General features: G+C 45.5%; 7 protein-coding genes, 3 long non-coding RNA genes and 1 pseudogene across 44 annotated transcripts; 9 read left to right on the top strand and 2 right to left on the bottom strand.

The window, feature by feature from the left end:
* The first annotated feature begins 60,748 nt into the window (after window positions 1-60,748).
* LOC149127972 (cyclin-dependent kinases regulatory subunit 2 pseudogene) lies at window positions 60,749-64,642 on the top strand (annotated as a pseudogene).
* Window positions 64,643-101,631: 36,989 nt separating this feature from the next.
* SULT1C3 (sulfotransferase family 1C member 3) lies at window positions 101,632-123,824 on the top strand. Of its 2 annotated transcripts, XM_002709593.5 has the most exons (8): window positions 101,632-101,805; window positions 109,186-109,350; window positions 111,351-111,479; window positions 116,898-116,995; window positions 120,798-120,924; window positions 121,826-121,920; window positions 123,025-123,205; window positions 123,437-123,824. In XM_002709593.5, the coding sequence occupies exons 2-8, from the start codon at window positions 109,191-109,193 to the stop codon at window positions 123,547-123,549; spliced, it is 903 nt and encodes a 300-aa protein (XP_002709639.1). In that variant the 5' UTR covers window positions 101,632-101,805; window positions 109,186-109,190; the 3' UTR covers window positions 123,550-123,824. The 2 variants fall into 2 exon arrangements, with proteins under 2 accessions (XP_002709639.1, XP_089183552.1); XM_089327426.1 differs by lacking the exons at window positions 101,632-101,805; window positions 109,186-109,350; window positions 116,898-116,995 and having other exon boundaries at window positions 111,291-111,479.
* Window positions 123,825-135,884: 12,060 nt separating this feature from the next.
* SULT1C2 (sulfotransferase family 1C member 2) lies at window positions 135,885-163,403 on the top strand (the record flags this gene model as incomplete). The annotated part of the gene is given in 9 exon segments (NM_001082711.1): window positions 135,885-135,908; window positions 154,003-154,175; window positions 154,471-154,596; window positions 159,285-159,382; window positions 159,691-159,817; window positions 160,587-160,681; window positions 160,823-161,003; window positions 162,734-163,267; window positions 163,319-163,403. Coding segments are annotated over 7 exon segments (891 nt in total).
* An 11,303-nt stretch (window positions 163,404-174,706) lies between these two features.
* LOC103346696 (uncharacterized) lies at window positions 174,707-341,065 on the bottom strand. 6 transcript variants are annotated; one of them, XR_011386434.2, is made up of 9 exons: window positions 340,937-341,065; window positions 339,563-339,602; window positions 317,363-317,436; window positions 298,701-298,759; window positions 280,312-280,370; window positions 264,188-264,297; window positions 260,041-260,099; window positions 256,579-256,657; window positions 253,353-253,481 (listed from the first exon to the last, which is right to left on the bottom strand). It is a non-coding gene; the product is annotated as an uncharacterized LOC103346696 (long non-coding RNA). The 6 variants fall into 6 exon arrangements; XR_016230151.1 differs by lacking the exons at window positions 253,353-253,481; window positions 256,579-256,657; window positions 260,041-260,099; window positions 264,188-264,297 and adding an exon at window positions 174,707-174,805; XR_016230153.1 differs by lacking the exons at window positions 253,353-253,481; window positions 256,579-256,657; window positions 260,041-260,099; ... (1 more) ...; window positions 280,312-280,370; window positions 317,363-317,436 and adding exons at window positions 280,557-280,823; window positions 281,238-281,331.
* LOC103346698 (uncharacterized) lies at window positions 233,874-235,149 on the top strand. The gene is made up of 3 exons (XR_515923.5): window positions 233,874-234,114; window positions 234,213-234,375; window positions 234,903-235,149. It is a non-coding gene; the product is annotated as an uncharacterized LOC103346698 (long non-coding RNA).
* Window positions 246,428-257,595, top strand: LOC138842997 (sulfotransferase 1C4). Its single transcript, XM_008252984.5, has 7 exons — window positions 246,428-246,797; window positions 251,086-251,211; window positions 252,015-252,112; window positions 253,645-253,771; window positions 253,983-254,077; window positions 256,089-256,269; window positions 257,143-257,595. The coding sequence occupies exons 1-7, from the start codon at window positions 246,641-246,643 to the stop codon at window positions 257,256-257,258; spliced, it is 900 nt and encodes a 299-aa protein (XP_008251206.2). The 5' UTR covers window positions 246,428-246,640; the 3' UTR covers window positions 257,259-257,595.
* Window positions 265,369-275,520, top strand: LOC100359112 (sulfotransferase 1C4). Its single transcript, XM_070068691.2, has 7 exons — window positions 265,369-265,669; window positions 268,735-268,860; window positions 269,612-269,709; window positions 271,195-271,321; window positions 271,561-271,655; window positions 273,994-274,174; window positions 275,048-275,520. The coding sequence occupies exons 1-7, from the start codon at window positions 265,513-265,515 to the stop codon at window positions 275,158-275,160; spliced, it is 897 nt and encodes a 298-aa protein (XP_069924792.1). The 5' UTR covers window positions 265,369-265,512; the 3' UTR covers window positions 275,161-275,520.
* On the top strand, window positions 280,269-292,168 carry LOC138842996 (sulfotransferase 1C4). 2 transcript variants are annotated; one of them, XM_089327424.1, is made up of 8 exons: window positions 280,269-280,401; window positions 282,565-282,645; window positions 285,330-285,455; window positions 286,257-286,354; window positions 287,884-288,010; window positions 288,227-288,321; window positions 290,658-290,838; window positions 291,708-292,168. In XM_089327424.1, exons 1-8 carry the CDS (start codon window positions 280,284-280,286, stop codon window positions 291,818-291,820), a joined length of 939 nt encoding a protein of 312 aa, XP_089183550.1. In that variant the 5' UTR covers window positions 280,269-280,283; the 3' UTR covers window positions 291,821-292,168. The 2 variants fall into 2 exon arrangements, with proteins under 2 accessions (XP_089183550.1, XP_008251210.3); XM_008252988.5 differs by lacking the exon at window positions 280,269-280,401 and having other exon boundaries at window positions 281,327-282,645.
* Window positions 341,066-341,087: 22 nt separating the features above from the next.
* On the top strand, window positions 341,088-396,992 carry GCC2 (GRIP and coiled-coil domain containing 2). Of its 6 annotated transcripts, none has more exons than XR_011386423.2 (23): window positions 341,088-341,239; window positions 341,489-341,545; window positions 342,472-342,556; window positions 345,997-346,064; window positions 352,733-352,837; window positions 353,716-356,184; window positions 357,188-357,257; window positions 360,231-360,331; window positions 360,416-360,514; window positions 362,405-362,524; window positions 363,142-363,306; window positions 363,572-363,676; window positions 364,831-364,993; window positions 368,565-368,665; window positions 368,758-368,835; window positions 369,936-370,073; window positions 370,589-370,710; window positions 372,775-372,951; window positions 376,141-376,362; window positions 377,809-378,003; window positions 379,729-379,868; window positions 387,276-387,477; window positions 394,136-395,527. XR_011386423.2 is itself a non-coding variant. In XM_051834680.3 (23 exons), the coding sequence occupies exons 1-23, from the start codon at window positions 341,234-341,236 to the stop codon at window positions 396,869-396,871; spliced, it is 5,070 nt and encodes a 1,689-aa protein (XP_051690640.2). In that variant the 5' UTR covers window positions 341,088-341,233; the 3' UTR covers window positions 396,872-396,992. The 6 variants fall into 6 exon arrangements, 5 of the variants coding, with proteins under 5 accessions (XP_051690640.2, XP_051690641.2, XP_069924791.2 ...); XM_051834680.3 differs by lacking the exon at window positions 394,136-395,527 and adding an exon at window positions 396,786-396,992 and having other exon boundaries at window positions 369,936-370,077; window positions 370,593-370,710; window positions 376,141-376,358; XM_051834681.3 differs by lacking the exon at window positions 394,136-395,527 and adding an exon at window positions 396,786-396,991 and having other exon boundaries at window positions 376,141-376,358.
* Window positions 396,993-420,719: 23,727 nt separating this feature from the next.
* LOC138848542 (uncharacterized) lies at window positions 420,720-421,785 on the bottom strand. The gene is made up of 2 exons (XR_011386421.2): window positions 421,220-421,785; window positions 420,720-421,049 (listed from the first exon to the last, which is right to left on the bottom strand). It is a non-coding gene; the product is annotated as an uncharacterized LOC138848542 (long non-coding RNA).
* Window positions 421,786-422,048: 263 nt separating this feature from the next.
* Window positions 422,049-573,511, top strand: LIMS1 (LIM zinc finger domain containing 1). Of its 23 annotated transcripts, none has more exons than XM_070068681.2 (11): window positions 422,049-422,193; window positions 549,482-549,641; window positions 557,629-557,695; window positions 559,571-559,691; window positions 560,101-560,250; window positions 564,896-565,046; window positions 565,470-565,562; window positions 567,160-567,208; window positions 568,530-568,605; window positions 568,799-568,934; window positions 570,897-573,511. In XM_070068681.2, the coding sequence occupies exons 1-11, from the start codon at window positions 422,162-422,164 to the stop codon at window positions 570,900-570,902; spliced, it is 1,041 nt and encodes a 346-aa protein (XP_069924782.1). In that variant the 5' UTR covers window positions 422,049-422,161; the 3' UTR covers window positions 570,903-573,511. The 23 variants fall into 23 exon arrangements, with proteins under 23 accessions (XP_069924782.1, XP_069924781.1, XP_051690606.1 ...); XM_070068680.2 differs by having other exon boundaries at window positions 568,799-568,938; XM_051834646.3 differs by having other exon boundaries at window positions 568,799-568,991.
* Window positions 573,512-576,716: the final 3,205 nt, after the last annotated feature.

Below are 576,716 nucleotides of genomic sequence, written 5' to 3'. Positions count from 1 at the left end.
AGTCAGGTATTGTGATACCTCCAGCGTGTTTTATCTTGCCCAGGATCCCTTTGACTATTCAGGGTCTTTTGTGATTCCATGTGGATTTTAGGATTGTTTTTTGCAACTCTGTAAAGAATGCCATTGGAATTTTGATAGAGATTGCGTCGAATCTGTAGATTGTTTTTAGGAATTAGAGACATTTTAATGATATTGACTCTTCCAATCCATGAGCAAAGAATCTCTTTCCATTTTTTGTGTGTTTTATGATTTTTTTATCAATGTTAGATAATATTCGTTGTAGAGATTTTTCACTTCTTTGGTTAAATTTATTCCTAAATATTTGATTTCTCTTTCTGTGAGTTCATCATTAGCATACAAAAAAGTCTTTCTTTTATATGTTTATTTTGTGACCTGCAACTTTACTGACTTGGTTTATCAGTTCTAACAGCCTTTTTGGTGGCATGTTTACATTTTTCCATGTACAACATCATGTCATATGCAGACATGGATAATTTGACTGGATCTTGGCTACTCTGCTTCTGATGCAGCTTCCTGCCAGTGTGCCTGGGAAGGCAGCAGTTGATGACTCAAGTACCTGGGCCTCTGCCACCCACGTGAGAGACCGAGATGGAATTCCTGTCCCCCGGCTTTGACCTGCCTGCCCCAGCCCAGCTCTTGCAGCCATGTAGGGTGGGAGATGAAACAGTGAACAGATCTCTCTCCCCTCCACTTCCATCTCTCCCTCTCTGTCATTCTGCCTTTCAAATTAGTAAACAAAATAACTCTTTAAAATAAAGATATGAAGAAGTTTAGTTTTCAGCAAAACTTATGAGACACGCAGAAAGGAAGGAAGTAGGGTCTGCACACAGATCAGTCACCGAGAACTGTGGTAGAGGACACAACTATTTCAAATATGGCCAAAAAGAAAATGCTATCTAAAGAATTAAAGAAAAGTGTGAGAATGGTGTCATCAAATAAAAAATAACAACAAAGAAATATAAATTATTTTTAGAAGAATCAAATAAAACTAAAGCAAATATTAGAAAAGCAACCAGAAATATGTCTTAAGATGACCAACTATCACATATGTAAAATTGGCCTAATATTTTAAACCAATCATTGTAATTCACCATATTAAGATATTATTGGGAAAAAATCATATTATCAATTCAGTAGAAAGAGAAAATAGCTTGACAAAAAAATGATGCTTCCCTAATAAAAATTCTCATCAACCTAAAATGAAAAACATTTATAATTTAATAACGGACATTTATAAAATAACTACTTATAATATAGCTAATGGCACATATTAGCACTGAACACTCTCTGTACTTGGGAGTGAGGTAAGGAGGTCCGCCCCAGCACCTCTCTGAAGCCATCTTGGTAAGCAGGCTTCTTAACAAGAGCGCTGTGTGCACTTCAGGCAGGAGGAAGCTTTATTTGCAGGCCTGTCCTGTGTTTATTATCTGCACTCCCGGCTTCCATCCCTTGATATCAACAGCAATCAATCCCTAAGTTGTGATAACAAAAAGGGGGGAGGGGCATTGTCAATATCCTTCAGGGAGAAAAGCTACTTGCCATCCAACTGACAATCACTACAATAATACAAAAAATAAAATGCATTAAAATCTGAAAGTAAGAAGTCAAATTGTCTCCACTTGGCAACTGACGTGTTTGTTTCCAAGGAAAACACTTGAGGATTTATACAAAAATGACTAGTGAATTTAGCAAGGTCTCTCAATATAAGGCTAATGTGAAAAATCAATTGCATATATTAAATATCAAGAGTAAACAATTATACATTGGAATTAGACTAACAACACTTATAATATAACAAAAATATGCAATAATTATTCGGAATAGATCTAGCAAAAGATGTACCAGTTCATTCCATGCATTACTGCTGAGTTCTGCATGGAGATTATGACTGACAGGAATTAAAGACCAAACTACATGGAGGAATATGCCATGTTCACTGATTAGAATGGAGCAAGCTGGTCGTCACTCAATGTGACAAGCTGTATTTGTATAAGGACACTCCCATTACACATTCCTGGAGAAGTATCGTGGGTTTGGATATTCAATTGTAGATGAAATGCTTAGGATGGTGTCTGGGAAACAGTGGACATGCAAAAAGAAAAATCTAGGTGTTGTGTAATTATATTTTTCTCTGTTCTTAAATGCATCTGTTTCTTCCAGTCTTGGCTTTCCCATTTAAAACAACGGGGGGCAGGCACTGTGGTGTAGTGGGTTAAAGCCCTGGCCTGAAGCGTTGGCATCCCATATGGGCACTGGTTCAAGTCCCGGCTGCTCCTCTTTTGATCCAGCTCTCTGCTATGGCCTGGGAAAGCAGTAGAAGTTGGCCCTAGCCCTTGGGCCCCTGTACCCATGCAGGAGACCCGGAAGAGGCTCCTGGCTCCTGGCTTCGGGTCGGCGCAGCTCCAGCCGTTGTGGCCAGGATGGAAGACCTCTCTCTCTGTCTCCACCTCTCTCTATAACTCTTTCAAATAAATAAAATTAATCTTTAAAAAAATAAATAAATAAAACAATGGAACGTCCACCTCACTGGGCTGATTGTATCTAAACAGACGAGCTCTTCCCCCCGCTTCTGCACCAGCTTGTGGTGTCAAGTGCTACAGCAGGTCAGGCAAAGCAGCTGTCATGGTTCGGAAACTGAGTGTCCTCCAAAGGCCCATGTTTTAAAGGTACAGTCCCCAGGGTGGGGCTATTAGCAAGTGGTGGGACTTTCAGGAGGTAGAGCCTAGTGACAGGTCATTCAGCCCATGCCATTAGAAGGTAGTTCTTTTGAGGCTTATAATAAAAACCTGAGTTTGACTCCATCCTCTCTGGTCCTGGATCAACATGTGATCCTTCCTCCCTACTTACTCCACCATAGGGCTTTTGCCAGAGCCTGTGTCATGCTGTTTGTGAGTTCAGCTTCCAAACCTGTGAGCTAGACGCGCCTCTTTCCCTCACAAACAGCTTGTCTCAGGGATTTCCTTGTAGCAATGAAGAGCCGATGAATACAGCAGCTCATTAATTTCCATGATGGAGTAAATGAGTTGTTCTGACTTTCTTCACAGGTGGCAATGAGTAGCATAAAGGAATCTCATACTCCAATCACTTTTCTTGGATACTAACCTCTTTCAAAGAAAAAAGAAATGAATTCAAAATGTGGTTCTCTTGGACCAGAAGGAATATAAAGTTTACAAAACAAAGCAAAAGGCTTAAAACCACTTTTACATTGTAATAGTATAACCGAAAAATACGGTTGTGCACATAACTAAACTAGGCAATAAAGATGATGTATACAAATAAGACAACCATAGGTATGAACCTATGGCCCACAAATCTGTCTTTCTAGCTTTCTCAAGCAAGATCCAAGTTTGACAAGACACTCTTCACCATCTCTTTATAGAGAGTACTGTTGGTGGGATGTGACCTTATAATACCCAATTTCACTTCCTATTGATTGATTTCCTACATGTGCTACAGAAAGAATGATGTGAGCCAAGGTTTAAAATGGAAAAGTTAAGAGAAATGACACTGTTTTAATGAAATAAGTGGAAACTTGGAAAGTCATCAGGAATTTAGTCTTGCTCAGCCCTTGTGAGGACCCTCTCTTGACCTGCTGAAGGAAATCAAGAAGGAGCAAGCTGTGACGGGCCATTTCTCCTGCAAGGAGGCAGTTGAGCCATTATGCAATGATAAATCAAGGGAACAGTCTTTTCCCACAATGTGATTAGTAACTCCAGGGTCAGAGGCAGCAGCCAGAAGAGAATCTGATGACGTAAGCTTATAACCTCCGTGGCCTAATCGAGTCTGCTACTAAGGTAGCTTGCATGCTGTCATTTTTATTCTACCAGCAACCAAGCAGCAGGGGCAAAGGGGGAACAAAACAAACCCAGGACAACCGTGTTTCACCACAAAGTAAGTTGCCTGGTTTGGTAGCAAATGAATAACAGCATTACTGTGAGCTGCTAATGAAATCCACTTCTCTTAGCATCTAATCAAAATGCACAGCGAGAGGCAACATGGAATGAGTATCGTAGCTAAAGCATTAATTATTCTGGTGATAAAACTGTCTCAACCGTGGACCTCAAGCAGATGCATCTTTTTTTGTGGCCAGAAATGCTGAAAGCATCATATTTGCCCTTTGATGTCTGAACATTGCAGATTACGAAGGAAGTGGGGCAAAGAAACAATCCATTCCCCAACAGAGCCTGGTGGGCACCACGAGAATTAGAGAGGGCACAGCATGTGGATTGATGGCACTTGTCCTTCAAATTTGGACAAAAACAGCACTTAGATTCCAAAAGTCATGAGAATAGGAACTAAGTCAAATTAAAGAGATTGATAGCATCAGCCCCCTTTAATTAATAATAAGTAGATTGCAGTTATTCTATTGTCCCCAGATTTATCTGACAGAACACCAATATTTGTTAAAATTAGAGCAACCTTGTAACTACTCATCCATTATCTTGCTTTTTCTAAATATAGATGCGTTACTGGCAAGCGTGAACATGAATTGTCCCAGGCATCATCATCATCATCAGAAAAACAGCTCTATACCCTTAGTACTCACAGCTCTGGGCATCGTGATCTGGAAAGAAATCCAATGTAATTTGCCTGCCATATGTTCTAGTTTCTGCTTGCTTTCATATGGCAACTGTACATGGCCTTCAACTGTCATTTTATGAACAACCTGGCTGTGTAATTTAAGGCTAATAAGTAATAGTAGGAGCTTAAGTCCTGGTGGAGGAAAGCCTAGTTTAATATGAAGGTCAGGTAGAACAGTGATAATCTCTAAGTCTGTGCCACGTGCTAGGCAGTTTATACTAAACACCTGACATGCATTACATCATCGACTCTATATTAATCCCATTAGGAAGAAATACTGGGGTGTTTGTTTTATGGATAAAGAAACTTAATACCTAAAGAAATTCACAACGTGACCCAGGGCACACTGCTAGCAAGTTAAGGAATGGAGTGAATGCACACTGCTCATACTAGCTCAGAGTTCATTTTACCTCTGCTCCCTTGGCAAAGAAATAACAGCCGAGACAAGCCTAACAGTCAGATGCTCCAAATCACTTAATTCTCACATTGCGATGAGAAAAATATTAATCATTTATTATAATTATGATATAAATTATATATAATATATACAATATACATATATTATATATGAATATATACATATAATATACATATATTTGTATATAATGTAAAATTATATATATTATATTGTAAAATTATATATAAATATAATCAATATATCATCACTATTATTACTATTTACATTTGACTGAGCAGAAGAAAGAGAGGCTCTGAGGTCATATAACCATTTAGTGTTGGAATCAGGATTTTAAAAGTTTATTGGCTGGCCGGCGCCGCGGCTCACAAGGCTAATCCTCTGCCTTGCGGCGCCGGCACACCGGGTTCTAGTCCCAGTCGGGGCGCCGGATTCTGTCCCGGTTGCCCCTCTTCCAGGCCAGCTCTCTGCTGTGGCCCGGGAAGCCAGTGGAGGATGGCCCAAGTGCTTGGGCCCTGCACCCCATGGGAGACCAGGAGAAGCACCTGGCTCCTGCCATCGGATCAGCGCGGTGCGCCGGCCACAGCGCGCCGGCCGTGGTGGCCATTGGAGGGTGAACCAACGGCAAAGGAAGACCTTTCTCTCTGTCTCTCTCTCTCACTGTCCACTCTGCCTGTCAAAAAAAAAAAAAAGCTTATTAAAAAAAAAAGAAGTCTATTGGCTCAGAATGGGAATAGGAAAGGGAGGAGGAAAAAGGGTGGAAGTGTGAGTGAGTGGGAGAGGGGGGTGGAAGTATTACTATGTTCCTAAATCTGTGTATAGGAAATACATGAAATTTGCATACTTTAAATAAAATTAAAAATAAATCAATAAATATAGAAAACAAAAGTTTAATGGCTATGGAATCCTTGCTAAACTATTCCATGTAGTCTCCTCAAACCCTACCTCTTTCCCAAGTTTCCTTTGACGTCTTGGGAGCTTGGAAGTTGGAGCTACCTTTTACTAAGGAATGAGTTGAATACTAAGGTCTTCCTTTGCCGTTGGTTCACCCTCCAATGGCCGCCACGGCCAGTGCGCTGCGGCTGGCGCACCGCGCTGATCCGATGGCAGGAGCCAGGGATTTATCCTGGTCTCCCATGGGGTGCAGGGCCCAAGGACTTGGGCCATCCTCCACTGCACTCCCTGGCCACAGCAGAGAGCTGGCCTGGAAGAGGGGCAACCGGGACAGAATCCGGCGCCCCGACCGGGACTAGAACCCAGTGTGCCGGCGCCGCAAGGCAGAGGATTAGCCTAGTGAGCCGCGGCGCCGGCCAAGACCTTACTTCTAATTTAGGTAAAATCACTTAATTAGTTTAGACAACTTTGAATCCATCTTTTCATATCTCTTAGGCTTGTCTTCCCTTGATTATAAAGTAAGAGGTTGTATCTGTTAATTTATAAGGACATACCAGTGAAAACTATGGGCAGTTAACCTACTATGGATATTTTATTAATTTGTCTCTAGCCAAGACATTGTTTCCCAATTTTCCTGTTGAACTGCTTTTACTTATATTTGTAGACTAACCTAATGACGTACTTCTGAGTCCAGCAATCCTCACTTCCAGGGAAAGTTCTACACGATACACATACATCAGCTTTCCTAGAAATTCGTTTTAGCATGTTTGTAGTGAAAAAGGGGTCCACAAACTTTCCCTTCCCTAAGCCTTAGGGAGAGCCATTGGCACATACTAATCTCAGGAAAGTATACTCTCCAATGTGAATTCTCCAAAGCAACTGAGGATATAAACTCTGATATTATACGTCCCCAATCAGGAGCTGTCTACTAACTCCACTTCCAAAAGCTCATTCTTGCCAGGAGGCTCAGAAGATGCCCCCTGAGAACTGGTTGAAAGAACGAGGCATTATTACCATGCTTCTTGAACTTAGTTAGAAAAATGAGTCGCAGAAAATGAAGAGTGGGAATGTGTTTGAGACACTGAGGTTATAAAAGATACGTGTCCCCAGCAGACTCATAGAATGGCAGCACTCCTGCCTCAGAATCAACCCTTGGGACATTCGGATCTGGCTAAAAGGTCCATGAGAGTCTCACAGGCATGGAAAGCCATGACATGGTGGCAAAAAAACAACCTAAATGAAAGATCCTGGTGAACAAGACCCCAGCAGAAGGAACAGGCCATCAAGGAGAGAGGCGCCTTTCTCTGAAGGGAGGAAGGAACCTCCACTGTGATATGGCCTTGACTAAACAAGTTCAGAGTCGGTGAACTCAAGGGGCTTCCATAGCCTAGACAGCTCATAGCAAGAGCCTCGGGTGATTGCTGACATCATAAATAAGAGTGCCAATTGTTAAATCAACAACAGGAGTCACTGGGTTCATGCTCCCCACGCAGGATCTCTGTCCTTAATATGTTTATCTATGAAACTCAAAAACAACACTACTAGTCGAACAATACCCTATACCTGGTTCGGTTGTGTGAGTGCAGCCTGTTGAAATCCTTGCTTAGTATATACTATGTTCATCTTCAGTATATGAAGGTACTTGAAAATGAAACTCGATGAAGGGTGGGATGGGAGAGGGAGTGGGAGAGGGGAGGGCCACGGGAGGGAGGGAGGTTTGGTGGGGGGAAGCCCCAACAATACACAAGTTGCACATTGTAAATTCACATTTATTAAATAAAAAAAAAAACTATAAAAAAAGATACGTGTCCCACTGAGGAGGAAATCTGCTGATAAGGAAGTTGAGAACACTTGAAATGTGGTGTCATTACCATAATTGGACATGTATTCAAAAGTCAGCCCAGTGACAACTTCCTTTAAAAGCACGTTCCTACTCCAAAACTCTCCCAGGAATGAAATAAATGTTTACATTTTCTGCAGAAGCACAAGGAAATAACCAAAATATATAAAACAAGGGGTTGGTTGAAGAAATATACTCCACCCACACAATGGAACTTTGCACAATCATTAAAAATAATGTTCTAGGAACAGTTAACAGAAAGAAGTTAATTACGTGTTTGGGAGTTTTATTGTTCCCAAACAATAACTCTGTTCCAATGCCACCGTGCAGTGTGGGATTGTGACAGCTCATATGTATTTCTTGATTTTTCATTAATTAACATATTAATTCCAGAAAGAAAGCAAATACATTTTTTAAGGTAGCCTAAGTGTGCAAGCAGCGAGAGATGATCTATCTCAAACGCACACTTGCTTAGACTGGGATTTGTTGGTGCACATTAGGCCTTCCCCAGGGATGCTGCTCTGAGCCCCAAGCCTCTAAAGCTAAGCTGTCAATAAATAACCTGGGCTTGTAGGCTTAGTGCGATGCAGCTTTGGACACCTGCACAACAGCTGCGTGGGAGTTCGTCGATTATTTAAGCAGAGAGCTCTGTACTGACTCCAGTATTGTCTACTGCATGAGCACTGGAACAGCTCTGAGAGTGAAGTGAGCAATGGGCTTCCCAAACGACAGCAGTAAAGGTAACAACTTGAACCCATCCATGATGCTTAGCCCTGTCACCGAAACGACCAGGTTTACAGCTGGAGCTAGAGTCTTGTTACTCTCATGGATTCACTCTCTAAAAACAGAAAACACGTAAAAGAGATGAGAAAATACATCTCTAAAGTAACTCATTCTTAGTGGCAGAAATAGTAGAAACCAGAAAAATAAATCAAGACAGACTCCAACACATTAAAATAGGTCCTAACACAGCTTCGAATCGTTTAGAATCAACCCTCTGGAAGAAAAAAATGACTTGAAGAACTCTTTCTATCCATCCTTCTATAAATCATTTTTCCAAAATGTTTTCTTATTTTTAAATGAGAACAAATAAAATTCATTTATTAGTAAAACTATACATGCATTCAAGTGAGGCATAGTGTACAATTCAATAATGGTCAAGTTGGTATTAAAAGTTAATTAAAATGGGGACCAGCACTGTGGTACAGTGGGTTAACGGCCTGACCTGCAGTGCCAGCATCACATATGAGCTCTGGTTCAAGACCCGGCTGCTCCACTTCCAATCCAGCTCTCTGCTATGACCTGGGAAAGCAGAAGAAGATGGCCCAAGTCCTTGGGCCCCTGCACCCACGTGGGAGACCCGGAGGAGGCTCCTGGCTCCTGGCTTCAGCTCAGCACAGCTCCAGCCATTGCAACCAACTGGGGAATGAACCATCGGATGGAAGACCTCTCTCTCTCTCTCTCTCTCTCTCTCTCTCTCTTCTTTCTCTCTCTTTCCTCTCTCTGTGTAGCTCTTTCAAATAAATAAATAAAATTTTTTTAAAAAGTTAATAAAAACAAGGGTGCATTTAATAGTAGGGGAAATTGATGGTAAGCCCTGGAAGTGGATAACATGCAACACTGATACCCTGCAGTCACACAGTATGTTATCAAGCAGTTCCCACTGATCTTTACCAGTGCTTAACGAAGTACATAGAACAAGCATAATTGTTACCAGTTCCATTTTTCAAGTAAGGATACTGATGCTAATGAATTATCCATGACTAGAAGAATTCCAGACTTGAGAATGAGACTTCTAAACCCAAGTGACATCAAACTCAACAACACAGAAACACCAATTCACATTGCTCTACTGGCCACTCTATAGAACTAGAAAATTCTTGAGACTTTTAAAATCAAGTTCTCAAATAGGTCTTCTTTTCCCACGAATCTACATAGCTCTGTCTAGAAAGCAATTCCTTCTATTTTAATTTAGATGAGATTCAGATAGCATAAAATTATCCATTTTAAAGTTAATGATTCAGTGGCATGTAAACATTCTCAATGCTGTGCCACCACCACCTTTAACCAGCTCCAAAATATTTTCATCATCTCAAGGTTAGCCTATACTCATTAGACAATTGCTCCCCTTTCTTGCCTCCCCTCAACCCCCCATCTATATTTTGTCTTTATGGATTTACTTACTTTGGGTGTGTTACACAAACAGAAGGATAAAGTATGTAACCTACTGTGTCTGGACTGTTCCAAGTAATGGTTTTAGGTTCACATATGTTTCAGTATTTCATTCCTGTATATGGTTGAATAGCCAATCATATATACAAATATCTATATAGCTGTGCATGCATGTGTGTGCATAGCACATTTGAGTAGTTTCCATTTTTGTTACTGTGAGTGGTACTAACTGCTATATATATTCATGTACAAAGATATATTTGAGTACCTATATTCAAGGTTTTATTTTTTACTATATTGAAAGAAGTGAAGAATTTTCTGATTTTCTTCCTCTTCCTGATTCAGTTTTTTTTTTTTTTTTTTTTTTTTTTTTTTTTTTTGACAGGCAGAGTGGACAGTGAGAGAGAGAGACAAAGAGAAAGGTCTTCCTTTGCCGTTGGTTCACCCTCCAATGGCTGCCGCGGCCAGCACGCTGCGGCCGGCGCACCGCGCTGATCCAAAGGCAGGAGCCAGGTGCTTCTCCTGGTCTCTCCCATGGGGTGCAGGGCCCAAGCACTTGGGCCATCCTCCACTGCACTCCCTGGCCACAGCAGAGAGCTGGCCTGGAAGAGGGGCAACCGGGACAGAATCCGGTGCCCTGACCAGGACTAGAACCCGGTGTGCTGGCGCTGCTAGGCGGAGGATTAGCCTAGTAAGCCGCGGCGCCGGCCCCCTGATTCAGTTTCAATAGCTTATGTATTTCTAAATATTTATTTATTTCACCTAAATTATATAATTTGCATATAGTTTTTCATAGTATTCCCTTATAATCCTTTCAATATCTGTGAGGTTATTTGTAATGTCCTGAATTATTTTAACTCCTGGATTTGGTAATTAGATATGTCTCTGTCTCTTTATGTATCTGTGAGTTAAGCTAAAAGTCTGTCCATTTTCTAATCTTTTCAGAAAAGTAGATTTGGGTTGCATTGATTATCTCAATTATTTTCCTACATTCTGTTTTACTATTTAATTCTTCCCATGAGTTTTGGTACAACTGGGTCTTTCATATTAAAATATTTTTAACTTCCTTTGTTATTTATTTGATTAATTTCTACAGTTTTTTGAACTTACTGTTCAAAAAACAGTTTCCTTCTGTTGCTGATTTTAAGTTCCTATCACTGCAGTTAAGACAATAGTTGGAATAATTTCAATCCTTTTAAGTGTGCCGAGGCTTGTTTATGGCAAAGCATCTTGTTTTAGGTAGTATCTAGTATAATATTGTTCATGTCTTTTATAACATATCGAGTTTTTGTCTACTTCTCTCAGTAATGGAAGTAGGACTTTGACATTCCCATATATCATTCTAAATTATATTAGTCTACCTTCTGTTCTATTAGATTTTGCTTCATAGATTTTGAAGCTTTATTATTAGATGCAAATATATGTGTTGTATATTCTTTATGGATTAACTCTTCTATCATAACACGCCTGTCTTTTTACCTCTTGTAAAAATATTCTGAGAAATCTATTTTGTCTGATGTGAATATTGTCATTCAAGTTTACTGTTGATTGCATGATACATCTTTAGCATTTTTTAATCACTGGCCTATGTGTACCTTTGAAACTAAAGTGCTCCTTTTGAACACAACATAGAACTGGCCTCTTAATTTTATCTATTTTGCCAATCTATTCTTTTAATGGATTGTTAAATCTATTAATATTTAATGGTATTAGTGATATAGATAGATTTAAAGCAGCATTTATGGGGCCAGCCTTGTGGCATAGCAGTTAAGGCTGCCACCTGAAGTGGCAGCAACCCATATAGGCGCCGGTTTGAGTCCCAGCTGCTCCACTTCCGATCCAGCTCTCTGTTGTTGCCTGGGAAAGCAGTGGAAGATGGCCAGTCCTTGGGCCACTGCACTCACATGGGAGACCCGGAAAAAACTTCTGGCTCCTGGCTTTCGATCAGCACAGCTCCGGCTACTGCAGCCAGCTGGGGAGTGAATCAATGGACCTTTGTCTCTCTGCCTCTGCCTCTCTGTAACTCCACCTTCAAATAAATAAATAAATCTTAAAAAATAAATAAATAAAAATAAAATAAAGTAGCTTTAATGTTTTTATTCACCATATGTCTATATCTTATTTGTTCATCTATTATTCCTTTAAAGCTTTCTTTTAAATTAGGTGAATATTTTTCTTGTGTAATGAAAAATTCCTTTAATGATTTTTCTAAGTTGTTTTCTTATTGTGTTCTCTAGGGCTAATAACACACACCTTAAAAGAATCAACTCAAATTTATACCCCATCTATATATGTCACAAACCCAACAATACATTGTTTTCATTGTCATATGAAAGATCTTCAAAAAGTTCATGAAAAATGTGTATTATGACAAGACTATGCATGGATTTAAAAATGTTTGCACCAAAATTAACTCCTTCTGATTGTTACAAGAAGCTTCAACAGGATCTGTTTTGAGAAACGAAGAAAGGTAAGACATCAGCTTGAAAAGAGCCCTGATAGGAACAAGATAAATCCCACTGAAACTGAAGCAAGGATGAGCAGGTGTGAGGTAAAGCTTGGTCAGGACAATGATGAAATCACTGATGCTTTACCAATATTTGATGGGGACAAGGAACCAAGGAATCTCCAGTTCACAAGTGGATAGCTTGTTTAAAGAGAGGGTGAGACAATGTTGACAAAAGCCGGCACCACGGCTCAATAGGCTATCCTCTGCCTTGCGGCGCCAGCACACCGGGTTCTAGTCGCGGTCAGGGCACCAGATTCTGTCCCGGTTGCCCCTCTTCCAGGCCAGCTCTCTGCTGTGGCCAGGGAGTGCAGTGGAGGATGGCCCAAGTGCTTGGGCCCTGCACCCCATGGGAGACCAGGAGAAGCACCTGGCTCCTGCCTTCGGATCAGCGAGGTGCGCTGGCAGCAGCAGCCATTGGAGGGTGAACCAACGGCAAAGGAAGACCTTTCTCTCTATCTCTCTCTCTCACTGTCCACTCTGCCTGTCAAAAAAAAAAAAGGAAAAAAAAGAGACAATGTTGACAATGAAGTCTACAGTGGCAGGTCATCCACACCCACTTGTGAGGGGGAAAAAATGAATCTTTTTTTCACACCTTAATTGAAGAGGACGGATAAACAGGAAGAAAAATACCCAGCACCAAAACATCTCAATCAGCTCACCTTACACAACTCTGACCCAAAAATTTAAAAGTAGGACAAATTTTCCACTTGATGTGTGCAAAACTGTTATGTCCAAATCAGCTGAAGAAAGAAGTAGAGGTTTCAATAAAAATTTTATTTTTTTTTTCCTTTTTTTGGTTTTTGATTTTTTTTTAGTTCCCACATACAATGGAGAACACGTGGTATTTGTTTTTCTGTGTCCAGCTTATTTTGCTCAACATGATGTTCTTCAGGTCCATCTATTTTGCTACAAATGGCAGAATTTCCTTTTTTATCACTGAATAATATTCCATAGTGTGTATTTGCCACATTTTCTTTATCCGTCCATCCGTTGATGGACACTTGGCTGATTCCATACTTAGGCTATTGTGAAGAGTGCTGCTATGTACATGTGGTGTGACTATCTCTGATATAATGTGTTTCTGTCGTTGGGGTATATACCCAGTAGTGGGATTACAGGATCATGTGGGGAGTCTATTTTTAGCTTTTAAAACAACCTCATACTGTGTTCCACAGTGGCTGCAGTAATCTACAGTCCCACCAACAGTGTACAGGTGTTTCCATTTCTCCACAAACTCGCTTGCCAGCATTGGTTACTCTGTGTTTTGGATTTTAGCCCTTCTGATGGGGTGAGGCGATTTCTCCTTGTGGTTTTGATTTGTATTTCCCTAATGGCTCCTGATGCCAGGCATTTTTCATATATTTGTTGACCATTTGTATGAAAATGTTAAACAAGTGGGCTCAAGACCCTGAAGAATTTCTTTGAAGAATTGTAACAATGGGTGAAATAGGGACCATTTAGTACCATACTAAAGACAAAACACAACCAAAGCAATGGCTCCCAAGAGGTGTAAGTGGTCCACTCAAAACAGAAACAGTAAAGGAAAAAAGGTCATAGTAACAGGTGTCTGGTATGATCAAGGAAGTTTCCTTGTTGGATCTCAGTAAAATCAACTGGGGCCAACACTGTGGTCTAGCAGGTGAAGCTGCCGCCGGCAGTGCCAACATCCCATGTGGGCGCCAGTTCGAGACCCAGGTGCTCCACTTTTGATCCAGCTCTCTGTTGCAGCCTGGGAAGGCAGCATAAGATGACCCAAGTCCTTGGGCCCCTACACCCCTGTGGGAGACCCAGAAGATGCTCCTGGCTCCTGGCTTCGGATTGGTGCAGCTCCAGCTGTTGTGGCCATCGGGGGAGTGAGCCAGTAGATGGAAGAATCTCTCTGCCTCTGCTTCTGACTCTCTGTAACTCTGCCTGTCAAATAAATAAATAATAAAATGTGCTTTAAAAAAAGATCAACAAATGGTCGTATCTGCTTATTGTAAAGAGTTTTTTTGAGAGATAGCTGAAGCTCTACCAGAAAAACCCTCAGCAAAGCTTTCCTGGAGAGTTGCTCTGCACATGGCAACACATCTGCTCATTCCCTTCCCGAGCAAGAGCAGTTCTTCAAGAGCTGAAAAGGAAATTCATCAGGCACCCACCTGCTAGTCCCATACAGCTCCTTCTTATTTCTTTTTGCTGCTCAAACTTAAAAACTATTTTAAAGACACTGATAGTTTTTTAGTTAATAATATAAAAAAGATGGTACTGTCAAGGTTAAATTCTCCATTCTTTTTCTTTAAGATGTATTTTACTTATTTGAAAGACAGAGTTACAGAAAGAGGTAGAGACTTCCATCTGTTGGTTCACTCCCAAATGGCACCAACAGCCGGAGCTGAGCCGATCTAAAGCCTGGAGCCAGGAGCTTTGTCCAGGTCTCCCACGTGGATGTAGGGTCCCAGGGACGTGAGTCATGCTTTGCTGCTTCCTCAGGCACACCAGCAGGGAGCTGGATCAGAAGAAGAGCAGCCTGGACTCGAACCAGTGCCCATAGGGGATGCCAGTGCTGCAGACTGGGGCTTTAACCTGCTGTTGCACAGCACTGGCCCCAATCCTCAGTTCCTCGGGGCGGGTGGAGGCTAACATGGCTGGTAACATCCCTTATGAAGCCTCGAACTTGATGGAGATTACGTGGACAAATAAACTTTTTTTTTTTTTGACAGGCAGAGTGGACAGTGAGAGAGAGAGAGAGAGAGAGAGAGAGAAAGGTCTTCCTTTGCCGTTGGTTCACCCTCCAATGGCCGCTGCGGCCAGCACGCTGCGGCCGGCGTACCGTGCTGATCCGATGGCAGGAGCCAGGTGCTTCTCCTGGTCTCCCATGGGGTGCAGGGCCCAAGTACTTGGGCCATCCTCCACTGCACTCCCTGGCCACATTATCTTCAATTCCATCTCCCACAAACATTTTAAAGTCCCCTCACATAAGTTCATATTTATTAAAGTAGTTGATATACAAAAGGATAGAAAATATGAAATACAGAATATTAAAGTACACAAAATACAAAAGTACACAAACTCTGTTAATAATTTTCTTCGTGAGTGCTGGGTACTTAGTACAGTGGTAAAACTACCTGGGATGCCTGTATTCCATATTGGAGTGCCTGGGTTTGAATCCCCACTCCACTTTAGATTCCAGTGTCCTGATAATGCAGAACTCAGCAAGTACTTGGTGTCTATCACTCATGTGGGAGATCCAAACTGAGTTCTGAGCTCCTGACTTTGGCCTGGCCCAGTCCTGGTTCTCGCAGGCATTTGAGGATTGAAGTAGTGCATGGAATAAGATAGATAGTTAGATAGATAGATAGATAGATAGATAGATAGATAGATAGATGATAGATGATAGATAGATGTTATAGATATGATATAGATATAAAGATATATAGCTATATACAGATATGTATATATATCTTCATCTTTATCTTTTTGCTGTATTAACCTTATCTTACCATTTTGATTCCCTTCCTTTGTTCCTGTGGAATTGAGATTTCATTTAGTTTCATTTCTTACACCATAGCTCTGCTCCCAGTCAATTCTTTGTACAGTTGCTGACAAGTATATAGCATTTCTCTTATAGGAGCAATATTAAATTTATATGCAGTACTTTATACAGTTACTTTTAAATCCAATAACAAAAGAAAGGAGAAGACATATACAAAATAATTTTCTTTTATAAGGTAACTTTTTTTAATGTAACCCTTTTTTTTCCACATGGACTTGAATCTACTTTTATCCTGAAAAAAAGTTTCTTTCAGTTTTCTTTCTTTTTTTTTTAAACTTTTATTTAGTAGATATAATTTTCCAAAGTACAGTTTATGGATTACAATGGCTTTCCCCCCCCCCATAACTTCCCTCCCACCCACAACCCTCCCATCTCTCGCTCCCTCTCCCATTCCATTCATATCAAGATTCATTTTCGATTATCTTTATATACAGAAGATCAGTTTAGTATATATTAAGTAAAGAAGTTTTCTTTCAAATCTATTGAGAACAAATCCTGTCAATCTTCGTTTATGGAATGTCTTTATTTCACTTGTGTTTGTAAAAGGGCATTTTGCTAGGTATAAGAAAGTTGGTTGACATTGTTGTTTCTTTCAACACACTGAACATGTTATCCATGCAGTCCAACTTCCATTATTTCATGTGAGAACTCAGTGGTTAATCTTTTTGTGGCTTCTTTATCGGTGAGGACTTTCCTCTTGCCACTTTTGTGTTCCTTGCAGGGAGGCGGTAGTGTCTTCCTTATTCTTTTTTGTTTAATTTCCATGTTTATTTTTACACATGAGTGGAGTTACTTGTTGGTTTTTTCCTCTGATGACTTCTCTTTGAACTGTGCCTCTGTGGCTTAGTGGAATGACTGCACTTGCAGGTAATACTTTAGGTGTGTGCTGGATGTGGCCAAGGAGCTGTGGTCAGTGCTCCAGTGTGGGGCAAGTATCCAGGGTAACACCCAAGCTGGGCACGGGTGATCTCTGCTTGTTAACAGAAGTGGGGGTGGGGAATGGTCACTTCTGTTGGTGTGATCACCTCCTCACCTCCTCTCCTACAAGCTGAGTAATGCCTGAGTGTTAGCCCCCAGTGGGTTCATCACTTTTCTGCCCCACTGTATGAACCACACAAATGGTGGAGGATGGAAGCCATGGTCTCTCAACAGCAGTTGCCTAGAGTTTAGTCTCTACAGCACCCAGCGAGGGGAGCAACGTGCCCTTCTTAGGGAGCCAGCGTGGCCCTCACCTGGGAATAGGGGAAGAAGTCCCTATGCACTCACCTAGACTGGAGTTTCTGCTGTGCTGAACTCAAAGGGGAAGGGGGAAGTGGGTCCTGGTTCAAGGGCCACAGATTCCATCAGCTCTTACCAAGCTATAGGAGATATTCCTTAAAAAAAGTTTCTTCATTTTCTCTATGCTCAATGATCAAATCCCAGCGAATTCAATGGTTGTGTTTTTAATATAAATTTCATCAATATTATTACTTTCCTGGGAAATAGAACCAGGGAGCTCCTCGCACTGCCATTGTGGGACTGGAACTCCTCTGTTTGATATTTTAATTCAGTAGAAAAATCTGAGGCTGGCGCCGTGGCTCACCTGGTTAATCCTCCGCCTGTGGCACCGGCATCCCATATGGGCACCGGTTCTAGTCCCAGCTGCTCCTCTTCCAGTCCAGCTCGCTGCTATGGCCTGGGAAAGCAGTAGAAGATGGCCCAAGTCCTTGGGCCCCTGCACCCATGTGGGAGACTCGGAAGAAGCACCTGGCTCCTGGCTTCGGATCGGCGCAGCTCCGGCCATTGCGGCCATTTGGAGAGTGAACCAACGGAAGGAAGACCTTTCTCTCTGTTTCTCCTTCTCACTATCTATAACTCTACCTCTCAAATAATAAAAAATAATAAAAGCTTTAAAACAAAAAAATCTAATTTTTTTTAGAAAAATAACTTTACTTTTTTATATTCCACAGTGTTTTTTTAAGTCTTTGATTAACGTGTAATAGTTGTGCATGTTGATATATACTGGTACAATAAGACATTTATACAGCATATACCGATCAAATCACAGTAATCAGCTTTTCCATCTGCTTATCATTTCTTTGTTTGGAATCTTCAAACTCTTCTCTTCCAGTTCTCTGTAAAATATAAGATAGATTATTGTGGCGGAGCACTACAACCCAGTCTTTCTACCTCACTGTGTTTTGGTACCCATTCTCCAACCTCCCTCCACTTCCCCTACCCTCTCCTTTAAAACTGATTCTGAGCTGGACCAGAAATGAAAGAATATTATAAAATGTTTGGAATTGGTAAGTATCTGAATATCAGCTGATACACTCATATTGACTCAAACACCTTACTTAATATTTTACAGAATTTTTTTAAGATGGAAACTTAGAAAAAGCAAAGAGCGCTCTAGTCCAACAGTCATTTAATGCCGCATGCATGATGAGCAGGAGGTCATAGGCAGGCACACGTGTGGTTTCTGCCTTAGAGAGGTGGCTTTCGTCATGCAGCAGATCCGTGTTTTGCCCCTTGACTGTGTACATGATATCTATGCTCAGCTTGCCCAAGCGGCTCCTGCTCAGATCATTTTTAGGGCTCTGGTGTTTTTCCACTGTCTGTAATGCATGAAGCATGACTGACACCAAACCAAGTCTACACTTCACAAGGAAACAGGTCTCAGTCCTGTATAGACATCTCTTTTATGAAGCACTCATTCCATCATATACATCATTCACTTGTGCATTTAAACACGCTTGTTATATGCATTGGCGGGCTACGTATCTGAAAATAACTGGGTGTTTTTCCTTTCCATTTCTTGTAGGTCCAGAAAATATAACACATTTAAGGAATGTTTCAGTACAAGGAAATTATCTCAGAAAGTTGATTTTTCTTTTTTAAAGATTTATTTATTTATTTGAAAAAGTTATAGAGAGAAGAAGGGGTGAGAGAGAGAGAGAGAAAGAGAGAGACAGACAGAGAGAGAGAGAATCTTCCATCCTCTGATTCCTACCCAAATTGCTGTAAAAGCTGAAGCTAGGCCATGCTGAAGCCAGGAGCCAGGAGCTTCATCAGGGTCACCCACACGGGTGCAGGGGCCCAAACACCCAGACCATCTTCCGAGCTTTCCTAGGCTCATTTCTAAGGAGTTGGATCAGAAGAGAAGTAGCCTATACTTGAACTGGTATGGGATGCCGGTGTCACAGCAGCGGTTTTACCTGCTACATCACAATGTCAGCCCCAAACTTTGATTTCTTATAGGACTAATTCAGAATTTAATGTTAGGCCATGAACCCCAGTTTAATATCATAATGCTCTTTTTTGGTTTAGTCCCTAAAATATTTGTTTTCACAATTTCTGATAGATCAAAGAATACATCAGTGTATCAGTTGTCGGAAAGCACAGATAATTTACTCATGCCATGGGGAAGCTTGTGAAAAAGGATCTTAAGAAAAGTAAATTTGGGAAAATATGCATCAAAAGATATTTTATCTAATAAAAATATACATGCACAGATTGAAAGAAAACTTTGCACCAAGATCAACTTAGCCTTTAAGTCTACTTTTTCATGAACTTTCTGAAATTCCCTCCAATAGTACAGGAAACAACTCGGGATAGTGAAGATCTCCGTGCATGTCTGGATACTTCCAGGTGGCAGGAAGACACAGACAAGGGAGAGAATCAAGGGGTTCAGGTTTCTCTAACCTGTGTGTTGAGCCTTGAGATTTCTCCTCCACCAACTTTACAGAAGATGGTAAATTCTTTAGTTGAAGATTTATAACTGGCTTCAACCATTTTATTGTGGGATTCAGTAAAACTATAACATATGCACTCTACATTATGCTCTTGTTATCCAACTTAAAATATTCCCTCTGTGGTTTCACTTGAAAAGGAAGAAGTTTGGGGACTGGTGCTGTGATGTAGCAGATTAAGCCACCATGTACATCCCATATGAGTGTCAGTTTGAGTCCCTGCTGCTCCACTTCTGATCTGGCTCCCTGCTAATGTGCCTGGGAAATCAGCAGAAGATGGCCCAAGTGCTTGGGCTCCTGCACCTGCATGGGAGACCTGGAAGAAGCTCCTGGCTCCTGGCTTTGGATCAGCCCAGCCCAGGCCATTGTGGCCATTTGGGGAGTGAAACAGTGGATGGAAGTTTGCTCTCTCTCTCTCTCTCTCCCTCCTTCTCTCCTTCTCTCTCTCTGTAACTCTGCCTTTCAACTAAGTAAAAATTAATCTTTAGAAAATGAACAAATAAAATTTTAAAAAAGGAAGAATTTTGCCAATATAATGGTAAAGATTACTTTAACAATAAGACCATAAGCTTTATTTCAGATAAAGACTATTTTTTTTTCTTTTCTGCATTCAAAAAAAAAAGAAGGAAAAAGAAAAATACATGCATATACAAGATCTTACAGCTGGAAAGCTCTACTCCCTTACCTGCTAATGCCTGAAGTTAGAAATATTGTTTTATACACCTGAATGCAGAACAAACAAGAGCAGCCAGACAATAACTGGAGAAAGCTCTCTGGATGTTATGGGTCTGTGTTTCCGAGAACTAGCTAGATGTTTTGTCTTTCAGGGCCTGAATTTCTTGTGTCTCTGGAAAGCCACAGGACACAGAGGAGCTGATGAGCATTTAGACCATTTGTCACAGGACTGCTTTGGATCAAGAAGTGATAAGTTAGAAGGGGGCAGGCTCAACAAAGTGTCGAGGAAGAAATGGCTGGAGTTCCCATCAGTGTTTAGTTGCAGAAAGGATCTGAGCACACCCAAAGGTAAAATCTGTATATCGGTTCTGTACTGTGGAGTCCAACCTTACAAAAGTCAGTGAGCCAGTGAGACAACTCGATGAAGGCTAGTGGAATTTTCCGACCTCCATAGGCAGTCCCCATTACCTATGAGCTCCTTGCTATCAAAAGGCTGTGTGTTGGGGTCAGCACCATGGTGCAATAGGTTAATCCTCTGCCTGCGGTGCCGGCAGCCCATATGGGCACCGGTTCGAGTCCTGGCTGCCCCTCTTCCAATCCAGCTCTCTGCTATGGCCTGGGAAAGCAGTAGAAGATGACCTAAGTTCTTGGGCTCCTGCACCTGCGTGGAAGACTGGGAAGATGCTTCTGGTCCTGGCTTCAGATCAGCTCAGTTCTGAGCTCTGCGGCCATCTGGGGAGTGAACCAAGAGAAGGGAGACCTTTCTCTCTGTCTCTCCCTCTCACTGTCTGTAACTCTACCTCTCAAATAAATAAATAAAATATTTTTTTAAAGTGCTGTTTGTTTGTATATGAGATGTCTTCAAAAATGCTCACAGAAATGTGTATTATGCATGAACTATACAAGGACTTCGAAAATCTTTATTTTTTTAATTTATTTGAAAGGCAGAGACACAAAGACAGAAGGAGAGAAAGAGAGAGAAAGAGAGAGATCTTCCATTCATTGATTCATTCTACAAATTCCTTTAACAACAAGCCTGGGCCAGACCAAAGCCAGGAGTCTGGTATTCATTCTGGGTCTCCTATATGAGTGTCAGCGCCCACACAGTTCAGCCATAATCTTCTGCCTTCCAAGGTGTGCACTAACAGGAAGCTAGAATTTGAAGCAGAGCCAAGACTCCAACTGAATCACTTCAATATGGGATGTGGGCATCCCAAATGGCATTATCATCACTGTGCCAAACACTGGCCTCTTCCAAAAACAATTTTTTTTGGACAGGCAGAGTGGACAGTGAGAGAGAGAGACAGAGAGAAAGGTCTTCCTTTGCCGTTGGTTCACCCCACAGTGGCTGCTGCAGCCGGTGCGTTGCGCAGATCCGAAGCCAGGAGCCAGGTGCTTCTCCTGGTCTCCCATGAGGGTGCAGGGCCCAAGGACCCCAAAAACAATTTTTGCACCAAAATAAACTTATCTTTTCATTTCATTTTCAGTGATTTTTTTAAAATACTCCTGCTTCTGTTCATGGCTTTTATAATAATCAAAAAGTTCCATTATTTATTCAAAACCCTCTCTCTCTATGCCATGCAAGATATCGGGTATGGTGTGTCATTTAATTTTTTTTCTGTGTGAAAAAACAAAAACAACAAGCAAACAATCTCTAAGACCATTGGCTCGAAGTAGTAAGCATTTTTTTTTCATGAGTCTATGGATCAGCTGGGCTATACCGGTTAGGGTCAGGCCTAAATGATCAGATTCCTGTATTCACAGGCAGCTGGTAGGTTGGCTGGGAGATGTCAGCTAGCTTCTAGGGTGCATTGCACACATGTCCACCTGCTTGGGAAAATGATCCAGATAGAATCATGTGTCTCTCACCATCCAGCAGTCTAGCACAGGCTTATGGATATGACAGTATCAGGAGTCCAAGATAGAGTAAAACTACTGAGGTCTAGGCATCAAGTTGCAATACTATGCTGTATTGTTTACTAATACAAGTCACAAATTCAGCCCAGAATCAAGAAGGGAAAGAAAATCATTCCACTTCTTGCTAAGACACTATTCAAAATCATAGTAGAGGGAGCAGCACAGAATTATAGGGAGCACACACAATCCCTGGTTCCAAAGATTGGAACCCACTCACCACCCCGGCTTTCATCCACACCTTGCATTTCCCCACCTGTGGCTCTCGAACCGACTGACAAAAGAAGATATACAGGGTGTCATTTCTGAACCCAGACCTCAGGAGGCCCTGTGTGCCATTGCTACAGGGAAAATAAGTCTCATAAGGAGGAGGGAAATGTGGAACCAGATCTGAACATGCAGAACTGCACCATGAGCCAGTGAAGAGTGACCAGTGACCCGTGACCAGAGCCTGAAGAGACACCCTCTCCGAGCACAGATTCATGAGAACAAAGTGCCTGAAGTTGGGAATGATTTGTTGCATGACTCTATTGGCAACGTCGGCAATAACCATGTGATGTGCCAAGGGTACTGAACCGCAAGACAGACAAGGTCTCTCCCCTCATAGAGTTTGTCATCCAAAGGGGAGACACACACATATAAATCAACAAAATGTGAAATACAATTCATGCTCTGAATAAAATGAAATAAACAGGAGGCTTCTTTTACTAGCGTGACTAAGGACTTTCGAGAAACTACTGCTTGCATTTTTAAATACATATGGGTGGAGTCAGCAAGTCCTCAGTCATGGAAGCTTGTGCTATAGAAAGTGGTTGTCACTTGATTGCAATATTTTTAAGATGCCCTAATTCTTCTTGTTAAAGATTTATTTATTTATTTATCTATCTATGTATTCATTTATTTATTTGAATGGCAGAGTTACAGAGAGAGAGAGAGAGAGAGGAGTGAGAGAGAGAGAGAGAGAGAGAAAGAGAGAGAGCTCTCTTCCATTTGTTGGTTCATTCCCCAGATGGCCGCAATGGCCAGCATTGGGCCAGGCCAAAGCCAAAAGCCAGGAACTTCTTCCAGATCTTCCACGTGGGATGTGGGTTCAGGGCCCAAACACATGAGCCATCCTCCATTGCTTTCTCGGGCACATCAGCAGGGAGCTAGAACAGAAGTGGAGCAGCCACGACATGAACCAGTACCTGCATGGGAAGCCTACACCACAGGCAGCAGATTCACCTGCAACACCACAACATCAGCCCCAAAATACCCTAATTTTTAAACTGTAACTGTAGCTCTGACATTTTCAATAAAGGAGTCTAATATTCATGCATGGTAAATAAGTAGCATATGAAAGGCAATCCAACAAATAAAACTTGATTTAAGTTATTAAAATGGATTTAAAGTAAAATAACTCCACGTTTGACTTTCGTTAATGAGTGAGAAGCTTTACTTCCTGGGTCTGACATATTTGTACACATGGAATTTCATGCACCAATGTGCCTGCCATCTTCTAACACCATTAGGTTTTGTGAAACTACTTTTTGGCTACATGCACAATTCTCAGATAAAAGGAAGGCAGTGTAGAGCTGTATTATTTGGTTTATAATAATGTGTGTCAAAGAAAATAATAAAGCTTTTTTTACCTACATGGTTTTCATTTCATGTGTTGAAATCGGAGAGATTTGAGATGTGTTTGTTTAAGTCATTCCAATCAGCATTAGTTGAATGCTAAATAGGAAGAGACGGAGAAAAGGGGAAGATAAAGGAGGAAGAGGAGCAGGAAGAAAGAGGGAGGAGGAAAAAGCAAAGACTCTCAAAGGAAAAGGTCACTGTTCTTGCAGAAGGAGAACAATGGATGTCCTAGTCATTCATTGTCATGCCAGTCCCTTCCCTCAGCTTATCCCATCCCAGGTTCTTTCCAGTGTAAATGCCTATTCATACTATTTTGGCTGAATCCCAATTTCCTTGGGATTATGGATATAATAGAAATATAATATATTGAAACTGAATTTAGTCGTTTTCCCAGGGAGGTGTTCCAGAGTAACTGTACCCCATGACTGCTATTTCTTTACTTTGGATTTGAGGTGCATACCACATTCAGTCGATCCATTCCTAGTTGGTGCTTCAGGATTACTCTCTAGTTTGTGTCCAGTTATTCTACAAAGTTCTTGTATGTCCCCTCTCCCTGAAGATATGTAGGTCTGTGTTGGAAACAAGCCAGTGCTTGACAAATGCACACTGCAATGCACAGGCACTGAGACAAACTTGACACAAAGCAGGCGGAGCAAACGTTACTCCACCACCACTGTGATTCCAGATCGGAATATGGCCCAGTCCACTGCAAGTGCCCCAAAGGTGCAGTCATTGTGAAGCCTGCCTTCTGCCTAGGAAAGACATGCCCATTTGTTCCCATCCAAAAACCATCTTTCAGACCTTGAACTACTTCATTAAGACATTCCCATTAAACTAGTTCCTGATTTCATCAGTTTATTTGCTCTCAGCAACACACCTTCTATTAGAAGCATTGATGTGTTTAAAATTAAGTAATTGCTGAGTAAACATTTGGGAAATTATTATTACAAACCACTCCTGTTACCTCCAACAAGGAGCTCTGTTTCTTCTGGACTGGGAGCATCTGCTGGGAAATAAATTCACAACTCCTCAAGACACCACTCATTGCAATTGCTATTTCACGTGGAACTTGGACTCACAATCTTTCCTTTGGGTATAATTTTATAGTTATTGCACATCCTAAAACCCCACTGTTAATTATTTTTGTAGAAGAGAAAGCAGTAACTAGGCTGTTTCAAATTGCTCAGAAAGGCATCTGTTACCAGGAGGTGAGGCGGCCACCCAATAGCTGCAAAGCTCAGGAGCAACAGGTGGGCAATCAAATTTTATTATTCTCTACCAGGTGGAAAATCACCTTATATTTCAAATATTTTTCAGATTTGAATGGTGGCAATGATTCCCAAAAGGAGAATATGCCCCCACGAGACCAAAGCTGAGTTCGTGCCTACAGTTATGTTATGCTTTTCTGATGATGTGATCCCACCATGTGCACATCAAAGTGGCGTCTCACAGTCTGTCTTCTGCATCTGTATAGCTGTGATATAAAGCACAGACTACAGTGGCACCTGTTGGCACTGACTTAGAAATATTCACAATTATGAGGAGAGCCCTGATAATTAATGTGAAGAGAGGAGATACCATCATGGGCTCTTTAAACCATACTTGAGTGGCCTGGATAGTGGTGGAGACAAGTTAAGGAGGGGTGAACTGATGAGAGAGAAGACAAGAAAGAAAGCAGTCAGAGTGAGAGAAAGGCTCTGTGCCATGCAGCCATTGTCCTAGTTTCAGAACTACGAGCTACTTAGGAATGTCATAACTCCAAAGATTCGTCAAAGACTCTGCTAAGAAGTCCAAAGTTCAGATGCAAGCTGTTTTTCAAGATACCTAAGACTTCTTCCTCTGGCCCTTGAATACTCCCAAGGACCTCCCCTGCTGAATGAAAATAAACCCTCGTGAAGGCAAGGTTTGTCTTACACATACTAATTCCCTTTCTTAAGTAGAGCCAACACCACCAATTATTGCTGGATAAAAATCAAGTGCCTGTTGATTTGGGGTTAGGAATTGATTTTATTATTTATTCAATATCCAATGAAATATTCATCAGTGTCTGGCTCTACTGCTGTATTCTGAGGTTTTTCATTGAAGGGAAAGGTGAAAAGGAATAGAGCATGGTGACAAATGAGAAGAAACAATGAAATGTGTCTATGCATAAGCGTTTTCAGCACCATAGACAGTGCTATCTTGAGCTGTGTTGTGCAGTACAATTGAAAAACTATCTACAACAATTCCTTTAAAATTCTTAAACACCAGTTAATCCTTACTGCATACAGGAATCTCTATCATAGTCATATGTTTAGCAACACATACGAATAATGTGAAGAAGTTGAGTACCTATAATAGTAAATCATGTTAACTTGTTTAATCAATACAGTTTGAGTGAGGCATTTTTCCAATATTATTGAATATGTTTTACCCTAAATACTTCATATCAGTGTACTCCATTTCCATGATTAGTGAAGTAATAATGGAACACTAGGAGCTTTGCATGCCCCGGCCCACTGATCCACATTAATTATTTTAAAAACTGTGGTTCTGAGGTGTCACCTTTGACCAACCTGGATCAGGCTGTCTCCTGGTGGCCACGTATGGTTAGAAGCTCCACAGGGAGAGATATGGCCTAGTGCCAAATAAGAAACATGTGAAACGTGAAAGCAATACTTTACATCGATGCTGACTTTCCAGTCTGGGAGGTTTTCATGTTGATGGGGTAACTTCCGTAAGCCCTCAGAACACTGCTGTGAAACCAGCTAAAATATCATTTTTAGAGCCACTAAAACCACCATGAAAATGTCCTTTCATAGATTAATAGACTAAACCCTAATATTAAGAACCTTAGAGTAGAAAAACACCAGGTCCCTTCAAAGATTTCTGTTTTTATGTGATCTTTGTTCTGCACATTCAGTCTTGTTTTACTCAGCATAGTCATATTTCTTCATCAGAATCTTTGTCCATAAGTTTCTAAATTAAATGCAATTACTTACGAAAAGAATCAATAAAGCAAAGCTAAGGCATCTTAGACTATGGTTAGTTCCAAAAATAATTCTGGATCTTTCTTACCAGAACAATGTTTAGTCATGTTGAAGAATATTTTAAGAGATCCTAAATCAGATTAAGTGCTGGCTTTCAGGTCTTGCTATCTTGGAATCCTGCCAGATAGCAATCTCTGCAATTGAGTCATTTTGCATTAGGAGAGCTTGTTCCGATGATGCCCAAATGACTCATGGCTTCTAATTCTCTTAAAAAGAGCCATGAGACCTGCAATGTTAATTACATTATGGGACCAAGGGAGGAATATTTAATAGAGATGAATCCAAATTATGTATCTCAGGCTCCTGTCTGCAGAGTTGGAACACAAGTTTGTCCTCAGAGGGAATGCATCTTGGTCTCATGATACCAAGGTCGCTGGTGTTGGACTTTGCCAATACTTCTTTAATGAATGAAATACTAACTTACATGACCACAGTAACTAGAATGTGTGTACTTTGGCCTCATTTGGCCCAGGATACCGAAGAAAACAAAGGTACTAGGCAACAGCTGCTGGCTACTCACAGGGTGAACCGAGTGTAGATTTCATTGTGAAAGCAATGCTTTACAGGAAGTGGCTATTTTCCCTGAGTATGAAGAATAGGTCTGCTGAACAATCTGCCCCAGACAACGTCTGTTTGCTGGAAGGAGATTTTGCTATGGCTTAACACAGACACTGCCCACATTAATCAAGGACCGTTTGACTTCTGTGTTCTTAACACAATGGAAGAAAGGTGCTTCATTTAGTGAGCTTTGTCTAGAAATTAGACTCATGTACAAGGAAACGTTTTCCACCTCCTATTTTACACACACCTGTGGTGGGACCTGCACCTTTACTGAAACAGAGGAATCAGATGATTCCACCAATCCAAGATCTACAACAGTAATTTAGGAGGCTCAATGGGAAAAACATGATTAAAAATTAGTTTATTCTGGTGCTAGTAATTTTTAAAGATTTATTTATTCATTTGACAGAGTGTTAGAGGGAACAAGAGAGAGAAAGAGAGACAGAGAGAGACAGAGAGAGAGAAAGGTCTTCCATCTGCTGGCTCCCTCCCTAAATGGCTGCAAAAGCCAGGGCTGGGCCAGGCTGAAGTTGGGAGCCAGGAACTCCATCTGGGTCTCCCATGGTGTGGCGGGGTCCAAGTATTTGGGCTGTCATCTGATGCCTTCCCAAGCAAAATACCAGGAGATTGAATCAAAAGCAGACTATCCAGGTCTGGAACTGGCACTCTGATATGGGATGCAGTGGCCCCCAAGTGGTAGCTTAACCCATTGTGGCACATTGCCATCCCCCAAAGATGTTTATTTTTATATCCATGCATGGTTTTTTAATAGCATGCATTTTCCATGTGCTCATATATCCCTAGTTGCTTGTAGTTTGTACAGATACTAGGTTTTATTTCGCATGTTCCCAGAGCATACCTGGATCCTGAATGGTGAAATGTTTGGGAAGATTTTAATTTTTAAAATTACTTTTAAAATCTGAGGGGCAGAGAGAGAGAGAAAGAAGCAGAAACGTAGAGACTGACTCCCCAGAGTTTGTTGTAGCTGGGGTTGGATCAGACCAAAGCCAGGAGCTGGCATCTGGGGCCTCAATCCATGTCTCCCACATAGATGGCAGAATACTAAGTACTTGAACCATTACTGCTGCCTCTCAGGGTCTGCAATAGCAGGAAATTGGAGTCAGGAGACAGAGAAGGATATGGAACCATGGCAATCCGATGTGGGATGCCTCCTGATTTTAGCTTTTTAATGGCTTCATAGGATGTATTTTTTCATTCTATTAAATAATGAGGACAACGCTACTAATTACTCTGAATTCAAGAAGCATCTTGAGACAGGAAACCATCTGAGTATCCCACTCATCTCCAGTCTTATTAGTCCACAGACAAATTTGTCTGAGTAGGAAGATGTGAAACCAGAGCTTGAGAGTCTGGGATTAGTTGAGCTAATCCATGCACCATGAAACCTCCTGAGCAACAATAAACAAGGAAGTGTACTACAGAGAATGGTTTTCCAGAGGCCAGGGGACCACCTACACTGGGAGAGCAAAGGCATGCCTCTGAAACAGGTGGATAAAGGAGAAAGACATACAAGAGAAGTAGTAGTAGAACAATAGCAACAGTGGGGCAGAAAACCCTGGGAGTCCAGAGTTTTTGGTAGGGTTGTCCTCACAGTTCCCCAGCCCTTGGGAAGATCATATTCACTTGGTTTCACACCATTTAAGCTACACTAATAGCTCATGGAAAGGATTCAACAAGCAAAATGAAAGAGAAAGTGCTCCTTAACCATCTTGCTTGAATTCCAGCCACCACCCCCCTTCACCCACCGCTGAGATCCCCAGAGTGCAGGAAATAATGATTGAGGTCAGTTCCCACCGACGCTTTGGAAAAGCTCAGAGACAGACACGTGTTTTGTTGTTATGAATGCATATATACCCATACACATACGCTTACTCCTTTGATTTTTAAGTTTGAGGTATTCAGATACATGGTAGATGGACCTCCACTTACACTTCTGTCCTTATAAATGGGCTAGACCTGCTTAGCATTGGTCATTTCCTACATCCAATTTTGCTTTCATTTGCATATTCATATTTATGTTTTGCTTATTTTCAAAAACATTAGAAATAATTCACAATAAAAATATACTCATGTGCAGTCAAATCTAAAGTTGTCAGAAACTATGTGGCCAAAAATACCCATTGTGAAATTATACTATAATCTGGGGATACGTTAAAATATCAAAATCATGAGACAGCCACAGGCTTTAAGTCAACAATTTTCTTTGCTCTAGTGCTGCATGCTAGCCTGAGTCTAAGCTAAAGACATCAGTTATACATTCCTTCTTAGTGGAGACTGAGAAACAGATTTCTCAAGAAAACCAAGATTCTCAGAGGAGTTTCTCATGTGAAAGTGCACAGTAGCTTTGGTATACAGCAAATGCAATTGTGAATTAGCTATGACCTTTATTTTGGTTTGGACTCACAATAAGGGTTGAAGTAAATTAAAATGGAAGGCACAAAAATGATCCTGTCTTCCAGCAAGCGACCCTTTAGTGATCCAGTCTGATCACCTTCAGAAAGTCAAGAATTTGCCATTGTCCACAGATCTGATGAATAGGACCCATCCTAACATTTCAACTGTTGGTTTTGAGAGTCCTAGACTGAGCACAGCCAGAGAATTAGAAATCGCTGTGTTGGGGAGGGGGGCGGGCAGTGATTTCCTCACTCACATCCAAAGAGTTGAACAAATTCATTCTCTTCTTGACATAAGTGACATTGGGTGGCAGCTGTCATTATCAATATTAATGTGTGATGGAGAAGGTCAGGCAGATCTCTCGCTGAAAGCGTTTGATCCCAGCCTGGAATTCTGGGAATAGAACAGGCTGGCCTGGAATTCTATGCCCCACCAATTTTTACATCACTGCCTTCTTTCTTTAATTTCCCTAAAGCTTTTGACCTGGGTCCAGAAGCAGAATACTTTTGTGATAAATTGACTTTAATTAACCCAATGGATGGACTACATTGAAATAAAAGAGCATGTATTGCCAGCAAATCCATTTAGAGATTTAAAAATATTTACCTCTTACTAAATATGTCTGCATATTCAAGCAGAATGATAAAGTTTTCTCAAAGATTTACAGTCAGCATCAGTGAGGGTGGTTTCCAGAGTATGGAATAGAACTTGAAGTTGTTATAAAAAGAAAAGAATGTTTTATTCCATTTCCCACCTTCTAAAGAAGAAAGCAAAACAAAATGGTTTTCTACTCTCGGGTTCGTGACACAGGCCTCACATTAATCCTCCCACACACGGACGCCCTGACAGTGTCACCGTCCTCTCAGCAGGGCCAGACGATGCTGCACTCTTTGTGATCTTTGATTGAAGTGCTGCTTTTTCATACATATCATTTTTCATAGCTAACAAATATGAAAATTCATTTTGGGATCAAAATGGAGCATTTTGATGCTAGACTTGATGTTATCAGTGTCTGTAACTGTCAAAACAAAACTGATGGGTTGACAGATATCTTGTTAAAAGAGCCACGCTTCAGCAGTTTGGAGCTCACCAGCAATTGAGTCTCTCTGGCCTTGGACCCCATCTGATATAGAGGCATCACTGGAAACAATCATGCACATTGAATATGATTTTATTAATGAAATGCACGCCACAAGCTCATTAACTGTGGAAAGGCACTGAGTCTCATAGCAGTGAAATTACTTTTAATATTGAATTTCTAGAGATATAAAATTACTTTCTTAAATCCCTTTATTCAATGATTTAAGGTAAAACTCTTTATTCCATGGTTCAAAGATCTTACATAGGGGCCAGCTCCGTGGTGTAGAAGGTTAGGCTTCTGTCTGCAGTGCCAGCATCCAATATGGGTGCTGGTTCATGTCCTGGCTGCTCCTCTGCCAATCCAGCTCTCTGTTTATGCCTTGGGAAAGCAGTAGAAAATGGTCCAAGTGCTTGGGCCCCTGCACTCATGTGGGAGATCCAGAAGAAACTCCTGGCTCCTGGCCAACTCTAGCTATTGTGGCTATTTGGGGAGTGAACCAGCAATTGGAAGACCTCTCTCTCTGTCTCTCCCTCTTTCTGTCTGTAGCTCTACCTTTCAGATAAATAAATAAAATCTTAATAGCAATTACTTTCTTTGTTGGAAATTAATACTTGAAATACAATAAGGTACTCCGTTACTTCATGATTGCAAATCTACAGTCACCTTGAAAATCTCCTACTTCAGATTTTTCATCTTATTTATAGCTGTTATAATAAAGATTTCACAACAGAACATCATATACATTGGCCACCTTCTCTTTTTTCATGTATGAGACAAGTGGAAGGGGATCCACCTTCAAGCCAGTGGCTGCTCAAGGTTCACAGCAGTGAGAATAGGCGTCTGTGTTCCCACTGAGCAGATGTACAGGCATGTTCACTCACTCATCCACCAAAAACTGTTGCGTGCCATCTTCTCCAAGCAAAGCTCATTAGGCTGATCATGGGCAGGATTATGTATTAGGTCACACTCAGCTTCAGAATCCTTCATCTGTCTACTTCATGCCCTTCCTCTCACCAGAAGCACTCCCTCTCTACCAAGTAGGAAATAAATGCATTTATCATGCTCAAGAAACTGCCAGTTAAAGCTTATAATCCTTTCTCATGATATGTTATTTCTTTGTAAAAATTTATTTATTAATTTGTTTATTTGAAAGGCAGAGAGACAAGCAGACAGAGGGACATTTCCCATCCATTAGTTCACTCCCCAAATGCCCACTCTAGCCAGGGATGGGTCTGGCCAAAGCTGGGAGCCTGGAACTCAGATAATCCGAGTCTTCCACATGGGTGGGAGATAGCCAACTGCTTGAACCGTCACCTGCTACCTCCCAGGGTCTGCATTAGAAGGAAGCTGGAATTGAAAGCAAAGCTAGGACACAAATCAGGCATCGTGAGATAGGATATGGGCATCTCAAGTGGTGTCTTAACTCTATAATCAATGTCCAATCCACGATACTTGTGTAACCTAAAAAAGGAGAACTTCAAGGAAATGAAAACTTTGATGATGAAATTCAGGCTTTGAATTGTTTCTCTGTGAATTAAAAAATTCTGAAATATTTTTAGCAGTTCTTAAATAATCTCTAGATTATTTGTTCATTGTTTTCTCAAGATAACCAGTTTTGTAAACTGACTAGAGGATCATAAACCAGTTCCACCATTTACACGTGGTAGTGTTTGGAGACGCTCAATAACACCTCATTTCCCTCTGGGCTGGGACCCAACTGAGAGATGTAGCCAAGGGTTAGACAAAAGAGGTAAAGATAAGTTTATCCGCTGGCGCCGTGGCTCACTTGCCTAATCCTCCGCCTGTGGCACCGGCACCCTGGGTTCTAGTCTGGGTCAGGGCGCTGGATTCTGTCCCAGTTGCTCCTCTTCCAGTCCAGCTCTCTGCTGTGGCCCAGGAAGGCAGTGGAGGATGGCCCAAGTGCTTGGGCCCTGCTCCCACATGGGAGACCAGGAGCAAGCACCTGGCTCCTGGCTTCAGATTGGCACAGCACTGGCTGTAGCGGCCATTTGGGGGGTGAACCAAAGGAAGGAAGACCTTTCTCTCTATCTCTCTCTCTCACTGTCTAACTCTGCCTGTCAAAAAAAAAATAAGTTTATCATTGATCACACTTGAAACATAAGTTGTGGCTTAAATGCACAGCCACAATGGGGTGAATTAAACTTATGTCCCCAAAGTACAAGCAAGTAGGAAGGTAGACCACATGCCCTGTGGGGAAATAGAATCCTAGAGGGGAGAAGTAAAGAAGTGTAGCCAAGGATAGCAGCTCAGTCCCTTGACCAAACTCATCAAGGGGACAAGTCATCCTCCTACCTCCAAGGGGAGCAGGTGAAGAAAGAGTGGGTACAGAGGGGGCAGGCTCCGTGGTGCAGCAGGTTAATCCTCCACCTGCGGAACCAGCATCCCATATGGGAGCCAGTTCTAGTCCTGGCTGCCCCTCTTCCAATACAGCTCTCTGCTATGGCCTGGGAAAGCAGTAGAAGATGGCCCAGGTTCTTGGCCCCTGCACCCACGTGGGGGACTGGGAAGAATTACCTGGCTCCTGGCTACGGATTAGCGCAGCTCCGGCCGTTGCAGCCATCTGGGGAGTGAATCAAGAGAAGGGAGACCTTTCTCTCTGTCTCTCCCTCTCACTCTGTAACTCTACCTCTCAAATAAAAAAAAAAAGAGTGGGTACAGAGGGCAGGAGTCCCAGTAAGATCAGTCAAGATAGAACATTCGATGAGCACTTAGTAAGGACCAGAAATGCAATTCCACCCTTTCTCTTAAGTATCTTGACCCACTTTTGTTCAGTTCACATGAACTAAATATTTTTCTTCTCTGTTAGACTTTATGAAAGAGAAACTCAGATAAATAGTAAGGTGCCCATATGGCAGAGCTAGGATTCAAACTCTGTCAAGAGCCAGAGGCTTCTTACCTCCATGTACAGCTTCCCAGCCCCTCACCAAGGGAAGAGTGAACTGTTCCCTTACTCTGCACATGCTTGACTCCAATTATAAGTGGATAAGATGTGTGCACATCGTTTTCATGTTGCACTACTGACAGCTGTGGATTGTAAATGAACCAAGGCTCCCCATCAGAACAAAGGCAGAGCATGAGTGGAGGTATTCAGTCCCCACACTGGTGTGTTCACACCCCCAATGCCCACCACAAACAGGACACAGCATGTAAATGATGTAAGTACTCTGGCTCCCTCACAGTTGGTAACATCAAACATTTCTCATTTCTCCAAAGTTGGATAAAAGTAATGGAGACAAGCAGAAACATCAGTGTTATGTTTACTTTCTCAATGAAAGAAACCACATTGATTTAAGAAAACACTGTTATAAAAAATAAATGTCAAAAATTAATAGCAGTTGGGCCTCTAACTCACTGAGGCAAACAAAAGATTCAAGGATCAGAATAACAAAACCTGGAAAAAGAAAGAACCTTTGGGTTCAAGGATATAAAATCTTCCATCTACATATTATCACCAATGCATATCACATTTCAAAATTAAAATCAGTTCATTATTAGGATAAGTCAAATTCAGGCTTATGTTTTGATCATTATCAAAAAAAAAGGCTTATGTAGTGATCATTTGCCTTCAGTAACTCCTGGGGAGGTCCCTGGACTGTGACAAGTCACTTGAATCTGTTTCTCATTCCCTCCAGGTAGAATAGGTGATTTGGTCTCCTCAAGAAAGAATGTTCTGTCAGAAGGGGTTCAAGAAAGTCATAAAATCTACTGAAATAGATTTTATACTCAAAGTTAGTGATGAATTGAATAAGGGGCAGATAAGTCAACAATTTAAGCTAAAAACATAGTCAACAGTAATTTTGCTAGGAAGGAATCTCTAAGGTAAAGGAAAATATTGCCTAAGATATGAGTCCAGCTGGGGCCGGCACTGTGGCACAGTGGGTTAACGCCCTGGCCTGAAGTGCTGGCATCCCATATGGGTGCCGGTTTGAGACCCGGCTGCTCCACTTCCAATCCAGCTCTCTGCTGTGGCCTGGGAAAGCAGTAGAAGATGGCCCAACTCCTTGGGCTCCTGCCACCCACGTGGGAGACTAGGAAGAAGCTCCTGGCTCCTGGCTTTGGATGGGTGCAGCTCTGGCCATTGCAGCCAACTGGGGAGTGAACAATCCAATGGAAAAGCTCTTTCTTTCTCTCTCTGCCTCTCCTTTCTCTGTGTAAATCTATCAAATAAATAAATAAATAAATATTAAAAAAAAAAGATATGAGTCCAGCTTGGTAGTCTTTTTCTACCGTGGCCAGAAGTCACAATACCAGCCAGAAGATTATGAGCAATAGAAAGATTGGATTGTGGGATCAGGAAGACCTGGCATCACAGCCTGATTCCACCCTGTTTACTCATTAAGAAATGAAGGTCTGGATTCACTGGACCATAGAGAGCTTCAGGAAGTGATAGATGTGTCCAGCACAATGCTGGCACTAAGAACGCTCCTTTTCCTGCCCTCTTCCCCCTTCAAACTCAAACTAAGAAGACATGTATCAGCAGCAGACCCAATCCCAATGCACACAGAAAACCACAGAGCCAAGAGGGAGACTCTTAATACAGCTCATTCCAGAACTTCTGGGAATATGAATTCCAATTTAAGGAAATACATTTTATTAACTTGAGGAAATAGAAATAAACTTCAGCAGACACTGTCTTAAACCTCTCCCACACATCATTTCATTTCATGCCATCAGTAACGATTCAGGATTCAGGGATTCAGCAGATCCTCTAGTGGTGTACTGATGGGGGCACAGAGGCACAGAGACTTGCTCCAAGTCACAGACAGAGAGGAAGACTTGCAACTGGAGAGCGCAGAATGCTGCCTCCACCCTGATGTGAAGATATCCAAGCTTTTGTTAAAACAAAGAGACAAGTCAACATTTAGTACATCAGACATGGCTAACAATTGAGTTCATTAATAAAGAAATAGTTCTAATCAAAGTAACGTATTTCTTCTCACTCCTGAGCCATTTGCTTTGATTTCAATTTCATTGAGAGAAACTAATGTCCAGTAGCTCCATAAAAAGGCAACTTGATGACTGCCCCAAATGTCCCATTCACTAGTTCTGTGCTACTTTCATGATTTACTTTGTCATGTTCCAGCAACCAGGAGGGTACTAAGGCTAGTTGATTGGCTAGAGGCTGGCACCAGGGCTACGACTGGTGGATTTGGATGGAGAATTCCTGGTCAAGACAGAAGGCACCTGTAGCCAAATGACTGCACAAAACTAAAGCCTGCAGGAGAAGTCAAATACCTTCAAGAGACAAGTGCAACCAAAACCTGAGGGAACTGAGAGTGAAGACATAGTGAATGGCCCTGGGTCAGAGCTGAGACAAGGAAGATCAGATATTCCTCCATTTTTGTTACTTTAATGAAAATTCTTAAGGGGACTTCTTCAGAAAGGAGAGGTTTATTTCAACTCACAGTTTGAGATTATCTGGCCGGCGCCACGGCTCAATAGGCTAATCCTCTGCCTAGCAGCGCCGGCACACCGGGTTCTAGTCCCGGTCGGGGCGCTGGATTCTGTCCAGGTTGCCCCTCTTCCAGGCCAGCTCTCTGCTGTGGCCAGGGAGTGCAGTGGAGGATGGCCCAAGTACTTGGGCCCTGCACCCCATGGGAGACCAGGATCAGCGCGATGCACTGGCTGCAGCGCGCCAGCCGCGGTGGCCATTGGAGGGTGAACCAACAGCAAAAGGAAGACCTTTCTCTCTGTCTCTCTCTCTCACTGTCCACTCTGCCTGTCAAAAAAGAAAAGAAAAAAAGAAATTATATGATCTGCTGTCCCATAGTCCAGCATCTGGTGGAAGCTGGTTAATAGTGGGTGTAGAGGCAGGATCACATTGTGAGGCAGGAAGCAGGGAGAGAGTGCTAGACTGAAATTGAATTGAAATACTCAAACCTCTCAAGAGAACCACCCTCCAACCACATGCCCCCAGTGACCAAAAGACCTCCCACTGGCACCACCTCTCAGAAACCATCATTAGACTAAGTGTCTATACTGAACTGATTAACTGCTAATATTAAGACCTCAGAGTTTAAGCAGCTGTAAGAGCTTTGGGTAGACAAAACCTACTCAATGCAAAACAATTAAGAAGGGGAAAGTGACAGCACAAACAAGAGGAGGGGTTGGTCATGCCCAGAGTGCTTTCCTTGAACACCAGCTGATCTTCAGGCTCCAAATGTGCAAACTCAATACTTTGTGATACAGGGATGAGATACTTTGACTTAGAAGGTCAGAAGAAAGGTAGACAACTGTGTGCTCAGAACTGGTCTCTCTAGTTGGCAAGTTTAACATTGAGCAGCAAATGGCTGGTGGAAGCCATGATGTCTCCAGACACCAAACCCAATGAGAAAGAGTAGCCTCCAACCATCTAATGCCCAAGCCCACACTTGGGAAGTGGCTTTCAGTATCACCCAATCCAACCCTTTCTGTTCTGTTTTCTCATATCCCATTGCCCCCCATCTCAGAGCAAGGGCTTGATTAAAGAAAGTAAAATATTGATTCCTTGTGTTTATATTTACAGAAACATAATTCTGTAGTAAGTTTTTTAAAAATATATGTATTCATTATTTGTAAGGCAGAGTCACTGGAAGAAGGAGAGACAGAGAGAGAAGGGAGGGGGGGAGAGAGAGAAGGAAAGACCTTCCATCCTCTAATTTACTCCCCAAATAGCCACAATAGCCAGGGCTGAGCCCAGTTGAAGCCAGAAGATTCATCTGTGTCTCCCACATGGGTGCCAGGGGTTCAGCCACTTGGACCATCCTCTGTTGCTTCCCAGGCACATTAACAGGGAGCTGGATTGGAAGTGGAGCAGCCTGGACTCAATCTGGGGCCCATAGGGGATGCAGGTGTTGCAGGCGGTCACTTAACCCAAGGCACCACAGCACCAGCCCCAACATATTAAGATTTAAAGATCTAAAGCTAAAAAAAAAAAAAAAAAAAAAAAAAAAAAAAAAAAAGCCGGTGCTGCAGCTCACTAGGCTAATCCTCCACCTTGTGGCGCCGGCACACCAGGTTCTAGTCCCGGTTGCCCCTCTTCCAGGCCAGCTCTCTGCTGTGGCCAGGGAGTGCAGTGGAGGATGGCCCAAGTGCTTGGGCCCTGCACCCCATGGGAGACCAGGAGAAGTACCTGGCTCCTGCCATCGGATCAGCACGGTGCTCCAGCCGCGGCGGCCATTGGAGGGTGAACCAATGGCAAAAGGAAGACCTTTCTGTCTGTCCCTCTCTCTCACTGTCCACTCTGCCTGTCAAAAAAAAAAAAAAAAAAAAGGATCTAAAGCTCCTGCTTCTTTCTCAGCCTGCTGGGTCGCAGAACACACTGATTCAAATAAATGGGAACAGACATAGTGGAAGTCAGAACCTAAAGTCCCTGTGACTATGGGATGTTCCACAGACATCAAGGATGTCCATTCTGAGGACAGCTGGCCTGTGATCAGAGATTGTGTCAATAAGGTAGGTGAGGGTCCACTGTGAAACTAACCTGCTCCTGCAGGAAGCTCGAGTGTGCTGGGAAGTGTCTGACTCTGAGACATAACCCTAGCTACCACTTATTTCTTTTTTTTTTAAGATTTTTATTTATTTATTTATTTGACAGTCAGAGTTACAGACACTGAGAGAGAGAGACAGAGAGAAAGGTCTTCCTTCTGTGGGTTCACTCCCCAAATGGCCGCCACGGCTGGCACTGCGCCAATCCGAAGCCAGGAGCCAGGAGCTTCTTCCTGGTCTCCCATGGGGTGCAGGTGCCCAAGCACTAGGGCCATCCTCCACTGCCCTCCCAGGCCACAGCAGAGAGCTGGACTGGAAGAGGAGCAACTGGGACTAGAACCGGCGTCCATATGGGGTGCTGGCACTGCAGGTACAGGATTAACCTAGTGCACCAAGGCGCCAGCCCCGTTACTACTTATTTTTAAAGGATTTTTTAAAATTTATTTTATGTATTTGAAAGGCAGAGTTATGGGGGAGGGGGAAAACACAGAGAGAGAGGTCTTCCATCTCCTGATTCACTCTCCCAAATGGCTGCAATGAGCAGGACTGGGCCAGACGGAAAGCCAAGAGTCAGGAGCTTCTTCTGATCTCCCACGCAAGTGCAGAGGCCCAAGCACTTGTACCATCTTCTGCTGCTTTCCCAGGCACATTAGAAGGAAGCTGGATCCAAATCGGAGCAGCTGGGACTTGAACCAGTGCCCTGTTGTCCTGATTGATGAAACTGAAGCTCAGGACTGTTGAGTGATATCTCCACAGAAGTAGGTTCATAATTTAAAGCCAGGTCTGCATAATCTCTCAACTGGTAAGTTGCTTGCATCCAGGCAAAGGGCCCACCTTTGGGCCTGACTCTATTGTATTCAATGCCTTCCAACTGATGAGAATCAGCCTGGCCCCACATCCCTGCCAGTCTCACATATGTCCACCTTGGCTTCATGTCTGGTACGGGGTAGAAGTGATGGATTCAAGTCAGGTTAGATAGAAAAGTGGAAAATCTATCTTCTCATATTCATTCTCCAACTTTTCAAAATTCACCAACAACATAGACTCCTTTGAATGTACTACTGGACGCTTACAGGGACCCAGCCCTGAAGCAGTGAAGTTTGACACATCACCACTAAGAGGAATCCTCAAAACATACTTCCAGAGATGTTTGCTCCTTCCCAGTTCTTGTGATCAGTCAGCGGTAGATCATCCCACCAGATGCCCAGCAAACACGTGACCCTGGCTGAACACAAACCCTCCGAAGCACAATGTCTGGGTGCACAGCTGGTGGGATTCCGCTCAGCTTAGCATCGCAGAGGCCATGTCTTGCAGGCTCTTGGTGAAGTGAGCTGTTCCCGGCACCATCCCATTTGCCCTGGAGCGAGATTTCAAGGCTGAAAACTCAAAACAATCCACTTAATGCAAAAGATTTGCTCTTCCCCTCACTGAGCCTACTCTGAGTTTGTGCCAAAATAGCTATTAGAGGTGACTGAGAGCGCGAGATGCCTGAGAGGAAATTCTCTCAGGACAAAACGAGAAGAACCTTTCCACCTTGGGCTCATCAACACTGATGAAAGACCAGCAAAGAGCCCAGGCAGGCATGGGATAAAGAACCAGGAGAGAAAAAGCTCAAGGACAATTCTTCTGATTAATTCATCGGCGGCAGGTGGTATAAAAGAGCGATGCAGAGTATGCATTTTTTTAATTCTGCATTAGTGATAAGGAGCCAGAAACAAAACAAAACAAAATCATAACTCCATTGATCACACACAAAGGGCGTCTCATTTTAAAGCAAAATAAGTTCAGCTGTTGCAGCTTGCACACGATTAGTTCTAGTTTCTCCCAGTTGTAGGTAGCATGCTAGACACAGCTATAAAGTTCAAGTGAGAATAATCCCCCAAATGTGCTTCTTTGGCTCATTCTGAGAGCATCTCAGGTTCCCTGTAGTCAAGGAACTAGAAACAGATACATCTAGTATTCCGACTTAACTGTTTGGGTCCTGACCCGGTCTTCAGATTGAACTCTGAGCGAGTGTTCCCAGAAAAATCAGTCTCATTCCTGGTAAAAGGCTAATATCATGCCTGTAGTAATTTGTCCTTTCACAATAACTCTGAAAAACAGAGTTCAGAAAAACAGGGAACGATGGATTTTCCTTGTTTGCTTGACAGCACCTGAGCACGGGAAGCTGTGAGCTGGCAGGTGAACGTGGGCCTCTGTTATAGAAATGGTGGAAAACCTGGTTTCTCTCTGTGCAGGTGGCAAACGCACTTTGGCTGTCATCTGCAGCAAGTGTGCACGTCACATGTGAGCAAAGGCACAAAGAAACCAGGGTGCTTAGTAGCTCCTGTGCCACTCACTGAGACAAGACGCCATGTGGACCATTGCCTGTTGTACTTATGGCTTCCAGAAGGCTGAGTCAGGCTTGCTGGGGCTTGAGAATTTGGTTGCCAGTTAGATTGAACTGTATTACTCATTGCAATGCTGTTAACCACCTCTCCTTGATCGTGGCTACTTCTGAGGGACCTACGTAAGTTATTGTAATACCAATTTGTCACTTAAAGTTATTCCAACAGTTGACCTAGAAATTCCAGATAAAATTTCATGCTCCTCTTAATTTTGAAATACCTTTATTTTTCCAATAAAGTCAGCCAAAGGGAAAGTCAGCCAAAACGACTCAAGATTTTTGAATTGAGTCAGACTTTCAGTCAAATGTTCTTACTTAGATGATAACACAGGGAAGATCCATATAAGACCTACTTTTCACTAATAGAAAGTTGTAAATTTATCATCCTGACTATTTGCACATTGTCTCTATACATAGTAATGCTGAGACTGACTGCACAATTAGCTCTGGAATCAAAATTGGCGTAATTGATGTTCATAGAAGTTTTGCAGGCTCTAGCTAAATGGTGTGTTTAACCAATGAAATAAAAGCCCAGAAGCACAACAATGACAGCTTTAGTATTATCTGACACTGCACTCCACACTCATATGCCTTAAGCTTCATGAAAGTAGGTGGAAAACTGCATTAACTCTTAAAATATGCTCAGTAAATCAGACAATGTTTACCCAGGAAAAGGAAAACCAACCTAAGTATGGCATCTACCTGCAGTACCAAAGAGCTTGACACACAGAAGCTCATCCAGAACTCACTGCAAATCTCATATCCATCATGAGCTTGTGGCTGTATCTACTGCTGCCACAGGAAAATAATGACTTGCCTTTCTTTCCCAACTTCCAAGTATCAGTCAGGTGCTTCTGATTGGTGAGATGTAGGTCAGGAATGTCAAATAAATATGGAAAATATAGTTTTCAGGTTTCTAGCCAGTGGAATACCAATTAGAGTATAAAGAATTTGAAATGATGTTGAATACAGATTGATACAAAATGCTTCGGACAAGAAATGTTTCTGATTTCAGAGTTTCTCAGATTCTAGAATATTTGCATAGACTTTACCAGTTGAGCATACTTACTCCAAAATCCGAAATGCCCCCAAACCAAAATAATTTGAGTGTTTTATCAGCACAATGAATAATTCAGATTTTGTAGTATTTGATGTTTCAGATTTGCAGATATGGATAATCAAGCCATATCACAAATCAACATATTTAGAAGGGCAAACAAACCATATTGCTAATAAATTTCATGACAATCAGGTCAACAAATGAAAGAAAAATAAAGAAAAGAAGGAAAGAAGTTTGAATGGAGAAAGGTAAAATAAGAGTGAAGGACTGACAACTAATTCTGGAGGAAATACAATATTGTCCTAGGAATGGAATAAAACCTACAGATGCTTAAAGATGAGAAAAATTTGAGAATGAAAATTCAAAACCTAGATGATAAAGCAAAAAAAAAAGAAGAAAAATGTTAGAGTGAATAAAGCAAGTTGAAAACTAAAAGACTATTAAAATTTATTATATTTGAAAAAAGCAAAAATCAAATGGACATGTTTAACTATTGGAATTCCAGAGAGGCTAAAATAATGAGTGAAAGTAAAGAAATATCTAAGAAATTAGTTAACATATAAAAGAGATCTGGGAGACTTCAGATCCAGAAAATAATGTCAGGGCTCATTTTTAAAAAAATTTTTATTTTTATTTACTTGAAAGACACAGTTACAGACAGAGAGAGAGAGGAAGAGACAGAGAGAGAGAGCTTCCATCTGCTGGTTCACTTCCCAAATGGCCACAACTGCCATGGCTGGGCCAGACTGAAGCCAGGAACCAGGAGATTTATCTGGATCTCCCACATGCTACAGGGGCTAAAGGACTTAGACCATCTTCCATTGTTTTCCCAAGCCAAAGCTCAACTTAAAAAAATTAGTTTAGGGGCCAGCATTGGAGCACAATGGGTTAAGTTGCTGCCTGCAACACCAACATCTCATATTAACACCAGTTCAAGTCCCTGCAGCTCTGCTTCTGATCCCTCTCTCTCTGGGAAAGCAGCAGAAAATGGCCCAATTACTTGGGGCCCTGACACCTGGGAGGTCTGGATGAAGCTCCTGGCTCCTGGCTTCAGCCTGACCATTGCAGCCCAGGCCATTGCAGCCACTTGGGGATTAATCCACTTTAATCCTGGATTAAAGATCTCTGTCTCTCTGTCTCTCCCCCCCCCCACCTTTTAAATAAAAAAAAAAAATCATTTAAAAATTATTTTACTTATTACAGAGAGAGAGAGAGAGGGAGAGAGAGAGAAACTGTGCCCATCCACTGGTTCATTCTCCAAATGCCTGTAATGATTCAGGAGCCATCATATGCTGCCTTAGAAGTAGACAGAATTCAGATTCAGGTACTCCAATATGGGGTGCAGGCATGCTGGCTGATACCCTGGGCCACCCCCAGTTAGTGATTATTTTCCTTCATATGCTTCTCCTTCCAAAACCAGAACAATGACAAATAGAATAAAATAAACCACACAGGTGAATGCCTTCAGCTTTCCAGTGAGAAAGTGCAATCTTCAATTGACCTATAGCTAGAGGGTGCAGGATAAGGAACCCCAGAGCTCCTGCTACAGCAATCACCCAGCTATGGAGCACAGGAAAAGGAGGCTTAAATAATACTACGGGGAAACACAGGAGTGTACAATTAAAACAATGCACGTTAACAAGGAACCCAGGCCAGGACCATGTAGTGTATAGCCATGGAGAGGGTAAAGGGACAGAAGTGGGACCAGGGACAGAGTTAGATAGAAATGGAAGGTGCAGTCCACCTTGGCGATGTGGGAGGGAAGGAAAGGAGCAAGGACAAATGTGAAGTAATGCTATAACTAGTACTGAAACAGTATTTTACACTTTGTGTTTCTGTGTGGGTACAAACTGATGAAATCTTTACTTAATATATACTGAATTGATCTTCTGTATATAAAGATAATTGAAAATGAATCTTGATGTGAATGGAATGGGAGAGGGGGTGGGAGATGGGAGGGGTGTGAGTGGGAGGGAAATTATGGGGGGGAGCCATTGTAATCCATTAACTGTACTTTGAAAATTTATATTTACTAAATAAAAAATTTAAAAAAAAAAAAGGAGCAAGGACAAGGAGAAATTAACAATCTTGCAGAAAAGAAAGAGAAGCCTGCGGTTCTCCACTTACCCACAACAATACCACCATCTAGAGAACAGACTAATCCTGCCCAGGAAATGAGTGAGAATACATTAGAGCACACCACCTCCATATCAGACAGTGGTGACATATCAGAAAATGAGGGTTAACCTAAGCAAATCACCATGTAAAGGCTTGACTAAAAAGTGAAATATAAAAGAAAACTGAGAGTCAAACTTTCAAATATAGCTTAAAATTTTCAATTAAAAATCTTGAGATATGGTAAAATGTAATGCATCAGAAATACAAAAGAGAGGAACAGAAATGTATACAAAAAGCAGGAAGAAATTAACTGGGAGTTGATGGGACACAGAAAATAAGTAACGCAGACCTGGTTATTGCCACCATTTAGGGAGTGAACCAGTGTGTGGAAGATCTCTCTTTGTCTTTCCCTCATTTGCTGTCACTCTGCCTTTCAAATTAGTAAATAAAACTTCACAAAATTGTTACTGTACTGAATACATATAGACTATATTCCCTTGTCATTCTTCCCTCAACAACACAGCATGATAACTATTTATGTAGCATTTACACTGTGTAAATCATATGGAGATGGTTTAAGGTATTTCAGAAGCTGTACATAGATTATAGATACTAATTATCCCATTTAATATCAGGGACCTGAAAATCTGCAGATTTGCATATCCGCAAAGAGTCCTGGAATCAGTCCTTCACAGATGCTGGAGAACAATTGTATTACACTAGAAGGGAGGAAGAAGTTAAAGGAAATAATGACAGCTTGCCATAAGGACACAGACGCCTACTTAAGTGGACTACTGCTATTGACAATTGATAATTAAAATAATAAGGCACAGAAATAAATTATAAAGTAATTAGAAAGAGACAGGAATACTTACTCCATTCCATTAATGAATATATGAATGAGTTGAAGGACAGGTGTGTGTATGCACGCATACATGAATGTATGAATGAGAAGGGAAGCTCAGATGTAGAGTGCTGAGGTCCAAACAGTAAACATGGGTACAGTACAGGATTTGGAAAACCATTCATTTGTGATCACATAGCAAAGATTAGGTAAGAATCATCAGTAAAGGCCAAATCTAGTGGGAAATTTTGATGAAGAATGGTACATTCCCACAATGTACCCACAAACTGAGAAAAGAGCAGCTATACAGTTAAAAATGGCGTCATAAAACCTTGACCAGGTGTGGTAGGCCTCCAAAGGTATCCATTCATTAATCCATAGAAGCTTGGGAACATTTTGCTTTACAGGGCAAGAGTATTTTGCTGATATGATTAAAGTAGGGGCTTTGAGATGGGGGGATGTTTCTGGGTTATCTATGTGGACCCAATGTAATCGCCAGGTGTTTTATAAGAAAAAGAAGGAGACAGGAAAGTTAGAATAAGAGAAGATCTGGGTACCGAAACAGAAGTGGATTGACATGGGGTCAAGGAAGATAGGTGCCCTCTAGAAGTTTTAAAAGGCAAGGAAAACAGCCGGCACTGCGGCTCACTAGGCTAATCCTCCGCCTAGCAGCACCGGCACACCGGGTTCTAGTCCCGGTCGGGGCGCCGGATCCTGTCCCTGTTGCCCCTCTTCCAGGCCAGCTCTCTGCTGTGGCCAGGGAGTGCAGTGGAGGATGGCCCAAGTGCTTGGGCCCTGCACCCCATGGGAGACCAGGAGAAGCACCTGGCTCCTACCTTCGGATCAGCGCAGTGCGCCGGCTGCGGCGGCCATTGGAGGGTGAACCAACGGCAAAGGAAGACCTTTCTCTCTGTCTCTCTCTCTGTCCACTCTGCCTATCAAAAAATAAATTAAAAACAAAAAAAAGGCAAGGAAAAGGAATCTCCTTTAAAGCTTACAGAAGAAACACATTCCTACCAACCCTTTTTGGACTTGTGAAACTGTAATATTACAACGTGTGTTCTTTTAAGTGCTTAAATGGGTGGTAGCTTTTAAAAGAGCAGTGGGGAAATAATACAGATTTTGGAAGATGGATATAGAGAGCTATATAACATTTTTTAATTTATCTTTTAATTCCATTTTCCATAAATTGTTGAAGACTTTATTTATTTGAAAGACAGTAACTGAGAGAAAGATGGAGAGACAGAGAGAGAGATATTTCAACTGTTTATTCACTCCCAAAATGGCTACAATGGCTTGGGCTGGTCTAGGCCAAAACTCAGAGCCAAGAAGTCCATCCAGGTCTACCATTTGGGTGCCAGGGCCACAAGCATTTGAGCCATCATCTGTTTCTTTCTCAGGGGCATTAGCAGAAAGCTGGATTGGAAGCAAAGCTTATGGACCTCAAGTTGACACTGATATGGGATGGCGCCATCATAAGCAACAGCTTAACTTATTATACCTTAACACCAGCCCCTGTACCAAATATCGTGAAAAGGTGGACATGGCTTTAAAGTTGAGCCATGATTAGAAGCTGTAAGTATTTTGAAGATCATGATGGGAAGCACTTGGACTGTCTTGAGCAGAGTGTTAGTAGAAACGTGGATGTTAGCAACTCTGCTCATGAGGATTGCAAAGGAAATGAAGAGTATGGTAATGAAAATATGTACAGTCTTAAAGAACACACAAATTGTCCCAAAAGGTCTGTAGGTGAAATATATGGAGGTTAGAAGAGCTGCTGGTAAAATCCCAAATTTTAATCAGAAACATGTTATTGGAAATTAAAGGAAAGCAAACAATACAATGACAGATGGCGTAGTGAAATTGTGCTGTATAATTCTGTGGAAATCTCGACCTCCAAATGATGAACTTGGCTATTAACTGAAGGCATTTCTAAGCAAACTGTTGAGGAGCAGCCTGGTTTCTTCCTGCTTTTCATAGTATATTAGAAGAAAGTTGATAGATTTAGGAATGAACTTTTAAGGTAAAAGGACTCAAGACTTGATGCTTTGGGAAATTTTTAGCCATTCCAGATGGCAAAAGGCATTAAAATGAGGAGATTAACTCTCAGGAAAACATGGCTGAGCAATCTGGTTTTCTGGAATAACGAAAACATGAATATTGAGTAACATAGAGGATTCTTTGAGAAGATTTTTGTACTATTCATGAATACCCTCGACAATTTAAGTAGAGGCTAAAAGTAGTGATGGAATTATTCAGGGAAGATCTGTGAGGCACTCTCTTGTCAAATAAAGTAAACCCTTGAGATACTCACAGGAGATCCAGCATCCATCAGGGTGTGACACCAAGACAAAGATTTCCAGCTTAGACTGAGAAGGACAGAAAGAGCTAACCTGAAAGATGAATGGTGGACTACCAAAATTCTGCAGACAGGAAACAGACCGACAAAATTATCCAGCAGAAAGCACGTGCTACCCTTCATGAAATAAAAAGGATTGACTACCAGGGCAAAGCCATAAGCCCAAGGACTAGAATCATGTTCCCAGGCCTTGGAACATAGCATTGTTTGTTTTGGCTAGATATTGGAATGGCTTGGGACTGGTGATTCCTTTTGCTTTCTGTTTTCTTTCCTCTTGAATATGAACTTCTGTGAGTTTTACACCATAGCCATCCCACCCTTGTATTGTGGAGACAGATAACTTGATTTGTAGTCTCACAGGTCTGCTCCTGAAGAGGAACTCTCCTCCAGACGTATTATACCTAGAGTCTCACCCATAGCACATGTAGATGATGAACAAAGTGCAATTTGGAAGGTTGAGCTAATGACACTTAAAGAAGGGTTTTATTTGGTGCTATAATGGGTTGAAACTTTTGAGGGACCTTGCAATGAGGTTAATATATTCTACACATGGAACAAATCTGGACTATTGGGAGTCAGAAGGCAAACTGTGATGGACAAAATGATGGCCCCGCCCCAAAAATGGCCTCTTCCTAATCTCTAGATCCTGTGAATATGTTCATTTACGTAGCAAAGGTGACTGTGGATGTGATTAAATTAAGGTCATTGACCAGGGGGACTTTCCTGGGTTCTCTAAGAGGACCCAATGGGTTTCTGTAAGGGAAAAAAAGAGTTGGAAGTGTTAACAGTCAGAGAAGAATACTGTCAAGAAAGATGGTTTTGGGATTCTTTAAAAATATCGATATTTTAAAAGACAAAAGAGGCTATGGAAATGTTCCAGATCAAAGAAGGCCCAGGGAACACAACTAAATACAAAGCATTATGTCACACTGGAACCTATTCTAGAGGAGAAATGACACAACTGGAATAGAAGTGACAGAATACCTACGAGATATCTACTCTGCTATTAAAATTGATTACTACAGTATTTCACACGAAGGTCACGCCTTTTTCTTAGGAAATAAAACTACATATTTAGAGGTAAGAGCCACAGATATGTAAATTAACTTCAAGTGGTTCAGAAATAAATATATCTCTATGTGTTTGTGAGTGTGTGAGGAGAGGAATGTTCTCAATAACTGAGATCTTAGATGATAAAAAAAAAACTATGGAATCTACAGGTGTGAAATAAAGATAAGGAATAAAATAGTTCACTCAAAATTAATATATTTCTAAGAATCTTGCTAATTAGCACTTGTAAATTCTTTGTAATTAATACAGTCACCCTGGGTCTTCCAAGAGTAATTATAACACAGAAGTCATAATTAGAATTCTAGAATTCACTAGTTTTAACAACAGGCAAATTGAATTTTTGTAATGCAATTATGATGTGTCAACATTGGAGTTATGAAGTGCATCAAAATTTGTATTAAAATTTAATCTGTATTTTTAAATGCACAAATTTGATGAGTTACAAGAAAGTAAAATTTCTATCAAATACTTAAATATCTAGAAACCATAATCACCCAAGGATGTGATACTTGTTTTTGAGGTATAAATTATTCATCCAATTTGTTTGAGTATTGAAAAATTCATATTTATGGATCCAGTGCTGTAGTGCAGTGAGCTAAGCTTCTGCCTGTGGCACTGGCATCCCATATGGACACCAGTTCTAGTCCCAGATGCACCTCTTCTGATCCAGCTCTCTTCTTATGGCCTTGGGATGGCCCAAGTCCTTGGCCGTTGCACCCACATGGGAGACCCAGAAGAAGCTGCTGGCTCCTGGCTTTGGATTGGCCCAGCTCTGGCCGTTGCATCATTTGGGGAGTGAACCAGCAGATGGAAGACCTTTCTCTCATCTCTCCCTCTCTCTGTCTGTAACTCTGCCTCTCAAATAAATAAGTAAATAAAACATTTAAAAAAGAGAAAATTCATATTTAAACATTGCACTATACGTTCAATGACACCAAAATAATTAGCGTAAAGACACATTCATGGTCTGGAGAACGACTTCCCTTTTGTGTCAAGGTGGAATAACAGCAATTTCAGGAAGAAACACAAGCAGCATGATATAAAATAACAAAGCCTAGAGCAAAAAAAATGCAATATCGTCCACCACTATATTCTCAGTCACCCACCTAGTGGACTTCAAGAATAATGAAAAAAGCCACATTGTCCACACCCAACTTTTCATAATGTTACATGCATATTCTTTATGTCCAAGTAAGTTCTGATGGACTTGGCCTGTACTGCAAATTGGAAATGACTTTGGTCTTCTGTCGCCCCACAAGAGCTAGAAAGAAATTTTCACTTATCACCTGAAGATGTTTCAAGAAATAAGTCAACACTCCTGGCATGCTTTTTATGACATTCTGTAATAGTCTGTAATTATCTTCCAGTGCTTAGCCCTACAGTCTTGATTTTTAATAAAAAAGAACCGGGGTCATTGGCTCAAAAGCAAAATTGCATTTTCCGTATCACTCTAAAATGTCAACTAAAATCTAACTTAATCTGTGCTTTCTACTACCCACTGCATTTTAACCCAGTGCTTATGCTGTAATCCTCAAAAATATGACATCAGTCTGCTGTGGCTGCAATGCAGCTTATAGTTGGTGGTTTGAAACAATTCCAGGGCGCTCGATCTAAGGCTTCCACTGTTGAGGAAGAGGGTCATGGTACCAAGACAGACTTACCAGGTTCTTTTCTGGAACCACTTCCTTTCGTACAACAGACAAGCCCTGCTTATAGTTCAGCACAGGACTCTGGGGAGCACTGAGCAGGCTAAACTAGACACCACGAATTGCTCAAGACAGCAGGGGAGATTCTCCTGTCTGCCTTCTAACTTCAGCGCAGTGCTCGCTCCTTCTCCTGAACTGCCTCTTTCCCTCGGCGGTTGCTTCCTTTCCTCACGGAGGAACAAAGCACGGAACACCCTCTTGTGAGTCAAGGAGCAGCTAAAACTTTGTCCCTGAGGTTTAAGCCATTCAGTGAGCTCAGATGTGGAAGAGTCAGCACACACACCCCAAAATCCATCGATGACCAGGAGTCCTGAAAACCTCCTGGTGAGCACAAATTTCAACATCTCTCATTCTAAAAAAATTGAATTCAACGCAAGACTAATGTTTGTTGTTGCTGAGCCCTGAGAGCCAGCTTCATGAATCCAGTTTAAGGACAGGAGCGTCCCCAGGGCCTGCTTACCACCCACGCACAGATGCTTTTCTCCCTGAGTGGCAACATCTGCTCAACACAGAGAATGAAATCATCCAACTTCTACCCTTTAAATGGGTGAAAACCAAGATTCCGCATCAGGTTTTAATAAATACATAGTGTGTTACCTTCGAATCTGAATTTATTCATGTTATTTTTATGATTTTCTCTCATAAAAACAGGGGCACAAAGCTAATGGTGGAGCCCCCAGGGCCACGTAAAATCTGCAGCTTTGCCATTCCAGAGAGGAAGAGAGAGCCCAGAGCAGAGGATGAGAAGAAGGGAGGAGACCTAAGACACAGCTGCACAGCATTTTCTAAAGAAAAGAAGCACAGTTGGAGAAGACCTGGAGAGGATGAGCCAAGGGCACAAGGAGAGACAGCAGGCCATCAGAGGTAGTTTCGAAAAAATTAAGAGATTGGCCTGGCAGAAATACACTACTGTGGAAAGAAACTAGTGTGAGATGTTACCAGATTAGATCAGGGGTCATCACAGAGTTTAGGGCTTCTTTCACTTGTCTGTACATCAAACAAGTTGTGTAGTGCATGCAGTGTTCAGGACTGCACATGGGTTCAGCAACGTGATAGTGGACAGACATGCAGGTGTTTCCCTGTTATTGTTCCCTGATGTTGCCCCTACCTCTTGTAAGGACCTCAACAAAAGGTGGTGATGTTTTAAAGATTTATGTATTTATTTGAAAGTCAGAGTTACAGAGAGAGAGAGAGAGGTGTGTGTGTGTGTGTGTGTGTGTGTGTGTGTGGAGAGAGAGAGGGAGAGGAGAGACACACACACAAAGAGAGAGAAATAGAGAAAGAGAGAATCTCCCATCTTCTGGTTCACTCCCCAGATGGCCACAACAGTGAAGGCTGGGACAGGCTGAAGCTAGGCTGAAGCCAGGAGTTTCTTCCAGGAAACATGGATGGCAAGAGCCCAGGCACTTGGGTCTTCCTCCACAGCTCTCCCTGGTGCATTAGCAGAGAGCTGGACTCGAACTGACTCCCACATGGGCTGCCAGCACTGCAGACAGTAGCTTAACCCGGTACACCACAGCGCCAGCCCCCAAGGTGACTTTGCAGCATGGGAGGGGAGGGGAAGGCATCCTTCCTGACTGACAGATCTGCAGACATTTGTGCATTATTGTCAACTAATGGGAACAAGGACCAGAAGGCACTTTATTCCACGTTCCCGCAGAGTCTTGCACCCGATTGATACTTTAGGAACCGAGAGTGGGTGTTACTATTGTCATGCAGTCAGTTCTAACTAGGCTGCATTCATTCATAAGTCCAGCAGCTTTCCCACACAAAGAAAGTCTCCTGCGTCCCTACCCTTAGCTTTCTGGTGCTAGAGTCTTCCAATAGGTACACTTGCACTGAAATACAGTCTCTTGGTTTTTTCAGAGCTACACAGAGGCCATTTGAGCAACGTTAAAAAGAAAGGAAAGAATTGCTGGTGGCTACGTGGCATCTATAAATTCAACATAAGACATTTTAATAATTTAAGCTGTATTCTTATAAAACCATCAGGTTGCGCTACATCAAATTTAGAAACCTTAATTTCCTTTCCAGAACTAATGAAAAATGTTGTGCCTGCCATCCACTATGGTGAAAAAAAACAGAACAGAACAAAATGTCCAATTCCCACCTCCATTATCCAGCATCTACTCTAGCTGTTCTAAAACACACAAACACTCAGTTATTTCTATCAGCCACTCTCCGTTCTTTTTTTTTTTTTTTTTTTTTTTTTTTTTGACAGGCAGAGTGGACAGTGAGAGAGAGAGAGAGACAGAGAGAAAGGTCTTCCTTTGCCGTTGGTTCACCCTCCAATGGCCGCCGCAGCCGGCGCACTGCGCTGATCCGAAGGTAGGAGCCAGGTGCTTCTCCTGGTCTCCCATGGGGTGCAGGGCCCAAGCACTTGGGCCATCCTCCACTGCACTCCCTGGCCACCGCAGAGAGCTGGCCTGGAAGAGGGGCAACCGGGACAGAATCCGGCGCCCCAACCAGGACTAGAACCCGGTGTGCCGGCGCCACAAGGTGGAGGATTAGCCTAGTGAGCCGTGGCGCCGGCCATTCTTGAGATGATTATACACGTGATTCTCTCTTCAACCAATTTCCTTTAGATTATGGTGGCTGTTTGTATGGGTACCACAAATTCACAGTGAAAGTGTCCCCAGAAGCATGCCTTCTCATGAACCCCTTTGGCCATCTTTATTGTAATATTGTCTTTCTCAACCCAATAGGGGGAAAAGTCTATGAAATTTCTACCTTAACACAGGGGCTTGGGTTATCATCTAGCTTACACGCTCTCACTTCAGACAAACAGCACTATCTTTCCAGAGCTAACATCCAAAACAGACACTAGGTCACTTCCATCAGCATTGCCTTGAAAATCTCCAGAAGAGATTGATAATATGTAACCGCTGATTTTAAATTATTAATCGTTGTCGAAGGTTAAAAGAAAATGTGAGAGCAGGATGAAAGTCCAGAGTGAAGGCGAGTCTACAAGAAATATTACAAAATTAAGAAAAAAGAAATGCAGCATCAATAATGCAGCAGTCTGGTGAATTAAAAGCGCAACCCACCCATCACAGCCGGCTTCTGGATTCAGTGTTTTAGCAAAGTGATCTGATGGTGCTGTTCTCAATTGCAAAGGGAAGCGCAGATACGTCTATCTTAATCTTTTTCTTCTGCTCTGGAATTAAATAGAACAAGATGGGAGAAGTAAGTGACACTGCTATTTTATCTCTCAAGGGGGCATTGGCCTTGCTAAAAGTCATATAGAAAGACAAGAAATATAGAGAACAATCTAGTTCTCTACTCAGAAAAATAGTCATTTTACCAAAAATAATATGATTACTTTCAGATTTTAGAAAAAGAGTGAACTATGGGAAGAAAATATGACAAGTGGTCGGGAAGCCTCCATTCAGTGTAAACATTAAATATGAATATGAATATGGAAATAAACATTCCTTCCTACCCTCCCCCCAAGGCCAATGAGTACTGATGTCCTTCCCAGTGACTGTTGCACCGGGAGTTGGGAGTGGACATCCTGTGACAGTCAAACCAGTGCTGGGCAGTTTTGGTCTGTTGTTGAGCTGAGTTCCTCCCACTGAGCACATCACTGTGTGGCCCCCAACACCAACTGGGGAAGCCCAGAAGTCACTCTGTGCTTCCTTCTGTGGACAGGCCACAGAGCTAAAAGGTTAGGGCCTCAGTAAAAATAGTTATTTCCACCCAATAGTTAGAGCTGGCTGATCCCCTGTCTATCAGTTTCATGTCAATATGGACGCAGCTGGGTCCTTCTGAACTAATAGGCTGGGTCATCTGAATGAACTTCACTCAACAGCCTATTGGGCCACTGGGATTGTATTTGTGCTAAATAAATACTGAATAGTGAATATATCCCTTTCTGCAGCCTTATTATCTAGAACACTTAGCTGTCACCTGATGGACAAAGACAAGGCAGGTGCCCTCTGAAGTTTGGCTTCCTCATCTGCACCAGGAAGGGGATTGACCTGAGAACTTGACAGTTCCTGAGCCACGCTCCTGGCTACTATGCCTAGAGGTCTTCTAAGTAATGTGTTCCTGCCGTCAAAGGCCAGAGGACCAAGAGCGTGCTTTTCCAATATGTTAAAGAAAATCTGCTTAGACTCCAAGACGGCTGCCTAGGGACAAGATGTGCTGATTCGGAACAGAAGAGACTGGTGGAAGCTAAATGAAGGAGGCGTATTCCCAGGGAAGAGTCAGAGAGACGTCTGCCTGGAAGTTCTACAGAAATAAGAGGAATGCTATGGGGCAGCGTGGAAAGTGTGAACCCGCAGCAGCAAGTGGGAACATAGCACACACGTCCCACAGCTGGAAGCCGAGAGGCCAGATTCTGAGAGCGAGGTGGGAGCTGACTGTGGCAGCCCCACCACTGGTGATAGTGCCAGAGGGAGAACCTCGCAGACCTCACTGACTTTGGGTCTGGCCTGGAGCCTGAGAAGGGGGCAGGGTACCCACCTAATCCAGGGAAAGAAAAGCACATTTTTCCCTTGCCGTCTCCCCACAAGGGGTCTGGCTACCAGCTGGGAGCAGGTACCATTTTGGCACCAGTAGAGGCTGTGGCAGCTCCTGTGTGCATGCTTCCTGTACCCTGAAAATCTCATTTATAAATGAAGGAGAAATAAAGACCTTCTATCACAAAGAAAGGAATTTGTCACCACTTGTCCAGCCTTACAAATAATGTGTAAGAATGTGCTGCATGGGGCCAGCACTGTGGTGTAGCAGGTAAAGCCACTGCCTGCAGTGCTGGCATCCCATATGGGCACTGGTTCGAGTCCCAGCTGCTCCACTTCTGATCCAGCTCTCTGCTGTGGCCTGGGAAGGCAGTAGAAGATGACCCAAGTCCTTGGGCCCCTGCATCCATGTAGGAGACCCAAAATTTGAATGTAAATAGCCTAAATTCTCCAATTAAAAGATACTGACAGGCTGAATGGATTAAAAACCAAGACACAACTATTTGCTGTGTACAAGAAACACAACTCAAAAAACAAAGTTACAAGCAGACTGAAAGTGAAAGGATGGGAAAAGATATCCCAAGCTAATGAGAAGCAAAAGTGAGTAAATGTAGCCATCCTAATATCAGACAAAATAGACTTTAACATAAAAACTGTTAAGAGACAAGGAAGGGGGGCCAGCGCTGTGGTACAGCAGATAAAGCCACCTCCTGCAGCGCCAGCATCCCATATGGGCACTGGTCTGAGTCCCGCCTGCTCCACTTCTGATCCAGCTCTCTGCTGTGGTCTGGGAAAGCAATAGAAGATGGCCTAAGTCCTTGGGCTCCTGCACCCGTGTTGGAGACCCAGAAGAAGCTCCTGGCTCCTGGCTTCAGATCGGCATATCTCCAGCCATTGATGCCATCTGGGGAGTGAACCAGTGCATGGAAGACTTTCTCTCTCTCTCTCTCTCTCTCTCTCTCTCTCTCTCTCTGTGCCTCTACCTCTCTGTAACTTGGCATTTAGCAAGGAGTGAAGGAAATCCTTACTTCGTTTTAGTGACATGGGGAATGGAATGAAATTGCAACAAGAGAAGCTGCCATAGACAGTACCTAGCTACAAAGACCAGTTATAGAAGCCAACTAGAGAGACAAACTCTGGAGACCACACTTTCAACTAAACATGCTCAGACTCCATGCGTCTGATGGATTTCCGGTTTGTCATAATATAAAGGAAATACAAGGAACCAAAGCCATAAAGGAGAGGTCCAAGTGGCAGCCAGAAAAGAAGTGAGTCCCTGTGAGGGAAATGGTAATGGTACGTGAATACCATGGAGACTGTTCACGAGTGGAGACATTCTACCCAGGGAACGTGCTGGCATCTATCACCAGCACAGGGACTGGCCAGGAGTGTGTGAGGGGTCCCCCACAATGCATGTTCACAGGCACTGCTATTATGAGCATTGAGAACACATTGGTGAGGTGGGCATTTGGCCTAGCAGTGAAGATGCCTACGGGTTCAACTCCCAGCTCCGACTCTCGATTCCAGCTTTTTGGTAATGCAGAGCCTGGGAAGAGGGAGTGATGGCACAAGTAACTGAATTCCTGGAGACCTCACAGACACTCGGATTGATCTTCCAGCCCGCAGGTTAGCTGTTGAAGTCATTTGTGTAGTGAACCAGTGGATGGGAGCTCTGTCTCTCTCTTTCTCTGTCTGTCTGTCAATTAAACGGTATTTTTTAAGCATGCTACTTATAGGCCAGCATTGTAGTGTAGCAGGATAAGCCACCACCTGTGATGCAAACATTCCATATGGACAACAGTTCGATTCCTGACTGATCCACTTCTGTCCCAGCTCCCTGCTAATGCTTCTGGGAAAGCAGTGGAAGATGGCCCAGGTTCTTGGACCCCCGTACCCACACAGGAGGCCTGGAAGAAGCTCCTTGCTCCTGACTTCAGCCTGGCCAAGCACCATCTGTTGTAGTCATTTGGGGAGTGAGCCAGTGGATGGAAGACCTCTCTCTCTCCCTCTCTCGCTCTCTCTCTCTAACTCTGCCTTTCAAATAAATAAATCTTATTTTTAACAAAAGGAGTGCTGTTTAGAAGAAACTATAGAATAATGCCAGCTCTTCTACTGGCCACTGCAGTTCATGACAAATGGGAGAAAAGACAATTGTGAAAATGAAGAGAAAATTCTAGTCACTTGTAACTCAGTACAGCCCTTGGAGACCGTTTCTTTGTGAGAGAACTGACACTCATTAACTCTCAGCCCACCTCTGGGCCCTGGAAGCCTGAGTGATGCCTGCTGTGAATGGTGGTGAACATGACCCTTCTTGGAAATCCTAACTAATTGCCTCCAGAGACCCACACTTGCCTCATTTTCCACACATCCCTGGAGCTGTTCCTTCTCGCTTTCCTTCCTGTAATTATCTTCCACTTTCCAAGGCTGCGTGCTGGTCTGTGCAAGAAACATGCTATGCCCTCTCCTCTTACTCCACACTGGCCACCAGCACCTATTCCAGTGGTATCAGCCAGCTGCCAATGACAGTCACAGGCAGCGTGAATCCATGGCTTCCTGAGCTCCAAGCCCGTGTCCAGTGTCACCATGTAAATGCCCTGCAGACATCTCAGGAAGAAGCTTCACATAGACCTCCTCACCCTCCCTGTCCAGCCTCTCCTCCTGCCTTCTGCATCGCTGATGTCCAAACGATCTGAGAGTAAGGCCAGGTGCACATTGAACTCCTCAAGTTCATCAGCCCCATGCATGGGACCCTTCCAGAGTTCTGAGTGAAACCTGGGGCACTTGTGAATTCATGATTTTTGTATTCTTTTTCTGGAAAATGAGACTTCTAAAGTTATAAAAAGCTTCTAGGTCAAAAAATTCTGGATCTACCCATTCTCTGTCATCCACAGGTCTCCCTTGCATTTGGTCCTGTTCCAAAACAGATGTGAGATATGAGGCTAATTCAACACAAACCAGCTGCTGTAGGTCAGACTCTCACCATTCCTCCCACACTCACTGCAAAAGTCCATAAACAGATTTCTCTGCCTTAACCTCCCCTCCGCACACAAATCCATTCTTCAGTCTGAAGCCAGAGTGAGTTTTCTTTTTTTATTTATTTATTTACTTGACAGGCAGAGTTATAGACAATGAGAGAAAGAGACAGAGAGAAAGGTCTTCCCTCCGCTGGTTCACCCCCCAAATGGCTGCTACGGCCTGCACGCTGAGCCGATCCAAAGCCAGGAGCCAGGTGCTTCCTCCTGGTCTCCCATGTGGGTACAGGGCCCAAGCACTTGGACCATCCTCCACTGCCTTCCTGGGCCACAGCAGAGAGCTGGACTGGAAGAGGAGCAACCGGGAATAGAACCCGGGGCCCATATGGGATGCCGGTGCCGCAGGCAGAGGATTAACCAAGTGAGCCATGGTGCCGGCCCCCAGAGTGAGTTTTCTTAAACATAAATCTGACCACAGGAGTGCATTTCAAAAAGTGTGTGCAAAATGCATATTATGAAAACACACGATGCATGGGTTTCAAAATGTTTTTGCACCAAAACAAGCTTATCTTTTCATTTTCCTATGAATGCTCTGAAGTGCGCACGCATCATTTCCCTCATGGTATCTCGTTATTACTGAGACCTTCTTCTGGCCTTGGAAACTGGGTTCAGGGCCGCAGCATGCGGCACATGCACTGTGACTGCCTGAGCACGGTCCGTCTCTGCCCCTGACTTCCTCCATGCTGGGAATGCCCGGCTGGTTGAGGTTCGCCAAACTTGTCACATGCTCTCAACCTCTGGGCCCGTTGCATTCGTGAACTTCCCCAAACCCATCAGAAAGCTCCCGGTTCTCCCTCCCTTCCCCCACAACACCCCCACCGGATGTGGGCACCACTTCTTAACTCTCCTAACACCATAAGCTGTTTTTCTTTTTTTCTTTTTTTTATTTTTTTATTTTTATTTTATTTTTTTTTTTTTGACAGGCAGAGTGGACAGTGAGAGAGAGACAGAGAGAAAGGTCTTCCTTTTGCCGTTGGTTCACCCTCCAATGGCCGCTGCGGCCGGCGCGCTGCGGCCGGCGCACGGCGCTGGTCCGATCGCAGGAGCCAGGAGCCAGGTGCTTTTCCTGGTCTCCCATGGGGTGCAGGGCCCAAGCACCTGGGCCATCCTCCACTGCACTCCCGGGCCACAGCAGAGAGCTGGCCTGGAAGAGGGGCAACCGGGACAGAATCCGGCACCCCAACCGGGACTAGAACCCGGTGTGCTGGCGCCGTTAGGCGGAGGATTAGCTTAGTGAGCCGCGGCGCCGGCTCTGTTTTTCTTTTAAAAAAATTTATTTATTTGAAAGTCAGAGTTACACAGAGAGAGAAGGAGAGGTAGAGAGAGGTCTTCCATCCGCTGGTTCACTCCCCAATTGGCCATAATGCCTGGAGCTGGGCCTATCTGAAGCCAGGAGCCAGGAACTTCTTCCAGGTCTCCCACACTTGGGCCCTCCTCCACTGCTTTCCCAGGCCATAGCAGAGAGCTGGATTGGAAGAAGAGCAGCCAAGACTTGAACCAGCGCCCATATGGGATGCCGGCACTTCAGGCAGCGGCTTTATCCGCTACACCACAGAGCTAGCCCCCGCGAGCTGTTTTTCATAGCTGTTTTTGCCCTCCTATGCAATGGCCCACTCAGTTGTCTACTCCCCATCAGACTCTAATCTCCTGGGCAGCAGTGACCTGACTGTTTGGTGCACCCTCTGCACCTGGCAGGCTTCTGCAGGAAGCAAGAAATTCAATAAATGTTAATTCAATGGGCTAAGTGGAGAGAAATGGATAAAGAATGATGCAGGCCCCACCACATGCCTTCAAATGTTTTACTGAGTGTTCATCTTGCTTAGAAATACAGAACAACTCTTAGAACAGTGCCTGGAACACAGGGACTCAGTGCTTAATGGATGACAGAGAAGAACTCTCTGCTGTCTCTCTGTAGTTATCCTGGATGCTGGCACTGTGATATTGGTAGACATATCTTTCACATGGCCAAGACCCTATTTTGGGAAGGGAAAAAATTCAGCACAATTTACCCTAAAAGATAAAATGAAAGCATGATTCCTGTCCATGCCAATTTTGCTGGAAAATCATTCAATAGTGGAAACATTCTGACTGATAACCTCAAAGGTTATTATATCGAATTCAATCAAAACCTCTTCACTCAAAACAATGCCATCTACTGAAAGAAAATAACAGTAGCTTTGAAAGGAATTTCTCAATTTCACTGAAGAATTTGGTTTCAAATTACTTTGAAAAGAATTTCACTAGGCATAGCGGTTCCTACTCCTATTTACAGTTCAACAAAAATATAGTAAGCCCAAAGCAGGATCATTGTAAAATCTACAGAATTTTATCCTCAGAATTTTATCCTGCACCAAAATGGCCAGTCCCCCTCCCCTTCACCGACCACCTGCAGACAAACAGCACCTGCAGGAGGATGAGGGCGGAGGCTGTGGTATGCTGAACTTCCTGCAGGGGGCACTGTCTATCTGTACTCAAAGACACTTGGCGACATTTCAGAGTCCAGAACCTGCCTCTGTGGCTGAAGATATTTTTTTTAAAACATTTCCAAGTGAAGTCTCCAAATCCAATCCTGCTCTTGAAAGCTTGTTAACTATTCTCAACATAACCCCAGTTGCTCAGGGCCCTTTATGGCCTTTTCTTGTAGCCGTTCTAGCAACACCTGCCACTGGAGAAGGAAGAGGGAGACAGAAGACAGCACAGAAAAAGTCCTGAGTTTGACGACCTACCCCACCACCACCACTTCCATAAAACATGGACAAGGTTGGCAATCAGCCATAAGCCTAGTGGCTAGGATGCACGTGTCTCCTACCAGAGTACCTGGGTTCTAAACTGGCTCCGACCCCTGATTCTGGCTTCCTGCTAAGTGGCTCAAGTAGTTGAAAACTCTTGTCTCAAGTAGTTGACCTCCTGTCACTATGGGGGAGATGCAGATTGGGGTCTGCCTCCTAACTTCGGGCTGGCCCAGTCCTGTAGTTTGTGCACATTTGGAGAAAGAACCAGAGGAGAGGAACTCCCTTTCTCTTTCTGTCTCTGTCTTCTGCCTCTCAAATAAATAAATTTTAGAAAACACTGTAGACGTATTCTTCTCCCCTCCGCCACCACCAACACAATAATTTTTAAAATGAAAAACACAAACATTTGCAGGTTGATCTCGGTCAAGTCATTGCCTGGCCCAGTGGTTGCACCCACCCCTCACACACTGGTCTCTCCTACCTACTACTCACCAGCAGGATGGCCCCCAAGCGGATCCGTTCCTTGGACAAGAACTTCCATGAGCATTGTGAGAACTGGCCTGTCAAGTTACCCAGAGAAGCCTCCAAACAGGTACTCAAACTCCACCTAGTATCTGAGGAGGATGGAGATTTGGTGCTCGAAGACTAGGATGGGTTCCTGACATGATTCATGAGCCTGAGTCTCATGTTATTCTCTTGAGAGGATCTCTCCCAAAAGATCAACAAAAACGAAGTATTTCTGGAGAGTCAGTTAAAGCTTTTTCAAATTTAATGCATGTGTGCCTACAATGTAGTGTCCAGTGAACAGCTGGAAAATGCGCAAATCTTTCAACCACACCTGTGAAGGAGCTATGTTCTTCACAGCAGCAGAGCTCAATTAAGTGCAACCACAGGTAGATTGAAAGGCCACCACAAAACACACCAAACACCAGCGTTAAAGGAAATGCTTACTGTTGGGTTGGGGGAGACCCAACAGGCTGGAGGGAGAGGGCAAGAGAGGGTGAAAAGGGGAGAGAGAGACGAGAGAGGTCGAGAGAGAGACAGGTCAAGAGAATGGCATCCCGTATGGGCACCTGTTCTTGTCCTGGCTGCTCCACTCCCAATCCAGCTCTCTGCTGATGGCCTGGGGAAGCAGTGGAGGATGGCCCAAGTGCTTGGGCCCCTGCACCTGCCTGGGAGACCTGGAAGAAGCTCCTGGCTCCTGGCTTCGGAGCAGCTCAGCTCCGGCCATTGCGACCATTTGGAGAGTGAATGGAAGACCTCTCTGCCTCTCCCTCTTTCTGTCTTTATCTCTGCCTCTCAAATAAATAAAAAATCTTTGAAAATAAAAATTAATCCCTTCAAGCATGATATTGACCTGCTAACTAGTGAACAGCTTTGCCAGGAGGAAACAGAAGGCTCTCAAAATGCAATGCACATATACATGTTGCAGGTTTTGACTATGACCTTGTCTAAACAAGATAAGAGTCGGAGAACTCAGAGGGCTTCCATAGCCTTGGAAACTCATGACTGGAGCATAGGGAGATTACTGATGCCATAGACAGGAGTGTCAATTGGTAAAGTCAACAACAGGAGTCACTGTGCACTTACTCCTCATGTAGGATCTCTGTCCTTAATGTGCTGTACATTGAGATTTAATGCTATAACGAGTACTCAAACAATATATTTCACTTTGTGTTTCTATGGGGGTGCAAACTGTTGAAATCCTTACTTAATGCATACTAAACTGATCCTCTGTAAAAAAAAAAAAAGAAATTATCAATTCCCAACTTGACTCTCACTGGGATTAAACATGACAATAGGTCTGATCTGATTTCATCATCATTTAAAAAAAATCATCTATTATTTTTCACTTTATGTTTCTGTGTGGGAGCAAACTGTTGAAATCCTTACTTAATGTATACTAAGCTGATCTTCTGTATATTAAGATAATCGAAAATGAATCTTTATGTAAATGGAAGGGGAGAGGGAGTGGGAAAGGGGAGGGTTGTAGGTGGGAGGGACGGTATGGGGGGGAAGCCATTGTAATCCATAAGTCGTACTTTGGAAAATTATATGCATTAAATAAAAGTTTAAAAAAAAAAAAGAAAAAAAAATACTAATAAAAAAAAATCATAAGCAAAACATTTAAAGAAAAAAAAAATGCACTAAACGTTAGACTCCTCATCATGCACCCTGACCTTCTTTCTGCTCTGGTCTGGCTACATCAACAGGAAAGGCAGATTGACGTCTGGAGAGCCACCAGTGGCCATTGCACCAACCCAGGGGAGACCTGTAGGCTGAGCAATGGTTTGCAGTGGCTGATGACCTTACAGGTCGTGACCATCTGCAACGTCTGAATGGATGAAGCTAGTAGGGAGAGTAGGCACTGCTATCCAGTGAAGCGGAGACTGCACAGGGAACCAAGCCCTCCATCAAAACAGAAAATGCTCTCCTGAGAGTGAGCCATCAGCTTTCAACCTTCTGACACCATTTCATACCCAGTGCATGTGAAAATATCCAGTATGAATGCAAGCAAAACAACTGCAGGTGTTTATTTTCCATCTAAGTACATGATTTTGAAAAATAACCTGAGAAATCCTTTTAATTCAGTAATTACACTTCTAAGCATTTATTCTAAACATACAGAATTTTAGTCTAAAACTAAGGTGCTTGATAGCATGTTATTTGTGTGTGTTTTTTTTTAAATAGGAAATTATGACTGATTAAAAACAATGGAGGCTGGCGCCGCAGCTCACTAGACTAATCCTCTGCCTTGCAGCGCCGGCACTCCGGGTTCTAGTCCTGGTCGGGGCGCCGGATTCTGTCCCGGTTGCCCCTCTTCCAGGCCAGCTCTCTGCTGTGGCCAGGGAGTGCAGTGGAGGATGGCCCAAGTGCTTGGGCCCTGCACCCCATGGGAGACCAGGAGAAGCACCTGGCTCCTGCCTTCGGATCAGCGCGGTGTGTCTGCCATAGCGCGCTGGCTGCGGCGACCATTGGAGGGTGAGCCAACGGCAAAGGAAGACCTTTCTCTCTGTCTCTCTCTCTCACTGTCCACTCTGCCTGTCAAAAAATAAAAAAATTAAATAAAAGTTTTTAAAAAATGGAAACTTTTAAAAAGTAACCATTATAATCCTTTTAATTCGGGACGGCACCATGGCTCACTTGGCTAATCCTCCGCCTGTGGCACTGGCACCCCAGGTTCTAGTCCCGGTCGGGGCGCCGGATTCTGTCCCGGTTGTCCCTCCTCCAGGCCAGCTCTCTGCTGTGGCCCGGGAGTGCAGTGGAGGATGGCCCAAGTACTTGGGCCCTGCACCCGCATGGGAGACCAGGAGGAAGCACCTGGCTCCTGGCTTCGGATGGGTGCAGCGCCGGCCGTAGCGGCCATTTGGGGGGTGAACCAGTGGAAGGAAGACCTTTCTCTCTCTCTCTCTCTCTCTCTCTCTCTCTCACTATCTAACTCTGCCTGTCAAAAAAAATCCTTTTAATTCAGTAATTACACTTCTATAAATTTAAACATGATTAAGTAATGAAGTTGTTAAAGAGCTATTTATAATTTTTAAATTAAGAAATTTCTTATTGACTTATAACTAAGTAAAACAATGCAGCATTATTAAATTATTAGAATCACATTTTAAATAACTATCTAAAAGACACAAATAATATATGAAATGATTTCGAAATTGAAGTCAATTTTATGTTTGCATAAAGTGTTAGCCAAGGTCCACCTGGGTAACAGAACAGGTAAGGAAGGACACCTTAATTCTTTAGCAGTCTCACACAGCAGTGTTAACAGTGTTCAAACAGATTTACATCATCAGCTACCATCAACTAGCAAATGCCTCCTAATCACATCAGGATTCAACATGAAATTGGATGCTTCCAGGAATATGACTTCTAACAGGTGTGCATTTAAAGAAATAGAAAAAGAAAGAATTAAAGAATGGCGATAAAAGTTACTTCCACACAGGTGGTTTTGCTCCTCCATCCCAGTAAGCACATCAGAAATGAAAATGGACAAAATTTCTAAATTAATGTTTTCTGACCATAGCAGGGGTGGGGAGTGCCCATTGGAAAGTTACAGCTGTTGGAATAACTTCCTGCCTTGTGTTGCAGCCTTGGAGCAGTAGGCGCTTCCTTGTTCAGAGGGCAACCTTACAGTTCTTGGCTATCCCACCACATTGTCATGCTTCATGGGTGTGGAGTGCAACTTAGGAGCCTTTAAAACTTGAGCTCATGATGTTGTGTATGACTGTGGCTTTTTTTTTAATGGGATGCTGGTTACTCTCCATGTGCATAGCCTTGAGCCCATTCTCCAAATTTTTATCCTTCTCGGTGTCCCAGGAGGCTGACCTACACAGAGGACATCACTGGAGCTCCTTGCGGGCTGGTGTCTGTGGATATTAGCCAGTGAACAAGCTCGCTGAAAACCAGGACAGAGGAACGGGATCAGGGTGTCTACACCCTGTCCCTCCAGCATCGTGCCTTTGAGGTAGCCGTATCTTTCCTCAACAACAGCTGCCTCCAAGGCCCTTCTCCCAAGGATGCAACTCCCACAAGTCCCCTTTCTCGCTACTCCAAGACTGTCACACACTTTATATTAGTGCCCATATCTGTGTGCATCACCACTATTCAGGGAGGGAGATCTTGTTCACTTATATCAATAAATATTGTATATAATTACATACTGAGTATAATTTATGTCTCATCTATTTTAAGCATGGTGTGCTGTATGTATTATTAATATGTAATTTCTTATATTTACATGTGAATCTTACAAGAATATATAATATATATTCTTATGCAGCCTTATATTTATATGTGAATCTTACAAGAATATATAGTATATATTCTTATGCAGCCATAACAGTAATTTTATAAATCCTGTATAATATATATACATATATATATATATATATCTGATATAATACATGCAGAAAGAGAGAGAGACTTGGATGTACTTGGGATTTACTAAGCATAGGTAGGAATGGTTCTAAGAGTTTGTGTGTTTGCTTAGTAGGAGTCTAGATCCTTTACACAATGTGTTTAGAAGGAGGCTCAGGTGGATGGAAATGTGGGATGGATCTCTTATTCGCAACATGCTTGGACACCCCCTAACCTTACCCTATGGCAAAGCAAAAAGAAACACACTGAGGCTAGCATTGTGGCACAGTGGGTTAAGTTACTACTTGAGACACTCACTCCCCAACCCCTATCAGTGCAGGTTCCAGTCCCAGCTATTCTGATTCCCGTCACCATGTGGGAGACCCAGATGAAGTTCCTGGCTTCTGACATCACCCTTACTGGCTAAAGAGTCATTATAGATAAATTATACAAATAATAACAAGAACCACTAGGCAGCCTGGTTACATTGGTATAAGAATGAGAAAGATGGAACTCCTGAATTCCAGAAGCATGCTACATTGTTGAGATTTGTAGAGAGACAGGGTCCTGGTAATGCAATTTATAACCTTTAAGGTGAGAGAGCAGTTGTTCTTAGCACTGACCAAGAGAAAACACCTGGCATATAAAGTATAACACAGGCATACCTCACTGACTTTTCACTTTGTTTCACAGATATTACTATCTCTGTGCCATCCCTGGGTTGAGCAAGTCTATTAGTGTCATTTGTCCAGTACGTGCTCACTTTCTGTCTCTGTGTCACATTCTGAAAATCCTTGCAATGTTTAAAACTTTGCCAATCTTATTGGATCTGTTAAGGTGATCTGTGATGTTTAATACTACTATTGTAATTGTTTGAGGATACCATGATCTTCACCCATGTAAGACAAAAAAACTTGAGAAATATGGATTATCAATGTCTCACTGCTCCACTGACCAGCCATCTCCTGATTTCTCTCTTTGTCTCCCATCGTGCCCCTCTCTTTCCTGAGACACAACAGTAATAAAATCAGGTCAAGTACTAAACCTACTGGGGTGGACCTTTGGTGCCAGTGATTGACACTGCTTGGGACACCCACATTCCATATCACAGGGTCCGGGTTCAGTCCCAGCTCAGCTTCCAGTTCTAACTTTCTGTTAATGTGTACCTGTGGAGGCAGAAGGTGATAGCCCAAGTATTTTGGTCCCTGCCACTCAAACAGAGGACCTGGATTGAGTTTCAAGCTCCTGGCTTTGGCTTAAGTCCCGTATATCACAGGCATCTGGAGAGAAAACCAGAAGATGAAAGGTCTCTCTCTCCCTCTCTCCCTCCCTTCCTCCCACCCACCTCCCTTCTCCCTCCTCCCTCCCTCTCTCTCTCCCTCTTTCTGTATAACTCTTTCAAATAAATATATAAGTCTTTCTAAAAATAGCCCTATAGTCATCTCTATTGTTCAAGTGAAAGGAGATATCCTATATCTCTCACTTTAATCAAAATCCAGACCTGATTAATCTTAGTGAGGAAGGCTTATGTCCAAAGCTGAGGTAGGCCCCTTGTGCCCAGCAGCTGTTCATTGATAAGGTACCTAGCCATTCAAGGGCTCTGATGCAGATGTACGAGATTCATATTTCCATGAATGCTAACACAATATCTATTCTGAGGCCCATAGATCAAGGAGTAATTTTTATGTTCACGCCTTATTATTTAAGGAATATATCTTGTAAGGCTATAGCTACCACATACGGTGATTCCTCTGTTGGATGTGGGCAAAATCAGTTGAAAACATGTAGAAAGGAATCACCATAGGAAGGAGTAGAGCATGGCCCAAGTCCTTGGGCCCCTGTACCCACGTGGGAGACCCGGAAGAAGCTCCTGGCTCCAGGTGTTGCTGCCATCTGGGGAACGAATCAGTGGATGGAAGACCCCCCCTCTCTCTCTCAACTCTGCCTTCTAAATAAATAATTATTTATTTAAAAAATTAATACCAAAAGTGTATCTGTTGGCAACCAATATGAATCCAAACAGATACTTATTTCATGACAAGCCTGCTTCACATGGAAATGGACAGCAAGGAGTGGAACTGGAATTGAAACTTCTGTTTTCTGTAGAAAATCATTTACACATTCTACACATTTATTATTCATATATTTTTATTTCAGAAGCAGAGAGAGAGAAAAAGAGAGCACCTATTCACTGGTTCACTCCCCATCTACCTGGAACAGCAAGAACTGAGCCAGGACTGAATCTAGGAGCCAGAAACGCAGTCTAGATCTCCCACATGGGTGGCAAGAATCCAAAAACTTGAGCTGTCACCCGCTGCTTCCTAGGATCCACATAGGCAGGTAATTACAGTTGGAAGCAGAGTTGGGGTTTGAACCCATGTACGCCAAATAAGGTACAAGTGCCTTGACCAGTATTTTAACTACTAAATGCCTGTCAGAAGCTTTGTAGCAGCCTCAGTATTTAGCCATGTTCTCTCTCTGCACTTGCAAAGGCCACAGAAGTCTGTCTGGTTCCGAGATAAAATCGCACACCAGAGCCAAAGCAAGACATAGAAAAGCACTTGACCCTGGAAGGATGCATGGGGCTCTGTGGAAGGCAGTGGAGGGGATACAAATGGCAAAGACAGATCAGCCCAACACACATGGCCCTGTGAACTCAGCACATCCTTCCCTCTCTGAATCTTGTTTCCGTCATGTGTAGGAGGTGAGAATAAAACACACAGGATTTAGCACTACTCTAGGGTTTAAATGGAATGGAAAGGCAACAACACAGAGAGTGTGGAGGTGTGCCTCCCACAGACAACCTTCATGGACCTCTATCAAGACCACCTGTTAGCACTGCGTGGTCCTGGACTGATGACTTTTCCTCTCACCCAGGCTTCTTCATCTGTAAAATGGGCAATGGTACTGCTTACCTGTAAGGCTCCAGGGAGGGTTATATGACACAGGTAAACACTTACAATGCCTGGCACATTTCTCATGTTCGATGAATGTCAGCTGCGATATAATGATGATGGTAACCTTGAAGAAGACTGGGGATAAAGACCATCCCAGGAGAGCATTTCAAGCATAGGAAGCCAAGACACTGTGGCAAAAAATAACCTACATGATGGATCTCTGTGGGTGAGACCCCAGTGGAAAGAAGGGGCTACCAAAGAAGGAGGTACTTTCCTTAGAAGGGAGGCGAGATCCACTTTGCATATAGTCCTGTCTTAATACCGATGGAGATTGTGGACTCAAAAGGCTTCCATAGCCTTGGCGGCTCATGTCAAGAGCCTCGGGTGATTACTGACGTCATAAACAAGAGTGTCAATTGTTAAATCAACAACAGGAATCACTGTGCACTTACTTCCCATGTTGAACTCTGTCCTTAATGTGTTGTACTATGCGAATTAACAGTATAAACTAGTACTCAAACAGTACTTTATACTTTGTGTCTTCAAACAGTACTTTGTGTGTCTGCGTGGATGCAAACAGTGGAAATCTCTACTTAGTATAGAGTTGATCTTCTGTATATAAAGTGAATTAAAATGAATCTTAATTAAAAATGGAATGGGAGAGGGAGTAGGAGGTAGGATGGGAGCCATGGTGGGAGGGTAGGAATGGAGGGAAGAAACACTATATTCCTAAAAGCTGAACACATGAAATTTGTATTCATTAAATAAAAGCCTTAGAAAAAGACCATCCTGTGTGAGGAGGCCAGGACACAACAAAGCTCCCATGGTGTGCAATCCTTCCCACAATCAGCGACCCACGCACTCAACCCCTCAAGCATCAGCCTCCCTATCAAACTGTGCCAATGTGCCTATAGAAACTCGATGATGTTAGGACCTATGGGAAAAACCTGACTCATTTGCATTTTTCCAGGACTCACCTGTGACTTAAACATCTTTTTTCTCAAACTTTTCCAAAAATAATCTGTTTTGTTCTCCTGTGTGAGTTTGTTGGAAACTCACTCAATCCTTTTGCTACAACATTCGACCTAAATAATCAAATCAGTCCAGGAGCTGAACCATCACCAGGCAACTTTTCTATGTCTTCTATATGGTTTGATGATAGGTGAGAAAGATCTGTCCAGACAGACTCATGAAAAAGCGTTATTGTATTATACTCAATTACTCTCATACACCACCCACAGATACTGTGGGGAGAGAGAAGTGGCAGCTCTATGTGATGTGATTTCAGCATTCCAGAGATTGTTTGCTTTGCCATGAACCATGAATTTCTCCAAAATCTCACATCTGTTTTTCATGTTGTCATGTTGTTCTAGAAAAATGTCAAAATAGTTTAACCAAAATAGTATTTGGACCTCCTGCCTTCTGTAGTGTATTTATGTGTACATGCTTGGAAGGGTCAATAGCCCATTACTACATCCAACAAATAATATTGAAACAGAACTTATATCTTATATCTTTGTAAATAAATCACAAGAAAAGAGAGCAGTGCTTCTAGCAACGAGACCAAAAGACCGTAAAAGAAATAGATAGATACTTTTCTTCTGAGTAATATATATATATGTGTGTGTATGCCTTGGATACTATCAAAACATCCCTATATTTCTTTTTTTCTATATGTTTTATTATATTCCTGTATTTCTTATGTCGCCTTGCCTTGCCTTGCCTTGCCTTGCAAAAACGCAAACCAATCAGCTTAGAAAACTGACCAAATGAAACATAACGTAGAGCAGTGGTTCTCAAATCTTTCCCCTCATCAGGACTGTGTGGAGCAATGATGAAAACTTGTCCCCAACATGACCTGGAGTCACAGAACCAGTATTGTGGTACCTACCCTCCTGCATGGTATTTACTTTCTTGGGCTGATTCCTCAAGGAGAAATGTGGACTGCCACAAAACGAGTTGCAAGATCTGTCCAACACCAGTGGCCCATGAATACTGTGCTGTCTCTGCAGCCTAGACCCCCCAGGAAAGCCTCCATACCACCTGGGTACTGTTGCTCCATAAAATCCATGGATTCCCCCTTTTAACTTAGTCTCCATAACTTGTGATCAGATATAACAAAGACAATTAAAGAGAGAATATTTCATTTCTATAGAGAAAAGTTTTTTTACTACTTATTATCTTCTCGAAAGAGAGGATTTTCTCTAATGAGTTGAATTCCAATGATAGTAGAACTGTCCCCCTTCCTGGGAGGGTTGACATAATACTAACAGAAATAACAATTAACATTTATTAAACACTTTCTGTATGCTTGACATTATGAAAAGACATTTATAGCCATCATCATTTAATCATTAATGTAAGCCCATTAGATATGCACTATTATCATGCTCACTTTAGTCAACAGAAAGCATACTCAGAATAGCCTTTTAATCCACTCAAAGTCAAAAGTAAAAGAACTGAGATGCAAAACTAAATTGTTTTGATCCCAGATCTGGGGCCCTTGACCTTGGTGAAATTGTATAATATAACTTTACATAGTTTATAGCATAGAACTGCAATTCTACCCCAGAGTGAGCTGTAGGTGAAGTTCCAACAGAGGGTCAAGTGAAGGGATGAGGGAGGGGGTAAAGTCAGAAGCACACTGGGCACAGCAAAGGATCTGAGTCAGAAGAAGGGGGCCCAGGGGCCGGCGTTGTGGCACAACGCATTAAACTGCTGCCTGCAATGCCAGCACCCTTGTGGGAGCCGGTTCTAGTCCCAGCTGCTCCACTTCCAAACCAGCTCCCTGATAATGTGCCAGGGGAAGCAGCAGAAGACAGCCCACGAACTTAGGTCCCTGTACCCACATGGGAGACCTGGAGGAAGCTCCTGGATGCTGGCTTCAGCCTGATCCAGCCCCAGCTACTATAGCCATTGGGGGAATGAATCAGCAGATGGAAGACTCTCTCTCTCTCTCTGCCTCTCTCTCTCTCTCTTTCATCTCTGTCTATCTCTATCTCTCTCTCTCTTTCTGTAACTCTGCCTTAATAAATAAATAAATAACTCTTTAAGAAAAAAATAGTGAGGCCCAACACCAGCACCAGGCTAAGGATGTGGAAAATACCTGAGACTCACAGCCACATTGAAATCTGGGAAGCTGTTGGAAGCCGGCCAGCATCAAACGAGGGCAGCTCATGTGCAACTGGGAAGATTCAATAACTGGAAATGAGGTGAGAGTCGGTCCCAAGTGGGCCCTGAAACGAGACTCCTGAAGAAGAGGGCCTACCTGTCTGGAGGAGCCATCCTCTGCACCCACACCTGAGTTTGTCCAGGCTTTCTGTCTTTCTATTCCTGCCTGTGCAGTAGCACAGTAAGCACTGGGGAGAGGCCAGTAGTGCACAGGCACTATGCCAGTTCTTCATGGGCCATGCCATCCAAAATGCTGAAAAAAAAATGCATTGATTCCTAAATTATCCAACATCAGAATCATTTGAATTGCACCAACAAACAAAATTCAATAGGACATTGTAACATTTAAAGGACTCTACAAGATGTATTGGGAACACGCCCATTCCCAGAGACCCCTAACACATTGCCTACTGTATTTAGACAAAAATTTTAAAATAAAGCTTTTTGAAAGCTAGTAAGGATCAGATCTGTGGTTAATGGGTAATTTACAGCTTTAAGTTATTCTTGTAGATAACATATGTCTAAAAAATGCTTAATCATATTTATTTCAGTATTTATTTGAGAGGCAGAGAAAGAGAAAGACAGAGAAAAAGACCTACTGATGCCAGCATTGTCTCAGTGGGTTAAGCTGCCACTTGCAGCTGTCAGTATCGGATAGCAGTTCAAGTCCTGAGTACCTGAATGCTCCTCTTCTGATCCAGCTTCCTGCTAATGTACCCGGGAAGGTAGCAGAAGAAGCCCCAAGTTCCTGGGCTCTTGCTGGGAGCCCACAATGGAGTTCCCTCCTGGCCCAGACCTGGCTGCTGCAGCCACTTGGGGAGTGAACCAGTGAACCAAAGATCTCTCCCTTAAAAACTGTGAACCAGAAAAGAGAAATTCCTTTAACTGGTAGAGATTCTTCAATTTTTAAAACAAAAATCTTAATGGTGAAATGTCGAGATTGGCATCAAGGTAGGGATACTAATTTTAATTATTTCTCTTCTCAGAAATGCAGGACAGCATAATAAAGTAAGCAAAAATATCAGCTGTAAGGTATTGAAAAGAAAAATATCATTATTTGTAGACATCATATTGCACATGTAGAAATTTCAGTATAATTTATGACTATATGAAAATAAATATAGAAGCTAATCTGAATCCTCAAATAAGTCAGCAAAATAATTGTATTCCTGTTTACCAAAAATACACTAAAGGAATATGCAATTTAAAATCAAAGTTATTTCAGACTTATTTCGTTTGTAAATTGGAAGACTTGATATAATAAAGATCTGAATTTCTCCCAAATTAATCTAGATATTCTGCTGTCTAAGTAAAGAATTTCAACTCAAACAACAGAAAAATGTCAGTGTACTTGTGTGACTTGACACACCGATTAAAATTTTATACGGACTTGCAAAAATCCAAGAACAGTCAAGGCATTTACAAAGAGGAGCAATGACAAGGGAATTATCCGTCCAGAGAGTAAGAATGACTGCCAAGCTGTTGTGAATCAGGCTGTATGATGAGGTAGGAGGAGAGACAAACAGACCAAAGGGACAGAATAGAAAACATAGGAACAGTCTCACCACCTGGTTCATGGTGGAGGTAAATTATAGTACAACAAGGCGACAGAATTGCTCTTCAAACTGTGGTTGTGTGTCCACTGAATATCCACATAGAAAAAGTCATCATTGACTCCTGCTTCCCAAGTGATTAAAAAACAAGCTCCAGGGGGACCTGAATGTGAGTAGTAAAATACAAAACAGGAGGACAGTTCAAGAATTAGAGTAAGCAAGAAAAAAGAGCCCAGGAAAATGCCAATAAGTTGGACTACAAGGGATCTTTCAAAAGACACCATTAAAAGAGAAGATAGGAAGCCTGTGAAGTGGGAGAAGATATTTGCCAAAGGTGCAACGCGTAACAGATGTACATCGAGAATACATGAAGATCTTTGACAAATCAGCACTTAGAAGACAGAGCAGCTCAGAGAATAAGGAGTCCAAATGGCTGCTCAACATATGAAAAGGCTTTTAACTTTGATCATCATCGTGGAAATAAAAATTGAACTTACAATGTAGGATCATATAGAATCCATAATGACTAAAACAAAAAGTCATTAAACCAAGAGTGGATCAACTGGAACTCCCGTACATACACTGCATGAGGGTTTACAAATAGTTATAGCTGTTTTGGAAAAAGCTTTGGTGATATCTGCTAGCTGCACCTCTGTACATCTTATGACCCAGCCATTCCAGTTCTGGGTTTGCTGCCAATGGAATGATCCAATATGCTCCCCAGAAGACAATTACCAGAAGGTTCATGACACTGCTGTGTAACAAACGCTAGAGACTCCCCAAATGCTCTTCTACAGTTGAATAAAGGGGAAAAAAAAAACAAGGTCTATTGACACTAAAGAATTCTGTTGAGCAATGAACAAGAATGACACACAACTGCATATAACAGCTTGGACAAATCACCAGACTAAATTGAATAAAAGAAGCCAGACATGAAAAAGTGCACATTGAATGATCCTGTCTAGGGTTCACAAACAGTGTGGATCATTCATGTTAGAAGCCACAGTGGTGGTCTTTCTTGGTGACAGGAGCAGAAGGGAACAGGGTCGGGAAGGAAGGATATAGGGCTGTCCTTGGGGATGGAGTTATAAAGTGTGATCACTTTGTGAAATTTGATCAAATTGTAGACTAAAAATTAGTGCTATGCCTTTGTCTGCCACTTTTCAGTAACAGGTATTTTTAAAAATAAGTAACAGAAGGTGCTGAGGCACAGCAGTTTATGCCGCTTCTTGGGACACCGACATCTATCACTGGAGTGTTATTTCAAGTCCTGGCAGCTCTTCTTATTGAGCTTCCTACAAATGCATCCTGGGAAATAGCAGGTGATGGCTCAAGTGCGTGGGCCCCTGCCACCCTCTTGGGATACCCAGATGGAGTTCCTAGCTCTTGGCTTCAAAAACTGCCCAGATCGGGCTGTTGCAGGCATTTGGGGAGTAAACCCATAGATGGAAGATATCTTTCTCTACTTTTCCTTTCAAGTAAGAGGTTGAGAGGAAAATAAATAAATAAAAATATTTCAAAAAGTAACAGAAGGGTGGCTGATTGACCTAACAATTAAGTCATTAATTAAGAAGCCACTTGCCACATCTGAGTGTGTGGGTTTCATTCCTGACTCTGGCTCCTAATTCCAGCTTCCTGCCATGTGCACCCTGGGAAGCAGCAGTGATGGTGCAAGTCAGCTGATTCCGGCCACTCATACAGAAATGTGTGTTAAGTTCCCAGCTCCTGGTGTCTGCTGAAAGCATTTCAGAAATGAGCCAGCAGGTTGGGAGCTTTTTATCTGTCTATGAAATAAACTTCAAAATTTTTTGTGTTAATCAAAATAAAATGAGTAAAAACTTAGCAAGAGTTTTTAAAAATTAAATGTGGGTAAAAAAAAATTTAACAGGCTGGCATTGTGATGCACAGGAAATACCCACACTCCATATCAGAGTGCCAGTTCAACCCATGGCTGCTTGGGTTTCAATCCAACTTCCTCCTAGCGTGCCTAGAAAAGCAGCAGATGATGGCTTAAGTACTTGAGTGCCTACTGCCCACAGAGACACCCAGATGGAGCTCCCAGCTCCTGACTATAGCTTGGCCCAGACCTGACTGTTGCAGGCATTTGGGGAGTGAACCAGCAAATGGTAGATTGTGTGTGTGTGTGTGTGTGTGTGTGTGTGAATGTGCATATGTGTGTCACTCTGTTTTTCAAATAAATGAGTAAATCTTTTTGATAAATTAGCAAAAATTTGTATTCTAGAAGCAAAATATCATGCCAGTCATTTACATTTCCAGAAAAAACCATAGGCTCCAGTTCAGTAAAAGCAGCACTAGCCTCCGAGTGAGACAGAGTGTATTTGCCTCCTACCTGAAGTACACACTAAGGACAAACTCAGCCCTGGTCCCCAGCCCTACAATCACACTGCTGAGAAATGACAGACTGGCTCTGCTTTTTGGGGGTCTTTAACCAGGGAGCAGGATCCTGTTGGTAACAACCAATGGTCCTTCTGGAAACATAAGAGAAGTACAGGCAAAGCTATTCCCAGAGAAAGCCAGGGAAAGAGTAGCAAGCGTGATGGTAGATTAATTGGAGCTACATTACTGTGAACTCTATCTCTTTATTTCTTTAAAAAAATATTTATTTGAAAGGCAAAGCGACAGAAAGAAGGAAAGAGATCTTCCACTACCAGCTCACTCCCCAAATGGCCACAACAGCCAGGTCTGGGCCAGGCTAAACCAGGACTGGGAATTCCAGGCAGGTCTCCCACGTCTTCCCAGGTGCTTTTGGATGGGAAGCGGAGCATCCAGTGCTTCCCCAGGCTCGCATGTGGAATACAGGTGCCACAAGCAGAGGCTTAACCTGCACCGTAGCGCTGTCCCCTAGTGCTTTATTTCTTTTATTTCTTTGAGATTTATTCTATTTATTTGAAACACAGAATGACAGTGAGAAAAGAAAAGACAGAGAGAAAGAGAACTTCTTTTTTTTCATTGTCCATCCTTTTATTTAAGGTCTACAAATTTCATGCATTTCCTATATACAAATTCAGGAATAGAGTGATTCTTCCCACCCCACCCTCCCTCCCACACTCCCACCCTTCTTCCTCTTCTCTCCATTCCCACTCTTAATTTTAGCAATCTATTTTCAGTTTCATTTATACTCATAAGATTAACCCTACAGTAAGTAAAGAGTTCAAAAAATAATATGAGGGGGGAAAAAACTGTTGCTCAATACATGGTTCACTTCCCAAATGGCTACAATGACCAGTCCTGGACTAGACCAAAGCCTAGAGCCTGGAACTAGATCAGGGACCCCCATGTGGGTGGCAGGGCCCAAGTATTGGGCCATGATCTGCTGCTTTCCTAGGAGAATCAGCAGGGAGCTGAATCAAAAGCAGAGCATCTGGGACTCAAGCCAACACTCTGATAGAGGATGCCCACGTCATAGGCGGTTGCTTAACCTGCTGCACCATAACATTGACCCTGCCTTTCTTTATGTCTTGACCTAAGTGATTATGCTAAAATGTGCAATTCATGGGAAGCACAGAGAAATTTCCAGCAGCATATGGAAAAAGTAGGATGTGACTCAGAGTCCCAACACAAAAATGCAAGCACCAGATCGATTTCTATATAACGAAGCCAGTTTCTTGCCTCTGCTTCATTCCCTGTGTTCTCTGGGCTTCTCCAGAAGCTGAAACTAACAAAGAGAGTTTGTGAACTGTGTTTTTGAACAGAAGCATGTGCCATGCAGTCAAAGGGAGAGACAAAGTCAGTGAAACTCATACAGGAACACACTACCCAGACTGCCTTCGCTCAATCCTGGGAACGCACCTGAAAATACCTGACAAGTAGCGTGTCAGGACTACCCTGTGCCAGAGGCAAACAGCTGCACACACGTGGGTGTGGCTGGGAAGCTCGCAGGCCAGGAAGCCCAGGTGTGCAGTGTGGGCAGCTAGTAAGGTCAATGAGGTGGCCCCAGGATAAAGGGTAGCACGACTCACAGCTGGAAGGGGAGACTGCGGGGGCCCAGTGGATCTGGACGGATAAGAGGAACCCTCTATGATGTCTTTGCAGGCTAGAAAGCACACAGTTGTTACCCCCATTATTGAAGGAAACACAAGGAAAATGCAATTATTGGTACCACCTGCAAAGTATCCTAGAAAACCTTTTATCAAATCACTCTGGAGTCATCCCAAGTTTAATATGGGTGTGTGCATTTGAGCATTCTGCCCGTCTGAAAATCCAAAAGAAAAATGGAGTCTCCCTCTAGCGTCCAAAATGCTGTTGCACAATTCTGTTGTAAATTCGTATCACAAGATATTGCTTAATCATCTAGAGAAAGAATTTCTGAGCTGCCTGTGTTTTGTTAAAATTTCTGTCTACATGTGGCAGTTTATTTCTTTGGAGATAGTCATGATGCTCAATTAGTTAATGCAGAGCAAAAGTCAGCCAGCATTTTCTGCAGAGAACAAATGCTGAATATTCTAAGTGTTGCCAAGCACAGAAGTCTCCATTGCACCTAGTTCTGGTTTTTCATCATGTTATTTTAATAATTCATCAAAAATGTAAAAAGCATACTTTTTTAAGATTTATGTCCTTAGTCATTTATTTGAAAGGCAGAGTGACAGAGATAGAGGGAGAGAAAGAGATCTTACATCTTCCCGTTCACTCCCCAAACTTCTGCAACAGCCAAGACTGTGCCAGGCTGAAGCCAGGAGCCAAGAACTCTATAGGGGCCTCCAACATGGGTGGCAGAGACCCAACTCCTCAGGCCATCACCCACTGCTTTCCCAGGTGCATTGGCAAGAAACTGGATCGGAAGCGGGGCTCAAGCTAGCACTCCAATATGGAATGCGGGCGTTGTAAGTGGTGGCTTAACCTGCTGCATCACATCAGCCCCCTAAAAACATGCTGACTATATATAAGTGGGGCAGGTGGTGAGCAGCTGTCCTAACAGTCAAGATGTGCGTTGGGACGCCTGTGTCCCACTTAGGAATGTCTTGTTTCATCATGTGCTCCTGGCTCCTGATTCGAGCTTCACACTCATGCAGACCCTGGGAGGCAGTGGTGATGGCTTCAGTAACTGGGTTCCTGCCAGCCACATGGGAGATCCAGACTGAGCTCCCAGCTGCTGGCTTTGGCCCAGCCCAGTCTCAGCCTTTTTGGGAAGTGAACCAGTGCATGGGAATTCTCTCTTTCTGTCTCTGTGTCACTGGAAAGAAAACCAATAAACAGGCCAGAGTAGGCTATAGTTTGTTGATTCCCAGAAAGACTGCCCCTATTTCTAAAGAATATATAATTATTTCTTTTCTATCTATTTTAGTTAGTATTTAATTTACTTATCATAAATTACATATGTGTAGGTTAATACATATGTTGATAATATTAAGATGTGGCTTTTTTTTTTAGTGCTTTAAAATATTTGTCAAGTTCTTTACAAATATCCTTGGTTTCTATCGTTTATGCTTAGGTTAGTTTAAATTCTAAAGAAGAATCATGGCATTTTGGTGGATTGCTAGAACTTAAAAGAACCTCTCTCCCAGTGCAGAAATTCTTAGTACAAAATCTTTATAAGAGGATCACTCCACCTCCAGTCAACATATTTCCGTGGTCCTTTTTCGGCTTCCTGAGTAATCACTAGAAGATTCTATAATCAAATTGCTGAGCTACAAGTGTTCTGCTGAAATTCCTATCCAGATGTGGAAATTTCCTTTATTGGAGATAGTCAAGCTTGTCCACTACATCTTCCTTGTTCTTGTTCTTCATGTATTTGAGAGGTCAGGGCCAGCTTTGTTAAGCTGGTTAAGCTGCTGCCTGCGACACCAGCATCCCATGTGAGCGCTGTCTTGAGTCCGGCCACTCAGCTTCTGAGCCAACTCCCTGCTAATGTGCCAAGGAGAGCAATGGAAGATGGCCCAAGTGCTAGGGCCCCTGCACCCAGGTGGGAGACCCAGATGGAGTTCCAATCTCCTGGTTTTGGCCTGGCTCAGTCCTGGTTGTTGAGGCCATTTAGTGAGTGAACCAGCAGATGGAAGATTCATATTCTCATTCTCTCTCTCTCTCTCTCTCTCCCCCCCACCAATAACTCTGCCTTTTAAATAAATAAATAAATATTTTTAAAAGATTGAAGATGTTATCATGTCCCACTAAATTTCCTGTTTTTGAGACACCATCACCAACTCAGAAGTGGCACCAATCCTTGAATACGCTCTTGTTTTGTGTGCAGGGCTGCCTTTAATAACTACCAGCCTGTGACTCTGGATAAGACACTAAATGATGCAGTGGACAGAGTCCAGGCACCACAGTCACAAAAAAGGAATTTAAACCTGACTCCAACTCTTATAAACTGCAAATCGTTTAACCCCACTACACCTGTTTCCTTATCTGTAACAGATGTATAATACTAGTACACATAGCACAGGCTCTTCAAAAGGAATCCATTTATTTGAAAGGCAGAGTCTTTTTCACACACACAGAGAGAGAGAGAGAGAGAGAGAGAGAGAGAGAGACGGGAAGAGAGTGAGAGAGAGAGATAGAGGGAGCGAGAGAGAGAGAGAGATTCCTTCCACTGCTCCACTCCCCAAATGGCCACAACAGACAGGGCTGGGCCAGTCTGAAGCCAGGAGCCTCAAAATCCATCTGGTCTCCCACACAGGTGGCGGAACCCAAGCGCTGATCCATCAGCTGCTACTCCCCAAGTGCGTTAGCAGGCAGACAGACGGGAAGTGCAGCAGCTGTGACTTGACTCAAGCACTCTCACATGGAGTATGAGTATCCCAGGCAGCGCCTGGTCTGCTAGCTGAGCACCCTCCAGATAGCTTTCTTGATAGGCTTCCTGGTGACAACTCATTTAAATATTTATTAAGTGACTGGAATAGTAAAAAATCCTCAAATTTTCACTTCACATATTTTATCAGTAATTATTTGTGCATGCAAGAAGACTTCAAAAAATTGATAGAAAATTTAATTAAAATAGATTATTTTGGTTCAAAAACATTTTAAAATCATGCCTAACTTTCTGTAATACCCAGCTTCATAATGAACATTTTACATGAATTTTTGAAGTATCCTAATAAGAATAATAATTAATATAATAATTATAATTATTAATTATAATAAGTATAATAATTTGGGCTTATTAATACTTCACAATAAAGATACGTTATGATTCATTTAACTCAGCTATGAGTTAATTTTTCAATTGTAACACTTTAATTTAATGATGCAATAATTACCTTTGAATACGAACCTTTTATCTTCAGAGGAATTAAGATTTGTTTTCATGAGATTCAATGATTTTTTACAGCGCTTCTCTCTATCATTGAGGAATAGTGTTTTTTTTTTCTTCTTACTATTTGTTGAAATCTTTACTTAGTGTAGGGTTAATCTTATGAGTATAAAATATACTGTAAGTGGATCACTGTAAAATTTAAAAGAAAGGACAAAGGAGAGAGAGTGGAACCATGGGCAGGAGGGAGAGCAGGGTGGGAAGTTTCACTACGCTCTTAAATCTGTACTATGAAATACATAAAAGTCGCTCACCTTAAATAATTTTTAAAGTGAAAAAAATTTTAAAGTTTGTAGAAATGATTAATTAAATATCTTTATTTTGTGCAAAACACTTTGAAATCTATGAATATAAAGGATCTTCAGAAAAGTTAATGTAGTTTTTTGTTTTTGTTTCTGTTTTTTTCTTTTTCTTATACAAGTGTTGATCTTTTTTTTTTTTTTTTTTTGACAGGCAGAGTGGACAGTGAGAGAGAGAGACAGAGAGAAAGGTCTTCCTTTTGCCGTTGGTTCACCCTCAAATGGCCGCTGCAGCCAGTGCACCGCGCTGATCCGATGGCAGGAGCCAGGTGCTTCTCCTGGTCTCCCATTCGGGTGCAGGGCCCAAGCACTTGGGCCATCCTCCACTGCACTCCCGGGCCACAGCAGAGAGCTGGCCTGGAAGAGGGGCAACTGGGACAGAATTGGTGCCCCGACTGGGACTAGAACCCGGTGTGCCGGCACCGCAAGGCGGAGGATTAGCCTAGTGAGCCGCGGCGCCGGCCAAAGTGTTGATCTCTTTACCTAGAATAGAGTTAATCTTCTGCTTCTAGATCTTGGGACTGGCACTGTGGCATAGTGGGTATGGCCGCTGCATGCAGTACCAGCATCCCATATGGGAGCTGGCTGGAGTCCCGGCTGTTCCACTTCCAATCCAGCTTTCTGGTGTGGCCTGGGAAAGCAGTGGAAGATGGCCCAAGTCCTTGGGCTCCCCACTCACCTGGGAGACCTGGAAGAAGCTAATGGTTCCTGGTGCAGCTCTGGCTGTTGCATTCAATTGGGAAGTGAACCAGCAGATGGAAGACCTCTTTCTCTCTCTTTCTCTGCCTCTGCCTCTCTGTAACTCTGCCTTCAAATAAATAAATAAATCTTTAGAAAAAATAGATCTTGGGGTCAGCACTGTGGTGGAGTAGGTAAAGCTGCCACCTACAGTGGCAGCAACCATTATGGGCATTGGTTCAAGTCCCAGTTGCTCCACTTCCAATCCAGCTCCCTGCTAATGTGCCTGGGAAAGCAGTAGAAGATGGCCCAAGTCCTTGGGCCCTGTACCCATGTGGGAGATGGGGAAGAAGCTCCTGGCTCCTGGCTTTGGATCCGCTCAGCTCTGGACATTGCAGCCATTTGGAGAGTGGGTGGAAGACCTCTCTGTCTCTCTCTCCCTCTGTCTGTAACTCTGACTCTCAAATAAAGAAATAAATCTTTAAAAAATAAAAATGAATATTTTTAAATTTCCTTTTTCCACAAATTTTGTACAGTATTCTCATATGTATTTATGTATAGTATGTATACCTATACAAATATGTATATACTTATATAATAAATACACATATCTATGAAACATTTTGTATAGAATATTTTACACTGATTTAAACATTGTGATTCATTGGCACATACATACATTTATATGTACATACATACTGGTACATGATGTGATTTATTGGTTTTTTTGTGTATTCTAAATTAGTAAAATCCTATCAATTTATTGTGTATAAGCACTTACAGCGTATGTGAATGTTTTACTTGGGAAACTATAGATGTTAGAATTGATTAGATAGAATGAAAGAGGTAAAAGCAAATTGTTACACGTAGACTTGGTCAATGCAAACTATACATAGATTTTTTAGATTAAAAAAAGGATTTGTTTTCAGATGTACAGTCACTGGGTCAATTAACATAAACTCATTCAGTCTCATATGGCACACCTATTTTCAAAATATTATATCCAGTTTGGCCTTCCATCACCAAGTTTTGCATGTGACCATCTAAATGTATCTTCATCACTATTGAGTCACTAATTTTTTAGGTATTTTCTACGATTTAAGGTTCACTCTTTTTTTTTATTGGAAATATCTCCGCTCTCCTATAACAGTTAAGATAAAAGAAGGGGAGATTAATCAGGAATAAGTAGATGTATTAGAGTGTTGGGAAATATTCTGTAGGCTTATACATGCAAGTATATGTGGGGCCAGTGCTGTGGCTCACTTGGTTAATCCTCCACCTGTGGCATCGGCATCCCATATGGGCGCCGGTTCTAGTCCTGGTTGCTCCTCTTCCAGTCCAGCTCTCTGCTGTGGCCCCAGGAGGGCAGTAGAGGATAGCCCAAGTGCTTGGGCCCTACACCCGCATGGGAGACCAGGAGAAGCACCTGGCTCCTGGCTTCGGATCAGCGCAACACCGGCAGTGGCAGCCATTTGGGGAAGGAACCAACGGAAGGAAGACCTTTCTCTCTCTCTCACTGTCTATAACTCTACCTGTCAAATAAATAAAAAAAATTTTAAAAACAACTATATGTGACAGTACTTCAAAAGTTTCATGGAAATTGGAATTAAAAGATAAGTTTATTTTGATGCGAGAATCCATGCATACAAGGGGTTTTCAAAAAGTTAATGAAAAAAGCCTAGTAGAAAAAAAAAAGCTATGCATGGATTTCAAAATGGTTTTGCACCAAAATAAGCATTAATTCCATCTTTCCCATAAACTTTCTAAGAATTATTTGATTTTATTTTGTATGCTCCAGAGGCAGAGAAATAGAGAGGCCCACCCATGGTTCACTCCCAAACGCCCACCACAGCCAGGTGTTGGCCAGGCTGAAGCCAGGAGGCATCTATTCAATCAGGTGCCTCATAAGGGAGACAAGAACGCAAGTGTCTGAGTTACGGCTCGATGTCTCTCACGGTGAACAACCTCAGGAAGCGACATCAGAGCCAGGTCTTACACCAGACACTCCAATGTGGAATACAGATGTTCCGAGAGGCGTCTCAGCCACTAGGCAAAGTGCCCACACCTTTAAAACTTAGATGAAGTTCCCTCACCCATGCCAGGATGCTCATTCCCATCAGCACAACTGCTGGCCCCTTCCCCGAGCCTCTGGCAGCTCTCACCTGGATTAATACAATGGCATCCTGATTTCCTTTGTTCCACCCCAGACCACAACCCCGCAGCTCAGTCATCGTATGAGCCACTGTGTGGTCCTCTTAAATGGATCACTTAGTGGTAGACCACACCACCTTGCTGAGAAAAACTCTGAGACAGCTCCCCCAGCTCATTCAGGCTAAAAGCCAAACAACATGGCGGCCCCAAGGTCCTACACCCTCTTTCCCGGGTCCCTGCCTGACTCCCTACTCCTCTGCTCGCTCACTGCTATTCTGACCCAGGAGACTGTCACCACCCTAGAGCCCACCCAGCATTTCCCACAGCAGACTCGACCCTGGCTTTTCCCTCTGCCAAGGATGCTCTTCCTCTGGGCTGCCATGTGGCTTCCTCCTCACCTCCTTCAGCCTAAGCCTAGAGACCACCAATTCAGGGCACCCTGACCATTCTATTTGTGATTCAATGCTTTTCAAACCATAATTCCTGGGGTTTTTCCATCACTTATATTCTCTTGAAACATACTGCACAATTTGTCCTTATGATTATCTGCTCACCCTAAAATATAGGCTCCAGGAAGACCCTTTTCACTCTTTGCACAGTGTCCAGCAACCACATGGCTGGGAGTAGAAATAATAAAGAAAGACAGCATTCAAGTCCTCCCACATATACACAATGTACCTAAGGTCAGAATTCTTCCAGTATAGGCACTTAGCCTAGTGGTTAACAAGCCTGTGTTCCACCTTGGAATACCTGGGTTTGATTCCCATCTGCAGCCCTTGACTCCTACTTCCTGCTAATGTAGACCCTAGAAAGACAGCAGTGAGGGCTCAAGTCACTGGGTTCTTGTCCCCCATGTGGGAGACCCGAAAAGGAATGAGAATGGTCAAAAACCAAGCTTCTTTCTCCTCAATCAACTGAATGTATAGTTCACGAATGAAACGTTCAGGAAATCTGACCTTGAACATTATAACACACATATTCAACCTTAGCAGTCACACTTTATGGCTAGACTTTTTCAAACCATGACGTAAAAGGTGCAATTCTTAGTGAGGTAACCTGAGTTTTTTCCTGGGTGACTGAAAACTAGAAAACATTACCAGTGCAGAGACATAACACAGACATTATTTATAAAAGAAAGTGAACCCACCACAACATTTTCCAGATTTATGGTTGAAAGTGTTGCCAGACATTTTCAGATCTTTATCTCTTGTTGTTGCTGTTGGACCACTCATGATGCTGAGTAACTTGGAACAGTATAAAGATCCATTGTAGTTGTTTAATAAAAGTCTGATGAATTTAATTAAAACTGGAGGACTGGGGTGAATCTTTGGCACAGTTGTTAAGACACAATTTGAGATGCCCACGTCAAATATAAGAGTGCCTGGGTTTGAGTCCCGGCTCCTCTCCAGATTCCAGCTCCATACTAATGTATACCCTTGGAGGCAGCTCAAGTAGTTGGGTCCCTGCCATCACATGGGAGAATGGATTTGATTTCCTGGCTCCTGGCTCTGACTTACCCCAGCCCTAGCAACTGAGGACATTTGGGGAGCGAATCAATGTGTGGGGGACTTCTCTATCTTTTTCAAATAAATAAATGATTTTTCAAAGATTTATTTATTTTTGAAAGTCAGAGTTAGAGAGAGGCAGAAACAGAGAGAGGATCTTCCCTCCACTGTGTCACTCCCCAGATGACTACAATAGCTGGGGCTGGGACCGCCTGAATCCAGGAGCCAGGAGGCGAGAGCTTCCTCCAGGTCTCCCACCCGGGTACAGAGGCCCAAGTCTTTAGGCATCTCCCACTGCTTTCGCAAGCCAAAAACAGGGAGCTGGATTGAAAGTGGAGAAACCAGAACACAAACTGGCACCCCTATAGGATGCCAGCCTCACAGGTAGCAGCTTAACCAATATGACACTACACAACACCAACCCTCATATCAGTGATTTTTTTTAATTTTAGTATAATAAACTTTTTTCCATACTGACAACAATAAGGTAACCAAGAAACAATATGGCCGCTTGTAGACAAAGAAATAAGTCAAATCCCATTCCATTGGGAGCCAGACGAGAAAGCAAAGGGCTGAAAACACTTAAGAAGATGATCATAGTTGACCAGGGAATTCTCACCACACGCCGTCATAAGCATCACTTACTTCATTACAAGGGAACTTCGAAAGGTCCATAGAAAATGAAACAGAAGATACGTTTATATTGAGTCAAAAATTTTTGAAGTCAATGCATAAAATGGATCTTTATGAAATTCATGGAAAATGCATTACAAAAAATTATAATAGATTTCAAGTGTTTTGCATCAAAAAAAAATCTTTGAATTCCTTTTCCCACAAACTTTCTAAAGTGGACATCTTTTGGTCACCATTCTGCCCACCACAACTCAAGATTTTACTCATTTGAAGACAAGCCTTAACTGGGCAGGCCTAGATCAAGGCTGGGTGCAGAGCTACCCTGAGGGGAGGGCAGAAAACCAACATTCCCCTTGGACATGTGTCTGATTGGCTGAAATGGGCAGGTGCTTTGCCAGATCAGTGTGCTGCAGCCTCCGAGCAGGGAAACTAGAAGGAGGGGCTCCGCTCTCAGCTGGACACAAGACCCCGGCTACTCAGCACCTTGTCTGGGAGGAAGTCACTGCACCTTCTGAGTCAGGGCCTCCTTATTTGACACAGATGGTAACTGCTCTTCATAGGCGATGTGGCAAGTGAGGTGTCCTATGTAAAACTCATTAAGGATTTCAGTAAATGTGATCCTCATCATTGCAAATAATGACATGATAAAAAAAATCAAAATAAAAAATAGAATCTTGAGGCCAGAAGAACACAAAAGACCTCCAGTCACACATCACACACACACACACACACACACACACACACACATTAGTCAAAACGCTTTGGTTTGGTTTGGTTTAATTTTTCTGTTTTAAACATATTTTTGGTACATTGTTATGGGGTGCTGTACGGTATTTCAACACATGTAAACCATTAGCATTTCCACTCTCCACTGTTCCCTTGTGTTTGGAACCCCCCTGTGACTCCCCTCCGCTCTTTCTACAGGATAGATCCTTGAATGTGAACTGCAGTCATCAGGGAGTTTTGGACCCTCTGCACAGGCATCTATGCTTTCCCGACATAAGTCGAGAGCCTGCCACGCCCCACACCCTCTACATCCTGTTACTTACATGCTGAGAACCGTAGTCCATGTTCAAGTGGAACATTTCTGTCCTACAGGTAGCACAGGGGGTGTCTCACCCCACCCATTCCTCTCCTAGAAATGTCTTTGTTATTGTCCTTTAATCAATACTGCATTCAATGCCTTGCTCAGTGAACCAATTCATCCCAAGACAGCATGTGAGCCTGCTTGCACCCATCTAAACTCTGGCCAAACCACGGATGGAATCCTCTCCCATTTCCAGTCTTGACCTCTAAAATGCATTCAAGCACAAATACAAGAGTGCTGGGTAGTGTCTTCACGGGCTGAAGCTCGAAACAAACCCAGATCAACTCTTTGTTCTTTAACTGATTCATACCTTACTTTCTCTTAAGGGTGATTGTTTGTAGCCTTTGTCTCTACTGTTGAAGAACAGTGTTTCCTTCTTCATGCTGTTTGTTGAACTCTTTACTTAGGGTTAAGCTTATGAGTACAAAGTATACTGAAAATAGATCTTTGTAAAAATTAAGAGTGGGAATAGGAGAGGAGCAGGAAGAAGGGTTGGAGTGTGGGCAGGAGGGAGGGCAGGGTGGGAAGTATCACTATGTTCCTAAATCTGTGTGTATGAAATATAGGAAATTTGCATACCTTAAATAAAATTTTTTAAAAAACAATACTAAGGAGCAAAATTAGCACAATTTTGATTTGAAGAAGAGCCTTTGATTGTGGGGGAAGAAGTTCAACTCCAGTTCCTGAAGGCTGAGACTCAGGGCTTTGCTGGGGGGGCTCTGCAGTGGAGAGGCAGCAGGGGCACCCATGAAATCAGGACTCCTCTGATGAGATGCTGGGAAGATCTCAAAGAAGAATCCGGGCTGGAGAGCCCTCTGTGAAATGCGTCATTGGAGGGACACTGAACCCACACTTTGTACAAGGGAACTTCCAAACTCATGGGAAACAGAATTAAAAGAAGTCTGTTTAGGTACAAAGCAATTTAATTCATGCATATTTTTTCCAAATTACGCATTTTTCACAAACTTTCGGACAACCCCTCCTATGCACAGATTTCCAGGCAGCCAACAGGGAGTGCTCTAGGGAAGCTTGAGTGTCAATAGGCATCTCTTGGAAAGCTCCAACCATGCCCCAGCCACAGAGCTGTAGGGGCCTTGAAACACCTGGAGTGACGCAAGAGCGGTTTTCCTGAGGACACAGAAGAGGCATAGTAACACAGGCTGGCATCTGTCACCTGCCAGGCATCTAGCACCTGCTTTGCTCAGTGCCCCTAAGTCCCCACACCAGCAACCAAGTCTAATTCAAACAATTAGCAATTTCAAATCAAATAATGTAGGTGAAGATATTTACACTGTTAAGTAGTACAGTAACGAGAAATCATGTTTCATCATTATTAACACCTCACAAACAAAGATGCTGGGTGGCGGCACTATGGCATAGCAGGTAAAGCTGCTGCCTGCAGTGCTGGCATCCCATATAGGTGCTGGTTCTAGTCCTGGCTGCTCCTCTTCCGATCCAGCTCTCTGCTATGGCCTGGGAAAGCAGTAGAAGATGGTCCAAGGCCTTGGGCCCCTGCACCCACATGGGTGACCAGGAAGAAGCTCCGGGCTTCTGGCTTCGAATCTCTATTGATTCCCTCCTCACTCTCCTACATTCTATTTTGAGAGCTCCTGGCTGAACTGGGGGGCTCTGGTCCCTGAGTGCCCAGCAGCCCTACCCTAATGGGAAAAGAAAGGAGTCTGGACATGGGTGTCACAGTGTGGCTTGTATGAGCTACTCCTTTTACATGGAACTTGGCCCAATGCCTAGTTGTCTGGCCCATGGCCAGGGCTCCTCCACAGGGAATGGGAGCCCCTAGGGGCTCATGTCTGACACGTGTCCTTTCTACTCAGCCTGACTATGGCACGGGCACTGGGAACCCAGCCTTGTGTTCTTCCTGGCATCCTGTGGGAAAAGCCAGCCTAGCACAAATTCAGTCCATTACTACACAGGAAACAAGTTCAAGGATTTATTATTCACAGATTCTGGAGAGGAAAGGTGCGGTATGCCGGAAGGGGTAGCCCTCTGTCGCTGGGTCACATGAGGCAGGAATGACTAGTCAGGCAGAAGGAGGGGGAGAGAGAGAGAGGAAGAGAGGGGAAGAGAGGGGGCGGGGCAACTGGCAGGATGTAAAACAGATTAGGGTGTGGGTCCCTTGATGCCAAGGGGCTAATGCTCGAAGGTTCTGTTCAAAGGAAAGGAGGAAGAGTGGAAAGAGCTGCCTCTTTGTTCTCCCTGCCATCTCCTGGAGCGATCTGGGGAAGCTGTGGCTCTAAAAACTGTTTCTGCCACAACAAAGCCAATTTTTTTTTTCTTTTTTTCTTTTCTTTTTTTTTTTTTTTTTTTTTTTTTGGACAGGCAGAATTGACAGTGAGAGAGAGAGAGAGAGAGAGAGAGAGAGAGAGAGAGAGAGAGAAAGGTCTTCCTTCTGTTGGTTCACCCCAGCGCTGCGCCGATCTGAAGCCAGGAGCCAGGTACTTCTCTTGGTCTCCCATGGGGTGCAGGGCCCAAGGACCTGGGCCATCCTCCACTGCACTCCCTGGCCACAGCAGAGAGCTGGACTGGAAGAGGAGCAACCGGGACAGAATCCGGCGCCCCAACCAGGACTAAAACCCAGTGTGCTGGCACCACAGGTGGAGGATTAGCCTAGTGAGCCATGGCACCGGCCCCAAATGGATTTTCAAAATCAACAGAGGCAATACAAAATCACGAGAACTCACCACACCTTCCCACACCCAACCCTCAACTATTTCTAATGTGGTTTGTGTATTGTCCAACACTGAAAACTTCTGCATTCTGTCCTGTGGTTCAAGTTTGAACATGGGTCTCTATGCAAGCAGACTGGAGCTCACTCCAAGGCTTCACTGTTGCCAGCTGCACGGCGGCTCCTCTTTGGGTGGACTGGCATCCATCGTCCTCCTAAGGGTTCAGGGTCATTGTCTTCCCTGCGTTTCCACCTGCTTGATAAGTTCCACTTCCTTTCAATGTGAGGGACCTTTTCAGATTTGAAATTCTTGTGTCACTCTTTGCAATATTTTATGAGTGAATATCTATTTTTTAAGGATTTATTTATTTGAAAGTCAGAGTCACACAGAAAGAGAAGGAGAGGCAGAGAGAGACAAGGCAGGGCGGGGCGGGGGGATCTTCCATCCGCTGATTCACTCCCCAACTGGCAACAATGGCCAGAACTGTGCTGATCCGAAACCAGAAGCCAGGAGCTTCTTCCAGGTCTCCACATGGGTGCAGGGACCCAAGGACTTGGGCCATCTTCTACTGATTTCCCAGGCCATAGCAGAGAGCTGGATCGGAAATAGAGCAGCCGAGACTTGAACCAGTGCCCATATGGGATGCCAGCACTGCAGGTGGTACCTTTACCCGCTATGCCACAGCGCTGGCCCCTAAATATCTTATTCACTTGAGAAAGTAGCAAGCAGTACCCCAAGCTGACAGTTTGAGTGATGATGAAGAAACTAGAGGCAGGAGGGAAGCAGATGGGAGGGATAGAGAAAGTTTGGACTTAAAAAAAAAAAAACCCTAGGGGAAGCTGGATGTGGTTCTTTAATGGTGACAAATCTCTCCTACTGATATAAGTTAACAACAGGGAAGCTGGGGCTGGGGTATATTGGAGCTCTTTGCACTACTACAAAACTGCTTGTAAATTTAAAACCACTCTGAAATTTACAAATTAAAAAGAAAATGAATCTTGATGTGAATGGAAGGGGAGAGGGAGTGGGAAAGGGGAGGGTAGCGGGTGGGAGGGACGTTATGGGGGGGAAGCCATTGTAATCCATAAGCTGTACTTTGGAAATTTATAGTCATTAAATAAAAGTTAAAAAAAAAAAAGAAAATGAATGCAGGTGTGGATATTTGACACAGCAGTTAAGATGCTAATTGAAATGCCTGCACCCCATAAAGGAGCGCCTGGGTTTAACTCCAGCTTCCTGCTCATGCATACCCTGGGAGGCAGCAACCCAGAGCCCCACATCAGGACCCAGATTGTGTCCTCTGCTCCCCTTTGTCCTGACCCAACGCCATCCGCTGTGGGCAATTGGAGAGTGATGAGCAGATGGCGCAGATAAGATCTCTCTCCCTCTCTCACTCTTATTACTGCCTTGCAAATGAAATAAATAAAAGTTTTTAAATATTTAATTATATTTAAAAACAAAACAGGTGTCATTAGTTGTAGATTTTAAACATGCAGAGCATGAAAAGGCACCTCCCATGATGCAAACACAAAATCCAGAATACCATCAAGGCGTTCTTTGCATCCTGAGGCTTCACCCGCACAGTCTTGTTCCAGTCTCTCTCGCGCTCCGGTTCTCGCTTTTCCTGCCTGCTTTACGCCCCATCTGTTTGTGAAAGCTCTCCAGTTCCACACTGTGCATCCTCAGTCCTGCTCCTTCTGCACACGGTGCTTTGAAGAGCACTCGCACTAGGGCTGGCAGGTGTAGTGTGCTTCTTTTTCATATACAGGGTGCCAACATCGCACTCCATTCATCTTCTGCTGAGGGAAATGTCATATTTTTACATTATAAAAATGCTGCTGTGGACCAGCGCCGCGGCTCACTAGGCTAATCCTCCACCTTGCGGCGCCGGCACACTGGGTTCTAGTCCCGGTTGGGGCGCCGGATTCTGTCCCGGTTGCCCCTCTTCCAGGCCAGCTCTCTGCTGTGGCCAGGGAGTGCAGTGGAGGATGACCCAAGTCCTTGGGCCATTCACCCCATGGAAGACCAGGATAAGCACCTGGCTCCTGCCATCGGATCAGCGCCGTGTGCCGGCCGCAGCGGCCATTGGAGGGTGAACCAACGGCAAAAGGAAGACCTTTCTGTCTCTCTCTCTCACTGTCCACTCTGCCTGTCAAAAAATAAAAATAAATAAATAAAATTAAAAATGCTGCTGTGAATATTCTTGCAAGTCTCTTGATGTCTTGAAAGAGCTTTCTGGTTTCTGTACTGAGATTGGAAGCCCTCAGGTCCTAAGAAATGCATGCGGGGACCGGCACTGTGGCTTAGCGGGTAAAGCTGCCGCCTGCAGTGCCGGCATCCCATATGGGCACTGGTTCGAGTCCCGGCTACCCCACTTCTGATCCAGCTCCATGCTATGGCATAAGAAAGCAGTAGAAGATGGCACAAGTCCTTGGGGCCCTGCACCCATGTGGGAGACCTGGAAGAAGTTCCTGGCTCCCAGCTTTGGATAGGCATAGCTCCGGCCGTTGAGACCAATTAGGGAGTGAACCAGCAGATGGAAGACCTCTCTCTCTCTCTCTCTCTCTCTGCCTCTCTCTGCCTCTCTTCTCTCTGTGTAACTCTTTCGAATAAATAAATAAATCTTTAAAAAAATTGTTGATCGTAAATTTTCACTTCTCACCACAAAAAATGACAAGCATATGAAATGATGCTTATGTGAATTATTCAATTTAACCATTCTACAATGTATACATGTTTTAAAACATCATGTTTTTAGACAATAAACATGTACAGTTTTATTCACCAATAAAAATTACATGCTTATAATAAAGATACACAAGGTGTATACCCTCGCCTTAGGTTTCAGACAGAGAATCTCCAAATTTCAAACGATGTGTAAGTGCAGATGTGGAGTCCACAGCCCAGGGAGTTCTCTCTGGCAGTCTGGAAACTGCTGTGTGAGAGAGAGCAGATGGGATCTTAAAGTCACTTGATGGAAAAGAGAATCCAGCCAAGAAAGTCAAAGGTTCAGTACTTCAGCCCCAAAGCACTGGAAACAGCCCTGGAGGAGCCTGACTAATCATGCAGAGGACCAGGGTGGACTGACTCGGAAGAGCAACTCTGGGGGAGAGTAAGGTAAATGGGAAGGGAGTGGACCATTCGGAAAATACACAGCAAAGAATTGTAGAAACAGGAGGAGGAAATTTAGGGTCCTGCAAGGTTTAGGAATATTAAAACCTCACAGATATTAAAAGTTTCCTTCTGGTTGTCAACCTCCTCAAGAACCAAAAAGTGACTTGGAGGTGAGCATTTGGCACAGCCGCTACTTGGGACACCTGTTATAGACCCAGGTTCCAGTGCCAGCTCTGCCTGCCTTTCCAACCTGGTGCTAACACACGTCCTAGGAGGAGGCAGCAAGTGATGGTCCAAGTGGCTGGGTCCCTACCACTGGCATGGGAGACCAGGACTGAGTTTCTGTGTCCTGGATTCAAGCGTGGCCCAGCCATAACTCTGCAAGCATTGAGGGAATGAACCAGCAGCAAATGGAATAGATCTCTCTCTCTTTCTCTCCCTCTCTCTCTCCCTTCCCCCACCCCTCTCCCTCTCCCTTCTCCCACCCCTCTCCCTCTCCCTCTCCCTCTCCCTCTCCCTCTCCCTCTCCCTCTCCCTCTCCCTCTTCTCTCTCTCTCTCTATCTATCTCTATCTCTATCTCTATCTCTATCTCTATCTCTATCTCTATCTCCCCTGTCTACCTTTCAAATAAATTAATTTAAAACTTTCTACGTGATGTACTAAAGCAATCGTAGTTTGTGGACAGAAGAGGGAGCCTTTGAGATAGAAATTGAGCTCTCCCGTCTCCCCCAGCTCCATTACAAAGAAATGGAGAAACGCCCGCAAAATTTGTCCAAGCTAAAGCACACTTTCCCCTGTGACTTCCATTGTGTCCAGTACTTTGGATCAGGTCTGTAAACAGACAATGCTAAACATCAACAAGGGACGACAGGTTCCAACTGAGAAAAACTGTGGTTAATTCTGGTTACCAAGAGCAGGAAGTAATTCTAATCAAATAACAGTAATTTCTTTAAAAAGCGGTGAAAGATTTTAAAGAGCTGTTACTGCAATGTATTTATTGCTCTGTGCTGTAATCCATGTGATGTGTGTTGTGTATGTGTACATATTGTATAAATGTATTTACTGCTCTGTGCTGTAATCCATGTGATGTGTGTTGTGTATGTGTACATATTGTATAAATGTATTTACTGCTCTGTGCTGTAATCCATGTGATGTGTGTTGTGTATGTGTACATATTGTATATCTACGTGGGAAAATTATTAAGAGCTCGGTTTTAATTTTCAGATAAAATATCGCTCATATAAATTTAAACTAATAAATTAACCCAAAATACCTTTTTGGTCCATGTTACCTAAATAAATCTCTCATAGATAGGTTGTTTTAAGTTTGTTGCTAGGGAAAAAAAAAAAACTAAAAATGTGTTTTAAGTCATTGACATGTTTATACTTGGGTTTGCTGGTCAAACAAGTTACACTGGTGTAAGATATTCAAAGTGTTTCCAAATACGTGTGCTCTTGCCTTAAATTTTACAGAAGGCATCAGACTTCTTGTTAAATGTCTTCATGGGGCCGGCGCCGTGGCATAGCAGGCAAAGCCACTGCCTGAGGTTTCAGCATCCCATAAGGGTGCTGGTTCAAGTCCCGGCTGCTCCACTTCTGACCCAGCTCTCTGCTGTGGCCTGGGAAAGCAGTGGAAGATGGCCCAAGTGCTGGCCCCCTGCACCCATTTGGGAGACCCGGAAGAAGCTCCTGGCTCCTGGCTTCGGATGGGCGCAGCTCCGGCTGTTGCAGCCAATTAAGGAGTGAGCGGGCAGATGGAAGACCTCCCTCTCTGCCTCTGCCTCTAACTCTGCCTTTCAAATAAATAAATATTAAAAAATAAAATGTTTTTGTAAGTTACTATTTGTCAGTTAAAATTGCTTGCTAGGTTTTCTCTTGGTATTAAGTTACTGAGACTAAGCAATCTGGGAGGGCTGGCTTGTTCCCTCATTTCTCCTCGATTCTCTTCAAGATGAGAAACCGACTTTTCCGAAAGACTCTCCAGGATAGACAGTTTGATCCTCAGACCTTACAAAAGAGATGGCTAACATTTTTCTGTCATAACTCCCAGCCCCATTATAAAAGACCAAATAGCCTGGCCACATATAGAAGACCTGAATAGCATAGCCAAAATGGGAGCTTAAATCATGATATGATTTCACAGCTAGGTTTAGTTTGGCGCAGGCACAATAAACAGGCAAAACCCCTTTACAAAGCCACAAAGCAGGGAGGAAAGAGCTTTTGCTCTGAGAGCAAGCTCAGCAGGAGGTTTTAAACAGAGCCTGGGAAAACTTGCCTGTAACTAGATTTCTATCTCAGGCCACTAAAGATTAGAGATGGGACGAAACATCCCCTTGGGTAACAGCCTAAGGCTGCTCTCTGGTCTACTTTAACCAAGAGCAGGAGGAAGAGGAGCAATGTAAAAATAGGTAGCAAGCCAACTAGCAACGGCTTTACCTGGTGTTCTGCCATCAAGGAGACCCACTGAGGCCAGATAGCACCTGCTTTTGATGTAAAAAGCCAGGAGATTGGGCAAACAGCACTTGTGACGTCATGACAGAAGCCAGCCTCTTTAGAATCTTGTCACAGCTCTGCTGAGAGTTGGGTAATTGGAACTCCCCAGGGGCCCCACAGGGCTCCAGGTCAAAACACAGACACCCACCATTGCCTGCAAGCTGAAAAGACCCTTTACTTCACCCCCCACCCCCACCCCAGCTTCCAAAGCAGCCACTGCTAGTGTGGGTATGGCCTCTATAGGCGGTATGAGGCTATGAGGGTAACATTGATGGCGGGTCTGTAAGTTTCCTTCCAGAGACAGCGCCATGCTACACCAATCTCCTATTCAGGCCAGCTCTCCTCCCCTGGAACTTTAGGATTATGTTCAAGTTAGAGTTCTTCAGCTCTAGAAATACAAAAAAGGGGGCAGCACTGTGGCATAGTGGGTAAGGCCACCATCTGCAGTGCCGGCATCCCATATGGGCACCGGTTTGAGTCCCGGCTGCTCCACTTCCAATCCCACTCTCTGCTATGGCCTAGGAAAGAGTAGAAGATGGCCTAAGTCCTTGGGCCCCTGCACCCACATGGGAGACCCAGAAGAAGCTCCTGGCTCCTGGTTTGGATTGGCACATCTCTGGCCATTGCCACCAATTGGGAAGTGAACCAGTGGATGGAAGACCTCTCTCTCTGCCTCTCCTTCTCTCTATGTAACTCTGACTTTCAAATAAATAAATAAATAAATACATTAAAAAAAGAAGAAGAATACTAAAGAGGCCGCGTTTATTAACTGCCCAAGATGGGGGTGCATCTCTGAGCTGACAAGAACATGTGAGCTGACTATCTGGAACAAATGAGCAGTACCCCCAAGAAGCCTCCAAGTGATATAGGCAGGCAGATAGGATTAAATTAATTAGATTCATGAGCTGGAAACCACGCCCCCCTCCACCCCACCCCACCCCCACTCCTACGTGATCTCATCTGTACCCACCCACCTGTCAATCAGACTACGTAACCACTCCTCTTTTGGAACTTGAAAAGCACACTGTGCCTGCCCCTGCTCTCCCCCGCCTCTCTGGCCCTGTCCCCTGTGTTTGCCCACCCACCACGCTGTTCTGCGGTCATTCCTGCCTGAGGGGTTTTTCTCTGCACAGCTTCTGCTCATGAACTCTCCTTTGTGGGCCCTGATTGGCTTTCTTCCTGGTATGAAACTCCTGGTACATTTTTCTGATCACCCTCTCCCTTCAGTAAAGCCTTCACGTTCCTGTATGTTTCTCTCACTTCCCCAAATAAGTTCTAAATCTTACCATGCTGCCTGTCTTGTTTCTGTCTAAGCTTAGGATGTTTCTCTGAGCTTGAGACAAGAACCTGAAATATTGATTTTAAAACAAGTTCCCCACGATGCTGTGGCTAAGCCAGTAAAGCCACTGCCTGCCATGCTGGCATCCCATATGGGTGCCGGTTCAAGACCTGGATGCTCTACTTCCCATCCAGCTCTCTGCTGTGGCCTGGGAAATCAGTGAAAGATGGTCCAAGTCCTGGGGCCCCTGCACCCACATGGGAGACCCAGAGGAAAGCTCCTGGCTCCTGGCTGTTGGATCAGCGCAGCTCTAGCCATTGTAGCCTTCTGGGGAGTGAACCAGCGGATAGAACACCTCTCTCTCTCTCTCTGTCTCTGTCTCTGTCTCTGCCTCTGCCTCTTTGTAGCTCTGCCTTTCAAATAAATAAACAAATCCAAAAGAAGAAAATAGGTTCCTCGACATCACAGGCATGACGGTTCCAAAAGAGTTCCTGAGCACTACAGTCCTGCTCTGTCCACGCTGGAGGCTGGTCAGTCTATGCACGGCTGAAGCTACAGCCCTGCTCCAGTCACAAACCCGGGAGCCAATGGGCCAACACACATCAGAAGGCTAGAAAATTCAATGAGGGACACCTGGAAATTAGGGTCGTGATGTCACACTGTTCCATTTATTTTTTTTTTTTAAGAGTTATTTGAAGGTCAGAGTTACACAGAGAGTGAAGGAGAGGCAGAGAGAGAGAGAGAGAGAGAGAGGTCTTCCACCCACTGGTTCACCTCCCAATTGGCCGCAATGGCCAGAGCTGAGCCGATGTGAAGCCAGAAGCCGGGAGCTTCTTCTGGGTCTCCCACATGGGTACAGGAGCCCAAGAACTTGGGCCATCTTCTACTGCGTTCCCAGGCCATAGCAGAGAGCAGGATTGGAAGTGGAGCAGCTGGGACTCGAATCAGCTCCCATATGGGATGCCGGCACTGCAGGTGGCAACTTTACCCACTACACCACAGTGCTGGCCCCTCACTATTCCGTTTAGACTGTTGTACCTGAATAAATAGCTAACAAAGGAGCACCACACATTGATAAAATCTGATGGTCCTTTATTGCCAGCTGTGGAGAGTGGGCTCATGCCCTAAAGAACTCTCAACCCCGAAGCCCAAAGCAACAAGGTTTATAAAGACAAAAACCACAAAATCGGGAGGGGAATACATGGTTGCTAAGATCAAGGGGGAATACATAGTTACTGGGGTCAAGCTGACCAAAACCTATGCGAAATTAATATGAATTATGATATTGACAATACCAGTTACAATCTTAAAACATCAATTATAATCTTGACATTAATCCAAATATTGGTTTGAATCCTATGTAGGACATAGACAAATCACATTTTTATCATTAACCCAGGTGCAGCCTATCCACTTGCAAGCTTGAGCGATCATGCTAGGGGGTGTCTATGCTCCGCCAAGTGTGACGTAGTGCACTGCTACACTTGATCTTAGCCAAAAGGCCGAGAAGCAATACGTAGTGCACTGCTATTGTCTGACTGTTCTAGATCATAGTGTCAGACCAGAGCCTCACGGTGTGTCAGAGCGGGGGAGGGGGGCTGCCTGCCCTGAACGGAGTCTCAGGTGCTCCAAAATGGAGTCCCTGCCGTCAAGGTGCTACTTCATTCCCCTCTTTGCGTTTTGACAATAATGGACTCCTTGATTCAGCCACATCGTACGGATCAGGAAGGATATTTAGGGCAGAGTAATAGGTCTGTATAACAGAAGCTATGCTTTGTCTAATGAAATTTAGTAACTGGTTAGGAACGCAGGGGCCTGCAATCAGGGCAACCCCTGGAAGAGACTGCCTGGCTGTGTGACGGATCAGTAGAAGACTGGCGCTGGCCGAGGTTGGCGTCTGGGGAGGACTTAGCTCACCCAGAACCAAGGCTGCCACGCTGAACCCAGCTAGGACCAGAACTGACCTGGGGCCTTTTGGTGACAACTGGAATGGGAGGTGCTAAGACCCAGCCCCTCTGCTGCTAGTATTGGATACAGGATATCACAATGGGGAGAGCTGGGATAAGGTTTCAGAGTCAATCCTTTGTTCACAGCTTACAGCCTGTATTTACAGGACATTCTGTTAAAGCCTGAGGGGCACACAGACACTTAGCCCAACCAGACAGCCTCAACTCCCCCTCTTTAAATCCACACCCTACTACTCTAGGGACCCAGGGCATCGATCTCATCTTGGCTACTTCCTGCTGACAGGGGGTCGAGTAGCGATTATTCAGTGTGGCTCCTTGTTCTCCACTGGGTGGCCAAGTACTCAGGGACCCTAGGAAAGGAGCACAGGACAGCTGGTCAGGGGACCCCGGACAAGGAAGGCATCAGAGAAAGGGAAGCTTTACCAAATTGTAAAGGAAAAACAGATCTGACTTAGTCTGCTTAGAGAACCACAGTAAAATGCCATGGACCCAGCAGGCAGCTGAAACAAGAGCTGTCCGGAGGCTGGGGGGCTGAGATGAGGGCGTCGTCAGGGTTGACATCTCCTGAGGCCACTCTTTGGCCCGCAGATTTCTCTGCATTCACACCGTCTTCCCTTTACACCCACACATGGGTGCATCCACACTTCCTGTTCTTAAGGGCTCCAGTTCCAGGAGGTTAGGAGTCACCCACAAGACCTCTGTACGACCCCTCTCTCCAGAGGTAGCTGCATTCTGAGACACAAGGGTGAATGTGGGGGGACACAGGCCAGCCCTTAGAAAGTCCTAGGCCAGAACGAATCTGGGGGTGGTCCAGGCGGAAGGAGTTAGGGTCTTGCTTGCTCCAGTTGGCTCTGTTTGGAGCTGACCAGTGTCCGGCTGGGAATGTCAGAGCTGAGGGCAAGACCCCTACAAACCACCCGAGGGCAGTCTCTGGGCAGATTTTCCTGCCTCGGAGGAGGAGAGGGCTCAGGACTTCCCCAGGAGCCCTCCCAGTGCAGTTCCCTGGGAACAACTCCCAAGTCACTATTGCGAGTGTCCAGCCTGCGCCTTGTGGCCTCTGTCTCCAAGTCCCAGAGCAGTGGCCACCCATTCTGGACACTTAGCACATGTGTGTCGAATGTGTAGACACATTTATATGCAACCACAGTGGTTTTATAACCTTCAGACAGCTATCATGCGACATAATTCTATGTTCTATAAAGTTGTTAGCATTGATTGAAAATTGAAAGTTTTTTTTTAAAGATTTATTTATTTATTTGAAAAGGAAAGAGAGAGAGAGAGAGGCCACTTAGGTTCCTAGCCAACCCTGGAATCCCAGATCCAGGCACTTTTTCTCCTCCTGCATCCTCCTACAGGGTCCCCGGTGTGAGAGAACGTGAAGCCGTTCTAACATCCCAAGGCCCTTTCGGTGTCTCCGGAGGTCGCCTCTGCCCTCTCCTCTCCTGCTCTGCCTGCACCTGCCCCCCAACCAAGGTCCAGCAGCAGACACTGGAGACCTCAAGGCAGACCTGGCCTGCGGGCTGGGGACTTTGGGTGGGAAAGCAAATGTTCTGGGAGCGGGACCTCATCTCAGAAAAGCATACTTTTCTCTTCTGGACAGTTTCTCTCTCTCTCTCTCTCTCTCTCTCTCTCTCTCTCTCTCCTCCCTCCCTCTCTCTTTCTCTCTCTCTTTCTCTCTCTCTCTCTCCCTCTCTCAATTTGTTTTTGTACGTGTGTTTCCAAATACAGACTTAGCTAAAACTATAGCCCTGTCCATCTCTGAGAGGTGAATTTCTCTCGCCTGCCATTTCCTGTTCACATAATAAGGAATGAGGGAATTAGTGAGTGACCCACCACACCCACTCTGCACAGCCCAGGTGTCCGCAAGCCACTGGGTAAACAATTCTTTAATCCTCGTGGTCTCACCTGCAATCCTGTAAGTCCCCCAGGTGCCTTTCCCTGAAAACACCTCTATTGTGTGGAGAAACAAATGATCCCTGCAGGTATGCACTGGCCATCAATACACGTCCACAGGTGTTGCCACAGAAAAGGGACCAACAGGTAAGAAAGGTGGGATCTGCCTGGGTGACAGCAGGGGTCAGTAACACGAGCCGGGGGACGTGTTCCCACAGCCACCGCCCAAACGTTGAACCCAGAGCCTGTGAAGCGAGGCTCTTCCTAGCACTGTACCAAGGCTGACCACAGAGAGCTGGTCTGGCCATCAGCATCCCAGTTCCTACAGAGGAGTCTCTAACAGCAACCACTGAGCTCCTGTGCGGTGGAAACCAGAGCCCGAGCCCTGATTTTAAGTCAGTTCCTTGCACAGCAACTGCTGTCAGTGGGTTGAAATCAACATGTTAAATAAAGCAAAAATGGGGCCGGCGCTACGGCATAGCAGGTAACGACGCCACCTGCAGTGGTGGCATCCCATACGAGCACTGGTTCAAGTCCCAGCTGCTCCACTTCCCATCCAGCTCTCTGCTATGGCCTGGGAAAACAGTAGAAGATGGCCCAAGTCCTTGGTACCCTGCATCTGCACGGGAGCCCTGGAAGAAGCTCCTGGCTCCTGGCTTCGGATCGGCGCAGCTCCAGCCGTTGCGGCCATCTGGGGAGTAAACCAGAGGATGGACGACTTCTCTCTCTCTCTCTGCCTCTCCTTCTCTCTGTATAACTCTTTCAAATAAATAAATAAGTCTTAAAAATAAATAAAGCAAAAAAATTTAGTACAGTTTAATCAGCAAATATAATAAAAACATTTAAAATAACATAAGATCAAATTAGCTGTAAGTTTAGGAAATAAAAATAGTGATTTTAATGAATGTACAAGATAACTATGCAGTGTGTCCGAAAGGACAATTTATGAGAATAAAATTATAGGCACTCAGTAAATTCAATCAGTAAGCAAACCCAGATAAAACTATTTAGTTTGTAATTATCCATTGATAGAAATGGAATTCCATTTCATTTTTAATCTTTGGCTTCTATTCTATCAGATCATATGTACACTATAAACCAGACAGAAAATAGGGAATTATTTTGTTTTTGTTTTTTAAAGTTTTTTATGTATTTATTTGAAAGGCAGAGTTACAAAGAGGCAGAGGCAGAGAGAGAGAGAGAGTTAGTTCTTCCATTCACTGGATCACTCCCCAACTGGCTACAACGGCCAGAGCTATGCTGATCCAAAGCCAGGAACCAGGAGCTTCTTCCGGGTCTCCCACGCAGGTGCAGGGGCCCGAGGACTTGGCCATCTTCTACTGCTTTCCCAGACTATAGCAGAGAGCTAGATGGGAAGTGGAACAGCTGGGACTTGAACCAGCGCCCATATGAGAAGCCAGCATTGCAAGCGGTGGCTTTACCTGCTATGCCACAGCACCAGCCCCGGAAAATAAGTTTAATCTTTTAGCCAAGTCTTATCAATTGGAAGTGATTCTTGGAAAACTGTTAAGAAGGATTCTGAGGACCCAACTGGGTTCATTGAGAAAGAGTTCCCTGGTCATTTACTGATGTGCATTACAGGTATAGGGAACAAGTGACAGCGCACACGCCACACAATTATTATTCCTTGTGATTCCAAAATGATTTGTCAGTGCCGGAACACAGGCAGCCATCGGACAGACTGGTGTGGAACAGGGCCAGGCGGAGCCATCAGGAAGAACAATGGAGTTCACCCCTGGGCTTTCATTGGTTCCTTCCTTCACCTCCCTGGATTGCTAAGAGCTTAGGTGTAGCCTGATCCCCGGGCAGGTCCTATATGTAGGGAAGGAAGGGACAGGGTGAGTACAGGAGCCGCCCTCCAGGCCTCCCCTACCTTGGGCTCACACCCAGGCTTCGGAACTCAGGGCTACCCTGGAGGGGAGCACCTAAAGCAGCAGCCGTCCAGCGCCAACAGGCAGCCGGGAAAGAGCAAGGTCTTGAGAACTCGCGCTCCTGGACTTCGTGAGTATGGATGGAGGCCCTCGCCCAGTTCCCCGTTCAGCTTCCTCCCGTGAGAGCAGACAGCAGGGAGAGGAGGGGGGGAAGAGTGGCCACTTCCTCCAGCACAGAGGAGATAGGAAGAAGAGAGAAATATGTCTCTGCTGCTAGTCCCGAGTTTCCCAAAGCCTCTGCCCGTTGGTCCCAAGGCGGAACTCTTACCGTGAAGGGTGAGTCTCTCCTCAAGAGTGAACTTGAGCAAACTACTGCCAGGCCCTTCTCACCCTGCAGGTGGGAGACACCTGGCCCCACCTCCGTGGAAGAAGGCTCCCGATCTCAGTGTGTCTGCCCCAGGGCAGAGCTGGGGTCTGGTCAATGGAGCTGCTGCTAAAAGGATTCCCTCTTCTTAACTCGTCCTCCCCAGAACAGGCTCAGCCTGCACAACCACAGCCATGCAGGTGTGACAGTCTGGACTCACACACAGGTCTCGCAAAGCTCTTTCCCAGGACGGTGGGAGTGCAGTGGGTCCCAGGCACCCCAGAGCCCTGGCCTGGATCCTCAGGACGTGACAGTACTGTAGGAGAGCCAAGGAGGCTCTTCTGGAAATACCTGGACCTCAGGGCTTCCCTAAAACCTTTGCCCTGCATCCCGGCATCACTGTGTCACCCGAAGTCCACTTCAGGTGCTAGCAGCTCTTAGGAATGAACTTGGTCATGGAGACAGTATCTGGATGCCTGGCACAAACCAGTTAGTGGACTGTCCTGTAGCTCCACTGGAATAAACACCACAGAGCCGACCCCACCCATTATGTGGGCACTGGGAATGAGCAGGCCCCCAGGAACCTCCTGGAACCACCCCACAGGCCATTGTGGCAGCCTTGGCTTCTGTGCCTTCACCATCCCTTAGAGCCCAGTGTGTGAGGACCCCGCAAACTGATGAACTGGGAAGCAATGTACATCCCTGAACCAAAGGGCTCTGGGAGGGCTGGCTATGTGCCAATTTAATTTCCCATGGGGACGGCCGCAGACCAGGACTGTGTCTGCAAGCAGCAGCAATGCATGTGTAAGGGTTGTTGGGGATGGGCGGGAAGCAAGCTGGGACTCAGGGAAGAAAAAGTGTCTGTGTTTGACGGGCACATAAGCAAGTTCAAAGCCACTCGACCACGGTAACAGAGATCGGGTGCTGGCATCAGACCAAGCTGCAGGCACGGAGGTGCACCCATGTCTTCCCCGTGATGGAAAAGCTGAAACCAGTCGACGCAGAGGCTCCCAGGGCTTGCTAAGGTGTCACGGCTTTCCTATGTCCCTGGAGTCATTGTCACTTCACTTAGTGCGTTCAGGTTAGCTTTTCACTTAAGAAAGTTGTTTGAGGTAAATGTATTTCTTTTTCAACTAGTTGTAAAAGTTGTTTAAAAGATGTCCAGGGAGGTACTCTCGGCCAACTTAACAGAATAAACAGGTTTTCTACTCAAGCCAACAAATATTAAATTGAGGAATTTATAGTTCTGATAACAGAGCAGATGACTTGAAAACCCTCCCAAGACAACCGCAAGAAAATTCTAGAAGCCTGCAAACCTATGTTTGTGAGAGTAAAGGACATTCAAGGGGCCCCAAAAGAAGCGACTGCCTGGAGACAGCCCCCCAGGGGGGCGTGGGACCCACAGTGGGGGTGGGGGGCTAATGGAAAGGTTGGGAGACGAGCGTCTGGCCCTGGCAATGAGAACACTCAGGCTGAAGGACCCTAACCTGTGAGGGCTCTACAAAGGGCTCTGGAGGGACTGGACCCCCAAGGACAGAGAGCAAAGCAGCTGGGGCTGGGGGCCTCCTGGGCTGTGCACGCCCAGCGCAGCTTCCTTCCCGGGCTGGAACAGCTCCAGGCATGCAGCCCACTTGGCCCAGCAACCCCCGAGACAATAAATTAACTTAAAAATAAATCACAATGGCCGGCGCCGCGGCTCAACAGGCTAATCCTCCGCCTTGTGGCGCAGGCACACCGGGTTCTAGTCCTGGTCGGGGCGCCGGATTCTGTGCCGGTCGCCCCTCTTCCAGGCCAGCTCTCTGCTGTGGCCCGGGAGTGCAGTGGAGGATGGCCCAAGTGCTTGGGCCCTGCACCCCATGGGAGACCAGGAGAAGTACCTGGCTCCTGCCATCAGATCAGTGCCGTGCGCTGGCCGCGGCGGCCATTGGAGGGTGAACCAACGGCAAAGGAAGACCTTTCTCTCTGTCTCTGTCTCTCACTGTCCACTATGCCTGTCAAAAAAAAAAAAAATCACAAGTTATTACTACCCCCGGGCCACGTGGCTGGCCTTGTGTCCAAAGCCCCCGCACCCTGAGAAAATGAAAAACTGGTAAGGAAGAAGGCAGCTGGCTGAGCTGGAGGCCACACACCACAAGCCCCCACCCCAGGTAATTCTAGCCCCTTGTCCGGTAGGACATCCCCTTTCCCGAGATGCTTTGCTTCATCCTGGGTTTGGTGAAACCTCACCATGTAAATAAGTGTATTAAGCTCCATGTGGGATTTTGCAGATGTGTCGTGAAATTCCCAGGTGCCCGCACAACCCCATAAAAGGAGATGCACCTCCCTCTTACATCAGAGAACAACACTAAGACCAGGACAAGTGCTGAGCTTCTCCCTCTCCCTCTTCCTTTGCCATACCCCTTTGCTCCCTCACGCCCATCCCACTTCTCAACTGGGCCACGCCTCTGTGTGTCTGTTTTCTCACCTTTTACATAAGCTATCCCTTTGTGACCATATATGTATGCCTGTGTGTGTGTGTGTGTGTGTGTACTTAGGATACTTCTCTAAGTCAAAGGCAAGGACCTGGAATAAAAATCAGACCCTACCTCTCCCACTTCAAAACCCCACTGAGAAAGAATCCTCAGACAGAACAAGGAACGTACTAAGAACTCCTGGAACTTCGGGTTGTACAGTGTGATTACAGCCATTTGTTCTTGTATTTTAGAGTATAGAGGGCCAGGGCTGTGGTGCAGTGGGTTAAAGGCCCTGCCTGCAGTGCCGGCATCCCGTATGGGCGCCAGTTCGAGTCCTGGCTGCTCCACTTCTGATCCAGCTCCCTGCTAATGCACCTGGGAAAGCAGCAGAGGATGGTCCAAGGCAGTGGGTCCCCGCATCCACATGGGAGACCTGGAGGAAGCTCCTGGCTCCGGGTTTCAGGTCGGCTCATCTCCAAGCATTGTGGCCATTTGCATAGTGAACCAGCAGATAGAAGACCTCTCTTTCTTTCTCTCACTCTGTCTCTACCTCTCTGTAACTCTGTCGTTAATAAATACTAACTTTAAGGAGAATATAGATTGGACCATCAAAAACAGAATGACTGCATGGAAGAGTAAATTTCCTAAGCAACCCCAAAGCTCCAGAACTTTGTAAGAAGATGTAAAATACATTCTTTAAAATATGAAGGCACATCAAAAGTTCATGGGAAAATGGAATCAAAAGACAAACCTGCTTTGTTGCAAAAATCTTTGGAAAATTGTAATATGTATTTCTCATAAATTTTTAAGATCCCATATATGTAGGGGTTTCAGAATTTTTTTTGTCCCAAAATTAGCTTATTTTGATTCAATTGTCCATGAGCTTTTTAAAATGCCCTTGTTTATCTTCTTTAAGGCCTAACTGAGCTGCAAAACTGACAAGGAAATGCAAGCTCCATGGGGAACAGGAGGGCTCTCCTCCAGGCAGCCAGGGGGTGGAGCACAGGAGCCAGGAATTCTGGGAAGAGGTCAAACTCAGAAAACGCCTCCTGGAGATGGGGCCAGGTGAGATGCCCACCCCTGCCCCAGCCCCCTGGCCTGTGTATGGGGAGGCAGGGAAGGAGGCAATTCTCCACACACTGGAAATCACGAAGTGCCTCTACTCCATAAGCAGCCTGCCTTCACATTGTATCAGTAATGTGGCAAGTACATGAGACGTTTGGTTTCTCTGGTCCTTTTCTTTAAAATATTATAAACCTCAGGGCCAGCGCTGTGGTGTAACAGATTAAGCTGTCACCTGCAACACAAGCATCCCTTAGGGACTCAGGTTCCAGTTCCAACTGCTCCACTTCTGATGCAGCTCCCTGCTAATGCATCTGGGAAAGCAGTAGAAGATGGCCCAAGTCCTTGGGCCCCTGCACCCATGTGGGAGACCTGGAGGAAGCTCCTGGCTCCTGGTTCAGCCTGGCCTGGCCCTGGCTATTGTAGCCATTTGGGTAGTGAGCCAGTGCTGAATAGAAGATCTCTCTCTCTGTGTCTAACTCTGCCTTTCAAATAACAAAAAATAAATCTTAAAAAAAAAAAAAAAACTTTTTTAAACCTACAGCAAAGCTAAAAAGCAAGCAGTACAAAGAGAATCTGTCACCATCTCCCAGCTCCACCAAGTGATATTTTGCTGCCGCCACCACCACTCCCCTGCCTCTGTCCTTTGCTCCTCCCTCTGTGTGTGTACATGTGTGGGTATGCACCATGCACTTGGGAAGCTCATGGAAAAGGAAATGAAAAGATACGTATATTTCATGCAAAAAAATTGAAGTCCATGCTTACAACGGGGCTTCAAAATGTTCATGCAAATTGAGTATTATGAAAAAACTGTACATAGATTTCAAAAAAATTACACATCAAAATAAGCTCATCTTTTCATTTCCATTTATGCATGGGTTTCTGAAGTGGTCCCGTAGCTGTCCACCGACACACACATAGATGTACACCATTTCACTGAACCTAAGTGGGAGTCACTCTTGATGGATACAATGAATCCTTCACCTAATATGCTCTTTAGCCAAACTCAGAGGCACCAGCCTTTTGCAAAAGAATGAGGTTTATTATTTGCAAAGCCAGGCAAAGGAATATTTCTGCTCCAAATTATCTCCTCCTCCTCTGGCTCAGGGAAGGAGCTTATATAGCTGTAGAGGCCAAAGCTGGGGAAATTCGGGAGTGAGTCTTATCTTTATGTAACACCTTTAGTCATAGCTGTCCACATGCAAATCCTAATATGATCCAGCCTCACAGCAGTCATGGGATGTTCATGTTAATAGCAAATCCCACCTGCAGATTGGTAGCATTCATTCTTTCCTGAGTGACAAACTGCTTCTTTATTGAATGAGAATTTTTTTTCTTTGAAAATAAAACACCCTATAGATTGATCATAACAGGATTTGACGGGGGAAGAAAAGAGGAAAAAGGAAGTACTTAAGGGAAGAAAATACAGCCCACAGTTACCAGGGCTGAGATTTATCTTATTGTTAGCAAGGCAAGGGGGGCCTCAGTGGAGAAACGGGGCCTCTTCAATTTGGGGAGCTCTGTTCACTGTAACACTGCACTCCTACATGGTGTTGGCTTCGTCTTCTAAGAGTAAGGACATTCTCACTCGTGATCACACCGCCAACAACCATATATTCTGTGTTCAAATTTACCCAGAGGCCAGGCAGGTGTTTGGCTTCATGGTTAAGGCACAGGTGTCTCATATTGGGTACCAGGATTCAAGCCCCAGCACCAGCCCCTAGCTCCAGTGCAGACCCGGGAGAGCTGCTGTTATGGCTCATATAGTTGGCTCCCCACCACCTATGTAGGCATTTGGGGGTGTGAACCAGTGGATAGACTCTCTCTCTCTCTCTCTCTCTCTCTCTCTCTCTCTCTCTCTCTCTCTTTCTTTCTCTCATTCTCATATCAAAAAGGGAAAGACAAGCTTCCTTAACATTTTCTAAAGCTCTCCCCCCATTCAGAATCAAAGTTTCTTGCATTGAGCTTGGTGATGTCTCTAGATTCTTCTAGTCTAGAACAAGTGCTCTCAGCCTGGAGCATTTTATTTCTCTTCCTGGACATTCCCCTGCTGATGGTTCTTTTGAAGAATCCAGGCTCATTGTCACATGGAACTTCTCTACCTCTGGATATCTGATGATTTCTTCAGGATGAAATCCAGGTCTAACACTGTTCCCAGAGCACTCCACGGGCACTGCCATGGGCAGACACTCACTACCCCAAGTCCAGCTCCCATGGGTGCTGCTCAGAACACAGGGTTGAGGACATGGCCCGGATCTCTCCATCACTAAGGGATGCTTTCTCTTCTTTGATCCGTGGGCAGGTACTTGGAACTGCACGAACAGCAGGCCTGAGCCTTCTGTTGACTCAGTGTTTTGAACAATGGCTTCTGGCATCCATAGGAGTTTTTTACTTCTATCTTCCCTTCTACAGTTATGAGCTAGCATTGTCCTGTATGAAAGGTCAGCTAATGCTTAAAAGCAGGCACAAAGCCTTGCAAGAATAATGATAAATCTTTAAAAATTACTTATTTTTAGTTTACAAAAATAATATGTATCACTTATAACCCCATGTCTCAAAAAACACATACACAGCCAAATGCTCAGTCAACCTGATTAACCACTACTTCACATACTTATTTTTTTAAAAAGATTTATTCTATTTATTTGAAATACAGAGTTACAGAGAGAAAAAGAGAGAGACAGAGAGAGAGGTCTTCCATCTGTTGGTTCACTTCCCAGATGGCCGCAACTGCTGGAGCTGTGCATATCTGAAGCCAGGAGCCAGGAGCCTCCTCCAGGTCTCCCACACAGGTGCAGGAGCCCAAGCACTTGGGCCATCTTTACTGCTTTCCCAGGCCATAGCAGAGTGCTGGATCAGAAGTGGAGCAGCCAGGACTTGAACTGGCGCCCGTATGGGATGCTGGCACCACAGGCCAGGGCCTCAACCCGCTGCGCCACAGCGCCGGCCCTCACATACTTTTTTTTTTTTTTTTTTTTTTTTTTGACAGGCAGCATAGTGAGAGACAGAGACAGAGAGAAAGGTCTTCCTTTTGCCGTTGGTTCACCCTCCAATGGCCGCCACGGCCGGCGCGCTGCGGCCGGCGCACTGCGCTGACCCGATGGCAAGAGCCAGGTACTTATCCTGGTCTCCCATGGGGTGCAGGGCCCAAGCACTTGGGCCATCCTCCACTGCACTCCCGGGCCACAGCAGAGAGCTGGCCTGGAAGAGGGGCAACCAGAAAAGAATCCAGCGCCCCGACTGGGACTAGAACCCGGTGTGCCGGCGCCGCTAAGCGGAGGATTAGCCTGTTGAGCCGCGGCGCCGGCCAACACACTTATTTTTTAAGATGAAAACACTTAAAATCTGCCCAGTACCTCCCCGAACTCTGCTTTCCTGCTTGGTACTTGGTCCTTCTAGGAGGTTTGTTTACTTCTTTATCATCTGTGCATCCTGAAACAAAACTAACTAAACTGCTTCCTATTCCCACAGTTTTGATTTATCCTATTTAAATTAACATTATAGTATCAGATTCCCACCTTGTATCTCTCCCAGCTCTCTCAGAGTATATTTTTTAAAAAAGGAAGAAGGGTGCCAAGCATTGGAAATGCCACGAATATTTCCTTCTTCCAAATACCTGTGAAACCCGCAGTCACGATGTCCTTGGAGGCAATGGAAGATCTGCACCTGGAGGAGCCAGAGACCCAGGAAGTGAACGGAATCCTCATGACCAAGATGATCAGCGATAATTGGGACAAAATCTGGAATTTCCAAGCCAGACCTGATGATCTCCTCATTGCAACCTATGCAAAGGCAGGTGGGTCTGGAGGCCTGGCTGTGGGGGCACAGCCAGCTGTTGCCGAGATGAGAAAAGTGAGCCTCCTAATTTAAAGAACTGGGTGTCACCAGGGCTGGCCCCAAAACAGACGAAAGCCAGACTTACATACGAGCTTCCATCCCACCCCACCCCCCAGATCCAAGATTTCTATTTCGGTCCCCGGTAGAGAAACAGTGACCAGAATCCCAAATCCCAAAAGGACTTGGTGAGTTAGGAAGTGATTTAAGAACACAGAGACAGCACAGAGGTTCTTCTAATAGCTCTGGCCAACCCAGCCGCTTCCGGTTCCCATCTGCCAAAACCTTCTGGGATGAACCGTGTGATGCTCATTCTGGGGCAGGAGAGAGATGCGCAGACTGATTGCCTTCACCCAACACAAAAGGCGCTGAGAGTTAGGTCCAAAAGCTAGCGTAGTGCAGTGGGATGGAGCAGAGAAAAGGGAGGTGACTGCTGCCAGAATCTTGTAAGATGCAGAGGAGTGTGTGATGAAGGCAGACAAAAGGCAGGAAGTATCCCAGGCCTGTGCGTGGTAGAACAGGAATTCTGAGCTGGGGAGACTGTGTTTCTGCCCTGCTGGCCCTGAATCCCCTCCTTAGCCTCACTGCCTTCTCACCTAATCAGCGTATGTTGCCAGAGCCCACTGAGCAAACTGGGCAAGGCACTCCCGCAGCAGGCTTTAGGTTCTCAGGAACCACCTTGTCAGGCTGGTTAGCGCTGGATCCTTCTCTCGCTCAGAAAGGCACTAAAATTCAGGGCGGAAATTGTCAGTTCACCTTGGAAACTACATGGTCAATGCCAAGACCTTCCATGCAACGGTTCCAAGCTCTCTCTCCAGCCACCTGGAGCCCTCACCTCTCCCAGCACTTCTCAACTTTCTGTGAGCCCCACTCACACGCTCACATCCTCCTCCGGCTTCCACTCTTCCTTCCAAATCGGCTCCTCCACTGTGCCTTGCTGACCTCCTTGGCAGGGACCAGGCCTGCTCCTCTGACTTCTTCCAGAATTTTCCACACCTCATTGCCCTTCCTGTGTATTCAGTTAGCTGGGTATGTGTCATGTTTCAGCCCCAGTTTGGCTCCAAGCTACAAAGACAGCTGAAGTAGTAAAGGGAAAATAGGTGTTTCATGGATAGCCAGCCCTCTGTGCCGTGGCCCAGCTTCCCCCACACCCGTATGTCCATTTACTGATCAGTCAGGACCCCACTGGCTGTAAGTGTGAGAAAACCCAAATGCACAAAGGTGTTGGCTGTCCAGGACTGACCCTGGCTCCCAGCTTTCTACTCCACCATCTCCTGGTGCGGCTTTTGACTATGGCCCTACGCGACTGCTGGAACCCCAGCCAACACATGCATATTCGAAAGAGCAGCAAGGAGGTTAGAGGGCTTCCCAGAATTAAGTGGAGGGGCCACATTTAGCCTTGAGAAAGAATGAGCAATGTGGTCTTTGACCTAAGCAGTTGCGTATCCAGCTAAACAATGAGGGTCTCCTAATCGGGAAGAGAAGAAAAGCGCATAGAAGCTGGTCAGGAAGTGGTCTCTGCTGTGTTTTGCCCCCTCTGAGAATATTTGCTAGAGTTGCTAGAGTAGATTTGCCAGATTTACCCCCTCTGAGAAGATGTCAAGGTTGCTAGAGTAGGCACAGTGGCGAGCTCCTCTTTATTCTCCCCACATTCAGCTTGATTCATTCATTTGATCAAGCTGTACCTACAACACGAAACTCTGGGATAGAGGCAAGAACAAAGGGACCAGCTCCTTCCTGGATCCGGCTCCCAGTGTCACAAAGAAACAAATGCACAAGCAGATGGTAGCAATGAGCGCAGAGGGCCACCCACGCTCAGAGGAGGGCCCTGCTTGCCTTGGGTGGCCAGCAGAGGTGACCAGCGAGCTGATTCCGCTCAGCGTTCAGCAAACGTGAATTTAACTGAGTGTGTGAGCAATCAAGGAAACCGAATCACCTTGACAAGGATCCCGATGCTGCTAGGCACCACCTGGACCCAGGAGATCGTGGACATGATTCAGAATGACGGCGACGTGCAGCGGTGCCAGCGGGCCAACACCTTCGACCGGCACCCTTTCATCGAGTGGACTCTGCCTCCGCCCCTCAACTCTGGTAGGTGTGCCCCACCTGCTACCTGGGAAGGTTGGAACCACCGCACAGGGTCGGTTTTTACCCGAGGGGAAAATTATTTCTCCATGTAGCCTTCTAGAACACCTTTCCAAAAGCCACTGGGGAGGAGTTTGAAAGGATTCAGATCAAAACAAGGGAGGGGGGGGGACCACTCCCACTCCCTTTCCTAAACTCGTGATTTAGCAACCTCAGCACATTCCCGGCTGTTGCTCTTTGAGAGTCACCACGTATAACCCAGTGAGAGCTGGGCTGAACCAGAGCCCTCCAGAATTACGAGCCACGTTCAGGGCCAGCAGTGTGGTGCAGTGGGTTAAGCGTGGCTTGCGATGTCAGCATCCCCTATCAGAGCTCCAGTTCAAATCCTGGCAGCCCCACTTCTGATTCAGCATCCTGCTAATGCTCTAATGCACTTGGGAAAGCAGCATATGGTGGTTCAAGTCCTCGGGCTCCTGCTCCTGGCTCCTGGCTTCACCCTCTCCAACCCTGATGTTGCAGCCATTTGGGGAGTGAAGCAGAGGATGAAAAATCTCTCTCTCTCCTTCTCTCTGTTTCTCCTTTTTTTGTCACTCTTTCAAATAAGTAAATAAATCTTTAAAAAGCAACAAACATTCATGTGCTACCAGGTCAGGGGGGTTGTCTTTGAATATGGATTTCCTATAACCTATCAGAGAATCAAGCCAAATTATGCCTTGTACCATCATCAACAAATGGCTGTGCTTCACTCCCAACAATCTGAGAAAGTGAGATATGGACCCCTTAGAAGAGCTGTAATCAAGTTGGGAATCAAGGCCATGCTTCTGCAAAGCAAACAATAACATGTAGCAGCTTTTGCAATAGGAGATGACCCTATGCTGAGGACAAAAAAACTTTGAGATCAAACAGTCCTGCTTCAAATGCTGATTTAGATTCTAATCTGGATGACCCTGAGCAGGTTATTAAGGTCAAAACCTAAAGTTTCTTCATTTGTAAGATAACAATAATTAATTGAATGTTTCAAAACAGCTGTACAGAGGATTTGGGCTGTCCCCAACACAAAGAGATAGTAGGTGTTTACAGTGATGTATATACCAATTACCCTGATGTAATATTGCATACATTTGTTGAACTATCACACTGTTACCCCTAAAATTTACATACTAGTACAATTACCATGTGTCAAGTAAAATATTTAAAATAATAATAAAATAACTAATAAGTATTGAAAGCCTACTATTAATTGTGCTAATTGTTCCAATGTCACTTGTTTGAAAGCTTACCTTACTCTCTCTTTCAATTGCCTTGTCCCCTTTGCCCAATCAATTAACCCTGTGCACGGGGCTGTGTTTCTGAATTTTCTATTCTGTTTCTTCCCATTATGTATCTGTCTTCATGCCAATGCCACACCATTTTGATTACTATAGCTGTATAACAGGTTTTGGAATTAAGCAATATAATCCTCCCCCAATTTTTCTTCTTTTTCAATGTCTCTCTAACTATTCTAGGATTTTTGCATTTTTAATCAGAATTAATACATTGCAAAATTGAGTTTTCCTGTCTACAAAGGTGGTTTATATCTCCAGTTCTTTAGGCTTTCTTTAATTTTCCTCAACAATGCTTTGTAGCTTTCATTATGCAAATTTAGCACACCTTTAGTCAAATTTAACCTAGAGTATTCTTTATTTTATACTATTTCTTTTATTATTATAAATGACAATGCTACATTTTGAGTTTTGATTACTGATTGCTAGTACATTGAAATGTGGTTGATTTTTGTATTTGACCTTGTATCTTTCAACCTGGCTTATTAGTTCTAATATTTTTTGTAACTATTCTATTGAATTCTCTACTTGGACAACCATGTCTTTTATGAGTACAGAAAATTTTATTCCTTCCTTTCCGGTATTTATGTCTAAAGTTCCTTCTTATTGTCAGAAATCAAGGATGTTTATTACATCCTTGCCTTGTTCCTGATCTTAATGGAAAAGCATTCAATCATACACCATTAAGTATGTAGTTAGCTACAGGGCTTTGTAGGGTTTTGTTGCTTTTGTTTTCTTTTTTTAATATGTCCTTCATCAGATGGAAGATATTCCCTTCTATTCCTTGCTTTCTCAGAGTTTTTAATCATAGATCAGTGTTAGCTATTTATTTATTTATTTATTTATTTGACAGGTAGAGTTATAAACAGTGAGAGAGAGAGACAGAGAGAAGGGTCTTCCTTCCGTGGGTTCACCCCCCAAAATGGCCGCTATGGCTGGTGAGCTGTGCCAATCCGAAGCCAGGAGCCAGGTGCCTCCTCCAGGTCTCCCATGTGGGTGCAGGGTCCAAGCACTTGGGCCATCCTCCACTGCACTCCCGGGCCATAGCAGAGAGCTGGCCTGGAAGAGGGGCCGCAGGGACTAGAACCATATGGGATGCCGGTACCGCAGGCGGAGGATTAACCAAGTGAGCCACAGCGCTGGCCCCCAGTATTAGCTTTTTGTCAAATGCTTCTTAAATTAGAAATTTAATTCCTATGTTTTCATTCATTCTTTGTTTAGGGTTATAAATTTTTACCTGATCACTATGTTAAATATATTTAGTTTTGACATATAGTGTTTTCATTACATTTCATTTCACTACTTTTTTTTCAGAGTTTTTGTAATTTTACATGACATATTTCATAGATGTTTCTAAGTAGAACTGCTTTTATAAATTTTAGGTTTGGATTTTATTTCTTTTTAAAATTTTTTATTTATTTGAAAGGCAGAGAGACAGATAGACAGAGATAGACAGGACAGAGCTCTTCCACCCACTGGTTCATTTTCCAAATGCTCACCACAGTCAAGGCTAGGCCAGGATGAAGCCAGAACTCAATCTGGGCTCCAGTGTGAGTGACAGGGACCCGAATACTTGAGCTGCCTCCCAGAGTGCACTTCAGCAGGAAGCTGAATGGAAAGCAGAGCCCAGACTTGAACCAGGTATTTCAATATGGGATGCAGGCATCCCAAACAGCATCTAACCTCTGTGTCAAAGACCACCCCTAAAATCTAGTCTTACTGCACTGTGACCTGTTTTGCTCTGACCGTTGAGATATTGTGTTATTAATGTATTTCTATTTCTGCTTGTATCAACTGGGGTTTCTATTCTCTAAATGGTTCCTCAGTTGCTCGGTACATACATATTCATGACGCACCTTACTGATATAACAGGGACTTTAACTTCAGAAACTTTTTTTTTTTTTTTTGACAGGCAGAGTAGACAGTGTGAGAGAGAGACAGAGAGAAAGGTCTTCCTTCCGCTGGTTCACCCCCCAAAATGGCCGCTACAGCCGCTGTGCTGTGCCGATCCGAAGCCAGGAGCCAGGTGCTTCCTCCTGGTCTCCCATGTGGGTGCAGGCCCAAGCACTTGGGCCATCCTCCACTGCACTCCCGGGCCACAGCAGAGAGCTGGACTGGAAGAGGAGCAACCAGGACAGAAACCGGCGCCCCGACTGGGACTAGAACCCGGTGTGCCGGCGCCGCAAGGGGGAGGATTAGCCTAGTAAGCTGTGGCGCCAGCCTAGTTTTGCTCTTTGTTAATCACTGTACTTTAGTATTTGGATGAGTTTTCTTTTATGAGCCAATTTGATAATGGCTGATTTAAGCCCGCTTACATTAATTGAAATGACCGATGTGCTCTGTCACTGTTATACTGTCATGTGTTAAGATTATGCTGTGTACTACATATACTGTTTCCTTCCCTATTTAGAATATCTTTTTTTGTTTTTTTTTTTTTAACTATATTTTGGGTTTTTGGTTGGTTGGTTGGCATTGTGGGTATTTAGGAGAGTTTATACTTTTTCCTGGTGGATTTTTAGCATTATTACCTTTTATAATTCCTCACTTCTCCTTTCTTTTACTGAACATTTTACAGTCTGTTCTGCTAGTTTCAAAGGAATCCTTTGATTTAATCTGTTACTTACACAACAGTCAATGATCTTATTCGACGTTTTAAATCATACTCTTTCCACTTTGTTGAAATCTTTGAGTTTTACACATTATTCCTCTGCTCATGATCTCACCCCCGCCCCGAACTTCGATTCTAGTGTTAGACATGTGAGATATTCACTAACAGCCCTTTTCATCCATTTTCCAAGCAATCTCTTCATTAGATAAAGCTCATTCCAGCAGCTAGAAACCTATCTTCTACATCAGCCGCTTTCTCTCTGACCCTTCTCACTTCATTTGTTCATCCCATCATTCTCTTTCTTGTTTTCTGGCTTTGCTTCAATGACCTCTATGAAATTTTCATTTAAATCTATCCTCCAATCTCTGCTTAATAAGCTAATCTTAGTTTCTTGTTATTTGAGAGGCAGAGAGACAGACAGATGGATAACTGTCTGGTCCCATCTGCTGGTCCACTCCCCAGATGCCGGCAATAGTCCCAGCTGCAGGGCTGATGTTGAGCTGGTTGAAGAGGATGATGGGAGAATTGTCCCATGGAGCAGGGTAGAGAAGTGGAAAGAAAGGAAAAGAGAGACAGAGAGATCTTCTATCCACTGATTCACTCTACAAATGGCTGCAACAGCCAGGGCTGGGCCAAGCCAAAACCAGGAGCCAGGAGCTCCAGCCAAGTCTCCGATCTGAGTGGCAGGGCCATCTTCCACTGCCTTCCCAGGCACATTAACAGAGTGCTGGATAGGAAGTGGAGCAGCCGGGAATCAAACCATCACTCTGATCAAGGATGCTGGGACACAGTGGCAGCTTCACCCACTGCACCACTGCACCCTGTGCCCAGTATTGTAGCATTTAGCATTGGACTTTGCATTTCCAAGAAGGCCTTGCTTGTGGTCTGTTCAAGTCTTCCCTGCCTCTCTCCTGTTTTTCACAAAGCCTCCCTCTCTACGACTGTCCATACTCACTGCTTATTTCTATCTCTGGTTCTCATATTTCCTATAAAGCTCAGTTTCCATCTGGAAGTGCGTCTCAGCAGGGAGCACTGGTGGGCTTTGAAATAAGAGTTGAAGGAAAGGCTGAAGGTCTCCAGACAGAGCTGCTGGGGCTACAGCTGGCCCTGCAGGCCCCCCCCCGGGGAGTGCCACTTCTCCACCTGCCTTCGTTCTACTTCCCATCACAGCAACAAAGCACCCAAGGGCTTGTTGGGGTCCAAGATCTCACCTGCCCCAAACCTCCGAAAGCCCTTTTATCTCCTCAAACAAGCACCCACCGATGCCCAGCAAACAAGGGGAGCGGTGTGGCCTCAGTGGCTGCAATAGCTCACAAGTGTTTCCTCGGCCAGAACGGTCAGGTGTGGTGTCCTCGGGAGGGAAACACGTGTAGGCAAAACCATTATGTTAGCCAAAGAGCCAGTTATTCCGTCACTCTGGCTCCAGATGTTTGAACTGAATCCATGTAGCTGATGAAAAATGTTTGACTGATGCTGTGTGGCCGAATTTCCCAGGTCTGGATCTGGCTAACAAAATGCCTTCTCCCAGAACTCTGAAGACTCATCTGCCTGTTCAGATGCTACCCCCTTCTTTTTGGGAAGAAAATGCAAAGGTAGGAAGCGCCAGCTCTTCAAGCCCAGCTTCGACCACTGTGGCCACAGAATGTCTCTCATTGACTACAAACAAGCAGCACACGGAGAGAGAAGCGCCCAGCGAAGCCGCGGGGCAGAGGGCAGCATTGCCCCACTCCCAGCCTCCACTCTGGGGCTGCTTTTCCTTCAAAGCCCTGAGATGTTTCCAGGAAAATCATTCTGACTACCTGCCAACCAAGCCGCATTCAAACAGGGTGCCGATGACACAGAGCAGGCTCTTCCCGAGGAAGGCCGGTCTCTTAGTGTGGGTCTTCTAAGACGTGAGGGCCAGCGTGTGACCTGAAAGGCAATGTATTTGAGGAAACTCTGTTGGGAAGAAAGTTGGGTGAGACAAAGGAGCATGGAGAGCCGCTGTTCTGACCCCTTGAAGGAGAGCCAAGGGAGACATCTGGTAGACCTGGACTGCAGTGCAGCCCTAAGCAGGGTTCCCCACGCTCATGGGAGCCCTCCAGCCAAAGTCAATCAACAAACAGTCCCACATCTCAGGGCTGGGCCTGCCTTAGCATCAAGGCTGGGCTCACTCATTAGCCAAGAGCAGCCCTTGGGAATTATGGCTCAGAAGCAACCTGGTGGTGTATTCTTAGTAGATGAGGCTGATTGTTCACAGCCAGCCAGAGACAGGAACAGCCTATGTCACCATGGCAACCCTCTAGCCACATGTCTACTTTGGTGTCCAAAATAAGACCGTCTTCCTCTTGGGATGAGAAATCTGACCTTGTCAGTGTGTAGACAATTGGCCTACACGTAGAGGAAATCTCTATAAGTAGGTTCCCAAGTACTGCTATATTTTTATTTCCTCCACTTCCTATTTTTTTATTTTGACATTTCCTGATCCAAATCCTATAGATACAGGCTGGTTGAATGTACTAGTGGCTCTCTTTGATATCTGACTCACCCATGAGTCTTAATACTGATGAAATGTGGAATACAAGCCAGATGTCAACTTAGAAATTTGCAAAGGAAAGTCAGGTCATGTAGCACAATGGAATACCTGCAAGAGACAGACCAGCACATTTCTCCTTGTTAGCAAATTACTGGACACCCGCTTATATGAAGGCTGCTGAGAGAGTGAGTTGATGTTCTTTGTTTTTGCTTTAAAGATCTCTTTTACTTATTTGGAAGGCAGAGTGACAGAGAGGGAGAGAGAGAGAGAGAGAGAGAGAGAGAGAGAGCAAGTGAGAGAGAGAGCTTCCATCCTCTGGTTCACTCCCCAAATGCCTACAATGGTGAGAGCAGAGCGAGGCTAAAGCAAGGAGCTGGAACTCCATCCAGGTCTCCCATGAGGATGGCAGGGGCACAAGGACCTGGGCCATCTTCTGCTGCTTTCCCACATGCATTAGCAGAGAGCTGGATCTGAAGTGGAGCAGCCAGGATTCAAACCAGCACTCCAATATGCAATACTGGTGTCCCAGGTTGTGGCTTAACCAGCTGCCCCACAACGCTGGCTCCATGAGTTGCTGCTCCAAAGTGTCCCTCAGCTAAAATGATTGCAAACTCTTTCACCTTTTGGGCTGAAGTTACCAAGGAAATAACAAGTCAAGACTGTTTAGCCGAGACATACTGTCCTCAGTGCAATACTCAATCACGCAGTGCAATGGACAACTTGTGCCTCTTTTTCTGAATTTGCAGGATTTACCAGCTCTTTATCTTGCCCATTTCCTTACTAAAGATAAACCACAATACAACTGAATGGTTTTGCAACTATCAAGATACTATTTCATTATTGATTTGCATCCTTGATATTATACCTGGGTCACTTTTATTTGGGAAGCTTCCTGGTCTATTCTCACAGATAGATACCATCGCTCACTGTGTGATACTTTTACTGCCCAACCAATGTTATTTTCAAATCTTACAGACTCAGTGTCAGAAGACACACTAACACTTGGTTATTCGTCATACTAACATCTTCACTGTGTGAAATCAGTCCTCCTGAATAAAGTTTTCAATGGCAGCATCTCCCTCCCTTTATCCACATAGACTTGTGAATTATCTGAGAATGACCTTAGAAAGCTTAGTCTAATCTTTTACTTTTATGAAGGTGTTGTCGGCCAAATAATGGTCAGCCAAAGATATCTAAATTTTAGCCAAAACTAGGATTCTTACTATTGCAAAACAGACCTTGGAGACTGGCTGAGATACAGGTCTTGAGATGAGAGGATTGTCCTGGATTATCTAGGACCTAAATATCATCACAGAGATCCCTAGAAGAGGAAAGAAGAGGTATCATAGTAGGAAACAGGAGATCTGGCAACTGAAGCAGGAAGTTGGAGTCGTCTTAGGAAGGAATCAAAAGCTAAAGAATACAAGTGACCTCCATAGGCTACAAACAACAGGAAAATGAAGTCTCCCCTAAAGCCACTAAAAGGGACCAGCCCTGCTGACACTGTGACTCTAGCTGTGAAATCTGCCCTCCAGAACCACAACATTTGTGGCACTTTGTTACAGCGGCCATTGGAAACTAATATAGATGGGTCAAAAACTTGAAATTTTCTTGTGACATTGGACTTCACAGCACAAGTTCATTTGAATATGTTCCCTGCGTAGCCCAGGACTTCCCCCATTCTCCAGCTGCTCAATCCCAGACAGCAATCACCAACACAAGCAGTAGATATTACACTAAATGCATTGGCACAATAATAAGACCTTGCAGTTATATCCTATGTGATGGCTTCCTTGGTGCTCTCATGAATATTGGATAGAAAATCTGTGGAAAGAAAGGGGGCAGAAAAACAAAGTCACACCAGGACGCTGCTCCTCCAAGACAGTAATGGGGGAAACGCAGCTGGGAATGTAAGAGTTGGAGTAATTTGCTAAGAGAGGCCAGCACTGTGGCGCAGCAGGTTAACGCCCTGTCCTGAAGCACCAGCATCCCATTTGGGCGCCAGTTCTAGTCCTGGCTGCTCCTCTTCTGACCCAGCTCTCTGCTATGGCCTGGGAAAGCAGTAGAAGATGGCCCAAGTCCTTGGGCCCCGGAACCCATGTGGGAGACCCAGGAGAAGCTCCTGGCTCCTGGCTTCAGATTGGCACAGCTCCAGTCGTTGTGGCCAATTGGGGAGTGAACCAGCAGACAGAAGACCTCTCTCTCTCTCTCTCTCTCTTTCTCTCTCTCTCTCTCTCTCTCTCCTCTCTCTGTGTAACTCTGACTTTCAAATAAATAAATAAATCTTTTATAAAAATGCACCTGTTGAAACCCTAAGCCCCAAGCTGATGGTATAGGAAGTGGGGACTGTGGGAAGTGATTGGGTCACAAGTGTGGAGCGTTTGGGAATTAGATTAGTATCCTTATAAGGCACGATCATCTATGAGGAAACCCTCGCCAGATGCTGCATCTCCTGGCAATTTAATCTTGCACTCTCAGCCTCTAGAACATGAGAAACATATTTCTGTTGTTTACAAGCTATGAAGCCTGTGCTATTTCATTATAGCAGCCTGAACAGACTGAGACACCGTGAGTAAATGTCTTAACCCCCAAAAATATCAGACTGGGTGACTGGTGTTCATACACAAATCAGGACCCTTTTGAGAGGTGCTTTTATTGTTTATGCTAAGATCACAGCTAATATAAGAACTGTCAATCTGGGCAAATTGGGAGCGATGTCACCTTGATCACAGAAAACACATGCATATTTAATTATTCAAATGGAATAGTCCAAGGTTCTATCAAGAGACGTTTTAAGAATCTGGTTCTTCATACTGAATAAAGATATGTTTCTGCTTTGTTTCTCTCTACCTTTTATTCTCCTCATTGGACAATTTCAGATCATCTATGTGGCTAGAAATGCCAAGGACTGTCTGGTGTCCTACTACCATTTCTCAAGAATGAATAAAATGGTGCCTGACCCTGGCACATGGGAGGAATACGTTGAGACATTCAAAGCTGGAAACGGTAAGTGAAAGAAAACCACAGGCTCCTATTTCCTTATCCATTCATCTGCTAACATCAGAAAGGAAAACTTCCAATGGATGGTTGCATCTACCCAGGTCCTGCAAGGACAAGACGGAGCACTCAGACTCGGTCATCCAGGGAGACTTTAACAGAAAACTACTGACAAAGCTATGGGAAGAGTTTAAGGACCCCAGCAGGGCTAGTAGAGTATTCTGGGGGAGCAGAAGAAGACCCTTGACAGGAGCTGAGGCCTTGGATGGGGGGAGAAGGCGAGCACAGTAAGGCAACAGGGAGGGTATCAGGGGAATCAATACAACCATCCAAAAGCCTTCCAATGCCTAAGCGTTCCAATGCCTCTTGCTGGCCAAGTGCAGGTACAAGCCTGAGATCAAGGAGCTCACTGACACAGTCTGTAGGGTTCAACTCACAGGGCACTGAGCGGGGTGATAAGGATGGAGTATGGAGGGTAGGACCAGCAAAAGATATTCAACACAGCTGTCTTCCTCCCATTTACCCTTATAGGGAGCAAATGTGCCCAAATAATATCTGACAATTAGGAGAGAACTTCAAAGGTTTATGGGAAAATAGGATTCAGAGATAAGTTTATTTTGGTACCAAAAACATCTGGAAATCCAAGCCTATTTTTCATATTATGCATTTTCTATGAACTTTTTAAAGATTCCTCATATACATTTTTTCAGCAAAAGGCTTATTTTTCAAATACTAAATTATAAAGATTAAAAAATAAGAATCGAAGCACCTGGTCTTCTGCACATAAGAATTCTGCCCAGGTTTTTGTCCTTTGCTCATAGGCATTAAACGTCCTCTTTCATGAGACATGCATGGTCATTTTACACATTTCAGGTTGACATTGATGTCTCATCTCTTTCCTTCCCCTCAGTGCTGTGGGGCTCCTGGTATGATCACGTGAAGGGATGGTGGGACGCAAAAGACCAGCACCCCATTCTCTACCTCTTCTACGAGGACATGAAGGAGGTGAGGCAGTGTGGTCTCCATGAGATCCTCCCATATCTTCAGATATGATAAGTCCCTGGCACGCAACCTTCCTCTCGCTCTCTCTAGGATGTCCTTTCTAACTCAATTTTATCCTCAGAAGCTCTGACTGCTCTTTTGAGCTTCTAAATTTTCTTTGTTTCTGTTCAAGATTTCAAGAAGATTCTTTTTCTCTGTAAATAGCGTTTGCTTTATGGGGAAATCAACCTGTTGGGTCTTGACATCTATGAGCCGTGTTTCTCTACCAACAAATTGGTATCACGTCTATCCCATGAGACTGTTGTAGAGATTTATGTGATCATATCTGTGTAGTGCACATAGCTGTGTCAAAGAGTTTAGCTTCCTTCACCCTCTTCCAAAAGTCCCAGACTCCCATCACAGACCAAGGTTTGATCCACAAGAACTTTGGTAGGATAGTCTCACATATTGGGATAGTGAACTGATTTCTGCAGCTTAAGTCATTATGGATGAGTAGCGTCAGAAAGTCACTTTCTTGACTGCATGGATTAGTGTCTGAGAATTACAAAACCACCTCCCCTACCTCGACTGGAAGTCCATGAAAACTAACAAAATGCTATGCCTCCTTCTCTTCCTGCATCTCCTTGATCAGAAAGACCCAAGGAAAAAAGATTCACATTTCTGGATCAACTCGAGGTGCCTTTTATTTATCTTCTTACTGGTCATCTGTTAAATTCATGGACCCCTTTTGACATCTCTTATAGCCCAAATGTTATACTGCGCATCACCATCAACATTGTCCCTCCTTCACAGAGTCTGCTGTGGTCTTCCCAGCAAATCTCATGGTGCCCTCTCTGTATGTGGGAAGCCTGTGTGTTCCCAGCCAGTCATTACTGTTAGTTGGATGATTTTCATTTGATTCTTCTACTGTAGAGCAAGGTCCTTGTGGATAACCCTCAGCATTGGGCTGCTGCAGCCTCCGACCCAGTACAATGCCAGGCACAAGAAATCAAGTATTTGTTGAATATCTTTGACTCCCTAGCTCACCACTCTCTAAACACTGTACAAGTAGAACATCCTAGCTAAAGGATGATGCAAAATCATTTTTATGTGACTCTCTGCACACAGGACCCAAAGAGGGAAATTGAGAAGATATTGAAGTTCCTGGAGAAAGATGTAACAGAGGAAGTTCTGAATAAAATCATCTATCACACCTCCTTTGATGTAATGAAGCAAAACCCGATGGCCAACTACACTACTCTGCCCGCCAGCATCATGGACCACTCCATCTCCCCTTTTATGAGGAAAGGTAGATGTGGTGTCTATTCTAAGATGCCCCACGGGGCTCAAGGGTCTCATGGTCTGCTTGGAATTTCCAGAACTGTTTCATGTCTGTTGCTTCTTCTTGCAAGCAGCACCACGAGACAGCTTCTGAGAGGCGAGCTGCTTCTTTCGCCCCCTTCTGGTGTGCATCCTAAGGGTGCATGCTCACTTCTCTCTGTGCTCATGGAGCCATCACTGAGACTCTACTTTGTTTCAGGGATGCCTGGAGACTGGAAGAACTATTTCACTGTGGCCCAAAATGAAGAGTTTGACAAGGATTACCAGAAGAAGATGGAAGGAAGCACCCTGACCTTCCGCACAGAGATCTGACAGCAAGCGGGGAGTTTGCCCTGGACTTTCTTATTTGATCCTAACCATCTGAGTATTGGGATCAAGGACACTTAAACAAAGACACTTTCATTCCCATCCTGAGCTGTTCTGTATATCTCTAGATCCTGTGCCAGTGGGATAATATTTCCTCAAAATGTAATCAAGTCTGGGTGCAACATGTTAAATTTAATTACCTGATCATTCACATAGATACCTACTATATGATAATGTTCTCACTTGTCCCAAGGAAAATAAACTTACCTCCATCAGTAGTCCTCAACAGTGTGGTCTTCAGAGGCAAAAAAAAAAAAAATCCATGAAGAGAGAAATACAAATAATCCCCAACTTAGACTTTTCAACCTTGTAATGGTGTGAAAGCCTACCTACACAAAATTCTGGCTTCACTTTCAGACTAATATTCAGTTAATTACATAGATACTCAGCACCCTGTTATAAAGCAGCCTTTGAGTTAAGTGATTTACCTAACAATAAGCTAATGTGAGTATTCTGAGCACATCAAAGTAGGCAAGGCTATATATGTTTACACACACACACACACACACACACACGGATGTTGCTGAATGCAGTATAGACATGGAAACCCAAATTGCAAATATTCATGGGTAATTTACCTTAAAGCCATTCACTTAGATAAAAGGCAGCGTGGGAAATCAGAATCACAAAATCTTAGAATGAGAATCAGAAAAATCAGGAAGTTCACACTCCCAGCAATCTCACTTTTCAGATGAAGATGACTAAGAACTGCAAGGGGTGGCCCGGCCGATGTTTTGTGGTAGGTATGGCTGGATGGGGACCCTCTGCCCCTGGCTGGGGTGACATCTCCCACACACTACTCGGACCATGCCAGTCACAAATGCTTCCTCTTCAAAGCACATCTCAAGTTCACCAAGGCCTCCTGATGCTCAGGACTGCACTGCCACAGCCTGGGTTCCATGGAGCCTCTTGGATACATTCACATCCCAGGCCCTTCTGAGGGCTACAGCATAGGCAGCTCTTCCCTCAGGGGTCTCTGTTGCTGAGAGTTCTGTGATCAGGAGAGGCCACCCCCAAACATTCAGCAGAGCCCAGTGCTGCCCCTCGGCCAGAGGCCAGCTCTTTTCAGGGCTTCCAGGCCCTTCTTTGGCTCATCCTGCCCAGCCCTACTACACTTCTCCCTGGCCTTCTTCACCAGGCCCTACCGTCGGCACCAAAGTCCCTGAGTCTTTGACCCTTTCTATGTTGTAATAGCCTAGTGTGGGCTAGCTGCTAATAACATGTCTTCAGAGGCAAATCCTAGTCTTCAGACATTTAATTAGTCCGGATATTCTGAATTCAAGTTAAGGGGGATGTTAATAGCAAATGACAAAAGGAAGGTTGGGTCTTGGCAATGAAAATACTTATGCTGGGGCTGGTGCTGTGGCACAGCGGGTTAATGCCCTGGCCTGAAGTATTGACATCCCATATGGGCGCCGGTTCGAGACCTGGCTGCTCCACTTCTGATCCAGCTCTCTGGTATGGCCTGGGAAAGCAGTAGAAGATGTGCCAACTCCTTGGGCCCCTGCACCTGTGTGGAGACCCAGAGGAAGCTCCTGGCTCCTGGCTCCTGGCTCCTGGCTCCTGGCTTCGGATCAGCACAGCTCTGGCTATTGTGGCCAATTGGAGAGTGAACCATCGGGATGGAAGACTCTCTCTCTCTCTGCCTCTTGCTCTGCCTCTCCACTCTGTGTAACTCTGACTTTCAAATAAATAAATCTTTTTTTTAAAATAAAATACTTGTGTTCCTCCAGGTGTTAAAATAATGAGCTGGAGGCCATTAGGTTGATGTGGTTCAGTTCCCTGGATCTCTGTGGAAGTGAAGGGAAACCCCTGTCAATATTGGTTTTGGCCAATCAGAGAGCTCCAATGAGGAACCTCCCCCTGGAATGATCCCACTGAAGCCCTTTCCCCACTTCCACAGTCAAACGTTTCTTTGCCTTGCTTGCCCACTCATCCTTTATTTTTTTTCTTTTTCCCACAAATTAAAAAAGGTTTTCTTATCCTGATAAAATGCACAAGACATAAAATCTCCTGCTTAACCATGTTAAGTACATAGTTCAGTGACAGAGTATATTCACAATGTTGTACAGCATCAGCAGCCATCTCTGCACATTTTTATCACTCCAAACTGAAACTCTGCACCTGCAAAACAATTAACTCTCCCTCCCCGGCACTGGCACCTTCCCCTGCTCTTGCCCCTGGTAACCAGCATTCTACCTGCTCCACCAATTTGACTGTCCTAAGTACCTAGTATAAATGCAATCATAGAATAGCCCATCTATTTTTAATACCTGTTCTCAAACTATATCCTATTACACTTGTTTTATATACATGAAACACTTTGAAACATCCACAAAAGCTAGATATTTTAAGTCCAAATTTATCAGAATGTTACCTATACAGTACTGTTAAATAAAACACCCATAGCAAACAACAGTCATAACATGAGGTGTCTTCTGAATATGACCATTTTGGCCTTGAACCATTTCCTCCTCCTCACTTCCTTCTCTCCACCACAATTCTCTTGGCAATGGTTGGAGCCTGAGCCTGTCCTTTTCTTTCTCAATTTGTCCAGCATCATTGGAAGCTACCAATCTCATTTATGTATACTCATTAGTTTGAAAGAAATGTCACAAGTGCTACATGTATGCACCCAGATCCTTGCTTCTTACAGGTATTTCTAGAACTATCTGGTATCCCATGTCTCTTATGCTAGAGCTTGCCATGGACTATCAGTTCATCAGTGCTGTCTTACTCCTGGAAATAAAGTCATTAATGCTTCTTCTGTTAAAAAAAATATTTATTTTATTTATTTGAAAGACAAAGTAACACAGAGAGGAAAAGACACAGAGAGAAAAAATCTATCCACTGGTTCATTCCCCCACATGGCTGCAAGCACTGTGGGTAGGCCATGCTGAAGCTAGGAGCCTCGAACTTGATTGAGTCTCCCACATGGGTGCAGGGGCCCAAGTACCTGGGCCACCTTCTGCTGCTTTCCTCGCATTAACAGGGAGGGAGCTGAATCAGAAATGGAGCAGCTGGGACTCGAACTCGTGCTCCAGTATGAGTTGTTGGCAATTCAGGTGGCTGCATAAAAAAACTGGCTACTCCACAATGCCAACCCCTCATGAGTGTAGTTAAATTTAAGCATATTTGGGGCTGGCTTTGTGGCCTAGTCAAGTTGACACATAAACTTAGGCATCAAGGCTTAAATGTCAAAGGTCTGTATTCTTAACCCATTCTCTTAGATTTGCCAAGTTTGTTGGTGTGATGGGTGATACCCACCCCCACAGCACTCTGCCTGCCGATCTTCTCCCACATTCTCACTGCGCATGCACCCTTTACCTCGGCAACTGGGCAATCCCCTTACCAGCTTCCACCCTGCTTTCTCCAACCCACATTCTAGTCAATTTCCATATTATCATTCTCCCACTAAAAGCTTCCAGTAAGTACCTCTAACCATCAGACGATCACATACTCCTTGGCCCGAAGCCAAAAGCGTCTCCATAGTGGTATGCCTATCTCTTACTCCATGTGCTCTGCACAGTGGTTCTCAAACTTTTTGGTCTGAAAATCCCAACACATGCTTAGAAATGAGTGTGGGAGCAGGAATTTATTAACCTAGTGCTTAAGACTCCCACATCCCACATCCAAGTGCCTGGGTTCAATTCCCAGTTTCAGCTCTTGGCTCCAGCTTCCTGCTAATGCACACTCTGGGAGGCAGTGGCAATGGTTCCAGTAATGGTTCCAGCCAAAAAAATTGGGCTCCTGTCACCCACTGAGTGACCTGGATTGCATTCCCAGCTTCTGACTTTAGCCCTGGCCAATCCCCAGTTCTTGCAGGCACTTAGGGGATGACCCAGCAGATGGGAATGCAATCTTTGTTTCTCCCCTTCTCTCTCTGCTTCTCAAAAAATAATAAATATTAATTAAAACTCATTTCATCATTCCATTTGTCATCAAAACAATGACAATCACAAATAAAATAGCCTTGGAAAAACCCACTGTATACTTCTAAGAGGATGAGTATAAAAATGGTTGAGTGTGGCATTGCAGGTTAAGCTGCAGCCTGCAGCACCAGCATCCCATATGGGCACTGGTTCAAACCCCAGCTGCTCCACTACCAATCTAGTTCCCTGCTAATGTGCCTGGGAAAGCAGTGGAAGATGGCCCAAGTGCTTGGGCCCCTGCATCTACATGGGAGACCCAGATAAAGCTCCTGGCTCCTGGCTCCTGGCTTTGGCCTAGCCCGGTCCTGGCTGTTGTGGTCATTTGGGGAGTGAACCAGCAGACAGAAGATCTCTCTCTCTCTCTCTCTCTCACTTTCACCCCCTCTCCCCTCCCCCCTCCTCTGTCTTTCCCTCTCTCTCTATAATTTTGACTTTCGAATAAATTTGAAAAATCTTTCTTTTTAAAAAAAGGGCAAGCATCATCTAATTTTTATGAAATGAGTTTTGACCTTATGCCGGCTCCGCGGCTCACTAGGCTAATCCTCTGCCTTGCGGCGCCAGCACACCGGGTTCTAGTCCCGGTCGGGGCGCCGGATTCTGTCCCGGTTGCCCCTCTTCCAGGCCAGCTCTCTGCTGTGGCCAGGGAAGGCAGTGGAGGATGGCCCAAGTGCTTGGGCCCTGCACCCCATGGGAGACCAAGAGAAGCACCTGGCTCCTGCCTTCGGATCAGCGCAGTGCACCAGCTGCGGCGGCCATTGGAGGGTGACCCAATGGCAAAGGAAGACCTTTCTCTCTCTCTCTCTCTCTCTCTCTCTCACTGTCCACTCTGCCTGTCAAAAAAAAAAAAAAAAGTTTTGACCTTATGTAGAATCCCTGACAAGGTCTCCAGTACCATAAGGATTCCCAGAGCACACTTTGGGAACCACTGCTCAATGTCAAGGTCAAACAAGACTGGTCTCTACCACTGACATCTCACACTCATTTACCCCCTGCCTGTATCCAGGCTATTTCCTCTCTCTGGGTCCTCTCTGCACCACCACCTCTGCTTCACAGTAAAAGTCCTCTCCTCTGTAGGAGAAACTGACATGCCACTTGCTTTGTGCAGGTTTTCCTGAGAGCTGAGAGGCCCTTCTCTCTCTCTCTCTCTCTCTCTCTCTCTCTCTGTGTGTGTGTGTGTGTTTTCTTCCTCAGAATCTTCAGGGCACTTCATTTCTCTCTTATGGAATGAATTCATTCCTCCTTGCACTACTGTGGTTTATGAATTTATTTTATGTCTTTCTTGTACATATAGGTTGTGTTTTCCTTTCCAGCGTCAATCTTCCCTCTGCTATCACAATCTTGATTTTGCTTTCCAGAAATGCCCCTCCCCAAACGTACACAATTTAATGGGCTTATCAGTTAAACACACCACCCTCCCCTGGCCAAAGGGCAAATTCATGACTCAAAGTAGGCCGCTCTGATACTCTGCCCTGGAATTTTAATTACAAGCAAAGAGTAAATTTCTTTGGTGTCCACTGACCTTGAGAGTTGTGATTTGAGAAGAGACCGCCCCCCGTGACAATTTCCTGGACTCCCAGAGCTGCCTGGATTACTGTCCTGCTTCTTCCTCTTGTCTCTCAGCTTTGTGAGATTCCCCAGATCCTTCTTTAAAAAAAAGTGTTATTGAATCTATCTTAACCTTGGCCAGTTCCTGTTGCATACAACCAAGTAGGTCTAATAAAGTAATCACTTGCCTCAATACAGATACACAACATAGTCCCACACAATGTCATAAAGCAAGTCATGAGAGCAACCTTACAAATCTTTGTAAAGCATTCCCTAAAATGTCTTTCCCTCTCTCTCTCTCTCTCTCTCTCTCTCTCTCTCACCACAAAGAATAAGTCAATATTAACTTCAAAACTTAATTCCTTAAAATCACATGTTATTATCACCATCTTTTAATTGAATGGCATTCCCTCTCTGCTTGGGATGGCATCTAAAGACTTCTCAGGGGGCCAGCGCTGTGGCACAGTGGGTAAAGCCGCTGCTTGCAATGCCCACATGCCATATGGGTGCCGGTTCAAGACCCAGCTGCTCCACTTCCGATCCAGCTCTCTGCTATGGCCTGGGAAAGCAGTGGAGGATAGCCCAAGTCCTTGGACCCCTGTGCCTGCATAGGAGACCTGGAAGAAACTCCTGGCTTCAGATCAGCACAGCTCCAGCTATTGCGGCCAATTGGGGAGTGAACCAGCGGGTGGAAGACCTCTCTCTCTCTTTCTCCCTCTCTCTTCCTGTGCATCTCCTTCTCTCTGTGTGTAACTCTGCCTTTCAAATAAATAAATAAATCTTAAAAAAAAAAAAAAAAAGACTTCTCAGAACACGAAACTGCCGGAGAGGTCAGAATCCGATGCTTCTAATCACCAGAATAAGCACAAGTGATGGTGATGAGGACCCAGGACTGACTAAAGGCCCTGCCCTCAAGCAGCCCATGGTTTGGGGCAACACTTACACCGGGGTGTAGTTAGTGATGGAGGTGCTGTGAAAGCCAAGGGGAGAATCAGGAAAACCTCGCAAAGCAGAAGCAAGAAGGCTAAGGCAAGGTCAGGCCTTGAAGACCAGGAGTACCAGTCACGGTGGCAAAAGCACAAATTGAATAGGAAACAGGGAGGCAGGCAGTTGGCCTAGAAGTTAAGACACCGCCTACGATGCCGTATCTCACAATGACATGCCTGGGTTTAGTAGCCACTGCTGCCTCCTGACTCCAGCTTCCTGCTCCTGCAGACCCTGGGAAGCAGCCGTGACGGCTCCAGTAGTCGGGTTCCTGCCACCCACATGAAAAACCTGAATTATGGTCCTGGCTTCTGGCTTCAGGTACTGGTCATCGTAAATATTTGGGGGAAAGAAACAGCATATAGAGTGCTCTCTCACTCATGCGGGGTGTGTGTGTGTGTGTGTGTGTGTGTGTACGCACATGCATGTGCATATGCATGTGTCTGCCTTTCAGATAAATAAGCTAAAAAATTAAAAGTAAGTAAATTGAGCTTTTCCAATAGTAAAAATTTTTGTGCTTCAAAGGACACTGACAAAAAAGGGGAAAAAAGCATAGAATAAGAGCAAACATTTGCAAATCATGTCTTTAGCAAGAGATTTATATCTAGAATATATAAAGAACTCTTACAACTCAATAGTGAAAGTACAAATAGCCCTTTTTTAAAAATAAGACTTACTCCAATTCTTCTTATCTTTGATCTATGGAAAGAAATACTGTCATAAAATAAGGAGGAAAACAGGAAACACACGCATAAAAATGTAGCTCATCCCCACGAACCAGAGACTGCGCCATGAGCAGCTCATGACTGACAGCAGAAGCCGACACCAGGTCACCCAGGCTGCAGACAACGTCCTGAAGTTGTCAACGGCTCAACTTCTCATCCTGAAACAAGACCTCAGATGAACGTGAATCCTGTGGATGGATCCTAGTCCCTTCTTGCTTTGCTATTTAGCCAGAGGAATGAGGCTCTGACTAGAGCTGAAGAAATCTCAGACCTCCCGGGCCACCTCCACCTCAACCTATGCAGGGGGCAGGAGATGCAAAACCCATCCCCGCCTGTGTAAGATCTGCTACAGGTTTGATGGAAGATGGTCCTCAGGCACCAGCTACAGGCAGTGCACCTGTTGGTGAGCTCCGAGCACCACAACTCCTCCACCGCTTCCCTCTGCCCTGTCTACATCTTGGTTGACAGCTTTAATGACTTCAGCTCCTCTCCCACCAAATCCTCCGCACATCCACCTGCAGTAACTGCAATTGCTCTTCACATCACCGTGGATTTCACCACTCAGCTGCAGCTCCTCTCGTACAGTCCTCTCCCACCCATAGCCAGTGCTACTGCAGCAGCTGCAACAGTACCAGTTCATCTATTCTCATACCACCAGGTCCAAGGTTGCCTCCACCCCCAGTCCACTTCCTCTGCAACTGACATGTGCTCCTCATCTGTCACAATTGTAACTTTTGTTCACCCTCCCTCTGGGTTACATCTAACTCCCTCTATTACTCCCTCAAGTCCCATGAATGCTTCCATTTCCTCCAACATGTGTTATACCGATTTCCAAGCCAAAGTGTGTCATCTATCAACTACATCTAAGATCGGTGATGCCAGAAGTATGAATCTGGAAGCAATATAGAAAGGTATTCAGCGACACAAAGGAGAAGAGCTGAACAAGAAGCTAACTCTGAACACATTGCAAACAATGTCGCTACCTATTGCCTGACCGCATTGCAGTGCTATAGAGTGACTCAGGTGACATTTGAGAATTTGATGAAATAAATTAGTTGGGTTAAGAAAAATGCACCAATACAAAATATCCTCTGTGATGTTTTTTCTTTGAAAAGCTTTGGGGTCCAGAGCTGTGGCGTAGCAAGTAAAGCTGCCACAGCAGCATCCCATAATGGCACCAGTTCGAGTCCCAGCTGCTCCACTTCCAATCCAACTCTGGCTAATGCCCCTGGGAAAGCAGTAGAAGATGACCAAAGTACTTGGGCCCCTGTGCCCATGTGGGAGACACAGATGAAGCTCCTGGCTCCTGACTCTGGATAGGCCCAGCTCTAGTCATTGTGATCATTTGGGGAGTGGACCATTGGATGGAAGACCTTTCTCTCTGTCTCTCCCTCCCTCTGTCTATAACTCTATATCTCAAATGAATAAATAAAATCTTTTTTTAAAAAAAGGATAATCTTTGGTCATTCTAGGTGTTTTGTTTTATTTTTTCTCATGATAAATAATTCTTTTCCTCAAGAATTTGTATTTCTAAGAAAAAGACTAGCATATTTTTAAAACTAGATGTTTTACACTGATTTATTTTTCCCCTGAAAAGATGTTAATTTGATCAAATAAACCACTAAGTACTAAGCATGGGCAAGTGTTGTTAGAGGAGCAGATTCAGTTTTATAATTCATCTTTACTGGGTACTTTGCAAAATTTCAGTTTAAAGAAAACCATTGAGATTGAAATCTTATGCATAGCTACATGTGCCTTTGTCCATTTCCTGATGTTTCAGAAGAAAAAATATTGGCTTAATTTTGTAAATCACTCAGAAAATAAATTTAGCTTCTAGTGTTAAATTCTTTTAAAGGAAATTTGGATGTTTTAAAATCATTGCTTTATTGTTGTTAAATACCTTACTTGAATGTTTAGTCATGACTTTTTTCTGTTTACATGCTATGTGATATAATTTTGCTTGCTTATAAGTGTTTAGAATTTTTTCCAGGTGAAGCACTCTTGCTGAAACATGCTCCTAATTATATAATTATCCAATGGGGGGTGGACATTTGGTGCAGTGATTAAAATACCTACATCCCATATTGGAATGTTGGGTTTGAGTCATGGCTCCAGCTCCCAGCTCCAGTCTCCTGCTAACGTGAACCCAGAAGGTAGCAGGGGATGGCTCAAGTAGTTGGGTCTCTGCCACTCATGCGGGAGACTTGGATTGTGTTCCAGGTCCAAGGCATTTGGGGAATGAACCAGAGAAATCTCTCTCTCTCTCTCTCTCTCTCCCCCCTCCCACTTTGCCTGTCAAATAAAATAACTCTTAAATTTTTTTCAAAAGAATGGCAACCTGAATTTTTAGAAATAGGCAAAACATTGAACAGGCACTTCTCCAAAGAAGATATACAAATGGCCAATCAGCATTTGAAACGATGCTCAAGAGCATGCGTGATTACGGAAATGCAAATCAAAATTATTACGAGATGCCACTTCATGCTCACTAGGATGGCTATAAGGAAAAAGATAGTACAAGTGTCGGTAAGAATGTGGAGAAGTCTAAACCCATGCAGACTGCTGGTGGGAATGTAAAACGTGCACCCACTTGGGAAAAATAGTCTGACAGCTCCTCAAAAAGTTAAACAGAGTTACCATTTGACCCAGCATCCCATTCCTAAGCACACACTCAGCAAACATCCAAGATCTCTCCACACACACAGACACATACAAAACTTGAACATGAGTTACTCAAAAGGAGGAAACAACTTGACTGTCCATCAAATAAAGAAATAAAGAAAATGTGATATATTCATACAAATTAGTATTATTTAACCACAGAGAGGAATGAAGAACTAATACATACAACAACACAGATTAACTTTCAAAAGATTATGAAATTTAAATTATAAGATTGATAATGTTTATGAAAAAGTCATTCACAATTGGCATTTATATGAAATGCCCAGAATAGGTCAAGCCACAGACAGGAAATAGACTCATGTTTGCCTGCACCTGTGGGATAGGAAGACTGGGGGATGGCATCTAAAAGACATGGGATCTTTTTTGTGGGATGAAGAAAATGTCCAATAATTGATGTGGCACAACTGTGTGCATATAATGAAACTCCTTGCACTATGCAATTTAAATGACTAAATTTGTGGTATTTGAATTTATATCTTTTATAAAAAGCACAAAAAGAAAAAAAAAGTGACATGATGAGGGACAGTGACAGCAAAGGAGCCCAGGGTACAGTTGGGAGAAGTTCCAGAGTTTCCTCTCAATTCTGGATGCCAGAGAGGGTGGATCACACCCCACTGTCTGGCATTGGCTCTGGCTAGGATTTTACTACTGTTAGCAAAGGATTAGCAAATCCTAAAACAGGCACCATTTGATCCTGTTCAAGGGAAGTTTGCTGGCCCCTGCTGCTCTGATTTCAATGTGCTCCCCAAAGGTTCATATACTTACCCCGCAAATTCATGGTTCTGGTGTTTGGGGGTGGGGACCTTGGGAGGTAATATGGATGAGGCCATGAGTTTGGAGCCCTCAGGATGGCATTAGTGGGGTCATCAGAAGATGAGGAGAGACCTCAGCTGGCAGCTTGCTCTGTCTCACCTGGACATGCAGGTGCAGCAAGATGACCCCACCTGCCTGGCACCATGCCATCAGACTTCCTGACCTCTAGAACAGCAAGCTAACTGAATTTCTTTTCTTTGTAAATTACCTGATCCCAAGTGTTTTGTTACAGCAAAAAAAAAAAAAAAAAAAAAAAAAAAAAAGGACTAACAACCCTGCTTTGAAGACTTGTGGGGCAGTAACCCTGCTTGTGAATGGCGAGAACACGTGAGGGAGGAGAAACAAGGAGAGCACACTTGCCTCTACATCACGGTCTTTGCCCCGCACTTGAACTTCCTACTGGTTTCTCTGCTCATGACTGCACATGGTCCAGCTCCTCGCTTCCACCTGCTCCTGAGACTGGTTACAGGCCCATTGTTTTTTTTGTTTGTTTGTTTTGGACAGGCAGAGTGGACAGTGAGAGAGAGAGAGAGAGAGAGAGAGAGAGAGAGAAAGGTCTTCCTTTGCTGTTGGTTCATCCTCCAATGGCCGCCGATGCCGGCGCGCTGCGGCCGGTGCACCGCGCTGATCCGATGGCAGGAGCCAGGTACTTATCCTGGTCTCCCATGGGGTGCAGGGCCCAAGCACTTGGGCCATCCTCCACTGCACTCCCTGGCCACAGCAGAGAGCTGGCCTGGAAGAGGGGCAACCGGGACAGAATCTGGCGCCCCAACCGGGACTAGAACCCGGTGTGCCGGCGCCGCAAGGCGGAGGATTAGCCTAGTGAGCCGCGGCGCCGGCCCAGGCCCATTGGTTTTAAGACTTGTATAAAAAGAAAAGTCACAAGACACACAGGTGCCAAGACTCCATAAACCATACAGAGATTTTACAAAGCTTCATTTCATCGTTTTCTCTGAGCCTAACACAGATCAGTAACCGTGAAATGAATGAATATGCAGGGGTAGTCTCCAGTATGGTATGGAAATCTTCAGTCTTTCTTTTATTTCTGAGGGTAAAGTCCTTTGGGCCCTCCTCCATCTTTCTAGGTGAGCCTCTCACCACCTCCTGCAGCACTTCCTGCTTTTCAGTAACTGCATCATGTTGCCAGAAGCAAATGCTTAGTAGCCAGCCTCAGTGAGTCCCCTCAACCCTCACAGGCTCTGCAGAGTGCACTGTCCTCTCACTGTGGCCAGATTTTCACGGACGGGAGCTTGAGTCATTTCCTCCCACACTGGGAAATGAATTCGGCCTGTGTGCACTTGTCACCGAAGGCTGAAAATCCAAGGCTGGTTTGTACCCAGGTGTAGGCAGTGCTATCAAAAGTAAACCCATTCATCAGATCCCTGAAAGGGTGATTCCAGGACATAGGTTCTTGGATAAGCAAACTGCAGCAATACATGAGCCCTGCCTTTGCCAAGATGTGGCCACACCCACCGAGGGCAGGGCCAAAGGTGATTGGGGCTGCAAGTTGCCAGTCGACGGTGACGCACAGTACTCAAATAGCCTGACTGCGAGCCTCGCAGATAGCCTGTTTCAGCACAACTGTAACCTGCACCCCAGCTTCCTGCCTCTAACACCAACTGTAAGTAGTCGGAGACAGACAGGTAACCTATCTGTGATGCTCTCCTCTAAATGAAACGGACTAAAGCATTGAACATAAAATATGCTACTATCTTTGAAAATCGGGTGGGATTTTTAGCCCCTTACTAGAGAATAAACTACAGATGACTTTGATAAATGAAATTTTTTTAGATGATGCTGCTCCACCCCTAGAACCACTGAATTACCTTTTACACATAGCATACAAGACCTCAAGGATGGGCAAATAGTTTCCCCAGAGGATAAAGTGAATTATAACTGACAGATATGGTCCAGGGCTCGCTCTCTCTGGGGTCGCAGGAGCAGCTGTGCTGTGAGAAAGTAGCTGAGGCCATTTGCCTCCAGAACTTCTGCCTGGAAGCTTGTCTCCAGGAAAATGGCCCAACTTGGGAAACTTCCCGTGTTTGGGCCAATCCTACTATTCTACTCTGACCAGGAAACAAAGCTATAGAAAGGGGCTTAAAACACAGAGAAGTGTGTGTTCAAAAGCCTGAACTGGGGAAGTGGCCTGCCGGGGTGACTTGGAGCCAGCTGGTTTAGGTGCCCCTCCGGTCCTCCTAACAAAAAACTACAATAGCAGCTGCCTCACCAGCTGCTGAGATCTGAACCTAAGATGAAAAGCGTGAATTTCCTACCATTGTGGAGTACTGGATTTTATTCTAGGTTCTTGTCTTAGCATAAGAGATGACTCCAAAGCAGAGAGACAGAAAGATACAAGAATGGGAGCAGGTTAATATAAAGAAATGGAAGAGGTGGTACACACTCAGAAGTGAATGTGGACCACCTCATGAGGGAGAACCCTGCCCCCTGAGTTCAGCCACTCCCTTTATTGGGGAGGAGGTGGTGCCCTAACTGAATATACAGATGGGGTAAAGGATGGGGCAGGACCCAGGGCACCTGACGATCCCTGGGAAGGTTCCGTGGCATCTCCACGTGGAGCTCAGCACACACGTGTTCACCATGGTGTCTTCTGTATGATGGGGAGGCTCAGGTGCATCATGGGAAGGTGGGGTGTTGAACTGGCATGGACAAGGGTGGAGTTTTTTGGGTTTTGTTTTTTATTATTTTAGCAGGGCAGAGGAACAGAGACTGTTGGAAACCTCTCGGCTCCTTTGTTCGCTAACTCCTTACCTAGCCCATATCACAGTCATTAGCATAAGACCATTATTACACCATCATTAGTATCAGGAAGAGAAATTTTAAGGAATTTTAAGGAAGTCACTAAACAATAAACTAAGGTAGTTCAGTCACTTGAACACTAATAGCTTCAAGGACAAGATGTATACTGCCCAAAGAAATCCTGGTCAGATCGGCTGACACCCACACTGGGCAGATGCTCCTGGAGATAAAACTACAGACAAGGGGCCAGCACTGTGGCGTAGTGGGCAAAGCATCATCTGCGCACCAGCATCCCATGGGGGCTTCAGCTCATGTCCCAGCTGCCCCGTTCCATCCAGCTTCCTGCGATTGCTGTTGGAAAAAGAGCAGAGATGGCCCAAGTGTTTGGGGCCTTGCTACCCAGGTAGGAAGCCCTGATGAAGCTCCTAGCTTTGTCCTGGTCCAGCCCTGGCCATTGTGGCTATCTGGGGAGTAAACCAACAAATGAAAGATCTCTCTCTCTCCCCTCCCCCACCGTGTGTGTGTGTGTGTGTGTGTGTGTCCCTATCCATAACTCTGACTTTCAAATGAATAAATAAACCTTAAAAAAAAAAAAGAAATGCCAGACTGGATTGTCCCACCACGTATTTGGGTGGTCAAGAACTCTTAACAATTTCTAGAGAGAAGTCTATTGGAGTAGGAAGCTCTGGAGGCCAGATGGGTTTAAAGAGAAATGACATTGTTACATTATTGGATTTTCCAGTATGAACATAACACAAGTAAATGGATATTTGTAACTTTTAGTTAACATGTCTAGCTTTTCAAGAAGTAGCATATGTATCCTACGTTAGATTCACTCCCGGCCTGCGCCGTAGCGGCCATTTGGGGGGTGAACCAACAGAAGGAAGACCATTCTCTCTGTCTCTCTCTCTCTCTCTCTCTCTCTCTCACTAACTCTGCCTGTCAAAAAAAAAAAGATTCACTCCTAAGTATTTGATGCTTTGTGATATTGTCATAAATGGTATCTTTTTAATATTTGCCTATTTATTTTGAAAGTCAGAGTTACAGAGAGCGAGAGAGAGACAGGGAGGGAGAGCTTCCATCCTCTTGGTTCATTCCCCAAATGGCCCCAGCAGCCAGTGCCGGGCCAGCCTGAAGCTAGGAACCATGAGTTCTTCTGGATCTCCCACATGGGTGCAGGGGCCCAAGCACTTGAGCCATCTTCCACTTCTTTTCCCTGGCCATTAGCAGAGAGCTGGATGGGAAGTGGAACAGCCAGGACTTGAACTAGTACCCATAGGGATGCCTGAGTCAAAGGCAGTAGTTTAACATGTTACACCACAATGCCAGGCAAATGGTATCATTCTTAAATGTTCTTTTTTCCTCTGCTGTTGCTGGTACATGGTATTGCTATAGAAGAACTCACCCGAAACAGTCCACTTGCTGAGCACAGCAAGGCAATCACTGACACGGCGGTGGTAGAAGAAAGCAGGCAGTTACTTGCAATGTGCAGGGCGGGCAAGGAGCCAGGCAGCAAATGCCCATTCCCAGAATCCTTGAACGAGGAGAACCAGTGAATATTATAACCAAAGTTGGCGAGGAGCAGTGTGTGATCAGCTCATGTGTGGGTCTCTGGTTGGACACTGTGGAGTGTGTGTAGCCTTCCTTTGATTGGTTTGTCAGGGAGGGACCAGCAGAGGTGGGCTCCAGTCTGCCCAGGGTCTACTGGTAGAGTGGGTGTTGCTCTGTTTAATCAGGGTCTGTGAGTTTCTGCAAAGACTGGCATTGACCTGTCAACTACAGGAGGAATCCTGAGCCTTGGTGATTGGCTCTTGTCTCTGACTTGACCACTGTGTCACTCCTTTAGTTGAATGTGTTTCTCCTTACAGAGGGAAGGCAAGCTAAGGAACAGAGACTGGAGCCTGATAAAGTCTATATCCCAGGCATTAAGGGTGGGTGAGTGCATTGGCACAACCACCTTGGAAAGCCAGCAGTACATCCAAAAGCTAGACCTCCGCAAATCTAAGGTAACAAACGGAACCGTGCTCCTCCCAGACCCCTGCTGGCTTCTTACGCTTTTGCGACACAATGGGAAAACAGAGCAAAAATAAATGCAAGGTAAAAAAAAAAAACATTACTATATAACAGTATGAGCGACCTTCGCAGACACAATGTTGAGCAAAAGACGGATGAAGTTCACCTTGTTTCTAATAGGATGAACCTAATGAGATTGCCATACGAAGGACAGAAGTGATTGCAAAATATTGGCAATTCCATCTGGTTCAACAGAATTTAATGCAGAAAACCAGGCAGTACCAATCAGTAGTGTTAGATAAGGCTGGATACAGAGGAAGTCACTTTTGAGGCAGGGAAGGGACTGAGAAGTTGGGTGAAGGATTTCTGGGGCATTGGTAGTGTCCCAGCTGCACACTTGTACTCCTTTGGGTGTGTGTTATTTTCCTGATTTGCAAAGTTATAAACCAGAACTCTTTCTGCCTTGGTTATAGCTTAGGTGCCAATATAATAAACAGCAACTACCAAAATAAGCCTGAGATAGAACTCCCACATCAGGACTTCAAAGAGGATCTTCAAGAAATTGCTCCCTGTGTCTTGGAATTCTCACCTGGTCAAAAGTACTAAAGGCAGGAATGTAGAAAGGGGACCAGACTGGAGAAGAGCTCCCTGGGGAGACAGTGTGCCTGCCGGGCAGCAGGGGCAGCCACATGCCCCCTCCATGCTCTCCAGCCTTCAGGGTATGGAGTCTCTGCACCAGGAGTGTCCTTAGGGACTCCAGGTTTCAAGTCTTCCTGGAGAGATCTGGAGAGCTTGGTGGGGCTACTCCCAGTGCCCAGGAGCTGTGGGGAAGGCCCTTGGCTGGGGCACGTGCACCCAAGGCACAGGAATGGCCGGAGAGGGAGTGCAGGGCTGAGAATCTCCAGAGAGGATGCCCAAGTGTCCACAAGAGAAAGATTCAGCTTCCTATATCTGCCAGGTCAGAGGTCATGAAAAGCCCCAGGTTGGCCATTTCCTGTCCCATCCTGTCCAGCAGGGTCCAAAGCTGCACAAATGAAGAGAGCAGAAGGGGCAGTGGAGCCCAGCCCACCCTGTTCCCTAAACTCAGGCCTCAGGAAGGGAGGGGTAGAGGGGAAAGCCACCACCTCTGACACACACATCCTCTATGGGCACCCATACGGTTCCTGTTCCAGCTGCCCCACTGCCGATCCAGACTCTCGCTAATGGCCTGGGAAAAGCAGCAGAAGATGGCCCAAGTGCTTGGGCCCCTGCTACCCATGTGGGAGACCCGGGTGGAGTCTCACCTCTGAACAATATGAAGCCAACATTAAAATCTAATTACAGAATCGTCACTGCTCTCACTGGAAGGGGCAGTAGTACTGCCAGTTACATAAGAGGTTGTGGCACCTGCCCAGGAGCCATCTGGGGCCACAGGACGGTCATCCCCATTGAATCAGATCCCAGGAGCAGCAGGAGCCAGGCTGTGTTTTAACCACATCTGACAAGGGGTGGTCCCCGCAGACCAGAGCGATACAACCCCGTCCCAGAGATGACTATGGCAAGGCAGGGGTCTCCAACAGGCTTTGTTGAGCTATTTCTCCATAGAGTCGGAGGTCAACAAAGCATTTTTACAAGCATAGGATCAGATTGAACAACCTGTCTCATAACATGCTGTTTCACTCACTATTATAAGTTCATTTGCTCGGCCAGTCAACATCTTTTTTTTTTTTTTTTTACAGGCAGAGTGGACAGTGAGAGAGAGAGAGACAGAGAGAAATGTCTTCCTTTTTGCTGTTGGTTCACCCTCCAATGGCCGCCGATGCCGGCGCACCGCGCTGATCCGATGGCAGGAGCCAGGTACTTATCCTGGTCTCCCATGGGGTGCAGGGCCCAAGCACCTGGGCCATCCTCCACTGCACTCCCAGGCCACAGCAGAGAGCTGGCCCGGAAGAGGGGCAACCAGGACAGAATCCGGCGCCCCGACCAGGACTAGAACCCGGTGTGCCAGTGCCGCAAGGCGGAGGATTAGCCTAGTGAGCCGCGGCGCCGGCCCATTCAACGTCTTAACATACGTAAAAGATAAGACATTACTTAGTAACTTGAGAAATCCTAAAAGCATGTTGGGACTGTGGGAAGACCTGGTGAATTGCTGGTCACATGACGGCTTTTCTCTGCTTCAGGAGAGTGGGGCTACTGTCGCACACAGAGATGACAACAGAGACCCAGAAACCTGCACAGAGTTCACGGAGGAATCTCCCATTAAAAATTAACTGTGCTCAGAGTACACTTTGTCTTTTGAAGCTTGAAAGACATTTTCCCGAGAAACAATGCTTAGATGGGTACTGAGGTCTCAGGATTAAAACAGACACCCACAGCGCACCCCTAAATTCCCCCTACACTCTAAATGAGTCGGAAGGAGAAAACCGGACCTCCACAAAGCGAGTTAGTAAACAGAACAAGAGATAATTGCACTTACCCAAGGCCAGTGCCTTGGGACAGAGAGACAACTGAGAGGAAATAATAAATGAAGTCTGGAAAGTTTTGTGGAAAATTTTAAAGAGACTTCCAGACATTTTGTCCAAGTTTCAAAAAATGATCTTAATGTGTTTTGGATTCAATTGCGTTCCCCTCCCAACAAAGAAATGTTGAAGTCTTAACTCCCAGGGCCTGTGGGTGTGGCCTCATTTGGGCAGCGGTCTTGTGGATGACCAGGGAAGGATGAGATCAGCAGAGCGGGTGCTAATGCAGTATGATGGGCGTCCTTCCGGAAAGAGGACATTTGGTCACGGAGAGGGTGTAAGGGGAGCACCATGTGCAGGCAGAGATTGGGGTAACGCCACTGGAAGCCGGGAGGAAGGCCACATCCCTCGGAAGGAGCCAGCCTCTCTGACAACTTGCTCTCAGAACTCTGCCCTCCAGAACTGTGGAATAATCGTCATTTTCTGTCTTTTAAGGCAAGCCCCTCCTTCCCCGACAGATGCCCGAAACTAACACACATGATTCTTCATTATGTCTGACATCTCAAGGCCTCTCTCTTCCTCAGTGCTAACCATGTCCCTGGGAGCAGCCATCAATCTGCCACAGGAGAGCAGCCAAGAAGAGAAGTTGAAAGACAGGAGAGTGGTAGAAAGTGAGGGAGAGGGGCCGGCACTGTGGCGTAGTGGATAAAGCCACCACCTGCAGTGCCGGCATTCCCATATGGGCGCTGGTTCGAGGCCCGGCTGCTCGGCTCGGCTTCTGATCCAGCTCTCTGCTATGGCCTGAGAAAGCAGTGGAAGATGGCCCAAGTCCTTGTGGGAGACCCGGAGGAAGCTCCTGGCTCCTGGCTTCGGGTCGGCAAAGCTCTGGCTATTGTGGCTATCTAGGGGGTGAACCAATGGATGGAAGACCGACTCTCTCTCTCTCTCCCTCTCCCTCTGCCTCTCTGCAACTCTGCCTTTCAAATAAATAAAGAAAAGAAAGAAAGTGAGGGAGAGAGAAAGAGCTGAGCCCTCTTTCCCTGGGAGATTGGACAAGAATTCAGCAAGAAAACAGAGGCAGAATCAAGCCATGGAGCAGAGCTCAGGGAAGAAGGTGACCTCCTGAGAATGGTGGCTGGTCAGAAACGAGGGCACAGAGCAGGAGAGTGCAGAGCCGGCCCCTGTCTCACAAGCAAGATCCACAGAGTAAGAGAGCCGTGGGGTTGTGCCCAGTGAAGGCATGGGATCTGCAGAAACAGCTCCTCTGTTCACTTGGTCGTGCTCACAGCGACTGAAGCAAGTGTTAGAAAGTGCACTCAGGCAGGTGCACCTGCAGGAGGAGGCAGGCCAAGTCAGGAAGGCTGCGTCCAGGGGAGACCTGGCTCCATGGCTCTTTGGAGCCAGCCCATGGGGACATAGCCACTATCGTCTTGACACCTGTGAATGGGGCAGCTTACTTTTCCAAGTAAGCCATCACCATCAGATCCCGCTTAACACCCGTGGCAGCTTTGGTCTGATTGGTGGGCAGAAGCAGCTATGTAGAATCTTCCCTAACTCCAAAGCAGGCTAACTTTACCTAGTTCTCAGCATAGAAATTTCGGCGGGGGGTGGGGGGGGAGGCAGCACTGTGGCATAGCAGGTAATGTCACCACCTGCAGTGCTAGCATCCCATATGGGTGCCGGTTTGAGTCCCAGCTGCTCCACTTCCAATCCAGCTCTCTTATGTGGCCTGGGAAAGCAGTAGAAGGTGGCCCAAGTCTTTGGGCTTCTGCACCCACGTGAGAGATCTGGAAGAAGCTCCTGGCTCCTGGCTCCTGGCTTCAGATCAGCCCAGCTCTGGTTTTTGTGGTCATTTGGGGAGTGAACCAATGGATGGAAGACCTCTCTCTCTCTCTGCCTTTCCTCTCTCTCTGCGTGACTCTGACTTTCAAATAAATAAATAAATCTTTTTAAAAAATGGCACTGGGGCTGGTGTCGCGGCTCACTTGGCTAATCCTCCGCCTGCAGCGCCGGCACCCCAGGTTCTAGTCCCGGTTGCTCCTCTTCCAGTCCAGCTCTCTGCTGTGGCCCAGGAATGCAGTGGAGGATGGCCCAAGTTCTTGTGCCCTGCACCCGCATGGGAGACCAAGAGAAGCACCTTTCTCCTGGCTTCAGATCAGCGCAGTGCGCCAACCAAAGCGCGCCAGCCGCAGCAGCCACTAGGGGGTGAACCAACAGAAAAAAGGAAGACCTTTCTCTCTGTCTCTCTGACCGTCCACTCTGCCTGTCCAAAAAAAAAAAAAAAACCCTGGATATAGATATAATATATAATATATAATATATGTATTATATAATAATATAATATATATATATATAACTAGATATATATATCTAACTGGAAGAGTTAGAGGTAGTCCCACCTAGGTGTCAGTATTACAGCTAGGACAATTGGGTCTTGGGGAAGGTAATTGATGTATTCATTAAAATGGAAAGGTAAGATCGGTATAAAAGAAAGACAAATTAATCATATCATCTTAGGGCATTTTGTGCTGCTATAAGGAATACCTGAGTTTGACTCGATGGTTATTTGGCTCGTAGTTCTGAAGGCCGGGATGTGCAAGCTGGGGATCTGGTGAGGGCCTTCTTCCTGCGTATGCAACAGGCGAGGGGCAGAGCAAGAGGAGGCCGAACTCTCTATTGTAGGAAAACACAGGACATCAATGCCCCCATAAAGAGCCCTCTCGCAGCACTGTGGTATTGGGGGGTTAAGTTTCCAACACATGAGCATTGGGGGCACATTCAAGACATAACACAGACGATCCCATGGGATATGATCCCATTTACAGAACGTGTCCACGTGGGCAAATCTACAGGGACACAAAGTAGATGTGTGGTTAACCTAAGGCCAGGAAAGAGAGAGGAATAGGGGCTGCGTGTTGACGGGTACAAGGGTTCTTTACAGAGTGATGAAAATGTCCTATACTTTATTGTGTTGCTTGCACAATTAAAACCTGCTGAACTGTACAGTTGAATGGGTGAGCAGTGTGCTATGTGGATTAGAGTCAGTAAGACTGTTATTTTTACAACGTTTATGGTGGGTGGTTCACGGTAGAGCTTCCTGTCAGTTAGAACACAAGGCTTTAAGGGAAAGATGGCTACAAAGCAGAAGCATCTGACACCGTGGAAACAGAGTAGGGGCGTTTTTGGTAGACAGGATAATAGGAGTGACACAGCAGGGCAGGAAACTGCAGGATGTGTGTAGGGGACAGCAAGTTGTTCAGTTCAGCTGTTGGGTGGGTGGAAGGCCTTGAGTGTCAGAAAGCAGCCAGACTATGGCTGATAACAACAAGGGGTTAGCTTGATCTGAATGGAGCCTGATTTATATGCTAAATGCATGAGAGATAGGAAAGGACGAGCCGGGAGTGAGAGTTCTGCTGGCAGGTTGCATGATGTCCCCTTTCATCAGCTATGACTTTGGGGGAAGCCGCTTCAAGCGGTGGCTGCTCACGGCACTGTAGCTCCTAGCACTGTAGAGCCCACGTGAGGACACTAGCGGGCGACCGAGAGGAAGGAGCAGTGTGTGCCTCCATGGTTCCTCCAGACAGCCTGGAGCCTGCAGGCACTGAAGCTGAGACAAGGAGCATGCGTGGGTGAGCACTGTACCGAGGCGGGTTGTCGTGCGTCAGGCCAAGCGCGGGAGAGTGCTCCTGTCCAGTTCCAATTCTCCCAGTGACGGCCCCAACTGTGCAGGGCCAGGCTCAGAGCCTCCCGGGGGGCCTTCCACCTGCTGAAGGCCCCGTTGCCTCTGGCACGGTGGTCATTTGGGCCTCTGCCACTGCCATAGCTTCCTGCTTCCCTGGAATGTGCTTCCCGTGCCCACTGACCCTTGCTCAGGCCGTGGGGTTTCAGCTGCAACTTGAAGGTAAGAACACAGCTTGAAAGCAAGGCTGTGTTTATTTACTTTTTAAATCTCTGTCCACGTAGGTGTTAATGTATAGGTAGAGCACCTCAAGACAGGAAGGAGTCCAAGGTACCTAAGAATGACATAGGAGACATTTGTAACCGACAGCAGAATAGCTGTCACGGAGTCAGACCTAGAAATCCGGGGCCCTGAGACGGCCTAGGGGAGCTCCCTGCAACCTGCGCTGGTCCCTCTCTTTCCCACGCTGCTCCCTCTTCCCCACCCACCCCTACCTTTCCAGTCCCCTTCCCACCCCCAAGGGCCAGCTCAGTTTCTCTGGCTGTGACTATGCCTTGTGTCCCTGAGGGTCTTCCTTTCACCCCAGCCTTTGCTAAGGGCTAAGCCGGCAAAGGGGACCAGACCCAGTGCCCTACCCCAGTGGGACTACACCTGTAAGCAGTAGTTGTATGGTGGCAGAGCAAGAACTGTAGCATTTTTAGACACAGAGACTATGCCATCCCATCATAATAGGCATTTTCCCCATAAAGTCTTTGATAATCTGTTGTATTCATGGATTTCAAAAATGTTCAGCCCCAAATAACCATGTTTTTTTTTTTAATTTTTTTTTTCTTGACAGGCAGAGTGGACAGTGAGAGAGAGAGACAGAGAGAAAGGTCTTCCTTTTTTGCCGTTGGTTCACCCTCCAATGGCCGCCGTGGCCGGTGCGCTGCGGCCGGCGCATTGCGCTGATCCGATGGCAGGAGCCAGGTGCTTCTCCTGGTCTCCCATGGGGTGCAGGGCCCAAGCACTTGGGCCATCCTCCACTGCACTCCCTGGCCACAGCAGAGAGCTGGCCTGGAAGAGGGGCAACCGGGACAGAATCCGGCACCCCGACCGGGACTAGAACCCGGTGTGCCGGCGCTGCAAGGCGGAGGATTAGCCTAGTGAGCCACAGCGCCGGCCAATAACCATGTTTTAATTCCACTTTTCTACCCCCTATTTGCAATCCCCTGATGCTACTCTTCTCTCACACAGTCCCAGGGCCACACCCAGACCATCAAACACTACCTACCTCCCCAGAGCACACTGCCTAACCCCCTTGATCAATATGGCGAGTGAAAGGTTCTCAAGTCACTATCTGCAGGCCAGAGCCCTAAGCTCACATGTCCACCTGCGCACAGCCCACTCTCTGGATGACGCACATATACTCTGCAGGTTGGACCCATGGTCCTCTTCCCCACCCGACAGAGGAGCTGCTCACCTCCAGTGACCCCTCCTTCTCCCCATCGGATTCAAGCTTGAACTTCCCCCGGGCTGCCCATCAGCTCACACCAGATTAATTATTAAGTGCTATTGATTCTACCTCCCAGAGGTTTCCTACATCCACTCACTCCTCTCTGTCGCCCCTGCCACACCCTAAGCAAGGCCGTGGCCACCAGCTCCCATCTGAGTTACTACAACACGCTCTGATTCCCTCTCCCCGGCTGGGCCCCACTCCAGCCCTAGCTTGCCTCCACCAAGAGGGAACTTTCTGAAGTCCCACCAGGCTGGAGCAGGCTTTTTTTTTTTTTTTCAGCCAGAGTGGACAGTGAGAGAGAGAGAGACAGAGAGAAAGGTCTTCCTTTTGCCGTTAGTTCACCCTCCAATGGCCGCCGCAGCCGTTGCGCTGCGGCTGGCGCATTGCGCTGATCCGATGGCAGGAGCCAGGTGCTTCTCCTGGTCTCCCATGCGGGTGCAGGGCCCAAGCACTTGGGCCATCCTCCACTGCACTCCCAGGTCACAGCAGAGAGCTGGCCTGGAAGAGGTGCAACCGGGACAGAATCTGGCGCCCCAACCAGGACTAGAACCCGGTGTGCTGGTGCCGCTAGGTGGAGGATTAGCCTATTGAGCCGCGGCGCCGGCTGGAGCAGGCTTTTCTGCTCTGCAAGGGTCTGGCAGCTTCCTGTTGCCCTAGGAGAAATACGCTTTCTCCTGGCAGGCTCTTCCCAGGGCTTCCTTCCTGTTCTCATGCCCATTTCCAGACACTCTCCCACCTCAGCGCTCAAGGCGCCAGAGTCCGACCCTCGGGGCTCGCCTTGCTCCCCGTGCTCCTGGGCCCCCACCTGCTTCCTCGGTCAGAATGTTCCACCCGTTTCCTGCACTATCCTCCAGGTTTCATATTCTGGAAGCACATTTTCCTTGCTAACCATACCAAGTATACCACAAATATTGAAATTAAACAAAGCAAGTATATCGCTGAGGTATGGTTATAAGGCAAAGTCCTTGTGGCTGGCACCCAGGCCAGGATGTGGGACCTTGCCAACCTCCCCCGGAAGCCCACAGAGGATCTTCTCCTGTAGACATGGCCAGGTGTCCCATTCCTCTCTCTTTAGAAGTAGCCACTGTCAGGGCCAGCGCGTAGCTGGTGAAGCCACCATCTGCAGCATTAGCATTCCTTATGGGCACCAGTTCTAGTCCTGGCTGCTCCACTTCCAATCCAGCTCCCTGTTAATACAGTTGGAAAGCAGCAGATGATGGCCCAAGTGCTTATGTCCCTGCCCCAATGTAGGAAACCCAGGTGAAGATCCTGGCTCCTGGCTTTGACCTGGCCCAGCTCTGGCTATTGTGACCATTTGGGGAATGAGCCAGTGGATGGAAGATCTCTCTCTCTCTCTCTCTCTCTCAGTCTCTCAATTCTGCCTTTCAAATAAATAAATAAATCCTGAGGTTGAAGATGATAACTCCCTATGTATCTTTATAGTCTTTTTAGTTTTGCCACTTAAGGAAACATCCCTAAACATCGTAGTTTAGATTTGTCATTTTATTTATTTATTCTTTCATTCACTCATTTACATGTATGTAAATGGCAGAGAAAAATACAGAGACAGATAGACACAGAGATCTTCCATTCACTGGCTCACTCCCCCAAACAGGTCAAAGCCAGGAACCCAGAATTCACACGGGTGGCAGTGACCCAACAACTTGAGCTCCCACCCAGGGTATGCATTAGCCAGAATCTGTGGTCAGAAGTGGAGCCGGGACTGGGACCTTGGCACTCTGGTACAGGATGCGGCTGTCCCAAGCAGCAACAGAGCCACCTGCCTGTGGCTTCCTTAGGCATGCCCTTTTAGGGTTTCTTATCTCTTGAATTCTTTTTAATATTCAGGTTCCTCTAAATCTTTATTTTCAAAGTCTCTTGAAATTTATACAAAGGAAGTGCATTACTGTCCCATGGGCTTTCGCATGTCTAGAGTTTGCTGACTTCGTGTGATGCACTTTAACATGTCCCTGTGTTCTCTGAATTTCCCATGAATTGGTATTCAGCGATTTACGTTCAGTGTTTTTGACAGGACTGCTTCTTGGGTTGTGTGTTCTTCATCAAGAACTACACAACATTTGATTGAATTTCTTTCTTTTTAAAGATTTATTTATTTATTTGAAAGTCAGAGTTACACAGAAAGAGAAGGAGAGGCACAGGGAGAGAGAGACAGCCAGAGCTGTGCCCATCTGAAGCCAGGAACCAAGAGCTTCCTCTGGGTCTCCCATGTGGGTGCAGGAGCTCAAGGACTTGGGCCATCTTCTACTGCTTTCCCAGGTCGTAGCAGCGAGCTGGATCAGAAGTGGAACATCCGTGACTAGAACCAGCACCTATATGGGATGCCAGCACTGCAGGTGGTAGCTTTACCCACTAAGCCACAGCACTGGCCCCAATCATCTTTCTTTTTGTGATGGTAGAAGTCATGAGTGTGTGCCGGCGCTGCAGTTCAATAGGCTAATCCTCCGCCTGTGGCGCTGGCACCCCAGGTTCTAGTCCCGGTCGGGGCGCCAGATTCTGTCCCGGTTGCCCCTCTTCCAGGCCAGCTCTCTGCTGTGGCCTGGGAAGGCAGTGGAGGATGGCCCAAGTCCTTGGGCCCTGCACCCACATGGGAGACCAAGAGAAGCACCTGGCTCCTGGCTTCAGATCAGCCTGGTGCGCCGGCCATAGCAGCCATTGAGGGGTGAACCAACAGAAAAGGAAGACCTTTCTCTCTGTCTCTCTCTCTCTCACTGTCCACTCTGCCTGTCAAAAAAAAAGTCATGAGTGTCAACTGCCTAGATTCTTTAATTCATTAAGGGCAGCAAGGAACATAACAATCCTTTAATTTATTGTTCATGTCTTTGTTGGAATGATTCTATAAAGAGAAGTGACCTCTACTATCTGTTTATGCAGTGGTACAACTAATATAGGAAGGTCAAGACTAATGATTATTTCATTTATTTCAAAATATTTTTATTTATTCATTTATTCCAAAAGAAAAAGTGGGTTTCTGAGCTTCAACCAAAGGTATGTGTGTCTGTTAGCTCAGGCTGCTGTAACTTAATACCAGGCGAGGGAACCGAGGCAGCAGAACAGTGTTGCTTCTCAGTTCCGGAGGCCGGAATCTGAAGACGAGACACTGGCAGGTGTGGTGCTCCCTAAGGCCTGTGTCTCTGGCTTGTGGATGGTCCTCCTTGTCTGATTTTCCCTCTGTGTGCTTCAGTCCCTGTGTGTCCAGATCTGCTCTTGTCAGACTGAATTAGGGCTTGCCCCATGGCCTCGTGTTAACTTGACCACCTCGTAAAAGCCCTGTCTCTGAGAGACACGTAACGGGCTGGGGAGAGTTCGGAGGACATAATTAAGTCCATATGGTGGGGGCCGGCACTGTGGTGCAGGGGGTTAAAGCCCTGGCCTGATGCGCCAGCATCCCATATGGGCGCAGGTTCTAGTCCCGGCTGCTCCTCTTCCGATCCAGCTCTCTGCTATGGCCTGGGAAAGCAGTGGAAGATGGTCCGAGTGCTTGGGCTCCTGCACCCATGTGGGAGACCTGGAAGAAGCTCCTGGCTCCTGGCTTTGGATCGGCACAGGTCCAGCCATTGTGGACATCTGGGGAGTGAACCAGCAGATGGAAGGCCTCTCTCTCTCTCTGTCTCTACCTCTCTCTGTAACTCTGTCTTTCAAATAAATAAACATAAATCTAAAAAAAAAAAAAAAAGTCCATATGGTGACCAGCTAGCTTTGGGGAGCAATGCAGGTGTATGCATAAATAGTTTTCTATTGCTGCCATAACAATTGATCACCGAGTCTGCAGCTTAAAGAGTTTCTTAGCAGAAACTTCTTTAAGCAGAAGTCTGGACAGGGGTCCCTGGGAAGAATCAAGGTGATGGCTGGGCTGTGTCCCCTCCTGGAGGCTCAGAGAAGAATCCCTTCCCAGCTCACTCCGGGTGTGGGCGGAGACCAGCTCCTCAGCTGCAGGGCGGAGCCCCCACTGCTTCTTAGTCAACCATCCTCAGCTCCCAGAAGCCCTGCCTTGGCTGGGGTTCCCGTTGGCCTCCAAGGAAGCCGTGATGGTGGAGTCGTTCTTACGGCTTGAACCTCCGCCAGGTTCATCCACTGCCACCCGACGTGTGAGTGCCCCGTGCTTGCCAGTCCCCCTGGTTGATCCAGGACCAGGTCTTGGCAGTAACTTCGATTGTAAAACCAAGAGGCAGAAATAAGTTCTGGTATTCTCTTGCACAAGCAGGGTGATCACAGATAACAATGATGTGCTGTGTATTTTGGGTTTTTTGAAGCTAGAAGAAAGAAATTTGAGTGTTTTCACCATTTGATTTGAGCATTGCACAATGTATGCATGTAGTGAAGCATCACACATTACCCCATAAACATGCATGATTTGTATTTTTATGTATTCACTATAACTTCTTTTTTTTTTTTTTTTTTTTTTTTTTTTTTTTTTTTTTTTGACAGGCAGAGTGGACAGTGAGAGAGAGAGAGAGAGAGAAAGGTCTTCCTTTGCCGCTGGTTCACCCTCCAATGGCCGCCGCTGCAGCCGGCGCACCGCGCTGATCCTGGCAGGAGCCAGGAGCCAGGTGCTTTTCCTGGTCTCCCATGGGGTGCAGGGCCCAAGCACCTGGGCCATCCTCCACTGCACTCCCTGGCCATAGCAGAGAGCTGGCCTGGAAGAGGGGCAACCGGGACAGAATCCGGCGCCCCAACCGGGACTAGAACCCGGTGTGCCGGCGCCGCAAGGTGGAGGATTAGCCTATTGAGCCACGGCGCCGGCCCTCACTATAACTTCTTTGAAGCCCCAAAGGCAAGTTTTTGGAAGGAACAAGGGACAAGGGATTTGTAGACAGACATCAGCTACCATCCAGGGCAAGTTACCTATCATGCAACCCTCCATTTCCTTGCATTTACAAAGAAGGTCATTATCCCTTTATCACAAAACTGTGTTGTTGGCTAAAAGGGCCCAGCACAGCAAGTCCTGTTGGCTCCCACCTCCTCCTCCCCAAAGCTGATCACACCATAAACTCAAGTATTGCCCAACTCCACCTGCTTTGACAAATTGCAAATGCAGCAGCTTTTTATGAAATTTTTCAGAAAGAATTTGTCTTTAATTTTCTGGGCCTGACTCATTCTTCAAGCAGAAGCCACTGTGAAAGCTGGCCTCACTATACTGGGCAGTCAATGGACAGCTAGCCAGGTCCTTTCATTCGATTTCCGGTAATCACTCCCTGTTACGTTTTCTGTAAGGACCTCTTCAGCGCTACAGTTCCAGTGCTCCTATTGTGTAAGAGTTCAAATGAGTTAAGGGAGACATGGGTGGTGTGGCACAGCTAGTTAAGCCGCTGCTTGGAATGTCTGCATCCCACACAAGAGTGCCTGGTTGCAGAGCCCATTTCTCCGCTTCCAATCCAGCTTCCTGCTCATGCACCGGAGAGGCAGCAATGGTGGCACAAGTGCTTGAGTCTCTGCCACCCACGTGGGAGACCTGGAGGGCAGAGACTTCAGCCTGGCCCAGCCCTACCCCAGCTGTTTTGGTCATTTGGAGAGTGGTCCAGTGAGTAAAAGATATCTCTCTCTAGGGGCCAGTGCTGTGGCGTAGCAGGTAAAGCCGCCGCCTGCAGTGCTGATATCCCATATAGGTAAGGCACTGGTTCGAGTCCCGGCTACTCCACTTCCAATCCAGCTCTCTGCTATGGCCAGGGAAAGCAGTGGAAGATGGCCCAAGTCCTTGGGCCCTTGCACCTGCATGGGAGACCCAGAGGAAGCTCCTGGCTCCTGGCTTCAGATTTGCACAGCTCTAGCTGTTGTGGCTAACTGGGGAGTGAACCAGCAGTTGGAAGGCCTCTCTCTTTCTCTCTCTCTCTCTCTCTCTCTGTCTCTCCTTCTCTCTGTGTATAACTCTGACTTTCAAATAAATAAATCTTAAAAAAAAGATTTTTCTCTGTGTGTATGTGTGTATGTCACTGTGCCTTTCAAATAAATTCTCTATTTTGATAAGTGAATTAACATATAGAAGGCAATCAATCTAGCTCATGGCAAATTGAAGTGTTCAATAAACGACAGATTTTAACTTTTGTATTTCATTATTAGCAGCAGTCTTCCACAGTCATAGTAGCCAATTAACCTTGTGTTATAGTGGCCCACTTCTGCCTCCCTCTTTTTTGTGTGCATTTCAAAAGTCTTCTTTTAACATAGAATGAGAGAAAAAACAAAAAGCAGAAATGGACAAAGGACAAACCAACATTTCCTCAAAGAAGACACACAAATGGCCGATCAGCACAGGAGAGGTGTCTCAACATCATTAGTTATTAAATAAACACAAATTAAAACCCCAAAGAGATAGCACCTCATGCTCATCAGGGTAGCAAACAATCAAGAACACGGAAAAGGGGCCGGCGCCGTGGCACAGTAGGTTAATTCTACGCCTGCTGCACCAGCATCCCCTATGGGAGCCAGTTCAAGTCCTGGCTGCTCCTCTTCCAATCCAGCTCTCTGCTGTGGCCTGGGAAAGCAGTAGAAGATGGCCCAGGTACTTAGGCCCCTGCACCCACATGGGAAACCAGGAAGAAGCTCCTGTCTCCAAATCAGCGCAGTTCTGGTCATTGTAGCCCTTTGGGGAGTGAACCAATGGAAGGAAGACCTCTCTCTCTGTCTCTTCCTCTTACTGTCTGTGATTCTACCTCTCAAATAAATAAATAAAATCTTTAAAAAAAAAAGAACACAGAAAAATAACAAGTGCTGGTAACACGTTGGAGAAATTGGAACCCTACCCAGCTGATAAGAGATGTAAAATGGTGAAAGCTGCTATGAAAAATGGCCTGGCTGATCCTCCAAAAATTAAAAATAGAACTACAACATGACCCAGAAACTCCATATCTGGACAGACCCCCAAGGGTATTGAAAGCAGAAATTCAGACAGATGTTTGTGTGCCCACATTCATAACAGCGTGGTTCAGAGTAGCTGAAAAGTAGAGGCGACCCCAGTGTCTGTGGATGAATGAATGGACGAACAAAATAAGGCGCCGGCACACATGGAATATTGCCCAGGATTAAGGAAGCCATCCTGCCAGGTGCCACAGTGGTACTGCGAGTCCTCCTCTATCTGCTATCCAGAGTCCACAGACCAAGCAGAACGGTGCTTGCCAGGGGCTGAGGAATCAGTGTTTAACGGACACGAATTTCCGTTTGGGAAGTTGGGGGACTTCTGGAGAAGGATGGGGGTGCTGTATGTGTGAACGGACCAGTGCCACTGACTGTGCACCTAAAACCGGTTAAAACGGCCAATTTGATGTTATGTGTATGTTACCACATTTGTTAACAAATCTCCTCTGTTCTCTTCCCGCAGGACCCGCCCACCCTGAGCCGCGATGGCGCTGGCCACAGGACCGGGGAAGCAGACACAGCTGCGGGAGGTGGAAGGGGTGCCCCTGCAGGCTGCAACTGTGGACAACTGGGGCCAGATCCAGAGCTTTGAGGCCAAGCCGGACGATCTCCTCATCTGCACCTACCCCAAATCAGGTGACTGCGGGGGGCAGCACACCCTGGCCCTGCTGAGCCCGGAGACAGAAACCTGCTCCGTCTTAGGTTCGCGAGGCGGGCTCTCTGCGCATGCTTCCCCTGGGGATGGGCCAGCGGCGTCCAAGGCCTCCCCACCGGCGCACTGCTGCACACTGCTCGTGCGTGTGCGAGCCTCACCTCTGCTGCCCCCCACAGAGCTCCAAGCTCATCCCCTGGATGTCCGTCCCGAGGGCAGGTGGGCGGCTACCCCAGCCCTCACACCAGAGGAAGGTCCCACCCTTCCCTCTGACCGCAGGGACGACGTGGATCCAGGAAATCGTGGACATGATCGAACAGAACGGGGACGTGGAGAAGTGCCAGCGGGCCCTCATTCAGCACCGCCACCCTTTCATCGAGTGGGCTCGGCCACCCCAGCCCTCTGGTGAGACCTCCCGGGGGCCTTCCTTCCCTCTCTCCTCGCTCTCCCGTTTCTCCATTTTTTTTTTTAAGATTTATTTATTTGAAAGTCAGAGTTACACAGAGAGAGAAGGAGAGGCAGAGAGAGGAGAGAGGTCTTCCATCTGCTGGTTCACTCCCCATTTGGCCGCAACAGCCAGAGCTGTGCTGATCCAAAGCCAGGAGCCAGGAGCTTCTTTCGGGTCTCCCATGTGGGTGCAGGAGCCCCAGGACTTGAGCCATCTTCCACTGCTTTCCCAGGCCACAGCAGAGAGCTGGATCAGAAGTGGAGTAGCCACGACTAGAACCTGCGCCCATATGGGATGCTGGCACTGCAGGCCAGGGCGTTAACCCTCTGTGCCACAGCACCAGTCCCTCTCCATCTCTTTTTCTCACTCTCCTCCATCCTGCTCTGGGCGCTTCCCCTCTCCTCCCCACCCCCTCCACTTGGTCTCTTCTCTCTCCCTCCGTCCATTTCTACAACTACTTCCTTCATCTCCTTCTTGTCCTTCCTCTTTCTATACATTTATCTCGCAGGCAAAAGTGAGTCATCAAGAAAGAAGGATGCAGGCTGAGGTTAGTCACCTTCTCCGCATTTTCTTCCTAAACCCTCCCTGGGGTCACGGGCAACTGTGGACACAGGGGGAAGGTGTGGGCTATTTCTGAGCAATTCACACCCCTCTTCTCTTCATATCACATCCCCCAAAGCCCTGTCCCCTCAGAGATGACCTAAGTCACACACACACACACACACACAGTGCATTTAGAGGCAATTATTTCTGTTCCATAGAGAATCCTTGTTTGGGTAATGTTCAGCCTGTAAGTTTTTTTCTTTTTAGACCACAAAAATGAAGCTTGAAAAGACAAGCAGAGGGCTGGCACTGTGGTGCAGTGAGTGAAGCTGCCATCTGTATCCCACATGGGTACCGGTTTGAGTCCTGGCTGCTCCACTTCCGATCCAGATCCCTGATAGTGTGCCTGGAAAAACAGCGGAGGATGGCCCAAGTCCTTGGGCCCCTGCACCCACGTGGGAGACCCAGAGGAAGCTCCTGGCTCCTGGCTCCCAGCTGGCCATTGAGGCCATTTAGAGAGTGAACCACTGGATGGAAGACCTCTCTCTCTCTCTCTCTCTCTCTCTCTCTCTCTCTCTCTCTCTGCCTCTGCCTCTCTGAAACTCTGCCTGACAAATAAATAACTAAATCTTTAAAAAAAAAAAAATGGATCGCCAGGGTTTCAATCCTGACAGTCCTGACTGCATCACTCACCCCAGCACCTGCCTTGAGTTACTTAACCTCAAAATGTCAGGAGAATGAATGCCTTCTACAAAGATTTGCTTTGAGGATTAAGTGGACTTAACTGCATGTTTTTAAAAAGCTTGAAACAGGTGCCTGGCACTTAGCAGAGGGACCTAAGTGTCAGGCGTGACTGCACCACTTCTCCAGGCCCCATCCCTGGATCACCCACACCCAGCTTTTGATCCTACTTCTGCACCCTGCCCCTAACGCTGTTGTCTTACCTCTGACACTAGGAGATTGAAAGGAGAGAGAAAAGCCCAGGCAAGCTCTCTAGTGAGGAGCAGAGTGTCCATCAGAAACAGAACATAGTTTTTCTCGCATCAACTCCTGCAACTGTAGACTTTCAGTAGAGGATGGCCATGGCCTGCCCCACTAGGTGAGCTACAAAGAGGCCAGAAGGGTGCCTTCTCAATCCTGTATCCCAAGAGGCAACACACAGCCCCAGCTTCATGATCTTTGCAGCCACACACCGATGCTGGAGAGAGATTCCACGGTACCCTCTGTGACTCATGCATGTGCTCTCACACCACCCAGAGTCTGAGCAACCACGCAAGTGCCCTGGGGAGGACAGGCAACCCAACGATAAGAGAGAGAAAGGAGAAAATATAAATAAAACTCTAGTGGACTGTTTTATATAAAGCCCCACACCACGGGGTGTCTGCTGTAGGGTTCATGAACAGAAAACTCTGGGGCTGGAGCGGGACCGAGCCCACCATGAGCGTCACAGGTGCTACCTGGTTGTCACTGCTGACACACAGGAGTGGCTGTGATGACCACGCGTAGACTTCCCCATTAGAAGACCAAGCCTCTTTTAGGCACCGGGTAGCTACTGACTCCAGGTGTGATGGGAGAGAGATGAGGACCACCAACACCAGGGAGGAAGTGGACCAGTTCCAGGTCCAACCTCCTGGCAGATAAGCTGGGTCTTGCTCCGTAGGCTGAGACTGACAGTCCTTCCCCACTGTACCTTTCCCTTCCATCCGCCGTCACCTTTCTTCACATGGTTTTCATCCCTGTGTCTCTGCCTTGTGCTTCCTTAGCTTGGCCACTGTTTTTCTTTCAGCTATGTCTGCAAAACCCATTCATCAAGGGTTTTTACTGCTGGAATCTCATAAATCACCCCATCTGTTTGGCATTCTCTTGCTCCTTGCCTATGTTTTCAATTTTCTCTCTTGGGTCTCTGCACATTTTAAACATAGTTTTTTATTTTTTACTTTTATTTATTTGACAGGTAGAGATATAGATAGTGAGAGAGAGAGAGAGAGACAGAGAGAAAGGTCTTCCTTCCGTTGGTTCACCTCCCAAAGGGCCACCACGGTCAGCGCTGCACCGATCTGAAGCCAGGAGCCAGGTGCTTCTTCCTGGTCTGCCATGCGGGTGCAGGGCCCAAGCACCTGGGCCATCCTCCACTACACTCCTGGGCCACAGCAGAGAGCTGGATTGGAAGAGGAGCAACAGGGACTAGAACCCGGCGCCCATATGGGATGCCAGCGCTGCAGGCGGAGGATTAACCAAGTGAGCCACGGCGCCGGCCCCAAAACAGTTATTTATATTCCTTGTTGAGGCACCCAAGAACTGAGGGCTTAACTCCTCTGTTTATTTCTTCCCCGCTCTTGCTCATGTGGCTTGCTGCTCATTTGTTTCGTAATTTTGTATTAAGAGCTCTGTTTTGTCTGGCTCCTTATCTTGCACCTGCACTGGAGCGTTTCCAATCTAGGATAATTAAAGTGAATTTCTGAACCAAACTGGGATTGTGGTTGCAAGCCTGGGCTGGTGGAATGAAGACAGCATATGGTTTGAGTTCTCTGGGAAGTCTTTCTTTTTTTTTTTTCGGCACCCAGAGCCAAGGGAGAGCCAAGGCATGATGAGAGTGGACATTGCACTCAAAGTAACTCTCCTGGCACTGAAGTTCTAAAAAGCAAAATGTGGCCAGGGTGCCCCCAGAAAGAGCAGCAGGGGTATAGAGAGGCAGTTTTTCTGTCCATGTTCTCATCTCTGAAAAACCTAGCACCAAGAGGAGACGGCCCAGCTCCTCAGCCAGCTGGGGTCAGTGATCCAGGGTCCTTGGAGTCGCTGCCTAGGACAGGAGCCCCAGTCATCGGCTAGATCTGACACTACGCAGGGAGGTAGGGCTGTTGCATGAGTAGTCATTTTTTTAAGATTTATTTTATTTATTTGAAACACAGAGTTATAGAGAGAGGTAGAGACAGAGAGGTCTTCCATTCACTGCTTCACTCCCCAGATGGCACTGTGCCGATCTGAAGCCAGGAGCCAGAAGCTTCTTCTGGGTTTCCCACACGGATACAGGGTCCCAAGGACTTGGGCCATCTTCTACTGCTTTCCCAGGACATAGCAGAGAGCTGGATCAGAAGTGGAGAAGCCAGGACATGAACCAGTGGCAATATAGGGTGTCGGCATGCAGGCGAAGGCTTTACCTGCTACGCCACAACACCAGCCCCAATGAATAGTCATTGAGGGCATAACCTGTGGCTGCACATTTAAGACAAAAGGCTATTTTATTATTAGCTTTTATTTCCAATTCTTAGAAACCATACCCCCTCTATTTGGCCAGGCCTCCTGACCCTTCATACATGGGTTTCAACCCATCGGTGGTGTGTCAGGGTCCCTCGCCTAGTGGCCACAGCACCAATTCACTCCAGGTCCTTGAAGTCTTAGCTCCCAGCACTACCTTGACCCAGCCCCGGGCACTCTCTGCAAGAAACCCTGACCCCTACACTAAGGCGGCAGCTCTTTGGAGACAGGGTTCATGTCTTCCGTCCCCTCATCCTTAAAGTGCCAGAACAAATTAATGTGACAGTCCTTCCAGCTCTCACATGTGAGATTCTACAAAGTGAAGGTAGCATGGGGCGGTGCTGTGGTGCAGTGGGCTAACGCCCTGGCCTGAGGCACCGGCATCCCATATGGGCACCGGTTCGAGTCCCGCCTGCTCCACTTCTGATCCAGCTCTCTGCTATTGCCTGGGAAAGAAGTAGAAGATGGCCCAAGTCCTTGGGCCCCTGCATCCGCGTGGGAGACCCGGAAGAAACTCCTGGCTCCTGGCTTCAGATCAGTGCACCTCTGGCCATTGAGGCCAACTGGGAAGTGGGCCAGAGGATGGAAGACCTCTCTCTCTCTCTCTCTCCTCGCTCGCTCTCTCTCTCTCTACCTCTCCTCCTCTCTCTGTGTAACTCTGACTTTCTAATAAAAAAAATAAATCTTAAAAAAAAAAAAGTGAAGGTAGCAGCAACAGCCCCAGTATGAAGTCCAGAGTGGAGTGGAAGGACAGGTGGGTGAAGCAATACCGTGGACAGCACCTGGGACATAACGGCTACCGGCAGTGCTTGTACTGAGCATTGCTCCTTCTTGGGTTATTTCAAAGGTGTGGAGAAAGCTCAAGCGATGCCCTCTCCACGGATCCTGAGGACTCACCTTCCCACTCGGCTGCTGCCGCCGTCTTTCTGGGAAAACAACTGCAAGGTAGGACGGCCTCCTGCCTCTCCCACCCCTCACTGTCCAAAAGTGCTCTGCGTTCACCAGCAGTAAGAGGAGACGCAAGGTTCTGCAGCACATGTCGGCGACTCCCCCTGGGAGGCTGGCTGCAGGCCGCGGGCGGGCTCACAGAACAGACCCAAAAGCCTCTCTGTGGTCTCTGCAGGAAAGAATAGATAAGGCAGTGCAAGCAGGCCGGGGTGCAGGAGTACCTACAGGTCACAACCTTTCACTTTAACAAGTCGGCAAGAATCCACTTGGACCTTTTTTCACCCACCTCTCTCCCTCCCACAAAGTTCCTTTATGTCGCTCGAAACGTGAAAGACTGCATGGTTTCCTACTACCATTTCCAAAGGATGAATCAAGTGCTCCCGGACCCCGGCACCTGGGAAGAGTATTTTGAAACCTTCATCAACGGCAAAGGTAAAGGAAATTCTCACTGCCTCTCGGCCAGCTCTAGAGAACCATAAATAGCACTTGAGTCCTAGAATGCCATGCGCTTCCTTAGGACTCATCATATGCAGCTTCTACCGCAGACAGACTGGGTGGTGCAGGCTGCTCCTTTCACAGTGTCTGCCCACCAGTCTCCGTAAACATCTCCCACTCCATCCAGAAGCCTTTGCTCACCTTGGGTAGCCTGTTGGGACAAATAACCCAAGGCTTTCCCAATCTGCACCACCCTCAGAATCAAACAGAGCAAGAAATTCTTCAGGGTATGTCTGATCCTTACGGTGCTTTTTTTTTTTTTTTTAAGGTTTATTTAGTTGAAAGTCAGAGTTACAGAGAGAGGACAGGCAGAGAGAGAGAGAGAGAGAGAGAGAGGTCTTCCATCTGCTGGTTCACTCCCAATTGGCCTCAACAGCCGGAGCTGGGTCAATCCGAAGCCAGGAGCCAGGAACTTCCTCCTGGTCTCCCACGTGGGTGCAGGGGTCCAAGGACTTGGGCCATCCTCTACTGCTTTCCCAGGCTACAGCAGAGAGCTAGATCGGAAGTGGAGCAGCCGGGACTAGAACCAGCACCCATATGGGATGCCAGCACTGCAGGCCAGGGCGTTAACCTGCTGCGCCACAGCACCGGCACCCTGACTGTGCTTTTCTTACTCTCTAAGCACTAGAGGTCAGCAGAATCCCCGAGGCTTGGAAGGCTTTGGATGATCCTTAAGTAGACTTCTTTCTTTCCTGTGTTGTCACAGTGGCTTGGGGTTCCTGGTTTGAGCACGTGAAAGGTTGGTGGGAAGTGAAAGGCAGATACCAGATTCTCTTCCTCTTCTATGAAGACATCAAGAAGGTGAGTGAAGGCCCCTTCACAACCTCCTCTGGCGGGGGACAGAGGACTCCAAGGCTGATTGAAGGCTGTATTTCCTGGAGGCAGGGGATGTCTCCAAGAATTCACAGTCATCCTTCGGATCCCCTCCATTCCTATCCACAGGACCCAAAGTGTGAAATTCGGAAGGTGGCGCAGTTCATGGGAAAGCACTTGGACGAGACTGTGCTGGATAAAATTGTCCAGGAGACCTCTTTTGAGAAAATGAAAGACAACCCCATGATCAACCGCTCCACAGTTCCCAAGTCCATCATGGACCAGTCCATTTCCCCCTTCATGAGAAAAGGTGTGTGGGGCCGCGTGACCAGACCCTCCGCTTCTCTCCAGCATCCTGCCTGTATTCAGCAGGATGACATTAGTTTTCATTCAGTCCAACACAGCACACGTCCACAATTCACTGCCGCTAATAAAGCTGGCAACCGCACCCTCGTGGAGAAGAGAACTCTCTGGGGGTGTTTTTCAGGTGTTAGTTGCAGGCAATAGAGAGTCCCTAAAGCTAACCCCGATGTAAGGGGCTTCTTGTGAGGATTCACATGGAACAACAAAGGAAGTGCAACCTACAAATGCCTGGGAAGACCCTAAGAGTCCAGACCTGGGGCAGGGATGGAGTGGAAGGGTCAGCACCACAGTCAACATCTTTGCACATAAGTTCCGATTTCCCGATTGTCTTATCATGAATTTTCCAATAGAGGCATCAATAAGAAAAAGGTATTCAGGCCAATGCCACGGCTCGCTAGGCTAATCCTCCACCTTCTGCGCCAGCACTCCAGGTTCTAGTCCCAGTTGGGGCGCCGGTTCTGTCCCGGTTGCTCCTCTTCCAGTCCAGCTCTCTGCTGTGGCCCGGGAGTGCAGTGGAAGATGGCGCAAGTGCTTGGGCCCTGCACTTGCATGGGAGACCAGAAGGAAGTACCTGGCTCTGGCTTCGGATCGGCGCAGCACGCTGGCCATGGTGGCCATTTGGGGGGTGAACCAATGGAAGGAAGACCTTTCTCTCTGTCTCTCTTTCTCTGTCTAACTCTGCCTATCAAAATAAGAAAGGAAGGAAGGAAGGAAGGAAGAAAGGAAGGAAGGAAGGAAGAAAGGAAGGAAGGAAGGAAGGAAGGAAGGAAGGAAGGAAGGAAGGAAGGAAGGAAGGAAGGAAAAGGTATTCAGCTACTTAAAATTTATTTTAAGTTAGTGGCTGGTGAAAAATAGTATCTCATTCATATTTTCGCAAATTCTTTTTTTAAAGATTTATTTTATTTATTTGAAAGGCAGAATTACAGGAAAAGAGAGCGAGAATGTTTTCCATCCACTGATTCACTTCCCAAATGGCTCCAACAGCCAGGACTGGGCCAGGCTGAAGCCATGAGCTTCTTCTGGGTCTCCCATGTAGATGCAGGGGCCCAAGCACTTGGGCCATTCTCTGCTGACTTCTCAGGCACATTAGCAAGCAGCCAGCACACGAACTGGTACCCATATGGCCACTACACCATACTGACAGCCCCCCAAAATCTTTTTTGTAATCTACATTAAAAAACACATAGATTTTAAGTCTACACTTCAAGAATATAGCCCCTCCAATCAAGACACCCACATTTTCATCACCCTAGAAAGTTCTTTCTCATGCCCTTGTCCAGTCAATCTCTACCCACAGTGTTAGCCACTATTCTAATCACTACCCCTGTAGTTTGATTTCGCCTGCTCATGATATCATATATTGGAATATATAGCATGTGCTTTCTTGTTTCTGGATTTTTGGCTCAGGCTGTGTGGCTGCAATTCGTTCGTTTTCACGTCTGTGTCATGTCTATCGTGGGCATACACCAGGGGTGTGGGGCTGGCTCAGGTTAGATCACCTCCCTGCACAGGGCCCTTGAGAGCTGCTTCTCAGAGCAGAGAGCTGCAGGTGGACGGGTACCCACTGAAGAGGAGTGGTGACAGGCCAGGCCCACGGTGGGCACTCAGGTGCTTTACTCAGGGCTGCTGAGCCTGCTGACCTAGAATGACACTCCTGTCTGGGCTTCTCCCTCCTAGGAACCGTGGGGGACTGGAAGAACCACTTCACCGTGGCCCAGAGCCACAGGTTGGATGAGCTGTACAGGAAGAAGATGGAAGGGGTCTCTATAGACTTCTGCCTGGAGCTCTGAGCAGCACGCAGCTAAGAAGGAGGGTGGCCAGAAGTCTCTGAAAGCACATCATGACTGTACACAATCATAGAACTGTCACCGGGATCAACGCTGCCACAGCTTCGCTTTTAAAAAAGAATCCTGGGGCGGGCGCCGGTTCGAGTCCCGGCTGCTCCACTTCTGATCCAGCTCTCTGCTATGGCCTGGGAAAGCAGTACAAGAGGGCCGAAGTCCTTGGGCCCCTGCAACCGCGTGGGAGACCCGGAAGAAGCTCCTGGCTCCTGGCTCCTGGCTCCTGGCTCCTGGCTCCTGGCTTTGGATCGGCACAGCTCTGGCTGTTTCGGCCAATTGGGAAGTGGGCCAGAGGATGGAGGACCTCTCTCTCTCTCTCTCTCCCTCTTTCTCTCTCTCTCTCTCTTTCTCTCTGCCTCTCCTTCTCTCTGTGTGTGGCTCTAACTTTCAAATGAATGGATAAATCTTAAAAAAAAAAATGCTGTCTAATGCCTATTTTAATGATTCTTTCCAAAATTAAAAAAGATGACTTAATAAACCAAGTAAAACATAAGACTTGAACACTACAAGGATTTGTAAAATTGTCAGTATTCTAGGAAATGTATCCTAGCTTCCTAGTCTTAATAAGAATGCCATAAGTATAAGGACACAAATATCAGATTAAACTTTCCTACATTAACAACAAGAAATAACCTGGTATCCATCCTCACCATTCAGGGAGCGCCAGTCAAGGCCTTAACCTGGGGTTGTGCCCGGTCATTCTGGGGAGGAACATGTGAGGATAACCCTGGTGCAGCCAGCCCTGAGGAAACAGACAGCAGTAGACTGACAGAAGCATAGGCGTGGGCTTGGAGACAACTGGGTCTCAGCTTCAATGCCAGCCCCTCTGGGGCGCCCATCCTAACCAAGCGGGGCATCCATGTGTGCATATGAGCCCCAGTTTTAGCCCTGTGACCTGTTTCTACTTGTCTGTTTACTTATCGACATCCCCTACTAGGCTGTGAATCCCTTGGGTCCCCAACTGCGTCTTTATCCATCATTGTACTCCCAGTACCTCATGCAGTGACTGGCACATAGCACGAGCCCACTGAGACCCTGTTGAGTGACTGAGTGACGGCGCAGAATAAAGGCAGGCCAGTGTGTTCAGCTCCCAAGTTCCCAACTCTGACCTTTTTCTTTCAGTCCCGAGTAGTGGCATTCCAAAGCTGAGGGTGGTGGGAGCAGCTAATAAGACAGTGCCTTGAGCCAACTGCAATTCTGACTGCTTTTTATCATCACCAGACACTGGCAATGATGCCAGTGATAAATCATGCCTCAAAAGAGAAATAAAGGAAGAAAGGAAAGAGAGAAAGAAGATCCAAGTCCAAAACAACTGCTTGGTTTTAACCAAATGTCTATAAGCTTCAATTAACACTTTTTGATTGTGTTTTAAGAAAAAGCTGTCTCTATCACCACTAGTATATAAAGTTCTGTTGTTGGCTTCCCTGGGAGAAACGGCCGCAGAGAGAGGGAGACCCAGGGCAAGACTCACGCAGGAGGAGAGATGGTGCCCGTCTGAGGGGCGAGCAAGGGCTGCGAGGGAAGAGCAGGCAGCCCAGGGGAGAATCAGCAACGATGAGGCCCAGCGCGGAGGGCTGGGCAAGCCGTTCTGGATGCAGTCCTGCCAGGGCTCCTAGGAACAGGGAGAAGCCGTGGAAGGCTCTAAGCAAGGAAAACATGTACTGCACTCCGACAGTTCCGCATGTCCACCGTGACAGTGCCATCCATGATGTGGGTCGGAGCAGCAAGGGGGAGGCTGGGCGCCCAGCGGCAAGTTCAGTGATGGGGACCGGGGTTAGCCCCAGTGGGAAACTGACCTTTAACCTCTGGCATCTGTTTATGAAGACACGAAGTTGCATTTAAAATGCAGACTCTTTCCTCTTCTCCCGCGGGGCATTCTGGGGTGGAGCCCGCAGCTACCGCCTCCAGAGGGGAGCGAGAAGAGGCCGTGACCCTGGAGAACACGCTGGAGTCCCCGCCGCCAGCGAGGCCCGCCCACCCGCTGCTGGACCACTGCCCCGTGCACGATCCAGCCAGCTCTGCAAAGTGGTATGATCGAAGGGACTATGTCTCCATTGAATTTTGTGTTGAAGACAGTAAAGATGTCCATGTAAATTCTGAAAAATCCAAACTAGCATTCAGTTGTCTTGGAAGAAGCGGTCATTTTAAGCATCTAAATGAAATTGACCTTTTTCATTGTATTCATCCAAATGATTTTCCAAGCACAAAAGAACAGGAGATCAATTTGACGTGGTTAGGAAAAGGAGAATCTGGCCAGCTACGGCCATGGCCAAGCCAGGGGCTGGGGGGGGGGGGGGGGGGGGCTCGCTTGGCTTAGTGTGGAAAGACTGGAAGATGATTCAGATGGAGACACGTCTAATTTTGATTGTTTCTCTGAGATGACGAACCGCCTGGGTGGTGGTGAGGATGCAGACTTATCAGAAGTGGATGGAGCGGATCATGAGAAAATGCCAGACCTGGAGTAGAGTACAGTCGTCACCTGGACTTTGAGAAAGAAAGAGATTTCTCTGCAAGATTTCATGATTGAGAGAATTCCTGAGTTGATGCTGTATTTGCCTCCTTTGACCCATTTTTCAACTCATTTTGTTTTTTTTATAGGCTTCACTAAGGGTTGATACGTAGCATCATTTGGGGCTTTCAGTCAGCTAAGACAATAACCTTATGCATGAATACTCCCAGACTTCCATGGAGCTATTGAGGTCCTAGATAATTGATATAGCAGTTGTGACACACAAAACCACTTCACTTAAGTCTCCTTTACTTCTTCATAACACAGATACTGATGTGATAGGAAGTGCTCAGCTTAGGGAAACATAAGTAAATTTTAGGATTTAGTACGTGGACTCAAAAGTGGCTGAGCAGCCAGCACCGTAGTGTAGCAGGTAAAACCACCTCCTGCAGTGCCGGCATCCCATATGGGCACCAGTTCGAGTCCCGGCTGCTCCACTTCCAATCCAGCTCTCTGCTGTGGCCTGGGAAAGCAGTAGAAGATGGCCCAAGTCCTTGGGCCCCTGCAGCCATGTGGGAGACCTGGAAAAAGCTCCTGGCTCCTGGCTTTGGATCAGCACAGTTCCAGCCCTTGCAGCCAATTGGAGAGTGAATCAGCGGATGGAAGATCTCTCTCTCTCTCTCTCTTTCTCTCTCTCACTCTCTTGCTCTCTCTCTGCCTCTCCCTCTCTCTCTCTATGTAACTCTTTCAAATAAATAAATAAATCTTAAAAAAAAAAAGTGGCTGAAACAAACTGGCTGACACCTTAAACTGATAAACAGTTCTTCCTCTGGTGTATCCTTCAAGGAGTGTTCCACTAAAGTGTATTTTTCAAAAAGTTCACTTCACACTATTCCATGTAAGTGACCAGCTGTCAGGGTTTCAGGACGTATCTTAGCTAAAACTAGTGAATGCCCTGACTTGGATGGTTTTTGAAGCCCATACATTTGGTATTGTTTGGCCCTTCAGCTTTTGCCCCGCTTAGCATGGAGGATGAAGAAAGCTGTACATTGTTGCTTGAGTTGAAAGTCTGTACATTTAGACCAGATTTGTACTTGCACTGTCAGCACGGCAAATGAGTGAGAAAATGTTAACACACTATTGGGGATTTTTTTCTTTTTTTTTTTTTTTTAATTGATTCAGCTTATACCAGGGCTGAAAGCCTCAATTTATGCTCATAAGAGTGGGGAATTTTTAAGTGTCTACATTCTTTCTAATAAACTCTTGGACAATTTCCTGGCTGTCCTTATAAGTGTCTGCTTTACTGTAATTTCATGTATGTACCATTTACTGGAATGGAATTTTTATTTTTGAGAAAGAATTTGGGACTACTCCTCTGTTGAATAAAGAGGCTTGGTGTTATGTCACGGGAAGCCTTCTTAAAGTGGATCAGTAATACAAAATTGTAGATGCACTTGGTAGCAGTTGAAAAAGAAGTTGTTGTGATCTGATTGAAATAAAACTAAATGTGTTGTCCTCCAAAAATAAATAAATAAATAAACTGCATTGGGGCTGACATTGTAATGTAGCAGGTAAGGCCACTGCCTCCAATGCCAGCGTCCCAGCTGGTGCTGATCTGTGTCCCAGCAGCTCCTCTTCTGATCCAGCTCCCTGCTAGTGTGCCTGGGAAAGTGGTGAAAGTTGGACCAAGTGCTTGGGCCTCTGTTACCCACGTAGGAGACATGGAAGAAGCTCCTGGCTCCTGGCTTCGGCCTGGCCCAGTCCTTTGTTGCAGCCATCTGGGAAGTGAAACAGCGGAGCAAGATTTCTCTCTCTCTCTCTCTCTCTCTCTCTCCCTCCCTCTCTCCCTCTCTCTCTCTCTCCCTCTTTCTCTCTCTCCCTCTCTCCCTCTCTCCCTCTCTTTCTTCCTGTGCCTCTATAACTCTTTCAAATAAATAAATCAAATGAAAGGCATGATTTGGGTACACTTTTTGTGGAATACCTTTCTCATTCTGAGTACACAGATGGTTCCCTGGTATCTGCTTAACGTGTGCCCTTGAAGAGTAACCAGAAGATAAGGCGAGGAGGGAGACCTGGGGATCTGGCTCAGATCAACAAGTAAAACACGGCAGGTGCACAGATCTCTCTGAATAGGAAATGTGGGGTGTTGTACCCAGATCGTTGGATCCCCACACGCCACCTGAGACTTGAACACACTGAAATGCAAGAGCAAGGGTTTGGTTTTTTTGTTATTGTTTTGTTTTGTTTTGTTTTGACAGGCAGAGTGGACATTAGAGAGACAGAGAGAAAGGTCTTCCTTTTTTCTGTTGGTTCAGCCCCCAATGGCCACTGCAGCCGGCGCACTGCACTAATCCAAAGCCAGGAGCCAGGTGCTTCTCCTGGTCTCCCATAGGGTACAGGGCCCAGGCCTTGGGCCATCCTCCACTGCGCTCCCGGGCCACAGCAGAGAGCTGGACTGGAAGAGGAGCAACCGGGACAGAACCAGCACCCTGACCGGGACTAGAACCCGGTGTGCTGGCGCCGGGGCTCAGTAGGCTAATCCTCCGCCTGTGGCGCCAGCCAAGAGCAAGGTTTATTTCGTAAGTACAAGCTGCAGCAGGGACCCCGTCTACTCAACCACACAGCGGAGGGCAGAGGAAGGCCCCGAGCGGTGCTTGGGAGCCTCTTTTAAAGCCGGGTTACGTCATCGAGGGGTGTGGGGTAACAGTGGATTGGCTGGGGTCACCTCTGGTATTCCTGATCAAACGTGGTTGTTCCTGATTGGGTCAGACCAGGGGATTTCCTTACATGGTGAACGCTAGTGAGCTGTTCCGTTATAACTTTCTGTTTCCCCAGAGTGAGGCTGCTTTACGGAAGTCAGGCCTGCCTCTCCGAATGGAGGCACTTTTTCAAAACATGGTTACTCCGGCCCTTCATGGGGTACTTAACAGACCCTGGATAGGGACTATCTTTCATGTGCAGCCCTGTGTCCGCCCTAGGCACATGGGGGGTCAAGGTCTCGGTGCCAGGCAGAGGACTAGCCTCCCCAAGCAAGGCTGCTGGGAGTCAGACTCCGAGCTGAGGACCACGCAGCTCAGACGATGGCTGTTGGCACTGGGTGGCCTGGGTGCTCTTCCCAGTTCTGCCTGCTCAGAGGCATCGCTGGGAGGAGCAGAATTGAGGCTGGCCTGGCGCTCTCCCTTCCCCTCCCTCTCTCCCCCTCGGCAACGCCATCAAAGCACCAGCTGCCAGTCATTTCGAGATGGGGTGCACTAAAACCACAGGGGACCTACAACTCACCTTTAGTGTTCCTGCCCACCCAAGAGAACACAAAAGCAGATTTTTCAATAAAGAACATCATGTGATGACTGTGCTAAATACTTCTGAAGGTTAATTTATTAAACAAACAAAAAAACACACACAGGAAATGAGGAGAGGGGAGAGAGGAGGGGGGAGGAGAGGAACAAAGAAAAACACATTTAAGCTCTTGTGTATGTTGTTCCAGACCCTTTTAATCCAGAAATGGAGGAGGACAGACGCCAAGTCCACCACAGCAAATCAGATCAGTCAAGGATGGGCTCGCTCGGGACATCTCCCAGTGTGCTGGCTCAGGCTGTGATAAAACAAAGTAAAGTGCCTGGAGGCAGCAGGTGGGGACTCAAGTAATTGGGAGACTTGGATTGAGTTTCCAGCTCCTGGCTTCAGGCTGGCCAGCTTCAGATGTTGTGGGCATTTGGGAAATACCTCTCTCTCTCTCTCTCTCTCTCTCTCTGAAATTAAAAAAAAAAAAAAAATTCAGCACTGCAAGGTAAATTACCACCAAGGCCTTCCCTCTGCAGCCCACTCACGAGCTTGCATGTTCTCCTCTGGGTCCATTTCCAAAGTCTCTCCTGAGAGGATCTCTGCCAACTGAAATACAATCACTCCCCACCTGCTGGCCCCGGAGACAAAGGTCAGATCACTGCCCTGGAGTGGACTATGCGGAGGGGGTTGTGTTCACCTTGGGAGGTGAACTCTGGCTCTTCCAGGCTCGGCTCAGTGACCTCTTCATTGCTGCATCGCTTACAGCAGGTGCGTGCGAGTGTTCAGGAAGACACAGAGGCACAGTGTGGGAAGCTAAAGAGCACGCCCCACCACTAAACCTCAGGGGGCCCCCTTACCTGGCGTCAGTGCACAGGTGCACACCACCACCACTCTCTTGCTCATTCCCGATGGCGGAGGGAGAGTGGCTTGAATAGCCCTAAGCAGAATTCACCAAAGCAACACCCTGGACCACGTGCATACACAGAAGGCACACACAGGCAGTCTCAGACACAGGCAGCATCCTCACCCACCCCTGCGCATGAATGAGGTCAGTGTCTGGAAGTGCCTTTCCCGAAACCTGCTTCCCCCGACCCCAGCCCGCCTAGAGAAATCCACCCCTTTTTCCTCCCAGTCCTTATGAGCTACTTCAAAAAGTCCAAGGGAATGGAATGAAAAGACGCTTATTTTAGCACAAACTCTTTTGAAATCCAGGCATATTCTTTTCATGATATGCATTTTCCATGAAATTTTTAAAGACCTCACATATGCATGGATTTAAAAAAAATTCGCATGGGGGCCAGGTTGTGGCACAGCAAACTAAGCTGGTGCCTGTGACACTGGCATCTCAGATCAGAGCACCAGTTCAAGTCCCAGCTGCTCAGCTTTCAGTCCAGCTCCCTGCTAATGAGCCTGGGAAAACAGTGGAAGATGGTCCAAGTCCAGTTTAGCCCAGACCTGGACGTTGCAAAACAGCAGATAGAGGCTCACTTCCTCTCTCTCTCTTTCTCTCTCTCTCTCTCTCTCTCTCCCCTCTGCCTTTCAAATAAATAAAGTTTAAAAAAAGAAAAAGAAATGAAGTATTTTAACACCAAAATAAACTTTTTTTAAAGATTTTTATTTATTTATTTGAAAGTCAGAGTTACACAGAGAGAGGAGAGGCAGAGAGAGAGAGAGAGAGAGAGAGAGGTCTTCCATCCACTGGTTCACTCCCCAGATGGCCACAACTGTGCGGATCCAAAGTCAGGAGACAGGAACTTCTTCTGGGTCTCCCACATGGGTGCAGGGGCCCAAGGACTTGCGCCATCTTCTACTGCTTTCCCAGGCCATAGCAGAGAGCTGGATCAGAAGAGGAGCAGCCGAGATTAGAACCAGCGGCCATATGGGATGCCAGCGCCTCAGGCCAGGGCATTGACCCACTGTGCCACAGTGGGTTCCTTGTTTTGTTTTGTTTTTGTTTTTGTTTTTGACAGGCAGAGTGGACAGTGAGAGAGAGAGACAGAGAGAAAGGTCTTCCTTTTTGCCGTTGGTTCACCCTCCAATGGCCGCCACGGCTAGCGTGCTGCGGCTGGTGCACCACGCTGATCCAGTGGCAGGAGCCAGGTGCTTCTCCTGGTCTCCCATGGGGTGCAGGGCCCAAGCACCTGGGCCATCCTCCACTGCACTCCCGGGCCACAGCAGAGAGCTGGCCTGGAAGAGTGGCAACCGGGACAGAATCCGGCGCCCCGACCGGGACTAGAACCCGGTGTGCCGGCGCCGCAAGGTGGAGGATTAGCCTAGTGAGCCGCGGCACCGGCCATGGGTCCCTTGTTTTTTAATTCCATTTTCCATGACGTTTTTGAAGCACCTTCATATTTTAGACATCCTCCTCATATTTCTTGTCTCCTTCTAGTAGCTCTTGACTATGGAATAAACAGAAAAGAAATCTGTCAGTCTCCCCATCAGCTGGCAACGTATCCACAGAGGTGAGCAAAAGCATGGCCTGTTCCGAGGATGCTCCCACTTCCCTGGCATTTGCTGCCTTATACAAAGGCAGGAAGAACGTTGTGTGGCCGCTGTTCCACAGCAGTTTGCTGCACTCTGCATGCTTCATAGGCACTGAGCTACAGAAAGCAGCTCTGACCCCCAAGGATAATGGCAGCCGCAGGGAGTCAGTGGAAGGAGAAGGTCCTGGGGCTGGCACTGTGGTGTAGCGGGTAAAGCCACTGCCTGCAGTGCTGGCATCCCATACAGACGTCGGTTCAAGTCCCGGCTGCTCCACTGCTGATCCAGCTCTCTGCTGTGGCCTGGGAAAGCAGTGGAAGATGGCCCAAGTCGTTGGGGCCCTGCACCCACATGGGAGACCCAAAAGAGCTCCTGGCTTCAGATCGGTGCAGCTCCAGCCGTTGCTGCCATCTGGGGAGTGAACCAGCGGATGGAAGATCTCTCTCTCTCTCTCCCTCTCCTCTCTGTCTCTCTGTGCATAACTCTGACTTTCAGATACATAAATCTTTTTTTAAAAAAGAAGAAGGTCCTTGGGCTCAGGCTCTACTCTTAGAAGCTGTGTGATTTTTAGAAAAGCGAAGTAGCCTATCGGAGCCGATGTCCTCATCAGGGAGGCGAGAATACCGTCCACCTGGCAGTTTCATGGAGGTTGGAGAGAATCGGCAAAGGAAAAGCAACCATCTGGTGCACGGCTTGGACCAGCACATGCTGGTGTCTGAGGCCCTCACCCTCAGCCCCTCTTCCCCCAGAATCTCTGGGAGAAAGGCACTGTGGGGTTGCTTAGTGAGGTGACCTCTCTCATCTCCAGCTTTCCCTCTAGCTATTTCCTCTCTGGAATCTTCCATTCTTCTGCCACTCCCACCCTCACCCAGCTGCTGCCTACTTACGCTTCAGCTCTGACCTGGGTTTGACCCTCACCCTCTAGGGTCCTGTGGGCCCCCTTGCAAATGCCCACCTAACACTCGCTGGCTCAGCTGTTGCCTGTCAGCCTCTGGGCTGCTTCCAGCCCCACTAACATCCAAAGTCCTTGAAGGTGGAGTTGTGTCTCCAGCACACATAGCGCACAGTGCATGGATACTTGAGCCAAACGAGCAAGAAACGCGGGCAAGTGTGAAAGTCGCTGGCAGAAGGGGCGTCTGGCCTGATCCCACTGTGACACGCAGCCCTGCTGGCGATGGACTGGGAGATCTACAGTTACATTATGAAATGTAAGGGGTTAAATACCAATGTGTGCTGAGAAGCAATGAACCAAATACTGTGGATGCACTCTCCCCACGTGCGGCCAGCCAGGGACAACACAGACACGTTGAACTGACATTGTGTTCCATGATGGAGACACTGACAGACGCAAGCAAGATCGGCACATGAGCGGCATCTTGAATGGGTCACTCTACGTGGCCACTTTGGTCAGCAGCTGTGAGTGACCACTCGACACCCACCCCCAGGACTCCCTGACTATGAGAACTACACAGATAAGAAAATTCAGAGAAAACTACTTAACAGTAAGCTTGGTTGATTTTTTTCCTGCATGGTAAAGAAGTGAAAAAATACAATTGAAGCAAAATTTGATGTGTTTTTAAGAGATGCATTTAGGGGCCAGTGCTGTGGCGTAGCGGGTAAAGCCTCTGCCTGCAGTGCCAGCATCTCATATGGGCACCGGTTCAAGTCCCGGCTGCTCCACTTCAAATCCAGCTCTCTGCTATGGCCTGGGAAAGCAGTAGAAGATGGCCCAAGCCCTTAGGCCCCTGCAGCCACGTGGAAGACCCAGAGGAAGCTCCTAGATGCTGGCTTCAGATTGGCGCAGCTCAGGCTGATGCAACCATTTGGGGAATGAACCAGTGGATGAAAGACCTTTCATTCACTCTCTACCTCTCCTTCTTTCTCTGTGTAACTCTGACTTTCAAACAAATAAATATATCTCTTTTTTTTTAAATTTATTTGACAGGTAGAGTTATAGACAGTGTGAGAGAGAGAGAGAAAGGTCTTCCCTTGTTGGTTCACTCCCCAAATGGCTGCCACGGCCGGCATTGCACCGATCCGAAGCCAGGAGCCAGGTGCTTCCTCCTGGTCTCCCATGCGGGTGCAGGGGCCCAAGCACTTGGGCCATTCTCTACTGCCCTCCCAGGCCACAGCAGAGAGCTGGACTGGAAGAGGAGCAACCAGGACAGAATCCGGCGCCCACATGGGATGCCGGCGCCACAGGCGGAGGATTAACCAAGTGAGCCATGGCACCTGCCCAAATAAATCTTTTTTTTAAAAAAAAGATTTTATTTATTTGAGAGGTAGAGTTACAGACAGTGAGAGGGAGAGAAAGAGAAAAAGGTCCTCCATCCTCTGGTTCACTCCCCAAATGGCCACAATGCCCATAGTTGCAACAATCCGAAGCCAGAAGCCAGGATTCTTTTGGGTCTCCCACTCAGGTGCAGAGGCCCAAGGACTTGGGCCATCTTCTACTGCTTTCCCAGGCCATAACAGAGAGCTGGATCGGAAGTGGAGCAGCCGGGACTCAAACTAGCGCCCATATGGGATGCCAGCGCTGCAGGCAGAGGATTAACCCACTGTGCCACAGCAGCAGCCCCTCCTATGTTTATTGCAATATTCACAAAAGCTGAGATACAGAATCAGACAAGATGTCCTTGACAGGTGAATGTATTAAGAAAATGTGGTGTATATATACACAATGGAATATTAAAAAATGAAATTATGTCTTTTGCAATGGGACTGGGGGAACATTAGGATACATGAAATAAGTCAGACACAGAAGGACAAATACAGTGTGTTCTGTCTTTTAAGTGGTAGCTAAAAAATAAAGCCAATCTGAATGCAGAGTAGGGATTACTAGCAGCTGGGAAAGAGAGCAGGAAGAGGGGCTAGAGGGGGATTTCACAGTGGATACAGCTAGAAGGGATCAGCCAGTGTTCCATGGGAAGGTTCACAGGAACACGTGGGGAACTCCAAGTCTCCAAACATTAAGGCATGATAGGGGGGAATGGAGATATGAATTACCTGCCTGGATCAGTACACACTGTTGTACAAGTGTTGAAATAGTAAATAGCATACAGTACTCCATAAAAGTAGTGTTGAAATAGTAAATAGCATACAGTACTCCATAAAAATGAGCAAATATTACCTGTGTTAATAAAAATGATCAGTCTGGTAGAAGGATCAAAGTTAAAGTTTATGTAGTTGATCAAATTGAGAATTTAAATCCCCTCCCGCAAAAAAAATAAATAAAAAATAAAAAAAATAAAAAATAAAAACCAGGTGCCTGAGTTGGCTGCTCTGCAAGCCTGACTTTGGTTTTACTTTCTGCACAGGGTGAGTACATGCATGGAGATGGATTTAAGCAATGCAGATTGATGTGTCCTTACAGTCATCAATCACATTGACAACTGAGGAATATCTCATTGAATATCAAAGAACACCTAGTAACAGTTAAGAGACGTAATTATGGACCATTACATTCCCACACTCAGGTGCTCTACAAACAATGGCTCCTTCACCACTAGGACGGAAACTCACTTCTTCCTAAGGTACAATGCGTGTCTCCTTGCCATGGCTGAGGCTTTCTGGGCCACCGCAGAGGGTCACAGAAAGGTCCTGATGTCTAGGAACCAGCTGCACAGCACAGACGGCTTCCTGGCCAACTATGGCCTCTGCCATCACCAGTCACATCCCCATAGGTCCATCCAACATCTAAAAACAATAAAAATCAAACCATTCTAAATTTTAAAAACACAAGAAGCAACTTTCTAAAATTTTCTAAAATCCATTATGAGCTCCTTTGAGGAAAGTCTGTCAAAATATTAGCAAGGAGGCCCAAGACTGCCTGACCTTGGAGGAGTTCCCTGGACTGAGAGCATGTCTTTTGAGCTGTTCTGTTGGTGCTACTGACAACAGGAGGCCCAGGAACCACACCTGTGGACATCACACCATGTTCACAGACACGCGCTGGGACCTAAGATGATGACCAGATGACCAGAGGGATGCAGCCCTTGTCTCATTAGGATGCCACTCAGAGGGGCCTCTGGCAGGCTGGAGGCACAGCAGGGACAGGGGACTTGGTCAGGGGGCTCTGGGGTCTTCCCACACTGAGCCTCACTCAGTGCTGTCACAGGGAACTTCTAAAACAACCTTGTCCCCATGTAGTTTGTGGATTACACCCCAATGCCAATCTCTGTGACTGCATCATCCTCTGGAGGTTACGGAGGCCTCAGATGTGTCCTCCTCTGCCTTCAGGTCAGGAGTTTGCCACACTTACCTGGCACAATCTTTTTAAACAGCCCCAACACCAGCCCCCTTAGAGCTTGCATCCCCACTGTGGAGTGTGCCACGTGCCTCAGGGGCCTCAATGGCTCCCTGCTCCTGTGGCCAAAGTATCCCACCAATCCTTGACTTCCTGCAACCCAGGGGCCTCACATAGGTGCTGCATCACAGCCCCACTTCCAAAGTAAACAACAGGCATATTTATGGAAAAATGGCCAAGCCATTTTTACACCTTGAGTGTAAATGGCCTCAACTCTCCAGTTAAAAGACACAGACTGGCTGAATGGATTAAAAAACAAAACCCATCTATTTGCTGCCTACAAGAAACACATCTCACCAACAAAGATAGACAAAGACTGAAAGAGAAAAGATGGAAAAAGATATTCCATGCTAACAGCAACCAAAAAAGAGCTGGTGTAGCCATCCTCATATCAGACAAAGTCCACAGTAGAGGGTGTGTCCCACTTCCCAAGCCACACCATGGGTTCCAGCATCATCCAAAACTGCTGCACCTCAGCTGTTTTAACCACCAGCCATCTTCCCGGCGACCCAGAGTTCCTGCCTTCCAACTGGGCACTACTCCCCAGAAACCTACTTTATCAAGTGTCACTGCCCCGGAACACCCAGGCCTCAATTCACCTTTTCCTTTGTCTCTTGTCTTTGCTCAAGGAAGCCAGCAAATGAGCACTCCTGAAGTCAATGCCAGTTCTGGCATCTGCCCTCAATGGGAAGCCATTTCCTTCCTCAAAATTTACCCTCCCTAAACCCCCAAGGCCTGTCTGGATGTCCTCAACTCTCTAGGGCATGCAAGTCCCCATTGCACCCATGTCAGTCCCAATCAACCACCCCAGCTCTTCTTTGCACCTGCCCCCAATCAGTCCTTATGATATTTAAGCTCACAGTCACCATGCCTCTCTTTTCCCTGGGGGCTTGGGAGGGAGACCAGGGACCATGCTGTTTCATTCAGCATTGTCTCCCCAGCATCTGTCAGTGCTCAATACGAATGTCATCAAGGAATGGTGGATTGTAGGAGGCCAAGGGCAAGAGGATGGATTGCAGTGGGGGTGGACCATAGTGGCCAGCATGGCACAGAGGACAAGAAGAAAGTGAAAAACAGTCCCGTGGCTTTGCCAGGATATGGGCATCACTCATTCTGAGGTCCCCAGGAACGCAGGGGAGCAATGGGGCAGGGAGGACCTCATTCCCACCTGAGTGCAGCTCTTGAGTCTCATGCCTGAGTGAGAAGAGCCACTGTAGCCACCATTCCTCGCAGATACACAGCTCCATGCAAGGGACCCTCAGTCCAGGCCACAGCAAAGGCTGTCAGAACTCACCCGGGTTCTTTCTTGGGATGCTTCCCTTAATTACAGTGGTGCCCTTTGCATATTGCTCCAGAGTGAAAGCCACAAGAGGCCAGCCCCACGGCTCACTAGGCTAATCCTCCACCTGTGGCACCAGCACACCGGGTTCTAGTCCCAGTCGGGGCGCCGGATTCTGTCCTGGTTGCCCCTCTTCCAGGCCAGCTCTCTGCTGTGGCCAGGGAGTGCAGTGGAGGATGGCCCAGGTGCTTGGGCCCTGCACCCCATGGGAGACCAGGAAAAGCACCTGGCTCCTGGCTTTGGATCAGCGTGGTATGCCGGCCGCAGCGGCCATTGGGGGATGAACCAACGGAAAAGGAAGACCTTTCTCTCTGTCTTTCTCTCTCTCACTGTCCACTCTGCCTGTCAAAAAAAAAAGAGAAAAGAAAAAAGAAAGCCACAAGACCCTTAAAGGAAAAGTGTCCAGTTGCCTATCTCAGAGGCAGAGTGAACAGAGGGTGCTAAGGACCCTGTTACCCCCTCCATGTCAAGCATCAGCACAGGAAGCTCTGAGCCCAGCAGGGGTCCAGCCCCAGCCCTGACGATTATTAACATGCAGCTTTGTGCATGTCACCTCACCCCTCCAGTTGCCTCAGTTTCCACATCTGGAAATGGCATCAGTTATCATACCTGTCCCATAAAATTTGAGGAGTAAATGAGCCAGAATGTACCAGGGTACTTCAGAATGTTTGTGGAAAATAGTATTAAAAGATGAAGTTTATTTTGGTGCAGAAATACTTGGAAATCCATGCATGTGAGGGGTCTTCTAAACAGTCATAGAAATGCGTATTACGGAAAAACTGCATGGATTTCAAAAGTATTTTACACCAAAGTAATCTTATCCTTTAATGCCTTTTTTCCATGAGCTTTTTGTTGTTGTTGTTGTTTTTTCTTTTAAGGTTTATTTTTATTTATTTGACAGGCAGAGTTACAGAGAGAGAGGGAGAAGGAGATAGAGAGATCTTCCATCTGCTGGTTCACTTTCCAAGTGGCTGCAACAGCCTGGGCTGTGCAGGCAGAAGCCAGGACCCTCTTCCAAGTCTCCCAGATGGGTGGCGTCAGGCAGCACCTTAACACACTACACCACAATGCCGGCCCCCTCCATAAGCTTTTTGAAGTCCCTTCATTTAAAGCACCAGGAACAGCGTCCAGCTAGTGAGTGCTCGGGAAGCTTTTTCTGTCCTGCTTTGCTGCGGTTAGTACCAGCAGTTAAGTAAGAGTAGTGAAGGGAGTCGTGTTAGTGTTATCAACACAGAAGCTTACTTTGTCAATGTCATGTTTAAAGAAGAAAAGAAGCCGGTTGAGTCTTTGGGTCCCAGGACAAGGAGAAAAGGTGAAATAAAAGAACCCAAGCCAGAGAATCAGCCTTGGGAGTTTGCCAGAAAATGCAGAAGTAGCCTAAAGCAAACAGAGTATTATTCTATTTGCCAAACGAAGAAGAAAACAGTACTGAACGTGCACTGACCAGGATGAGGGGCTTTGCAACATATTTCCTAAACTGTGTGGCTCTGTGGATTCTGCAGGAGACCCCGTGTACTTGCAGCTCCCCAGGGAAATGTTTCTTTCATTCACAGATTAGTGATGACACAAGAGAGGATTTCCTTCCGCTGTCTCCGGGACACGCCCTCCACTGTAGACCTTGTCTGTGCTAAGGAATGCTAAGGACACAATGGTGTCTACTTCTGCCTGTACAGGGTTGTCACCTGTGAAACAGTGAATGGAGAAAGACGACCTTGGTGCTTTGTCTCACATGAAAGAAGAATTTCCACATGGACAAGGCAGAGAGAAAAGCAGGATTTAAGTGAAGTCAGAAACCTCTGGCCACAGTGATCAGGAAGAACCCTCAAGATGCGTGGACCCAAGCAGCTATCTTTTAAGCACACTTTTGGAGGAAAAAAGAAAAAGAAAAATGAAAAAAAGGACCACAGCTAACAACCAGTTAGAGGGCCCAGACAAGACACATCAAAAGGCCAGATTTGTGATTTTGTCTGTCCTCTCTAGCTTGCTAGTGATAAGACAAAAACAAGGGCTGGCACCGTGGCTCACTTGGTTAATCCTCCGCCTGCAGCGCCAGAATCCCATATGGGTCCTGGGTTCTAGTCCCGGTTGCTCCTCTTCCAGGCCAGCTCTCTGCTGTGGCCCGGGAAGGCAGTGGAGGATGGCCCAAGTGCTTGGGCCCTGCACCTGCATGGGAGACCAGGAGGAAGCACCTGGCTCCTGGCTTCAGATCGGCATAGCTCCAGCCGTAGCGGCCATTTGGGGGGTGAACCAACAGAAGAAAGACCTTTCTCTCTGTCTCTCCCTCTCACTGTCTGTAACTCTACCTGTCAAATAAATAAATAAATAAATCTTTTAAAAAGAAAAGACAAAAACAAACATCAGGAGCCAGCACTGTGGCTTAGCGGGTAAAGCAGTGCCGGCATCCCATATAGGTGCCGTTCAAGTCTCAGAAGCTCCACTTCTGATCCAGCTCCCTGCTAATGGCCTGGAAAAGCAGCAGAAGATGGCCTAAGTGCTTGGGCCCCTGCACCCACGTGGGAGACCCAGAAGAAGCTCCTGGCTCCTGACTCTAGCCTGGCTCAGCCCTGGCCATTGCAGTCATTTAGGGAGTCAACAAGCAGATGAAAGATCTCTATGTCCCTCCCTCTCTCTATAACCCTGCCTTAAAAATGAATAGAATAAACCTTTAAAAAAAACACCTCTAGGTACGTTTAGCCTCTACTGGAAAGCACCATTTGTTTTTGACTGGTGAGAAAAGCAGAAGAAACAGAGAAATCAAGAGAATGAATTAGTCCTAAATTTAAAGGGAAAGAACACAGGATCAAGCCCAAGAATATCACAGACATTGAGATGGAGTCATTGGAAGAAGTTCTCCCAGAGGTTCCCTCGCTCTCTTGAGCATAGCACAGGCAGGAAAGTCGAGAGAGAGTGGTCAGAGGGCAGTGGACAACAAAGGAAGGGCCCACTGCACTCCAGGTCTTTTATTCACTTCCAAAAGGGAGTGGTTATGCCATCTGATTGGCAGGTGGGCATACAGGTGAGGTCAGGTAGGGGCATGAGATCACACAGTGGGCACAGTGAAGACGTGGTCTCCAGCTCACAAATCTAATCAATTTAGTCCTATCTGCCTGCCTATATCATTAGCTCACTCTAAGGCTTCACTTTAAGGAGTAAGTACCCAGAATGGCTTTCTAACCTGTCTCCCAGGGATGGGAGTCTTCACGGAATCAGGAATCACTTCTCTGTCCATGAGAATGATCAGGCTCTGTGAGAGAGCTACATGAGGCTTATTCAAGGCAGATTATATGTGACCCAGGCCCAGGAGACACAAGCCCAGTGACTTTTAAGGAGTCCTAGGAAGTGTTCCAAAGTGGTCACATCTTAGACTGTAGGTTTCCTTGACAGTAAGTCTTCATTTATCACAACATAATGAGCAAACATGGATTTTGCCCAAAGGCAGGCTTCAGGTACCTGGGGCCGAATTTCTCACAGGTTGCAAATGACTGTTTTTTTAGAGCATAGTTGATTACAATCATCTTCAGAGACAGAGTATGCTGAAAAGCAGGCTACTGATGAATTTTAAGAAAGATATTTCTGGATACAGATATAAGACAGAATGTAGAGACAAAAAAAAAATTGCACAAGGTTGTTCCAGGCGAAAACCGATCATGTGTTGCACAGGTCCCAAGTTGAACGGACCTGGCTGGACAAGATTAATTGCTCTGCGGGTGACCTCCTCAGAGGGATCTTGCAAGTGTTCCTCTGGATGCTTCGCTAGCTCCTTGGGGACAGTTTGTTCTTAACAACAATGGCACAGAATGAAGTGTTCCACAAAGACCACAGCAGGAAAACCACGGGCCCTCCTCCAACTTCCAAACAGAGCGCTGCAGAGAGGAACATACCGTCCTCTGTTGGCAGAGATAACTTGTTTATTGCCTGTCCCTACTTTTCTCTTAGAAATGACTTTCTGAATTCTCTCAAGCTGTTCACACAAGAACTGGTAATCGCATACATTTCTGCCTTCACCTGGAAAGGAAAACTACATTATTTCAAAAACTGAGTTATCATTAACAGTACTGTGGGACTTTGTCAAAGCCTTCTGGCTTTGTCTCCAACCCATGGCACCAAGGTCCTGAGGTCACCCGGTCACGTTCTTCCAGCCCTGCGCCTGGCCCAGGCCTTCCCTCAGAGCTGTGGCCGAGACTGGCTGCAGAGTCCCCCAGGGGTCTCCCTACAACTTTCTGAGACATGAACCAGTCTAAGATGTTCCCCGCCCAGTCTTCTTTCCTCCAGTCCCTCTCTCCTCCAAAGGGGTTTGTCCTGCACCATGCTAGACAGCCAAGCTTATTTATCCCTGGAGAGCATTGCCCTCACTGTACCCCATGGCTGCTTCTCCCTAAAATAGACAACACCATCCTACCTTTGCAACAGAGATCATTATACTCATGAATGCACTGTTGAATTCAAATATTCACTTGTTAGATGGAATCACTGGATGTTGGAACCCAAGAGAGAGAGAGAGACAAATAGAGACAGAGGAGGAAAGTAAGCTGCCTTGAGTATTGTAGAGACAGCAACTTCAGAGAGACTGGAGTCTCTACAACTTAGGAGCTGGGAGGAAGGGGCCTGGAGAAACTCTGGACCCTGGGAAGGGAGCACAGGGCTGGGTTCTGGGCTGTGAGGACGCTGGCTCCCAAGTATGAGAGAACAGCACACTGGATTTGTCCACTGCTGCAAAAGGACACTCACTGACCACTCTGTGCATGAAGGGGCGGCCCCCAGGGCCAGGAAGGCGACAGGTGGAGCAAGGTCCTGTTCTCCCTCTGACTCTCAGTCTCCCTGTGGGCAGAGACTCAGGGAAGAGATGCCAGCTGGCCCAGCGGAGTGTCCTGTGATAAAGTCTAGCCTTGGGCTGATCCACTGGATAGGAGTGGGAGGAGAGAGTAGGTAAGTGGCTCCCTCCACTAGGAGCTTCCTTCAGAGGTAACCATTGCTCCAGTACACAGGGGCGCTGTGAGCCCTTAGCAGCCAATATTCACAGCAACTAGGGAGAGAGAGGGTCCAGCAGCCTGGCCCAGGGAATCTGGGGAAGCCACCAACAGTCTTCTAATGACGGCATTTGAAGCAGGGAAGTGAGTGGGATCATGGAAGAAGCAAGCAGAGGAAGTAGGCACAGAATCAAGCCCTGAGAAGCTCTGCCTCTTAGATGTTGAGTAAAGGAGAAGCCAGGAGTGAGAGGGATCCTGACCAACAGTGGAGTGGGTCTTCCAGCCAGAACCATACCTAGCTAATCAGACTCAGTGGCCTTTTAAAGTGTCCCGGAGTGGTCCCTGGGCTTTCTTTCCTCAAGAAAGACCTCTGGGTCTCCCACATGGGAGACCCAAGGACTTGAGCCATCTTCCACTGTTTTCCCAGAGCATAGCAGAGAGCTGGATTGGAAATGGAGCGGTTGAGACTCGAAACAGTTTTTACCTGCTGTGCCACAGCGCTGGCCCCAGAACTCCCTTTGTAAAGTGGCAAGCCGAATTATCTAGGATCCCACTGGTCCAGCTTCCCTCTGGGATGGCACTTGTTGATGTGGAGAAAGAAACAAGTGCCAAGAGGCATTCATTTTTAAAACAGAACTTTTACCTCCTTGGGACTCAACTGAAACCCAGAAAGTAGGAAAGAACATTCCTGCTGAGTTCTGTAGTTATGGGTGTCTCATGACAAACACGTGAGACCTGGTGCTGTGGTGTGGTGACCCCACCCTTTATCATTCAAACGGGGGCATTTGAGGTTGGGAGGGAGCTCTGTTGATAAGCACATTGGTACAGTAAGTGGGCCCTCATCTGCCTCTTGAAATCCTGAGTCACAATCTTCACGCCCAACCCAGCCCTCTCTACATCATAGGATGTGTGCCACCTCAAGGGGAAAACTCCAAACTGGAGCTAAGTGCATGGGATGTTTTGCAGGGAGTGCTCCTGGGATCACTTCCGTTAGAAGGGGATGGAGAGAAGCAAGATCGGGCAGCCAGAGAAGGCAAGCTCCAACTCAGTACCAGCAAAAGCCCCGTGTGGAATTGCTAAGGCTGAGAAAGCCTTTCAAGGCTGCTACCAGCACAGTGGAAGCGAGGGGGCAAGGTGTTGACCCGTCCCTAGATGCAAGATGCCCCGGGACGGACGTATGACCTTGAGCCTAGGGAGGGCTGCATGACCGAGGGCCGTGGGCCTGCAGAGCTTCCAGCAGCTGGGGAAAACAAACACTTCAGTTCAGAAGGGAGACGTGGCCACGGGTCTTGCAATCTTTACAAACCCCCATGGGAGCTGTAGAGAGAGCGCACAGCTCCCACCACCGCTCGCCTGAGTCACGCTGTGCTTTAGTGAGATGCCACCCGGGTCCACACCCACACTGAAGACCACAGGTGCCATCCTGGGAAGGCCACATCTCCGACTGCACTGGAGGTCAGACCACAGGGATGCCTGTGGGAGCAAGCACAACCCAGCACCACCAGGCCTAGAGAGGGCAGTTACTGTGAGTATAAGCCATGGTGTGAGGCCACTGCCAACAGGGGGAGTCCAGACAAGCCTGGAATGTGCAGCATGGAAGTCTGGCAGAGCCCTTGCATGGCCTGAACCAACCCAGCAGGACAGGGTCAGGGCCTCCAAGGGAACATGGGATTTCCCGAGATGCTCACAGCCTTTGTGACAGCAAAGGTGGAGTCTACAGGTAGAGGGCAACCACGAGCTTCTCTGGGAAGCTTCGGGGGATGCAGGCCCACAGGTCTCATCCAGAGTCCAGGAAAGGACAGGGCCGGCAGCCCCCTCCGTGGTGAGCCTCCCCTAGCAGCCCAAATCACTCTGTAGCATTGGGACAGCAATTGGCAGGGGAAAAAGCCAGCATCCAAGCAGGAAGATAAAATGCTGATTCCAGAAGGGCAGAAGGAGAACTCGGTGGTAGTGCAGAGTGAAATCTGACCAGGGGCTGGGTCAGGAGCCAGGGGAAAGCACGAGGGGTCCCCGCAGAGGGCTCAGGGCGAGAGAGCCAGGACCACAGAATCCGGCAAGAGGGAGGGAGCTGAGAAGGGGGTGGCGACTTCCTCTCTAGGGCTCCCTGAGCAAGATGGTCTCACACATCCTGACCCTGGCCCTCAGGATGTGCCCCAACACAAGCTGTTGACACATTTCACATTTATTTAGTGCCTTCTGTATTTTCGCTGACTCTCAAAGTCACATGAAAATAACTGATGCTTGGTAGATTTACGTAATTCTTATCTAAAACCATCAAGTTCGTACGTCAGAGAGAGGATGTGAGCCCATCTGATTCCCCACACAGCTCCACCTGCATCCAGACCATGCTGTCTCTCAGAAAAACACGGCCAACTATCCCAAAAGTCAGAGCCTGTTTCCCTAGAGTCTACATGTTGCAGAGGCCCAGGGGGCTAGGGCTAACAGAAACCTCCAAAGTCAGTACGGAATTAGTTGGTGATGTCTTTGAGACGAACAAATATCACCTCCAAACATAGCAATGGCTGTTATTCTGCTTTAAAACATTCAGCTTTTGGAGCTGGCACTGTGGCATAGCAGGTAAAGCTGCCACCTGCAGTGCCGGCATCCCATATGGGCACTGGTTCAAATCCCAGCTGCTCCACTTCCGATCCAGCGCTCTGCTATGGCCTGGGAAAGCAGTAGAAGATGGCCCAAGTCCTTGGACCCCTGCACCTGCGTGGGAGACCCGAGGAATCTCCTGGCTCCTGGCTTCATATCAGCACAGCTCTGGCCGTTGCGGCCAATTGTGGAGTGAACCAGCGGATGGAAGACCTCTCTCTCTCTCTCTCTCTCTCTCTCTCTCTCTGCCTCTCCTTCTCTCTCTGTGTAACTCTGACTTCTGACTTTCAAGCAAAATAAATAAATCTTTAAAAAAAAAAAAGTTCAGCTTTCTTGTAGAAGTCATCGCTTAAAATTACACTGAGTCTGTCTTTGCCTTTGAAAGAATTCCCCGTGGTTTTTTCCATTGATATTCTTACTTTCTTTTCCTCCCTTTTCCTATTCCTGACATTATCAAAAAAAAGGGGGGGGGGCGGAGAGCATGGCTATTTATTAGTGCCAGGTTTAATGGAAAAAGTATTTGGGAATTTCTGGGGTTTTCCTCAAATGGAGATTTTCTTTAATCAATCCATGATGTCACAAATAATAATTATTGATAATACTGTTTACTTTATTTTTTTTTATTTTTTTTTTTATTTTTTTTGACAGGCATAGTGGACAGTGAGAGAGAGAGAGACAGAGAGAAAGGTCTTCCTTTTGCCATTGGTTCACCCTCCAATGGCCACCGCGGCCGGCGCGCTGCGGCCGGCGCACCGCACTGATCCGATGGCAGGAGCCAGGAGCCAGGTGCTTTTCCTGGTCTCCCATGGGGTGCAGGGCCCAAGCACATGGGCCATCCTCCACTGCACTCCCTGGCCACAGCAGAGAGCTGGCCTGGAAGAGGGGCAACCGGGACAGAATCCGGCACCCCGACTGGGACTAGAACCCGGTGTGCCGGCGCCGCTAGGCGGAGGATTAGCCTAGTGAGCCGCGGCGCCGGCCGATAATACTGTTTTCTAGAAATACAAAAGCATATTCAGTTTATTCAAAGTATATTCTAGCAATGCAAAAGTAAAAATATCACATTTCTGTTTAACCTTTCTAGTGATGAAAAGGTAATTTGAAAGGTTAATTTCAACTCAACGCAGTAAACAATTGAGCTACTGATCAACAACTTAATTCTTTTTAGAGCATGTTTCCAAATTGTGGAAATCAGTAAGTTCCTAGGTTCATCTTTCTGCCTTCTTTCAGGAACACTTGGACACAGGAAACTGTGGCTCTGATCTAGAATGGTGATGCTATTGAGAAGAGCAATCAGGCTTCCATCAAGCTTCGACAACCTTTCTTGGAGTGGGTGAGAACAACACACTCTGGTGAGGTCCTGGCTGACTGGTTTGTGACCATCACAGAAGCTGGAAAACCTGGGAGGAGACCATCTAGAAGTCTACTACACACAGGGACAAAAACTGAGCCCCCTACCATCCGCAGTTCTGAATATTGAATGAAACTGATGTTTCCTCATACCCATGTAGGCATCCCTCTACCTAGAGACTGCCTTAGCCTCAATGCTAACAAGAGAGGGGTGCTAGCTCTCCTACAGAAGCTGTTGAACCAATTACACGTGTACTTAGCCTTCACCCAGTGGGACTCTTGCTTCCCCATGGTGGACTCCAGTGTCAATGCCAAGGAAGCCTGGCACCAAAGACCCTGGTAGAACAGTCGGCTTTCAGCACTATTACAAAGCACCTGAGGCAGGCTAACTTTATAAAGAAAATGGGCTTATCTGGGTTCACAGTTCTGGAGATGCAAAGTTGAGGGGCTGCATCTGGTAATGGCCTCTTGCCAGCAGGACACCCATCACCACATGGTAAGAAACTGGGAACACACATGGGCATTTCTCTTCTAGTCTTTATCCCTATTCTTATAAAACTACTAGGATTCAATCATGGTGCGCCACCCTCCTGGCCCAATCACCTCCCAAAGGCCCACCTCTCAGCTCCATGGTATGGTTGGGTTTTCATCATTTTCATATCTTGCAATGAGGATTAAGTTCCAACACATGAAATTTTGGCGGATGCTCAAGCCATAGAACCCAATATTGAAAGTTGAAATCTACAGCACACTTTCCACAGGAAAATAATAAATAATAGAGTTATGCCAAGAGTTTCATAGCCCTGACCATGTGCTGAACATTTTTCTAAACACGTTTCATGAATTAACTCACCTACTCTTCACAACACACTTGCGAGATAGCTGCAATTATCATTCCCATGTTGCACACAAAGAAGCTGAGATGTAGAAGGGATACCATTTTCCTCAGGGTGTACCTCGAATAGGGAACTGATGGCCTTTGATCTTTCAAAAGTCTTCACTAGATTGTAAGCAGATAGGTAACAAGAATATGGCACCAAAGGAATCTTAGACACCATGTGCTCCATCAACCTCTAGCTTTATCTCACTTACACAAAATTCTGTTTTTAATCTAAGGTGTCTACAAGATCTAGCCATTTTGAAACCCGATGATTACCAGATTATTGGTAAGATTTTGTTAGCATCAAAATTATTTTCCACATTGAGCCCTATAAGGGAGCAACACATTTCACTTATGTTTTAAGTTAGTGACTAAGGAATCATTTCCACTCTTTTTTTTAAGGTTTTATTTATTTATTTGAGAGAGAGAGTTACAGTGAGAGGGAGAGAGAGAGAGAGAAAGGCCTTCCTTCCATTGGTTCACTCCCCAAATGGCAGTCATGGCCGGAGCCACGCTGATCCGAAGCCAGGAAGCAGGTGCTTCTTCCCGGTCTCCCAAGAGAGTGCAGGGGCCCAAGGACTTGGGCCACCTTCTACTGCTTTCCCAGGCCATAGCAGAGAGCTGGATGGGAAGAGGAGCAGCTGGGACTAGAATCGGCACCCACATGGGACGCTGGCACCACAGGCGGAGGATTAACCTACTGTGCCACAGCACCAGCCCCTCCACTCTTTTAGAGGCATCGGAAGAGGTGCTCGGCTCCTGAGAGGATCTGTAGATGGTTCTTGGCACTAAGCCAAAGCAATCCCAAGTTTCCCTTTTCCTGGGACTGAAGGGAGTGGCCGTGAGCCGCCATAAAAGTGGCCTTGATGAAATAGAAAAACAGGAACTTAAGACATTGAAGGGAGCGGCCATGAGCCGCCATAAAAGTGGCCTTGATGAAATAGAAAAACAGGAACTTAAGACAAACAGTTTCAGAAACAGCCATGGGAAACCCCCTCCCCCCGTCATACCCTTTCAACCTAGTACTTTTCCACTGACCATACTTCCCTACTGCTTTCAAACTGCCATATTAGGTCAATTGCTGAGAACTATCCAATGAGCTATTTACACCAAGTAGAATGTTAATTTATGGTAATTGTGTGGTTTTTCGCTTTAAATACTGCGTGTAATCAGGGCACGGGGCTCCTCTCTTTCCCGCTGCATGCGGCAGCAGAGGGCCCATTTGCGCAAATGAAATAAAACTGCCTCTTGCTTTTTGCATCGCCTGGTCTGGAGTCTGTGTTTCTGGGGTCGTCACAAAAGGGCAACACTTTTGGGGTCCTTCAGGACAATTTGGTGTTCCATTTGACAGTCTCATCAAGTTCCATAGTGTCCCTGGATCTTTGGAGTGGATCCAATATCTTATTCACACTGCCAGGTTGACCCTGAGAGGTCTTTCTGTATAGAGGAGTTGAGGGTAGGGGAGAATACTGAAGACAAAAGGCACATTGTTAATATAGATGGAGCCAAGCCTAGGGTATGGGTGTAAATAACAACAATCATAAAATCAGAATAATTTTAACAGCAATCCAGCAAGTACCCTCATGGAGAACAGGGTAAGGTGTCCCAAGAGCAGAACAGGAGACCACAAAACTCCTCCACAGCAGAGACATCCCTTGACTTCATTAGATTTTTATTACTCTTATTGAAATACCCAAGAGGAACTTCTTGGAAAGGAAAGGGTTTATTTCAGATTGCAGTTTGTAGGTTCACAGTTCAGTATCAAGCTTCCCAATTAGTCTAGCATTTGGCAGAGCTGTCCTTAGCAGAATAGGGCCAGAAAGCAGAGAGAAACTAGGCTGAACTCAGCTTAAATAACCAACCGCCTCACAAGAACTATTCCCGAAAGCAAGACTCCAGTGACCTAAAGATCTCCCTTCATACCTATCTCTCATCACCATAATTAGACCAAGTCTCCACCCTTCATCCATCAACCCTTAAAATAGGACTTCAGGGGCTGGCGCTGTGGTGCAGTGGGTTAATTCTTCACCTGCGGCGCCAGCATCCCATATTAGTGCCAGTTCAAGTCCCAGCTGCTCCACTTCCGATCCAGCTCTCTGCCATGGCCTGGGAAAGCAGTAGAAGATGGCCCAAGTCCTTGGGCCCCTGCACCCACATGGGAGATCAGGAAGAAGCTCCTGGCTCCTGGCTTCGGATCAGCTCAGCTCCTGCCGTTGTGGCCATTTGAGGAGTGAACCAGCAGATGGAAGACCTTTCTCTCTGTCTCTCCCTCTCACTGTCTGTAAATCTATCTATCAAATAAATAAATAAAATATTTAAAAAAAAATAAGACTTCAGAGTTTAAGCAGCTGCATGAGTTTGGAGAGCCAAGGTTACTCAATCCACAAAAGTCTCCAAGGGTTACCGAGGAATTGGGTCATGAAGAATAAATAAGAGTTTCCTAGGTGACAAAAGAGGAAAGGATATTCCATGCTACTAGAAGAGCAGAAGACAAATAAATGGGGGCAAAGCCAGGAACAATGCTTAAAGGTAGGCAGGAGTCAGAGATGAAATCCTCAGAGCCTGCTAGACTACGTGGACTTTATCCTGGAGGCTAGCTGAATCCAACTGAACAATGTTGACAGGGAAGTGAAGTGATGCATTTACACTTTAGAAAACTCCTTGGGGATTTGATGGGGGATGTGTGCAGAACCGAGCCAAGAATGAGAGCAGGAAATCAGGGAGCAGAGGATGGCAAGGTTTCAGGGGAAGAGGCAGAGGGGAGATGAATTCCAAATGACACAACAGGCGGACTCTACAGGACATGGTGAGGGACTGCCCTTGAGGGAGAAAATGAAACATCTGGAATGATTTTTTCTTGTCTTGATTATATATCATGGTAACAATAATGGAAAAGGTTCATGTAGGAGGGAGAGTAAGTTTGTGTGAAGATTAATCAAATTTTGAACTTGGTGCATGTGAAATATTTGCACAGTATTTGGAAAGGGATATGGATATATGGGTCTGAAGCTCATGTTAGAAACAATGTTGTGACTCATAAATACATGAAATTTCCAGCAACAGAAGAAGATGACAAACAAAACAGGAATGTTGAAAATAAGATAGGCCCTACAAAGAGCTCTAAAGAACAACATTTAAATTAAGGGTCTCAAACTTTCAGTGATCACAAACTCAAAGAAGGCACATCTCCAGTTCTGATAAAGTGCACACTTACACAAAAATGTGCCTATGGCTTTAGGAAAAGGCACAGATCTCTTGAAGTTCATCAGCTTAAAATACCCAGACTAAAGTGAGACTAGGACACACTGAAGAAAGAATAGCCAGAAATATTAGAAAAGAGTTGCCATGGGGCCGGCGCCACGGCTCACTAGGCTAATCCTCCGCCTGCAGCGCCAGAACCCCGGGTTCTAGTCCCAGTCAGGGCGCCAGATTCTGTCCCGGTTGCTCTTCTTCCAGTCCAGCTCTCTGCTGTGGCCCGGGAGGGCAGTGGAGGATGGCCCAAGTGTTTGGGCCCTGTACCCACATGGGAGACCAGGAGGAAGCACCTGGCTCTTGGCTTCAGATCGGCGCAGCGCGCCAGCCGCAACGCGCCGGCCATAGCGGCCACTTGGTGGGGGTGAACCAACAGAAAAAGGAAGACCTTTCTCTCTGTCTCTCTCTCACTGTCTAACTCTGCCTGTCAAAAAAAAAAAAAGGCAAAGAAAAAAAAGAGAGTTGCGAGAAAAGGGCTACTGTGGGATGGAGAATAAGTATGACTGACAGGAAGTAAGCAAGAAGAAAATTAGAGTGCCAGACCCCATAGGACCTCACATACCAGGGGAAGAATTTTGGACTGATCGTAAGAGAAATACACACATTGAAAAGTTTATGGGAAGGGCTGGTGCTATGGCGTAGAAGTGAAAGCCGCCACCTGCAGTGCCGACATCCCATATGGATGCCAGTTCAAGACCCGGCTGCTCCATTTCTTATCCAGCTCTCTGCTATGGCCTGGGAAAGCAGTAGAAGATGGCCCAAGTTCTTGGGTCCCTGCACCCACGTGGGAGACCCAGAAGAAGCTCCTGGCTCCTGGCTCCTGGCTTTGAATCAGCACAGGTCCAGCCGTTGCAGCCAATTGGGGAGTGAACGAGCAGATGGAAGACCTCTCTCCCTCTCTGCCTCTCCTTCTCTCTCTGTGTATCTCTGACTTTCAAGTAAATAAATAAATCTTTAAAAAAAATAGAAAAGTTCAGGGGTGATTTTTGTTGTCTGCTGGATGATGAGCAGAAAACAACATGGCACATCATGACCGTTGGGGTGCGTTCACGGGGAGCACACACACAATGCACACTGAATAACCAATCGCTGTCTCCCCCCTCATTGACATTGCTTATTCTCTTTCTTGTCATCACTTCAGATAGTCTACATAGCAAGGAATGCAAGGACACCATGGTGCCCTACTTCTATTTTCAAAGGACAAAGAATTCCCTGACCCAGGAAGCTGGGAGGAGTATTTTGAGACATTCCTGGCAGGGAAAGGTGAGCCCCAGGGAGGGAGCCAGTCTTCCGTGTCTGCATAAAAGTCTCCTGTAAAATTCTCCCCAGGACAGAGTCCGATCAACTGGGAGGGGAGGAGTAGAGGCAACATCCTGTGAGATGTGGCACAGCCCTGGCTGCCTGTCATCTGCAGTCAGTACATTTATATCCTGTGGCAATGCATCTGCTGAACAAAGTCCAAACAGTGCTGTGGGGAAGCCAGCAACTGTAAGAGAAGCTCCCAAGTCTTAAGTCTAGGCTGAATGTCCAACATGCATAAACTTGTTTCATTTTCAGGACAACCCCATAAGCTTGGGAACGTTACCAATCATTTATAGGTGACGACAATGAGGTTTAGTGAGTTTGCATAACTTGCTTAGGATGAATCTCCCAGTAAGTATAGGGACTGGCATCCATACACAGGCATGTCTGGTATGCTCACGCGCTATATTCATGGGTCTCATGTTAAAGTCTTCCCAGTGGCCTACATGTTCAACTGCAGAGAAACAAACGTTTTGGCGTATGCACAAGTTTTCCAACCGGGTGGTTACCTGGGACATTCGGGGATCACAAACTGTCACATGCGGAAGTGGATAGACAGCCTTGCAGCCATGTACCCGGTGTCCAAACCAAGTCACTGCAAGTTTCTTGATGTTTTCCTAAGTCCCAAATACTGCTAGAGCTTGTAGTACATCAGCCGCTCTCCTACAGAAGACTAAAGGTTATTAAATAGTACATTATTAAAGCTGGGTAGCATGTCCAGGAAGCTCATTATACTATTCCCTCCACTCTTCTGAATATCTGAGCACTTTTGTAATTAAAAGACTTTTCAAAGTTTTTTTTTTTTTATTCAAGATTTATTTGAAATGCAAAGTTACAGAGAGAGAGGGAGAGACAAAGAGATAGAGATGTCTTCCATCTGCTGGTTGACTCCCCAAATGGCCACAATGACCAGGGCTGAGCCATACTGGATCCAGGAACCAGGAACTCCATCCAGGTCTCCCACATGGATGGCAGGGGTCCCAGTACTTGGGCCATCTTCCCCTACCTTCCCGAGTGCGTTAGCAGGGAAATTAATTGCAAGTGGAGCAGCTGGCACTCAGACTGGCACCCATATGGGATATCAGGGTCACAGGCAGCTGCTTAGCCCACTATGCCACAATGCCGGCCCCCCAGAATTTTTTAAAAGGTCATTTAAATAAGCCTTTTCAAGGTTATAACTGGAGACACACAGGATAAATACAGTATCAAATTGGTTTGCAGTGTAAAAACTGAACTGGTAGATGTGCACAATCATACTAAAACATTTGCAGCAAAATACTAACTATTCAAGTTCAAGTGTGTAACTCTTCTGCTTCTTCCTTGCTCTTCCCTAGCTGTGCCATCAGACTTTCAGCTTGCTAAACACACCCACCACTTCCTCTCTCATCCTGATCTACTCTTTCTGCTATGAGAATACTACATATTTCTCATTTGTCTCCCCCACAAGATGTAAGTCCTTGAGTAAGGTTTCCTTCCTGCACTTGCTAACACCCAGAACAGCGCTGAGCACACAGAGGGTCTTGTGGAATAAATTACAACCTACTACCTGTCTCTTCACTCCATATGTAAAGTAACCAGTGTAGTCCCAGGCTGGTCGGCACCCCCAGCTGATGATTCAAGTCTCCAGCCCACTAACAGCCTTGGATAACCATGGCTTCCTTTCCTCTCTCCCCTCAGACAGAACGTGTGGCTCCTTTCCTTCCAGCTGTGCAGGTTGGGTCAAAAAACCAAGTTTATTTCGGTACAAAAATTTTTCCTGAAACCCATGCATATTTTTGCATGATATGCATTTTCTACATTATGGGGAAAAATTGTTTAACATCAAAAAAAAAAAAAAAACTGGGGGGAGCCAGCATTGTGGCATAGTAGGTAACATGGCTGCCTGCGAGGCTGGCATTCCATATGGACATTGGTTGGTGTCCTGGCTGCTCCACCTCTGATCCAGCTCCCTGCAAATAGCCTGAGAAATGCAATAGAAGATGGCCCAAGTGCTTGGGCCCCTGAAACCCACAGGGGTGACCTGGATGAAGCTCCTGGCTCCTGACTCTTTATAAAGGTTTATTTACTTATTTGAAAGTCGGAGTTACAGAGAGAGAGAGAGAGCTGATTTACTCCCCAAGTGCTGCAATGGCCAAGGCTGGATCAGGCCAAAGCCAGGAGACTGAAACTCCATGTGGGTCTCCCAGGTAGGTGGCAGGGACCTGGCTGGTTGGACCATCTTCTGCTGCTTTTCCAAGTGCACTAGCTGGATCAGAAGCTGAGCAGCAAGAACTCGACTGGCACGCATATGGGATGATGGCCTCACCTGCAGTGGCGTAACCATCTATGCCACAATGCCTTCACCCCTAAAAGACCTATACTTTAAAGATTTATTTATTTATTTGAAAGAGTTACATAGAGAGAGGAGAGGTCGAGACAGAGACAGAGAGAGAGAGAGAGAGAGGTCTTCCATCCACTGGTTCATTCCCCAATTGGCTGCAACAGCCAGAGCTGTGCCGATCCTAAGCCAGGAGCCAGGAGCTTTTTCTGGGTCTCTCACGTGGGTGCAGGAGCCCAAGGGCTTGGGCCATCTTCCACTGCTTTCCCAGGCCATAGCAGAGAGCTGGATCGGAAGAGGAGCAGCCAGGACTAGAACCAGTGCCCATATGGGATGCCAGCGCTTCAGGCTAGGGCATTAATGCGCTGCACCACAGCACTGGCCCCAAACCTATACTTTTAATTCCATCTTTATGGAGTGCCTTCAGGCTTCATATCTAGCAGCTATGAATGCGAGGGAAGTGTTAGCCTCCTAGATGAGACCCTGCCCTGCACCACCTACAGCACAGAATCAATCACTGTTCCTGTCACCTCACTTGACAAGGTTGTGTTTACTGACCTGCCATTCAGAGATCCACGCACAGTAATAAACATCACTTTCAAATGGCTGTGAACTGCTAACTTAGTTCAAAATGTCATCGTCATGGTCATGCTCAGCTCCTTGGTTTTTGGGTGTTTGTTTGCTTGCTTTGTTTACCATATGGTAACCACAGTCCTGTTTGCTCAGTTCCTTAAGGTTTGGCTAAGGAGCTCTCTTGTCCTTGCTCTTCCCCACAGGATCCAAAAGATGGAATCAGAAAGATGACAGAATTCCTGGAGAAAACCCTAAAGGAAGAGGATTTAAACAGAATTGTCTATAATACTTCATTTGGTGTAATGAAAACGAACCCCATGACCGACTGCGTAAGTGATGTTGAAACGGATCATAAGCTTTTGCCATTCATAAGGTGATGTGTGAGTGCCCTTTGACTCTTCTATGATATCAGAAAAACTGCCAATTCATCCATGGCTTGCTTTTTTTTTTTTTAATTTATTTATTTATTTGAAAGAGTTACAGAGAGAGAGGAGAGGCAGAGAGAGAGAAAGAGGTCTTCCATCCACTGATTCACTCCACAATTGGCTGCAATGGCCGGAGCTGTGCCAATCCAACGTGGGTGCAGGGGCCCAAGCACTTGAGCCATCTTCTACTGCTTTCCCAGGCCATAGCAGAGAGCTGGATCGGAAGTGGAGCAGCTGGGTCTCGAACCAGCGTCCTTATGGGATGCCGGCGCTTCAGGCCAGGGCGTTAACCCGCTGTGCCCCAGCGCCTGCCCCTATCCATGGCTTTCTAATCTCCAAGCAGCAGCTGGTTCTTTACAGCCTTCTTCCAGAACTTGTGCTCCACAAGCTGCCCTCTGGGAAATGTGTTCCCTTTCCTGAGAAGAAATTTAACAGTGGCTTCAAAACCGTACTTGACCACAAAGCTCATTACCCTTTACCAAGCGAGGGTTCCCCCAAACACATTCTGGAAGACAGCGGTGAAGGTCACTGGCCGTAAGAGCCAGAAGAGTGGGATCTGAGAGGTGGCTCAGTCGCATCATCCCAACAGTGGCCACGGAACACCCTGAATCACTGGAGCCCAGCCAGACCAGAACCTTCCGTCTCCAGCCAGCACACGCCCTATGCAACCACATTGCTAGCTCCTTAAATGGAGGTAAAATTTGTTGAGCTGTAACTATTTTAGGAAATTTAAAAATATATCCTCATACCTTTTTAAATAAAATAGGCAACAACCTAAAACTCAAAGGTGAGCCTCTCTAATGGAATCATTGATTGACCTAATTTTCCTTTAAGCCAAATGATAAATGATATTGTATTATTTCTAGGCAATTAAGCAAATTGACATTTTGCACATGAAAATAACATCATATAGCTCAGAGAGCCTAAATGAATCCAATACTATGGAGCAAACAGAGAGAAATATCTTGCTATGAGCTCCCTGACCATTTTTGACTATTGAAACTAAAAGCTAAAAAATAAAAATACTCAATTACATAATGAAAGAAGGCAAAATATGCCCCCCCCTTAAAGTACTGAGGCTCGTTGAGCTGAAGACATTTAAAAAATTGGTCCTTTTTCTGCCTTTCCCTCTGTTTGCCTGACTTCAGGACAGAGATCCACATAGACAAGAGGTCTCTCCGCCCCTTGGATCCCATTCCCACCTAAAGCCAGAGACGTGCATCTTAGAAATCTTAGAAATGCGCATTATGAAAAACAAGGCACAGATTTCAAAATTTTTGCACCAAAATAAACTTATCTTTAAAAAAAAGATTTATTTATGGGGGGCTAGCACTGTGGCGCAGCGGGTTAAAGCCCCGGCCTGCAGCACCGGCATCCCATATGGGCACAGGTTTGAGTCCCAGCTGCTCCACTTCTGATCCAGCTCCCTGCTATGGCCTGGGAAAGCAGTAGAAGTTGTCCCAAGTACTTGGGCCCCTGCACCCATGTAGGAGACCCGGAAGAAGCTCCTGGCTCCCAGATTCAGATCGGCCCAGCTCTGGCTGTTGCAGCCATTTGGGAAATAAAACAGCAAATGAAGATCTCTCTCTCTCTCTCTCTCTCTTTCTCTCCCACTCTCTGTCTGTAACTCTGCCTCTCAAGTAAATAAGTAAATCTTTAAATTAAAAAAAAAAAAGCAGTATAAAGCAAAGTTAGTCAACCCTACTGTTTCTTCATATTCTATTCCTTTTATTTAATTATGTTAACAGCCATGGGAATTTAGATCAAAAGAAGAATTCTCAGTAGTGTTCAACTAGACCTTTGCCTGAACTAGAAACATGAGTAGCAGCAAGTGAGGCTCTGAGGATGGGCCCTTCAGTGACTTCAGGGAAGTGGGTCAGAAAACTGACTGCAGCTACCTTGAACAGTGCTAGACTGAACAGTGCTGAGATTGGGACATTCCGGCAGCTCAGAGAGGCGTGAGTGCGGTGCACAGAACCGGAGCCCTTCCTGAGTGTTTCAGAACAAGGCCATCTGTTCACAAAGAGCTTACCTAACCACACCCATGCCTGCCAGTCTCGCTTTAATGTCAGGACAATGCGTTAATATCTACGTCAGCGATTTAAGTATTGAGAGGTACGAGATTATCGCAACCCAAAATGGGGTGCTAGGATGTGGCAGATGATGGCTTAAGTACTTAGGTCACTGCCATCCACATGGGAGACTCAGATTGAGTTCTGGGCTCCCAGCTTCAGCCTTGCCCAGCCCCAGCTGTAGTGGAGATTCAGGGAGTGAATGAGTATATGGAAGGCTTTTCTACCTCTATTTCAAATAAAATGAAAATAAACAAATAAAATAAAATCCCAAATGGGTCAAAGTTCATGAAAATGTCAATGTTCTGGCAGGAGTTGTGGGAGATTGGACAAAACCACTTCACTGAAGCTCAGAACGGGAAGTTTAAGGAAGGCTATGAGAAACACATGGCTGAGACCTCGCTGTCGTTCTGCATGGAGCTCTGAAAGGCAGCAAGAGCATGGGGCTGCTCCCTCACCAGCAGGGTAACATGGGCCTGGACATTCTGTGACCTTGCCAGTTTTGTTTTTTTTTTTTGTTTTTTGTTTGTTTGTTTGTTTGTTTTTGTTTTGTTTTGTTTTTTGACAGGCAGTTAGACAGTGAGAGAGAGAGACAAAGGTCTTCCTTCCGTTGGTTCATCCCCCAAATGGCTGCTACAGCTGGCGCACTGCGCCAATCCAAAGCCAGGAGCCAGATGCTTCCTCCTGGTCTCCCATGGGGTGCAGGGCCCGAGCACTTGGGCCATCCTCCACTGCACTCCCAGGCCACAGCAGAGAGCTGGCCTGGAAGAGGGGCAACCGGGACAGAATCCGGCGCCCCGACCGGGACTAGAACCTGGTGTGCCAGCACCGCAAGGCGGAGGATTAGCCTAGTGAGCCGCGGCACCGGCTATATGCATGGATTTCAAAAAGTTTTCCACCACAAAAACTTCTGGGGCGGGCGTCATGGCTCACTTGGTTAATCTTCCGCCTGTGGCGCCAGCACCCTGGTTTCTAGTCCCGATTCCAGTTCAGATCTCTGCTGTGGCCTGGGAGTGCAGTGGAGGATGGCCCAAGTGCTTGGGTCCTGCACCCGCATGGGAGACCAGGAGGAAGCACCTGGCTCCTGGCTTCGGATCAGCGAAGCTCCGGCCATAGCGGCCATTTGAGGGGTGAGCCAATGGAAGGAAGACCTTTCTGTCTCTCTCTCTCTCTAACTCTGCCTGTCAAATAAAAAAAAAATAAAAATAAAAAAATTTTTTAAAAAACTCCTTCTCATACCATTTTCCACAAACTGAAAGATCCTCCAAGCTCTATTACACCTTCTATTTCCTCTATGATGAAAACACCAGGGACTCTTTCCATAACAGGTGCCGGTCACAGCTGAATGAATAAACTCAGAGGTAATCTCTTAAACTGAGGCAGCAAGGACGTAGCCCCGCATTCTCGGGCCGGCTTGGTCCCACGACCTGAATTCTTCTCCACTCCAATCCGTGGTAAAATTTTTCCAACCAGCTGCAGAGAGGAAGGCCCACTGAGGTTGAAAAGCCCATGAAAAGCCAGCTCAGCTTACCTAGCTTATGCTGCATAGACCCAGCCCGTAACTAAATTCTTGCTCTCAGCCATGTGCTCACTCTGTGTGCACGAGGACAGTCGGCCACCTCTGTGAACTTATTTTCCCTTGATTAAATTCGTTTTGCCTGTGAGTTTGTATCCTGTTTCCTCTCTGTTCTGCCTCTTACCTTTGGTGGCCCGTATGGGGAAGGTTGTGGGAGACCAGTTCCTTGCCCACTGTGGCTCCTCGGAAACTGGTTGTTCATTCATTCTCTGAGTTAGAGCCATGACCCCCAGCCCCTGCCAGGACTTTCTTCTTCTTTCTGTAGCAAAACTGCCCTGGTCAGTCAATTGCTCACTCTCTCCCGAAATTCACAGTCAGAGCCTTTTGCCAGATCTCACCACGGCATGCAACACTGAACCTGAATCTCAGCCCATTGGATTAGTTAGAGAGGCCTCTGTTGTACGGGAAAATGGCGGCACAGAAATTATTATTATTACCTTGGTTCCTTGTCTCACATGGAAGAAGAATTTCCAAGCGGACAAGGCAAAGAGAAAAGGGAGATTTAAAGGTTTAAAAGTTGGGACTGGTGCTGTGGCATAGTGGGTAAAGCCACCTCCTGTAGTGCTGGCATCCCATATGGGCACCAGTTTGAGACCCAGCTGCTCCACTTCCAATCCAGCTCTCTGTTGTGGCCTGGGAAAGCAGTGGAAGATGGCCCAGGTCCTTGGGCCCCTGCACCCATGTGGGAGACCCAGAAGAAGCTCCTGGCTCCTGGCTTCAGATTGGCACAGCTCCAGGTGTTGCAGCCAATTGGGGAATGAACCAGTGGATGGAAGACCTCTCTCTCTCTGCCTCTCCTTCTCTCTCTGTGCAACTGTGACTTCTGCCTCTCCTTCTCTCTGTGTGCAACAGTGACTTTCAAGTAAAACAAAATAAATCTTTTATATATATATAAAAAAAAAGGTTTAAAGGCAAGATTTATTAGAGTCAAAGTCCTCCAGCCAGGTGGCATGGAGGGGGTTGCAGGAGACTCCAATCCCAGAGGATTCAATGGCACTGAGGTTTTCAAGCACAATTTCAGGGCTGAAATTGTCCTTCAATAAGATGTGGGCAATCCCAACAACAGACCTTATAACCCTTTATCCTGTCTGCATCACAAGGCTGAGATACTAACCTGTTTTCATAATAAACTGTGAACTCAGGAAGGTGTAATCACCACTCCCTTGCTATTCTCACGGTAAATTTGGAGGTTCTGAAGGAAGGAGGGTGGACATTCTGTTCTTGCTTCTCCTTTTTTGGGAGAAGCAAGCATTTTACACCCCGAATTCCACTGGGACCACCCTGGCTGCCTAGCAACCCATCTGACTCCTCACACTGTCACCTCGAGCACCCTGGCTCCCCTTCCCTCATAGGGCCTGGGATGTTCTGCCGGTTCCCCCCACTCCGACCTTTACATCTGGGAGGTGTGGGGAAAGTTCACCTGCCAGGGCTTAGCACTGGGAAGCTGGTCTCAGCGTGGGGATCCTCTCTCCTCTAAGAGGACTCAGAACTTGGGTTCTCCAATCCAGCGCTGTGGTGTAGTGGGTGAAGGCACTGCCTGCAGCACCAGCGTCCCATATAGGTTTGAGTCTCAGCTGCTCCACTTCTGATCCAGCTTTCTGCTCATGCACCTGGGGAAGAAGCAGAGGATGGCCCAAACGCTTGGGTCCCTGCACCTACATGGGCAATCAAAAGATGCTCCTGGTTTGAGGCTTCAGCCCAGCTCAGCCTGAGATGTTGCAGCCATTTGGGGAGTGAACCAGTGGATAGAAGATCTCTCTCTCTCTCTGTCCTTCAAATAAAGAACAAATCTTAAAAAAAAAAAAAAAAAAAAAAAAAAAAAGAACTTGGGTTTCAGTTGGGGTGACTGCTTCTCAAGGGACATGTGTGAAAGTGCCCCCTTCCCCCAGGCCGTATTTTGCTTAAATCCATAGATTCAAAATTTGCCCACATCTCACCGGACCCCCTCCGGTCTGTCTTTAAAAATTTGCACAAGTTGGACCTAAGGGGGGATATAAAGCCAAAGTGATCAGTTTTCTTCTGCACTAAAAGTTTGGCTTGAATATGAATTGGATTATGACTCTAATACTTTGAATTAGAAGCAAGTAAAAGGGGGCGGTGCTGTGGCGCAGTGGGTAAAGCCGCCGCCTGCAGTGCCGGCATCCGATATGGGCACTGGTTCAAGACCCGACTGTTCCACTTCCAATCCAGCTCTCTGCTATGGCCTGGGAAAGCAGTAGAAGATGGCCCAAGTCCTTGGGTCCCTGCACCTATGTGAGGGACCTGGAAGAAGCTCCTGGCTCATGGCTCCTGGCTTCGGATCAATGCAGCTCCGACCGTTGCAGCCAATTGGGGAGTGAAGCAGTAGATGGAAGACCTCTTTGCCTCTCCTCTCTCTATGTGTAACTCTGATTTTCAAATAAATAAAATAGATCTTTTTTAAAAAAAAAGCAAATAAAAAGAATAGAATTTTCTCTGAAATATCCATTTTCTCCTGCGAGAGACAGTTACATCAGTGTCTCTGGTATGTCCCCTAGAAACAGGGCCTGAGACAGGAATTGACAGACATTGTGGTTAACCAAGGAGGGAGATAAGCAGGATGGGGAAGAGAAAACAAAAGCCCAAATAGGATTTCTGAAAAATTGGGGGTGGGGGCTGCGGAAGCTCTCCTTCCTTGAGACAAAAAAGGTCTGGGCCGGTGCCCAACCAGTGCAGGAAGGAAGGAATTAAGAGTTTAACACCTGGGCATCATGAAGCAAAGTTACACAAGTGTGTGAACCGAGCTCTGGCAGGTGCTCTGTGGTCGCTGGCGGAGGAGGACTATGCCCTGGCCAGGTAGCACACCCTAGGGGACCTCGGGCAGGGCACCAGCTCCTGCTGTGATCAGGCATTCCCAAAGAAAATGAAGTGTAAGGAAGAACTGTAAGCAGAGAAGATTACATTAGCAAACAAGAAAAGAAACTGGACTCCCCACACCACCTCAACCTGTAATTATGAGCACAATAACCCAGCTGCAGGGAATGGATATTGAATGAGGTGAGTGAGAGTGTAAGCTTCAGGCCTCAAGTGCTATCAGTCCTCAACTTCAGGGGCTTGTACCTGTACCTGCAGTCACTGGCAATGCCCAACTGTGAGTTCATCCCCCCACCCCCGGACTGGCCTGAGCAACCACAGAAATTGCAGAAGAAAAAAAAACAGTGCTCTACCGAGACTCATGGAATTCTCTCCTGCCACAGGTCTGTTTCCCAATCTCTCCCACAGCAAATGTCTCCTTCGCTTGCCAGGAGTCATGCCAGCTTCCAGGAAGCCAATTTCTCCACCAGCCCTGGCAACCGTCCTCTCGTGTAAGGCACAATCCTACGTGATATCTAAAGTCCACGTGTGAGCAGTTGTACAATACTATCGTGTGACTCAGGAAAAGTTCAAAAGGCATACTGTGAGGGAGGAGACGTAATTGCAACCAACACAAAAGCTAAGAGCAGTTCATGTGGTTAGCCAAAACCTAATGTGTGCATGTGAACAAGGAGCATAACCCGCTTCAGTGTTGTCTTGGCAACTGTGGTTTCAGGAAGAGGATGGAAGGAGCCAGAGACAGCAAGATCCCACAGGGAAGCAGGTGCCCCCTATGGTAGAGGGGACGCTCCCACCCAGCCCACATTGGAATCACCAACAGTCTGGACCCTGTCCCCCAGCATGTGAGCCTGCTGACCCGCAGAGTTGAGAAGCAGCATAGTCAGGACTCCCAATTTGTAGCAGCCCCGGGCCAGGATTCCAACAGAGCAACAGCCTCTGGAGCTCCCTGGGCTCCTGCTGGAGGTGGAGCCGATGCCCAGCAGGTGCTAACTAGTCCACTTGGCTCACATCCTGCCTTACCCTCCACAGGCAACGGCAGCTGTCACCTACAACAGGACATGCCACTCTCACCTTAGAGTGTGTGATTGGAATGCAGACTACGTACTGAAAGACAAATTCTAGCAGTACCAGGGAAAGAAGGGATGCACAGATGTGGGCATTTGGCACAGAAGTTCAGACTCCACTTGAGATGCCCGCATATCATATAGGGGTACCTGGATTTCAGTCCTTGTTCAGCTTCCAATTCCAGCCTCCCGTTGTGATGCAGCAGTAATGGCTCAAGTGGTTGGGTCCCTGCTATCCACGTGAGAGACCATGGGAGGGGGCTGGCACTGTGCCACAGTGAGCTAAGCTGCTGCCTGCAGTGCTGGCTCCTATATGGGCACTGGTTCAACCCCCGGCTGCTCCACATCGGATCCAACTCCCTGCTAATGCACCTGAGAAAGCAGCAGAGGATGGCTCTAGAACCCGGGCCCCTGCACCCATGTGAGAGACCTAGATGAAGCTCCTAGCTGCTGGCTTCAGCTTGACTTGGCTCTGGCTGTTGTGGCCACTTTGGGTGTGAACCAGCAAATGGAAGATTTCTCTCTCTGCCTCTATCTCCTTGTCTCTGTCACTCTGCCTTTCGAATAAATAAAATAAATCTTTTAAAAGGCGGGGGTGGGGAGAAAGTGAGAGAGAGAGAGAGAGAGAGAGAGAGAGAGAAATATGCATGGGAGACTCCTGGCTATTACAGGGATTTGAGGAGTTAACCAGCAGACGAAACATATATATATATATATATATATATCTTTCTCTCTCTCTCCCTCTCTCCCTCTCTTTCTCTCTTTCTCATAAATAAATGAATAAATAAGAGAATGCTCAGCCTTGGAGCTAATGAGTTGTACCAGACAATAGAGGCCAATTTTTGAAAGATAATCCTCAGATTCATAAAATCAGCCATTACAGAATTATTTTATTTCAGATTTTTGTTTCCATTTAATGAAGTCATGATTGAAATGTTTAAAACTTTTTCATCTAACATTAGGGAAAATCAAGTCAGTATAATAGCAAGAAAAAGTCCCAGAGTCTGAGGGAATGGTAAACAATGATGAGAAAGTACTGAAGGATCTGTCCAGCCAAAAGGGACTCCTCTCGCTCGCTCTCTCTCTCTCTCTGTCTCTCACACACACACACACACACACTGCAAGATCTTCTTGCTGGCCTTGTACAAAGACTTTGCTGTTCTCAAATATGTGTTGAAGTGTGTTTTCCAAATACAATAATGGATTTGAAATTATTAACCTTATATAACATCATGAAAAACTGCATGATTTCAGTTTCTTTTGTGCCTCAATAAACCAATTTAATCCCACATTCCACAAACTTTTTCAAGCACCCTCATTTCGAAAACCCTAAAAATTCTACCAAAAACCTATTATAACTAATAAATTAGTATAGTAAATGCACAAGAGTTTGAAAAGTCATCATACAGAAATCAATACCATTTCTATATACTAACAGTAAACTTTCCAAAAAACTAAATCAAGGAAGCAATCACATTAAAATAACTAAAAAAATTAAGTAAATAAATAAAATATCGAGAGATCCAAGATGGCAGAATAGGAAGGAAGCTTCCTGCTCTAGTCTAGGGGATGACAGTTTTTAAAAAGTGGAGAGACAAACGGCAGAGTTAGAAACATACCAGGGGATTCCAATTCAATCCCATCAAGGTGGCATGTACCAATGCCATCTCACTAGTCCCAGTGATCAATTTCTGTTCACAATTGATCATAATGATAGGACTAAGAACCAAAGGTATCACACAAACAAGACTAGTGTCTGCAAATACTAGCTGATAGAATAAAAAAGGGAGAGAACGATCCAACATGGGAAGCGAGATACACAGCAGACCCATAGAATGGCAGATGTCCTAAACAGCACTCTGGCCTCAGAATCAGCCCTTAAGGCACGCGGATCTGGCTGAAAAGCCCATGAGAGTATTACAGACATGGAAAGCCAAGTACTGTGGCAAAAAAAAAAAAAAAGACCTAAATGAAAGATTTCCGGATGTGAGATCCCAGTGGAAAGAACAGGTCATCAAAGAAGGAGGTACCTTTCTCTGAAGGGAGGAGAGAACTTCCACTTTGACTACGACCTTGTCTAAATATGATCAGAGTCGGTGAACTCAAAAGGCTTCCATAGCCTTGGCAACTCATGACAAGAGCCTAGGGTGATTACTGATGCCATAAACAAGAGTATCAGTTTGTTAAGTCAACAACAGGAGTCACTGTGCACTTACTCCTCATGTAGGATCTCAGTCCTTAATGTGCTGTACATTGTGATTTAATGCTATAACTAGTACTCAAACAGTATTTTTCACTTTGTGTTTCTATGTGGGTGCAAACTGTTGAAATCTTTACTTAATATATAATAATAAACTGATCTTCTGTATATAAAGAGAATTGAAAATGAATCTTGATGTGAATGGAAGGGGAGAGGGAGAGGGAAAGGGGAGGGTTGTGGGTGGGAGGGAAGTTATGGGGGGGAAGCCATTGTAATCCATAAGCTGTACTTTGGAAATTTATATTCATTAAATAAAAGTTAAAAAAAAAGTGGAGAGAGTGCAGTCTCAGGGAAGAGTCAGGCAGAAAATGACAGAGGAAACTGCACTCAAATGAGAGGTACACTGTGGACCTACGTGGAGGGTATAGGTGTGCATAACTCAGGACCCAGCAGCTGAGAGCCTCAGCACCAGCTTTGGAGAGTGAGGTGAAACCAGACCACAGCAGCCCAAGCCACTGCAATAAAGTACAGGAAAAGCCTAGCACACGTTGGACTTAGAGCCCTGTGGGAGACAGTGCACCTGCCAACCCAGAGAAGAAAAAAAGGGGGCATATTTTCTCTTCCAACCACTCTGCACGGGTGTCCTGTAACTAGACAAGAGGGGCGGATGCCATTTTGGACATACATAACATGGCCATGCACCCAGCAACCAGCCTGAGTCTGGCTGGGAGAACTGACAGGGGACTGGGAGCTCATGACTGTGGGAGCCCTGTGTGCCAGGACTGTGAACTCACTGTGGCTGTGTGGGGGGATGCAGGGTGTGGCTGGGACTATGGGCTGGGACTGTGAACTCACTGTGGCTGTGTGGGGAGATGCGGGGTGTGGCTGGGACTATGGGCTGGGACTGTGAACTCACTGTGGCTGTGTGGGGGGATGCGGGGTGTGGCTGGGACTGTGAACTCACTGTGGCTGTGTGGGGGGATGCGGGGTGTGGCTGGGACTATGGGCTGGGACTGTGAACTCACTGTGGCTGTGTGGGGGGATGCGGGGTGTGGCTGGGACTATGGGCAGTCACTGTGGGTGGCTCCACACACTTCAGGGCTCCCTGATTCCCTGGTCAGGGTCATTGCTGCAGGATCTCTGCTCACACTGAGGACTATGCAGATCCTTCAGGTGGTTCTTGCTGCAGTGTGGATGAAGATTGTACCAACTGGGTCTAGCACCCAGGCACTGGTCTCCTTTGAGGAGAGGAGGTAAGCATGAGACTATACCAACAAGCAGAACTAACTTCCTCTCTGATTTTAAAAAAAAGTGGAGATTTACCATACCCAACCTGGGTGTCACCTTGCACACTGCCTTCCCACTGGAGCACTGAACAGAGCTCATCCTCAGCAGAGAGCTGGACAGGAAGTGGAGTAGCCGGGTCTCGAACTGGCGCCCATATGAGATGCCAGCGCTTCAGGCCAGGGCATTAACCCACTGCACCACAGCGCCAGCCCCTACAAATGCCTAACATTAAACACAGCAATTCAAGAAACAAAAATGAGGAAGACAACATGATGCCCCCAAAACAACACAACAATTTAATACTAAAAGGTGGACATAAAGAATTGAAGAGATGCCAGAAATGGAATTCAAAAATTAACTGTAAGATTATTTATAAGTAATAGAAGCAAATTCACAATCTGATAAAATCTGCACATGACATGAAAGAAAATTTCTCCCATGAGATTCAGATGTTAAAGAGAAATCAAAATGAAATATTGGAAATTAAGAATTCAATAGAACAAATAAAAAACAGGTTGGAAAAACCTTAACAACAGACTTGGTGAGGCCAAATAAAGAATATCTAATCTGCAAAACAAATCTCTGGAAATTTTACACTCAGGCCAAAAAAAAAAAAAAGAAATTATAAACTATAAACCTAAAAAACAGTACTGGAGAGCTATGGGATAGTATCAAAGTACCCAACATACAGGTATTACAAGTTTCTGAAGGCATGAAAAGAGAGACTGGATTAGAAAGTCTTTGTAGGGAAATAATTACAGAAAACTTCCCTAATTTGGAGAAATAAATAGACAGCCAATTATGGGAAGCACATAGAATTCCCAATAGACATGACCAGAAAAGATCTTCACCATGACACACTGTAGTCAAACGTTCCACAGTAAAACATAAAGAAAAGATTCTAAACTGTGCATTTCAGGGAATCTCCAATTAGACTCATAGTTGACATCTCATCAGAAACCCTAAAGCTAGGAGAGAATGGAGAGCTATATTCCAAGTCTTAAGAGAAAGAAACTGTCAACCCAGAATACTGTACCCTGCAAAGCTCTCATTTATGAATAAAGGTGAAATAAAGACCTTCCATAACAAACAGGAACCGAAAGACCTTGTCACCACCCGGTCAGCCTTACAAAAGATGCTTGAGGATGTGCTGCACACAGAAACATGGTCAACACTACGAAAGAAGGTGAAGGAAGAAAAATCTTCCAGTAAAAGTACAACGGAAATCCAAAGTAAACAATAGGAACATTTATGGGAAAATGGCAGAGCCAAGTTGTTAGTTATAAATAGTCAACGTGAATGTAAATGGACTCAACTCTCCAGTTAAATGATACAGACTTGATGAATGGATTAAAAACAAAACCCATATTTGCTGTCTACAAGAAACACATCTTACACACAGACAGAAAGTGAAAAGATATAAGAAGATATTCCATCTAACAGAAACCAAAACAGAGCTGATGTGGCCATCTTAATATCAGACAAAATAGACTTTAACACAAAAACTGTTAAAAGAGATAAAAGAAAGACACTATGTAATGATTAAGGGATCAATTCAACAGGAAGATGTAACTATTATAGACATATATGCACCTACTTACAGGGCACCTGCTATTTAAAACAAATGTTAAGGGATCTAAAGGGAGACACAGACTCAAATACAATATAATGTGGGATTTCAATATCCCACTTTCAACAATGGACAAATCAACCAAACACAAAATCAACAAGGAAACAGCAGAATTAATCGACACTGCACACTCAAACGTCAATGCCTTATCTTTAAAGTGGCCCCTCCGTGGCAGCGCATTTGGCCCTGAGGGATCAGCCCGAAGTCGGAGTGGTTTGACCCTGACATCATTCAAGATCTTTATCACTTCTGTGAGCGTTTGGGAAGATGGAAGGGATCCCATATGCTCAAGCTTTTCTATCTTTGATCTACACCTTGTATCTGTAGCTTCTGCTCTCTGGCCCAGGTCCTATTGGCCTCCAAGGTTTCCACTAGAGGTCAAGGGCCTAAGCCAAAACCTCTGCCTTCCACGTTTGCAACCCCAACTTAACTATCTCAGCTCACTGTACCTCCCCCTCCCACCCAGGAATTCTGACTTTATCTTAGAACCAGGCCTGGTCCAAAGTCTACTCACCTGGTGCAAACTCTACTCTCCCTGTCTTATCAATGACCCTCTCAAGTTTGGGAATGGCTGTCTCCATGCTTTCACTCTCCAGCCCTGTACTCCAACTGGTCTTTTGCCCCTTCCTCTCTTGTTCCAGTATTACCATTATAGCAAGGGAGTGGTAATCTTATCCTTCTGAGCTCCCAGCCTATAGAAACAAATTAGGTGTCCTACCTTCTGATGGCTCTTTCATTTTATCATGAGCAAGCCAGACAGGAAAATCAGGTCTTCTGACCTCCACTTATTGTCTCTCTGGCCTCTGGTCCAAGGTCACCTTTGGGAACTGTCTTGAGAAGGCAGTCCCAAGTGGCTGACAATGACGTCATGGGCCTAAGATGTTCTTAGGAAAACGGCAACTGTAACTAGACACTGAGTTTGAAGGAATTTCTCTCTTGAATCTAGGAAGATCACTACCTTTAAAATATTGCTTTGTAACTTGCTGAACTTATTTCACAATTTATTTTAACAGGTTTCTGGGTAATCACTACTCAATGAAACAGCAATGGGTAATTAGTACTTGTTTTAGATGAATGCAATTTTAATTTTAATTGAATTCAGATAGATATATAATATCAGCATCTTAAGTCATTTAGGTGTAACTGTTAATTTAAATTGGGTAAAGGCAAATGAGATAAATGTGTCTAAATGTAAACTTTGGTACTCTCAGCATGTTATATTCTATAGAAAAATTATTTAACGAATATGTAATCATAAACTGTCTATGAAAAATAGTTCAACACTGCTTAAAGTAACTCATGCTAAAATCTGATGTGTTATCTTATTTAAAAATGTCATAATTTGGGGATTTTTAACAGGTTATTTCAAAATGTAAATCAAGGACATTGACAGATGGAAAACATCGTAAGTATAGAAATGTGCGCTTGGTAAGGAAAGTTAAATCTTGGATACAAAAGCTATTAATCTATTTCCCTATAACAGAATTAGAATCTGGTTCTCTGTTAAAGCAATGAGTTCAAGCAATCTATTATGTTTTCTTGATGTCTCTGTTAAATTCTAATTGTTTGAAAACAGCTGAGTTTTATTAAGAGCTATGGGTTATTTAAATATGTGCTTATTTTCAAACATTTGAATAATCGCCTTGTAACAATGATCAAATTTGGTCTATATTATGTCATGATGTTAAGGGATCTTATTTCAACCACATATTTCGAGCCTTCTCGGCATCCTTGACAGGCATTCAAAAAATCAAAAGTCAAAGTTCCAAAGAATTTGGACTCTGAAATTTCCAGTAAATTTGGACTTTGGTTTTTCCAGTTTGGGTCCAACTGGAAAAAAAATTGAAGGACATATATATGTCTCTCATCTTGTAGAGACACCAACTAATCAGGCTATTTGGACTATATTAGAAGTACTGTCAAGATGTGAAGTGGTGCTAAATTTTAAGTTTCTATAATATAAAATGGTATTGATACAAATGTCTGAGAATTAAAAAGTCTAATGATCTTGTGTTACTAGACATGATGGTTATCTTAATGAGAAAGCCGCAGAAGCCTAAAGGGTTAAATGATTTGTAAAATCCTACAGGCATTTTCAAAAATACTGTGTGAAGCAAGCAAGTGCCTCTTGTTAGTTAATGAGTTCATAATTTTAAACATGGCTACTTGAAGTCTTGTCATCCACAGTTTTATATATCAGATCTGCTGCTCATAAAACAAAAGCATTGTTGGTTCTGTGTTTAGCTGTCCTCCTATAGGTTCTGATGGACTTTTTCCAGCCACTTCTATTGTATTCAGTGCTTTGAGATGGCTCTGTAAACAGATGAAGCCAATAATGTATTACAGGTACCAACTGAGAGAGAATATGGTTAAATAAGGTTATTAAAAGCAGAAAGTAATTTGAATCAATTGGTAATTTACAAAAAGGAGTTAGATTTTTAAAAAGCTATTATTGAAACTGCTATATTGTTCTATTATATTATGCTATATGTGTATACATGTTGTATGTCTACATGGGAAAATTTATTAAGACTTTTCTTTTAATTGGCTTATAGATAAAAGATTGCTAATAAATTTAAACTGCTACAGTTAATCAAAGGTACATTTTGATTCATGTGACCTGAATCTCTGTATCAGATGTTTTAAAATCTGTTGGTACAAAGAAACAAAAAATCATTTTATGTTTGTGCTTAAGTTTACTGGTTAAACAAGCTACATCATGTTAGATACTTAAGAGATGTTTCCAAATATGTTTATTCTTAAAGTTTATAGAAGGCTTTGGACCTTCTGGTAAATGTTTTCCTAAATTGTTATCTAATGGTTGAAACTGCTTGCTAAGTTTTCATTTGATAAGGCTATTGTCAGTAAGTGATCTGGGACTTGCTCCCTCATTTCTCTATTCTAAGTCTGACTTTTTCCCTCATTTCTCTATTCTCTTTGATGTAGGAAACTAATTCTAATCTGATGGACTCTCCAAGATGCAAAATTTGATTTTTAGATCTTTTTTTTTTTTTTTTTGACAGGCAGAGTGGACAGTGAGAGAGAGAGAGAGACAGAGAGAAAGGTTTTCCTTTGCCGTTGGTTCACCCTCCAATGGCTGGCGCTGCGCTGATCTGAAGGCAGGAGCCAGGTGCTTATCCTGGTCTCCCATGGGGTGCAGGGCCCAAGCACTTGGGCCATCCTCCACTGCCTTCCCGGGCCACAGCAGAGAGCTGGCCTGGAAGAGGGGCGACCAGGACAGAATCCGGCGCCCTGACCAGGACTAGAACCTGATGTGCCGGCGCCGCTAGGTGGAGGATTAGCCTAGTGAGCCATGGCGCCAGCTGATTTTTAGATCTTATAAAAGGTATGAATAACATTTTTCTGTAACAGCATAGCCAAAATAAGAGTTTAAATTATTATTTAACAGCTAGATCTACTTCACCATGAGCACAGTAAACAGGCAAAACCTCCCTTTCAGACCAAACAAAGGGAGAGAAAGCTTTAGAGTGAGAACATAGTTTTCCTCATGGACATTTGTCTACCTCAGGAAAACCAACACAGAATATGCCTGTGACTACAGACTTCTAGTTTAGGCCACTGAAGATTAGAGAATGGACTTGAGCACCCCCTTGACTTGCATCCTCTGTCTGCTTTAACAAAAACCAGGAGGAAGAGAAAGCCAGGCATCAGAAGCAATGTAAAGATAGGTGGCAGGCCTATTAAAGGCTGCTCTGTGCAATGATCTGCCCTCAAGGAGGCCCAACAGGCCAGGCCACTGCACTGGTTTTCAGCATGGAAATCCAGGGCTTCAGCAGAAGTCAGCTTGTGAAGAGCCCTGGCAGCTCTGCCAGCCAGGAGTTGCATCACTGGAAATGGAACTGCCTAGAGTCCAAGGACTTTAGGTCAGAGCCACAGATCTTGCTGGCTCCAAGCTGAAAAGCTCTTCACTCGGCCCAGCATCCAAGATGACTACTGCTGCTGAGGGGATGGCCAAGTAGGGTCAGTAACATTGCAGGCAGAACTGTAAATTTCCTGTTAGATCTGCCAGCTGCCTTTACCTGGCCAGCTCTCCTCCCAGGCCAGCTAGGTAATGGAAGTCAACAGGGTGCCTTCCCCAAGGAGGTTCACACCTCCCTTAGGATGTACCCCACCCACAAGATTAATATCAAGCCCCTTCTGTCCGTTTCTATTTGCCTCTCAACCATAAAACTTAGTAGAGGTTCAGACAGCAGCTTTCTTAGGTTCTCCAATAATTACTCTGCCCTTTGTATCTAGCCAACTTGGGCCTCATTGCTTTATAATCATAGTCTCTACTCTAACATCAATGACTCTACTCCCAACCTGTGTATATTGATGGTCCTCTCCCCCATTCGATATTGTATGATTTCAGAATTTCTCTACAGACAAACACCTCTACCTACAAAAGTTGAGTGGCCTTTCTCCCGGACTTGGTAGGGATCAGCTTTAAACCACATCCATCAGTCTTCACAAGGGCCCAGAGACCCCCCCCCTTATTTCCTCTTCCTATGAAATCCTCTCATTACCTGATTAATACCACTCTTAGGATCATTGGTTGTTATTCTCACACTGCTTTTATACTACAGTGTCTGTTTAAGTGTTTACAGGAGGTAATAATGGAACAAACCAGGGCCTTCAGCAACCAGGCAGTCAACCAAATGCTGCTACAGGGATGTACTTGGCTTCCCACCCAGAAGACAACGGCTTGAGAAATCACCCCATAACAGCGAAGAGTACCTTGTCGCCCTATGTCAGCAGGAAGTAACTCTAAAAACAGATCATCATCCCTTAGTCCTCCTGGAATTTTGGGGCTAATATAATCCCATACAACACCTGCTTTATAAAAACATAGACACAAAAATTCTCAACAAAATACTAGCTAATCTAATACAGCACATCAGAAAGATCATTCACTTGGAACAAGTGGGATTTATCCCTGGTATACAGGGATGGTTCAGCATTTGCAAATCAATCAATGTGATGCATCACATTAACAAATTGAAGAACAAAAACCATATGATTATCTCAGTAGATGCAGAAAAGACACTTGATAAAATACAACACCCTTCCGTGATAAAAGTCTAACCAAATCAAGTATAGAAGGAACATTCCTCAACACAATCAAGGCAATTTATGATAAACCCACAATCAGTGTTCTATTGAATGGGGGAAAGTTGGAAGCATCCCCACTGAGATTCGAACCAGACAAGGATGCCCACTCTCACCACTGCTATTCAAATAGAGTCCTGGAAGTTTTATCTAGAGCCATTAGGCAAGAAAAAGAAATCAAAGGGGTACAAATTGGGAAGGAGGAAGTCAAACTATCTCTATTTGCAGATGACATGATTCTACATATAGGGGATCCAAAAGATTCAACTAAGAGTTTGGTAAAGTGGCAGGATATAAAACTAACATGCAAAAATCAATAATCTTTGTATACACAGACAATTCCATGGCTGAGAAAGAACTTCTAAGATCAATCCCATTCACAATACCTACCAAAAAATCAAATACCTTGGAATAAATTTGACGAAGAATATCAAAGATCTCTACAAAGAGAATTACAAAACATTAAAAAAAAATAGGAGAAGATACAAAAACATGGAAAATTTTTTTCATGTTCTTGAATAGGAAGAATAAATATCATCAAAATGTCCAAACTTTCAAAAGCAATTTAAATATTCATTGCAATACCAATAAAAATACCAAGGACATTCTTCTCATATAGAAAAAATGATGCTAAAATTCAGATGGAAACACAGGAGACCCAGAATGGCTAAAGTAGTTTTATACAAAAAAAAAAAAAAAAAAGCTGAAGGCATCACAATACCAGATTTCAAGACCTATTACAGTGCAGTTATAATCAAAACAGCCTGGTATTGCATAAAAACAAAGGTAGGCCAATGGAACATAATAGAAATGCCTGGCCGGTGCTGCGGCTCACTAGGCTAATCCTCCGCCTGCGGCCCCAGCACCCCGGGTTCTAGTCCCAGTTGGGGTGCCGAATTCTGTCTCAGTTGCTCCTCTTCCAGTGCAGCTCTCTGATGTGGCCCGGGAGTGCAGTGGAGGATGGCCCAAGTGCTTGGGCCCTGCATCCACAAGGCAGACCAGGAGGAAGCACTGGCTCCCGGCTTCGGAGCAGGCATAGTGCGCCCACCATAGCAGCCATTTGGGGGGTGAACCAACGGAAGGAAGACCTTTCTCTCGGTCTCTCTCTCACTGCCTATAACTCTCTGTCTCTCTGCAAAAAAAAAAAAATAATAATAATAGAAATGCCTGAAATCAATCCAAGCATCTATAACCAACTTGTCTTTGAAAAAAGAGCTAAAATCAATCCCTGGATCAAGGACAGTCTCTTCAACAAATGATGCTGGGAAAACTGGATCTCTACATATAGAAGTAGGAAGCAAGACCCACCTTACACCTTACACAAAAATCCATTAAAAATGCATTAAATACCTAAATCTACAACCTGATACCATCAAATTATTAGAGAATATGGGCCAGTGCTGTGGCGAAGTGGGTAAAGCCTCCAACTGCAGTGCTGGCATCCCATATGGGCACCGGTTCAAGTCCTGGCTGCTCCCTTCTGATCCAGCTCTCTGCTATGACCTGGGAAAGCAGTGGAAGATGGCCCAAGTCCTTGGGCCCCTGAACCCATGTGGGAAACCCGGAAGAAGCTCTGGGCTCCTGGCTTCAGCCTGGCCCCTGGCTTCAGCCTGGCCCACCCCTGGCTGTTGTGGACAATTGGGAAGTGAACCAATGGATGGAAGACCTCTTTCTCTCTCTCTCTCTCTCTTTCTCTCTCTGCCTCTCCTTCTCTCTCTGTGTAACTCTGACTTTCAAATAAATAAATAAAATTTTAAAAAAAGAGAGGACATATGGGAAACTCTGCAAGACATTGATGTAAGAAAAGAATTATTGGAAAAGACCCAGAAGCACAGGCAATCAAAGCAAACATTGACAATTGACAAATCGGATTACATCAAATTGAGAAGCTTCTATACTGCAAAAGAAACAGTCAGCAAAGTGAAGAGACAACTAACAGAATGGGAGAAATTATTTGCAAACTATGCAACTGATAAAGCATTTATACTCTAAATATATAGAGAGATCAAGAAGCTCAACAAGGAAACAAATAATCCAGCTAAGAAATGGACAAAGGACTTAAACAGGCATTTTTCAAAGGAGGAAATCCAAATGGCCAACAGACACATGAAAAAGTGCTCAGGATCACTAGCCATCAAGGAAATGCAAATCAAAACCACAGTGAGGTTTCACCTTACCCCTGTTAAAATGGTTTTCATACAGAAATCAACAAACAACAAATGCTGGCAAGGATGTGGGGGAAAAGGTACCCTAATCAACTGTTGGTGGGAATGTAAACTGGTAAAGCCACTGTGGAAGACAGTATGGAGATACCTCAGAAATCTGAATATAGACCTACCATACAACCCAGGCATCCCACTCCTGGGAATTTACCCAAGAGATATGAAATCAGTATATGAAAGAGTGATCTGTGCCCCCATGTTTATTGTAGCTCAATTCACAATAGCTTAGATATGTAATCAACCCAAATGCCCATCAACTGAAAACCATGGAATACTACACAGTGGTTAAAAACAAACAGGGGCTGGCACTGTGGCGCATTTGGTTGATCCTCCGCCTGCGGCCCAGGCATCCTATCTGGGCACTGGTTCTAGTCCTGGTAGTTCCTCTTCCAGTCCAGCTCTCTGCTGTGTCCCAGGAGGGCAGTGGAGGATGGCCCAAGTGCTTGGGCCCCTGCACCCATGTGGGAGACCAGGAAGAAGCACCTGGCTCCTGGCTTCAGATAGGCACAGCTCCGGTCATTGCAGTCCTTTGTGGGGTGAACCAATGGAAGGAAGACCTTTCTGTCTCTCTCACTGTTTATAACTCTACCTGTCAAATAAATAAATAAAATCTTTAAAAAACAAAAACAAAAAAAATCCAGTCATTTGCAACAAAATGGATGAAACTGGGAAACATCATTCTTGGTGAAATAAGCCAGTCTCAAAGGAACACATATCATATGTTCTCCCTGACTTGTGATAACTAATAGAGTACCTAAAAGACAAACAGTAAAGTGAAATTGACACTTTGAGAGCAATGATTTTGAACAGCTCTTGTCTCAACTATTGTGGAACAGGTTTATTTATTTTTTCATACTATTTGTTGAACTCTTAACAGAGTTAATCATACGTGTATAAAGTTAATTGAAAATAGATCTTAGTAAAAAATTTGAATGGGAATAGGGCAGGGAGGAGGAAGAGGGGTGGGAGCATGGGTGGGGAGGCTGGCATGGTGGGTGGAAGGCCATGTTCCTAAAGTTGTAATTAAGAAATGTATAAACAGGGCCAGCGCTGTAGCACAGTGGGTTAATGCCCTGGCCTGAAGCGCTTGCATCCCATATGGCCACTGGTTCTAGTCCTGGCTGCTCCTCTTCCAATCCAGCTCTCTGCTGTGGCCTGGGAAAGCAGTAGAAGATGGTCCAAGTCCTTGGGCCCCTGCACCCACGTGGGAGACCCGGAAGAAACTCCTGGCTCCTGACTTCAGATAGGTACAGTTCCGGCCATTGCGGCCAGTTGGGGAGTGAACCATCGGATGGAAGACCTCTCTCTCTCTCTTTCTTCCTCTCCTCTCTCTGTGTAACTCTTTCAAATAAATAAATAAATCTTTAAAAATAAAAAAAGAAATGTATAAACTTTGTATTCCTCAAATAAAAGTTTTCTGGGAAAAATAAATAAATAAATAAATAAATAAAACTTAACAATACATTTACCCAGGTGAAAAGCATGTGGAAGATTTGTGCTCTTTGGGGCTGGTGCTGTGGTGTAGCAGGTAAAGCCACCACCTACAGTACCGGCATCCCATATGGGCGCCAGTTCAAGCCCTGGCTGCTCAACTTCCAATCCAGCTCTCTCCTATGACCTGGGAAATCAGTGGAAGATGGTCCAAGTCCTTGGGCTCCTGCACCCTGGCAGAAGACTCGGAGGAAGCTCCTGGCTCATGGCTTCGGATCAGCGTAACTCTGGCCATTGTGGCCAACTGGGGAGTGAACCAGTGGATGGAAGACCTCTCTCTCTCTCTCTCTCTGCCTCTCCTTCTCTCTCTGTGTAACTCTGACTTTCAAGTAAATACATAAATCTAAAAAAAAAAAAAAAGACTGTGCTAAAACTATAAAACATTAATGAAACAAGTAAGTTAAAGGAAAAATATCCCCCATTCATAGACTGGAAGAATTATTAATTGCTAAACTGTACATACTACCCTAAGCAATCTACAGAGTCAATGCAATCCTTATCAAAATATCAATGACATTCTTTATAGAAATTTTAAAAATCCTAAAATTCTTAAACAGCAACAAAAGGCCCTGAATAGGCCAAGCAATCAGCAAGAAAACAACAAGACTGAAGGCATCATACCACATGATTTTGATCTGTACTTCAAGCTACATTTCAAGTAAGACAACATAGGACTGGCATAAACATAGATATAGGCCAATGAAAAAGAAGAGCAAGCCCAGGGCCAGCACTGCGGCTCTCTAGGCTAATCCTCTGACTGCAGCGCCAGTACCCTGGGTTCTAGTCCCGGTCAGGGCGCCGGATTCTGTCCCAGTTGCTCCTCTTCCAGTCCAGCTCTCTGCTGTGGCCCGGGAAGACATTTTTTTGGGCCCTGCACCCGCATGGGAGACCAGCAGGAGGCACCTGGCTCCTGGCTTCAGATCTGTGCAGCGCCGGCCATAGCGGCCATTTGGGGGGTGAACCAACGGAAGGAAGACCTTTCTCTCTGCCACATATGTATGGTCCATTGATTTTCAACAAGAATACCAAGGATACCCAAAGGGAAAAGGACAGTCTCCTAACTGGTGTTAGGAAAGCTGGAAATCCATATGCAGAAGAATGAAAGCAAACCTGTACTTTCCATCATATACAAAATCAACACAAAATGGATTAAAGACTTAAGATCTGAAACTGTAAGACTACTAGAAGAAAACAGGGGGGAACCACATGGCATTGGTCTGCACAATGATTTTTTTAGATTTGACCTCAAAATCACAGGCAACAATGGGCCAGTGTGGTGGTGCAGTAAGTTAAGTGGTGGCCTGCTGTGCCAGCATCCCATATGAGCACCAGTTTGAGTCCTACCTGCTCCTTTTCATTTGGAGTGAAACTCTGCCTTACAGAAAAAAATCTTTGAAACAAAAATCACAGGTAACAAAAGCAACAATAGGCAATAACATTACATGAAACTGAAAGGAGCAACAGAGTAGAGATAACCTCCATACTAGAATATTTACAAACTAGGTTCCTGGGGACAGCATTGTGCACAGAGGATTAAACCTCTGCTTGTGACACTTGTATCCCATACCAGAGTGTCAGTTCAAGTCCTCGCTACTCCACTTCCAATATAGCGTCCTAGGGGCAGTAGATGATGTCCCAAGTTTTGGGTGTCTATAACTCAGAACTCCGGGCTCCTTGCTCTGATGTGGCCCCGACCTGCCTGTTAGAGGCATTTGGGAAGTGAACCAGCAGATGAAAATATTTTCTCTTTCTGTTTCTCTTCTCTCCCTTGCCACAAAAATAAGGAATGTAAAAAGAGAGAGAGAGAGAGAGAGAGAGAAAGTCTATCATTTGAGACAACATTGATACAATGGGGAACAATTCACAAATGGTGTTTGTCCCAACAATTGATGATTTAGTTGTGATAACATGGACAAAACCCGGGGGTGGGGGAGGACGGCTAAGTGAAATAAGCAAATACAGAAGGACAAATACTATGTATTTTCACTCATATGTGGAATCCAAAACAATCAAACTCACAGAGGCAGCGAGTAGACTGGTGGTTACAAGAGGACAGGCTTGGGGGAATACAAGGATGGTATCAGAACTTATAAACTGTCATTTAGGTGGAAGAATATGTCTCCTTTTAAGATCTTTGCACAAGGAGGTGAATATAGTCTATAATAGTATATTTGTTGAACTCTTTGCTTAGTATAATCTTCTGTGTTTAAAGTTAATTGGAAATAGATCTTAGTAAAAAAAAAAAAATAAGTGGAAATAGGAGAGGGAAGAGATAGAAGGGTGGGAGTGGGGGTGGGAAGAATCACTAACACTATGTTCCTAAAGTTGTGTTTATGAAATGCATTAAGTTTGCATTCCTTAAACAAAAGTTTTTTTTTTGTTTTTTTGTTTTTTTGTTTTTTTGTTTTTTTGTTTTTTTTTTTTTTTGACAGGCAGAGTGGACAGTGAGAGAGAGAGAGACAGAGAAAAAGGTCTTCCTTTGCCGTTGGTTCATCCTCCAATGGCCGCCGCGGCCGGCGCGCTGCGGCCGGCGCACCGCGCTGATCCGATGGCAAGAGCCAGGAGCCAGGTGCTTTTCCTGGTCTCCCATGGGGTGCAGGGCCCAAGCACCTGGGCCATCCTCCACTGTACTCCCTGGCCACAGCAGAGAGCTGGCCTGGAAGAGGGGCAACCGGGACAGAATCCGGCGCCCCGACCGGGACTAGAACCCGGTGTGCCGGCGCCGCTAGGCGGAGGATTAGCCTAGTGAGCCGCGGCGACGGCACAAAAGTTTTCTAGGGGAAAAAAAAGAAAAATAAAGGTGTCCAGGAGGAGGGTCTTCAAAGAAAAAAACTGGAACTGACATTACCTGATGTAACTGACCACTAGGAAAACTGCCCTGAAAGGACAGTAGAAAGTGTCAGAAGAATTAGCTGTAGCTAACAGTTAAGCAACTGTAAAATCAAGGCAATTATTAACTTTAAGAAAAGCGAAAGTAGGAAAAGAAATATAATGTTGGTATATCCATGCAATAGTATTAGCATAGGCAAAATAAACCTGAATAGCAATTTAGCCTAAACTTGTAACATTATCCTATTGGGAGAATAGGGGAGAGAAGTAGGAGAGGGGAGGGAGATTAACAGAGCTTAATCCTCCTCTGCCATAAAAAGAAGTCACTACACTACGTCTAAATCAGATTGGTCAAAAGGCAGCAATAAATAGCACATTAGTTTTAGGCAAAGCAGATTTACAAATGCCAAAAGAAACAGCTGAAAGAGTCCAAAATGATTATATTTGGGAAAGGGAACCTGGGTGAATGGACAGGACAAGGGATTATTCTTTTTTATTGTAGGCATTATTGTTCATATTACTTTCTGCCAAAAAGCCTCGTGCATATACTGATTTAAGAAACATTAAAAGTGAAAATGTAAAAAAAAATCTTTGCACAATGTTGTGGTGAATATAGTCAATAATAGTATATTGTATATTTCAAATTTGCCAAAGGAGTAAATTTCAAATGTTCTCACCATAAGAAAAATAAGTGGTTGAGGTGATGGATATGTTGATTAGGTTTATTTAATTATTCTACATATTATTCACAAATTATAACATCACTTTGTGCCCCCAAAATATATACAAATATAATTGTCAATTTACAATACATCAATAAGTAAAAGGAGACTGAGAAAAATAGGAAACCACTTTGGATTGCTTTTTCAGCACTCTCAGTTCTCTGGTGATTGTAACCAAAGTATAGAAAAATAAGAGGCCGGCACTGAGGCTCACTAGGCTAATCCTCAGCCTAGCAGCGCCGGCACACCGGGTTCTAGTCCCAGTCGGAGCGCCAGATTCTGTCCGGGTTGCCCCTCTTCCATGCCAGCTCTCTGCTGTGGGCCGGGAAAGCAGTGGAGGATGGCCCAAGTGCTTGGGCCCTGCACCCCATGGGAGACCAGGATAAATACCTGGCTCCTGGCTTCGGATCAGCGCGGTGCGCCGGCCGCAGCGCACGGGCCGCGACGGCCATTGGAGGGTGAACCAACAGCAAAAGGAAGACCTTTCTCTCTGTCTCTCTCTCTCTCTCACTGTCCACTCTGCCTGTCAAAAAAAAAAAAGAAAGAAATTATAGGTACGAAAAGTAAACCTCCCAAAACAACCAGACATTGTCCACAAAGAGGCTACTTCAGCATCCTAGTGCTGTCATCCTTCATTGTTTTTCCTTTTAATAAGACCGATTATCAAATTCTCATTCCCACAAAAAGTTCAGGTTTTTTCCAATACATAGAGATTCCTGACACACATCACTTCTTTTCCCTTCATTTAACCACACCAATAGCTTTAATGGGAGGACAGAGGAAGAGAAACAAGAATTATCTCTAATCTATTTCACTCTTTGCTAATATAAACATGAAAATTACAGATTTTCTGCAAATCTCCCCATGGCTACCTTTGTTAGCCCTGTCCCTTGCTCCTTTTTATAACCTAACTATTAAGTTCATCTTTTGCTAAAACTGCTTTCGTATATCTGACTTGGTACCCAAGTGAGTTTGTTTAAATATTTTATAGACAATTGCCATATCTTGCTTTTTCCCCTTACCTACTGTTAGGAACCACTTGGACACAAGAGACTACGGAGACGACACTGAAGAATGGAAACGCTAGAAGTCAACAAGTTCCCATTCAACCTCAGCGTTCAGTGCTCAGGTAAGTAGGAAAGCCCACTCTGGTATCTGGTGCGATATACCGGATTCACAAGTGATTCAGCCGCAGGAACCAGCAAGGACAGCATTCACTTCCTGAGTCCATGCCCCATTCAGAATATCACTTATCACACACACACACACACACACACACACACACCACCTGGCGAATGCAAAGGCTTCTAAGCTATAGATGCTGAGTGTAACAAACAAGACACTGGTATTTGTTGCTTTTTAAATAAATGTCCTGGCTCATCCCCTCCATAAAGCAAAAGAAGATATTTATCTCTGGTGTCCCATGTTGGAAGATAAAATTGATTTACCAAAGACTGCCTGAACCATGGCACTTGAAATGTTAGTATTTCTCAGTGTTTGGGAAGCAGTCGTGGTTTAAATGAATAATGGGGGGTGGGGGGAGCTCAGCTTCCAATCCAGCTTCTCACTAATGCACCTGGGGAGCAATGGAAGATGATCCTAGTGCTTGGGTCTCTGCTGCCCATGTGGGAGACCAGGACAGAGTTCCTGGCTCCTGGCTTTGGCCTGGCTCAGCCCTGACTGTTGCAGGCATTTGGGGAACAATGCGGGTGGAAGACACACTCCCTCTCTCTCTCTCTCTCTCTCTTCTCTCTCTCTTTCTCCTCTGTGTGTGTTTGTGTGTGTGTGACCCTCTCTCTGACATTCTGCTTTTCAAATAAATAAAAATAAAATTATGAGAGAAAGTTAAGTTCCTGGGGTTGAAACTGTCAAAATGTGTGCTATATGTGGGTGAGGTTGCGCGGTAGACTTCTACTGCCCCAAGACGAGGCCTCTCCTGAGCAAGGGTTGGTGTGGCGTCAGAGACGGCACGGAAAGAGGGTCAAGCTGGGCACCTTGGTGTGCTATGGGACCACCACTGTCAGACCCACTGAGCCCAAACGCCCAGAGCTACGGGCCAGGGAACAGAGGGCAGGCCCAGTGGCAATGGCAGTCGAAAGCAACCCTTTACCACCCTGGTGGCTGCAATCCCTGGCCATAAGGAAAGCTGGAAAGGTTGCTGGAGACGGTGCACAGCATTATGTCTCTGTGTGCAGAGGCCATGGCTGCAGGTGGCATCTGGCTCACTGAATCAAGGTGACGCCTCAACAAACCAAGTGGCTTAATTTAGCAACGTAGTGGGAAACCAAAGACACGATTACTGTGAAAAACCACTTGTGGCACCAGCAGAGAGCTCCAGAAAAGGTGTCTTCAATGGCTCCTAGCAAGCTGGCTGCTCACCTGTGTGTGGAGCTTTTTGAAAAATGTGATGGGGGCCAGGGCTGCAGCACAACGGGTTATGCCCCTGCCTGAGATGGGCACCGGTTTGAGTCCCAGCTGCTCCACTTGTGATCCATCTCCCTGCTAATGTGCCTGAGAAAAGCAGAGGAAGATGGCCCAGTACTTGGGCCCCTGCACCCATGTGGGAGACCCAGATGGAGTTCCAGGCTCCTGACTTCAGCCTGGTCCAGCCCCATCACTGCAGCCATTTGGGGAGTGAACCAGCTGATGGCTCTTTCTCTCCTTCTCTTTCTTGTAACTCCGCCTTTCAAATAAATAAATCTTTTAAAAATTTTTCACAAAGGTCCAAGAAAATGCCCTGTGCAAAGAATCTGATGGGGAGTTCTGTTTTCCTCCATAATAAAGAACTCTGTGTGGATATCACCTGGCACTTTGGTGAAGAGGCAGCAACAGATGACAGCAGCAACATAGTTTTCTCCAGTTTTGAAATGGATCCATGATCATTTTTAAAATTGTAAAATCACCCAAAATTGCACACACAGATATTCTAAATCTGGTCAGAAATTTCCTTTATGCTTCTTCTATTGCTATGTCATGGAGATCACACTGCACAATGCTTTATAACTCATTTTTTTCTCTTTATATAATAATCATTTCCCAGTTACCTGGCCCATAATGTCTTCAAAATCAAGAGAAACTGGGAGCTCCCAGAGCTCTACTAGTGTGTCTGAAACAAACATTGTCGGTTCTAGCTCTCCTTTAAATTTGTTTTTCCCTAGATTCAGTATTTAGGAAGAAGATATTCAAATCAATTTCAGAACCTCAGTGACATTTTGCCTGAACTAAAGAATCAGACAATGGTCATAGAGCTCTGCACTTCAAGGCCAAGAGCAGAGAAAGGAAGGGCTCCATTTGTTATAAATTATTTTATTTTGCAGCCCAGTATGGACAACAAGTATTTGTACAGCTTGAGCTTGAAATGGCTAAATTACCTAAAGCCTGATTCATTGTGGCCACTCCCCAGCTCCCCTCTTTGGCTATACAGTAGCCTCCGAGAGAATACCTGCAGGCCTAAGGGGCTGGACAAAATGACCACCTGGACACTGCTGTGGATGGTTTACAACACAGCTGTCGTTCTGCCAGCATTCAGCACGCAGTCACTGCAAGCACCCTGCATGGCCGCAGCAGTGAAATCCAAGTAAGAATCCTTATTTCAGGTGACGGCTGGGGTGGGGGTAGCACTCAGCCCTTCCGTATTCAGATCCCAGCCCTGCCACTCCTGGTGTGTGCCACCTAGGACAAGCCATGCCACTGGTCCTCTGTGCCTTCGCCACACCCTCTATAAAGTGGACAGACTCAGATCTGCTTGGAGAGAGGTTGTGGAGACTGAGCTGTTTGTGTAAAGAGTTTGGAACAGGCGCCTGCATGTTGGAAACCCACCAAAAAGAAGTACAATGAACCCACAGCAAGGAATCAGAACACCAAGCTCTGTTTACTTGTCCAGAACAAGGCTACAGAACTTTCCCAGCCTGTGTTTCTTCATACGCTTTCAGGGATCTCGTGGAAATTCTCTTTTTTTCACTAAGCTGTTAGGGATCTAAGAACAATTCTCCTCGTTTTGTGCACGAAGATGCTAGAAGAAAATCAACTTTTAAAATACTCTAAACCTCCAAAGTAGTTTTTCCATTCTATTTAACTATAAACTGTTATTTTACTAACTACAAAGTGTTCTAATTTTTAAATAACTTATAAAATAATACATATTTATTACAGGAAATCCCCAGGGTGTATGAAGTAATGTGGTCACACCACCTCCCGGAGATAACTTTAAAAATGCTGGCATACCTTCCTTCAGGTTCTCCGCAATGCATTTTGTTTTCCGTGGGGCTACACTTTAGGAAGTGTCACATGGTGGAAAAGGCCGTTTCCACCGTGTAGTTCAGAATGAGAATTTAATAAAGACTACCAAAACTTAGTCTGGTGCTTCTCTGTCTTTCTGTCAGTGCGCTCTGCAGGGTACAGCTGGATGTCAAGGCGATGGATGAAGACCACCTCAGCACTCACACGGCCCAGCTAGGCTGCTTTCTTTACAAGTGACAACCCATGTGTCTTTGCTGTAACACTTTTTCCCTACACAATCTAAAGCCAAATTCACCTTTTTTTTTATGATGCCCTTTCTAAACGTCTGTGAGGCCTGATCTGCCCATGACACAGCCCTTCCCTATCCTGGACACGGAGTCCCCTCCACACCTACCACCCCCATCCCAGTCCAGAACCCACTTTTAAGAAGGCAAAAATGACAGCTGGAGTTGTGGCAAGGCAGATTAAGTCACCTTCTATAATGTTGGCATCACATATGGGCGCCAGTTCAAATCCTGGCTGCTCCACTTCCCATCCAGCTCCCTGCTAATGCACCTGGGAAAGCAGTGCCCCTACCCTGGCCATTATGGCCATTTGGGGAGTAAACATGTAAATGGAAGATTTCTCTCTCTTTCTCTCTCTCTCTCTCTCTCTCTCCTCCCTCCCCCTGCATCTCCCTCTTTCAAATAAATAAAAATAAATCTTTTAAAAATCATGTCATCCCTTAAAATGTCATGAGTTACTAAGCAGATGTAAAAGTTAGATATACAACAAGCTTATCATAAGGTTAAATACATTCAATTTTCTTTTTATTCTGAGACAATACTGAAAGTTGGTATTAAAATGTTCTATCTCCATAAAATGAAAGTATGATAGTAATTTTTTTTTTTTTTAAATCCCTACTTCAGGCCAGTATTGTGGCACAGCAGGTTGAGCCGCCATTTGCAACACTGGCATCCCATATGCGAGTGCTTGGTTTGAGTCCTGGCTACTCTGCATCCTATTGATGAGCACCTAGGGAGGCAGCAAGTGACGACTAAAGTACATTGTGTTCCTGCCACCCATGTGGGAGACCAGGATTGAGCCCTCAGTTCCTGGCTTTGTCCTGGACCAACTCCAATTGTTGCAGGCATTTGGAAAGTGAAGTAACAGTTGGAAGGTCTCCCTCTCCTTCCCTCATTTTTCCCTCCCCTCCCCCTCTGCCTTTCAAATACATTTTTAAAAGAATACATGTGGGCCAGCGCCACAGCTCAATAGGCTAATCCTCTGCCTGCGGCACCGGCACACCGGATTCTAGTCCCAGTTGCCCTTGTTCCAGGCCAGCTCTCTGCTGTGGCCCAGGAGTGCAGAGGAGGATGGCCCAAGTCCAGGAGAAGCACCTGACTCCTGGCTTCAGATCAGCACAGTGCGCAGGCCGCAGCGCACCGGCCGCAGCAGCCATTGGAGGGGGAACCAATGGCAAAGGAAGACCTTTCTCTCTGTCTCTCTCACTGTCCACTCTGCCTGTCAAAAAAAAATAATAATAATAATAATAATACATGTGAGGGGCTGGCTCTGTGGCATAGCAGGTAAAGCCTCCACCTGCAGTGTCACCATCCCATCTGGACACGGGTTCGAGTCCAGGCTGCTCCACTTCCCATCCAGCTCTCTGCTATGGCCTGGGAGTAGAAGATGGCCCAAGTCCTTGGGTCTCTGCACCTGCATGGGAGACCCAGAAGAATCTCCTGGCTCCTGGCTTCGGATCAGCACAGCTCCAGCTGTTGCAGCCATCTGGGGAGTAAACCAGTGGATGAAAGACCTCTCTCTCTCCTTCTCTCTGTGTATAACTCTTTCAAATAAATAAATCTTAAAAAAAAAAAAAAAAAAAAAAGACCCTTTTGCTGAGTGAAAGAAGCCTGTTGTGAAAGGTTACGTGCTGAATAATGCCTTTTCCAAGGACAAAGCCATCGTGACAGAGCAGTGGTTTCCTGGTACTAGGGTGAGGGTGGAAGGATTTCAGAGCTAATTAAACCAATCCGCTCTGGGCTCTGATGGTAGTTATACAATGTACACCTCTGCTAAAATCCATGAACTGTACCACAAAGAGTTCACCATAGCATCTACAAAATGCCGGTAGCAGGCACTGCAGAGTCCCCACCCACTGAGGCAGGTGTCTGTAGTTCTAGTCGTTCAGGTTTGTGTCTCGCATCCATGAAGAATGAGAATGCAGATGAGGAAGAGCAAAGCTATTGAAACAAAGGGAGACGCTCCCTCAGCACAGTGAGAGGGCCTCCTCCTGAGCAGATCAGTGGGAGGAGCAGCAGCTGGGATTTCACAGCCTTCAGCATCATGGAAGATTTCACAGTTCTTTCTAGGTGTTCTCCCCTCACTGTTGTGACCTTATCCTGCTTTGTCTCTCATCCCTCCCCCTCATTAGGCTCCAGTCCCAGGTCCTTATCTCCAGTTCTCTTATCTTGTTAATTTATAGTTCCCTTATCTTGTCTTGTCTTTGCAAGACCTGATTTGTTTTGTTTTTGTTTTTGCACATAGGCCCTTTGTCCCTGGCTAACTCAAAAAGTTAAAACTGTCTCCTGAATCTATCACCATGAAACTTATTTTTTAAGATTTTTTTATTTATTTGAAAGTCAAAGTTACACAGAGAGGAGTGGAAGAGAGAGAAAGAGGTCTTCCATCCGCTGGTTCACTCCCCAGTTGGCTGCAAAGGCCGGAGCTGCACTGATCTGGATCCGAAGCCAGGAGCCAGGAGCCTCCTCTGGGTCTCCCATGTGGGTGCGGGGGCCCAGGGACTTGGGCCATCTTGCACTTCTTTCCCAGACCATAGCAGAGAGCTGGATCAAAAGTGGAACAGCCGGGTCTCGAACTGGCGCCCATATGGGATGCCAGCACTCCAGGCCAGGGCGTTAATCCGCTGCGCCACAGCGCCAGCCCCACCATGAGACTTATACAAATAACTTTTGATAATCTACTTAGTTCTTCATGAATAGAAAAAAAAAAAAGATTGCAATCTTGCACTCTACATACATAGTGCATCCTAAAATGCGTCTTGAGAATATTGGGGGAAATGCAGAACACACCAGTTTGCTTATCCAAGGATGAAAGCAAAGATTACTACTGAGCTAACTGAATAGCTTTGCAGAGTGGAATTCCTGACATTGTAAATTGTTCAGCCCTGGAACTAAGCCCCATTCCCAATGGCTTTGATGCAGACTTTATCAGGCCCCGATCTCTCCCTCAGCTGGAGTTCCTCTGTCTTTACTGTGATGACCGCAAGCCAACTCCTTATTAAAGGCTAACTTGCTGAATTAACGGAATGGCACAAGGGTGGGACTCCAGTCCCTATGGGACTCCAGATCACAGGCCTAGGGTTCCATTGTCACTCCCATAATAACATCCTGAGCCAAGCTTTAATGGAAATATTTTTCAGGAGCTTCAAGCCCTGATCAAACAAAAGAATAACCAATCCATATATAGACCCCCAAAGGACTGGGGCCCACCCTGCCATCATGGCATCTTCAGAAGACCACACTGGCCTCCTGGCACAGACCAAAGGGAAGCCATGAGTCCTGTAGACCAGCAAGAGTCACACACAAGCTGATCTGTAAGATTCACTGTCCCCGGACCTGTGCTGTGGCACAGCCAGTAAAGCCACAGCCTGCGACACCTGTATCCCATATGGGTACCAGTTCCAATCCAGCTCCCGGCTAATGCACCTGGGAAAGCAGCAGAGGATAGCCCAAGTACTTGGCTTGCATACTTAGCATCCACATGGGAAACCCAGAAGAAGCTCCTGGCTCCTGGCTTCGGATCAGCCCAGCTCTGGCTGTTGTGGCCATTTGGGGAGCAAACCAGTGGACGGACGACCTCTCTCCCTCTATCTCTGTTAACTCCGCCTTTCCAAGAAATAAATAAATCAAAAAAAATTTCACTTAGTCCCTTGGGGAGTCTGGTAATTGAGCAACAGCCGCCCGACTCCTTGGTCTACACAGTACCAAGAAGCCCCTGCTTTCTCCCACAGCCCTGGTGTTAGTAACTGGCTTGCTGCATACTGGATGAGTAGATCCAGTTTGGAGGTTCTATTGTGATTCCTCCAACTGAAATCGGACATGAACCCCTAAAATTTATACCAAAATGTGGCCCCTTAAGTTCCCCAGAAGTGCTATCTGGGGTGCCACATGTGCTACCAGAATTTGGGGTGCCATATGATATCACATGAGCTTATTACTAAATCCCCAATATTAACAAGCCTGAGAGGGTTCTTGCCTCATATTTAGAGAAGAATTCTAAATACCAGCACAGATAAACAAGGCAGCATGGTACGTTTTAGGCTTTTATTTAGTGCGAGAGGTATCTAGGAAAGTGAGGGTTTAGTGCAGGTTGGAGAGAGGGGAAAGTCTGGAACTGTGGTAGCATCCATACCACTCAGAGAGCAGGCCAAAAGCCATGTGCAGCAAGCACCTCCAACTGCTATCCACCGCTTATCGCCGGCACCAAAGCAGAGACAGAGAGCATTATTTAAGAGAGGGAGGTGAATAGGGGTTCATACCGAGCACCAGGAACCAGCCACATGGAGGAGCAGCATCTAGGCTGGGAAGCGTGGTCTTTGGGCCACACGCCCTGGAGGCGCTGGCCTACAGCAAGGCCCTCCTAGCAAGAGGCCAGGGAAAGAGCGGGGCGGGGCCACACCGTGCCCTGACCTTTAACCCACTTCCAAAGGGGAGTAGTTAATTAACCTGACTGGCACCCAGGTGTGGCCAGGTAGGGAGATGAAGTCGCACAGGGTGAAGGCGTGGTCTTCCAGCTGACAAATCTAATCAAGTTTAGCCTGTATGCCTGCCTACTTCATTCCCCTCCCTCCCACCCCGAGACTCCAGACCTTAGTCTTAAGGGGATGTTGATGGGCATCGAGTCACCATCTTCTGTAGCTGCTTCCTGCTGATGAGGGAAGCAGACCCTGCCTGTTCTCATTCCAGAAGTCTCTGTGTATCTCATCTAATGAGTTCGCTTCACAAGCTGGGCTCTTTCAGTCGCCACCATCCTCCATGTCTCCTGCATGGCCATCATTATTCTCAGAAGCTGCGGAGTTAGGAATAAGCCGGTGTATCTGTTGGATCTGCCTGATGACCGAGGCCTCCAAGAAGTATGGAGGTGGTAAGAAATTCCTAGAGCAGTGGCTACCTGCTGGATTATTTTAGATATAAATGAAGGCCCATTGTCACTCTGGAGTGACCAGTCCAAAGCATGGCACGATGTCTTTCAACAAGGCTTTAGACACCTCTTGTGCTTTTTCCATTCGGCTCGGAAAGGCCTCTATCCATCCTGTAAAAATATCAATAAAGACTCGAAGGTATCCATAATTGCTTGTTGGGGGCATATTGGTAAAGTCAACCTGCCAATCTTCACCTGGGTCTGTTCCCCTCCTCTGCACAGGAGTCAACAGGGGAGGTGGCCTTACGTGGCCAGGGTTATTCTGTAAACATAGAGGCCAAGAGCAAGTCACTTCCTTTATGACCATATTTAGTCCCTTTCCTCCAAAAGCTCGGGAGACCAGTTGTACTAAGCATCTCTTCCCAAGTGGGTAGAGTTGTGTATCTCCTTAATAATTTTCCATTGAGTGGCCATTGGTAGCATAATTCTATGATTTCGCACCCACCATCTATTTGTGTTTTTAGTATAGCCTCGCTGTTGGGCCCATGCATTCTCAGGCTCCGTATAGTGAGGTTCCTTAGCCACTTCCACAGACTGACGTATAAGGGCCATTTCCAAACTCTCCTGTGTAGCGGCTCTATCCGTTAACACATTTCTCTGGTTAACATAATTATCTCCCTTCTGATGTCCCTTGCAGTGGATGACGGCTACTTCTAAAGGCTCCAGTACTGCCTGAAGTGGAGCCAGTATCTCTTTTCCATATTTAACAGGGAAACTCTTTGTAGTCAGTAAGCCCCTCTCTTTCCAGACTGCTACGTGTGTATGTAACACAAGGAAAGCATATCTGGAATCCGTATATATATGAACTCGCTGGCCTTTTCCCAGTTGTAAAGCCCTAGTCAAAGCAATAAGCTCTGTCTTTTGGGCTGAAGCATTGCGTGGTAGTGCTTGGGCCTCTGTCCTCTGAGTAAGATCCACTACGCATAGCCCGCCTTTCTAACTCCTTCCTTCATATAGCTGCTGCCATCAGTAAACCAACTGGCATCTGGATTTTCCAGGGGTCCATCTCGTAGGTCTGGCCTACTAGAGTACACCTGCCTAATTCATTCCCCCCTCAGAGACTCCATCCCCTTAATCCTAAGGGGAGTTGATGGCCATCGAATCCTCTCTTCTGTAACTGCTTCCTGTTCATGAGGGGTGTGGTGCAGGCCCGCCTATCCAGGGTCTGGAAGTCTCTGTCTATCCTGTCTAACAAATTTGCTTTGTGAGTTGGAGCAGTCTCGGTCATTGCTGAGGTCTGTGTCCCCTGCATGGTCAGTTACGCCCAGAAGTCGAGTTCTAAGGTTTCTGATTGGCTTATAGGAACAGTCAGGAATGTCTTTCGCATTCACCTATGAAGACTTAAGAGGTAGAAGTTTAGTCCTAATTTCACGGAGGTAGTCGTGTTCTCTAGCACCTGGTAAGGTCCCTTTTATTTAAGCTGAAGCTGATCTGAAGAGAATCTTCTTATGAATGGCTTGCTCAGGAATTTCTAATGTTGGAGTTTTTGTTAAAAACTCCTTGATTCCATGGAACACCTCTGCAGCTCCCCTGTCCAGCACAGTGTCTGTTTCAGAGGCTTTTAAGCAAACACGAGGCTTAGAATCCAGAGCCTGGAATCCATAACTCTTGTAGCTACCCTTTCCAGTACAGAGTCTGGGCCTCTTTAAAGCTACACACAAAAGTTCAGAATCCAAATCCTGGAATCACTTCCTGAGACCCGAGCAACAATCCCACGTTTCTTACAATATTTATAGGTTCATCAACATCACACGTCAGCTGTGACAGCTTTGGTGGGTTTAAATTGCAGCCTACGCGACTTAGGACCACACTTCCAATGTTCGGCGGGTCTGGTATGTTTGTAAAAGAGATTCCAGGGGCAGATTTATGACTGGAGCTGACAGAAGCAGAACTTAGGACGTCTTCCCTCCCTAGACAAGACCTCAGTGGGCCGCTGTTTCACTAGTTAACTGCGAGCAGTCACTTTTTAAGGTTTGTGCTGGGGAGGGGGCGGTCCACTTTTCTTTCTTTGTCTGATTCCTGTTGTATTTCCTGAACAGCCACATGCTTAAGAACAAGTCAAAGAGAAAGCTCAAATACTTATTTTTAAAGTTTTGCCAGAAAAGAGCTACCTCTACTAGTACAGTTCTAAAAATAATTCTTGAATTGTCTCCAACTTCTGAAATAATAAGCTAAAGTATACAGGAAGGACTAGAAGGGTGACAAACAACCAAGCCATTCCTATAAAGAAGAAACTATGGAAGAGGGCCAGCAGGACCACCACACTGCTTCTCAGGAAGGCAGCTGCTTTGAGGAACTAAGCGCTGGGGATTTCACGTTTTAGTCCTGATACACACTACGGAGTCTTGGTTTGTGTCTCCACTGTTTTTTGGTATTACGCCTGGGATTTTTATACTTCCTTGTTTGTGCCTTCCCCAACGGCTTGTGAGCTTGGCCAGTTTTCTATGCCTGCCCCCAAAGGATGCTTTTTGCCATCAAGTACACTGGAGCACTATTGCTGGGATCCCTTTGAGAGGTACTGCCCTCATCTCGGTGGGAGGTCCCAGGATGAAAAGAAAAATTGAATGGGAAATAAAGTGAAGTCCATCTGAAAGTCCCTTAATAGGGGGAAAAAAAGTAGCTTGAAGGAGGATCTCTTCAGACTGGCTAAGGAGAAAGAGAAAGGGGCAGGGCCTCCTCCAGCACCCGGCCTGAACCCTTAGCTCCTGGCCCTGAGATCCTGCTCCCCTGACTGGCTGCCAGCCCTCTGTCTACGGGAATGGCTTGGCCAGTACCAGGCCCACCCTTTCCTAAAAGCACAACAGGCATTACTCACCCAACACAGAACTAGCAATGAAGGGGAAGAAATGTTGATAACTGCGCATTTGCCACTCACCACCTCTGACTTGCATAATTGCAAGGCACGCATCAAAGGCCTAAGCACTAACTGAAGAACTCCTGTCACTGATAAGAGGTATTATTGCAACTCAACCCCACCTGGGTCCCCTCAAACCTTAATGACTACCGTTCTGACAGTGGAAGAAATGTCAGCTGTGCTGATAAAGGCCCGGGAGGGAGGCTGACGAGCAGCTGCCAATCAACCCAGTGACCAGGTGTGGAGGTGAGCTGAGGAATCAGTCCCAGTGATGGCCCAAAATTGGGACCTCAGAATACCAAAGAGCCTACAGAGATCATAGGGTAATGTTGCTAACAGGCGTGCAAGAGATAAGCAGCAGCACCACCCCTACCTGGAGGCAGCTGAGTGAAATACAGCAAGACACAAGAAAATTCCTCTGCCCTCCCAGAGAGGCTGGGAGCCTCTCAGTCTCATCTCGACACCCTGAAGCTCAGAGAACTCAGGCGCTTCTTTTTTTTTTTTTTTTTTTTTGACAGGCAGAGTGGATAGTGAGAGAGAGAGAGAAAGGTCTTTCTTTTGCCGTTGGTTCACCCTCCAATGGCCGCCACGGCTGGCGTGCTGCGGCCGGCGCACCGCGCTGATCCAATGGCGGGAGCCAGGTGCTTCTCCTGGTCTCCCATGGGGTGCAGGGTCCAAGCACTTGGGCCATCCTCCACTGCACTCCCTGGCCACAGCAGAGAGCTGGCCTGGAAGAGGGGCAACCGGGACAGAATCCGGCACCCCGACCGGGACTAGAACCCAGTGTGCCAGCGCCGCAAGGCAGAGGATTAGCCTAGTGAGCCGCGGCGCCGGCCTCAGGTGGTTCTACCAGCTGTCTCATATCTCAGCATGTTCTGGACATCAGAAATCGGCTATTGGTCCTGAGACAAATCCCTCTCAGCTGGTGGAGACTGCCTTTAAGGTTTTCAACACCTACAACACGGCAGGAGATGAGAAAGAAGACAGAGGATGTAAAGGCAGGTGACTTTGTTGGCCATTGCTTTCCAGGCTGCTCCATGTACCCTGAGGGAAACAAAGGAAGCCACCATGAGAGAGGAACCCCAGCCCCCAAAGTGGGACCAACAGTAGGCCACCAGCTAAGTGAAGGCCTAACAGTGTGCATTCTGCAAGTTGGAAGGACAAGGACATGGGCATGGGCATGGGCACAGGAGGGCCCAAGCTGCCCCAGGGGGAAGGCTCAGGGACAAATAGTTTCCTTTTAGCTCCCCCTGAGGGAAGAAGATCAATGGGGCTAATGTTATATCTTAATGTTAGCCGTCTCAAAGCACACTGGACAGCGGAGTAAGGGAAAGGGTTTATTGGGGAACACCCTACAGACCGGAGTGAAGGGGCGGCGAAGGAAAAAGGGAGAAGGAGACTGTGAGAGAGAGACAGAGGAGGGAGAAGAGAGATGAGAGGAGAGAAGCCTAGAGAGTGCAGGAGAGAAGGACCAAGAGCCAAGAGACCAGAGGAGGAGGCTAGAGAGAGGAACCGAGAGAGAGCAGGACAGAAGGGGCAAGAGAGCCCGTGTTCAGAACAGGCCCTTTTAAAACTTTGCCTGAGGGCGGGCAGGGAAGCAGGAGCAGCGAATCCCATTAGGATGGGGGTGGAGCCTGGCTCAGGTAGCTGGGCCATGCGGCCACCTGGCTACAACTGCGCCAGTTTCCTAACAGCTAAGGAGCCCTCTGACTGGCTCCTTATAGACCCAAATGTCCCCCGGGGAGCTCTCGGTTACCCTAGAGAAAGAAAGGGAGGAAGTCAAGTTATTGCTCAGCAACGATAACTTGCTCAACACATTCTCTCTACTGCTTACAAAAAAGGGGCTTTCTCTGAGAGGCAGTGTAGCATTAAAGGAGTGTCAGGAGAAACAGCTAGAAAGATTTCCAGAGCTCCAGGCCTGTGCAGTTAGTCCTGGAGTTCGGATTTACTCCTTTCTGCATGTCCTCCAGGAATGGGAAGAGACCTGCTAACTGAATTAGGTGCTACCGTGCATGTTGGAATGTAAGAAAATCCAGGTAGACAGTTGCACAAGGTGCATCAAGTTCTGTACTGCTGTGTTTCTGTGACAACCAGGCAGACCCCGGTGGCTGATAACACTTTGTGCACTTCAATGGGCCCAGAAAGGCTGATACATTTCCTGCTGGGTAACTGGCTGACTGGCGGCCGCTACTGTGGAAACCCCCTACAAAAGCCAACTCCCAAAGTGTTGGGCTGCTGCTGTTGTGGTTGGGGCTACCCCTGTGCTGGCTGATAAAGAATGTCCCATCTTCCTACCGCTCCACCAGTTCCTTCCAGCCCTGGGCCCTGCACAGCCAAGCTGAGATCTGACAGCTGGCATAGTGGGTGAGTACTCCCAGTCCCCCACTGGAGGACATGTGGCCTCCAACTAGATGATGATATCCATGGAGGCAGACTTGGTCACCTCCCTCCTTTACCCCCAGAGGAGTGGGAACCGGTGGATGGGGTCTTCAAGCCTTGGAAAAGGCCCTGCATATCCTGGAGGACGTGCTGCCCGAGGAACACTGGGCCAGTGCTGGTCAGATGGGTGGATGTTCCTTAGGGCACTGAAGCAGCAGCGTAAAGGCACTAGCCAGTGATGTCCAGGTATGAGAACTACACAGTGTGGAAGAACGGGTACGGGTGTACACTTTGGTGCCATGAGCAGGATTCTTTTCAGACCAGTATGGAATTTGAGGGTAAACATCCACAAGTATTGGTGCTTGGTGACTATGGGCCTTGTAAGCCTGCCACCCCCACCAAGAGTGGGCTAGACCCTTAAGGCATCCTGGTCTGGCTGAAAAGCCCATGAGAGCATTTCAGGCATGGAAAGCCAAGACACTGTGGCAAAAAATGTTCTACATGAAGGATCTCTGTGAGTGAGATCCCAGTGGAGAGGAGAGAACTTCTACTTTGCTTATGGCCTTGTATGAATACTAAAGTTGTTTGTGGATTCAAAAGGCTTCCATAGCCTAGGCAGCTCATGTCAAGAGCCTTGGGTGATGACTGAAATCATACCTAAGAGTGTTAACTGGGGCCTGCGCTGTGGTGCAGTGGGTTAACACCCTGGCCTGAAGTGCTGGCACCCAATATGGGCGCCGGTTTGAGACCTGGCTGCTCCACTTCCTATCCAGCTCTCTGCTATGGCCTGGGAAAGCAGTAGAGGATTGCCCAGGTCCTTGGGCCTCTGCACCCACATGGGAGACCCAAAAGAAGCTCCTGGCTCCTGGCTCCTGGCTTCAGATCGGCGCAGCTCCGGCCGTTGCAGCCAATTGGGAAGTGAACCACTGGATGGAAGACCTCTCTCTCTCTCTCTCTCTCTCTGCCTCTCCTCTCTGTGTAACTCTGACTTTCAAATAAATAAAAAATCTTTACAAAAAATAAGAGTGTTAACTGGTAAATTAACAATGGGAGCCACTGTGTACTAACACCCCATGCAGGACCTCTGTCTTCAATGAGTTGTATTATGAGATTTAACTGTAAAACTTGTTCTCAAACAGTTTGTGTGTGTATGTGTGTGTGTGTGTGTGCAAACTGTTAAAATCTTTACTTATTATAGAGTTGATCTTCCGTGTACAAAGTTAATTGAAAATGAATCTTAATAGAGAATGGGACTGGGAATGGGAGAGGGAGGCTATGGGGTGGGAGTGTGGGTGGGAGGGTGGGTATGGTAGGAAGAATCACTATATTCCTAAAGTTGTATTTATGAAATTTGTACTCTTAATAAAAGGTTTCTTTGGAGGAAAAGTTAATTAATCTAAAAAGAAAAAGGTAGGCTGGAGCTGATGATTCACCCACTATTGTGAGAATGGCATTGCATGGGCTCAGAGAGATGTCCACGCAGGGAGATGCCCAGATAGCGCTAGGGGCCACAGGGTGGGTCTTCCCAGCTGCCTTCCCATCCATGGCAGATCACCACAGGCTGAGACCCAAGAACAGGACTTGCTGGTTGCCTTTGGGGAGGCAAAGGAGAATAAGAGAGTTGTCCAGACAACAGCTGATGCTGTGGGGTGTCTTTCTTACTGCCTGTGGTGACCTCTGCCCCAGGCCAGGCACTCCACCTCCCCTTCTTCTGGAAAAAGGAGGGGGAGGAATAGAAAGAGGTGACTAAGGCAGCTGTGGAAACAGCAGAGACCTTGACTGAGACGGCCCTGATTAAGTAACAAGGAAAGAAGCTCCAGCACCAGGGAAAAGAGTCAAAGACCAAGATAATGTAAAAATGTGCTACAAGAAAAGCTGCAGAATGCTTGTGGGGGTGGGTGAGGCCCTGAGCCGGGGCACCTGCTGGGGCTGCAGACAGGTAAATGTTGGCTGCACATATGAGCTGCAAATTCCATGGTCAGGAGACACCCATGGCTCGCAGCAGTGACTGATGGCCTGGAGGGCATGAAGAGATTGCACAGACCATTATCCGGTTGGAGAAAGCTGGCATCGTGTGCCCCACGCACAGCCCCACTGTTTTTCATGGGCTGATAGCCAAGGACTTGGTCTCTGGGGAAAGACTTCCCGCTGCTGCTTTGTTCAGTTTTATCCATGATGTGATGCTACCATCTGATTCCCTTGTGGATTTAGGAACGACAGCTGACACTTGAAGGTGTGCCCTGCATTCATGGGGATGGGCACTTGATGGCAGCAAGGGGCAAGGACGTGGCTTGTCTGTCAAGTCCTTGGGAGTTCTTTGGTCACCTGAGCAGTGGGCTTTTCCAAGGCCCACTACAGTGACGCAGTTACAGGCCTTTGTGGGCATCCTAGGGTCATGGCAAGTGTTTCCTATCTAACACCAATACTTTGCCCCATATACCAATTGTGCCAAAAGGGGGCAATATGGGGATGGACTCTTGAGGCTAAGCAGGACTTTGCGACCACCAAGAGCGTGGTGGCCCAGGCACAGGTATTACAAGTGGTGGATCCCACCAAGCCTTTCCAACTGGATGTTACTATTACAGATGCTGGTTTTAAGTGGGGACTGTGGCACCAGGCAGGAAACAGATAAATTCCTGTTGGGTTCAAGTCCCAACTTTGAAAGAGAGCCAAGTTGTGATAACTCCCTTATTGAGAAGCAATTAGCAGCTGTGTATGCTGCTTTACAGGCCTGTGAGCCTATAACTGCCCGTAGGAAAGCTCAAGTGCAAACCACAAATCCCGTACCTGGCTGACTGCAGTCCTGGGTGACAGCATCAAAGATGGGAGTAGCTCAGATGCCCACCCTGGCCAAATGGGAGTCGTATCTAGATCAGAGGGTAGCTATGAATACTAGTCCCTCTCCCAGGAGCTGCAGTCCTGATGAAAGTGCTCTGGGTGTTCCGAGGGTTAACTCTATGGTTGGCCCAATGGAAGCAACAAAACTGGTTTGTAGGCCATTTACCAGTATGGGCACAAGCCATATGGAAGAATCTATGGGACCTGGGTCCCACAACACAGGTCACCATATGTCATTTCTATGGACACAGTCCACTGCTGGCCCCTGGGAATGATGAGGCTGATGCTTTAGCCCAGCTTTGTAGCCTCTGGGTGCCCAGCATGGACAAGGCTACATGGCCTCACAGGAAACTGGGAGCTGTTGATCCCTGCACCATGAGGTATGTGGCCCAACATTGGAGAATGGATATTACCCCCAACAAAACAACCCAGGCAGTTTAAGGATAACCAGGACGTGCAAGAGCTCATCCAAAGTGGTTTGGGTTGCTGCCAACACCTGGTCATGTGTTGTGTGAGGAAGATCCCCTAGCTGTGGCAACGTGGTTTGTTTTATTTTGTTTTTTTCCTGCATGTTTCTTACAGTCCACAAGCTGACCAGACTAGCCTCAAGGGGCGGATGTGCCAGTTGAACCAAGAAGCTCACTTGTTAAATGAGCAACCCAGGAAGACAGGGATGTCCCCATTACATACATCCAGGTTAACAGTGATGATAAACTCTTATAGCCACAGAGTGGCCTAAATGGTCTTGTATTTTTGCCAGCCCCCTCTCCTTTGGTAAAAGGAGGAAAAGCTAATCAGTTGTGGCCCTGGTTGATCACAACTAATTTCACTCCCTGGGTAGCCTTGCTTGTCCCATGGGGGCAGAAATACAATACCAGTTTCAAGTGAAATCCATGACGATTACCTAGCTGAGCCTAGTAACGGTGCAGGTTCCCGGACATGACAAAGAACCTGTACTAGGGGAAACATATGTGTTGGCTGAGTGGCCTGTCCCTCAACTGCTGATAATGTTAACCAGCTAAACACAAGAGAGACTCATATGCCTTCATGCGTAATGTGCCACACTGCTAGGTGTGCACTGAGTTTCTTGCAGGAGCAGTGGGCGCATTCCCATGATGCGTCCACCCAGCAACTGGAAAGAAATCAACCTGTTTAAGGGGTGGGAATGTTATAAAATAAGAAAGTACAGGTAAACAGCTGAATAATGTGTATTTAATGTATTATTCTGTTATCTGTTTCTATAACAACCAGACAGACCCCAGTGGCTGATACATTTTGTCCTGGGTAACTGGTTGGCTAGTGGCCACTGTTGTGGAAATCCCCTACAAAAGCCAACTCATAGTGTTTGTTGGGCTGTTGCTGTTGTGGTTGGGGCTGCTGCCATTCTGGCTGATAAAGAACGTACCATCTTCCTACTACTCTGCTGGTATTCTCCCAACCCCCTGCCCCGCACGGCATGGCTCAGATCTGACACTGTGTCAAGACCAAGTAGAACAGGAAGTTCCAAGGAGCCAGGGGCCAGAATTCTTGGCTCTCCTCTAAGAGGCACCTAAAGATCCTAAAACCACTCTAGATGATATTTTAGCTTGGGTTAATCCAGAAGTATGGACCCAGGGTTCATCCATATGAACCAGGATATTGGGTCAACTTAGACTTGGAAACTGGGCCTTTCTCAATATCAGTTACATTGCATCTGGGCCCTATTTGATTCTTCTCTTAAATTATAAGATGTGATTCTTAGGATCCGCCATACCCAATGAAGAAAGATCTTAAGCCTACCCTAACCTCCCAATAGCTACCCATGAGAAGTGGTGTCACATCTAAAACTGCACTTCAAAAGAACCCGCTATTGGGCTGGCATAGCTGTTAAGACACCTGCATTGCCATATGAAAGTTCCTGGGTTTGAGTGACAGCTCCACTCTCCACTCCAGCTGACCGCTAATGTGCATTCTGGGCGGCAGAGGGTGATGGTTCAATTGTTTGAGTCCTTGTCACCCATGTGGGAGACCCAGATTGAGTTCTAGGCTCCCAGCCTCACCCAGACCCAACTGTTGTAGGCGTTTGGGGAGTGAACCAGCAGACGAAGAATCTCTGTTTCTGTCTCTCTCTGCCATTGAAATAAAATGAAAATACATATAATAAAACAAAACATATACACACCATTTCAAAAGCAACAACATTGATAAATATGCTTCTAAATGCGTTGCCATGTTGCTGATAGCTTCCGCAGGGAGGGAGGACTTTGTAACCAAGAGTGTGGGATTTAGGCAAGAGGGCAGAGAATCTGTTTACTGGTCACAGCTTAATTTTCAGAAGTTCCAGGAAAGCTTATCTCGCCACATGGTACTTGAAGGGAACCAGACCACCAGGAAAACTGAAAGAAACAAGTCTGAGTCAGGGTTTTAAACATAGGATGAATGAAGACGTGCTGGGCGGGTGTTTTGGTGTAGCAGGTTAAGCTGCCACCTGCCACACCGGCATCCAATTTGTATCCCAGCTGCTCCACTTTCAATCCAGCTCCTGCTCCACTTCCAATCCAGCTCCCTGCTAATGCACCTGGAAAGGCAGAAAATGTTGACCCAAGTCCTTGGGCCCCTGCACCCACATAGGAGACCCGGAAGAAGCTCCTGGCTCCTGGCTTCAGATTGGTGCCACCCTGGTTGTTGCAGCCATTTGGGGAGTGAACCTGCAACTGAAAGATTCTCTCTCTCTCTTCCTTGCTCTGTAAATAAAATGAATCTTTTTTTAAAAAGCAGATCTGTGTTGCTAGAGCAAGAAGGGCCTTCCTCCTGCTCCTCCTCTTCTGCACCCTGGACACTCCCCTACCCTTGCTATAGAAGCCCCGGGAAATCGCTCCTAGGGAGGTAGTTTCTTTAGGGAACCCTGTCTTCCCACTGTCTCCTTCACTTCCCACGAGACAGTAACTGCTTCCTCTGAGCAACTCTCATTTGAGGCTGATTATTCAGGGGCTGTTCCGAGGGGATGGCTCCTTCTTCTACTGACAACTTTCAGAATTCACAAGAAAAATTGCAATCAGTTAGGAAAAAAAAAAAAAGAAAAAAAAAAAAAAAACCAAGCAACTCACATAGAGAGGAATGGCCAAGAGGAAGGAAATCTCCAAAAGTAAAGCCCAAAACGGGAGATGCTCCAAATTAGTAAAAAGAAATTCAACTGAAAACAATGAGCTGTCGTTTTGTGTCTACTAAACAAGCCACAATCAGGAAGCCAGATAATATATGACCTGTGACGTGTAGACAGGTGCAGCAGAGTGGTCTGGCAACAATGAGCCAAAATAAGTCAACATTCTTTCTCCCAGAAATTCCACCTGTAGGTGCCCCCCACAAATAAATGCCTAAGCAGCTCCATAAGGGGATGGGTAGAAGGATATTCATGTTCATGTTCCCTGAAACCTGTGTTGGCTAGGACTTGAAGATTACTGGGTGCTCATTGTTAGGAGAGTGAATAGGCAAAAATGTGGTAGATGCATACCTTGGAACATTAGAAGGCAATTAATTATAAACAACAGATTGACACACAGTGACATGAACGCATCTTTAAAATGTACCTAGAGGGGCCAGCACTGTGGTATAGGGGCTACACTGTGCTGTAGCAGGCTAAGCCTCCACGTACAGTGCCAACATCCTATATAGGCACTGGTTCGTGTCCCAGTGGCTGATCCTCTTCTGATCCAGCTCTCTGCTGTGGCCTGGGAAAGCAGTGGAAGATGGCCCAAGTGCTTGGGTCCCTGCACCCACATGGGAGACCAGAAGAAGCTCCTGGCTCCTGGCTTCGGATCAGGCCGTTGTGGCCATTTAGGGAACAAACCAGCAAATGGAAGACTTTCCTCTCTGTCTCTCCCTCTCTCTGTAATTCTACCTCTCAAATAAATAAATAAAATCTTTTAAAAAAATTGTACTTAGAGAAGGGAAAGTAAGTGAACATGAGATACATAACCAAATATAATTTGTAGAAATTAAATACATGCATTCAAAACATTCACTTTGCAAAAACATATACAAACCAAAAGACACATGTGAAATGTCATGTATTCTGTGGGAGTAGGGGTACAACAGTGGGGTTATAAAGAAAGCAAACAAAAGGGAGAAGCTGTGCTTGGACCAATGATGAGAGTGTACCCCAAGCCTCGGTACCCTGGATGAATAAAGCCACGTTGACCACTTCCCTGCCCTCCTAGTGGATGGGTCTTAATAGAGAAAAAGCATGAATATCAATCCCTAAATCCACATGACACTGAGAAACTCAGCAGGCAATGAGAATCTCTAAGTCCTTGTTGGTCTCACTGACAAACACTGGAGAGGGGATGGGGAGGATCAGGAAGATTCTCTGGCCTTCCTCCTCCTCAAGGAGTCTGTCCATGGATAGCGCTTCCAAGCGTGGATGCCCATTAGACTCAGCATCACCTGAACAGGCTGTGCCCTGTTGTCCCGAGCACCCAGAGCAGCACATCCTCAGATGGACATGGGGGAGTATGCAGGTGATGCAAATCCCTGCCCTTATGAAAGACACTGTCCCCAGGTCCCAGTCATGTTCTCCTTGATGTGAATGTGGCTGTCTGCTCTCTCAATTCCCCACACAGTCTGAAGCCACACAACGTGATCAAGGAAATAATGACATGCCTGGGAATTGGACAGTCCCCAAAACACCCTATTAATTTTTCCTCACCCTGTTGCTGTGAGATCAGCAACAGAATACTTCAGACAGGTAAACATCCAAAGACATTCTGCTCAGTACAAGGCCTGCAAGGGGATCCATCCACTGCAGAGGCACATGTATTAAAAGGAAAGAGGGAGTAAGAAGAAAAGAGGAGAAGAGAAGAAGTGAAAGATTGAGGCCCTCACTTTGGTATTTAAGAATTGAAACATTTCAGATGAATTGTGTCCAGTGTTTGTGGATAAAATTGTGTCATGATAAGCACTTGGAACCAGTGTGAAAAATCATAAGGCACATTTTCACAGATTCTGTAATCACTGTATTCTTAGCATGAGATCAATATTTCATGAGTAAGAGTAATAGAGTAGTAACATTAGCAATGTTGTTGGCATTCCTTCCCTTGTCAGAGCACAAAAGGCTTACCCAGACAGATGCCCATGTGGAAAGCCTGTCCGTATGTTTTCCTTTGCATTCAGTATTTCAGCCTCACCCAGTAAAGCTCTGTGTGAATCCAGACCCCGCTGGGGTTTCATTCATGCATCATCGATGCACTTGAACAAATTGTCATTAGCCAGAGAGTTCTAGCTGATGGTCTACAATTTCGAACTTTGGGAACCCAAAGGAAGAGTGAATTCCGTGGAGGACTCTGGTTTTGGCACATTCTTCCTACATTATGTGGCCTTTTCTTTTTTTTTTTTTTTAAACCAATGCCAATACAATCACATCCCTTGCCAGGGATCCAGATGTGACTGTTGCTGACTTTAACACTGGTGGAGCAGCTAGTGTTAACTGTCATGTGGTGTGCATGACTTACAGCTATCTCAACCTGCAAAGACATTCTGAATCCACATTTTGCAAAGGCTTTCATTTTATTTGTCCTGCTAGAAAGCACAACCCCACCCCACCCCCAACATATGAGTTACAGAGTTCCCTCCTCAAACATTCTAGACAACTGGGAGTTAACATGTCAATGCTGAGCTTTGCTTCAAATCTTTCTAAAACATAAAATTGACTTCACTGTCTTAACTGTGAGCTTGCATAGTAGAGCTGTGGAGACGCACAGCATGGGCAAGGGGCTGAAGGACGTGGCTCATCTCCCTGCAGGTAGGAAACACCCAGCACCGAGGCCAGCCCACTCCTTAGTAGACCTCCTTCAGCAGGGTATGGAAGCTGGGAAGCCACCTCCTTCGATACGCTTCCCGTCCAGATTGTAGAGCTCTGTGGAATGGGGAGTGGCTGGACGCTGCCGTCAGACACAGATGGAGTCCAGTCCTCCTTGACTGTCGACTCTCCGAAGTGGACACCCTTATTTTACATCTCTAAGCTTCCACCTCTCAATCTGGAAATTCAGGACACAACTTCCCAGGACGATGAAAGGGGACTTTTGCTCCTGGGTTCCAAACCCTTCCGTGGCTGCCCCTACCTACACAGTGTCTACCTTCAGCTCCTCTGCAGCCCCGACGGTCTTCTAACACTTCCCTCCTGCCCTCCTCTTCCTCTGCCCTTCACTCTGTCACTCCCTGAGCACACCTTGTGTCCATGTGTGTACACAGGTGGCTCCTCTGCCGAGGTCACCCTGCCTCCCTCATCCACTTGGCCAGCCCCAGCTCCTCCTGACAGCCTTGGGTTTATGGGGGCCTCTCTCCTGGGAGATCTCCCCTGATTCCGGGTTGACTTTGGTGCTTCCCCCCAAATCCTGTTCACACCTCCATTAAGGGAAATTTGTTCTGGCTTCTAATTGCTTGTTTACAAATGAGTCTGCATCAGAGTGCAAATCCCCTGAGAGCAAAGGCTGTGTCTTCCTGCTGCAGCAGTCCAAGGATCCTTCAGAGACCAAACAGTAGGCCCCCTGCCCACTTATCCTCTGGGGGTCTTCCTCAGTGATCCAAGACTCTGTGTTCTACGTCTGCATCCCTTCTTGCCATTGTCAGTGCTGACCCGTCTCTTTCCAGTCTCTGAAGGCAGTTAAAGTCTGGTCTGGGAGGTACATGCAGGTTTGAAGACACTCGGCAGGGAAACTGGGAAATAGAGGTCAGTAAAATGCCCAAGCCAGTATGTCCACCCCTGGCTCTGTTTTGTTAACATCAAAGCCTAAAAACTGCACTTGTTTTTGTGGGGGAAGCAGGGAGAGTCCCATGCTAGCCCTGAGAGCTGGCATGGAAGAAAGGCGGGGAACAGCCACTTCACAGAAGAAACTGCCCCAGACAGGAGTCCCTGTGTCACTGCTCTGATCACAGTGAAGACTTCATGACCATCTCCTCACCCCTCAAGTGGAGCTGTAGCCACAGAATAAGCTGGAAAACTCACCAGAGAAGCCAAAACTGACAGTACAAACAGCACACATTTCCCCACAAGGCAGTGGAAAAGAGACTGGTGCTTCCTCTGCTCACGTACAAGTCTCAAGGGCTTCCTGGTTCAGTCATGTTCCTAAGTCCACTCACTGGCTTCCAGAAGTTTCTGTTTTGTTTTGGAGCAACTTCTCCCTTGCTTAGGCTTGCCAACTAAAATACAAGCCTCCCAGTTACACTGGTATTTCAGATAAACAATGACTTTTAAACTGAAAAACATACTCCAAATATTGCATGGGACATGCATATAATAACAGTGAATTCAAAGGCTGGCACAGTGGCATAGCAGGTAAAGCCACCAACTGCAGGGCGGGCATCCCATATGGGCGCTGGTTCAAGTCCCAGCTGCTCCACTTCCCATCCAGCTCTCTGCTATGGCCTGGGAAAGCAGTAGAAGATGGCCCAAGTCCTTAGGCCCCTGCACCTGTGTGGGAGACCCAGAGGAAGCTCCTGGCTTCAGATTGGCGCAGCTCCAGCTGTTGTGGGCAATTGTGGAGTGAATGAGCAGATGGAAGACCTCTCTCTCGCTCTGCTTTTCCTGCTCTCTGTGTGTAACTTTGACTTTCAAATAAAATAAAGAATTCCTTTTTAAAAAGTGAATTCATTATTTATCGGAAATTCAAATTTCACCTGGCATCCTGTATTTGTATTTGCTGAATCTGGCAGCTCTACATGACCCTTTATTTGATTCTTTTTGAGAATCTAAGGATTTAGGTTGATTTCTCTTTTTGATTTCTGTTTTAAGGGCCTTTCCCACATTAAAGATCGCCAGGCCCCCTGCTTCACTTTATGAAACATTCACAGCTAACACCAATCTCAGCAGCTGATAGAGCAGCAAGGAGTAACGAATGCGATTCCTTGAGCTTCATCGTCCTGCCTCCTCCCCCTGCAATAGCGTAGGGCACACAGAGTGGCCAAAAGGCAATCTGTGTAAAGGAAGTTGGGAAAGAAACCAGTTACAAATAAACTGCATTTGAATGCCAGACCCCAGCTGGCAATCTCTGACCCCAATGTCCACCCACCCCAACAGGGAAAACCAAAGAAGTGTCTTCTCCGAGCTCCCATTCAGAACGTGGGCCGCAGAACAACAGCGAAGTCTGGTCATCCCTTATTTTTAGAGCCACAATTTAGAGGACAGTGCCCTGTGGCAAGCACTAAGTGCACTGGGTTATCTCCTCCGCGCTGGCAATATAGCGGGAAGTGGCAACGCAGGGAGACTCAGCAACACCGAGGAGATGGCGCAGACCTTGAAGGCAAGCAGACCAGCCAGCGCAGCCTGGGCTCACCCAGTCCCCACACAATCAGGGCCCAAAGGACTCACTTCCCCAATTGTCTGTTTCATTGTCTCCATAGATGATAGGACGCCACACCTGGGCATACAGCTGGTGCACAGTGAGACCATAAGATGGCAGCCTGGCCCTGTTTCACATGCCTTTGTGTGATGAAAGAGAAAGAACAGGTTAACAAGGTCACAAGCAAAACCTGATACTTGGCTCAAGTTCAGCAGCTGCTTTGGATGCAAGAACGCCGCCCCAAGTAAGGAGATAGGAGATGCTGGTGAAGGCAGCTGTTCCATTGAGGTTCAGTGGGAGAGGATTCTGCAGGGGGGCAGTATGCATTTGTTTTTTTAAGATTTATTTATGTATTTGAAAGAATTACACAGAGAGAGAAGAAGAGGTGGTGGGGGGAGAGAGAGAGAGGTCTTCCATCTGCTGGTTCACTCCCCAACTGGCTGCAACAGCCAGAGCTGCACCAATCTGAAGCCACAAGCCAGGAGCTTCCTCCAGGTCTTCCACATGGGTTTAGGGACCCAAGGACGTGGGCCATCTTCTACTGCTTTCCCAGACCAGAGCAGAGAGCTGGATCAGAAGTAGAGCAGCCAGGTCTCGAACCGGTGCCCATATGGGATGCCAGCACTGCAGGCAGCGGCTTTACCTACTGTACCACGGTGTGCATTTCTAACGCCACCACTTGTCTTCTGTTCAGGCTGGAGTTTTCTGCATCCATTTCTGCTGTACCCGAGATGTGTGTGCTTTCCTGGCTGGGATGAGATCCCTACCGACATTCAGCAATAACCTACAGAAGGAAGGGAACTTCTCCAGTGGCCCACGATGTAGTTTGCTCTGTAACAAAATTGACCCTGTCAGCTGTTGGTCTGGAAAGTGCAGATCAAGGTCCAGACCCTGCACAGCCCGAGGCAAAGGCCCCGCAGCCTTCAGAGAGGTCACTGAGTCATCTGTCATCCCACAGGCAAGTGCCCTGCAATTCAATTGCTCAGAATTCCCAAAGAAAACCATGAATGACAGACTTGGGAACTGTTTTTACAGACATGGGATACAGACAACGTAAACACCAGTAACAGGCCAGGGAGAGCACCACTGGGACAGGACCCTATCCTCACTCAGGATCTGGGAACACCTCCCTGGTGACGTCACAGCCTGTGGGAGGGGCAGGCGCTCAGCAGGAAAAGTCCTAAGGACTAGATTAGGAAGCAGCCCTCTGGCATTCAGTGGCTTGCTTGCTTTCTACTGGCCGGCACCAGGCTGTTCCCGGTTGGACTGGTATTCTGAGTGTTGCATTATCTGCACGACATCAAAAATACAGCCCTGTGCTGTAACATTTTACCAGGACAAGATCCCAACTTCTAGTACCCATGGCAGAGAATTCAAAATTTGATGAAACACCACGCATAACTGTTGACTACATGAGAGGAATTCTTCTACCCACAGCCACCTGTGACGCCTGGGATCTGATCTGGAACTTCCAAGCCAAGCCTGATGACCTGCTGATTTCTACCTATCCTAAAGCAGGTAGGTGGAGGAGCTGGCAGGGACGGGGAAGAAGAGTTAGGAAAGTAAGTGAAGGATTCAGTGAGGGAAGAAGGTTTTCTGTCAAGGAGCCCTTTTGCACACACACACACACACACACACACACACAGAGCTAGGGACAGAGAGAAAGCCAACCTCAATCTTTTCTGAGATTGTGTTCAAACCTCCATAGGAGGTTACATCTCTCTCAATATCCTAACAGAAGAATGTGCAGGCCAACAGAGACCTTGTCCAGTGGTTCATGTTGGTCCTGATGTAACAGTCTTACTCGTCAGGATTCTATTCAGGATCAAATTTTTCTAAATGTCAATCTGAAAATTAGCAAAGTTTTTGCAACTAGTTTTACTAGTTTTTTTGCCACTAGTTTTTGTCACTAGATTTTTTTTAAATTTTATTTAATGAATATAAATTTCCAAAGTACAGCTTATGGAGTACAATGGCTTCCCCCCATACCTTCTCTCCCACCCGCAACCCTCCCCTTTCCTGCTCCCTCTCCCCTTCCACTGACATCAAGATTCATTTTCAATTCTCTTTATATACAGAAGATCAGTTTAGCATATATTAAGTAAAGATTTCAACAGTTTGCACCCACATAGAAACACAAAGTGAAAAATACTGTTTTCAGTACTAGTTATAGCATTAAATCACAATGTACAGCACATTAAGCACAGAGATCCTACATGAGGAGCAAGTGCACAGTGACTCCTGTTGTTGACTTAACAAACTGACACTCTTGTTTATGGCATCAGTAATCACCCTAGGCTCTTGTCATGAGTTGCCAAGGCTATGGAAGCCTTTTGAGTTCACCGACTCTGATCATATTTAGACAAGGTCGTAGTCAGAATGGAAGTTCTCTCCTCCCTTCAGAGAAAGGTACCTCCTTCTTTGATGACCTGTTCTTTCCACTGGGATCTCACTCGCAGAGATCTTTCATTTAGGTTTGTTTGTTTTTTGTTTTTCTTTTTGTTTTTCTTTTTTTTTTTTTTTTTTTTTTTTTTTTTGCCAGAGTGTCTTGGCTTTCCATGCCTGAAATACTCTCATGGGCTTTTCAGCCGGATCCACATGCCTTAAGGGCTGATTCTGAGGCCAGAGTGCTGTTTAGGACATCTGCCATTCTATGAGTCTGCTGTGTATCTCGTTTCCCATGTTGGATCATTCTCTCCCTTTTTTATTCTATCAGTTAATATTTGCAGACACTAGTCTTGTTTATGTGATCCCTTTGGCTCTTAGTCCTATCATTATGATCAATTGTGAACAGAAATTGATCACTTGGACTAGTGAGATGGTTTTGGTACATGCCACCTTGATGGGATTGAATTGGAATCCCCTGGTATGTTTCTAACTCTACCGTTTGGGGCAAGTCAGCTTGAGCATGTCCGAAATTGAACATCTCTTCCTTCTCTTATTCCCACTCTTATATTTACCAGCAATCACTTTTCAGTTAAGTTTCAACACTTAAGAATAACTGTGTATTGATTACAGTATTCAACCAAAAGTATTAAGTAGAACAAACATAAAAAATACTAAGAGGGATAACGTATTAAGTTGTTCATCAACAGTCAGGGCAAGGGCTGATCAAGTCACCATTTCTCGTAGTGTTCATTTATTTCACTTTAACAGGTTTCCTTTTTGGTGCTCAGTTAGTTGTCACCGATCAGGGAGAACATATGATATTTGTCCCTTTGGGACTGGCTTATTTCACTCAGCATAATGTTTTCCAAATTCCTACCAGGGATCACTTTTCAGTTAAAATTTAAACACCTAAGAATAATCTAGGAATTTGCCACTAGTTTTGCGAGTTTTGCAACGAGCAAAGAACACGGCTTAAATTCATCCACAACTCTGCTTGAATATCATTTCAGTTCAGTGTTGTGGTTTCAATTTACTTCCTCATTTGAGAGGCAGAGAGAAAAACAGAGCTGCCTAGAGAGCTCGAATCACCACTGCTTCATCCCCCGAATGTCTGCAGTAGCCGTGGGCAGGGGCTGGAGCCAGGGCCAGGACCTCAATTCACCTCTCCCATGCGGGAGGCAAGAACTCAATCACGCCAGCCAGCACCGCCACTGCCTCCCAGGGGATGCACGGGCAGGAGTCGGGGCCAGGGCCAGCAAGTGAATCAGGTGCTCACACCAATGAGGGACATGGAGCAGCCTGACCACTGGGCCAAATACCCACTCTCAGTACTTTGTGTAATCTTTCATTCTACCTGCCAAGTGCAAGCCTTAAGATTTGATTCATTTACTTTTCGTGGAATAAATGGGGTTTAAACAATTCAAAAAGCATCAAGAATAAAAATTTTTTCAGCCAATGTAATATTTAATCATCATTAAAATCTTATATATGAATGAAGATTTTTTTATTAGAGGGAAGAGTTAAGTATAAATGACAAAAACAATCCACCCTGTCCTTAAAAAGAAAGAAAGAAAGAAATACTATGGGCAGAAGCAAGGAAAACAGTCATAAAATCACTAAGCCCTGGAGAGTGACTTGAGAAGTCACTGATGCACCCTGAAGCCCCACTGACACATGAACATCCCTCATCACAGCCTAGGGCCAGATTCAGAGTAATCACCCCAACTAGGTGCAATGACTCCAGAGTTCTCTGAGTAGGTGGCTAAGCAAGTTTTGGTCCTGATATATAAGTCTGGGAGCACAAAGTTCAGCTGAGGGCTAAGGTTACTTTTAGATTTTAAGCATAAAAACACTTATTACCAAACAGTTTTTTACTAGCAAATAGTTCATAGGAAATTTAAAAATAAATGGAAAGTACGTGTTTCCATCTTGACTTAGCACAGTGTAGTCTGAGCATCCCTAATCTGAAGTCCTAAACACTGCACAATCTGAAGCCTTGTCAGTGCCAACACAGTGTCGCACGTAGGACATCGTGACAGCATTGTTACACATCCTGTGCACTGCTCCCTTCAGGCTGTGTAGTTAAAGTTTATAAAACCTAAATGAAGGTCATATTTAGCCTTGGTTCCCATCCCTGTGTTATCTCATTATGCTTGTGCGACTACTACAAAATCCAGAAAAACTTGGACTCCAAAATACGTCTGGTCCCAAGTATTTCAGAGAAGAGATACACAACCCGTACTAAAAATTAGAACTTGCTAGTACTAATCTGAAAAGAGCTAATTTAATAGGAATAAGAGAGTATTTAAAAAAAAGAAATCCATCCTAGAACAACCCAACATCCTCACCTGTGAGCACATCTGGTTACAGCCTAAGCTGCGGAGTGGGGGGGCCTTCTTCCTCTGACCACCATGGCAGTGGTGGTGCAGCTTCCTGCGGTTAGAGAAGGGATGTGGAATGTGGAATGACCTCTACCAAAGTGTTGTTGGTGCCACCAGCAGCCACTACACTGGGCAGGATGAGCTCTATTTTGCTTCTGCCTTCCAGATCTCAGCCTAATTCCTCTCATTAGCAGGACTCTTTGTTTCTTTGTTTGTTTGTTTTCTCTCTTCATACTGTTTGTTGAACTCTTTTACTTAGAGAAGGTTAACTGTATGATTGTTAAGTACACTGAAAATAGATCATGATAAAATTAAAAGTGGGAATGCGAGGTGGGGGAGGAAGGGTTGGAGAGTAGGCAGAAGGTAAGGTAGGGGCGAGTGTCACTATGTCACTATGTTCCTAAATCTGTATATATGAAACTTGTATAACTTAAATAAAATTTTTGTAAAATGCAGAAATTATTATATAAAAAGGTAGAATTCAAAAAAAAAGAAATAGCATTCAGAATCTTTGTGGCAAAGGAGGGAGTCTAGGGAATGCACATTTTTGCCTTTCTACTGCTGAGATAAGGAGAAAACAGAGAAAAGAGTGAAAATGGATACTAAAGGTTAGTGGCATATAGTAAGCCCAGGCACTAATCATTCATTCACTCAGCCAACATCTGCTGACTCTGAAGCGAAAACTTCATACACTGTGCTTAGGGAAAAGAATTTGAAACCACAGTCTTTACTCCACAGGAGATCATAATTGTTTACCACACAGCTAGATCAACAGGCCAACAACCCAAATTAAAGGTCGTGATAGAAAAAAATAATTGCATATCATCAATCTAATGCCCACTCATGAATGGAGTATTTGTATAAAAATTCATGTCATGGTAACTCATGGTATAAATAAGAAAGGATGTTTTCTGAAGTCCATTTCTATAAACATGGCTTTCAAATTCATGTAGATGTTCTAGCAAAGTATTTTATCACAATTTAAAGAATATAGTACTCTAACTGTCTCTGCATCTGCATCTTCTATGTGGAATTAGGAACAACATGGACTCAGGAGATAGTGGACCTAATACAAAATGAAGGTGACGTTGAGATGAGTAAACGAGCACCCACTCATATACGGTTTCCTGTCATCGAGTGGATAATGCCTTCCGTAGGATCTGGTGAGTATCCAATAGCCACACTTGACTATGTTTCTGGACATACCCTTAGGGGTTTTATGATTAAATTGCACCTCGCAAAATTATAGGCACTCATTGATGGATTTTGTTGCTTTGTCTTTTTTTTAATGAGTATTTAATTGAAGAACAGTTACAGGGAGACAGAGAAACAGAGACAGGAAGATCGTCCATCTGCTGTTCACTCCTTAAATGATCCAATAACCAGGATTCGGCCAGGCCAAAGCCAGGAGCCTGGAACTTCATCTAAGAATCTCCCACATGGGTGGCAGGAGCCCAAGCACTCAGGCCATCTTCCCCTGCTTTCCCAGACACATAATCAGTGAGTTCAATCAGAAGCAGTGCAACTAGACTAGAACCAGTGCTGAAATGGGATGCTGACATGGCACACCACGGCTTGACCCAGTGTGCCACCAATGCCAGGCCCCAGCCTTGAGTCTGGCCATTGCTATACTACAGAATTTCCTAAATGATTTCCTCTTTATGCAGAAGTAACTTAAATATTGATTTTGTAGTTATAAATTAGTCACAGTTCACAAAGATGAACACTTATTAGATAATAACAGTGAGAGGGTCTGAAATTTTAGTTTCTTATTTATCGGGTTGGTTGTATTTGCTAGGAATTGTTCTAGGCAAGAAGTCTACTGATATGCTACATGTCTTCCCTCAGATCAAAGACAATAGTTCCAGGACTCTGTGGCTGCCTGGCATTGCTCCCCAGGTAGTTTTGCTCCCTGTTTGAAGCAAATAGAAAAATAGTAGGAAATTATTATAAACTACTTTTTCAGGTTTGGAACAAGCTAATGCAATGCCCTCACCACGGAACCTGAAAACACATCTTCCCATCGAGTTGCTGCCACCATCCTTCCTAGAGAACAACTGTAAGGTAATGAGCAAAAGGGACTCACGGCTGTACTCTTTAGAACAATCTTAGTCCTCCACATCCTTCCTCTTAAAACATTTTGCCTGTTCAAAAAAAAAAAATCCACCTCCTTAATGGGCAAAGGACTTGAACAGGTGTTTTTCAAGACAGGAAATCCAAATGGCCAACAGACCTTGAGAAAATGCTCAGGATCACTAGCCATCAGGGAAATGCAAATCAAAACCACAGTGAGGCTTCACCTCACTCCAGGTAGAATGCCTTTCATACAGAAATCAACAAACAACAGATGCTGGCAAGGATGTGGGGAAAAAGGTACCCTAATCCACTGCTGGTGGGAATGTAAATTGGGGCAGCCATTGTGGAACACAAAATGGAGATAACTCAGAAAGCTAAATATAGACCTACCATATGATCCAGCCATCCTACTCCTGGGAATTTACTCAAACCAAAAGAAATCAGGATATGAAAGAGTTATCTATACCCCCATGTTCACTGGAGCACAATTCACAATAGGTAGGATATGGAATCAACCCAGCTGTCCATCAACTGTTGACTAGATAAAGAAATTATGCTATATATACACTATGGAGTACTACTCAGCTATAAAAAAAAAAAAAAGAAATCCTGTCTTTTGCAACAAAATGGATACAATTGAAAACCAGTTTACTTAGTGAAATAAGCCAGTCCCAAAAAGACAGATGTCATATGATTTCCCAGATCCAAGGTAACTAATGGGGTACTGAAATTTAATATTTTTCAGTGAAATAGACATTTTGAGAGTTAATGATCATTTACAACTCATGTCTCTTCATTGAGAAACACTGTTTTTTTTTCTTATTATGCCATTTGTCAAACTCTTTTACTAAGCGTAGGGTTAACTATACAGTTGTTAAATAAACTAAAGATATAACTTTGTAGAAATTAAGAGTAGGAATGTGAGACAGAGGAGGAAGAAGGGATGGAGCATGAGCTGGAAAGAGGGTGAGGAAAAGTGTCACTATGTTCCTACATCTCTATATATGAAATACATGAAATGGAACTTGTATAACTTAAGTAAAATTTAAAAAAAAAAAAAAAAAGCTCTACCTCTTCACAGTAATCCATATGCAAATTGATAGGAATGCTTTTCCTCTCTCACAAAAGCCAGGATGGTTGGGGCCAACTCTGTGGTAAGTGGGTGGGGCCGCCGACTGGGATGCCAGCATCCATGTGCACAGTGGTTCCCGTCACGGCTGTTCCACTTCTGATCCAGGCTTCTGCTGTGGCCTGGGAGGACAGCAGAGGATGGCCTGGTCCTTGAACCCCTGTACTCACGTGGGAGACCTGGAAGAAGCTCCTGGCTCCTGGCTTCAGATCCGCCCATGGTGGCCAACTAATGTAATAAGAAAAAGAACAAAAAAAGGCAGGATGGCTGTAAGAAGCACCAGAACAAATGTCTGCCAGAACTGTATCCACCCCTGTGTGACTGTTGGCAATGAGAGTACGGACATGGATTTCATCCTCTTTTGTTTCTTCTCTCCCTTCCATATTTGCAGATCATCTATGTGGCAAGGAATGCCAAGGACATTGTGGTATCCTATTATCATTTCCATAGAATGACTAAAGGACTTCCTGATCCAGGAACATGGGAAGAATACTTTGAGAATTTCCTGGCTGGGAAAGGTAAGAGAACTCAGCTTTGCTTCCTTCCTTCCTTCCTTCCTTCCTCAAAATCCTAAAGCGCCCTAAAAGGAGTGCATCATCCCTACGTCCACAGGGGCTCTGCCTCCTTTGAGACAACACTCTGATCCCCTTCAGAGATTCTCCTTCCAATGCAACACCTGTTGGTTGAACCTGTGTAACTCACTGCCTTGCTTTCCATCCCACTTTCCAGTGTGCTGGGGCTCCTGGCATGACCATGTGAAAGGATGGTGGAAAGCCAAAGACCAACACAACATTCTCTACCTCTTCTACGAAGAAATGAAGAAGGTGAGGGCAGGGCCACCCACTGTGTTCCCGTGGATGGTAAAACATACAAGTCATGAGTAGTGGCCCTATCGGGGACTCAGGTTGAAGCAGAGAAGAGAACATTCCTGCGTTTCACTGGCCACAGCTGCCCATGTGTCCAAGTACACAGGGGAGATCATGAATTCATGCATTACAAACTCTCACCCTTAGCTTCCTGGTGCCCTGGGGGGTGGTGCACCTTACAGGCTATGGTTGCCAAATACAGAAGACGCTCTTCCCTCCTTGTGTCTCTCAGAACTCAGTTTAGGTGGAAAAGTCATGCTAGCACATTTTGTATTACCATTGAGAAACAGCCACATAGTTTCAACAAACACTTTAGGAAATGACAATGGAATGGAAAATACTAACAATTAAAATTCTTGAATTCACGTCTGGCTGTACAACCTAGTATCAACTATACTTCGGAAAGACACTTAACATCTTGGGTACTTAGATTTCTTATATGCAAAAAAAGAGATAATAATACTCAGCAATCCAGGATCTGTATGGGCACTAAATGAGGTTGTGATTGTTGTAAGGATAGTCTACTCAGATACCTTCTGTGACTCCACTAAATATGGAGATCTACAAAGAATACCACCTCTGTTCTTAAATGTATTATCAAAAACTGTGATACTGAATAGGTGCTTCACAAACTGGCTGTATCACCCACTCCTGGTACAAAAGTGTGGAAATGCTTGCAAAGGGCACCAAATGTAAATGACTGGAAAGCATGCAAACCAGACCCTCATTGCCTGTGTCCTGAAGGAATTCATTTCAGATATATGCACTATTTCAGTTCAGAGAGTTGTCTAATCTAAAGTCCCCCCATATAGACACTCAATAAAAGAATATTATAGTTGTGAGAGGTGTATTCATAGAGTTTGCTCTTTTTGAGTAGATATGACAGGCTAAGGGGGTTATAGAAGAAAGAGTCCTATTAAATTTAGAATAGGAAACTTCACACAGACCCTGTTTGCCTATTGCATATGTAATAGAAGTACCAGAGATGTAGAGTATGTCCTGGGAGTGGGTAACATGGAGATCCTCCTGTGTTAGGAGTTCCAGGAAGAAATTTTATTGAAACCTCATAGTCTCTCAAAGCATTTTAAATATTTCTGTGATCATGTTCTGGGATGTTCCCTGGCAGTAGGTCAGAGTTCACTTCTCAGCGTTCTTTCTGATCCCAAGTCTGTATGAAGACAATTTAATTAAGCACTTTGAACATTCAAGGCTTTGAAGCAGAGACACACTCTGGACACAGTGGTCAGCGTAAGCCCCTCCATTCCCCACACCCTGCCCTGCAGACAATGGATTCCCAAAGCCACAGTAGTTTCCCAGGGCTCCAGGGCCCTCCAGGATGAACTGAGCTCCTCTCAGAATGCCCAAATACCTGACCCTGACCATGCTGGGCACTGGGTATTAATAACCATCAGTGCCTTTTGGGGCATACGCACACACAAAGAATGAACCTCTCCTTTCCTCTTACTAAAATCATTGCTGTGGTCTGGGAGATCTCTAACAGTCACAGGGATAGGATACAGTCACCTCTGGGTCAGATCTTAAACGTTCTGCCCCTGCACCTCTGGAAAGTCTCTGTTCTTTCTGGGAGTCTATGCAATCTCCCTATTAGATGTTGAGCTCACCAAGACCCCTCCCTCCAATAACTAAGTGAGCAGGACTTTGGGAAATAATCCTTAATGCATTCCCACAGTGATACATTCATAGACATCGAAAGCCACTGTTTGTGTCACTAGCCCTACCCACCTGATGCTTACATATTACAGGGGAAAATTCCCAGTAATTCCAATTACTATAAGAAAACAGTATGGGCCACCATGGTAGACTGAGTCCTCTCTGGGCAGTTGGGCATTTACAAATGAAGACTTCTTTGTAACATTGCTGCTGGTTACTATCCCTAATACATTTTCATAATCTTTTGAACTAATTATTTTATAGCCAATCTTGTCTTTTCTTTTGAATTTCATCATAGAATCCAAAGCAGGAAATTCAGAAGCTGGCAGAATTTATTGGGAAGAAACTAGATGACAAAGTTCTAGATACAATTGTCCATCACACCTCATTCGATGTCATGAAGCAGAATCCAATGGCAAACTATTCATCAATTCCTACTAAATTTATGAACCACGCCATTTCTCCATTCATGAGAAAAGGTTGCTTATGTTTTCTTTTGGCCTTAACCTTAAAAGAATGATGCAGCACTTCAGAGCCATTGGGGAGCTGTCTTTCCTATGCCTGGGATTAGAATGGCTGTAATGGAGGACTCTGGGAAAAGATGCATTTAAGAAACCACCGAAGAAATGAAAACAATGTTTACAATCCCCTATCAGCCAGTGAGGTTTGGTATCTAAATCCTACCATGTAGCCCCACGTTCCCTCCAGAAATCTAACTCAGATGTGGTGAACAATCTAGTTTATACACGGCTATATGCTATCAGATTCAAGTATCCAAAAATACTTACTGAGAGGCTACTATGTGCCAGGCACTGGTGGGTGCAGCAAACAAAACACAAAAATTCCTTCCCTCGCGGATATCATATTCTATTGACAAGCAAAATAAATGAGAAATGCATGAGATAACAGACAGTGGTAACAAAGGCAACACTGGGATGATAAGTGGGATGGCAAGTGGAGGTCTGGGTGGGAGCAAGTTCTACAACTTCAGACTTGTACCTGGGACCTCCCAGGAAGGGGTCCTTCTGCTCAGCTCATGGCATAGAAGCCATGGTCCCAGCACCCACCGTGCCGTGATGTGCAAGAGGCCAGGAGAGAGACAGAAACCTCCCAGGCCTGCTGTTGCAACAGTGGTGTCCTTCCCCCAGTAATGGGGCTTGGTGGGGAACAGGCTCTTCCTGTCTACAGTTCAGACAAGAGCAAGAGAGGGACAGCATAGCAAGAGCCTTGTTTTGCCCAACACTGTCCCCTCCTAGAAGATGGAGTAGAAATCATGGCACAGAAACAGGAGAGGAGGGAAACACAAATGCCTCCAGCAGCTATTAATGCTCACCCACGTGGCTGTGTTTCAGGGACAGTGGGAGACTGGAAGCACCACTTCACTGTGGCCCAGAATGAGAGGTTCAATGAAGACTACAAGAAGAAAATGGCTGACACCAGCCTCGCTTTCCACTTCCAATTCCAGTAAGAAAAAAATTAAAAGCTGTTTTACGGGCTGACGTAAAACGTTACGGGTAACGCTGCCATCTGCAATCACAGCATCCCATACGGGTGCCGGTTCGAGACCCAGCTGCTCTACTTCCAAATTAGCTCTCTGCTATGGGCTGGGAAACAGTGGAAGATGCCACAAGTCCTTGGGCCCCTGTGCTGGCTTGGGAGACCTGGAGAAAATCGCCTGGTTCCTGACTTCAGAGAGGCTCAGCTACAGCTATTGCGGCCATTTGGGGAATGAATCAGTGGATGGAAGATCTCTTTCTCTCTGCCTCTGCTTCTGCCTCTGCCTCTCAAATAAATAATTAAATCTCTCTCTCTCTCTTTTTTTTTTTTTTTGAAGTTCTTTTTTTTTATTTACCATTGTTTTGAATAATAATTAAAGTTTGATACTCAGACTGAGTGATATTGAGTTGAGGTTCTCAGACTGATTCTGCAAACTACTAAAAAAAAAAAAGAGAGTAGTTAACAGGCAAAGGGCAAGGTGCAGAGTGAGAGGAGGGGGGCATTGTAGAAGAGAGCTCTTAGTAAAATGGCGCAGTCTTATCTGTGGCACAATCTACACCCCAGACACCATCCTAGGCTCTAGCCCCCCTGCCACCATTGCTGAAGCCAGGTGACCCCATGGCCCAACCACAGGTGTCAGCTCCACCCCCACCCTAATGGGATTTGCTGCTCCTACTTCCCTGCCTGCCCCCAGCAAAGCTGTAACAAGACCTCTTCCAGAATACATGTCTTATAAAAGGGATGGCTAACATTTTCTGTAATAAAGCAAAAATAGCTAGAATGAGAGCTGAAATTATGATTCCATGGCTAAATTTACTTCTCCATGGGCACAGTAAACAGGCAAAACCTCCCTTTCAGACCAAACAAAGGGAGAGAAAGCTTTAGAGTGAGGACATGGGTTTCCTCATGGGCATTGCCTGCCTCACAGAAAAACCACTACCAGAACCTGCCGGTGACTGTAGACTTCAAGTTTAGGCCACCAAAGATTAGAGAATGGACTTGAGAACCCCCTTGACTTGCATCCTCTGGTCTGCTTTAACAAAAACCAGGAGGAAGAGAAAGTCAGGCATCAGAAGCAATGTAAAGATAGGCGGCAGGCCTATTAAAGGCTGCTCTGCCCAGTGATCTGCCATCAAGGACACCCAACAGGCCAGGCAACTGCAGTGGCTTTCAATGTGGTAAGCCTGGGCTTCAGCAGAAGTCAGCTTGTGAAGAGCCCTGGCAGCTCTACCAGCCAAGAGTTGGGTCACTGGAAATGGAACTGCCCTCAGCTAAATCAGATAACAGGTGACCCTCATCCTAAAGCAAATGCCCTACAGCTGCGAGCCGATGCAAGCACGTCAAGACATTTCCAAAACAGAGCGGTGGGACAGGCATAGGAAAGGCATTCCTATCCCGAAAAGGAGCAGTAGGCAAGGCAAAAGAGATAACTGGTTCCAGCTAAGTCCACAACTCAACAGCAAAACAGCATTAAATCTGAAGGCTGGAGAACAGCCCCCTTGGATTCATGTACGGAATCCGGGCACCGGCACACCTATAGCTTTGTTAGGCTCAGTCCACCCAGCAGCTCGCTCAGCTCATGCCTGCAGCTCTCCCCAAGACTGGCATCACACAGTGGTAACTCTATGGCTCTGGTGTCTGGGAGTGGCCCCACTCTTACAGGTCCCTGAAGCATTGCCTTGGTAGAAGCTCGCTGTGGTGGCTCTAGCCCTGAGACAAGTCTCTGTCTGGGCCCCCTGCCTTCCCACAGCATCCTGTGAAATCTAAGTCGAGGGAGCCATGGACCCACAGTTCTTGCTTTCCGCACACCGTGGATGTCACCAAGGCTTATCGATTGTACCTTCCACAGCACAGGCCAAGTCATAAGTAGGTCTGAACGAGCCAAGACAGGGACAGCCAAGGAACACTACACCAGAACACAGGAGGCCCATGGAGGGCAGCCAGGTCCCTTCCCTGAGATATTCTGCGCTCCTAGATTGCTTAGCCAGTGCTGGGAGGACCAGCCCGAGGGATCTCTGAAATGCCTCTGAGGTCAGTCTCCCATTGCCTTGATTCCCTCCTGTTCACTTGTCTACTTGGTAACTGCCACTTGGCCACATCCCTGCTTTGCTCCCCTGAACACACCTTTTCATGTTTTATGTGGCCAGGCTGCAAAATTTCCAAATCTTCCCATTCTACTGCTCTTTTAATTAAAAATTCCTTCCTAAGTCAGTTCTTCCCACTTGCATCTCACTGTGTGTGGTTCAAAGTAGTCAACCGGTAGACTGAAGGCTTTGTTGCTTAGATAATTCTCTTACCAGATGCCATAGTTCATCAGTTTAGTGCTCTGCATTCCACAAGGTCCAAGGACATGGACAAAATTCTGCCAAGATCTTTGCAACAAGGATGGGCTTTACTTCAATTTCCAATACTTCATTCCTCAGTTCCACCTGAGAGCTCATCAGAATGGCCTATGCTGTCCATGATCGTGGTCTCTCATGTAATCCTTAAGGACTTCCAGTCTTTCCCCATAGCTCTTTTCTTCTACTAAGCTGTCACCAGAATGATACTTAATGCAGCATTGTGGTCACCTAGGCTTGTTCTACTCTGATCTTCCAAATTCTTCCAGTCGCTACCCATTACCCACTCCAAAGTTTCTTCCACATAGAGGGTATTGGTTAAACTAGTGCCACTTCCGGTACCAATTTTCTATTTTCTTCCAATAGGATACCACCTATTGTAAATTATGAACAATAGGAAAATATTTGGCTCACCATTGTGGAAGTCCAAGAGAACATGCTGGGATCTGATGAGGTCATTCACGCTCTGTCACCTCGGGGGAGAAGATGCAAGAGCAACACAGTGTGAGAGAAGAAAGAGGCTGGACTCCCCTCTTTGTAATGACCCATCCCACAAGAGTGGTGTTAATCCATTCATGGTGTAGAGCGCTCATAAGTTAAATACCTCCTAACAGGTCTCCTCTCTTAATACCATTTTCTTTGAAAAGGAAAAAGAAAAGAGAGATTGATTTATTTATTTGGAAGGCAGAGTTCCAGACCGAGAGAGAGGTCTTCCATCCATGGGTTCACTCCTCAGATGGTCACAATGGCTGGAGCTGTGCCGATCTGAAGCCAGGAGCCAGAAGCCTCTTCTAGATCTCTTACGTGATTGTAGGGACCCAAGCTCCTGGGCCATCTTCTGTTGCTTTCCGGGGAACATTAGCAGGGAGCTGGATCAGAAGTGGAGCAGCCTAGACTGGAACCAGCTCCCATATGGGATACAGGAGCTGCAGGCAAAAGGGCTTTACCCCGCTGTGCCACAGAGTCGCCACCTCCCCTTCATTTTTACAGTGATCTACTTTCAGATTACTTTATACTCATAAAATTAACCCTATGCTAAGTAATGAGGGGAACAAATAGGATGAAGAAAACAACACTGTTCCTCAGCAGTGGAGACAAGGGCTGTAAACAATCATCGAAGCTCAAAATGTCAGTTTCACTCCTTTGCATTACATTTTTGGTACTCCATTAGTTACCACAGATCAGGGAAAATACGTAGTATTTGTCTTTTGGGGACTGGCTTGTTTCACTAAGTATAAGGGCTTCCAGTCACATCCATTTTGTTGCAAAAGAAAGGATTGCATCCTTTTTTATGGCTAAGTAGTATACCATAGTGTAAACACACCATAATTTCCTTACCCAGTCATCAGTTGGTGGACATCGGATGGACTCTAATAGAAGCAGTAGACAACATGCAAGAGCAAGTGATAATCTAAGCAGACAGATGGACATTCTAAAAAAAAAAAAAAAAAAAAAAAAAGGAAATAGTGGAGGGAGCCAGTGTTGTAGTACACTCTGTTAAGATTCCACTGTGACGCTGACACCCATGGCAGAGCTGGAGTCCCTGCTGCTCTGCTTCTGATCTAGCTCTCTGCCAATGCACCCGGGAAGGCAATGTGGGCCCTGTCACCCATGTGGGAGACCTCGATGGAGCTCCTGGCCCCCGGCTTCTGTCTGGCCTAGCCTCGGCTGCTGTGACCATTTGGGCAATCACTCAGTAGATAGAAGACTTTCTCTCCCCCCCCCCCACCTCTCTCTCTCTCTCTGTCTGTTACTCTGCCTTTCAAATGTATAAATAAATTAATCTTTTTTTTTTTTAAAAAAAAAGGAAATAGTAGAGATCAATCAATGTAACAGCAATACAGGGATCATTTGATAGGCTCATTGGGAAACTGGATTCAGCTGAGTAAACTGTCTCTGAGCTTGAGCACTTGTCAATAGAAACTCCCCCCCTTAATTTCAGACACCACACCAGAGATCTAGGTCAGATAACACCAGCTGGAATAAATAACAATGAAAACCAAGACAAGCCACTACCCCATCCCAACTATACTCAGATTGCAGAAAATAAAAAGGGGGGATGGCATGGAACCCCAAAAATAGTCAGAGGAAAAAAATTATCAATGTAGGGGAGCAAACATAAAAACCAAATGTGACTTCTCCTTCAACACCAGTCAAGCAAGAAGAGAATAGAATACAATACTTGAAATGTTGAATGAAAAACCCTACCCATCTGCTGTCTTGATCAGTTATACTTCAAGAATAAAAGAGGCTGGCACCGCAGCTCAATAGGCTAATCCTCCGCCTGCAGCACAGGCAAACCGGGTTCTAGTCCTGGTCGGGCCCCCGGATTCTGGCCCGGCTGCCCCTCTTCCAGGTCAGCTCTCTGCTATGGCCCGGGAGTGCAGTGGAGGATGGCCCAGGTCCTTGGGCCCTGTACCCGCATGGGAAACCAGGAGAAGCACCTGGCTCCTGGCTTCGGATCATTGCAGCGGGCTGGCCACACCGGCCATTGGAGGGTGAACCAATGGCAAAAAGGAAGACCTTTCTCTCTGTCTCTCTCTCTCACTGTCCACTATGCCTGTCCAAAATAAAGAAAAAATATTGAGCTAGTATTTCTCTATGTATTTCCACTTCCTCCAGCCCCAGACGTTCTGGCTAATGTGATGTTGGACAATGGTTGTCTGGTGCTACCCTAAAACTGTCCAGGTTATGGTTATATCTCAAAGGAAACAAAGTTTAATTATTTCAATTTGTAAAGGATTCAGAGTACAGTTAATACCAGACAGGAGGGATACTTAGTACATTGAGCATTCTTTCTTTTTTTTTCTTAAGGTTTATTTATTTATTTGAAAGTCAGAGTTACACAGAGAGAGGAAAAGGCAGAAAGAGAGAGAGAGAGGTCTTCCATCTGCTGGTTCACTCCCCAATTGGCCACAATGGCCGAGCTGCACCGATCTGAAGCCAGGAGCCAGGAGCTTCCTCCGGGTCTCCCATGTGGGTGCAGGGGCCCAAGGACTTGGCCCATCTTCTACTGCTTTCCCAGGCCATAGCAGAGAGCTGGATCGGAAGTGGAACATCTGGGACTAGAACCGGCGTCCATATGGGATGCCGGCACTTCAGGTCAGGGAGTTAACCCACTGCACCACAGCGCTAGCCCCACTATTTGCTTTCTTCACACAACGTTATCTTTGAGACATTCCCTATGTTCAAACATAGAGCCCTGTTTTCCTTCTTTTCACTGCAGTTCAGCACCCCAGGAGAAGAACGTCCAACAGCACCACAGTTTCTACATTTTGCCCCTACTGCTACGTGTTCACGCTGTGTCCAGCACTGTGCTACTACCATCAACGCCACTGTGGACATTTCTGCTTGTCTCCTTGCGCACACACGGGTTTCCGTGGTCACGGTGCTCTACTCCTTCGTATCGTTTCCAAAGAGGGTGAGCCGTCTACATTCCCACAGGGGAACATTTTTAGCCCTCTGTTTCATGACTGGCTTGGAGCTGTCATTACTAAGCTCAGTAGGTGCTGGCGCTGTGGCATAGTGGGTAAAGTTACCACCTGCAGTGCCGCCATCCCATATGGGAACCGGTTCGAGTCCTGGGTGCCCCACTTCCCATCCAGCTCTCTGCTATGGCCTGGGAAAGCAGTAGAAGATGGCCCAAGTCCTTAGGCCCCTGCACCTGTGTGGGAGACCCAGAGGAAGCTCCTGGCTTCAGATTGGCGCAGCTCCAGCTGTTGTGGGCAATTGTGGAGTGAATGAGCAGATGGAAGACCTCTCTCTCGCTCTGCTTTTCCTGCTCTCTGTGTGTAACTTTGACTTTCAAATAAAATAAAGAATTCCTTTTTAAAAAGTGAATTCATTATTTATCGGAAATTCAAATTTCACCTGGCATCCTGTATTTGTATTTGCTGAATCTGGCAGCTCTACATGACCCTTTATTTGATTCTTTTTGAGAATCTAAGGATTTAGGTTGATTTCTCTTTTTGATTTCTGTTTTAAGGGCCTTTCCCACATTAAAGATCGCCAGGCCCCCTGCTTCACTTTATGAAACATTCACAGCTAACACCAATCTCAGCAGCTGATAGAGCAGCAAGGAGTAACGAATGCGATTCCTTGAGCTTCATCGTCCTGCCTCCTCCCCCTGCAATAGCGTAGGGCACACAGAGTGGCCAAAAGGCAATCTGTGTAAAGGAAGTTGGGAAAGAAACCAGTTACAAATAAACTGCATTTGAATGCCAGACCCCAGCTGGCAATCTCTGACCCCAATGTCCACCCACCCCAACAGGGAAAACCAAAGAAGTGTCTTCTCCGAGCTCCCATTCAGAACGTGGGCCGCAGAACAACAGCGAAGTCTGGTCATCCCTTATTTTTAGAGCCACAATTTAGAGGACAGTGCCCTGTGGCAAGCACTAAGTGCACTGGGTTATCTCCTCCGCGCTGGCAATATAGCGGGAAGTGGCAACGCAGGGAGACTCAGCAACACCGAGGAGATGGCGCAGACCTTGAAGGCAAGCAGACCAGCCAGCGCAGCCTGGGCTCACCCAGTCCCCACACAATCAGGGCCCAAAGGACTCACTTCCCCAATTGTCTGTTTCGTTGTCTCCATAGATGATAGGACGCCACACCTGGCATACAGCTGGTGCACAGTGAGACCATAAGATGGCAGCCTGGCCCTGTTTCACATGCCTTTGTGTGATGAAAGAGAAAGAACAGGTTAACAAGGTCACAAGCAAAACCTGATACTTGGCTCAAGTTCAGCAGCTGCTTTGGATGCAAGAACGCCGCCCCAAGTAAGGAGATAGGAGATGCTGGTGAAGGCAGCTGTTCCATTGAGGTTCAGTGGGAGAGGATTCTGCAGGGGGGCAGTATGCGTTTGTTTTTTTAAGATTTATTTATGTATTTGAAAGAATTACACAGAGAGAGAAGAAGAGGTGGTGGGGGGAGAGAGAGAGAGGTCTTCCATCTGCTGGTTCACTCCCCAACTGGCTGCAACAGCCAGAGCTGCACCAATCTGAAGCCACAAGCCAGGAGCTTCCTCCAGGTCTTCCACATGGGTTTAGGGACCCAAGGACGTGGGCCATCTTCTACTGCTTTCCCAGACCAGAGCAGAGAGCTGGATCAGAAGTAGAGCAGCCAGGTCTCGAACCGGTGCCCATATGGGATGCCAGCACTGCAGGCAGCGGCTTTACCTACTGTGCCACGGTGTGCATTTCTAACGCCACCACTTGTCTTCTGTTCAGGCTGGAGTTTTCTGCATCCATTTCTGCTGTACCCAAGATGTGTGTGCTTTCCTGGCTGGGATGAGATCCCTACCGACATTCAGCAATAACCTACAGAAGGAAGGGAACTTCTCCAGTGGCCCACGATGTAGTTTGCTCTGTAACAAAATTGACCCTGTCAGCTGTTTATACTGGGAAGTGCAGATCAAGGTCCAGACCCTGCACGGCCCGAGGCAAAGGCCTCCCAGCCTTCAGAGAGGTCACTGAGTCGTCTGTCATCCTGCAGGCAAGTGCCCTGCAATTCAATTGCTCAGAATTCCCAAAGAAAACCATGAATGACAGACTTGGGAATTGTTTTACGGACATGGGATGCAGAAAACATAAACACCAGTAACTGGGCAGGGAGAGCACCACTGGGACAGGAGCCCAGGGATCTGGGAACGCCTCCCTGGTGACGTCAAAGCCCGTGGGGAGGGGCAGGCCCACAGCAGGAAAAGTCCTAAGGACTAGATTAGGAAGCAGCCCTCTGGCTTTCAGCATTCAGCGGCTGACTTGCTTTCTACTGGCCGGCACCAGGCTGTTCCAGGCTGGACTGGTATTCTGAGTGTTGCATTATCTGCACGATATCAAAAATACAGCCCTGTGCTGTAACATTTTACCAAGATCGCAACTTCTAGTACCCATGGCAGAGAATTCAAAATTTGATGAAACACCGCGAATACCTGTTGACTATGTGAGAGGAATTCTTCAACCCACGCCTACCTGTGACGCCTGGGATCTGATCTGGAACTTCCAAGCCAAGCCTGATGACCTGCTGATTTCTACCTATCCTAAAGCAGGTAGGTGGAGGAGCTGGCAGGGACGGGGAAAAAGAGTTAGGAAGGTAAGTGAAGGATTCAGTGAGAGAAGGTTTGCTCTCAAGGAGCCCTTTTGCACACACACACACATACAGAGACAGGGAGGGACAGAGAGAAAGCGAACCTCAGTCTTTTCTGAGATTGTGTTCAACCCTCCACAGGAGGTTACATCTCTCTCAGTATCCTAACAGAAGAATGTGCAGGCCAACAGAGACCTTGTCCAGTGGTTCATGTTGGTCCTGATGTAACAGTCTTACTCGTCAGGAGTCTATTCAGGATCAAATTTTTCTAAATGTCAATCTGAAAATCAGCAAAGTTTTTGCCACTAGTTTTGCTAGTTTTTTGCCACCAGTTTTTGCGAGTTTTGCCACAAGGAAAGAACGCAGCTTAAATTCATCCACAACTCTGCTTGATTATCATTTCAGCTCAATGTTGTGTTTTCCATTTACTTCCTCATTTGAGAGGCAGAGAGAAAAACAGAGCTGCCTAGAGAGCTCGAATCACCACTGCTTCATTCCCCGAATCTCTGCAGTAGCCGTGGGCAGGGGCTGGAGCCAGGGCCAGGACCTCAATTCACCTCTCCCATGCGGGAGGCAAGAACTCAATCACACAGCCAGCACCACCACTGCCTCCCAGGGGATGCACGGGCAGGAGTCAGGGGCCAGGGCCAGCAAGTGAATCAGGTGCTCACACCAATGAGGGACATGGAGCAGCCTGACCACTGGGCCAAATACCCACTCTCAGTACTTTGTGTAATCTTTCATTCTACCTGCCAAGTGCAAGCCTTAAGATTTGATTCATTTACTTTTCATGGAATAAATAGGATTTAAACAATTCAAAAAGCATGAAGAATAAAAATGTTTTGCATCCAATGTAATATTTAATCATCATTAAAATCTTATATATGAATGAAGATTTTTTTTATTAGAGGGAAAAGATAAGTATAAATGACAAAAACAATCCACCCTGTCCTTAAAAAGAAAGAAAGAAAGAAATACTATGGGCAGAAGCAAGGAAAACAGTCATAAAATCACTAAGCCCTGGAGAGTGACTTGAGAAGTCACTGATCCACCCTGAAGCCCTGCTGACACATGAAGATCCCTCATCACAGCCTAGGGCCAGATTCAGAGTAATCACCCCAACTAGGTGCAATGACTCCAGAGTTCTCTGAGTAGGTGGCTAAGCCAGTTTTGGTCCTTTGTCCTGTAATGAAAGTTGGTGCCAGCAAACAGAGGGGATATGAAGTGTGATTCCTAATCATTCTTCAACCCCTGCCTTTAAGAGCACTGAATTGAGAGTATGGAAAAGGAAGTCAACGGGAGAGCTGCTGCCAAAGAACACAGATAAGTCAATGCTGATCAGGCTGAAGAAATCCATGCTACAAGCTGTGACTGAAATGACATTCACTGGGTAAATATAAAAGGCTGGGAGAACAAAGTACAGCTGAGGGCAAAGGTTACTTTTAGAATTTGAGCATAAAAACACTTATTACCAAACAGTTTTTTACTAGCAAATAGTTCATAGGAAATTTAAAAATAAATGGAAAGTACGTGTTTCCACCTTGACTTAGTACAGTGTAGTCTGAGCATCCCTAATCTGAACTCCTGAGCACTGCACAATCTGAAGCCTTGTCAGTGCCAACACAGTGTCGCACGTAGGACATCGTGACAGCGTTGTTACACATCCTGTGCACTGCTCCCTCAGGCTGTGTAGTTAAAGTTTATAAAACCTAAATGAAGGTCATATTTAGCCTTGGTTCCCATTCCTGTGTTATCTCATTATGCTTGTGCGACTACTACAAAATCCAGAAAAACTTGGACTCCAAAATACGTCTGGTCCCACGTATTTCAGAGAAGAGATACACAACCGTACTAAAAATCAGAACTTGCTAGTACTAATCTGAAAAGAGCTAATTTTAATAGGAATAAGAGAGTATTTAAAAAAAAGAAATCCATCCTAGAACAACCCAACATCCTCACCTGTGAGCACATCTGGTTAGAGCCTAAGCTGCGGAGTGGGGGGGCCTTCTTCCTCTGACCACCATGGCAGTGGTGGTGCAGCTTCCTGCAGTTAGAGAGGGGCTATGGAATGTGGAATGACCTCTGCCAAAGTGTTGTTGGTGCCACCAGCAGCCACTACACTGGGCAGGATGAGCTCTATTTTGCTTCTGCCTTCCAGATCTCAGCCTAATTCCTCTCATTAGCAGATGTGTTGTTTTGTTTTGTTTTGTTTTTCTCTTCATACTGTTTGTTGAACTCTTTTACTTTGAGTAGGTTAACTGTATGATTGTTAAGTACACTGAAAATAGATCATGATAAAAATTAAAAGTGGGAATGCGAGGTGGGAGAGGAAGGGTTGGAGAGTAGGCAGAAGGTAAGGTGGGGGCGAGTGTCACTATGTCACTATGTTCCTAAATCTGTATATATGAAACTTGTATAACTTAAATAAAATTTTTGTAAAATGCAGAAATTATTACATAAAAAGGTAGAATTCAAAAAAAAAGAAATAACATTCAGAATCTTTGTGGCAAAGGAGGGAGTCTAGGGAATGTACATTTTTGCCTTTCTACTGCTGAGATAAGGAGAAAACAGAGAAAAGAGTGAAAATGGATACTAAAGGTTAGTGGCATATAGTAAGCCCAGGCACTAATCATTCATTCACTCAGCCAACATCTGCTGGCTCTGAAGCAAAAACTTCATACACTGTGCTTAGGGAAAAGAATTTGAAACCACAGTCTTTACTCCACAGGAGATCATAATTGTTTACCACACAGCTAGATCAACAGGCCAACAACCCAAATTAAAGGTCGTGATAGAAAAAAATAATTGCATATCATCAATCTAATGCCCACTCATGAATGGAGTATTTGTATAAAAATTCATGTCATGGTAACTCATGGTATAAATAAGAAAGGATGTTTTCTGAAGTCCATTTCTATAAACATGGCTTTCAAATTCACATAGATGTTCTAGCAAAGTATTTGGTCACAATTTAAAGAATATAGTACTCTAACTGTCTCTGCATCTGCATCTTCTATGTGGAATTAGGAACAACATGGACTCAGGAGATAGTGGACCTAATACAAAATGAAGGTGACGTTGAGATGAGTAAACGAGCACCCACTCATATACGGTTTCCTTTCATCGAGTGGATAATCCCTTCCATAGGATCTGGTGAGTATCCAATAGCCACACTTGACTATGTTTCTGGACATACCCTTAGGGGTTTTATGATTAAATTGCACCTCGCAAAATTATAGGTACTCATTGATGGATTTTGTTGCTTTGTCTTTTTTTTAATGAGTATTTAATTGAAGAACAGTTACAGGGAGATGAGAAACAGAGACAAGAAGATCGTCCATCTGCTGTTCACTCCTTAAATGATCCAATAACCAGGATTCGGCCAGGCCAAAGCCAGGAGCCTGGAACTCCATCTAAGAATCTCCCACGTGCGTGGCAGGAGCCCAAGCACTCAGGCCATCTTCCCCTGCTTTCCCAGACACATGAAATGGGATGCTGACATGGCACACCATGGCTTAACCCAGTGTGCCACCAATGCCAGGCCCCAGCCTTGTGTCTGGCCATTGCTATTCTACAGAATTCTCTAAATGATTTCCTCTTTATGCAGAAGTAACTTAAATTTTGATTTTGTAGTTATAAATTAGTCACAGTTCACAAAGATGAACACTTATAAGATAATAACAGTGAGAGGGTCTGAAATTTTAGGTTCTTATTTATCGGGTTGGTTGTATTTGCTAGGAATTGTTCTAGGCAAGAAGTCTACTAATAGGTGACAGGACTTCCCTCGAATCAAAAACAATAGCTCAGTGCTCTGTGGCTGCCTGGCATTGCTCCCCAGGTATTTTGCTCCCTGTTTGAAGCAAAGAGAAAAATAGTAGGAAATTATTATAAACTACTTTTTCAGGTTTGGAACAAGCTAATGCAATGCCCTCACCACGGAACCTGAAAACACATCTTCCCATCGAGTTGCTGCCACCATCCTTCCTAGAGAACAACTGTAAGGTAAAGAGCAAAAGGGACTCACGGCTGTACTCTTTAGAACAATCTTAGTCCTCCACATCCTTCCTCTTAAAACATTTTGCCTGTTCAAAAAAAAAATCCACCTCCTTAATGGGCAAAGGACTTCAACAGGTGTTTTTCAAGACAGGAAATCCAAATGGCCAACAGACCTTGAGAAAATGCTCAGGATCACTAGCCATCAGGGAAATGCAAATCAAAACCACAGTGAGGCTTCACCTCACTCCAGGTAGAATGCCTTTCATACAGAAATCAACAAACAACAGATGCTGGCAAGGATGTGGGGAAAAAGGTACCCTAATCCACTGCTGGTGGGAATGTAAATTGGGGCAGCCATTGTGGAACACAAAATGGAGATAACTCAGAAAGCTAAATATAGACCTACCATATGATCCAGCCATCCTACTCCTGGGAATTTACTCAAACCAAAAGAAATCAGGATATGAAAGAGTTATCTATACCCCCATGTTCACTGGAGCACAATTCACAATAGGTAGGATATGGAATCAACCCAGCTGTCCATCAACTGTTGACTGGATAAAGAAATTATGCTATATATACACTATGGAGTACTACTCAGCTATTAAAAAAATATCCTGTCTTTTGCAACCAAATGGACATAACTGGAAACCAGTTTACTTAGTGAAATAAGCCAGTCCCAAAAAGACAGATATCATTTGTTTTCCTAGATCCAAGATAACTAACAGGGTACCTGAAATTTAATATTTTTCAGTGAAATAGACATTTTGAGAGTTAATGATCATTTACAGCTCCTGTATTTTCCATTGAGGATCACCATTTTGTGGGTTTTTTTAGTCATACTATTTGTCAGACTCTCTTGCTAAGTGTAGGGTTAACTTTACAATTGTTAAATAAACTGAAAATATATATTTGTAAAAATTAAGAGTGGGAAATTTAGACGAGGAAGAAGGGATGTAGCGTGGGGGAGGAGAGGAGAAGTATCACTATGTATAACTAAGTAAAAAAAAAAAATCTAACTCCTCACAGGAATCCATATGTAAATTGATAGGAATATTTTCCTCTCTCACAAAAGCAGGATTGTTGTGGTCAGCTCTGGCATAGCAGGTTAAAGCCACCCCCTGGGGAGCCTGCATTCCATGTGGATGCTGGTTCTGATCCCAGCTGCTCCACTTCTGATCCAGCTCTCTGCTATGGTCTGAGAAAGCAGCAGAAGATAGCCCAGGTCCTTGGACTTGCACCAATGTGGGAGACCTGGAAGAAGCTCCTGGCTAGTTGCTTTGAATCAGCGCAGATCCAGCCATTGCAGCGAACTGAAGTTAAAAAAAAAAAAAAAAAAAAGGGAAAGGGCAGGGTGGTTGTAAGCAGCATTAGAAAAATTCTCTGCCAGAACTGTATCCACCCCTGTGTGATTGTTGGCAATAAGAGTATGGACATGGTTGACATGGATTTCATCCTCTTTTGTTTCTTCTCTCCCTTCCATATTTGCAGATCATCTATGTGGCAAGGAATGCCAAGGACAATATGGTATCCTATTATCATTTCCAAAGAATGAATAAAGGACTTCCTGATCCAGGAACATGGGAAGAATACTTTGAGAATTTCCTGGCTGGGAAAGGTAAGAGAACTCAGCTTTGCTTCCTTCCTTCCTTCCTTCCTTCCTTCCTTCCTTCCTTCCTTCCTTCCTTCCTCAAAATCCTAAAGCGCCCTAAAAGGAGTGCATCATCCCTACGTCCGCAGGGGCTCTGCCTCCTTTGAGACAACACTCTGATCCCCTTCAGAGATTCTCCTTCCAATGCAACACCTGTTGGTTGAACCTGTGTAACTCACTGCCTTGCTTTCCATCCCACTTTCCAGTGTGCTGGGGCTCCTGGCATGACCATGTGAAAGGATGGTGGAAAGCCAAAGACCAACACAACATTCTCTACCTCTTCTACGAAGAAATGAAGAAGGTGAGGGCAGGGCCATCCACTGTGTTCCCGTGGATGGTAAAACATACAAGTCATGAGTAGTGGCCCTATCGGGGACTCAGGTTGAAGCAGAGAAGAGAACATTCCTGCGTTTCACTGGCCACAGCTGCCCATGTGTCCAAGTACACAGGGGAGATCATGAATTCATGCATTACAAACTCTCACCCTTAGCTTCCTGGTGCCCTGGGGGGTGGTGCACCTTACAGGCTATGGTTGCCAAATACAGAAGACGCTCTTCCCTCCTTGTGTCTCTCAGAACTCAGTTTAGGTGGAAAAGTCATGCTAGCACATTTTGTATTACCATTGAGAAACAGCCACATAGTTTCAACAAATACTTTAGGAAATGACGATGGAATGGAAAATACTAACAATTAAAATTCTTGAATTCACGTCTGGCTGTACAACCTAGTATCAACTATACTTCGGAAAGACACTTAACATCTTGGGTACTTAGATTTCTTATATGCAAAAAAAGAGATAATAATACTCAGCAATCCAGGATCTGTATGGGCACTAAATGAGGTTGTGATTGTTGTAAGGATAGTCTACTCAGATACCTTCTGTGACTCCACTAAATATGGAGATCTACAAAGAATACTGTCTCTGTTCTTAAATGTATTATCAAAAACTGTGATACTGAATAGGTGCTTCACAAACTGGCTGTATCACCCACTCCTGGTACAAAAGTGTGGAAATGCTTGCAAAGGGCACCAAATGTAAATGACTGGAAAGCATGCAAACCAGACCCTCATTGCCTGTGTCCTGAGGGAATACCTTTCAGATATATGTACTATTTCAGTTCAGAGAGTTGTCTAATCTAAAGTCCCCCCATATAGACACTCAATAAAAGAATATTATAGTTGTGAGAGGTGTATTCATAGAGTTTGCTCTTTTTGAGTAGATATGACAGGCTAAGGGGGTTATAGAAGAAAGAGTCCTATTAAATTTAGAATAGGAAACTTCACACAGACCCTGTTTGCCTATTGCATATGTAATAGAAGTACCAGAGATGTAGAGTATGTCCTGGGAATGGGTAACACGGAGCTCCTCCTGTGTTAGGAGTTCCAGGAAGAAATTTTATTGAAACCTCATAGTCTCTCAAAGCATTTTAAATATTTCTGTGATCATGTTCTGGGATGTTCCCTGGCAGTAGGTCAGAGTTCACTTCTCAGCGTTCTTTCTCATCCCAAGTCTGTATGAAGACAATTTAATTAAGCACTTTGAACATTCAAGGCTTTGAAGCAGAGACACACTCTAGACACAGCGGTCAGCGTAAGCCCCTCCGTTCCCCATACCCTGCCCTGCAGACAATGGATTCCCACAGCCACAGTAGTTTCCCAGGGCTCCAGGGCCCTCCAGGATGAACTGAGCTCCTCTCAGAATGCCCAAATACCTGACCCTGACCATGCTGGGCACCGGGTATTAATAACCATCAGTGCCTTTTGGGGCATACACACACACAAAGAAAGAACCTCTCCGCTCCTCTTACTACCACCATTGCTGTGGTCTGGGAAACTTCTGTCAATGCCAGGGACAGGATACAGTCACCTTTGGGTCAGATGTTTTTAAAGATTTTATTTCTTTATTTATTTAAGAGGTAGAGTTACAGATAGTGAGAGGAAGAGATAGAGAGAAAGGTCTTCCCTTCGTTGGTTCACTCCCCAAATGGCCACAATGGCCGGAGCTGCACCAATCCGAAGACAGGTCTAGGAGATTCTTCCCAGTCTCCCATGTAGACGCAGGGGCCCAAGCACTTAGGCCATCTTCTACTGCTTTCCCAGGCCATACCAGAGCTGGATGGAAGAGGAGCAGCCGGAACTAGAACCGGCACCCATATGGGATGCTGGTGCTGCAGGCAGAGGATTAACCTGCAGCCTCTGGGTCAGATCTTAAACGTTCTGCCCCTGCACCTCTGGAAAGTCTCTGTTCTTACTGGGAGTCTATGCAATCTCCCTATTAGATGTTGAGCTCACCAAGACCCCTCCCTCCAATAACTAAGTGAGCAGGACTTTGGGAAATAATCCTTAATGCATTCCCACAGTGATACATTCACGGACAATGAAAGCCACTGTTTGTGTCACTAGCCCTACCCACCTGATGCTTACATATTACAGGGGAAAATTCCCAGTAATTCCAATTACTATAAGAAAACAGTATGGGCCACCTTGGTAGACTGAGTCCTTTCTGGGCAGTTGGGCATTTACAAATGAAGACTTCTTTGTAACATCGCTGCTGGTTACTATCCCTAATACATTTTCATAATCTTTTGAACTAATTATTTTATAGCCAATCTTGTCTTTTCTTTTGAATTTCATCATAGAATCCAAAGCAGGAAATTCAGAGGCTGGCAGAATTTATTGGGAAGAAACTAGATGACAAAGTTCTAGATACAATTGTCCATCACACCTCATTCGATGTCATGAAGCAGAATCCAATGGCAAACTATTCATCACTTCCTACTGAATTTATGAACCACGCCATTTCTCCATTCATGAGAAAAGGTTGCTTATGTTTTCTTTTGGCCTTAACCTTAAAAGAATGATGCAGCACTTCAGAGCCCTTGGGGAGCTGTCTTTCCTATGCCTGGGATTAGAATGGCTGTAATGGAGGACTCTGGGAAAAGATGTATTTAAGAAACCACCGAAGAAATGAAAACAATGTTTACAATCCCCTATCAGCCAGTGAGGTTTGGTATCTGAATACCACCATGTAGCCCCACGTTCCCTCCAGAAATCTAACTCAGATGTGGTGAACAATCTAGTTTATACACGGCTATATGCTATCAGATACAAGTATCCAAAAATACTTACTGAGAGGCTACTATGTGCCAGGCACTGGTGGGTACAGCAAACAAAACACAAAAATTCCTTCCCTCACGGATATCATATTCTATTGACTAGCAAAATAAATGAGAAATGCATGAGATAACAGACAGTGGTAACAAAGGCAACACTGGGATGATAAGTGGGATGGCAAGTGGAGGTCTGGGTGGGAGCAAGTTCTACAACTTCAGACTTGTACCTGGGACCTCCCAGGAAGGGGTCCTTCTGCTCAGCTCATGGCATAGAAGCCATGGTCCCAGCACCCACCGTGCCGTGATGTGCAAGAGGCCAGGAGAGAGACAGAAACCTCCCAGGCCTGCTGTTGCAACAGTGGTGTCCTTCCCCCAGTAATGGGGCTTGGTGGGGAACAGGCTCTTCCTGTCTACAGTTCAGACAAGAGCAAGAGAGGGACAGCATAGCAAGAGCCTTGTTTTGCCCAACACTGTCCCTTCCTAGAAGACAGAGTAGAAATCATCGCACAGAAACAGGAGAGGAGGGAAACACAAACTCCTCCAGCAGCTATTAACGCTCACCCACGTGACTGTGTTTCAGGGACAGTGGGAGACTGGAAGCACCACTTCACTGTGGCCCAGAATGAGAGGTTCAATGAAGACTACAAGAAGAAAATGGCTGACACCAGCCTCGCTTTCCACTTCCAATTCTAGTAAGACAAAAATTAAAAGCTGTTTTACGGGTTGACGCTGTGGTGTAGCGGGTAACGCTGCCATCTGCAATCCCAGCATCCCATACGGGTGCCGGTTCGAGACCCAGCTGCTCTACTTCCAAATTAGCTCTCTGCTATGGGCTGGGAAACAGTGGAAGATGCCACAAGTCCTTGGGCCCCTGTGCTGGCTTGGGAGACCTGGAGAAAACTGCCTGGTTCCTGGCTTCAGAGAGGCTCAGCTACAGCTATTGCGGCCATTTGGGGAAGGAATCAGTGGATGGAAGATCTCTTTCTCTCTGCCTTGCCTCTGCCTCTGCTTCTGCCTCTCAAATAAATAAATAAATCTCTCTCTTTTTTTGAAGTTGTTTTATTTTATTTCTCAGTGTATTGCATAATAATTAAAGTTTGATACTCAGACTGAGTGATATTGAGTTGAGGTTCTCAGACTGATTGTGCACACTATTAAAAAAAAAAAGTGTAGTTAGCAGGCAATGGGCAAGGTGCAGAGTGAGAGGAGGGTGCAGTGTAGGAGAGAGGTGTTAGTAAAATGGCGCAGTCTTATCTGTGGCACAATCTACACCCCAGACACCATCCTAGGCTCTAGCCCCCCTGCCACCAGTGCTGAAGACAGGTGACACCATGGCCCAACCACAGGTGTCAGCTCCACCCCCACCCTAATGGGATTTGCTGCTCCTACTTCCCTGCCTGCCCCCAGCAAAGGTGTAGCAGGACCTCTTCCAGAATACATGTCTTATAAAAGGGATGGCTAACATTTTCTGTAATAAAGCAAAAATAGCTAGAATGAGAGCTGAAATTATGATTCCATGGCTAAATTTACTTCTCCATGGGCACAGTAAACAGGCAAAACCTCCCTTTCAGACCAAACAAAGGGAGAGAAAGCTTTAGAGTGAGGACATGGGTTTCCTCATGGGCATTGCCTGCCTCACAGAAAAACCACTACCAGAACCTGCCGGTGACTGTAGACTTCAAGTTTAGGCCACCAAAGATTAGAGAATGGACTTGAGAACCCCCTTGACTTGCATCCTCTGTCTGCTTTAACAAAAACCAGGAGGAAGAGAAAGCCAGGCATCAGAAGCAATGTAAAGATAGGCGGCAGGCCTATTAAAGGCTGCTCTGCCCAGTGATCTGCCATCAAGGACACCCAACAGCCCAGGCCACTGCAGTGGCTTTCAATGTGGTAAGCCTGGGCTTCAGCAGAAGTCAGCTTGTGAAGAGCCCTGGCAGCTCTACCAGCCAAGAGTTGGGTCGCTGGAAATGGAACTGCCCTGGAGTCCAAAGACTTCAGGTCAGAGCCACAGACCTCACTGGCTCTGAGCTGAAAAGCCCTTCACTCAGCCCGGCTTCCAAAGTAACCACTGCTACTGAGGGGGTGGCCAAGTAGGGTCGGTAACATTGCAGGCAGAACTGTAAATTTCCTGTTAGATTTGCCAGCTGCCTTTACCTGGCCAGCTCTCCTCCCAGGCCAGCTAGGTAATGGAAGTCAACAGGGTGCCTTCCACAAGGAGGTGCACATCTCTCTTAGGATATATGCCACGTGAAGAGATGCCTACGCCTGGGACCCTTAACTGGCAAGGCCTTAAAGCCCACCAGACTATTATCAGGCCCCTTCTGTCAGTTTCTATTTACCTCGCAATTGGAGAACTTATTCGTGGTTAGACAGAAGCTTTCTTAGGTCCTCTAATAATGACTCTGTCTTCGTTCTAGATGTCCAGCTCACTTGGGCCTCGTTCCTTTGTGGTCAGAGCCTCTGCTCTAATACCAGTGGCTCCACACCTGACCCGTGTGTATTGATGGTCCACCCCCCCACCCCACCCCCCCCGCTTAATGTTGTATGATTCTTCAGATTTTCTCTACAGACAAACCCCTCTACCCACAGGAGACAAGCGGCCTTTCCTCCAGCGTTGGTTAGGATCAGCTTCAAACCACATCCATCAGTCTTCACAAGGACCCAGAGACCCCCCCCTCATTTCCTCTCCTCTATAACATCCTCTCATTACTTGGTTAATGCCACTCTTAAGGTCATGGGCTGCTATTCTCTTTTTTTTTTTTTAAGGTTTATTTTATTTATTTGAAAGAGTTGCACAGAGAGTGAAGGAGAAGCAGAGAGAGAGAGAGAGAGAGAGGTCTTCCATCCACTGGTCACTCCCAAATTGGCCACAATGGCCAAAGCTGCACCAATCCGAAGACAGGAGCCAGGAGCTGCATCCAGGACTCCCATGCAGGTGCAAGAGCCCAAGGGCTTGGGCCAACTTCTACTGCTTTCCCAGGCCATAGCTGAGAGCTGGATCGGAAGTGGAACAGCCGAGACTCGCACCAGCACCCATATGGGATGCCAGCACTGCAGGCGGCAGCTTAAAACACTACGCCACAGTACCAGCCTACCCTGTCTTTTACACTACTGTGTCTGTTTCAGTGTTCACAGGAGGTGAAAATAGAATGCACCAACACCTTCCCCCACCAGGCGGCCGACCAAATGCTGCTACAGGGACATAATCAGCTCCCCACCCAAGAGACAGCGACTTGAGACACTGCCCCATGCCAGCAGAGATAAAATGTCAGCGGGAAGTAGCTCTAAAGACAGATCATTGTTCCTCTACCACTCCTGGAATTTGGGGGGTAAAGTAATCCCATACAACTCTTGCTTTATAAAACACAAGAGGAGAATGTTAGTAAAATGGCACAGTCTTATCTGTGTGCAATCTACACCCAGGACACCATCCTAGGTTCTTGCCCCCACGCCTCCATTGCCAGAAGCCAGGTGACCCATGGCCCAACCACAGGTGTCAGTTCTACCCCAACCCTAATGGGATTTGCTGCTCCTACTTCCCTGCCCGCCCCCCGGCAAAGGTTTAACAGGACCTGTTCCTGAACACGTGTCTCTCTCTCTCTTGATCTCTCTTACACTCTCCTGATCTCTTACCCTCTCGCCCTCTCCCCTGGACCATCAGGCTTCTGCCACCTGATCATAAACCTTTCCCTAACTCCGGGGTTTGAAGTGTTTGGTGGTAACTTCTCTTTACAAGAGGTTCAGTCAATAACTAGTTAGGATCCTAAAACATTGGACTTTTCAGACTAACTTTTGGCTTACACTCATTTTTAAGTACATGACAGTCTGAGCCCTTTTCCCGCTGCTACAGTAAGATGCCGTGGGAGGGTAAATTATGAAGTGTACACATTTATTTGGCTCATGGTCCTGGAGACGGGGAAGTCCATGACTATGGTGCCAGAACCTGGCAAGGGCCTCATGGTCAAAAGGCAAGAGAGCAAGATTGCAAGAGTGCAAGACTGCAAGAGACCAAGAGTGCAAGAGAGCAAGAGCCCAAGAGAGCACCGAGAGATTAGACAAGGAGGGCAAACACTAACCCCCCCACCATGGTAACCAACCCACTCCTGTGATGCTGGCCTTAACTCATCCATGAGTTGGAGCCCTCAATGGCTCCCATGAAGCACCATCTCCTGATTCTGTTACAATGGCAATTAAGCTCAGCATAAGTTTTGGAGGGGGCAAAATGTCAGACCATAACATTCAATCTCTGGCTCCACAAAACTCACGTCCTTCTCACAGGCAAAATACATTCCTTCCATCCCAATAGCCTGGAAAGTCTTAACTTGTTCCAGCACCAAGGTGAAAGTCTCAGCTAAATCAGATAACAGGTGACCCTCATCCTAAAGCAAATGCCCTACAGCTGCAAGCCGATGCAAGCACGTCAAGACATTTCCAAAACAGAGCAGTGGGACAGGCATAGGAAAGGCATTCCTATCCCGAAAAGGAGCAGTAGGCAAGGCAAAAGAGATAACTGGTTCCAGCTAAGTCCACAACTCAACAGCAAAACAGCATTAAATCTGAAGGCTGGAGAACAGCCCCCTTGGATTCATGTACGGAATCCGGGCACCGGCACACCTATAGCTTTGTTAGGCTCAGTCCACCCAGCAGCTCGCTCAGCTTGGGCCTCATGCCTGCAGCTCTCCCCAAGACTGGCATCGCACAGTGGTAACTCTATGGCTCTGGTGTCTGGGAGTGGCCCCACTCTTACAGGTCCCTGAAGCATTGCCTTGGCAGAAGCTCGCTGTGGTGGCTCTAGCCCTGAGACAAGTCTCTGTCTGGGCCCCCTGCCTTCCCACAGCATCCTGTGAAATCTAAGTCGAGAGAGCCATGGACCCACAGTTCTTGCTTTCCGCACACCGTGGATGTCACCAAGGCTTATCGATTGTACCTTCCACAGCACAGGCCAAGTCAGAAGTAGGTCTGAACGAGCCAAGACCGGGACAGCCAAGGAACGCTACACCAGAACACAGGAGGCCCATGGAGGGCAGCCAGGTCCCTTCCAGAGATATTCTGCGCTCCTAGATTGCTTAGCCAGTGCTGGGAGGACCAGCCCGAAGGATCTCTGAAATGCCTCTGAGGTCAGTCTCCCATTGCCTTGATTCCCTCCTGTTCACTTGTCTACTTGGTAACTGCCACTTGGCCACATCCCTGCTTTGCTCCCCTGAACACACCTTTTCATGTTTTACGTGGCCAGGCTGCAAAATTTCCAAATCTTCCCATTCTACTGCTCTTTTAATTAAAAATTCCTTCCTAAGTCAGTTCTTCCCACTTGCATCTCACTGTGTGTGGTTCAAAGTAGTCAACTGGTAGACTGAAGGCTTTGTTGCTTAGATAATTCTCTTACCAGATGCCCTAGTTCATCAGTTTAGTGCTCTGCATTCCACAAGGTCCAAGGACATGGACAAAATTCTGCCAAGATCTTTGCAACAAGGATGGGCTTTACTTCAATTTCCAATACTTCATTCCTCAGTTCCACCTGAGAGCTCATCAGAATGGCCTATGCTGTCCATGATCGTGGTCACTCATGTAATCCTTAAGGACTTCCAGTCTTTCCCCATAGCTCTTTTCTTCTACTAAGCTGTCACCAGAATGATACTTAATGCAGCAGTGTGGTCACCTAGGCTTGTTCTACTCTGATCTTCCAAATTCTTCCAGTCACTACCCATTACCCACTCCAAAGTTTCTTCCACATAGAGGGTATTGGTTAAACTAGTGCCACTTCTGGTACCAATTATCTTTTCTATTTTCTTCCAATAGGATACCACCTATTGTAAATTATGAACAATAGGAAAATATTTGGCTCACCATTGTGGAAGTCCAAGAGAACATGCTGGGATCTGATGAGGTCCTTCACGCTCTGTCACCTCGGGGGAGAAGATGCAAGAGCAACACAGTGTGAGAGAAGAAAGAGGCTGGACTCCCCTCTTTGTAATGACCCATCCCACAAGAGTGGTGTTAATCCATTCATGGGGTGGAGCGCTCATAAGTTAAATACCTCCTATCAGGTCTCCTCTCTTAATACCATTTTCTTTGAAAAGGAAAAAGAAAAGAGAGATTGATTTATTTATTTGGAAGGCAGAGTTCCAGACCGAGAGAGAGGTCTTCCATCCATGGGTTCACTCCTCAGATGGTCACAATGGCTGGAGCTGTGCCGATCTGAAGCCAGGAGCCAGAAGCCTCTTCTAGATCTCTTACGTGATTGTAGGGACCCAAGCTCCTGGGCCATCTTCTGTTGCTTTCCGAGGAACATTAGCAGGGAGCTGGATCAGAAGTGGAGCAGCCTAGACTGGAACCAGCTCCCATATGGGATACAGGAGCTGCAGGCAAAAAAGGGCTTTACCCCACTGTGCCACAGAGTCGCCACCTCCCCTTCATTTTTACAGTGATCTACTTTCAGATTACTTTATACTCATAAAATTAACCCTATGCTAAGTAATGAGGGGAACAAATAGGATGAAGAAAACAACACTGTTCCTCAACAGTAGAGACAAGGGCTGTAAACAATCATCGAAGCTCAAAATGTCAGTTTCACTCCTTTGCATTACATTTTTGGTACTCCATTAGTTACCACAGATCAGGGAAAATATGTAGTATTTGTCTTTTGGGGACTGGCTTGTTTCACTAAGTATAAGGGCTTCCAGTCACATCCATTTTGTTGCAAAAGAAAGGATTGCATCCTTTTTTATGGCTAAGTAGTATACCATAGTGTAAACACACCATAATTTCCTTACCCAGTCATCAGTTGGTGGACATCGGATGGACTCTAATAGAAGCAGTAGACAACATGCAAGAGCAAGTGATAATCTAAGCAGACAGATGGACATTCTAAAAAAAAAAAAAATAGTGGAGGGAGCCAGTGTTGTAGTACACTCTGTTAAGATTCCACTGTGACGCTGACACCCATGGCAGAGCTGGAGTCCCTGCTGCTCTGCTTCTGATCTAGCTCTCTGCCAATGCATCCGGGAAGGCAACGTGGGCCCTGTCACCCATGTGGGAGACCTCGATGGAGCTCCTGGCCCCCGGCTTCTGTCTGGCCTAGCCTCGGCTGCTGTGACCATTTGGGCAGTCACTCAGTAGATAGAAGACATCTCCCCCCGCCCCTCTCTCTCTCCCTCTGTTACTCTGCCTTTCAAATGAATAAACAAATAAATCTTTTTTAAAAAGAAGGAAATAGTAGAGATCAATCAATGTAACAGAAATACAGGGATCATTTGATAGGCTCTTGGTAAACTGGATTCAGCTGAGTAAACTGTCTCTGAGCTTGAGCACTTGCCAACAGAAACTCCCCCCCTTAATTTCAGATACCACACCAGAGATCTAGGTCAGATAACACCAGCTGGAATAAATAACAATGAAAAACAAAACAAACCAGATCAGAAGTAGAGCTGCAATAACCTACAGAAGGAAGGGAACTTCTCCAGTGGCCCACGATGTAGTTTGCTCTGTAACAAAATTGACCCTGTCAGCTGTTGGTCTGGAAAGTGCAGATCAAGGTCCAGACCCTGCACAGCCCAAGGCAAAGGCCTCGCAGCTTTCAGAGAGGTCACTGAGTCCTCTGTCATCCCGCAGGCAAGTGCCCTGCAATTCAATTGCTCAGAATTCCCAAAGAAAACCATGAATGACAGACTTGGGAACTGTTTTTACAGACATGGGATACAGACAACGTAAACACCAGTAACAGGCCAGGGAGAGCACCACTGGGACAGGACCCTATCCTCACTCAGGATCTGGGAACACCTCCCTGGTGACGTCACAGCCTGTGGGAGGGGCAGGCGCTCAGCAGGAAAAGTCCTAAGGACTAGATTAGGAAGCAGCCCTCTGGCATTCAGTGGCTTGCTTGATTTCTGCTGGTGGGCACCAGGCTGTTCCAGGCTATTCCAGGCTGGACTGGTATTCTGAGTGTTGCATTATCTGCACGATATCAAAAATACAGCCCTGTGCTGTAATTTTTTACCAGGACAAGATCCCAACTTCTAGTACCCATGGCAGAGAATTCAAAATTTGATGAAATACCACGCATAACTGTTGACTACATGAGAGGAATTCTTCTACCCACAGCCACCTGTGACACCTGGGATCTGATCTGGAACTTCCAAGCCAAGCCTGATGACCTGCTGATTTCTACCTATCCTAAAGCAGGTAGGTGGAGGAGCTGGCAGGGACGGGGAAAAAGAGTTAGGAAGGTAAGTGAAGGATTCAGTAAGAGAAGAAGGTTTGCTCTCAAGGAGCCCTTTTGCACACACACACACATACAGAGACAGGGAGGGACAGAGAGAAAGCGAACCTCAGTCTTTTCTGAGATTGTGTTCAACCCTCCACAGGAGGTTACATCTCTCTCAATATCCCAACAGAAGAATGTGCAGGCCAACAGAGGCCTTGTCCAGTGGTTCATGTTGGTCCTGATGCATAATGAAAGGACTAAGAGTCAAAGGGAGCACATAAACAAATCTAGTATCTGCTAACACTAACCGATAGAATAAATAAAGGGGAGAGTGATCCAACATGGGAAGTGAGATACTCAGCAGACTCATAGAATGGCGGATGTCCTAAATAGCACTCTGGCCTCAGAATCAGCCCTAAAGGCACTCGGATCTGGCTGAAAAGCCCATGAGAGTATTTCAGGCATGGAAAGCCAAGACACTCTGGCAAAAAGATCTCTGTGAGTGAGATCCCAGTGGAAAGAACAGGTCTTCAAAGAGAGAGGTGCCTTTCTCTGAAGGGAGGAGAGAACCTCCACTTTGACTATGACCGTGTCTAAACAAGATAAGAGTCGGAGAACTCAAGGGGCTTCCATAGCCTTGTAAACTCATGACTGGTGCATAGGGAGATTACTGATGCCATAAACAGGAGTGTCAATTTGTAAAGTCAACAACAGGAGTCACTGTGCACTTACTCCTCATGTAGCATCTCTGTCCTTAATGTGCTGTACACTGAGGCTTAATGCTATAACGAGTACTCAAACAGTATATTTCACTTTGTGTTTCTATGGGGGTGCAAACGATTGAAATCTTTACTTAATGTACACTAAACTGATCTTCTGTAAAAAAAAAAAAAAAAAGAAAAGAAAAAGAAATTATCAATTCCCAACTTGACTCTCACTGGGATTAAACATGACAATAGGGCTGATCTGATTTCATCATCATTTAAAAAGAATCATCTATTATTTTTCACTTTATGTTTCTGTGTGGGAGCAAACTGTTGAAATCCTTACTTAATGTATACTAAGCTGATCTTCTGTATATTAAGATAATCGAAAATGAATCTTGATGTGAATGGAAGGGGAGAGGGAGTGGGAAAGGGGAGGGTTGCGGGTGGGAGGGACGTTATGGGGGGAAGCCATTGTAACCCATGAGTCGTACTTTGGAAATTTATATTCATTAAATAAAAGATAAAAAAAAAAAATGTTGGTCCTGATGTAACAGTCTTACTCGTCAGGAGTCTATTCAGGATCAGATTTTTCTAAATGTCAATCTGAAAATCAGCAAAGTTTTTGCCACTAGTTTTGCGAGTTTTGCCACTAGTTTTTGCGAGTTTTGCCACGAGGAAAGAACGCAGCTTAAATTCATCCACAAGTCTGCTTGATTATCATTTCAGCTCAGTGTTGTGTTTTCCATTTACTTCCTCATTTGAGAGGCAGAGAGAAAAACAGAGCTGCCTAGAGAGCTCGAATCACCACTGCTTCATTCCCCGAATCTCTGCAGTAGCCGTGGGCAGGGGCTGGAGCCAGGGCCAGGACCTCAATTCACCTCTCCCATGCGGGAGGCAAGAACTCAATCACGCAGCCAGCACCACCACTGCCTCCCAGGGGCTGCACGGGCAGGAGTCAGGGGCCAGGGCCAGCAAGTGAATCAGGTGCTCACACCAATGAGGGACATGGAGCAGCCTGACCACTGGGCCAAATACCCACTCTCAGTACTTTGTGTAATCTTTCATTCTACCTGCCAAGTGCAAGCCTTAAGATTTGATTCATTTACTTTTCGTGGAATAAATAGGGTTTAAACAATTCAAAAAGCATGAAGAATAAAAATGTTTTTCATCCAATGTAATATTTAATCATCATTAAAATCTTATATATGAATGAAGATTTTTTTTATTAGAGGGAAGAGATAAGTATAAATGACAAAAATAATCCTGGAGAGCAGCAGAAGGCAAGGTGGGGGCGAGTGTCACTATGTCACTATGTTCCTAAATCTGTATATATGAAACTTGTATAACTTAAATAAAATTTTTGTAAAATGCAGAAATTATTATATAAAATGCAGAATCCAAAAAATAAAAGAAATAACATTCAGAATCTTTGTGGCAAAGGAGGGAGTCTAGGGAATGTACATTTTTGCCTTTCTACTGCTGAGATAAGGAGAAAACAGAGAAAAGAGTGAAAATGGATACTAAAGGTTAGTGGCATATAGTAAGCCCAGGCACTAATCATTCATTCACTCAGCCAACATCTGCTGGCTCTGAAGCAAAAACTTCATACACTGTGCTTAGGGAAAAGAATTTGAAACCACAGTCTTTACTCCACAGGAGATCATAATTGTTTACCACACAGCTAGATCAACAGGCCAACAACCTAAATTAAAGGTCGTGATAGAAAAAAATAATTGCATATCATCAATCTAATGCCCACTCATGAATGGAGTATTTGTATAAAAATTCATGTCATGGTAACTTATGCTATAAATAAGAAAGGATGTTTTCTGAAGTCCATTTCTATAAACAAGGCTTTCAAATTCACGTAGATGTTCTAAGAAAGTATTTGGTCACAATTTTAAGAATATAGTACTCTAACTGTCTCTGCATCTGCATCTTCTATGTGGAATTAGGAACAACATGGACTCAGGAGATAGTGGACCTAATACAAAATGAAGGTGACGTTGAGATGAGTAAACGAGCACCCAGTTATATACGGTTTCCTTTCATCGAGTACGTAATGCCTTCCATAGGATCTGGTGAGTATCCAATAGCCACACTTGACTATGTTTCTGGACATACCCTTAGGGGTTTTACAATTGAATTGCACCTCGCAAAATTATAGGCACTCATTGATGGATTTTGTTGCTTTGTCTTTTTTTTAATGAGTATTTAATTGAAGAACAGTTACAGGGAGACAGAGAAACAGAGACAGGAAGATCGTCCATCTGCTGTTCACTCCTTAAATGATCCAATAACCAGGATTCGGCCAGGCCAAAGCCAGGAGCCTGGAACTCCATCTAAGAATCTCCCACATGGGTGGCAGGAGCCCAAGCACTCAGGCCATCTTCCCCTGCTTTCCCAGACACATAATCAGTGAGTTCAATCAGAAGCAATGCAACTAGACTAGAACCAGTGCTGAAATGGGATGCTGACATGGCACACCATGGCTTGACCCACTGTGCCACCAATGCCAGGCCCCAGCCTTCAGTCTGGCCATTGCTATACTACAGAATTTCCTAAATGATTTCCTCTTTATGCAGAAGTAACTTAAATTTTGATTTTGTAGTTATAAATTAGTCGCAGTTCACAAAGATGAACACTTATAAGATAATAACAGTGAGAGGGTCTGAAATTTTAGGTTCTTATTTATCGGGTTGGTTGTATTTGCTAGGAATTGTTCTAGGCAAGAAGTCTACTAATAGGTGACAGGACTTCCCTCGAATCAAAAACAATAGCTCAGTGCTCTGTGGCTGCCTGGCATTGCTCCCCAGGTATTTTGCTCCCTGTTTGAAGCAAAGAGAAAAATAGTAGGAAATTATTATAAACTACTTTTTCAGGTTTGGAACAAGCTAATGCAATGCCCTCACCACGGAACCTGAAAACACATCTTCCCATCGAGTTGCTGCCACCATCCTTCCTAGAGAACAACTGTAAGGTAAAGAGCAAAAGGGACTCACGGCTGTACTCTTTAGAACAATCTTAGTCCTCCACATCCTTCCTCTTAAAACATTTTGCCTGTTCAAAAAAAAAATCCACCTCCTTAATGGGCAAAGGACTTCAACAGGCGTTTTTCAAGACAGGAAATCCAAATGGCCAACAGACCTTGAGAAAATGCTCAGGATCACTAGCCATCAGGGAAATGCAAATCAAAACCACAGTGAGGCTTCACCTCACTCCAGGTAGAATGCCTTTCATACAGAAATCAACAAACAACAGATGCTGGCAAGGATGTGGGGAAAAAGGTACCCTAATCCACTGCTGGTGGGAATGTAAATTGGGGCAGCCATTGTGGAACACAATATGGAGATAACTCAGAAAGCTAAATATAGACCTACCATATGATCCAGCCATCCTACTCCTGGGAATTTACTCAAACCAAAAGAAATCAGGATATGAAAGAGTTATCTATACCCCCATGTTCACTGGAGCACAATTCACAATAGGTAGGATATGGAATCAACCCAGCTGTCCATCAACTGTTGACTGGATAAAGAAATTATGCTATATGTACACTATGGAGTACTACTCAGCTATAAAAAAAAAAAAAAAGAAATCCTGTCTTTTGCAACAAAATGGATACAATTGAAAACCAGTTTACTTAGTGAAATAAGCCAGTCCCAAAAAGACAGATGTCATATGATTTCCCAGATCCAAGGTAACTAATGGGGTACTGAAATTTAATATTTTTCAGTGAAATACACATTTTGAAACTTAATGATCATTTACAACTCATGTCTCTTCATTGAGAAACACTGTTTTTTTTTTAATTATGCCATTTGTCAGACTCTTTTACTAAGCGTAGGGTTAACTATACAGTTGTTAAATAAACTAAAGATATAACTTTGTAGAAATTAAGAGTGGGAATGTGAGACAGAGGAGGAAGAAGGGATGGAGCATGAGCTGGAAAGAGGGTGAGGAAAAGTGTCACTATGTTCCTACATCTCTATATATGAAATACATGAAATGGAACTTGTATAACTTAAGTAAAATTTAAAAAAAAAAAAAAAAGCTCTACCTCTTCACAGTAATCCATATGCAAATTGATAGGAATGCTTTTCCTCTCTCACAAAAGCCAGGATGGTTGGAGCCAACTCTGTGGTAAGTGGGTGGGGCCGCCGACTGGGATGCCAGCATCCATGTGCACAGTGGTTCCCGTCACGGCTGTTCCACTTCTGATCCAGGCTTCTGCTGTGGCCTGGGAGGACAGCAGAGGATGGCCTGGTCCTTGGACCCCTGTACTCACGTGGGAGACCTGGAAGAAGCTCCTGGCTCCTGGCTTCAGATCCGCCCATGGTGGCCAACTAACGTAATAAGAAAAAGAACAAAAAAAGGCAGGATGGCTGTAAGAAGCACCAGAACAAATGTCTGCCAGAACTGTATCCACCCCTGTGTGACTGTTGGCAATGAGAGTACAGACATGGATTTCATCCTCTTTTGTTTCTTCTCTCCCTTCCATATTTGCAGATCATCTATGTGGCAAGGAATGCCAAGGACATTGTGGTATCCTATTATCATTTCCAAAGAATGAATAAAGGACTTCCTGATCCAGGAACATGGGAAGAATACTTTGAGAATTTCCTGGCTGGGAAAGGTAAGAGCTTTGCTTCCTTCCTTCCTTCCTTCCTTCCTTCCTTCCTTCCTCAAAATCCTAAAGCGCCCTAAAAGGAGTGAATCATCCCTAGGTCCGCAGGGGCTCTGCCTCCTTTGAGACAACACTCTGATCCCCTTCAGAGATTCTCCTTCCAATGCAACACCTGTTGGTTGAACCTGTGTAACTCACTGCCTTGCTTTCCATCCCACTTTCCAGTGTGCTGGGGCTCCTGGCATGACCATGTGAAAGGATGGTGGAAAGCCAAAGACCAACACAACATTCTCTACCTCTTCTACGAAGAAATGAAGAAGGTGAGGGCAGGGCCATCCACTGTGTTCCCGTGGATGGTAAAACATACAAGTCATGAGTAGTGGCCCTATCGGGGACTCAGGTTGAAGCAGAGAGGAGAACATTCCTGCGTTTCACTGGCCACAGCTGCCCATGTGTCCAAGTACACAGGGGAGATCATGAATTCATGCATTACAAACTCTCACCCTTAGCTTCCTGGTGCCCTGGGGGGTGGTGCACCTTACAGGCTATGGTTGCCAAATACAGAAGACGCTCTTCCCTCCTTGTGTCTCTCAGAACTCAGTTTAGGTGGAAAAGTCATGCTAGCACATTTTGTATTACCATTGAGAAACAGCCACATAGTTTCAAAAAACACTTTAGGAAATGACGATGGAATGGAAAATACTACGAATTAAAATTCTTGAATTCACGTTCTGGCTGTACAACCTAGTATCAACTATACTTCGGAAAGACACTTAACATCTTGGGTACTTAGATTTCTTATATGCAAAAAAAGAGATAATAATACTCAGCAATCCAGGATCTGTATGGGCACTAAATGAGGTTGTGATTGTTGTAAGGATAGTCTACTCAGATACCTTCTGTGACTCCACTAAATATGGAGATCTACAAAGAATACTGTCTCTGTTCTTAAATGTATTATCAAAAACTGTGATACTGAATAGGTGCTTCACAAACTGGCTGTATCACCCACTCCTGGTACAAAAGTGTGGAAATGCTTGCAAAGGGCACCAAATGTAAATGACTGGAAAGCATGCAAACCAGACCCTCATTGCCTGTGTCCTGAGGGAATTCATTTCAGATATATGCACTATTTCAGTTCTAAAGTCCCCCATATAGACACTCAATAAAAGAATATTATAGTTGTGAGAGGTGTATTCATAGAGTTTGCTCTTTTTGAGTAGATATGACAGGCTAAGGGGGTTACAGAAGAAAGAGTCCTATTAAATTTAGAATAGGAAACTTCACACAGACCCTGTTTGCCTATTGCATATGTAATAGAAGTACCAGAGATGTAGAGTATGTCCTGGGAGTGGGAAACACGGAGATCCTCCTGTGTTAGGAGTTCCAGGAAGAAATTTCATTGAAACCTCATATTCTCTCAAAGCATTTTAAATATTTCTGTGATCATGTTCTGGGATGTTCCCTGGCAGTAGGTCAGAGTTCACTTCTCAGCGTTCTTTCTCATCCCAAGTCTGTATGAAGACAATTTAATTAAGCACTTTGAACATTCAAGGCTTTGAAGCAGAGGCACACTCCAGACACAGCAGTCAGCGTAAGCCCCTCCGTTCCCCATACCCTGCCCAGCAGACAATGGATTCCCACAGCCACAGTAGTTTCCCAGGGCTCTGTGGCGCTCCAACAAGAACTGAGTTCCTCTCAGAATGCCCAAACACCTGACCCTGACCATGCTGGGCACCGGGTATTAATAACCATCAGTGGCCGGCACCGCGGCTCACTAGGCTAATCCTCCGCCTTGCGGTGCTGGCACACCGGGTTCTAGTCCCGGTTGGGGCGCCAGATTCTGTCCCGGTTGCCCCTCTTCCAGGCCAGCTCTCTGCTGTGGCCAGGGAGTGCAGTGGAGGATGGCCCAATTACTTGGGTCCTGCTCCGCATGGGAGACCAGGAGAAGTACCTGGCTCCTGCCATCGGATCAGCGCGGTGTGCCGGCCGCGGCAGCCATTGGAGGGTGAACCAACGGCAAAGGAAGACCTTTCTCTCTGTCTCTCTCACTGTCCACTCTGCCTGTCAAAAAAAAAAAAATAATAATAACCATCAGTGCCTTTTGGGGCATACGCACACACAAAGAATGAACCTCTCCTTTCCTCTTACTAAAATCATTGCTGTGGTCTGGGAGATCTCTAACAGTCACAGGGATAGGATACAGTCACCTCTGGGTCAGATCTTAAACGTTCTGCCCCTGCACCTCTGGAATGTCTCTGTTCTTTCTGGGAGTCTATGCAATCTCCCTATTAGATGTTGAGCTCACCAAGACCCCTCCCTCCAATAACTAAGTTGAGCAGGACTTTGGGAAATAATCCTTAATGCATTCCCACAGTGATACATTCATAGACATCGAAAGCCACTGTTTGTGTCACTAGCCCTACCCACCTGATGCTTACATATTACAGGGGAAAATTCCCAGTAATTCCAATTACTATAAGAAAACAGTATGGGCCACCATGGTAGACTGAGTCCTTTCTGGGCAGTTGGGCATTTACAAATGAAGAATTCTTTGTAACATCGCTGCTGGTTACTATCCCTAATACATTTTCATAATCTTTTGAACTAATTATTTTATAGCCAATCTTGTCTTTTCTTTTGAATTTCATCATAGAATCCAAAGCAGGAAATTCAGAAGCTGGCAGAATTTATTGGGAAGAAACTAGATGACAACGTTCTAGATACAATTGTCCATCACACCTCATTCGATGTCATGAAGCAGAATCCAATGGCAAACTATTCATCACTTCCTACTGAATTTATGAACCACGCCATTTCTCCATTCATGAGAAAAGGTTGCTTATGTTTTCTTTTGGCCTTAACCTTAAAAGAATGATGCAGCACTTCAGAGCCATTGGGGAGCTGTCTTTCCTATGCCTGGGATTAGAATGGCTGTAATGGAGGACTTTGGGAAAAGATGCATTTAAGAAACCACCGAAGAAATGAAAACAATGTTTACAATCCCCTATCAGCCAGTGAGGTTTGGTATCTGAATACCACCATGTAGCCCCACGTTCCCTCCAGAAATCTAACTCAGATGTGGTGAACAATCTAGTTTATACACGGCTATATGCTATCAGATTCAAGTATCCAAAAATACTTACTGAGAGGCTACTATGTGCCAGGCACTGGTGGGTGCAGCAAACAAAACACAAAAATTCCTTCCCTTGCGGATATCATATTCTATTGGCTAGCAAAATAAATGAGAAATGCATGAGATAACAGTGGTAACAAAGGCAACACTGGGATGATAAGTGGGATGGCAAGTGGAGGTCTGGGTGGGAGCAAGTTCTACAACTTCAGACTTGTACCTGGGACCTCCCAGGAAGGGGTCCTTCTGCTCAGCTCATGGCATAGAAGCCATGGTCCCAGCACCCACCGTGCCGTGATGTGCAAGAGGCCAGGAGAGAGACAGAAACCTCCCAGGCCTGCTGTTGCAACAGTGGTGTCCTTCCCCCAGTAATGGGGCTTGGTGGGGAACAGGCTCTTCCTGTCTACAGTTCAGACAAGAGCAAGAGAGGGACAGCATAGCAAGAGCCTTGTTTTGCCCAACACTGTCCCCTCCTAGAAGACAGAGTAGAAATCATCGCACAGAAACAGGAGAGGAGGGAAACACAAACTCCTCCAGCAGCTATTAACGCTCACCCACGTGACTGTGTTTCAGGGACAGTGGGAGACTGGAAGCACCACTTCACTGTGGCCCAGAATGAGAGGTTCAATGAAGACTACAAGAAGAAAATGGCTGACACCAGCCTCGCTTTCCACTTCCAATTCTAGTAAGACAAAAATTAAAAGCTGTTTTACGGGTTGACGCTGTGGTGTAGCGGGTAACGCTGCCATCTGCAATCCCAGCATCCCATACGGGTGCCGGTTCGAGACCCAGCTGCTCTACTTCCAAATTAGCTCTCTGCTATGGGCTGGGAAACAGTGGAAGATGCCACAAGTCCTTGGGCCCCTGTGCTGGCTTGGGAGACCTGGAGAAAACTGCCTGGTTCCTGGCTTCAGAGAGGCTCAGCTACAGCTATTGCGGCCATTTGGGGAAGGAATCAGTGGATGGAAGAGCTCTTTCTCTCTGCCTCTGCCTTTGCTTCTGCCTCTCAAATAAATAAATCTCTCTCTTTTTTTGAAGTTGTTTTATTTTATTTCTCAGTGTATTGCATAATAAAGTTTGATACTCAGACTGAGTGATATTGAATTGAGGTTCTCAGACTGATTGTACACACTACTAAAAAAAAAAAAAAAAGTGTAGAGCTACCAGGCATTGGGCATGGTGCAGAGTGAGAGGAGGGTGGCAGTGTAGAAGAGAGCTGTTAGTAAAATGGCGCAGTCTTATCTGTGGCACAATCTACACCCCAGACACCATCCTAGGCTCTAGCCCCCCTGCCACCACTGCTGGAAGCCAGGTGACCCCATGGCCCAACCACAGATGTCAGCTCCACCCCACCCTAATGGGATTTGCTGCTCCTACTTCCCTGCCCACCCCCAGCAAAGGTGTAACAGGATCTGTTCCTGAACATGTGTCTTCTCTCTCTCTCTCTCTCTCTCTCTCTTACCCTCCCACCCTCTCCCCTGGCCCATTGGGATTCTCCCACCCGACAATAAACCTTTCCTCTAACTCAGATGTTTGCCGTGTCTTCTGGTGACCTTTCTCTACATTGGTGATGTGACTTGGATCCAGGCTCCCCCAGTGACTTTGCTCTCCCTTTGGGGATCTCTGAGCTGTCTTGGGGTCTGGATTTCTGCCAATCACAAAAAATACTCCCAGAACTCCTTTCATTCACCAAATGCTCTGTGATCTCCATCCACACACTGGTCTTTCAAATCCTGAGGTAAGACGCAGAACGGGAAATTCTCATGGCAACCTCTGTCACAGGTGTGGCTCCCTCTCCTTCATCTCAAAGCCCTGGTACCAGGCACCACAACTCCCTACAGACTCTGTGTCCGGGCAACAGTGGGTGTGTGTGACAACTCAGCCTCCTGTTTCCCTTCTATGGGCTAAGCCTTGGACTCCAGTGGGTGCGTGGGTGACGACCCCCACCCTCTGTTCCCTTATCATCCCATTGGACAGCCATGGTCTTGGGGACACCCGATATCCACTGATCCAACTCTAGAGGTCACCATGGGAGCTGCTTCCTCTCAGTTGTCTTCTAAGTAATATGGTCCCTCTCAAATTGGCTCCAGACCTCAAACACCAACCCTGATATTTTTATCACTTCTGTAAGTGATCAGGAAAATGGAAGGAGATCCTGTATGTTCAAGCTTTTTCCTATCTTCCATCTAAACCTTCTATGTGTACTTCCTGCTTTCCATCCAAGGGCCTTTTGGCTTCCAAAGTTCCCTCTAGAGGTCAAGGGCCGGACCCGAAACCCAGCTTTCACTGTACCTCCCCCTCCGACCCAGGAATTCTGACTTTATCTTAGAACCAGGCCTTGTCCAAAGTCTACTCCCCTCGTCTTACCAAAGAGCCTCCCGGAGAAGCAAGGGCAAGTTTGGGAATGGAAGTTTCCCTGCCTTTACCCTCGGGCCCCTGTCCTCCAACTGGTCTTTGCTCCGCCCCGCCTTATAGAAGGCATTGGACATTCTGGTAAATGTCTTCATAAGTTGTTATTTAACGGTTGAAATTGTTTGCTAAGTTTTCATTTGATATTGTTATTGTCAGTAAGCGATCTGGGACTTGCTCCCTCATTTCTCTATTCGCTTTAAGATCGGAAACTGACTATTTGAGGGACTCTCCAGATTGGACAGTTTGATCTTTAGATCTTATAAAAGGGATGGCTAACATTTTCTGTAATAATAACACAGCCAAAATGAGAGCTTAAATTATGCTTTCACGGCTAGATTTACATCGCTGTGGGCACAGTAAACAGGAAAAACCTCCCTTTCAGACCAAAGAGAGAGAAAGCTTTTTTTTTTTTAAAGATTTTATTTGTTTATGTGAAAGAGTTACAGAGAGGCAGAGGCAGAGAGAGGTAAGTCTTGCATCAGCTGGTTCACTCCCCAGATGACTGCAACAGCTAGAGCTACGCCAATCCGAAGCCAGGAGATTTTTCCAGGTCTCCAATGCAGGTGCAGGGGCCCAAGGACCTGGGCCATCTTCTACTGCTTTCCCAGGCCATAGCAGAGAGCTGGATCAGAAGTGGAGCAGCTGGGACTTGAACCAGCACCCATATGGGGAACTCCGCAAAGCAGGAAGCCCTTGACTGAACTGAAGCCATCTTCTTCTTGTTTTTATTAGGCTTAATAACGATGTAATCATTGGGTTTGGGTGTTCAAATCATGGATATCAATGTAAGAAAAATTGTTTCTTGTAAAAAAAAATGAGTTACAGGAGGTGACTGGAGAAATAAGAGGGTAATTTTCTAAAATTTGTCTAGAGCAAAATATTATCAGGAACATGAGTAATGACGAGTTTTATGAGAAAATAGAACAGAAAGAGCATACAGGTCCTTGTTCCCACAAACACACCTTTGCCTTACACAGGAGTGTATGATGAGGATGGCAGGTACACGGTTAATATTACAGCAGGTGGATTGATGTACAAGCACTGCCATTCTTACAAAGGTTAGGACGTTATACCCCTGCTTGGAAATGTAGACCACAGGAACAAGGAACTCTTACATTAGGCAATGGAATAGGTTTTATAAAAAACACAGCTGTTGGGGTTGTGACTTACCTTTAGAAAAACAGGATATAATCATTAGAACTTTATACATTTTTGGCCGGCGCCAGGGCTCACTAGGCTAATCCTCTGCCTGCAGTGCCGGCACACCGGGTTCTAGTCCCGGTCGGGGCGCCAGATTCTGTCCCAGTTGCTCCTCTTCCAGATCAGCTCTCTGCTGTGGCCCGGGAGTACAGTGGAGGATGGCTCAAGTGCTTGGGCCCTGCACCCACATGGGAGACCAAGAGGAAGCACCTGGCTCCTGGCTTCGGATTGAAACAGCGCACCGGCCATAGCAGTCATTTGGGGGGTGAACCAACGGAAAAGGAAGACCTTTCTCTCTGTCTCTCTCTCTCTCACTGTCTAACTCTGCCTGTCAAAAAAAAAAAAAAAAGAACTTTATACAGTTTTGACCTTTTAAAATAAATCAATTAACCTATGAAACCTTAGACTTTTCCAAGTTTCATATAGCTGACGTATCCACTATGCATAGAGGCAAGATTAATGGGGAGGTTATGATGAGGCCATGAAAGGAAATGAAACAAAACAAGTTTCATAGAGAAAGGCTATGCATAGATGATCCCTTGTGATGTGTTCTTTCCCAGAAAGCATAGGGGCATAGAAGGAAGAAGACTTAATGAAAAGTATGTGTAAGAAGACTATGAAATAAAGCTATGAGAGGACTGAGAGTGATGCTTCCCCTTGCCACCTAAACCTGGTCTCCTCATCTCCTTTCCTTGCCGACGCCTCCCCTCCTTCAGGACCCATGACCTGCCAAGACCAGACGGCGGGATGCTCCGCTAAGAAATCCTCTCACTACTTGGTTAACGCACTCTTAGGGTCCTGGGCTGCTATTCTGTCTTTTATTTTTATGTATTTTATTTATTTGAAAGAGTTACACAAAGAGAGAAGGAGAAGCAGAGAGAGAGAGAGACAGAGAGAGAGGTCTTCCATCCACAGTTCCCCAATTGGCCACAATGGCCAGAGCTGCACTAATCCAAAGCCAGGAGCCAGGACCTTCTTCCAGCTCTCCCATGAGGGTGCAGGGACCCAAGGACTTGGGCCATCTTCTACTGCTTTCCTAGGCCATAGCCGAGAGCTGGATGGGAAGTGGAACAGCCGAGACTCCCACTAATGCCCCATATACGATGCCCGCACTGCAGGCAGTGGCCTTACCCATGATCACAGCGCCGGCCAACAACCTGAATTTTACAATACAGTGTATGTTTAAGTGTTTACAAGAGATGATAGTAGAACGAACCAACACCTTCACCAACCAGGCAGTCGACCAAATGCTGCTACAGGGACATACTCGGCTCCCCACCCAGGAGACAGCGACTTGAGACACTGCCCCATGCCAGCAGAGAGTAACTTGTCAGCAGGAAGTAGCTCTAAAGACAGATCATTGTCCCTCTACCCCTCCTGGACTTTGAGGGATAAAGTAATCCCATACAACTCTTGCTTTATAAAACACAAGAGGAGAATGTTAGTAAAATGGCACAGTCTTATCTGTGTGCAATCTACACCCAGAACATCATCCTAGGCTCTTGCCCCCATGCCGCCATTGCCAGAAGTCAGGTGACCCATGGCCCAACCACAGGTGTCAGTTCTACCCCAACCCTAATGGGATTTGCTGCTCCTACTTCCCTGCCCACCCCCCGGCAAAGGTTTAACAGGACCTGTTCCTGAACACGTGTCTCTCTCTCTCTTGATCTCTCTTACACTCTCCTGATCTCTTACTCTCTCGCCCTCTTCCCTGGACCGTCGGGCTTCTGCCACCCGACCATAAACCTTCCTCTAACTCTGGGGTTTGGAGTGTTTGGTGGTAACTTCTCTTTAAAAGAGGTTCAGTCAATAACTAGTGAGGATCCTGGTACACTGTTGATTATCATTATCCTGAAGCTTTCCACAGACCGTGTTCACATACTAAAAATGTTTTAGGCATCACCTAAAAAACACTGAACTTTTCAGACTAACTTTTGGATTACGCTCATTTTTAAGTACATGATGGTATGAGCCCTTTTCCCGCTGCTACAGTAAGATGCCGTGGGAGGGAAAATTATGAAGTGTACATGTTTATTTGGCTCATGGTCCTGGAGACAGGGAAGTCCACGACCATGGTGCCAGAACCTGGCAAGGGCCTCATGGTCAAAAGGCAAGAGAGCAAGACTGCAAGAGAGCAAGTGAGCAAGACAGCACCGAGAGATTGGACAAGGAGGGAAAACACCAACACCCCCACCATGGTAACCAACCCACTCCTGTGATGCTGGCCTTAACTCATCCATGAGTTGGAGCCCTCAGTGGCTCCCATGAAGCACCATCTCCTGATTCTGTTACAATGGCAATTAAGCTCAGCATAAGTTTTGGAGGGGGCAAAATGTCAGACCATAACATTCAATCTCTGGCTCCACAAAACTCACGTCCTTCTCACAGGCAAAATACATTCCTTCCATCCCAATAGCCTGGAAAGTCTTAACTTGTTCCAGCACCAAGGTGAAAGTCTCAGCCAAATCAGATAACAGGTGACCCTCATCCTAAAGCAAATGCCCTACAGCTGCGAGCCGACGCAAGCAAGTCAAGACATTTCCAAAACAGAGCAGTGGGACAGGCATAGGAAAGGCATTCCTATCCCGAAAAGGAGCAGTAGGCAAGGCAAAAGAGATAACTGGTTCCAGCTAAGTCCACAACTCAACAGCAAAACAGCATTAAATCTGAAGGCTGGAGAACAGCCCCCTTGGATTCATGTACGGAATCCGGGCACCGGCACACCTATAGCTTTGTTAGGCTCAGTCCACCCAGCAGCTCGCTCAGCTTGGGCCTCATGCCTGCAGCTCTCCCCAAGACTGGCATCGCACAGTGGTAACTCTATGGCTCTGGTGTCTGGGAGTGGCCCCACTCTTACAGGTCCCTGAAGCATTGCCTTGGCAGAAGCTCGCTGTGGTGGCTCTAGCCCTGAGACAAGTCTCTGTCTGGGCCCCCTGCCTTCCCACAGCATCCTGTGAAATCTAAGTCGAGGGAGCCATGGACCCACAGTTCTTGCTTTCCGCACACCGTGGATGTCACCAAGGCTTATCGATTGTACCTTCCACAGCACAGGCCAAGTCAGAAGTAGGTCTGAACGAGCCAAGACCGGGACAGCCAAGGAACGCTACACCAGAACACAGGAGGCCCATGGAGGGCAGCCAGGTCCCTTCCAGAGATATTCTGCGCTCCTAGATTGCTTAGCCAGTGCTGGGAGGACCAGCCCGAGGGATCTCTGAAATGCCTCTGAGGTCAGTCTCCCATTGCCTTGATTCCCTCCTGTTCACTTGTCTACTTGGTAACTGCCACTTGGCCACATCCCTGCTTTGCTCCCCTGAACACACCTTTTCATGTTTTACGTGGCCAGGCTGCAAAATTTCCAAATCTTCCCATTCTACTGCTCTTTTAATTAAAAATTCCTTCCTAAGTCAGTTCTTCCCACTTGCATCTCACTGTGTGTGGTTCAAAGTAGTCAACCGGTAGACTGAAGGCTTTGTTGCTTAGATAATTCTCTTACCAGATGCCCTAGTTCATCAGTTTAGTGCTCTGCATTCCACAAGGTCCAAGGACATGGACAAAATTCTGCCAAGATCTTTGCAACAAGGATGGGCTTTACTTCAATTTCCAATACTTCATTCCTCAGTTCCACCTGAGAGCTCATCAGAATGGCCTATGCTGTCCATGATCGTGGTCTCTCATGTAATCCTTAAGGACTTCCAGTCTTTCCCCATAGCTCTTTTCTTCCACTAAGCTGTCACCAGAATGATACTTAATGCAGCAGTGTGGTCACCTAGGCTTGTTCTACTCTGATCTTCCAAATTCTTCCAGTCGCTACCCATTACCCACTCCAAAGTTTCTTCCACATAGAGGGTATTGGTTAAACTAGTGCCACTTCTGGTACCAATTATCTTTTCTATTTTCTTCCAATAGGATACCACCTATTGTAAATTATGAACAATAGGAAAATATTTGGCTCACCATTGTGGAAGTCCAAGAGAACATGCTGGGATCTGATGAGGTCCTTCACGCTCTGTCACCTCGGGGGAGAAGATGCAAGAGCAACACAGTGTGAGAGAAGAAAGAGGCTGGACTCCCCTCTTTGTAATGACCCATCCCACAAGAGTGGTGTTAATCCATTCATGGGGTGGAGCGCTCATAAGTTAAATACCTCCTATCAGGTCTCCTCTCTTAATACCATTTTCTTTGAAAAGGAAAAAGAAAAGAGAGATTGATTTATTTATTTGGAAGGCAGAGTTCCAGACCGAGAGAGAGGTCTTCCATCCATGGGTTCACTCCTCAGATGGTCACAATGGCTGGAGCTGTGCCGATCTGAAGCCAGGAGCCAGAAGCCTCTTCTAGATCTCTTACGTGATTGTAGGGACCCAAGCTCCTGGGCCATCTTCTGTTGCTTTCCGAGGAACATTAGCAGGGAGCTGGATCAGAAGTGGAGCAGCCTAGACTGGAACCAGCTCCCATATGGGATACAGGAGCTGCAGGCAAAAAAGGGCTTTACCCCGCTGTGCCACAGAGTCGCCACCTCCCCTTCATTTTTACAGTGATCTACTTTCAGATTACTTTATACTCATAAAATTAACCCTATGCTAAGTAATGAGGGGAACAAATAGGATGAAGAAAACAACACTGTTCCTCAGCAGTGGAGACAAGGGCTGTAAACAATCATCGAAGCTCAAAATGTCAGTTTCACTCCTTTGCATTACATTTTTGGTACTCCATTAGTTACCACAGATCAGGGAAAATACGTAGTATTTGTCTTTTGGGGACTGGCTTGTTTCACTAAGTATAAGGGCTTCCAGTCACATCCATTTTGTTGCCAAAGAAAGGATTGCATCCTTTTTTATGGCTAAGTAGTATACCATAGTGTAAACACACCATAATTTCCTTACCCAGTCATCAGTTGGTGGACATCGGATGGACTCTAATAGAAACAGTAGACAAAGCCAGCGCCGCGGCTCACTAGGCTAATCCTCCGCCTTGCGGTGCTGGCACACCGGGTTCTACTCCCGGTCGGGGCACCGGATTCTGTCCCGGTTGCCCCTCTTCCAGGCCAGCTCTCTGCTGTGGCCAGGGAGTGCAGTGGAGGATGGCCCAGGTGCTTGGGCCCTGCACCCCATGGGAGACCAGGAAAAGCACCTGGCTCCTGGCTCCTGCCATCGGATCAGCGCGGTGCGCTGTCCGCAGTGCGCCGGCCGCGGCAGCCATTGGAGGGTGAACCAACGGCAAAGGAAGACCTTTCTCTCTGTCTCTCTCTCTCACTGTCCACTCTGCCTGTCAAAAAAAAAAAAAAGAAAAGAAACAGTAGACAACATGCAAGAGCAAGTGATAATCTAAGCAGACAGATGGACATTCTAAAAAAAAAAAAAAATAGTGGAGGGAGCCAGTGTTGTAGTACACTCTGTTAAGATTCCACTGTGACGCTGACACCATGGCAGAGCTGGAGTCCCTGCTGCTCTGCTTCTGATCTAGCTCTCTGCCAATGCACCCGGGAAGGCAACGTGGGCCCTGTCACCCATGTGGGAGACCTCGATGGAGCTTCTGGCCCCCGGCTTCTGTCTGGCCTAGCCTTGGCTGCTGTGACCATTCGGGCAGTCACTCAGTAGATAGAAGACTTTCTCTCTCTCCCCCCTCTCTCTCTCTTTCTCTGCCTTTCAAATGAATAAACAAATCTTTTTTAAAAAGAAGGAAATAGTAGAGATCAATCAATGTAACAGAAATACAGGGATCATTTGATAGGCTCATTGGTAAACTGGATTCAGCTGAGTAAACTGTCTCTGAGCTTGAGCACTTGCCAACAGAAACTGCCCCCCTTAATCAGACACCATACCAGAGATCTAGGTCAGATAACACTAGCTGGAATAAATAACAATTAAAAACAAAACAAACCACTACCCCATTCCAACTATACTCAGATTGCAGAAAATACAAAGAGGGGATGGCATGGAACCCCAAAAATAGTCAGAGAAAAAAAATTATATCTGTAGGAGAGCAACGATAAAAACTACATATGACTTCTCCTTCAACACCAGTCAAGCAAGAAGATAATGGAATACAATACTTGAAATGTTAAAAGAAAAATCCTACCCATCTGCTGTCCTGATTAGTTATACTTCAAGAATGAAAGAGAAATAAGAACGTTCTCAGGCAAATAAAAACCAGAGGAATTTGCTGCCATTAGACATGCTTCACAAGAAATGCTAATAGAAAGGAAATTAATACAGGTCAGAAACTCAGATCTACATAAAGAAAAGAGTATTAGAGAAGGAATAAATGACTGTAAAAAAAAACTTTATTTTTCCATTTGTCAATCTAACAAATAACAGTTTGTTCAAAACAATACCAACACTGCATATGATTGTTATAGTTTGCTCTTAAGTGAAATAAATGGCAACAAAGACACAAAGGGAAGAGAGAAGGATTAGGACTGTTTTGTGATTGTAAGATATGATATGAAGGTACTTGGCTTTTATAAAGCACCTGTGAAATGGCATCGTATTTTTTTTTTTTTTTTTTTTTTTTTTTTTTGACAGGCAGAGTGGACAGTGAGAGAGAGAGACAGAGAGAAAGGTCTTCCTTTGCCGTTGGTTCACCCTCCAATGGCCGCCGCGGCCGGCGCGCTGCGGCCGGCGCAGCGCGCTGATCCGATGGCAGGAGCCAGGAGCCAGGTGCTTTTCCTGGTCTCCCATGGGGTGCAGGGCCCAAGCACCTGGGCCATCCTCCACTGCACTCCCTGGCCACAGCAGAGGGCTGGCCTGGAAGAGGGGCAACCGGGACAGAATCCGGCGCCCCGACCGGGACTAGAACCCGGTGTGCCGGCGCCGCTAGGCGGAGGATTAGCCTAGTGAGCCGCGGCGCCGGCCGGCATCGTATTTTATAAAAGTGAATTGGGAGCACTGGTTTGAGTTCCAGCTACTCCATGCTTCCGATACAGCTTCCTGCTAATATGCCTGGGAAGACAATAAAAGATGTCCCAAGTGCTTGGTTCCCACCACCCACATGGGAGACCTGGACTGAACTCCTGGCCCCTGGCTCCTGGCTCCTATCTCCTGACTTTGGCTTGGCCCAACCCTCACCATTGGCACAATTTAGGGAATGAACAAGTGGATGAAAGTCTCTCTCTCTCTGTCTCTCTCTCGCTGCCTTTTTCTCTCTGTTACTTACATGATTTTTTTATAAAAAAAATTAAGTGGACTTGGATTAGTTGTGAATATATATTGTAAACTCTGGTGCAGCAACTAAAAGAAAAGCAAAAAAAATATAGTTAATACTCATAGAAAGGACAGAAAATCATATAAAATGTGCAGTTGAAACCACAAAAGCCTGAAAAATAGCAAAACACAAAAATAGGAACAAAAAATAAGACCAAGAGAAAGTCAATGTGTATGAAGAATCAAGACCCAACTATGCGTGGTCTACGAGAAACCCATTTTAAATGTAAAGACACATATATAATGAAAGTAAAGGGACAGGGAAAGATATACCATGCTAATACAAAAGAAAAGAAAGTTACAATAACTATATTAATTTCAGACAGAGCTGACTGCAGAGCAAAGAACATTATCAGGGATCAAGGGACATTACATGATAGGAGGTTAATTCTCTATGAAGACTTATTAATGCTTCATGTGTTATGTACAAAACAACAAAGCTCCACATGCATGAACTAAACCTGACAGGATTACAAGGTTAAATACATGGAACCACCACTATTCTTGAAGACTTCAACAGCTCTCTATTTCTCTATCAGAAATGGAGCGATCCAGCAGACAGAAACCCAGTAAGGACATACATAAGCTCAAAACACCAGCGATTAACTGGACATAATGGACACCTATACACTACCTCATCCAGCAACAGCAGAGTGTACACTCTCCCCAAGGCCACATGGGACAGGCCATGCCCATGCTACAAGGCACAGCTCAACACATTCTCTAAAGTACAAATTATAGAATATATGTCCTCAGACCACAAAGGAATTGGACTAGAAAGATACCTGGAAAACCAGGAAGTACTTAGAGATAAAACTACAAACTGCTAAGTAACACTGGGTTAAGGAAGAAATCACAAAAGAGAATTTTAAATATTTTGAACTAAGTGAACAGTTTGTCAAAATTTGGGAGAAGCAAAAGCAGTGCTTAAAGAGAAATTTGTAGAACCGAATGCATATATAAGAAAAGATGAAAGATCTAAGGAAACTAGAAAAAGAAAAAATAATAAATCTAAGGTAAGCAGAAGAAAGAAAAGGAAAAAAGAGAGAAAGGGAAAAAAGAGAAAGAAGATATAATTATCAATATCAGAAATGAAAGAAGGTACATCACTACAAATACCTAGATATCAAAAGGATAATAAGGAATATTAAGAATTTTGCTGGCGCCGCGGCTCACTAGGCTAATCCTCCGCCTAGCGGCGCCGGCACACCAGGTTCTAGTCCCGGTCGGGGCACCGGATTCTGTCCCGGTTGCCCCTCTTCCAGGCCAGCTCTCTGCTGTGGCCAGGGAGTGCAGTGGAGGATGGCCCAGGTGCTTGGGCCCTGCACCCCATGGGAGACCAGGAAAAGCACCTGGCTCCTGGCTCCTGCCATCGGATCAGCGCGGTGCGCCGGCCGCAGCGCGCCGGCCGCGGCGGCCATTGGAGGGTGAACCAACGGCAAAGGAAGACCTGTCTCTCTGTCTCTCTCTCTCACTGTCCACTCTGCCTGTCAAAAAAAAAAAAAAAAGAATTCTATACCTACACATTTGATAGCCTAAATAAAATGGTGTGATACTTTGAAAGACACAATCAGCAAAAACTCACACAAGAAGAAACAGGTCCTTGTCAACGAAACTGACTAATTAATAACATTACAAAATAGAAAACACTGGGCTTTCATGGGTTCACTGGTGAATTCTGCTAAGCAGCCAAGAAAAAAATTATAGCAAATCTCTTCCAGAAGATAGCAGCAGAGAATACTACCTAACTCATGCATCACCTTAATACCAAAACCAGATGAAATATTACAAGAAAACAAAGAATCAGAATCTCATGGATCCAAAAATTATCAACAAAATACTCACAACTGAATTGAACAACAGGTAGAAATCTCAAACCTAAATGAGATTCATCCCAGGTATGCTGGGCTGGTTCAATATTCAAAAACAAACTAATTTAATCTATCCCATCAACAAAACCTTGAGGACATGCTGCTAAGGGAAACAACCCAAACACAAAAAGATAAACACCATATGATTCCACTTACACCAGTAGCACCAAACTCAAAAAAAAAAAATAGGACGGCAGCTGCCAGCTACTAGGAGAAGGGAAAAATGTGTTATTATTTTTTTGATATTTATTTGTTTATTTGAAAGGCAGGGTTACAGAGAGGCAGAGGGAGAGACACAGAGAGATCTTCCATCTGCTGGTTCACTCCCAAGCTGGCTGCAATGGCAGGAGCTGGGCCAATCTGAAGCCAGGAGCTTCTTCCGGGTCTCCCACACAGGTGCAGGGGCCCAAGCACTTGGGCCATCTTCTACTGCTTTCTCAGGCCATAGCAGAGAGCTGGATCAGAAGTGGAGCAGCCAGGACTCGAACCAACACCCACATAGGATGACGGCACTGCAGGTGGCAGCTTTACCAGCTGCACCACAGTGCCAGCCCCAAAATGTGTTATTATTTAATGGGTATGGAGTTTCAGTTTGACAAGATGAAGGTTCTAGAGAGAGATCTGTTGCACAACAATAAGAATACACTCAGACGTAACACTACTGGACTGCAGACTTAAAAATAGTAAGAGGGTAGGGATTTAGCCCAACGGTTAAGATGCCTGTGTCCCATTTATTGGAGTAGAAGGGTTCAGTGCCTGGCTCCGGCTCTTGACTCCGGGTTCCTGTTAATGCATGTCACTGAAGGCAGCCATGACGAGGACATGAGGAGCACTTGGTGGTGGAGCATCTTTATGATGTATGTATGTGGAACACAGAACACAGGGGCAGGCGTGGTGGCACAGCAGACTCAGCTGCAGCTTGGGGTGCCCACCTCCCACATCAGAGTGCCTGCTTGAGTCCCAGCTCCTCTGCTTCTGATCGGGTTTCTTGCCAATGCATCTTGGAGGCAAGAGATGATGGAGGGTGGGGAGGGTGGGGAGTAGCACTATCCTGTGACACACAGAGCAGACCTGGACTGAGTTCCTAGCTCCCAGAAGACTCAGGCAATTGAGGGAGAGAGTCAGCACTCTCTGGCTTTTGTATATTCTTTCTCTGTCTTCCTATCTCTGGCTCCCAAAAACAAAACTTTAATTTTTAAATTATTAGGATGATAAATTTATGTTATGCATTTTGTTATGTTTTTTCCACACTTACAATTTTTCAAAATCATTATAGGAATTAGACCATATATAAAACTGAATGACAATATAGCGCCTTTCACATGTTAAAGCTGTGAATCTAACCAAAACAACTTAGAAGAAAGTCTGTAGTATTAAAAGCATACACATGAGGCCAGCGCTTTGGTGTAGCTGTTAAATCTGCCACCTGCAGTGCCACACGGAATCCCATATGGGCACTCATTGGAGCCGGCTGCTCCATTTCTGATCTAGCTCCCTGCTATGGCCTGGGAAAGCAGTAGAAGATGGCCCAAGTCCTTTGGCCCCTGCACCCGTGTGGGAGACCCGGAAGAAGCTCCTGGCTCCTGGCTTCTGGCTTTGGATCAGCGCAGCTCCGGCCATTGTGGCCAACTGGGGAGTAACCTGGCGGATAGAAGACCTCTCCCTCTCTCTCTGTCTCTCTCTCTGCCTCTCCTTCTGCGTAACTCTTTCAAATAAAATAATAAATAAATCTTTTAAAAAAAAACATAAACAGGATAAGGGGGAGGAAAAATTAAAATTTACTCTAAAATTAAAAATGATTTTAATAAATAAGAAGTAGAAGAAGAAAAATAATAAAGATAATTAATTAAGCAAACAAAGATATAATTTAGAAGACACACAAAACTAAAGGCTGGATTTAAGGATGCAATGGTGAATTCTTTTCTAAAGGCTAATAAAATAGAATTCTAATAACAATGAACACTCCCAAAACATAAGAATTCCTTGCTAAACATTAGTACTCTTTACTGTAAAACACTGTATTTAGGAATACATCCCCCTTTATGTTGTTTTTTGTTTTTTTGGTTTTTTTTTTGTTTGTTTTTTGGTTTTTTTTTTGACAGGCAGAGTGGACAGTGAGAGAGAGAGACAGAGAGAAAGGTCTTCCTTTGCCGTTGGTTCACCCTCCAATGGCCGCCGCGGCCGGCGCGCTGCGGCCGGCGCACCGCGCTGATCCGATGGCAGGAGCCAGGAGCCAGGTGCTTTTCCTGGTCTCCCATGGGGTGCAGGGCCCAAGCACCTGGGCCATCCTCCACTGCACTCCCTGGCCACAGCAGAGAGCTGGCCTGGAAGAGGGGCAACCGGGACAGAATTGGTGCCCCGACTGGGACTAGAACCCGGTGTGCCGGCGCCGCTAGGCGGAGGATTAGCCTAGTGAGCCGCGGCGCCGGCTGTTGAATAGACTTCACTGTGTAACTTCTTTTTCCCTCCACAATATATTAAATGGGAATAATTATAATTTCCAATACAGAAACCCAAAGACCTCGCCTATTTCCTAAAGACATCTAAACGAACTAAAAGACAGCAAGATACTTTTACATAAGAAATAAGTTATCATGATACCACAAAGTTATCCATGGGGTCAGTGTAATCCCTATCAAAATTCTAATGATTTTTTAAGATTTGTTTATTTGAAAAGAAGGATGGAGGGGGGTGGATCTTACATTTGCTGGTTCACTCCCCCAGATGGCCACAATGGTCAGGATTGGACCAGATCAAAGCCAGGAGCCAGGAATTCCATCCAGGTCTCAATGTGAGCGGTAGGGACCCAAATACGTGGGATAATCTCAGCTGATTTTCCAGGATCAGAAGTGGTGCAGCCAGGACCTAAACTGGCACACACGTGGGATGCCAGCATTCCAGGCAGTGGCTTAGCCTACTGTGCCACAACACTGGCCGCCTCTGATGATACTATTCGCAGAAAAAAATCTAACATCTTAAAATTCATATGGAACCACAACAGACTCCAAAGTCCTGCCCCACAGCAGGCAGCATAAGCGGCCATTTGTACTTTTACTTATACTGAGAAAAAATGTATGTCTGTAAATATAAACTGTGTCAGACACAGTGCACTGATCTATGAGACTGAGAGCCATAAGGAAGAGGCAAGATCTTCTTTGGGAAAAGCCATAAGGAAGAGGGATGGCTGTTGTAGAGGGAGCTGATCTGGAACCCCCACTGCAAGGCTGATGCTCACACAGCAGCACAGGCCAGGGAGGAAGCAACTGAAGATGCCGGGGAATCGTCAGTATAAAAGGAAAATGTGCCTGCCAGTTTGGGAAAGAAAACGTTTATGCAGAAGGAAATGGATTAAGTTAATATAACTGAAAACTGAGAGGACCAGGAGACAAATCTGAGAGATGTCATCAATTATTAACTTAAATATAGGAATGCATTTAACGGTCCCAGAAGAGAGCTAGTAACAACAAAGCCCAAAGACTGGTTTGTCTGTGTGTTCATTTCATGGGCTAATGGGCATTGTGTTGGGATAGGAGAGAGGGAGGCTTAACAGACAACCTTTTCCAAGTCCCTTCTAGAGAGAAGCAGCTTTATGGCTCCCTCTACTGGAAGCTGTGGACATGCAGCCTGCACCTCTTGGAAATCACTCCCAGTTACCTGGCTCCCCCAAGTCGTTCTGTGACTCCTCGGGTTGGGGAGGTGCCGAAACCAGTGCATGCCATAGAGGGGGTGCCTTGTTTGTTAGTGGGGTGTCATGCTCTGATGCCTTCTTCCTTACAGAAACATGCTAACCCTCAGGCTTTTACAGCACTCTTATCCGAATAAGCCATCTCCACATTGCCTTTTGCCATCAAAATCTAATATCAAGCACAATATTTCTCTACATAGTTCCACTTCCCCCATCCCCAGACATTCTGGCTAATGTGATGTTGGACAATGGTTGTCTGGTGTTACCCTAAAACTGTCCAGGTTATGGTTATATCTCAAAAGAAACAAAGTTTAATTATTTCAATTTGTAAAGGATTCAGAATACAGTTAATACCAGACAGGAGGGGTACTTAGTACACTGAGCATTCTTTCTTTTCTTTTTAAAAGGTTCATTTATTTATTTGAAAGTCAGAGTTACACAGAGAGAGAGGAGAGGCAGAGAGAGAGAGAGAAAGGTCTTCCATTTGCTGGTTCACTCCCCAATTGGCCACAACGGCTGAGCTGCACAGATCTGAAGCCAGGAGCCAGGAGCTTCCTCCGGGTCTCCCATGTGGGTGCAGGGGCCCAAGGACTTGGCCCATCTTCTACTGCTTTCCCAGGCCATAGCAGAGAGCTGGATCGGAAGTGGAACATCTGGGACTAGAACCGGCATCCATATGGGATGCCGGCACTTCAGGTCAGGGAGTTAACCCACTGCACCACAGCGCTAGCCCCACTATTTGCTTTCTTCACACAACGTTATCTTTGAGACATTCCCTATGTTCAAACATAGAGCCCTGTTTTCCTTCTTTTCACTGCAGTTCAGCACCCCAGGAGAAGAACGTCCAACAGCACCACAGTTTCTACATTTTGCCCCTACTGCTACGTGTTCACGCTGTGTCCAGCACTGTGCTACTACCATCAACGCCACTGTGGACATTTCTGCTTGTCTCCTTGCGCACACACGGGTTTCCGTGGTCACAGTGCTCTATTCCTTTGTATCGTTTCCAAAGAGGGTGAGCCGTCTACATTCCCACAGGGGAACATTTTTAGCCTTCTGTTTCATGACTGGCTTGGAGCTGTCATTACTAAGCTCAGTAGGTGCTGGCGCTGTGGCATAGTGGGTAAAGTTACCACCTGCAGTACCACCATCCCATATGGGCACCGGTTCGAGTCCTGGCTGCCCCACTTCCCATCCAGCTCTCTGCTATGGCCTGGGAAAGCAGTAGGAGATGGCCCAAATCCTCAGGTCCCTACACCGGCATGGGAGACCTGGAAGAAACTCTCGGCTCCTGTCTTCAGATTGGCACAGCTCCGGCCGTTACAGCCAACTGGGGAGTGAACCAGCGGATGGAAGACCTCTCTCTCTCTCTGTCTCTGTCTCTCTCTCTCTCTGTCTCTCTGTCTTTCTCCCTCTTTCTCTGACTTTCAAAAAAATAAATCTTTTTTTAAAAAAATAAAATAAGTTCAGTAATCTTTTAAATTTTTGTCCTTTGAGACTGAACTGAATTCTTGGTTCTCCTTTCCACTGTTTCACTCCCCTAAATGCCCACAACAGTCTGGGCTGGGCTGGGCGGAAGCCAAGAACTGGGAGCTCAACCCAGAAGCTTTCCTAGGTCCCTTTTTCCTCTTTCATTCCACACACTGATTTCCCTCCCTACATCTGCTCCTTTCTACACCACAGGTCTTAACCCTGCCTTGCTCAATGGCTGCCTGCTTTTTGTGCAATAGTCAACTTTATGGCAGTAAACCTAAGCTATATAAAAATATAACTTTTTACATTTTCTTATATTAAGCATGATTTCTAATAAGAAGCCCCCATTTTTTTCATAAGAAGACACGAGTGTCCTGGCAAACATGCTTAAGTTAGTTCTTATGAAGACATCATACACATTGTTAAGCCAAATTTTGAGCTCTGCATTGCCCTCTCTTCCCAGACAGAGGACATAGATTTGGGGATGGAGGGCAGTCATTGGCAAGAAACACTGAACTAGAGCCGGCGCCGTGGCTCAATAGGCTAATCCTCCACCTTGCGGCGCCGGCACACCGGGTTCTAGTCCCGGTCGGGGCGCCGGATTCTGTCCCGGTTGCCCCTCTTCCAGGCCAGCTCTCTGCTATGGCCAGGGAGTGCAGTGGAGGATGGCCCAGGTGCTTGGGCCCTGCACCCCATGGGAGACCAGGAAAAGCACCTGGCTCCTGGCTCCTGCCAGGATCAGCGCGGTGCGCCGGCTGCAGCGGCGGCCATTGGAGGGTGAACCAGCGGCAAAGGAAGACCTTTCTCTCTCTGTCTCTCTCTCTCACTGTCCACTCTGCCTGTCAAAAAAAAAAAACACTGAACTGGGGCCGGTGCTGTGGCGCAGCATGTTAAAACCCTGGCCTGAAGCACTGGCATCCTATATGGGTGCCAGTTCGAGTCCCAGAAGCTCCTCTTGCGATACAGCTCTCTGCTGTGGCCTGGGAAAGCAGTAGAAGATGGCCCAAGTCCTTGGGCCCCTGCACCTGCATGGAAGACCCAGAAGAAGCTCCTGGCTCCTGGCTTCGGATCGGCACAGCTCGGCCATTGCGGCCAATTGGGGAGTGACCCAGTGCATGGAAGACCTCTCTCTCTGTAACTCGTCTTTCAAATAAATAAAGGAAATAAAAAAAGAGAAAAAAAAAAAGAAACACTAAATTTAGTGATGTCAAGGAATTTTTCGCCTTGACGGCAGCTGTTTGGGTAGACTGATCACCAAAATTCACGAGAGACGAGGAGGGACTATCTGGAGACATGGACCATGATCAACCATCCCAGGAGTGTTGCTATCAAGAAGACCATGGGGCAGCCTCTGAGGTCAGAGGTGAGAGCAAGGTACAAGATAGGAGATTTACAGGAGACAGGAAAACTGCTAAGGTGGGTGCAATGAGTGCAGAAGCAACATCCTTGTGTCGGAAACAGACAGTAATGAGAGGAAAGGCAGGGAATGAGGACACAGATGCAGGCTGTTTGGTAGCACTGTTGTTGATGTCAGGGTGCTGGAGGCAGTGAGCTGAAAAGACGCAGGGTGTGGTACGTCAGGGGAATCCTGCAGTTGTGAACTATTGGTAAATCTAAGTCCCAGGCATGATCAAGAAGTGATTAAGTGAGGGAGAGTGGAAGACATGTGCATCGAAGAAAAGAGGAAGAGGCAGTCCACGTGGCTGTTAAGATCACCAAGAGTGGACAGGAGGGGGCACAGGAACTAAGGAGCAAAACCCATCAAATGTGGGTGGATATCAGTGACCCAGGAGCCAGCAAGGGACAGCAGATTAAGGGGAGGTTTGCCACCAGGATCTGAAGGACTTCCACCCCTGCAAACGCCTTCTCTCCAAACACCCCTTCTTTTCTCTAGCATAGAGACATCTGCAACAGCGAGGTCTCCAGCCCTGCAGCCCACTGCATTCATCTTCACTGCACTTCCCCTGTGACATCGGAAGCGGGTGTGGGCCCTGTGGGAGGACACAGCCTCCATACACTCTACTCTTTCTGGAAGCCAGCTTGTCTTGTCTTTGCCCTTGTCCCCAACTCCTGATGCACGGAACAAAGGCAAGTAAAGCACATAAAATACTGGGCACAGAGCTGTCCATGGAGTCATCTCTCAAGCAGCATTTGTGTGTTATATTTAGTCTCCCAGCTAAACACTATGTGCCTTGAACAATTTCTAAGCGCAGATGGCTGCAGCCCCATCACGCTGCTCAGCTTTCAAACCCAGCTCTTCGCTTTCACTGTGTGAGACATCAGCAATTTATTTCACCTGGCCAGGTCTCTGTTTACTCAACTGTAAGTAGAAATATGAACAGTATCTTCTTATCTATGCTTTAAGGATCAAGTGAGCTAATGTATGTGAAGCACTTGGAAGTGTGCCTAGAACAGAGTCTGTAATCAATAAATGTTATCATTATCAATGATCATGCTGATGATAACTATAATTACTGTAAATAGTTTCATAACTCTATGGTCTCGGGCCAGCAAGGATGTGTATTGCCTAAATTACATTCTGCTCCTCAAAATCTTGTATTCCCTCTGCTTTGGGGTTCTCCGAGCCCTGAGCGGCTTTGCTGCTTTCAAGGGTGCAGAAACTGCTCCCACTTCCCCTCTGCAGCCCGGAGATCGGCCCTACCTCTTCTGGTCTCCCTACTCATCGGTTTGTGTCCCTGCCTGGTCTGTGCAGACTCCGCTGAGCTCTGACATCTTCAACTCGCTCCTTTAAGAGTGCTGTTTTCTACTCTACCAAATGTAGGGCCAACAGTGGCCGCCGTATCGCTGGATCCTCCTTCCCTTTCCTTCCATTCCCACAGCTCTGATCTTGGCACTGTAATCAAAACCTTAGTTTTAAAGCGAATTTTCCAATGTCATTCTAAATGGCTGTGAACCCCTGTAGCAGAAAGTGTATGGCTACTTGAGGGCTGCCAGCTCACCTTTTCAATGTGACTGTCTATGGTGGGGTGGGGCAGGTGTGATACCCACCACATGGCTTGTGTGCTGGACCCCAGTGAGCACTAATACGCTCAGCATCAGCAAATCACTACCATACAGACCCACATGATGCCATAAATCACCCCGAACTCTACGTATCTGCCTCACAGCATCCGAGACGCTGTATCCCAAAGACAAGGGAGTATCTGAGCAGTTTAAACAATATGTGTGCCCTCCAGACATAATGGTGATGGCAAAACACTTTTTATGAGACATATGTTTGGATCTAATGCATTCCATCTGCTATATATTTATACAGTTTCTCAAAGAAATATATTTCTATATCAAGAGTTTGGTTGTTCCTTTTCTTCTTAAAAAATACCACATACAGGTCTAAGTACAAGTTAAAGATGTCAACAGAACAGGCTATGAAGTCTCTTCTATGATTCTACACATAGGTACATTTTATGAATAATTTTTAAAATTCACTTTTGCTAAGAATTTTAAACAAGTCTTACTTATTTTGCAAAATAGTTGGGCATTGGGGCCTGTGTCGTGACATAGCAGATAAAGCCGCTGCCTGCAATGCTAACATCCCATATGGGCTCCAGTTCAAGTCCCAGCTGCTCCACTTCCAATCCAGCTCCCTATTAATGTGCCTGGGAAAGCAGCAGAGGACAGTCTACACCCATGTGGGAGACCCATATGAAGCTACTGGCTCCTGACTTTGGCCTGGCCCAACCTTGGCCATTATGCCATTTGGGGAGTGAACCAGTGGATAGAAGTCTCTCTCTCTCTCTCTCTCTCTCTTTGTCTCTCTCTCTCTCTCTCTTCTCTCTGTGTAACTCTGCGTTTCAAGTAAGTAAATAAATCTTAAAAAATAAATAGTTGGGTATCATTTAATTTATATTGCATATGCCTTCATAATTTGGTAAAAATACAAATATATGTATATAAAGATAATTGAAAATGAATCTTGATGTGAATGGAAGGGGAGAGGGAGTGGGAGAGGGGAGGGTTGCGGGTGGGAGGTAAGTTATGGGGGGGGAAAGCCATTATAATCCATAAGCTGTACTTTGGAAATTTATATTCATTAAATAAAAGTTTAAAAAATACTAAAAATACAAATATATGTCAATGAAATTATCTAATTAACTATTAATATATGCCACTAATTAATTTAAGACACCACAGATAAAATATTATGTTAATTTCTACATATTTCAACTTTTCCAAGCCTAAAATCTTAGGTAATGCAGCTTTCAAATTACTGCTAATAAAAAATTTATGACTGCTGAACACTATATACAATGCAAAACACACTACATAAGCAACTGTATTTGCAACACTCTGCCCATTCCAGTGCAATGGGAGACCATTAGGACCTTTATCGCATTCTGATTGTGGAACTCACAGACCCTTTGAGCATACCTTTGCACTCTGTTCAGTCCGCCTGAAGGACACTCGTTGTCAGTGGGCTTTAGATATATGCCCCCACGACTGAAAAATGCAGCTGTTACACCACAACTATATCTATCTAGCTACTATATATATATATATATATATATATATATATATAGCTTATATATATATGCTTATATATATATAAGGTTCAGTAGTATCTACCACGTCTTTTTATTTTTTTAAAGATTTACTTGAAAAAGAGATATACAGAAAGAGATCTTCCATCTGCTGGTTCACTCCCTACATGGTCCCAACAGTCAGGACTGGACCAGACCGAAGCCAGGAGCCAGGAGCTTCTTCCAGGTCTTCTCCCACATGCATACCAGGTTGCTAGATCCTCCTCTGGGTCTCCCACATGGGTGCAGGGGCCCAAGGACTTGGACCATCTTCCACTGCTTTCCCACGCCATTAGCAGAGAGCTGGATCGGAAATGGAGCAGCTAGTTCTCAAACTGGCACCCATATGGGATGTCAGCAGTGCAGGCGCCGGCTTATCCTTCTGTGCCACAGTGCCAGCCCCACTGCAACTATTTCGAAAATTCAGTTCAGTCACTTTCTAAACTGCAAAGACTATGGTGTTTTCTAACTGAGCTAAAAGATGGAGTGAAACTGTCCTCAAAGATGTAGGGTCTTTAAAATTCTCTTTCCACAGTAAATTGTATATGGAATTATTCTTTCATGTGCCCAAATATTGTCACTGACGAGGAAGAACTTTTCAGAGGGTACAGTCAGGGACCATAGAAAACACTGGGAAAGAAAGTACTTCTCAGGGGACCTGCATTATGGCACAGCAGGGAAGCTGCCACCTGTGACACCAGCATCCCATATGGGCACCGGTTCATGTCCCAGCTGCTCCACTCCCAATACAGCTCTCTGATACTGGCCTGGGGAAAGCAATGGAGGATGGCCCAAGTGTTTGGGCCCCAGCATCCTCATGGGAGACCCAGATAAAGCTCCCAGCTCCTGGCTTTGTCCTGGCCAACTGGGGAGTGAACCAGCAGATGGAAGATTCTCTCTCTCTCTCTCTCTCTCTCCTTCTCTCTCTCTCTCTCTCTCTCTCTCTCTCTCTCTCTCTCATTCTTCCTCACTCTGTAATTCTGACTTTCAAAATAAATAAATAAATCTTTTTTAAATAAATAGAACTTCTCAGAAAACAGAACTGGGTCTACTTGGGGAATACCAGGGCAGAGAGATTGCCTAAGGCCTGTGCTGCAGGATTTCTGCAAACACTCGATAGTGACTGCCGTGTGGTTCTTGTTCTTTCTTTTCCTAACTGTAGCACCCTGGGCTTGCTCCACACTGCATAACGTATGGACAAATGCCAGGACCTCAGCTCTTTGATTCTGAGTTGGACCACATCCTGCCCTGTTGCTGATGACTACACTTTGCTCAGAGATTCTCAGCTTGGAACATGGAGTCAGTAGTGGCACGGAACTTGTGGACTCTTGCCTCAGCTGGGATGTGGGGGGTGGTGTGCTTACTCTATGAATGAGGAGAAAGATAAAGTGGGTATCTGCTAGGCAGAAGGGCGAGTCTGATCAAGACAGCTAGCTCACCACCCACTTCCTTAAATTTCCTCAGCCCACAGAAATATTGCATTTCATAGCTTCAAGTTGTATTTAAGTTTTGCAATCCAAAAGGACTATGAGTCACTCTCTGGCCTGGCTCATTAAAGACTGCCTTACAACATCTCCCATTCCCTCTTCCCACATCTGGATTTCAGCACAAACACAGACACTGTGGGAGAAGACAACAGGAACAGCAGGAGAACAGTGGGTCAGGATTCAAAGTCAAATGTCGCCACCTCCAATGTTTGAAGACAGTCCAGTTAGCACACCCATAGGGTGTCTAACAGACAACTCAAACTCGTCCAGATATTTCCAAGACAGAACTTGAAAATCTCGGCTGGTGCCGCAGCTCAATAGGCTAATCCTCCACCTGTGGCACTGGCACCCTGGGTTCTAGTCCTGGTCGAGGCGTCGGATTCTGTCCTGGTTGCCCCTCTTCCAGGCCAGCTCTCTGCTGTGGCCCAGGAGTGCAGTGGAGGATGGCCCAGTCCTTGGGTCCTGCACCCGCATGGGAGACCAGGAGGAAGAATCTGGCTCCTGGCTTCGGGTCAGCACAGTGCGCTGGCCCCAGCGGCCATTGTGGGGTGAACCAACGGAAAAAGGAAGACCTTTCTCTCTCTCTCCCTCTCTCTCACTCTCTCTCTCTCTCTCACTGTCCACTCTGCCTGTCAAAAAAATAAAAATAAAAAAATTTAAAAATTTAAAAAAAGAACTTACAGATCTCCTATCTGATTCTCAGTCTGTCGCTCCCCAGTCTCGCACATCTTAGTGACATCACAATTCACATACCTTGGCCAAGAACCCAAGGGTCCTCCTTGGTACTTTCTCCTCATGCCCTCAAGCCCCTGTGAGCTCCTCAGAGAACCCAAGTGTTTCCTCATAGCTGGCACTAACTTTAAATTTTATCCTAAATCCAGTTACAGCTCATCCCCAACTCTAAGCTATCCTTGTCCACAGCACCGTCCTCTCTCAGCCACGATGGCACCTCCCAACTGTGTCCTCGTTTCCACTCCCCTGCACCTGCTCCCACCTGTTAAAAAAAATAAAGGTGCGTGACTTACTTAGAGTAACATCTAGATATCAAGTTAAGGTTGTTTACTTGAAAAAATTAGCAGTATTTTGAGATCCAAGCCATAAACCGAGAGCTGAATCAGAAGTGGATCAGGGGCCAGTGCTGTGGCGCAGTAGGTTAATCCTCTGCCTGCAGTGCCAGCATCCCATATGGGCACCAGTTCTAGTCCCAGCTGCTCTTCTTCCAATTCAGCTCTCTGCTATGGCCTGGAAAAGCAGTAGAAGATGCTCCCAAGTCCTTGGGCCCCTGCACCTGGAAGAAGCTCCTGGCTCTTGGGTTCTGATCGGTGCACCTCCAGCCATTGCAGCCATTTGAAGAGTGAACCAGCAGACGGAAGACCTTTCTCTCTGTCTTTCCCTCTCACTGTCTGTAACTCTACCTCTCAAATAAATAAATAAAAAATCTTAAAAAAAGAGAGAGAGAGAGAGGACAGCTGAGATATGAACCAGCACCCGCAACAGCGTAGGCCCCCATCATGGAGTTTTGATCTAAAAAATACTTCTTCATGCAGGAATTTTTTTTTTCATGAAACCTGTTTCCTCTCCTTTCTTCACCCAACTCCTATTCACCTTTTAAGGACCAACTGCATTTCAGTTCAAGTCTTCCCTGGTGCCGCTCTCTGGCATGAGGTTGGACACACACACTAAACATCCTACAATGGCAGTCAAGTGCACTGGTTAAGAGCATGAGTTGGCAAACTTTCTGCAAAGTGTCAGCCAGGTATTAAGTATTCTGGGCTTTATAGGACACATACAATCCCAGTTACAGAGCCGATGGGTTTTTTTAGTAACCTTTATAAATGTCAAAACCATTCTTATGCCAGCGCCACGGCTCACTAGGCTAATCCTCCGCTTTGCGGAGCCGGCACACTGGGTTCTAGTCCCGGTCGGGGCGCCAGATTCTGTCCCGGTTGCCCCTCTTCCAGGCCAGCTCTCTGCTGTGGCCCGGGAGTGCAGTGGAGGATGGCCCAAGTGCTTGGGCCCTGCACCCCATGGGAGACCAGGATAAGTACCTGGCTCCTGCCATCGGATCAGCGCGGTGCGCCGGCCGTGGCGGCCATTGGAGGGTGAACCAACGGCAAAGGAAGACCTTTCTCTCTGTCTCTCTCTCTCACTGTCCACTCTGCCTGTCAAAATAAATAAATAAATAAATAAACAAACAAACAAACATTCTTAGATCACTTGACATAAAAAAAAAAAAAACAAGCCCAGATTTGGCCAGAAGGGAAGGTTTTGAGGTGCTGGGCTTGAGAATTCGAGGATAGATCAGACATTTTTTAATGATGCCTGAAATACATACTGACTGCCTCAGTGAGCAACATGTTTACCTTCTGGCACAGATGAGTCTTCTTAATGATGAAATGACAGTGAAATCGGGGTTAAGACCAAGAAGAATTGTCACCTGAACAAAAACACCAAGAAATTGTTATTGATTGAGCTGTCAGTGTCTTCTTATTCAAAACACTGAAAATGAACTGTTACTACAGCAGTGATCAGATGCTAAAATTACCTTTCCAGGCTGTTACCAACACTTATAGTCATCCATTAAGTAATCCACATGAACTTGAAGGAAATGATGCCATTGAAATAAGAAGAGCAGCACAGAGGCATTTGAAAGCTGAATTAGGAATTTCTATGGACGAGTTTCCTCCAGAAGAAATTAATTAACATGATTTCACTACTGCTTGTTTGTTTATTTTAAATTTGGTTCCCATTTAGAACTCTCATAGGATCCACTGCCACTTTTCACGACCAGAATTTCTGTAGGGAAAACAACCAACTTACAACTTTGTATTATACCCCATCAGCACTGTTACTTGTAAAAGACATGTTTGAGATCAGTGTAAATGCTCTCTCTCTCTCTGTTTCCTGATCTCTGTCTCTCTCTTTTCCCTGCTGTCCTACCTTTTTCATCTTCACCCTTTCCCTCTGGTCTGTCGGGTTTCCTCCAATAAACTCTTCCCCTTACTCCGGTGTTTGCTGTGCTTTGCGGCAGCCTTACAGACAGGAAGAGTTTGTTCACAGGAAATAAAGCAGTGGATTAAGAACATGCAGAGATGCACAACCTTTCTCAGGGAGAGACACCACCACTACACTTTACGCAAAACTGTGAAACACGATGGCTGTGCAAGGCTGTGGGAAGCAGGCGCTGGCTGGGACTGCTGGCTGTGCGCCTTAAGTTATTGTCCCTGCTTCTTCTTCCCACTGCCTCCCGGCTACAATAAGTTGGTCCATGATTTACTGCACCAGAAAGAGGTTGGCAGGCACTAGGAGGGATGAGAGAGAGAGAGAGAGAGAGAGAGAGAGAGAGAGAGAGATTAGTGTAAAATGAAAGAGCAAATAAGACTTAATCTGTTTAAACACATAGTCATGACAAATTTGAAAAAAAAATAGTAAGAAGAAGGCATGCATGGTTTGCCAACTCTAGGCTGAGAGTATAGTCTATACAGATGGTCTGGGTTTGAATCCTGGCTCTGCTATATCATTCTGAAACCCTAGTCACTCAACTTCTTTGAACCTCACTTCTCTGTTGGGAAACAAGTCTCTCATTTCAGTACATCTTTGTTCCAAATCATTATTTCAAGCTTTGGAAGAAAGAATGTCTCCCTCTGGAATAAAGAGCTGCCAGGACTACCATCACATAATAACAACAGCTCTCTCCAAGAAACATGGAAGTGCCCCACTCCATTATATAAGATGTGAGTTCCCAGAACTCGGTGCTCCTCAGTTGGAACACAAACCAAACCCACTGCATTGCATATGGGACACTGAAGTGTATGCCACTGCTGCGCTTTGAGTAATAAATTTCCTTGTCTCTGACCCGGGAATTTCATGTATTTTTCCAGACTTTACCATCTGCTTTCATCTTCTTTCTCGGGGTACAAAAATTCTCCTTTCTTTTCTTTCTTTTTTTTTCATTCTATTCAGGCCTTCGGTTATCCACTCAATGGTTTCAATTCTCTCTACAGTATACTATGCTGATGACTCTTAGATATGCAGAAAGGGTCTTCAAAAAGACTGAAAATACACATTATAAAAAGCTATGCCAGGGGCCTGCGCTGTGGTGCAGCAGGTTAAAGCCACAGCCTGCAACGCCGGCCTCCCATATGGGCACCGGTTCTAGTTCTGGCTGCTCCTCTCCCAATCCAGCTCTCTGCTATGGCCTGGGAAAGCAGTAGAAGACAGCCAAATTCCTTGGGCCCCTGTATCTGCGTGGGAGACTCAGAAGAAGCACCTGGTTTCTGGCTTCAGATCAGCTCAGCTCTTGCCGTTGCGGTCATTTGCGGAGTGAACCAGCAGAATGGAAGATCTCTCTCTCTCTCTCCCCCTCTCCTTCTCTCTCTCTCTCTGCCTCTCCTTCTCTCTATAACTCTTTCAAATAAATAATTCTTAAAAAAAAAAAAAAGCTATGCCAGAGGGGATTAAGATGGCAGCGTAGGGAGAGAGTTGCTGCTCTAGTCTAGGAGAAGATAGTTTTTGAAAAGTGGAAAGAGTGCAGTCTCAGGGAAGAGTTAGGGAGAAAACAGCAGAGGAAACTCTACGCAAATTGGAGGGACACAGTGGACCTACATGGAGGGCATGGATGCCCACAACTCAGAACCCCAAGAGCCAAGAGCCTCTGCAACAGCATTGGTGAGTGAGGTGAGACCAAACTGCAGCAGCCTGAGCCACTGGTGAAAAAGCTGCAGGAAAAGCCTAGAGGGAATCTGGCTTGGAGCCCCGTGGGGGACAGTGTACTTGCCAAGCTAGAAGAGAAAAAACAAAAGGGGGGCACATTTTCTCCCTCCACATCACCCTACAACAGCGTCCTGTAACAAGTTGACAGAGAGCAGGTGCCATAGGCGTTGGTCTCCTTCGAGGAGAGGAGCTCAGCTGAGTCTACACCAACAGACAAGAACAAACTTTGGCTGGCACCATGGCTCCCTTGGCTAATCCTCCGCCTATGGCACCAGCACCCCAGGTTCTAGTCCCAGTTGGGGCGCTGGTTCTGTCCCGGTTGCTCCTCTTCCAGTCCAGCTCTCTGCTGTGGCCCAGGAAGGCAGTGGAGGATGGCCCAAGTGCTTGGGCCCTGCACCCACATGGGAGACCAGGAGGAAGCACCTGGCTCCTGGCTTCAGATTGGCACAGCGTACCAGCCATAGTGGCCATTTTGGGGGTGAACCAACGGAAGGAAGACCTTTCTCTCTGTCTCTCTCTCTCTCACTGTCTAATTAAGCCACACAAACTTAGCCTAAAGACAAAAGCCACCACAGCAAAACAATAAAGAAGAAACCAACAAGTATCTCCACAAATGCCCAAAAACAAATGCAACAACTCAAAAAACAAAAATAAGAAAGACTACATGACACCCACAAAAGAACACAACACTTTAATACAAGATTGTGAAGATCATTTTGAAGAAATGCCAGAAACGGAATTCAAAAAATTGATCATAGGATTACTTGGAAGCAATCAGAAGCAAATACATGAACTAATTAAATCCATACATTACATGAAATAAAATTTCTCCCACAAAACTAAGATCTTAAAGAGAAATCAAAATGAAATCTTGGAAATGAAGAATTCAATAGAACAAATAAAAAAAGCAGTGGAAAGCCTTAACAACAGAATCAGTGAAGCAGAAGAAAGAATATCTGACTTAGAAGAAAAAGCACAGGAAATTATACAGTCACACCAAACACAAGAAGAAAAAATTAGAAAACAAAAAAACACTGTTGGTAATCTACAGGATACTCTCAAATGACCCAACATATGAGATCTAGGAGAAAGGATTAGAAGGTTTTTTAATTAAATAATAACAGAAAAATTCCCAAACTTAGAGAAAGAAAGGGTCCTCCAAGTACAGGAAGCATATAGAATTCTCTTTTTTTTTTTTAATTTTTATTTATTTTTTGACAGGCAGAGTGGACAGTGAGAGAGAGAGAGACAGAGAGAAAGGTCTTCCTTTGCCGTTGGTTCACCCTCCAATGGCCACCGCGGCCGGCGCACTGCGCTGATCCGATGGCAGGAGCCAGGAGCCAGGTGCTTTTCCTGGTCTCCCATGGGGTGCAGGGCCCAAGCACTTGGGCCATCCTCCACTGCACTCCCTGGCCACAGCAGAGGGCTGGCCTGGAAGAGGGGCAACCGGGACAGAATCCGGCGCCCCGACCGGGACTAGAACCCGGTGTGCCGGCGCCGCTAGGCGGAGGATTAGCCTAGTGAGCCGCGGCGCCGGCAGCATATAGAATTCTTAATAGACATGACCAAAAAAGTTCTTCACCACGATACATTGTCGTCAAACTCTCCACAGTAAAACATAAAGAAAAGATTCTAAAATGTGCATGAGAGAAATGCCAGATTACTTTCAGAGGATCTCCAATCAGCAGACTTCTCATCAGGAGCACTACAAGCTAAAGAGAGAACGGCAAGATATATTCCAAATCTTAAGAACTATCAACTCAGAACCTGCAAAGCTCTCATTTATGAATAAAGGTGAAACAAAGACCTTCCATAACAAACAGAAACCGAAAGACGTTGTCAACACCCATCCAGCCCTGCACAAGATGTTTAAGGATGTGCTGCACACAGGAACACAGAAACATGGTCATCACTATGAAAGAAGGTAAAGGAAGAAAATATCCCAGTAAAACTACAAAAAAAAATCCAAAGTAAACAATAGGAATATTTATGGAAATGTTTACGGAAAAATGGCAGGGAAAAGTTGTTACTTATCAATAGTCACCTTGAATGTAAATGGCCTCAACTCCCCAGTTAAAAGACACAGACTGGCTGAATGGACTCAAAATCAAAACCCATCTATTTTCTGCCTATAAGAAACACATCTCACCAACAAAGATGCATGCAGACTGAAAAATGAAAGGATGGATAAAGATATTCCATACTAACAGAAACCAAAAAAGAGCTGGTATAGCCATCCTAATATTAAACAAGATAGACTTTAACACAAACACTGTTAAAAAGAGACAAAGAAGGGCACTAAGTAATGATTAATGGATCAATTAAACAGGAATATGTAATTATTTTTTAATATTTATTTTATTTATTTGAAAGACAGAGTTACAAAGAGAGGTAGAGACAGAGAGAAAGATATTCCATCTGCTGGTTCATTCCCCAGATGGCCGCAATGGCTACAGCTGTGCCAATCCAAAGCCAGGAGCCAGGAGCTTCCTCCAGGTCTCCCACATGAGTGCAGGGGCCCAAGGACTTGGGCCATCTTCTACTGCTTTCCCAGGCCATAGCAGAGAGCTGGATTAGAAGAGGAGCAGCCGGGACTAGAACCAGTGCCCATATTGGATGCCGGTGCTTCAGGCCAGGGCTTTAACCCACTGTGCCACAGCACCAGCCCCGGAAGATGTAATTATTATAAATATATATGCTCCTAAGTACAGGGTACCGGGCTATTTAAAATAAATGTTAAGGAATCTAAAGAGAGACAGAGACTCAAATACAACAGTAATAGGGGATTTCAATATCCCACATTTCAATAATGGACAAATAAACCAAACACAAATCAGCAAAGAAACAGCAGAGTTAATCAACACAATAGACCAAATGGAAATAACATATATCTACAGGTCTTTTCATCCTACAGTTGCAGAATATACATTCTTCTCACCAGTGCATAGAACTTTCTCTAGGATTGACCACATGCTAGGCCATAAGACAAGTCTCAGCAAATTCAAAAAACTCAAAATCATACCATGGCATTTTCTCAGACCACAAAATAATGAAGCTGGAAATCAGCAACTCAGGAATCTCTAGAACATATGTGAACACATGGAGAATTAACAACATGTTACTGGATAAACAATGAGTTATAGAATAAATCAAGAGAAATCAAAAAAATTCTGGAAACAAATGAAGGCAACAATACAACATATCAAAATTTATGGGATGGGACTGGTGCTGTTGTGCAGTGGGTTAACACCCTGGCCTGAAGCACCAGCATCCCTTATGGGTGCCAGTTCAAGACCCAGCTGCTGCACTTCTGATTCAGCTCTCTGCTATGACCTGGGAAAGCAGTAGAAGATAGTCCAAACCCTTGGGGCCCTGCACCCATGTGGGAGACCCAGAAGAAGCTTCTGGCTCCTGGCTTCAGATCAGTGCAGCTCTGGCCATTGTGGCCAACTGGGGGATGAACAAGTAGGTGGAAGACTTCTCTCTCTCTCTCTCTCTGTCTCTCTCTCTGCCTCTCCTCTCTCTGTGTAACTCTGAATTCCAAATAAATAAATAAATCTTTAAAAAAAACTTATGGGATATAGCAAAAGCAGTGTTGGGGGAAAGTTTATAGCAATTGGTGCCTATATCAAGAAATTGGAAAGGCACCAATGCATCTCAAGGATCTAGAAAAATAACAGCAAACCAAACACAAAACTAGTAGGAGAAAAGAAATAATTAAAATTAGAGAAGAAATACACAAAATTGAAACAAAAAAATATAAAGGATCAGCAAAATTAAGAGCTAGCTTTTGAAAAAATAAATATTGAAACACCATTGGTCCAACAAACCAAAGAAGGAGTGAGAAGACCCAAATCAATAAAATTAGAGATGAAAAAAGAAATGTAACAACACACACCACAGAACTAAAAAGAATCATCAGAAATTACTACAAAGAGCTGTATGCCAACAAACTGGGAAACCTAGGAGAAATAAATAAATTCCTGGACACATACATAGACATAGAAAACCTAAACAGACCCATTACCAAGACAGAAATTGAATCAGTAATAAAGACCCTCCCAATAAAGAAAAGCCCAGGACCAGATGGATTCACTACTGAATTCTACCGACATTTAAAGAAGAACTAATTCCACTTCTTAAGTTATTCAAAAAAATTGAAAGGGAGGGCATCCTCCCAAATTCTTTCTATGAGGCCAGCATCATCTTAATTCCTAAACCTGAAAAAGATGCAACAAAGAAAGAGAATTACAGACCAATTTCCCTGATGAACATAGAAACAAAAATCCTCAACAAAATTCTGGTCAATCAAATCCAACAACACACCAGAAATATCATTCACCTGGACCAAGTGGGATTTATCCCTGGAATGCAAGGATGGTTCAACATTTGCAAATCAATTAATGTGATACACCACATTAACAAATTGCAGAACAAAAACCATATAATTATCTCAATAGATGCAGAGAAATCATTTGATAAAATACAACACCCTTTCATGAAGAAAGCTCTAAGCAAATTGGGTGTAGAAGGAATACTCCTCAACACAATCAAGGCAATTTATGACAAACCCATGGTCAGCATCCTATTGAATGGGGAAAAGTTGGAAGCCTTCCAATTGAGATCTGAAACCAGACAAGGATGCCCACTCTCACCACTGCTATTCAGTGTAGTCCTGGAAGTTTTAGCCAAAGCCACTAGGCAAGAAAAAAGAAATCAAAGGGATTCAAATTGGGAAAAAGGAAGTCAAACTATCTCTATTTGCAGATGACATGATTGTATACATAGGGGATCCAAAAGATTCCACTAAGAGACTATTGTAACTCATAGAATAGTTTGGTAAAGTAGCAGGATATAAAAATCAATACAAAAAAACAATAGCCTTTGCATACACAGACAATGGCATGGCCCAGAAAGAACTTCTAAGATCAACCCCCTTCACAATACCTACAAAAAAATCAAATACCATTGGAATAAATTTGACCAAGGATGTCAAAGATCTCTACAATGAGAATTAAAAACATTAAAGAAAGAAATAGAAGATACAAAAAATGGAAAAATATTCTATGTTCATGGATTGGAAGAACCAATGTCATCAAAATTCCATTCTTCCAAAGCAATTTACAGATTCAATGTAATACCAATCAAAATAACAAATACATTCTTCTCAGATCTAGAAAAAATGATGCAGGAGACCTCAAATAACTAAAGCAATCTTATAAAACAAAAACAAAGCTGGGGACATCACAACACCAGATTTCGAGACATACTACAAGGCAGTTATAATCAAAACAGCCTGGTACTAGTACAAAAACAGATGGTTAGACCGATGAAACAGAAAAGAAATGCCAGAAATCAATCCAAGCATCTACAACCAATTTTTATTTGACCAAGGAGCTAAAACCAATCCCTGGAGCGAGGAGAGTCTCTTCAACAAATGATGCTGAGAAAGAAAACTGGATCTCCACATGCAGAAGTATGAAGCAGGAACCCTACCTTACACAAAAATCCCTTAAAAATGGATTAAAGACCTAAATCTACAACCTGATACCATCAAATTATTAGAGAACATTGGGTGAACCCTGCAAGACATTTACACAGGCAAAGAGTTCTTGGAAAAGACCCCAGAGGCAAAAGCAATCAAAGCCAAAATTCACAAATAGGATTACATCAAATTGAGAAGATTCTGTACTGCAAAAGAAACACTCAGGAAAGTGAAGAAATAACACACAGAATGGGAGAAATTATTTGCAAACTATACAACTGATAAAGGATTAATAACCAGAATATATAAAGAGATCAAGAAACTCAACAACAACAAAACAAACAACCCAGTGAAGAAATAGGCAAAGGACTTAAACAGACATTTTTCAAAAGAGGAAATCCAAATGGTCAACAGACACATGAAAAAATGTTCAGGATCACTAGCTGTCAGGGAAATGCAAATTACAACCAAAATGAGGTCTCACCTTAGCCCCATCAGAATGGCCTTTATACAGAAATCAACTAACAACAAATGCTGGTGAGAATGTGGGCAAAAAGGTATCCTAATCCTCTGGTGATGGGAATGTAAACTGGTAAAACCACAAAGGAAGACAGTTTGGAGATACCTCAGAAATCTGAATATAGACCTTCCATATGACCCAACCATCCCACTCCTGGGAATTTACCCAAGGGAAATGAAATCAACAAATAAAACAGTTATCTGCACCCCTATGTTATTGCAGCTCAATTCACAATAGCTAAGACATTGAGTCAACCTAAATGCCTGTCAACTGAAGACTGGAAAAGAAATTATGGGATATGTACTCTACAGGTTACTACACAGCAGTAAAAAAAAAAAAGTTAATTCTGGTCAATTGCAACAAAATGAATGAATCTGGAAAACATCATACTTAGTGAAATAAGCAAGTCCCAAAGGGACAAATACCATATGTTTTCCCTGATCTGTGACAACTAATAGAGCACCTAAAGGAAATCTTTAGAAGTGAAATTGACACTTTGAGGAGCAATGACTTGACCAGCCCTTGTCTTGACTGTTGAGGATCAGGTTTTTTTTTTCTTCTTCACACTATTTGCTGAACTCTTTACTTAACATAGAGTTAATCATATGTGTATAAAGTCCATTGAAAAAAATCTCAGTAAAAAATAAGAGTTGGAATAAAGAGAGCAATGAGGAAGTTTGTAACTATAAAGCTGTATAGTTCTGCATACATTCCTATGGACTTAATTCTAAGGGTACAGTTTAAAAACTTGCCATGGGAACCCAAATCCCATTAAACTGGATGGTAAAAATGCCATCTTAAGTGTTAAAATGATCATATTAAGTATGAAAGTGATCATATAGATAGGATGAAGTGTTAAAGGGGTCATATAAATAAGATCAAATGTTTAGTTATAATAAGAGAATTAAAAAGGAAATAATGTTCTAACATGGGAAACAGTCCATACAGGAGACTCATAGATTGACAAACACTCTAAACAGCACTCTGATCTCAGAATCAGCCTTTAAGGCATTCTGGTCTGGCTTAAAAGCTCATGAGAGCATTTCAGGCATGGAAAGTCAAGAAACTGTGGCAAAAAAATAATAATAATAATAATAACTATCCTACACAGTGGGGAAAAGTGGCCATCAAAGAAAGATGAACTTTTCTCTGAAGGGAGAAGATAACTTCCACTTTGCTTATGTCCTTGTCTAAATACTGACGGAGACTATGGATTCAAAAGTCTTCCATTGCCTTGGCAGCTCATGTCAAGAACCTCAGGTGTTCACTGACATTATACATAAGAGTGTTAATTGTTAAATTAACAACAGGAGTCACTGTGCACTTATTTCCCATGAAGGACCTCTGTCCTCAATGAGTTGTATTATGAGAATTAACTATAAAACTTATTCTCAGTTTTGTGTGTGTCTCTGTGTGTGTGCAAATTGTTGAAATCTTTACTTAGTAGAGAGTTGGCCTTCTATGTATAAAGTTAATTGAAAATGAATTTTAATGGAGAATGGGACTGGGAATGAGAGAGAGAGGAGGAGATGGGGTGAGAGTGAGGGTGGGAGGGTGAGTATGGTGGGAAGAATCACTATATTCCTAAAGTTGTACTTACGATATTTGTACTCATTAAATAAAAGGTTTTTTGGGGGAAAAATCAGCATTACAAAAAGACTATGCATAGCTTTCAAAAAATTTTGCACCAAAATAAACTTATCCATCAATTGGATTTTTCCATGAACTTTTTGTATCTTCATGTTAACTTTATTCTTGATCACATAAAACTATTTGTATATCCCAGTGGCATCTCAAATTCAGCTCATTCAAAACTGAACCTATCATTTTCCCACATTCAATATGTTTGTCTGTTTTCTTATTTTATCTTAGCCCACCAGCAGCCAAGGCCAGATGTTCCCTCATTCCACATATATATCACCAGCACACTTATACCTTCAATATTTCTGAAATCTGAAACCCTCCTACTCGCTTCCATTCCCACTAAGTCAGACATCTATTTGTTCTTTCTTTTTCCTAACAGAATCCAATTCTGTTTTCTACCTCTTCCCTGCAGCCCACTCAACTCTGGCTCCAGGAGTTGCCCTGAATGGCCAAGGATAGGCACATTCGCCTGGGTAATAGTTTAGGAACCTACATGAAATATACTTCGGCCAATAAGAATCAAGGAGAGGCCTACAGAGAATTCTGGCTTGTAGAACATTTCTTACTCTCCTGGGAATGCTCTCACTTCCTTTGGATATTTCATGTGTAGGATATAAAGCATGGACCTACTGCAGCAATTTTGCTGGCAAATCCTAAGAATGAAATAATCAAAAATAAAGGCTACGCTGGAGACATTCTTTTTTGTTTGTTTGTTTGCTTGTTTTTCCTACCCAGATGATAAACAGAACTCTGTTCTAGATATAGACCTAAATATTCATCTACAAGAGATCAAACTCAGCAAGCTATGTAAGTGATAGAATATCAACCTGAGGGCTGGTGCCACGGTTCCATAGGCTAATCCTCTGCCTGCGGCACCAGCACACCAAGTTCTAGTCCCAGTCGGGATGCCGGATTCTGTCCCGGTTGCTCCTCTTCCTGTCCAGCTCTCTGCTATGGCCCGGGAGTGCAGTGGAGGATGGCCCAAGTCCTTGGGCCCTGCACCAGCATGGGAGACCAGGATAAGCACCTGGCTGCTGGCTTCGGATCAGCGCGGTGCGCCGGCCACAGCGCACCAGCCTCAGCGGCCACTAGGGGGAGAACCAACGGAAAAAGGAAGACCTTTCTCTCACTGTCCACTCTGCCTGTCAAAAAAAAACAAAAAAACAAAAACAAAAAAAACAACCTGAACAAACTCATTCAACTTTAGAATAAACATCTAACAAGAGAAGTTCAACAAGTCAATGAAACTTAAGAGAAAAAAATAATTAAACTGAATTACCCTGAATTTACTGGATAGTCAAACCAACGGTCTTTAGCGTGTGACTTGTCAAAATATGTAAAATGACATTTACTTTACAATACAATTTCAGAAGCAGAACAAGAATGAAATTTTTTTTCTCGTGGTCAAACAGACTTTCATTGTGAATAAATGGGTCAATGACACCATCATGCACCTGCCTATGGCTTATATAATACATAAGCTCATCTTTATACAAGAATGTGGTGGCTTGTGCAGAACAGCTAAAACCAGAATAACAGGTTCGTGTGTGAGCCCGGTGTCTGGAGCTGGTCACAGGGAGAACAACTTAGGATAGATTTTCATTTAGATTAGGACAAATCCTGGACCAAAATGTTGCAAAGACACTTGAGGTACTTGAACAAATGCCCTGGAATCAGAAGAGACAGAATTTGGAAAGTTATTACTTAAAAGCCCAAATAAAATCGACAGCAGCTGATTCTAAAGCCAGTCTTCCTATCAGTTCTGTGTATCTAGGATTACCTAACAGGCCTGGAGTCTTTGAACCACCATGCCTCTAGAATTGTATTAATTATTGACTTCTGGAAGACTAGTCATTCAGCCTGTGCTGATATAATCACATGGACACAAGAATGAGAAAGGCAAATACAGAATGGTGTGTAGTGAGGGCCGACTTCCTTTTCTTTTTTTTTTTCTTATGAGATATCAGCCATCGGTTGTGTCGATGGTCCCTGTAGGTGAGGACTCATTTTTTTTCTTGCAGCTTTTAAGATATTCTTTGTCTTTCTTTTTTTTTAAATATAATTTTTATTTGAGAGGTGGAGTTACAGACAGAGAGGAGAAGAAACAGAGAGAAAGGTTCTGCACCCATTAGTTCACTCCTCAAATGACCACAATGGCTGGAGCTGAGCCAATCTGAAGCCAGAAATCAGGAGCTTCTTCCAGGTCTCCCATATGGGTGCAGGGGCCCAAGCACTTGGGCCATCTTCCACTGCTTTCCCCGGCCACAGAGAGCTGGATTGGAAGAGGGGCAGCCGGGACACAAATTGGCACCATATGGGACACTAGGCCACAGCACCAGCTCTGCCTACTTCCTTTTATTACATCCTGGATATACTGTTTGCATCCTTCACGTGGTTGGATTTAACTACACACATGCAATCATGCAAACGAGACACTCCCAGATTCTTCTAGTGGTCTGAGCATGGTGAAGCTGCCAACCATCTAGAAGTCAGTCAGCTATTCCCACTCAGGAATAGTACCTCTTCTTTAAAGTTCTCCATCTCCAAAAATAAAAAATAAAAGTTTGCATTACTTATACCATATTGTTTTTAACCATTAGAACAGATTTTTCGGGAAAAAATTGAGGGGGCCAGTGCTGTGGCATAGCAGGTTAAGCCACCGCCCACAGCACTGGAATTCCACATGGGCGCTGGTTCGAGTCCTGGCTGTGCCACTTCTCATCCAGCTTCCTGCTAATGTGCTTGGGAAAGCAGTAGAAGAAGGCCCAAGTGCTTGGGTCCTTGAACCCATATGGCAGACCTGGAAGAAGCTCTTGGCCCCCAGCTTCGGTTTGGCCCAGTCTGGCTGTTGTGGCCATTTGGGGAGTGAACCAGTGGATGGAAGATCCCTATCTGTGTCTCTTCTTCTCTCTCTGTAACTCTGCCTTTCAAATAAAATAAATACATCTTTTAAAAGAAAAAAAATTTTTGGCTATTGACTTTTTAAATCAACGCAATTTTAGATATGATGATGTCACAATAATTACCAGAGTCCTTGTTGGGAATAAAGCACGTGTAATGGACAAATATTTACTGAGCAGCTATTAGGCACAATATTGTGTGGGGCTATCCCAGGTGTGAAGCAACATCAGACCAATAAGGTCCTTTCCTTCAAGTCTCAAGTGCCATCTGCCTGCAGAGGTTCTTGATCTTATCACAAATCACTATGATTCAGAAGTAAAATCAGGGCCAGTGCAGTGGTGCACTAGGTTAATCCTCCGCCTGTGGTGCCAGCATCCCATACGAGCGCCAGTTCTAGTTCCAGCAGCTCCTCTTCCGATCCAGCTCTCTGCTGTGGCCTGGGAAGGCAGTGGAGGATGGCCCAAGTCCTTGGGCCCTGCACCCACATGGGAGACCAGGAAAAAGCTCCTGGCTCCTGGCTTCGGATCGGCGCAGCTCCGGCCATTGCTGCCAACTGGGGAAAACCGATCTCTCTCTCTCTCTCTCTCTCTCTCTCTCTCTCTCTGTAACTCTACCTCTCAACTAAACAAATAAAAGTCTTTAGGCTGGCACCGCGGCTCACTAGGCTAATCCTCCACCTGTGGGGTGGAGTGGGGTTCTAGTCCCGGTCGGGGCGCCGGATTCTGTCCCGGTTGCTCCTCTCCCAGTCCAGCTCTCTGCTGTGGCCCAGGAGGGCAGTGGAGGATGGCCCAGTCCTTGGGCCCTGCACCTGCATGGAAGATCAGGAGAAGCACCTGGCTGCTGGCTTCGGATCAGCGCGGTGCGCCGGCCACAGCACGCTAGCCCCAGCGGCCATTGGGGGGTGAACCAACGGAAAAGGAAGACCTTTCTCTCAGCCTCTCTCTCACTATCCACTCTGCCTGTCAAAAAATTTTAAAAAAAAATTTTTTTAATGAAATAAAAACCAAGATTTTTAAAAATATGTAAGAACTTAACACGAATACAGGTTGTTTTATACTAAAATTATATGTTTAGAATCAGCACAATACATTTTCCTACCCTAATAGGCTGTGATAAAACAAGTATTTTAAAGATATAGTATTTTAAAGCTACAGTATTTTAAAGATGTAAGTGGCAGGAAGGTAGCTTAGTGGTTAATATGCTGGGTAAGAATCCATGTACAACATCAAAGTTTTGGGATTCAATACCCAGCTCCTGACTCCAGCTTCCTGCTAATGTAGACCTTGATAAGCAGTGGTGATGACCCAAGTAATCGCCACACTAGTAGGAGACCTGGATTGCATTCTGGCTCCTGGCTCTTACCTCAGCCCAGCCCCAGCCGTCACAGTCATCTGGGGACTGAAGCAGCAGATGGGAGCTGGTTCACGCCCTTTCTGTCTCAAATAAATATTTTAAACAGAATTTTAATCCCATTCCCCTAACATTAGCAGTTCCAAAGTATTAAAAGTTGTAGCAGCTATCATGGTGTAGCATATTAAGCTGCTGCTTGGGTCACCTGCATCCCATATCAGTTCAACTCCCAGCTCCCCTGCTTCTGAGCCAGTTCCTGCTAATTCATCCTTCAAGGCAGCAGAGGATGGCTGAAGTGTTTGGGCTCCTGCTTAGCATGTGGGAGACCCAGATGGAGTTCTGGGCTCCTGGCTTAGGCCCAGCCCAGTCCTGGCTGGTGTGGGCATTTGGGGAGTGAATCAGTGGATGGAGTATCTCTGTCTCTCTCTTCCTCCTGTCTTCTCTCTTCCCTTGCTCTACTTTCAAGTCAATAAAAAATTTTTTTAAGTTGAGGTTCATGCTTTTTCCCTTTATTTTAAGCTGGTGCACATGAGTGTAGTTTACAGTTGAAAGCTAGATCCGAAAAAACCTGTCTGTGTGTGACTACTGCTTTGCTAGGCCACACCAGCCAAGAGGGGAGCAATCAAGGGACAGGAGTGGCAGCAGATGGCAATCAAACTAATTTTATCTGGGAAGCACTTTATCACTCTGCGGCTTTGAACTCTTGTTTAACCTTCTCTGAACCTGCACCCTCATCAGTAAAATGGAAAAATGGAAACAACAACAGTGAATAAGGCACATTGATGGGGTGGGCATTTGGACAGTGGCTAAGGGATACCTGAACGTCATATCAGAGTGCCTATTTCAAGTCTTAGGTCTATCTCCACTTCCAACTTCCTGCTAATGAGCACCCTGGAAGGAAGCAGATAATGACTCCCTGCCACCCATGCAGGAGAACCCAGACACCATATTGCAGGCATTTGGGGAGTGAACCAGCAAACGATAGCTTGATCTTTCTCTCTGCCTTTCATATAAAATGAAGAATAATGATGTTAATTTTTTAAAAAAGAGTACAGGTCCTGACATACACCAAAGTATTTAAGAGTGAGATAATCATATGCACACTTTTCTTTAAAATAATACAGAAAAAAATACAGCACTTTTTTAAGTAAGGGGCAACAACAAACAAAACAAGATCATGAGTTGGCAACTATTTAAGCTTGGTGATTGGATAAATGGGCATTTGTGCTTTGTATGTGTTTAAATTGTTCCATAGTGAAAATTTAATTAGGTGCTGGCACTGTGGTATAGCAGGTAAAGCAGTCAATTGCAGTGCCAGCATCCTATATGGGTGCCGGTTTGAGTTCCAGCTGCTCCACTTCCAGTTCCTTGCTATTGTGCCTGGGAAAGCAGCAGAAAATGGCCCCTGCACCCATGTGGGAGGATATATGGAAGAAGCTCCTGGCTCCTCACTTCAGATTGGCCCAGCTCAGGCTACGGCATTTGAAGAGTGAACCAGTGGATGGAACCGCACTCTCTCTCTTTCTCTATCTCTCTCTCTCTCCATAATTCTGCCTTTCAAATAAATAAACAAATCTTTTTTAAAATGTTAAAATAAGGGACTGGGATTATGGTGCAGTGGGTTAAGCTACCACCTGCAATGCCAGCATCCCATGTGGGCACTAGTTTGTGTCCCGGCTGCTCTACTTCCAGCTCCCTGGGAAAATGCACCTGGGAAAGCAGCAGAAGATGGTCCAGGTGCTTGGCCCCTGTCATCCACATGGAAGACCCAGATGGAGTCGCTGGCGCTTGGATTTGGCCTGGCCCAGCCCTGGCCATTGTGGCCATTTTGGGAAGTGAACCAGTAGGTGGAAAAGCAGTCTGTCTGTGTCTGTCTGTCTGTCTCTCTCTCTCTCTCTCTCACTGTCTGTAACTCTACCCATCAAATAAATTAAAAAAAAAGAGATAGAGAGAGAGATGGCTGCCATAACTGCAGAGAAAACAGGGGACGTCTACATTTGTTCATAAAAAAGCAAATCATTTTCCTGAAAACCCTCCTCCAACAGACATCTAGCATTTCACCATGCAGAACCAGGTCACCCTATATTTAAGGCTTAGACCACCCAGGAGCCTGAGCATATGCGCATCTAACCCTGGACAAGGCTGGGCAGGGAAACGAGGTGGACAGACAGCAAGTGGCAGCCAGTCGCGTTGGCAGCCTCTGTCAGGTGGAGAAGCCAACCGCATCATGCCCCTGGTTCACCATCCGCCTCCGCTGCACCCGGCTGCCATTGGGACAGTCACTTCTGGATACACAGCCATCCAGGACTCTGACTCCCAACAGTGACTTTCATCAGTTTTTAAATTCAGCACCCCATGAACTCTTGACTAGCCAGAAACACCTCACACCACTCTGCAAAAATCAGAACTCTCTCTTGTGGGATCAGAGTGCCCTTCTTTTCAAGACTTATTACGCCCACACTCCTAAAAACTCTCTCTCTCTCTCTCCTTGCCTTATTTAGATCTCGGTTACATCAATTCTTCCTTCTTCCCCTAACCTCTTCTCCATCTGATTCTGCCCCTAATCTGTGCCCTGCAATTTCTCATTCCAAAGGTCCCTTAATCACCAGGCTGGAATCGCCTATTTCTAGGGCCTCCCCGGTGAAACTGTAAAGTTGCATAGTAGCCCCGACTGGCTTTGAGGTTAATAATTGTTGAAGATTATGCTGTTGAACCTGACTGTCCTTTATCTGATTTCAGCTGGAAACTCCCTGTCTCTTTGCAGTCAGGTTTCACTCATCAAAGTTCTCAACCATTTCAAGTGTTTTCCACTCACTTCAAGGTTTAAACTCACTCCGAGCAGACAACTCTGTTCCTACTTTATTGAAACCAAATCACTACAAATGCCCACAATATATTTTCCAGGAGGGGTTTGGATGGCCTCCAAAGCTGAGGCTCCTACATCCAACTGTCTTCTTGGCCTCTCCATTTGGATTTCAAAGGCACATCAGAAATACCCTATACAGGGGCTGGTGCTGTGGTGCAGTGGGTTAAAGCCCTGTCATCCCATATGGGTGCCAGTTCTAGTCCCAGCTGCTCCTCTTCTGATCCAGCTCTCTGCTATGGCCTAGAAAAGCAGAAGATGGCCCACGTCTTTGGGCCCCTGCACCCATGTGGGAGACCCAGAAGAAGCTCCTGGCTCCTGGCTTCGGATCAGCTCAACTCTGGCCATTGCAGCCATCTGGGGAGTGACCCATCAGATGGAAGACCTCTCTCTGTGCCTCTCCTTCTTTCTCTGTTTCAGATTCATGCACATGTGTGTGTGTGTGTATGTGTGTGCCCACATCTTGTGTGTACATGATTAATTTTTTGACAGGCAAAGTTAGACAGTGAGAGAGAGAGAGAGAGAGACAGAAAGAAAGGTCTTTCTTCCGTTGGTTCACTCCCCAAATGGCCACTACGGCTGGCACTGTGCCGATCTGAAGCCAGGAGCCAGGTGCTTCCTCCTGGTCTCCCATGCGGGTACAGGGCCCAAGCACTTGGACCATCCTCCACTGCACTCCCGGGCCACAGCAGAGAGCTGGACTGGAAGAGGAGCAACCTGGACAGAATCCTGCACCCCGACCGGGACTAGAACCCGATGTGCCGGCACCGCAGGCGGAGGATTAGCCTAGTGAGCTGCAGTGCTAGCTGTGTGTACATGATTAATAACGTAAATGTACTGCTAACTTTGAACTGAGGTTCTAAATTCTTGCAAGGTAGTGAAATACAGAGTGCAAGAGGAAACAGGTTTGAAATACCTTTTTTTTCTAAGATTTATTTTTATTTACTTGAAAGACTTACACAGAGAGAGAGGGCGAGGCAATGGCAGGAGCTGTGCCGACCTGAAGCCAGGAGCCAGGAGCTTCTTCCAGGTCTCCCATGTGGGTGCAGGGGCATAAGGACTTGGGCCATCTTATTCTGCTTTCCCAGGCCACAGCAGAGAGCTGGATCGGAAGTGGAGCAGCCAGGACTCAAACCGGCACCCATATGAAATGCCAGCACTGCAGGCGGTGGCCTCATCCCCTACACCACAGCGCCAGCCCCTGAAATACTTTTAAAATAGAGTGGCAACAAGAGAACTCGCCAAGATAATACTTCAGGAAAGACCTGAATAAGAGTAATCCAGGTGGGTACTGGAAGAAAAGGCATCCCACAGAAGGAAAAGTGAGTGCAAATGGCAGAAGAGCAGCCACAGTCAAGGCTGCAGATGCACCTGGAGTCAGACTGTAGTGCCTTGCAAACCACTGCTGGAATTTCAGGAAGAGCTGAGAAAGCACTAGAAAAATTATAGGGTATTTTTTTATTTACTTGACAGATACAGATATAGATAAAGACAGAGAGAAAGGTCTTCCTTCTGTTGGTTCACCCCCAAAATGGCCGCTATGGCCTGCACGCTGCACCAATCCGTAGCCAGGAGCCAGGTGCTTCTTCCTGGTCTCCCATGCGGGTGCAGGGCCCAAGCACTTGGGCCATCCATCGCTGCCTTCGCGGGCCACAGCAGAGAGCTGGACTGGAAGAGGAGCAGCCGGGACTAGAATCCAGCGCCCATATGGGATGCCGGCCCTGCAGGCAGAGGATTAGCCAAGTGAGCCACGGTGCTGGCCCAGCAGAAAAATTAAAGAATAGTACTTCTCATCTGTCTTGTTTGTAAAGGTTCACTGCTACATAGCACATGCAGCAAATGGTTAACATGAGGGAAAGCTATACAGAATTTCTTTACTATTTTTTGCAGCTTTTCTCTTAAATCGGAAGGACTAAGTAAAACTGTGAATTATGGCAAATGATGGAGTAGGAAAAATACTCTTTCATCTGTGTCCACCAGCATCTTCCCCGGGGGCCTGCCTCTGCCAGCCTCTCCCGTGCCCCAACCAAGCAGGTGCCATCAGTGCTGTTCTTGGGCTCCACCAACTCCAGTCCTCCCACTTCCCCAGAGACGTCATTTTCCTCAATCCTCTAGGCTTAGTTGGTTACAGGTGCCCTTTGGAGATGATAACTGCTGTGGACTGAATTATGTCCCCCACCCGTCAATCTCGCATGTTCAAGTCTTAACTCCCAGTACCTCAGAATACGACCTTATTGGGAAACAGGGTCTTCACTCAGGTAACCACGTTAAAATGAGGTCATTTAGAAGGATCCTGATGCACCATAACCAGGTTCTTACACAAAGGGGGAAATGGCTACAGAGACATGCCTAGGATGAAGGCAGTGTGACGAGACACAGGGAACACAGCCATCTACAAGCCCAGGAGACAGAGGCCGGGAACTGTCTCCCCCACAGCCTCTGAAGAAACCCACCCTGCCAACTGACACGTTTGGACTTCCAGCCTCCAGAACTGTGAGAAGGCACTTCTCTGTTGTTCAAGCCACCCAGTCTTCAGGATTTTAGTATAGAAGCCACAGTGAACTAGTGAAATAATCACATAATACACAGACACAAATCCTGACTTACTAGTGGAAAGTAGAATCCACCAGTATGGACACTTGAGAATCATGACCTATTTGTTTGAAAGGCAGAGTTACAGAGAGAGGGAGAGACAGAGAGAGAAACGTCTTCCACCCTCTGGTTCATTCCCCAAATGGCCACAATGGCAGGAGCAGGGACGATCCAAAGCCAGGAACCAGGAGCTCCCTCAGGGTCCCCCACTGCAGATGCAGGGCCCCAAGGACTTGGGGCATCTTCTACTGCTTTCCCAAACCATAGCAGAGAGCTGGATCAGAAGTGGAGCAGTCAAGACATGAACTGGTGCCCTTGTGGGATGCTGGTGCTACAGGCAGAGGCTTAGCCCGCTACACCACAGCCCTGAGAGTTTTTCTTTAAAAGGAACAACAGCAGAGGCCATCAGATGGTCAAGGACATTATGCCTGCCTCCAACATCCCAGGAAAGAAATGATACACAGAAAGGAGAGTGGCAGTGAGGACAAGCTGGCCCTAAACGCCAGTTCTTGAAGCTGGAGTAAATCCCCATGGAAGGAGAAAAACATTCTAATTTTCCATTGATAGAACAAATATCCTTGTCAGTTCTAGTCTTATTCAAAACCTGGAAAACACTGACAAGTAGTCTTAAGTTCTCTTACTTTGATTCTTTTCCACATCAATTCATGAATGCCATTAAATATACATGGAGTACCTGAGATGTAAAAGGCAATGTACTTCATGTAGTTAGAGCAGCAGAAATTCCTCTGTTGCTCAAAGGCTGCTCATAGTCTTGAAGTTTTCCAACACTATCTGCCAAACCATTTATCCACTCTTCTTTGACAGTACTTGCTGCCATTAATACATTAAAAATTTTGGTTGTGGGGTCAGCACTGTGGCATAGCAGGTAAAGCCGCCACCTGCAGTGCCAGCATCCCACATGGGTGCCGGTTTGAGTCCCAGCTGCTCCACCTCTGATGCAGCTCTCTCCGGGGAAAGCAGTAGAAGATGGCCCAAGGACCCACGTGGGAGACCCAGAGGAGGATCCAGGCTTCTGGCTTTGGATCGGCCAGATCCAGCCATTGCAGCCATTTGGGGAGTGAACCAGCAGATGGAAGACTCACTCTCTCTCTCTCTCTCTCTCTCTCTCTTCCTCCCTCCCTCCCTCCCTCCTTCCCTCTCTCCCTCTCTCTCCTTCTTCCTCTGCTTCTCTGTAACTCCGCTTTTCAAAGGGATACAAATAGAGAAGAAAGAAGTCAAACTACCCCTATTTGCTGATGAGATGATTCTATACATAGGGAACCCAAAAGACTCCACAGAGAGACTATTGGAACTTATAAAAGAGTTTGGAAAAGTAGCAGGATATAAAATCAACACACAAAACAATAGCCTTTGTATACACAGACAATGCCATAGTTGAGAAAGACCTTCTAAGATCAATCCCATTCACAATAGCTACAAAAAATTTAAGTACCTTGGAATAAACTTAACCACAGACATCAAAGATTTCTATGATAAAAATTATAAGACATTAGAGAAAGAAATAGAAGATATTAAAAAGTGGAAAAATCTTCCACATTCATCTGCAAAATATCCATACTACTGAAAGCGATTTATAGATTCAATGCAATCCTAATCAATATATCAACAACATTCTTCTCAAATACAGAAAAAAAAGATCCTAAAATTCATATGGAAATACAACAGACCCCAAATAGCAAAATCAATCTTAAACAATAAAAACAAAGCTGGAGGCATCATAATACCAGACCTCAAGACATACCACAGGGAAGTTATAATCAAAACAACCTGGTACTGGCACAAAAACAGACATGTAGACCAATGCAACAGAATAGAAACTCCAGAAATTAATCCACACATCTACAACCAACTTATCTTTGACCAAGGAACAAAGGCAACTCCTGGATATCTGCATGCAGAAGCATGAAACAAGATCCTTACCTTACACCTTACACAAAAATCCACTCAAAATGTTCAAAGACCTAAATCTACAACATGATACCATCAAATTATTGGAGAACATTGGGAGAACCCTACAAGACATTGGCATAGAGAAAGACCTCTTGGAAAAGACCACAGAAGCACAGGCAATCAAAGCCAAAATTAACAAATATTATTACATCAAACTGAGTAGCTTCTGCACTGCAAAAGAAACATTCAGTAAAGTGACGAGGCAACCGACAGAATGGGAGAAATTATTTGCAAACTATGAAGCTGACAAAGGATTAATTTCCAGATCTATAAAGAGCTCAAGAAACTCAACCACCACAAAACAAACCACCTAATCAAGAAATGGGCAAAGAACCTGAACATCGTTTTTCAAGAGAGGAAATTCAAATGGCCAACAGACACATGAAAAAATGCTCAGGATCACTAGCCATCAGGGAAATGCAAATCATAACCACAAGGCGACTTCACCTCACCCCCTTTAGAATGACCCTTATACAGAAATCAACAAATGACAAATGCTGGTGAGGATGTGGGGAGAAGTGTACCTCAATCCACTGTCGGTGGGAATGTCAACTGGTACAGCCACTGTGGAAGAAATATGGAGATATCTCAAAAAGCTGAATACAGACCTACCATATGACCCAGCCACACCAATCTAGGGAATTTACCCAAAGGAAATGCAATCAACATATGAAAGAGTACTCTGGGGCTGGCGCCGTGGCTCAGTAGGCTAATCCTCCGCCTTGCGGCGCCGGCACACGGGGTTCTAGTCCCGGTCGGAGCGCCGGATTCTGTCCCGGTTGCCCCTCTTCCAGGCCAGCTCTCTGCTGTGGCCCGGGAGTGCAGTGGAGGATGGCCCAAGTGCTTGGGCCCTGCACCCCATGGGAGACCAGGAGAAGCACCTGGCTCCTACCATCAGATCAGCGCGGTGCGCCGGCTGCAGCGCGCCAGCCGCGGCGGCCATTGGAGGGTGAACCAACGGCAAAAGGAAGTCCTTTCTCTCTGTCTCTCTCTCTCACTGTCCACTCTGCCTGTCAAAAAAAAAAAAAAAAAAAAAAAAAAAGAAAGAGAGAAAGAGTACTCTGTACCTTTGTACCTTTGTGTTCATCTCAGCTCAATTCACAATAGCTAAGATACAGAATCAACCCAGATGTCCATCAACTGAGGACTGGAGAAAGAAATCATGGTATATATACACTATGGAATACTACACAATGTAAAAAATATGAAGTGCTTTCATTTGCAAGAAAATGGATGCAACTGGAAACCATCACACTTAGTGAAATAAGCCAGTCAGAAAAAGACAAATACCATTATGTTCTCTCTGATCAGTGGTATCTAATATAGTACCTAAAATGTAATCTGTAGGAGTGAAATTTACACTTTGAGATGCCTTGATGTTGGTTGAGAAACAATATTTTTTTGTCCTTGGTTGGTTGGTTTTGTTTCTTGCTTCATACTGATCAGTGAACTCTCTGCTTAGCGTAGGGTCAATTTTATGAGTATAAAATTTAACTGAGAGGTTGATCTCTGTAGAGGATGGGAGTGGGAGGGGAAGCAGGAGGGGAGAGGGGTGGTAGTGTGGGTAGGGGTAGGAAAGAATCACTATGCTCCCAAATCTGTATGTATTAAATGCATGAAGTTGTAGTCCTTAAACAAAATTAAAAAAAAAAAAGTGTTAGGGAGGCCATCATAATGTCCTTTCTCTATTATTTGACCCTTGCCTTACCTCAAAATTATTAACTACTGTTTAACACACACTGTACGCTGTCTTTTCACATCCTTTTGGCCATTTCAAATTACAAGAAATTGAGTAATATGCGGGTGCTTCAAAAAGTAGGTGGAAAATGGCACTAAAGGTCCTTTATTTTGATGCAAAAATGTTTGAACCCCACGCATAGGTCTTTCTTAACACTCACTTTCCATTAAGTTTTTCAAGTCCCCTCAGTATGCACGGGTCTCCAAACGTTGCATGAAACACCGTCAGTTTCCGCGCCCCGGAAGCGCCGGACTCGGGCGCCAGCACGTCCAGGCGGAAGCGGAAGCGGAAGCGCCGCCGGCCGTAGCCATGGCGACGTGGGTGGGCGGTGCCGCGCGCAGAGCGCGACCTTTGACTCCCAGCCGAGTGTACGTCAGAGGCGCCCGCCGACGGAAGCGCGGCGGCGGCCGAGGCGCTGCTGGGTTACGGGGCCACGGGGACCCGGCGGCGGTGGACGATGGAGGTAACATAGCCCGGGGGTGCTGGCGCCGAGCCTTCCGCGCGAGAATTGGGGGCCCGCCGCCTGCGCGCCGCCCCCAGCCGCTCGCGGTCACCTGCCCGTCCCCGAGAGCCCCGGCGCCAAGCCGCCGCCCCCTTGTCTCGTCAGCCGAAGGTCTTCCGTCCGCTGGTTCCCGGGGAGGGCTTCTGCTTGTTGAGGGTGGGCGCGTCCCGTGTGGGGACCGGAGTTGTGACACCTGGGCTTCGTTCGCAGGACCCTGCGCAGGATGGGACGGCCGCACCCAGCACCCCCGGGACCGGGAAGTCGAAGGTGCAGAGCGGGATGGTGGACTGCAGAGCCGTGGCGAGCGTCCGGGGTGGCTGCGGAAGGGGTCTCGGTTTTAATGGCCAGGCAGCCACGTATTTCTGGGCTTGGGGTTCGTGGTGTGCAACGACTTGACGTTTCGTCCGCTTCCTGATCCTGGTTAGCGCTGCTGAGAGTTCCTGCAGTTGTTCAAACATCGCGCAGAGCAGTATGACCTGTGCATTCGGGACCGAGGAAGGAATCCAGGGACTGTTCCCTGGGCCCGCCTCCCACATGCAAAGGGAACTGAACTGGGCAGTGTTTATGGCCCCAGTGTTTAACAGTCGATGATTTGCAAAGATAGGGGTTTATTGCTGGGATTTATTGGTTGTGGATCAAGTTTCGGACGCTTACCTGTGCACGCACTCGGTTTAAGCCTCGTGGTCCCCACTTACAGATGAGAAAACAGCTCACTAAGGTTCAGTAGTTTTCAAAAATGGTAAAGCTTAATTTTTCAGCTGTTAAGTAACCGGATGCATCTTGTTGTTGCTGTAGTTATACTCAGATTTTCTCGTGGCTCAAAACTTCCTTCAGTGTTCAAGAAAAGTATTTTCATGGCTTTCAGGTTTCTTGAGTAGCATTAGTTCTAAGCCAGTAATTTTACGGTTAAATCAGAGTTTAGCATCAATCTAGAATAGCACGGTTCATAAGAGGGTACGTGCTATTGTGCTGTTTTTTGCCTTTCACAGTAGTTGTGTAGCTAATTTTCATGTTTTTAGTAGATGCATGGTAATAACTATTGAGTTGCAGTTGCATTTACTTTTTTAGCCCTTGGAACCAAGTGTGGTATTTGGTTGGCATTCAGCAGAATGTTTAAGCGGGCGTCTTCTTTCTCTTGTGGTGTGCTGGGAACGTGAGTGGTAACGAGTTGGTAACATGACTGCATCTTTCAGCTGGAAACGCTGCCCAAGGAAGACCTCATCAAGTTCGCCAAGAAGCAGATGATGCTAATACAGAAAGCTAAATCAAGGTGCACAGGTATTGGGCTGAAAATACTGACTTTGACCACTCTCATTGGATAACGGTTTAAAACGGTAGATTGTTAGCAGCACCTTAGCACGTTTTTGTTTTCCAGAGACTCCAAATACATCTTAGACACTGGAGACTGATTTTTTTTTATTACCTCACATTCCTAAACTGAAGTCATCTGCATTTGTTAAAGTCAGGCAAGAGGATTAAAACTATGTTTGTTGAGTATTTGTTTCCTTCATGGGGATTCTATAGTCTTCTGAGTAAAGTATAAAGTAAACTGACTCTGGAGGAGTCAGTTGAAATATTAAAAGACACGAAGTTATAGCCAGAGACGTAAAAAGGGTCCTAAAGTGATTTTTAAACATTTCCGGTCCTGAACATTTGAGGTATATTTATTTGCCACAGTTTCCTTTTTATTTCAAAAGGAAAAAAAGAAAATGTTCATGACTTCTTTTGGTATATTTGGGTGAACTCTTGAATTTCTGAGACTTAACAATTGTTAACTGCTCAGCCTAAACACCCAAAACTGATTTTCTGTTAGGAGAAGTCAAGTTACGTTTTGGGACATTGGATCAGCTTGTGATCAAGAGTAATTTATCTGGAGCAGGCGGGTGTGTGGCCAGGCAGAACAAGCCCTCCATCAGGATGCCCATATGCTGTATCGTAGTGCCAGTTCAACACTGACTACCATGCTTCTGATGCAGCTTCCTGCTGATGTGCCTGGGAGGGCAGCAGATGATGGCCTCCCTGTAACTCTGCCTTCCAAATAAATAAATAAACCTTTTATAAAAAGATTCATTTGCAAGGCAGAGTTATACACGGGTGGGGGGAAGCAAAGAGAGAGGTCAGTCAGTCAGTCTTCCATCTGCTGGTTCACTCCCCAGATGGCTGCAATGGCTGGAGCTGAGCCAGTCGGAAGTCAGGAGCCAGGAGCTTCTTCCAGATCTCCCTCGTGGGTGCAGGGGCCCAAGGACTTGGGCCATCTTCTGCTGCTTTCCCAGACACATGCACAGGGAGCTGGGTTGGAAGTAGATCAGCCAGGACTCTAACTGGCACCCATATGGGATGCTGGCACTGTGGGTGGAGGCCTCACCTACTTTAGGAATAGGTTCTGGTTTCCAGTCTGTACGTGTGTTAATGAAATATTCAGATGCAAGGCCAGTGTTGTGGTGAAAGCAGGTTAAGCCACTGCCTCCATTTCTGATCCAGCTCGCTTCTAATTTGCCTGGGAAAGCAGCAGAAATTAGCCAAGTACTTGGGCTCTTGCCATCCACACGTTGAGTCAGGATAGAATTTCAGGCCCTGGTGTCAACCGCAGTGGCCATTGTAGCCGTTTGGGGGTGAACCAGCTAATGGAAGATCAGTGTCTGCTCTCCCTCTCCCTCTCCCTCCGTCTCTATCTCCCTCCCCCTCCCTCTCTCCCCCTCCCCCCCTCCCCCCTTCCCTTTTTCCCCCTTTCCCCCTTCTCTCTCTCTTTCTCCCCTTTCTCCCTCTCTCTCTTTCTCCCTGTAGCTCTGTTTTTCAAATAAATAAATCTTTTTTAAAAAAGAAATATTCAAGGGCTGGCATTGTGGTGAAGTGGTAAAGCTGCTGCTTACAACGCCAGCATCCTGTATGGGCACTGGTTTGTGTCTTGGCTGCTCTGCTCCACTTCTGGTCCACTGCCTTGTTTAATTGCCTGGGAAAAGCAGCAAAAGATGGCCTAAGTGTTTGGGCCCCTGCCACCCATGTGGAAGACCTGGATGAAGCTCCTGGCTCCTGACTTCTGCCTGGCTCAGCACTAGCCATTGAGGCCATCTGGGGATTGAACCCATGGATGGAAGATCTCTCCTCTCCCCTCCCCTCCCCTCTCCTCTCCTCTCCTCTCCTCTCCTCTCCTCTTCTCTTCTCTTCTTTCTCTCTCCCTCCCTCCCTCCCTCCCTCTCTCTCTCTTTCTCTCTCTCTCTCTCTATATATATATATAAAAAACTCTGACTTTGAAAATAAACAAATGTTTTTGTTTTTGTTTTTGTTTTTTGACAGGCAGAGTGGACAGAGAGAGAGACAGAGAGAAAGGTCTTCCTTTTCCGTTGGTTCACCCTCCAATGGCTGCCGCAGCTGGCACACTGCGGCCAGCGCACCGCACTGATCCGAAGCCAGGAGCCAGGTGCTTCTCCTGGTCTCCCTTGGGGTGCAGGGCCCAAGCACTTAGGCCATCCTCCACTGCATGCCCGGGCCACAGCAGAGAGCTGGACTGGAAGAGGGGCAACCAGGACAGAATCCGGCGCCCCGACCGGGACTAGAACCTGGGGTGCCGGCACCACAGGCAGATTAGCCTAGTGAGCCGCGGCACCGGCCAAAAATAAACAAATCTTAAACAAAAGAAAAAATATTCAGATTAGCATTTATACTTCAAGGGATGAGGATGGGGAGCAGTGTTTGGTGCAGCCGTTAGGTTGCTGCTTGGAGCACCCACATCCCACATTGGAGGTGCTGATTGAGTCCTGGCTCTGCTTCCAGTCTAACTTCATGGCTGATGTGCATTCTGGGAGACAGTAGATGAGTCTGTCTTGCTCTTCAGGTTGGGTCCCTGCCACCCACGTGAGAGACCTGGATTGGGTTCTGGGCTCCTAGATTCAACCTGGCCCAGTCCCAGCAGTTGTGGGCAATTAGGGAGTAAACCAGTGGATGGAAGACCCTGCCTTTCAAGTAAAAGTGAAGATAAATTAGAGTTGAGTGTCTGGCTCAGTGGTTAAGATGCACTGCATCCCAGGTTGGAGTGCCTGCTTCTAGTAAGCTCTGATTCTCATTCAGCTTCTACTAATGTGTATCCAGGGAAGCGGCAATGATGGCTCAAGTATTGTGAGTCCTTACTACCCACATGGCAGACCCGGATGGAGTTTTGGGCTGCTGGCTTTGACCTTGTCCAGCTGCAGCTGTTATAGGCATTTGGGGAGTGAACCAGCTAATGGAAGATCTTGATTTCCCTCTCCCTCCCTCTTTCTTTCTCCCTCCCTCCCCTCCCTTTCTCTCCACCTTGCCTGTGTGAAAATAAATACTTCTTATATATACACACTCCATACAGAGCTAGGTGTTCCTTTAAGATTACATAATAGTGTTTACAGCTGAATTAATATGTCTGGGATTTCCTTCAACATTATTAGGGGGAAGGAGGGAGTACAGGTTGGGGTGAAATGAAGTATATCATGGAATAATTGCTAAAATGGAATAATGAATTCATAGAGATTAATCATACTATTCTCTACTTTTCTATTTGAAGTTTTCCATAATAAAAAGGAAAAGAAAAGGTAATATTATGTAGGTGAATGTAGCACTTTCTCAATGTCTCTGCTTCCTAAGTATATTCTGATTTATCGATGTGGGGCTTTTTTTAAGAATGTACTTACCAGTTTAGCCAGTAATTGTTGTCTTCATTTCTAAGCTGGCATCTTTTGTTTATTGTTTAGAATTGGAGAAAGAAGTTGAAGAACTCAAATCAAAAGCTGTTGCTGGAGGAACTGATGATATTATTAAGGTAATAATTGTGAATATAGCTTTAATTTTTTTCAGCCTGCCAGAGGTTATCTGACTTTCTGTCCCTATTCTCCCATGTCTTCACCAGCCTTGGATAAATTTTTTTTTTTTTTTTTTTTTTTTTTAACCTCTCTGGCTCACTACAAAAAGAGAGAGTTCATGCTATCTAGTTCCTTTCTGTCTGAAATGATCTTCTCTCTCTCTGCTTTGCATGTGCTCTGTAATTATGGCTGAGTCTCTGTCTTGCTCTTCCCCAGCCCCGTCGGAAAACCTGGCTATGGTCAGAATGATGACCTCTCTCTTCCTCCACCTCTGTGTACACTCACACGCCTGCATGCATGTGAAATCTATAGATAGTTCCGTCCCTGAACTGCACTGACCCACAACTTGCAATTTTATTTCTAGCTGCCTGATGAGGGGGGAAATAAAGGCTTCACATATTTCACTTCTCACTTCCTCCAACTCAGCATAGCCAATCCGCTCTCCCAGTTGGATTGGTGATATCTCCAGTGTTCATGGCTTTTGACTTCAGAGATGCTGTCACTTTCCCATTGTCTTTATCCGTGTGTCCGTCCCCAGAGACCATTGTTGCTCTCAGATGTCGCTGCACTGTATCCTCTTCCGTGCGTTGATGTGCCGCCTCTGCCTCTGAGCCTCCTGTCTCCCTGCAGTAATTTGAGCTGCTGGTTCTCTTCCTAGGCCTGCTGCACAGTGCTGAAACTGACGTTGGTGCTGATTCTGTGACCCCTACACCTCTTTCCTATGTTGAATTCCCATTTGCTGGGTCCCACGTCACTCACTTTCTGGGTTAACTAGCTCATTTTGGAAACTCACGACCTCTAGTTTCCTAAGGATGAACACATGAGAGATATGTTTTTGTCTTGTATTTAAAATTGCCTTTGTTCTATTATCATACTTGATTGGTAGCTATAATTTGACATGGGACTAAATTTTTCTACATCTGCTTTGATTCTGTTTTCTTAGACACCAAGGGGCTTTTATTAGTAGTATTTACAGAAGTAGTTCAGAGGTAGGCAGTTCTAGAGTTGGTCCAGGACCTCGACTGCTTGTCTTTGCTTCATCATCCTATCTACCTGGGTAATCAAGGCTTTTAGATTTGAGCATTGATAATGTCAATAGAAGAAGCAGGTAAGGAAGAAAGGGTTGGTTATAGAGAATAGGCCACAGAACTACTTGGAATGCTCATCTAGAATTTATGTATGTTTTCTTTCTGGTTTTCTGTTTTATCCAAGAAATATCATTTTTATTTGTCTACCATTACAATGAAACTCTCATTTGGTGTCGAATTTACTTATTAGAGCACCAGGAGACAGAGAAGCAGACAGAAATCTCCCATCCCTTGGTGTGCCCACCAGATGCGTGCAGCACCTGGGGTGCTGAGGCTGAAGCTGGGAGACAGGAACTTAATCTGTGTCTCCCACGTGGGAGGCAGAGACCCAGCTAATTCAGCTGTCACCTCCTATCCCCCAGCATATGCCTTGGCAGGAAGCCAAAATCAGGAGCAGAGCCGGGTCTGGAACCTAGGCACCCCAGTATGGGTTGTGGGCATCCCAAGCCATGTCTCAATCGCTGCGCCAACTGCCAACCATTAAATGTTTAATTTCAAAGAGCTCATTATTGAAATCTGTATATTCTGTTTTCTCCCATATTATTTAAAGATTCATCATGTTCTGTTATCTCTCTGAGGGACTATATTCTTATTGTCTCCAAGTTTACTTCTTTTGCATTCTCTGTCCTTCAGATTTAATTATTTTCAGTGTAACTGCCTGAGAACCCCAAAGAAAAGCCAGAGTCTTGAACATAATGTACATCTACCTATGTAATCCCCACCCCACAACTTTCTCACACCAAAGTTAGCCATCATCCTGAATCTCACGTTTATCATTCCTTTTCCTTTCCTTGGAGAAGGTTTTATTTTATCTAGAAGTGTCATTTGAAATCTTTCTTGATTTTAGTTTTTAACTTCACTACAAAGGTATCATGTTTATTATGTGTTAGGACTTTTTTGCTTTTTTCCTGCAGCTCATCTGTATCATTGTGTATCACTACTGACTACTGGAGAATCTGTTGTTTATTATTATTACAGTTCAGTCATGGACTAGCCTATTAATGTTATGACCAGGTTTATGAAGTAGATTTCAGAGCTGTGAACTTGTAATAGGCATCTTCTTTATAATTGTGCAAAAGATTCTCATAGGTACCTGAGTGGATTTGCATCAAAAGTTACATGAAGGCTCAACTTTAGGAGATCACATCATACCACTTTATAATGCATGTCAAATAATGTACACTTTGATCAGCCATGTGCAAGTATTCCTATAGATTCATATATCTCAAGCCACTGAGTGTTGTCATATGTTATAATTTTTGTAAATCAAGCAATTGTAAAATGTTAGGTCATTGTGGTCTTGATTGAAGTTACTATTAGTTCCAGCAGTCATTTTTTATGATAATCTTTCTTAATGAGTATCTTCCAGTTTGTGGCTTGTCTTTTCATTTCTTACATCTTTTTAAAAACAGTATTTATTTATTTGAGAGGCACAGGTAAAGAGAGCTACCATATCCTAGTTCACTCCCTTCGTACCTTTGATGGCTGGGGTTGGGCCAGTGCCAAAGCTGAGAGCCATGAAGCCTAATCCAAGGTTCCTGTGTGGATGGGAACCAAATTACTTGAGAAGTCACCACTGCCTTGCAGGGTCTGTATTAGCAAGAAGTTGGAGTCTGGAGGTGGAGACAGGTATCAAATGCAGACAAATTGTTAGGGGATTCTGGCAGCTTAACTGCTAGGCCCCTACATGTATCTTGAAACAAGGGGTCTTAATTTTTTATATGGTCAGACATTCTTTTTTTGAAAATAAAGATTTACTTGTTTATTTTGAATGTCAGAGGGTGGGGAGGTGGAGAGAGATCTTCCATCCACTGGTTCACTACACAGATTGCCACAATGGCCAGCACTGGGCCATGCAGAAGCCAGGAGCGTCATCTGGGTCTCCCACATGGGTGACAAGAGCCCACACACTTGGGCCATCTTCTGCTGCTTTTCCCAGGCCATTAGCGGGGGGGAGCTGGATTACAAGAGTGGAGCAGCCAGAACACGTACTGGTTTCTGTGTGGGATGCCGGTGTCTGTGTGTGACCCGGTATGCCACAATGCCAGCCCCTCCTTTTTTATTTTTTTTTTAAATCAGTGTTTTTACTTATATTTTTTTAAAGGAACCTTCCTCTAGTCTAATGTGGGGAGTTTTAAAGATGTAGTATTGATATTTGTGTTTAAATTTGGATTGGTTTCCAGACTCCTCCTCCTCTTCCCGTTGGTTGTCCCTTTGCCAGCTCCGTATTGTCCTCATTATTTTTTCTTCAGCTTTTTGTTAGATCATGACACCTGATAGAGTAAGACCTCTGTCTGTTGATGCAAAAGTATCCTGCCTGGTTCTGAACTCTGATGTATGCATTTGAAATCATGTGAGTCCATGAAAAGCCTGTTGGAACTGTTTGGGATTGCATGAAATCTGTAGTTTCCCTGTGGAAGTTTTTCTCACATCTTTTGGTAAAGTTGTTCTTAAACTCTTGCTAATTCTTTGATACCAAAGTTGTAAATAATAACTTCTTTATAATTATGTTTCTAATTATTTTCTACTGATACTCAAAATGGAGCTTACTTAGCCCATTAATTTTCTATCTCCTTTATGAACTCTGACATGTTTCTAATTGAGATTGTTCTGGAGTTTTTATTTAAGCAGTCATACCATCTTTAGACAGTTTTTCTCTACCTTTCTTTCATGTATCTTTCTTACAGTCTATTTCACTGGCTGGGAAATTCGATATAGTGTTGATGGAGATAGCAGACTAATTTTTCTATTATGTTTGCATCTAGATTCATGGTAAAATAAGGCTTTGCTTTTTCCTTTCTGTGAAATACTTGGATTTTGGTTTCAAGTTAATCTGATTTTATAGAAGAACATAGGAATTACTCTTGTTTTTGTCTGGACAAGTTGGTGTGGAATGGATATAATCTGTCCACTCTTCAAAAATTTGAGAGGCCTCACCTGTAAAACCATCTCTTTCCTTTGGTGGACTGTTTTTAACTGCTGGTTTGATTTTTTTTAAGTTGATACAGTATTATGCCGTATAACTTTTCTTGAGTCATCAAAGCTGTATTTTTCTAGAAATTTTTGTTCACTTTTTTTTTTTAAGATTTATTTTATTTATTGGAAAGGCAGGAAAAGAAAGAGAGAGAGATCTTCCATCTGCCGGTTCACTCCCCAGATGGCCACAACAGCCATGGCTGGGACAGGCTGAAGCCAAGAGCTAAGAGCTTCTTCGAGGTCTTCCACATGATGTAGATGCAGGGACCCCAGCACTTGGGCCATATTCCGCTGCTTTCCCAGGTGCATTAGCAGGGAGCAAGATCAGAAGTGGAGCAGCTGGGATTCAAACCAGCATCCATATAGGATGCCCGCTCTCAGCAGCTTTACCCACTATGCCACAAAACTGGCCCCATCCATTTCATTTGTGTTCAGTATTATAAATAATTGCTTCATATTTTCTCAACTAATCTCTGATCTATACAGAGACTTTTTTTTGTTATTGTCATATCATGATTTCTGGCTTCTCTTGATTAGTATTGCCAGAGGTTGCATATTTTTTTCAACTAACTGATTTTGACTTATTGATTGGTTTTCTATTTCATTAACTTCCTTTCCCATCCAATTTGTTCAAGAGAATAAACCTGTCTTGGTTATTTCTTGCCTATTCTTCTGGTGACTCTGTCCCCATTATTGCCCAGTTCCCAAATTTTTTTAATTGCAGAAGGTATCGTAGCCAAAATTTGGAATGAACCAAGGTGTCCATCATCAGATGAATGAATAAAGAAAATGTACATATACACAATGGAATATTATTTGGTGAATATTATTCAGCAATAAAAAAATAAAATTCTGCCATTTGCAGCTGGAGGACATCATGTTGAGTGAAATAAGCTTGACACAGAAAAATGAATACTGCATGTTTTCCCTTATATGTGGAGTTAAAATTAAAAAAAAAGAAAGAAAGAAACAAATCAAGAAACAAAGGAATGCCTGTGTATATCAGTATTGTTGCAAGTACAGTTTTGTAAAATTTTGTGCTATACCTTTGTCTAAACAGTGGTTAAGAATGTCATGCTAGGGGCCGGTACTGTGGCATAGTGAGCTAAGCCGCTGCCTACAGCACCAGCATCCCATATGGGCGCCAGTTTGAGTCCTGACTGCTCCTCTTCCAGTTCAACTCTCTGCTATAGCTTGGGAAAGCAGTAGAGAATGATCCAAGTGCTTGAGCCCCTGCATCCACTTGAGAGACTCAGAGGAAGCTACTGGCTTCTGATTGGCCCAGCAGCAACTGTTGGGCTGTTAAAGAATTTAAAAAAAAAAAAAAAAGAATGTCTTAATGATCACTTTAAAATTTACTGTATATGAGTGTGTCGCTCCCCGTCTTCGTGGAGGAACGACACAGGACCCTGCGCTGTTCTTTTGTCTGCTCGGCCCTCCCTGGGTTTGCTGCTGGTTCTTCCTGGGTTGGCTGCCGTCCCTTCCACCTCCGTGGAAGGGCGGTTCCCCCTGGCCACTTTGCCCACTTCCGCAGGGGAGCGGCACACCGCCGGCTGGCTCTCTCGGGGGCTGCACAGGTGTTCCTTCAGATAGATGTTCCCCTTAGATGTTCCTGGTGCATGTTGTCTCTCTCCTCCTTTATAGTCCTCTTCCACCAATCCCAACTCTGCTACCCACACGCCGAGTACGCTGCTCTCCTCCAATCAGGAGCAGGTCCTGCTGTTTATTGGTTGAACTGGAGGCAGCTGGGTAGAAGTTGTTACTCCCTTCTCAGCGCCATATTGTGGGAGAGCAGATGCATAGAATAAGTCTTAATTCCAGTAACTTAGTCTAGTCCGGGTTGCTCCCCACAGAGTGAGTCATTTTTCCATTCAAATATGTTTTTATAACGGTTGTCTGTAGTCCCAATAAAATAGGGTCTTTTTGCTTGTTAAATTTCTTATTCCATGAAGCATTAAGCCTTTTTACTGTAAGGAAAATTTAAAATATGTTATCTCAAAAACCAAAAAAAAAAAAAAAGGAGAGAGGGGGTCTGGTGTGAGGAAGGAAATATCATTATATCATTATATTCTTGGAATTGTAACTGAACTGCGTTGAATCTGTTAAGAACTGATTAAATTTTCTTAAAAGTTTTTAAAGAGCTAAGAGCTACTGTAGTTAGGGGAATAATCTTAGCTTCACAGCAGATAGTGAGGTGGCCATTTCCCCATTTTTGAACCCCAAACGTTCTACTTTGTTTACCAAATATTTGATGTCTCCAGTCCTAAGCACCTGATTTCTGGGAGTGTTTGCCAGCTCCTCCTGTGTACTTCCTTGTGATTGTCCTTCAGTTACATCTTTCTTCTTTTTTCTAGTTCAATTCTTTTTTCTTCCACTGTTCGTTTTCCAAAAATGTGTTGAAATTTTTCATAGCCTCATGTCTTTTTTTCCTTTTCTCTTCGTTCTCACGTTTATATATTTTTAAATTTTATTCACACTTTCACATGTTTGGCAAATGTGAAAAGATGCATGTGGTCAATCCAGAATATTTTTAACCTCAGGCAACATATGATCTTCCAAAACAGGCACTAACCGAACGTCTGGATGCTGTTCTCCTGGAGAAAGCAGAGAGTGAACAGCAGTGTCTTTCTCTAAAGAAGGAAAATATTAAAATGAAGCAAGAGGTTGAGGTAAGACACATCTAATTTTATTTTTACATTTCATGAACAAAGAGACAACTCAGGATTTTAAAAGGAACTGAGGCGTGGGCATGTAGCACAGTGATTAGGGTAGCCACAACCCATGTTGGATCATCTGCTGTAGTCCCAGCTACTGTGTTTCCCATCCAGCTTCCTGTGAATGTACTGTGTACTCCGGAAGGCAGGAAGAAGCACCTGGGTCCCCATCACCCCCATGGGAGATGTGGATTAAGGTACAGGATACTGGCTTTGGTCTAGTTCAACCCTGACTGTTGGAGGCATTTGGCAGATAAACCATTAGGTATAAAATCTCTCTGTCTTTGTGCCTTTCAAATAAAACGAAAATAATTACATAAAAATTTTTTAAAGTGAAAAGAAAAGTAGGTGAAATCCCTTGACTATACAGAGATAGAACTAACATTTATTTGTTGCATTTTTAATCTTTCTTAAAGCTGTAATGTCTTTCTTTAATAAAAGTTGGGGTGGGGAACAGTTGATTTCACATATAACACATTACTTATTCAATTCAAGGATATTCATTGTCATATTTTTGCTTTCTTGCCAGTTAGATCTGGGCTAATTTTATCCAAAAAGTCTATTTATTCAGAAGCTGTTAGTTAAAAGCTTTATGACTTATACAGCTTACATAATTTATCACCTTTTAAAATAAAATTAAATTCAGAGATTTTCTAGTTATTATTACTTGAAATGATAGATTCAATACTTAAGAAGGCAGATACATTCTTTCTCTAGGGTTGTTTTTGCTCATTTCCTTTTTTCTGTAGTTAGCCTAAGAATCATATTTTTCCTGAGGGCAGGGCTTTCTTTTGCCTTACTTAAATAATTTATATGTGTTTATTTTGTAATAGGATTCTGTAACTAAGATGGAAGATGTGCGGGAGGAGTTTGAACAGTCACATAGACACTACGTGAAAGAAATTGAAACTCTGAAAAATGAGTTGTTGGCAGTACATTCCAAACACAGTGAAGATAAAGCTAGCTTGCAAAAAGAACTGGAAGCAGCAATAAATAAACAATTAGAACTTTCAGAACAACTTAAAATTCAGAGTGACTCTGAGGATAATGTTAAAAAGCTACAAGAAGAAATACAGAAAATTAGACCAGCTTTTGAGGAGCAAATTTTATATTTACAGAAGCAGTTAGAAGCTACGACTGATGAAAAGAAACAAGAAATTGCTCACCTCCAAAAAGTTATTGAGTCTAATTCTCAGCACTACCAAAAAGATATAAGTAGTTTGCAAGAAGAGCTTTTCCAGTTGAAAGCTACACACCAAGAAAAGGTCAAAGAATTGATGTGCCAAATTGAAACATCAGCTAAGGAGCATGAAACAGAAATAAATAAGTTAAACCAACTAAACGAAAACTTAGTAAAGCAGTGTGAGGCAAGTGAGAAGAATATTCAGGAGAAATATGAATGTGAATTAGAAAACTTGAAGAAAGCCACCTCAAATGCAAGCCAGGAAAGTCAGATATGTTCTGTGCTCTTAAAAGAAGATACTGTTGTAGACCAGGTAGTAAACGAAAAAGTCAAACACTTAGAAGATACCTTAAAAGAACTGGAATCTCAACATAGTATATTAAAAGATGAGGTAACCTATATGAATAATCTTAAATTAAAACTTGAAATGGATGCCCAACATGTAAAGGATGAGTTTTTTCATGAGCGGGAAGACTTAGAGTTTAAAATTAATGAACTGTTACTAGCTAAAGAAGATCAGGGCTGTATAATTGAAAAATTAAAATCTGAGCTAGAAGATTTAAATCGACAGTTTTACTGTACTGTAGAAAAACATGACAAAGAAGTACAGAGTCTTAAGGATCAATATCAAAAAGAAATATCAGAACTAAATGAAACATTTCTGTCAAGTTCAGAGAAAGAAAAATTAGCATTAATGTTTGAAATACAGGGCCTTAAAGAACAATGTGAAAACCTACAGCAAGAAAAGCAAGAAGCAATCTTAAATTATGAGAGTTTGCGAGAGATTATGGAAATTTTACAGACGGAACTGGGAGAATCTGCTGGAAAAATAAGTCAGGAATTTGAGTCAATGAAGCAGCAACAAGCATCTGATGTTCATGAACTTCAGCAGAAACTCAGAACTGCTTTCAATGAGAAAGATGCTCTTCTTGAAACTGTGAATCAGCTCAAAGGAGAAAATGAAAAGTTACTGTCTCTACAAGAATTAGTACCAGAACTTGAAAATACCATAAAGAGCCTTCAAGAAAAGAATGAAGAGTACTTAGTTAGCCTCAGTCAGAGAGATACCATGTTGCAAGAATTGGAAGCAAAGATAAACTCCCTCACTGAGGAAAAGGATGATTTCCTAAGTAAAATAAAAAATTCTCATGAAGAGGTAGATAATCTCCATGAAAAATGTGAAAAGCAGGAAAGATTGATTATAGAACTTGAGGAGAAAGTGGAACAGAGTACCCAGTACAACAGTGAATTAGAGCAAAAGGTAAATGAATTAACAGGACAGCTAGAAGAAACTTTAAAAAAAAAGAACCAAAATGACCAGCAGGTAGAAAAACTAATGGTTCAAGTTAAAACTCTCTCTGAAGACCAAGAAGCATTGGCATCTGAAGTGAAGTCTCTTAATGAAGAGAATAATAGACTAAGTTCAGAAAAGAACCAGTTGAGTAAGGATTTGGAAGCTCTTTTATCTGGAAAAGATGATGTTAGCCTTAAAGAACATATTACTGAATTAGAAAAGAAGCTTCAGTTAACAGTTGAAGAGCGAGACGATTTAAGTAAACTGTTTGAAAATGAACAAGCTCAGAAGTTATTTGTCAAAACACAGTTGTATGGTTTTCTTAAACAGATGGGATCGGAAGTTTCAGAAGAAAATGAAGAGCAAGATGCTATAAGTGTCCTACAAGCCATAGGTGAAGCCTTAGCAAAATTAAATGAGGAAAAACATAACTTGTCTTCTCAATATGATGAAAAGGTATTAGAGTTAGAAAAAAATATTAAGTTCCTTCAGGAAGAGAATGTAGTTCAATGTGAAGAACTTAGATGTTTATTAAGAGACTATGAGCAAGAGAAAGCTCTCTTAAGGAGAGAGTTAGAAGAAACCATTGCAGAAAAGGAGTCTCTGCAATTTGATCTTCTAGAAATGAAAAATGCCAATGAAAAAACAAGGCTTGAAAATCAGAATCTTTTAATTCAGGTTGAAGAATTGTCTCAAAAGTATGACAAAAATGAAACCCATAATGAAAAAGACTCTTTCATAATGGAACATGAAAACCTAAGGTCATCACTGGAACAAAAAGAATCTGAATTACAAGATGTGAGAGCAGAGTTGATGTTATTAAAGGTACTACTTAATTCAAGTTCTTAGTTCTTGTCATAGACTAGAAAATATAAATATAAATGTTTTTATGGTTTGAAGTCAAAAGTATTTAAACTCAAATGACACATTTCTGAAAAATACATTAGACATTTTATTACAGTATATCCTGTTTAATTATACTGATTTCTTCTTTCACTTGAGATCATTTTAAAATTTTGAACTTAAGATTAAATGATTAGACATTTAAATATCATGATCAAAAGTGTATAGCTGGTTAGTGGGAAACCATTTAGATATGAAAAAACGTAAGTCATTTTTGTCTGGTTAGATTTTTTTTTTTTTTTTTTCTTTTTGCACTGTCAATCTGAAGAGTTGGCTGTAGTGGTATTTCGCTTTGGCTAAAATTGCAGGGTTTTCTCAAAAATGTTGTGAGGGCCGGCGCCACAGCTCACTTGGCTAACCCTCCACCTGCAGCGCTGGCACCCTGGGTTCTAGTCCCAGTTGGGGCGCTGGTTCTGTCCCGGTTGCTCCTCTCCCAGTCCAGCTCTCTGCTGTGGCCCAGGAGTGCAGTGGAGGATGGCCCAAGCGCTTGGGCCCTGCACCCGCATGGGAGACCAGGAGAAGCACCTGGCTCCTGGCTTCGGATTGGCGCAGTGCAGTGGCCATTGTGGGGTGAACCAACAGAAGGAAGACCTTTCTCTCTGTCTCTCTCTCACTGTCTAACTCTGCCTGTCAAAAAAAAAAAAAAAAATGTTTTGAAAGTATGATAATGACCAGTTCATCTTTTCCTTATTACGTATGTGTAAGGTTGTTCATCTTGGCCTTTGATACTGCTGTTTCTAGTACATGCCAGATGCATAATAGGTCAGTATTATCTGCTCTGTCACAGGAAGAAAGACTGTTGACCAGATTACTTTTTGTACGAATTCTCTTCGGTAATGATTTTCTCATGCTTAATAAGATGGTCAGTTCATCATGGGGGATGAAATGAATTCTTTTTTGTTTTTGTTTTCCCTATAAAATCTAGGATTCTTTAGAGAAAACACATATAAAAACTGATCAACACTCCTCAGTGAAAGATCTGGAAGAAAAAATCGGTAATTACACTTTTATAAATGTTGTCACAAATTGATTAGAAAAATTCTTGTTACTGTTGGAATAGAGTGGGAACTGTAAAGGCCAGGTAGTGAGTTGTTAAGTGGCAGTCCTTACCTCACACCTCCTTTCCCGTCTCCTGCCATCTGTGTGCCTTTCCTTTCACAAATTTCACTGTATAAATGGTTCCACAAATTTTTTTTAAATTTTTTCATTCATTTAACAGTCTTTATTTGAATGCCCACCTGTTTAGTTACTGGCAACAGAAAGGAGATGAATAAGGTGTGGACCATGTGCTCAAAGAGCTGTCAGGAGAGGCTGGTGCAGTACTAACAGCACAGGAAGTTGCCTGTTTCAAATCAGGACCTAAGAAAACATCACAGAATAGGGCCTTCAGTTGGGTATTGAAGAATGAGAAATTGAACACGAAAGTTTGGCATTTTAGCAAGAAGCAATGGTAGATATTTGTGTGTTAACATAAGCAATACCAAGTAATATATTGGGAGGTTCTTGGAAAGTTAGCCAGGAACCTCACCGCAGTGTGCTATGTGATACACAGAAGAATTGGTGGTTTACGCGTAGCCATTTACTCCTCATGAGCAACATTCACTCCCATGTGAGATGAGGACAGGGACACAGTGTTGTATATAATGTGCTCATGGTTCCTCAGTGTAACACCCAGTTAGAGTGGGGGTGGGGGTGGAAGAGTAGAATGACTCCCAGTTTTCTGTAACGTGTGATTGCAGCAGGTCAGGAAGCTCAGATGCTCAGATTTAGACAAGTTTAAATACGAATCCAAGCAGAGATGTCACACAGAATGGCATGCATATCCAGAAATAAGGGGAAAAGCAAGGCTAGAGATAAACATTTGTTAAGTAGTGGGTATTAAGAGTCACAAGATTGAGTATCACCAAGAGTGTAGAAAAAAGATGAGAACCAGAGACAGTTCTCTGTCCTTTAAAGATAGAGGAGGGAGTCACAACAAGGAAGATTGAGAAGGAGCCCCATAAATTAGGAGAACCTAGAGCATAAAACATTCTAAAGCTGGGGCTGGCACTGTGGCATAGCAGGTAAAGCCACCGCCTGCAGTGCCAGCATCCTTTATGGGTGCTGGTTCGAGTCCCAGCTGCTCCACTTCCAATCCAGCCAGCTCTCTGCTATGGCCTGTGAAAGGAGCAGAGGATGGCCTGAGTCCTTGAGCCCCTACACCCGTGTGGGAGACCCAGAGGAAGCTCCTGGCTCCTGGCTCGCGAGTGTTCCAACTCCAACCATTGCATTTGGGGAGTGAATCAGCAGATAGACAATCTCTCTCTCTACCTCTGTAACTCTGCCTTTCAAATAAATAAATACATCTTTTAAAAAAAAAAAAAATTCTAAAGACAAGTGAAAGAAGTCCTTCAAAATGGGAAAAAAAATGTTTAGTCCTGGCCTGTACTGCTGATGGGTTGACCATGTGCTCATCAGCATAGAAGTTGGTGTCTGGGACTCTGACCCAGAGCTTATTTGAAGTGGATTCCAGAAATGAAAGGGGAAGAGACGTTTCAGAGCAGTTATAGACAACTCTTGCAAGGAGTTGTGATATACAAGAGATGGGCCAGTATCTAAAGGGGCAGGATGGTTTATTTTTTATCGGAGGAAAGGACAGCATGGTGAGATATTTCACCTGCCCTATCATGATCTCCTCCTTTCTGTCTTCATCTGCTTCCACTGGTTCCAAGGTTCCTGACCTTAATTTCCTGATGATATCTTCCTTGCTGCATATTTATAAACTGGTGAGAGAAACTCACTCAAAGGGGAAGCTGACACATAGAAGGGAAGGGAAATTCCTCCTCTGTTGCTGGAATAGGTGAAGAGGGTGGAATGAAGTGCAGAACACATACAGTTCAACTGTAGGTGGCAGCCACGAAGCACAGGTGCAAGTAGACTGATACACAAGGACAGAAATTCAGATCATAAGTCAAATAAGAATACCAAGAAGTAAAGTCTTCAACACTGGAATTTAATTAGGGAGGTGGCCAAAAACGGCTGTGGGGGATCACGATTGGATGCATAAAACATTACAGACTTAGTTATTAGTTATAAAACTCAGACTCACTAACCAAGAAGGGTGTGCCTTTTTATCCACACCCAATATCTGCTTGATCCTGATCTGTAGACCACCACCTAAGCTGGCATATGAAATCTAACATTAAAGGAGTTCAACAGTGTCTCCAATTCCTAGATACTTTCAAAAAAGTATCACAGAGTATTGAAGAAAATGAAAGTTACTTGCTTGTCTCACTTACATATGAGTAATTAAGCTTTCACTTAAAAAGGATGTTATAGGGATCAGCATTTGTGGTATAGCTTGTTAAACTACCACCTGCAATGACAGCATCCCATATTGGAGTGCTGGTTCAAGTCCCAGCTACTCTGCTTCCAATCCAGGCCCCTGATGTGCCTGGGAAAGCAGCAGAAGATAGCCCAAGTGCTTGGGCCCCTGCCACTCACTTGGGAAATCCAGATGGAGTTTCAGGCTCCTGGTTTCTACCTGGTCCAGCCCCAGCTGTTGAGGCCATTTGAGGAGTGAAGCAACAGATGGAAGATCTGCCTCTGTCTCTCCTTCTCTAACTTCCTTTCAAATAAATAAATTAATTTTTAAAAAAAGAAAGTTTGTTATATGTTCTCAAAATAAAAAGCAATGTCTGAGCTAAATTAAGCAAATAATTTTGATTTTTTTTCTTACTTTTGAGTTCACAAACAAGTATGCTTCATAAAGTTCACAGAAAAAAATGGAATTAAATGATTATTTTGGTGGAAAAAATTGTTTTTAAATTTATACAACAAGGGAGTCTTCAGTAGATTCGTGAAAAATACATATTGTGAGACCCCATGCATGGATTTCAAGAATGTTTCAGCACCAAAGTATATGTTTTAATTCCATTTTCCTATTGAATTCTTTACCACTGAATAATCCTTTTGTTGTCTGTTTTTAGGAAATCTGGAAAAAGAATCCAAAGAGAAAGAGGAGAAAATAAGTAAGATAAAACTAGTTGCTGTGAAGGCAAAGAAAGAACTAGATTCTAGCAGGAAAGAGGTAAGATTCAGGCATCATGTTTTAGAAAGCCAGGAATTTTTATCTCCTTGAAAACTTTTTAACTTTACCGTGTATTTAAAATAGGCCCAGAATCTGAAGGAAGAACTTGAATCTGTTCGGTCAGAAAAGGATCAGTTGTCTGCTTCCGTCAGAGATCTCATCCAAGGAGCGGAAAGCTATAAGGTAAATAGGTTTTCTAGTAGCAAGTTATATTTGTCACTTCTGAGTTAATGAATGTACTGAAAATCTGAAACTCTTCTCCATAAAATAGTCACCTTGTATTTTTTTTTCTGTTTGTACAGTGTAGTAAAAATTGAGGTTTTACAGTTAAGCTTTGAAGAGTGCCTTTAAAATACTAGCTTTTAAAAGTAAAATTCTGATTTTGGATTTCCTAATGAAAATAAGTCACAAAGGATGATTTGAAAATTTAAAGACACAAGCCAATGAAGAAGGAATTAGACAGCTGAGAAAAATCTAGTCAGGTTTTTAATTTCACTCCATGTACCAAAGTAACTTCTGAATGGATTAAAGAGTTTTATGAGGGGTACTGTTGTAGCACAGCAGGTCAGCCACTGCCTATAATGCTGGCATCTTTTGTGGGTGCTGGTTCAAATCCTGACTGCTCTACTTTGGACCAGCTTCCTGCTTATTTGCCCAGGAAAGCAGTAGAAGATGGCCCAAGTGCTTGGATTAAGTTCCAGGCTCCTGGCTTCACCCTGGCCTAGCCCCAGCCATTGCAGTCATTTGGAGAATGAACCAGTGGATGGAGGCTTTCTGACTTTCTCTCTTCCCCCTCTCACTGTAACTCTTTCAAATGAATACATAATTTTTTTTTTAATTTTGTGAAAAATATTTTTTAAAAAAACTAGAATGAAATACTTGATCCTTTAACTGACTTGTGGATTAAAGGTATTTCTAAATTTAAAAGCAATTAAGGGACAGGTGTTGTGGCACGGCTGATTAAGCCACTGCTTGGGATGGCCATATCCTATATCCAAATGGGATTGAGTCCTGCCTCTGCTTCCCACCCAGGTTACTGCTGATGTGCCTGGGAGGCAACAATGATGACCCAAGTGCTTGAGTCCTTGCCATCCACGTGGCAAGCATGGACACTTCCTGACTCCTGGCTTTGGCCAGGCCCAGCCCTGTCTCTCTCCCTCTCTGTCACTCTGCCTTTCAAATAAGTCAACATATTTGTAAAAACAATCTAAAAAATTATGAAGGAAAAGATTGTTAGATTGGACTACATAGTGGCTCTAAAAGATGAATATGTCCATGTGTAAATTTTAAGTAAATGTTTTGAAGGGCTTTTGTTTTGTTTTGTCACAGGTATAATGAAGTCTGAGGGACATGTGATTGTGGTCAGACATTCAGAACCTGTGCCTGGCTCTTAAAAATAGATTTATAAATCCCCTTTCTATATAAAGGATACCAAATCTGTATCCTACTTTCATATGTAAATTTCTATGCCATTTACAAATTTACATTTGACTCATGTACTTTAAGAAATGGCCTAATTAACTGCTGTATAACAGAAAATGTCAGTGTGGGCTGACTGAGTAGGCCAACTAGAAATATCAGAGAAAGAAATTCAGTTGGTTTTAGTTCTTCAGAAAGTATTGGAAGTTTTGCTGCATAGTTTAGTAGACTGTATTTATGTAATGTCCTTCACTTAGCACTCCCCCTTTCATTACACCTGTCTTGAAATGTTTTCCTCATCAAAATTTCTCAGGCAAAGTTAATAGGTGTCCAGGTTAAACTTTTTCTCCTCCATCTTTAAATTTGTTCATGTTTCATTTCTTGATGAGTAGAATATTTAACCCCAGAGTTAAATATTCATTTACTATTTTCTTCTTTTTTGGTGTATACTACCCTAACCTAAAATTCACCTGAATTGTGCTAATTTTATTCCCTAATGCCAGTTAAGTATTCCATCAAATGTGAAATTTAGGTAAATATTTTTTGAGTATTCAGAATAAACTCTGAAATTTTATATCAAGGTGGCTTGATGATACTGTGTGATCTACTGAATGCATAGTGACATGCTACAGTTAAACCTTTCTCATATTGCAGAATCTTTTGTTAGAATACGATAAGCAGTCAGAGCAGTTGGATGTGGAAAAAGAACGTGCTAATAATTTTGAACATCATATAGAAGACCTTACAAAACAATTAAGAAATTCAACTTTTCAGGTAATGTTAAATTGAGGAAATTCAAACATGAAAATTACAATAAGTCTATTCTAATGCCAATACTGTCACATAAAAATTACCAGTGCCGTGTATGAGCTGAGTCCTGTGTGTGTACTGGGTATTCTGCAGGGCCAAGACAGAGGCTCCAGTACTGACGCTGCTTGCGTGCCAATCGTGGCTGCAAGGCCAACCCTCAGTTGGCTGAAGCATAAAGCAAAGTATCTGAGAAAAATTAAATTAACAAGTATTAATAATATGTGTAATACTTGTGTACAGTTACCATGTATATTCTACCCACTGTTGAGAAGATTTGACAACAAACAGATAGCAGCCATCCTGTCTGCTTACTCTAATCTCATTTCCCCTGGGGTTTTTCCTGTTTGTTTTTTTCATTTATGCCTTTTGCTCTAGAGGTATCCCTGGCCTCTTATGAGATATGGCATATAAATATCAACCATGACAGATTTTTAAGTTCATTCTTCATATAACATTGCCATTCTGTGGGCTTGATTGGAAGGCTGTGTTTTGTGGACAGTGCCAGTATTCTCTGTTTTTATTCTTCCTCTCCTGTGCGTATTTCCTACATGTTTACAGTAATGGGTCATTTGTCATTTCAGTGTGAAAAATTAAATTCAGATAATGAAGACCTCCAGGCTCGAATTGAGACACTACAGTCCAATGCTAAGTTATTAGAAGTACAAATTTTAGAAGTCCAGAGAGCCAAAGCAATGGTAGACAAAGAATTGGAAGCAGAAAAACTTCAGAAAGAGCAGAAGATACAGGTACAAACAGTCCTGTGAGATGGATTCATGTGTATTGTGATATACCAAAATACCTGAAGGAAACAGCAGCATTGTGCATGCAGCAGAGAGCATATAACTCCTTAATGTGTAACAGCTCTAAATTTAGGGATCCAAGCTATGATTTAGGCCATGCTTTAAATGTTGAAAGACTCCAAGCTTTTTGTATTACAATGTGTCAGATTTAATGTATAACCCTCTACATAGAGCTTTTTAATGTTGGTTGTATTATTACTTTTAATTTTAGGAACATACCAGTACTGTAAATGAACTTGAAGAACTTCAGCTACAACTTCAACTGGAAAAGAAACAGCTTCAGAAAACCATGCAAGAATTAGAGCTAGTTAAAAAGGTAAAATAAAATACCAAGGTCAATATTCACATTGTTAAACTATACATATTAGAAAGGAATATTTGTTAATATTTGTAGTGTTTAAATAAATTCTTAGCCTCAAAAAAGTGAAAATTTAGCTCCTTTAAGTACCTATCTTCCCATAAGAATCTAGTTGACAAATTATTACACTTTGATTTGACAGTGTTTCATTTTCTATGTATGATCATTGTGTGAAAAAATAACAGTTAATGTCTGAAGTGAATGTCAAAGCTTGAGATTTATATTCTACTTAGAAATGTGGATAATTTTTTTAACCTTTTCAAAGAATTGGCTCAACTGAAAAGTACAATAAGAACTCTGCTTAAAATACTAATTCGGGGTGGCGTTGTTGTACACTGGGTTAAGCCACAGCTTGCAATGTCAGCAGCCCATATCAGAGTACTGGTTTGAGGCCTAGATATTCTACAGCGTGCCCAGGAAGGCAGCAGATGATGGCCCAACTGCTTTAGCCCCTGCCACCCATGTGGGAGACCATGGTGGAGTTCTGTTTATTTATTTGAAAATCAGAATTACACAGAGAGAGGAGAGGCAGACAGAGAGAGAAATCTTCCATCTGCTGGTTCACTCCTCAATTGGCTGCAATGGCCAGAGCTGCGCCGATCTGAAGCCAGGAGCCAGAAGCTTCTTCCAGGTCTCCCACGCAGGTGCAGGGGCCCAAAGACTTGGGCCATCTTCCACTGCTTTCCCAAGCCATAGCAGAGAGCTGGATCGGAAGTGGAGCAGCTGCGTCTCGAACCGGTACCCATATGGGATGCCAGTGCTTCAGGCCAGGGTGTTAACTGACTGCGCCACAGCGCTGGCCCCAAAATAAATATATCTTTTAAAAATATTTCATAAATATACGCCCCAGAAGAACATTGTGATTAATGAAAGTTATGATGAAATACAGTGAAACCAAGAAAGTTTTGTTACACTACTAGAAAATACATCATGTTGTACAGAAAACTAAAATGTATCCAACTTCTCATATCTTCATTACTGTGCATAGTACTTTCAGATTCTAGAAAAGTATAATAGAACCAGTTTATTCCTGTGGTGTCAATTTTCAAATTTTTACAAATGAAATTAACTGATCCAGTATTATATAAACCTTTTATCTGTAAAACATACAGGATGCCCAACAAACCACATTAATGAATATGGAAATAGCTGATTATGAACGTTTGATGAAAGAACTAAATCAAAAGTTAACCAATAAAAATAGCAAAATAGAAGATTTGGAGCAAGAAATAAAAATTCAAAAACAGAAACAAGAAACCCTACAGGAAGAAATGAGTGAGTAAAATTAAATTCACTTTGTAATTATTTCATTATCACAGAATTGGGGGTGGGTCGGGGCTGGGAACAGGCATTAGCTGTTGGTTTCACCAGTCTTTGACTGCCATCCAGTTGTTTAGTACAGAGCTAAACATTACTAAGGTTTACACAGTGTAAAACCACTTGCCACTAAGAAGTTTATAGGTCCACCTTGGTGCTGATGCAGGGATGTCATTTAAGTAATACAAAGATGCTCTTTGCCAGCAATTTACTAACAGATTTGGAAAATCTGTGGAACGTTTCATTTTAAAGTGATTGTATTTTAATTTAATTCAGAATATTTTTAAGTTTCTTTTACTAGTTTTTTGGTCCATGGATTATTTACAAGTATGTTGTTTAATTTCTAGATACTTAAAAGAATTTTTTCAGTTATCCTTCTGTAAATGATTTCTAATATACTTCCTTTGCAGTTAGAGAACACACTCGGTATGTCCCTTTAATTTGAGCTTTGTTTTATGGCCCAGCATAGTATTTCATTTCAGTGAATGTTCCTTATGTACTTGAAAACAGTGCGTTAGAATGTAGTTGTTGGATAGAGTTTTCATCAAATCAATCAATGATGATGTTTGAGTCTTGCATAGTCTTAATGACTTTCTGTCCACTTTTTCTACCTAGTGCTTCGAGAGGTGTGTTGATATCTCTAGCTAAAATGGTGGATCTCTCTCTTTTCAGTCTGTCAGTTTTTCTTTATGTATTTAGAAACTCTGATATTGGGCTGTATGCACATTTGAGATTGTTAAGTTCTTAATGAATTCATTCCTGTGTTATATTGAGGAACGTTTTCTCTCCCTACTACTAGTCCTTTTTCTAAAGTCTTCTTGGCTATTAATACTAATTGATGTTTATAATCACTCCCTCTTTATTATTTACATGGCATATCTTTTGTAATCCTTGGACTTTTAATTATGAAGTATTCTTTTAGAATGCATGTAATTGAGTTTTGCTTTTCCCTCCAACATGAAAATTTGTTATTTAATTGAAATATTTAAATAATCCATGTATTTTAACATGATTATTTATGTGATTAAGTTTAAATCTACCTCTTTTCTGATTGTGTCCTATTCGTTTTGATCTTTATTTCCTTTTTCTACTTCTCTGGAATTACTTGGCTGTTTCCCATGCTGCCATTTTACTCCTTTTATAAGTTTATTAGCAGTTCCTCTTTGTTAGCTTTTAGTAGTTGCCTTTAGGCTTTAATATACATTGTTGAATGTATCACATTATTTTCAAGTAAATTATATCCCTTCATATGTAGTGTAGGAAATTAACAGTAGCATACTTTATTTCCTTCCTCTTTTGTCCTTTGTCATACATTTTACTTCTATATGTGGTATAAACATAACACATTTTTTTAAAACACATTGTTTTTGTTTGAAAATAGTTCTCCTTTAAAGCAGAAATTTGGGGGTGAAAAAAGCAAGTCAGAGCCAGTATTGTATTTTCTATTTGATATATATTGAATTCTTCATTTCAAGTACTTCAGTTTGATTTTTCTCCAAACGTCTATCTTCGAAGCAAAATTTTTCATCCATATCGTATATGGCTTTCTTTATCTCATGAATTGATGTGTCTTTCTGAGTGATCTTATGGTCGTTCTTTATAATTGACTTTCAGACATTTCATCAGTCTCTCCATCTTCACTTGCTGATTTTCTCCTCTGATGGCTTTTATCTTTGAAGTATGCCTCTGTGGCTTAGTGGAGTGTCAGCTGCTTCAGAGGATAGCTAGTGCATGTGCTGGGTAAGGCCAGGAAGCTCTGGTCGGTGCTCAGGAGTGGATCAAGAGTCCAGGGTGACACCCAGGTTGAGCATGGTAGAGCTCCTCTGTTGTCAGCATGGGGAGGGCATGATCACTTCTGCTGTTGTTGCCACAGCCTCACCTCCTCTCTTCCAAGGTGATCAGTGCCTAGGATTAGCCCACGGTGGCTACAACCCCTGACCCATGTAGGCACATGAACCCACAAAGGATCTGTGCAGTCCTCAGTGTGAGCACAGATCCCTCTGAAGTGACCCACCCCAGGCAATCAGAGTTCTAAGCCTTTGAGGCCAGCCACAGTGATTGCACAGAGACCTGGCTGTACCCCATGCCCTATAGTACATTTGCAGAATTCCCACAGTCATAGGGCACAGGGGATCTACTTTCAGCCCTGTGTGCCTGCTCCATGCACAGAGAGAGCAGAGCTGTTCCCAGGGCCGACTGCCTGTGGGTGCTCCACCTTGGCAGTTTGAGTTCTGGAGCCTGTGATAGGGTCGGGGAATGGGAGTGCCTCACAGTCCTGGGTGTGTGCCCAGCCCTCTGTCAACCCTCCCAGCCAGACTCAAAGTCAGTGGGGACGCCGATTTATCCCTCTAAGAAAACCCCCTGGTGCGCACTTGAGAGCTGCTGCATCCTCTGTTGGCGCTGAGATGCTGCTTTCTTCCTGCTGGTCGCTGAAGGGTTAGGGAGGTCCCTGCAGCCCCTGCCCCAGTGGGGCTCCAGGCCAGACTCTGAAGTCTGCGAGGTTGTCCCTCAGTCAGTATCACCAGTAACAGGGCTGCCACAGTCTGCTCTCAAAAGCTGGCATCCCCACCAGCCTGCAGGGGCGGGAGATCCAGATGGGGTCCGCACTTGCTGCTGTGCGTTGACTCTGCATGCTCCACGGCGTCTGTCTGCTTCGTATAGAATTCCCACTGCTCCCCCTGGGAATGCACTGCCTCCACTCTTCCTCTGTTGCCTGCCTCTGGTCAAAATCATCACATCTATCTTGGTGCACCCAACAGCATCTCTTTTGAAGCACTTTGTAACAATGGAATCCCCATCTTTTAGAAGTAAATATGATTCTGTCTTTAGAGATGCATGCTGAAGTGTTTGAATATAGATGGATTTACTTTATATTTCCCCCAAAGAAGCCGTTTATATAATGAGTACAAATTTCATAAGTACAACTTTAGGAATACAGTGATTCTTCCCGTCATACCCACCTTCCACCCCCAATCCCACCCCTCTTCCTCCTCCCTCCCCCATTCCCAGTCCCATTCTGGATGGATTTACTTTAAAATAATCCAGTGAGGCCTTAGAAAGTAGGTGAGGGTATAGGTCAGTCTCCAAAGACAAACATTTTTCACAAAGGACCAACTGGTAATATTTTATGCTTCCTGTGCCATGCAGCCTCTGTCATAATTATGTGAGCCTCCTTTGTAGCCCTAATCATTTAAATGAATGACAGCATTTAAATGAATGAGCATGGTGTTGTCCAGTAAAACTGTATAACAGAAGAAGCCTATAAGCCAGACTTAGCTGAGTCTGGGTCAGAGTAAATAAGGTGGGTGAGATATGTGTTGGAATTATTCAAGCTGGATGATGGATACATTGGAGTTTATTGTATGTACTGTTGTCAAATTGTCAAATATGTTTGAAATATTCCATAGTGAAAAGCTAAAACTAGTTTTCTTTCATGGGTGAGTTAATACAAAGAAAAGTCTTGTCTTCATGTATTTAAATTCAGTTGTAAAATTGTTTCATCTTCTGCTGAAATTATTTCTTATACTAGCTTTACTGCAGACTTCAGTGCAACAATATGAAGAAAAAAACACCAAAATCAAGCAATTGCTTGTAAAAACCAAGAAAGAACTGGCAGATTCAAAGCAAGCAGTATGTTGATTTCTTGATTTCATATTTTAATATTTATTCATAGTTTATGAATAACGTATTTCTTTAATTTAACCAAGAGTCTCATTCTGTAGGAAACTGATCACTTAATACTTCAAGCATCTTTGAAGGGTGAGCTGGAGGCCAGCCAACAACAAGTAGAAGTCTATAAAGTAAGGTTCTTTGCACTTTATAAGATGTAAAAGTAATTTCCATGTAGAAGTGATGTAGCACTTATAGATTGTTTTAATCATCTTCTAAGAATTTGTCTTATGTGAATATTTAGAAAATCTTCTTAACATTTTGAGGAAGTAGGAACAGTAGAGTTTAGCAATTAACTGGGATATAGCTTTTAGCTCAAGATCTATTCTTTTCCTGTTTTTGAGAATTACTATACTATAGAATAGTACAAAATCTAATTAAATATGTAATCTTCGATTTTTTCATGATTACATTTTTAATTTCCATTTAATAAAATGGGAAATGTTCTATTTATGTTGTCTCTACTTTTATAATGATAATAAATAAAAATATTGGGTGGGCATTTGGCTAGTTGTTAAGACACCTCCATCACATATTGGAGGGCCTGGGTTTGAATCCCAGCTCCGCTGCTGGTTCTGGCTTCCTGCCATGCACACCCTGGGAGGCAGCAGTGATGGCTCAAGTAGCTGGATCCCTGCCACCCACGTGAGAGACCCAGGTTGAGTTCCCGGCTCCCAGCGTGTTGCAGGCGTTCGGGAAGTAAGCCAGTGGATGGGGACTCATTCACTGAACTCTTTTTCTCTCTGCCTCTGGAAATCTTAAAAAACAGATTTTCAACGATTTAGTTATACTACTTTACATATACTGAAGCCTCAAACCCCAAGTTTGTGTTTTAGGAAAACCTATTAATCCAGGGAAGATCTCATTTACTTGCATTAAATTTAAAGATTCTTATTCCTTGGCTGGTGCTGTGGTGCAGCGTGTTAAGCCTTGACCCACAGTGCCAGCTTGTGTTTCAACTGCTCCACTTCCAATCCAGCCCCCTGCTAATGCACCTGGGAAAGCAGGGAAAGATGTCCCAAGAGCTTGGGCCCCTGCACCCACCGAAGGAGGCTGCTGATGGCAGCTTTGGCCTGGCCCAGCCCTGGCTGTTGCAGCCATTTGGAGAGTGAAGCAGCAGATGGAACATCTTTCTCTGTTTCTCCTTGGCTCTCTCTGTAACTCTTCCTTCCAAATAAATCAGTTAATTAAAAATAAAGATTCTTTCTCCCTCCCAACCCCACCCCCCCAGATTCAGCTGGCTGAAATAACATCCGAGAAACACAAGATTCACGAGCACCTGAAGACATCGGCAGAGCAGCACCAGCGCACTCTGAGCGCCTACCAGCAGAAGGTGACGGCCCTGCAGGAGGAGAGCCGCACCGCCAAGGCGAGTCCTCCCGCACAGGCCAGCCAGTCCTGTCCGAGGGCTGGGAGACTATAGATAATGCTTGAAAGAATGGCTGGGAGTGTTTAAAAAATGGAAAGGTCGTTTTGTTGCATTTCTCCATTCTTATCTTTAAAGGAAAAGCAAGTCCCAAGGCCTACAAACGGTTTGCATTGAACATTGATGTTTGCATTAAAGATCGTTAAACGTGGGGAAGCATGGGGGGAGGACAGTTGTAAGAAAGAAGTCTTTATGTGTAGGAAGTTCTAAAAGCAAATGCTGTCAGTATCTACCAGAGTAGAAAGCACGGTCACACAAAACTACAGCATTCAGAGACTTTGAGAAAGTGTGAAGCCAACAGAAGAGTTACTTTTTATAGAAATTAATTGAGGCTAGAAAGGATGTCAGCCATTTTTCCTAATTTTCAGAAACACTTCATCTCAGTTTGCCAATCTCTGAAAGAAAATAGAAAGATGATGTTACAGCAGAAAATGTTTTCCTCTTTTTCAATGTTACAGGCAGAACAAGCTGCTATAACCTCTGAATTTGAGAGCTACAAAGTCCGAGTCCATAACGTTCTAAAACAACAGAAAAATAAATCTGCGTCTCAGGCTGAAACTGAGGGAGCTAAACAAGAAAGGTAAAGGCTAAGTTAACAAAGGACAGGGAGCAGGCGCTGCAGTGTGGTGGGTCAAGCCAGCACTTGGGACACCCGAGTCACAGACCAGAGTGCTGGTCCTAACTCCGGCTACTCTGCACTTCCAGCCCACTGCTAATGTGCACCCTGGAAGGCACCAGATGATGGCCCAGTTACCCAGGTTCTTGTCACCCATGTGGGAGACCTGGATGGAGATCCTTACTCCTGGCTTTGGCCTTGCCTACCCCTGACTGTTGCAGGCATTTAGAAAGTGTAACAGCAGCAAAACTTTCTTTTAAAAAAAGATTTATTTATTTATTTATTTATTTATTTGAAAGAGTTATAGAGAAAGAGGTCTTTCATCCATTGATTACTCCCCAAATGGCTGCAACAGCCAAGGCTGGGCCAGGCCCAACCCCAAGAGCTTCAACCAGGTCTCCCACGTGGATGCAGGTGCCAAAAGACTTAGGCTGTTCTCTGCTTTCCCAGGCACGTTAGCAGGGAGCTGGCTCAGAAGTGGAGCAGCTATGTCTTGAATTGGTACCCATGAGATGCTGGGCACTTCAGGTGAAGACTTAACCTTCTACTCCACAGCACCTGCTCCTAAATAAAAAAAATTAAAAAGCTGGAGTTTTCCCCCACACTATATGTTCTTCATCACAAAGGTTGAAAATATTTTGGGTTCTGGTGCTGTGGCACAGCAGATAAAGCCTCCCTGCAGTGCTGGCATCCCATATGAGCACTGGTTTAAGTCCTGGCTGCTCCACTTCTGATCCAGCTCCCTGCTAGTGCACCTGGGAAAGCAGCAGAAGATGGCTCAAGTGCTTGGGCCCCTGCACCCACATGTGAGACCTGGAAGAAGCTACTGGCTCCTAGCTTTGTATCGTCTCAGCTCCAGCCCTTGCAGCCATTTGGGGAGTGAACCAGCGGGTGAAAGACCTCTCTCTGTGTCTCTTTATCTGTTTCTCTCTGTAACTGATCCTTTGAAATAAATAATAAATCTTTAAAAATTTTTTTTATTTCTTTTGACTTGGAAGTTTATATGTAATTTACTAAGGAGCATGGAGTTTTCTTGGTTCTCTGAGTCTCTGGCCAGTAATTATTACCTTAGAACTCTGTGGGTTATTTTTTTTAAAAAACTAAGAACATAATCCTATAACATAAAAACAGCTATTTTTCTTTCTTTTTCACAAGATTTGTTTTTATTTATTTGAAAGGCAGAATTAGAAAGAGGGAGCTCTTCCATCTGCTGGTTCACTCCCCAAAATGGCTGCAACAGCTAGGGCTGGGCCAGGCTGAAACCAGGGGCTTCTTCAGGTCTCCCTCGTGTATCCAGGGGCCCAAGTACCTGGCTCATGTTCCACTGCTTTTCCCAGACCATTAGCAGGGAGCTGGAACAGAAGTGGAACAGCCAGGACTCAAACTGGTACCCGTATGGGATGCCTGTGTTGTAGGTGGCAGCTCTACCCACTGTACCACAACACTGGTCCCCCAAAAACAGCTATTTTGATGCCATGAATAGTCTGTTCTGTTTGAATATAAAACAGAAATTAAGAGACTACGGCAGGCATTTTTAACAGCTATTGAGATGCTACTTGGGATATCTTCATCACATATTAGAGTGCCCATGAAGGAATCCTGGTTCGATTCTTTCTAGCTTCCTTATAATGCACACTGTGGGAGAGAGCAGGTGATGGCCCAAGTAGTTGGGTCCGTGCCACCCACATGGGAAACCCAGTTTGATTACCTGGCTCAGTTTCAGCCTGGCCCAGCCCTGGCTGTTGTGGGCATTTGTGGGGTAAACCAGCAGATGGAGGATCTCTGTCCTTCTGCCTTTTAAATAAATTTTAAAAATTAAAATCTGTAGTACTTGAGATTTAAAATCTGACTATAACATATTTTGTATATTAATCTTAGTCTCTTATTTGTTATATCTCCTTTAAAAATCATCCATACTAATAGCAAAAGTATGACATTGAAAGTTTAGTTGATTAAAGTATATTTGAAACCACAAAATCAGGTTCACCTCTTTCAAAACAATTTTTAAACTGTTTGTTTCTGTTTTAGGCAACACCTGGAAATGCTGATTGACCAACTGAAAATCAAATTACAAGATAGCCAGAATAACTTACAAGTCAATGTGTCGGAACTTCAGGCACTGCAGTCCGAGCACGATGCTCTGCTCGAGAGGCACAACAGGATGCTACAGGAAACTGTGTCCAAAGAGGCGGAACTCCGGGAGAAGTAAGGTTACCGGCAGCAGTACCAGTGTTTGTACCAGGCAGTAGTGTATCTCTGTGTTAGAACTCCTGATGTGTTCCTTGGGATACAGGTTTGAAGATAAGAAACAGGGCCTGATGTTGTGGCTCAGCAGATTAAAGTACCACTTGGGATGCACACATCCTGCATCAGAGTGCCAATTTGAGTCCCTGCTCCTCTGCTGCAGATCCAGCTTCCTGCTGATGCATCCTGGGAGGCAGCAGGTGATGGCTTAGGGATTTGAGTCTCTGCCACCCACATGGGAGACACAGATGGAGTTCCAAGCTTCTGACTTTGGCTTGACACAGCCCTGGCCGCCTGCAGGCACGGGGAGTGAATGCAGATGGAAGATTCTCTCTCTCTCTCTCTCCCTCTCTCTGTGTGTGTGTCCATGTGTGTCCATCCCTGTCTCTGTTTCACTCTGCCTTTCAAATAAGTAAATATTATTTTTAAATAATAATTTTAAAAAAGAGACTTGTCTGAAGGCTTTGTAACTTTGTTCTCTGTATCTTAAAGCTTACCTTTTGGATTACTTTTGTGTTTAGTGTCTTTAAGATTTTCTGTAGACTTCATGCTCAATGTGTTTCTTTTATAAAAAACAAAATCCTATTTCTGGTACAGTGTTAGGGCACAGTGGGTTAAGCTGTTCCTGCAATGCAGGCATCCAGTATGAGTGCTGGTTCAGGTTCTGGCTGTTCCACATCCCAATCATTTCCCTGCTGTGGCCTGGGAAAGTAGCAGAAGATGGCCCAAGTGCTTGGGCCCCTGCACCCACGTGGGAGACCTGGATGGAGTTTTGGGCCCCTGGCTTCAGCCTGGCCCAGCCTCAGCTCTTGCAGCCATTTGGAGAGTGAACTAACAGATGAAAGATGTCTGTCTCTCTCTCTCTCTCTCTCTACCAATGCCTTTCAAATAAATAAGTAAATCTTAAAGGAAAAAACTTCCAATCAAGGTGCCAAATTACAAGCATTTTTCTTCGTTTCTAGAGGAAAACATTCAAGCACCTGCTGCTAGCTTAAAAGAATATGCAGTTCATCTTTGCAACTCTGTCTTCAACTTGTCATATTCTGTTAATCCTTTCAACACTTTAGACATTAGGAGTATTGGCATAATAAATAGGCTATTGTGAACAAGAGATGTTGAACTCCTGCAACTAAGAACTTGGTGCTAATGTTCCTTTTATCTTACACTGAGGAAACGAATTCTTCATTGAGCATCTTTCATCAAGGGTGTTAGGATACCACAGGTCTGCTTAGAATACATATTTTACAGTATCCTAACCTGAAAAGTGAGAACACTTGGACTTTCTTGGCTTACACAGCTGTGTTTAACAGTATAATTTGTATCCTAATCACATAAACCGACAGTTGAAGAGAAGATCTACCAGTTTTCTAACTACATATCTCACCAGGATTTACCAAGATTGTTATATATAACAATGATGCATAATTGATGTTTATATCAGATTTCTTGCACTTTATTAAATTTTTTTAAATTGTTGCGTTTCATCTACTTGAAAAGCAGAGCGACAGAGATCTTCCATCTGCTAGTTCATTCCCCAAATGCCCGCAAAGGCCAGGGCTGGGCCAACTCGAAGCCAGGAGCCAGGAACTCTGTCCTGATTTCCCACATGGGTAGTAGAGACCCAAGTACTTGAGCCATCATCTGGTGCCTTCCAGGGTGCTCATTAGATAGAAGTTGATGGGAGTCGGAGGAAGAAGTTGATCCTGGGCACTCCAGTGTGTAATGCTGATATCTCAAGTGGCTGCTTAACCACTGAACCAAACACCAGTCCCAAGCGGCTGCGAGTCATCCCCTCTTCAGAAATATTGATAATTAATAGTATCGTTACCATCTGTGCCCTAATTTGAAGAGATGGCTTTTTCTTCATATGCTATGCCTTTTGAAACGTTAATATCTGCATTACTCAAAGAACCCAGCTAATACAAACACCCCAGGAACAACTGGGATGGAAGAGTGAACTTCCCTCAGAACAGTCATTCTGATTCCAGATGGCAGGGGCGGGGGATGTGGGGGTTCAGACATCTCACTTTTAAGTAGTTAAACTGGTAAGTGTCACTGATACCACCTGGAAACCAGAATAGAAGCATTACCCTAACTCTAAGATGTAACTTTTATCTTGTTTAGAAAATTGTGACTGTCAGTGGTTCTTCCTTTACTGTCTTGCTGGATATTGAACAAAATGCTTGCAGACAAATAGACATACACTAACCTTCTCTGACTTGTTAATCAATGTAAACTTGTCAATTCAGATAACCTTTTCTAAAAACATATGGTGTCTTTATTGCATTTCTCTCTCTACCCACTAAATTCTATTTTAAACATTATGTACTGGGTAGAAAAAATACCTCCAGAACCTTGGGAAGTTACACTCCGGTTAACAGTGTTTATTTAACCCTGAAATTAGAGTTTTATGCTACTGGGAGTTGAAAGTGAGTTAAAGCAGACTTAAACTTTCTTCACTAACTGTGTTTATGGTTATTTACATTTTTATCAGGAAGTACTTCTGTATCCCTCATGTAAAAAGGAAATGTTTTTTTTTTTTTACCAAAACCAAACATACAAAACATTAAAACTGCATTAAAAGTAGTGGCTCCCAAACTGTGTGTCCTCCCAGGGTCTCCACTAATGGGAAGTTGGCATTGGGCCAGAGCTGGGAGTTGAACTAGGCACTCTGATGTGGAATGCAGGCTTCTTTACTGCTGGGCTAAACTCTTGCTCCAATTTTAAGGCTTTCTTTTTGAGTGAAAGTATTCTTTATCACGTTTTCTGAGTGATAGAAAAAAGGTAATCTTATATTTATATGAACCACTACCAAGATGACATGAAGAAGTGGAGTGGTTAACATTCTATTTTATACTCCGATTGTGACCATGTTTTCTGTTGAACCGTACAACACAGGTTTTCAGCTGAGGTTCCTTATCTGAGCTGTAGAACACAAAATGGTTTGAACTGAAAGGCACCCTGTGTCATTTCTCCCCAGGTGGTTGCTAGTGGCGTAGCTAGTACACTATAGATGCCCAGGGGAGAAGTTGATTGATAGCATTCAGTAGATTCCTGAGGGCTAATTTGCTTGCAGAACCCCGTTGGGAAGGCTGAATCAGCATATGGAGTTGCAAGCTGTTTTGAAACAGAGTCTGTCTCCCTTTTCAGGTTGTGTTCCATACAATCCGAGAATATGACAATGAAATCCGAACACACGCAGATGGTGAGTCAGCTGACGTCCCAGAACGAGGCCCTTCGCAGCAGCTTCCGAGAGCAAGTGCGACATCTGCAGGAAGAGCACAGAAAAACAGTGGAGACGTTGCAGCAGCAGCTCTCCAAGGTGGAAGCCCAGCTCTTCCAGCTTAAGAGTGAGCCGACCACAAGAAGTATGTATGTACCCACGGAGCTGTCAGTGCTCCCTCAAATACATCCCTCACCCGTCCACGAGAAAGTTGGAAATGGACATGGGGACAGCTGATGTCAGTTCTGTGAATAATGAATTTGGAACTTACTTACCAGAAGGATATTTGAACCCTAATGTAACCTCACAGAGTCTGATTTTCATGTGCTCATTACCCTCCATGTATTTCTCTGACCTAAACATACTCTGTCAGTCTCATAACATGTGAACCAGTCCTAATATTCATTAGATCTGCTTGATGTTCCCCATAGTGAGTCATCAGATACATTTATTTTTTAATTAGAAATATTAGAAATAGAACAAAGGGCTTAGAAACACTCAAGCAATACCAAACTTGAATTACTTGGCCAAAACAGTCTTACCTATCAGATTTCTAACTTTTCGCAATTTTAGTTCAGCCATACGCTGTATCTTCCATTCTAGTTCCAAGAGGAGGCGGGAAAGTGTCAACCATGGTGCTGTACTTCAGTAGAAAGTTGATGATATTTTGTTTTCTTGTGGAAAATGTTGTTGGAGTATTGACAGCCTCAGTCACTTGTCAGGGTCAAAGCCCAACTTCAGGAGGATTTTAACACATGCCAGGAGTCAACAGAGGACGTGGTCAGCCAGGAAGAAACAGCTCGCTTGAGAAACTGTAATCTAGGAATTCTGCAGCAAATGTCAGAAACCCAGGAAGATGATTCAGAAAGGGCAGCCCAGAGGCAACTTCATGGAACAGAAAATAAGTGAAAATCGAAGCTTAGAAATCCAGGTTAGAATTTAATCAGGTTTCTCTGAACTTCAGGTGTCTTAGGGTCAGTGAAGTAACATATTTGAAACATGTAAACTTTACAGATCTGTGCGAGTAATCATTATCAGCCAAACAGACAAGCTTGCCCAAGAAACATGATCCACTAGTTCCCAGCCATGGATTCTGGCCTTTGTTGACTGAATGCTGTATATGGGAGTGGGAGCAGGCATGTTAGGGACCAGCAGGTGTGAAGATGGGAGAACCACGGAGGGTAACCTCTGCTGGGCAGATGTCAGCGAGTGTGCAGTATCAGTAAGATGCCATGGTCGGAAATGCCTAATCCACAACACGGAATCTAGTTTTAGAATTTCAACAGTATGACCTACTAACCTGTGTTCATAAAAATAAGCAATTAAGAGCTTCATGCCAGTAATGTCTGCTTAACTTAACTGTGTAGCAACTAATTTATGACTTCTGAAATGACTGAAATGTTTAAAAGTTCAGTGAAAGAATTTTAGGACCATTTACCAATTCCTTCTTCATAGACCATTTTCTTGTGTTCTAGTTATTTAATTTCCCTGTATCATTTGGCATCCCCCGGATCGTTGTCATTGTATCCTTTTTAAAGATGAATCCAGCAATGTTGAACAATCTCACACTTACCCTTTAAAAAAATTTTTAATAGGCCCAGCTTCTTCCCACCAGTCTTTGAAGAATCTTCGAGAAAGGAGAAACACAGATCTCCCGCTCCTAGATATGCACACCGTGACGCGGGAAGAGGGAGAAGGAATGGAGACAACGGATACCGAGTCTGTGTCTTCCGCTGGCACGTACACCCAGTCTCTAGAGCAGCTGCTTAATTCTCCTGAAACCAAACTTGGTATGTTGCTCTGTCTAAACATGTTCTTCTTAGTTAACTTTGCTAGATTTTTTAAAAGGGAATTGCGGCCAATGCCGCAGTTCAATAGGCTAATCCTCCACCTTGCGGCGCCGGCACACCAGGTTCTTGTCCCAGTCGGGGCGCCGGATTCTGTCCCAGTTGCCCGTCTTCCAGGCCAGCTCTCTGCTGTGGCCAGGGAGTGCAGTGGAGGATGGCCCAAGTGCTTGGGCCCTGCACCCGCATGGGAGACCAGGAGAAGCACCTGGCTCCTGCCTTCGGATCAGCGCAGTGCGCCAGCCGTGGCAGCCATTGGAAGGTGAACCAACGGCAAAGGAAGACCTTTCTCTCTGTCTCTCTGTCTCTCACTGTCCACTCTGCCTGTCAAAAAAAAAAAAAAAAAGGAATTGCCATTATTTTTTGAGATTTATTGAAAGGTAGATGACAGAAGGGAGAGTCAGAAAGAGATCTTCATCTACTGTTGTCACTCCCCAAATGGCTGCTGCGGCGTAGGCTAGACCAGGCCACTGTGAGGAACCTGGAAGTCTATCTGGGTCTCCCATGTGGGTGGCAGGGCCCCAGGTACTTAAACCATCTTCTGCTTTTCCAGCCACATTAGCAGAAAGCTGGCTTTGAAGCGGAGTAGCCAAGACTCAAACAGTGCTCCAATATGGGATGTCGGTGGCTTAACCCACTGAGCCACAATGCCAGACCCACTTTGCTAGCTTTTCTAAAATTTGTATTTATTTATTTAATTTGAAAAGTAGAAAAAGAGAGCTGTCATCTGCTGGTTCCCTCCCTCGAATGCCCACAGCAGCCAGGACTGAGCCAGCCAAAGCCTTGAGCTGAGAATTCAGTTTGAAGTCTCCTGTGTAGGTGGCAGGGACCCAACTTGAACATCACCTGCTCCCTCCCAGGGTGTACATTAGCAGGAAGCTGGAATTAGGCACAAAGTCAGAACTCAAACCCAGCCACTGCAACATGAGATATGTAGTGTGTCTTAAACGCTACACAAAATGATCCATCCTTATGTTATTGTGTTTTATAGCTAGTTTTACTGTAAGTTGTATGTGCCGGTGTTTGGCACAGTGGTTAAGATGCCACTTGGATTGCTCGCATCCCATATCAGAGTGTCTGCGTTCAGATTCTGGCTCTGCTTCTAGTTCTAGCTTCAATAAATGCACACAGTGGGAGGCAGCAGATGGCATACCTGAATTGAGCTCCTGCCTTTGGCTTGGCCCAGCCCCACCCGGCTGTTGCATTTGGGAAGTGAACCCAGGGATGGAAGATATTGCCTCTCCCTCTGTTTCCCTCTCCCTCTCCAACAAATCAAAAGCAAGTTTTTTAAAAAAATTTATATATTGATATCTGCCCTTCCTCAATGAAGATTCTTGTAAAGGTCTGTGATTTAAGCATCCCTCATTTGTAAGTGAAACGACTGTGTTTTCAGAACATTAATAGAAGGGAGGGGGCTACATAATGAAACTAATAAAATTATCTAAAAACAGAAACCTGACGGATTTCAGCGTTGGGACTCTTGAGGCTTATAATCAATTAAGTTACATATATTACAGCAGAGATTCTTATTATGTTCAAAATGTAATCTTTCACTTGAGCTAAGTTTAATAGATGAATGTATAATGAACAGAGTAAGGTATTTATATTCAGGTGTTTTTCTTATTGAAACTCTGATTTTTGAAAATTAATTCATGGAACAACATCTTGCAGAGCCTCCTTTGTGGCATGCGGAATTTACCAGAGAAGAATTGGTTCAGAAGCTCAGCTCCACTACAAAGAGTGCAGATCACTTAAACGGCCTGCTTCGGGAAACGGAGGCAACGAATGCAGTTCTTATGGAACAAATCAAGGTAAGGTCAAAACACAGCCCCAGGAAAATATGCTGCTTCAGTTTGGTTTTTGGACCCTCTGCACCTAAACAAAATTAAATTAATATTTCACATACATCCATAGTGTCTTGATTCTTTACATTAGATTCCTGACAGATGTTAATTGCTTTTATATCTGCTATGTAATGACTTTTAATTTCTACTCTAAGTAAAATAATAGATTTAGAAATTGGGGAGATGTTCACAGGTAGTTAATGTACATACTCTTAAACCTGAATAGACACAGTTCCTTAAATTCTAAAGTTAAATAATGGACTCTTAGAAATCAAAGTCAGTCATCTGGGAGCAGGCAGTTAGCCTCGTGGTCAGACCCCACTTAAAAGACCAATATTGGCTCAGGGTTGCAGCCCTTCTCCCGGGCTTCTATGCCACTCCGAGGCTAGGGTGCTGCTGTTCATTTGTGATGCCTGTCTGAGATTCCTCAACCGTACCCAGCTCAGCAAGTGTCCACTGAGAGTGGCCTTCAGCTGCATGTTCTGTTGTCTCACAGACGAAATCGATTTCATGATCACCACTTTGTTAGCATCTGTAGGACCTGCCTCTCCCACCTAGTACCAGTGCTACTTTCAGAGCTCTGGAGTCAGCAGTGGCTAGGAGTCCATGTGACCATCCTGCTGTGACGCCAACTTCAGCTCCTGACGTGGGTGTTGGCTGCAAGTCTGTGTCATAGGCCCACCTGGTAGCACCAGCAGGACCTGCTCCCAACGCCTGAGAAAAGAGACAACTGGGGACCTGCATTTCAGGAATTGCAGCAACCACACTGAGCCACAGGAGCACCCCAGATCCTATTTCTGCTACTATTAACCATAGAAAATAAAGGTATTGGGAGGTTATGCTACAGAGTCCAACGGGAATTAAAAGCCAAAGTGTTCTACCAAACACATTTTCAAGAAGCCTTCAGTCAACAAAATCCTTCCTCTAAAAGTGATAGAAACAGCTGATTCCCCAGATGTGCAAAAACAAGCATAGAAACACAAGAAATACAAATAAGCAAGGCAATATGGTGCTCCAGAAGTACACAGTAATGGGTTAGTGTCAGGCCATGAAGAAAGAGATGGATGAAATGCCTGAGAAAGAATTCACAACTGTGTAAGGTTACTCAGAGACAAAAGAGAATACATAGTGTATGACATGAATGAGAAGTTCACCAGAGAGATATTAAAAAAGAACCAGGGGAAAAGTCAATGAGTCAATCAACAACAAAATACCATGCTGTGGCGTAGTGGTAAGCTGTTGTTTGCAGTAACACATCCTTTGAATTCTGGTTCAAGTCCCAGCTGCTCCACTTCCAACCCACCTCTCTGCTCATACACTGGGAAAGCAGAGGAGGATGACCCAAGTACTTGGGCCCTTGCCACCCATTTGGAGGATCCAGAAGGGAGTTCAATCTGCTGGCTTCAGCCTGGCCCAGCCTCAGCCATTACAGCCATGTGGGGAGTGTGCCACCAGATGGAAGGAAATCTCTCTCTCTCTCTGTCCCCCTCAGTCTCTCTGTTACTCTGCCTTTCAAATAAGAGCAAGGGTAGCTATATCTGTATCAGACAAAGCAGACTTTTAAGACAAAAACTATTAAAACAGAATTACTATATAATGATCAAGGGATCAATTCATCAAGAAGATATGACTTAGAAATGTAAATGCATCTAATGCTAGAGCACACAATTGTATGAAAAAAGTTAATAAATTAAATAGAGACATAAGCTCCAGTATAGCAATTCACACCCCATTTTCATTAATGGGCAGATCAACCAGACCAAAAAATCAACAAAGAAGAGAATTTATCTATACTATAGACCAAATGGACCTAATAGAAATTTATAGAACATTCTATCCCAGAGCTGCAGAATATATACTTTGTTCACCAGCACATGGAACATTCTCCAAGATAGAGCATATACTAGACCATAAAATAAGTCTTTGCAAATTAATAAAAAAAAAAACTGAAATCTTATATCTTCTCCAATGACATGGGAATAAAACTGGAAGTTACCAACAAAAGAAACTAGCAGTTATACAAATATATGGACTGAAGAACATCCTCCTGAATGAACAGTTGGTCATTGAAGAAATCAAAAGAGAAATTTAAAAATTCCTTGAAGCTAAAGAAAATGGAAATACAGGATACCAAAATTTATAAGATATTGCAGAAGCAGTATTAAAGGTTTATGGCACAGTAGGCTAAGCCTCTACCTGCTGCACTGGCATCCCTTTTGGGCACCAGTTCATGTCCCAGCTGCTCCTCTTCCAATCCAGCTCTCTGCTATAGCCAGGAAAAGCAGTGGAAGATGGCCCAAGTGCTTGGGCCCCCCTGCACCTGCATGGGAGACCTTGAAGAGGCTTCTGGCTCCTGGCTTCGGATGGGCCCACCTCCAGCCATTAGAGCCATTGGGGAGTGGACCAGCGGATGGAAGATCTTTCTCTCTGTCTCTCCCTCTCTCTGTAACTCTGCCTCTCAATTAAGTAAATAAATATTTTTTTAAGTTTATCTCAATAGGTGTCTACATCAAAAAATCAAATAAATAATCCAACAGTGTATCTCAGGGACCTAGAAAAGCAAGAGCAAATCAAAAACTAGTAGAACTAGTAGGAAGAAAGAAAAATTAAGTAAACAATAAAAATTTTTTAAAGTACAAAACATTAATGAATTGAGCTGCTTTTTTAAAAAATGTAAACAAAATTGATAAACTTAGCAAGACTAACCAAAAAATAAGACTCAAATCAATGAAAACAACAAAAAAAAAGATGTTAAAACGGATCCCATGGAAATACAAATAGTCAGGAACTGTTATGTACAACTATATGCCAACAAATTGAGAAACTTAGAAGAAAAATTTCCAGAAACATAATAACCAAAATTGAATCACAAAGAAAACCTGAACAGATCAATAATCAAGAATGAGATTGAATCAATGATAGTATCCCAAAACAGAAAAGTCCAGATGGCTTCTGCTGAATTCTACCAAATGTTAGAGGAAGAAGTAACACTAACTCTTCTCAAACTATTCCAGACAATTGAAAGGGAGGGAAGCCTTCCAAACTCATGCTATAAAGTCATCATTCCCTTAATTCCAAAACTAGACAAAGATATAACAAAAAAGAGGACGATAGACCAATTTCTCTGATAAAAATAGATGCTAAAATACCCAATAAAATGCTAGCAAATTGAATCCAACAGCACATCAGAAAGGTCATCAACCCTAACCAAATAGAATTTTTCCCAGAGGTGCAAGCATGACTCAGTATACACAGATCAGTAAACATGCTACATCACATTCACAAAATATTGAAACATAAAGTATCTTTCCTGACCATAATGGAATAAAGAGCTAGAAATAGCAACAAAAGAAATTCTAGAAATTATAGAATAAAATTTGCATGAAGGATAAAAATCATAATTATTTCAATAGATGCAAAGAAGGCATTTGATAAAATGCAACATCCTTTCATGATAAAAATTAGGTATGGAAGGAACATAACATAGTAAAGGCTATATGTGACAAACCCCAGACAATATCATGTTGAATGAGTAAAAGCTCTAAAGCAGTTTCCACTAATATCTGGAACCAGACAAAGAAGCCTACTCTAGCCACTCTTATTATAATTCTGGACGTTTTAGCCAGGGCCATTAGACAAGATAAAGAAGGAAAAGGTATTCAGATCAGAAAAGGAGGAAGTCCAATTATCCCTATTTCAGAAATAAGGGAAACAAGACTCCACCAAGAGACTATTAGAACTGATAAGGGAATTCAGCAAAGGTAACAGGTGACAAAATCAGTGACACTTTAATATACCAACAGTGGTCTACTGGATAAGAAATTATAATCCCATTCACAATAGCTACAAAAATGAAAATACCTTGGGATAAATTTAACCAAGGATGTGGAAGACCTCTACAATGAAAATTACAAAACTGAAACAAATAGAAGACACAAAAACAAAGTGGGAAAATCTCCCATGGTCATGAATTAGAAGAATGAATATTATCAAAGGGTTCATACTGTCCAAAGCAATGTACAGATTCAGCACAAATCCCATCAGTACCAATAACATTCTTTACAAAACTAGAAAAAAGCAGTTCTAAAACTCAAAAACACAAAGGACCCCATGTTAACCAAAGCAACTTTGAAAAAACAAAGCCAGAAATATCACAATACCAGATTTCAAAACATGCTACAGTGATATGATATCCAAAACAGCATGGTACTAGCATTAAAAAAAAAATACATAGACCAATGAAATAGAGAAGGAACTTAAATATATTCATGCATTTACAACTAACTAATCTTTAACAGATGTGTTTACAAAATTCCTTGGAGAAAGGATATTATGTTCAATAAATGGTCTTGGGAAAATTGGGTTTCCACACACAGAAGTTTGAAACAACACCCTTACCTTACACCCTAATCAAAAATCAACTCAAAATTGGTCACGGATCTAAATGTAAGACCCCGGGGCCAGACCTGTAGTGCCAGCATGCCTTATGGGTGCTGGTTTGAATCCCAGCTGCTCCACTTCTGATCCAGCTCTCTAGTATGGCCTGGGAAAGCAGTAGAAGATGGCCCAAGTCCTTGGGCCCCTGCACCCATGTGGGAGACCTGGAAGAGGCTCCTGGCTCCTGGCTCCTGGCTTCAGATCAGCACAGCTCTGGCCATTGCAGCCAATTAGGGAGTGAACTAGTGGATGGAGGACCTCTCTCTCTCTCTTCCTCACCTTCTTTCTCTGTGTAACTCTTTCAAGTAAAATAAATAAATCTTATTTTTTAAAAAAAATGTCTATTATCGAAAAGCTGAAAAAATAAATGCTGGTGAGGATGTGGAGAAAATGCATTATTGGTGGGAATGCAAATTTGTACAACCATTATGGACAACAGAATGGAGATTCCTCAGAAACCTAAAAAGAGATTTACCATATGACCCAGTTATCCCACTTTTGGGAATATGTTCAAAGGAAATGAAGTTAGCATAAGAGATACCTGCAAGCTCATGTTTATTGTAGCCCATTTCACATTAGCAAGAAGCAGCCTAGAAGTCCATCAGCTGATAACTGAATATAGAAAATGATAGTATATATACATGATAGAATATGATTCAGCCATTAAAAAAAAAGAATGAAGTCCTGACATTTACCGCAAAATGAATGGAAATAAGAGATCATTTTACTAAGTGAAATAACCTAGACATAGACAAATTGCACCTCTTCTCATATGTACAAGTTAATATATAGAAAAACTATTTAAAAATGTGTGGATGCCATTTTTTTTAAAGTATATCTCTTCACAGTTATATCCTCTGTATGTTACTACATCCATCTTACTTTGATCCTTGTCATGAATTCTGTATTATATTAATTTCCTAGTTTAGCAAAAATATTATGCATGTATATAATTACAAAGTTTTTAAAAAGTGAATTTATGCAGAGAGGTGATAAAAGAGACACATCACATTTTAAGTACTTGGGTTCTATAGCCGGTTCCACTCCTGACTTAGGCTTCCTGCTTCTGGCTTCCTTCCTCCATGCTGGGAGGCAGCAGTGACGGCTCAACCGAGTTACCACCACCCACGTGGGAGTCCTCAGTTGAGTTCCCAACTCCTGCCTTTGGCCGTGCCCAGTCCCCACTACTGTGGGCATCTCCAGAGTGAACCAGTAGACTGCAACGTATGTGCTCTCTCCCCTCTCAGTCTTTAAAAATAAATCATTCGGCTGTTGTTTATGGCTCTGAAGTACGTAACCCAGATTGTAGGTGGAGGTAGCGAAGTGACCTAGCAAGATTTTCCTATTTAAAGTCAGCACCAGAAATATCCAGGAGTGTTGCAGAACAGTTGAAGAGACGCAAAGGAGGTATTTCTTTCCTTTTTTTTTTTTTTTTTTTAAGATATATTTGTTTTGAAACAATGAGAGAGAGAGACAGAGGGATTGATCTTCTATCCACCGGTTCATTCCCCAGATGGCCACAATGGCTAATACTGGGCCAGGGCAAAGCCAGGCTAGGTCTCCCATGTGGATGGCAGGAGATCAGAAACTTGGGCCATGTTTCACTGCTTTTTCCAGGCCATTAGCAAGGAGCTGGATCAGAAGTGAACAGCCAGGACTTGAACTGGTGCCCATATGGGACGCCAGTATCACAGGTAGCAGCTGCACTCGCTGTGCCACAGCGCCATCCCTTCAAAGGAGATGTTTCTACCCTCACTCACTGATGAGTCACCTCTCAGAGTCGAGTCATGTGCTTGAACAGTTCTCATGCTCCATGCCCCAGGCTTTACATATCTTAGACCCAGGGAGCACTCGATGAGAGAAAAACTGAAACCAGTAGTGGTGGAACAACATTCACATCCATCTCGAAAGTGTGTGTCTGTGCTCCTGCATTTTGGTGCCCAGAAAACATCAGCTTTCCTTTCCGAGGAGCTTTTTCAGTGCTGGTTCACTCCACATTTACAGTACATTGTACACACCGTGAATTCCCACCACTAAAGCTTCAGTGTGCATCCCCATAAAGTAACATAGTTCTCCAGTGGAAACGTTACCAAGTCTAACAAGTCACTCACTAGGACTTAGTGAAAGGTTGTATTTCCACAGTTACAGTCTCTGACATGATTTCTTAGATCTTACTTTTTTTTTTTTTTTTTAATGACCCTATACTTCAGGAGGGAGCTGACTGACTTTCCTGGACTAATCTAAAAAAGATTAAATGTTAACAGTATAACAAAATTGACTGCTCTGCTGTTCAACCTGGGAATCCTCGAAGACTTCAACAGCAGCATTGTGTGTGTGTGTGTGTGTGTGTGTGTGTGTGTGAGATTGATTGATTGACTGTTCCTGAATGCTCACTGTATTCTGGAACTAGACTTCTATTTGGATTTAGTGCTGTTCACTGTGGACGTGGTAACAGCCTGAGGCTGTAGGAGCGGGGCAGGTGGCAGCAATTCCTGTCTTCTCACCTATTGTCAGACTTGCTCATCTGTTACCCAGAGCCCCGAGCCCGAGCCCTGCTGGCCTGGTTTCTGTAGAGCAGGGGGTGAAGGGAGTGTCACTGTACCGCCCTCTGGCTCCAGTTCATCCTCATGCTGACTTCCTGTCAGTTTACCAGCTTTCAACCCCTGTTTACTAACACCTTGTGCTTCCAAGGCAGAAGTTTACTGATTTTTCACTCGGTGGCCCTTGGCAGGCTGCTGCACTGAGTCACTTTGGCTTCTTCACCTGCTTGCATCATCTTGGAGTTTCTTGCTCTCTCTCAACCTGTTCTCTCCTGTAGCACCATTATTGTCATTTAGATGGCGGGGTTGGGGGCGGGGGGGGGGGCTTCAGGAAGAGAATAAAATGCATGTGTTCAGTCTGCCTCTTTTAACCAGAAACTCATTTCTCTCACACCAGCTTCTCAAAAGTGAAATAAGAAGATTGGAACGGAACCAGGAGAGAGAAAAGTCCGTGGCTAACCTGGAATACTTGAAGAATGTCTTGCTTCAGTTCATTTTCCTGAAACCAGGAAGTGAAAGAGAGAGGCTCCTTCCTGTTATAGACACAATGTTGCAACTCAGCCCTGAAGAAAAAGGAAAACTTGCTGTAATTGCTCAAGGTGGGTGAAAGGAGACCCTTACAGCTTCTGTTTTACACTCAGTCTTGGTTGAAAAACTGTCTGCAGGTGTGCTTATTATCTTTCTCATGATACTGTGACTTAAATAACTTAAATTTTGTTCATTTAGACTGCTTCCATCATAGGTATAACCTATGGCTAGATTTGAAAAGAGGGCTTTCTTTTTTTCTTTTTCTTTTCTTTTTTATTTTTCTTTTTTTTTTTTTTTCTTTTTGGAAAAGTAAAGAAACAGAAAGAGAGATGGAAAGAGAGCTTCCATCTGCTGATTCACTCCCCAATGATTGTAGCAGCCGGGGCTAAACCAGGCCAGAACCAGTAGCTCAAAACCTGGAACTCAGTGTGGGTCTCCCATGAGGTTGGCAGGGACCCAAGTACTTGAGCTATCGTCTGCTGCCTCTTGGGGTAAACATTAGCAGGAAATTGCATCAGAAGTGGAGGAGCCCCCAGTCTTCCATAGCAGTGACCTAACCACTGTTCCAAACACCTGCCCCCAAAAGCCAGCTTTTCAAAATTCTGGAGCAATTATAGTATAGCTATATAAAAGTTTAATAATCAGTAATGCAGTATAGTACTTAATTTGATCTTCTAGTTATTTGAAAATCAAATTTTTATCCTAGTGGTAAGATCTGGTGTGAGTGTGGTTTTGTAATACTTTTTTTCTTTTAACATGCCTTAGCTTGTTCCTCTTCTGCTTCTCCCTCTTCCCTACTCCTACCATCAAATAGTATAAGGACAGCAGAGTCCTGTGGCCCAACACTCAGTCCACATCCAACAGTCTGTCTTCCAGACACAGCTTCAGAGCTGTCTAGTGGTTAGAGTTTAGAATACTGTTTCAGAGCGATCTGTATAAAGTCCTTTAGAATGTATCACATGCAGTTAGTGATTTCACAATGCCTCTTCAGAATCAGTTGCATTTTTGGTGGAGTATTTAGATGTTTTTATTGTTGACATTTTCTAACATGAGAAAAATATAGACATCTCCCTTGTAGCTGTCAACCATCTCTTAATAGTTTTCAACCTATGGTCAGTTTTTTAGCAGGGTAGGAGAGAGCTAGAGATTTTAAAGAAAAACCCACACATCATATCATTTCCCTGTGAACACACCAGTGTGTCGTCTGTACCACTTCATGCTCATTGTTCCTGGGTAATCACAAAGTTCTTTATACAATATCCTAGGTAGGACATGTACATTGCATTAGATTGGTTGTGTTCACTTTGTTAGCTATAACAAGTCCATGTTCCTCTTTGAATATGCCATTTATTGAAAAAACCAACCATTTGTCCTGGACTTGGTACTTCAAGGTGGCATTGTGCTTACCCCAGTGTCCTATGCCAGGGAGTTAGATCTGATTAGATCCAGATGAAGTTGAGTAGAGCATGGGCAAAAACACATGATACTGTATCTTTATAAGACATTCTAAATAGGCCCCAAATGTCTAGATGCCCACTTTTGACCAATTTCCCTCTTTTACACGTCCCTCGATAAATTGACTTAAACTGATAGATCAGAATTCAGTGGGCATCAGAGTCTCCTGGTGCACTTAGTAAAACTCAGATTCTTGGACCATACCACAGTTTCTGACCCACGATTTTGCATTTTATGCAAAATTCCTTGAGGAATCCTGAACAAAAAGGGTCCATTAAAATTAATACTTAAAATTTTTGTAGGTGTTGATAGTTACTTTGAATATTTTCCTATAGTACATCTTTGTAGTGATGAAGGAGGTATATCCTTAGTACTAATAGTAAGCTCTGCTAATAGGGTACATTACTGTAGCCCAATAGCGTTTTTGTTACAAGATTCAAAATAAGAATCCATCATGAGGACCAGTGTTGTAACACAATGAGTTGAGCTGCCAACTGCAACATCAGCATCCTCTGTCAAAGCACAGGTTCAAGTCCTGTCTGCTCTGCTTCCAATCCAGCCCCCTGCTAGTGCTCTTAGGAAAGCAGAGGAAGAAGACCAAGTGCTTGGGCCCCTGGGGTCCCTGCCACCTACATGGGAAACCCGGATGGAGTTCCAGGCTCCTGACCCCAGCCTTGCCCAGCCCGGGGCATTGAGGCCATTTGCGGTGTAAACCAGTCGATGGAAGATAACTCTCTCTGTATAACTCTACCTCAAATAAACAAGTAAAAAATTTTAATATTTTATTTATTTATTCGAAAAGCAGTCACATAGATTGATCTTCCCTTCGCTGGTTCACTGTCCAAATGGCCACTCTGTAACTCTGCCTCTCAAATCTTTTAAATAAAATCTTTTAAGTTTTGATTTATTTATTTGAAAGAAACGCAAAGAGAGAAGGAAGGAAAGAGGAAGGAAGGAAGGAAGGAAGATAGGATCTTCCACCTGCTGGTTCACTCCCCCAGTGGCTAAGCACTTGGGCCATCTTCCGCTGTTTTCCCAGGTACATTAGCATGGAGCTCTATGGGAAGTCGAGTAGTTGGGACTCAAACTGGGAGTCATAGGAGATGCTGGCATTGCAGGTAGCAGCTTAACCCACTGCACCACAATGCCAGCCCCAGTTCCCCAACCTTGACAGGTGACATCAAATTCCTTGTAAATAACCATTAGGGATCCAACTGAAACCCTAACCAGGTGCCATGAGCTGCTTAGAGCGGTCTGTTACAGCCCTGTGTGAGTTGCAGCAGTAGTGTTCAAACAAGAGGTGTCAAGAAGTGAAGGCTGGTTCTCTGCTGATAGCACAGTTGCTAACTCTCCCTTTCCCCTGCTTGTGAGAGGTCAGCACAGGTCAGAGTGAGCGCTTCCTTTTCTGTCTGAGATAGAATTCATGGTAAGATGACTTTACTTGCTAGTAAGTTAGCCATATAATGCTTATCTCTGCAGTATTGCAATCTCGACTTAACTACTGTAGTGAAAGCTAGAAGTGACGTGTTTACATCACTTTATCATCAGACTAGATTACAATTTACAGAGCTGTATACTGTTACTTAGGACACAATGCTTGCATGAAAGTCAAATACGCTTTAGAAGTAAATGAGGGGCCGGCGCCGCGGCTCACTAGGCTAATCCTCCGCCTTGCGGCGCCAGCACACTGGGTTCTAGTCCCGGTCGGGAGCACCGGATTCTGTCCCAGTTGCCCCTCTTCCAGGCCAGCTCTCTGCTATGGCCAGGGAGTGCAGTGGAGGATGGCCCAAGTGCTTGGGTCCTGCACCCCATGGGAGACCAGGAGAAGCACCTGGCTCCTGCCATCGGATCAATGTGGTGCGCCAGTCGCAGCAGCCATTGGAGGGGGAACCAACGGCAAAGGAAGACCTTTCTCTCTCTCTCTCACTGTCCACTCTGCCTGTCAAAAAAAAAAAAAAAAAAAAAAGAAGAAGAAGAAGAAGTAAATGAGGAGGGAAAAGGCCAACATCGCCATAAGAAAATAGACTGAGACTGTCACGGGCGTTCTGACCATGTGCAGCCCCGCAGAGAGAGCATGCACACTCACACGCCTACTCTCAGTGTCTCAGTTGATTTGCAGAGGATGTGAACCGCATCCGTGGAGAACAGCCACTGCGTGCAGGCACCAGTGCACCTGTCTCAGTAAAGCCTCTCCCTGGTCCTTGTTATCTGCAGGGATGAAAGTGACAGGAACACTGGCCACACGGAGCAGGGTCCTGCTGTAACTTACCACACAGCTGAATATTTCTTGTATTACAAAGCATGCTTATAGTTTACCATTCATCCCAGATGAACACACAACAATCTGCTTTTCAGCTTCAGGAAGTGTTTCCAGTCTCTCATTATTTTTGAGAGCAAGGCTACCTTAAGACACATATCAGGGCCCAGTTGTCCATCCTTTAGCAGTATTTCTTGCTCAGCTTTCTTGAAGTTCTCCATGCAGACTGTGGGAGACAGATACTACAGTTTGGCTATTGATTTTGGTGTCCCCCAGAGGCCCATGTGTTAAATGCTTGGCCACAGGGTGGTGCTATTGGGAGAGGGTGGAGGCTTGATCCAGTATCTATAACCAGCTCTGGCCCTTTGGTCATTTGGGGAGTGAACCAGCAGATGGAAGACCTTTCTCCCTCTAGTTACTGACAGAGAGAGGGAGAGACAGAGCTGGGCCAACCCAAAGCCAGGAGCCAGGTGGTTCTTCCATGTTTCCCACACAAGTGCAGGGGCCTAGGTGCTTGGACCATCTTCCACTGCCTTCCCAGGCCATAAGCACAGAGCTGGATTGGAAAAGGAGCAGCCGAGGACTAGAACCAGAGCCCATATGAGATGCCAGCGCTGCAGGTGGAGGATTAACTTACTAGGCCACAGTGCCAGCCCCAAAATCTTAAAAAAAAAAAACTGACTAGTACAGAAAATTGGTATTTGACACCAGGAGTGCATGACTGTTAACTATAAACTATACCTAAAAATGTGGAGATATCTTTAGAATTGGTTAACCGGCAGATGTTGGTAGACTTTGGAGAATCAGGCTAGGAAAGCCTACGATACTGTTGAGTGGTGCGTTGTGGGGAGCAGCCCGGACTGGACTGAGTTACTGGAATTAAGACTTATTCTATGCATCTGCTCTCCCACAATATGGCGCTGGGAGAGAAGTAAACAGCTTCCGCACAGCTGCCTCCAGTTCAGCTAATAAACTGTAGGACTTGCTCCTGATTGGAGGAGAGCAGCGTACTCGGCGTGTGGGCAGCCGAGTTAGGATTGGCGGAGGAGGACTATAAAGGAGGAGAGAGACGGCATGCACGAGGAACATCTAAGGGGAACATCTAGCTGAAGGAGCACCTGTGCAGCCCCCGAGAAGAGCCGGCCGGCGGTGTGCCGCTCCCCTGCGGAAGTGGGGAATGTGGCCAGGGGGAACTGCCCTTCCACGGAGGTGGAAGGGATAGTAGCCAACCCGGGAAGAACCAGCAGCAAACCCGGGGAGGGCCGAGCAGACGAAAGAACAGCGCAGGGTCTAGTGTCGTTCCTCCACGAAGAGGGGGAGCGACAGTGCGTTAAGGGTGGTTCTAGCGAAAGTGCAGAAGACGGGGAAGCTAGGAAAGGACTAGGACGTCTTAGAGTTTGAGTAAGCAGTCGTCCCCAGAATGCTGATACCAGGACATGCAGGCAGCAGAGGGCGTGCTGATGCGACGTCGGGTGGAAATGAGGTTACTGGGGACCGGACTCGGCCATCCGTGTCACACCACAGTGTAGAACCTGGTGGCTGTGTCCTGAGATGTCGTGGGATACTGCACTTACAGCTGGTGGGCTGGTTGGTTGGACATGGCTTTCAGGGCAGCACTGCCCAGGCTACTGTTAGTATCTACAGTGAGAACCAGGAACAAAGAAGAGGATCAGAACAAAGAGTGGGAAATCTGAAGAAGGAGTTGTTTCAGAACAGGAAGGTGAGAGGGAGAAGCTGCTTGCTGAAGAGACTGGTGCAGGTAAAATGGAGTCATGGCTGATAGGCAAGCCACGGCTCAGGACCTGCACACCCCGTCTCCAACCTCCTGCTGATGCCTCCCGAGAGGCAGCAGATGAAGGCCCAAGTGCTTGAGTTCCTGCCACACAATAGGAGACCTGGATGGAGTTCCTGGCTCCCGGTTTTGGCCTGACCCAGCCCTGGTTATTATGGACATTTGGGGAGTGAACCAGTAGATGGAAGATTTCTGTGTGTGTGTGTGTGTGTGTCTCTCTCTCTCACACACACACACATGTTTTCAAATAAAATATTTTTTTTTTATTTTTTGCCAGACAGAATTAGAGAGTTACAGACAGAGAAAGACAGAGAGAAAGGTCTTCCTTCTGTTGGTTCACTCCGCTAATGGCCGCTAAGGCCAGTGCTGCGCCGATCCAAAGCCAGGAGCCAGGTGCTTCTCCTGGTCTCCCATGCGGGTGCAGGGACCCAAGCACTTGGGCCATCCTCCACTGCACTCCCTGGCCACAGCAGAGAGCTGGACTGGAAGAGGGGCAACCAGGACAGAATCCGGCACCCCAACCAGGACTAGAACCCAGGGTGCCGGCGCCGCAGGAGGAGGATTAGCCTATTGAGCCGTGGCGCCGGCCCTGTCTCTTGCTCTCTCTTTCACTCTGCCTTTCAACTACATAAATATCTAAAAAAATAAATAAACCTATCCATTAAATTGTTGTAACAAGGAAATCCAATATTATATCTTTAAAAAAGAATGATAGGGGCTGGTGCTGTGGCACAGTGGGTTAAAGCCCTAGCCTGAGGCACCCGCATCCCATATGGGCGCCAGTTCTAGTCCCAGCTGCTCCTCTTCCGATCCAGCTCTCTGCTATGGTCTGGGAGAGCAGTGGAAGATGGGCCAGGTCCTTGGGCCCCTGCATCCACGTGGGAGACCTGGAAGAGGCTCCTGGCTCCTGGGTTCGGATCAGCATAGCTCTGGCAGTTGCGGCCAATTGAGGAGTGAACCATCGGATGGAAGACCCCTCCCTCCCTCCCTCCCTCTCTCCCTCCCTCTCTCTCTCTCTCTCTCTCTCTCTTTCTCTGCCTCTCCTCTCTCTGTGTAACTCTGACTTTCAAATAAATAAACAAATCAATCTTTAAAAAATAATACTTGTCTAAATAATGGCACATATTCAGTGAAAAAGACATTGTTTGTTTGTACTGTACCGTGATACTAGAATATAGATTTCACATTGAATAAACTTAATACTTTTTTCTTTCACTTTCCAAAGGTGAGGAAGAAAATACTTCCCGTTCTTCTGGCTGGGCATCCTATCTGCACAGTTGGTCTGGACTTCGGTAGACTGATGGAAAGAAAATTATTTGCGAACCAAATAGAATCCATTGGGCAAAAATGGTTCACATATTTAACTGTCATTCTTTTGTCAGAAAGTGTATATAGGTTCACGTCCTCATATACCAGTACATATATGTGGAAAATGTGTTTCAAGAGCCTCGGCTTGAAGTACTGATACCAGTCCACTATCTGACACAACACAGCGGAGACCACAGTTCTGTGATCTCCCTACACAACTCCAGAAAGCAAACATGAAGACTGGGTTCCGCTCTGCCCCGGTACCTCGGGACTCCCCCATTTCTAGGCAGTACTGTGAATTTTGAAGCTTAACTAAATTTTAATACATCCCAACTGGAATTTAAGCTTTTTAAGTAGTGTTTCAAGGCTGTTCATTGCAGATAGGTTGTTATTGTAAATTGTTGAGAAAATTTGGGAAATAGAATGTGAAGGAAATTATATTTATCAAAGGATTATGAAGTAAACATGTTACAGTTAATTATTATGATGCTTAAGTTAAATTACAATGAGTTATTTACCCTACACTGTTCTCTTTCTGTCTAAAGTACTTAATCTCAGAACTCCCTATGCAGCTGTAACACTGAGTAGTCGGGACCACACCTCAGTAGGTGATTTCATGGTGTCTTCCCAGGCTCCTGACAGGGTACGCTGCTTGCAAGCCATGAGTCTGTTTTGGGAATACTCTGTATCCCCAAATAAAGCACCTCAGGACAGTGGCTGTCCTGCCCAGCGCTGAGAATGACGGGGCAGGTATTGCCAGGGTCCCGGCAGTGTCAGTCCCTAAACTTTCTGTCAGTGGGAATTCTAGGGAGACACCGTGGAGGTCAGTTCCTGGCAGTAACCCCAAATGGTGGTGTTACTTCCATTTGATACCTAAATGTATTTGACTAGATCTAAACTGTGTTCTTAAAATCAAATTTGAAAACTCTACTTTTAATATTTGTTAATAAATCACCACACAGTATGCTTTCTGAAGTTTTTAGTCTTCTAATTTATGCTCTAATTTTGAGACTTAGCAGAAGAACTGATTTTTTGTTTTACTTCAATTACACAAAAGAGCTTCAGTTTCCAAATTTGCTTAACTAGAATTTGCTGCTGACAGGTTGAGTTTCTTTAAGAAAATATCTCCTCTGTCTGTGCTCCTGTCCTAGAAGAGCAGACCTAACTAGTGAATGTATTAATAAAAAGGCATCTATTTCAAAGCTGACTTTAAAAGTTTAGTTTTTTTACTTTATAAACTGTGAATATGAGTATGCCAGCAGCATACAATGTAACTGTAATATTTAAATAAATTTCACTTCCTCTTTGAGCCTTTCGCAGTCTGTACAAACTTGTTTGAAAATACAGTCTCGAATTATGAATGTGATAGCAAATGCTTTTTTTGCAGGGTGAAAAATTACTACTTTGATTAGAAAAGGCACATTCTTTGATAGCTTCAGCCCTGAGGAAACGCAGTGATTAATTTAATATGCTTCACTGTGTGTTACATTCCAGTGGTTAGTCTTCATCAGACACTGTCTCCGCGGTTGTAAGCTGATTATGACTTGGAATTGCAGGCTCGTCCTAAACAATTAGGACCTGTCGGGTAGTCGGGTTAGCGCAGACTGACTTCAGCCTGTGCCTGTAGACCGTGGTGTCCTCTGTCTGACATCCTGCTTCAGCTGAGACTGGAAGCAACATAGGTAGGCATTGGCCTTCCACAAAATGGACCAAGATTCCCCCAGGCGCAGTTGCCTGCCGAAGATTCTGCCAGCTTAAGGGTGACCTCAGTTCACGGGATTTTCTCCGTGAGGGGCAGAAGCCACTAACTCCTCTTGGAGTTTGGCCTGTGAAATGGGGATGGACAAAGCAGAGGGAGGGAGAAGCAAAGGTACCAGAAGAAAAAGGGATGGAGCTGACCTGCGAACGCCACAGCCAGGCTGAGTAGTTCACAAGCAAGTGGTCACTGCTAGTGTATTGTTGTTTTCCCTCCTCGCGCCCTTTCTGACTTACTTTTCATCATTTCTAATTGCTCAGAGCTGCGTCTCTAATCCAGTGTCCTGACCATCGCAGTTCTCACTGAAACATTTTTATAAACATTTTTATGCTCAAAAACTATTTACCAGGATAAATTTATATCATCAAAATGCACTTTTTTATATTTTTATTTATTTTGAGAGGTAGAGTTACACAGAGAGGGAAAGACAGAAAGGTCTTCCATCACTCGTTCACTCCTCAAATGGCCACAACTGCTGGAGATGGGCGGATCGGAAGCCAGGAGCCAGGAGCTTCTTCCAGGTCTCCCACGCGGGTGCAGGGGCCCAAGGACTGGGGTCATCCTCTACCACTTTCACAGCAGAGAGCTGGATCAGACGAGGACCGGCCCAGAGTAGAACCATGTGCATGTGGAATGCCAACACCGCAAGGGGAGGCTTAGCCTGCTAGGTAGGCCACAGCACAGGCCCCCTCAAAATGCATTATTAAAGGAGACTGTAAGCGATCAGCTTCCGGTTCTGCTGAGAACAGCAGTGCAGGGATTTAGTGCTCATTGTTACGTAATTATTAATAGCACCCTCTTTCACTCTCAGAAGACTCCAGCTGTCAACACAGGAAATGCAAAGATGACAGAAGACTCAGGCAACGAAATCATCTGGAGTATATTCCCTCTACCTGAGCTTTGTCCAGCTTTGTCCACCTGAGCAGCCTGGCTAGGAATAGCAATGCCATAGATTCATCAGTAAAGAGAAGATTGTGATGGTATTTTTTTCTTTCTGGGTAATCAGTCATACAAACAATGGGATGAACAGAGCATCCATTTGTAATAGTTAAATGAGTTCACATGAATCCACCAGTCAGCTCAAAAAGTAAATACTGGGAGAGGATGGCCCAAGTGCTCCATGGGAGACCGGGAGAAAGCACCTGGCTCCTGGCTTCGGATCAGTGCAGCTCCAGCTGTTGTGGCCATTTGGGGGGTGAACCAACGGAAGGAAGACCTTTCTCTCTGCCTCTCTCACTGTCTAACTCCACCACTTCCACCACTTCCAACACTAGTGTCCCCTATCAGAGGGGCCAGTGTGAGACCTTGCTGTGCTGCTCTGCTTCTGATCTGACTTCCTGTAATGCAACTGGCATGACAGGAGAAGATGGTCAAAGTACTTGGAACCCTGCCGTGCGTGTGGGAGAGCAGGATGAAGTTCCTGACTCCTGACTTTAGCCTGGCCCCGCCCTGGCTGTTGTGGTCATTGTGGCCATCTGGGAAGTGAATCAGAGGCTGGAAGGTCTCTCTGTCTCTCTCTGTCACTTTGACTTTCAGATAAATACATACATACATACCAATGTGTTTGAAGTTCCCTGTATGCCTCTCATGTCTAAGCAGTATCCTGAATTTAGTGTTAATCATTCCTATGCATTTGTACTGTTTTGTTTGTTAGCCTTATAAAATTTAGAATATTACGGATTTTCTTCTTTTTTTTTTGGACAGGCAGAGTGGACAGTGAGAGAGAGAGACAAAGAGAAAGGTCTTCCTTTGCCATTGGTTCACCCTCCAAAGGCCGCCGCAGCAGGCGCACAGCGCCGATCCGATGGCAGGAGCCAGGTACTTATCCTGGTCTCCCATGGGGGGCAGGGCCCAAGCACTTGGGCCATCCTCCACTGCACTCCCTGGCCACAGCAGAGAGCTGGCCTGGAAGAGGGGCAACCGGGACAGAATCCGGCACCCTGACTGGGACTAGAACCCGGTGTGCCGGCGCCACAGGCGGAGGATTAGCCTAGTGAGCCACGGCGCCGGCCCGGATTTTCTTCTAACTTGGTTTCTAACTCAACATTTAATCCATATTGATGCACATAGCTGTAGTTCATTTATTTCACTGCCATATAGTATTAGATTTTATGACTATACCACAACTTATCCCATCTGTCAGTGAGCATTTGGGTTGTCTTCACTGTCTTATTCTGAGGGATGATGTTGCATGAACAGTATTCTACCTATTTTAAGATACTTAGTTACAAGAGTTGAGCATATATCTTAGTCAACATGCTGGAGTGTGCACATGCTCAACCCTACTAGGTCATGCCAGATGGGCTGGTTGCATCAGTGTGGTTTTTGAATACAGTGTTTGAGAATTCCTGTTGCCTTCATTCTCATCAACAACCAACGTCAGCCTTGGTAATTCTGACCAGGCTGATGGGTGGAGTCTTAACTGTGGTTTTAGTTTGTAATTTTCCTGTGGTTTTAAATTACTAGTGAAATGGAGCATCTCTTACTATATCATTATTTGTGTTTCCTGTAAATGTCTGTTCATGTATTTTGTTGCCTGTTTTTCTATTGGTTGCTTGTCCTATTTAAACTGATTCATAAGAACTACTTTATATTTGCATATCCTAGAAAATAAATCTTAAAAAAAAAGTTTGTCCTACCCAAAACAGGAAGACAGAGATTTTATTTTTTAAACAAATTTAACCAGAGAAGTTTGGGACTTAAGAATACTAGGTATATCCGAAAGTATCAGAAAGGAGAAATAAAACTGCATTGAAAAGCCAGGGGTTAAGGGAAAATCTGCACCCTGAATGCCCCCACTCCCCCAGCCTGCTCTGTCACCCTTGCTCCACCTCTGTTCCCAGCACCCAACAGCTGACCCTGTCGCTCCGGCCACCAGGGTCATTTTCTTGAGAAACTTTACAGTTCAGGAGAAAACACCAAACGACTGACATTTAGAGATTCCCTACTGGACATTCATTGCCCTCAATAAAGAATAAAGAAAGGAAGAAAAGTGGAATAAACTCTTGGAAATTAAAATTCAAATACCTAGGGGCCAGCGCTGTGGCATACAGGATAAAGCCGCCACCTGCAGCGCCAGCATCCCATATGGGTGCAGGTCTGAGTCCCAGCTGCTCCACTTCTGATCCAGCTCTCTGCTATGGCCTGGGATAGCAGTAGAAGATGGCCCAAGTCCTTGGACCCCTGTACCTGCATGGGAAGACCAGGAGGAAGAGGCCGGTTCCGTGGCTCACTAGGCTAATCCTCCACCTTGCAGTGCCGGCACACCAGGTTCTAGTCCCGGTCAGGGCGCCGGATTCTGTCCCCGTTGCTTCTCTTCCAGGCCAGCTCTCTGCTATGGCCCGGGAGTGCAGTGGAGGATGGCCCAAGTGCTTGGGCCCTGCACCCCATGGGAGACCAGGAGAAGCACCTGGCTCCTGCCTTCAGATCAGCGTGGTGCGCCGGCCGCAGGTGACCATTGGAGGGTGAACCAACATCAAAAGGAAGACCTTTCTCTCTCTCTCTCACTGTCCACTCTGCCTGTCCAAAAAATAAAATAAAAATAAAAAGACCAGGAGGAAGCTCCTGGCTTCTGAACGGTGGCTCATGTCATTGGGGCCATTTGGGGAGTGAACTATAAGATGTAAGATTTCTCTCTCTGCCTCTGCCTTTCAAATAAATCTTTTTTAAAAAATTGAAATAGCTAAGCACAAAAGATGAGAAAGAGGTGGACAGAAAGAAGTAGACTATTGGAAAGATTCTAATCTAGGAAACTCAAGATTTAACAGGAGTCCCTTGAACATCAAATAGGAAGAAACTTCTAAAGAAATAGTGTAAGAAGACTTTGCATAACAGAGTTCAAAAGAAAGGGCTGTGGAAGATCCAGTGCCGTGGAAAAGGGCTTACAGCATGTTAATGGAAATTTTTAGAACAAAGACGTTCTAAAAAGTTGCCAAAGGACAATTGTTTCAGACTTGTCACTGGCAACGCTGTACACCAGAAAATTCCTCAAAAATCCGAGGGAAAATTATTTGCAACCTGAAATTCTATAAACAACAGAGCTTCAATTATGTGGAAGGAAAAAAACATTTTCAGATGCCTAACAACTAGAAAGAAATTGCTTCCCATGCATCCTTTCTTAGAGACTTATTGAGAAAATGTGCTCCCGAAAGCTGAGAAAGGAAAAAAACAGGGATGAAGACTCCCCAGGGCAGAGGCTGTGAGCTCAGGGAGCAGAGGACTGGCCAAGCCTCCAGGGGAAAACATGGAAGCAGCAGATCATCATGCAGCTCCTGTGTAAAACGTTGTTGTAAGATGTTAGAAACAGTGACATTGAGGCTGGCGCCGTGGCTCACTAGGCTAATCCTCTGCCTTGCGGTGCCAGCACACCAGGTTCTAGTCCCGGTCGGGGTGCCAGATCCTGCCCTGGTTGCCCCTTTTCCAGGCCAGCTCTCTGCTATGGCCTGGGAGTGCAGTGGAGGATGGCTCACGTGCTTGGGCCCTGCACCCCATGGGAGACCAGGATAAGTACCTGGCTCCTGCCATCGGATCAGTGCAGTGCGTCGGCCGCGGCGGCCATTTGAGGGTGAATCAACGGCAAAAAGGAAGACCTTTCTCTCTCTCTCTCTCTAACTGTCCACTCTGCCTGTCAAAAAAAAAATAATAATAATAAAATTTAAAAAATAGTGACATTGGCAAAGTATTTAACATTAAGGAAATGTTTTGAATTATTAGTTTTGATAATATCGTGTCTATGTTCAAAAAGAATTCTGATCTTTTAAAAATATGCAGAACTGTGGTAGTTGAGATTATATTTGATCCAAATTAATGTGAGAAGGGAAAAATGGGTAGGAGAAAAGATGAAGTAGGGGTGACATGGAGCTAATATTTGCTTTTATTAGGGACAAATATCTCCATTTTACATATTTACCCACCCACACATTTTTTTAAAGATTTCTTTATTTATTTGAAAGAGTTACACAGAGAGAAGGAGAGGCAAAGAGAGAGAGGTCTTCCATCCACTGGTTCACTCTTCATTTGGCTGCAATGGCCAAAGCTGTGCCAATCCAAAGCCAGGAGCCAGGAACTTCTCCCAGATCTCCCATGTGGGTGCAGGGGCCCAAGGCCTTGGGCCATCTTCTACTGCTTTCCCAGGCCATAGCCAAGAGTTGGGTCAGAAGTGGAGCAGCTAGGACTTGAACCGGCACCCATATGGGATGCCGGCATGGCAGGTGCCAGCTTTACCCACTATGTCACAGAGCCAGCCCCTACACCCACACATTTTTAAAACAGGATTTTTTTTTAAATATTTCTTTATTTGAAAGATAGAGTGACAGAGTGACTGCAACAACTAAGGCTGGGCCATACCAAAGCCAAGAGCCAGGAACTCAATCCGAGCCTCACACATGTGCTTCAAGAACCAAAGAGTGCTTTTCCAGGTGCATTAGCAGGGAGTTGGATCAGAAGCAGAGCAACCCAGACTTGAATCAGCTGCTCCAGTATGGGATGCCAGTGTCACAGGCAGCAGCTTAACCCACTGCTACACAATGCCGGCTCCAAGTATACTTTTTTTTTTACGTAATTATACCTTGTGTTTTGTTTATTAAACCATTATTGACATATAATTTACATACCATAAAATTCACTGAGGGGCCGGCACCATGATGCAGTAGGTTGATCCTCTACCTGTGGCACCAGCATCCCATATGGGCACTGGTTCTAGTCCTCGCTGCCCCTCTTCCAATCTAGCTCTCTGCTATGGCCTGGGGAGGCAGTGGAAGACGGCCCAAGTGCTTGGGCTCCTGCACCCGTGTGGGAGACCGGGAGGAGGCACCGGGCTCCTGGCTTCAGATGGGTGCAGCTCCAGCCATTGCAGCCATCTGGGGAGTGAACAAGCGGATGGAAGACATTTTTCTCTCTGTCTCTCCTTCTCACTGTCTGTAACTCTACCTCTCAAATAAATAAATAAAATCTTTAAAAAAAATTCACTGATTTAGAGTAAACAATATATTGGGTTTAGTATATTCACAGAATTGTGACAACATACCCACAACCTAAGTTTAGAAATTGTCATTGGGGCCGGCACTGTGGCGTAGCGGGTAAAGCCACTGCCTGCAGTGCCAGCATCCCATATGGACACTGGTTCGAGACCCTGCTGCTCCACTTCCAATCCGGCTCTCTGCTATGGCCTGGGAAAGCAGTGGAAGATGGCGCAAGTCCTTGGGCCCCTGCACCCACATGGGAGACCTGGAAGAAGGTCCTGACTCCTGGCTTCAGATTGGCACAACTCCGGCCATTGCAGCCATCTCGGGGAGTAGACCAGTGGATGGAAGACCTCTCTCTCTCTCTCTGCCTCTTTGTAACTCTGCATTTCAAATAAATAAATCTTTTTTAAAAAGAGAATTAAAAAAGAATTTGTCATTATCACCCTGCGCCAGCTGTTGGCAACTATCAATATCCTTTCTGTCTCTAGATTGGCCTATTCCCGGCCTGCATACACATGGAATCATACAGTATTAGGTCTTTCGTGTCTGGCTTTTTTCAACTAATATTTTCAAGGTTCATCCACACTGTACCTGCCCTAGTCCTCCATTCATTATCACTGCTGAATAATATTCCATCAGTGAATACCATATTTCACTCCCCAGGTGACAGATGTTTGGGTGTTGCCAGCTTTTGACTGCCAGGAAAGTGTGCATGCGAGGTTTTGTGTGAATATGCTTTCATTTCTCATGGATGTGCACCTAGGAGTAGAGATGTCGTGTCATGGTAACTCCACGTTCAGCTGTTGGACAAACTGCCAGACGGTTTTCTGAAGTGATGGCTCTGCTTTACAATCCCACCAACAGGATGTGAGGCTCACCACCATCTCTTTTACTGCAGCCATTCTAGTGGGTATAAGTTGGCATCTCATGACTGTGATTTGTATGGAACTAATAATTCAATGTCATTAGTTATATGTTGAGCATTTTTCATGCATGTGCTTTGTATATCTTGTTTGGAGAAATGCCTGTTTAACTTATTCCTATTCTTAAAGTTAGATTGTCCATTATTTAGTTGTAGGTACCCTTTACATAGTCTAGTTATGTCCTTTATCGGGTACATGACTGACAAATACTTTGTCTCACTATGTGGGCTGTATGTTTACTTTCCTGCATGGTATCATTTCCAGCAGGAAAGTTTGTATCTCCAGCCAAGTCTAATTTACCTTTGTCTTTTGCTTTTGGGTCACTTGTGCCCAAAGCCTTGGCTAATCCAAGCTCACAATGATCTATTCCTTTGTTCCTGTCAATGGTTTTATGCTTTTAGATCTCTGGTCTACCTTGAATTACTTTTTTAAATTATAAAAGAGGTCCATCTTCATTCTCTTCATTGACATCCATTAGCCCCAGCAGCATTTATTGAAAACACCGTTCTCCTCCTACTGAACTGTCTTGGCACCTCTGTTGAAAATCAATTATCCATCCGCTTACGGAGTTACATCTAGACTCTCAGTTCCACGCCATTGATCCGGCTGTGTGCCGGTATACTACCATCTCACCGCCATCTTGATTACTGCAGCTGTGTAGTAAGATTTGGAGTTAGGATGTGTGAGTCCTCCAACGCCATTCCTTTTCAAGATTGCTCTGGCTCTCCCAGCACCAGGTGAATTTTAGAGTGAGGTTGCCTTCTCTCTCGCTCCTTCCACGCCAGGCGTTAAAAAAAAAAAAAGAAGAGCCGGCGCCGTGGCTCAATAGGCTAATCCTCCACCATGCGGCGCCGGCACACCGGGTTCTAGTCCCGGTCGGGGCGCCGGATTCTGTCCCGGTTGCCCCTCTTCCAGGCCAGCTCTCTGCTATGGCCAGGGAGTGCAGTGGAGGATGGCCCAGGTGCTTGGGCCCTGCACCCCATGGGAGACCAGGAAAAGCACCTGGCTCCTGGCTCCTGCCATCGGATCAGCGCGGTGCGCCGGCTGCAGCGGCGGCCATTGGAGGGTGATCCAACGGCAAAGGAAGACCTTTCTCTCTCTGTCTCTCTCTCTCACTGTCCACTCTGCCTGTCAAAAAAAAAAAAAAGAAAAAAAAAAAAAAAAAGAAATCCACCTGCTTTGACAGGTAGGAACGGCCAGCGATCCCTGTGTGGTCAGTGAAGAGAATAAGGAAATCTGCTGGCAGGCACCTCTTTGCTAAAGACAAGGAAGGGAGAGCTTCGTGGCATCACTGTTCCTCCTTCTCTCTACTTGAAAGTAGGCTTACTGCCTGGAGCTGTGACAACCATCTTGGGACAATGAGGCAATAGATGTGCTAAGAATGGTGGATTTGGAAATAGAATTTGTGTTCATTCTTGTCATTGAACAATCCATAACCTATCCCCGATTTCTTATTATGAGAACAAACACTTTTTGGGGTGATTCCTGTTCCGTGCTGCTGACTCACTCCTAATTCTTGAGTAGGAGTGATAATCTCATAGGATTAAATGAAAGTATGCAGGTAAAAGGCTGACTCAGAGCAGTGCCTGGTACATGGGACATGCACAATAAATGTTAGATACTATCATTGTCTACTTCTGACATGCAGTTATAAAAATGTATGTTGATTGTGTTCCTTGATTTTTTTTTTTTTTTTTGGCACCTTAAAGAAAATACATGTTTGGGTTGGTTTGGTTTTTATCGGCTCTTCTGAATGTTGTTGTACTATTTTTTTTAACAGGCAGAGTTACACAGTGAGAGAAAGAGACAGAGAGAAAGGTCTTCCTTCCATTGGTTCACCCCCTAAATGGCCACTATGGCCGGTGCGCTGTGCCGATCCGAAGCCAGGAGCCAGGTACTTCCTCCTGGTCTCCCAGGCGGTGCAGGGCCCAAGCACCTGGGCCATCCTCCACTGCCTTCCCGGGCTACAACAAAGAGCTGGACTGGAAGAGGAGCAACTGGGACAGAATCTGGCACCCCGTCTGGGACTAGAACCCGGGGTGCCGGCGCCGGCGCCGCAAGGTGGAGGATTAGCCTAGTGAGCTGCAGCGCCGGCCTTTTTTTTTTTTTTTTTTTTTTTTGAAAAGCAATTCTTTTTAACTGCTCATGAAACTAAAGAAAACCAGAGCTGGTATTGTGGTGCACAAGTTAAGCTGCTGCTTACAACACCTGTATCCCATATCTGAGTGCTGGCTGGAGTCTCGGCTGCTCAACTTCTGATTCAGCATTCCTGCATAATGTGCTTGGGAAGGCAGAAGACAGTGGCCAAATGCTTGGGCCCTTCCCACGTGGGAAACTCAGATGGAGTTCCTAGCTCCTGGCTTCAGTCTGGCCCAATTCCATTTGGGAATTGAACTGGCAGATGGAATCTCTCGGTCTCGCTCTCTCTGTCTCTCTCTCTGCTTTTCAAATTAATTATTAATTAGTCTTATAACAAAATATAAAAAACTTGTAAACATGGAAACTGTGGGGAGCAACCCGGACTAGACTGAGTTACTGGAATTAAGACTTATTCTATGCATCTGCTCTCCCACAATATGGCGCTGGGAGAGAAGTAAACAGCTTCCGCACAGCTGCCTCCAGTTCAACCAATTAACTGTAGGACTTGCTCCTGATTGGAGAGCAGCGTACTCGGCGTGTGGGCAGCCGAGTTGGGATTGGCGGAGGAGGACTATAAAGGAGGAGAGAGACGGCATTCACCAGGAACATCTATGGGGAACATCTATGGGGAACATCTAGCTGAAGGAACACCTGTGCAGCCCCCCGAGTAGAGCCGGCTGGCGGTGTGCCGCTCCCCTGCGGAAGTGGGGAATGCGGCCAGGGGGAACTGCCCTTCCATGGAGGTGGAAGGGATAGTAGCCAACCCGGGAAGAACCAGCAGCAAACCCGGGGAGGGCCGAGCAGACGAAAGAACAGCGCAGGGTTCAGTGTTGCTCCTCCACGAAGAGGGGGAGCGACATAATGGTGCCGTGACTCGGATAGGAAACCTAGCTCGGATAGGAAACCTAGCTTGGATAGGAAACCTAGGTCGGATAGGAAACTTAGGACGGATAGCAAACTTAGGAGGGAAGAAACGGGAAGAACTGGGAAAATCTCGGAGAGAGAGACTAGCAAACAGCCTAGGGAAAATATCGGAGAGAGAGACTAGCAAACAGCCTATGGAAAAGCCGAACGAAAAAGGTGGCGGAAGAAGCTATTGAAAGCCTAGGCATAAATTCAGATACGGACTACAGGGGGAAGCTGGGAGAAATCTCTAAGGTCAAAAGCGAAAGTGAAAGCTAGAACAAACAGACTCGGATGCGGACTGTGGGGAGAGGCCAGGAGAAATGAGGGAGGAATATTGTTGGAAGAAAACTTAGGGAAACATACCGGGCAGAGAAAAGTGTTAGGGAAATTGAAGCCGCGGGGGGCAGGCCGAGGCGGATACGAAAGCCACTTTGGGATTCTCAAGTTAGCCCGGGAATGGGGGGCGAAAAGTTGAAACCAGAAGCTGAAACGTAAGCCAGATTGGGATCCGTCTGATTAGCCCCGGGAGCAAAGGACGGGAAGCCAAATCGTGGGGCGGAGACGTATGCTGGGTTGAATTCGCCAGGCTAGCCCGGGGAACTTAGATTGAATGCTAGTGGCGGACACGTAAGCTACGCTGTGTTACTCGCGGAAGCCGCCGCGTGCAGAGAGAGCACGGGGCGTGAATAGATAGGGAACGGGGCTGGCGCGAGGCCGTGGTGCAGACGCGAAGGGCGTGGAGACCGCGGAGCGCGCGAAGCCAAGCCGCGCAAAGCCGGGAAGCTGCACAGATGAAAGAGGCGCGGGCTGAAGCGGCTCAGCCGGGAAGCCGCCGAGAAGTAGCCTCGGGGCGGGCACCGGGAAGCTGCAGGGATAAGAGAAATAGAAGTTTAGAAGCAAAGTGAGAGAAATAGGAATGCTGGAAGATAGAAGTAAAATGGGAGAAATAGGAATGCCCGAGATAGAGAAATAGAGAAATAGAAAGGCCTCCCTACAACACTGCAATGTGAGAGCTTGGATTCGGTCTGCCTGATTAAGTGAGGCGATGAGCACGATGAGCACCTGCGGCGGCTAGCAGCTTATGCGCCGCAGGTCACCGAAGATAGGCACGAATTAACATCAGTAAGGCCTCCCCACAAAAAGGCAATGAGAAGGCTTGGATTCGGTTTGCCTGATAGGGCTTGTAAGCCCCTGCAGGCAGAGCAGAGCATGCGCTGCAGGGCACCGAACACAGGCACGCATCAGCGCCTAAAAACCTCCTCACAACATGGCGAAGAGAGGACCCGGATTCGGTTTGCCTGATAGGACTTGTAAGAGCCTGTGGCAACTCTAGCAAGTAGAGCAGAGTGTGTGCCGCGGGACACCGAAGACAGGCGCGTATCAACGCCAAAAATAAAAAGAAAGGGGGATCTGTGGGGAGCAACCCGGACTAGACTGAGTTACTGGAATTAAGACTTATTCTATGCATCTGCTCTCCCACAATATGGCGCTGGGAGAGAAGTAAACAGCTTCCGCACAGCTGCCTCCAGTTCAACCAATTAACTGTAGGACTTGCTCCTGATTGGAGAGCAGCGTACTCGGCGTGTGGGCAGCCGAGTTGGGATTGGCGGAGGAGGACTATAAAGGAGGAGAGAGACGGCATTCACCAGGAACATCTATGGGGAACATCTATGGGGAACATCTAGCTGAAGGAACACCTGTGCAGCCCCCCGAGTAGAGCCGGCTGGCGGTGTGCCGCTCCCCTGCGGAAGTGGGGAATGCGGCCAGGGGGAACTGCCCTTCCACGGAGGTGGAAGGGATAGTAGCCAACCCGGGAAGAACCAGCAGCAAACCCGGGGAGGGCCGAGCAGACGAAAGAACAGCGCAGGGTCCTGTGTCGTTCCTCCACGAAGAGGGGGAGCGACAGAAACCAATTATTAAACTGATCTCACACCTATACTGATTTTAAATGATGTGCTATATTCTAGAAACAATGTCCTTTGGTAAGAGTACGGCCAGGGGCCAGCGCTGTGGCATAGCGGATAAAGCCACCGCCTGCAGTGCCGCCATCCCACATGGGCGCCAGTTTGAGTCCTGGCTGCTCCACTTCCAATCCAGCTCTCTACTATGGCCTGGGAAAGCAGTGGAAGATGGCCCAAGTCCTTGGGCCACTGCACCCATGTGGGAGACCCACTTCGGATCAGTGCAGCTCTGGCCATTGCAGCCATTTGGGGAGTGAACCAGGTGATGGAAGACTTTCTTCTCTCTTCCTCTCCCTCTCCCTCTCCCTCTGTCTCTCTCTCTCTCTCTCTCTCTCTCTCCCTCTCTGCCTCTGCCTCTCTGTAACTCTGCTTTGCAAATAAATAAATAAAGAAATCTTAAAAAAATATAAAAGAGGACTGCTGGCTAACGGAGGAAGTTACATTGTTGATTGCTTTGGATGTCTAGTTTGTACACCAAAGTGTGATTGTTTTACTCTTTTACTTACGCCCAAAATAGGATTCAGACCTACTCTGAACAATTTAAAATGTTTCCTTATTTCTGTTAGTGTAGTTTAAAAGACAATAAGATAAAATCCCCGAAGAGTAGAACACGATATTTGGGGAAGTATGAGACCATGGTGGTCTGTAAGGTAGCAATGTATGCCTCCTCCCTAAGCAGAGTTAGGAAATGTCTGTATTTGGTAACACAATACAGCCTTACTGTAAACTAGAGGCTCACGCAGAGCACTGGACATTGTCCAGTGCATAATTCGTGTGACTCGCTCCCAGTTTCTCACTGAGCTCATTCTCTCTGGCCATTTGCCTTTCTCCTGGGACCCATAAAATATGCAGCTAACTTAATTTCATTTCTGCTTCCTTTCCTGGAAAAGAAGAAGTCATTCAGCGCCGCTGTCAAACTGCCTTGTGGACCACAACTTTGAAATCCTTCTAAAGGAACCGCTTTATTCTAGAATGTCTCTGTTTAACACAGTAGCCACTAATCCCACGTGGCTATGTGGTCATTCAAATGGAGATGTGCCATATGCATCGAACACACACCAGATTCCAGACTCAGGAGAAAAAAAGACAGTAAAATGCCTCACTAATTGTTATGGTGAATACATGTTGAAATTGGTTACAATGCTGATTTAAATAAAATATTGTTAAAATTAAGTTCGTTTGTTTAGGTTTTATAATGTGGGTATTAGGAAATGTAGTGATCACATGTGTGGTTTGTGCTCCATTGGTTACATGGTGCTATTCTGATGACACACTGTTCCACCCTGAAATTAACTCCAAATGTTTTCCAGGAACCAGGAACTTCTTTTGAAAAATACTCCCCAACTCCAAAATATCAGTGACTGCTTTGGGGATGTTTAAGCCTATTTTAAACAGCACATTTCAGGAAGTAGGCCAGAGTGATTGTCGGCTTAGTACCAATGGTATAGATGACTTGCCTTGGTCTTTCCTGAAACCTGCCCAAGACGAATTCTCTCTCAGAGCTGTGAGACTCCTTTCATGATGGGCCACGGGAATTAGGGACTAACTTAAAATCTCCCCTCTTCTTGCAGACAGAAAACATATGAGAATTCTATGTTAGCTCTTAGAATATTGAAAAAATTAATGAGTTTTGACAAAAATATAAGGTTTAAAATCATGGACTTTTTTTTAAAAGATTATTTATTTGAAAGTCAGAGTTACACAGAGAGAGAGAGAGAGAGAGAGAGAAAGAGAGAGAGAGGTCTTCCATCTGCTGGCTCACTCCCCACATGGCTGCAACTTCCGGAGCTGCTTTCCCAGGCCATGGCAGAGAGCTGGATCAGAAGAGGAGCAGCCGGGACTTGAACCGGTACCCATATGGGATGCCGGCACTTCAGGCCAGGGCGTTAACCAGCTGCGCCACAGCGCTGGCCCCCAAATCATAGACTTTTACAAAACAAAATTTTAATTGACTTTGAAAGCTGTGCATATATATATATATATATATATATATATTAAAAAGCCAGGTCTCACTCTCAGAGAAAGAAAAATTACAAATAAGCCAATGAGTAACCCAAGAAGGACACATGTGCTGCCAGGTCAGTCAGAGGCATCCATAGAAATCATATTCTTTGAGATGAATACATGGGGCCAGTGCTGTGGCGTAGCAGGTAAAGCCACCACCTGCCGTGCCAGCATCCCATATGAGCGCCAGTTTGAGTCCTGGCTGCTCCACTTCCCATCCAGGTCTCTGCTATGGCCTGGGAAAGCAGTAAAGCAGTAGAAGATGGCCTAAGTGCTTGGTCCACTGCACCTACATGGGAGACCCAGGAGGAAGCTCCTGGCTCCTGGCTTCAGACTGACACAGCCTCCAGCCATTGTAACCATCTGGGGAGTGAACTAGTGGATGGAAGGCCTCTCACTCTCTCTCTCTCTCTCTTTGCCTCTGCCTCTCTGTAACTCTGCCTTTCAAATAAATAAATCTTTTTTTTTTTTAAAAAAAGATAAATACAAACATATAGTCTTAAGATGCAAACATATGTAAAATATTTCTTTATATCGTATATTTAGATGCATATGCATATGCTACTTATATGCAAACATTCAAATAGATTAATGGACCTGCATCAACATACATACATGTATTTCATACCTCAGTTGACTGAGAAGGCCTAAATGAGCACACCTAAGTGCCCATTTCTTTGGGGATTTCTGTTTTGTTTTTAATTTGAAAGGCAGAGAGACAGAGACACAAGAGACAGAGGAGTTACCACTTAATGGTTCACCCCCAAGTATCCAGCCAGGGCTGGGCCAGGCAGAAGGTGGGAGCTGGAAATTCAATCCAGGTCTTCCACAAGGGTCGCAGGAATCCAACACCTTGAGCCATCACCGATTGCCTTCCAGGGTGTGCAATAGCAGAGAGCTGGAATTGGAGTGGAGCTGGGGCTCGAACCCGCCAGGCTGAGTGGATGGTTTGTGGTACAGAAGTACTGCGATCACTCTTTCCCTGGGGGAGAGAGGCGCTAAGGCGATGCCTTCCAGAACGTAGCAGATGATTGCTAATGAACCTAGGGACGGACGAGTATTTGGCTTCCCAGTTAGGTTGCCAGCTAAGACACCGGAATCCCATATTAGGGAGCCTGCGTTTGATACTGGGCTCTGGCCCCTGATTCCAGTTCCTGCTGATACAAATCCTGGAAGGCTGCAGGTGATGAATCAAATAGGGAGACCTGGATTACATCCCAGCTGTTGGTTCTGGTTCCTGCCCAGCCCGAGCCGCAGCAGGCATTTGGGGGAGTGAAACAGTGGATGGGAACAAAGTAATTTATTTTTTAAAGTAATTTACTTTCAATGTCAGTAAAATATAGATTAAACAAACCAAAAATATTAATTGCTCAATGCAGACGGCAGCTTAATACTATTCATAGATTAGCATATTTCTAAATTTCTGTGTGCTTGAAAATTTTCATATGAATAAGTAAAAATATACTTCTGAGTATCTATTGGGATACACAAAACTGAGACTGTGAAAAGAACATAAAAAGTGGAAGACCATTGATTATATCTGGGTGGTGGACTAAGGGACTTCAGCATTTCCATGTTTACTTTACTGCATGACGGTGTTAGTTCACGCTCGCACTCTCGTCATTTTTGTGTGCGTGCTTGTTTCGGTTTACGCTGCACGTCTCAGGGAAGGGCACGTATTCTCAGCCACTCAACTTGCAGAGCAGAAAGTGACCCCTTCACAGATCCCGGGTGTTTCCATCCGCATTGAAGACCCCAGCCCAAAGTGAGATGGACACCTCCTTGCCTCTCCTTCTAAACCCTGAGGCGCCGGCGGGTTAAAGCACTGGCCTAAAGTGCTGGCACCCCAAATGGGCGCCGGTTCTAGTCCTGGCTGCTCCTCTTCCAATTCAGCTCTCTGCTATGGCCTAGAAGAGCAGTAGAAGATGGCCCAAGGCCTTGGGCCCCTGCACCCATGTGAGAGACCCGGAAGAAGCTCCTGGCTCCTGGATTTGAATCAGCCCAGCTCCAGCCGTTGCAGCCATTTGGGGAGTGAACCAGCAGACGGAAGACCTTTCTCTCTGTCTCTCCCTCTCACTGTCTGTATACCTCTCAAATAAATAAATAAAATCTTTAAAAAATAATCAGAAACTAAACAAGGTAATTTTTAAGTGAGCTATTCATGGACCCATGATACAATATGTCATAAACTAATGTTGTACCTGAGCAAATGCATACGAAGGAGCACCACACACTGATAAAATTTGGTGGTCCTTTATTGCCAGTGGTCAAGAGCGGGCTTATGCCCTAAAGAACTCTCAGTCCTGGAGCTCAAACAACAGGGTTTATAAAGGCAAAAACCACAAGGAGGGAGAGGGAATATCTGGATTCAGGGAGAAATATGTGGTTACTAGGGTCAAGCTGACCTAAGGCCTATGTGAAACTAATATCAATTCAATCTTGACAATACCTATTACAATCTTGGCATTACTCTAGGTATCGACCTAAATCATATTTGGGACATAGACAAAGTAGTCTTAACATTAATCCAGGTGCAGCCTATCTGTTTCAAGCTTGACCAATCATGCTAGGGAGTTTCTATGGTCCACCAGGTGGGATGCAGTGTACTGTTACTGTGTAAGTTTTAGACCATAGTGGTTTTTTTCTAAAGATTTATTTATTTGAAAGTCAGAGGGTTATGCAGAGAGAGAGAAGGAGAGGCAGAGAGAGAGAGAGAGAAAGGTCTTCCATCTGCTGGTTCACTCCCCAATTGGCTGCAATGGTTAGAGCTGCACTGATCTGAAGCCAGGAGCCAGGAGCCAGGAGCTTCTTCCAGGTCTCCCACATGGGTGCAGGGTCCCAAGCACTTGGGCCATCTGCTGCTGCTTTCCCAGACCATGGCAGAGAACTGGATTGGAAGTGGAGCAGCCGGGACTTGAACCGGCACCCATATGAGATGCCAGCACAGTAGGTAGTGGCTTTATTCAACATGCCATAGTGCTGATCCCTAACCATAGTTAGTTTCAGACCATAGTTTCACAGTGTGGGGTGCTTTCTCAAGATGGAATCTCAGGTGTTCTAAAATAGAGTCCCTACTGGCAAGGTGTCACTTCGCTAATAATTACAATTGACCCAATTCTACACCTAAAGTTACAAAAGGTCACCCAGAGAAAGTTATCATTAGCATTTTGGTATATTCTTCCAAAAAATTGTTTAACATAATAAAAAGGCAGAGAGAGAGAGAGAGAGAGAGAGAGAGAAACTCCCTTCCTTGGGTTCATTCTCCAAATGTCTGCAATGCCTGAAGTTAGAGCCAGGAGCTGGAAACCCAATCCAGGTCTCCAGTGTGGGTGCCAGGAACTCAACTACTCGAGCTGTCTGCTGCCTTTCCCTGTCTGCCTTGGAAGTTGTAAGAAGCCAGAGCCCAGAATAGAACTGCGACACTCTGATGTGAAACACAGTTCTCTTAACTGGTAGGCTAAACACCGACTCCTTTTGATATATTCTTCCTAGTGTTTTTCCATATGTATAATATGTTGATTACTGACATCATCAGCCACCAGCCACATTCACAGCAATGATATTCAGTAGGTAAATGTCACCAGCATAAGGAAGTCATACTCAACTTTTATGAGCCTTTCCTGACCTCATGCTGTATGGTCATTGCATGAGAGTGGGCAATGAGTTTGTGTACAGCTCAAAGAAGTAAAATTTTACAACAGTAATACAAGCTAAATCCCCCTTTGCCTTGAAATATCTTGCACAACATTCCCATATTCCAGGCCTGTCTCTGATCCATATTTTAAACCATGGGAATAGTTATCAAGAGGGAGTGGACAGGAACCTTGCAAAATTGCCCTGGGCCTCTGGTTGGAAGTGGGAGGCAGTGGTCCATCAGCATTGCAAATCCACTTACAGTTGAGAGAAGATCGGAGCCTCACTCACCCCTGCCTTCATGATCAGCATCCTATAAAATGGAAATACCAAGAACACAGGATGGGCCAGCGCCGTGGTTAATCCTCTGCCTGTGGTGCCAGCATCCCATGTGGGGGCCGGTTCTAGTCCTGACTGCTCCTCTTCCCATCTGGGTCCCTGCACCCACGTGGGAGACCCGGAGGAGGCTCCCAGCTCCTGGCTCCTGGCTTTGGATCGGCGCAGCTCCGATTGTCGTGGCCATTTGGGGAGTGAACCAACGGATGGCAGACCTTTCTGTCTCTCCCTCTCACTGTCTGTAACTCTACCTCTCAGATAAATAAATAAAATATATATATATAAAAAAAACAGGATCCCATGGGACATGCATGAGAGAGGTGAAGAAGGAGAATGCTATGCATTTTTAAGGAAATAGTACATCATTTTTAAAGAGGAAAAAGCATGTGGAATATCAGCTGAAAGTAGACGGTGAAGTCTGAAAGGCACTCAGGGATGGCCGAGCTGGTTTGCTGGTTTGAACCCAGCCCAGGCTGACATCAGTACTTCACAATTCAGCCTTACTTTATAGTAAACTTTTCTTTTTTCTGTTTTTTTTTTTTTTTAAGAATTATTTATTTATTTGAAAGTCAGAGTTACACAGAAAGAGGAGAGGCAGGAAGAGAGAGAGAGAGGCTTTCCATCCACTGGTTCACTCTACAATTGACCACACTGGCCAGAGCTGCGCTGATCCGAAGCCAGGAGCCAGGTGCTTCCTCCTGGTCTCTCATGCGGGTGCAGGGCCCAAGGACTTGGACCATCCTCCACTGCACTCCCGGGCCACAGCAGAGAGCTGGCCTGGAAGAGGAGCATCTGGGACTAGAACTCGGCGCCCATATGGGATGCCAGCGCCGCAGGTCACAGCTTTAGCCACTTCACCACAGCCCCAGCCCCTATAGTTAAGTTTTTCTAAAGAAAAGTTCTGAAGATGCAAGAGAGAGTAACTTCTTATTTTGCAGGCAGAAAAGTGCTTTTTTCTTTGCCCTCTGGCTGAGTGCTTGGGCACTGAAATTAATGGAGGTGGAAAATAAGAGCAGACATACTAATCACTGATCTGTATGAATATAGCCTTCAAAATATTTCCAAAAAATGTGCTTTTTTGTGTAAGTTTAAATGTATGTATTTATACATCCATATAATACACAAACTTACAAACACCAAATTTCATTTTAAAAAGCTGGGTAATGAGATTCAGAGCAAAAATAAATGAAGCAGCCATGGAGACATCTGTGTTTTCGTCCTGAAAAACTTCACAGAAGATTGAGCAGTAAGAAAGTTAATTTTGCGTTCAAGAGCAATGGATGATTTTTTCCATGTTTTCCTTCTGACAGCCTTTGGTCAACCACAAAAACAGGCTCACCCTACAGCACATTCTGCAGACAGAACAGCTATGACGATGGTGTGTTACCACCTTAAACCACCAGTCAGAAACTGAGAGGAAGCCATGGTTTTAGCCAAGTTCCTGAAGTGATAGCAAGCTTAAGCAAGGTACTGTAAAGATACACCTGATTTATAAAATGCAAGCATAGGAGCAACCACACAAGATAATTGACCCACTAGTTAATCTTTTGCTTCACCTTAATAAAAGGGAACATGCACACAACAAAAAACTCTATTCAAAAAGAAGTTGGAAGATGGACAATGTTAGAAATGAAAGACCAATCACTACTAAAGCTCTAAGATTTTTTTAGTGTTTATTTTCTATCTAAAATCTAGTACAAAAGAGAAATGTAGAAAATGGTTTTCCAACAAAATCGAACTACTTGTAAACCACATACTATATAAAAAATTTAACTTACTCTATACAATTACTGCACTATGCAAATATTTTCTCATATTACTATGCAATCTTTTTTTTTTTTTTTTTTTTTTGACAGGCAGAGTGGACAGTGAGAGAGAGACAGAGAGAGAAAGGTCTTCCTTTTGCCGTTGGTTCACCCTCCAATGGCCGCCGCTGCAGCCGGCGCACCGCGCTGATCCGATGGCAGGAGCCAGGATCCAGGTGCTTTTCCTGGTCTCCCATGGGGTGCAGGGCCCAAGCACCTGGGCCATCCTCCACTGCACTCCCTGGCCATAGCAGAGAGCTGGCCTGGAAGAGGGGCAACCGGGACAGAATCCGGCACCCCAACCGGGACTAGAACCCGGTGTGCCGGCGCCGCAAGGTGGAGGATTAGCCTATTGAGCCACGGCGCCGGCCTACTATGCAATCTTATTTACTGGAATTTTTCATGATTTTTCTCCATTATGGAAATACAGATTACATCCACATTTTCCAATCACTTCTAATTCTTAGCCTCTCTACAGGACTCAGCATCTGTTAATTGTTTCTTTAATACTTTTCCGATATTTCTGCATATCTAAGCAGGCATGGGGGGTATTTCTCATCTACCTTACTTCAGATGGTAGCAAAATGAACTTTTGCCTCTTGTTTTGTCTCCTCATTACAGAAAATATATGTTGAAGAGCATTATTATTACTCATCATTTGCTTTATTATTTGTTCAGTTGTAGAAAAATATACTTTTTTTTTTTTTGACAGGCAGAGTGGACAGTGAGAGAGAGAGACAGAGAGAAAGGTCTTCCTTTGCCGTTGGTTCACCCTCCAATGGCTGCCGTGGCCAGAAGGCTGGAGCCAGGTGCTTCTCCTGGTCTCCCATGGGGTGCAGGGCCCAAGCACTTGGGCCATCCTCCACTGCCTTCCCGGGCCACAGCAGAGAGCTGGCCTGGAAGAGGGGCAACTGGGACAGAATCTGGCGCCCCGACTGGCACTAGAACCCGGTGTGCTGGTGCCACAAGGCAGAGGATTAGCCTACTGAGCCGTGGCAAGGTTTGCCACTGTAACCGTTTTGAAATGTAAAGTTCAGTAATGTTAAGTGTATTCACATTGTTGCACAACCAAATCTCTAGAGCTTTTTCCACTTGCAAAACTGAAACTCTGTATCATTGAACAATAACTCCCCAGTCTTCCTGCCCCCAACCCCGACAACCATCATTCTACCTTCTGTCTTTGTGAATTTGATTATCCTAGGTGCCTCACATAAGTGGAATCACACTGCGTTTGCATTTTTGGTGATTGCTTTATTTCACTTACTGTAGTGTCCTCAAGGTTCATCCACATTGTATGGATACACATATCATCCAGTGATGGGCATGCAAGGTTGCTTATCCCTTTTGACTACTGGGAATAATACTTCCACAAACACAGGCAGACAAATACCTCGTCAAGACCCTTCTTTTTGGGTAGGTATTCAGAAGTGGGAGTTGCTTGATCATATGGTAATTCTATTTTAATTTCTATTTTTAAGATTTATTTAACTATTCAAAAGGTAGAGTGACAGAGAGAGAAAGCGAGAAGGGAGAGAGATTTTCCATCTGCTGGTTCACTCCTAAAATGTCTGCAATAGCTGAGACAGGCTGAAGGCAGGAGCCCAGAATTCTACCCAGGCCTTCCACATGGGTGGCAAGGACCCAAGCACTTGAGCCATCATCTGCTGTGTTTGCAGAGGCACCGGCAGGCAGCTGAATCAGAAGTGGAGCAGCTAGGACTCAAATCGGCACTCAGATGTGGGATGCCGGCTTCACAAGAAGTGGCTCAACCCCACTGCGCCACAATGCCCGCTTCTTTATGTTTAATTTCTGGAGGAACCACCATCCTTTTTTCCGCAGTAGAAGTACCATTCTCCATTCCCATTAGCAGCACTAAAGGCTTCGACTTTCCCCACATTCTTGTCAACACTTGCTCTTTTCTGGCTTTGTCTATTTGTGTGTCTTATGTTTTTTATAGAATCCATCTTAATGGGTATAAGGTGCTAACTCCTGTGGTTTTAACTTGCCATTCCCTAATGATTAGTGGTGTTGAGCATCTTTTTATATGCTTCTGGGCCATTGTTATTTTTATAACGTTTTAAACATTTTTCTTCATTTGAAAGACAGAGACAGAAAGATGGGGGAGGGGGGCACATTTGCTAGCTCACTCCCCAAATGCCCACAAAAGCCAGGACTGGACTGGGTCGTACTGAAACTTGTGGCAGAAACCCAACTACTTGAGCCATCTGCAGCCTCCCATGGTGTGCATTAATAGGAAGCTGCAGTAGAGAGCAGAGCCAGCACTCAGAACAAAACACAAGGGGCCGGAACTGTGGCAGGTAAAGCCGCAATCTGCACTGCTGGCATCCCATATGGGCGCTGGTTTGAGTCCCAGCTACTCCATTTCCGATCCAGCTCTCTGCTATGGCCTGAGAAAGCAGTATAAGATGGCCAAAGTCAGGCTGGCACCGCAGCTCACTAGGCTAATCCTCCACCTGCGGCGCCGGCACACCGGGTTCTAGTCCCGGTCGGGGCGCCGGATTCTGTCCCGGTTGCCCCTCTTCCAGACCAGCTCTCTGCTGTGGCCAGGGAGTGCAGTGGAGGATGGCCCGAGTACTTGGGCCCTGCATCCCATGGGAAACCAGGAGAAGCACCTGGCTCCTGCCATCGGATCAGCGCGGTGCGTTGGCTGCAGCGCGCCAGCCGCGGCGGCCATTGGAGGGCGAACCAACGGCAAAGGAAGACCTTTCTCTCTGTCCTTGGGCCCCTGCGCCTGTGTGGGAGACCCAGAAGAAGCTCCTGGCTTTGGGTCAGCGCAGCTCTGGCTGTTGTGGCCATCTGGGAAGTTAACCAGTGAATGGAAGACCTCTCTGGAAGACCTCTCTCTTTCTCTCTGTGTAACTCTGACTTTCAAATAAATAAATAAACCTTAAAAAAAAAAAAAGAACAGAACACAAAGACTCCCAGATGGGATGCAGGTACACCAAACACCTGCTCTATTCTTAATAATAGCTACATAGTTGCAGTTGCATGTATAAGAACCATAATATATTCAGTGTGCTGAATAAACTTTCCTAAAGGCTCTAACAAACAAAACTGCAAGGATTCTCCTTATACATACTTTCTATCTTCCATGAATTTTTTTTTCCATGGAAACTTTATATGCAACTCTATATATAATGCAACAATCTAAGGATCCCATGCACCTCTGCGGCAGTATCATCAGTTATCGACTTACAGCCAGTCTGCTTCCACTGAGACTCCTACCCACATCTCCCCCCACTGCCACATTTTAAAGTAAGTCTCTGTAAGGAAAGAAGAGCCAGGCAAAGAGGAGGCAAGACACAAACTCATAGCCAGAAGAGGTTTATTCAGGGAACAAACCTGAGAGGTTACTGGCACAGGGTGAACAGTGACAGAAAGCCCAACCCCCTTACAGCCTGAGGCTTCTGTAGTCAAAGCAGCTGAGGGTTCCTGCCAGGGAGGGCGTATTGCAGGGCTGAGTGCGTTTCCCTGGGTTTTCCAAACTTGGCCGGTGCTCCAGCTGGTTAAAGGAAGAATGCAGGGGGCTGGAAAGGCCCCTTTTCACACAGTTAAGGAACTAAAATGGCGCTAAGGCTTATGGCATCGCTCTGTCGGTCTCAGTCAAGTCATTTAGTTCATAAGTAGTTCCCAGGGTATCTTGAAACCTTGTACATACTTTTGGTGTGCACATAGAATACATCTGTAAGATAAATTCTAAAATGTGGATTTCCATGGCCAAAATAGGGCTGAATTTTATATTATGATAGCTACTGTCCACTCATTTTCCACAAAAATTAAATGAATTTACATTCCCATTGACACTAAGTCAAAGCAGCTTTTTCCCTGTAACCTGTCAAGTTTTAATTTTTGCATAAATGGAAATGGTATTTTATTTTCATTTTATTTATGATACTGGATACTTTCCTGTACTTTTTTTTTTTAAGATTTGTTTATTTATTTGAAAGAGTTACACACAGAGAGGAGAGGCAGAGAGAGAGAGAGGTCTTCTATCTGCTGGCTCACTCCCCAATTGGCCAAAATGGCCGGAGCTGCATCGATCCGAAGCCAGGAGCCAGGAGCTTCTTCCGGGTCTCCCACATGGGTGTAGAGGCCAAGGGTTTGGGCCATCTTCTACTGCTTTCCCAGGCCATAGCAGAGAGCTGGATCAGAAGAGGAGCAGCTGGGACTAGAACCAGCACCCATATGGGATCCTGGCACTGCAGGCAGTGGCTCTACCTGCTAAGCCACAGTGCCAGCCCCTACTCTGCTGCTAATCCAGCTCCCTGCTAACGTGCCTGGGGAAATAGCTGATGATGGCCCAAGTCCTTGGGTCCAAGCCACCCACGTGAGAGACTCAGATAGAGGTCATGGCTTCCTTGTGAACACTTGGGGAGTGAACCAGCAGCAGATCAACTACTTCGTCTTTCCCCCCCTGTCTCTTTGTCTATCAAATATGAAAATAAATGACTATTTTATTTAAAAAATTTTAAAGACATTTATTTATTTGAAAGGCAGAATTAGACAGAGGGAAAGACAGAGAGAAAGTGAGATCTTCCACCCTCTGGTTCACTCCTCAAGTGGAAGCCAGGAGCCATGAACTCCATCCAGGTCTCCCACATGGGGGCAGGAGTCAAAGTACTTAGGCCATCTTTGCTTTTCCCAGGTGTGTTACCAGGGAGCTGGATGGGCAATGGAGCAGCTGGGACTCCAACAGGCACCCAAATGGGATGCCAGCATTGCAGGCAACAGTGTACCTGCTGCGCCACACAGGCCCCTACAGAAATATTTTACAAAGTCATTCTATGGAAGCCTGTTTATATCCCTTGTCTGTTTTTCTCTTAGATGTTGAACAGAGTCATACTGATTCCTTCTGTAATAAGGAAATTAGATTTTTTTGGTCATGTATCTCACAGATATTTTCCTCAGTTGCAACTTGCCATTTTTGTTACACAGAAATTTTAGATTTTATTTTGCTACATTTATCAATCTTTAATTTTATGGTTTTTATCCTTTTTGAAGTCTCCTGCCACTCTACCTTTAATTTTTCTTCTCCTGTGTTTTCTTCTAGTATGTTAATATACCTCTCTCATACTTGCTTGTTAATGATTTTAATTTTTATTTAAAGATTTATTTGAAAGGCAAAGTTACAGAGAGAAGGGGGGGAGATAGAGATTTTTCCATTTGCTGGTTTACTCCCAAATGCCCACAAGGGCTGCAGCCGGGTTGGGCGGAAGTCAGGATCCAGGAGCTTCATGTGGGTGCAGGGTCCCAAGCCCCTGGCGATCCTCGCAGCCTTCCCAGGCCAGGCCATTAACACGGAGCTGGATGGGAAGTGAAGCAACCTGGACGCCACCTCACACGGGATGCCTGTGGCCCCAGTTTTTATTCAAAGAGTTATTTATCTGAAAGAGTTGCACAGAGGAAGAGACAGAAATCTTCCATCTGCTGGTTCACTCCCCAGGTGACCCCACCGGCCAGTGCTGAATCAGGAGGAAGCTGGGAGCCAGGAGCCAGGAGCTTCATCCAGGCAGAGCCGCAGGGACACAGATCTCCCAGGTACTGGGTCACTCACCCAGATGCCTGCAACCGCAGGGGCTGAGCCAGGCCGCAGCCAAGAGCCAGGAATTCCATGTGGCAGAGACCCCAGCACGTGGGCCATCACCGGCTGCCTTCCAGGGTGCTCATTAGCAGGGAGGCGGAGGTGCCAGAGCGCCTGACCAGGATCCGGGCGTTGCAAGGCCAGGCTACAGTTTCCGTCCCTGGAACAGACGTGGACGTGGGGCTGGGGGGGGGGGGCAGCGTCTCCCTCCCACACTCGGGCCTGGTGGCCGTTTTTACTCCATTGCAGAGTGGCTAGGGTGACAGAGCCAGACACCCTGGAGGAGCGCTTTCTGCTTCGGGTAAATAACTCGCAGGAGCGACCTGAGGGGGGCAGGGTTTGCGGACTCCACGCGTGCAAGCTGCAGGGACCCGCGCAGAAGCAGGAGCCAAGCTGCTCGGGGTGAGGCTGGCTTTTCCCAGGGCCCTAAGGGGGGCAGCACGCGACACGCGACATTGACGCGAGCTCCAAGCTCCGGCGGCACCCAAAGCCGGGGACTCGCTCCTTGGTCGGGCCCGGCCCGCGCCCGCCTCACCTCCTGCAGAACACCCCTTTGGCTGGGCGGGGCGGGGGCGGGGCGGGGCGGGGCCGGGCTGCGGCGGGGGGCGGGGCCGGCCTGTGCCCGCCTCACCTCCTACAGATCAGCCCCTTGGCGGGGCGGGGGCGGGGCGGGGGGCGGGGCCGGACCCGGGCTGCGGCTGGGGGCGGGGCCGGGCTGCGGCTGGGGGCGGGGCGGTCCGGCGGCCTCCCGCCCACCTCCCGCCCGCCTCGCCTTCCTGGCCCAGCCCGCCTGGCGCCGGCCGCTGCGGCTGAGGAGGACGACGAGGCGGGCGCTGCACGGTGGGGCTGAGGCGCTGAGGCGCTGAGGGGCTGAGGCGCTGAGGGCCGGCGGCGGCGGCGGCCGACTGCGGAGACATGTTGGGCGTGGCGGCCGGAATGACCAACAGGTACGGGCCGCGTCCGCGCTGGCGGCGGCGCCACGTCGGGCCTCGTCGCTGGCCTGCTGGCCGGGCCTGGCGCGTCCGAGCCGTGCGGCTTCCTGCCCCTGGCGGTGGCAGCGTGGGCTCGCAGGCTGGAGCTCACGGCGCTGGAGGTGCCGCCGAGGGTGCGGGTGCGGGTGCGGGCGCGGGCGCGGGCGCGGGCGCGGAGCCGGGCTCGGGCAGGTACGGACGGAGCTGCCGGGGTGGTGCCCCGCGTTCTGGCGGCTGCAGTCCGTGCGCCCCTGCAGGGGTGGTCTCAGGACCCCAAAGCCTGTGGCCGGCCGTGCCCGTGGACCTCTGCTGTGTTAGGAGTGCTCGGGAACCAGCGCCGAGCAGATCCGCGGGGTGCCGGCGCCTTAAACGTATTTTCCTGAAACCGTGTTTTCCGAAACAAAGAACTCGGCGCTTTCCGCAGCCCCTGCCCTGCCCCGCGGGGCCCGGCGCCGGGCCGCTGCCCTGGGGTCTGCCTACTCGGAGAGATCCGGTCTCGCTGGGCGACGCGGGAGCCTCTCGGCCGCCTTCTCCGATAGGGGTGGGCCTTGTGGCTGCATCGGACCTTCGGGGTCGCTGGTGTGGGTGCGGAGTAGCGCCCTTCCGCCCCGATTCCCTCCCTCGGTCGTGCTGTTTGAATGGCCCGGTTCCCCAAGCCTAACAACCTCGCTTGTCCGTTGGAAAACCCTCAACGCGCTGCATTTCGTTAGTGTTACCAAATAACAAGTCGGCACTGATTGCGACGGGAAGGTGTTTAAACAAGCTGCCACAGTCCAGGTGGTGGTGGACACAAGTTTTCCGACGCCGGTTGAAAGCTGTTTGTTGCACAGTGGCAACAAGTGGCTGCCGGTCGGTTTCCTAAGCTGACAGGCTCACGTCAGTTTCAAGAAATGCCTGCCCAGCAGAAGTCTAAATAGCCGTGTGTGGGGGTCTCTTTGCAGTAAAAATGGTATTTCGTGAAAGCCGCAGCAGAGGAGCGCCTGCTGGTCGCTCGGTGGCTGTGTGCTTTTCTTGGGGAGAGCCAGCTCACTTTGGTATGCCGGGTGTGTGTGTGTGTGTGTGTGTGTGTGTGTGTGAAGCTTGCTGCATACTGCCCTGTCCGCACAGGCCACACAAAAGAGGTCAGGGGACAAGACTTACATTAATAGTTGGTACTGCTTCATCATGGTCTCCTTTTAAGAAAAAATTGGGTATTTATTTGATAGGACATTTTTAAAAGTTTATTTACTTGCAAGACAGAGCAACAGAGAGAGAGACGGACAGATCTTCCATCTGCTGGATCACTCCCCCAATGCTGACAACATCTAGGGCTGGGTCAGGCCAGAGCCAGGGCCCAGGAGCTCCATCCTGGTCTCACATGGGTAGCAGGCGCCCAAGCATTTGGACCGTTGGCTGTCATGCCGGGTGCATTAGGAAACTGGATTGAAAGCGGAGCAGCCAGGTCTTGAACTGGTGTTCAGATATGGGGTGCTGGTGTTGCAAGTGGTAACTTAACCCATTGCACCATAATGCTGGCCCAGCTCCTACTGTCTTGACCAGAGGTAAGAGGTCAGCAGTTGGACTCACTATTGCAGGCGTGGGGAGGGGAGCCTTTTTTTCTGCCAAGGGCCATTTGGTTATTTATAACATCATTTGCCTGCCGTACAAAGTTAAAAAGCTTAGAAATTATCCTGCTATGGATTTATTAATTTTTTAAAGATCTATGTATTTATTGAAAGAGTTACACAGAGAAAGGAGCATTAGAGAGAGAGAGAGAGAGAGAGAGGGAGAGAGATCTTCTATTTGCTGGTTCACTCCCCGATTGACCGCAATGGCCAGAGCTGGGTTGATCCAAAGCCAGGAGCCAGGAGCTTCCTCTGGGTCTCCCATGTGGGTGCAGGGGCCCAAGGACTTGGGCCATCTTCTACTGCTTTCCCAGGCCACAGCAGAGAGCTGGATTGGAAGTGGAGCAGTTGCAACTCGAACCGGCGCCCATATAGGATGGCGGCACTGCAGGTGGTGGCTTTACCCACTACACCACAGCACTGGCCCCGGATTTATTGAATTTCAAGTCCCATCTGCGGTTGCCTTGGCAGGGCCAGAACAAACGATTTCACTGGCCTTATACAGCCCACGGGCCAGACATGCGCCAGCCCTGCACTGTTGCTTTGTACCATCAGTGTGTTGACAAAGGGCAAAAAGATTACTGCTAGCTTCTTAGGAAGAAGTATTATTGTGAAATTGATTTGGCGGGCCAGCCTTGTGACACAGTGGTTTAAGCTGCCACCTACGATGCTGGCATCCCATATGAGCAACAGTGAGTCCCAACTACTCAGCTTCTGATCCAGCTCCCTACTGATGTGCCTGGGAAAGTAGCAGAGGATGGCTGGAGTGTTTGAGCCCCATGATATCCACATGGGATACCTAGATACTCCTGGCTTCAGCCTGGCCTAGCTTTGACTCTTGCAGCCATTTGGGGAGTGAGCCTGTAGATGGAGGATCTCTCTGTGTCTCTTTCTGCCATTCGAATAAATAAAAATAAATTTTAAAAAAGACAGACTTCAGTGCTCTATGCCTGTTTGTGTGGTGAGAAGATTTGTTTTTAAAAGTTATTTGAAAGGCGGAGTTACAGAGAGAGAGGGAAAAATGAAGAGAGGGAGATCAGTCTTCTGCAGTTTCATGCCCCTAAATGGCTGCAACAGCCAAGGCTGGGTCAGCGGCCAAAGCCAGGAGTCAGAAACTCTATCTGGGTGTCCCATGTGGGTGGCAGTGCTGTCTCCCAGGATGCATTAGCAAGAAGATGGAATCAGAAGCAGAGCTGGGACTCAAACCCATACCCTCCAGTACAGGTGTCCCAAGAGGTGTCTTTGCTGCTGCTGCCAGTGCCTGCCCCAAGCCTTTTTTTTTTTTTTTTTTAAGAAAGCCAATGATGGGGCCGGTGCCGTGGCTCACTTGGTTAATCCTCCGCCTGTGGCGCCAGGATTCTAGTCCCAGTTGCTCTTCTTCCAGTCCAGCTCTCTGCTGTGGCCCGGGAAGGCATGGAGGATGGCCCAGGTGCTTGGGTCCCTGCATCCACATGGGAGACCAGGAGGAAGCACCTGGCTCCTGGCTTCGGATCGGCGTAGCTCCGGCCGTAGCGGCCATTTGGGGAGTGAACCAATGGAAGGAAGACCTTTCTCTCTGTCTCTCTCCCTCACTATCTAACTCTATCGGTCAAATAAAAAATAAGTTAAGAAAAAAAAGAAAGCCAATGAAAATTTGGTAGTGGAAAAGATCGCTTCAGTTTTGGTTGTGACCTGCAGACTTAGAGGATGCGTGTCCATCAGGATTGTGCTCTCTTGGTTTTATTTTATTTTCCCCAGCCTTTTCCTCCACAGTAGCCCCTGACCCATCTCCTGGGCAGCTCAGTGTGGGTGCAGTGGATGAGCTTTTCTTTCCTCCTGGGCTTGAGTAACTCCCGACAGCTGCAACAGAGCTGTGGTAGGGGAGCAAGGCTTTCCCCAGAAACAGTCTCTGTTTTCGATGTTTGTTTCTCAGAAAATCATTTAAATAAACCTCAGGATAGGTTATGTTCTTAGCCAAGCTTGCACTTAAATAGAAGGACAAGCATCTCAAACTGTCAATCAGTTTTACAGTTCCTGTAACTGTGCTTTAAACTGTGGGTGCCCGCCCATGGGGATATCGCCTACATTACATGCTTGACTGTGTCTCATCGTCTTCCAGAATTTTGCTGTTAAGATGCTTGGGTAGCGAAAGTTATACCACCTGCTGCCTTGCATGGTGCCGTCTCCAGCAGCTGTGGTCCTGAGGTGGTCTCATCTCTCCTTCATTGCATCTGACATTTACGCCTTGAAACTGTTGTGGGCAGCCGGTGCTGGCTGGACTTGTTCCAAGTACTTCCCTCCACGCATGAAAGAATTCAAGGTGGAGGCAGTCAAGGGGTGTTGGAAAACAGTATTTGGTTAAAGCCAAGGAAAAATGAGAGGGGGCGGGGAGCGAGGGGGGTAGGGAGGGAAGGAGGGAGGACAGGAGGACACATACAAAAAGACTCAAAAAAACCAAAAAGACTTCCTCAACAAACCTCAGGCTGTCCTTTCATACTGTTGGGAGGCATAGGTGGTGTCTGGTGTGAGGCTTAGTTGGATATTCACAAGGGACAGAGTTTGGGGTGGGACTTGAGTGCTGCCCATTTCCCATGCCCTTTTTGGAAATACCAGAAAGTATAGTGTTAGGTGCATGATGGGAGTGGGAGTGCACCTCCCTCATGGTAATTTTATTTTTTAAAGACTGATTTATTAATTATTTGAAAGAGTTACAGAGAGGGGAGAAAGAGAGAGAGAAAACAGGGGCAGGTGCTGTGGCACAATGGGTTAAGTGACAGCCTTCAGTGCTGGCATCCCATATGGGTGCTGGTTTGAGTCCTGGCTGCTCCACTTCTGATCTGGCTCCCTGCTAATGATGCGCCTGCGAAAGCAGCGGAGGATGGCATGAGTCCTTGGGCGCCTGCACCCATGTGGGAGACCAGGAAGAAGCTCTTGGCTCCTGGCTTTGGCCTGGCCCAGCCTGGTCATTGCAGCTGTTTAGGGGAGTGAAGCAGTGGATGGAAGATCTCTGTCTCTGTCTCTCCTTCTGTTTGTAACTATGTCTTTCAAATAAGTAAATAAATCTTTAAAAGAAAGAAAAGAATATAAATCATCTGCTGATTCACTCCCCAGATGGCTGCAACATCTGGGGCTGGGCCAGGCTGAAGCCAAGAGCCTGGAGCTCTATCTCTCACATGGGTGCAGGGCCCAGGGGCTTGGGCCATCTGCTGCTGCTGTCCAGGTACATTAGGAGGGAGCCGCATCAAAAGTGGAGCAGCCGGTGTTGCAGGCGGCAACTTATCCTGCTGTGCCACATTCCCTTTGCACAAAGAGAGAATCATCGTCATATTCCCCATTTGCTTCTTTTTTATTTAAAAAAAATTGAGGTAAAGTCTACATAACATAAAATTCACTTTAACCATCTGTAAGTGAACAGTTCTGTGGCACTGAGTACTTTGACACTGTTGTGCAACTATCACCCCCATCCATCTCCAGAACTTGTTCATCTTCCATTAGACACTTAACTCCCCACTTCTTGCATTTGCCTCATAACCATATTGGAGATGGACATATCCATGTTGGATATTTCCAGCTGGTGTTGGTTCTAAGTTTGCAACTGTCGCTCCCCCTCTTCGTGGAGGAACGACACAGAACCCTGCGCTGTTCTTTCGTCTGCTCGGCCCTCCCCGGGTTTGCTGCTGGTTCTTCCCGGGTTGGCTACTATCCCTTCCACCTCCGTGGAAGGGCAGTTCCCCCTGGCCACATTCCCCACTTCCGCAGGGGAGCGGCACACCGCCGGCCGGCTTTCTCGGGGGCTGCACAGGTGTTCCTTCAGCTAGATGTTCCCCTTAGATGTTCCTGGTGCATGCCGTCTCTCTCCTCCTTTATAGTCCTCCTCCGCCAATCCTAACTCGGCTGCCCACACGCCGAGTACGCTGCTCTCCAATCAGGAGCAAGTCCTACAGTTTATTGGTTGAACTGGAGGCAGCTGTGCGGAAGCTGTTTACTTCTCTCCCAGCGCCATATTGTGGGAGAGCAGATGCATAGAATAAGTCTTAATTCCAGTAACTTAGTCCAGTCCGGATTGCTCCCCACAGATCCCCCTTTCTTTTTATTTTTGGCGTTGATACGCGCCTGTCTTCGGTGTCCCACGGCACACACTCTGCTCTACTTGCTAGAGTTGCCACAGGTTCTTACACGTCCTATCAATCAGGCAAACCGAATCCGGGTCCTCTCTTCGCCATGTTGTGAGGAAGTTTTCAGGCGCTGATGCATGCCCGTGTTCAGTGCCCTGCAGCGCATGCCCTGCTCTGCCTGCAGGGGCTTACAAGCCCTAACAATCAGGCAAACCGAATCCAAGCCTTCTCATTGCCATATTGTGGGGAGGCTTATTGGTGTTGATTCGTGCCTATCTTCGGTGACCTGCAGCTCATACTCTGGTCGAGCCGCCTGCTGGTGCTTATCGCCCTAATCAGGCAGACCGAATCCAAGCTCTCTCATTGCTGTGTTGTGGGGAGGCCTTTCTCTATTTCTCTATCTCCGGGCATTCCTATTTCTCCTATTTTACTTCTATCTACCAGCATTCCTATTTCTCTCATTTTACTTCTAAACTTCCCGCGGTTTCTCTTATCCCCGCGGTTTCCCGGCGCCCGCCCGAGGCTGCTTCTCGGCACCTCGCCCCGCGGCAGCTTCATGGCTCTGCACGGCTTCCCGGCGCCTCGCCCCACCGGCGGGTTCCCAGCTCTGCGCGTACGCTCCGCGGTCTCCACGCACTTCGCGCCCGCACCACGGCCTCGCGCCAGCCCCGCGTTCCCTATCTATTCACGCCCCGTGCTCTCTCTGCACGAGGCGGCTTCCGCGAATGTTTCCGCCACCACCGGCATTCAGTCCAAGTTCCCCGGACTAACCTGGCGAATTTCAACCTGGCGGCCCACGTCTCTGCCTCTGGTTCCAGATCTTCGCCTCTTGCTCCCCGGGGTGACTTGAAGAATTCCAAGGTGGCTTATATCTCCGCCTCGGCCTGCACTCGCGGCTTCATCCTCCCTAACATTTTTCTCTACCCGGTATGTTTCCTTAAGTTTTCTTCCAACAATATTCCTCTCATTTCTCCTGGCTACTCCCCACAGTCCGTATCCGAGTCCAAGCCTCCTCCAGGTTTCACTTTCGCTTTCAATCTCCTAGCTTCCCCGCCATAGTCCGCATCCGAGTCTATGAAAGCTTTCACTTTCGCTTTCAATCCTAACTTCTTTCCCACAGTCCGTATCCAAGTCTATGCCTAGGCTTTCAATAGCTTCTTCCGGCACCTTTCTCGTCCGGCTTTCCCCTAGGCTGTTTGCTAGTCTCTCTCTCCGGTATTTTCCCAGTTCTTCCCGTTTCTTCCCTCCTAAGTTTCCTATCCGTCCTAGGTTTCCTATCCGAGTCACGGCACCATTATGTCGCTCCCCCTCTTCGTGGAGGAACGGCACAGAACCCTGCGCTGTTCTTTCGTCTGCTCGGCCCTCCCCGGGTTTGCTGCTGGTTCTTCCCGGGTTGGCTACTATCCCTTCCACCTCCGTGGAAGGGCAGTTCCCCCTGGCCACATTCCCCACTTCCGCAGGGGAGCGGCACACCGCCGGCCGGCTCTTCTCGGGGGCTGCACAGGTGTTCCTTCAGCTAGATGTTCCCCTTAGATGTTCCTGGTGCATGCCGTCTCTCTCCTCCTTTATAGTCCTCCTCCGCCAATCCTAACTCGGCTGCCCACACGCCGAGTACGCTGCTCTCCAATCAGGAGCAAGTCCTACAGTTTATTGGTTGAACTGGAGGCAGCTGTGCGGAAGCTGTTTACTTCTCTCCCAGCGCCATATTGTGGGAGAGCAGATGCATAGAATAAGTCTTAATTCCAGTAACTTAGTCCAGTCCGGATTGCTCCCCACAGCAACATTGTGGGACTTGCGGTTTCCACAACAGGGAAGTTGGGGGCTTGGTCGTTTGAGCAGGACACAGAAAGGGTGGGCGGTTCTGGTGGTGCCCTGGAAGGGAAGGGAGTTTGGATAGTGCACAGAAGGGGATTTTGGATGGTGCAGATTAGGCTATCGTGCAGACCAGGCTGGGTTATCATGCTGGGGGCCAGCTACAGCTGCTGTGCAGCTGCCCAGGACTTCTACATGGACTGGCCAGAGCCATCCTGTGGCTGTGCGGGTCAGCTGGGGCAGTCAAACACCCGAGTTCCTCTTGCTAACACTGCCTGCCTGCCCAAATCGGAATTTAACGGTAGGGGGCAGGGGTAAGCATTCCTGCCGTCTTTTTCATGTTGGAGCGTGTTTCAGCTTTGATGAGTCTGTGCTGACGTTTAACACAGGGGTGGAAAGCCTGCAGATCAAGCAAGCCCTGAATAGTGCGTTCTGTGAGAGGTAGCAAAAGGAGTGGTAGGAATTAGTTTGAGTGATGCCAGCATGCGCTCCGTGGTGGGCGGCACAGACCCATCGTTAGCATACCCAGGAGTCTGGAACCTTACCAGGTCAGGTGAAATAATATAAGACAAAGGACTAAACATATTTTGTTTTTTAAGGTTTATTTATTTATTTGAAAGTTGGAGTTACACAGAGAGAGAAGGACAGGCAGAGAGAGAGAGGTCTTCCATCTGCTGGGTCACTCCTCAATTGGCCACAACAGGTGGAGCTGTGCTGATCAGAAGCCAGGAGCTTCTTCCAGGTCTCCCACATGGGTGCAGGGACCCAAGGACTTGGCCATCTTCTACTGCTTCCCTAGGCCATAGCAGAGAGCTGGATCAGAAGTGGAGCAGCCAGGATTTGAACCAGCACCCATATGGGATGCTGGCACTGCAGGTGGTGGCTTAACCCTCTGCACCACAGCGCCAGCCCCAAAACACATTTGTTTACACACATTCCCTTTACACAAAGAGAGAATCATAGTCATATTCCCCATTTGCTTCTTTTTATTTAAAAAAAATTGAGGTAAAGTCTACATAACATAAAATTCACTTTAACCATCTGTAAGTGAACAGTTCAGTGGCACTGAGTACTTTGGCACTGTTGTGCAACCATCACCCCCATCCATCTCCAGAACTTGTTCATCTTCCCAAAGAGAAACTCTGTGTCCATTAGACACTTAACTCCCCACTTCTTGCATTTGCCTTTTTAAAATAAGTGGTTATCTTAGAGGTTTTCCATTGTGGCCTTTCTTGGTTTGCTTTATGTTTTAAACCTTCGTTTTAATGGCTGCATAGTGTTTCACAGTTTACATGTGATATGATTTATATGACCACTCCCCAACTGATGGATGTTTCGGCTCCAGGGTTCCGTTATCACATACACTTTGACATCTCTGCCAGCGTTTCTGTAGGAGATTCCTGAGTGTGAAGTCTGCATGTGCATTAATGGCTGGGCCATGTTCCAAACCCAATTCCGCCTCTTTGTGGCTATGCGACCTTGGCTCAGTCAACCTGATGAAGCTTCGGTTTCTGAATTTATAAGCGAATCCCACTTATCCTAGAAGTTGTTGTGAGAATTAAACCTGACGGCAATATAAATGTTTCTGAAGGGAGCCAGATGAAATTGTTAATAATTATTGCCCTGGAATTTGAAATGGGAGGGAATTTTTTTATTATAACAAATTTTGTACTGTTTTGATTTTTAAAAAATTATGTATGGGTTAAATTTTAAAACATTTAAGTTCAGCTCAGCTAATAACTTTAATTTCCTACACCCTGGTTCTTTGTTCCAGGTTTATAATTTCTCCTATTAATGGCACTAACGTAGTGCTCTTTGTTTCTTCCTCTCTTTCACTCTCTATGTCTACTTTCTTGCTAAATTCTTACCTTATTATTTTCTTTCTAATCCATATTTTTCTTTGTCTTTTTAAAAACACTCTTTTTTAAAAATCTTATTTATTTATCTCTTTGAAAGGGAGAGAGTGAGATCTCACATTCACTGGTTTACTCCCTAAAGCCTGTAGCACCAGGGGCTGGCTGTGCTAGGCCAGGAGCCTGGAATTCAACCCAGGTCTTCCAATTAGGAACAGAGCTGGGCATGGAACTCACCCATTCCCATGTGGGATGGAGGTGTCTTAAGCCTTGTGCCAAATGCCCACCTCCATCCTTTTCTTCTTTACGCCTTTTTTTTTTTTTTTTTTTTGTTTACTTGAAAAGCAGAGTTTCCAGAGGGACAGAAGGAGAGAGACAAGAAAGATCTTCGATCCTCTGGTTCACTCCCCAAATGGCTGCAGTGGCTGGGGCTGGGCTGGGCTAGGCTGAAGCCAGGAGCCTGGAGTTTCCCACATGGCTGCAGGGGCCCCAGTACTTGAGCTGTCCTCTGCTGCTTTCCCAAGTGCATTAGCAGGGAACTGGGTCAGAAGTCGAGCAGCCAGATCTCAAATGGGCACACATATGGCTTTACCCACTACACCACAACACTGGTCCCCCACTAAACACTTAAGTAGATCCACTATAGTAGCCCCCTAACTGGTCCTTTATTTTATATAATAGGAGTTGTCTAGTGAGGTAAAATCATCTATTTAGGGCTACAGAATTAGTAGAGTTAGGAGCGTTGCCCAAGCGTTGGATGTATGGCCCCCTCTTTCTGGACCACAGTGGTTTGCTCTGTTACTGTATTCAAATTGCATATGTATATGTATATTTATAGATATATATGGCCTCAGAGGTATTCTAAAATGAGGGTCTGGGATGTCACTGTCTTCAAAAAGATTCCTCCTGTAAAATGCAGTTTTGGTAACATGGTCATCGTAGCCACATGTGCTGGTGCCTGTAATTCTTCCTTCTCAGAGATCCAGGTCTTCTCACTCTCCACTGCCTGCTCCACTGTCTCTGCAAGGCACAATCTGAGATCACTTGTTATTGAAAAGCTGCAGTTTCTTTTTTTGGTTAAGATGTATTTATTTATTTGAAAGAGTTACAGAGAGAGAGAGAGAGATCTTCCTGTCTGCTGGTTTACTCCCCAGATGACAGCAATGGCCTGGGCTAGCCATTCCAAAGCCAGGAGCCAGGATCTTCTTCCAAATCTCCCATGTGGGTAACTGGGGCCCCCACACACGGGCCATCTGGTCTGTTTTTCCCAGGCCATTAGCAGGGAGCTAGATTGGAAGTGGAGGAGCTGGGACACGAAGCATTTGGGATGCTAGTGTCACAGGTGGCGGCTTTACCCGCTACACCACAGCACCGGCCCCAGAAAGGCTTCTTGACTGATGCGCCACTTCAGTGACAGATGTTACCAACTGCTTAACCAGAGTGTAAGCTTGTTTCTCACTGGGAAATATAGAAGGTGTCTTTTGCTGCTTGTTTATTTTTATAGCTGGGCCCATTTCTGCACTTTATAAAATTTGTTAGGAGGAGAGGGAGAATAGACCAGGCCAGGCCACTACAGCCTCTGCCACAGTTGACTGCAACTCCTCCAGACGTAGCTGCAGCAAGGTTTAAAAAATAGACACACACACACACACATATACATACATTCATACACACATACACATATACATTCATACACACATACACACACATTCACACACATACACATTCATACACACTCACATACACATGCACACACACTCATACACACACATGCATACATACATTCATGCACACACATACATTCATACACATATACCTTCACACAGACATACATACATTCATACACACATTCACACACATTCATACACACTCACATACACATGCACACACACATACATTCATACACACATACACATATACATTCACACATACATACATTCATACACACACATATACATTCACACACATACACATATACATTCATACACACTCACATACACATGCACACACACACACTCATACACACACATGCATACATACATTCATGCACACACACACACAAGCCAGAGCGCAAGTATACCTGAGGAGATTGGGAAGGTGAAGAAAACTTGGCCCTGCTCTTGAGAATGTTCCAGTAACTTCTCTCATGGTAGCAGCACATTGGTTTAACTAGCCCTCCTTTGCAAAAGCTAAGAAGCTTCTTATTGCCAATCAAATGAGGTTCCAACTCCAGAGCCTGGAATTTTAGGCTACTGTGGCCCGGCCCAGCCCAGCCCAGCCCAGCCCATCGCTCTGGCCTTTGGACAGCTGCTCTCTGAGTGCCTGTTTCTCTAAGCCCAGTTGTGGCCTCTTTCTGAAAACAGCAATGATTTCCTAGCTCAGTGCTTTTGTTCATGCTGTTCTCTTTACCTGAAGAAACATTTTCTGTGTTTTCGTGGCAGCTGAGGGAAATTACTGCTTCTCCCATGAAATAATTTCTGGCACATTTATTGAGCCTTCACTGTGCGCCAGGGCATTAGAGATTCACAGCTTTATCCTGTAATCCAAACCATTTTGACTTCTTTTGTGGGAGTTAGCAATTTCTATTTTGTATGATTAGTTTTTTGTGTAATATTTTCTGCTAAATTATAATCTCTCAAAGTGAAAGGGAGATATTGATTAAATTTGTTAAATGTCCCAAAGAAGAAGAAACTGGATTTAAATGGGCTTTATTTCTCCCTTCATTCCCCCATTTGTTGGTGAGTTGAAAAATTGAGGGTTTGCTGTGTATAGTATCTAAAATGTTTGAATGAACTCATACAACATTGAGTAAGACAAGACAGCATTCACATTTGGTTTGACTTGACTCTGCAACTCTGCAGTGTGCTGTAGACAGGGGCAGAGACCCTGCATCCGTGGGTGGGACATGGGAAGAAGTTCACAGGATGTTTAGGCATCCTTGTTTAGCTTATTTCATTTCCTTGCCAGATGGCTCTTTAGGAAACTCTCTTGGTAATAGCCATCATCTAATAATGACCCAATTTTACATAAATACTTTAAAGATGCTATTTTATATAATACATCTTGCTGACACAGCCACTCCGGGAAATGAGATTTTTTATGCCCATTTTACAGATGGGGAAACTGAGCTCAGGGGGTTCAGAATTTATCATGTACACAGTTTGTGACAGAGCTGGGGTCGTCCTGACATACCCTATGTCGCCCTGTGTCTCAGTTCACATCACTGGTTAGGAAGAGGTCACAGCTTCCTGCATCTCGGATTGTTTTCTTCCCACACTCAACCAACCTCTCCAGTTTTATTCCCTGCTCCTCCTAAGCTTCCATCATCTCACTCGCCAAACGTATCTCAGTTCTTCTCGCTGAACTTGACTTTGATTACCTTCCAGCAGGAATGCCCTGTCTTTCCTTGAGGGGAAGTAGTTCGCAAATCTCAAGGCACAGCTGAAACCCCTTTATCTTGGAGGTGGCTTCTCTGAGCACTTGGATACTGGTTAGTCTTTTCTTTCTCGACTTCCTGGAGAAGGTGTTGGGCAGCATTCAGTTCTTTAGAGTCAGTGTGCATGGACTTAGGTGTGATTTTCCCAGATGGTGAGTGCCTGATGTCTAGTGAATCTCTTCAGGGCAGTGATTTTTGCCTCTTTTTTTTTTTTTTTTTTTAGATTTATTTATTTATTTGAAAGTCAGAATTACACAGAGAGAGGAGAGGCAGAGAGAGAGAGAAAGAGGTCTTTCATCTGCTGGTTCACTTCCCAGATGGCTGACGTGGCCGGATCTGTGCTGATCTGAAGCCAGGAGCCAGGATTCCTTTGGGTCTCCCACACAGGTACAGAGGCCCAAGGACTTGGGCCATCTTCCACTGCTTTCCCAGGCCATAGCAAAGAGCTAGATCAGAAGTGGAGCAGTTGGGACCCGAACTGGCGCCCATGTGGGATGCTGGCACTGCAGGCGGCGGCTTTACCCGCTGCGCCATAGCACCAGCCCTGATTTTTGCTTCTTTAGCCTTTATGCTCCAAAATGTGGCAGCAGTGCCTGGAACCTCCACAGTAGGTACACATGCGTAAATGAGTGGGCCGCTTGTGTAAATGTGAATATCTTTGTGTCTGCACTAAGAGTTAGAGTTCTGGAGATTTAAAAGATGTACTCAGGGTGCTGGGCCATCAGAGGCAGGAGCTGGAGCTTGAATTCTAGCAAGTTGACTCCGAGGGTGTTGGTGCCTGGCAATGGGCAGGGCGTTGACTGTACAGAGCAGGTGTTTTCACGGCTGTGTGCTGATTGCAGGTTGCCGCCTGGAAGCAGCATAGGCAGAGGTTAATAGCGCAGCAGCCCTGACTGTGGAGCTAAGCCGTCTATGGGCACGTCCTGCCTTCTTACCTGGCGGCAGCTGCCCGACTTCCGCCTGCCTTGAGTGAAATGAAGATGATGGTACTTAACTGGTGTGGTTGTCATAAGCTTAAACAAGTTGCCATGTGTAAAACACCTAGAACAATGTCAAGTGCAGTAAGAGCTCTATGTGTTCGCTGTCATGTAACGCATTTTTATTACTAGAAGTGGCAAAATGAAGACTTCCTTAATAAATGTAAAACTGTAGGAACTGTTTCAGGGGCAGGTGGTGTGGCCCCAGCTGCTGGGGAAGCCCACATGCCGTATCAGAGGCCCTGGTCAGCATCCCTGCTACTCCATTTCTGAGCCAGGCAGCAAGTGATGACTCAAGTAGCTGTGTCTTTGCTCCCCGTGTGGAGGCCAGGAGAGAGCTCCGGGCTCCTGCTTTCCCCCCGGCTCAGCCCTGCCCATTGGGAGCATTTTTAAGGCTTGAAGCAGTGGGTGTAAGATCTCTCTGTCCCTCTGCCTTTAAACAAAACAAAGACAAAACTATTTTGGCTCGCAGGCTGTATACAAACAGGCAACAGGTTGGTTTGTTCTCTTGTTTTTTAGACTTTCAATCTAGATCATTCATTTTTACAGGGTTTGCAAAATGACGATATTCTGATTGTTGTTTAAGATATTTCATCTCTTAGCTGTAGTACCTCTAAAAATAGAAGTCCTCCTTGTTGATTATTTGCTGACTGATGGTACTGCTTGACAGATTACAAATGACTTTTATATTTGTTGTCATATAATCCTGTCCAGTCTGCTACTCAGTGGTATGTGTGTTGCTTTAACATATATTACTTTTGTATGAAGCTGGATATGGAATCTATGCTCAAAAAAGCCCACGGTATCTGGGTACTCCTTCACTTTTACATCTTTTACATGCTTTTGGTTTTTGAAGTACTTCAGTTAGAGGTGAGGCATCACATTTTCCTTCCTTCCTTCCTTCCTTCCTTCCTTCCTTCCTTCCTTCCTTCCTTCCTTCCTTCCTTCCTTTCTTTTGACAGGCAGAGTAGACAGTGAGAGAGAGAGAGAGACAGAGAGAAAGATCGCACTGTGCTGATCTGAAGCCAGGAGCCAGGTGCTTCTCCTGCTCTCCCATGGGGTGCAGGCCCAAGCACTTGGGCCATCCTCCACTGCATTCCCGGGCCATAGCAGACAGCTGGATTGGAAGTGGAGCAGCCAGGACTCAAACCGGCACCCATATGGGATGCCTGCACTCAGGCAGCGGCTTTACCCACTGTGCCACAGCACCAGCCCTTGGGTGGCATATTTTAAAGCAGTGCTATAGTCACATGTTAAATACCATGTAGCTTTTGAAAGGAAGATAATCTCTAAAAGGCAAAATAAATTGGTTATGGAGGTTTTTGAGGAAAGCACCTATAGATCTTTTTGGGTATTAATGATGTCCATTTTTTTTAGATTTACTTATTTGAGAGTCAGAGTTACAGAAGAAAACCAGAGGCATAGAGAGAGGGAGAAGGAGAGAGGGAGAGGGAGAGAGAGGGACAGAGAGATCCATAGTCCATCTGCTGGTTCACCCTCCAGGTGGCCACAGTGGCCTGGACTGGGCCAGGCTGACGCCAGGAGTTTCGTCCAGGTCTCCCATGTGGATGCAGAGGCCCAGTACTTGGACCGTCCTCTGCTGCTTTCCCAGGCACATTAGAGGGAGCTGGACTGGAAGTGGAGCAGCTAGACTCAAACTGGTGCTCATATGGGATGCTGACACTTGCAGGTGGAGGCTAAACCTTCTATGCCACAGTGCTGGCCCCATATATTTTTTTTGAAGAATAAAATTTTCTTAATGATGCTTGCATTTGAATTACATTTTCCTTTTGGGTAGTTGTCTCCCTGACTATGATCGTGTCCATGTGACTCCATCTGTGAAATTACTGAAGTATAGTTCTGACTTCAACATAAATTAAGAAGAAAGCATGATGGAGTTCACTCTGGGCAGTTGTATTTTGAAATTAAATTTATGTGATTTACTTTATTTACTTGAAAGGCAGAGAAACTGAAAGGGAAACCGGGGTTGGGGGGCAGGGTGAAGCACACCCACCATTTGCTGGTCCTTCAGGTACTTAGTTACTGGTACTGGAAGAGGCTGAGGGCAGCGGCAGGAGCCAGGAACTCAATCCAGATCTTTCACGTGGGCATTAGGGACCCAGCTGCGCCCCAGGGTCTGCGCTGGCAGGAGGCTTGGGTCAGGAACTAGAGCTGGGCAGTGAGCCCAGGTACTCTGAGATTGGTCGTGGGCATCTTAACTGATGTCTTAACCATTGTGCTAAATGCAGCCCCTTACCCTGGAATTTTCAGTAAAGCTTTCCCCTCATTCCTTGGAATACAAAGTAGCAGTTGGACTTTGCCTTTGATACAAGTCTGTTGTGTTCACTGATAGTGCAGTTGTGGGAAGTAGGCCAAGCGGTATTCTAAGGTGGCAGGTGGCCAGGCAGGGCATCTCTGGTGGTTGTCTGGTGGTCTGCATTTCATTGTCAAGGGACAGGATAGGAGGGCAGAGATAGGCTCTGATGAGGTTAAGGGTGTCTAGCTGTTCACACCCTCAGAACACGATTTTAAGAATGTCTCCAGCACAAGTCAGCTTGCCCAACTGCAGGCTCAAGACTTTGGTCTTGGGTACTCTCCTCGGTCTTTACAGGTATTCATTTACTACTCTTCGCCTCTCTCACTTAGACAGTGTGTGGGGAAATGATGCCCAGAATGGCACAGTTTAAGGTTATTGCCCACATTAGAATATATATGATCCCTTGGATTTTTGTGTTCTTACTTTGGAGTACAGCATACAGTTTGTCACAGTGAATTGTGTTTTAGGGAATATAGAACAGTCTTCATTAGAGCCTGGAGTTAGAGTAATTCATCCACCAAATGAGCAGCCTTTTGTTTCAGAAGTGTGGGTAGTGGCATTTTTGTAAAAGCCATGAAGCTTTTGTAAACATGGCTAGAAATTTATTTAATTTAAAAAAATGAGCTTTATGATCTGCCCCATGAGATCTGGAAAGTTCATTTGCATTTTTTGGCCTATTTTGAGTCATTGAATATATTTACATCACTAAGGAGAATGATGAAAAACTGTTTAAAAATTTTTAGATATATGTGGAAGGCACTGGGTAATCTGGTTTATGAGGTAAATTAGAATTACAGTGATGTGGGGCCAGCACTGTGGCTCATTTGGCTAATCCTCCACCTGCGGCGCCGGCATCCCATATGGGTGCCAGGTTCTAGTCCCGGTTGCTCTTCTTCCAGTCCAGCTCTCTGCTGTGGCCCAGGAGGGCAGTAGAGGATGGCCCAAGTGCTTGGGCCCCTGCACCCTCATGGGAGACCAGGAGGAAGCTCCTGGCTCCTGGCTTCAGATCGGCACAGTGCTGGCCATAGCGGCCATTTGGGGAGTGAACCAATGGAAGGAAGACCTTTCTCTCTTTCTCTCTCTCTCTCACTGTCTAACTCTACCTGTCAAAAAAAAAAAAAAAAAAAAAAAAGGAATTACAGTGATGTAACTGAAGTGGGTGCAAGGCTAATTTTTGAAATAGTTTAATGGCATTTCTGGACTTAATGTGCTTTTTTGAAGATTTATTCACTTGAAAGAGTTACAGAGAAACACACACACACACACACAGAGAAATATTTTCTATCTGCTGGTTCATTCCCCAGATTGCCAGAACAGCCCAGGCTGGGCCAGGCCAAAGCCCGGAGCTTCATCTGGGTCTCCCACATGGGTGACGGGGACCCAAACACTTGGGCCATCTTCTGCTGCTTTTCCCAGGCCATTAGCGGGGAGCTGGATTGAAAGTGGAGCAGCTGGGACATGAACTGGTGCCCATGTGGGATGCTGGTGTTTCAGATAGTGGCTTTAACTGCTAAACCACAGCACTGACCCGTAATGTGCTTTTCTTAAAAAAAAAAAAAAAAAAAAAAAAAAAAAAAGGAAAAAAACCTGGGTAACCCACAGCAGGAAATGAGAGCTTTTTTTGTCTCCTGGGCTTTAGCCAGATCTGTACAAAGCATGAAACATCTGCACATGTGTATTTAAATTGATGTCTTTCAGCTTTGTGATAGAATGTTTTAACCATCAATACCTGTGTGTTACACACTCTATCAAAACTACTTTATTGTAGACCAGAGATTATTGTTTGTCAGGTGCTTTTTCCTTTTGGAGTTGTATTAACAATGATAGGATGTTGGCAAAATGTGGGAAATGATCCTTAAGTTCCTAATGAGGGTACTTAAAAAATTTGTGGAAAATGGAATTAAGGTAAGTTTATTTTGAAACCCATACATATAAGAGGTCTTCAAAAAAGTTAATGAGAAATGCATGAAGTTTGTATACCTGAAATGAAAGATTTCTGAGGAAAAAAAGTTTAAGATAAAATAAGTCTTTATTTCTGCAAAAAAAAAAGTTAATGAGAATTGCGAATTGTGAAAGAATTGTGCATGGCTTTCAAATTTTTTGCACCAAAGTCGTCCTTTTTTATTTTAAATTTGAGAGAGAGAGCCCCCAAATGCCTGCAATGGTGAGGACTGGGTGGGAGTTGGGAAATCCATATAGATCTCCCAGTTGGGTGTTGGAGACTAAATACTTGAGCCATCAGCTAGACCTAGGAATTGAGCTCGGACACTGCTGTTTAGGATGTAGCTGCCTTAACTGCTAGGCCAGACACCGCCCCGTAAACTTCTTTTAATTCCATTTTTTCTTCCAGCTGTTTGAAGTCCCCTCATACAAGAACTGGGGAAAGACAGTGTTCCAGCAATTTCAGAGATCTCCTCTCACAAAGGTCATTTTAGGGCCGTGAGAACAGACTTAAAAAAAAAAGTTTTCCAAGCTTGAGCCCTTTGGAATCTTAAAAGGAAGAAACCCACATGTCTTTCTGATAACACGCTAGGTCATTTAGAATGCTTTCTGTGAAGGAAGTGGTGGCGATGGGTCCTGGAATGTGGAGTTTGATGGGAACTCTAAGGATACAAAGCTTGGGAACTTTTTAGAAATGAAGTCTTAGGCTCAGTCATAGTCTGCTCTCCAGGATAAAGCGTTACTAGAGATCAGCTGAACAAATGGGGTACAGGAATATGAGGTTGGAATTTTCAGACAATATTTGTTAAGAGGCTAAGTTCTAAAGCTGCAACATTTTCTTACAAAAAGCTTCTTGTGCTTTTTGAGATACTTACATATCCCATGCTCATAACAAAGCATGGCTTGTAATAGGCCATGTAAATGCTTAATAATTGCTTGTTGGGGCCGGCGCTGTGGTACAGCGGGTTAATGCCCTGGCCTGAAGCACCGGCATCCCATCCATATGGGCGTCGCTGCTAGTCCCGGCTGCTCCACTTCCAGTCCAGCTCTCTGCTATGGCCTGGGAAAGCAGTAGAAGATGGCCCAAGTCCTTGAGCCCCTGCACCCACGTGGGAGATCTGAAAGAAGCTCCTGGCTCCTGGCTTCAGATCGGCACAGCTCCTGCCGTTGTGGCCAATTGGGGAGTGAACCAGCGGATAGAAGATCTCTCTCTCTCTGCCTCTCATCTCTACGTGTAACTCTGACTTTCAAATAAATAAATAAATCTTTAAAAAAAATTGCTTGTCAAATAATTAAATAATGATACAGTACATTTTGGTGTATATGGTTTTCTGTTTAGTGAAGTGTATTTCTTTAAATGTTGCCATGAACTATTATATGGGTAGAAGGGTAAATTGATAAAATCTGCCAGTGAAGAATCTGACAGTATATATCAAGTCTGAAATCATTTATAATTTGTAATATACAGTTTCTTTTTTTACAATGTATTTCTTTGACATTTTAACTTATTTATTTATTTGAAAGGCAGAGTGACACAGATAGGGAGAGACAGAGAGAAGTCTCCATCTACCAGTTCACCCCTGCAAATGCCTGCAACAATCAGGGCTGGGCCAGGCCAAAGCCAGGAGCTAGGAACTCCACTTGGGTTTCCCGCGTGGTGACAGGGACTCAAGTACTTGGGCCATCATCTGCTGCTCCCCACGGGGCATTAGCAGGAAGCTGGATGGGAAGTGGACTTGATCCCAGGCATTCTGATATATGATACTGGGGTCCCAACTGGTAGCTTAGTATGCTGCACACAGCACACACCCTGTAATCTGTAATTCCTGGTTCTATAAATCAGACCTAACAAAGTGTAGAGAAAATTTGATGTGAAGATTTGGGCAGCATCATTTATGCTGCAAAAAGTTATTGTATCTATTCAGGGTCTGAATTTTATTATATAATGATTACTTTTTATTGTTAATTTTAAGAGATATATAAAGTTATGAACATGGCAGTGGTCACAACATCTAAACATAAAATGGGAAAATAAAAAGGGATTTCTTTTTTTATTAATATTCTTTGAAATTTTTTAAAGATGTTTATTTATTTATTTGACAGGTAGAGTTACAGACAGTGAGAGAGAGAGACAGAGAGAAAGGTCTTCCTTCCGTTGGTTTACTCCCCAAATGGCCGCAATGGTTGGAGCTGAGCTGATCCGAAGCCAGGAGCCAGACGCTTCCTCCTGGTCTCCCACGTGGGTACAGGGGCCCAGGCACTTGGGCCATCCTCCACTGCTTTCCCAGGCCACAGCAGAGAGCTGTACTGGAAGATGAGCAACTGGGACTAGAACTGGCACCCATATGGGATGCCAGCGCCACAGGTGGAGGATTAACTTAGTGTACCATGGCACCGGCCCCAAAAGGGATTTCTGAAAGAGCCTTATTGGGGTTGCTGTTGTGGCTTAGTGGGTTAATCTGCCTCCTGCAACACTTGCATCCTATATTGGCACTGGTTCCTGTCCTGGATGCTCCATTCTGATCCAAGCACTTGGGCCCCTGCACCTACATGGGAGACCTGGATGAAGCTCCTGGCTCCAGCTGGCTCAGCCCTGGCTGTTGTGGCTGTTTGGAGAGTGAACCAACAGATGATGGAAGATCTCTGTCTCTTCCTCTCTCTCTCTAACTGTGCCTTTCAAATAAATAAAACTTGTTAAGAGCCTTATTGAAGTACAGTTTGTATACTTTAAAATTCATCCATCTTAAGTGTGTAAGGTTTTCACATTTTTGGAGGCTTGTGCGACCATCATCACAGTGCTGTTTGAGAACATTTTCTGCATTCTACCTCTCACACCAGCCCTAGGCAGACACTGACCTGCCTTCTGGCTGAATAAATCTGCCTTTCCTGGACATTTCATGTAAATGGAGTCATACTTTTGTAGTAGTAAGCATTTGGCTTTCTTCATTTGTATAACTTTTTTTAAAAAATCTTTATTTATTTATTTTGAAAGCGTTAGAGAGGAGAGACAAAGGGAAAGAGATCTTCAATCCACTGGTTCACTCCCTAGATGGGGGACCAGGCTGAAACCAGGAAGCAAGGGCTTCGTCAGGATCTCCCGCGTGGATGGAGGAGCCATCTTTTTAGGCCATCATTTGGGTCATCTTCCTCTGGTTTTCCCAGGCCATTAACAGGGAGCTGGATCCGAAATTGGAGCAGCCTGGACGTGAACCTGAGCCTTAATATGGGATGTCTGTGTCACGGGCAGTGGCTTTACCTGCTGTGCCACAACTCTCTGGCCTCTACTTGGTGTGACTTTGAGGTTATTCCCTGTTGTAGCTTTATTATTTGTTGATTTCTTTACTTTGTTAATATTCTATTGTAGCTTATCCTGTTACAGTTGATAGATACTGGACTTGTTGGGAGTTTTTGTCTATTCATAAATAATTCTGCTGTGAACATTAGTGTGCATGTCTGTGTGTGCAAATGCTTGTGTTTCTCTTGGGTGGATTTCTGGGAGGTAGAATTACTGCATCACATGGGAAGAGTTATTTATAAGAAAATGTCAAAGTGGCTGTTGTCAGCAGCCATGTCTGGTGGTCCTGTTTGGTTGATATTTGCACCAACACTGGGCATGTTTTTGTTATTTTGATTGTAGCCAACCTCATAGGCAACAAGTAGTATCTCATTGTGGCTTTAGCTTGTGTTTTCCTACTGATGAATGATGTTGATATACAGAATATTTTCTAAAATTCTGTTTTTGCCTTGTCTTAAACTCTTAACCTGTTATATAGTTCTTAGTATAACCAAAAGAGTAATTTGAAAAATATGCTAGCAAATGGAAAAGGGAAATTATGGACTCTGGATGGGACCGACATGAATTTAAACAAATGCTAAAATGAATATTTCCATTATAAGTAAATATTATTGAATTTAGACAGTTGATAAGTTTCTTTTCTGTGGTTTACAAATAATGGTATTTTTCAGTTTTCTTCTTTTCCTCGATATTTCCTTTTTCTGCTAAGAAACCAGGTGTGGAGGTGTAGACTCTGAATGGAAGCAGATCACAGAGGAACCTAGTTATCCAGGTGTGAAGGTTAAACTCACCAACAGGTCCCTGAAATAACTCCAGGTGATTTGTTAGATTGTTTAATAAGCGTATTATCACCCTGGCCTTGTTTATGTAGTGTAATATTACTGTCTTCCTCTTTCCCTTTCTCTCTCTCCCTCTCCCTTTCTCTGCTTGGCCAATAAATACAAACATTTTTAAAAAAGGAACTGTGGAAAGACTATGAAGTAGTCAAAGGAAAACTGGTTATCCAGGCCTCAGAAAGAACAGGGGGCATATTAGTCTCTGCAGGTTGTATTTCTTGGGATGAGTGTGCTCCAGTTGTGTTTCTTTGTTTCTTTTTTTTTTTTTTTTTAATTTATTTTTTTTTTATTTTTATTTTTTTTGACAGGCAGAGTGGACAGTGAGAGAGAGAGACAGAGAGAAAGGTCTTCCTTTTGCCGTTGGTTCACCCTCCAATGGCCGCCGCGGCCGGCGCGCTGCGGCCGGCGCACCGCGCTGATCCGATGGCAGGAGCCAGGAGCCAGGTGCTTTTCCTGGTCTCCCACGGGGTGCAGGGCCCAAGCACCTGGGCCATCCTCCACTGCACTCCCTGGCCACAGCAGAGGGCTGGCCTGGAAGAGGGGCAACCGGGACAGAATCCGGCGCCCCGACCGGGACTAGAACCCGGTGTGCCGGCGCCGCTAGGCGGAGGATTAGCCTAGTGAGCCGCGGCGCCGGCCTGTTTCTTTTTTTTTTATTAAAGATTTATTTATTCATTTGAAAGTCAGAGTTACACAGAGAGAGGAGAGGCCGGAGCTGTGCCGATCCAAAGCCAGGAGCCAGGAGCTTCTTCTGGGTTTCCCATGCAGGGGCCCAAGGATGTGGGCCATCTTCCACTGCTTTCCGGGTCATAGCAGAGAGCTGGATCGGAAGTGGAGCAGCTGGGACTCAAACCAGCGCACATATGGGATGCCGGCACTGCATGGGGCAGCTTTACCTGCTACGCCACAGCGCTGGCCCTCCTTTGTGTTCCATGCATGTGTCATTGAGCTTAAGATTCCCCTGTCTGGAGGAAAGAAGTCTGTCCAGCCAGATTTGGGCGTGTGCCCACCTTTGGCCCAGTGGAGTCAGGGCTTGTGTAATTCTCACCAAAGGAGGCCAGAGGCAGTGTGAGCGCCGGAAGACGGGGCCTGGATGAGGAAAAACAGTGTGTTCACCATGAGGGCGAGTTTGTGGTTGATTCTTTTTGTTCTGTTTTATTTTTTAAGGATTTATTTCTTTATATAAAAGGCAGACTGAGAGAAAGAAAGAGACAAAGACATCTCCCATCTGCTGGTTTACTCTCAAAATGGCCACAATGGCTAGGGCTGGTCCAGGCTGAAGCCAGGAGCCAGAAACTCCATATCCAGGTCCTCCCTGTGTGTCGCAGGTCCCCAAGTACTTGGGCCATCTTCTGCTACCTTTGTAGGCCCATTAGCAGGAAGCTGTGGGGATTAGAAGCAGAGCAGCCAGGACTTAAATTGGTGCTGTGATGTGGGATGCCAGCCTCATCAGTGGCAGTTTAACCTGCTGTACCACAACATTGGCTCCTGATATTCTCCCTCTCTCTCTCTTGTAAAGATTTTTTAATTATTTGAAAGGCAGAGTTACAGAGAGGGAGAGGCAGAGAGAGAAAGTCTTCCATCCTCTGGTTCACTCCCCAGATGGCCCCAACAGCCAGGGCTGAGCGAGGCGGAAGCCAGAAGCCAGAAGCCAGGAGTTTCATCTGGGTGTCCATATTGTTGGCAGGGGCCCAAGCACTTGGGCCATGTGCTGCTGCTTTTCCCAGAACATTAGGAGGGAGCTGGATCAGAAGTAGAGCAGCCAAGACACAAACCAGTGCCCAAATGGGTGCCCGTGTCTTAGGCAGCAGCTTTACCCACTACACCACAAGTACTGGCCCCTAATTTACTCCTTTGTGATTCTGCAATTTAAACAAAAACACCAGAAAAGCTTCTTCAATGCTTGTGCTTGTGAGATGTAGCTATAGATCAGGGAAAATGAAGGTTATTCCTCTAAGGCCTCTGTGTCATAGCCATATCTCATTATATTGCATTTAAAAACCAGGCTCAATTACATGAGCCCTGAGGAAGGTCTTGGAGCGTGAAAAATCACTGCTGGAGCTGGTAGGCCAGTAAAGGGAAACCCGCAGAGAGAGCTGCAATCCACTCAGCCTCACACTTACGTGGACGCATTGGCCACTCCTCTCTGCTGCAGCCCATCAAACACTCCTAGGACAGAGGCGCTCCCGGCCCAGACCCAGCCTGCCCCTGCGCAGGGACATTCCTTCTGAGGGAGATGGTCAGTGCCCTCTGAGTACTTCTAACTTTTGGTTCTTTCAAAATCATTGCTCCGTGGTTGAAGCAAGTGGCCAGTCTTCCTGTAGTATAAATGAGGGAGCCAGTCGAGGACAGCCTGGCACTTGGCAGGACTAAGTGGTGGTCAGGATAATGGAGGCTTTGTCAGCAGTGAGCTCAAGTTTCTCTGAGGCAGTATTCAAATCACAGAGTCCCAACACGTCGGAGCTGGAAGAGGCCTTGCATTAGAAGACAGCTTGCGCCGGGCCACGACAGTGTGGTCTTCTCTCAGAAAGAAGAGTCCCGTGCTGAGAGTGTTCCTCCTTTACGTGGAGACCTTTGAGTGATAGTCATGCGTGTGTGTGCTTGTTTCATACTGACAAGGCTTGCTCTGTGCCATTTTATTTAATTCCACAAGTGTTATAGGTAGGCATGAGTACCATCATCCTCTCTTTTTGATGAACCACCTGAGGCTCAGGAAGTGCTGGTTAGCCAAGAGGTGGAGCTGACACTGAGACCTGGATCCTGGAGTTTCCTACCCTGTGCATTTCCTTTCGCACTGAACTCCCTCTAGATCTGCTCCCTGGAAGGGAGTCTTTGACCTGCTTATCCTGAAACCAAGGAAACTGCCAGATGTCTTACAGAGTTTCAGCTGTCCAGCTCCTAAGGACCAGACAGAAGAGCTGCGGGGTGGTGGGGCCAGGTAGTCCTGAGATCTTAGGGAAATCTCAGAGATACTGCTGCCTGTTTCCTGTGTATGCACTGGACGCTTACTGCCCCTTACCTCTCGTGGGGTGACCCAGCCCAGCCCATGACTCCACTTTGTGCCTCTGGAGTCTACACTGATTCCCAAGATCTGTTGGTTAGTGCCCCTGAAGGACAGCCTTTCTCTGAGGAAGTGTGTCTTCTTCCTTTATTCTAGACTCTAGAGGAAGAAACTGTTATACCGGTGGTGAGAGGAATGCAAGAGACTCCTAATGGCTTGCATTAGAGCTGCAGGGCATTGTTTATTTATCACCATTGATTATTTTGCCAAGTGCTTGGTGTAGAAAGCTTCTTAGTTTCTGAATGTCTCAGGATAATTTGTCACACACATAACTCAACATCCATGCCATTGCAGCTGAGAGGAGTGTGCTGGCTTGTAAAATCCAGATCCCAGTTGGCAGTCAGCCTGGCCAAATACACAACGTGATGATCTCAGGAGGATGCCAGCACCCTGGTTACTAGAGGAAGTGAGTGCGTTAGGGAGGGAGCACATCAGCTGTTGGTGGTGGCTCCTCTGTGCCCAGTGGGACCAGCAAGCCTTGCACTAGCTAGAACCTTCTTCTAAATGTAGACTCTTGGGCCCTGCCCAGACCTCCTCAGCTGGAAGCTTTGCATTAGTGAGAATCGCGGGGGAAGCGCTGGCAGCAGGGTGGCCAGCATTGGTTGCCCGTCAGCATCTGTGTCCATTGTTTTAGTAACAACATCCAGAGCTTTTTGGTCAATATCAGGACAGCCATGATACCTACCCTGTGAGCTGCTGGGAGCATGGTTTTGCCTTGGTTGCTGTTGATGGTCTGGGGTAGTCGTGTGTGACCTACCTTGGTTCAATCCAAAGGAAAGACTTATTTTCTGTTTTGGGAAGCATTTTCTTTCCCGTCCAGCAGGAGAGAACAAGCCATAAAACATGAGTGTGGCTCTTACTTCCACTGGCAGCCATCCTGCGACCACAGGGTCAGTCTGCAGATGAGTCTGATGTGGAGGTCATCAGAGCAGAAAGACAGAGGAACCTGGATTTATTTTTTTTTAATTAGTGCATTATTTTTACTTTATTTTAAGGGCAGAGTAGAGAGACAGAAAGGACAGAGAGATTTTTCCATCCACTGATTCACTCCCCAAATGTCTGGAAAAGCTAGGGCTGGGCCAGGCTGAAGCCAAGGAGGCCGAAATGCTGTCTGGGTCTCCTGCGTGGGTGGCAGGGATCCAGGCACTGGAGCCATCCTCTGCTGCATCCCAGGGTGTGCATCAGCAGGAAGCCGGGCTGGAAACCGAGTCAGGACTTGAACCAGGCACTCTGATTCGGGATGTGGGTTTCCTGAGCAGCTTTAACAGCTGTATCAAGTGCCGGACCAGGTGTTGAGCTGCGTGTTGTAGGGTATATGCTCAGATCTCTCCTGCCTCTGATCTCACAGTCATGTGTGACGGCAGACTTTCTCACGCTTTATGCCAGTTTGACTTTGGGTTTTTAAATTATTTTCAGCTGAAAGCGTCCTTGTAAACCCCGATGTGAAGTGAACTCTGCCCTGCTGCCGGATGCGCTGATCTTCCTGCAGTCTCTGCTTCCCAGGCGCTCTGGAGTTCTCCCCCCCGTCTTGTGCATCATGCCTTGACTCTGGGTGCCATCAGCTGTTCAGACGAAGGTGTAAGGAGAACTGGAACTGAGAGAGGGCAGACTGCTCCGAGGGGCCGTGTGCCAGGTGCTAGGCCAGGCTGCTGCAGCGCAGGCAGGCCTGGAGCCACTGGCTGGCGTGATGGCCCATTCTTAGCCCTGGCTGGTGTTCAGGCCTCAGTTTTCTCATCTGTAAAAAAAAAAAAAAAATGTTGGGGAGATAAGAATGAAGTAGTGGATATAGACTGGAAATACTTTGAGAGCTGGATGCTTTTATTCCCAGTTCATTCTCCTTTCTGATGTTTTCCTTTTTTATTGTACTAAAATATAAATACACAGCATTTACCATTATAACTATTTTAAGTGTGTAGTTCAGTGGCATTAAGTTGACATTCACAATGTTGTTCAACCACTATCACCGTTTCTAGGACTTTTTTGTTTTTCCAAACAAATTCTGTACTTGGGAAACAGTAGCTCCTATTCTCACTTACCTCAGTTTACTTTCTTTTTTAAAGATTTATTTATTTATTATTTGAAAGGCAGAGACAGAGAGAAGTCTTCCATGCACTGGTTCACTCCCCAAATGGCTGCAATGGGCGGAGCTGAGCCGATCCGAAGCCAGAGCCAGGAGCTTCTTCTGGGTCATCCCACGTGGGTGCAGGGACCCAAGCTCTTGGGCCATCTTCTACTGCTTTCCCAGGCCACAGCAGAGAGCTGGATCAGAAGTGGAGCAGCCGGGACTCAAACCGGCATCCATATGCGACCAGCACTGCAGGCAGCAGCTTTACTGGCTACACCACAGTGCCAGCCCCCCTCAGTGTACTTTCTGTCTCTATAAATTTGCCCACATTAGGTAACTCACTGAAGTAGAATCATGTGTTTTTTATCCATTTATGCCTGACTGACTTCATTTAGTGGAATGTTCTCAAGGTTCATCCATGTTGTAGCATGTGTCAGAATTTTGTTTCTATTTATGAGTGAATAATATTCCTTTGTATATATGTGTTCATACAACATTTATTTATCCATTTATCTACTTACAGATACTTGTATTATTTTTGCTTTCTGGCTGTTGTGAGAAACACCACTATGAATGTGGTATACAAGTATCTCTCTGTTTCTAATTCCTTAAGGTATATACCTAGGAATAGAATGCCAGGGTCATATGTAATTCTATATTTAACTTTTTGAGGAACTGCCAAACTGTTGGAAACTTGACTCTTTCTTTACAAATGAGTTACAAAAGAGAGACATGGATTGGACAATGCACTTATGCTTTTTTTCTTTGAGACTATAGTGTTTTCACTGGTGGAAAGGACTTAGTAATTTTAACAAAGGACTTCTGAACTGATGCTTTGAAAACACGATAAATATAGTATCAGATACATGGATTACCCTCCTTAATAAAAACAGAAGAATAGGTAGTTTCTTTGACTCAAAGATTAAATGTAAAATGATTTATGAGGTTGTTGATGTTACTGTACCCAACTTTTTTTCTATTTGTATTTGAGAGCAAATTGTTCTATTTTTAATGAGCAAAAACAAAATTCTGAGAAAAATAAAAGGCTGAACATATGGCATATATGAATATAAAAATATGTATTTAAAATACAAGAGTTTATGGTTCTGTTAACATTTTCAAGCAAACAGAAATGACCTTGGAATATTTGATATCTAAAAAATTATAAGTATAGGAGTATAAAAAAAATTGTGAGAATTCTTGCTATAATATCTCTGAAATATACCAGAAAGCAATCATATATATAAAATGGATTGCTCTTTCTTTTCTTAAAATTTGTGTGTGTTTTTATAGTACTCGAAATGCCTTTGCTATTCTGGCATTTCTCATTCTTTTTAAAATATGACTTAGTCAAATTGATTTAGTCTGTAGAATGCATTAGAGACAAATATCCTTTCACATCAACATGAAAAGTCTTTTAATGGTGTATTTAAAGGTAGGAAAATAACACTGCAGGAAGCTGGCCAAGGTGATAAAGGCTGCACTGATTCCCACTCTTTGGACTGATTGTGCAGGTAGCTAAACATCACTTATAAGACATTACTCTGTATGGCATGATTTATATCTATCTAGAGATTGGCTTTGATTCAGTTGGCATGTAAAGTCTTCCTTAGAAAGCTACAAAGATAGTTAATCATAATAATCCTTGGCATCCATGACTGTTAGAAATACTGGTCAGGAGACTGTAGGAATTGGCTCCTGAGAATTTTTAAACTTCCTGTATATGAGAGGCAGTGAGAGAGAGAGAGATAGTATCCTCATGTGCTGGTTTAACCATTGAGTGCTTGTAATAACTGGGGCTTGGCTAGGCTGAAGCCAGCAGGTTGCAGCTACATCTGAGTCTCCCACGGGGGTGAAGGGACCCTACTTGAGCCATCCTAACTGCCTCCCAGGGTCTGCGTTAGCAGGAAGTTAGAGTCAGGAGTCGAATTTGTATACTCTGATGTGGAATATGGGTGCCTTAACCTCTAGGCTGGAAGCCTTTCTGTCTTCTGAAATTTTTTTTTCCTAATTTTTATTTATTTTATTTGAAAGGCAGAGGAACAGATCTCCCATCTACTGTTTTACTACCCACGTTCCTACAACAGCTGAGGGCTGGGCCTGGCCAAAGCCAGGAATCTGGAACTCCCATGTGGGAGGAGGCAGGAGCCCAGCTACTTGAGCCATTGCCTGCTGCCTCCCAGGTGTACATTAGCAGGGAGCCAGAATAGGAAACGGAGCAGGGCAGTACAGGGCTTGAACCCAGTCACCCCAGTGTGGGATATGAGCATAGCAACCCCTGTCTTATTGCGTCAAGTGCCTGCCCCAGCCTGAGAATTTTAAAATGCCCTCAGCAGTGTTGAAACACTTGAAAATAACTGCTAAGGTGTATTGTTCTAGAATACTTTACATTACATATAATTGAAAAAGTTTATTTCTTAGTTTATAAATATGAATTGGTTTTAATTGCCTGTGTTACATTATTAATGTTGCATAAAGAATAAGAAAATGAAACTTTCTGACTGGTTTCATAATCGACTGTCTTAATAACTTCCAAAAGCTATTATTTTGCAACACAGTATTGCTTTTGTACTATATTAGAAACCACTTCATGATTATGAAAGGCCATGCTAAAAATCTAATGTCTTTATGGGAATCACATTCTTCACATTTAAGAGAAAATTTTCTTGACATTTTAAAATATGCATTACCCTCGGCTCAGACGAAAGCTGTGTGAAATTGCACATATTCTGTCTAATGTGGTTATTATAGAATTTGGAATCTCTTTAGCTTGCACTGTGGGTAGGGTGTTGGGGGAAGTGCCCTTGTGTTTCCTTTTATATTTTCAGTGAGTTGATCTACATTTAGACAAACAAGCAAACAAGGATTTGACAGTAAATCAGCCTTGAAAACCATTATCCGAGAGTAATTTATTCTACAACTATTTATGCCAGAGGCTGTTCTGGGTGCTGGGGATTTAGTAGTGAACAAACAGAGCTCAGCCACCAACTCCCACACATGGAGACCTGGGGGTCCTCTCCGTACTGGGGAGTCCCTTGCCCTCCTTGTTCCCTTCCCAAGGAAGAAGTGGTAGAGAACACCTCCGTGCCCTTCCATGGGAGTTGTTCAGTTTGTGTTTCCAGGGCCGCAGAGGCCCAAGCACAGAGTGGGTGTCTCACCGAGCACGGGTAGAGTGGATAGGTAAGGGTGAAACGAGGCTGCGTCACCTGCAGACTGCTGCATCAGCTTCCCGTCTGGGGTGTCTGCTGTTCTTATTCCTACCACCCCGGTCTATTCTTTTCTTCTTCTTCTTCTTCTTCTTTTTTTTTTGTAAGATTTATTTATTTATTTGAAAGGCAGAGCTACAGAGAGAGAGAGAGAGAGAGAGTCTTTCATCTGCTGGTTCACTCCCCAAATGGCCACAACGGCCAGGGCTGGGCCAGGCTGAAGCCGAGAGCTTCATCTGGGTATACCCTGTGGATGCAGGGGCCCAAGCACTTGGGTCACCCTCCCCTGCTCTCTCAGGCACATCAGCAGGGAGCTGGACTGGAAGTGGAGCAGCCGGGACACAAACCAGTGCCCTTTTGGGATGCCGACATTGTAGGTAGCAACTTAACCCACTGCACCAAAACAGCTCCCCAGTCTGTTCTTAACACAGCAGCCAACAAGATCTTTTTACTACTTCAGATTACATCACTTTCACTCAAAACCGCCCAAGGGTCTCCATTTTTCCAGGGAGAAAGCTGCAGTCTTTACAGTGACTCACAAGGCCCTATAAGGCCTAACTTCCTCGTGCCCTCTCTCCTCATCTGCTACTGATCTTCCCCTCAGGTAGCCGTTTCTGCCCCCAGCTGTTTCTCAGATTCACCTTCTGGGGTGGGAGGTATTTGGCTCAGGGGTTATGTGGCTGCTTGGGGCTCCATGTTGGAATACCTGATTTGAGTCCCAGGTTCCTTTGCCTCTTATCAATCTTCCTGCCAACATATACCCTGAGAGGCAACAGCTGATGGTTCAAATACTTGGGTCCCTTGCCACTCATGTGGGAGACCCAGACTGAGTTTAGGGCTCCTGGCCTACTGTTACAGCCGTTTGTGGAATGAACCAGCAGGTGGAAGCCTCCCTCCATCCATTTGTCTCTCTACGTTTCAAATAAATTGAAAAAAAAAAAAATTAAGGAAAAAAAAAAAAACCTCAGCAGCCAGGTTCCTGTACCAGAGCTTTTCCTCAACTCCTTCACTTCCTGTGCTGACTAAGCAGATGTCTAATGTTTGTCCTAAAGGCCATGCACTGTCAGCCACCCTTAGCCAGCTGGCTCCTCTCCTCTTACATCACTTGTTGGACACATTCTAACTTCCCCTCATCCCTACTTACCAGCAACTATGCAGTTGGGTTTTTCTCTAAGCAAAAGCTTCATTGTGTTTTATTCTGTAAGGTACGTACCACTGAGGGAGAATGGAAGGGTTGGAAAGAATACAAGAATAGAAAGAGTTGTTGGTGTAGATGTATGGTTCTTTGTAATTAGGTACAGGAGAGGTTGGGAGCCAGGGTGTTGCTGTTGATCAGACCTTCTGCCACCTGTTTAACCTATTTGAATCTCAGTTTCACATGGCGAATCATCAAAGTGCCCAATTCAGTAGCAGTGCATTTTTTTTAAAGTGCTCCAGTTCTTTAAAAAAGACTTATTTATTTATTTATTTGAAAGGCAGAGTTACAGAGAGGAGAGAGAGAGCGAGAGCGAGCGAGCTTCCATTTGCTGGTTCACTCCCCAAATGGCTGCAATGGCTACAATTGCTAGGGTTGGTCCAGGACAAAGCTTGGAGCCAGGTGCTTCTTCCAGGTCTCCCACATGGGTGCAGGGTCAAAGCACTTTGGGTCATCTTCCGCTGCTTTCCCAGGCACATTAGTAGGGAGCTGGATCAGAAGTGGAACAGCTGGGACTCAAACTGGTGCCCATATGGGATGCAGGTGTTGCAGGCAGTGGCTTAACCTGGTACACCGCAATGCTGACCCCATAGTAGTACATTTTACAGGTGAGGAAGCTGTGGCTTAGAGAGGCTAAGCAACCTGATCAAGGGCACATGGCAAACTAGTGACCAGTATTCAGCGTTAGGATTTTCCAGAGAGGCAGAATGAGATCCATACAGAGGTGGGGAGGAGGGATTGAGATTGACTGCTTTTGAGCAAATGGCTCACAGGATTATAGAGGCGGCAGTCACAAGACCCAGGAAGAGTCACTGTTGCAGTTCAAGTCTGAAAGCCATCTGTTGGCAGTCTTCAGACCCAGCCTTACTTCCCAGGGGCTTTGACCTCCTGTTAGGCCAGTTGGCCTAGTGCTTGGCAGTGTTGAGAAGGAACATACACAGGAGTTCCATGAGAGGTTGGTGCAGCAGTGGTGTCGTCTTAGGGCCAAAGCTGAAACTGGAGTTGTCAGAAAGAAGTGAGGTATGGATGACACATGTATTCTAAAGGATCCTACCTGTCGTGATCCTGCAGAATGAGCACCTGTACTGCAATTGCATGACCCATGGGGTACAGGGAGGGAAAGGCCATAACTGCGTCAGCTCTTAAGGCAAAACATACCGTTCACAAAGTGTGTGTGCTGGACAAGATTCTCTGGAAACTCAGAGTTGCTCCATAATTGAGTTGACCTCTGGAATACTTGAATTTTTCAATTCAGCCTTGTTCACTGTGGATACTGTTAACAGCCAGGAGTAACCCTTTCTCTCCCTTGGATGCCCTGTCTACATTCCACAGGGTGGTGGTAGAGTTGGTATGTATGTAAGGTTGTCATGTTAGAATTCAGTCAAAGGGCTGGCGCTGTGGCATCTCATATGGATGCCGGTTCGAGTCCCGGCTGCTCCACTTCTGATCTAGCTCTCTGCTATGGCCTGGGAAAGCAGTGAAAGATGGCCCAAGTCCTTGGGCCCCTGCACCTGAGTGGGAGACCCAGAGGAAGCTCCTGGCTCCTGGCTTCGGATTGGCTCAGCTCCAGCCATAGCAGCCATTTGGGGAGTGGACCAAAAGATGGAAGACCTCTCTCTCTCTCTCTCTCTCTCTCTCGCTCTCTCTCTCTCTCTCCCTTTGCCTCTGCCTCTGCCTCTCTGTAACTCTGCCTTTCAATTAAATAAATAAATCTTTACCAAAAAAAAAATGACACAATTTCTGGGATGATTACCAAAGTGGGTACTTTATAATTTGGTGGAAACAAAGGTCTCCAAGACAGTATGGTTGACACAATACTTAGGCATTAAGCAACTCTTGACCATCTTAGTTGGAGAAAGAAGCAGCAGATTGGAATGGCACCATGAGTTAAAACTGTCTTGAAAGAGAACTGGCAATGTTGAAATGAATGCTGAAGGTAGAAATCAGTTGTTTAGAAGTTAGGGTGGAAGATTAAATGACCTTTTAGATAAGTCTGTGGAAATGCAAATTATAAATGGACAATTGTCTCTCTTAATCCTGTCTTACCATTTAGTTGACCTTTGGGACTTTGTCCTTACGATCTGTTTTATATGTCACGCTGCTGTCTTAATCCATTCCTCTGCTATAGCAAAATGCCACAGACTGGGTTATTTATGAAAAACAGAAACTTATCTCTCACAGTTCCAGAGACTGGAAGTCCAAGATGAAAGTGCTGGCTCAGTGTCTAAGAAGCTCTCCTTCCACGACGGCCCCAGGGGCACTGCGCCGTCACCCGATGAAGTCAGGCGGGCAGAGGGCCCAGACGGTTCCTCCAGGCCTTTTGTCGATACAGATCACTTCCTGAAGCCCCAACTTCTTAGTACTGTTGCAGTCGGGGATTGAGTTTCAACACGAATTTTGGAGGAGACACAGACATTCATACACCATAGCAATCCTTCCCTTTTAAAAATTTATCTTCTTTATTTGAAAAACAGAAAGTGCAAGACAGAAAGATCTCCCATCTGCTGGTTCACTCCTCAAATATCTGCAGTACCCAGAGTGGGCCATGCTGAAGCCAGGAGCCAGGAACCCATTCTGTACCTCCCATGTGGGGTGGCAGGGACCCAGTTACTTGCTGTCTCCAAGGGTGTGCAGTAACAGGAAGCTGGAATAGAAAGTGGAGCCAGGACTTGAACTCAGTCACTCTGAAAAGGGATGCAGCCGTCTTAAGTGGTGCTCTTCAGCTGTGCATCAAATGCCTGCCCCCAGCGGCTTGCTCACTTCCTTCCTTCCTTTCTTTGATTTATTTGTTTATTTGAAAGGCAGAGAGAGATACTTTCCAAATTCACTGGCCACAACAGCCGGGGCTGGTCCAGGCTGAAGCCAAGAGCCCAGAGCTTTATGCGGGTCTCTCACATGGGTGCAGGGGCCCAAGCAGCTGGGCCATTTCTGCTGCCTTCCCAGGTACATTAGCAGGGAGCTGGATTGGAAGCAGAGCAGCCAGGACTTGAACCACTGCTCTGATATGGGATGCCAGCACTACAGGCATCAGCATAGCTCCCTGTGCTACAGCACTGGCCCCTGAGTTTTGTTTTTATGCTCTTGGTTTTATTTTCTGTGTTGTTTTTTCTCATGTCTGTATACAGTAAAATTTCTGAATTTATCAGGCTGCATCACTTCTTGGGAACCCAAGCAACTCAGGCCACTTCTCTGCTTTGCTTCCCATCGGCAGAGTGGGGATTATGGTCTGCCTACTTTCCTTTCTCCGGGATGGATCGTGCATTCCTGGTGAATCACCCAGAACAGTGCCGGACTCAGTGAGCCTTTAATTTGTGCGAGCTGCTGTGAGGAAGGTGCTGTCCTGATGCAGTTCCTGGGAAAGAATTAAGGAGTCCAGCTGTGTCTTCCGTGTCAGCAGCTCTCATCGAATCTGCAGTCTCTAAGGTCCATGCTGTTTATTCCCACCTCTGTGTAGATGAGGAGGATTGGTTCTCAGAGAGTAAGTTGCTGAAGGCCACACAAATAGTAACAGAGCCGACGGTTTCAAAATAGAGTGTATAAAACTCAAACCTACCTTCTTTTAAGTATATCATGCTGCTTTTAAAAGTTGTGTTTAAAAAACCCACATCATAAAATTTATCATCTTAACCATTTTTGTAGGTCAGCAGTGTCAAGTCTATTTACATTGTTATGAAACTGCTCTCTGGAACTATTTAATCTTGCAGAACTCAGTCTATACCATAAACAACAACCCTCTGTTTGCCCCATTCCTTGGTAACCACCATTCCCATGCCTATGAAGTGGACTACTTTGGATATCTTGGGTGGAATCCTGTAGTGTGTGTCTGTTAGTGGCTTTAGATTCTTTGGATATAGACCTAGAAGTGGGATTGATGGATCAAGTAGTATTCCTAATTTTTTGAAGAATCGCCATACCATTTCCCATAGCTCCATTTTACAATCCTAAGAGTGCACAAGAGTTCTACTTTCCCCATGTGCCACCAACATTTGTGATCCTGTTGTTGATTGTAGCCATCCTAGTGGGTGTGAGGTGATGTCTCATCAGGTATGATTTTGATCATATTAGTTCCTCATCACTGTAGCAAGTACCTGAGAGAAGCTACTTAAGGCAGAAGGTTTATTTTGGGTCACGGTTTTGGAGGTTCACAATCTAAGATCAAGCACATCTGTTGGTCTGATGTCTGATGAGGACAGTGGATGGCAGAATCATAAGGTGTACAGGAAGCAGAGAGAGCAGCTGAACTTGGCTTAAATAATCAACCCTCTTGAAAGAACTACGCACTCAGGGCAAGGCCCCACTGACATAAAGACTTTGTATAGGTGCATCTCCCAGGTACCCTAATTGGATCAAGCCTCGTTTGCTGAGTTGGGGAGCCAAATCCTATTCAAACCATAACAGTGATGTTCAGCATGTTTTTATATGAACGTCCTTTTATACGCTTGTTAGCTATTTATGTATATTTGGAGAAATACTTACTCAAATCCTTTGCCCATATTTTAATCAGATTATATGATTTTTTTTGTTGAACTTTAGGAGTTCTTTATATATTCTGAATTTTTAAAACTGTCAGATTGTGTATGATTTGCAGATATTTTCTCCCATTCTGTAGTTTGTCTTTTTGTCCTTTGATGTGCATATGTTTTATTTATTTTTTTTTTTGCAAGATTTTATTTGTTTGCTTGAAAGTCAGAGTTACGCAGAGGCAGAGAGAGAGCGAGGTCTTCCATCCGCTGGTTCACTCCCCAGATGGCCACAACGGCTGGAGCTGTGCCAATCCGAAGCCAGGAGCCAGGAGCTTCCTCTGGGTCTCCCACATGGATGCAGGGGCCCAAGCATTTGAGCCATCTTCTACTGCTTTCCCAGGCCATAGTAGACAGCTGGATCAGAAGTGGAGCAGCCAGGACTCAAACTGGCACCCATATGGGATGCTGGCACTGCAGGTGGTGGCATTGCCTGCTCCGCCACAGCGTCGGCCCCAAAATCTGTGACTTTTAAAATAGAGTTTTAGAAGTCTCTCTTGTGTCTTTCCATAGCAAATGTTATTTTTTTAATGTTTATTGATTTTTTAAAAATCTACTTGAAAGGCAGAGAGAAAGAGATCTTCCATCTGCTGTTTCACTCCCCAAATGTCCTCAACAGCCAGGGCTGAACCAAAGCCAAAGCCAGCAGACTGGAACTCTTATCTGAGTCTCCCATGTGGGTAGTAGGGCCCAAGCACTGCAGCCATCACCTCATGCCTCCCAGGGTGCGTTGGCAGGAAACTGGGTTGGAAGCAGAGGAGCTGAGACTGGAACTGGTACTCTGCTATGTAAGGCAGACATCCCAAGTGGTGGCTTAACCTCCTGTGCCACAGTGCTCACTCTACAGCTATTATTAAGTATCTGTAGATACTGTTTATTGTGAGTAATATAAATGCAGAGAAGACAAAATGTCTGTAAATAATGGTCACTCTTTGCCTACACCAGTGGCAATAGTGGGAAGAACAAGACGGGAGGTTAGCTTTTTAGATAAACTTTTGAGGGAGAAAAGGTCTTTTTAAGGGTGGAGAGACTGAGAACTAAATATTTTTTAAACTTTGTAGGTGTGGGTCCTTAATGATGTTACGTCTTAATGAAGATAGCCAGAGAAATGTCGTCCTTCCGTTGGTTCACTCCCCAAATGGCCGCCACAGCTGGCGCTGCACCGATCCAAAGCCAGGAGCCAGGAGCCTCCTCCTGGTCTCCCATGTGGGTGCAGGGGCCCAAGTACCTGGGCCATCCTCACTGCCCTCCCGGGCCACAGCAGAGAGCTGGACTGGAAGAGGAGCAACCAAGACTAGAACCTGGTGCCCATATGTGATGGCAGAGCTGCAGCCACGGCATTGGCCTGACTGGGATGTTTTAAGCTACGTCCTGCTACTGCACTGGATGCTGTCTTTGAGTTATTTGCAAAGGTGGTGGACACTGTGAAAATAAGCAGGGATGTACGTAATTGCTCATTATCTACATTCTCATCTAAATGGGCAATAAATACTCATAAAAGTATTGTAAAGTTATCCATTGGTATAGCAATATGAATAAAACAGTCTCACATGATAATGTGTGAATAGTACTAATGCTTATTAATGCTGTGATAGAAGTAGGAATAATAAGTAGTACAGAGGGTGAATCTTGAACATTAGATCTTTTCTGTCTTTGAAGATCTCTCACATTTTAGTTCCTGATAATTCTGTGTGACAAGAACACATGGATAGAGGGGTATGGGCCTAAAGATAGTACTTAGAAGGTCAGCATGTGGTACAGTGGGTTAAGCCACCACCTCCAACACTGGCATCCCACTCAGTGCTGGTTCAAGACCCAGCTTCTCCACTTCGATCCAGCTCCTGCGCTTGGGAAGGCAGTGGAAATGGCACAACTGGCTGAACCCCTGCTACCCATGTGAGAGGCCTGAATGGAGTTCCTGGCTCCTGGCTTCGGCCTGGCCCAGCCCTGAATCAACAGATGGAAGAATGAAAGATCCTCTCTCTCTTTCTCTCTCTCTCTCTCTGCCTTTTAAGTAAATAAATAAAGCAATCTTGAGTAGAGACAGTACTGTTTAGGAGAGCTGTTCACTGGAGGGAGGAGTGGCTGAGAGACTGCTGCAGTTTGTCTCATTGGGCACCCTCGGCTGTGAGCTCAGCCTGTTCCAGCCAGGAACCACACACCCTTAACTATACAGGGTGAGGGGATGCTGTGTTGGAAAACTAGGATTTAGTGTAGCAGTGGTGAAACTGTAATAAAACAACAACAACAACGTCCCCCCACACATACGCACAGTGCATACAGTTTGAGCTTACGTCTGAGTACTGGTTGTATTATAGGTGACCTCTTAGAAAGCCACTACAAAAGTTATTCTGAGAGGATCGAAGGAACTGAGCCTTTTAAACCATAGGATTTATCTCCTAACCCTGGCTTTGTATCCACAAGGTTGATGTCTTAGTATTCTCATTTAGCTTCCCTAAATTTCCTGTTATTAAGATAAAATTGACATGTAGGAAGCTGTTTTACTGAATTTTATGTTACAAGTTCTGGTTTGTGGCTGGCACACCACACTCAGGAAAATGAGCATATCCCTTTGTAATTCTCTTCCTTTCCTCTGATCTCTGAGATCTTTGCCATTGGAGTGTGTAGTAAACACTCTAAGTTCTGGAACTGACCTACTTCCTGATCCCTGAGGGAACCTGCCCCCCGCAGGCCTAGAACCCTCCGAAGCTGCAGTTGTGACCTTGCTCTGTGAATGAGCTTCGTGGGCACACTGCAACTTCCTGGGCTACAGTGGACTGAGTGTGTGCCTGGCCAGAGCTGCTCAGACTGTCCTGAAAAATGAAGGCTGCTTTAAACAATACTTTCTAATCTATCGTTGGCTGATCCTAGGTAAAAGGCTGCTAACGTGACTTACTGTGAAAAAAGTCAGGTGAATGTGCATATCAATTTTCTCTCTTTAGGTTCAGCGTATATAAACATTCTCTGTGAAACTGTTAAGTTTCTAAATCCCCGTTCTCCATTTCCACCCTGAATTTGTTGCAGCTTGGATGAAATCTGGCAGTTCACTGAGCCACAGTCTCACATTTCCCCTTTTGTGCCTGCTGGGCACTGTGATCTCTGGGCCATGCTGTTAGAATTTCTGCCTTGGAATGTTCCGCAACTTTTGGCTGATTATTTTGGCTTCAGAAACGAGAGGAAACTGACAGTTGTTGAAAACTTAATGATATGCCAGCCAGTGTGCAGAGCTTTTTTATTTTTATTTCCAGCCAATCCTCAAAGCAGTCTTGCAAAGTAGGTGATATTTTCCCCACTGTGCGGATGAAGTAACTCACTTCTAGTCGTGTCTTCACGCGTGAAGGTCCCTGACGGCTGCTCAGGACCAGCTGTGTGCTAGGCAGGCACGGGGAACACAGTAGCAAACACAGCACGTAAAACCCTGTCCTGGTGGCACTTGCATCTTCGTTGGGGGTGGGAGGATCATAGATAAATAAAGTGTGCACAGTGTATCAGATGATGATAAATGATGTGGAAACAGTTGTGAGGAAGACACGGGCGCAGCAGGCGAGGGGTGCACATCGAAGCAAACTGGGTGCCACGTCCTTGCTGGGGTGACCTAGGGGCTGAGGGAGAGGGAAGCATCTGGGATTTGAGGGAAATCGCTGAGGTTAAAGCCCTTTCTCATGTCACCCTGCCAGTAAACGTGTTCTTTTCTGTGAGGTGAGGTTCACTCCCCAGGCTCCTGGGTTGAAAAGTGCCTGTGGGGCAGGCACTGTGGCACTGCTGCTTGAGCTGTCGCTTGGGACACCTGCGTGCTGTGTCAGGGGGCCTGGCTCAAGTCCCAGCTCCTCTGCTTCTGATCCAGCTCCCTGCCAATGCCCCTGGGAAGGCAGCAGAGGATGGGTTAAATACTCGAGTCCCTGCTACCCATGTAGGGGACCTGGATGGAGTTCCTGCCTCCTGACGTCGGTGTGGCCCAGCCCTGGCTGTTGTGGGCATTTTGGAAGTGAACCAGTAGATGTAAGCTAACTTGCTTGCTTGCTCTTTCTCTCTTTCTCATTCTGCCTTTTAAATAAGTAAAAATGTTTGGGGTACCTGAATCCAAAAAAAGCAGAAATCAGTTTGAAAACAGGAAAATGCAATTTATGTATTAGGGAAATGGAATTTAGTCTGCTCTTTTTGTGGATTTTGCTTTTGATTAACTCTGGATATATATTTATTTTTATTTATTTGAAAGACAGAGAGAGAGAGAGAGAGTCAGAGACAGAGAGAGACAGAGAAATCTTCCATCCACAAGTTCAGCAAATAGCTATAACAGCCAGGTCTGGTCCAAGCCGAAGCCAGGAGCAGGATCTGCATCCTGGTCTCCCATGTGGGTGGCAGGGGCTCAAGTACTGTAGCCATCTTCTGCTGCCTTCCCGGCACATTAGCAGGAAGCTGGTGAGAAGCAGAGCAGCTGGGACTGGAACTAGAGCTCCGACCTGGGATACCGTTGTTGTTGTTGTTGTTGTTGTTAGCCCAACTGTGCCACAGTGCTGGCGCCCCTCCCTTCCATTTGCATTTTAATTGGATAAAATTTCTCTGGGGGATTTGGAAAGCTAGATACAATCAGGGAAAGAAGTTTTGGAGAGGAGATTAAAGCTTTGTCATGAAGGCCGTGCTTTGAAGTCTGGGGTGCATGAGACGCTGCCTGCTCTGGACGGTGTGGTTCTACAGGCAGCCGTCCTCAGCCTCGACAGTGGTCTTTCTCAGCTGGCTGCTGAACCACAGGCCCTCGAGTGGATTGGTGAGGAGGAACAGGGTGGATGACTGTTTGTGACTGGTGGGTTTTGTAGTCTCATTTGACTCGGTGAAATTGGCAGAGTTGGTCTTCCTTCCCAAGGTACTAAAGAGAAATGTGAAGTTCAGAGATGTTAAATAGTATGAGAAAACCAATGTGGAGGCTTCAGCCAAAGTCCTGCATTTCCATGTCCCCTGACTGTTGCTACCACCTCATCTTATCCAGCTGCATGTTGGATTAAGCAAGCTTTCATGGGTTGGTCATGATTTTATTACAGTGGAATTGATTATATGGCCTCTATGGAAAATGTGTTCCAGAGTTGTACACAATATAGAATCTGTTACAAGTTTTTAATAACTGAGTGGAAACTAAATGAATATCATTTCAATTTTTTTTCTTTATTTCAAAGAATTACAGAGAGAGGTAGATAGAGAAAGAGAGAGGTCTAACATCTGCTGGCTCACTCCCCAAATGGACACAGTGGCCGAGCTGAGCTGATCCAAAATCAGGAACCAGGAGCTTCTTCCGGGACTCCCACGTGGATTCAGGGGCCCAAGAAGTTGGGCCATCCTCCACTGCTTTCCCAGGCCACAACAGAGAGCTGGATCAGAAGGGGAGCACCCGGGACTAGAACCAGCGACCATATGGGATGCCGGTGCTTCAGGCTGAGGCTTTCACCCACTGTGCCACAGCGCCAGCCCTCGATTTTTACATGCTTTGCTATTTTTATGTTGAAATTTAATAATTCATATAAGTGTACTTTGGCAGGGTATTCTTACTCTCTTTGGAATTTGTATTACCTGTTAGGAATATTTCTTACTCTAGGTACATTCTTTGGTAACTAGCTTTGACACTTTGAGTTATCAGATAAAGAACTATCACACTGTTTTTTCCTGGCTAGTTTGTTTTGTCATTTGTAACTTTCTTCCAAGGTTAGGGGATAGGGATGGGGTTGGGAATTTTAAATCAGAGGTAGTGTATGTTTTGATACTCTCTCACACACAGTTAATCTGCTTTTTAGAATGTGAACTAACCATTCTCCAAAAAATGGAAAACAATGAGTGTGGTACTGGTGACCATGTAGTAAAAACTAAGTCCTCCCAGAGTTAACCTGAAGTAGTAAATAGTTGTGCTGCCTTAAGGGAGCTCACAGGAGCCCTAGCCTGGCAGGGACAGACGACTAACTTCTTAGTTCAGAGGAACCTTAAATATCCAGCGGTTTTGGGCACTTCTCCTTGAAGTTTATCTTTTTTCTTTTCTTTCTCTCTCTCTCTCTCTTTTTTTTTAAGATTTTATTTATTTGAGAGGCAGAGTTACAGAAAGAAAGATCTTCCATTAGCTGGTTCACTCCCCAGCTGGCCACAGCTGTGGTCTGGGGGAAGCCCTGAAGTTGTTGGCCTGTTTTAGGAGGTAGGGGTGGTGCCTCTACATGTGTGAAGCCACCTGTGGATTTTGTGACACTGCCTCAAGTTTCAAAAGCCTGCAGGTGGGAGGGAAGGCGTCCTCTCACGGCCGTGGCCATCCTAGGCACGAATACTCACACGGCACTGCTTGAAGCTTCCTGACCCTGCTGCTTGATCTCTTCTCATATGTCCAGATTCCATGAAAATGGATCTGAAACTCCAGCTGTAGTGTGCTGTCTCGGAACCATCAGTGCCTGGGACGCTGGTCTCCCGCACCAAACTGCACGCTCACTTGGAAGGCAGTGAGGCTGTGTCAGCGCTGTTCCTGAGAGCTGCACCAAGCCAGCAGTTGGTGTCCTTTCCCTCTGCTGCTTTGTGAACCCACTCAGTGTAGACGCCCTTCAGCAGCTCACTACATAGGCTTTCCTGCTGCTGCTCCAGCCAGCGAATTCTCTGCTGTTCCACAGGATGGTGTGGCGTCCTTGTGATTCCAGCACAGCCTGGGCAGGTCCTCAGGGGGCAGAGTCTGTGCCTTGGTCATCCTCTGGGCCCTGTGCCTACAACTGTTAGATAAATACTTGAAGTGGAAATGAAAGAAGTGTTCAGTTTACGCCTGTTTGTCCCTCTCCCCATGCGGCCCCCAACCCTGCAAAGTGGGTAATTAATAGGCTAGCACTTGCATGTGTACAAAAGTCAACTTTACTACCTTAATGTTTTTACTGACTTACACTGTTTATATATACAAATTCTGTGTATTGTAGTACTTCATTTTTAAGAGAGAAAATGGTGCAACAGCATTATAGCATAACAGGTTAAGCCACTGTCTACAACACCAGTATCCCATATGGGTACCTGTTTGTCTCTGCTACTCCCCTTCCGATACAGCTATCAGGAAAAGCAGTGGAGGACGGCCCATGTCTTGGGCCCCTGCACCCATATGGGAGACCTGAAGAAGTTCCTGGCTCCGGGCTTCGGCCTGGCCCAGTCCTAGCCGTTGCAGCTATTTGGAGAGTGAACCAGTGGATGGAAGATCCCTCTGTATCTCTCTCTTGCTCTCTGTAACTCTGACTTTCACATAAAATAAATCTTCAAAAAAATGCTGTTTAGCATTGCGTGAACATAGAAAATAAAAATCTGTTTTTTTCAGAGAAATAAAATCTTGTCCAGCTATTCTCCTTTTACCAACTGACTGTTAAGTACACTTCTGAGATTGTATGTCTTGTGATACTGTAATAAGGTATATATTGAAATTGGTAGCCACCAGTAATTTCTAATTAACACTCATTTCATCTCCATCCTTCAATTAAATTATTCCTAACAGCTTATCTTTTGCATTTGGCTGTGTGAAAACTTGTTTTATATACTTCTAATCTGTGTGTACTATCCAGTTTTGTTATATCATCTTTGAACGCAAGCACTTTTATTTTAAAATAGCTTTCAAGTGTTAATATAACTTGGTGGTGTCGGAAGATCTCATGCATACAGAGGAAAGAAATTCTCAAATTTCCAAGAGGTTAATGCCTTAGCTGAACTCTTAAAAACATTTCAGCTGTTATAAATATGAGAGGTTTTAGTTCATGAGATCTGATTTATTTTTCACTCAAGTTCCCAAGAAAAATGATGTTGTACATGGGGATACCCTTTCTTGTTTCTCAAGAATAAGTTTAATCCAGAAATGTTAGGTGGGCATTCCAGATTCAGTATCTTTCATCACTTTTTGGTATGCATTCATAGGATTTTGTAGGCAACTTCATGCACGAGTGTTATATTTTCTAAAATCTGATTTTTTAAAAAGATTTATTTATTTTGAAAGGTAGACTTAAAGAGAGCATGCGCTTCCATCTACTGGTTTACTCCTCAGATGGCCACAACGGCCACTGCTTTATCCAGGTATCCCACGTGGGTGGCAGGGGCTCAAACACTTAGGCCAACTTCTGCTGCTTTTCCCAGTTGTTATCAGGGAGCTGGATCAGAAGTGGAGCAAGTGGGACAAAACTGGCACCCAGATGGGATGCCAATATCACAGGTGGCAATTTTACCCACTATACCATAGTGCTGGCCCCCCAAAATCTGATTTTTTTTAAAAGGATTTGTTTATTTGAAAGGAAGAGTCACACACACACGCACAGATTATCTTCCATCCACTATAGTTACCAAATAACTACAATGGCCAGGACAGGCCAGACTGAAGTCAGGATCCTGGGACTTCCATGCTGGTGGCTGGGGCACAAGCACTCAGGCCATCTGCTGCTGCCTTCCCAGGTGCAAGCAGCCAAGACCCACACTGGCACTCTGATATGGGATACTGGCAGTTTAACCTGCTATGCCACAACACTGGCCAGAATCTGAGTTTTTAATAGTTTATATTCAAATTGACACTTATTTTGAGGTGATTCTGAATTTTTAGCAAAAATGCCTTAGGTTTGAATTTTCACTTTCATTATTTAATCTTTCCCATAGCACTGAAATTTATGCACAATGGTTACTATCCCATGTTATGGATGCTAAAGCTCAGTATCAAGAGTTTTGACCAAATGCAGGTGTCAACAGCTGGTAGGTGGTACAGCTGAGACTGTCACTCGTTTGGGAAGTATTCACTAGCACTTGCTCTCTGCCAGGCACGCATGTACTGTTTACAGGGGGTGTAGCTGTGGATGAGAATCAGCACTTGTAATAAACCACAATTTGGGGTCAGACTGCTGAGGAATCAGGCAGATTCCTGGGGGAGCCTAAGTGTCCAGCCCGAGGAAGTGATGTCTTGACTGAGCACGTGCGTGGGTGGAGTCCTCCAGAACTGGCTTTCGGGGCAGGAGGAGCAGAAGGCACGAGGCCAAGAGGTAAGAGAGAGCAGGAAGCTGAGATGGGCAGCAGAGCAGCTGGGCCGGCCGGGAGCTGGGACTCGCTGGGCAGGAGCCGGGCAGCCAGGTCCGTTGTTACAGCCTGCCTCCGCTCCGAAAGACGCCTGGAGCGGGAAGCATTGCAGACCAGGAGCTGCTGCTGGGGCTCGCTCTCGTGTGCTACTCCGTCTGGAAGAGGCTTGCTGTGCTAGCAGGCTGTTTTCATGTCTGAGTTTGATAATATTTGGCAATTGAGGCCTTCTTTGGTTTTTGAAAATTAAATTTATAGTTGTGTTTTCAGTTATACTATTCAAATTTTTTAGTAGTGTGTAGGGCTGTAGAAATTACCTCAAATTTTTTAAAAGGCCAGAGAGATAAAGAAATGCAAGTATATTAGACCTTGAACATGTTAAAAAGTAGGACTGTGTCCATTCAGAAGTTATTCTACAGAAAGTGTTTATCCTGATTTTGTTTCTGTGTGAGCCTAAGAGAATAGCGAAGTATCACCAGGGACAGATGAAAAAGGCTGGTTCTCAGGCACAGTGGGAAGCCACAGGGTCCCCCATCCTGTCCCCTCCCTCAGGCGAGCTCCTCACTTGGTCCCTGTTTCTGAAGCCCCTGGGCATCACCACTCTCCTACTGCAGCTGCAGTACTGCATGACCCTTTCTGGCTGCCGATGTCATGGGCGTGGCCGCAGCCTCCTAGGCTGCTGCTTTCCCCTTGCCCCTTACCCACCCTCCCCAGAACCCCCTCTCCCCAGCTGTCTCCATTTGCTTAAGAAAAGGTTTTTCTCCTGCTTCCCCAACACCAGCATGCCAGCTGAGGTCACTTCACCCAGAAGTCCGGGGTATGCAGAGGTTCACATGCAGACAAACCAGACCCAGCCAGACCCAGCCAGCACAGAGCCTCCTGGCCCAGGATCCAGGGGCTGAGGAACCTTTTTTTTGGCCAAAGGTCATTTATGGGTATTTGTCATTCACAGGCCATATAAAATTATCAACTTACAAATTAGCCTGCTATAAATTTATTAATTTCAAGTCCTTCCTGTGGTTGCATGGGGCGGGGGGCAGACCACAGATTTCATGGGTTGGAGTTCCACGGCTAAGTTATCTACAGGTCCTGAGAGAGTTCAGAGGAGGCTCGCTCGGGCTGGACACTTAGGCTCCCTCAGGAATCTGCCTGATTCCTCAGCAGTCTGACCCCAAATCGAAATAACCCCTGGTCTCCTGTTGATTGCAGGGCTAGGCCTAGGGGGCCACCTTTGTGAGTGGACGTGGACCCTGCTTGATCTGCCAGTCTGTCTATGAAGGCGGTGTGTTCCTGCTGTATATCACATTTTCATCACATTACCCGCTGAAGTCACCAAGGGGATCCTGCAGTATCAACAGTCAGGAACCTGTCTGGGTGTGCTTAAAGACAGCTGTGGCCCTGCTTTGACTATTCCAAAGGTTCCCTTTTGACAGACAGCAGCCCACGCAGGCCCTCTGGGTGGACGCTTAGCCCGTGGGGTATTTGACGGAAGGAGTAGTAGAGCATGACAGGACAGCCAGGCCTTGTCCAAGAGATACACACTGGAATTCACATAATTTGTGTGCTGTGTGAAGGAGCAGATGGCATCTCCTCACTGAGCCAGTAAGCCTTTCCCGTACAGACTCGTGCGCATGTTATGCTGATTCTGCTCTGTGCTTTGATCCTGTGAAGATTCCCCACAAAAGCAGAAGCTCTCAAGAGTTGAACTTCATAGCCATACACTATGTTAAATGCCTACTCGCAAGCCATGCTTCTTTTGGGATATCAAAATGTATTTTGTACTGTCCTGAAGTCTATCAAATATTATAGTGCATTTTAACCTAATTCATTTTCTGAATGAAGAAAGTAGCTGTGCATGACTAGCAATTATGTCCCTTGTATTAAACAGATCTATTTCCAAGTATGTGGTTCATGCCATTGTGAAAAATAGTTTACCTTTTACCTTTGTCTGTCTGTAATACAGTCCTTGGAGAGCACCTAATGTATCATCTCAAACATAATAAATGTGCTCCTGAAAGCATTTGGAGAGAGAGAGAGAGAGAAGAAAAATGAAAGGAAAAGACAAGGAGGGGAGGAAGGGAGGGAGGTGAAGAGAAAGAGAGGACAGAAAAGAAGAAAAGAAAAGGAAAAATAAAGGCTTGTTCTTTCCCAGGGCACTGTGTCCCTAGCTGGAGGTGGCACAGAGCTGTGGCTCCCTCTGCTGGGAAGAAACAAACCAGCGCATGCACAGCATGTGTGCACAAGCAGTGTTTCCCAGGCACTTACCTGTGTGCTGGGCAGCACCTTGTCAGGGCCTGCAATGACAGAGCAGAACCTGGGCGTGTTCCCTGTCCCACCTTGCTTAGCTCCGAGAGACCTGCTGCCAAGAAAAAGACCTAACTTAGCTGGTGTGCTTCTGAATTCTGTGCCCCCTGCTTGAAAGTCACCTTGGGTAGCTTGGAGGCATGCAGCGGCTTCTCAGCTTCTTTTTCCTCATCTGGAAGGTAAGAATGGCGTCCCCTCCTGCAGGCTTCAGTTTAGCGGAACTGTCTTCAGTGCCTAGTACCTGGCAGGAATCTACTTCCTGCCCTCAAGGAACTTAGAAAAAAGAAGACCAAAAAAATGATCATTGTAATGTAAATGAGAAGGGGCAGATGGGGCAAGATGTTCCTTTCTGAATGGTCATGGTAAATGGCAACACGGACATGGCCTGCATGGCATATGTGTTGCTTTCTATGTGAAATGAGAAACAGGAAGTTTCCAGAGACGAGGGTTTAGGGAAGTAGATGAGCAGAGAGTCATCCCAGGGTCTATTCAGGGTTCAGTTAGGAGAGTATCAGGCTCCTGGAGAGGTGGCATTTGACTAGGGGTTCAGGCTGAAGACAAAGAATCCACTTAGGAGACCACAGCAGCTGACCAAGTGAGTAATGACTGAGGCTGAACTGTAGCAGGGGTAAAAGTGGGAGTCGGGTGGGGGTTAGGGACACGGGTAAGGCTGCAAAGATGACCAGGAGACCTCCGGCTTGGATGACTGGTTGGACGATGGTGCGGCACCTGGGAGAGGCGTAGTGAGAGTGAGAACTGGATTTAGGCATGGTGGGGAGGAGTGGGTGGTTTGTTCCGGGCTTCATGTGTTTGAGTTGCCTGTTGCGACTGCCTGAAGACAGCCAACAGATACTCTGATGTGTGACTATGAAGTACAAGAAGATCTAGCCGGTGTTCCTAACGTGGAAGAAGTGGTTGAGCCATGAGAGACGTTGAAGTCATCCGGAGAATGTGCGTGATGGGAGGAGTGGGAGCAGTTGGTACTTGGAAGTAGCCACACTCTTTCTAACGCAGGTGAGGAAGAGGCTCCTGCAAAGGAGACAGTGAGGAGTTGATGAGGGATGTAAGTATGATGGTCTGGCAGCCAAGAGAATCAGTTTGCAGGACAGCGCTGTTTAAAAATGTCAAAGCTAAGGTAAAGACTGAAAAGCGTTTTCTGGATTAGACTCTTAAGAGGTGACTGTGACCTTAATGAGAGATGTTTCCACATAGTGCTGGGTTGAGTAAGTAGGAGGTTAGATTACTCAGGAAAATGTCTGAAAGAGGAGTGTGATAGTAGTTGAGAGTGACTCAAGAGAGGCTCACTTTAAGGAAACAGGAACTGAAGCTTGTTTGCAATTCTTGGTGGGAAAGAAAGAACGTGGCTGTCTGGATCTGTTTGGTTGTTTCTGACGGGCCTTCTCTGGGGCTGAGGTTAGAGCCAGCAGATGGGTGGGGAAAGGGGGTGGCGGTGGCAGAGGGGGCAGTTGAGAGAGAACCTTCCAGACATCTGTCATCTGCTTTGTTCTTAAAGCAGCTGGGAGGTAATACCATCTGCTGAGAGAAGAAATGGATGTGGTTGATAATGGGAAGAGTCTGGTGCCATAGCTCAATAGGCTAATCCTCTGCCTGCGACGCCGGCACACCGGGTTCTAGTCCCAGTCGGGGCCCTGGTTGCCCCTCTTCCAGGCCAGCTCTCTGCTATGGCCTGGGAGTGCAGTGGAGGATGGCCCAAGTGCTTGGGCCCTGCACCCCATGGGAGACCAGGAGAAGTACCTGGCTCCTGGCTTCGGATCAGCGTGGTGCACCGGCCGCAGCGGCCATTGGAGGGTGAACCAACGGCAAAAGGAAGACCTTTCTCTCTGTCTCTCTCTCTCTCACTGTCCACTCTGCCTGTCAAAAAAAAAAAAAAAAAAAAAAGAAAAGAAAAGGAAAGGAGCTCTCAGCAGTGCCTGTCTTTGCAGCGTCTGCACTTTGCAAGTGCAGCTTAGCACTTGCTAGGTGTGGTGGTGCAGAAGCTGGCTGCAGCAGGGCTGGAGGACTCGCAAGATGTTGGGCCTGGTGTGTCAGGCTCAGCCATGGGGCAGTGGAATCCAGGCTAATAGAACTGAAAGGCGAAACTGGTCCAGGGACTGAAGAGAGATGAGAGGCGGACTTGTGGCTGCAATTGGGTGGGCTGTCTGTGCAGGTGTTTTATCTCATGAAATTTTGAGGTTGGCTATACTGGAGAGGAAGGTGATGAAGTGTCCCCGGAAGGAGGGAGGGTGACTTGGAGGCTCGGGGCAACAGCTGCGTGATACACTGTGGTGGCTTGAGGGTCAGAAGAGGATGAACGTTGCTTCTCTCTGCCTAGAACTCTGTGCCCTTTCTTCACTTCTCATTCTTCTGCTCTCAGTGTAAGTGTTCCCTCAGAGCGCCATCTCCAGGTCGCCAGTCACTTTCCTCTACTCTACTGGAGTAGAACTGGGACAGAGAAGACGTTGGCCCTCTCCTCTTGTGGGTTCTGACTGCAGTGACGTGACTGTTAGAATGCCGTCTTGGGGGTGGGGTGCAGCCCAGAGCTTCCCCTCCTCAGTGGCTGCCCTCCAGGGATGGTCACTCTGCCCCAGAACCATCCCTGCGTCTTGTCCACAAGCAAGCTTCTCACTTCCAGAGCCTAGAAACATTGTTACCCTGCTAAGAATGGCTCTGTAACAGACACATCGAGATAAGGACCTCCCTTGTATACTCCAGGAGTCACCGAAGAGGAAGACTCATTGCTTCTTAAGTTCTTCCTCAGCCTCCACCAAAGATCTCTCTGTTTTTTCTTCAGTGGAAACTTAGCACTTTGCAGTCCCAGGTGACTCCGCTGGGTGTGTGAGACCTCAGCACCACTGATCAGCCCTGCTGCTGTGCTGCACTGTTTTTCGGGGACATCCAGGACAGAAGGAGCAGTTTCCACTGTTCAGCCAGCCCGAGCCTGCATCCCTGTCTCCACGCTGGCCTGTTCCGCACACTGGACAGCAGAAGAGACAGGGGCTGTTCATTCAAACATGGATATTTTCATGGTCCTGAAGGGTAGAGGCCCCATTTTATGAAAGTCTATCTTCTCCCGTGCTCGTTAGTTACTGGTCATTTTAACAGTCTTTGGATCTGCGTGTCACAAATGCTTTCTTGACATCACAGAGTATATAAAACAGTTCAACAGGGTGTGAGTTCTGACATGTAAGGATGTTGTCTTACTGCTTTAGAACTGTGGGGTTATCGTGTAATACACCAAGTCACATGATTGGACTGCATGCAGGGGAAAAAAAACCTCAGCTTGGTTTCATTGGCTCAAATATAGTTCAAGGCAACAGACAGCAAGTTGTGATGAGGAAGTAGTGCTCGGTATAGGAAACAGGAGCTGGGAGAGATAGTTTACTGGTGTGTGGAACTGGCTTCCTACGCTCTGATAAGTGGGTTAAAATAAGAGTGGAAGCACAGGAGAGTCTTGGCTCTTGGGTGGGGAGAGAGGGAATGTGAAGACACCTCAGGCCGAGCACTGGGAGAATCAGCTTGCCTTTGCAGAGTAAGCCTGTGTACGCGGAGACTGAGAGGAGTGGAAGTTGGAGAGAAGAGGGCCTGGTACCCTAAACCAGTGTCACAGGGGTATTGTATCTCTGGATTCAATTGTTTGCCTCATGACTTATCCTTCTCAGTTACTTGAAAGCCAGTCTACAAGTTATTTGTCTGAACTCCTGTACACAGTAACAGAAGGGGTCTGCAGTAAACTGTAACCTTTAGCCGTGCTGCCCAGGGGGTCTTACATCTTGTTAGATACATATTTAATGATTGAACACAAGGATGTGTGAAAGCAACTTTATGTTCTACTGGTTTCACAGTAAGGTAGGTGTGGAAGGGAAGCTATCTCCTGTATTTGCAAAGAAAAAATTACCAGCTGTGGTAATGTGTAGTATCATATACTTTTTGGTCCTACAGAGCCTTATACTGTAAAAGACCTTATAGTTTCTTTTGATTTTTTTATACATTCAATTTTTTAAGCACAAGTTCTGCGTGAGGTCTTTGGTGAAAAAGATGTACTGTTTAACACTGTGGTTAGTGACCTTTTGTCCTTGCCACGGTTAGGAAAAAAACAACTATAACTAGTTAGGGAGTCATTCTTGTTCATTAACCTGTAAAACTCAATTTAAAAAACAATCCAGCAGGTTGTTCCTAAAGGAAACTTGTACACCAGGTGCAGATCTGTAAAACACTTATTAAGAGGCAGTTGTTCACCCCAGTGTGATCTTGTGCTTTATTCTATGACATGTTTTGCACAGTGAATTTCCTGAGATTTTAAAAAATTTTAACAGATGAGGAGTACCGTGTGATGTTCTGATTTATGTATGCATAGTGTTATCAGGGTAAATATATCTATTCTTGAAGCATTTAACTTATGGTGAAAACACTCAAAATCCTATCTTCTAAGTTTTTTAAATACAGAATACACACTATATTAACATTAGCTGAGAGATTTAAATGTATTTACAAAAATACTTACTTTGTAGTTATTCTTAAGGAAAATAACAGAAGAATATACTTGAGATGTAGATTGGGATGTATGAAGGAGTCTCCTGTGTTTGTGTTATATGGATGAGTTATGTGAATATGTTTACATATATACACATAGTTTTCAGGTATAAGAAAGAAAAATTTAATGTAAAAAGACCCTGTAATCCAGTCTTTGAGTTAATAAGAGGGTACTTTAGTTTGCAAACAGCAAGACACAGCTGATAGAATGAAAAGTGAATAAAATATCCCAGGTGAATATACTCATTAGGTGATACTAAAAAACGTGCACACATCCCAAACATCTTGACATAAATGTTGTAAAGTTTTGGGGATAATAAAAGGGAGAAATAGCCTAGAATTCTCAGGATGACATCAGTGCATTAGTGATTTTTGAGTTGGGCTTTGAAGAATTTGAAAAATAGGATGGGGGTATTCCAGGTGGAGCTGCCTGGTGACGGTTGAAGCAGGTTTACAGTCAGCGTTACTTCTCTGTTGTCAGTGCTTCTCCGCACCCAGGATGAGATCTGAGGCCTTGTTCTGGGCTGCAGGGGCCTCCTGGACCTGTGCCCTGCCCTGTACCTTTTGGATACCGTTATAACCTCTTTCCCATGAGACTGTAAGATCCATTAGGGAGAGGCTTTCATCTCCTGTTCACCAGTCTTCCCAGTGCCTAGAGGAGTAAGTACTCAATAGGTACATGTTGGGTACATGAAAGAAATTCAACAGCCATCTAGCAGTCTGGAATGAGCCGAAAATGACAGGGAGGGAGGCTGCACATAAAGTATTGGTCTTAAATGCAATGTGAAGTCTGGGGGCTTCGGGTAGTAGCTATGATTTCCCAGTAAGTTGATACAATATTGCAGTGTAAGGGATGAATTATAGTGGAGAGAGCTATACAAGATGAAGGGGTGTATCCATGGTTTCTTTATTCAATTGGCATTTGAGTGTTTGTTGCATGCCAAGCACTGTGCTAGCTTCTGGGAATACGAAGATGACCAAGAAATGGTTCCAGTTGCGGGGTCAGATGTATGTACCAACCTCTTGCTGGCAGGTGAGATGGGGTGGCTGGGCATTGCCAGAGCAGTGGCAGGGAATCTTAAGTCTCATTGATAGTTTCTTGATATCAGCAGCTCCAAGAGTTCCCAGAGAAAAGATAAAATATTTAAGGACAATACAAAAGTTGCACTTTGTAAATTCACATTTATTTATTTATTTTTTTTATTTTTATTTTTGACAGGCAGAGTGGACAGTGAGAGAGAGAGACAGAGAGAGAAAGGTCTTCCTTTTTGCCGTTGGTTCACCCTCCAATGGCCGCCGCTGCAGCCGGCGCACCGTGCTGATCCGATGGCAGGAGCCAGGATCCAGGTGCTTTTCCTGGTCTCCCATGGGGTGCAGGGCCCAAGCACCTGGGCCATCCTCCACTGCACTCCCTGGCCATAGCAGAGAGCTGGCCTGGAAGAGGGGCAACCGGGACAGAATCCGGCGCCCCGACCGGGACTAGAACCCGGTGTGCCGGCGCCGCAAGGTGGAGGATTAGCCTATTAAGCCACGGCGCCGGCTAAATTCACATTTATTAAATAAAAAAAACTACAAAAAAGGAGGGGGAGCCACAACAATACAAAAGTTGCACTTTGTAAATTCACATTTATTAAATAAAAAACTATAAAAAAATAAAATATTTAAGGAAACTTTAAAAACATTTTAAGTTTTAATTCTTTTTAATGCCAAGTTCTTATGATTTTGAATTAGATCTTGCCCAATAGTTCTTAGCAATGAATTGACTGATGCATTGACAAAAGATGTTTATAGAAACAGTGCTGTCTGTAATTGTCAGAACAATTGTAGAAAGAAATACTGTTGTCCTATAGAGTTTTTGATTGAGTTAAGTGAGGTGATATGTGGGGGAATATTTTATGTGCCAAACATTGCTACAAATGTGTGGTAGTATTGTTGGGGAAAATGGATTTCTGTAACTTCACAGATAGTAGTTTGGAATAGGGCTTATAGAGTAGGAGAAAAATGCCCACATTGTGCACTGGGGTGCCAGGATTCAATTCCTGGCTCCTACTCTAACTCCAGTTTGCTGCTAATGCAGACCCTGGAAGGCAGCAGTCAAGGCTCAGGTATTTGGGTCCTGACCGTGGGAGGCCCCGATTGAGTTACTACTTGGCTCCTGGCTTTGGCCCCAGCCCAATCCTGGCCATTTTGGTGTTTGGGAAGTGAACTGGGATAGTTCTCCCGCTCTCACCTCCTGCCTCTCAAATATATAAGTTAAAAAAAAATTTTAAACCATGAGAAAGTTAAATATAACTTTTACCTTTTACCAGTTTTTGAGACGACTGTGTGTGCATGCACGCATATGAATGACAGTCAGCCTAGAAAGGCATTTAGACACCAAGTTCTTGGCTCAGTCGTTCATGGTCTTTCTTGTCACTGATTTGAAAATTTTCAGACCTGTAAAGAGAATATACTTTTCTCACTTGTTTCTTTATTCATTGAGCTTATTTGTATGCAAAGCACTGTGGTATAGTTGAAAGATCATGGGTTTTAGAGCTAGTGGTCTTGGGTTCAGGTCTTCTGCATTTGTGCAGTTTTGAACAATTTACTGTCTAAGTCACAGATTCCTCATCCATAAATCGCAGTTGTATCTAATCTATGAGTAATGAGGATTAACTGAGATAACATACAGAAAGGATATGGCTTGATATTTGTTCGGATCTAGCTCATCAACAAATGCCCCCTTTTTATTTTTGTAAAATATACCTAACATGAAATTTGCCATTTCAGTTATTTTAAAGTGCACAATTTGGTAGCATTAATTACATTCACAATGTTGTACAGTTATCACCACTATTTTCAAATCTTCTCACCACCTCAGACTGAAGCTCCGTAACCTTGATTAAGCATTAAGTGCCCGTCCCTTCCTCCCAACCTCTGGTAACCTCTACTTTCTGTGGATTTGCCTATCTAGATTTTTTTTAGATAAGTGGAGTTGTTCAACATTTGATCTTTGTGTCTGCCTTTTATCTGTTAGCATATGTTTGAACTTTATCCATGATGTGGCCTGTGTATCAGAACTTCATTCCTTATCATGGCCACATACTCTTCCTTTGTACAAATACATCAATTTTGTTTATCCTTGATCTGTAGAGGGACACTTGAGTTGTGTCCACTTTTTGGCAGTTACAGATAATTCTTCTCTGAACATGGGTGTACAAGTCCATGTTTTCAATCTTTGGGGTATATATACCCAGAATTAGAATTGCTGGGTCATACTTATTTAATTATACTCTATGCTATTTGTGTGTATCTTCTTTAAGATCCAGAACTACTGGAGCTCAGAATTGAAGGCAATCAAGTTCTGTGGAACACCTCACAGTCTTCATGGTTTTGTCTACCTCCATCCAGCTGTGACCTCCTCGAGCCTCCAACATCTGGCCGCAACTACGGAAAACACCCTTCTTCCCTTTGCCTTTTCTTTCTTAAATCTTCTCCCCTTTTCTCTTTCTCCCTAACTGTCTCATTCATCCTCTGCTTCTGTTACCAGTCACCACCTTCTACAAAGGGATGCCAAGGAGGAAATCTTGCAGGACTGGAGCTGCTGTGCTTTGTGGGAAGGAATGAGAAATAGGACACAGTGGATCAGATCCAGAAGCTGCACTGCACAGTAAACTCGTTTAAGCCAGATCTCGAGAATGATTTGTATGGTGCCTAAAACTGGCAAATACGAGGGGTCTTCAGAAAATTCATGGTGGGGTGGGTGTTGTGGTACAGCCAGTTAAACTGCCACTTAGGATGCCCACGTCCCTTATCAGAATGCCCGGGTTTGAGTCCCGCCTCTGCTTTCTATCAAGCTTCCTGCTAATGTACACCCTGAGGACAGTAGATGATGGCTCAAGTACTTGGGTCCCTGCCACCCATGTGGGAGAGCTAACCTCTGGCTGTTGCAGGCATTTGGGGAATGAACTAGCCAATAAAAATGTTCTCTTTATCTCTGCCTTTCAAATCAATGAAAAACAATTTTTAAAAGTTCATGGACATTTTCCATTATGAAATTATTATTACATTATAAAAAGGCTGTAGATTTTAAATTATTTGTACCAAAATAGACTTATCTTTTTACTTCTATTTTTCATGAACTTTTTGATGTGCCCTCGTATTTGGGAGTTGGATACAGAATGAGAATATAACATCAGTCAAGGGGAAGTTCAGTCGTTGGAGCTGCCAGCTAGGAAGAGATCGCAGAAGTGAATTTTCCACAGGCAAAGCAGCCAGAAAGAAGCCCGGACTGCAGAGTCAGCTGTGATTTCTTAGCACCTTGTAAGGTGCTTTCCATCCCTATGTTCCTGCCTGGCCCAGTCAGTAACTACAAGTCAGCATTCACTTGTATTTTGTTTGTTTCTGAGCCCTAATCTGATGAGACCATAGTGGGAAATAGAGGATGTGTCCATGCATCTCGGGAGAATGACACGTACACATATGAAGGCCAGAGTGATAACAAAGCCACATTTAAACATAGGCACCTGCTGTGATCTATTGGAAATAGTCCTAAAGAGAAAATGAGCAGCAGCCAGAGTTTTGAAATGGATTTTAGTATCTTATTGGTGTGTGGACCAACGGTGAGGAAATGGGAATCAGTAATGCGTTCGTGGGGAGGAGGAAATGTTCTGTCTAGAAAATTCCCTGCCTGTGGGGGTGAACCCTGTGGAGGAGGAGATTGGAATGCAGACACCCCCGTGACTCACCCCAGGATGACTGTGTCAGCTGCTGAGCGTACTCAGAGGGAAGTGCCACTTACAGAGAACCCAACTTGGTGGCTAAAAGCTGAACTGCTTTCCTTGTGTGTGCAGCCTTTCCCGGCACAGGAGGGGTTTATTTTGCCCACACTGTAATTGAAGACTCTGATGTGCAGGGGAAGAAACTCTACCTTTTAACTCTGTTGATTGTGTCCATGGATGCAGAGAGGTTTTTATTGATATAATCTGTTTTTTCTCTTGTTGTCTGTCCTTTTGGTATCAACATTTGTAAAAAAAACATTTATTAAAAATTTGAAAGTCAGAGAGAAAGAGAGAGATCTTCCATCTGCTGACATGGAGCCAGGAGTGTGGTTCAGGGAGCCATTCTGGTTTAGAAATAAAAAGACTCCAGGGTGCTTCTCCCTTGAGTTTGAATACGAGCTGCCCGAGTTCTTCATACATCCTCCTCAGAGTGTGTTCTGGGCTACGTGTCTTTATTCTTAGAGGGCTTCTTCTGACATCTGGAGTGGTGCTACCTTTGAACTGTAATCTGAGCTCCATGTAGGATTTAAGATTTCTTGTATCTGTGTTCAAAATGCAAAAAGAAACAATTAATTTTAATAATATATTTTATTTTCCCCAGTATGTCAAACTGTCATATCTGAGCTACATGCATACCATGTAATCAGTATTAACAAATTATTGAGATAATCCAGCATTTATTTTACACTTAAAGCATATCTCAACTTGGACTTACATTTCAAATTAATACAAGTGGCTAGCAGCCGCCAAACTGGACAGGATAGCTCTAAGAAAAAGGCAGAGACTCATCCTAAAAAATATCAGAAGTAGAGGTCTTGCTTTGGAGCCATGGGAGACACTCCTGGTGGGACAGGAGCGCAGGCTGCCCTGAGGGAGGAGGCTCTGAGGCAGAAAGGCGCCCTGCACAAGGGGCGGGAATGCTCTTGAAAGGAAAGGGAGCCGTCCTGTGGGCAGTGGGTTAAGCTCCCACTTGGAATGCCCACATCCCGTATCAGAGTACTGGTTTGAGTCCCAGCTTCTCCACTGCTGATCCAGCTTTCTCTACTGCATCTTGGGAGTCAGGAGGTGATGACTCAAGTGCTTGAGTTTCTGCCACCCATGTCGAGCTCCTGGCTTCAGCCTGGCCCAGCCCTGGCCGTGTGGGTATCTGAGGAGTACCAATGGATGGAAGAGCTTTTTCTCTCTAAGTGTCTGTCTCTGTCTCTATTGCACTGCCTTTCAAATAAAAATAAATAGATAGATAAATAAATAAAAGCAGAGGATGTGGCCTTTCTCTGTGAGCCCGTTACCCGCTGCAGGGCTATTTCTGGAGAGCAGTGACATCCTGCTGGCCTTTATCAGCAGCCCAGTGATGACCACAGGAACACTGTGTGCTGCCTGCAGATGCTGAGCCATGTCTGGGCTGGAGCGGGGTGGGGAATGGCATGTCTTGGCAAGTCTCACCTTTAAGAATGGAAGCCACAGTTTTTAACGTATGTGTGGATGTTGTTGCCAAAGACTATTTCCTCCTGATGCTTTTTCCAAATGGAAAACGCTGATGTCTGCCCAAGGAAAGAACCGTGAGCAAATTACCTTATATGGGAATTTCCAGACCTCAGCTCTACCCAGAGCAAGATAAATGATAGCTTCAGACTGCTATTCCAGCTAAACAGAGGTCATCCTGAACTTACAACTCTTTAGTCATTTTTCCATGCTTTTTAACAGTTTTATTTAGAAGACAGACAAATACCCATCTGGGGGTTTCCTCCCCCAGATCCTGGAAATAGTTGGGTGTGGGTCAGGCAGAAGCTGGGTGGTTAGAATTTAATATGCATTTACTTTAAATACCTTTTTAAAAATCGTGGTTTGGGTTCTCTTATTTATTTGTTTGAAAAAGAGATCACTCCCATCTGCTGGCTCATTCCTCAGATGCCCACAGTGGCCCTGGGTCAGGGACTGGAGCCCTAACCAGGAGTATGCAAATCAGGTCTCCTGGTTGGTGTCTGGGATCCAGCCGTTTCAGCCATCTCTGCTACCTCCCAGGGTCTGCGTCAGCAGGAAGCTAGAATATATAAAGGGTCAGGTATCAGGGCCGGCACTGCTGCCTGCAGTGCCCGTATCCCATATGGGTGCAGCTTCAAGTCCTGGCTGCTCCATTTCCCATCCAGCTCTTTGCTATAGCCTGGGAAAGCAGAAGACGGCCCAAGTCCCTGGGCCCCTGCACCTGCATGGGAGACCCAGAAGAAGCTCCTGGCTTTGGATTGACCCAGCTCCAGCTTTTGTGGCTATTTGGGGAGTGAGCCAGTAGACTGATCTCTCTCTGCCTCTGCCTCTCTGTAACCCTGCCTTTCAAATGAATAAATATTTTAAAAAGGAAGAGATATCAGGGCCTGGTGTTGTGGCATAGCAGGTAAAGCCATCACCTGTGGTGCCAGCATCCCATATGGGTGCCAGTTCAAGTCCTGGCTGCTCCACTTTTGATCCAGCTCCCTACTAATGCACCTGGGAAAGCAGTGGATGATGGCCCAGGTGCTTGAGCTCCTGCACTCATATGGGAGACCCGGAAGAAGCTTCTGGCTCCTGGCTTTTAGGTAATGAACCAGTAGATGGAAGATCTCTGTTTCTTCCTCTCTTTCTGTAACTCTGCCTTTTAAATAAAATAGAATAAATCTTAAAGACAGAGAAGAGTCAAGTATCAAATTGAGGCGCTCTGGCATCTTAACCAGCAAGCCAAAAGCCTGCTGCATTCTCTGGATCAGATTCTCTAGATCTCTGAATCTCTGAATCAGGAGCTGAATCAGGAGTGGAGCAGCTGGGACTCGAACTGGCACCTAAAGGGATGCTGACATTGCAGCAGTTACCTAACCTGCTACGCCAGAGCGCCAGCCCCCCAGTCCCCCCTATTTTTCAATTTTTTAATCAACTTCCCACTATTTTCCATGGAGACTACATCAATCTACATTCCCACCAACAGTGTAAAAGGGTTCTAATTTTTCCAAGTCCTTGCCAACACTGGTAATTTGCTCTTGTTGATAGTGAGGATCCAATTGAATATGAGGTTATATCATTGTGGTTTTGTGTTTTCCAAGTGATTAATGATGTTGGGCATTTTTTTTTTTTTTTTGACAGGCAGAGTGGACAGTGAGAGAGAGAGAGGCAGAGAGAAAGGTCTTCCTTTTGCCGTTGGTTCACCCTCCAATGGCTGCCGCAGCTGGCGCGCTGCAGCCAGTGCACTGCGCTGATCTGATGGCAGGAGCCAGGTGCTTCTCCTGGTCTCCCATGGGGTGCAGGGCCCAAGCACCTGGGCCATCCTCCACTGCACTCCCGGGCCACAGCAGAGAGCTGGCCTGGAAGAGGAGCAACCGGGACAGAATCCGGCGCCCCGACCAGGACTAGAACCTGGTGTGCCGGTGCCGCAAGGCAGAGGATTAGCCTAGTGAGCCGCGGCACCGGCCTGATGTTGGGTATCTTTTAATGTGCATATTAGCCATTTATATATCTTCAGAAAAATGTCTGTGTACATCTTTTGTCCATTATTTAATCCGGTTGGTTTTCTATTGGTGAGCTGTAGGAGTTCCTCATTTATCCTGGGTATTAGAGCCTTACTAGATAGGTGACTTGCTGATATTTTCTCCCGTTCTGTAGTTCACATTTTAACTCTGTTGATTGTGTCCATGGATGCACAGAGGTTTTTATTCTTGGTATAATCTGTTTTTTCTTTTGTTGTCTGCCCTTTTGGTATCACAAATTTTAAAAACATTTATTTATTTGAAAGGCAGAGAGAGAGAGAGAGAGAGAATGAATCTTCCATCTGCTGTTTGGAGCAGCCAAGTGTTGGCCAGGAGGAAGCCAAGAGCCAGGAATTCTATCCTGGTCTCCCACGTGAATGGTAGAGGCCCAAGTTCTTTGGCCATCTTCTGCTGCCCTCCCAGGTGCATTAGCAGGAAGCTGGATCAGAAGTAGAGTAGCCAGGACTCAAACCAGCCCTCCGAAATGGGATTCTGGGGGCAGCTTAATTCATTGTGCTACAAAACAGCCATTGATATCATATTTTTTTAAAAAGATTTATTTATTTGAAAGGCAAAGTTAAGGTGCAGGGGGAGAGGTCTTCCATCTGTGGGTTCATTCCCCAGTGGCTGCAACAGCTGGAGCTGGGCTGATCCAAAGCTGGAAGCCAGGAGCTTATTCCAGGTCTCCCACGTGAGTGCAGGGGCCCAAGGACTTGGGTCATCTTCTACTGCTTTCCCAGGCCATAGCAGAGAGTTGGACCGGAAGTGGAACAGCTGGGACTTGAACCGGTGCCCACGTTGGATGCAGGCACAGCAGGTGGAGGCTTTACCCTAATGGGATGCTGGTGCCACAGACAGAGGCTTAGCCCACTTTACCACAGCACTGGCCCCACTGATAACATATTTAAGAAAAACTATTACTGAACCATTGTCATGAAGCTTTTCACCTATGTTTTCTTTTGAGAGTGTATTTTTTTAAGTCTCAAAGTTTTTTATTTTGAGAGGCAGAGAAAGAGAGAGAGGAAGCAAGCTCCCATCTACTGGCTCACTCCCCTAAATGCTTGCAGCAGCTGGGGAAGGGTTAGGCTGAAGCCAGAAGTGAACTCAGTTCCCATCTCCCACATGGGTGGCAGGAATCCAACTGCTGACCCATCACCTGCTTCCTTATAATCTTAGTTCTTTTGTGATCAACACCTGCATTTAATCTTTGCAGAAAGATTGTAGGAACATATGCTGTCTTTGATTTGGCAGGGAGGAAGTGGAAGGCTCTGCAGAGGATGACCTGGAGGTCACAGTATCTGGAATGGCAGGAAAGCCAAGCAGTGCCTCAGGAGCCTGTTCCAGCTCTGGGGAAGGGGGTGGCAAAGTCAGCAGGGCTGGCAGGTGGTTGCTCACAGTTCGCTGTGACCTGCTGGTCTGAGGTGTCCCCTGTGACTCTGCCTTCTGACTCTTCCCTTCTGGCTTCTTTCTTCATCTGTTTGTTTGTTTGTTTATTGACAGGCAGAGTGGACAGTGAGAGAGAGAGGCAGAGAGAAAGGTCTTCCTTTTCTGTTGGTTCAGCCCCCAATGACCGCTGCGGCCGGCACACTGCACTGATCTGAAGCCAGGAGCCAGGTGCTTCTCCTGGTCTCCCATGTGGGTTAGGGCCCAAGGACCTGGGCCATCCTCCACTGCACTCCCGGGCCACAGCAGAGAGCTGGCCTGGAAGAGGAGCAACCGGGACAGAATCCGGCGCCCCAACCGGGACTAGAACCTGGGGCACCGGCGCCGCAGGTGGAGGATTAGCCTATTGAGCTGTGGCGCCGGCCATCTTCATCTGTTTATCATGTTGGGCAGAACCATAGAAAGATCTATTTATTGTATTCTCTGACCAAAATGTTTTACGTGGTTCTTTTAATATAAAAAATAGGTGAGGTGGGTGAATATCCTACAGTTCTCCCCTAACACACACACACACACACACACACACACACACGGCTGGCACTGTAGCGTAAAAGGGTAAGCCTGCAGTGCTGGCATCCCATATGGGTGCTGGTTTGAGTCTCCGCTACTTCACTTCTGATCCAGCTCTCTGCTATGGCCTGGGAAGGCAGTGGAAGATGGCCCTAGTCCTTGTGCCCTCACACACATGGGAGACCTGGAGGATGCTCCCGGCCCAGCCCTGGATATTGTAGCCATTTGGGGAGTGAACCAGGAGATGGAAGATCTTTCTCTCAGTCTCACTCTATATTTATGACTTTCAAATAAGTAAAATCTAAAACCACACCCACACAAAACACTTTTGTTGGGCATTTGGCACAGTGGTTGAAAGGCCTCTTGTGACACCTGCATCCACCCATATCAGAGTGCTTGGGCTTAAGTCCTGGCCCCAGCTCCTGACTCCAGCTTAGTCTGGAAGGCAGCAGGTAATGGCCCAAGTGGTTGGGTCCCTGTCACCCATATGGGAGATTTTGATGGATTTCTGGGCTTCTGACTTGGACAAATAAAAATAAAATTTAAAACACCTCTTAAGTTGCATTCTGTTTCTTTGGTCTTGGTTGGTTTTAAAAACATATAATTTTTTTTTTTACTTATATAATGAAGAGCATCTTCCTATGCATAAAAGAAGACACCCTATGATAGATTTAAAAAGAATAATTTATTATTTGATAGTCTTCAATATTTACCTCAAATTATAACTTTAAAAGTAACTGTTTATTTCAGCAAGTTTTCCCTTTTAAGAGTGAGGGTTTTCAATGCAGCCTGCTATTCCTTTGTTATAAGTAAGTCTTGTCAAGCCCTGTGTATCCTTAAAGGGATAATGACAGTGCAGTGTTAGGTGCCCCTCTTGCCAGGATGTCAGAGTTAACAAACGTCAGTGGCTGAAATACAACCCCTGTAATTAGCCCTTTCTGTGTGGGGATTTTAGGTAAAATTAATTTTGCTGAGCTTCAGTTTGTAAGACCAGAAAGTAATCCTTGAATCTCAGGTCTCGATCAGCTCGCAGGACTGTGTTGCAGAGCGCAGGGTCACAGTTTCACTTTTCTGGAGAGACCAAAGGTCATGTCTGCTGACCTTTCCCCTTTGTCAGGTCCTGGCCGTGTGGCTTTGTCACCACCACCACACACCCCGGTGTGATAAGTTACTGAACTCGTTAGAAAGGTGTATACAGTTTTCTCAGTTGCGCAGTGAAGAAAGTGAGAATTTTGTTTTGTGGGATTAGGTAGTTGTACTTAAGAGTAAAATTACATGGGGAAAGATAGGAACAACCTTTAAAAATGTTAACTTGGGACCTACACTGTGGTACAGCAGGTTAAACCGCTGCCTGCAGTGCCAGCATCCCAAATGGTCTCCAATTCTAATACCAGCTGCTTCGCTTCTAATCCAGCTCCCTGCTAATGTGCCTCAGAAAGCAGAAGATGGCCCAAGTCTTTGGATCCCTGTATCCAAGTAGGAGACCCGGGTGAAGCCCCTGGCTTCAATCTGACCCAGCCCTGGCCATTGTGACCACTGGGGAGTGAACCAGCAGATGGAAGATCTCTCTCTCTTTCTCTCTCTCTCTCTCTCTCTGTGCGTCTTTCTCCCCACCCCCAAGCCCCATAACTCCACCCTTCAAATAAATAAATATGTTTTTGAAAATGTTAACTTGGCTGGCGCCACGGCTCACTAGGCTCACAGTGCCGCCTGCGGTGCCGGCAGTCTGGGTTCTAGTCCCAGTTGGGGCGCCAGTTCTGTCCCGGTTGCTTCTCTTCCAGTCCAGCTCTCTGCTGTGGCCCAGGTCCTTGGGCCCTGCACCCGCATGGGAGACCAGGAGGAAGCACCTGGCTCCTGGCTTTGGATCAGCACAGCACGCTGGCCGTAGCGGCCATTTGGGGAGTGAACCAATGGAAGGAAGACCTTTCTCTCTCTCTCTCACTGTCTAACTCTGCCTGTCAAAAAAAGAAAAGAAAGGAAGAAAATGTTAACTTAACGTGAGAGCTTTTACAGCACAGATGCGTGGTTTCAGTTAGGTCTCGGATCCTGTCTTCCCTGAAGGGGGTACACAGAGGAAGGACATGTAAAGGAAACAGGAGCTGGGGGCATCTGAGAAGGCTCATTAGTTCCCCACTGGCAAGGTTGTCCTGTCTGGATTTTTGTTATGGCTTACTTTGAGACTCGAAGACTTCTATTGAAAAAGGCACAAAAGCACATACATAGAAAGTGTTTCCTATAACTTCAGGAATTCATGCCCCCAGCTCCCTGCCAAAACATATAAATGATGTTGCAGTTTGCCATCTGTTAAACAGCCTTTTTTGAATAGAGAGTGAATTTTTGACAATTGCATAAGCAGTACATTCACTAACAGTCACTAGAGGGTGATGTTTTCTAGCACAGACTGTCGTGGGCCAGGTTGGGCCAAAGTTAATATCTCAGGCTCTTGCCTTTTACTTAGAGTACAGGCTGAAACATGCATGCACTGTGGCAAGGCTTATTTACAAAGTGAGAATACACAGACACGTGAGGGCTTCACTTAGGGAGAGTGGGCCAGGAAAGGTAAAGGGGAATTTCACACCCTGCTCTGCTTGTCCTGAGTCTGTGAGGTGGAGAGAAAGAGAGAATGCCATGCCCCTTCACTGGGCTTTTGTTAGCTTTGGAAAGGGGTGTAGTGATAGGTCCCAGGTAAGGGAAGGTGCATCTTGGGGAGAGGTCATCTGATTGATGATAGGGGGAGGTGTGGCCTCCAGCTCATGAACTTGATCTGTCTCCCTGACTTTATCCACCTCGTTCCCCCCCAGAGATCCCCTTCATCTCAGGGATGCTGAAGGACGTAGACCCATCATATCCTCTGTGTCTGCTTCCTGCTGCTCATGACACAGACCCTGCCTGTCCTGCTTCTGGAAATCCCCTCCTGCCTCACCTAACATGAATCTGTTTCATGAGCTGGAGAATTTTCAGTGGCTGCCAGTGACTGTGTTCCTCGCGTGGTCGTCATTACTCAGAAGTTGTTGAATTTTGAAACATACAAGTTTATCAATCAGTATGAGCAAAACGGGAAGAAAACCAATTACAAGTGGGATGCCCTTTAGAATGGGAAGAAAATATTCTGTTCATTCCCAGATAGTGGGTGGTAATAGGCTGTCCTTGTGCAGGCTGTAAAACCATTTAGCCCAAGCATAGAGATTGTTACTGTCTTTCAGTAAATATATACTGTTAGAGTAGAGGTGGCAGAGCCCACTAATCACCGCACATGTTTCTCCTTGATCTGTCATGCCTATTGATTGTCCATAACTACCTTAGAGTGTTCACAGATGTAAGTACTTGCTATAAAAGCTGGCCCAGGCCGGCGCCGCGGCTCACTAGGCTAATCCTCCGCCTAGCGGCGCCGGCACACCGGATTCTAGTCCCGTTCGGGGTGCCGGATTCTGTCCCGGTTGCCCCTCTTCCAGGCCAGCTCTCTGCTGTGGCCCGGGAGTGCAGTGGAGGATGGCCCAAGTCCTTGGGCCCTGCACCCCATGGGAGACCAGGAGAAGCACCTGGCTCCTGCCATCAGATCAGCGCGGTGCGCCGGCTGCAGCGCGCCGGCCGCGGCGGCCATTGGAGGGTGAACCAGCAGTAAAGGAAGACCTTTCTCTCTGTCTCTCTCTCTCACTGTCCACTCTGCCTGTCAAAAAAAAAAAAAAAAGCTGGCCTGAACGTGTAAGCCAGATTGCCTGCAGGAATGGTCAGGATTTTAAAATCAGCTTCATGTGGCACATCAGGATCTTCTAGTATTGTAATAGAAGAGCAGAGCCCACTGTGGAGTTTTTCTGCCAATAACAGCTCCCAGAAAGAATCAGAAGAAGAGGTAGGTCCAACATGTCTGCCTTAAAGTGCAGCAGTCTTGATGTGACAAAAGCAAAAGCTTTACTTATCTTTTTCTTTTTGAAGAGGTGTTTGAGTACTTCAGTTGGCTCACAGGAGTAGGCAGACTTATCTTTCAAGTGCACCTGCAAAGACTTAGGAGGTAGGAGTTTAATCCTTGACAGATGTACCCAGCTTGGGATGCCCTGTAATTTCACTGAGGTAGGCATGCTCAGTAGCGCCTGGGAGAGACCCTTCCATGTAGGCTGCAACTGGCCTGAAGGGATCCTTCCTTCTGAGTGTTTTGTTTTTTTAAAGATTTTTATTTATTTATTTGACAGGTAGAGTTACAGACAGAGAGACAGAAAGGTCTTTCTGACGTTGGTTCACTCCCCAAATGGCCGCAACGGCCGGAGCTGCGCTAATCTGAATCCAGGAGCCTGGTGCTTCTTCCCAGTCTCCCATGCGAGTGCAGGGGCCCAAGCACTTGGGCCATCTTTTACTACTATCCCAGGCCACAGCAGAGAGCTGGACTGGAAGAGGAGCAACTGGGACTCAAACCAGCGCCCATATGGGATGCCGGCGCTGCAGGCGGAGGATTAACCTAGCGCGCCATGGCGCTGGCCCCCCGTCTGAGTTTTCAATAAGACTGAATCTCCTGGGGAAATAGGCTGCTCATGAATTTTAGGATCTAGCACTGGGAGAACTTTGTTACCATACTCTTATCAGAGCCTTTTGTACCTGGCCTGAATTGATAATATACTTTATCTGATCTTGAATCTCTGAACCAAAGCAGATGTCAGAGGTGAGGAAGGGCCTTCTATATAACATCTCATGCGGACTAAGCTTTAAGGCAGTCTTGGGCGCTATTCTCATCCTGAGGAGGGCAATAGGCAGTAATGTAAGCCATGTTTTTGGGGTCTGTTGGCAAAGCTTAGCTAGAATTTTCTTTAGGCTATGATTGACGTTTTGAACTTTACCCAGTGACTGAGGTCTCCAAGAGCGTGGAGATGGTAAGAAACTCCTAGAGCAGCGGCTGCCTGTTGAGTTATTTTAGGTACAAATGCAGGTCCACTGTCACTCTGGAGTGACCGTGGGAGGCCAAAGTGTGGCACAACGTCCTTCCTCAAGGCTTTGGACACTTCCTGTGGCTTTTCTGCCTTTTCTTCTATCAATCCGGTGAATGTAGCTGTAAAAACTAGAAGATATTTGTAATTATTCACTGGAGGCGTGTTAGTGAAGTCAGCCTGCCAGTCTTCACCTGGTTATGTCCCTCTCCTCTGCACAGGAGTCAGCAAGGGAGGCAGCTCTACACAACCAGCAGTTACGTTGTGAACAAAGTGGGCAAGAACGAGTTACTTCCCTTATGGCAACACTTAGTCCCTTTGCTCCAAACACTTGAGAGTGTCCCCAATAAAGCTCCTCTTCCCCGATGAGTAGAATCATGTATTTCCCTAACGATTTTTCATTGAGAAGCCACTGGGCGCATAACCTTATGACCTAAAGTCCACCGTGCACTAGCGTCGTTAGTATAACCCCATTGCTGGCCCGTTCAGTCTCAGCCTCGGTGTAGTGAGGCTCTTCAGTCATCACTGCAGGCTGAGGCGTTACAGCATTTCCAGGGCTTCCTGTGCAGCAGCTCTTTCCGCTGCTTTATCTGCAAACGCATTTCCCTTGCTCACATGGTTCTTCCTTCTGGCGTCCCTTACGGTGAATGACAGCCACTTCTGAAGGCCCCAGTACTGCCTGAAGTAGAGCTGATATCTCCTTTCCGTATTTAAGAGGGGATTCTTTGCAGTCTGTAGGCCTCTTTCTCTCCAAATGGCCACATGTGCATCTAACACAAGGAAAGCATATTTGGAATCTGTGTATATATTAACTCTCTGTCCTTTGCCCAGCTGCAAAGCTCTAGTTAATGCAGTAAGTTCAGCCTGTTGAAGCTCGAGCTTCTATTACTTGGGTAGTGGCTGAAGCCGCCGCCTGCAGTTCTGGCATCCCATGTGGGTGCTGGTTCAAGTCCCAGCTGCTATACTAACAATCCAGCTCTCTGCTGTGGTCTGGGAAAGCAGTAGAAGATGGCCCAAGTCCTTGGGCCCCTGCACCTGCATGGGAGACCTGGAGGAAGCTTCTGGCTCCTGGCTTCGGATGGGCTCAGTTTGGGCCATTGTGACCATCTGGGGAGCGAGCTAGTGGATAGTACACCTCTCTCTGCCTCTGCCTCTGCCTCTCTGTAACTCTGCCTTTCAAACAAATAAATTTTTTAAAGAGTTATCTTAGGGTGAGTCTAACAGTAGAGCCTGGTATTTTGTGAGCTGTCCTCCTGTCCTTTAATTTCTAAGACCCTTTGCCCTGGTGTGGAGTTTGAACTTCAAATGGCTGGCCTAAAGTCAGGTTGGTGGCTTCCTCCACCAGGACTGCTGTAGCAGCAACAGCCCTTAGGCTCGCAGGCCACCCTGTAGCCACTGAATCTAGCTGCTTAGAAAAATAGGATACTGGTTGTGGAAGTGGACTCAACTTCCGAGTTAGTACTCCTAGAGCAACCCCCTGTTTCTCTGCTATAAACAAGGTGAATGGCTTACTCAAGTTAGGGATTCCTAATACTGGAGCTTGTTAAAAGCTCTTTAATTCTTTGGAACACCTTTTGTAGCTCCCCTGTCCAGCAAAGTGGGTCTGTGTCAAGGCCTTTTTAAAGCTTCATATAAAGGCTTGGCTGTCGCTCCCCGTCTTCGTGGAGGAACGACACAGGACCCTGCGCTGTTCTTTGGTCTGCTCGGCCCTTCCCGGGTTTGCTGCTGGTTCTTCCCGGGTTGGCTACTGTCCCTTCCACCTCCGTGGAAGGGCAGTTCCCCCTGGCCACATTCCCCACTTCCGCAGGGGAGCGGCACACCGCCGGCCGGCTTTCTCGGGGGCTGCACAGGTGTTCCTTCAGCTAGATGTTCCCCTTAGATGTTCCTCTTAGATGTTCCTGGTGCATGCCGTCTCTCTCCTCCTTTATAGTCCTCCTCCGCCAATCCTAACTCGGCTGCCCACACGCCGAGTACGCTGCTCTCCTCCAATCAGGAGCAAGTCCTACAGTTTATTAGCTGAACTGGAGGCAGCTGTGCGGAAGCTGTTTACTTCTCTCCCAGCGCCATATTGTGGGAGAGCAGACGCATAGAATAAGTCTTAATTCCAGTAACTCAGTCTAGTCCGGTTTGCTCCCCACAGATCCCCCTTTCTTTTTATTTTTGGCGTTGATACGCGCCTGTCTTCGGTGTCCCGCGGCACACACTCTGCTCTACTTGCTAGAGTTGCCACAGGTTCTTACAAGTCCTATCAATCAGGCAAACCGAATCCGGGTCCTCTCTTCGCCATGTTGTGAGGAGGTTTTTAGGCGCTGATGCGTGCCTGTGTTCGGTGACCTGCGGCTCATACTTTGGTCGAGCCGCCTGCTGGCGCTTACCGCCTTAATCAGGCAGACCGAATCCAAGCTTTCTCATTGCCGTATTGTGGGGGAGACTTATTAGTGTTGGTTCGTGCCTATCTTCGGTGACCTGCAGCTCATACTCTGGTCGAGCTGCTTGCTGGTGCTTACCGCCTTAATCAGGCAGACCGAATCCAAGCCTCCTAATTGTTGTATTGTGGGGAGGCCTTACTGATGTTAATTCGTGCCTGTCTTCGGTGACCTGCAGCGCATAAGCTGCTAGCCGCTGCAGGTGCTCATCGCCTCACTTAATCAGGCAGACCGAATCCAAGCTCTCACATTGCTGTGTTGTGGGGAGGCTTTTCTCTTTCTCTATTTCTCTATCTCCGGGCATTCCTATTTCTCCCATTTTACTTCTATCTTCCAGCATTCCTATTTCTCTCACTTTACTTCTAAACTTCTATTTCTCTTATCCCTGCAGCTTCCCGGCGCCCGCCCCGCGGCAGCTTCACGGCTCTGCGCGGCTTCCCGGCGCCTCGCCCCGCCGGCGGGCTCCCGGCTCTGCGCGGCTCGGCTTCACGCGCACGCTCCGCGGTCTCCACGCACTTCGCGCCCGCACCACGGCCTCGCGCCAGCCCCGCGTTCCCTATCTATTCACGCCCCGTGCTCTCTCTGCACGCGGCGGCTTCCGCGAATGTTTCCACCACCACCGGCATTCAGTCCAAGTTCCCCGGACTAACCTGGCGAATTTCAACCTGGCGGCCCACGTCTCTGCCTCTGGTTCCAGATCTTCGCCTCTTGCTCCCCGGGGTGACTTGAAGAATTCCAAGGTGGCTTATATCTCCGCCTCGGCCTGCACTCGCGGCTTCATCCTCCCTAACATTTTTTTCTACCCGGTATGTTTCCTTAAGTTTTCTTCCAACAATATTCCTCTCATTTCTCCTGGCTACTCCCCACAGTCCGTATCCGAGTCCAAGCCTCCTCCAGGTTTCACTTTCGCTTTCAGTCTCCTAGCTTCCCCGCCATAGTCTGCATCCGAGTCTATGAAAGCTTTCACTTTCGCTTTCAATCCTAACTTCTTTCCCACAGTCCATATCCAAGTCTATGCCTAGGCTTTCAATAGCTTCTTCCGGCACCTTTCTCGTCCAGCTTTCCCCTAGGCTCTTCGCTAATCTCTCTCTCCGGTATTTTCCTGCTTCTTCCCGTTTCTTCCCTCCTAAGTTTCCTATCCATCCTAGGTTTCCTATCCGAGTCACGGCACCATTATGTCGCTCCCCGTCTTCGTGGAGGAACGACACAGGACCCTGCGCTGTTCTTTGGTCTGCTCGGCCCTTCCCGGGTTTGCTGCTGGTTCTTCCCGGGTTGGCTACTGTCCCTTCCACCTCCGTGGAAGGGCAGTTCCCCCTGGCCACATTCCCCACTTCCGCAGGGGAGCGGCACACCGCCGGCCGGCTTTCTCGGGGGCTGCACAGGTGTTCCTTCAGCTAGATGTTCCCCTTAGATGTTCCTCTTAGATGTTCCTGGTGCATGCCGTCTCTCTCCTCCTTTATAGTCCTCCTCCGCCAATCCTAACTCGGCTGCCCACACGCCGAGTACGCTGCTCTCCTCCAATCAGGAGCAAGTCCTACAGTTTATTAGCTGAACTGGAGGCAGCTGTGCGGAAGCTGTTTACTTCTCTCCCAGCGCCATATTGTGGGAGAGCAGATGCATAGAATAAGTCTTAATTCCAGTAACTCAGTCTAGTCCGGTTTGCTCCCCACACTTGGCTATTAATCCGAATCCTGGGATCCACATTCTACAGAACCATTACTTTCTGAATGATTGCTAATGTGTGCACGCCTCTGTGTGTCTCTGTGGGGGAGGGGGCCAAGAAGGGAGAGGAGACTCTTTCCACTTGCACAACTGGAAGAATTCCTTGTGCACATTTCCGTTTTCTCTTGTCCAGGCTGCAGCAAGTAATGCTGTTTTTAAAAGCCTTTGCTCCCACATGTTCTATAGTGTAATACAGACATCTTTATTGTCATCTGCCTCTTCAATTGTTAGTACCAACTAGAGCCTGCATTGTTGCATAGCAGGTTAAGCCACCACCTGTGGGGTTGGAATCCCAGATGAGTGCCAGTTCTTGTCCCCACTGCCCCAATTCCAAACCAGTCCCTGCTAATGGCCTGGGAAAAGCAGCAGAGGATGGCCTAAGTGTTTGGACCACTGCTATCCATGTGGGAGACCCGGGTGAAGGTCCTGGCTCCTGGCTTCAGGCTGGCTCAACCCTCGGAATTGTTGCCATCTGGGGAGTGAACCAGCAGATGGAAGATCTTGCTCTCACTCTTTGTTAACTCTTTCAAATAAATCATTAAAAAAAAAAAAAAGTTGTTGGTACCTACTATCTTGTAGGCTGTGCATTATGAACTTGACCTCTGATCCTTACAGCCTATGAGCTGTGCAGTAGGTATGAACTTGACCTCTGATTTTTTTTTTTTTTTTTTTTGACAGGCAGAGTGGACAGTGAGAGAGACAGAGAGAAAGGTCTTCCTTTGCCGTTGGTTCACTCTCCAATGGCCGCCGCGGCCGGCGGCCGGTGGCCGGCGTGCTGCGGCCAGCGCACCGCGCTGATCTGATGGCAGGAGCCAGGTACTTCTCCTGGTCTCCCATGGGGTGCAGGGCCCAAGCACTTGGGCCATCCCTCCACTGCCTTCCCTGGCCACAGCAGAGAGCTGGCCTGGAAGAGGGGCAACTGGGAAAGAATCCAGCGACCCAACCAGGACTAGAACCCGGTGTGCCGGCGCTGCAAGGCGGAGGATTAGCCTAGTGAGCCGCGGCGCCGGCCGACCTCTGATCCTTACAACCATGCTCAGCCTATGCTGGTGCACAGATTAGGACCTGTTATTTAAGTAGCTGGCTTAAGAACTCCCAGCTAGTGAACTGACCTTTGTATCTGTTCACAGTGAGAGGCATAGAAAGGCCTTTCTGCTCAGAAGTATCCTCTGCTGTGGTTGAAGTTTCCATGTTGCCTGTCAAAATGCTGATGGGGAGGTGGGACCTCTTCTGGGGAAAGGAGGGTGGATGTGCTCCCTAAGAGCGGCAGTTCCTGTGTCTGCTCAGATGTTCAGTAGCTACAGCCTCCCTCCCTGTGGGGTGGTCTTGTGGGCGGGAGGAGCTGGCGAGCGTGTGTGCTGGTCAGACTGTTCCTTTATGTGTTCCACCATTCACGCTGAGGCAGCACAGTGGGAGCAGAGCCTGTTCCTCCAGTCACCATAAAGCCAGTCCTGGCCTTTCCAGAAGCTGAGTTTGTGTGGCTCTTTTGAGTATTCCTTTAGGAAATGTGGTTTCCAGTATTTTGTTTATGGAGTTAGTATCTTGTAAAGAAAATTCTGGTAGCCTGCAAGACCTAAATATTTACTGTCTGACCCCTTGTAGAAGTTTGGTGATCCCAGCATAGAGGAATTGTAGCCACTTCTGAAAGCATTGTTTAACATCGTCAAGTATTAGACTGCTACTGCATTTGGATATTTTAGCCTTTACCTTCAAATTAAAACCATTTCTTATACAAATAACTAGGTAGTAATATATTTTAATTCCATCTAAGTGGGTCTTGTCTGGATCTCCACCTGCATTCCTCAAGAGTGGATTTCTGGGTGGGCCAGAGTCACAGCTGCTCCACTTCTGATCCGGCTCCCTGCTAATGTGTCTGCAAAACACCTGAGGATGTCCCAAGTGCTGGAGCCCTGCCACCCATTTGGAAGACCAGGGTAAAGACTTCCTTTCTCTGTCCTGGAAGAAGACTAGGGATTTGCCTGGGGTTGCAAATCTCAGCGACTGGTCTTCAAATCTCAATTTGAAGACCTCACTCTCTGTCTCCCACCCTCACCCATCACTCTGACTTTAAATAAATACATCAACATTAACAAAAAAAGATAATATAGAGTAGGTTGCCTTGCACATATCAGTATTAATCTATGTAATAACTGTTTCCTTATGTGAGCCTGTGTATCTTGGTTTTTTGGGTTGCAGGGGTAGATGAAAGTTATGGAAAACATACCTATAAAATCTATGAGAAATGTAAATATATGCTGTTTTGCAAAAATGGAGATAAAACCATAGTTAATTTCAATAAGAATTTTATTATGTGGCCAGCGTTGTAGCACAACAGGTTAAGTCATTGACTACAATACCTGTATCCATATTGGAGTTCCTGTTCCCAGTTGCTTTGCTTCCTATCCAGCTCCCTGCTAATACGCCTGGAAGAATCTTTTTCTGTCTCTCCCTCCCTCTTTGTTTTTCTGCTTTTCAAATGTATAAAGTAAATCCAGTGAAAGAATTTTATTAATGACTTGATTTGTGTATGGGCAATCAGAAAATCTTCTTAATGTATGAGGGATCTTCATGGTAAAAGTATCATGAAATAATAATGCATGGACTTCATTTTCTGCATCAAAATAGAAATATATTTAATTCCATCTCCATGAAATTTTGGAGTACCCATGTAAATAGGAAAATTTGAATATCAGTTACTATGTTAAGAAAGGCCATGGGAAAGATGTGTACAATAAAAAAAGAATCATGAATTAAAGGAAAAGTAGCACTTTATGAATGAACAAATAACTTCAGTGAGGGAGGAAAATAACTGTCAAAGGACAGTTGGAGGCTACCTCCAACGCTGTCTGCTCCCCAAAGCTCAGAGCTCTTGGGAGTCAGAGAGAGAGAGTGTGATATCTTCCACATACTGGTTTACTCTCCAGATGCCCACAGCAGCCTGGGCTGGGCCAGGCTGAAGGCCAGGAACCCAGAATTCCATCCAGGTCTCTCATGTGGGTGGCAGAAACCCAAGTACTTGGGCCATCATCTGCTGCCTTTTGGGTTCATTGACAGGAAGCCGGATCAGAAGGGGAGGTGGGCGAAGGGGGTTTGAGTGTTGTGGCATGGCAGATAAAACCACTACCTGTGATACTGGGAACACATAAGGGTGCCAGTTTGTGTCCTGGTTGCTTCACTTATTATCCAACTGCCTGGGAAAAGCAGTGGAAGATAGCCCAAGAGTTTGGGCCCCTGCCACCTGCGTGGAAGACCAAGATGAATCTCCTGGCTTCTAGCTTCCGCCAGGCCAAGCTCTGGCTGTTGTGGATGGAAGGGAAAATCTCTGTCTCTGTATAACTCTGAATTTCAAATGAATATATTAAAAAAAAAAAAAGATGGGACACTGTAATATGGGATGTGGGTGTCCTGAGCCACAGCTTAACCCACAGTGGCACAGTGCCCTCCCCTCCACTGAACTCTTTTAATCTAAGATGTAATATGATCAGATTTATAGTAAAAAAAAAAAAAAAAAAAAAAAAAAGAAATAAAAAGCCTGGATTATTGGCGTTTAGCACAGTGGTGAAGAAGCTGCTTGGGATGCCCACATTCCATTTTAGAATGCCAGGGTTCGAGGCCAGCTCTACTTTCTGTGATAGCCTGCTGCTGATGCACACCCTGGAGGCAGCACATGACTCGGGTGATTGAGCCCCTGCTGTTCACGTGGCAGTCCTGGATTGAGTTCTCAGCTCCCGGGTTTGGCTGGGCCCAGCCCAGCCGTAGCCATTGAGTGCTACAAAAATTTTTAGGCTTATTTATCTCAAACCTAGACATTCAGGAAAGAGGAATTGATCTCTAGTACATTTTACTGTTAGAAGTACTGATTTTTATAAGTAGAATTATTAACATCACGGATGGAGTTTGTTTTTGCTGTATTTTTTCTGCTTCTGGGTTTTGAGGTCTTATTGAGGTCTGCATGTGCTGATTAAGTTAATTGCCTGGAAGCCAGACTTTCCCATTTGTTTGGTGGTCTGATGATTACTCATCTCTATGGTGTATGATGTCAAATTTTTTCTCTTAACAGTTTATAGCCAGTAACTCTCGTTGCCATCTTGCTTGTGTGGTCTCCGAGCATAGTATTTTACGCTGTCTATTTAGTTAACCATCATTTGGAAATGGGTACAGTGTGTTTTTAATATTGCTCATGAATCAAGAGGTGGCTCTTCAGGCTTCCCTGTGGTTGATTATGTGATACTGCACTGAGAATTGACAGTGCCCCTTTCTCCCATCTTCTGAAAATTGTGTGCATGTAATATCTTCAGGAGCCACATGGTGGCACTGTCTAATTGCAGTGTTTGCTTATGTGTCTTCAACTTTCCTTGTTTAAAAAAATTGTGAAGATACAGGAATTAATAGATGGAGAAGTCATATCTCTGCCACCCACCTGGAGAAATAAAGCATTAGAAGACTCGTGGTATACTTTCCTCTTCCAGTTATTTTCCTTCCTCCTGCTTTTTCTCCACCGGGAAGCCACTCCTGAGTTTGGTAAATATCACCTCTCTACGTGTCTTTATTCTTCTATTACACATTTATGAATTTAGAAGCACTTTTAAACAAATTTGAGATGCAAAGAGAAAGCTTCCCTCTACCAGTTCATTTTACCAGTGCCCACATGGTAAGGGCTGGGCCAGGACTCAGACTGCAATCCAGGTGTCCCACAAAGGTAGTAGGAACTCAATTATTTGAGCCACCGATGCTGCCTCCCACGGTTCACACTAGTGGGAAAAGAGCTGAGAATTGGACAAAAACATTCCAATGTGAGATGTGGGTGCCTCAGCCACTAGGTGAAACACCTGCTCCCTATTTATTTATTTATTTTTTTTCATTTTTATATGGAAGACAGACACACACACACACATAGATACACAGACACGGAAGCAGAGTCAGGGAGGGGAGATATCTTCCATCACCTGGGTCATTCCTAAAATGTCCACAGCAGCCAGATTGAAGCCAAGTTGAAGTTGGGAGCCAGGAACTCAATCCTAGTTTCCCATATGGGTGGTAGGGACCCAACCAGATGAACCATCACCTGACGCCTCCCAGGGTGTGCCCTAGCAGGAATCTGCAATTGAAAGCAAAGCTGAGGAGAGCCCTGTGGCATAACCCCCTGCATATGTACTTGGAAAAGCAGCGGAGGATGGCCTAAGTCCCTGCCCCTGCACCAACATGGGAGACCCAAAAGAAGAGAGAGAGAGATCTTCCATCCACTGGTTCACTCCCCAATTGGCAGCAACAGCTGAAGCTGCACCGATCCGGAGCTAGGAGCCAGCATCTTCCTCTGGGTCTCCCATGTGGGTACAGGGGCCCAAAGACTTGGGCCATCCTCCACTGCTTTCCCAGACCATAGCAGAGAGCTGGATCAGAAGTAGAGCAGCCAGGACTCCAACCGAAGCCCATATGGATGTTGGCACTTCAGACCAGGACTTTAACCCACTACACCACAGTGCCAGCCCCTATAACTTTACCTTTCAAATAAATATATAGATCTTTAAAAGCAAAAATCGCAGTGCACCGGCTGCAGCGGCCATTGGGGGGTGAACCAACGGAAAAGGAAGACCTTTCTCTCTGTCTCTCTCTCACACTGTCCACTCTGCCTGTCTAAAAAAAAAAAAAAAAAGAAAAATAAGTTGCGATATATGCTCTCTTCTATTACTGAGAAAAAAATGACAATTTTCTGGCTAGGAGACAGTACTCTGCAATGGTTAAAAACCAAGAGTAAGGCCAGGTTCTGAAATCTCACTCGATTGCATAATAAGTATGGGATCCTGAGCAAATGACTTATACTTTCTATATTTGTCTCATCATCTTTGAAATGGAAATAATTATAGTACTTACTTTATGGGATCATTGTGCTCATCACAGTTCCTGGCACAACATAAGCACTTAGCAGGCCCAGTGCTTGACAAAGGTGTTATTTCCTAAATCGTAGTGAGCCTCAGGGAAGCAACAGACATCCCTGAGGCTCACTGTGGTTAAAAATAAAGCATACTGGGCTGGAACTGTGGCTTAGCGGGTAAAGCCGCCACCTGCAGTGCCAGCATCCCATATGGGCGCCAGTTCGAGTCCTGGCTGCTCCACTTCTGATCCAGCTCTCTGCTATGGCCTGGGAAAACAATAGAAGATGGCCTAAGTCCTTGGGCCCCTGCACCCATGAAGGAGACCCAGAAGAAGCTCCTGGCTCCTGGGTCCAGATCAGCACTGCTCCAGCCATTGGGGCCAACTGGGGAGTGAACCAGTGAATGGAAGACCTCTCTCTCTCTCTGCCTCTCCTTCTCTCTCTCTGTAACTCTAACTTTAAAATAAATAAATCTTTAAAAATAATTTAAAAAATAAAGCATACATTGGTAGGCAGTTAGTGTACCCAAGAGATGCCTGCACCTCACATTGGAGTGTCCAGGTTCTGTTTCCAGCTCCAGTCCTTCATTCCATCTTCCTGCTAGTGCACACCCTGTGAGACAGCCCTGGTGGCTCAAGTAGTTGGTTCTTTGCCACTCATATGATCCAGTTCCCAACTTCAGGCTCAGCCTGGGGTGTTTGGTGGCATTTGGGGGATGAATCAGCAAATGGGCGCTCCGTCTCCGTCTGTCTGCCTCCAAGTAAGTAAATATTTTTAAAATCTTCTTCTTGCCTTAAAAGCCGTGCCTTTGCTTTGGTTCTGTGTAACCATCTCATTGAGTTCTGAGCTATTTTGCCTTTATTTTAGGAGTTTTTATCCAGTACAATATAGTTCTGTGGTATGTTTTTATCAAATATTGCATTGGCTTCAAAGTTATTTGTTCTCTGGGAGCTGCAAGCCTTTCATTTCTCACGCAGCAACCGGTTGGTTTTGTGTTTTACCAGCCTCTCTGTGTGTAGAGTGTAGACAAATGGCTCTTACAGTGGCTTAAATTGTCACTGACTCTGGTCTACAGAACTGAACTGGAGTTCCCACAGCGTGAGTGCGTCTCTGTACTCCAAGCCCTTCCCAGGTCTCCCTGTGCTGACTGGTTTCAGCAGAGTTGCTGTGATAAACCACACGTGTTTTCAGGAGAATCGAGAACCACTGCATAGTCACATGTGCTCTAAAAAGAAAGAAAGTTGGTGGTTTGGACCCAAGGACTCCAGGAATTCCGTTGAATTGAAGGTTGCCAGTTTGACCCCTTTTTTTGCACTGGCTTCTGTTTCCAGACTTGCAGGAGAAAATTGGTTGACGAGGAAGAGATACATACTTGGGTCTTCAAAAAAGCTCGTGGAAATGCCTATGATGGAAAAACTGCATGGAGTTTAAAAGTTTTGCACCAAAATAAACTTATCTTTTAATTCTATTTTCCTCCAGCTTTTTTTTTTTTTTTTTAATTTTATTTATTTGAGAGGTAGAGTTATAGACAGAAGGAGAGACAGAAAGGTCTTCCTTTTATTGGTTCACTCCCCAAATGGCCGCAGCTGCTGGAGCTGTGCCGATCCGAAGCCAGGAGCCAGGAGCTTAGTCCAGGTCTCCCACACAGGTGCAGGGGCCCAAGCATTTGGGCCATCTTCTGCTGCTTTCTCAAGCCATAGCAGAGAGCTGGACTGAAAGAAGAGCAGCGCCAGCCCCCAGCTTTTTTTTTTTTTTTTTTTTTTTTAAGATTTATTTATTTATTTTGAAAGTCAGAGTTACAGAGAGAGAGAGAGGGTGAGACAGAGAGAAAGGGATCTTCCATTCACTGGTTTACTCCCCCAGATGGCCACAGCAGCCAGCGCTGGGCCAGGCCGAAGCCAGGAGCCAGGAGTTTCTTCTGGGTCTCCCTTGTGGGTGCAGGACCTGAGGACTTGGGCCATCGTCTACTGCTTTCTCAGATGCATTAGCATGCAGCCGGATGGAAGTGGAGCAGCTGGGACATGAACTGGCACCCACGTGGGATGCTGGCACCACAGCCGGCAGCTTAACCCACTATACCACAATGCTGGTCCCTCCCCAGCCTTGCAAAGTGCCTTCATGTGTATTAGTGGAAAACTGCACGAGTGCCCACAGGTCTGCTTCCCAAACTCTCAAAGCAACCATTCACGGTCTCTACCTACTAGATCGTGGATGTGGTCCTACCTACTAGATGCTGGATGTGGCTCACTTGGGAAGGTGGAAGGTGCAGTCCGGCCAAGGCCACTTCTGGTCTATGTGAACGTCTTCAGGAGGCTTCAGGAGCCTCCTAGTTAGGACTTTGTGTGGGTAGAGGTGACTGTATTTCAGAGTTGACCTTGGGGTGGCCCATGGGAGAGGATGATCTGGGGTTTCAGGTGTTACAATCAAACAGAGCTGAGTTTGTATCCACACTCTTCCTTACTGGCCGTGTTGTTTTGTCAAGTCGTTGAGTTGCTTCATTGTTCAGTTTCCTTGTCTGTTAAATGATTCAGGCCTCATGAAGTTGCAGCAAAGATTAAGTGACGTACACACAGGGTGCTTGGGAGGCGTTCGGGCCTGAGTTGTTAGTGTAATCAGGTAAATACTTGAGAGAGTGCCTCACAGTCAGTAATGTGAGGTGGACATTTGTGTATCCCAGCTTTTGTGTATGTGTGTGGATTCTTTAAAACTACTTTGTTAGGTTTGAAGTAGGCTTAGAATGCTTGCCTTTGTTTGGACATGATTGAAGAAGTCAGATCTGTTTTGTTGCCATGTCAATAAAAGAATATGGAGGAAAATGTTAACCGTGTCCTTGCCTCACCCTGCCCTCTCCACTTGACTTCTCCTTTCTGTGCTCACCCTCCCCGCCCCACCCCATCTCAAGCTGCTGTCTCCTCCCAGGACCACTGTATGTGCTTGTCACCGCTCTGCCTGTGTCCCTGTCCCCACTGCCCCACTGCCTGCTGTTTGCTGCTACCTCGAAGGTCTCCCATAGACAGCTTTCATCTTGTCAAGTCGCTGCTTCAGACGGTAGCTTCCCATTGCTCCTAGGATAAAAAGAACAAACAAACAAACACCCCCCCAAAAAAAAACAAAAACAAAAACAAAAAAAAACAAAGAACTACCAGGCCTTTTGAACATGCTGTGGGCTTTCTCTTTCAGTTCATCTAACACTTCCTACCCCCACCCCGGCCCAGCCTGGCCCCTGCCACATGGTCCTTTTGGTTAGTGTGCTCACCTTAGGCCCTTCTGCTTTGGTGCCTTTGAATCTTTCAGGTTTTGGGGGTTTCTGTCTCAGGAAACTTCACCTGCCCTGCTACCCCGTGTCCGCATCGTCATGGCACTCTGCTCTTCTATAACTTGACGTGTTTCGTAATATAGCTTTATTGGTGTGGTTATGTGGCTGCCACCTGTGTCCCCTAGTAGACTGCAGTCTCACAAGGACACTGAGTCTCTGGTGCTCAGAGCAGAGCTGGGCACGTGTTTGACACCCACTAAGGGTATGGGAGTTGAACAACTGCCTGTGCAGGTGCACAGAGCATTCCTCCATGAGGGTCTACTGAACCCTGTCCTCTCCCTCAGCCCCGTCCCTTCCTTATGGTGCCTCACCTCACCTTGTACTTGAGTGATGACAGACCCCCTGCGTGTGACTTGCAGTGTTTTCACACCAACTTGAAACTGACTGTCCTGATTGAGCACTGACAGGTGTCACACTGCACAGTCTCCTCCACTCTCCTCACCTCTGTCTAACCAGATCCCTCCCTGTCTTTTAGTTCCTGCCAGTGAGAGATACCTTGGAAAATACTCTTCCAGAATCTGTGGGGTGTGTGTGTGTGGGTGTATGTACACTTGCACAGTACACATATACCATGCATGTGGCACATACATACACAATTTTTTTAAAGGCAGAGACTAACTGACAAATCTTCTGTTTTGTTCCCTAAATGCCCACAATAGCTAAGTAAGGTAGAGGCCAAAGCCAGGAGCCCAGAACTCAATCTAGGTCTCCCATGCATGCGGGTGGCCAGAACGCAACTCCATGAGGCATCAGCTGCTGCCTCCCTGGATATGCATTAGCTGGGAGCTGGGATTGGAGCCCAGGCTCTCCAGTGGGATGCAGGCGTCCCAAGCGGCATCCTAGCCACTGGACTGGATGCCTGCCCCTATTCTTTTTTTTCACTCAGCAGTACAAGTGTACTCCATAAAGTTTGTGGAAAAGAGAATTAAAATGTAAATTTATTTTGTTACAGAAAAAATTGAAATCTGTGTATTGTTTTTTACATGATAATGCATTTTCCACAAGCTTTGTGAAGATCCCCTTTATGCATGGATTTCAAAAAAAGTTTTGCACCAAAGTAGACCTATCTTTTCATTCCATTTTTTCGTGAACCACCTGAAGTACACTTGTATTATCATGAACTCTTAGATAAGCTTGGTCCCCATGTAACAATATTGAAAAGTGGTACGGCATTTTTCCCCCATCTACTTGAAAGGCAGAGTGACAGAGACATTGATTGATTCACTCCCCAAATGCCCACAACAGCCAGGGTTAGGCCAGGCTGAAGCCAGGAGCCCGGGATCCCGTTCTTCTATATGGTAGCAGGGGCCCAAGCACTTGTGCCATCCTTCCCTGCTTCCCAAAATGTATTATTAGGAAACTGGTTAGGAAGCTGTACAGCCACTGTTCCAGCTGGTTGTTCAGTGAACTAAACAATTTCTTCCTCTCTTCCTTTCCTTTCTTCCTTTTTTTTTAAAGATTTTATTTATTTGAAAGTCGAATTACAGAGACAAAGAGACAAAGAGAGGGAGAGATCTTCCATCTGCTAGTTTACTTCCCAAATGACCATCTGGCCCAGGCCAAAGCCAAGAGCTTCTTCCAGGTCTCCCATGTGGGTGCAGGGGCCCAAGCATTTGGGCCACATTTTGCTGCTTTTCCAGGTGTACTAGTAGCAAGGAGCTGGATCAGAGTGGAGCAGTCAGGGCACGCATTAGCATCCATATTGATGCTGGTCTTGAAGGCAGCAGCCCAACCCACTGAGCTACAACATCAATCCCTAAGTACTTTTGTTTAAAAAGGACCCAGCTCAGGTATTTTGTCACGGTCACACAAAACGGACTAAGACAAATGCTTTTTCACATCAGATGGATGTCTGCATTGTTGTTTTCAGTGTAATAGTGCTCTAGTTGAAATAATTATGTCTTTCTAGAAATCCTTTCTTAAATTTCTAAATCCTAGTTTTTTATCATTGAATTGAATATGAGTTGGGGAGAAAAAAGAAGCACCAAATGAAAGGATATGGCTGATAATAGAAACAAGGCAAGGGGCTGGTGTTGTAGCCTACCAGGTTAAGCCAATGCCTGTGACACTGGCATCTCATATGGGCACCAGTTCATGCCCTGGCTTCTCCATTTCCTATCCAATTCCCTGATAATGGTCTGGTTAAAGCTCAAGTGTTTGGTCTCTGCCACCTGGGTGGGAGACCCGGATGAAGCTCCTGGCTCCTGGCTGCAGTCTGGCTCAGCCTTGGCTGTTGCAGCCACTTGGGGAGTGAACCGGTGGAAGGAAGATCTCTCTCTGTCTCTCTTCGTCTCTGTAACTTTGACTTTCAAATAATTAAGTAAATCTTCAAAAAAAAAAAGAAAGAAATGAGACAAGAGAGCCCCTTTTTAAAAATGTTGTTGCGTTTGAGACAAAGAACTTGGTGACTATTTTCGTAACCTGCTGGAAGTGATTCTGAAGCAATTGCTGCTGTGCTGACAGTCCTGCCTGCTAGTAGTGAAATGTGCGCTTCATGAGGTGGGAGTTGTGTAAGCTTCTCAGGGCACACCTCTTGGATTCCAGGGCGTGGAAAAGAACTGCGTTTTTCTTCCTCATTCTCCGAAGATCAGAATTACAACTTTGTCACAGGACTGGATGTGAGAAATCACGGTATCTTTTTCTCCTCTTGCACACAAAACTTCACCTATTTTTTAAAAATACATACTTTTTTATTGACTTGCAAGGCAGACAGAAAGACAAACTGACATCGAGAGGTCTCCGGTTCACTGGTTCACTCCCCTCATGCCCTCAATAGCTTGGGGTGGGCCAGGCGAAAGCCAGGAGCCACCAGGTGTCACACGTGGTTGAGAGGAACCAAAGTACTTGGGCCATCACCACTGCCTCCAGCAGTACACCTGGAACCCATGTGGTGGTTTACCTCCAGGAGAAGCCGCCACCCACCACCTGCTTTTTATTTCTTTATTTTTTTTAAAGATTTATTTGAAAGAGTTAGAGAGAGAATCTTCCATCTACTGGTTCAGTCCCCGGATGCCACAACTGCCAGGGCTGGGCCAGGCCAAAGCTGAGAGCCAGGAGCTTCATCTGGATCTTCCACATGGGTGTTATGGGCCCAGACAATTAGGCCATCTTCCACTGCTTTCCCAGGCCATTAGTAGGAAGCTGGGGAAGTGGAGCAGCTGGGACATGTACCAGTTCCCATATGGGTTGCCGGTGTCGCAGGCAGTGGCTTAACCTACTGCGCCACAATGCTAGACCACCACCACCACTTATTTTAATGAAGATTTAGTTTAAAATGCATTCAACAGCTGTAGATAATCTATAAAATATATAGTAAGTGGGTGGGCAGAAACTGGTCGTAGCTATGGTATCTAAAAGGCGGCATTAACACAGGTAGGTATGTATCTTGTTGTTTTTTTTTAAATTTTTTTTTTATTTTTTTTGACAGCAGAGTGGACAGTGAGAGAGACAGAGAGAAAGGTCTTCCTTTTCCGTTGGTTCACCCCCCAATGGCCACTGCTGCCGGCGCGCTGCGGCCAGTGCACTGCGCTGATCCGATGGCAGGAGCCAGGTGCTTCTCCTGGTCTCTCGTTTGGGTGCAGGGCCCAAGGACTTGGGCCATCCTCCACTGCACTCCCTGGCCACAGCAGAGAGCTGGCCTGGAAGAGGGGCAATCAGGACAGAATCCGGCGGCCCGACCGGGACTAGAACCTGATGTGCCAGCACCGCAGGCGGAGGATTAGCCTGTTGAGCCGCGGCGCCGGCCTGATATGTATCTTGTTTTAAGTCAAATCATGTAAAAGCTAGATTTATAAGAACATTCTCACTTATGAAAAGATCACTACTAGAATTCTTTCTAAAGATAATTTCATTTAGAGAATGACCAAATATTCTATTTTCTGACATTTAACTTCGTGATGTGCAGTTTTTCAGATTATACTTAATCTGTCCAGTGAGGGGCATGGAAGTTTGCCCACAGTGGAGAAAGTGCAGGCCCTCACACATCTGTCTTGTGCTCTTCCTGAGACATCAGCCCTGTACTGGGGAGGGGGGACTCCCTGTTCTCTTGCAACGTTGTGAGTGTGTGTTCTCTTAGGGTGTGTTGTGGGACTGGAGACAATGAGCACGCCCTTTGGTGTCCTTTTATGTCCTGTCTGTGACCAAGGAGAAGGGGCCCAGGGAGTGTGGATCAGGAGCAGCAGTCTTTTTCCTCTGCTCCTGCCTCCGCATTCAGAGGCCTGGTGTGCACCAGGCTTTGGGGAAGAGTTTGTTGAGCAGCTAAGTATATACTCCCTGTAGTCCTATTTCATCCAGGAGTGGGTTTCTGGTGGAAGCTGTGATGCTCAGGGGGTGTTGTCAGCACTGTTCATGCTGTTTCACAGGGCCTTCTTAGAAGCAAGCGGTCTCAGTCTTGGGAGAGACCATTGAGATCATCTGATTTAGCTGCTCTAGCTCCAGATGGAAATATTGAGGCTCCAGTAGTTACAGGACTTCCTGTCTGCTTAGCAAAGTTTCCAAACGTGGAAATACCAGCACTTGGTTCCCTTTTGTGCCCTTTCATCAACCAGCCCTGTACTTTCCTTGAGCCCCTTAAAGATACAGGATTGGATACATTATTTGAAATTTCACTCAAAATTCTTTGGAACTATGCCAGGAAAACTTACCATATTATGTCAGTGCCTTTGCGTCCATTTGGTAATTATCCAACAGAAGACTGTAGGTGACTGGTGTTGTAAGAGAGACTACTGCAGATTTCTGACTCAGAATAGCACAGTCAGGTTTGCGTGACCTTTTGATAAAAGCTCACCCTAGCCACTTGGATGTGTCAGCGTTACCGGAAGGCTGATTATTGAAAAAGTTCAGAGGAGGTTGTAGATGGTGACAGTGTCATCTACTTGTGAATGGGCTGTATTTTTGGTGTTTTCCCCCCACTCTGAACAGTTTTTTGTACACAACTGTACAAAAAACTGTGTGTTCCTTGCCATAGTTGATTTTTTTTTTTTTTCATTTTATTTCAAAGAGAAAGAAAACAAACCTTCCATCTGCTGGTTCACTCCCTAAATACCCACGATTGCTGGGACTGGGCCAGGCTGAAGCCAGGAACCAGGGACTCAATCCTGCTTTTCCAAAAGGGTGGCAGGGACCCAAGTACTTGGGACAGCATCTGCTGCTCCCAGGTGCACTAGCAGGAAGCTGGATCAGAAACAGAGCCAGGACTTGAATCAGGGATTCTGATACCATATGTGGGCAACTTAGTCTCCCCCGCCCCCAGTTCTGGTTGATTCAAGCTTGAACCTACTCAAAATGGGAAACTGTTGCCTGGACTCTTCTGCCTAGTACTCTTCTGTATAATACTTCCTTCATGTCTGTAGCCCAGAGGGGCCCCATTTAGGTCTTCTAATGTGTGACTAGCAAAGGAGTGTTTACAGGATGAATGTACATGGGAAATAGTGTCTGAAAGGACAGTCTTGTTTTATTAAAGTTTGGCTTTCCCTGTAAATAATTGTTCATAAGATAAAACTTAAAGTATAAAAGAGTTTTGTTTTTGTTTTTATCAAGGTTAAAAAGTTAGTGCAAAACCTGGCATTTCTTCTCTTATTATATATCACACAAGGAAGTCAGTGGCATGGCAATGCAGTAGCTGCAAGACCAGTTTGCCAGCCTTGGATCCCTGGTATAAAAGGTACCATCAGGATCCCCGGTTAACTGTCACTTTGCCATGTATGCTAATATGCAGCTCTCTTAACTGTACAGGTGAAAGATCTGATGATTCAGCGACAGTAGTGATCAATTGTAGGGGCTTAATGTTCCAGTAGGTTTGCTTACCTTCCTATACCTGAAGGGTCACCAGGCTATTATAAGTTTAGGTAAAAATCTAGATTATGTTTTCTTATCCCAAGTGGAAAGTTTTTAATCCTTAAGGAAGGTGCTGTTCAATTCTACAAATATGAAACCTTCAGGGTTGTTAGAAACTCTAAAATCTCACCAAGAAAGTAAAATTTTCCAAACTATCCAATGGATATGTCTTTTTAAATCCCTTTTAGGTCATATTGTGTGTTCACTGCAAAAACATTTTCAAAATTCTGGAGGATTCATCTCAAACATAGCATTCTAAAATGAGTAGGCTGTCAAAATCAATTGGTTAAATAAAGCAAAGAATTTCTTTATCTAACAGATGGGAGTGTTTGCCTTATCCCTGGCCCTCAGGCGTGGTGATAATTTAGATATAATCGAATTGCTGCCCTCCAGGAGCTGGTACCCAAGGGCAAAGGTGGATAGGAGCTAGCGTGTCATGGGGTCCTCTGATGGTGAGGACATGAGGACACATGGGGAGCCCTGGGAGGAAGGGGATTGTGTTGTATGGGTTCTGGAAGACTTTGTGGAAAAGCTGGTCCTGGTGGTGGCATGACCAGGGGCTGGTTCTGCCAGAGACACTTCTAGTCTTAATGAGGCTGCGTGTGCACAGGCTGGGAGGGGAAGAGGAGGGACAGTGTGTCCTAGGAACTGCCTGGTGTCCAGTGCATGGGGGTGGGGAGCAGGCTCAGCTGGCGCCAAGTATCGCCAGGTTCTCCCCATCGGGCCTGTATTACAAACAGGGTCAGTAAGTGATCTGCTTACATGTTGAAGGAGAGTAAGACTGGTGGAAGAAAGGTCCGTCAGCGGCCGAGAGAAGTTAAGAGGGGACGAAAGGAACTTTTCTGAAAGCAATATGTAGCCCAGTACAGGCTCAGAGTAAATACACGATAAGTGAACAGGTGAGAGGGAGGCAGTGTTGGTGGTGGGCTTACTCCTGCGCGTCTTCCGCAGGAAGGCCCGTGACCCCAGAACATGGGCAGCTGTGGGGTGAGAAGTTAGACAAGGCGGAGACAGGCTGTGGGCAATGCCCCAAAGAGCTACATTCAGTGCAGAGCGTAAACCTGGAGGGGAGATCAGTGCCGGCTGTGCCCGTGACATTAAAAACAGCCTTCTGCTCATGCCAGCAGTCAGAGCACAGATCCAAAGAAACCCTGCAGGTTGAGGTCAGGGCAGGAGAGAAGGGAAGGCTGTAGGGATGGGCCTGGCGGTTTCTGTGAGCTGTTCTCCCTTGCTGTCAGGCCTGGAGTTGTAGCAGGTCGGAAGCTCCCCATCAGGGACCCTGTCTGGGAAGAGCTGTGATCCTGGGTTGTGAGAACTGTGCAGGCGTGAGGCCTTGAGGAAAGTGAGAGTGGAGATTCTACAGGATGGGTCTTTACAGATTTTATTCAGAGTGCTTAAGTGAAAAGTCTCCTTAGGTAAGTGAAAGGCAGTGAGGGCAGTTACCCAGGCCTCGGCACTGTCAAGGTCATCTTAAGACAGTGAAGATCCGCCCGTTCTTAGAATTGAGGCACAATTAATTGATAACTCGGTTTCTGTGGGAAAGTGTGTTTGAAAGAAGTGAAGATGGGGACCTGAAACCCCGCTTTGGGCTGGCAGCTCCTGCTGTGTACACTGGGTGTGTCCTTGCCCCTGGTGCTAGTTTCGGGGACTCTGTGTGGGGAGGAGCTAGTCCATGGTGTATTTTGTGGCTTTGGTGCTTTTTGCTTTCAGAAATTATGTGGGTGCCTGCTGGTGCCTGCCTGTTTTCCTCTAGTTCTCCTTCTATCACTGTCAAGTCTTAGTGCACCAAAGGGGGCAGGCAGAGAGAGAGGGCTGTGCTTTCTACATCACTGTCTTCGTGGATGAGACGGCTAAAAGAACTTTCCCCAAAGGCCCAGAATTTGGTTTTATGCAGTGATGGCAGTTTCATTAGAATGTATGCACTTATTTGCTGAAATTCCTACACACCAAGCCCAGACATCTTAAAAGTCAAAGGGCAAGAATTGTTTCAGCGTGCTTGTTACACAGCTTGGGGACTGTTTTTTTCTGTTCCTCTATTCACATCCTTTTAACCCTAGACTCATCAGAAGTGGGACTCCTCCTACATGGTAGGTGTTTCCTGTCTGGTAACCTTCAGTAGTCACCATGCTCTTTGTCCTTGTCAGCACACTGTATTCATTTTTTAATCACCTTTTCCCATAGAAGCAGGTCACACTTAATGTTGGGTTCTATGTTTGCAGAGAATATACAACTGATTTGTATTTTACTCTTCAGACAGCTGGATGCCCAGAGTGAAGATCAGCGGTTGTTTCTCTTGTTTTTTCACATGTCTTGACCAAAGGTTAAAGAATGGATATTCGAGGAGTTCTAATCTTACATGTTTCTGTTACTGTAAACTTTAAAACTTTCCCTACTTTAGATCTTAGGCTCATACGGCTTTGGAAGAAGACTTGCAAATCTTCTAAACTATTTCTGTTTATTTTATTAAAAAAAAAAGATTTATTTAGTTATTTGAAAGGCACAGTTACAGTGAGGGGTGGGAAGAAATATATATAGAGAGAGATCTTCCATCTGCTGGTTGACTCCCCAAATGACTACAATGGCCAGGGTGAGGCCTGCCCAAAGCCAGGAGCTTCTTCTAGGTCTCCCACGTGAGTGCAGGGCCCCAGGCACTTGGGCCATCTTCTTCTGCTTTCCCAGGCGCATCAGCAGGGAGCTGGATTGGAAGCAGAGCATGGGGACTCTAACCTGAATTCCCAGGTGGGATGCTGGCATCACAGGCTGCAGCTTAACTCACAGTACTGCAACACTGGCCCGTCTTATTTTCTTTTAAATAAAAAGTAAAGACATGTTTCCTGACTAATTAAATCCAACACACTAACAAAATCACTACATTTTCCCCTGCATCTTCAGAAATGTTTATATTTTAATGGCTGTTAAAAAAGTGATTTGTTTTTTATTTGGGCCATGGAACTAGGGTCAAACAGTGACCCTAAGGGAGCTAAGGATGTCCTGAGTGAGAATAAGATAGAGACACTGCTTTCCTTGTGGAGTATCCTAATGCTTGTATTTATAATGCAGATACTCCTGGAGAGGGGAGTATATTAACTCTCTGTCCCTTAGTGTAAAGAAGGTATTAGACCTATTTGTGCTATTATTGTTGAGGGGATTCTAGAAGGCAAGAGGATGGTACAAGTTGTTGAAGAGAAATTCTCATTCGTACCAGAATCAAGCTGTGGTATGGTGATTTGTACTGACTGGGGCTAACCCATTCAGAGGACAGAACTGTGTCTGCCCTTGTACTCACATCATTCGGGGCTGAGGGACAAAGAAGTGGTCTTCCACACCCCCGCTCACATCCAGCATTGGGACTTTCTTCCCGATGTCGCCATCTCAGAGAAAACATACGAATAAAACAGCATTTAAGCTGCCACCTGCGACACCTACATCCCATATAGGTGCCAGTTCTAGTCCCAGCTGTTTCACTTCCCATGCAGCTCCCTGCTGATGCACCTGGGAAAGCAGTGGAAGATGGCTCAAGTGCTTGGGCCCCTGCACCCACACGGGAGACCCAGAAGGAGCTCCTGGCTTCTGGCTTTAGCTTGGCAGTTGGTGGCCATTCGGGGAGTGAACCAGCAGATGGAAGATCTCTTTCTGTCTCTCCCTCTCTCTGTGTAATTCTGACTTCCAAATAAATAAATAAACCTTTTTTAAAGAATCATTTAATGGAGGTTGACAGAAGAAAGCATCTTCCTTTCGTTTGGAGTTTTTGAGTAATATTTAATGAGAGAGGGTGGTGGACTTCCTTCCCCTCCACAGAGGATTTAGAGTGGTGAGAGGGAGGAATTGGACTGCTTCCCGCTAGGAGGGTTTTTTGTTTTGTTTTGTTTTTTTAAGGAAAATGTCCCAAAGAGCTCATGATGACAAGGCACTTTCTTTAAACTGACAGCTGCCTGTGAAATGTTAATGGATTTCCTGGCAAATAAAACCGGATAGGACCCTTCTTTAGTCATTATCTAACTGAAGCTTTTTAGCTCAATTTTAATTCAGAACAGTCCTGAAAAGGCTTACAAAGGAATCTGTGTGATTATTCCCAACAGTAACACTTTGCTTATTAGTAAACATGTGGGCGACCGCCTTCTCGGCGGCAGGTCCCCCCTCACCAAAGTGCAGGGCCCAGAGATAAGGCAAGTCATGCCTTGCTGAGGAGGGTGTGTGCCTGCGAGAAACAGGAAGCGGTGCTCTCGCAGCCTGGCCTGCCCTGCGTGGAGGGTTCCAACTGTGAGTCAGGTGCGCTGAGGTCCCTCACCGGGAGACACGGCAGCCGCGCTGCTTTCAAGTGTCAGTGGCCTTGTGTGGAGAGAAGTATGACTGCATTACGACTGAAAGAGCTTTCGCATTCAGGTCTCTACCGGAGAAGGCGCGATCGTCCTGACAGTTTGAAGCTAAATGGGTTACCGGAGGGAGAGCTCAGGTGAGCGCAAAGTCAGGCTCGGCTGGAGGGCGAGGCACCTTGGAGTTGCGGTGGGGATTTCGTGTCCAAGTGGATGCAGTAGGGGCGTCCACACTGAGCGGGAGGCGCTCAGGCTGTAACTGCAGACTGAACACAGTCCTGGGGCTGAGCTGAACTGGAACTCTTTCCCACTTAGGCACAAATCCTTTGAGTTCTTTTAGCTTTTCTCCAGACCTGCAGTGTTGCTGTATCTGCAAATGAGATAACCAGACTAACATTTTAAACTGGAAGCAATTGGTTTTCTTCCTCCACCGTAAAGGTACTTTGTTTGGGTTTATTAGTGCATTCTTCTGTGAGGAATTTTTCTGAGCGTTGGTGGCTGGTTGCTTTGGGTGGGGGCTGGGAGGGTTTCTGGGTTCTTTGTTATTGAAATAGTGTAACAAAGGAATGCTGTACCCGGGAAGGAAGGGCAGGAGAAATCTGGAGAGGGCTTTAACCAGAAAGCCCAGGGCTGGGGCGCTCAAAAGTTAATTTGCCTAGAACACCAGCGTTCTACTCTTGCTGCTGCTGCTGCAGAGCGTTTCAGAGGCGGGGTTCTGAAAAGTCCCTGCATCACGCAGCCCGCGTGTGGAGGCTTCGACTTTCTGTTCCTGAGATGAAATGCCGCCTGTTCAGTGCTGGCCGGGCTGCAGTGCAGGCTTCCTTTCCTTTTTTTTTTTTTTTATTTGTTTGCTGTACAGTGTGTCCTTTTTTTTTTTTTTTTTTTTGGGGATTCCTTATTTCAGTGTTCGAATATTCGAATATTCTGAGAACATGGCAGGTGGGCTATCTGTTGTGTACTGTTGCTGTTTTTCCTATAAACTCATTTTTTAGACTATATTTTAAATTCTGTTTAAATGCGACAGGAAAAACATGGCAGGCTTTTGAAAACTTCTTTAAATTTGCACTTACCTTATGGCCAGCTGTACACAGGAAGTGTACGTGGAGAGAGAAACACTTATTTGAAAATTAACTGACTTTCACCTGTTTCTGAAGAGGGGCGTCGCTTTAAAAGACTGGTAATTGATGCTACTAACATCAGAATTTATTTCCTGCTATGTCAGGTGTCTCTTAATGTGTCAGGTGTCTTTAATGTGCTGACAGAATTTTAAACAGAATTTCAAAAACTTTGAAGTTTGAATTGTTATAAATTTCAAGTGTTGGGTTATATGTTGCTAACCAGGTAGAAAGCTGGAAGTGAACTATGTAATTGACACTTATTTATAGACTATAATGTATGCTGAATACAAGAGTGAAGCTGTCAAAAACAGTTTTAATTTCAGGGTTGGGGTTCTAGAAAATTCCTTTTTAAAAAAACTGAGGGGCTGGTGTCTGGCTGCTCCACTTTCAACCGAGCTCCCTGCTGATGGCCTGGGAAAAGCAATAGAGGATAGCTCTAGTGTTTGTGCCCCTGCCATGCATGTAGGAGACCCAGATAGGAAGCTCCTGGCTCCCAGCTCCAGCCTGGCTCGTCCTTGGCCATTGCAGCCGGCTGAGGAGTGAAGTAGGAGATGGAAAGCCCCACCCTCTCTCTCCCTCTCTTGTCTCTCCTTCTCTCCATGTAATTCTGACTTTCAACTAAATAAATAAATCTTTAAGGAACTAAAATAAAAAATGGAGATATGTAAAACAGCATTTTAAATCAGCCCTCCTGAATTTATTTTGAGACAGTAGCTGAAGCACTCATGAATAAAATGACCTGTGTGCCCAGGGAGGTGGGTAGTTACATAATGAACAATGATCTTTAAAACAACCAGGTTTTTTGTTTTTCTCCAGAATATAAAGAGGGAGAGTAGTTGTTAAATATTGCTTGCTCCGGTACCTGTGATGTAAGAGACTTGCGTCTCTGCTACTTCTGCTCACTAATGCAGTGAACGACTGTTTTCCTTATTTAAGATCACAAGTTAGCCAGGAAAAGTAGACAGTTGTTTTCTCACATAATTTTTGATGAGCTTAGAGAGATTGGATTCCCCTCAGCTCCTGTTTATACCTGGCCTGTTTTTAGTGTTAAACTGGATTTCTTAGCTTATAGGAGTCAGAGAGAATAGACTTTAGATTTAGGCACACCCACATATCGACAACATTGTATTGAACAAGGTATAAAATCTTTTTTTAAAAATATTATTTTATTTATTTGAAAGGCAGAGTTAGAGAGAGAGAGAGAGAGTGAGAGAGAGAGAGGTCTCCATCTGTTGGTTCACTCCCCAAATGGCCACAATGACCAGGGCTGAGCCAGGTCGAAGCCAGGAGCCAGGAGCTTCCTCCAGGTCTCCCAAATTGGTGCAGGGGCCCAGGGACTTGGACCAGCTTCTGCTACCTTTCCAGGTGCATTAGTAAGGAGCTGGATTGGCAATAGAGCAGCCAGGACTTGAACTGGCACCCATATGGGATACTGGCACTGCAGGTGGTGGCTTTACCCACTATGCCACAACATGCCACAAGTTATAAAATCATTTGCACCTTGGTTGCTTTTCTTTATAATGGAGATAAGAATAAACTACTGTTGTTGAGTATGATTTATTATCTCCTAAAATCCTTACCACCACCTCAGTGAGGCAGGCATTGTTAACAGTACCACAGGGTTGGTTAACGCACCAGTTAACTAATTTTCATGGTGTGCATTTGGTATCCAAAATAGATGCAGTGGTGAAGCAGGCACACTGAGTGCTACCAGCAAGTGGCCTCCCTGTGAGCAGTCACTTTGAACACGTGTATTACCAGACGCCTCTCACGCTGTCTCCAAGACTGCCCGAGATCCACTCTCACTCCTAATTCCTTCTTACACATTCATTTTCTTGACGTGTTTGTGGAACCTAACAGAAACGTTGTCAGAGGCCCAGGAGAGCTGTAGCCATGGTCAGAAAACAGTACCCCCTTCAATGGAAGATTGCTCTGAAGCATAAAATGCAAATATTTAAAGAACACTGTAGTACACGTAAAAATAGTTCTGGCTTCAGACTTTAAATTGTTCATGTGGAGGGCAGCAAGACACACATGGGACGGTGCACATTTCTATTTTAAAGCAGTAAATACGACGTTGCGTAGTTCGTACAGTTGGTCCCTGTATCGGAGGGTCGTGGAGTGAGGTAACTCACTCCCCTTCCAGTGGGCACAGGAACCACTCTGAACGTCACACCTTTACCAGTGCTGTTCCCTTTTCCCCTGAAATTTTTGATGCCCCAAAGTAGCATCTAAGAAGCACCCACGTATACAAACTTACTCCCTAGCTACTTACTCTTTTAGATTATGTGGCACCCAAAAAAGTTTTGTTTTGGGGCGTGTGTGTGTGGGTGTTTAAGGATGTCTGAATGACAGTTACACCCGAGCAGTTTCCTCCCTTCATAGTTCTCAGAGTCACTTTTGCTCACCCTCAGATATCAGGGATCTGTAAATAACTGATCGGGGGATACCTGAAATTCAAGTCTTTGCTGGCTGAGTCTAAAACATATTTTAATCCAGGGTTCGTCCAACCATGACCCTCATGCCAAATCTGGTCCATAGATATATTTTTACATTTTCAGATAGTTGGAAAAAATAATAAAAAGATGACTTTTCTTGACATGGGAAAGTTACCTGAAATTTACATTGCAGTGTCCATAAATAGTTTTATTGGAACACCGCCATTTTCATTTGTACTTGTCTGGGCTGGATTTGTGCTGCAAAGACAAAAAGTGTTTGCTGTCTGGACCTTTGCAGAAAACCTTGGCTGACCCTGGTCTAGTGCTAAGATAAAGAACCCTTGATGTTTCTCTGTGGTTCTTTAGTTATGCCTCTGCCCTCCACTCCCTTCCTCCCAGTTAGGATAAAATCATGCCTGGATAAAATCAGGGCTGGGCAGCATCTGAAATGAATGTGAATCAAAAATAGACTCTGGGGGCCAGCATTGTGGCACAGCGCCATGTGGGCACCAGTTCATGTCCCGGCTGCCTCACTTGTGATCCAGCTCCCTGCTAATGGCCTGGAGAGCAGCGAAAGGTGGCCCAAGTGTTTGGGCCTGTGTGACTCACATGGAAGACCTGGAGGAAGCTCCTGGCTCCTGGCTTCAGCCCAGCTCCTACTCATTGGGACCACTTGAGGAGTGAACCAGTGGATGGAAGACTACTTTCTCTAACTCTTTCAAGTAAATAACTCCCCCCCACCCAACGTACTCTGAAGCATGTGTCTGTAACGGTTTAGGGGTACAGTGGGATGTGAGAGTACAGAGCATGCACCTGTGAGCTCTTTGTAGGTGGTGGGAATGTTGGTGTCTTGGTTTGAGAGTGAAAACTCAGATCATGTGTCCCAGGATGACACACTGCCGTTCACAGAGCTCTTGTTGTGGGCCAAGCACAAGTAAGGGCTCAGGGCACACACGCCTTTGTGCCTGCACCTGTGTGAACAGATGCGCTTAGGGTGTGAGTTTCCTTGGAGCGCTGTGTCGCAGTTTGCTGTTTGCTTTTTGGCTAACCAGCTGTTCATAATTGAATCTTAGAAATCCCAGTCTGTTGTCATTATTGTCCGTTCTCATTACTTCATGGTTTAGAGAGAGCACCCTTGCCGTGATCGCAATGAGCAAACACCTCACACGCTTAGCGCAGCATTTTTTTCTCTGTGGTCAATTCGTTCACGCTGCTCTCTGACAGTTAGCAGGACTTTCTCTGCGACGTTTCCTCAGGTGCTCCTGTCGGAACCACTGTGTCCCAGGCTCCCCCACTCCCTCTCGCCTCCCTGCCCAGGTTACAGGGAAGAGCCGTCCCTCATTGCCTAGGTCTGCAGCAGGAGCCTGCCTGGTGCCTGAAGGGCCGGCACCGGCCAGTGCCTGCCTCTCATTGGCTGAGTGAAGGCACGCCCCGCCCTCTCTGTCCTGTCGTCCTGGTTAACTGACAGTTCACACCCGGAGCACGGGAGACCTTCAGAGAGGCGCTGTCTGCAGAGGCTGCGTCGTGCTGACGCGGCGCTTCTGCAGTGTTTCGGGAAGCCTACTTTCTGAGGAGAAACAGCCTTCCTCTGTCGTCTAACATGAAACTTACAAATATCAGGGCTAGTGCTTTAAAATCAGGTCTGTCAAGGAAATATTAAGAAGTCGTCGAAAGGCTGTAGTAAAAATCCTTTTTTGTTTCTGCGCTGCTGAGAGACATTTAGGAATGAATCTCGGCTTTAACAGATTCAACCTGTAAATCTTTCATTGCACGTTAAGTTTTCAAAATTATTTACTATTATGACAAGTTCTAAGCTATTAATAGTTGTAATTGCTTTTCTATTTTTTAAGAAAACGTAAAAACTTGGAGTATCAGGGGTAGATCACACATATGAAAAAAAGCATTTGTCTGGAACTTATGCCTTACCTGTGTACCATTTATTTTATTTTTTTTTTTAATTTTAATTTATTTGAAAGGCAGAGTTAGAGAGAGGCAGAGGCAGAGAGAGAGAGAGGTCTTCCATCTGCTGGTTCCCTCCCCAAATGGGCCGATCCAGAGCCAGGAGCCAGGAGCCTCTTCCAGGTCTCCCACGCAGATGTAGGGGCTCAAGCATTTGGGCCATCTACTGCTTTCCCAGACCATAGCAGAGAGCTGGATCGGAAGTGGAGCAGCCGGAACTCAAACTGGCACCCATATGGGATGCTGGTACTGCAGGCGGTGGCTTTACCTGCTACACCACAGTACCAGACCCATGATTTATTTTATATGTATTTATATATCTGGAAACATAGTACCTTTATGTGTCTGTGTGACCCACTGGCTATTCTGCGATTAAAATAAATTTTGAATACATTTCCTTATAGGAAAAAAAATGCTTTTAGAAATAATAGCCATTAAACATGTTTCACATAAATATAAAACTCCTGAAGTTGGCTGGCGCCGCGGCTCACTAGACTAATCCTCCACCTGTGACGCCGGCACACCAGGTTCTAGTTCCGGTTGGGGTACTGGATTCTTTTTTTTTTTTTAACTTTTATTTAATGAATATAAATTTCCAAAGTACAGCTTATGGATTACAATGGCTTCCCCCCTATAACGTGCCTCCCACCTGCAACCCTCCCCTTTCCCACTCCCTCTCCCCTTCCAATCACATCAAGATTCATTTTCGATTCTCTTTATATACAGAAGATCAGTTTAGCATACATTAAGTAAAGATTTCAACAGTTTGCTCCCACACAGAAGCATAAAGTGAAAAAAATAGGTGATTTTTTAAATGATGATGAAATCAGATCAGACCTATTGTCATGTTTAATCCCAGTGAGAGTCAAGTTGGGAATTGATAATTTCTTCTTCTTCTTCTTCTTTTTTTTTTTTTTTACAGAAGATCAGTTTAGTATACATTAAGTAAAGATTTCAACAGTTTGAACCCCCATAGAAACACAAAGTGAAATATACTGTTTGAGTACTCATTATAGCATTAAGTCTCAATGTACAGCACATTAAGGACAGAGATCCTACATGAGGAGTAAGTGCACAGTGACTCCTGTTGTTGACTTTACCAATTGACACTCCTGTCTATGGCATCAGTAGTCTCCCTATGCTCCAGTCATGAGTTTCCAAAGCTATGGAAGCCCTCTGAGTTCTCCGACTCTTATCTTGTTTAGACAAGGTCATAGTCAAAGTGGAGGTTCTCTCCTCCCTTCAGAGAAAGGTACCTCCTTCTTTGGAGACCTGTTCTTTTTTTTTTTTTTTTTACAGGCAGAGTGGACAGTGAGAGAGAGAGACAGAGAGAAAGGTCTTCCTTTTGCCGTTGGTTCACCCTCCAATGGCCGCCGCAGCTGGCGCGCTGCGGCCGGCGCACCGCGCTGATCCGATGGCAGGAGCCAGGAGCCAGGTGCTTTTCCTGGTCTCCCATGGGGTGCAGGGCCCAAGCACCTGGGCCATCCTCCACTGTACTCCCTGGCCACAGCAGAGGGCTGGCCTGGAAGAGGGGCAACCGGGACAGAATCCGGCACCCCGACCGGGACTAGAACCCGGTGTGCCGGCGCCGCTAGGCGGAGGATTAGCCTAGTGAGCTGCGGCGCCGGCCCTGTTCTTTCCACTGGGATCTCACTCACAGAGATCTTTCATTTAGGTTTTTTTTGTTTTGTTTGTTTTTGCCAGAGTGTCTTGGCTTTCCATGCCTAAAATACTCTCATGGGCTTTTCAGCCAGATCGGAATGCCTTTAGGGCTGATTCTGAGGCCAGAGAGGGCACTGGATTCTGTCCCGGTTGCCCCTCTTCCAGGCCAGCTCTCTGCTGTGGCCCGGGAGTGCAGTGGAGGATGGCCCAAGCGCTTGGGAGACCAGGAGAGGCACCTGACTCCTGGCTTCAGATCAACGCAGTGCGCTGGCCGCATTGGCCCTTGGGGGGTGAACCAACGGCAAAGGAAGACATTTCTCTCTGTCTCTCTCACTGTCCACTCTGCCTGTCCAAACACACACACACACACACACACACACACACACACACACACACAAAACTCCTGAGGTTTTTCAGTGGTTGAGTTTTCATTTCCTAGGACCTATAAGAAAGTACCATGACCTTGGTAGCTTCAGACAGCAGCAGCGTGCTCTTTGAGAGTCCTGCACATGGGGAGTCAGAGGTCAGCGTGTCGGGCAGGGCCGTGCCCTTTGGGGCCTGGAGGCTTGTCGGGGAGGCGGCAGTGCTGGGCGTCCTTCCACTCTCCAGTCACACGGCTGACTTCTCCCCGTGTCTGCCTCACCTCTGTCGCCCCCTCTCCCTCTCTGTCTGTAATAAAGCCAGCAGTCTTAGTGGAGTCTGAGCCTACTCCAGTATGACCTATCTTAACTTGTCTCTTAATCACATTTACAAAGACTGTGTTTCCAAATGAGGTCACATTCACAAGTAGGAAGGAGAGATCTTCAGTATATCTTTTTATGAGACAGAATTCAGCCTACAGCGGTGGTCTCTTTGTATAGTAGGCTGTAAGATCATTCCAGTGGCAGGTTTTTGTTTGTTTGTTTGTTTGCTTTTGTTTTTTTGTTTTTGTTTTTGTTTTTTTTTTTTTTTGACAGGCAGAGTGGACAGTGAGAGAGAGACAGAGAGAAAGGTCTTCCTTTGCCATTGGTTCACCCTCCAATGGCCGCCGCGGCCGGTGCACTGTGGCCGGAGCACCGTGCTGATCCAATGGCAGTAGCCAGGTACTTATCCTGGTCTCCCATGGGGTGCAGGGCCCAAGCACTTGGGCCATCCTCCACTGCACTCCCTGGCCACCGCAGAGAGCTGGCCTGGAAGAGGGGCAACCGGGACAGAATCCAGCGCCCCAACCGGGACTAGAACCTGGTGTGCCGGCGCCGCAAGGCGGAGGATTAGCCTAGTGAGCCGTGGCGCCGGCCTCCAGTGGCAGGTTTTTAAAAACAGTTTTATTGACATTCAAGTAATGAATCTCAGTAAAGTGCATGAGTTGTAATGTGCCCAATACGGACATGTGTACACGGTGATAGCATCACTACAGTCAAGATGAGGGAAGTGTTCATCATCCCCAGTTTCCCTGCCGCCTGTAACCCTTTCCTCCCTCCCTTTCAGCCCTTCATCCCTCCATCAAAGATGACCTTTGATCCACTCTGTGTAACTGTCGATTAGTTTGCACTTTTTAGAATTTTATATAAATAGAATGACCCAATATGTTTTGACTTTTTAAATTTAGCATGATTATTTTGAAATGTATCCACTTTGTGTGTTTATCAGTAGTTCCTTCCATTTTATCATTGAGTGGCATTTCTGTCTGTGGAGATACTATAATTTGTATAGCCAATCACTTGTTGGTTGACATTGATTTGTTTCCAATTTCTGTCTATTTCAAGTAAAACTGCTATAAACAAACATGTTGAAATCCTTGTACAGATACCTACTTTTTTTTTTTTAAGATTTGTTTATTTATTTGAAAGGCAGAGTTACAAAAAGGCAGAGCCAGAGAGAGAGAGAGAGAGGTCTTCCATCTGGTGGTTCATTCCTCAAATAGCTGCAACAGCCGGAGCTGTGCTAATCCAAAGCCAGTAGCTAGGAGTTTCTTCCAGGTCTCCCACTCAGGTGCAGGGGCCCAAGTACTTGGGCCATCTTCCACTGCTTTCCTAAGCCATAGCAGAGAGCTGGATTAGGGAGCAGCCAGGACTCAAACTGGCGCCCATATGGGATGGTGGCACTGCAGGTGGTGGCTTTACTCCCTATGCCACAGTGCTAGCCCCCAGATACCTACTTTGATTTTGGAAAGGCTGGGTTATTTGTTAGGTATCTTAGTTATTTTTTTTTTTAAGATTTATTTATTCACTTGAAAGAGTGTAACTTTGTAAAAGAAAGGGAGAGACTGAGATCTTCCATCCACTGACCCATTCCCCAAATGGCAGCAGGGGCCAGAGCCAGGCCAAGCCAGAGCCAGAATCAGGAGCTTCAGGTCTCCTGCGGGGCCCAAGCACTTGGGCCATCCTTCCTTACCCTTCCCAGGCCATTAGTAGGGAGCTGGATCGGAAGTGGAGCAGCCGGGACATGAACCGGCACCTATATGAGATGCCGGCATTGCATGAGGCAGCTTTACCTACTATACCACAATGCCAGCACCTTATTTTAAGTTTTCGAGAAATGACTAACTTTTCTAGAAAGGTGTACCATTTTACATCCACACCAACAGTGAAAGAGGGTTCCAACTTTTGTACATCTTAACCAACACTGAGTATAGTTTTTTTTTTTTTAATGTTAGCCATTCTGTGGGTATTTCACTATGATTTTTAAGAGATTTATTCACTTGAAAGGTTGCATGGCAGAGAGGAAGGGAGGGAGGAAAACAGAGAGAGAGAAAGAGAAAGATCTCTTCCATCTGCAGGTTCATTCCCCAGTAGCCAGGGCTTGACCAGGCTGAAGCCAGGAGCCAGGAATTCCGTCTGGGTCTCCCATGAAGGTGGCGGAGGCCCAAGCTCTTGACCATCATCCACTGCTTCCCAGGTGTATTAGCAGGAAGCTGGATGAGAAGTGGAGCAGCCAGAACTGAAACTAATATTCCAACACACGATGAGAGAGTCTCAAGCAGCAGCTCAACCCACTGCTGCCCGCCACTTACTGTGATTTTTAATTTGAATTTTTATTTATTTTTGTTGAATTAAACAGAGACAGATAGATCTTGGGTCTTCCAGTTCATTTCCCAAGTGCCCACAATAGTCAGGGCTGGACCAGGTCGAATCCAAGAGCCAGGAACTCGTCCACATCTCTGACATGGGTTACAGAACCCAGTTACTTGAGTCATCACCACTGCTTTCCGGGGTGTGCATGAACAGGAAGATGGAACCAGGAACATAGTCAGGACACAGACCCAGGCACTCTGAATGGGATGCAGGCATCCTGAACAGCATTTTTATTATTTTTTTTAATGTTTACTTACTCATTTGACTTATTTTTTTAAGGCAGAGCATGAGTCAGAGAGACAGATCAGTCTTCCATCCACTGCTTCACTTCCCAGTTGCCCGCAACAGACAAGGCTGGGTCAGGCTGAAGCCGGGAGAAAGGAACTCCACCGTGGTGTCTTAGTGGGTGACAGGAACTCAAGTATTTGAGTCGTCATCTGCTGCCTCCTGGTGCATTAACAGGAAGCTGGACTGGAAGGTGGGGACAGGACTGCATCCCAGGCTCTCAGATATGAGACGTGGCCTTCCCAGGTGGTGGCTTAACCCACTGTGCTGCAGTACCACCCCTCACGTGGTGTAACTGCTGTGGCAGACCCCTGCCTCTCTCAGCGTGATTTTTCCCCCCTTCATTTTATTTGAGAGAGAGACAGAAAGACAAATCTTCCATCCTGGTTTATTCCCCCAAATACTGGCAGCAGACAAGGCTGGGCCAGGGTGAAACCAGGAACCTAGAACTCAGTCCAGTTCTCCCATGTGAGTGGAAGGGGCCCAACTTATTATTTTTTTAATTTTATTTTTTAAAGATTTATTTTATTCACTTGAAAGTCAGAGTTATACAGAGAGAGGAGAGGCAGAGAGAGAGAGAGAGAGAGGGCTTCCATCCGATGGTTCACTCCCCAGTTAGCTGCAACGGCCAGAGCTGTGCTGATCAGGAGCCAGGAGCTTCCTCTAGGTCTCCCACGTGGGTGCAGGGGCCCAAGGACTTGGGCCATCTTCTACTGCTTTCCCAGGCCACAGCAGAGAGCTGGATTGGAAGTGGAGCAGCCAGGTCTCGAACCAGCGCCCATATGGGATGCCAGCGCTTCAGGCCAGGGTATAAACCTACTGTGCCACAGCGCTGGCCCTGGGACCCGACTTCTTAAACCAACACCTGCTGCCTCCCAGGGTGCACAGTGGTGGGAAGTTGGAAGTTGAAGTCGAGTAGCTGGGACTTGAGCCAGGTGTTGCAGTATAGGATGTGGACATTCCAAGTGGCAACTTAATCGCTGTGCCACGTGCACCCCTGCCCCCATAATATGACTGAATGTGTTTCCCTAGTGAGTCTTGTAGTTGAGTATCATTTCAAGCAATTTGTACATCTTCTTTGGCAACATGTCTAAATTTTTTATCCATTTTAATTAACTTATTTCTTGTGGTATTAAGTTGTAATCATGCTTTGTGTGCTCCATATACAAATGTTTTGTCAGATTCATATTTTGCAAAGGTCTCTTTTCTAGTTTTTTAAGTGTCTTTTGAAAAGTTTTTCTAAAAACTTTGAGAGTTAATTATTGTTCTTTTGGAGTTTATACTTTCTAGTTTTCTGTTTAAAATTTTTCTTGACTTATTTGTTTTATTTGCAAGGAAGAGAGACCAAGAGCAATCGCCCATTTGCTGGGTTATTCCCCAAATGCTTGCAGCAGCCAAGGCTGGACAAGGCCAAAGCCAGGCGTCCATAGCTAAATCCTGGTCTCCCACAAGGGTGGCCCCTTGAGCCATCACCTGCTGCCTCTCAGGGTGTGCATTAGCAGGAAGCTGGAATCAGAAGCAGATCCGAGACTTGAACCCAGGCACTCCAGTGTGGGATTCAGGCTTCCCAGGTGGCATATGTTTTAAGCACTGTGCCAAACTCCCACGCCCTTTGTGTTCTATCTGGAACATCGCTCCCAAGCCCCCAGTCAACAGATTATTTTTTTTAAGATTTTTATTTATTTATTTGAGAGGTAGAGTTATAGACAGTGAGAGGGAGAGACAGAGAGAAAGGTCTTCCTTCCATTGGCTCACTCTCCAAATGGCCGCAGCAGCCGGAACTGCGCCTATCTGAAGCCAGGAGCCAGGTGCTTCTTCCAGGTCTCCCATCTGGGAGCAGGAGCCCAAGGACCTGGGCCATCCTCTACTGCTTTCCCAGGCCACAGCAGAGAGCTGGACTGGAAGAGGAGCAGCTGGGACTACAACCGGCGCCCATATGGGATGCCGGCACCACAAGTGGAGGATTAACCTGAGCCATGGCGCTGGCCCCAACAGATTCTTAAGTGTGTTCCATCTGTGTATAAATTCACTGATTATTTCTGTAAACAGGTGGCCTTTCATACTATTTATTACTCACCTGGCAGTGTGGTAAATACTTTGTTGATAATGATCCTCTGGGCTGTGGTGCAGTTTCTCTTTTCACATGAGGGGTAAGGACTCTGAGGGGCACGCGGCTAGTAACTGGGACACGTGAGGTTTGGACAGGGCTGCGCTCAGCTGTGTTGTATGTGCGAAGCGGGAGCTGTTCTCCAAGAAGCCATACTGCCTACTTAGGTCTCAGAGTGGTTTGTTACATGAAGTTCTGAATACACCTGGTCATATCGTAGAAGTTTAAAATCTACCATTGAACTTAAAAGTAAGTTTTAACCTCCTGCGCTTTTCTATAATAAGATTGAAACAGAAGGGAAAATGTTCTGCCTCTTCTTCATAGACATTTGCCAGAGAAAATATCTAGGTTGAAATGGCTAAAAATACTACATTTATGTTCGCAGCGGGTTTATAACTTAATTTTAAACATTACAAGAATATCCAGGATTTTTTCTTGCCAAAGACATTATCCTACTGCCCCCAGCAGACAGACGTAAGGGGAAGCAGACCAAGGGGGAAGCTACCTTTGTGTAGGGTGTTCGTTTATATTCAACACTTGCTGCTGCCAGTGTTGGCTTTTAATTTGAATGTGTACAGTTTGGGAGGACAAAATTCAAATGCTGCAGTATTTTGGAAAATTTCAACATTTCTAGATGCTAGAAAATACATTCTTGTTTTAAAGTAAAAACAATAATGATGATCATTAAGATATCAGATAAATTGAAGTCATAAGTATTTCATTTTATATCTATTATTAAGAGATTTAGATATTTGAAAGGCAGAGTGACAAAGAGAGGGAGAGAGAGAAACTTTGATCTGCTGCTTCACTCTCCAAGTGCCCGCAACAGTTCCAAAACCAGCAGCCAGCAGCTGCATCCTTGTCTCCCTCTGGGGTGGAAAGAACCCCAAGTCTTTGGGCCATCATCTGCTCCCTCCCAGCACATTAGCAGGAAGCTGGAGTAGAACTTGAACCAGGTACTCCTATATGGAATGCAGCAATTGCAAGTAGCAGCTTAATGGGCCATGCCACGGCACCCACCCCGGATGTTACAGGTATTTTAAACAATGAAATTTTATGAGAGTATAGCCAGTTTAAAAGATTAAAAATTTCTGTGGATGGGTCTGTAGTCATTCTTTGTGTGCAGCCAAAATATCTTTAAAAAAGATTCAACTGGAAATAGCAGTTATTTGGCCTGTACTCTTCGCGCTCTTTAATGTCGTAGGTTAAGAGGATGTGTTGTTAGCGTGAGTTTTCTGGATTAATGTGTGAAATATGTTTGACTAGGCATTTTTCGTTCAGTCTACATTTACTAAGGCCCTGCTGTGTGTGGGGGATTTGGAGCTATACCACTGATTAACATATTCGTCATGTACTGACATGTAGCAGCTTGTGGGAAAGCGGGCACATGGGTGATAGACTGCTAGAGGGGCAGCCAGGATAATACAGGCGCAGCGTGTACCATTTGTCATTGCTGACTAGCAAATCACACCTAAACCTAGTGACCATCAATGTCTTTTTTGGTAAAGGGCAGGCAGTACATATTTTAGGGTTTGGGGGCCTCACACCTGTCACCACCCCAGCCCCATGCTGCCGTGCGAATGCAGCTGTAGAACACGTGTAAATGAGTGGGTGTCCTAACAAAAGGTTCCGCAGAAACAGGCTGAGAGCCACATTTGGCCTCCGGGTACTGCTTTTGCTGACTGTAGACCTGAAACAACAAATATGTACCATCTTCTACTTTCTGTGGATTAGGAATCCAGGTACAGTTCCCCTGGGTGCCTTGGGGTTCTAGGTCTTCTCATGAAATGCTATTAAGCTTTCAGTCAGGGCTACAAAATTATGTAGTGCATATGTCTCTTCTACAGTTCAGCTTTTTCCTGGCTGAATTTAAGGCTGAGCATTTCTCATCATTCTTGTCACTGTAGCTCATAATTTTTCTCGTCGTATTCGTCACTATAGCTATTTGAAAATGTTCCTATTCATCAGGCTTTTTTTTTTTTTTCGCTTTTTTTTTTTTTTTAATTTTTTGACAGGCAGAGTGGACAGTGAGAGAGAGAGAGACAGAGAGAAAGGTCTTCCTTTTGCCGTTGGTTCACCCTCCAATGGCCGCCGCGGCTGGCGCGCTGCGGCTGGTGCACTGCGCTGATCCGATGGCAGGAGCCAGGTGCTTCTCCTGGTCTCCCATGGGGTGCAGGGCCCAAGCACGTGGGCCATCCTCCACTGCACTCCCGGGCTACAGCAGAGAGCTGGCCTGGAAGAGGGGCAACCGGGACAGAATCCGGTGCCCCGACCGGGACTAGAACCAGGTGTGCTGGCGCCGCTAGGTGGAGAATTAGCCTATTGAGGCGCGGCGCCGGCCTAGATGAGCTTTTCAAGCCTAGATGAGCTTTTGAATCCTGGGCCGATGTTAGACTTACACAGATATGAGGATAGCCGAGTCCCTCCCGTTTATCGCAGTGCCTTCATTTTCTCCCACTGGCTTCCCCGTCTGGGTTTACCCCTTTTCTGACTACAAGGTCAGACACTGTCCTGAGTCTCAGGGGCTCCCCCTCCTCAGGGTCTTTGATCCCATCCTGCTTCTCCCCTGTGACCAAAGGTCTCAGAACCAAGGTGACTTTGGTCCCTGCCACCAAACCCTGCATTCTTGACCCCTTGTGGTTCATCTTCTGTCCCCACCCCGCATTGTTGGCCCAGTCTTGGTTCTCAGTGGGGAGCTGCAGCAGCAATCTAGCTAAATTAGGCAGAGGGTGATTTTCCTGGAAAGGCCTGGCCAGCTCGTACTCCTCCAGGCAGGGAGAGAGTGGCCCCTCCCAGCCCCAGGGCCTCTGGTACTCTAGTTACAGGGCCTCTTCTCCTTGAAATCTGATGGAAGTCATACTTCCGTCTGGAAATCTCCCAGCACCGCCTGTGCTCGTCTTCCTCCTGGTGGCTGCTTTTCAGTCCCCCCCATCTCCCTTCAGTCAGCGTTTTCTTGAAGCTCCTCAGTAGAGCTGGCCTCGCACTCTGTCCACGTGAACACGACAGTCCAATCCAGGCCGGCCAGCGTTTCTGACTCCTCGTGACAGGCATGCTTTACACTAGTGTCCAGTTAGTGTTTGTGATGAAGCAAATGAGCTGTGAAAGCAGTTTATTGGATCTCACTGACTAGGCAGTGGAATCAAGAACTGAGTATTTGAATTTTTCTTTCCAAAGTTTAAAGCCATCAAAAGATAGCAGAATATGTAGCAGTGAAGATTTCAGAAAAAATCTTATATCTCCCTCCAAGTCTTCCCCCAAAGGTGTCGCTCGCCCTCTTCGTGGAGGAACGACACAGGACCCTGCGCTGTTCTTTTGTCTGCTCGGCCCTCCCCGGGTTTGCTGCTGGTTCTTCCCGGGTTGGCTACCGTCCCTTCCACCTCCGTGGAAGGACGGTTCCCCCTGCCACTTTCCCCACTTCCGCGGGGGAGCGGCACACCGCCGGCCGGCTCTCTCGGGGGCTGCACAGGTGTTCCTTCAGATAGATGTTCCTGGTGCATGTTGTCTCTCTCCTCCTTTATAGTCCTCTTCCACCAATCCCAACTCTGCTACCCACACGCCAAGTACGCTGCTCTCTCCAATCAGGAGCAAGTCCTACAGTTTATTGGCTGAACTGGAGGCAGCTGTGTAGAAGCTGTTTTCTTCTCTCCCAGCGCCATATTGTGGGAGAGCAGATGCATAGAATAAGTCTTTTTTTTTTTTATTTTTTTTTATTTTTTGACAGGCAGAGTGGACAGTGAGAGAGAGAGACAGAGAGAAAGGTCTTCCTTTTGCCGTTGGTTCACCCTCCAATGGCCGCCGCGGCCGGCGCGCTGCGGCCGGCGTACCGCGCTGATCCGATGGCAGGAGCCAGGAGCCAGGTGCTTTTCCTGGTCTCCCATGGGGTGCAGGGCCCAAGCACCTGGGCCATCCTCCACTGCACTCCCTGGCCACAGCAGAGGGCTGGCCTGGAAGAGGGGCAACCGGGACAGAATCCGGTGCCCCGACCGGGACTAGAACCAGGTGTGCCGGCGCCGCTAGGCGGAGGATTAGCCTAGTGAGCCGCGGCGCCGGCCTTAGAATAAGTCTTAATTCCAGTAACTTAGTCTAGTCCGAGTTGCTCCCCACACAAAGGAGAAGTTCTTGTTGTCTGTTGCGGTAGAAAATGCTTTCATATATTTTAAAATAAAGGAAGAAATTTCAGTGCATATATTTTTAAAAATAAATATAATTAATATGATAAAGTTAGTATTAAAAAGTAGAATGCTCCTTAAATAAAAGGTTGCTGGGGGAGGGGGAGAGAATGCTTCTTTGGTCACATGTGGTAGCTTTGGGATCCGCAAGGAGGGAAGGCCTACTCTTCCGGGAATGGGGGGTCCCTACCTGTACTTCCAGGGAAGAAAGTCCTTGTCAAGGTCCCTGCGGGTGCCTAAAGGTCAGCCAGTGAGGATCAGACCCGCCTCAACCTTTAACCCCCATGCCCTGAATCTATAAAAGGAGCTCTCCCAAACTCTGACGCGCGACTTCCCTAGCCCCTGCTCTGTTGGGACCAGGGAACCTCGCCCGGGAGCGGAATCCTAATAAAAGCTTGTGAATTAATTGATTTGTCTGCCTGGGAAGATTTGTTACATGCCAGACACCTTGCAGTATGTGCTTAAAGCAACATTGATAGAGTTGGTGACCACCATAACCAACTATGCACTCAGCAGGAACTCACTGCTCTCATCTCCGTACAGCTCTGTATTGGCAGTTGCTGTACAACTATTCAAGGGACAGCATTGTGGCCTAGCGGGTGAAGCTACCCCTGTGACGCCAGCATCCCATGTGGGTACCGGTTCAAGTTCTGGCTGCTCTGCTTCCAATCCAGCTTCCTGCTAAAGTGCCTGGGAAGGTAGCAGAGGACGGACCAAGGGCTTGGACCCCTGCACCCATGTAGGAGACCTGAAGGAAGCTCCTGGCTTTGGACAGGCTCAGCCTTGGCTGTTGCTGCCATCTGGGGAGTGAACCAGCAGATGAAAGATGTGTGTGTGTGTGTGTTTCTCCCTCTCTCTGCCTTTCAAATAAGTATCTTAAAAAAAAAAAACTGTTTAAAAGAAGGCATTGTCGAATAGTATTGAGATGAAATGGTGTATTTTATTGTTAGTGTTCTGATTGCTTAGAGGCAATGGGAGCAAAAAATAGCCACAGTATAGGAAACAAATATGAGTATGCATGGAACTAGAAATGAATCATAGCTTACCTGTGGGGTTCTAGTTTTTAATGTTTCAGCTATGTTTGAGTGGAAAAAAGATTAGTGCAATTGTTTGCAAAAGTTTGAATTCTCTGCAAATGCACCTGGGATTGTCTTCTGAGATATATGTAAGGAACAAGAGGAAATGAAGACTGGTGGATGTTTTTAGGTGATGCATAATTGCACATATTTATGAGGCAGATATGTATGTCTTATGCGATACACCTTGCATACAATCATTTCCAGGTATGTAGCATCTTGTTTACCTCCTACTGTTGTCATTTCTTTGTGATGAGAGCATGTAAAAACATCCTCTTGAAGCTTTAGTTCAATATTTGATACTGAAGTGCTAACTCTAGGGGGAGGGAGGGGGGGAGGAGGGGGAGAGGCTGGTTAGTGGGTTTTAAGATAGGAGACGGAGTCAACTACCAGTGAGTTAACGTTCACTCATAATAGAAACAGCTAAATTATATCCACATTTCTGAAAACCAATCACCCTTTTTAGAGCTTCTGTCACAGAAACAGACCAAAAACGTACAAATCTGAGTTTAATAGCAATTCCCGACTTGAGAATTCCAGGAAAGGAGTAGTTGATTACTATACTGGTTCGACATTTCATCTCCTTCGGCCTTGCACGAGCTCATGGAGCATATTGAAGGGGAACTGTGGGAGCTTTGGCCTCTCTCAACCTCTCTGTATTTATTTATTTATTTGAAAGTCAGAGTTACAGAGAGAGAGGAGAGGCAGAGGGAGAGAGGTCTTCTGTCCACTGGTTCACTCCCCAGGTTGCTGCAACAACCTGAGCTGCGCCGATCCGAAGCCAGGAGCCAGGAGCTTCTTCTGGGCCTTCCACGTGGGTGCAGGGGCCCCAGCATGTGGGCCATCTTCTACTGCTTTCCCAGACCATAGCAGAGAGCTGGATGGGAAGTGGAGCAGCCGGGACTTGAACTGGCACCCATATGGGATGCTGGTGCTTCAGGCCAGGGCATTAACCCACTGCACCACAGCGCCAGCAACCTCTCCCTCTCTTTGTAACTCTATCTCTCAAATAAATAAATAAAATTTTTAAAAAATTGAACACCCACATGGGAGACCAGGAGGAAGCACCTGGCTCCTGGCTTCAGATCAGCTCAGCGCGGTGCGCCGGCCGCAGCACGCCGGCCGTAGCGGCCATTTGGGGGGTGAACCAACGGAAAAGGAAGACCTTTCTCTCTGTCTCTCTCTCTCAGTGTCAAATCTGCCTGTCAAAAAAAAAAAATTTTTTTTTTAAATTAAGCATTATCTTACTGCTCTTACTAGAGCAGAAATGGATTTGTTTGCTTTGTAAGACAATGGATTTGTTTGCTTTCTAAGACCCATGTTGTGGTGCTGCAGTGGGTTAAGCTGCTGTCTGTCATGTCAGCACAGGGTATGAGCACCAGTTCAAAATCTGGCTGTTCTACTTCCAGTCTTGCGCCCTGCTAATGCACCTGGGAAAGCAACAGAAAATGGCCCAAGTACTTGGACCCCTGCACCTACGTGGGAGACCCAGATGGAGCTCCAGGCTCCTAGCTTTGGCCTGGCCCCAGCCCCTGCCATTGCAGCCATTTGGGAAGTGAACTAGCAGATGGAAGATATCTCTCTCTCTTTATCTCTAACTCTCCCTCTCTCTTGTAACTCTGCCTTTCAAATAAATAAATCTTAAAAAAAAAAAAAAGACAGTTTCTTTAGAAAAGGTGAACTTGGCTCAGAGAATGTGGGACATGGAAGATAGCTGTGAGGAGTCTGGGGTGGTCAAACACCAGCCTCGTGTCTTGGTTCACCACTTAGTAATTGACTCTTCTCAGAAAGGTGATGAAAAGTGAGGGAAAGCCCATGGTCTCAAGTGCTCCGAGTTCCGTGGTTCTGAACAGTTTGTTCTTTTATCAGGCAGCACCAGACCATAGGGAACGAGGGAATGGGAAATGAGCCGGAGAGAAGCCTTCTGCCTTCTTTCTCTGCCTCCTCGGCTTTGAAAGTGTAAGAGGGAACGCAGACAGGACTTGAGAACCATTGTGAATAATGGCACAACTGTGGCTTCTGTAGCGCTGTGTGTGTGATCCCCTGGGATGGTGGCCCCGGGCACTACAGTCCTGACTCAGGTTGCCTAAATTTAGATGGAAATATGAAAGAGGAAGGTAAATTGATCTTTTAAAGTCTGTTTATATAAGCAGTTTACTTAGAGCCAATCTATACGTGCACAGCAAGAATACACATCGATTCTAGATGAGAAAGCACTGACGCTGCCCCGTGAGCCGTTGCAATATTGTTTTTATATTACTGCTCAGGTTAATAAAGTGCTCTGGCTAAGTTCCCCGCCCCCTCCCCATCTGCTCCAGGAAGCACCGAGCATCTCCTAGGACCGTCATGTTGGATCAGGACAGCAATGTAAAATCATGGGTTTGCCTTTTTGCTTGCTATTCTTTCTCCTCGCTTTTTTTTTTTTTAGATTTATTTTATTTATTTGAAAGAGTTAGAGAGAGATAGAAACAGAGAGAGAGGTCTTCACCTGCCGGTTCACTCCCCAGATGACCGCAATAGCTGGAGCTGGGCTGAAGCCAGGAGCCAGGAGCTTCTTCCGGGTCTCCCACGTGGGTGCAGGGACCCAAGGACTTGGGACATGCTCTACTGCTTTCCCAGGCCATAGCAGGGAGCTGTATCGGAAGAGGAGCAGCCGGGACTAGAACCAGCACCCATATGGGATGCCAGCACTTCAGACCAGGGCTTTAACCCTGTGCCACAGCGCCGGCTTCTCTTCTCACTTTTAGTAATTGATTTCATGGTACTTTCTTCATTCACCCTTTAAACATAGATATATTTCCTTCATATCTGATTGGTTTGCCTAAAAATAGAACCGTCACTTGAAATTGTCATGTGATCATTGGTTTCTAGTGGATAAGAATGTTGTCATCCATGGGAGAGTAAACCAACTGGAATTTGTCAATAAGATTAAGTGCTTGGCTTGATATTATCGATGCAGATGCTATCATTCTAGAGGGTTTTATGCCTCTTTTCCTTACATTTACTCTGTATGGCCTTCCTAGGCTATGTGAACCATTCTCAGTATTCCTGTCATTTGACTCGCTTTCTTAATAGAGCCTAAGCTTTTTGAAAATTGTTATTTTGTTTTCTCTATATTTGCCCAGAGTAGTAATTTGGCCTCATACGAAATTAGGTTTGGTTACATTTTTGCTTTATTATTTATCAACAACCATGAAGGATATTGTTATGTGTTAGCTTTTACTGATGTGTGGTTTAAGGTGTCCTTCAAAGGACTGGCTGGGCCCAGAGTTGTTGGAGATCACGTTTGCTGTACTGCGCTAAAGTCTCTGGCGACAGTTGTGTTTGTAAAAGGATTAGAACAAGGAGTTTCCTGCCCTACAGCCAGGAAGATTTGTTTCATTCACATCATTGGGTAATTAAATGTTGAGGTACACACACAAGCACACACACGCGTGTGCGCACACACGCACACAGCGTCTGCCATCTCCCTGAGATCCCTGGTGGTGGTCTGGCTCCCAGCTTCCTCCTGCTTCTTGCCTGCACACTGTTGTTTAGAAACAGTACTTCCTGTGTCTGTAGTGGGGGTGGGAATTGGTGCTCAGGGACCCCTGCAGGACTGAAGGGGGTTTGTGAGCGGAGCAGGGCTCTGGTGCGGTCAGCCTAGTCGCTGCTCTGTACGGAGTGGCCTCTCCTTCTCCCAGGCTGTCTGTAAAGGGAAGGGGCCGCTTTCTGCTCTCTGCGGTCGCAGCTCCACCTTGCACGCAGCCCACCGTTCAGTTTAGTTTTTCTGTCTGTGGGGATTGGGAGAGGGAGATGAACAGGAAAGGGAAAAGTTTTGTAATAGAAAGGGTTCAGGCTTAACCATGTTGGTTTTGCCAGATTCCCTCAGAAAACACAGAAGCCGCTCGCTGTAGGACGCTGCCCCCTTGGTGTGTGCGTGAAGCCAGCCCACCAGCCCTGCCAGAGCCTTTAGCCACCCCCCACCCTGCCCCAAGCTGTGCTTTCTGACCTTGGCCCTTGTCTGACCACAGCCCTGGGGGGAGGCTAGGCACACCTGCAGTGCCCGAGGTCTGGTTCACCCGATACCCCGAGGGCGAAAGCTGCTGCTTCCTTGTGCTTGTACTCCAGGAGTAGTAACGGGGCAGGAGCGGGGCGCAGCAATGGTGCCGCAGCCAGGTGTGCGGGGTGGGGCGCTCGACCCAGGCGTCCGAGGCTGGCCACTGCCTCGTGGGCTCTGGGAGCTTGCTGAGGTCTCAGGCTCCTTCACTCTGACCCTGCACTAATTCCCCATCCCTCTCTAGGTTCAAAGGCAAATACAGGTGTTTGAAGTTGCTAAGAGACACGTGTGCCTCCTGGTGGACGAGGGCCCACAAACTAACAACTCAGCCGCTGAGGCCTGGCCACCTCGGTTGGTCTGAATCCAATCAGGAAGGAAAATGCACACAGTAATTTAAGCAGTGACGATTTAATGTAAAGATTGAAAGAATTAACTCTACTGGGCGCTGGCGTAGTTGGAGCTTCGATTATTAGGAAAGAAAAAGCAGGGGTAGGTATTGTGGTACAACACATTGAGCCGCCACAGCTGGAAGATCTTGATCTCTCTTGTCACGCTTTCAAATACATGAATAATTTTCTTTAAAAAAAAAGAAAGAAAGAAAAACAAGAGTTACAGGAGTAGCCGCTGCCAGGAGCAGCCATTAGCCCAAGGGCTGACTTGGAGCCCACCCTTCCTGCCCCTCCATCCCCCCCACCCCACCCCCAATGGCAGAGAGGTCCCAGGCCCAGCTTGCTGGAAATCTTCCCTCCAGGATGCCAGAGACCCGAGGCACCTCCATACAGAACTGCCAAGGCGGTGGGCGTGCCGACTGCCCTGCCCCAGCAGCCGATAACGATAACGATAACGATAACGACAGGCTGTGGGTGCCGCGGGCGCGAGCTGGTGGGCAGCCCTCGCCCTAAGCAGCCGCTTCCTCCCACAGCGTCCGTGCAGCGCCCTCTGCTGGCCGCCACCGGCGCGTGAGACGGCGGCGCAGCTGGGACGCACCTGTCCCTGCTCGGGGACTGAGCAGGGCCTCCTCCTCAGCCCTTTGGCCTGCCTCCGAGGCACACCCTCGTTCGTGGCAGGATGCTGAGCTCCCGGCAGGAGGAGGGGAGGTACAGAGTTCTGCTGGAGGACAGCCAGGGCGTGGGAGCCTCCCCGCCCTGCCCTTCCCGCCTCTCTTCGCACTTGGGTGAGATCTACCTCGTACTTAATTTCTTGCATTCTGTGTACAGTTCATCAAACCTTAAGGAAACAGAGGAAACCATTTTCAGTTTGGCAAAAAAATTTTTTTCTTTTTCAGTTCCTTGCCCAGGGGGATGTTGGCCTAACAGTTAAGCTGCTGCGTGGGACGTTGGCAGCCCGTGTCCGAGTGTCCCCTGGTTTGGAGCCCTGGCCCTGCTACCATTCCAACTTCCGGTTACTGCTGCACCCTGGAGGCAGCGGCTTGGTTCCTGACACCCACTCAGAGGCCCAGGTTGAGTCCCCAGCTCCTGGCTTTCTCCTGGCCCAACTCCCACTGTTGTGGGCATCTGGGGAGTGAACCAATAGATGAGAGATTCTGTCTCTCTCTGCCTATCTCTGTATTTCAGAAATAATAATGATTTTTTTTTTTAAAAAAGCATGCAAGTTTGAATTCAAAAGGGTTTTCTTTGTCCTTCCAAGTTGAAATTCTTTGTTGTTTTTTTTTTTTAACCTTATCATTGAGCAAAGCAGACCTCACATTGAGCTTAGTCATAAAATAAAAACTCCCACTGACTTCCTCTGCCAGTGTGGCTCGCTGAAGGTCAGTGTTGGTGAGATAGCCCAGCCTGAGTCAGAACTAAAATAAGAGTGTAATTTAGAGCCAGAAACTGTGGTGCCAGTGGCCAGCAGAGCCTTATAAGGAGCCGTGGGAGCCCTGGCAGGGCTGCCCTGGTCGTGTGGACGCCCTCCCCAGGCAGCACTCAGCCCAGAACACTGCTGTTCTGTTCCTGACTCCAGCCTTCCTCATGTGCGTCTGTTTTGGTCATTACCTTCTTAAAAGGATGTTAGCAGTGAAAATGTATGTTAGCAGGTCACAGTACACACTGAAGGGAGAAATGATTTGAGCAGCGAAAGAGCTGCTTCAGAGACGGTTTCCAGTGCAAGTGTTTTTAAGAAGTCAGAGAAAAGTTGCCTAACCTACAAGAAAAAAAAAAATCCAGAGCTTTTAAAGATTAACCAAATACTCTGCTTTTTTGAGTGGCCGTGGGGTTCCAAGAATTTTTAAAAGATAAGTTTCTTTGGGTGTGAAAATATTTGGAATTCATGCATGGTGTTTTCATCATGTGCTTTTTTCATAACCTATTTAAAGACCCCACAGAGACCACTCAGCAGGCTGTTGTTGGTACTTGTCAGACTGGCTGAGATTGAGTAACTGAGCTCCTTTGTTTTAAATTAAAAAGATGTATTTATTTATTTATTTTGAAAGAGTTACAGAGAGTGAGAGAGAGATCTTCCATCTGATGGTTGATTCCCCAGGTGGCCACAACGGCCAGGGCTGGGCCAAGCCGAACCCAAGAGCTTCATCCAGGTCTCCCACATGGGTGGCAGGGGCCCAAGTACTTGAGGCACCCTCCACTGCTTTTCATTAGCAGGGAGCTGAACCAGAAGTGGAGCAGCCAAGACTCGAACTGGCAGCCGTACAGGATGCTGGCATCTCAGGCAACAGCTTTACCAGCTGCATCACAACGCCTGAGCTCTTTGTTTGCAGTAACGTACACCTGTCACACACAGGCAGGGCACTTGTAACTCTGCGGGCTGCTTTCAGAACCCGCCTTACGCTGTGGCACCCTGATGGGTCCTGAGACCAAGCAGAGAGAGCCCTGCCGGCCTGTGTAGTGTCCAGAGTGTTCCCGTGTACACCCTGGCTAGGTGGCTCTGCCATCGGTTGTATTTTCATGAGCTTCAGAGAACAAACCAGGACAGCTTTCCCTCACATACTAGACGAGGCATTTATTTTTATTTTTATTTTTATTTTTATTTTTATTTTTATTTTTATTTTTTTGACAGGCAGAGTGGACAGTGAGAGAGAGAGACAGAGAGAAAGGTCTTCCTTTGCCGTTGGTTCACCCCCCAAATGGCCGCTACGGCCGGCGCTGCACTAATCCGAAGCCAGGAGCCAAGTGCTTCCTCCTGGTCTCCCATGCGGGTACAGGGCCCAAGCACTTGGGCCATCCTCCACTGCCTTCCCGGACCACAGCAGAGAGCTGGACTGGAAGAGGGGCAACCGGGACAGAATCCGGCGCCCCGACCGGGACTAGAACCCTGGGTGCCTGCGCCGCAGGCAGAGGATTAGCCAAGTGAGCTGTAGCGCCAGCCCTAGATGAGGAATTTTTGCCTCATCCCCTTTTACTAGAAACACTGTGTCTTATTTTTTTATTTTGGGATAAAATGTGTGCTTGATAGCTTACTTCCTGAAAAATTTCCAACCTGAGATTGAATAGTATTTCATTCATTTTCATTGTGTGGATAATAAACACCCTTAAAATGTCCTTTTTGGGATGCTAATGAATCTTACTGCCAACACCAGAGATAATCCCTGAACTTTTAGATTTGTTTCCAAAGGAATTTCTTGTCAACAGTCTGATGTAAAAAAAAACTTATCCCTGCCATACTTCATGTGGTTGCTGAACTTTGGCCTAGTATTTGTTATTGTTTGGGATCCTGGAATGGGACCTTGGTGGTGCATAGGAAATGATTTGATACGTTTGTGTCACCTTTGCTGGGAGGCATTTTTTTCTGCTTGGTGATTTGAGTTATCTTTAGCATTCCGTAACACGAAGTGTGGAGCACTCGCTCAGACGTGAACAACAGGCAGTTTTCCCCACGAAGCTAGTTTGAGAAAATGTGTGTCATTTCTTTCACACACTCTCTTGCCTCTCTGGTAGTGAATAATTTCGTTTTGCTTGTGCAATCCAGAGTTAGGAAACAATTTCACAGATGAGGCAAAATGGCATATTAATTGCAGACCCATCCCCTCCTCTGGGCGTCCTTTGTCTGCTTCCTCACAGTCTGTGGAAAGAAAACAGAGTGCGTTTGTCCTGGAAGTGGGGAAGCGGGAAGGAACTTTCCAGTTCCATTGTCTTTCCTTGCATGGCACAGTTGTTTTGTTTTTAGTAGTCTGGGGAAATCAGATTAAATTTTCCATTTGAGTGGGACCGAGAGTCGCAGTGAAAGCAGTCTATTTTGCCATAAGTCCTTTTTAACCAGGCCACCTCAACAATTTGAAAATCCCTGTATACGTGGAAGCCTTCGACTGCGGTTGAAGATGTTTACCGTGGTTGTTAATGCCACGTGCCTGCCTTAGCCATCACTGTGCAGATCTGTTTGTGGAAGGGACTAAAGCACTCCCCTTTTTCTTATATATCAATCCCATGTTTTAAAGGCAATTGGTCAAAATATCCAGTTTGGCTTTTTTTATGACTATTTTTATCTTTAAGATTTATTTATTTAATTGGAACATCAGAATTAGAGAGAGAGAGAGAGATCATCCATCTGCCAGTTCACTCCCCTAATGACTGCAACAGCCAGGGCTGGGCCAGGCCAGAGCCAGGAGCTCCATCTAGCTCTCCTGTGGGTGCAGGGGCCCAAACACTTGGGCCATCTTCTGCTTCTTTCCCAGGTGCATTAGCGGGAAGCTGGATCTGAAGTGGAGCAGCCGGGACTTGAACCCGCAGCTGTTGTTGGATGCCTGCACTGCAGATGGTACCTTAACCAGCTGTGGCACAACACCGGCCCCCAGTTTGGTTTTGTAAACCCTTAGATAAAATACTTGGTAGTCATACAAGTAATTCAGTCATCTCTTTCTGAGAGAATTTTAATTTAAAAACACCAGCTGTTGGCCGGCGCCGCGGCTCACTAGGCTAATCCTCCGCCTAGCGGCGCCGGCACACCGGGTTCTAGTCCCGGTCGGGGCGCCGGATTCTGTCCCGGTTGCCCCTCTTCCAGGCCAGCCCTCTGCTGTGGCCAGGGAGTGCAGTGGAGGATGGCCCAGGTGCTTGGGCCCTGCACCCCATGGGAGACCAGGAAAAGCACCTGGCTCCTGGCTCCTGCCATCGGATCAGCGCGGTGCGCCGGCCGCAGCGCGCCGGCCGCGGCGGCCATTGGAGGGTGAACCAACGGCAAAAGGAAGACCTTTCTCTCTGTCTCTCTCTCACTATCCACTCTGCCTGTCCAAAAAAATAAAAAATAAAAAAAATAAAAATAAAAATAAAAACACCAGCTGTTAAACTACATGTTCGTTTCGGCGGCTGTGCTCATGATTCTGTCCGTACTTCAGCTGTTTGTACTCTTGGAGATAGCTGCTGTGTGTGGAGTCAGTGAGGTTATTTATCTCTGTGTGTTTGGCTGAAATCTTGGAGTTGGCAGACTGGTGGCGTCTGATGCTTTTCCACCTTCACAGGGGGCTCTGGTGTGAGCACACTTGACAGCATACCGTGACGCAGTTGCAGGCACCCTCAGCCAGGGCCCCGTGTGCTGTGGCCATCAGGACGAAGGGGGTTAATTAGATGTTCGAACCTCTTGGGAAGACCCTTACGGAAGTGAGGACTGCAAGCAACGCCGGTTCTTCAGCAAAAGGCACCTCATAGGCTTGGTATTCAGACAAAACTGACTTTCGTTGGTGCTTTCATTAAACAGCTTCCCACCCTGCTTTAAGACTGTTTTAATGCCATTGGAGTGGCCTCAGCAGTTCCCATCCAGGGAGTTCTGGTAACTGTTTGTCTCAAGGTTATAACCACAGTCCAGAAGAATTGTTTCCATTTTTTAGAGTGACATTATTAAGGCCAAAATGTAACAGAATGTCTGCCTTATAACTTAAGCAGTAGTGTTTATTTGGCCTCAAATGATTTCTCCTCTCCTCTTGGAAAATGAGCAAACATTAACACAGGACTTTTTTTTTTTTTTTTTTTTTAAGCTCTGCTCTGTGGTAACTAAACAGCAGAAGTGACTGCCTGCTTAGTTGTTTTGGGAGATTAGCGTCACCTAATCTTTCAGCGGCTACATGGTTACTAATCCTCGTTTAGGGCACTGGGACATACAAACAACCTTGTTCACTTATCACTAGGAGTTGATGTGGAAATCCGCATCATCAGATGCCTGCCTGTAGCAAAGGCCATGTGTACCTACATTGTTATCTAGATAATGATAATATAATAATAATCTAGCTGCACTGTGTACTCCTTAGGCTGCAAACTCGGCGGGTGCTATATCCCTTACGTTACATAAATGATGTAGAATTCCCATATAACCAATGCACTTCCTCACATCCTCCCGTGTTCTCTAAATCACGCCTGGACTGCTTCACACTGCCTACTACAATGCAGATTTTGACTTTTGTTGGATAGCTCTTGGATACCAAGGCCAGCTATGTTCACTTGCTTATCCACTCAGCAGATATGTCATATTGTCTACTAAGATGGCAGGCCAGGTACTTCTTGGGTACCCCTTTGGGTCCGTGACATTAGGAGCTCATAAGCCGAGGCTCATATGTTCAGGCATGATGTAAAGTACACAGGGAGGGGCAGAAGTTCAGCCTAGTGTTCAACACACTGGTTAAGATGCTGTGTCCCTTATCAGAGTACCTGCCTCCTGCCACACACATGGGAGACCTGAATTGAGTTTCTAGCTCTTGCATTGTGGGCATTTGGGGAGTGAACCAGCAGATGGGAAGATGAGAGTGTTTCTCCCTCCCTCCATCCCTCCCTCCCTCTCCTTCTTAAATTAAAATAAATAAACAAAGTATACGGGGCCATCATTGTAGCTCAGTAGGTCAAACTGCCACTTGCGATGCCAGCATCCCATATTGTAGTACTAGTTCAAGTCCCAGCTGTTTGGCTTGTGATCCAGCTTCCTGCTAGTTCTCCTGGGAAGACAGTGGCAGATGGTCTAAGAGCTTGGGGCCCTGCCACCCCTATGGAAGACCAGAGTGGAATTCCTGGCTCTTGGCTTCAGCTTGGCAAAAACCTGGCTGTTATAGCCATTTGGAGAGACCAGTGGATGGAAGGGAAGGGATCTCTCTCTCTGCTTCTCTCCTCTGTGACTCTGCCTTTAAAATAAATATTTTTTTAAAAGTCAATGGAGTTTGTATACCTTAGATAAAAGGTTTTCGGGGGTAAAAAAAGTAAATGGGCCAGTTTTGTGATATAGCAGATTGGTCCACTGTTTGCTCTGTAAGCATCGCATGTCAGAGCGCTGGTTCGAGTCCCAGCTGCTCCACTTCCAATCCAGCTCCCTGCTAATGTTCCTAGGAAAGCAGCAGATGATGGCTCAAGTACTTGGGCCCCTACCACCTACATGGGAGACCCAGATGGAGTTCCCAGCACCTGGCTTCATCCTGGACCAGCCTTGGCCATTGCGGCCATTTGGGGAGTGAACCAGCGGGTGAAAGATCTCTAATTAAATCTTTTTTAAAAAATAAACAATGGGATAATATTAGCAATTAATTTAAAAACTCTTATTTACGTATTTTCACTTTATTTGAAAGGCAGAGAAAGACTTACTATCAGCCCTCCTAGCATGTGTGAGTTGCAGAGAAATGTTTCTGCTTCAGTATTTATGCTGAGAATAACTGATTGGGGCTTTTGTTCCTAAGGAGAGGCTGATGGGAAGTGGATGTGTGACAGGAGATCTCTAAGTCTTTCATGGCCATCTTTTCTTCCTTCAGAACCTCAGCTCCCTTTCCTGTCTGGCAGAAAGAAAAGAGGAAAGAATTAGTTCTGGCATTTGGAAACAGTGCAAATATGTCTTCAATACTCTTAAACTGATTGATTAAATATTTTAAAGATATTTTCATAATATATGATACCTTTGATCATAAAACCAGCTCGTATTGAGGTGCCTAATGTTTTGGAGTTTTTGGGCCAGCTCTGTGGTGTAGTGGCTAAGGCTGCCACCTGCCACACTATTACCCCCTATGGGCGCTAGTTCCAGTCCTGGCTACTCCATTTCACATCCAGCTCCCCACTAATGTGGTTGGGAAGGCAGTGGAGGATGGCCTAAGTCCTTGGATCCTGCACTCACGTGGGAGACCCAGAAGAAGCTGCTGGCTCCTGGCTCCTGGCTTCTGCCTGGCCGAGCCCTGGCTATTGCAGCCATTTGGAGAGTGAACCAGCAGGTGGAATATCCCTCTCTCTGTCTCTTCCTCCCTCTCTTTCTAACTCTGCCTTTCAAATAAATAAATAAATAATTTTTTTTTAAAGTTTACAAGTTCTATTTAGGGTACTGTATGCCACGTACCCTCATTAACATATTCCCAGCTGCAAATAGAGGCAACCAGAAAAAAGCAGTAGCTTCCCCTTCCTGTGGTATCCCCTGAAGGGCCAGAAGCAGCTAGGTGGAAGAGACTTGGGGAAGGGCATAGAGCTTCCACCCTCATTGTGCCTCCATTGTTACAGGGCCTGCCCTCGGCAGGAGCTATGCCATGAGCGAGGAACCTTGCTAAAAAATCAACATATATCAAGTTGCCCTTGGCCTCTGTAATTGTTGGATGGCACCCTGTGCTGCAAGGACTGAGCCCTGAGAGAGGTTCTGTGGGCCCTGGGACCTCATCATGGTCACTGTCATTACTGATAAGAATCCAAGAGAACCTGGTAGTATGGACTAAATACAGCAAGAATGGCAAAGCATGGAATGTCTTCTTCAGTCGTGACAAAGATCACGAAACACTAGCCCTGAGTTATGGGGTTAGCTGGGGTGAGATTGGAAAAAGAGTTACGATTAAATTCTAGCACTTCCCTATTTCTGCCTGCATGCATTTGCTGAATGTTGAACTCTTGCTGTGTGCCAAGGGCGAAGGTGATAGAAGTCAAACACAGCTGTTCGCAGCAGGCTCCTGGAGTCCTGGGGGAAGGCAGCCATGGCATAGCTGGCCATCATGCCCTGAGATCCAGGGTGCCCCAGGCAGGGAGGCTCCCAGTGTCTGGCAACGCCAGCCTCTCGAAGGGCTCGTCGGGGGTGTTTGACAAGCTAGCCAAAGATTCGTATGCCCACCAAAGCTGAGAGCACGGTGCTGGTTGGTGGGGGTGAAGCCAGATGCCTGCCCAGGGCACTGTGGGTGTTAAGTCCTCTCTTCCTGTGGTATTCTTTATGGTTGCAGTTCACCAGCAAGGCTGCTCTGAACACCACTGTGCTCCTAGAACTTCCGGAAGGCCTCACAAAATGCAGGCTGGTGTGCCGACCAAGTGCTGTGCTGCTGAGCCCTTCTGTGGAGTGTCAGCTGCAACGCTGGCAGCTGGGCTGACATGCGTGGGAACGGGGGTGTGACGCTGGCGGGGAGGCGGGGAGGCCTGGATATTGTTTCCCCTGCCGCGTCCTGTCGCACCAGTCCCTGTGCGGGGAGCTCTCGGCTACATCCACAATGGCTTTCCCAGGCCAAGTGCGCCCCTGCGCTATCCCAGAGAATGAAGAGCTGTCCCAGACAGTCCTGAACAGCGTCCACCAGGCTAATGGGAGTGAAGATGAGAGGGCCGTGTCCAAACTGCAGCGCAGGCACAGTGACATAAAAGTCTACAAGGAGTTCTGTGACTTTTATGCGAAATTGTGAGTGTCTTTCCTCTGGACCTGGTGTCCCGGGCTCTCTGACTCCTCAGGCCTTCTGACCTGCCATGCGCATTTCTGTGTTCTGGGCTTTCTCTGGGGCTTTTCCTTTGTGATCTGAGGGCTCTGAGGGCAGCTCACGACGCAGCATGTGCCAGGGAGGCAGTCAGGTTGCCTTGTCGCTGTCACTGGATGGCACGCAGATGGGAAGGAGAGTGCTGCCTTCATGGTGAGAGTCTTTGTCTTCAGTGGGTTCCTGATAACAATGCAGCTTCATGATGCTGTCCAGAACGGGCGGTTAGAGTTTTTATCATCAGTGGGTTTATAACAGAAAAGCATTACACTCTAAAACTTCCCGAAGATGAGAAGCAGGTTGAGCAGTAAAAAATTGAAGTACTGAGTGTTGATACATATTTTTTTATTAACAGAAGTTTTAAGTAGGCTAACTGGGTTTCTTAAGATTATTGACCTCATTCAAAGTTGTAAGCTTGGAATCATTGCCGATTCCCGGTTTGTCCGGTAAGAGTTAAGGAGAATTTAACTGATCCGATTCCCTGTTACTGCGATCACTTCTGTTGCAGCGTTTAACAGATGTGATTTAGCTTCACAACTCATGGAGCTCTGTTTGAGAGCAACCGGGGAATCGTAAGATCATGACCAGTATCTTTACGGGCTTGGTGAACTCTCCAGGTCATTTTTGGATGTATTTGTTATTGCATATTAAGACCAGAACATTTGTTCCCCATCCTGTGATAAATGAGGCACTTGAATAATGGAAAGCTAGATGGTGTGGGACTGCTGTGTGAGATGGGTCTGTGGAAGGAGATCAGGTTGTGGCAGAGGCACGCTCTCGCTCTCCCTCTCTTTCTCACACACACACACACACACACACTCACACTCACACACTCTCCTTCCATGTCATCAACACTTTTTAGTGGAAGTCTTTTTCTGGAAAATTATCAGTTATGGATAATCTAATGACAGCTACAGTGATTACTCAAAACTTTTGAAAAGTAACTTCAGTCATATGTCATGTTAAATGTAAAGAAACACTTATAGAAAGTAGCGTGCAGAGAGTCAAGTTCAGGTGGCAGCAGCAAACCTGAGCAGTTTGGTGGGATGGTGCTTGTTATTGAAGACTACTTCTTAAAAAGACACACTTGTTTCTTTTTCCTGTGTATGGGAAATACACTATGTGCTTGTTCTTATAACGTGTCTACCTATTTCCTAATTCTATCTGAGTATTTGAACTTGCATATAAACCATCTGTAGTATAGTGGGTATAAACAGATAAGTGATACTCAAACATTTTGATCCAGGGATCTCTTTATACTCTTAAAAATTACTGAGATTTCCAAAGAACTTTTGTTTATTTTGAGGAAAATATTTATTTAAAAATAACAAGCTCATGGTAATATTGATATTTTTATTCAAAATAACTGTTTTCCAAAACACTGGTATTGTGGGATAGCAGGTTAAGCTGCTGCCTGCAATGCAAACATCCTATATGGGTGCCAGTTTGAGTCCGGGCTGCTCTGCTTCCCATCCAGCTCCCTGCTGATAGCCTGGAAAAAGCGGTGGAGGATGGCCTAAGGGCTTGGGCCCCTGCACCCACATGGGAGACCTGAAAGAAGTTCCTGGCTTCAGTCTGGCCCCACCCCAGCCATTAAGGCTATTGCAAGGGTGAACCAGTAGATGAAAGATCTCTCTCTATCTCTCCCTCTCTCTGTAACTCTGCCTTTGAAATAAAGAAATAAATCTTAAAAAGAGAGAGAGAGAGAAAGCTTAAAAGAAGGAATGGCATTGCTTTACATTTTTGCAAATCTTGTTAATGTCTGTGTTAGTAAAGGACAGTGTCTCATCTTCATCTGCATCCAGCTTGTTGTAATATGTTGCTTTAAATGTAATATATAAAGAAAATACAGTTTCTGCAGAGATGTAATTGGAGAAGACCCCTAAAACGGTCATGGTGACTTCACTACCTTGTGACCTTGGGATACAGGTGGCAGTGAACCAGGTTGTGCTAGAATGTCATTCTTTTTTTCAGAGAAGTTTTTTTTTTTTTTTTTTTTTTTAGGTTTTTATTTATTTGAAAGGCAGAGTTACAAAGAGAGAGGGAGAGGCAGACACACACACGCACACACACACACAGATTGTCCATCTGCTGATTCATTCCCCAAATGGCCGCAACAGCCAGGGCTGGCCAGGCCAAAGTCAAGAGCCAGGAGCATCCTCCGGGTCTTCCACGTGGTGCAGGGACCCAAGCGCTTGGTCCATCCTCCCCTGCTTTCCCAGGCACATTAGCACGGAGCTGGGTGGGAAGTGGAGCAGCCGGCCCTCAGCACTGCTGCCCACATGGGATGCCAGCGCCACTGGTGGTGGGTTATCTCGCTGGGCCACAGAGCTGGGCCCTAGAATGTCCTTTTCTAACTTTTTGGAATTCCATTAAGACCACTGGGGTTTGGTGGATCTTTTGAGAGGGTTCAGAATTCATGGTAATGCTGTGTAGCATATTCTGATTTCCAGAGTGGTTTGCTGTAACTTTTGTTATTTTGCACCCCCTAAATAGCACTGAGAATTAACCAGGAAGGGATGGGGTTCACCATGCTTCTCTGTCAAGGGAGAGGCTCAGGGCTTTCTAAAACGGCCACAGTTCATCTGTATTACAACAAAGCCGGTGCAAAAAAGGGAATTTCACAAATATTTTGCCCAATCCACAGTCAATTTTAAATGACAATGTAGGGACCCAGCACTGTGGCACAGCGGGTTAACACTCTGCCCTGAAGCGCTGGCATCCCACATGGGCGCTGGTTCTAGTCCCAGCTGCTCCACTTCCAATCCAGCTCTCTACTATGGCCTGGGATGGCAGTAGAAGATGGCCTAAGACCCGAAAGAAGCTCCTGGCTCCTGGCCTTGGATCGGCACAGCTCCGGCCATTGCAGCCAATTGGGGAAAAAAAAATCATCCGATGGAAGACCTCTCTCTGCCTCTCCTTATCTCTCTGTGTAACTCTGACTTTCAAGTAAAAAAAAAATAAATATTTTTTTAACAAAAGGAAAAATTTTAATATGAGACTTAGGCCAGGTTTGCCAAGCAGTGAGGCCGCCTCTCTTTCTTCCTTTTTTCTGATGATATTTTAATTCTGTATTCAAGCCTGTTAAATAAAATTGAGTTTTGCTTGGTATGGGGTGGTGGTGTTTCAGCATGGAGTTACTGGAGCTACAAAATAGGATTCCATATATGTGGGAAGTCAGTAGAGTGCAAAGTTGTCTTCCCCTGGAACTCCGGTAGTTGGAGGTGAGGCCGGGTGGGTGGGGCCACTTTTCCCCTGGGAACTAACTGGGGGGAGGCAGCTAATGGTCTGTGAAATGGACACTCTGCGTCCCATCCCATCGGCCTAAAGGGCTGGCAGTGAAGACTCAGGAGCGTGCTGAGTTGATTAAACACTGGAAGGTCGCAGACCACCGCAGGGCACCTGACTGGCAGGTAGAGCTTGTGCTCCAAGTAGGCGTCTACAAGTGACACTTTCCAAATTCCACAGGGCAGCGTGGCCAGTGAGTGCTCATCACAAGGCACTTTCTCTGTTTCCAAAACTTTCTCTTTATGTGAGATCCTTACCTAATTATGAGTCTGTGGAAGCTGTATTGCTTTTCTTCCAAACTGAACAGTGGTTAGAGAGAATTTGGGATCATTTACACAATACCTCTGTGTTTTAAGATGTAGTCAGGAGGGGGCATCGCTGTGGCATAGCAGGTTACGCTGCTGCCTGGCCTGCAACACCAGCATCCCATATGAGTGCTGGTTCAAATCCTGGCTGCTCCACTTCTGATCCAGCTCCCTGTTAATGTGCCTGGGAGGCAGTGGAGGATGGCCCAAATGCTTGGTTCCCTGCACTGACATGGGAGACCTTGAGGAAGCTCCTGGCTCCTGGCTTTGGTCTGGCCCAGCATCTGGCTGATGTAGCCATTTGGGGAGTGAACCAGCAGATGGAAGGTCTCTGTCTCTGTCTCTGTCTCTGTCTCTCTCTCCCTCTCCCTCTCTCTGTAACTCTGCCAAATAAAATAAATAAATCTTTAAATTAAAAAAATAACAGATGTAGTGGGATTACTGATGAGGGAGTTACCCAAGCTACTTTAGTCAGCAGTAGTTACTGGACTACCTGGTTTCGTTTTCCTGACCTGTAAAACATGGTGGTGTCCCTATCACAGCCTCTCAAATGTTTCACGTTAATGTAATCTGTGTTGATTGAGATTCCGATTTTATGAGGGGGAGAACCTGGATTCTAGCCCTGTGCCTTCCATTAACTAATTAGCTTTTTAATGTTGGACTTAACATTAAACGCCTCAGTGAGCCTCTGGCCATCAGTGTAATGTAAAATTCTGTGATTTTAAGATTTCACATTTGTCTTCCCTGAAAGTTAATGGGTTTGGGGCATCCAGGCTGGTTTTAAGGGTTCCTTAAGCAGGTGCTTTCGACAGTGTGTAGTGACATGGTATACAGTGGACATGCAGCTTGGGTTCTGTTCTCAGAAGGAAAAGAAACTGGCTTTGAGGTGTTGACTTGTGGATATTGCATTTTATTTTTTATCTTATTTGAGAGAGAGGGAGAGAGAGAGAAAGAGGGAGAGAGAGAAAGAGGGAGAGAGAGAGCACGCGCACACACACACTCTCCCCAGTTAGCTACTTCATTCAAATTCCTGCAGCAGACAGGAGGGACTGGGCCAGGCTGAAGCCAGGAGCCCAGATCGCCTATGTGAGTGGTAGGGACCCAACCACTTGAGCCATCACCTACTGCCTCCCAGTTGCATGATAGTGGAATTGGGAGCAGAGCTGGGACTTGAACCCAGGCACACTGATATAAGATACAGGTGTCCTGAGCAGCATTTTCACCACTGTGCCAAACACTTGTCCCAGCTTGTGGATGTTTTTAATTAAGCTCTTTGTCAGGCTGGAAAAGCAAGTTCCTTGAAGACAACTCGTGAAGAGCGTTACGACAACCAGAATCAAAGCAGGAGGCTCTTTCAGAACCTGAGATGCTCGGGTAAAGAGCCTGGACAGTTATCAGATTTTCTCTTCAGTTCAAGTTGAGAAGTCTAAGAAGGGCTGACAGTCTGTGATTTGCTGTGCTTTGTTTGTGTGTTACAGCAACATGGCCAATGCCCTGGCCAGCGCCACTTGTGAGCGCTGCAAGGGGGGCTTTGCGCCTGCCGAGAAGATCGTGAACAGCAACGGCGAGCTGTACCATGAGCAGTGCTTCGTGTGCGCCCAGTGCTTCCAGCAGTTCCCGGAGGGGCTGTTCTATGAGGTAGGTCACACTGGGCAGCAGCAGCAGCACGTGTTGGCTAGCGCCCTCCTTTTTTCTCATGCTGTTTTGCTGTTGAACATTGTGTTGAAGTGCCACATAACACGCCGGGTCTTTGGTGCCTGTCAGGACAGTGATGGAACTTGTGGGCCATGGCCTGGCTGGGGATGCCCTTACAAACCCCACCATTTGTATCGTTCAGTTCATCTTCCTGCTTCAGAGCCCGCCTAAGCCCATGAGGTCCAAATACAGAAGCCTTTCAGAACCTTCAGCTGAAGCTCTTTGGGCTTCTCCACTTGGTTCCGCTGTGCTTACCCCTTGCCGATTCCTGGCCCTTTGTCTTTCTGTCTCTCTAAAGTTAAAGCATATATCCTGTTCTGTGACTGCCCAGCCATGCATAACAGCTTCCATGTGTTTCTTATCTTTTTTTTTTTTTTTTTTGAAGATTTATTTTATTTACTTGAAAGGCAGAGTGACAGAGAAAGAAGAGAGAGACTTTCCACCCCCTGGTTCATTCCTCAAATGGCTGCACTAGCCAGGGTTGAGCCAGGCCAAAGCCAGGAGCCTGGAACTCCATCCAGGTCTCCCATGCTGATGCAGAGACCCAAGCACTTGGACCACCCTCCACTGCTTTCCCAGGTGCATTGGCAGAAATTTGGATCAGAAGTGGAGCAGCTGAGAATCGAACAGGTGCTCACATGGGAAGTTGGCATTGTAGGCAGCAGCTTAATGCCCTGTGCCATAATGCCAACCCCCATGTGTTTATTTAGAAAATAAATCTTGCTTAGAACATCTTGTTTAGAAACAAGTACTTTGGAGAACACCACCTGTATTTAGTTATTCTCTGTGTCTTGTGTTCTTTTCAAAGTCCTTTTTTCCCTTGATCTTCAGGTGCTCTTAAGTGGTCTGCACTTCCTCTCTCTAGTATATCCAACATTCTCACCGCTACCGAAGCCCCTTTCTCACAGTAAATATCTTTGCTTTTGGAATGGTCAAGGGAGGCCGGCCTTATATGTAGGTGAAGATGAGAGTGATGCAGCTATGTGTGTGGGAAGAATTAGGTAGCTGTGCTTACTGCCTTACTCCTCCATATCTGATTCTCTGTCTGCCCGCATCTCTGCTTAGATTGTATGTAGGTAGAGTTAGGTTATAGCAGAGACGGCTGCTCTGTTGTGACTTCTTCGTTTGCCTGGAGGAGCTTTACACTCCATGCCTGCAGAAGGAGAGGGAAAGGTGATGAATAAGGTCTTTGTTGGCTGCTCAGGCAGTGTTTCCCGTAGAAACACTCCCCGTGAGAGTGCAGTGTCCAGGCCAGCCCCCAGCGTGTCCCTCCCGCGTGCCTGAGACGTGTAACTGGCATGTATGCAGTCATGTAACTGTGGGAAACAGTGTAAGAGTCCGGGTTAGGAAATGCAGTCCTGCTCACCGGCACGTGTTTCTGTGGCCTGCAGCTGTGGCCCAGACATGCGTGTTCCCTGCAACAAATCCTCAGCACCAGGAAGAAGGCCTCATTTTCTCTTTTCTCCCAGAGTTCTTCCTGGCAGTAGGAATCGTCTTCTTCTTCCCCCTCCCCCAAAGCTGATGCCTTTAGGGATGGGAATGACAAGTTACAGTGGTGGGGTGGGGCAGGAGCAGGGGAGACCAGTGTCCACTACAGGAATCAGGATGGGGAGGAGCTCCTGGGGTGTGAATGGCCCATCAGGGCCAGAGACCTGGGCTGAGGCTGCGGTGGCTGCAGGGGTGAGGGGGAGGGAAAGGAAATTCCTAGTTCCATCTGCTTCCAGAGTCATGACAAAAGGCTCTTGGAGTAAGGCCTCTCAGGGCTGATGCAGGAGGGGCAGGCTGTTTTGATTCAGGATCTTTCAGAGGCTGCACAGGTAGGGAGGGAAGCAGGGACCTGTGACCGACACCTTTACTGGGTCTGGGCTGGTATGCAGACCAGGCGTCGCAGGAGGAGTCTGATTTGGTGCATTTAGAGCAGGCAGGTGCAGTTCCAGGAAGTGGGCTGTGACTGAGAGGTGGGCACTGAGGCATGGCTGACAGTCCCCGCAGGGTCAGCCGAGCAGGCTGGGTCCAGCCGGCCCACAGTCACAAAGGAGCATGTACAAGAGGCAGACACTGGGATGAACCACGTTGAGGGACCACGTGAAGTGTGGAACCAGGAACTGTCAAGGGTGCCTGTGCCCTGATTCGGGTGTGAGAAAGGTGCACTTTTGTTCAAAGCTGATGCCAAGGCTGTGTGAAGTTACGAGAACACACTGCAGCCTCCCAGAGCACACGGCAGGGAGCCACAGACATGGGCTATGGAAGGAGCCACATAGCTTCCCTCTTTATCCCTTTTTCTTTTTCTCCTTATGGCCCAGAGAGGTTGAACTGCCCTTGACAACAGAGCAGGTTTGGTCCCTAATGTCCAGTACAGGCTGTTTCCTTTACATTTTTTTTCTTTTTTCAGTGTAAGCTATTATTGCTGGTAAGGCCTAGAAGAGTCCCAAGGAGCCACACAAGAGGATGCAGAGAAAGACAGGCCCTGTTGTCCAGACATTCTCCCTGATTCCCTCAGAGGGCACCCAGAGCTCCAGCTCTCCATCACTTTCTTCCTCCTGAATTGTCTTTTTGTCTGACACTGGTGCTACCCTCATTCCTGAACAGGGCTGCCTCCCGAGCTCCTGGTTCTGCCTTTGGGTGCCGTCAACTACAAGGCCACAGAGCCTAGTCAGAGGGAGGGCTTGCCAGCAGCCTTGAGCAGAAGGAGGAAGGCATGACTCACGCTGGTTCTCACCAGCCTGCCTCCCCCACGTCTGAACTATAAATACCCTCCACGGGCCTGTCTGGTGCTAGTCCAGAAGAGGTTGTGCTACCCAGAGCTGGGCTGCTCATGGGCTGCTGCCCGGCTTCAGCTCTCTTCAGTCCTGAGGAAGACCACTGTTTTAGCCTCAGTGTTCACCATGGAAACCCCTTCTCTGGAGTGAGGATTTATAAACCTGCACATGAAGAATAAGAACTTTCCTTTTGGTTGATGACATTAGAAAAAGAATTATCCAGGTCTTCTATCCAATAATCTTCATTTTCAGTTATACCTAACAGTAAATTTTTTTTTTCAGAAAAGGAGATTTGAATTACTTGGTTTGCTTCCCTTTGAGATATGTGATAGATAACAAATATACATTTGTATCATAACAAATGTAGTTACATTTGTGTAATAACAAACACCCCTTTAATGCTCCATACCTTTGTCACTACTTTTGTCTTATCAAGATATCATCCTGCCCATATTTCCACAGCCCCTGCACATCCTTTTTTCTGAGAGACAGCTCTGAAGGCTTACAGGTGGAGTTTGTACATGCACTGCCCCTTAGTGTGGAATCAGACCCTTGTGTCCTAGCCACTCACCCGGACACATGGCTGGAGATGGGCACATCTGCAGAGTGACACAGCACAACCAGGGTTATCCCAGTAGTAGCGCCATACTAAATCACACTAGGTTATGTGACTTTTGAAAGTGAACCTGGGGCCACCATTGTGGTGGCAAGTTAAGCAAGTTAAGCCACCACCTGCAGCACCAGCATCCCACACGGATGCTGGTTCAAGTCCTAGCTGCTCCACTTCTGATCCAGGTCCCTGCTAATGGACTGGGAAAGCAGCAGAGGATAGCTCAAGTCCTTGGGCCCCTGCACCCTGCACATGGCAGACCCAGAAGAAACTCCTGGTTCCTGGCTTTGGCCTGGCCCAGCCCCAGCTGTTGCAGCCATTTGGGGGATGAACCAGCGGGTGGAATATATTCTCATTCTCTTTCTCTCTCTCTCTCTCTCTCTCATTTAAAAAAAAAAAAAAAAGGGAACTTGTTTAGGCACCAGTTAAGATGCCCACATTCCACATCGCAGTGCCTTGTTTCAGTTCCTGGCTGCAGCTCTGCATTCCAGCTTCCTGCTAATATGGGACTTGGGAGGCAGTGGGCTCCTGCTGAGGTCATTGGGTTCCTGCCACCCATGTGGGAAACCTGCATTGAATTCCTGGCTCTGGGCTCCACCTCTAACCCAGCCCCTCTCATGGGAGTTTAAAGAGTAATCTAGTTGGAGCTCTGTCTCTCAAATTAAAAAATAAAACAAAAATAAAATGTTAACCTAAAAGGTTGATATCACCACTGAAGAACATAGGATAGATATTCACTGATACATACCTGTGCTCTGTAGCGTCTATCATGAAAAGAATCATGTACCCAAGGTGTTTGTTATTGTAAGACATCTTTAGTGGTGTTTTTAGCTCAGCCTCTTCTGAGTCCATACAGCACTTCGTTTTTTTATTTGAATCATTATAGCTGTTTATTTATACATTTGCCTTCCCATCTAACTTTTAATACCTCTGGTGTAGGGACTTTCCTGAATAATTTGTTATCGCTTGCATTCTTTACAATAGTTGATGCCTAGCAGGTCCTTAATAAACACAATGATACATATACACATTACTAATTTACTAACTAGGACTAAGTAAGACATTTCCTATCTTAAGCACTTACTGGCTGTGCTCCAAAATCTCAGCATTCTATAACAGTGCATAGCGTGAACATGGTCCAAAGTTTAATATGCCTTGTGCAGTGCAGGTGGATGGAAGAAATGCATTCTTGGGTAGAAACAGGATATACTACTTGAGGGCAGACCTCTGAGTAGACCTCCTAAGTTATGATGTCTTTTTTGTACAATATGAGTATATAGACCATTAAGTTGATGTGTTTAGTCAGGCCAATGTGGTTTTGTTGAATGAACTTACTTACTTTTTATTTTTTAAAATCTTTTTTTTTAATTTATTTGAAAGACAGGTAACAGAGAGAGGAGAGAGAGAGATATCTTCCATCCACTAGTTCACTCCCCAAGTGGTCACAACAGCTGGGGCTGAGCCAGGCGGAAGCCAGGAGCCAGAAGCTTCTTCCAGGTTTCTCACATGGGTAGCAGGGGCCCAAGCACTTGGGCCTTCTTCTACTGCTTTCCCCAGGCCACAGCAGAGAGCTGGATCAGTAGTGGAGCAGCCAGGACTCGAACCAGTGTCCATACAGGATGCTGGCACTGCAGGCAGAGGCTTAACCTTCTGTGCTACAATGCCAGCCCCTAGGTTTGAAAATCTTAAAATTTAAGCAAAGTTGAAAGAAAAGTACAGTGAATAACATGGGCTGTATGCATCTTTCATATACATACCACATCTGTTTGCCAAATGATTTAATGATACTGAATGGAGTTACTTTTAATTTTCTACAACGTTTGCGTTTGAGTACTTGTGAGGGGGATCCATGATTTGACTGTTACTTGCAGGGAGAAGCAGTGGAGGAGTTGTAGATAAGAGGCTTTGGGATATAGGAATCTCCAGAATATTCTGTTATTGAGTGACAGGTTATATCAGATTGGGATTTTGATATGATGACTTCTGGTCATTGGAATATCATTTCTTGAATTAAAAGCGACCCCTGCCTTTGTGTTTAAGTGGGTCAAATAACTTCATATTTCCAAGTGTGTAAGTTAAAAGGAAAATCAGTAGAGCTTTATTTTCCTTAGATTGAGAATGAGTTGGACTCAAGAACTTGCCTCTGTGAGGTAGACAAAGGCAAGAAGTAACTTGCCGTGAAGGAATCTGGCAGATGTAGGTCAGCATCAGTAGTAGTAAGTTGTGGTGAGGTCATGCGCCTTATATGATGCGACAAGTAGAACATGTTACCACTTTTAGAGCATTCTTTCCCAAAACCCGTGACCTGAGTGCAGGCATGAGCTAGGAAGCCAGTTGCCTGGGCAGATGCAGCAGCAGCAGTGGCAGATGCTGCTTTGCCTTGTCCTCCTCCATCTCTGATGCAGAATATGATGCTGAGGTTGGATGTTTAGGGGTCATCATCACGGATGACAAGTTCTAGTTTGTACAGAGAAATTTCATGGTCCAGTACTACCAGGAATTGAAAGGCATGGAAGAGAATAATTTGCCTACAGGCCTGTCTTTAACAAATATAGTTCTCAGGTAGAAAAGTATGTTGAGGTGCCGGTTTTGTGGTGTAGCAGGTGAAAGCTGCCAGTTGCACTGCCGGCATCCCACATGGGCGCAGGTTCAAGTCTCGGCTGCTCCACACCAGCTCTCTGCTATGACCTGGGAAAGCAGTAGAAGATGGCCCAAGTCTTTAGGCCCCATATAGGAGACCTGAAAGAAGCTGCTGGCTCCTGGCTTCAGATCTGTCCAGCTCTGGCCATTGCAGCCATTGGTGAGAGAACCAACGGATAGAAGACCCCCCTCTCTCTCTCTCTCTCTCTCTCTGCCTCTGCCTCTGCCTCTCTATAACTGTGACTTTCAAGTAAATAATTAAATCTTAAAGAGAGAGAAAAGTGCCTTGAAGAACAGCTGCTGTGCTGGATTCCTGGAATTAGCGTGGTGGTTTTCACAGCAATGTCAGAGCACCATCAGGGTGAAGTAGCTACTGGACACGCTGCTCACATTTATGGATTTTCCGGCTTTTAAAGAAATGTCTCTGAACTACAAAGCAGAAAAAGAAGGCCAGGGACTGGACTTCAGCAGTGGTTTAGTGGTGACTTCATTGTGCAAGGCATCTTCTGTGTTAGTTTTCCGGAACAATCTGCAACACCAGTTCCCACCTCCAGACAGTGAATGGATCATTCTGGATGTTACTGGTCTACTTGGCTCAGAGGGACTTCAGCTCATGGTGACAGAGTACATCTTGGAAAGACTTCTTTGTCCCTCAGCCCTTCATTCATGTTAAGTGTGGGGTCAAGACACGCCCTGACCGTCCTGGACCTGTTTCTTCTGAAACACCTTCTGTATTCATGACCCTGGCGGCCTTCCTCTCCTCAGTGGGGCTTCCTCCCTAGTATACGTGTTGGTGTCAAGAGTGGGGGGTAACCCATTGTCATGAACGCCCTTTGAACCAGCAGACTTTTGTGTGTGTACTCAACAGCTCTTTTTAACATGGGTCAGGGTTTCAGTCCTTCAGCTCAGTGGGGTTTTTGTTGTGGAGTAGTTATCTAGGGTGCTACTCAGGCCGGCTGCTCACCATAATATTTGTGTGTCTCTTGGGACCGCAGCTTGTCTTGGCTGTAAGAATCAAGTGAGAGAGGTGTCCTTTACCTAAAAGCTGCATGTAAACATTAATTCCTAGCCTTACATTTGTAGTCCTTGTATTACTGTGTCTTCTACTGTTCCTGATATAGTCTCACCGTTTCTAGAAGTCTCTCTTAAAGCATTATTTTTGAAAATATATATATGTGTAATTTTTAAGTTTTATTCATTAGTTTATTTGAAAGACAGAGACTTAGAGAGAGAGAGGGAGAAGAGAGAAATCTTCATCTACTGTTTTACTCCCTCAAATGCCCACAATAGCCAAGGCTAGGCCAGGTCAAGGCCTCAACTCTATCTGGGTCTCCCATGTGAGTGGCAGGGACCCACGTATTTGAGCTGTTACCTACTGCTGCTTCCCAGGGTGCGCATTAGCAGGAAGCTGGATCAGAAGGGAAGGAACCAGGCTTTGAAGCAGGCACTACGATGAGAGATGCAGGTACTGAAGCAGCGCCTTCACTGCTAATGTCCCGGGCAGGACAGTGGCCTGGCCCAGCCCTGGCCTTTGCAGCCATAGATATCTTTCTCTGTTCTCTCGTTTTCTTACTCTCTCCCTCTTTCTCCATAACTCTGCTTTTCAAATAAATAAATCTTTTAAAAAAAAAATGAAAAGCAGAGAGTATGTGGGCTAAAAACCATTCATCACAGTCAGAGGTAAGACCACTGGAGCCTGGGGGTGTAACACTCTCCAGCCTCAGCTTGCTCAGGGTGTTGCTCTTGCACCAGCACGTCGGGGATGGAAGGTACATGAGCATTCCCGCCTTTAAAAATAGCCCATTGGAATCAGAATTCTGAGGACAGAGCATTTAGTTAAAACACACACTTTTCTGTATATCTCTTTAGAATAATTTTATTCCTCCTGTGGTTGTTTAATATGTGGTACTTTGTCTTTCAGTTTGAAGGAAGAAAGTATTGTGAACATGATTTTCAGATGCTCTTTGCTCCTTGCTGTCATCAATGTGGTAAGTTTTACTGATGAGTACAAAGTAAAAAGTAACTTTAAAATTACATAAGTTGGGGCTGGCGCTGTGGCATAGTGGGTAAAGCTACACCTGCAGTGCCAATATCCCATATAGGTACTCCACTTCTGATCCAGCTCTATGGCCTGGGAAAGCAGTAGAAGATGACCCAAGTCCTGGGGCCCCTGCACCCATGTGGGAGACGTAGAGGAAGCTCCTGGCTCCTGGCTTCAGATCAGCCCAGCTCTAGCAGTTGTTGCCATTTGGGAAGTGAACCAGCAGATGGAAGACCTCTCTCTCTCTTTCTGCCTCTGCCTCTCTGAAATAAAATAAATAAATTTTTAAAAATTACATACGCTGTTGACTGCTATTAAAGTACCAGTGGTAAAAATGGTTTGAAGCGAGGTGTTTGGCACCGTGGTTACGATTCTGCTTGGGACACCCACATCTCTTATCAGAGTGTCTGGGTTCAAGTCCCTCTCTACTTCTGATTCCAGCTTCCTGCTCATTCACAATCTGGGTGACAACAGCGATGGCTCAAATAGTTGGGCCCCTGTGACCCACGTGGGAGGCCCACATGGAGTCCCAGGCTCCTTGCTCCTTTCCCAGTCCTGGCTGTTGCGGGTATTTGGGGAGTGAACCAGGAGATGGAGCATCTCCATGTCTTCTCCCTTTCAAGTAAATAAGTAAGTGAATATTTTTAAAATAGTTTTTGATGCTTATTACCCATAACTATCAGGGTATTTATCAGTCTTCTTCTCTATTATTGATACATTACAAACTGGAAGAGTATCAAGACCTGGAAAGAATATTTTTGCATTTTACTTATTTGCTTATTTGAGAGACAGAATGATGGAGAGACAGAGCACACACACTAGTTCCCATCCACTAGTTCATTTCCCAAATGGCCACAACAGCCAGGGCTGGGCTGGGGCTGGAACCAGGAACCAGGTTCTCCCATGTGAGGGGCAGGAACCCAACTACTTGAGCCATCACTGCTGCCACAAGCGAATCTACGTTAGCATTCTACCACGGGACACGGGCATCTTACCCAGCAGGCCAGATACCACCTCAAGAAGTAAATTTTAGGGGAATCTAGGGTAGAAGTTTTGGGGGACTAACTGGGACCTCCATAGCTGATAGTTGGTCCTCTGGAAGGCTGTCTGCCCTGGCAATGCAGCCTTTGCCTGCTTGCCTTTAGGGCTGTCAGGAAGGCATCCGTGAGGGGCAGATGCTTCAGGGTTGCTTGGGTGGTACGTAAGTGCTTGATTTGCTTGCATTTTAGCCCCTTCACTGGTTGCTAACGGCTCTACTAGAAGATTTCTAGAGATTGGAGAAACTGACATAACATTGTAAAGGTTTAGTGAAGAAGGAGCTAAGTCTGTGTTCCAAGAGAATGTGCTGTGGGTTTCAGTTGTCTTGGTTGACAATGACCAGAAGTAGCCAAAGGCAGTCAAGAGAGCCCAGTATATTGGGAAAGGAAAGACTGCTTAGATGTTCCAAATTTAGAATGCTTAAAGCAACCTACAGAAAAAGAAAAAGCCCACAGAAGTTCAGTTTTAAAAACTAAAAAGGCAGTAAGCAGAAATAAGTATTGTGTTATACCGCATTGAAAAAAATCAAATTAAATATGAGCAAAATAAAGGAAAGCCAGATTCAGAAATATAACAAAACAGCCCCAAAACATAGCTACAGAATTGAAAACAATGCAAATGGCAAAAAAAAAGCTGTATTTTCTAAGGTAGTACTTACTCTGGTAGACATATCGGACTTAAAAGTCTCTCTTTGTGGAGAAGGGTTTAAATGTGTGTTTTCCTCACTTGTTTTTAGCAAATAAGGGGGCACACTGGACATCCTTTGTGTACTGCTTTCCCACAGGTGAATTCATCATCGGCCGAGTTATCAAGGCCATGAATAACAGCTGGCATCCTGAGTGCTTCCGCTGTGACCTCTGCCAGGAAGTTCTGGCAGATATTGGCTTTGTCAAGAATGCCGGGAGGTAGGCGGTTTCCATCCTTGTCGGATGTTGGGGGAGAGTGACTGCTGCAAGGTCATGTGTGGTTTCCCTGTGGGGTGTAGGCAGTGCTGCGGAACACTGGGTTTAGGGTGCGTGGTTACAGGCCCTGCAGTGTGCTGAGTAAGGACTCTGCAGCTTCTATGAGACAAGGCCCAGCTGCCCCACGCCCCCTGGGCTGCCCACAGGAGATACACACGCAGGTAGAACTTCCTGGAAATCACTGGGGTTGGAATAAGTAGTTCCTGTAGCTTGGTGCTGCTCTGTGAAACACAGGAGTGATTTTTTTTTCTTAAGCAATGATTTCCCTCTTTTCAGAAATATGGGAAGCTTACTTCTTTTTGATTGTTAGGAAGAACCTAAGATGTTAAATGTAAGTTTTGGTTCTGCTTAGACACCTGTGTCGTCCCTGTCATAACCGTGAGAAAGCCCGAGGCCTTGGAAAGTATATCTGCCAGAAGTGCCATGCCATCATTGACGAACAGCCTCTGATATTCAAGAATGACCCTTACCACCCAGACCACTTCAACTGTGCCAACTGCGGGTATGGTGCTTTCTTCCTTCTCAGCGCACACACACGGAGTCAAACAAAACCTGCTAGTCCTCCGAATCTCTGGTGCTCCAGCCAGTTACATTATTAAAGTAATTTGTACTTGTTTTCAAGAACTTTCATCTTCCCTTTTACTCCCCAACTGCCCACAACACTCAGGGCTGTGGCTGGCCGAAGCCCGGGGCCCAGAACTCAGTCTAGGTCTGCCACGTGGGTAGCAGGGACCCAGTGCGTTGTGCCGTCTTCTGCTGCCTCCCAGGGTGCATGTTAGTAGGAATGTAGAATTGGAAGCAGAGCTAGGACGCGAATGCAGGCACTCATTTATTGGACGTGGGCATCCCAAGGGGAATCTTTTCCCTCCCTTCCTTCCTTCCTTCCTTCCTTCCTTCCTTCCTTCCTTCCTTCCTTCCTTCCTTCCTTCCTTCCAGATTTATTTGAAAGGCAGAGTTACAGAAAGAGATGGAGAGACAGAGATTTCCCATCCTGTTCATTCCCCAGATGGCTACAATGGCCAGCACTGGGCCAGGCCAAAGCCAGGAGCCAGGAGCTTCATCTGGGCCTCCCACGTGGGTAGCAGGGGCCCAGACACTTGAGCTCCCTTCTGCTGCTTTCCCCAGGCCATTAGTAGGGAGTTCGACTGGAATTGGAGCAGTTGGGACTCAAACTGGCACCAGTGTGGGATGCTGCCTCACAGGAGGCAGCCTTACCTGCTGTGCCACAGTACCGGCCCCCAAAGTGGCAACCTAACCATTGGGCCAACACCCACCCCTCCAACTTTTAATGTAGAGAATTTAAAACTACAGAAGGGTGGAAAGAATGATATAATGAAAACAACATTTTACCACACTTCTTGAGTATGTGTACAGTACCCCCTTCCCTCTGTGTTTTGTGTGCATGTACATGTTCATGTGCACACATGTCTCTAATTTTTTTTTTCACTGTACAGATTGAAAGCTAGTTGTAAGCATCAAGACTCAGGATGCATCTCCTGAGATTAAGGACATTTTCCTATTAAAAACACAATTCTCTTAGCATACTAAGAAAATGATCAATAATTTTATAATATCAGATATTCAGTTCATGCTACAGTATTCCCAGTTATCCCTAAAACTGTTTGTCATCATGATGTTTTTCCAGTGTAAGATCCAAAATAAAAATCTTATCTCTGGGCTGAGTGTTGGAGTACAGCAGATTTGGATGGGATGCCAGTATCCTGTACTGGACTTCAGGTCCCAAATACTCTGCTTCTAATCCAGCTCCCTGCTAATGTGCCTGGGAAGTGGCAGATGATGGTGTTTTTTTAAAAGATTTATTTTATTTATGTGAAAGATAGAGTTACAGAGAGAGGTAGAACCAGAGAGAGAGAGAGAGAGAGAGAGAGAGAGTCTTCCATCTGCTGGTTCACTCCCCAAATGACTGCAATGACCAGAGCTGAGCTGAGCTGTTCTGAAGCCAGGAGCCAGGAGCTTCTACAGGCTCTCCCATGTGAGCAGGGGCCCAAGGACTTGGGCCATCTTCTACTGCTTTCCCAGGCCATAGCAGAGAGCTGGATCGGAAGTGGAGCAGCCGGGACTCGAACTGGTGCCCAAATGGAATGCCGGCATTGCAGGCCAGGGTATTAACCTGCTGTGCCACAGCGCTGGCTCCCAAATGTTTAAGTGCTTCAGTTTCTGCCACCCACGTGGGAGTTCCTCGCTCCTCGCTTCAGCCTCCTGACCCTAGCAATTGTGGCCTTTTGGGGAATCAATCAGTGGATAGAAGATTGTGTGTGTGTGTGTGTGTGTGTGTGTGTGTGTGTTATGTGTGTGACTTATCTTTCAAATTAATTTTTAAAGTGTCTTGTCTTTGTATAATATATAATTTTAAAAGCTGTGAATATTAGCCTGTTGGAGCCATGTTGTGGCAGAGTGGGTTAAGCTGCCACTTGGGATGCATATGTCCCATATCTGAGTGCCAGTTTGAGTCCTGACTATTCCACTTCTGATCCAGCTCCCTGCCAGTGCACTTGGGGACAGCAAAGGATGGCTCCAGTACTCAAGTTCCTGCCTCCTGGCTTTGGCCATACCCAGCCCCAGTTTGTCGTGGCCACTTGGGGAGTGAACCAGTGGATGGAAAATCAATCAGTCTCTCTCTTTATTTCCCTGTCCCTCCCTCTCTCTCTCTCTCCACCTTTCACATAAATAAATGGATCTTTTTTTTTTTTTTTACAAAAATCAGGGTGTTATTTTAAAATATGGTAAATTACATTAGTTTTGCTTGATTTTTTTTTTTTTTTGCTTTCAAACTTTTATTTAACGAATATAAATTTCCAAAGTACAGCTTATGGATTACAATGGCTTCCCCCCCATAATGTCCCTCCCACCCGCAACCCTCCCCTTTCCTACTCCCTCTCCCCTTCCATTCACATCAAGATTCATTTTCGTTTCTCTTTATACACAGAAGATCAGTTTAGCATACATTAAGTAAAGATTTCAACAGTTTGCTCCCAGAGTTAGAAACATACCAGGGGATTCCAATTCAATCCCATCAAGGTGGCATGTACCAATGCCATCCCACCAGTCCCAGCGATCAATTTCTGTTCACAATCGATCACAATGATAGGACCAAGAACCAAAGGGATCACAGAAACAAGAATAGACTGTTGGATTTTAATGAAAGTTTGTTTTCAGCTTCACTTTTTATTCACTCATTTATTTCACATGTATTTTCTAAAAACCAACTTTTCTCAGGCAGTTTTGCTTGATTTTTTAAAAAGATTTATTTATATATTTGAAAGTCAGAGTTACACCGAGAGAGAGAGAGGTCTTCCATCGTTGGTTCATTCTCCAGTTGGCCGCAACGGCCGGAGCCGCATCGATCTGAAGCCAGGAGCCAGGAGCTTCTTCCAGGTCTCCCACGTGGGTGCAGGGGCCCAAGGACTTGGGTCATCTTCTACTGCCTTCCCAGGCCATAGCAGAGAGCTGAATTGGAAGTGGAACAGCTGTGTCTGGAACTGGTGTCCATATGGGATGCCAGCACTGTAGGCCAGGGCGTTGACCTGCTGTGCCACAGAGCTGGCCAGTTTTGCTTGATTTATACCCAAAGGGAATATACTCATTTGTTGTTGTCTTCAAAAGTCATGACAAATTGTTAGACATGAATTTTCTAATTTTGTTATCAGGTATAAAAACGTAATAGAGGGGCTGGCGCTGTGGCACAGTAGGTTAATCCTCCACCTGTGGTGCCAGCATCCTATATGAGCGCTGGTTCTAGAGCCAGCTGCTCCTCTTCTGATCCCGCTCCCTGCTATGGCCTGGGAAAGCAATGGAAGATGGCCCAAGCTATGGGCCCCTGCATCCACATGGGAGACCTGGAAGAAGCTCCTGGCTCCTATGTTTGGATAGGGTCAGCTCTTGCCATTGCAGCCATTTGGGGAGTGAACCAGCTGATGGAACACCTTTCTGTCTCTTTCTCTCCCTGTCTGTAACTCTACCTTTCAAATAAAAAGTAAATAAAAATTGGTGCCACAGCTCAATAAGCTAATCCTCCACCTAGCGGCGCCGGCACACCGGGTTCTAGTCCCGGTCGGGGCGCCGGATTCTGTCCCGGTTGCCCCTCTTCCAGGCCAGCTCTCTGCTGTGGCCAGGGAGTGCAGTGGAGGATGGCCCAAGTGCTTGGGCCCTGCACCCCATGGGAGACCAGGAGGAAGCACCTGGCTCCTGCCATCGGATCAGCGCGGCCATTGGAGGTTGAACCAACAGCAAAGGAAGACCTTTCTCTCTGTCTGTCTCTCTCACTGTCCACTCTGCCTGTCAAAAAAATAAATAAATAAATAAATTTTTTTAAAAGTAAATAAAAATCTTTAAGAAAACTTAATGAAAAAAGATGTGTTTATATAGTTAGTGTATGAGCCTCCATGCTAAATAATAGTAGGGAGGAAGGAGAGGCCACAGGACAAAGACTGGAGGACAGTTTGTGGTGTAAGTTCACCACCTCAGCTTCTGTGGTTGAATTACCAGTTTGTACCTGTTCTCGTTTTCTTGCCTGTCCTTCCTCCGCGGGAGTCTTCTCTGTAGGGAATGATTTAAAACAAATGAAATTCACACAGGCCCATTTGATTGATTGCGGGCAATCTCTGGCTTAATACTTGCACAAAACAATAGGTAAGCATTTGGAGAAGGAAAATTCTGGGCTATGTTCTGCTTGTTTTCCGTCGATCTAAGGTTGTAAGTTCTTAACAGGTTGTGACAATTTAAATAATTATTAGTAAATACAGTTGGCCTCCTCATTCCTTGGTTAGTTTGGAAAGGCAGAATTACTGAGCTGGTCTTCAGCAGTGACTCGTTTCTGTAGTTTTCTGCAGACAGACAGGAGCCCTGAAATACAATGTGACAGATGACAAGGAAATGGTCAATGGGACTGCTATAATGGTGTGTGTGTGTCCTATTCTTGTGTCTTCCTATCACAGGTTACTGATGTCTTGGTAACAGTCTCAAACCTACTGAAGGCTATTAATTCAAGTTACTCTGGTCATCTCTAACAGGAGAACAAGACATTTCACAGAAATTATTTTAGTAGTATCTGGAAAGTGTGCTGGCCACACTGATGGCCTGTTTTTCTCTACTAGTCATACTCTATTGGATGTCTTTCTTGTGGACAGGAAGGAGCTGACTGCTGACGCCCGGGAGCTGAAAGGGGAACTGTACTGCTTGCCTTGCCATGATAAGATGGGGGTCCCCATCTGTGGTGCCTGCCGACGGCCCATCGAAGGGCGTGTGGTGAATGCCATGGGCAAGCAGTGGCATGTGGAGGTGAGAGCAGGAACCAGCACTTTGGCATTTCTGTGGTTTGGCTGTGCCAGCAAGATTAGGAGGGTTTAAAAGGCCACATTGTGACATATTTAGAGACAGCTGACTTTGTAGAAAGTGAAGAGCGGAGAACTGCTTTGTGATGGTCAATAACGGTGCAGGACGTGCACTTGGTTAAGTCCTCCTTGAGGCTCTCTGTATGTAGCAGCGGCCCCTCCCTAAGACATCCCGCTGAGCTGTTCTTCTTGTGTTGTTTGCGGGGAGGCCGTGTCTAAGAGTACCTGTCAGAGACTCAGACTGGAAGTGTTCCGGGAGGACTCATGTTACTGTTACATGTTACTGTTTACGCACATAGAGACCTTGGGGCTGCTTCATTAGATGAATGAAATATGGCAATTAAAGTGACCTACAGCAATTTCTTTCCAGCATTTTGTTTGTGCCAAGTGTGAGAAACCGTTTCTTGGACATCGCCATTATGAGAGGAAAGGGCTGGCATATTGTGAAACGCACTATAACCAGGTATTGATTATACTTACTTGTACTGTTGGACACTAGATAGACTTCTATGAATTTACACTTGCCAACACTTTAGCTTCAAGGAAGTATCTTTCTAGAAAATGTACTTTGATCTACAGAGATTTTGTTTTTATGTTTTCATTTGGGAAATAATTTCAGATTCATACAAAGAAAACTTACATACCTTTTACTCAGACTCACTATTCGATTCATGATTTGCATGCGTTTGGTCTTATTATGTCAAAACACACCCCTATATACACATACCTTTTTGAAAAGTTTGTATTTATTTGAGAGGCAGAGAGACAGAGCAAGGCTCCATCCTCTGATTCACTCTCCCAATGCTTGGAGTGACCAGGGTTAGGCCAGGCTGAAGCTAGGAGCCAGGAAGGCCATCTCCGTCTCCCTGTGGGTGGCAAGAACTCAGGTCCCTGAGCCATTATCTGCTGCTCTGAGCTGCATTAGCAGAAAGCCTAATTAGAAGCTCTAAATTGCTAGAACTCAAACCAGGCACTCTGATACAGGATGTGGGCATCCTAAACAGTGACTTAATGTGCTACACTACAATACCCACTCCCACAACACCTCTGTATACAAATATTTGTTTGCATATGTACAAACACATACATAGCTTCCGTTCTTAAGCATTTGACAATTCCATCACAGTCCTTTATCCTTAAATACTTCCGTGTGTATTTCCCAAGAAGACAGAATTCTCTTACACAGCTGTAATTGTCAGTGTTGATTCAGTATTTTAGTTCACTTATTCTAATTTTTTCCTTTGCCCCAATAGTGTCATTATAGATGTTTTTTCCTACTTCAAGACTGGACCCAGCCTAGGTTTGTCATGTTTCTTTAGTCTCCTTACGTCTGGAGCATTTGCAGGCCCTTTTTTGGTTTTTGTTAACACTGACTTTAAGAGTACATAGACAACTTTTCAGATGGGTGTCTACACTGGTCCGGTGCAGCTACACTGAGGTTGTATGCTCAAGGTTGGAACACATGCAGGGGTACCGTGTGCTGTGTCCTACTCAGGGCCTCTACTCTGGGTCCTCCAGTCCCTCTCCTCCCGTTAGCGATCCCGAGGGCCCATGCTGGATGATGTCATCACTCTGAGTTACTGTGTCCCCCTTCCCAAGTTAGTAATGATAGTCACTTTATACCAGGTCAGTTTTCCTCCCCAAAACTCCACTCATGGTTCCCGCCTGCCTGGCTGATGATGTTTCTGCAGCCTTACCCTTGGCACTCTGGCTGAGCAATAGCCCGTTTTCCTCCTGTGTCTAACCTTACTCACTTACCTAATGCTTATCCGTATGGACTCACAAAGTCCTGTATTTTTCCTTAATTATTTTTGTTCTCAAAGTGCCATCGAGAAAGTGTTTTTTAGGTGATGAAAAGTAAATTATTTTCATTGTACGAAGTGAAAAAACTTAGTGAACTTGTACTAACTTTCTCTGATAATGGCAAGTTCTGGATGAGGTCGACATTTTCTCTGTTTAATTAAGCACTAGAGAGTACTGAAATTGTATTAGATTATCCTTGTCCTGAAACTTAATTGTAATACACCCTGAACCTTGACCTCTTTGTTTTTCCTTTGCAGTTATTTGGTGATGTTTGTTTCCACTGCAACCGTGTTATAGAAGGTGATGGTGAGTGTCTGTGGGTGTTAACATGGCCGTGTTTTGACACAGAACAGCTGGGTCATGTGAAAACTGAAAGAGGTTAATGGTCCCTCTTGTTTGGAGTGTGATCATTATCAGCTACCTTTGCTGTGTCTCTGGCGTGTTTCCCAGAGCATGAGGTGACATCATCTCAGAATCGGATTCCTTCCTCCTTTATGGTGATAGAAACTGCTCCTGACTGACCCAAAGACCTGTTGGAGTTGCCAGTTCATGGAGGCTTTCGGACCACGTTTATTAGGGCTATGAGGAAGGCGCTCGAGCCCTGCCCGTGCTGTGACCTGGCGGTTCGCGCCCGTGTTGCTAGGACTTCCCACCCTGCACGGCAGTGCCCAGGCGGGGCTGGCTGGCTGCACTGCCGCGGGAAGGAAGCAGCTGTGTGTGCTCAGTCACGAGCACAGTTCTGCCCGAGACTTCCTGGCAGAGTTTGAAACAATCCTGTTTTCAGTGCGCCTCCTGGTTCTCAGCAGACATCACCCAACCCAGGAAGTGCGGCCCGAAACACTGCACAGGTGCGGCTTGTGAGAAGGTCAGTGCAGGAAAACCGTCTGCAGTGCCGCGGAAGATAAAACTCGGCTCGCTCCTGCAGAGGCAGTGGAGAGGTGAAGGGAGCCTTCAAGGAAGCGCTTTTCTCATGTTAGCTTTAGAGGAAGGGCTCCTGCCAACAATTTCATGTCTGGATTTTCCTAAAAATACACTCTGCAGACTCTGTTGGACCAGTGGCAGCAGGGACTGCGACGTGACTGAGTGATGGTCTAAGGTGCCGTGCAAGGAAAGCTCTTCTGGGTGGCACCGTGCACGTGGGTGGGGCTCCCTTGTCCGCAGGGCGGGGGGGACAAGGTGGCAGACACATATATGTACCTCACAGGATGCCTAAGGGGAAAGTTGGCAATCACATTGACAAGCCCATAATAATCTTCTCTAAATGGATGCCTGAAGTCAGTGAAGACATAAGTGTTTGGGGTACGTGTGTACGTGTCTGTGTGTGTGTGTGTGTGTGTGTGTGTTTTAAAGAAAATGATGTGAAAAAAAAAAAAGTTCAAGAAATGGGTTGATTCAGTGCACTTCCGTTAATGACCCCGAGATTTTAGCTCTGTGAGTCTCTTGAGAGAAAATCTCTCAAGAAAGAGGTTCTTGAGTGCCTCCTCCAAGCGCAGCTGGCAATGGCCATGGCTCCCGGAGTTGAACATGCAAGCTCCCTGTGGCCATGGCTCCCGGAGTTGAACATGCAAGCTCCCTGCTCTCCATGGCAGTGTCTTCCAGTGACCAGGTCTCTCTGCTCTTTCTCTAGTGGTCTCTGCTCTTAACAAGGCCTGGTGCGTGAACTGCTTTGCCTGTTCCACCTGCAACACTAAGCTAACACTCAAGTAAGTCGATGGCTGGTCCCAGGTGAATCCTGAGACTGAAAACTTTGGGAAGACATTTTTTTAAAAACTACTCCCAGAATGAAAAACGTTGTTTAATTTATTTCTCCTTTCTCTTCAGCCCTTCTGAAAGTAAAGGTTCTTCCTTTAACTGTTTGCTATTCTTTCTTCTGTTCCTTCTTTGTCCTACTCAAAGGGATAAATTTGTTGAAATTGATCTAAAGCCAGTCTGCAAACACTGTTATGAGAAAATGCCAGAAGAATTTAAGAGGCGACTTGCCAGACGGGAGAGAGAAGCAAAGGATAAGGACAAGCAGAAAAAGAAAAAGCCAGTCTGTTTGTAAACTTTTCTATCCCTTCTGTCATCATTTTTGCTACTTTCCTCTTTGGTTAGTCCTTCAGAATGTGTTTTTTGTTCTGTTTCTTTCACTTTTTTTTTTTTCTTTTTGGTCTGTATGTGCAGCCGTCAGAGACCGGAATTCCAGGATCTGCCCTTATGCATGACTATGAACATGGTGACACTTTGGCTGAGGTCTGCACTGATCACCAGCTGTGCTCATGTCTTTCCCTCGGCCTGTACACTCACTCGCCTTTCATTTATTTATTTATTTTTAATTACAATACATCAGAGAGGACTTTTCTTTCAAGGGGAAGAATTCCTGTCTCTTAACAGAGAGTAGGAGAAGTTTTAAAATATTTTAGTCTAATAACACAGCTTTTAAAGTCCTGGTCTTTGGTTTTTTGGCTGAAGACATTTAACTGATAAATCGTAAATATTGTTTGATGTTTTAAAAAAGTGCATGTGTTTGAAGTTCTGTATTCTTTCAGCATGTTTTGTATCCAAGCCAAGTCTTATCTCATTGTCGTACATACCTACTCTTACGGTGTTGCTATATGTCCCTTCACACAGTGCCTATATGCCACTGTTTATGAATTCATTTCCTTGATGTCTTCAAACTCTCTTGTTCCTGGTATTTTTTAAAAAACACTTATTTATATATTTGAAAGGCAGAGTTAGAGAGAAGAAAAGGAGGGAGGGAGGAACATTTTCCATCTACTGGTTCACTCCCCAAATGGCCACAACAGCCTAGGCTGCCCCAGTTGGAAGGCAGGAGCCAGGGTCTCCCACATGGGTGGCAGGGATCCAAGTACTTGGGCCATCTTCTGCTGCTATCCCATTTGTCCATTAGTAGGAAGTTGGATTAGACGTGGAGCAGCTGGGACTCAAGCAGGCATTCCAGGAGGGGATGCTGGTGTCACAAGCAGTGCATTAACTCACTGTACCACAACGCCAGCCCTGAAGAATGCATGAAAGCTTGGACCAGACGTATTAGATGACAGTGTACCTCTGAACGTTTCCACAAACTCTCCCTAAGTGCAATTTCACAGACAATGAACAAGTTATAAAATGTGTATTTAGTTCAAAACTAAAGGGTCTGAATTCCAGCAGTGCTAACTCACTGTGCTTTCCTGCTGGAAGTGCATTACAGATGCGGCTGAGATGGGCTGTCTTCCCCAGGACAGCTTGGTCAGATGCGGCTGAGATGGGCTGTCTTCCCCAGGACAGCTTGGTCAGATGCGGCTGAGATGGGCTGTCTTCCCCAGGACAGCTTGGTCAGATGCGGCTGAGATGGGCTGTCTTCCCCAGGACAGCTTGGTCAGATGCGGTGAGATGGGCTGTCTTCCCCAGGACAGCTTGGTCAGATGCGGCTGAGATGGGCTGTCTTCCCCAGGACAGCTTGGTCAGATGCATTCAAAGTGTGTATTGCTCTGCTTTAAAGAGCGGGTGGAGCAGGTGTCAGAGGCCACGGTGCAGGCGCCACGTGGGATTCCCACATCCCACACGGGCGTGCTTGGGTTCAGGTCCTGATTCCACTTGCTCAAGTACTGGGGTCCTTGCCTCCCCTGGGAGAGACCTGGCCTGAGGGACTTTGTGCTGGCCCAGCCCTAGGTGTTACAGGGGTTCCTTAACGTGCTCTCATGGCCCTTAGATTGTGGTTTACTCTACTTCCTAAATTATGTCTACATTGGGTTTCTCTTTACTTAGCACTGAGTGAAATGTAATGTAAATTATTATTCTGTGTTACACAGATAAGCGATCCCATTGTTAGGGGACAGTTTTTAATACTATGAATTTTTTTACGTTTACCACAGAAAGAATTTAAGGTTGGAATTACAGTTCTTTACTAACAGGAATGTAGATGCTACCATATAGTGCTATTAAGAAACATTTTTACATCTGTGTTGAATCCGTTTCCACTAATTTGTCTTTTTTATGTAATTATTATCTTTAGGAATAAATTTGTGGAGTTTGACATGAAGCCAGTCTGCAAGAAGTGCTATGAGAAATTTCCACTGGAACTCAAGAAAAGACTTAAGAAACTAGCTGAAACCTTAGGAAGGAAGTAACTTCCTTGATTTTATTTTTTCTCTTCTATGCAAAGATAAAAGATTACTAACATGACTTAACTTGATCTGCCCTTACTTAAAGCTATAGCTCTGAGCAGTTGAGAGTGAAGAACACTTATATGAATGATTCTCATCTCTTTTTTTCTGATTAAAAAAAGTTATATTTAAATGCTGATGAAATCAAGATCTGCCTTTGTTAACTGTTGTCAGTGTTGACTTGTAGATGATACATGATCAAATGTTAAATTTCAGTTTAGGACCACCAAATTAAATATAATTTTTTAAATGAAAGAAATCAGTTTTTATATATCCAGATAAAAAATAATATAAGCATTTTACTTTGTATTAAAAAGAAAATTACTTCCAACTGCTTTTGGGGAAGATAGAAGGAAGAATAATGAACCAAGAAAAATGAGTCCTAAACAGTCTCAGTGTGTGTAGTTTATCGGACCAGTAGCTGTAACAATGAATGCATACATTACTAAGGAAAGAAAAAAGGTGTGTTCAGAACTACTTGATTCTATTCTTTTGTTACATGGAGTAATTATTATGCTTAGTTTTATATTTTGTTCTTGTGAACCTCACCTTGGTATGATTGCTTAGCACATTAGTTATAGCTAGCCATCAGTATGTCTTTGAGAATTTTGTGCAAAAAAAATTATACAAGGCCTTTGAAAATACTGCTTCCTTTACAATATTGGAAAAATTAAGTATTTTTTAATGTATTACAGCAATTGTACGTCTAAGTTTAACGTCAAACATGTAGTCTTAGAATAGGACATGGAATTAAATTTTATGTGGCTTGTAATGTGTCACCTGGAGGAGGTAGATGATATGTATGTATTGGTCATGTTGCTTTTGTAACCGTGCTAACATGTATGCTTTATATATGTAATCAGTCTTGCTTTGCCTTAAAAAATGCATACTTTAATCAGGAATTCTAGCTGTTTCCTACAATGCCAACTAAAAATTAAGTGCATTGGTGAGATCTGTAGACCCAAATTCATTTATCGCAGCTGTCATAAAAATACGAAAATGTTTTTCCTGTTTCTTGGGGAAACACATTGAAATTAATTCCTATCGTCTCAGTGGATGAGAGTGATGCTGATATGTGTTTTAGGTTTTCCGTTTCAAATATCATGACTCATTGGATTTTATTTGCTGTAACTGGGAGATATAAATGCCACTTATTAATGGAAGCAGGATGTTAAGTCTGATTGTCGGTCAGAACTAGGGAACGACCCTGTTGTATAAATGGCTGATCCTGAAGCGTCTGGACATTCTTTCTGGGCAACTTGTCAGCAAAGCTTCATGAACATTTCGAAGTGTTGCTGCTGCTGCTGTTTAAGCAGAAAGTTGCTGAGAGAGACTTTTAAGGGAAATTTTTTTTCCAAAAATCACAGAAACCTTGTTTTGCCATTAAAGAAAAATCTCAGGATGCTAATACTCTGCCATTAAAATACATGTATGCATGCTTTTAAAAAATATTTGTGCGTGTGCTTTTCAGATTAAATTCTATTTTTATTTTCTGAAAACATAACCAATTACATTATTTTTTTAGTGTTCTTTTAGAGTTAAAAGAACTGTCATAGGTGATTGAAAATAAACAATATATAGTCTAAGAATGTATGTGTAATTTAGAATGGTCATTTGACAGTAAAAAGCAAAAACCTTCCAGTGTGCCTTTGTCAGCTAATATGACCAACCAGCATTGAACACCTTTAAAGTATTTATTAAATATTATACCCTGGGTATAGGCAAAATAGGACAGGGTTTGCCAGTACTGGGTCATGACATTAAATTCTTATATAACCCTATACCGAAACCAGAAGCACTTACATGAATTCCAAGTACTGCAGCAAAGCAAGCATTTACATTTATGCTTAATGAAGATGCCTGGGCTGAACGCATCTGCCTTATGCAGCCCAGCATCTCCTGTAGCCAGGAGTCCCACTGCTGTCTTTGCTCAGTGCTGTTTCCTGACAGCTGGCCTCGGAGGCCTGGGACACCCGCGGAGAGTAACCTCGTACGGTGCTCTCTTGTAGGGGTATCATTGGAGCCATTGTACATGGGAAAGAAGAAGGGGAAAAGGTCTATACGAAATGGAAGACGAACTTGGTCTAGACCATAGTATGTACCATGGAGTGTACCCTGGCTACTGACAACCCCAGGCCAGTCAACATCTCTTTATTTAAAGTCCTACAGGACAGTCTGAAGCAATTCGTTGTTCTTACCCAGTTGTTAAGTACTCTTGTTCTTAGGAAGCCTGGGGTAGTCAGGGAAATTGGTACAAGAAAGCCTTAGTAACCCTCAGCCAAAGTCGTACATCATTTTGCTTCACCAACTTGCCAAATAGCCATTTCCAAGTGAAGGAAAATTTAAGGTCAGCATACAGCGTTCTTGGGTTTCATTTTATATTGTAAGCCCAATGCAGGGAACTACATCAACCGTTACAATATACTCTTGGTGCTTAATAAATGTTCATAATTATTAACAATAACCTGTTGTGTAGTGTTAATTTGAATGGCATCTATCTATCTCTCTTTCTCTATATATATATCTAATGTATGTAAGTGTCCATGTATATAATAGAAACATATATGAATGGGAGAAAGAACGGTGGTGGAGTCTTCCACTATTCAGTGTGAATGCTGACTGCTAAAACATTCTTCATGAGGGGCCAGCACTGCGGCGCAGAGGGTTAAAGCCCTGGCCTGAAGCACTGGCATCCCATATGGGTGCCAGTTCTAGTCCCAGCTGCTCCTCTTCTGATCCAGCTCTCTGCTATGGCCTGGGAAAGCAGTAGAAGGTGGCCCACGTGCTTGGGTCCCTGCACCTGTGTGGGAGACCCAGAAGAAGCTCCTGGCTCCTGGCTTCAGATTGGCGCAACTCCGGCCATTGCGGCCATCTGGGGAGTGAACCAGTGGATGGAAGACCTCTCTCTCTGTCTCTACCTCTCTCTGTGTAACTCTATCTTTCAAATAAATAAAAATAAATCTTTAAAAAAAATTCTTCATGAAGGATATACGTGTCTTCATACACACCCAGCAAGCCTGAGTCATCGCAGTGTTTGGTCCTCCCTTAATTCTTGACTTACCTTCAGTGTGGAGGTTCCTGGCTCTGTCAGAATGGGGTCTTGCATTACTTTTGCTCCCCTAGGAAGGTGAGCCAGGCCATTGTGCCTCCATGAAATGGGACAAGCCTGGGGATGGGAGAGTGCAGGGGCATTAAGGAGGGAGGGAGGGCTTCCTAGAGGAGCTGGATCAAGAGAGATGAACAGATACTGGGCAGAGGAGGCAGCCAGGGATGCAGGGCCTGGGGTCTCCTCCATGGCCCGTGTTCCCCATCACCCTCTGTCCAGGCTCTGGAGCTAGTAACCAGTTGACTTCAGTTTTTCCCTCCCCACAGCCTGAAGCCGCCCCAGATCTCACCACTGCAGACTCCATCACCTCAGCTGGCCTTCTGACTGGCAGCCCCAGCTTGGCCACCCCGTGTGACGTCTGCCTTCTCTCAGGGTCAGCACACGTCCACACAGAACGGTCTTTTCCACCTCTTGACCGACTCCCTGGTCACAAGAGCACCCTTCTCACTTGTGAGACTCAGCTCCAATGTCACTGCATTTGTAAACTCTTCCCTGATTTCTTCAAGCACCGTTGGTCACTTTCCTTGTTCCACTAGGTCTTTGCACTTGACCTCTGACGTAGCAGTTAAGGCATGCAATGTAAAGATCTGCTTCCGTTCCCGCTGGAAGGTTGGCTCCTGGGCGACGGGATGAGGTTGTTTGTGGAGAGTGAACCAGTAGATGGAAGACCTCTCTGTGTCTCTAGCTCTCTCTGTAACTCTGTCTTTCAAATAAATAAAAAATAAAATAAAGTGAATTCTAGAAGAGGGTGTGTCTGGGGCCACTCAATTCATGATCTGAATAAGCTTTAAGGTTTGCGAAGTCACAGTACTGTATTTGGAACACAGCTGAAAAAAATCTCATTTCTAGAAATATGTTACTGATTCGGTATAGGTCTTAATTTCTAAAATACTAGAGATGGGCATGATGAAAAGAGTTTATTAAAAGGAAATTCTTTTGCCACATATTCAGATGTGATTATGAGGATTATTTTAGCTCAAACAAATTAAGTATTTTGAAAATTACTCGTATACCACTTCCCACTCAATAATCCACCTCCTCTGAAATCCCTGCTTACTTAGGATGTGCTATTCTTGAACATTAATCTCTATTTCTGAAACTTTTTTTAAGATTTATTCTATTTACTTGAAAGACAGAGTTACAGAGAAGGAGACAGAGAGAGAGAGGTCTTCCATCCACTGGTTCGCTCCCCAGATGGCCGAAATGGCCAGAGCTGTGCCAATCCGAAGCCAGGAGCCAGGAGTTTCTTCTGGGTCTCCCACGTGGGTGCAGAGGCCCAAGGACTTGGTCTATCCTCTACTGCTTTCCCAGGTTACAGCAGAGAGCTGGATCGGAAGTGGAGCAGCTGGGACTAGAAACGGACCCATATGGAATGCGCCACAGCGCCAGCCCCTATTTCTGAAACTTTCACATAACTCTTTCCCAGTGTCAGAAGACAGCTAGGGTCTTTTAACTTTATATACCTGTAGCTGAGCTGAGCAGATGGACCCCGACCTGTGGGACAGAAGTGAGTAGCCCTGTGAACTCGCTGGAAACTGAACCAATTTTGAATCCACAGACTGTTGGCCGGCACTGTGGCTCACTCTGGCTAGTCCTCCACCTGCGGCACTGGCACTCTGGGTTCTAGTCCCGGTTGCTCCTCTTCCTGTTCAGTTCTCTGCTGTGGCCCGGGAGGGCAGTGGAGGATGGCCCAAGTCCTTGGGCCCTGCTCCCACATGGGAGACCAGGAGGAGGTACCTGGCTCCTGCCTTCGGATTGGCACAGCGTGCCAGCCATAGCGGCCGTTTTAGGGGTGAACCAATGGAAGAAAGACCTTTCTCTCTTAAAAAAAAAAAAAAGAAAGAAAAAAAAAGAAACCACAGACTGCAAAGAGGAGCTGGGAATTGTATCCTGAGCCTAACCAGATAGATGGTCAAAACAGCATCTACATTCTCCCTAGGATTTCATTTAGTGATTAAAAAAAATAAATTCACGATGTTGTACAGCCATCCCCACTGTCTACTTCCAAATTCCAGCAAGAGACCCCTTTCGTGTTAGCAATCGCAGGCTCTCCTAATTCCACCTCCACCCAGCCCCTGGCAACTACGAGTCCACTTCGTCTCTGATTTGCTTGCTCCTACTTGACTTCTCATATACATGGAATTATAAACTACGTGGGCTTTTGTGATTATTGCTTTCGCTTAATGCTCTCAAGGTTCATCCGTGTTGTATCAGTACTTTCATTCTTTTCGTGGCAGTATAACATTCGATGGTGTGGAGAGACCACCTTGCTTATCTGTTCTTCAGTACATGGACATCTTGGTTGTCTTCACCTTTGACTGATAAATAGTGCAGCTGAAAAATAAAAAAATCACATGGGCTGGTGCTGTGGTGTAGCGGGTAAAACTGCCGTCTGTGGCTCCAGCATCCTGTATGGGCGCCTATTCGTGTCCTGGATGTTCCACTTCCGATTCAGCTCTCTGCTGTGGCCTAGAAGAGCAGAAGATGGCCTAATTGCTTGGGCCCCAGCACCCACTGGGAGACCCGGAAGAAGCTCCTGGCTCCTGGCTTCAGATTGGCGCAG

The sequence above is a fragment of the Oryctolagus cuniculus genome, chromosome 2 (genome assembly GCF_051225735.1).
Source record: "Oryctolagus cuniculus isolate XC-2025 breed Fujian yellow rabbit chromosome 2, ASM5122573v1, whole genome shotgun sequence".
Lineage (NCBI taxonomy): Eukaryota > Metazoa > Chordata > Mammalia > Lagomorpha > Leporidae > Oryctolagus > Oryctolagus cuniculus.
The sequence above is the reverse complement of the archived record's forward strand: the minus strand, read 5'-3'. Positions and strand labels throughout refer to the sequence as shown.

What these genes read in the sequence shown, in the direction of transcription:
- LIMS1 (XM_008252918.5), top strand. Translation starts at nt 544,159, where the DNA reads ATGGCTTTCCCAGGCCAAGTGCGCCCCTGCGCTATCCCAGAGAATGAA. An exon ending in TTTGTCAAGAATGCCGGGAG is followed by an intron (nt 559,692 to 560,100) that starts GTAGGCGGTTTC and finishes GGTTCTGCTTAG; the next exon opens with ACACCTGTGTCGTCCCTGTC. An exon ending in CCGTGTTATAGAAGGTGATG is followed by an intron (nt 567,209 to 568,529) that starts GTGAGTGTCTGT and finishes CTCTTTCTCTAG; the next exon opens with TGGTCTCTGCTCTTAACAAG.
- GCC2 (XM_051834680.3), top strand. An exon ending in AGATCTGGAAGAAAAAATCG is followed by an intron (nt 357,258 to 360,230) that starts GTAATTACACTT and finishes GTCTGTTTTTAG; the next exon opens with GAAATCTGGAAAAAGAATCC. An exon ending in TGGCAGATTCAAAGCAAGCA is followed by an intron (nt 368,666 to 368,757) that starts GTATGTTGATTT and finishes CTCATTCTGTAG; the next exon opens with GAAACTGATCACTTAATACT.
- LOC100359112 (XM_070068691.2), top strand. Translation starts at nt 265,513, where the DNA reads ATGGCAGAGAATTCAAAATTTGATGAAACACCGCGAATACCTGTTGAC. An exon ending in TTCTACCTATCCTAAAGCAG is followed by an intron (nt 265,670 to 268,734) that starts GTAGGTGGAGGA and finishes ATGTGGAATTAG; the next exon opens with GAACAACATGGACTCAGGAG. An exon ending in TTCTCCATTCATGAGAAAAG is followed by an intron (nt 274,175 to 275,047) that starts GTTGCTTATGTT and finishes ACTGTGTTTCAG; the next exon opens with GGACAGTGGGAGACTGGAAG.
- SULT1C3 (XM_002709593.5), top strand. Translation starts at nt 109,191, where the DNA reads ATGTCCTTGGAGGCAATGGAAGATCTGCACCTGGAGGAGCCAGAGACC. An exon ending in TTTGGGAAGAAAATGCAAAG is followed by an intron (nt 116,996 to 120,797) that starts GTAGGAAGCGCC and finishes GGACAATTTCAG; the next exon opens with ATCATCTATGTGGCTAGAAA. An exon ending in CTCCCCTTTTATGAGGAAAG is followed by an intron (nt 123,206 to 123,436) that starts GTAGATGTGGTG and finishes ACTTTGTTTCAG; the next exon opens with GGATGCCTGGAGACTGGAAG.
- LOC138842996 (XM_089327424.1), top strand. Translation starts at nt 280,284, where the DNA reads ATGAACAATAGGAAAATATTTGGCTCACCATTGTGGAAGTCCAAGAGA. An exon ending in TCCTAGAGAACAACTGTAAG is followed by an intron (nt 286,355 to 287,883) that starts GTAAAGAGCAAA and finishes CCATATTTGCAG; the next exon opens with ATCATCTATGTGGCAAGGAA. An exon ending in GAATTTCCTGGCTGGGAAAG is followed by an intron (nt 288,011 to 288,226) that starts GTAAGAGCTTTG and finishes CCCACTTTCCAG; the next exon opens with TGTGCTGGGGCTCCTGGCAT.
- LOC138842997 (XM_008252984.5), top strand. Translation starts at nt 246,641, where the DNA reads ATGGCAGAGAATTCAAAATTTGATGAAACACCACGCATAACTGTTGAC. An exon ending in AATGCCTTCCGTAGGATCTG is followed by an intron (nt 251,212 to 252,014) that starts GTGAGTATCCAA and finishes CTACTTTTTCAG; the next exon opens with GTTTGGAACAAGCTAATGCA. An exon ending in TCTACGAAGAAATGAAGAAG is followed by an intron (nt 254,078 to 256,088) that starts GTGAGGGCAGGG and finishes ATTTCATCATAG; the next exon opens with AATCCAAAGCAGGAAATTCA.